The sequence below is a fragment of the Podarcis gaigeae genome (assembly GCF_964106915.1).
Source record: "Podarcis gaigeae genome assembly, chromosome: 16".
In the NCBI taxonomy this organism is placed as follows: domain Eukaryota; kingdom Metazoa; phylum Chordata; class Lepidosauria; order Squamata; family Lacertidae; genus Podarcis; species Podarcis gaigeae.
The window spans coordinates 16532493-17051572 of record NC_139693.1 but is presented as its reverse complement, the minus strand read 5'-3'; the positions used below and the strand labels follow the sequence as shown (position 1 = coordinate 17051572).

The 519080-nt window shown below is 46.6% G+C and overlaps 24 protein-coding genes and 4 long non-coding RNA genes across 60 annotated transcripts; 18 read left to right on the top strand and 10 right to left on the bottom strand.

Annotated features, from left to right (window-relative positions):
* The first annotated feature begins 1934 nt into the window (after nucleotides 1-1934).
* Nucleotides 1935-9773, top strand: BANF1 (barrier to autointegration nuclear assembly factor 1). 2 transcript variants are annotated; one of them, XM_083716642.1, is made up of 3 exons: nucleotides 1935-2089; nucleotides 8176-8315; nucleotides 9079-9773. In XM_083716642.1, exons 2-3 carry the CDS (start codon nucleotides 8193-8195, stop codon nucleotides 9223-9225), a joined length of 270 nt encoding a protein of 89 aa, XP_083572768.1. In that variant the 5' UTR covers nucleotides 1935-2089; nucleotides 8176-8192; the 3' UTR covers nucleotides 9226-9773. The 2 variants fall into 2 exon arrangements, with proteins under 2 accessions (XP_083572768.1, XP_083572769.1); XM_083716643.1 differs by lacking the exon at nucleotides 1935-2089 and adding an exon at nucleotides 6349-6482.
* Nucleotides 9774-11785: 2012 nt separating this feature from the next.
* Nucleotides 11786-31118, top strand: CTSF (cathepsin F). The gene is made up of 14 exons (XM_083716632.1): nucleotides 11786-12119; nucleotides 15144-15266; nucleotides 17720-17795; nucleotides 19290-19399; nucleotides 20486-20561; nucleotides 21173-21286; nucleotides 21949-22094; nucleotides 22914-23010; nucleotides 23427-23507; nucleotides 24493-24612; nucleotides 25961-26025; nucleotides 26968-27058; nucleotides 27803-27861; nucleotides 29284-31118. The coding sequence occupies exons 1-14, from the start codon at nucleotides 11913-11915 to the stop codon at nucleotides 29356-29358; spliced, it is 1440 nt and encodes a 479-aa protein (XP_083572758.1). The 5' UTR covers nucleotides 11786-11912; the 3' UTR covers nucleotides 29359-31118.
* Nucleotides 31119-33000: 1882 nt separating this feature from the next.
* EIF1AD (eukaryotic translation initiation factor 1A domain containing) lies at nucleotides 33001-40057 on the top strand. Of its 3 annotated transcripts, none has more exons than XM_083716641.1 (7): nucleotides 33001-33106; nucleotides 34098-34189; nucleotides 35216-35392; nucleotides 36689-36797; nucleotides 37135-37243; nucleotides 38361-38414; nucleotides 39205-40057. In XM_083716641.1, exons 3-7 carry the CDS (start codon nucleotides 35306-35308, stop codon nucleotides 39347-39349), a joined length of 504 nt encoding a protein of 167 aa, XP_083572767.1. In that variant the 5' UTR covers nucleotides 33001-33106; nucleotides 34098-34189; nucleotides 35216-35305; the 3' UTR covers nucleotides 39350-40057. The 3 variants fall into 3 exon arrangements, with proteins under 3 accessions (XP_083572767.1, XP_083572765.1, XP_083572766.1); XM_083716639.1 differs by having other exon boundaries at nucleotides 39202-40057; XM_083716640.1 differs by having other exon boundaries at nucleotides 33016-33164; nucleotides 39202-40057.
* A 1185-nt stretch (nucleotides 40058-41242) lies between these two features.
* Nucleotides 41243-58273, bottom strand: SART1 (spliceosome associated factor 1, recruiter of U4/U6.U5 tri-snRNP). The gene is made up of 20 exons (XM_083716584.1): nucleotides 57827-58273; nucleotides 55565-55619; nucleotides 55091-55146; nucleotides 53954-54080; nucleotides 52649-52754; nucleotides 52253-52330; nucleotides 51646-51745; nucleotides 50883-51028; nucleotides 50152-50358; nucleotides 48976-49097; nucleotides 48560-48723; nucleotides 46095-46225; nucleotides 45016-45186; nucleotides 44213-44323; nucleotides 43481-43568; nucleotides 43177-43267; nucleotides 42815-42950; nucleotides 42377-42466; nucleotides 41974-42095; nucleotides 41243-41507 (listed from the first exon to the last, which is right to left on the bottom strand). The coding sequence occupies exons 1-20, from the start codon at nucleotides 58188-58190 to the stop codon at nucleotides 41489-41491; spliced, it is 2484 nt and encodes an 827-aa protein (XP_083572710.1). The 5' UTR covers nucleotides 58191-58273; the 3' UTR covers nucleotides 41243-41488.
* Nucleotides 58274-61447: 3174 nt separating this feature from the next.
* LOC310833798 (death effector domain-containing protein) lies at nucleotides 61448-94429 on the top strand. 10 transcript variants are annotated; one of them, XM_083716603.1, is made up of 9 exons: nucleotides 61658-62418; nucleotides 63279-63398; nucleotides 66771-67178; nucleotides 68474-68581; nucleotides 71211-71357; nucleotides 72389-72714; nucleotides 91278-91366; nucleotides 92228-92351; nucleotides 94098-94429. In XM_083716603.1, the coding sequence occupies exons 3-9, from the start codon at nucleotides 66854-66856 to the stop codon at nucleotides 94275-94277; spliced, it is 1299 nt and encodes a 432-aa protein (XP_083572729.1). In that variant the 5' UTR covers nucleotides 61658-62418; nucleotides 63279-63398; nucleotides 66771-66853; the 3' UTR covers nucleotides 94278-94429. The 10 variants fall into 10 exon arrangements, with proteins under 10 accessions (XP_083572728.1, XP_083572735.1, XP_083572730.1 ...); XM_083716602.1 differs by lacking the exons at nucleotides 91278-91366; nucleotides 92228-92351; nucleotides 94098-94429 and adding an exon at nucleotides 61448-61649 and having other exon boundaries at nucleotides 62391-62418; nucleotides 63337-63398; nucleotides 72389-75778; XM_083716609.1 differs by lacking the exons at nucleotides 91278-91366; nucleotides 92228-92351; nucleotides 94098-94429 and adding an exon at nucleotides 61478-61555 and having other exon boundaries at nucleotides 62391-62418; nucleotides 63337-63398; nucleotides 72389-75778.
* Nucleotides 75689-87502, bottom strand: NIT1 (nitrilase 1). 3 transcript variants are annotated; one of them, XM_083716601.1, is made up of 7 exons: nucleotides 87307-87502; nucleotides 85026-85118; nucleotides 84445-84699; nucleotides 84232-84335; nucleotides 83241-83374; nucleotides 81591-81716; nucleotides 75689-78454 (listed from the first exon to the last, which is right to left on the bottom strand). In XM_083716601.1, exons 3-7 carry the CDS (start codon nucleotides 84687-84689, stop codon nucleotides 78176-78178), a joined length of 888 nt encoding a protein of 295 aa, XP_083572727.1. In that variant the 5' UTR covers nucleotides 84690-84699; nucleotides 85026-85118; nucleotides 87307-87502; the 3' UTR covers nucleotides 75689-78175. The 3 variants fall into 3 exon arrangements, with proteins under 3 accessions (XP_083572727.1, XP_083572725.1, XP_083572726.1); XM_083716599.1 differs by having other exon boundaries at nucleotides 87332-87440; XM_083716600.1 differs by lacking the exon at nucleotides 87307-87502 and adding an exon at nucleotides 86509-86639.
* Nucleotides 94430-95651: 1222 nt separating the features above from the next.
* Nucleotides 95652-106591, bottom strand: KLHDC9 (kelch domain containing 9). 6 transcript variants are annotated; one of them, XM_083716594.1, is made up of 5 exons: nucleotides 106523-106591; nucleotides 99237-99757; nucleotides 97691-97859; nucleotides 96474-96672; nucleotides 95652-96101 (listed from the first exon to the last, which is right to left on the bottom strand). In XM_083716594.1, the coding sequence occupies exons 1-5, from the start codon at nucleotides 106574-106576 to the stop codon at nucleotides 95935-95937; spliced, it is 1110 nt and encodes a 369-aa protein (XP_083572720.1). In that variant the 5' UTR covers nucleotides 106577-106591; the 3' UTR covers nucleotides 95652-95934. The 6 variants fall into 6 exon arrangements, with proteins under 6 accessions (XP_083572720.1, XP_083572722.1, XP_083572721.1 ...); XM_083716596.1 differs by lacking the exon at nucleotides 106523-106591 and adding an exon at nucleotides 100939-101029; XM_083716595.1 differs by lacking the exon at nucleotides 106523-106591 and adding an exon at nucleotides 100874-100920.
* Nucleotides 100980-118383, top strand: LOC310833792 (V-type proton ATPase catalytic subunit A-like). Of its 7 annotated transcripts, none has more exons than XM_083716589.1 (16): nucleotides 100980-101082; nucleotides 103053-103187; nucleotides 103993-104128; nucleotides 105216-105344; nucleotides 106680-106894; nucleotides 108805-108942; nucleotides 109747-109898; nucleotides 110131-110293; nucleotides 110502-110610; nucleotides 111250-111372; nucleotides 113158-113272; nucleotides 114148-114211; nucleotides 114306-114509; nucleotides 115277-115371; nucleotides 117038-117209; nucleotides 117997-118383. In XM_083716589.1, exons 3-16 carry the CDS (start codon nucleotides 104047-104049, stop codon nucleotides 118087-118089), a joined length of 1854 nt encoding a protein of 617 aa, XP_083572715.1. In that variant the 5' UTR covers nucleotides 100980-101082; nucleotides 103053-103187; nucleotides 103993-104046; the 3' UTR covers nucleotides 118090-118383. The 7 variants fall into 7 exon arrangements, with proteins under 7 accessions (XP_083572715.1, XP_083572712.1, XP_083572717.1 ...); XM_083716591.1 differs by having other exon boundaries at nucleotides 100998-101079; XM_083716590.1 differs by having other exon boundaries at nucleotides 101004-101087.
* Nucleotides 118384-120309: 1926 nt separating this feature from the next.
* On the top strand, nucleotides 120310-127064 carry LOC310833072 (lens fiber membrane intrinsic protein-like). Its single transcript, XM_083715425.1, has 5 exons — nucleotides 120310-120436; nucleotides 122167-122416; nucleotides 124412-124552; nucleotides 125010-125144; nucleotides 125652-127064. The coding sequence occupies exons 2-5, from the start codon at nucleotides 122242-122244 to the stop codon at nucleotides 125717-125719; spliced, it is 519 nt and encodes a 172-aa protein (XP_083571551.1). The 5' UTR covers nucleotides 120310-120436; nucleotides 122167-122241; the 3' UTR covers nucleotides 125720-127064.
* A 1533-nt stretch (nucleotides 127065-128597) lies between these two features.
* NECTIN4 (nectin cell adhesion molecule 4) lies at nucleotides 128598-213029 on the top strand. The gene is made up of 10 exons (XM_083716592.1): nucleotides 128598-128717; nucleotides 132511-132960; nucleotides 191999-192352; nucleotides 193923-194213; nucleotides 195187-195307; nucleotides 201809-201960; nucleotides 202702-202849; nucleotides 203670-203748; nucleotides 205963-206124; nucleotides 207228-213029. Exons 2-10 carry the CDS (start codon nucleotides 132921-132923, stop codon nucleotides 207498-207500), a joined length of 1620 nt encoding a protein of 539 aa, XP_083572718.1. The 5' UTR covers nucleotides 128598-128717; nucleotides 132511-132920; the 3' UTR covers nucleotides 207501-213029.
* Nucleotides 213030-215158: 2129 nt separating this feature from the next.
* ARHGAP30 (Rho GTPase activating protein 30) lies at nucleotides 215159-238624 on the top strand. Of its 2 annotated transcripts, none has more exons than XM_083716583.1 (13): nucleotides 215159-215257; nucleotides 215294-215997; nucleotides 225926-226028; nucleotides 226527-226674; nucleotides 227473-227555; nucleotides 227820-227927; nucleotides 228178-228305; nucleotides 229097-229265; nucleotides 229758-229855; nucleotides 230909-230986; nucleotides 231710-232213; nucleotides 233129-233370; nucleotides 234726-238624. In XM_083716583.1, the coding sequence occupies exons 2-13, from the start codon at nucleotides 215889-215891 to the stop codon at nucleotides 236991-236993; spliced, it is 4038 nt and encodes a 1345-aa protein (XP_083572709.1). In that variant the 5' UTR covers nucleotides 215159-215257; nucleotides 215294-215888; the 3' UTR covers nucleotides 236994-238624. The 2 variants fall into 2 exon arrangements, with proteins under 2 accessions (XP_083572709.1, XP_083572708.1); XM_083716582.1 differs by having other exon boundaries at nucleotides 229755-229855.
* A 2612-nt stretch (nucleotides 238625-241236) lies between these two features.
* Nucleotides 241237-255658, top strand: USF1 (upstream transcription factor 1). Of its 2 annotated transcripts, none has more exons than XM_083716581.1 (11): nucleotides 241237-241808; nucleotides 245177-245264; nucleotides 246142-246191; nucleotides 246453-246565; nucleotides 247773-247874; nucleotides 249041-249239; nucleotides 249721-249808; nucleotides 249997-250055; nucleotides 251792-251886; nucleotides 252953-253081; nucleotides 254618-255658. In XM_083716581.1, the coding sequence occupies exons 2-11, from the start codon at nucleotides 245257-245259 to the stop codon at nucleotides 254702-254704; spliced, it is 930 nt and encodes a 309-aa protein (XP_083572707.1). In that variant the 5' UTR covers nucleotides 241237-241808; nucleotides 245177-245256; the 3' UTR covers nucleotides 254705-255658. The 2 variants fall into 2 exon arrangements, with proteins under 2 accessions (XP_083572707.1, XP_083572706.1); XM_083716580.1 differs by having other exon boundaries at nucleotides 246447-246565.
* A 1098-nt stretch (nucleotides 255659-256756) lies between these two features.
* LOC310833787 (immunoglobulin superfamily member 11-like) lies at nucleotides 256757-267014 on the bottom strand. The gene is made up of 7 exons (XM_083716579.1): nucleotides 266881-267014; nucleotides 264152-264312; nucleotides 262872-263076; nucleotides 260521-260676; nucleotides 258743-258865; nucleotides 257925-258081; nucleotides 256757-257363 (listed from the first exon to the last, which is right to left on the bottom strand). The coding sequence occupies exons 1-7, from the start codon at nucleotides 266960-266962 to the stop codon at nucleotides 257057-257059; spliced, it is 1191 nt and encodes a 396-aa protein (XP_083572705.1). The 5' UTR covers nucleotides 266963-267014; the 3' UTR covers nucleotides 256757-257056.
* A 3018-nt stretch (nucleotides 267015-270032) lies between these two features.
* F11R (F11 receptor) lies at nucleotides 270033-299079 on the top strand. Of its 2 annotated transcripts, none has more exons than XM_083716529.1 (9): nucleotides 270033-270342; nucleotides 283969-284028; nucleotides 285953-286060; nucleotides 287609-287752; nucleotides 289721-289923; nucleotides 291099-291201; nucleotides 293317-293424; nucleotides 296164-296215; nucleotides 297921-299079. In XM_083716529.1, the coding sequence occupies exons 1-9, from the start codon at nucleotides 270048-270050 to the stop codon at nucleotides 298024-298026; spliced, it is 1179 nt and encodes a 392-aa protein (XP_083572655.1). In that variant the 5' UTR covers nucleotides 270033-270047; the 3' UTR covers nucleotides 298027-299079. The 2 variants fall into 2 exon arrangements, with proteins under 2 accessions (XP_083572655.1, XP_083572656.1); XM_083716530.1 differs by lacking the exon at nucleotides 270033-270342 and adding an exon at nucleotides 271957-272074.
* A 2589-nt stretch (nucleotides 299080-301668) lies between these two features.
* Nucleotides 301669-304503, top strand: LOC310833093 (interferon-inducible GTPase 5-like). Its single transcript, XM_083715439.1, has 2 exons — nucleotides 301669-301875; nucleotides 303143-304503. Exons 1-2 carry the CDS (start codon nucleotides 301869-301871, stop codon nucleotides 304459-304461), a joined length of 1326 nt encoding a protein of 441 aa, XP_083571565.1. The 5' UTR covers nucleotides 301669-301868; the 3' UTR covers nucleotides 304462-304503.
* Nucleotides 304504-308506: 4003 nt separating this feature from the next.
* Nucleotides 308507-323272, top strand: LOC310833752 (intelectin-like protein). Its single transcript, XM_083716541.1, has 8 exons — nucleotides 308507-308662; nucleotides 309178-309242; nucleotides 310584-310748; nucleotides 311791-312038; nucleotides 320062-320220; nucleotides 320675-320795; nucleotides 322546-322649; nucleotides 322882-323272. The coding sequence occupies exons 2-8, from the start codon at nucleotides 309182-309184 to the stop codon at nucleotides 323032-323034; spliced, it is 1011 nt and encodes a 336-aa protein (XP_083572667.1). The 5' UTR covers nucleotides 308507-308662; nucleotides 309178-309181; the 3' UTR covers nucleotides 323035-323272.
* A 5957-nt stretch (nucleotides 323273-329229) lies between these two features.
* Nucleotides 329230-336302, bottom strand: LOC310833780. Its single transcript, XR_014558922.1, has 3 exons — nucleotides 336277-336302; nucleotides 333905-333945; nucleotides 329230-333726 (listed from the first exon to the last, which is right to left on the bottom strand). It is a non-coding gene; the product is annotated as an uncharacterized lncRNA (long non-coding RNA).
* A 267-nt stretch (nucleotides 336303-336569) lies between these two features.
* Nucleotides 336570-343333, top strand: TXNIP (thioredoxin interacting protein). The gene is made up of 8 exons (XM_083716528.1): nucleotides 336570-337174; nucleotides 338614-338686; nucleotides 338794-338941; nucleotides 339376-339478; nucleotides 339783-340039; nucleotides 340603-340762; nucleotides 341037-341188; nucleotides 341588-343333. Exons 1-8 carry the CDS (start codon nucleotides 336925-336927, stop codon nucleotides 341621-341623), a joined length of 1179 nt encoding a protein of 392 aa, XP_083572654.1. The 5' UTR covers nucleotides 336570-336924; the 3' UTR covers nucleotides 341624-343333.
* Nucleotides 343334-349944: 6611 nt separating this feature from the next.
* LOC310833786 lies at nucleotides 349945-350407 on the top strand. Its single transcript, XR_014558932.1, has 2 exons — nucleotides 349945-349996; nucleotides 350109-350407. It is a non-coding gene; the product is annotated as an uncharacterized lncRNA (long non-coding RNA).
* Nucleotides 350408-379064: 28657 nt separating this feature from the next.
* Nucleotides 379065-391790, bottom strand: LOC310833785. The gene is made up of 3 exons (XR_014558931.1): nucleotides 391481-391790; nucleotides 388536-388617; nucleotides 379065-379319 (listed from the first exon to the last, which is right to left on the bottom strand). It is a non-coding gene; the product is annotated as an uncharacterized lncRNA (long non-coding RNA).
* On the top strand, nucleotides 385005-446916 carry LOC310833734 (gonadotropin-releasing hormone II receptor-like). Of its 4 annotated transcripts, none has more exons than XM_083716507.1 (5): nucleotides 385005-385035; nucleotides 440487-440709; nucleotides 442922-444062; nucleotides 444926-445130; nucleotides 446054-446916. In XM_083716507.1, the coding sequence occupies exons 3-5, from the start codon at nucleotides 443481-443483 to the stop codon at nucleotides 446533-446535; spliced, it is 1269 nt and encodes a 422-aa protein (XP_083572633.1). In that variant the 5' UTR covers nucleotides 385005-385035; nucleotides 440487-440709; nucleotides 442922-443480; the 3' UTR covers nucleotides 446536-446916. The 4 variants fall into 4 exon arrangements, with proteins under 4 accessions (XP_083572633.1, XP_083572635.1, XP_083572634.1 ...); XM_083716509.1 differs by lacking the exons at nucleotides 385005-385035; nucleotides 440487-440709 and adding exons at nucleotides 436033-436919; nucleotides 437588-437689; XM_083716508.1 differs by lacking the exons at nucleotides 385005-385035; nucleotides 440487-440709 and adding an exon at nucleotides 436033-436919.
* POLR3GL (RNA polymerase III subunit GL) lies at nucleotides 398373-410414 on the bottom strand. The gene is made up of 8 exons (XM_083716563.1): nucleotides 410303-410414; nucleotides 408624-408814; nucleotides 407889-408018; nucleotides 405420-405488; nucleotides 404291-404347; nucleotides 401917-401990; nucleotides 400854-400967; nucleotides 398373-400089 (listed from the first exon to the last, which is right to left on the bottom strand). The coding sequence occupies exons 2-8, from the start codon at nucleotides 408747-408749 to the stop codon at nucleotides 400003-400005; spliced, it is 657 nt and encodes a 218-aa protein (XP_083572689.1). The 5' UTR covers nucleotides 408750-408814; nucleotides 410303-410414; the 3' UTR covers nucleotides 398373-400002.
* Nucleotides 416795-427513, top strand: ANKRD34A (ankyrin repeat domain 34A). The gene is made up of 2 exons (XM_083716486.1): nucleotides 416795-417378; nucleotides 424789-427513. Exon 2 carries the CDS (start codon nucleotides 424846-424848, stop codon nucleotides 426424-426426), a length of 1581 nt encoding a protein of 526 aa, XP_083572612.1. The 5' UTR covers nucleotides 416795-417378; nucleotides 424789-424845; the 3' UTR covers nucleotides 426427-427513.
* Nucleotides 446917-449851: 2935 nt separating the features above from the next.
* Nucleotides 449852-454441, bottom strand: RBM8A (RNA binding motif protein 8A). The gene is made up of 6 exons (XM_083716572.1): nucleotides 454284-454441; nucleotides 453108-453167; nucleotides 451981-452058; nucleotides 451682-451818; nucleotides 450905-451041; nucleotides 449852-450233 (listed from the first exon to the last, which is right to left on the bottom strand). The coding sequence occupies exons 1-6, from the start codon at nucleotides 454348-454350 to the stop codon at nucleotides 450188-450190; spliced, it is 525 nt and encodes a 174-aa protein (XP_083572698.1). The 5' UTR covers nucleotides 454351-454441; the 3' UTR covers nucleotides 449852-450187.
* A 1508-nt stretch (nucleotides 454442-455949) lies between these two features.
* Nucleotides 455950-481706, bottom strand: LIX1L (limb and CNS expressed 1 like). The gene is made up of 6 exons (XM_083716535.1): nucleotides 481198-481706; nucleotides 472121-472284; nucleotides 470294-470434; nucleotides 468558-468653; nucleotides 461974-462051; nucleotides 455950-461229 (listed from the first exon to the last, which is right to left on the bottom strand). Exons 1-6 carry the CDS (start codon nucleotides 481538-481540, stop codon nucleotides 460987-460989), a joined length of 1065 nt encoding a protein of 354 aa, XP_083572661.1. The 5' UTR covers nucleotides 481541-481706; the 3' UTR covers nucleotides 455950-460986.
* A 334-nt stretch (nucleotides 481707-482040) lies between these two features.
* On the top strand, nucleotides 482041-491667 carry PEX11B (peroxisomal biogenesis factor 11 beta). 2 transcript variants are annotated; one of them, XR_014558915.1, is made up of 5 exons: nucleotides 482041-482424; nucleotides 485746-485861; nucleotides 488246-488447; nucleotides 488916-490825; nucleotides 491278-491667. XR_014558915.1 is itself a non-coding variant. In XM_083716557.1 (4 exons), exons 1-4 carry the CDS (start codon nucleotides 482369-482371, stop codon nucleotides 489283-489285), a joined length of 744 nt encoding a protein of 247 aa, XP_083572683.1. In that variant the 5' UTR covers nucleotides 482083-482368; the 3' UTR covers nucleotides 489286-491667. The 2 variants fall into 2 exon arrangements, 1 of the variants encoding a protein (XP_083572683.1); XM_083716557.1 differs by having other exon boundaries at nucleotides 482083-482424; nucleotides 488916-491667.
* Nucleotides 491668-495201: 3534 nt separating this feature from the next.
* On the top strand, nucleotides 495202-500907 carry LOC310833783. The gene is made up of 3 exons (XR_014558928.1): nucleotides 495202-495652; nucleotides 496020-496630; nucleotides 498880-500907. It is a non-coding gene; the product is annotated as an uncharacterized lncRNA (long non-coding RNA).
* A 9235-nt stretch (nucleotides 500908-510142) lies between these two features.
* LOC310833765 (ras-related and estrogen-regulated growth inhibitor-like protein) lies at nucleotides 510143-517344 on the bottom strand. The gene is made up of 4 exons (XM_083716562.1): nucleotides 517091-517344; nucleotides 514867-514920; nucleotides 513262-513338; nucleotides 510143-512027 (listed from the first exon to the last, which is right to left on the bottom strand). The coding sequence occupies exons 1-4, from the start codon at nucleotides 517203-517205 to the stop codon at nucleotides 511608-511610; spliced, it is 666 nt and encodes a 221-aa protein (XP_083572688.1). The 5' UTR covers nucleotides 517206-517344; the 3' UTR covers nucleotides 510143-511607.
* Nucleotides 517345-519080: the final 1736 nt, after the last annotated feature.

The window sequence follows — 519080 nt, the reverse complement described above, 5'->3', positions numbered from 1 at the left end:
CTCATCCTGAAGCAAAGTTCTTAACCCGAGGTACTATTTCTGAGTTAGCGGAGTCTGTAACCTGGAGCGTATGTAACCTGGAGCGTATGTAACCCGAGGTACCACTGTATAGAAGTATAGAAGCAGAGTATATTTAATATGGGGGAGAAATGGGAATATTTCTGGCTCACAGTTAGGTGAGCTTTTCTGGACATCCACCTGTCTTTCCTGTAATAGTCTTGGTTTATATCTTTATTTTAAATTGTCTATACACACTGTATTTCCCCCCCTCCTTTTTATTTACATACTTACTGTTAGCTGAAGAACACTACTCAGGGCAAGTGGATAGAACAATGCTTTTATAATGTTTTTAACTGTAACTGCCTATAAAGATGGTTTAATTGCAATTATTTTTTAGATTTTTTTCTCTCCCTTTGCTTGTTTTTAAATTATGTAGAAGTTTGCCGTGCTGGGCAACTCCTGAAGGAAAAGCCTGATATAAATTCAATAAACAAAACACATGGGGGGGGGATTTTTAACTCCTTTTGCTTAAAACTTTTGCTCAGAAAAAAATCCCCAAATTTATAGTTTGACAGCAAAAAAGCAATGTGCTTTACAAATTTGCTATAAATTTGTGAATTTTTTTCTGAGCAAAAATAAAATAAATGCAAACCCAGCCAGATGGGTGGGGTATAAATTATATGATGATGATTTGTGTGTGTACAGTGTGTATGTGTACAGTCATACCTCGTGTTGCGTTTGCTTCAGGTTGAGCATTTTCAGGTTGCGTCCCGTGGCGACCCGGAAGTACCGGAAAGGGTTACTTCTGGGTTTCGCTTCTTGCGCATGAGCAGACGTTCAAAATGACATCATGCGCATGCACAGCGAATTGCAACCCTGCACAGACGCAGGTTGCGTTCTGCTCAGGTTGTGAACGGGGCTCCAGAACGGATCCCGTTCACAGCCAGAGGTACCACTGTATCTTCTTCTTCTTCTTTGGCAATCACTTGTGTGTGACCAAGTCTTCCATGAACACCATCTTAACAGTGTGTCTGTAAGTGACTGTGGAGGCCAACTGTGGATCCACACCGTCCTTCCATACTGAGGACATAGGTTTCCAGGCAGGAGTTGATCATGGTGAGGGTTTGCCAAACGTGCCTTCCTCTTAGAACATTTCTCCCTTTCATCCTGAGTTCAAGCATCTTCAAAGTCCATGACACCTTTGGTAAAGGCTGTTCTCCAATTGGAGCGCTCACAGGCCAGTGTTTCCCAATTGTCGGTGTTTACACAGTACTACATTTTTCTAGATTTGCCTTGAGAGACTTTTGTTGTCCACCGGTATTTAGCTTTCCATTCTTTAGTTGGGAATAGAGTAGTTGCTTTGGAAGATGATAGTCAGGCATCCAAATTACAGGACCGATCCAATGAAGTTGATGTTGAAGAATCATTGCTTCGACACTGGTGATCTTTGCTTCTTCCAATACACTGGCATTAGCTCACCTGTCTTCCCAGGTGATGTGTAAAATTTCTTGGAGACACCGTTGATGGAATCTTTCAAGATATTGTAGTTCTAGTTACAGGTAGGTAGCCGTGTTGGTCTGCAGTAGTCGAAACAAAAGAAAAGAAAAGAAAAGAAAAAGAAAAGTAATAATAATAATAATAAATTTCTTTCAGTAGCACCTTAGAGACCAACTAAGTTAGTTATTGGTATGAGCTTTCGTGTGCATGCACACTTCTTCAGATGACTGTGTGTGTGTGTAGGGTGATTATAAAATGGCAGCAAATGCGTAATTATTTCCCCTCCGCCCTCTTTTCGCGCGTTCCTCAAATTATCCCGCCCTTTCGGTTCTCCCAATAACAAGAGCCTCCCTCCTCCATAGAGAAACCGCCGAGAAGCCTAGAGCGCCGCAGCCGTCCTGTTTTTATGGCGCTCCGACCATAGAAAGATCGTCTCCATCGAATCTCTATGAGCTTAGCTCTGGACTTCCCTGGGCAAACGTAGGAAGCCTAGAGCGCCCTCTAGGCCGCGCTCCTCACGCCCAGCTTTCCTGTGTTACCCGGAAGTGGTACCCAGGGGAGCGCGGGAGCGACGGTTGAGGCGAGAGAGCAGGTGAGCGGCTCGGAGGGCGGGAAAGGGAGCGGGGGCGGCCAGGAGCTACCGGCGGTGAGGGGGGCGGATGAAGCCCCTCAGGTTTGTGGGAGGCTGGCGGCTGCCTGGGTGGTGATAAGAACCATAAGCGAGTGGCCATGAGGCGCCGCCGCCGCCGCCTTTCCCTCCACCCGCCCTCTTCACTTGAGGCGTATTAATGGAGCCTCTTTAATCCACAAACATTACACACCAGGAACTTCATGCTGAGCAGTTTGAGCTTCTCTCTCCTCCCACCGTCCTCTCCATGTATTTATCTTTTTCATGATGGTGTCGGCCTACCTTCCAGGGATGTTGTTTGGATTATTCGTTTTAGGTCTCTCCTTTTTGCTTAAGGGCGGTTTCACAGAGAGAGAGAGAGAAAGACTCCAGGATTAACAGAAGGAATTGCAGTAAAACAGCTGAAAGGAAGTTTGTTTCTAAACTTTTTTTTAAAAAAAAGTTTGAAAATCACTCCCCCAAGATGTTTGTTTTAATGTTCTCTTCCAGAAGGGAGATTCCTACTCCAATAAGTCCCAAGTGAAGAGGTCAAAGCAGTTACTGATTTTAAAAAAAGGGGCCGGGTTTGCCCCAGATGGATAAGCAATGTGGGTTTTGGGGGAGAGAAATGTTAAAATGGGCAAAGAGGGGATTACGCAATCCCTCAGATTATGGGGAACTGATTTGGCCTTTGTCGTAGTTACCAAACACAATTCGGGAAGTACCAAAGTGCAGCGTGTTGACTTTTTATGGTATGTAAAAATATCTCCCATTTTCTCCATGAATAATCAGGAAATATCTGATTGGAGAGAAAGTTCAACCAAGCACATTCACAACTCAGTCCTGAGTGTAGTTAGTGGTCTGAACGCTAAATCCTAGTTCACTGCATTCTTAAGCAGTTTTTTTAAAAAAGGATTGAGTCCCAGTGAACAGTGAATCCCATGGTACTCAGAAGTAAGTCAAAAGGAGTTCAATTGAGCTTACACCCAGATAAATGGATTAATGGGGCTTAACACTGAAAGCCTTACAGTACTTGGAAATAATTTGTTGGAACATTTCCAAATGTTTTGGGACGTAATATTAAGACATAACAATGTAAATTGTTTGAAGCCCTCCCAAAGAAACTACTGGCTTGAATGAGATTTGTCTTTGTTCTGCCTTAGTTGCTGTTGGGGATAGAAAGACACTTAAGACTTGTGAGGTAGTGGCCATCAGTTCCTCTGTGCTGAGCTACCTGAGATTTTCCTTAACTCATTGTGTCTTGTTTCAACCTTCCCATCTCTGGCCTAGGTTGCCTCATCTTCCCCAAGTATTTTGCAAGGGAGCGTTTGGGTGTGGTAGACTTTTTCCATGGGGATTGTTGCTAGTAAAATCAGGAAGGTGGGAGGAGAAGGTGAGGCAAAGTGGTGCAGGCACCTACACTCTTCCCAAGCAGGCTGCTTGACTTGGCTCTTCACCCCTCACCCAAGTGTTCCCACCACCTGCCCTCCCCACAATTGGAATATATATATATATATATATATATATATATATATATATATATATATGCTTTCGTAGATTTTCACGGGTACAGGAATGCAGGTTTTGGTGTCCTCGGGTGTCTTCCCGTGTAAAAGTTGGGGTGTCTAGGCGACGTTTCGACGAGGTCTCACTCGTCATCTTCAGGCTGGTGCTTTCGGCTTCTTGTTACTGGAACAGAGCGGGATCTCAATGTTTGAGTTCCTATAAATACTGTAGAGGGGGTGTGGTGTCTAGCCTCCAATGTTCTGGGCAGAGAGGAAGTTCCCAGGCTAGTGTGCCTTTTCTTCTTTTGTTCCTTAATTACTTGAGAGATACCTTGAGTGATTTCTTGAGTGATATCCTGAGTACCACTTAGGTGGGTCATTAGGTGTGGATTAGTTGCTAAAGTCTTTGTGTCTTGACCTCTTGAACTTTGTGAAGAGTTTTCCTGAGAAGATGGCTGTATTGCACTTAGTTGTGCTTTGGCTTGGCTTCGTGTATAGGGGCGAGCTGTGGTTTTGTGGCTTGTGTCAGCCAGATCTGTGTAGGGATTGCAGGGGGGTGCAGCATCCGGAGGTGCCACCATGGATTGGCTACTGGATGGTGTCAGTAATTCATCTGTGGAAGAAGATGAATTACGAAGCTAATCCAAAAGGAAACACCCCCCAAAAACCAAGACACAGAAGAAAACAATGGCATGGCCCTCCTTCCTTATATCAAGGGCACTACAGATAAAATTAGCAAAATCCTCCATAAACACAATATCAAAACAGCCTTTTGCACCAACCAAAAAATAGCCAATATCCTCAGAAACCCCAAGAATAAAATCCAGTTGGAAAACCAAGGGATCTATGAAATACCCTGCAAAGTCTGCCCAGCCACGTACATTGGACAAACAAACAGACGAATAAATGCACGTATCGCAGAACACAAGAATGCCGTCAAAAAAGAAGAAAAAACTTCCTCTCTTTTCCAACACATGAAAGAAACAGGACACGAAATTAATTTTGCAGATTCCAAATTGCTCTTTAACACGGAACATCACCACAAGAGAATAATCATGGAAGCCATCGAGATAGAGAAACACCCTCACAACATGAACAAGCGTGACGACACATCCCGCTTGCCAGACATCTGGAAATTAGCCCTCTCCACAAAAACTGACACCAGATCCAGAGGCACACAGAACGCCAACACCAATCAACCACACCAGACCCAAACCCAGACCCTCTCCACAGATGAATTACTGACACCATCCAGTAGCCAATCCATGGTGGCACCTCCGGATGCTGCACCCCCCTGCAATCCCTACACAGATCTGGCTGACACAAGCCACAAAACCACAGCTCGCCCCTATACACGAAGCCAAGCCAAAGCACAACTAAGTGCAATACAGCCATCTTCTCAGGAAAACTCTTCACAAAGTTCAAGAGGTCAAGACACAAAGACTTTAGCAACTAATCCACACCTAATGACCCACCTAAGTGGTACTCAGGATATCACTCAAGAAATCACTCAAGGTATCTCTCAAGTAATTAAGGAACAAAAGAAGAAAAGGCACACTAGCCTGGGAACTTCCTCTCTGCCCAGAACATTGGAGGCTAGACACCACACCCCCTCTACAGTATTTATAGGAACTCAAACATTGAGATCCCGCTCTGTTCCAGTAACAAGAAGCCGAAAGCACCAGCCTGAAGATGACGAGTGAGACCTCGTCGAAACGTCGCCTAGACACCCCAACTTTTACACGGGAAGACACCCGAGGACACCAAAACCTGCATATATATATATATATATATATATATGTTTGGTATTGTATTGTAAACTGCCCTGTGATCTTCAGATGAAGGGCGGTATAGAAATTTGATTTAACAATAATAATCATCTATACTCACATTTGTTGATTGGTTTTCTCACATAAATTTAGCTTTGGGGTCTCTGCTCTGAAGCAGCAAACAGTCTGCTATTGAGTGCTAACTTAGAGCTCTGACCTTACTAGGTGGGTTTATTTTCATCCTAAACCTGTAACGCTAACAAATAGCCTTTTTTACTATTATTTGGAAGATGAAGTAAGAACTTTGGCATTAGGATTCCAGCCTCAGTGAACCAAAGCAACCTAATGCTGGAGAGAGAGGAGGGGTAAGGACAGGTATAAGTAGCCAACAGTCCCTCAGAAGTTGTCGAGCTACAACTCTCATCATCCTTACCTACCGGCCATGCTATCTGGGGCTGGTGGAGTTGGAAGCCTTAACATCTGGAGGACCAATTATTCTCCATGCCTAGGTCAGGAGAGGAGCACTACAGTGGTACCTCGGGTTACGAACTTAATTCGTTCTGGAGGTCTTTTCTTAACTCGAAGGCATTCTTAACCTGAGGCGCGCTTTTGCTAATGGGGCCTTCTGCTGCTGCCGCCGCACACATGGGTGTGCAATTTCCGTTCTCATTCTGGGGCAAAGTTCTCAACCCGAGGTACTACTTCCAGATTAGCAGAGTTTGTAACCTGAAGTGTTTGTAACCCAAAGCATTTGTAACCTGAGGTACCATTATACTAGCTTTCTTTACTGCTTCAGAAGACTAGCATTCACCTGAATGAGTGAAAGGCTACCTCTGGTGTTCCTTCCACCAGCAATAGAACCAAGAGGATTCTGTGGAGGTGAGGTAGAATGTGAATCCTAGGCTGGTTTCTCTCCTGAAGAGCAGCCCAACATAGGTCCTTCTGTGTCATCCTGGCAGTACTGCAACAAAAGAACCCCCTAAGCCATCTTCTGCCCTGGCTGGTGATGGTTCTGCTGTTCCAGTTAGCCCCAGGTGCCAGTGAGGAATCAAAGGAGACCAAGCCCCACCTCATTCCACTGAGTGTTCTTCAATTCACTCTCTGGTAGGTGGCGCTATTACCTTATTTAGCTGCCTGCCCTTCAATACCGCTTTGCCTTATTTAGCTATGTCAAGTAACACCTCTTGCTGCTTCCCTGGTGTATTCCCTTACCAGGAGGCTATGTCATTATTGCAGTCATCAGCTGGAGGCTGTGTGAACCTAGGGAGCAGTAGCAACTGCCGCCCTCTGGCTGGCTGCTGTTGGAATCAGAAACTTCCAAAGATTGTAGCAGCTGTTATGAAAGCTGTAACGGCCCTAACTGTGCCCCCTCCCACTTTCCAAGTGTGAACTCTAGAACTGTCCAGTCAAACTATACCTTTTGGCCTCTTCCCCATCTCTCCTAAACTGGATACAGCTAGTAGGAGCAATGAGATCTTGTTTTTGCAATCTCAGGTGCAACCATGGTTGAGAAGTGGTGCGTTGCCTCTGATGCTTGTGTTGGAAATAGTAGCAGCGCTGCTGACTATGCTTTATTTTACAAATGGTTCTTTGCAAAACACCCGCCCACATTCTGTGTACAATCTGAGCAGTGGTGTGCTCTGAAAACTTTTGAATAAACATTTTCTGCTTCTGTATCCAATTGGGATCTGATCTAGTATGTCTGACTCACTTTGGTAACCAAACCCTAAAAATTAACATAAAAGCACTGATTTAATGCTTCCAAATAAATTGCTCAATAGCTGGAAGGAGATGATTTTTTTTATTATTTAAATTTAATTTCCTGATCAAAATGTACATAATAAAGCATTAATCTGTGCTCAAAGCTTTAGCTGTAAATTATTTTTACTTGATATTTGCCTTAAGATATGTACATAACACATTAATATAAGCTCATGTACCAGTCCTTGCACACACAGCGAGCTGAACTTTATATATATTTGCGTGTGATCTCAAAAAAGTTAATTACAGCTTCAAAACTGCCCAGTTTATATATTGGCTCATTTACATTTGAAACATATAGAAGTCTGGTTTGCATTTTACTTATTCAGGCAAACATCAAACAAGCTATGGTTCTTGGCTTGTTTCTGACTTGGGTGTGCATTGTTTGTTTGAAAGGAACAAGTCATGCACTGAGTTCTCACAACACAACAAGCCATACTCTGATATGTTTGTGTGTGCCACCTGCATAGGGGATGGGTGAAAAGCCTTATTCACATATAAACTAAGATTAAACATGGCATTTGAGCCAGGTCGCTGTCTTTAAATACATCCTCCAACTTGGACAACAAATCTCAGTAAAAAAATTTTTTACCACGGTATCAAAATAAACACTAAGTTGCCAAACATATAAATTAGCAAAATGTACACATTTAATTTATGCTACAGTTCCTCATTTACATGCATGTTTTACAAGTGGAAAATGTTCTGTTCTGTGCCTCTGCATCTAAGGTATGGTGTGGTAACATCCATGGGCATTCTAAAGAAAGCTACCTAATGCTGGAGAATTATTGGCTAATAATTCACTGCAGGCTTTCAGCTTTTTGGCCAACCAGGCAGGGGAGTATACACTCCTAATGCCACCATTGACATGGCTCACTCTGTTTCTTCCTCCCTGGAATAGTAAACAAATAAGCTGTATAACAGTTGGCCAAGAAGCATGTGCAGTTCTAGCATCCTGTGGGTTTTCTCAACTGCCTGGTGATGCTACCCACCCTTTAGTTCTGACACCTCACTGATCTCTTGAGTTCTTTTGCAGGCAGAGCTGCAGGCAACATGACCACCAGTCAGAAGCATCGGGACTTCGTGGCGGAGCCCATGGGGGACAAGTCTGTTGGTACTTTAGCTGGCATTGGAGATGTACTTGGCAGGAAGCTGGAAGACAAAGGCTTTGACAAGGTATCTTCTGGGCCATTGGGTCTGAAAGCAAAATAAGTTTATGGTGTAGGAAATGAACTTGGGCAGAGTGATGCTTTCTAGCCTCCAGACAAGCCTCTGCAGTGGGGGGGTTCACTTCAGAGGTACCAGGAGTACCCACAGGACTACAAGATCAGGAGAGACATGCTCCATTTTGATGACTGCTGCAGCCTGCTTTTCAGGGCCTATGCAATGCAGCAGTCATTTTGAATCTCAGTAGGCCTGCATTCAATTAGTCTTTGTGGTAGAGTGAGTAATAATAATATAATAATAATTTATTATTTGTACCCCGCCCATCTGGCTGGGTTTCCCCAGCCACTCTGGGCGGCTTGCACAAAGACCAAAAATACACTAATATGTCATACATTAAAAACTTCCCTGAACAGGGCTGCCTTAAGATGTCTTCTGAATGCCAGGTAGTTGTTTATCTATGAGGACTTGAACCCAAGTCTTGAGTCCAAAACTCAAACTGCTGCACTGAAAGGATAACTTCTGTGTTCCCAGATTTTCTGTGCTTCTAGAACAGCGTTTCACAACCTTGAGCCCTCAAGAGAGTTTGGGTTAGAACTCCCATCAAACTGAGGCAGCTGTAGTCCAAAACCTCTGGAGGGCACCTGGTCGCGGAGGGGTATTCTGGAATTTTCATTCCCAAAGGGGTCTGATATAGGTAGCCTCTCTTTTTTTTACCCAAGTTGCTAATCCTCTTTGTGTGTGTGTCCCCTCCCCCTTGCTTTCTTGAACCCAGGCATACGTGGTTCTGGGACAGTTCTTAGTCCTGAAGAAGGACGAGGACCTCTTCCGCGAGTGGTTGAAGGACACATGCGGTGCCAATGCCAAGCAATCCAGAGACTGTTATGGCTGCCTGAAGGAATGGTGTGATGCTTTCTTGTGAATGATGTTGGCCAAAGCCTGGTGGATGCTGTTAGGGCTTTTGTAGTTGAATAGAGATTGTTCCTCCCCATCTCTCTCAGCACCCACTTCTTATAAACCTTCTAGCATCTACATGGGCTGCTGGGGGCTATTGCTCCCAACACTGGGGTGGGGTGGGGGGGAGCCATGACTGCCTTTTAATGTAACTGAATCTTTTTTCCTCCAAGGAGAGGGTTGAGAAACATCAAATGTTCTAATTCGATGCTCCATGTAGGTCGTTTTTTACGTGGCTTTAATTGGAAGCCCCCTCACTGTTAGGCCACTCTACTCCAGAACCAGACCTGCCTGCTAACAATAATGGAAGTTTCCCTACTCCCTTTGTTTGAGCTCCAGTTAGACTGAGATTTATCTGTCAATTCTGAAGAAAAAAGATGTTATTAGGCCTATTATTTTTGTGATTTCTCTCCAGTGTTTGATCCCTTCTATAATTTTTATGCTACTCGGTTTATTGGCAAGAACCAAAAATCATTGCAAAGTTTTTAAATCAATAAAAATCAGCTGTGTTAACTACTCAGTGTTGCTTGAAAATTAATTGGAGTGAGCTGTTTCGGAGAAAGGGGTGCAGGAATACAATTTGTGTCTTGATCCCACAAGGAAGTTTATTAAGGGTTTAGTATCTACCTGAGGTTGCTGAAGTGATGGCGAAAGTCAGGAGTTGTGAGTCTCAGCCTCATGATGGAGCACAGTTCTTTCCCCAAACTCGTCCAGGTAGGAAGAGAGCAATCCAGCACTGCTACTGACTCCAACCACTCTTGGCATGTAGCCCCTTCCAACAGAATGTGACCCTTAAAGTTGCCTGTTTTAAATGTATGCCGAAGGAGGCTGAGCATTCTGGCCTAGTTCTTAGGATAGAAATTATCCCAAATAGTTGGGTAGGACAATGCTCTGCCACCTTCCCTGGACATCATTCTAAAACGGGCAAAATCTAGATGGCTGTCAATGTTAGGAATGGTAAGGAATAATCTTGCCCTGGCATAGAATTTGAAATTTACATAAAAATATTTGTGCCTTACAATAAGTGTTACTTGGCCCAACCTTGAGGTTGGAACAGGGAACCTATTTTCTGCACTACAGCCCAGTGAGGTAATCTGCCAGGGAGTTACCTGCTAGCAGTGGGCAGAGTTTGCAGCATTTCAGGACTGCATAACTGCTACCCCATCTCCACCCATTTTGGCTCCCCCTATGTTTCTGTCTTGTTGCCAGAAGGCTCCCATCACTGCCGAAACCAGCTCTTCCTGCCTTTGTTCCTCACCTTAGGGGTGTGGAAATGTACTCTTCCTTGGCTATCTTGTGGGCAGATGCCAGCAGGAGCCGGGTGAGTCTTTGCTGCTCAGAGTCCTGCAGAACATTTTAAATTACATGCTATTTCATCTCGTGTTCATATACTGTCCTACTGGTTCATGGCTTTAAAAGAGGATCAGACATACATGGTGGAGAGGGCTATCAATGGCTACTAGCCATGATAGCTATGCTCTGCCTTCACACTTGCAGACAGCAATTGCTGGAAGCCATAGGAGGGGAGAAGGCTTTGTGCTCAGATCCTGCTGGCTGGCTTCCCACAGGCATCTGGTCGGCCACTGTGAGTATAGGATGCTGGACTAGAAGAATCAGAGAGTTGAAAGGGACCCTGAGGATCATCTAAGTCCTGCAATGCAGGAATATGCAGCTGTCCCTTATGGGGATCAGACTTGCAATCTTGGCGTTATCACCACACTCTTAACCATCTGCTGGTTGCTGGCCTGATCCATCAGGGCTAAACGTAGGTTCTTATGTGCTTTACCCCTGCATGCAGGGATTGTGGCAAGTTCAGAGAACAATATGCAGACATGGGCAGATGAATTTCATGTGGCAATCCTATGTGTTTTGGGACATAACAAGTGTCCATAGCTTGGATCTGTGGCACACAGTGGAAAATCTGGTCTCACCATTGTACAACAGGAAGATGTAGCTACACCCTGGCACCATTACTATGTATACAAACACATGCCACGTTTCAGGTTGCTTGGCAGCCAGGCGTTTTAACTTGTTACCTTGTTTTCCTCCAGCTGCTGGCATCTAGTGTCTGCTGCTTCTAAAGCTGTGCACACTTGATTCTCCCCTGTTTTATGGTCACAATAACCTTGTCCAGTAGGATTAGGCTGACTGCCCCTCAAGACCACCCAGTGAACTTCATGGCCAAGTGGGAATTTGAATCCAGATCCTAGCCCTCGAACCTCTGTCTCACACGGGCTCATGCATTGGCCCTTGTGGCCTGCAAGATGCTCAGGGTGAGGGCACTGTTCTCATCCCTGTGCCTCTCCTCATCCCACTGGGGGTACTCCAGGTGTGCAGGAAGGGAAGGGTCCCCGTGTGACGTCACATGAGGGGGCTGCGGGAGTGAGACCCCGCCCCTTTCTCCTGGAGGGAAGCCGGGATTGCCTCTTGTTTTTCGAGGGAGAGGACCAAAGCCAAGGGCAGCGAGGGCGTTCAGATGACGCCGGGTGGGCGGGGCATGGCGAAAACACGCCCTCCAGCCTCGTCGGCCAAGAGGACGCCACCCAATGCCCAGCCGTCTGCCTCAGGCCCCTCCCACTCTGCCTCAGGCCACGCCCCTTCTCCCTCCCTCCCTCCACCCGGCCGCAGACCCGACTCCCTTCAGTCAGAGCTAGGATGGCGCAGGCGTCGGCTGTCCCCTTTGTGCTGCTGCTCCTGCTGGGTGCCTCCACGGCGATGCCGGGGGGCGCCCGGGAGGTGGACGTGCGGAGCGGCCAGGCCCGTGAGGCGGCACGCTTCGCCTTGGCCGAGACTTTCCAGAGCGACAAGGCGGGCTCCGGAGGTAGCGGTCGCCTTTGGACGCTGCGCTCAGCCCAGACGCAGGTGAGATGCAGAAAGGCTGGGCGCAGGTGCGGGGGGACCACCTTGGGGCTGGAAGAATTGGATGGGGCTCATCACTGTGGAGGAGCATGAAGTATTTGGGGGCTGAAGCACGTCGGGGGACTTTGGGGCTGGAAGAAGCGGGGGGCTATGACTTAGGATGGGGGAGGATAAAGCATCTGGGGGGGTCAAAGACGCTATGAGGACCTCTTGCCCCGAGTAGCCTCCATCCAAATCCATTCATTGCGCTTATGTCCGTCCCCCGTCCCCCATTCTCCAATGAGTTCAAAATGGTGACCTACGTGGTTTTTCTGCATCTCATTTAATCCCCATAACAACCCTGTGAGGCAGGGTAGGCTGAGGGACAGTGACGGAGCTTAACTGTTACACCACCACTGGCTCTCATTCCAGCCATTTTTGCCAATCTACCCCAGTATTGTGTGCTGTGGTTGGCAGCACTTCTCCAGGGTCTTGGCTATGGGGTCTCCCCCCCCCAACACCTCCTTGATCCTCTGAACTGGGGGTTTAACCCTGGACCTTCTGCATGCAAAGTGTGTGCTCTTTGTTTTGCCAGGAGACCCAGAAACCCCACCCCTTCCAGTCAAATTAATTTAATTTAGCTAACTTGTTAAGGCATTTGTACCTTGCCCCTCAGCCAAAAAGAATTCCAGAGCAGCTTACGTTCATTCAGTTAGAACAAGACTGACCCTGCCTTCGGGATTACAGTCTAAATGACAGGTTGTCAATGCTTTTTTTCTGGGAGTACTCAAGTGTACGCAGTACCAGAACCTTCAATTTTCAAATGTTAAAAGTGTGGCACTTACTATAACAACGTCATGATAAGTACCGGCACCATTTTCCCTGAAAAAAATAAAGCACTGCACGTTGTCCAAGGAAAAGAATGTCCTTCACACAGTGCATAGTTAAACTATGGAACTCCCATGGGAGGCGGTGATGGGCACCAACTTGGAACGCTTTAAAAGAAGATTGGACAAATTCATGAAGGGGTCTGCCAGTGGCCACTAGCCACAATGGCTATGCTCTGCCTCCACAGCTTCTGAATACCAGTTGCTGGAAACCACAGGAAGGGAGAGTGCTCTTGTGCTTACTGGTTTCCCTCGGGTATCTGGTTGACCCCTCTGAGAATAGGATGCTGCACTTGACGGGCCCCCCTTTGTTCTTGTGAAAAAGCGACTGGAAGGGATGGGAGACATCAGTTTTTAAAATTATGTAGTAAGTTCCTGTAATGACCAGCTGTCATTACAGTTCAGGGCAAGAGGCTGAAGCAACCTGCTACCAGGTGACATTTGAGGGAGGGGAGGCCTGATGGCATCTGTAGAGAGTATTTTCTCTGTCAGCCCCCACCCCGAGCTCCACAGGCATCCGAAATGGCAAATGCAGGACTAGGAAGTACAGAGGACCCGGGAGTCTGCTGCTGAGGATGTTATTTTTCTTCTTCTTGCTCCCTTTGGGATCCTTATTGCTGTCCCAGGTGTCTTCTTGTTGACAATTAGAAGCACAATCCACTTAACTCTTAAAATAGTTACGGGTGGCTTCCATCAAGCTAGACTGCTTTAACTGGTATACTGGCAGGGGGGGGGGGGAGGAATCTGCCTCCATCTGATTAACTGGAGTCCTGGATAATTGATGCTGACCTGCAAGTAAAAAACCTCTGGGCCGAGGCAGTCACTCCATGCTGGAGAACTAGGTCAGTGACTAAGAGTAAGGGCAATGGAATGCCCTTACAGCTGACAGCCAGCAAAAGAAACTCAGCCCCATGCATTCCTGCTCCTCCCTCAGAACCAGGTTGCATTATTGATGGAATATATTTATTAGAATCAAAAGGGTGTGTGTGTATTTTATCAGTATTTGAAATGGTCTGCAGGCCTAACCATAATTACCATGAGGAGGCAGCCTGCTCTGTTTAATTCTTCCCTGTACAACTGTGGTGCTGGCTCTCACAGAAGTGTTTTGGCCACAGTTGGCCTCCAGCCTCCAGTAATGTGCCTGGCTAGTTTTCCAAGTGTGTTTGTGAGGCTTTATTTACTTCCTGGCTTTCATGAGAGCCTTTTGCTCAGTGTTTGGGATTGTGAGACAGAATCACATAAGAGCAGCCCTTCTGGATCAGGCCAATGGTTTATCTAGTCCAGCATCCTGTTCTCACGGTAGCCAACCACCCTCTCATCTCCTATGGATTCCAGCAACTGGTATTCAGACACATACTGCCCCTGACCTCCATTGAAGCAGGGCATAGTGATTGTGACTAGTTGCCATTGATAGCGTTCTCTTCCATGAATTTGTCTAATTATCTTTTACAGCCTCCTATAAAAGTGTTTAACTATGTGCTCTGTTAAAGACTCCTTCCTGTTATCTGTCCTGAAGCTTCCACATTCAGTTTGATTGGATGCCCATGACTTCTAACATGACAAGAGAGGGAGAAAAAACTTTCCTCTGTCTACTTTCTCCATGCCATGCATAATTTCATGGCCTTCTGTCACGTCTCGTCCTTTCTCTACGCTAAAAAGTCCCCAAACGCTGCAACCTTTGTTCATGGGGGAGTCATTTCATGCCCTTTTCTGAATCTTTTCCAACTACAGTATTCTTTTTGAGGTGAGGTGACCACAGACTTAGCTAGCCAGCAAGAGACAGAATAGTCGGGTCCCTTTCTCTGCCTGTCAGGAATTGTGGAATGCTGAAATGTTTCCCAGTGTCAGCAGTGTGCCAGGCAGTGGCTGTGTATCGTTTTTCTTTCATGAAGTTCCTGTTCTGTGTATGTATGGATTGAACTTGCAGTGTGAGCTTGTGAACCTCAAGTTTAAAGCTGGGCGGTGAACTTTAGAGTCCAGCCATAGTTATCTGTTGCCTCTTCCTTCCAAACAAATAAACAACCAGAAAACCATTGAGGCCACTCTAGGTCTTTTCCAGTTTCTTCCGAACTGGTTTTGGCTGCTTGCAGGCAGTGAACATCACTGGGCAATTTCCCAACTTTTCCCACTTGCCTGAGAGCTGTTCTTTCCTCATCTCCAGGTGGTGAATGGAATCAAGTACTATCTGCATGTGACTCTGCTGCAGAGCAGTCAGTGCAGAGGGAAGCAGGCTGTGGGGCAAGATGCTCCTAGTTGCCTCACTCCAGAAGAGCCGGAGCAGATGGTAAGAATCAGCATTGTCTTTTTGCTTTCTGGTTTAAAGGGGCAGGGGGAGAGTAGCTAGCACCTTCAGTGTGCTGGAAACCTGGAGTCTGGTTCCCAAGGTGTCCTAGTTTTGCATGGCTCTACTGATTTCTCTTCTGAGTTTTAAAAAAATCATTTGGTAGCATCATGCAAAACACGTGGGGCTGCAACAGTTAGCACAGGCACTGGCACATAATATCTCTTCCGTATTTGTAGGAAATCAGTCTTTTAGTGTGGCAGCACCTGCACTTTGGAACTCCCTGCCAATTGATAATCAGGCTGGTGCCTTCACCAAACTCCCTTCAGCGCCTGGCTTAAAATATTTTCATTTAGACAAGCGTACGCAGATACCTTGAACATTGATGTGTGTTTTAATCTGTTTTTTTTTAAATTTATCCTGATTTTAATTTTTTAAATGTTTTTACTGGTAATTTTTATTGTATTCTTGTTTTCGTTTACCACTTTGAGATTTTTTTACAATCAACATAATTTATTTGTATACCTTCCTTCACCCGAAGATCACATGGTGGTTCGCAACATAAAAATACAAAATGAAAACACAAAATACATAATACATAATAAAGCAAAAGCAAAACAAAATAAAACAATAGCCTCCCCTCCCACAGAAACATTTGAAAGGGTGGTAAAATGACCCCAGTTGGGTATATCAGCTCTTTTCTCTATTCCAACAGTGCTACAAGTCCCTGAGTACAGTGGTACCTCATGTTAAGTACTTAATTTGTTCCGGAGGCCCGTTCTTAACCTGAAACTGTTCTTAACCTGAAGCACCACTTTAGCTAATGGGGCCTCCTGCTGCCACCACGCCGCCGGAGCACAATTTCTGTTCTCATCCTGATGCAAAGTTCTTAACTTGAAGCACTATTTCTGGGTTAGCGGAGTCTGTAACCTGAAGCGTATGTAACCTGAAGTGTATGTAACCTGAGGTACCACTGTATGACCTCTGTGTGCATTAGGAAACAGGATGGGCTGAGACTGAGGGGCACCTCAGGCTGGGACTCTGCAGAATCTTTCCCTGGCACCTCAGTTTCCCTGGAAGTGTGGATATGCAGATGGCAGTGAAATGGGATTTCTAACTCTCCCATCTCCAAACTCTTTGCTTGAAGAGGAGCAGACCTCCCACTGGGACCTGTGGCTGGGGAAGTAGCAGGTCATCATCGCCCAGAAGTTTGGGAAGGATACAGATTTGCTTTGGTCTGCATAAAGCAGCGTGTTAACAACAGGAAACATTGGTACTGTTGACTCAGACTTCTCATTATCAAGGCTACAATCTCCATAAGCACATGCCAAATTCAGTTTGTCCCCCTGGGCCTCACATGTTTCTCTTGTGATCTGGCATCACTGAATCTCTTTGCATAAACTTCCCCTCAAATAAGGGCAGTTTGGTTTGGCTGGCCAGCCTGTCAGCTGACAGTGCCTCATGCAGCTCCAGGGGTTGGGTGCCGAGGAGGAAGATAGAGAGCATTGACATCATGTATACAGTTGCTGTATCCAAAAGTTTATCCTAGCCTTACCTGGAGATTGAACCTGGGTCGTTCTGTATGCAAGGCAGATTGTCTACCTCTGAGCTACGTTAGATGGGCTTGATCCAGCAGGCAGGCTCTTCTGAGATGCTTATGGTGTGCTCAATCCCCCAAGCTGAAGACTGAAGTGGTTGCAACCCAGGCGCAGCTAGCCCTCAGTGCAAGATATCTGACAAGTACACACACTGACCCTCTTGCTAGGACTTACAGTGGTACCTTGGGTTACATACGCTTCAGGTTACACACTCCGCTAACCCAGAAATAGTGCTTCAGTTTAAGAACTTTGCTTCAGGATAAGAACAGAAACTGGGCTCCGGCGGCGCGGCAGCAGCAGGAGGCCCCATTAGCTAAAGTGGTGCTTCAGGTTAAGAACAGTTTCAGATTAAGAACGGACCTCCGGAACGAATTAAGTACTTAACCCGAGGTACCACTGTATTTTCATGAGATCAGCCTCAATTAAGATGCAAAAGGTCCTCCCAGTGAAGTGGCTGGTAGGGACAAAGCATCTCTGGTGCATGGTGCAAGATGAACGCCCCAAGGCACCTTACTGTTTGGAGTCATAGATCGTTAGGTCATAGAATCATGGGAAGGGGACCCTGTGGATCATCTAGTCCAACCCCCTGCAATGCAGGAATATGCAGCTGTCCCTTATGGGGATCAAACCTGCACCCTTTTGGGAGGAGGGCAGCCCTTTCCTGCCAGAGGTCCTGACTTCATTTTGCCTTCTCTGATAGCCCAGTAGGCCCCATTTTCTCTCCTAAAGTTGATGGTAAAGCAATATTTCTGATTTCCAGCCTTGCATCCATCCGCTGCACGAATCTTATCTGCGTGGCTTGTCCTGACTTTCTGTGCCTTGCTTGCCCTCCTAACCTTTTCTCTTCTTCCCTTCCAGTCATGTCACTTTGAGGTCTGGAGCCAGCCCTGGGCAAACAGGAAGAGGCTGGTGAAGCAAGAGTGTCGCCTGGCTGGTAAGTCAGGTCTGGGTAGTCTGTCTGAAGCGTTAAAAGCAGAAAATACAGTCAAGAAGGCAGGGCCCCAAACCTTTGCATACTGTTGACATAAACAGTAGCTCCCTGAGCCAAGCTTTTCCTTCAGTGATATTGATTGTAAAAGCCAGCAGCAACCAGAACGGGTAAGATAACTCTTGTACCGGCCTACCTACTTCCACAGAATTCTTCTTCAGGTGGCAAATAGCCTCCACACTGTAATGATCCACCCAGGTTGGAATCCTATCAGTGCAAATGAGCAAATGCAACTAGCTTCAAAGTCATTTAGAATTCCTTCATCTGGGGCTGCCAACCATTCTTTGGCCCGTGGGGATTTACGACCGAGTGCTGTGGGCGCCACCGAGCCTGGTTGCTTCTCTCTGCGTCCTCTGGATCAACCCTCCTGTCAGAGTTCACACATACGGACTCTTTGCCTTTCCAAGGGATCTGGATAAAAGTCGACTCAATAATGTTAATCTGAGGCTTGAAAAGCACATAGAGTTGGAAGAGGAAATGGGAAAGAGCGCCACTTTTCCAACTTCCTCCTCCTGTTCAAGGAGGGCCCCCCTCCCCTTTTACACGGCGTTTACGTTCTGAGGTACTGCGTGCGTCAGTGAAATCGTGTATAATTGAAACCCATTGAAAAAGCCTGCAAGCACCCTGCTCTGCCCTTTTGGTGACATTTCAGTGACGTCTTTATGATGTTTCTGGATCACCTCTGGGTTTGGCGCAACGCACACGTACACAGTTGCACACATATGGAACGTGCCTAAACGGGGGGTGGGGGTGCTGCCTGTAGGTACATTTAAAGGGAGTAAAAACCCTAACCCTCACAGCCTCATGACTAAGTGGGTAATGTGGGGAGGGGCTTTGTGGGGGCCAGGAGAAGGTTGCAAAGCACTATGATGTTGATACCTGGACTTACATCATTTGCGAGATGGGTGTCCGTGTGTGTAATTGATACATGGCCTCACCTTTTCTCCCCAGGCACAATGAATCATTCAAGGGCATGAATCATTAAGGTGTAGGCTGCTGGGTAAAAGATTTCCTTCTGCATATCTGGTTAAGCACATATTTCTGCGAGGAGGTGTAATGGGAAGGATTGGGGGTTTAGCTGATAGCCATTTAGAATGTAAGTGACTTTTGGAATACAGTGGTACCTCTGGATACGAACGGGATCTGTTGCAGAGCCCCGTTCGCATCCAGAAGCAAACGTATCTAGCAATGGCACGTCTGTGCACGAATGCGTCGCTTTTTGCGGCTTCTGTGCATGCGCATGACGTTATTTTGAGCATCTGCGCAAGTGGTGAAACCCGGAAGTAACGTGCTCCGTTACTTCCGGGTTGCCGCGGAGCACAACTCGAACGCGCTCAACCTGAAGCGCATTCACCCGAGGTATGTCTGTATCCACTTAGTCTGGTGACAGAGTGTGAGATAGTAAATAAATAAACACACACACACCCCTTGTTCTTTCAGAGCCATCGGAGGTAGTCCACGCAGCAAAACTGGGGGAGTGGGAAGTGTTCCGTCCGAAGGCACCTGCCAAGGAAGTCGAGGAGTTAGCCCAGGAAGAGAGGTTTCTGCAAGTGAGTGTCATTCGTCTGCCTTTTGGAGCTGGGGTGTAAACTCTCTTAGCAGGGCAAAGCAGGGCTGTGTTCCTGCTGATTGAGTTGTCTCTTTCTCTTCTTTCCCTTTATACCAAAAGTACCAAAAGCATGTACATGTACCTTGGATCCCAAACACCTTGGTACTCTGACGTTTTGAATCCCAAATGCCGCAAACCTGGAAGTGAGTGTTCCGGTTTGCGAACTTTCTTTGGAACCCAAACGTCCGGCATGGCTTCCGATTGGCTGCAGGAGCTTCCTGCAGGAGCTTCCTGCAGCCAACCAGAAGCCGTGCTTTGGTTTCTGAACATTTTGATAGTCGGACGGACTTCCGGAACGGATTCCGTTCGGCTTCCAAGGTATGATTGTATACATTTGAGATAGGCACAATCTTCCAAATTTGGTCAAAAGTGCACAGCATTCCTGTTTGCATGTTCCTGATTGTAGCATAAGGTAAACTGGATGGCTGATTCATCTTGGGTACTTTGATATCATCTGCCTAAGATAGCCTTGCTTCTGATACAGCGATTTAAAAAAAGTAATTGGCTAGGGTAATGAAAGGTCAAAGAAAGATGGACAGGTTTTTGGCAGGCTGGCATTTATTCATTGATTTCATAAAATGCTAGGAATCTGGTACATCAGTTCCAACTATATATAAAATAGTTTGGTCTTTTAAAGCGTAAGACAGGATTAATTGTAGAAGGGTTAGATTAATTAAGAAAAATGAAACGTGCATCTAAAAAATAGAGTCCTTTGTTTAGATTATAGGTTCTAAGAGACAATGAATGCTGTGAAGGAAAATAATAATACTATTGAAGATCAAATATTATGTTTAATAGGTTCTTAATACTACTCGTAAAATATATTGTGTTAAAGAAATGTAACATTATGCTGGAAATACTGTTCATAGGAGGGAAGGGGGCTAATTTATATTTATGCCCTAGTCAACCTTATTTCTGCAAAACAGTTTGGAAAATAAAATAAAATCGCAATCTGCAGTTGAAGGCAGAAACTGTGATTCAGTTCCTTGTGTACCAGTTTCTCAGTTCTGGATTCTTCCATTCCCAGAATGCCTCCAACCACCTGGTGCCCCTCTTCAAGGAGTTCTTGACAACTTATGAGAAGAGCTACAAGGACAAGCAAGGTGAATGTTGGACGAAGGAAATTGTCAAAGCAACAGCATGCCTGGGCTGCCCTGCCTGGTGTAGTGGTTGGTCTAGGACCTGACAGAGCCCAGAGTTCGAATCCCCACTCAGCCATGAAGCTCATGGGATAACCTTGGGCCAGGTGCAGTTTCTCAGGTCTGATGTACCTTGAAGAGTAATTGTGGGGATAAAATAAGGCTGGAGAACTGTGTACGCAACCTTGAGCTTCTTGGAAGGAAAGCAGGATATAAAATGCAAGAAATAAATATAAGCTGCAAAGGTCAGGCTAGCTTCTCAGCAGAGTTCCTCTGATGTTCAGATTTTGCAGCAGGCATGGCTGTCCTTGCTTGGGCTGTTGGGAGTTGGGAAGGCAGGCATTGGGAAGGCCACAGGCCCCCCGCCTCCCTTGTCTGTCTTCCAGCTTCTCCTGATCCAATTTGGCATCCCTCCGCTCCTCGGAGCCCACCAGCCCACCTACACACTGCTGGCAGTAGCATTCTGCATGTGAAGCATCCTTAAAGAACTGTAGGCATAACTACTGATGGATAAGAACCAATAAGAATCAATACTCATGCTCAGTCCTTGTTTCCCTGGCCTCCTGCTCTTTTAGAGACCGAGAGGCGTTTCCGCATCTTTGCAGAGAATCTGGAGAAGGCCCAGCTAATTCAGGAACTGGATCAGGGCACGGCAGAATACGGTGTCACCAAATTCAGTGATCTGACAGGTAGGTGAGGACGGGGCAGGGACTCTGCTGCTAGCTTCCCCTCTGAATCGCAGAGCTATAGCATACCTGTGTCTGGTAGACCCGCCTTAGCCAACCAGGTGCCCTCCAGATGTTGCAGGACTAAAACGCCCATCAGGAGGGCACCAGGCAGAACAGACAGCAGTAAACAAATGGTATTATCTACAAAACTGCTGCCACTTAGTCCTCACAGTGCCACCACAAACCCTCTCTGAAAAGGCTCCAGCTAACAGGTTAGAGTCTTGTCTTCTTTATCCTGCAATGTGGTAAGTGTTACATATCCCAGCTTCCTTGGAAAGTGCAGGTGTCTCAAACCAGATGTTTTAGTTTTACATTCAGTTACTCACATTAAGGAACTGGGATAATACATTATCCAGATGTGTATATTAAAAGGTTTCTTTTTTCAATGAAAGAGAGAGAGAATGAAACAAAGTGCATAAAAGTAGCATAAAATAAAGCAAAAATGGGTATCTAATGTTTTTAAAATTACAGCACAAGTTCCAAAGAGGAAAGATACAGATATGTATTTGTGGCAGATAGAACTCAAGAACTTCAATCAGCCAGGAAGGCTAGAGTGTCATATTTTATGAAATCTGGTGCTTTCGTCTTTTCATCGCACAATGTATCTTTCTTCTTTGTTTCAGAGGAGGAGTTCCGCTCCACGTACTTGAACCCACTGCTTTCCCAGCTGCCTGGTCGGCCAATGAAACCAGCCACCATCCCTAAAGATCCACCCCCTGATTCATGGGACTGGCGGGACCACGGGGCTGTCACAGGTGTCAAGAACCAGGTTGGTTTTCCTCCGCCCCACTATGGAAGCAGCTGCTTCCTCAAGGGGACCAGGTTGGGCTTAAAGTTTCCAAAGGGGATAAAAGTTCCACTGTTTCCCTGTGTGGGCTTGTTGCGTGAGGTTGGTGAGGAGCTGGAAGAAGGTAGTGATCCACCCTAGGTTCTGGGCCTGAGCTTTATTTTGTTTTGTTCTCTGTAGGAATTTATATCCCAGCTTTGTATCAAATTGGGATGCAAGGCAGCTTACAACATGTAAAAAACGTCCTCATAAAATGAAAAGTAACTAATTGAAAGCAGTAGTTAAAATACATCGAAACACATTTAGAACCAGCAGCTAAAGTAGTTTGCCCCGGCAACAGCATCTGCATTGTCTGCACCTTAGTTTTCAAAGACCTATCTGAATACAAAAGTCTGCCAGCAGAAAGATAAACAAACAAGAGGGAGCCAGTTTAACCTCTCCTGGAACAGGATTCCACAATCTGGGAGCAGCCGCAGCAAAGGTTCTCTCTTGTGTCATCACCAACTGTGTTTTTGATGTTAATGGGTCCAAGAGAAGGTGGTCATCTGAGGATCTTGGCTCCCAGAAAGGTTTAAATAGGGAGTTATGGTCTTTCAGGTAACCTGGTCCCAAGCCATATAAGGCTTTATAGGTCAGAACCCGTGCTTGGAATTGTGCCAGTGGACCAGCAGCCAGTGAAGTTGTTTAACAGATGTAAGATGCCTTCTTCTAGGCTTCTTCTGTATTTTCTCCTTTTTCATCTCATGGCCTGTTCATACTACAGTATCTGGAATAACTCTTTCCCTTTCTCAATGACTGCAGGGTTACTGTGGCTCCTGCTGGGCCTTCTCTGTGACAGGCAACGTGGAAGGGCAGTGGTTCCTCCGCAATGGCACTTTGGTCTCCCTTTCTGAGCAAGGTAGGGAGTTATTTGAGGAGGCCTGGCCTCTCATGTTTGGATCTGGGAGCTTTCTGGGCAGCAGAGCTAAAACAAAACAAAAAAACTGCCAGTGAAGTCATTGGTTGTGCCTTGTTTACATGGCCGCGTTGACTCAAATGTTTTACAGGTAAAGGATGCCTGTATTCTCAAAGCAGATTTTCTTTATTTTTTGCTTTCATTACCTTGTTATAACCCATCCTGAGTTCACATATGGCGAAGAGCGAGATGCAGCTGCTTTGAGTTTTTCCTTCAATCAAGTGGCATATGAATTTTATGAAAGAAATGTCACAAAGAAATAAATTGGGAAGTTGGCTGACTTCAGGAGCAAGACTGTACGTGTCTATGGGTGCTCACCCTCCAGTTTCCAGCTGACCCGATTTCTGCTCCCTCCACAGAGCTGCTGGACTGTGACTCCGTAGACAAAGCCTGCGGAGGAGGACTTCCATCCACGGCCTACGAGGCCATCGAAGGGCTGGGTGAGTCAGCAAAATATTTTTGCTCCAGCGCGGCACTTGGTCTGCAGCTTGTTCCTCTTCATGTGCCTTGACATCCAGAGAATAAGATGTTTTGAGTGTTCAGAGACTTGTTTTCACAACAGTCTCTGAACTGGAGAAACTGGGTGCCTGGGGCATGGTGGTGCTGGAAATGCTGGTTTGTTCCCAAGGCTAAAACCTAACCGAGTTTTGTCAGTTGTGTCTAGAGCATCCATTCCCTCTTTCTTGGGGCAAACCCTGAATTTTTCAAGAGTGCACAAGCTGCTTTTATGTCAGTTCCCCAATGGCTGTGAAGCAACCACCACAGCGAGGCTGGAAGATGCTCTGTTTGTTCAGCCGTTTGTTGACAATGCAAAGTCCCTCTTCAGAACTGCTGGATTCTGGCTGCTGTTGATTTCTCACGTAGGGGTTGTTGTTCCTTGCTGCTTTTATTGCTGGAAGCTGCCTCTAGAAGTATTATTAAGGTAGAGGGACCCCTGACAATTAGGTCCAGTTGTGACCAACTCTGGGGTTGCGGCGCTCATCTCGCTTTATTGGTCGAGGGAGCTGGTGTACAGCTTCCGGGTCATGTGGCCAGCATGACTAAGCCGCTTCTGGCGAACCAGAGCAGCACACGGAAACGCTGTTTACCTTCCTGCCAGAGTGGTACCTATTTAACTACTTGCACTTTGATGTGCTTTCGAACTCCTAGGTTGGCAGGAGCTGGGACCGAGCAATGGGAGCTCACCCCGTCACGGGGATTCGAACCGCCGACCTTCTGATCAGCAAGTCCTAGGCTCTGTGGTTTAACCCACAGTGCCACCTGCATCCCACAAAAGTATTATTAGGGCATAATAAATGTGGGGGGGGGGGTTTAAAAGCCACTCTTAGATCCTTATTCTGCACAGCAAGAGCCCCGCCTGTACACGGTTTTCCTTGCCAGGTCATCACCTTCCTTGGCCTTCCTGATTCTCCTCTTCTTCCCCAGGCGGCCTGGAGACAGAGCGCGATTACAGTTACGAGGGGTTCGAGCAGAAGTGTGGCTTCTCCAAGGATAAGGTGGCCGTCTACATCAATAGCTCCGTATCAATATCCCGGGATGAGACAGGTACGTGTCCTGAGACCATGGCTTGGGGTGCCAGTTAGTGAATCAAATTGTGGGCTTCTTAATACCTAGAGAGATCTGGAACACTCCGCTGTGGAATGAGGAAGGCCACTTGCTACAGCCTAGAGCAAGGGTTGGGCAAACTTTTCCCAGCCCCAGGGCTGCCTTCCCTCTTGGCCAAACTTCCAGAGGCTACATGCCAGTGGTATGTGGGGCCAGAGCAGGCATAGGCAAACTCAGCCCTCCAGATGTTTTGGGACTACAGCTCCCATCATCCCTAGCTAACAGGACCAGTGGTCAGGGATGGTGGGAATTGTAGTCTCAAAACATCTGGACAGGGCAACAGGTGCTACGGAAGTCAGCCATGTAAGAATTGGTGTAGACATATATATCTGTTTATGAAAATATTTATATGCTGCAAATCATAACAAAATAAAAGCAGTGTACAATAATAACTATATAATATAAAAACACATTTAAGATCAGAGACCATCATCTAAGTGTTATGGATAGATGGCTTCTTAATTGCTGGCATAAGCTTGACGACATAGAGAAGTTCTCAGAGGATGTTTAAAAGGAGCTGGGTGCTGAATCTCTGTTAGCAGAGTGTTCCACAGGACTAGGCCAATAAGACCAAAGACTCTATTTCACGTTGATGTCAAATGACCTTTGCCAAGTCAAGGGATGACCAATGAGGTTCTTCCAGGTGATCTTGGTAACTGAGCCAGGATATAAAGGTTCAGGCCATCTCTAAGGTACCTTGGATCTAAGTTGTTCAGGGCTCTGTAAAATCAATACAAGGACCTGGCTTGGTAGTAGATGGGCAGCCAGTGCAGAGGTTATTTACTCCCTCTTCATCCATACAAGCAAGAGGTATTATCATGGTCCAATAACACATTCTGGCTAAGAGAAAACACAGGGCAGGGTCATAGACACTTGTGGCCTGTGGGATGGATTTAGAGGTCTGGATGACTGCATAGGTCCCTGAGGTACCCCAGACCTGCCCTAGATGTTCTCTGAACTTGATAGGTGCCCTTCTTGCTGCTTTTATGGGTAAGAAACATTCAAGACCACACACTTGATACTTAACAGCTTCTCTGCTGAGCCGTCCTGCTACGATCTCTTGTCCTGCCTGCTGCCACCATGCATGGGTGTAGGAAGTGCAACTGAAGCCAGGGAGAGAGGCAGCGTATTAGTATCTCAAATGCATGGCGATCCACATGTGTAAAATGCTTTCGTTTTCTGGGGCAGGGCCTGCAGCGCAGCTCCCATAAGCTCCCTCTCCTTCTCTTATATCTCTCTGTATCATATAATGGCCTTGCATATTAACCAGTCACCCTCTTTGTTGCAGAGATCGCTGCCTGGCTGGCTAAGAACGGCCCTATTTCCATTGCTCTGAACGCCTTTGCCATGCAGGTGAGGGAGCCCCTGGAGGGCCATGCTGCTTTTCCCATGCTGTAAGGAACAGAAGTTGCACATTTGGTCAAAAAACATCCCCCCCCCCACATCATTTGTTGAGCGGGTGGGAAGCAAAATGAAACCCTCCCCAAAAAATCACAGTGGAGGGACAGAAATTTCTATGCAAGTTTGAGCAGGGAGTTGCATTAACTTTATGATGTGACCATAGGTTTTCCATTTCCCCTTGCTTTTTAAAACTTAAAAAAAGAAGAAAAGAAATCCTGGGATGCCGTTGGAGCTCTGCCACCTCCTGCCCTAGGACTCAGAGCCATCTCTGATTCAGGACAGGCAAAACAAAGCCCTTCTCCACACAGAAATAGAACTGTCGAATTTGCAAGCGCTAAATGCAGCAATGGCCACTAATGTGACCGGCTTCCAAAGCAGGTTAGACAAACTCAAGGAGAATAAGTCTGGCGACGGCTACTAGGCATGATGGTTATTTTCTGCCTCCGCTGTTGGGAAGCAGCATGCACCTGAACACAAGGTGGAGAAGAGAGTATTGCTGTTGTCCTTGCGAGCTTTCTGGTTGGTCAGACTGCTGATCCAACAGCTAGCCCTGCTTGCATTTCTTTTACACGGCTTACTCTGCTTCCAAATTTGGATTGGCCTAGTTCAGTTTTTGTTGCTTGAGAGAGAGGGTTGCTTGATTGAGAGAGTTGCTTGATTGAGAGAGGGAGGGCTGAGTCATGCAGAATACGAGGGAACAGATCTGTTCAGAGGGGCAAGGACTCCTTGCAGCTAGGACACATTTGACTTTCTTAGTAGCTTCACGCATAGACCTTCAAGCCCTCCCAAATTGCCTGAAGGCCCAAACATTGCACAGGGTGAAACATGTATGTATTAAGTTGTTTGGAGTCCAGGATTGTCTCTGAGCCCTTTTCCCCTTCTTCCCCTGTCCAGTTTTACAGGAGGGGAGTTTCCCACCCCTTCTTCCTGCTCTGCAACCCCTGGATGATTGACCACGCAGTCCTCTTGGTGGGCTACGGCACACGTAAGTGGCTACTTTTACTTGGGGGGGGGGGAATGCTCCCCAAACGTGAAGGTGGGGAGATTCACTCTGGAATCTCCATTCCTCCACCCTGCAGTTTAGCGTTCAGAAGCAGTCTTCATCTGTGTTAAATAAGCTTGCTTTACTCTGTTCTAATTTATTTGCGCGACCTATCTAAAACATTTTTTGTGCCACCCTACCTCCTTTCTAAAATGCTCACACAAAGACTTTAGAAAAAAGGGATGAAACTTTAAATTACCCTAAAGCTCGCTCAGTTAAAACCTACTCGCGTCTGGGCAAAACATATTAGAGCAGTTTTACTAGCTCTGGCACCTGATGTTTGTCTGATCTAAGTCCCTAGTTCTCATGATTCCCAAAGTTTCGCATCAGACTCCCCAGTTGTAACAGGTGTGACTAATAGAGGCTGAAGGAGGACTACAAGTGGGGAGTTTCCTTGCTTGTGATGGATGTTCAGAGGTGGGCAGGGAGCGGTGGGTGGGTGGGGGAAGCAGGAAGGGTCGAGAATGATTTTCTTCCTGCTTGCAAAAAGCTGCTAACTTCCATCCAAGGATGCTGCAGAGATCAGATCCGTCTTAAGCCACTTCAAGAGATTGATGGGTTGAGGGATAGGTGGAGGATTTTATAAAATTTATATGCTGCTTTGGGGGGGGGGAACAACTCAAAGCGGTTTACTGCTTGTTCTACCCCTGACAACTCTCTTCTGTTTCCACCTGTATGCACACACAGGGGGCCGTACTCCATTCTGGGCAATCAAGAACAGTTGGGGAGAGAACTGGGGAGAGAAGGTAAGCATTCTTCCAAACTCAGCTGGGCGACCTTTCCCCCGCTCTTGGCAGTCTCTGTTCACATTGTAAGGAAGGGGCTGATACACTGAAAGCTCACGAGTCAGGCTTGGCTTTCTCCTCAGTGTAACTGCCTGCTGCCGACCCTCTAACCTAGTGTCTCTTTGCTTGACAATGCTCTTGAGGCAAGGAGGAGCCGGTGCCAGGTTATGGCTGACTTCTGCTTACGTTGTGCTGGCCAATGACATGCTCATGTGCAGGCAGAAGGCAGATATTTTTATATTTATTTATTTCACAAAATGTAAGCCCCGTACGATCACATTTTATGCAAAGCTTCAAGTCCAAGGGTTTGGCTTATACACGAAAATTGAAGTAAGGCAGATGGGGAGAGATAATCCCCAGCAAGCAAGGCAGAGAACTTAGAAGCTCTTTCTGCCCCAGCTTAAGCTCTCCATCTTGCTTGGGACTTGACTTGCACAAATTCAACCAGCTCGCCTTCAATCACGTATGGTTGAAACTTAAATGAGTGTAAGATGTGATCATATTGTGGAACTGCTTGATTGTAAAAAATCTCAAAACAGTTTACAGAAAGGATATACAGTGGTACCTCGTGTTACGTACTTGATCCTTCCCAGAGGTCCATTCGTAACAGGAAAACTCTCATAACTTGAGGCACGCTTTCTCTAATGGCAACTGCTGCCACGCCATGACTTCTGCTCGCATCCCAGGGCAAAGGTGGCAACAAGGGGCATCTACTTCCGGGTTAGTGGAACGCGTAACCCGCAGCATTTGTAAGGGGTATGGTACGTAACACGAGGTTCCACTGTAAAACCATCAATGAAAACTACCAAAACCAGCTTTTTAAAACTTTACTACAAACAATTAAAAACACATGTAAACATTCTACATATTTGACTAGGTATCCGTAAACAAAAAAAGTTTTTCGCAGGCACCAAGAAGAGTACAGGGAAGGCGTCTGCCTGGTGTCAATGGGCAGGGAGTTCCAAAGTGTAGGAGCTGTCACAATAAAAGGTCTATTTCTTACAAATGTGCCACAGGCATTATGTGGCATCTATAACAATGCCAGTTTCACAGATATAAGTGGGCATATATATGGGGTGAGGTAATCTCGCAGGTAAACTGGTCCCAAGTTGCTAAGGGTTTGGTATGCTGATAGTAACACCTTGAACCTGGCCTGGGTAGCAAATGGGCAACTAGTGCAAATCTCTGACCAGAGGGGTTATATGCTGATGGGGTCCTGTCAGCAATTGTGCTGCAGCATTCTGCACTAACTGCAGCTTCCCGATCAAATGCAAGAGTGTGTTGCAGTAATCCAATCTTGAAGTAACCAATACTGTGGCTAGGCTTTCCTGGTCAGGGAAGATCTGTGCTGCTTACTGACAATTGTCCCGTGTCTCTTTTCAGGGCTACTACTACCTGTACCGTGGCAGCCACGCCTGTGGCATGAACTCAATGTGCAGTTCTGCAGTGATAGAGTAAGCCTCTCAGGCCCCTTGGCTGCCTCCGGTCCAAATCATCAACTTGCTGGCTTTCCATCCAGCACCAAGATGAAGATCGGAGCACCTTCCCTGTACATTATTCTGACCCTGTTTACCCATTTCCCTTTCCAAATAGCCCTGGTTAGGTCTAGTGCATAACTGAGAAGATATGGCCCCTGCTCCTGCCTGCTGCTATGAACGGTAGAGGCTGAAGGTAGCATGTCCTAGGATAGGACCCTAACCTTGCTGAGATCCTTCAACCAGGCCAGGATTGGTGCTGGTGTGTGTTTAAAGGGTGCTCCCCTTTCCAGTAGGAGCAGATTCCTTCCCCCGACTCTCAGTGAAGGGGTACTTGGTGCCTGGGCAGATGCACAGAGGATGGCGAAGGGGACTTGCTCCTCTGAAATGGTTAGGTCATCAGCTGCTCCTCGCTGTGAGCTGCCTCTTTTACCTTGGTCAATCCTGAGCTGCTTTTTGGAAGGCAGACTGGGAATTGGGGCCGGGGAGGGAGGGGCAGCGCTCTAACTACCAGCTCCCATCCCAACTCCCTCTGCAAAAAGTAGGTCTCATTACTGTTTTTTAACCATAGGCCTCTTTAGTTTGGGCCACAGCTCAGTAGAAGAGCACCCACTCTGCACGCAGAAGGTCCCAAACAGTTATAGAATCTCATACAGTCCTGGAATTGTAGAGTTGGAAGGGGGACCCAAAGAGTCATCTAGTCCAACCCTCCAATCCTCAGGAGGCAGGGCCAGGGAAGGCCCCCTTCAGATTAAAGAGCTGCTGTGCTAGATGGACAGCAGTCAGTCTGACTTGGTCTAAGGCCATCTTCCTGTTTCCATACAACTTGGGGAACCAGCTTGCATTTAAGACAAGATGTTCCAAGGAACTTCACAACTCACTCAAGCCCCCCCCCCCTAAATAAGTGCAGGTGAATTTTCCCTTCCTTGTGGAGATGAGGGGGAGCACATTTAACACCCTTATTTCCCAGTTAGTCAGGGGCTTCTTTCTTTTGCACTCTCCAAGTCTTCCCGCTCCCTGTAGGGATTGTAGCACTGATAAATGCCCCCCCCCCATGGGGTACCCTTGTTTCCGTTAGCTCAAGTCTTCCTCTGCTTCTGGAAGACTTGACGTGGTGGAGTCACAGCCTTGCAGGACAGTCTTGCCTGTGGCTGGGCGGTTCCGCTAGCCTGTGGGAAAAGTAACCATTCCAGTATTGGTCAGCTTTTGCACTTAGATGCCATGAAATCTTTCTCCCTGTACCCACTACAAAAAAAGAGGTCAAACCCAGCCCACATTTTTTTTTTTTAGATTTAGTTGCTCTGTATTATTGTTTGCTGCTAGAATGGAAATATTGGTGGAAGGTTTGAAGGCAATGCTGAGAGAAGATCCCTAGCTCGGTCAGTCCTAAGCACCACCCAAACCTTCTCCTCCAGGGAATCCTACTTGAGCATTTCCCCCCCCCCCCAATTGCGCTCAGGGCTTTTGGGGAGTGGAAGGCATAACTAGCACTTGCAAAATGGCTGCTATAGAAAGTGTTTTTCCTTTGATTGCTGCTCTGAACACCCCACCCCCACCCTGAAAAAGCTGTTTCCCCTTCAGGGACTCTAATCTCAGCCAGAATGGCCTGAAAGTGGCTGCAAAAAAAGTGTTTCTAGAAGACGCAGCTGCTCATGTGGCTGTGCCTTCTGTTACTTTAAAGATGCAGCCTTTGGTGTTTCTGTAATTTCCACACTAATAAATACTGATGGACTCTGAACTAAAGTGTCTGTGTGTTTCAGGGGTGAGGGCAGCATGGCGCCTGGAGTCTTGAGGGAGGGAGACTAGGTTTACCTCCTGCTAAGTACTCCTGAGTAGGTCTTGCCAGCATCCTTCCAAGGCGGATGAGAGACAAAGGGGGTGAGACGTCATCAGAACAGGCTTATCTCGGAGGCAGTGCTTTTTTTTCTTTAAAAAATGTTTAGGGGTACTCTCATTTTCCCACTCATATTGAAATACTGCCCCTCAATGAGGCCAAACTTAGATTCACAGAATGTTTAGGGGGATGCGTACCCTCAGAAAAAAATACTGCTCAGGCGTGACACAAGGCGAAATGGTAAGTGCTGCTCCACCACTGCACTGCTTGCCTCTGCCACGGGTGGAGAAGGGGTTGCTAGCATTGACACTGACTTCCAACAAGATTTCGCTGGAAATTTGCACAAATACCAGGGGCGGGAAGGTTGTCCATGGGGGTGCTGCCTCAGGGGCTTCTGCCACCAGAGGCAGCTGCTTCACCCTGCCTCGAGTGGGCCAGGTCTGCATTCCACTGTTGAACAGCTCTTACCATCAGAAAGTTCTTCCTTGCCATTTGAAGTGATTGGTTTCGGTCCTGCCCTCTAGAGCAGCAGAAAACAAAGCTTGCTCCATCTTCAGATATTTGAATCCATCCTCCTGAATACTGATCACTGCCGTCATGGGTGACACTAACAGTCTACAGAGGGCTTGGGAAGATGGGCTGGCTTTGAAGAAACGTGAACATGGCTACACAGTCCAAGGCTGGCTTAAAAATAACAACTTGAATATAAAAGGCAGGACTTAAAGCGCTATTTTGATGGCATTGAACACCCTAAAGCTTCACTTTGTTAACAACTCAATCTCACCCTATATTGGATAGATGGTGTCACTGTTGGCTCTCTTGCACATGTGATGGGATTGTGCTCCAATTCACACTTTTTGTTTTAGCTCCTGCTTCAGCTTTGGAAACATTAGGAGCACATAATGAGTTAGTTGTGGTGTTATTAGCAGCAGCTTGTATGGAAATAGCCTTTCAGTGGAAAACACCAGGCAACCTTCGGGTGAAAAGATGGACGGGCAAGTGTTTGAGAAGTGACTTTGTCTGAAAATCTGATGCAATGCCACATGGAATTGTATGTTGAGATTTCTGTATTGCAGTGGGTTGGACCAGACGACCTTCAGGGTCCCTTCCAACTCTACAATTCTATGTCTAGTTCCCCCTCTTTTCAAACATGACCAGATCTGTACCAACATATCCCCCCCGCAATCACACAAGTTTCTCTTTGGAGAGGTTATTTAGGACAAAACAGATACTTTGGGTTATTTTTCTTTCGTTTGTTTTATTTGGTGTTTTTTTCTTTTTTAAAAACATTTATTTGGTTTTCAGATCAAAGTTGTACAATCACATATCCAATATACAACATAAAAACAAGATTCCAAAGAATCTCCTGGACTTCCTTCCTCCTCTTTGTGGGTCCTATGGTTAATCATTTCCTCCTGCATCTTTTATGATAATCCAAATATTTTACATCTCCATTATGTCCAAAATTCACCATTAAACTACAAGTGTAATCCCAGTCCTACTAACAGTTTTAACTGTTTACAATGGTTTTTAAGACAAATTATAAATTTTCCCCATTCCTTATTAAAATTTTGGTCTTCCTGATTTCTGATTCTTCCGGCCATTCGGTGATCTAATCCGTGTTTCTCTTTCGCCCTCTCCTGCACAAATAAGCAAGGCTGATATCACAAGTCATTGACAAGTCAATTCTGTAGTGGCTGCACCCGCAGTGCTGTTATCTCCGTGGTATATAGTCCAATTAGGGCAGCTTTCCTCGGAGGCGGGGAAGTTTTTAACCGCAGCACTCCGGGAAGGAAAAGCGGGGCGCACCCGGAAGTCAAGTCCAGGGCAGTCGGAAGTAGGAAGTTCTCGCTTCTCACGCTTCGGAGGGGACGAGAAGGCGCCAGTTCTTAAGCAGGTATCAACCAAACGGAGGGCTGGGCTGCAGGTTTGGGGGCACAGGACGCTTTGGAAGGGTAGGTTCAAAAACAGATGAGAGCCCGATACTGCCTTCTTAAGGGCGGGGGGTGGGCCGGTCCTACCTCACAGGGCTGTCGTGGTGCCTTCCGAGTTTTTATTTATTTATTTCATAAAATTTATACGCGGCTTGATTGTAAAAGAAACAAACAAAAGCGGTCTGCAAAAAAAAACAAAAAAACCTCCGCCCCCCTATTAGAATGATCAATAAGAAAAACCAACAAACAATAATTTAAGACTTTAAGAGTTAACACACGAAGCGCATTGAGTGCTGAAATATAGAGCACCAAAGTGCTAAGTAAGCACTATGAGTGGAATTCAACTAGTTTACTCCCAGCAAGGGTTGCCAGATGAGGAGTATCCCAGACCTTGAGATTTGGGACGTCTCTGTTTAGAGAAAAGGCAAGTAAGTGGCAACATGATAGAAGTGTGTAAAATTCTTCATGGCATGGAGAAAGTGGATAAGGAAAAGCTTCTCTCCCTCTCTTCTAACACTAGGACTCGGGAACAATCAATAAAGCTGCATATTGGATGAAATAAAAGGAAGGACTTCTTCACACAGCACATAGACTGTGGAACTCATTGTGGGATAGAGGATGTTGGAATAAATCACACACGAACTCCCCCCAAACTCCAATGCTTTGTGTCCTCCAGATGTTTTGGACTACAACTCCATGTATCTGGGGCTGATGGGAGTTGTAGCCCACAACATCTGGAGGGCGCCAGGTTCAGGAAGTTTGGACCAGATGAATCTTTTCTTCAGATCCAGCAAGGCAGTAATTGTAACAGAGTAGATAAATCTATGAAGGATCAATGGCAGTTCTCAGTGGCAGAACATCCATGTTCAAAAGCAGTATACCTCTGAGCCCCTGAGACTGTCCTTGCATATGATGACTTACTATTATTACATCTCTCCACACACACCCTTCAAGCTCTTCCAGAACTGTGAATGTACCAGAGAGTGAAATCAGCACTGGATCCACAGCCCTTGAACTTGGACGACGTTGGCTGTTGTTGGAAACAGGTCAGTTTTCCGTGGACCCTCACCCCCGTCCCGATACAAAGAACTTTTCCCCATCACTGAACAAAAGCGAATTCCTATGGAGGTACTTTGGTCCCATCCATTCTTATGTTTTAAACCTGTGGGTTATCTGGCAGGCCTTCCAAGAGTTGTGGGCAGGAGGGTGGAGTCAGAGAACAGGCCTTTTCTCTGGTGCCCCCTGATCATGGAATTCTCTCCCCAGGGAAGCTCACGTGCACTGACATTGTCATTCTGACACCAGATGAAGATGCTTTTATTCTCCTCGGTGCTTGCTCTTTTATTTTTTATATCTGTTCGTAATGTGGGTGGGCTGGCTATCTTATGGTACATGATTTTTTTGGATGAACACTTCCCCCCCAAATATTTTCCCCCTCAATATTGTTCCAATAACAGCCTCATTATAACAATGTCAATTTTATCCAATTAATACAATTATTAAAACCAACTATTAATATACCAAATTATACAATTTAGCTAGACCCCCGTTCCTCTCTCACCCAGAGAGGAATTCAAAGAATGAGTTCCCCCCACCATTCTTTGTTAATCTCCATTGGCCTCTCCCTGCGATGTCGAGGAAGACCTCTATTCCTGGTGCATGTAGAACAGGATGAACACTTTTAGCATAGATTTTTCATTCTGATTTTTAAAATTGTATATTTCAGGAGCAAGCAACCTAGTGCCCCAATGTTTTGGACTACAACTCCCCTCACCGCTGGCCATACTGGAATGAGATTATGGAAGTTGTAGTTTAGGAACATTTGAAGCCACTGCATTGGCTACCCCTGGTATATTTTGCATGCCATTGTCCCTGTAAAACACTTTGCAACTCCTTCCAGTAGTGAGAAGCAATATTTAAACTGAATGAATTAAAAATGAGGAGCAATTGGACCTGGCTTCCATTATCTCCCAGCCCCATGCAGTGCTCCACCTGTCCTAGTTGATATTTCCACTGCTAAAGCACTTGTGATGCTCTTCCATTCATTATTCAATTCACTTTATTTTGGGCAGCCTCCTAGAACGTGGACGTATTCTGCAAACGGCTCCTTGCATCACCCCACCCCCGGCAGAGACACGGTTCCCCAGGGCTAACAGAACAGCATGTCCCAGGCCACAAAACGCAAGCATGTGGTGAAAGAAGTCCTAGAAGAGTATGTGGTGCCTTCAGAGAGGCAGCAGATCGTCCGGGTGAGGCCTCCCCACTGTGCATCTCCAGCCTGGACTGGCCATGGGCTTCCAGATGTCATTGCTCATTTTCTGTCCTGATTTTGCAGTGCTGTTTCTAGCAGCTGTGTTCCACCCAAGACAGCTGTAGACTTGGTTGTTGTACATCATCATTCCTCGTGCTAGTGCCTTCTGGTTGTTTTGTTTTTTGAAAAGTTTTTATTATTAAAATAATTCAGCATTAATACACACATATTGAGAATATACAAGCATACAATCCTTAAAAAAGTTCAAACATACCTACACTCAATCCCACAGATAATTCCTTTTCCCATCACCATCCACCACCCCTCACCCCACCTTTGTCTTAGACTTCCAATCTACTCAATTGCAATTTCTTTCCACTTCTATTACTTTCTTTCACACACCTTTAACCTAATTTCATGCTTCTTTTTCTGTTACACATTGTTATCCATCTTATTTAGTATTTCAGTATTTAAAACAGAACTTGTTTATTCTAACAGGAGTTCTGATTTTTCAATATGGTTTTGTAAGTATCCTTTAAACACCTTCCAGTCCCTGGCTATCTTCTCTTTTGAGATCCTTCCAATTTCTCCCATTGTTTTGGATATATTGTAATACTCCAATAATTTGGCAAGCCACTCCATTTTTGTTGGTATAATACCACTTTTCCAATTTTTCGCAATCAATAACCTTGTGGCTACTGTTGCATATAAATATGTCTTATCTTCTTCCTTTAGACTTCCTGGTACTATTTCCAATAGAAAACCTTCTGGTGTTTTCCTAAATGAATATCTGAACATTTTTTTCATTTCATTATATATTGTTTCCCAAAATTGTTTGATGTTTAAATAATTCCACCATATATGCATCATAGTACCTTTTCCAGTGTTGGAAAAGGCCTTCTGGTTGTTTTGGACCACACCTCTCAGCAAGCTCTAGTTAGTAGAAACATCTGGCGGTTAGGGAGGGCTGTCTTAGATCTGCGTTAACCCTGATTATTGATCTGGGGCAGCTTTTTGCAGGAGATTGTACTAGATAATCCTTTGTGTCCCCTCCAAAGCTACAGTTCTATGATTCCATTGCCTCCCTCTGTTCATCTTGTCTATAGCTGGACGGTTCAAAAGAGGTTTGGCTCTTCCTCCTCTGCAGGAGAGGAAAGCGGAGTGGGTGGGTTTCAAGCCAGTTGTACAGAAAGGGCCCTTTTCATGGACTTACAATGATGGTTGCTTTTTGTGGGTACAAACCCCAGCACAACTTTACAGTGTGGTTGTTGTTTGTTTTGCCTATTTCCTCCAGGTGGTGGGGACCCCTGGCAACAATCTCCATGAGGTGGAGACATCTGAAGGGACGCGGTTCCTTGTGAGCATGCCCACCAAATTCCGCAAGAATATCTGGATCAAGAGAGGTGAGTGGCAAAGGCTGCTGTCCTTATAGCAAGTGGTGGAAATTGTGTCCTCCTCCTCCTTTCCAGTTCCTGCAAGTTTGTGTCTCTCTGCAATATATACAGTAAGCCCACAACTTATACAAGGGTTACATTCTGCAGATCACGGCTAAAGCCAACCTTCCACATAGTCCAAGCTTATTGAGTTCGGTGGCAGGTGGGATTGCTAGTGTCTCTTTCCCTAGAACCTCTCCCCCTTTTAAATTTTTGGCCATGCACATAAAGCTGAATATGCACAAGGTAAATGTGCATAAGCTGTGGGCTTACATAGACACACACTTATCTTTTTCTCCCCTCCCAGGTGACTTCCTGCTGGTAGATCCCATAGAAGAAGGGGAGAAAGTGAAAGCCGAGATTAGTTTTGTCCTCTACAAGGACCATGTTTGCTACTTGAAAAAGGAAGGATACTGGTAAGGACCAAATACCCACTCGTGGCACTCAGAATCCCCGCAACCAAAATAGGGTTAAACCTTCAACAACCTACCCCCCAAAAAACACAACCCAGATTTGAGAAGCAGGAATCAACACTCCCCCCTCGCTCCCAGCCAAACAACAACAAAAGATAGAAACTGGAAGGGGTAGGAGGTCTTGTAGGGTGCCAGGAGGTGTCTGTGGGTATTAATTTGGACACCCCCAAAAAACTTACACAATTGCTGATAGGTTTATTGCCACCCAGCTCTCTTCCCTCCAGCAGTACAGTGGTACCTCGGGTTAAGTACTTAATTCGTTCCAGAGGTCCATTCTTAACCGTTCTTCACTTTAGCTAATGGGGCCTCCTGCTGCTGCCGCTGCACCACCACTGCACAATTTCTGTTCTCGTCCTGAAGCAAAGTTCTTAACCCGAGGTAATATTTCTGGGTTAGTGGAGTCTATAACCTGAAGCATATGTAACCCGAGGTACCATTGTACAGTGGTGCCTCGCAAGACGAAATTAATCTGTTCCGCGAGTCTCTTCGTCTTGCGTTTTTTTTGTCTTGCGAAGCACGGCTATTAGCGGCTTTAAGAAAAAGGAAAAAAACTCGCAAGACGTTTTGTTTTGCGAAGCAAGCCCATAGGGAAATTCGTCTAGCAAAGCGACACAAAAACCGGAAAACCCTTTCGTCTTGCGCGTTTTTCGTTTTGCGAGGCATTCGTCTTGCGGGGCACCACTCTAGTAGGAAAGTTGCTACTGACAAGGAAAGCTACTGATAACACCCCTTAAGTCTGCTAGGCCAGCCTCCACTGCAACCTGGTGCTTTCCTAATATTTTGGATTACAATTCCTATCATCCCTGACTTTGGGCCTGATTGGCCGATGGGAGTTGGGAGTCTAAACCACCCCAGTGCACCAAGGCTGAGTGAAGGGTATGTCCAGGCTGCTGGTGTGATACATTTTCCTGACTAGTTTTATGTAAGGGGAATGACCCATCTCTTCTGCAGCTCCCACCTTTGTCTTGGGGCCATCCCTTTGTAGTCTCAAATGTACCTTCCAAACTACTAAGCTACTAATATCCCAGGCTGCCCTTCTCTCTCCTGTTTCTTTCTGCAGGCCTGAGGCCTTCTTGGGTGGTGTGGCAGGAGCTCAGAGCAGTGCTAAAGACAGGTGAGTTTGGGAAAGGGACTCCTGCAATGTGTTTGTGTGGAGGGTGGGAGAAAACTCCAGGGACCTCCTGTCTCTCACCTCTAAGGTGTTGTTGTGATTAAGAATTATTATTAATTATTACAGTTAATTTATTGCCTTCTAAACCACCACATAAGATAAATAAAGAACAACATATACAGTCATACCTTGGAAGTTAAATGGAATCTGTCCGGATGTCCAGTGTGGCTTCTGATTGGCTGCAGGAAGCTCCTGCAACAAATCGGAAGTCATGGAAGCCCTGTCAGACATTCGGCTTCCAGAAATAGTTCGCAAACCGGAACAGTCACTTCAGGATTTGTGACATTCAGGAGTCAAAAGTTCGGGAACTTCCAAGGTACAACTATACATTTAAAACAAGATTAAAACCCTAGCGAGTGGACACGTGGTAGAGACCCATTTATCCAGCTGAGAAAGCCTGTTGGGACAAAAATGTCTTCAGCTGCTTCTGGAAAGTGCGGATCATGGACGTCTGTTGCATTTTGACAGAGACGTTACCCACAACAGGCTACACAATTACACAAAGCAAGAAAAAGGGGAGGCAAGGACAAGTTATAAAAGTACAGAAATTAGGCTGGATGTTGTAGCCATGGGGCCAGCTGTTAGTAGTCCTACTTTGCTTCTAATGTTGTGTTTTAATTGTTATAAACTGCGCCCTGGGACCGTAGCATGAAGGGCAGATAATAAATTGAAGTAATAATAATTAGAGAGAAGTTTACACTAAGAGCGCCTTCTGTCTGTCTTCCTTTAGCAGGGATGGGCCACAAAGCCCACCACGTTCTGCGGGGGAGGAAGACTCCGAGGACGATGATGCAGACTTGTTTGTGAATACAAACAGGGTGAACTACAACTACCTGGAGAGTGAAGACAGCAGCGACTCAGATGAGGAGGAGAAGTGACAGGTCAAGCCAGCCTGGGAGCTTCCATAACTTTGCTTAGAGAAAAGGGGCATTGCCTCAAACCCCATCCTCTTGTCTAATAGGGTTAGCTGTTTGTCCCCTTTTTCTAGAGGGGAGCTTGTACCTGCAGGAGCATTTTGGAGCTGCTGTATTGCAGGCAACAACAACAACCAAAAATTTGCTCAGCCTGTTAGCAGCAGCTATAGCTCATTCCTTGAGGAACTTTGACCCTGTCTTGACCAGATGCCTCTACTGTATTCCAGGCCTCTTTCCCTTTCTCCCTTTGCCTTATATACAATGTGTATGTCCCAAACCCAGACACTGCCTGGCATGCCAGATAGCAGTTTTGCAATAGAACACAAGCTTCAAGATATATTGATCATTTTGAAGTGGCACTCCCTTCTTCTAAAAGTGGGCTGGCCTACATTAAGAGATGGTCAGCACACAATTGGAGCATCCAAGAGCAAGTCGTATTTAGTAGGCAGGTGCTGAATTAGATGGTATTGGGGATGATCCCAGTGCTTTCTATCCAAATTTTCTGCACCAAAGCCATTCCTCAAATGGCTCAAATCATCTTGCCTTCTATTTCTCCTCCTTCACATTTGCTAGATTTGGCTCTTGAGAGGCAAGGGGACACCCACAGTGAGGGACAACATCTCTTTTGTATTATAATATTCAACAAGTGTTTCAATAAACTTTAAAGAGAGACTGGGGTGAGAGCACTCTTGTTTGCAAGTGAGCTTGCTAAAGCAGAGGGAGGAGGGGAAGGTTCATCTTAAAAAAAAACTGTGCAAATGGCTTTCTGTGAAGTTCTTAAACCATGTAAATACAGGAAAGCAGCTAGGAGGACAGTTGGACCTTTAGACAAGGGGATTAAATGATTTACTGTGTGAGGAAAGGGTGACTGTAGAGAAGCTGCATTCTGTCCAACTGCCTTCAAGGCAAATGATGCAGGGCAGCACCCCATGCCAGAAAGACTTTCTTAGGAAGGGAATCAGACGTAAATAGTAGCGGCAAGGTTTGCTGATGACGCCAAACTGTCTGGGGTGGTTAAAACAAAGGAGGGGTTGCAGAAAGCTCTGAAATGATCTCTTTGAACGGTGGCTGGGTAATAAAATGTTAAAGATGGTTCAAAATAAAGAAATGCAATGCTAATAAGGTCTGAGCAGGCAGAGATGTGGGGCTTGAGGTGGATAACTTGATGAACTTGTTAACCAAGCAGTGGCTGTGAAAAGTGTGAACTGTGTGTTGGAGATCATTAGGAAATGAAACAAACTGCCACTATCATAATGCCCCTATACATTCCCTGTATGACCACACTTGGGGATGGGGGTTATGTAGCTTTGGATGATGGGAACTCGAGTCTACCAACATTACAGAGGAACACAAGGCCTCCTTAGAGTGTACACCAGCCTTCACGAACCTGGTGCATTCAGATATTGATGGGACTATCATTCCTGTCAGCCCCACACAGCATAGCATGATGGGAATTGCAGCCCAAGAGTTGCAGAGCAGCAGGTGGACAAAGGCTGCTCTACACCAAATGGCAGCTCTTTCTCAGTCCTGCTTGGGAGAGAACCTGAAGGTTTTCTGCATGCAAAGCAGGCCCCCTTGTTCTCCTGCCCTCTGCTGCCAAGCAGCTTTAGATGGAACCAAAGTTGCTGAAGTTTGTGCCATTTCAAGTGGAGGCTTACTGGACATTCCCTGACTAAGCCAATTTTCTATATGTAGGGAATGCGCAAGGAGCCGTCAGTCCCATGAGCCTCTTAGCTGCAATCTGAAGTGATAGAGGGGAAGATTATATGTAGCCCAGTGTGTGCTCCCCCTTTCATCAACCACCAAACACAGCATTTTAAACTCTTGTTCAGTAGAAGGAAGAGACTCAACAATGAGTGAGGAAGCACTTACTTTTACTTAAGCTATTTGGTTTCACATATATAGATACAAAAAAATGGTGCTAAAAACTCAGCTCCACAACTATATACACCCCTCCCCATATTTCAAAGTGGGGAAGGGACATGATGAACACATTTCCTTCAGGAAGCAATGGACCTAGGCCCTCTGCGGGGACCCCGACCACAGTACTGCTCCGCAGAATCCTGAGCAAACATTTCTCTCCAATGCAGAAAGCAAAGACCTTTATTTGGTGATGGTGTTTCTGTGGAGGGGGAAGAGAGAGAATAATAAGTTAGCAAAAGGCCTGGATGCAGCAAGCAAGAGAGACGCCACCTGCCCACTCCTCCAGAGAATGGAGAAGCTCTTAGCTCCTCTCCCCTAGTAGGGAAAATGAAAGGGGTGGAAACAGCAGCTACGAAGCCAGAATCCATCTGCTTCAAGCCTCAGCCACACGCTTTCTTGTACAGATGGCTTAGGGTGCACAGCACACCATGAGCATTTAGTACTGCCCCACTCTCTGCAGATGTGATCGGCAAACTTTTGTGAGGACTGGCTGCTTGAGAGTGAGTTGTGGAGATATTTTCAGGACTTTATCAAGGCAGACAGGCGAGCCAAACAGTCAGCTGCAGAGTCGCCCACAGAGAAGGCTGCCTCCCTTCTCCTTAGCAGCCCTGTCTCTCTCACACCAGCCCCAAGACATCCCCTCCCCTCCCCCTGCAATTCCTTACGCATTCATGCTCTTCCCGCTGCCACTGAGCACGATGTAAGGAGTCTTCTGGGCCTTCTGCTTCTCCTGCAGCAAAGCCACCGTGCCCAGAGGGGTGTCACTGGAGCTCATCTTTTTCAAGAGCTGGAGGAAGAGGAGACAGATCCAATCAGGACCACTTCCCTCACCATCCCTGTACTCCTGCCCTCTGCACAATTCCTCACCCTAGTCGATGCCTCACACACTAATGTAAAGAGGCACATTTCAATGGCTGGTCAAAAGCTACCCCTCCTAAAAGGGGAAATGGGTGCCACACTTCAGCAGGCCCTGAAGAGACCAATCATTTTGGGGAACAGGCAAGTGGGATGGTCTCAGATCCTCCACGCTACTGGAACTGGCCAGTGCCTCCCTCTCCCTTCACTCACCGCCTCCTCGTCTAGTTTCTTCATGCGCCGCTCAGTCTTCATCTTCCCAGAACCCTTCCCGTGGAAGCGGTGAGAGAGCTGTCGGAACGCCTGGAGCAAGAAGAAGACCGGAGGGTTAAACAGCTTCAGCTGGGTTGGCTGCTGCACCTCAAGCAGACCAAGGCTGAGAACTAGGACCACAGATGCCTATTAGTTGAGACTGAGCCAGCCTTGCCCAACCAGCCCCCCCCCCCAGCTTTCACTAACCAGCCAACACACAAAAAATTCTTTTATCGTGCAGCTGCCCTATTGAGAACCAGTTACTCCCTCCTGGAAGTGAGGAAGCTGCTCCGTTAAAACTGCCTTGCTTAGTATTATTATACCATATGCATAGTATACCATAATATAAGCCACCTATCATACCAGAAGAGGGCTGATAGCCCTGCCTAGTAGTAGTACCTCTTTGGGTGTGAGTTTACGCCCAGTCTCATCTACATATTCTATTTTCACATCTGGCTTGTAACCGTCTTTCTCCTTGAAGTCCTGAGTGAAGCCCCGGTATTCTTCACGCCGGCTGTATTTGTCATCAATGGCCCTGTAAGGAGGAGCAGGAGGAGGGAACAGAGCAGCCTTAACCACACTGGTCCAGCCTGGCAAATACAGAGTCTTCAGCTCTGCTGGTTTAGCCACATCTAGAAATTTCCTACCCCAGGCTATCTGGTTCCAGGGATGTCCCACCTCCACCCTTTGAAGCATCCCGGTCTACCTGATTTAGCACTGGAGAGCCAGGAGCTCCTTCCCCCACCCACTAAGCCACTCACATTTTGTCCTCAATGCAGTAGACTGCCGATGGCAGCGACTTATTGGGTGCCTTCACTCTTGCCACCTTCTGTACGGTAGTCTCCAGCAAGCCTAGTGAGGAGGAGGAGAGAGAAAGAAAATGGACTTGCAATATCCTACTCATGCAGCCCTCTTGGAGGAAGAGTGCCAGCAGACACAAAATGCAGATGGAGCCCCCTTCTCTAGACCAAAGGAAGGCTGACCCACACACAAGCCTGCAGGTGGCAGGAAGGCTCTGGCCAACCCCTCACCCTACACACACACACACACACACACCAGCCTTACCTTTGTTTTGGCAGAGCATAAGAGCAGCCGCCAGGCCCCGGTTCACAATGGGCTCCTCGTCCAAGATGGTGGTGGAGGATGCTGAGAACTGCATAACAAAAAAAAGGGAGGGGGAATCATGCTCAGTTCACCCCACCTGTACTGACCCACTGGAATTAGACTCCAGCAGATGCCTTCAGCACATTTGGGTGGGAGATCCCTTGGAATCCCAGTTACAGAAAGGAAATGTATATCTTAGTGGATTCTGACTGAAGACACCATGCACTGTTTGCTATTCTCTCCTTTGATTTGGAGCCCACATGGAAATTCCTCTTGCCTGATCCTCAGTTGTATACAGATCAATAACTTCAGGAAGTAGTCGCTGAACTTCTAAGCTGATGGACAACTGCACATTACACACTTGGTAGCTACATCTGCACTGGAAGCTTAGAAACGTTCTGGCTGTATCAGGAATTATAATGTATTATATATCTAAAACCCAATGTTTTGTTCCCCTGCAGGATGGTGTACACGGTTACTGCCGGTGGTTCTATGGTTTCATATCTAGCTTTTCTTTAAATTCATGAACTGGGTTGGAGATTTTATATTCTATATCTTGTCAAGGCCTCTGGGCTCACTGCCGCTGCTGGCAAGAAGGGGAAGGGGTGCCAGTCCTAAAGTGGCTGCCAAGGAATCTTAGAGCACCAGCCTGGAACACCCCCCCCCCCACACACACACAAAAGGCAAACTCACATCCTGCTGCTGTTTCTCCTCATCCAGGTTGACAGTGCTCCAGCCAATGTTCTCCTCCCCGTCTGAGTCTGAGCCCCCGTTTGCTGACCTCTCGTCATCTCGCTCAAAATCCTGAGAGGGGATAAAGGGAGGAGGAGGAGGAGGAGGAGGAGGAGGAGGAGGAGACTGTGTTACAAGCCAGGGGAAGAGCAACTGCTCGGCATGCAGAAAGGACAAAACCCCAATGGCATCTCTAGGTAGAGCTGGAAGAGAGACCCCTCCCCCAGGAGAAATCCTGAAGAGCTGCTGGCGATCAGTGTGGACAGGACTAGATGGACTCACTCTAAGGCAACTTCCCATGTTATGGTCTTCCCTCACACTTTAATTTATTTAATTTCATAAAATGTATATACCGTTTGATTGTTAAAAAACCCCCTCAAAGCAGTTACAAAGAGAACATAACAATACCTGTAAAAACAGTTAAACAGAGCTATTTAAAACACTGACATAATAATGAAAACCAGCAATGAACTAAAACCACGTTAGACCACATTTCCGCATTCTACATACTTGTAATCTCCTTTGAGGATTCCCCTGCCCCCTTTTTTTTACAATCAAGCAGTGCGTACATTTTATGGAATAAATGAAAACTATCTCGCAGCAGTGAGTTCCAGAAATTAACGCTGCAGTGTGTGAAGAGCCATGGCTACATCAGACAGCTGCTTCTTGGAACACAATACTGGGAAGGGGGTGCTGGTTAGCAATTCCACTTGGGTCTCATCTGTGCTGAACAATCAGGCCAGCATCCCTTAGGGGCTCATTACCATGAGCTCTTCCTGGTCCTCGCGGTTGCCAGCCAGCCCGTAGGTAGGGATCTCGCCCAGCGTGCGGCAGAACTCGGAGGTGGCGTTGAAGACTATGGCCCCCTTCCGCTCCAGCTCATCGTCGTCCTCTTGGCTTCGGCTGGTCTCCAGCTTCTTCACTATTTCTATGACCTGAAAAGTAGATAGGCAGCGGAGGGTTAGTAACACTGAAGAGCTAGCTAGGGTCCAAAGGCCTCCAGGAGGCTGCCTGGAAAATGGGAGAGTACTTAGGGGTCAAAGAAAGTGAGATCCATTTGTGGGGACACTGAACACCTTTACGGAATTATGTGACTATGGTGCAGTAGTTAGTGTCGGACCAGGACCTGGGTGACCAAGGATCCACACTTGGCAATGAAGGTCACTGGTTGACCTTGAGCTCAGTCACTGCCTCATGGCCTACCCTACCTTGTAGGGTTGTTGTGGGGATTACACGAGGAAAGGGGGAAAACACATACACCACAATAAGCTCCTTGGAGAAAAAGGTGGCACGTAAAAGCCACAAATAAACAAAATAAACAATACACTGCTTCCAATCAAGCACAAATCTGTTTGGCCTGATAGTCATATGCATGCATTGAATCCTAACAACAACAACTTATTACTTGTACCCCGCCCATCAGACTGGGTTGCCCCAGCCACTTGGCGGCTTCCAGCAGAATGTAAGAGAATACACAATACATCAAACATTAAAAGCTCCCCAGTAAAGTAAAATTAGTATGCTTTGGATGTTTTGGCAGCATTAAGCTCTCTAGCAAAGGGGGCAGCAGCAGGACTGAGGTTTCTGAGTTCCAAATACATTCTGGTTTTTTCCCTATCTATTTTTTGTGTTTGTTCTGAAATTATGTTGTTTTTTTAAAAAACAACAACAACAACAATGACCTTCAGGAGATGGTCTCAGAAGCTGATGCAGAGGTATATTGGGTGGCTACCTAGGCCCCATGGCATCCGCACTTCTCCTTGCCCTTGAGGTGCCAAGGAGAAACTCTTGCCGCTTTACAAGGTCAGCCTCTGTGGCAGCTGGATCCCCTCCGCTTCCTCACCTTTTCCCCACTGTCCTTCAGCTGCTGGATCTGCCGCAGCTTCCGCCCCTTTTCCAGCTGCTTCTGCAGCTCCAGTTCTGCCTCATCCTCCTCCAGGGCAGCAGGAGAGTCAGGGCCTGCGAGAGCGTCTTCTGTCAGAAAGAGGGGGAGAAAAGGAGGTGAAAAGGTCTTATTTCCACAGTGTTTCACCCTGGATTCCCCACCCTTCCACTCAGAAAGTTCTGCCTCCCAATGGACCATGCCTTTAACCCTCACCCCCAAGTTTCTAGGTTCAGCCTTCCCCCAATTTCGCACCCTCCAAATATTTTGGACTACCAACTCCCCCTTTCATTTTCATTTCACTTTCAATTTGTATGCCACCCTTCTACACTGCTGTTATACACAACACAGTTTACAAGCCTGTTGAAACAAAATGTAAAAAGAAAGACCACACATCCTAGAACAACCCAACCCAATGCAAATAAGTCATAATGGGGGGGGGGGGGAGAATGATTTTACAATAACCTATCAAATAACGTAGTATTCAATGATCCATTTAGAATACAGGCAACTCCCCATTTGCGCGTGAACCACTAATGTCTGTGCCATTTTGGGCACTGGAGGGGGCAGGGCGGGGGGGGGGGAGGAATGGAGCAGGGGCAGAATGGGGCAGGCTGTGCGGTGCCACAGATGCAGCCCCCACGTAAATGGGGAGTAGCCTGCATAATAAGATGGACTTTCAAGGTACAGTATCCAAAAATTATAATTAAACCAAAATTCACTCTCAACAATTGCAACAAATCATTATTAGACTATAATAAATAAAAATAACATAAAAGTAATACATAAAATAATATATAACAAGATAGCTTATAAAATTACTCCCATCAGCAAAACTGTGTTGGCCGGGGCTAACTGTAGCTGGTAGTCCAAAACCTCTGAAGGGAGCAAGATTAAGGCAGGCTATGCCAGAGCCAGTTTATGGGGCAGATAAGGCCAAGGGAATGTGGCCCTCTACCTGAAACAGGTTCTCCATCCCTGTTGTAAACCAACCCAAACACCATTGGAAGTCAAACAGAATCCATTCTGGAAGTTCATTCGACTTCCACAATGTTCGAAAACCAAAGTGCGGCTTCTGATTGGCTGCAGGAAGCTCCTGCAGCCGATCAGAAGTCGCAGAAGCTCCTTGGAGGTTCGGCTTCACTTCCAGGTTTGTGGCATTCGGGAGCCAAAACGTTTGAGAACTACCGTAGTTTTCGCTCCAAAACACGCACTTTTTTGCTCCTAGAAAGTAAGGGAAAATGCCTGTGCGTGTTAAGGAGCGAATGCACGGATCGGAGCCATGGCTGCCGTCAGTCAAGCAAAGCGGGAGCCGCTTGCAGGGCTTCTGTCCCGCTCTCGCTTTGCTTGCTTTAAAGCGACCTGGAGCCGGGGAGGAGGGAGGGAAGGAGAGCCATGGCAGCAAAGCGGGCAGCAGCCGCTTACACGGGAGGAGGGACAGACGCTAGCAAAGGTCCGTGAGCTCTCTAAACAGAGGGACGGCAGGAAAGATAAAATTTAAGCAACCAGCAGCAAAATAAAACCAACCTTGAGCTCTGAGCCACGCAGTGAAAACCAGGAAGTTAAAGAAAAAAGGCTGGGGATGAGGGAGAGGGGAAAACTTCGCAAATCCCCGCGTCTCAGCTGATCCGCTGGGAGGGAGCAGCTTGTTTTCAGGCAGGATAGATTCGAGCATTGTCTGGGTCCTAGTGCCCCTACCCCTTTTTTGTGCTCCATTCTATTGCTGCTGGTGGCTGCTTATCACTCAGGCTGCAAGGAGGAGCGCTTTTACACAGCTAATGGTGAATCCCCTGCAATCCAAGTCCTCCTCACTTGCTCAAATCTATTCTGCCTCAAAACAAGGAGCGGAAGGAAAAGGCTGCAAACTGTTAAATGGAAAAAACCCAGGCACAGGGCAAGTACCTTAAGTATACCTTTAAAGCAACAGTGCTCTTTCCCTCCCTCCTCCCCGCTCAGCTCACCGAAAAGCTCCTTCTCCACGCGTGCTCCTTGTCCCTTGAGTGCTTTTCCTTCCCTCCCCACTTAAAACGTGGTTACAAAGCATGGATCCACATGGATCCTCAGGATTTTTGCATTGGGCTACCCCAAACTCACCATCAGATCACATGTCTGTGGCCACAGCATGAACCATAAAAATCATGCACCCACTGTTTCATTCAGAATATTTTTTTCTTGTTTTCCTTCTCTAAAAACTACGTGCGTGTTATGGTCAGATGCGTGTTATAGAGCGAAAAATACGGTAAGCTGTTCAAAAACCAAGGTATGACTGTACAGAGGTTTTTCCAATTGTGTAAAAAAACACCACAGGTCTAAAATGAAGAAAATAAAACACAAGACACCTTCAGCCAATCTTATGCACTTTCCTTTGAGAATGCCTCTAACCCCCCTCTCTTTCGGCCACCCAATGATTCCCCACGCAGACTCACCATCTTCACTGCTGATCTCCATTTTCTCTACCCGAATGTCGTCTGACTGGGGCAACTGCTCTGAAGCTCCATTCCTGGCATATTCCGTGTAGCCCTCACCATCCTCCTCTTCCTCTTCTTCCTCCACCACGGCAGTCTTCCTCCTCCTCCCCCGGCCACGAGCCCTAGAGAGCCATTGCAAGGGAGACATTGAGCACAGGAAGCAGTTCTCTGCCCCAGAGGTGATGTGATCACAAGCTGTGGCACCCCCGACCTAGCACGGAGACGCTTCTTGGGCAGAGGGGTCTAGGAGGGATAAACCCCCTGCCTGCTCACCAACTGAGGTAACAATGAGAGGTGGGAAGCAGCATTCAAGAGCCACAGAAGACTTCTGCAGCCCCTCCCCTGCTCAGCCAGCCCCATTCTGCCCCTGTTACCTGGAGCCAAAGTCCCTCTCACTGTCCATGCTGCTCAGCGGCAGGAGATCGTCGGCTTTCACTGGCTTCTCCTTCTTGCGGATCTTCTTCACCCGTCGCTTTGTCTTCTTGAAAGTGACGTTCTATGGCAAGAAGCAGAAGCATCAAAAAGCAAGCACAGGCCTCTGGGAGAACTGCAGGCCTACCCTCCTGCTCTCACACAAGACTCTCCCACCCCAAAGGCCTTCTGCTACTCAAGGCTATAAAGCGAAGTCCTTGGGCCCAACATGCTTCTGGCATTCCCATCTTGAATTCTGGGCTAAGCCCCCAAGTGGAAAGAGCTCAGTTTCCTTAGGAAAGGAGTTTGCTACATGGTGTGGAGGAAGACAGGCCGTTTATATGGAAGCGAATATTTGATGCAGTTGAATGCAAAGCTTGGAACGTGTGCAGAGGTTTTGTGACCAAGATGATCCAAGGGCCTGGAAACAAAGCCTTATGAGGAATGGTTGAGGGAGCTGGGGATGTTTAGCCTGGAGCAGAGGAGAATGAGAGGAGATAGGATAGCCACCTTCAAATATCTGAAGGCCTTTCACATGGAACAAGCTTGCTTTCTGTGTCTCTGGAGGGAAGGACCCAAACCAACAGATTTGAAGGGGATACTGACTAAACATTAGGAAGAACTTTCTGATGGTAAGAGATGTTTGACAATAGGAACAGACTACCTCCAAAGGCTTTTAAGCAGAGTTTGGATGGCCATCTGTCAGGGATTCTTTAGCTGTGATTCCTGCACTGCAGTGGTGAAACTTTGGGTCTCTTCCAACTATACAATTCTATGGGCTGGTGTCCAGAAATGGAGGATACATTTGCACTTTCTGACTGCAACAAACCATTCATTCATCCCTTCCCACTGCAAAGGTCAGAGCTAAGGGAAGGAGACTCTGGAGAGGAGACCTCCCCACTCCAAAGGCTTCCTGGTGTTCCTCCATTCTTGTGCCCTGCTGCTGACAGCCTGTCGAGACCTCCCTTTCCCCCTCTTGACTTTTCTCACAACAGGAACTTTCCCCCTTGCCTCTAATCTTCCAGGGTCCAGGACACCTGCTCTTTCCTCCAGCCTAAGTTCCTAGGACTAAGAGCTGTGGACAAAAACCCTCAAGAAACGCCCAAGAACCACATGAGGATAGAGGATCCCTGCCTTACCATCTCCTCTGGTGAGAAGTACTCTGAAGCCAGGCGGAGGCCCGGCACATCCAGGGTCTGAGCCCGGTTGTGTAGGCTGTCCCGGATCTGTTGCAGCTCCCGCTCCCATGACCCGTCCGCCATCCCCACCGAGTCCAGCTTGAAGGACTTCTTCTTCTCCCCTTCGATCTCTTCATCGTACTTGGACAGGACACTCTTGTGCTTGTACTGGAGAGAGAGAAAAAAGAAGGGATCAGAGGAGAGGAGGGGGACTCACCAATGGGAGAGGAGCTCCAGGGGCCTGGAACAAGAAGGGGCTGGTGGGCAAAGCCGAGGGACTTGCCAGGAGGCTTAAGAGCAGCAACACTTGAAATCTCCCACGTCTACCAGCAAGTCACTTCCTCCCAACACTCGAGCCTGACCCCTTCATCCTGATATACGGCTGTGGCTGTAGATGCTCAGGAGGAAGGAAAAGGCTGCCCTATAAACCATCCATTCCTCTCCTTGGGCAACCTGAGCTACTACAGAGGGAGGGAAATATATATCTGTACCCAAACCTGGTGCCCTCTGTATGCTTTGGGCTTCCAGGTCCCATACAGTTGTGCTGTCTGGGGCTGCTGCAGCTCAAAGCAGCTACGGGGCAGCTCTATCCACTGCTGCCATGCCACGCCTATTTTTCTATCCCAATGCTGCATTATGTATATTCTGCCTGGTTCCCTCCCATAAACAACAAAACAAGGAAGCTCCCTTACGAGCACCATGTCGTCCACGCTCTCCTCTTCCTCATAGGGCTTGTATTCTGGCTTCTTCTTGCGCAGCTCCACGTTCTTCTTGGCTTTCTCGTTGTCCACTATGTTGACGTTCACCAGCACATCGCCGCCCTCCTCCTCCAAGACTCCTAAAAGGAAGCTGGCAGTCAGCGTGAAGTCAGCCGCTTCACAACACAACTCTTTCTAATGCTACTGACCAATTGTTGAACCCGAACTCTGTCTCATTGGATGCCGACCTAGACCCTCCCCTTGTACATAAGGACTTGCTCGCCATGCTCTTTACTGATGCCCGTTCAGAGATCTCCTCCCATTGGAAAGACCCCAAAGACCTCTGGCAGGCTGGGCAAGGGGAAAGCGCAGAAGGGTGGAAACGCCTTTTACTTTGATCAGAGTGAATATGTAGAATAAATCTCAAATGGACTTCTGCTAGCTCAACAGGGCTTCCCCCTCCTGAAATTGGCTTGGGGGAAGGTCAGGAGAACCCCCCAGAACAGGGTGTGGATGTTGAATTCCCCCCAGTTTCTGTGCACCCCAGAGGTTGGGTAAGGAGAGATGGAAATGCTGAGAGAGTGTTTGTGTCCTTGCATGAGAGGGAGGGAGGGAGAGACAGAGTCACAGATAGCACACATACGTATGTGACTGCATGTGTACAAGTGTGGGAGCAAGAGTTGCAGCCTGCAACCTGGTCACTGGGTGGAAAAGCCAAAAGGACATGCCAAGAGTGTTGCAAGCTCTGTCCCCCCACCTTTGTCCTTGAGCGTCAGGATGACCGTCTTCCCTTCCTGGAAGGAATCAATGGTGTGCTCTACTGTCAGACCCTTCAAATCCCGTGAGCTGTAGCTCACCTGCAGGAAAGAGTATTAAAAGCAGGCATCAGAACAGCCAAGGCAATCATCATGTTTCCTACAATTCTATTACAGTGGTGCCCCGCAAGATGAACGCCTCGCAAGACGAAAGGGTTTTCCGTTTTGGAGGCGCTTCGCAAAACGAATTCCCCTATGGGGTTGCTTCGCAAGACGAAAAAAATCTTGCATCCCCCCGCGGTTTTTTTTTCGCTTTTTTCGCCCTTTTCTTAAGCCGCTAAGCCGCTTATCAGCTGTTCCGCTGATAAGCCGCTTAACAGCTGATCGCTGGAAGCCGCTTGACAGCTGTAGCGCTAATCCGCTAAGCTGTCAATGGGCTTGCTTCGCAAGATGAAAAAACCGCTATATGAAGAGCCTCACGGAACGGATTAATTTCGTCTTGCGAGGCACCACTGTATTATAACTGAAGATTCTCTCCCTTTGATAGCATGCTCTGTTGGGACATAAACCCAACTCATGTCTGTGAGCTTGTGGGATTGCTCTCCTCACCTTCTTATTCTGCCCAAATTCCTCCTCCACGAGGCTGCTGACGCCAAACTCCTGATCCATCTCTTCCAAGAGCTTGGCCTGTTGCAAGGCAGGAAAGAATACAAAAAATGGAGTACAGCTCTAGATAGGAGACACTGAGAGGAAAGGAAGGTGTAGAGGTAGGGGAAGTATATGTCCAGTGGTTTGGGCAAAGCAATTGCATGTAGGAAAGCAGTTAGCATTCAGGACGGGTGAACTGGCTCCCTCTCTCCACCATGCCAGGAGGGCAGGACAGAATACTGTCTGCCAAATTTCCTGAAGGATGGCACAGGCATTGAATGGTACAACAGGCTCCCCGCCCCCTCCTCCTGTCAAAGTACAGTCAGCTCTCCAGGGTCTCAAAGGGGCAATACCAACCCTCTTCTCAGCCATATCCTTCTCCAGCTGCAGCTTCCGACTTCTTTCAATCCAGGCAGCGGTGTCATCGAGCCAGGGGTCATCTTCGCCAAGCGACTTGATCTTCCTGAGGGCAGGAAACCAGAAGAACACCCTGCTCAAAGATGATCACCCCAAGGATTCCCCAGTCACCCCAAAGATTTGAATGAGACCCTAAGTTTTCACCAAAGACAGGGTGGAACAGGAGGGCAAGAAGAGGACTTGGAGGAATGTGGCGTTAAGAAAAAATTAAAGCTTAACAATGAGCTAAGTCAGCTAGGGGACTTCACAAACCTAGAACAGAGTGAAAACTTTCCTTTAAGTGCTAGGCAGAGACCTTCTTTATTGTTACCAACTGCATTTCTGTATAAAATATAATCTGCCTGAAAAACGGTCTTCATTTCATAAGCCCCCAAAATGACTGCAGTTCAGTAACAAGAACCAAAGTTAGTAATAAGAAGCCATTGATTATTTTTTTTTTAATGACACGGCAAGTTTGGAGAACTGCAGCCATCAAACAACACCACAGAAGGACTTACTGATTCAAGCTGGAATCTGACGAAGAACTTTTCCTGAGGAACTAGAAGCTATCAATCTGCTGCTTGATCTCAGAAAGACTTCTCAGTGAAACTTATTGTTTGTTTGTTTTTAACAGGTGGTTCATCGTATTCATTTGGGATTTTGTGTGTTTGTAAAATGCTTGTGCTGTTGATTTTATGTATTAGCATTATATACAATAGATACAATTCTTCTAAAGTCTCTTTATTTAGTGTGCTGATTGTTGAGACTTTCTGCTCACTTTACTACAGCTGCATCCACCTGCACAGAGTTGGCTAACTGTTAATTATTTTTGCATTAATTTTAAAACCTGTTAGTTAATAAGTTGCCATCAAGTAATTTCCAGTTAAAGCAGGATACAAATATATTAAACAACTAAATAACTCAGAAAAGCAGCTGAAATGATGAAATTGCCAACCACTGGAGTCAGCCAAGCTGGAAACCTGACCTGCTAGTGGATCAGAGTAGGAGATCCAGGTCAGTGCCTCAAAGGAGATGTCCCTTTCCAAACAAAAGCAGAGATATCCCTCCCCAGAAAAAAACGAGGGCAGAATAACCAGGTAGGCCAAAATGGTGCCCTCCAAAGGCTGCGGGACTCCAGCTCCCAGCAGCCCTGGCCAATATGGCGAGTGATTAGGATGATGGGAGTTGAAGTCACACACACACACACACACACACACACACACACAGTTACATCTTTGATTTAGATAGAGCAGCTGAAAATGGTACCCTAGTTTCTGGTTCAGAAGCCTCTTTTCCTTGGCAGCAGCGAGTTTCTCCCGGATCTCCTCTCGCTGCTTCAACACTATTGGGTTGATGACCTCAGCTGCCACAGGGTCCTCCTTGCTGCCAGTTTCTGCAGGGCGGAAAAAAAACTGAGGTTATCAAAGGGCCATGGAGTATGGGAAGATGGCTGCCTTAGAAACAGTAGAGCTCCTCAGTCATCTCTTTTTTAAAAAGGTAACTGGACTAGGATGGAGGAAACCTCTTCTTACAAGAGTCCACTGGGTTCGCAGCAGTACCCAAGTTCTGAGCCACCGGTAGCTAAGGCTTACTCAAGCCTGAGATGGTAAATTGCACCACTTCAGGATGTACTGGCTCTTCAAGGAAGACGAGAACCACCTTAAAATGGAGCCTCCAAGTCACATCCCTTAAGGAGACCATGGTATCAAAAGCACTGGCAGGGCAAACAGGGAAAGACTCCCTTTGTCTGGTTCCAGGTACAGATCCCCCACCCCACCGCCAGATCTAGGCCCTAGACAGCAACTAAGGAGGCAGAGAAAATCGCCCAAGCACCAGCCCCACCTTTTACTTTCACCTTGTTTTATTTCTGAGAAAGGCAGGCTAGGAGCTCGGCTATGAAGGCGGGGGGACGGCGAGAACCTTCAGCACTCCCCACAGCCTCCCCACCCCACCCTATTTACTCAGCTAATTATTTACTGCATTTCTATCCCACCTTTTTCTTCAAAAAAGTTCAATGATGTGTTCGTGATTCTCACCCTCCACATCTTATCCTCAAAACCACCTTGCGAGGGAGGTTAGGCTGAGACGGTGACTGGCCCAAGGTCACCCTGTGAGCTTCATGGCTGAGCGGGGATTTGAACTCTGGCCTCCCAGGTCCTACTCTGACACACTAACCACTACACTACACTAGGACCTGTGAGAAGCCTGGGCAACCAACAGAGCCGAAGCGTGTGGGCTATTGTTCCCCTTTAACCAGCAGGCCATGCTTCCTCTTGCTTCAGCAGCCAGCAAGGGGGAGGCAAGAATCCTGGAAGGTGCAACAGCAGAGGAACACCAAGGGCTATTCTCTGAATGGAGTCTGAGGCCATGAAGCCATGTGGCACAGAACCCGGAATCACTCACCCTTTTTGACAGAATTGATCTCCAAAGGCTTCAGCCCAAGTTTAGCCCGAAGTTTGCTGTCGAGAGAAAGGCAGAAATATCAAACCCTGCTCAGCAAAGCACTACAAGCCACAATGACTCCATTGCCTAAGCAGCAACTTCCTGAGATCACTCTGGGGAGTTTTCTGCCCAGTTCCAAGTTAGCAGCTCTCTCTTTTTTTTCTTCAATAAATTTTTATTATTTTCTTTTCACAATCATTCTTACAGTACATTAATCAACATATAAACCTTTTTGCTCTGCCGAGCTTGTGACCTCCCTCCTTCCCTTCAGCTGGTATCCCTTATCAAATCCAGTCGTGTATTTTAATCCGAGTTAGCAGCTCTCAAATGCACCAGTTTTAATTAGTCAGCCCTGCACAAGAGCCAGCTGTCAAAAGATCACAGGAGGCATTGTCAAAGCTACAGGGATACAGAGTCAGGCTCTGTCACACTCACTTTGTCTCCTCAATGCTGAGGGAAGCATCTCCTGAGCTAGACTTTGGACCGACAACTGTTTGGGAATAAAGACAGAGAGAAGTTTGGTTAGTTAAAGCAGAAAAAAATATTTAGTCCAAGCTATGAGCATTCTTGCATTTCTCCCATCATGTTTAGAGATTCCAACCTTCTTCAAAGGCAATCAGGATGGGATTTACATGGGGTAGTGGGTGGGGAGTTATCGTTTTGTTTGCTATTACGTTATGTCTTTTTGTGTTTCTATATTTTAAATCGCCCCGTGATCCTTGGATAAAGGGTGATTTATAAATATAACTAATTTTGTTGTTGGCATCCTTTTGCCTCGAGAGATAATAATGGAGTGCACCTCTGGGGGTGAAGCCAAACTGCTGCACCAGCAGCACCAAGGTGAAATAATAACAACAACAACATAGGGACACAGTGCTTTGAAGCCCAGGTGGTCAGGACTTCAAAGAACAGTGTGGGGCTGTTTGAAAGCCATTTTGCAAGCAACACTACGTTACCCTTTGAACCTCCCAAGCATGGGGATGTTTGCAAAAGGGTTTTCACACACCACTGCACTGAGCTGTCACTGTACATGCCTTGTGCTCACAACCAACATAGAATCAAATCCCACCCCCATCAGCTGATGTCCCCTTCTATTCCAGTGATGTCAGCTGACTGACAATTGTGTGTGTGTGTGTGTGTGTGTGTGTGTGTGTGTGTGTGTGTTTAAATGGCCTCACAGGTTCTTGATCTCTGCTCCAATGCAGCTGACAATAAAACAACATTTAACATATTTAAGAAAATGAAGCAGGGCTAGTGACTAACAACTGAAGCGGGGGCTTTGAGTAAAATGTCGTCTCTATGGTCCTCAGATGTTCCTGCTGCTCTTCTTTATCCAAAAGTATTACTAAATATTGCAATGTACTCTGTGGGACAGACACCCCTGAAAAGCATGCTTAGGATTGTAGCCATGCATTCCCTGCTTAACTCCTGTCCCCCAAAATTCACTTCAAATGGCCCTCATTCTAAGCCAGCACAGGCAGGGCTGCAACAGGGCACTCTGACCCTATCCAGGCTCACAGTCTGCCTGAATTCAATGTCAGGGGAAACCTCTTAGAGCCATGCAAATGCACACAGGGACACTTAACATGTCATTCTCTTTCCTGATCATTAAGCATAACTCAAAGCAGAAGAATTATCATGATATATATTTACAAGAACACAGAATTGATATAAAATAGCCCTCCCCAACCTGGTGTGCTCCAGACATTTTGGACTACAACTCCCATAAGCCCCAGGCAGCCATAATCAAAGATGACATCAGTTTTAGCCCACAACACAGGAGGCTGCCTTTTGCCAGGACAGGCCACCTGTCCATCTTGCACTGAACAGCAGGGGCTTTCCAGGGATTCAGACTCAGGGACCCAATTAATACTTAAGGTACATCTCCAATAACTGATAATGTGCCGTGTTTTTCTAAGGCCTAAACCCCCACCCTCCTGGCTTTTAAATCAGTTGAGGACTGGGTTATTGCAGAGTAAATACTGTATTGCTACAGACTTTCCAAGGAAGAAGCCATATCCAGTCTGCTGCAACAAACACAAGGGTTTTGTGACACATTAAAAGATTAACAAGCACATTGCCCTTATTAGTTTTTGTGGATTGGAATCCACTTCACTAGGTACATATTGACAGGGAGTGAAGAGCCTTTAATTGTGTTTAACTAGGGAAGGGAAGAACCTTAGGAAGTGATGCTTGGTGATCCAAGCACATTCCTATTATCTACCAGTGAAGTGTTGGAATCTGTAAGGTGTGGGCTCTGCTGGAACAAAGGAATACAGAAAACTGTATTGCAGCCTTCACCAACTTGGTTGGTTTGGACTACAATACCACCAGGCCAATGGGAGTCGGAAACCCAAACATCTGGAGGGCCCTGGGCTGCTGCATTGGCTCATCTTTCTTCATGCAAAGCATATGGTCTGCCATAGAGTGGGTGGGTGAGATGTTTCCATCCTGCCTTTTTAAAAACAAAATCCTCTTTTATATTTTTTTGAGGTTTTGTTTGTTTGGTCTGTGTTTTTTTAATGTATGTGATCCTTCATGTATTTCAAGTCACTTTCAGTTACCTTAGTGCGGAACGGGGAAGAAGCGACCAACACATTTAACAAATAATGACAATTTAAAAAAACCCGTTGCCGTTTGAGAATCGGGATGGGCCGGACCCCCCCCCCCGCCTTCCCTTTGCCCACTTTCTCCCACCTGAGCTTTGGGCGGCTTCATATCCTTCGTCGCGCTTCTCCCGCTTGATTCGCCTCCCCACCTCGCCTTCCTGGCTCCCGCTAGCGGCAGCACGGCTTCCCCGGGAAGAGGCGGCGGTAGCGGTGGCCGCCTCATCCCCGCCGCTCCGCCGGCTGCTCCGCTCGCCCCGGCTCCGGCTCCGCTTGCTCCGCCGCTCGCTCCCGTTGTTGCTGCCGCCGCCCCCGCTGCTCCGATGCTTGTGCTTCTTGTGCTCGCGGTGGCGGGACGACGACGACGAGGTCCCGTTGCCACCGGTGCCGGAGGCAGGAGGCGGAGGTTCTTCGGAGGTCTCGCCCCGCTCCCGGTGCCGCTTCGACGAACCCATGGTCGCGGCTGGACGCTGAGAAAATGGCGTCTCTGCGAGCCAGAGGCTCAGGTGAGTGGCACTTCCTGGTTACCGGCGCTCCACTTCCGGGTTAAACGCGGTGCTTCCGGGCCGGCGTGAATAGGTATCCGGCGCTGGCTTTGGGCGAGAGCAGAGAGTTCCGGAGATGGGTCAAGAAGGCTTGTTTAGTCGGGTGGGAAGGTGTGAATTCATTTGCTGTTAACAGCTGCGTTTTAAAAATCATTATTTGTTGATATTCCTATTCTCAAACCTTTATTGGCATAAGTACAAGATTCCAATAGTGTTCAATACAAAATAAAAATAAAAATCCTGCATCTAAAACTTCAGTTAGTGTAACACAGCATTCACGAATCCTCATTGCGTGTTGCAGAAACCTGTCTACTATCTCCATCTTAATTTTTTGTTGATATGTGGCCTGAAAACTCCAGAAAAGGCAACTGTTTTAAATCAAACTGCAAGGGGATTTTAAAATCTTTCTGTCTGCCTTAACAAGGGGAAGGGGGATTTTAGCATAATTTGTATAACTGCTACTTGTTTGCGTGTTTAACATAATCTCCATAATCTTTTCTCCACCTTTAAAATGGGAGGCTGTAATTCTTTTAACTACTACTTCTCCCCACCCCCTTAAGCTTTTGACACTTTGACCACATTTGTTTCTTCATTGGCTTTTTCAAAAAATCTGAGCTGCTCAACAAAAATCAGTCCTAAACTGTCCTACACACTGTGTACCTGAGCAAGACTGCTAATGGAATTGGCAGGACTTACTTCTGAGTAAATATGTTTAGGGTTGCCTTTCCCAGCTGCACTCCTGTGCATGCTTTACTGAGACATTGCAGGATATATTTGTGAGTTAACATACTTAACAGCTATTGTGCAAGTGGCTTCAGCTAAGAATACAGATAAATGCAGTTAATCTTTCAATAATCACCAGAATAGTGTCTGTCTCTTGTGTCAGCCTTTCTTTACTTGAGAAAGCAAAATTTCTGTTTCAGATTATCACTCCCCTTTCTTTTATCATTTTTAGAGGGTGAATAGTGCTTGATTCCTTCTTTTAGAGGCTTAAAGTGCAATAATGGGGTTGGGACCCACCCCGATACCAGCATATTTTGATGGAAGTTCAGAACGTAAGCATTTCAAATGTAAGGGCTGTTGCTCATAGTTGGGACCTTTTGTATGCAAAGCAGATGCTCCAAATTCAATCCCTGACATCTGCATACCCTCCAACATTTCTCCAATGAAAACAGGGATGTCCCATTCCATAATGATAATTTTACTATTTATACCTGACACATCTTACTGGGTTGCCCCAGCCACTCTTGGCAGCTTCCAACATATATAAAAACATAATAAAACATTAGACATTAACAAAAACTTCCCTATACAAGATTGCCTTCAGATGGCTTGGGGTCACACAACCCCATACCCTCTTACATTTCTCCAGTGAAAATAGGACATCCTGAGAAAAAGGGGGACATTCCAGGATCAAATCAGAAACCAAGACAGCTTCTCTAAAAATAGGGACACTTGGAGGGTCTGCATCTGTAGGGAATTTCTGAAACCCTGGAGTGCTGCTGCCAGTCAGTGAATACTGAGCTAAGTCTGACTCCATACAAGGCAGTTTCTCATGTTGCTAAGCCATTTTCATGTTTAAGATGATGGGACACTTTTAAGTACAACCAATACGATATCTATTTTTTCCTTTACAGCTGTTGTTTCTAGTGAATATGATATAATTAAAGAACACAATCTCCAGCAGTGTTGCCCTTTCAACTTAGCTGCCTGTCTTTCTCTAAGTTCCTTGTGATCTTTAGAAAATTAAACCATATGTTTGATTTGCAATGACAAGGCTTATTCATACGTAGGGACGGCTGAAAAAGTTAATCCTTAAAAAAAATAATCAGCATTTCCTTGTAAACTCACAGATGGTTTTGGACTTCTGCTTAGAATCTTAAGGACTGTCAAATTTATGTAAAGAAACTTCACTACAGGTTGTCACTGCCAAAGGAATATTTGGACACAGGTATTAATAGCAATTGTCTGTGTTCTCTTACCTGTGGCCACACATACATCTCTAGGACATTTCTAAGTGTCAAACTGATATAGAGTTGCCTCTCCAATACATGCCTGCTGTCACATTTTCTGGCATTTATAATTTTTTGCCCCTTTGGCAGTTGCCTTGTCAAAATTTAAAGGATAAATTGCTAGTATATCTTTAACCTTAAGCAACAAACCTTCTTAGCTCTGTACGTTGCTGCAGAGTAAATTGATACAGCAGGCAGAAAAGACTCTCCACCAATGTGTAATAGTAGAGGAGGTGGAACTAACACATTGATAAGTATTTTTAAGCTGGTGCTTCCTATCCCTGGAATGTTTGCCTCAGTGGCAGGCACCATCGTTAACAGCTTTCAGACACCAGGTAAAGACTTGTGTCTTCCAGGCGTTTTACTGGTTATGCTTTATTTTTCTGCTGTATGGATGAGCGGCACTTTAGTCACTTATTAACATAATATCCTGAAAATATAAGAAAAACAACCGTTTTAAGTTGTTTTGGACTGTTTTTAATATTACGTTTTAATTGTTATAACCTGTCCTGGGACCTTAGTGTGAAAGGCGGGTAATTAATAATACTGTAATAGTAACGAAACATAGTGCTACAAGCACCATCTGTTTTCATCTGTGAAATGTTGGGAGTGTTAAGTTTTCCTTGGGGGCTCACTTGTTTTTTAAACAAACCGACTCTCGAGCATCCTGTGATGCATTTATTTGCACTCTGTACCAGCTCAGAGGCACTCTGTTCACCATTCTTTATCCTAGGACCAAAAGGAAATCGGGGCTGGCGCTGAATTATTATCCTTTCCTCCCCACCCCCACCCCGGACACATTTTTTTAATTATTTTCCGCTTTGTCTTTAAACCGTCCGCTTTGTCATTTAAACATCCACTTTCCCACCCCTCTTGGATTTAATCGTTCTTCTTTTTCCTCTCCGCCCGTTTCCACACCCGAGTTTGCTTCGAACGCCCATTATTTTTATTAGCAGTGAAGCCATCCTAGTCGCCCTTAACAGACATGGCCGCCTCACGCTATTTGAAAGCGTTACTATCCATAACAAAAGATGGCGCGGGCAGCTTCACCCCGTCCCCTTTCGCCCGTAACAAATATGGTTGTCTTTAGGTTATTATCCATCACGAAAGATGGCGGCGGCAGCTTCGCCGCCTCCCACCCCAACCGGGAGGAAGTAGGTCGCTAGGTCGGGTGATGCCCGGATGTGGGCAGCCCTGCTTCGGCAGGAGGGAGGCGCCGGTTGCCCGGATGTTCCTCTCGTTCCAGCCGCGGCCGAGGCTCGGGTCAGAACCGGCCGGGCGGGGGGAGGAGGAGGAAGAGAGATTGGAGAGGAGCGGATGGATCCAATATGGCTGCCCTGATGGCCCTGAGGAGAGAGTGAGAGGCCTAGACAGCCGGCCCAGGCCCTGAGCAGGGAAGGGGGGGGCAGGACCCTGAGGCCTATTTTGGGGAGGGGGAGACACCACCACCACCCCGTTTGGTCACAGGCTGGGGAAGAGGGAACCCTTCACTGGTGGGGAGAAGGGAAGGGCCACTCCCACCCCCACCCCAGCTGCGGAAGGGCCCACCCCCATCAGCCAGAGGGAGGAAAGTGGGGGTGGGGTGGGGAGAAATAAAAGCCCCCCGCCTCCCTTTGATTTTAAACTACCCTCTTAAAGTATTCGCTCCCCCCTCCCCAGTTGCCCGTTAGGTAGGGCTGAGTAAGGTGGTGGTTTAGGGGTGAGCAAGGGCAGTTGATGAGGAATTTATTAATAGGTAAGGGGGGAGTAGAAGCCCACCCCTTTTATTTCGTCGCCCCCTTGAAATTTAACTTCTCCTGTCTTATTTGAGGGGAGCTGGGGAGTTTGGCAAAGGTTGGAGGGGCAGGGGAGGCCCTTTAAAGCATTTGCCCCACCAACTCAGTGCCCCTGGACTTTTTTGGGGGGGGGATAGTGGGAAACCCCGGGGGGGGGCACAGGGTTCTGAGAGACTGATGGGTTAACAGGGAAGAGGGCAGTTGTAGCAGGTAGTGGACCTGGCCCCAGGAAACCCAGCTGGTGGTTCTTAACACCCTTGTGACATTTTACCTTGTCAGTCCTTATTTTTGTTTTAATTTTTCCCCCATTCATCATTAAGCAGAAGGGGCAGCAGAGGAAGGAATAATAAGGTAACAGGAAAAGAGGAGGTGGATGTGGCACTGTGTGGGCCGGGGTTTTTGACTTAAAAGCAAGGCGCTCTGTGTGAGATAAAAAATATTCACCTCTGTGTTTCAAATAAACAAGCCTAGATTTCCTTGCTTTTGAACAAAGGAGATACATATTAATGTACTGTAGATCAAAGAATGAATTTAGTTCTTAATTGCTTGATGAAAATGAGAGAGAAACCAATTGTAGGTATTTTAGTTTAAATACTGAGCATTAATATGCTAGGGGTTTCTGATGAATCCTATTTTGAGCTAGCTATGTGATTTGCTCTTATTCAGGAGAGGTTTATTTATTTCGAATTAGGTTTTTAATATATGAAAAGTTAAGAACTGATCAATAACTTTTCTGCTTTGGGGGAAAGCGAGGACTCTAATCTGCTGGATGAAATAGAATTGTATGTGTGTGAGAGAGTAATAAATATTAGCCATGAAATATTTTTATAGTGTACCACAGCTGAAAGTTAAGCATTCAATAAGTTTGTGTTTTATTTTTATTTTTTATTAGCCTCGCTAATCTGGTGACTCTATATATATATTTGAGTGCTAGGAAAGGTCTTCTTGCTAGAAGTTAAGCTAGAACAAAAGAAAATAAATCAATGCCCCCAGACTTTACTGGATGGTTTTGGGACTTTTCCTATGTGGAATTTCTTTTTAAAGCCAAAGAGAGATGGAGAGGGTTTGGAAACTGGGGGCTCTAGAATCATGTAGTGAGAATTTTAACTTTAGGAGAAAAAAGTTGTCCTGTCCTCCCGTGAGCCATATATGAAATCCATTTGCCAAGTTTTTTGTTTCTTTTTGGTCTGTCTTTTTTAATTTTAAAAAAGTAAAGCAAAGTGGACTAGAGACTTCGTATGTTCACATTTGGCCTCTGTGCCCCGCCAGCTGTGCAGGACTGGATCTAAACGCGGCAAAGAGGGAACCTCCAGAAAACAAGAAGACATAAGGTACGGTATGTTGTTGGGTGATAACTTGTGCCAAACTCTGCAGTGACATGCCTGGTGGTAATTCATTCCCTTCCGTTGCTCTTCATGGTGCTTATTAACATAAGTAGAGCAAGGCAGTGGTTGGCTAACTGCCTTCCTGTTGATTGACCTGCCCTTTAGTGTGGAGCTTGACCGAGTTTCTGGAGCTGTCCAGGAATTAGTGGCTGGAAGGAAGGAACCTCCTTCCACAGAGTGAATCTTGACAGCACTGTAAATGAGCTCTCAACTAGAATGGGGGATGCTGGTTGGTGCAAATGAAATATAGCTGTTGTTTGCTTCTTGGACAAATTCAAACAAGGATTTAGGGGCATATTGGATCAGGGCACAATGTGTGGCTCCTCTCCCTTGTTTTGTTTTCTGTGACTTTTGAGATAATCCTAGAGCAGTCAATTAGAATGTCCTTATGGTGTATGTGATTTTTCAGGAAAAGAGTTTGTAGTTAAGAGCTCAGTTATGGACTCAGCTGTGGCCTGTTGGCAACTCTCTCTCTCTTCATTCCATACCCCTCTCCTTCAGCACTCATTATATGATTTGAATTGGTGCCCTCACCAGGAGTACAGTGAACTTCAGGAAGAATTGTAGACCTCAGTTTTATGCAGAAGACCCCATGTTCAGAGTTAGCTGAAATACTCTTTAGTAGTGGGGCTGGGAAGGCCGTCTCTGCCCCACACCTTGGGAGCTGCTGCCTGTGAGAGGGGGTCATCCAGACTGGCCAGCAGTCCGGCTTTTGTACAAGTCAGCTTTGGGTGGAGTGCATGCTACACTGAGGCTGCTGGTGCATTGTCTGTGGGAGTGTGAATTGAAGGTTCAAGTGCATTATCTCAGTAATCATTGCAATAGGTACTGTAAGGCAGGCTAGTGTGATCCCTACCCCCCAGAAAAAAAAATTGTAGGTGGGGAGGTTGGGGCATAGTAGTGGAGTGTACATGTGGAAGAGCCCCTGGTTTGTTGGAATGTGTGGAACAATTCTGAGGGTGATTTTTTAAATAAAATCAGGAAGGCAAGTTGTCTTTGTGGCCTGGGGTTCCTGCTTGCCAGAGTTCATGGATTTCAGGCTGTCAGTGATAGCTTTGAAAAGAAATACTATTGCCCAGCTTATTAAGCATAATCATGCATTGTGAAACTATACTTTTCTAATCGGATGACATTTCAGTGGCAGTGCCAGGACAAAAAAACAAGGACCTCATTTTTGAATCAGATTTAGAGAAACAAGCAAACTTTATCTCTTAACAGCCTGCTTCTGCTGTATAGCAGCCAAATTAACGGAGCATCCTTTCTGTGAGTTTTGAGGGATCCTCTTTCATTGTGTTGAGTGACTGCTTTTCCAAAAGACGCACACAAGCGACCTGGGGTTTTCTTGGGTTGTATTAGTACTGGGGTTTGAAACAGGAGCCTTTGGGAATCTCTGGCTCCAGTGTTACGCCAGAGGTCATGATCGAGCCATGGAAAAGCCATGAACTAGGTCATCTGTCTTGAAGGGTCAGAGGTATGGCGTGTGGCAGTAAATGGAGATAATCTGGGATCAGGGACTGAATCAGGAAGTTGTGCTGAAAGTGAAGTAGGACAGGGTCTGAAATGGGAGCAGAGAATGGGCGTCGGGGGAGGTCTATAGTTGCAGGGTTCATGCAGCAGATCCCTTATGGGAGACAGCCTGTTTAACTTTTGAACCAACTCCTGGCTCCCCTTGGAGTTGAGGTAGGTAGGAAATTAAAGTGCATTTTCACACATTTCATGCCATGGCATTTTAATAGAAGCTTGTGGGTAGAGTACAGGTTCTAGTTCATGCCAGTGATTGTGTTAAAGGGCTTTGAGAGATGGAATCTCTCAGAGGACGAGATCTGGTGTGCATGCATGTCAGTTTAGCTTACTCTAGCCAGCTGTTCTTTGTGGTTTGCTACCAACTCATTTCCCCTCTCTGGGCCACAGACTTGCAGAGGGCCTAGGAGAGAAGCAAAGTCCCCTCTCAGTTGCACAGGGGAATGGATAAGGTAAGAACCAACAAGATCCTTTCGCACAGCTTGGGAGAAGTGCGTGGTGCTGCTGCTGCTTGCTTTCTCCAAATGTCAGCATTGACTGTAGAGCTCTAGGAAGCCTAAGTTAGTTTCCTGGTGAAGCAGGTTGCTGATCTGGATAGCACAATTTAAATATATATACACACATAAATATATGTGTGTGTATATATATATACACACACACACACACACACACACACACACACATATTATACATATGAGATAGCTCAGTTGGTAGTGCGTGAGGCTCTTAATCTCAGGGTTATGGCTTCGAATCCCACGTTGAGCAAAAGATCCCTAAGTATAAAAACTGTCTTGGTCAGGCACTTCTTACGACATCCATGTAAATGGGGCTTGGAGAATTTCATTTTTTAAAAAAGCAACCAAAGGATTTACTTTAAATCAGCCCTATACAACTCACTAGGCTGGCCTCAAGAAGCCTCTGTCTCTTAGCCTAGCCAGGCTCACGGAGACCTGGGGGGGGGGGGGGTAATGGTATGGGATCAACAGTGTGGGATTTGGGGAGTAAACATGTACTCAATTTTGATGCAATTGGTTCACAAATGAAAGCTTAGCACACTGTTAGCAGGAAAGACTGCTCATCTACAATATTTTATTTGGCATTCCATGTTGCAGTAGCTTCCCAGAACTAAAATAGTCACATCTAATAAAACTAATGTGCATTTAATGCAGGTGTGGGGAACCTCCGATCCTCCAAATACTGTTGAACTACAGCTCCAGCCATCCCTGACCATTGGCCATGCTTGCTAGGGTTGGTGGAAGTTGCAGTTCAAGCAACATCTGGAGAGCCAAATTTTCCCCAGCCCTGTTATGCTGGTTGCACAAAAGTGCAATCAAAATGCCAACTTGGGGGATAAGTGGTTACTAGCCACGATGGCTCTGCTCTGCCTCCACAATCAGAGGCAGCAATTCTTCTGAATACCAGTTGCTGGAAGCCACAGGAGAGAGAGAGAGAGCGCTGTTGTGCTCAGATCCTCAGATCCTGCTTGGGGGATTCCCACCAAGGTATCCGGTTGGCCACCATGAGAACAGGATGTTGAACTAGATGGGCCATTGGCCTGATCCAGCAAGCTCTCCTTAACGTTATTCTGAAAAGTAATACTGTCAGTGTGTCAGGAATTTTAATCTCCCGGAGTTCCCTCTCTCATTCACTCCACTCCTGTGCCTGCATAAAGAGCGTGGGAGAGGTATCTCAGATGGGTTTGCAGCATAAAATAGTGCTGTGTGTAGACATACACCCTCCCTACCTTTCAGTGAGCATAGCTCTGAAGAGATCTTGTCTTTCTCTCTTTTTTTCCAGTGTCCCACTTTTAGGAGCCACCCCACCCCCCTCGAACCCCGTGGAAACTGGGCGGCCCCGAGCAGGCCCCGCAGTTGCTCGAGATGGCCGCCTTGAAACGGAGCTGCCGGCAGGCCTGGCCAGAAGAGGAGGGCGACCGGGAGCACGGGCTCTATAGCTTGCACCGCATGTTTGACATCGTGGGCACCCACCTGACCCACCGCGACGTCCGGGTCTTGTCCTTCCTCTTTGTGGACGTCATTGACGACTACGAAAGGGGGATGATCCGCAGTGGGCGGGACTTCCTCCTGGCGCTGGAGAGGCAGGGCCGCTGCGACGAAACCAACTTCCGCCAGGTGCTTCAGCTTCTGCGGATCATCACCCGCCACGACCTGTTGCCCTATGTCACTTTAAAGAGGAGGAAGGCCGGTAGGTCCTCTCTGGTTTGGGGGTCTTCTACAGCAGGCTGTGTGTATCCCATCTGCTGACCCACATGCATACCCTTTATCCCAACGGTGAACCAGGTGCAAGCCTACAGCTGGGTCTTCAGCCAATCTAAAAGGATTCAGTCAGGGAGCGTCAGGCATTGTCAGAAACAGCCAAGTGTTTGAAATAACTGGTCATGTTATAGCTCTGCAGCAGTTTCTACTAGCATTGGTCTTTTTTAGAAGCAGCGCTGAGTCGTGCTGAATTTGGGGGGGTGAGTGAAAAGGAGAGGGTGTGAAATGACACGGTAGTAGATCTCATGAGGTTATCTCTCAGATCCCTTGCCACGCCTCCCTCTTTCCACCAACAATCGCTAAGCCCGTCTGAAACTTTGGCCTACTTTTCTCCTCCCTTCCCTGGAATCTCTCACCTTGTCACCTTACATAACTATATTGATGTATTTATCCAGACTGAGGACACTTCTTCCTTTTTTAAATACCAGTTAGCTTTTTATTGCCTATTTGAACTCCCATCATATCTTTTTATTCTTATTTTGTGTCCCTTTTAACCACAATATTTTATTGTATGCCTCAAGTAGCAATAGTAGTGCAGGCAATGACCATTTTGCATGGGGGTTCCCAGCCCCTGCACACGGTGGCAGAGAATGCATAAGCGTGCCCCATTCCGCCCCCCTCCCATTCCATTCCTGTTCTTGCTTCTTCCAGGTACAAAAGGACCTGCGCATTGGCAATCGCCCGTCATTTGGATGTGCCTAAAATGGTCGCTGCTTGTAGTAATAATAGTTATTATAATTATAAAACCCTTTGGTAGAAAAACAGTGTCAAGGATTTTTAAACCATTAACCTCCTAAGAAGAATGAAGAGTGGCCTAGAGTGGCAGGCGAGACTCGGGTGCCAAATTATCAGTCAAAACAGTTAAAAACAACTATTTTAAAAAATAATAAAGAAGAGCAATAAACTAAAAGCAGATTAAAACACATATCAGCATTCCACAGTATCTGGGTAGACTTATCTAAACCAAAAACATACTCTGAAAAGAGTACAGTGACAGTGCTCACCTGATGCCAATAGGCAGGGAGTTCCAAAGTGTGGGTTCTGCCACAGTAGATCAATTTCTTACAGATGCAGAACAGGCATTATATGGCACCTGTAACAGTGCCAATTCTGTAGATTGAAGCAGTTGAGTGGGTGCACATATATAGCAAAAGGTGATCTCATAGGTAAACTTTCTCTTCTTGACCACCTCACTGATTAACTTGCCCCTCCTTTCTTCCACAGTGTGCCCAGATCTTGTAGACAAGTACCTAGAAGAGACTTCCATTCGCTACGTGACGCCGCGAGCCCACAGCAGCGCAGAGCACGTTCCTTCCCACCAACACAAATCTGGTGAGACTTTGCGGCCAGATAGATGTCAGGAGCCTTTGTCCAGCTAGTCTCCTTCAGTGCCCTCCATTTGTGTTCCGGGCATTCCTGCCCTCAGCATTTAATGCAGGCGTTTGGGACCTCGAGAAATCCAGACCTGGCTTTTTGGACAGCTTCTGTGTCTTCTTCCCTACAGGCAGGCCTCACTAGCCACATCTGCTTGGTGGCTCTATTCCTGAATGTCTGTTTCCCAGCCAAGTCCAGAGCGCTGGATGAACACCAGAAGCTGCCTTAGACAGAGTTGGACTGGTTGTTCCACTTAGTCCACCTGCCCCTGACTGGTAGTTGTCCTTCAGGGTCTCTGGCAAAGGAGGATCTTTCCCAGTTCTGCTACCAGAGATCTTCCATAATTGGAAATGCTGGGGGGATTGAACTTTAGCATGCACAGCAGGTGCTCTTTTAGAATTGTAGGGTTGGAAGGGACCCAAAGGAGTGGGTAGTCCAACTCCCTACAATGTAGAAATCACAGCTTTGCTGTAGCCCTTTGCCACAGTCGAAAGGCATTGGATTCTATGCACCACAGAGCTCCTCGCCTCTTGATCCCTTGAGGGTTGATTTGCTCCTTGATGAAAGCCAGGCCTCAACAGTGGCAGGTTGTTACACTCTGGTTGCTTTTTGGAGACCAGAGTACGTGAGGGTGGAGTGATTTTTAAACTCTGGCAATAGTAACCTTGAGTTGTTTCCTGTATCTGTGTGTGTTTCTGGCAACTTCTTTTATTTAGAGCACTTGATGTAAAAATAAATCTGTAAACTGTTTACATAAAAGGTGAGAGTGTCTAGTCCTCATCAATTCAGGAATCATTTTTAAGGGCAAAAGCCTCATCTTTTGAGATGCAGAGGATAGAATAGAGATGGGATTGCTGTCCTCAGTGAGAGACCTTGTTTTTCTCATCATTTCTCCAGAGTCTTGTTCATCTTGGCTATCAACATAAATGAATGCTGGTGGGCAGAATATTTACTCTTTAGTACTTTTTATACCAAACTTTTATCTGATAATCTCAAGCTGGTGTGGCTGGCTCTTCCCCACCTTAAAAAAAATCGCAACTCGTCTGTGGTTATGAGGGCAGTCGGTCAGTGAAGTTTATTGTACTTACTTTACAATATATAAAATATAAAATTTCCAAACCAATACATGAATTAAAAGAGAAATGTGTTACGGAAAGTCACTGGGCAGCCATTAATTGCTGTGTATACCGTCCAAGGGTAACAATATTGGATTAAAATTTAGAATGTATGACAGTTCTCGATATGTTTAGAACACAACTTCTTAGCTGTTAGTGCAGCTTTAGCCAGGTAGAAAGAAAGGGGTGGAGGGCCACATTTGGCCCTCAGGCCTGAGGTTCCCCACCCCTGTTTCAAGTGAGGCAAAAGCCAAAAAGTGATGAGGAGAGGCAGCACCAATTTGAAACCAGGAATTTTGTTCTTTGCCCCAGTGAAAGGTTTCTGAAGGCGTTTCCAAGTGCCAGGCAAGTCTGTATTGAATGACAAAAGTAGGAGCCAGTCCTGGTCTTGTAATCCTGGTGAAATAAATATTGTCAGTTCTGCTCATTCAATTTAGCAGTCCAGACATAGTATTTATAAAGCAACATTAATTTCCAGACAGTTGGAGGTTATGTTTAATTTTGTCACGGTTAAGATCTTGAGATTGCTTTGTCACCAGGTCTCTGAATAAGCCTCCTTCCCCCCTACATTAAGCGTTTATATGGAACATCTTAAGATCTTGAAGACTCTCTCTAGTTTTGCTTTGCAGGTTTGAAGTGGTGTCTGTGTGGGTGGAAGAAGCTGGCCGGGCTAAAGTGGGAAACCCCTCCCCACACCACCACCAAACTAGCCTAGGCTCCAAGCGGGATAGGCAGGATGCAGATTACACAGTATTTAATTGTATTCTGATGATGCTTCAGCCTACTAGGCTTGCTTCCATTAAGGATGGAGCAAGTTCTGTCTTTCTGAGGGCCCCTGCCTCACTAGTCCTCAGTATTCAGGACAGACAAAAGAAAATCCTCCTTCATGCAGCGCATAGCTAGACTATGGAACTTGCTCCCACAGGAGGCAGTGATGGCCGGCAATCTAGATGGCTTTAAAAGAGGACAACAAATTCATGGAGAGGGCTGCTGATGGCTGCTAGCCATGATAACTATACTCTGTTTCCATTGTTGGAGGCAGGTAATGCTTCTGAATACAAACTACAGGAGACCACAGGAGAGGAGTGTGCTCTTGTGCTCAGGTCCTGCTTGCGGGTTTCCCATAATGGATATCTGATTGGCCACAGTGAGAAAAGGCTGTTAGACTAGATGGGCCATTGCCCTGATCCAGCCGGCTCTTATGTTCTTGTGTGATGCTGCCAGATGAGCAAGACCAGGGGTTATCCCCGAGGAAAAGATAAAAACCTTGCTTCTTTCTGTTCCTGTTCTTTTATGTGGCGGTGAGTGTTATTGTCGTGAGGCTTTTTTTGGTCAGCTGCCTTGAGAGCCTCTTGGGGTTGTGAAGTGAGACATGTGCAGTCCCCCACCCCACCAAAAAATAATAACAATAACTCCCAGTCTCTAGTCCTGCACTGAGCTGTCTGAGCCCTCACCTTTGTGCCTCCTCCCAGTGCCTCCCCACCACCCGCTGGTCTGCTGCTCCTCTTCAGGCCCCCAGATCTGCACCAAGAGACCTGGCCGGGGACGAGCCCTCCTTGGGAGCCAGCGGAAAAGGAGGAAGTCGGTGACGCCAGACCCGAAAGACAAACAGACGTGCGGTAAGGATCCTGACAGTAGCAGCGGCATGGCAGCCATGTTTGGGTCCCCTCCCAAGATGGATGCTCTGAATGCAGGTCTTGCTAAGACCCAGGACTATCCCATAGCCCAACAATCTTCTGTGCTGAGACAGATGTGGGGTGTGTGTGACAGAGAGACAGAGATATCACACTGTTGACCCTTCCACAGCATTGGGGATCAGCATTGAGGCCTCTGGTACAAGTTTGTCCCCTCCCAGTATTGCCAAAGGCAAAGAGAGGGTATGAAATGAGGAACACATTTTGGGCATAGGATTTTACAGCAGGACATATTGGAGCTAGAGGTGCAGCAGGACCGCTCTTGATTGATTTATTGATAGAATTTATATCCTGCCCTCCCCCTCCAATGAGTTGCTGTTGTTATTCCTTTGTTAATGGCTTCTGAACCAGGTATCTTCCGCCTTTTCAGACCCTGGATCCACTTTTAACCCAAATACAGTTGTACCTCAGGAGTCAAACAGAATCTGTTCCAGAAGTCCGTTCAACTTCCAAAGCGCGGCTCCTGCAGCCAATTGGAAGCCCTGTCAGACGTTCGGCTTCCAAAAGAATGTTAGAAATCCGGAACAATCACTTCCAGTTTTTGATTGTTCGGGAGCCGAAACGTTCGACTCCTAAGGTGTTCGGGAGCCGAAGTACAACTGTATGCATTTGGGGACCCATTTCTTAAATCTGTCACAATATATTTGCATGGTGTTAGCGCTCCTGCCGTGATCCACCTTGAATCAGGCTGCAACCCCCTAACGGGTCCTGACCCACCAGTTGAAGAGGCAGCCAATACAGTTGGACTACAACTCCCATCAGTCCCAGCTAGCATGGCCCACTGGTCACTGACCATGGGAGTTGTAGTCCAGCCACATCTGGAGGGCACCACATTAGCTGCTTCTACCATTTAGCAAAGAGCACCCGGTTCCTGAGATCTCACATCCGGGACATTTGGATGTTTCAAGCAGAGAGAGCATTAACGTATCTCCTGTCTCCTGGCGCTTCCCTTCTAGACATCCGCCTGCGAGTCCGAGCGGAGTACTGCCAGCACGAAACGGCCTTGGAGGGGAACGTCTTCTCCAACAAGCAGGACCCCCTGGAGCGCCAGTTTGAGCGCTTTAGCCAGGCCAACACCATCTTGAAATCCCGGGACCTGGGCTCCATCATCTGTGACATAAAGTTTTCGGAGCTCACTTACCTCGACGCTTTCTGGCGCGACTACATCAACGGCTCACTACTGGAGGCCCTCAAGGGGGTCTTCATCACAGACTCGCTCAAGCAAGCGGTGGGCCACGAGGCCATCAAGCTCCTGGTCAACGTGGACGAAGAGGATTACGAGGTGGGCCGTCAGAAACTCCTGAGGAACTTGATGCTCCAGACGGCACCTTGAACCTCGGTTGCTGTTATTCCCTCCACCCTGTCCTCTGCCTCTCCTTTGGATGATTTTTTTTCCCGGATTTTTTTTCTCTTTCTCAAGAAAAGGAAAAAAAAAACATCTTAAAAGGAATGAAACCTCAAGCTCCCTGCCATGTACTGAGTAATTGTACGGTCTGTTTCGACACGAGGATGAGCACTGTGGTTGGTTTTTTCTTTTTCCCCCAGTTGGGAACCAAAACAGGAGATGGAAATTCCTGGGCTCCTCCCTGCCTGCAAGGGAGATGCAGGGGGCCTTTCCCTGCAGGCCAGCTGGGCATCTTCGCTCATTGACCGATGCTCCTCTGGTCTCTCGTCTTTTCTTAACCACATTCTCTCTTGTGCTGTCTACTTCTCTCCTGGGTTTTTTTGTTTTTGTTTTCTTTTTGGTACTGTCTCTCTAAAACATTAGACTGTCCTGTGGTGTGCCATTGCCCAGAAAGGTCTAAGCAGGTGTGGCGAGGTCCAGAAGGCGAGACTTCCACTCTTTATATTAAAAATAAGAAGCAAACCTGAACGTGGCTCTTCTTGTGCCAGGAACATCTTAACACCGGTGTTTTTTTCTTTCAAGCTGTGAGTTCCATGGGTGGTGGGACAGGATGGGGGAGGAACGGGGCATCTTGGAGTGGAGTTGGGGAAGAGAGCGCTTGCATCTTAACCAGACGCACCACCTGCCCCCTCTATGTAGCAATGTTCTTAAAAGTGACACTCAAGGCCTGCCAGTTGGATTTAGGAATGGTTATGCAATTGACTTTGTTGGCGGGTGGGGAGTGTGGATGGGAAGGACCCTTGCCTAGAAGGAAGTTGCGGCAAGGGTGGGGTCCAGACAGAAGGGATGAAATGGTCTTTGGGACCTCAGCTGCTCTGGAAGACTGTTTTCTTCTGTGCGTGTGGGAAGAGCGTGCTTTGTCCCAGCCCAGCTAGCTCAGCTGAATTAAATTTGAGTGTTTGTTCTCCCTCCCACCTAACCCTTTCCCCTGACGTGTGTCCTGAGCGGAGAGTATTTCCAGCCCTGCCCCCTCCCCCCGATCCACTGTGTGTGCCTTTCCCCCAACCTTTGGTGGAGGGATCGTCTGCCTCCAAAGACAACAGAGAAAGGGCCACCCGTCTGAGGCCTTTTCTCACCTCTCTGAAACCACACAAGCACCACAGCCAGCCTTGCATGGGTGCAAAGGGCAAAGAGGAGGTGGAAGGGATTGTTCCAGCTGCGAATGGCTGTGTCAGATCAGAGCCAGGACAAGGCAGTCCAGCCTGCCACCTCCTTTGCCATTTTGTTTTTTTTTCCAGGAACGTGATCCTCCAGTTTCTTGATCTGGGCTTCGCTCTTGGCTTACTCCCCTGGGAAGGCTGCAAAAGGGATGTGTGGCAGGAGCTCCTTCCGCTCTTGCCTTCTGTTCAGATGGTGCTGGGCACCACAGCAGTTGCCTCCCGTGTCTTGTCCTATATTAAATAAGCTTTTTTTTTTTCCCCTCTCTTTTTTTGAGCTGCTGGGAGAAGCTTGAGGGGTGAACATTCCCAGTGCTGGGGACAGAGAGGACCCTGGTGGTTTATTGTTGGGTGGGGCAGGTGGGCTTAAAATGCACTGTTAGGTTTTGGTAAGACTGCAACTTGAGATGGGGTGACTCCTTGGCCCAGGAGATAGATTGGGACTTCCTTAGGCTCCGTCAGTGGGGGAAATCAATTATTTTTTATTATAAATGCATACGTATTGGTAGGAAGAAGCCTGCTCAAGTATCCCAAGTCACTCTTTAAAAGGGATTATCTATTCTTTTTTCTTTAGTTTTTTTTAAAGTTTTGCTCCTGAATTTTTGTGTTTCCGTTGGGTGAGTTACACATGCTGCTTTTGGGATTCCATTGGATTACACTAAGTATGTATTGTGAAATCGCCTTGGCAAGCCATGGTGGTGTTTCCCTTGGGTTTTGGATGCCTATTCCAGAAAGCTTGTAACTTCTGAACAGCATCGTTTTCCCCCCAACCCAGGCAATATAATCTTGGTAGCCCCCCTGACTTCTTTCAGATGGCACAGATGGTAGTATTCACTCACTTCCCCCCACTCCTCTTCAAGTTTCTCTTTCTGGCTTACTAGTCAAACAAGAAGGCTCCATCTAAGAAATGTATGAACAGGAGCGTTCCAATGGTGGGGCGGTTTATCTGACTGGCAGGCAAAATCAAGTGGTGTTGCTCTTTACCCTTGGGCTGTACCATTTCAACTGGTGTTTTTTTTAATGTACAGAAAAACAAAGGGCATGTTGATTTAGCTTTAAGACATGGTCTTTATACTCGTTTTATTGGGGGGAGAAGAAACTAGAACTCTTACCTTGCATTCTGTAAATTGCTTTAAAAACAAAACAAAACCAGAAAGGGGCTAGAAAGGACAAAAAAAGCCTTTAAAAAGAAAAGACTAATAATGATAGGAAGAAAGCAGAGGATATTTGCCCTAGTCTTCTCCTTGACATGCCACTCTTGCATAGCAACCCTTGTTTCAGCCTAAAGTTGGTACAGTCCAGGGTAAGATATGCCACTCGAGTCGATCGATTGCGTAATCAGGTTTTGAGCCAAAATCTTATCCTGCATTGGTTGGGAAATATTCCACTTGATGTGCAAGTATCTAATGTCTCTTATGCTCTGCAACTGCCTTTGCCAAGCTGGCATCTTTCAGACGTTGTGGGAGTACAGCTCTCATTAGCCCCGATGCGAATGTTAATCCTGCAACATCCAGAGGGCACAAGCTTGCCAAAGGTCAACTGTACAAGGTATCTTGGCAAAGTGTGCAAGAGCCCCTGCCGCTATCCTTTGTGTACCCCCCTCACTCACACGCACACACACACTCCCCATTTCAAAACACATCTGGCACAAATTTGTGTAAAATCTGTGACTTCTGTTTTGTTTTTTTTAAAAAAAGGAACTTCCAGTGTAACTGGTCATAATCCCAGTGTAGCTTTGTTTTTCCTCAGAATAATAATAAAAAAAATCTTCTGCCTTTTGTTGCTGCTACTGTCAGGGGTCTGTGCTTTGCTCACCTGTGTGTGCAAGAGAAAATGGTAACTTCCAGTTGAGGCAAAAACTTCATGCGTTGGATGAACCTTTAGTGGCTCATGCCCAGATTACATCGGCTTTTCTTCCCCTGGTACCCCAATACCTCTGTTTTCCTGAAGACACCATTTTCCTTTGCGTGTGTAGATTATTCTAGCCGGTTAAAAAACTTCTGGCAGTGGCTTTGGGGGACAGAAAATAAAGAGTGGGGAGGGCAAGGATGAAGCCCTGATTCTGTTCTCTAGCCTGGTTTATTTTAAATCACGGGAAGCTAACCTCTCGGCTCCCATCATTCCTGGCCAGTGGCAGTAGTAGCGGCTGATGGGAGCCGGAGTCCCAACAACACGAGGGCCACAAATTCTCCATCCTTTGTTTGAATTGGCAAGGAAACAAGGCTCATTTAAATGAGGTTTGCCACTGGTAATACTTCAGGGGGAGAAATGATACAAATCCGGGCACTAAAACACCCATTTACAACTGGCTAGAATTTAGCTCTTGCCAACCTGGGTGCCCTCCAGATCTTTTGAAATGTAACTCTTCAGCCTCAGTCATTCAACTATAGTTTATAAAATTATGCACGGCAGGGAGAAAGGCGACACAAAGTTTTTTCTCCCTCTCTTGCATATCGCTAGAACTTTTGGACACCCAATGATGCTGAATGTTGGAAGATTCATGGCAGATGAAAGAACGGACTTCTTCACACAGTGCGTAGTTAAGCTGTGGATCTTCCAGCCTTAGGAGGCAGTGATGCCCACCAACCTCCATGGCTTTGAAAGTGGATTAGACAAATTCATGGAGATATTTAGCATTGAGAAGTTTGGAAAAGTGGCTGTTGGTGACCAGCAATCTCTGAAGCTAGGGGACCTTGATGGCTGGCTCCCATTCAGCAACACCTTTTGCAGGGGTTGCATTTAATTAGAAACTAAGCCAAGCCTGCTGGATCAGGCCAGTGGCCCATCTAGTCCAGCATCCTGTTCTCACAGTGGCCTGTGGGAAACCCAAGAGCACAAGAGCCTTCTCCCTCCCTGTGATTTTGAGCAACTGGTGTTCAGAAGCATTTCCTTCCTCTGACTGTGGAGACAGAGTAAAGCCATCACGGCTAGCAGCCCTCCATGAATTTGTCCAATCTTTAAAAGCTATCCCAGTTGGTGAGAACTACAGCCTCTTGTGGGAGTGAGTTCCATAGTTTAAATATGTGCTGTGTGAAATAACTTAAAAAAAAAATTTTTAAAGGGCTTCAAAGTGTCTACTTCATGCTTAGCTGTGCATGTGGCAGTACTGCGCGTGAACAGCCATTACATTATTTATTACATTTGTTAGCTACCTTATCCCAAAAACAAACCCCATTCTCCTAGCAACTTAACAAGATAAAATACAAACAGTTAAAATCATTAGCTTTAAATTGGTTTTTGCACATGCAAAAAAAGGAAAGCCCTCTGCCGAAAGCTATGAATTGGCCCCAGGATGCAGGTGTCTGGGTACTTCGATCTTGTGCTTGTTTTCAACACCACGTTTCTAGCTCTTGAAAAATAATATGAGTAAAGCTGCCTTGGAGGAGTTGCTGAACAAGATCCCAGCAGTCAGGGTCGAGGTGCCAGTGCCCTTGCCTCTCCCTGTGACTATCAGCAGTACAGAAAATGCAAAATAAAAAGAGATATTCCAGATTTGCATCATGCATGCAAGAGACAAGTTTATTTGCTAAAAACTTATTCCTCATCTCTAAGTTGCGATCAAGTGGAAGGATGATGTTCAGCACAAAATAAAGTGATCCGAAAAGTTTGCATCGTGTGTGTGAGTTGTGATACTTGACTCTTAGCAGCAGAGAGATGGAAACTTAAATGTAAGGGGCAGACCCCTATTGGAAGCCAGCTGGGTTCTGAGCCCAATACTGTACCCGTTTAAAAATGGATTGTTGGGTGACGGGAAGAAGTGTGGGAATCCAGCAGGGGCAGATTTATTTCAGTCAGAGATGGGGAAACTTTGATCTCTGAATGTTCCTGGACTGCATCTCTCATCTTTCCACGTTGGTTGGAACTGATGGGAATTTAGGTCCAGCAGGATCTGGGGGCCTGCAGATTCCCCACCCCTAATTTAGGGGCAAAGGATTCACTGGAGCTCATCTGAGCAAATGCACCCTCCCAGGTGGAATAAAAGACCAGGCTTATGGGGCGAGGTGTCCTTTCCTGGATCCACTTGGGAGAGCAGGTACATTTCTCTTAGTCGTTCTACTTATCATCCACTCTCTAGCAGAATTGCTAGAGTGCCAAATTGGTTGAGAGAGCAAAAATCCACCCAGGTAGGTCATTAGAAGGATAAGAGGTTCCGGAGGCTGGTCCAGCAGCACCCGAGCAAATCATGGGGATGGGGGTCCCTTCTGAGCAGCCACCTGGCCATACAGGTCAGCCCGGCGATGGGAGAAGACTGGCATCTCCTGCCGGATGCGGTGCAGGTAGGCAAGGTCGATCTCTGCGTAGCACACACCTGGTCCCTCCTGGCACTGGGCGACGACGCTGCCCCATGGATCCACGACCATGGCGTGGCCGTAGGAGGTGCGGCTTGCGTGGTGCTTTCCTGTCTGAGCAGCTGCAACCACATAGCACTGGGTCTCCACAGCACGAGCTCGCAGCAGCACCTGCAGAGGAGGGAGGAGCATAAAAGCGTCAGGGGTGGAGCCTGCAGTGTCTCCGCCCACTGCAAATTTTAACATGAGAACATAACACCTCTGAACAGTGGAACAGATGACTTCAGAGCATGGTGGTTTCTCCTTCATTGGAGGTTTTTGAACAGAGGTTGGACGGCCATCTGTCAGGGATTCTTGAGCTGTGACTCCTGCATTGGGGGTTGGGCCAGACGGCCATTTGGGTTCTTTCCCTTTTTTCCCAATAATTTTTTATTATTTTCTTTACACATTCATTCTTGCAATACATTAGTCAACATATAAACCTTTTGTTCTGCCGAGCTTGCGACTTCCCTCCCTTCAGTTGGTATCCCTTATCACATCCTATCGCGTATTTTATCTTTTTACAGTGGTACCTCAGGTTACATACGCTTCAGGTTACATACGCTTCAGGTTACAGACTCCGCTAACCCAGAAATAGTGCTTCAGGTTAAGAACTTTGCTTCAGGATGAGAACAGAAATCACGCCGTGGCAGCAGCAGGAGGCTCCATTAGCTAAAGTGGTGCTTCAGGTTAAGCACAGTTTCAGGTTAAGAACGGACCTCCGGAATTAAGTACTTAACCCGAGGTACCACTGTACATCTTAATCATCCTATCTACATTGTAGGAGTTACTTCAATCCTGCAAGAGTCTTTAAGTTTTTACAATTATCCTTTAAATATACCATAAATTTACTCCAAATTTCCTGGAATCTTTGATCGTCCTGATCCCGAATCCTGCCGGTCAGTTTGGCTAACACTCCCTGGCAGCAAATTCCACTGTCGAACAGCTCTTACTGTCAGGAAGTTCTTCCAAATGTTTAGGTGGAATCTTCTTTCTTGTAGTTTGGATCCATTGCTCCGTGTCCGCTTCTCTGGAGCAGCAGAAAACAACCTTTCTCCCTCCTCTATGTGACATCCTTTTATATATTTGAACATGGCTATCATATCACCCCTTAACCTCCTCTTCTCCAGGCTAAACATGCCCAGCTCCCTTAGCCGTTCCTCATAAGGCATCGTTTCCAGGCCTTTGACCATTTTGGTTGCCCTCCTCTGGACACGTTCCAGTTTGTCAGTGTCCTTCTTGAACTGTGGTGCCCAGAACTGGACACAGTACTCCAGGTGAGGTCTGACCAGAGCAGAATACAGTGGCACTATTACTTCCCTTGATTTAGATGCTATACTCCTATTGATGCAGCCCAGAATTGCATTGGCTTTTTTAGCTGCTGCGTCACACTGTTGGCTCATGTCAAGTTTGTGGTCAACCAAGACTACTTGGAAGCATTGCTGCCTCTAGGTCTAGAGATGAACATAGTAATCTTAGCAAGCAGCCATTAATAGCCCTCTGCTCCATGAATTTGTGCAACCCCCTTTATAGCCATCTATGTTGGTGACCATTGCTGCCTCCCGTAGGAGAGAGTTCAATAGTTTGACCCATGTGCTGTGTGAATAAGGACTTTATTGGTCCTTAACCCTCCTGTGTTCAGCTTCACTGGATGTTCACAAGTTCTAGTGTTATTGGGGGGCAGGGAATCTGTCTACTTTCTCCATGCAAATGTGTAATTTTCATTCCTGTCACCTCTTAGCTTTTCTCCAAACCAAAAAGTCCCCAACAGAGTCGCTCCATCCCCCTTGATAATTTGGGTTGCCCTTTTATGAAAATTCTTCCCAACTCTGCACTGCCCTTTATCAGACGTGGCAACCGGAATGCTACCATGCGGTCATATCACAGATTTGTATAACAGCATTATGGTAGTGATGGTTTTGTTTCCAAATCCTTTTTCTAACTATTCTTAGCTTGGAAACTTACATTATCGGAAATCTAGGGCTTTGAGTGCCTCTGAGCCGGTTCAGAGGGTCCCTGCTCTTGTAGAGCAGCTGCCCCACCCAAAAAATAAAATAAAAATGGTACTCTTTGGGAGTTGCAGTTCAAAACATTTGGAGGGTAACAGGTTGAGAGACAGGACAGTGGTTCTCAAAGTGGGCGGTACTGGCCCCAGGAAGGCAGTGGGATTACCTACCAGAGGGGCACTAGGTCAGGAGTCAGGAAGGGTCTAGGGCGGCACTGGGGGTGTAAATGGCTATCAGACTTTGAAAAGCAGGTCTCGCTGCTGGATCAAGTTTGTTAAACTAAATAGCTTCAACTGGATTTTTAATAAAAGTGCAATGAATTGTTCATCTTTTGAATCTTATTGTGTTATTACCTTCCTTAGTGGGCCGTGCAAACCACTATCCTGAATAATGCTTTTTATAGGGTAAAAAGGGGCACTGGGGATGGGTTTATGGAACCAAGGGGGTAGCTGCCAAAAACTGCTTGGGAACCACTGATGTGGGAGAACAGGAGGAGCAGAGAGGGGAAATAGGAAGAAAAGGGGTAGAAGATATAGTTTGATGCCCAATACTTTTTTTCAGCACTTGGGTCCTTCATTGAGGAATTTCAAACGCAGAAGTTCAATGTTATTTGTTGGGTTATGTTGTCTCCTCCTTCCTTCTACAGTGGTACCTCTGGATGCGAACGGGATCTGTTCCAGAGCCCCATTCGCATCCTGAAGTGAACGCAACCCGCGTGCCGCGATTTACCGCTTCTGCGCATGACGTCATTTTGACCGTCTGCCCATGCTCAAGCAGTGAAACCCGGAAGTAACGTACTCCGTTACTTCCGGGTCGCCGCAGCACGTAACCCGAAAATACTCATTCCGAAGCTACTTCACCCCAAGGTATGACTGTACTGTCGTTTTTGCTGCACTAATGCAAGAGAACAAAGGCGTTTCTTCTTAGGACGAGGTTGTCTGAGCATGGGCAAACTGCCCTATGTGACGGCAATGAGCTACTATTTCTAAAAAGTGTGTTGGTACATTCATAGCTCGGTACAGGGCACACTTTGCTCCAGGTTCAACCCCCATAACCTCTAATTCAGGCATAGGCAAACTTGGCCCTCCAGATGTTTTGGGACTACAACTCCCATGATCCCTAGCTAACAGGACCAGTGGTCAGGGATGATGGGAATTGTTGTCCCAAAACATCTGGAGGGCCGAGTTTGCCTATGCCTGCTCTAATTGAAAGGATTCCTGGAAAGAACCCCACCCAACCGCTGTAATGTTGGATCCACTTACCTCCCAGTGGGCAGAGCCTGTTGTCACAGTGAAGGCTGATGGGTAGGTGAGAATCTCTGCCCCTTCCCGGGCCAGAGCGATAGATATTTCTGGAAAGCGGAGATCGTAGCAGATGGCCAGACCAACCTGAGAGAGGGAGGACAGAGCGGGAGGCTAGTAAGCACTGGATCTTTGCCGCATATGCTTATGACAGCCCTGTACCTGCCAGTGGCAGAAAGCACCAGTTTCATCCCACTTATATTCTCCTTATTTATATAGTAACTGTATCTATATATCTGATTTTCCTGATCTTGGTCTGTAGACCACAATAATGAATCATTCCAATTTTTTATGTTGGGGAAGAGCCTTTGGCAGCCTACCTAAGTCTGAACATAAGAAGTGCCTGGGTGCAGGGTCAGACCTATGGGCCATCTAGTTCAGCATCTTGCTCTCACAATGCCCAACCAGATGCCCCAGTGGGAAGCCCCAGAGCAAGGGAGCCTGAGCACAGACTTCTCCCCACATGTGAGTCTCTGCAACTGGCATTCAGAGACAAACTGCCTCTGACAGTGGAAGTAAAATACAGTGGTACCTCTGGTTGTGAACGGGATCCGTTCCGGAGGCCTGTTTGCAACATGAGCAGAACGCAACCCGCGTCTGCGCGTGCATGAGTTGCAATTCTCCGCTTCTGCGCATGACATCATTTTGCGCGCATGCGTGAGCGGCAAAACCTGGAAGTAACCCTTTCCTGTACTTCTGGGTCGCCGCAGGACGCAACCTGAAAACGCTCAACCTGAAGCAAACATAACATGAGGTATGACTGTATAGCCACTGTGGCCCATAGCTGTTGATAGCCTTCTCCTCCATGATTTGTTCTAATCCTCTTTTGAAGCTATCCAAGTTGATGCCCAGCACTGCCTCCTGTGGAAGGGAGTTCCATAGTTTAACTCTGTGCTGCATCATGAAGTACAGTGCCTTCTCTTGTCTGTCCTGCCTGCACCTGCGTATATGAATTTTAGGAATTATTTTTTGCCCTGATTTGCAGTACAGTGGTGCCCCGCAAGACGAACACCTCGCAAGATGGAAAACCCGCTAGACAAAAGGGTTTCCGTTTTGGAGGCGCTTCGCAAAACGAATTTCCCTATGGGCTTGCTTCGCAAGACAAAAATGTCTTGCGAGTTCCTGCGGTTTCCCCCCTTCCCCCCCCTTTTCCTAAGCCGCTAAGCCGCTTATCAGCTGATCCGCTGATAAGCCGCTTAACAGCTGATCACTAAAAGCCGCTAAACCACTAATAGCGCTAATCCGCTAAGCTGTCAATGGGCTTGCTTCGCAAGACGAAAAAAACGCTATACGAAGAGCCTCACGGAATGGATTAATTTCGTCTTGCGAGGCACCACTGTACTACGTTTGCCATTTTAATGCTCCTTTGTCCAGTTTGGAGAGATCTTTTTTGAAGCTCCTGACCATCCCTCGTTATTTTAACCACCCTGAACCATCTGGGATCATCAGCAAACTTGGCCACCTCACTGCTTCATCCCCAACTCCAGATTAATTACAAACACATTTTTTTTTATTAAAAACACCACCACCATGCTTTGCACTGAACTTTGCTCAGCTTATTGGTCTCAAAGGACGTAACCAAGACCTGTCTCTGGAATATTTTACACATACCTTTCCGGCCGGGGTCTCCACAGGAGCCACTATCTTGGAGCCTGGGTTGGTGAAGGCGCTTTCCTTCAGGGACACTCGTCCCTCCATCTCTACATCAAAAAGATGTGTCTTCCGATAGGCAGCCACCAGGGTTCCTGAGGCCAGCCTCCCCGAGGAGAGAAGGATAAGATTAGTAGATTTCGAAGGTGGGGGCCGGTGGTCCTTATGGTTTCATGGCTGCTAAGGCATCAACATAGTGAGCCTAGCCATGGGAGCTGCAGGGAAGCTGAAAGCAAGAGGCAGGCCACTGTGTTTCTATCCCTTCCCTGCTGGCTGGTTTCAGGAGGGAGCTCTTCTGACACCAGTGTTGCATGAGACAGCCAGTATGCTGTAGCAGATAAGAGTGTCCGATTCTGGGGTTGCGGCGCTCATCTCGCTTTATTGGCCAAGGGAGCCGGCGTACAGCTTCTGGGTCATGTGGCCAGCAGAGCAGCGCATGGAAATGCTGTTTACCTTCCCGTCGGAGCAGTACCTACTTATCTACTTGCACTTTTTTGGCGTGCTTTCGAACTGCTAGGTTGGCAGGAGCAGGGACCGAGCAATGGGAGCTCACCCCGTCATGGGGATTCGAACTGCCAACCTTCTGATCGGCAAATCCTAGGCTCTGTGGTTTAACCCACAGCGCCACCCATGTCCCTTAGACCTGGGAGACACTGGGATTCAAATCCCCACTCAGTGATGAAACTCCCTGGGTGACCTTGGGCCAGTCACCGTCCCTCAGCCTAAGCTACCTCACAGAGCTGTTGTTAGGATAAAATTGCAGGGAGAACAATGTACGCCACCTTGGAGGAAAAGGTGGGATATAAACGGAATAAATGAAATTGAAAATGAATGTGCCATTTGGTTAGTGAAGAATTGATTGCGAGAAAGAGGGAGGGAAGGAAGGAGTGTTTTAGGGAGATTTGAGCAGTTTGGGGAGAGAAGGCATCCTATACTAAGACAATTTTGTCACCTTTGGGATCCAAGAGGAGGTGGCAGTTGTAGATCCTTCCTGTGCTCTCCCAATCACTGCCTTTTTCATGGAAGCCTCCAAGGGACAACCATACACCACATTCCCTGTCAAAAGAAGAGAAATGGGGTTGCAAGTGCCTGGCCATTGCCTCTGCCACACTCTCACAGACAAAGCCCTGCCACATCCACACAGGGCAGCCCCAGCAAGTCCTACCTGGCCAGCCCGATGTAACGCTGCAGGTGGTCTCCCTCCAGGGGCTCGGCTAGGCTCAGGGCCTCCTCCACACTGCTGCCAATGAAGTCAAAGGCTTCCGGGAGGAAGATGACGCAGGCCCCCCTCTGGGCAGCCTCCCGGACAAGCTGTGAGCAGGAGGCCCAGTTGTGGGCTTTGTCGGGAGTGGAGGTCATCTGGCAGACGGCGATAAGGGGCTTCAGGGGTCCTGCGCCCCCCGTAGACATGGCTTTGAATCTGGAGTGGTAGGGGAGAGAACAGAACGGACTGTGAAAACCCACACAAGCACCACATTAAGCCAGCCATTCCGTGGTTTGTCTCCCTGCTCAAGAAAGGGAAGAGCAATGTAGAGGCTGTTTGAGCTCATGCACAGGCTGGTATGGTTTGTTTCCTGCAAATACGCTCTGATATTTAAATCCCTGCTCAAGCATGCAGGCTACTTGATCACCTGGGGCTGTGCTGTATCAGGCCAAACTACCTCTCAGTAGTGGTGGAGAGACCCTGAGCTCTTAAAATGTACAAATGTCATTGTCAGTTCTTACATCTTCTCAGAGGCCAGTTACCTGTGGCCAGGGGCTCGGCTTTGGATCCTTGCAAATGGCTTCCCACCAGCGAGGCAAAGTGTTTGCAATGGCTTCTGGACCACCGCTCTCAACCTAGACGAGGCAATGGGGGAAAGAACACATCTTCTTTCAAAGCATCTGGGAAATGCAGGCCTCCAGCGCAAAGGGGACCTAGAACAGCCTTCCCTGACCTGGTGCCCGCTGGCTATTTTGAACTACAACTCCCACCAGGCACCAGCCACAAAGCAAAACACTGCAGTATTCACCTAGATATAAGGGGGTTTGTGTTTCTTGCCTCTGATTATTTTATTTTTAAAAAATGAAACAAAAGTATTAAAAAGCAATTTAGGAGTAAATTAAGAGTAAATGAGTCCAGCTGGACATGACAGCCTAACCCTTTTCCTTTGTTCCTTCAGTCATACACAGATTCAGGGGGAAAGATACTGAGTCTCCCTGATCCATTCTTTCACAGGCAGGAAAGCAGTAGAGAAGAGGGTGATTTGGAGCTGAAAAATGAACAGAGGGAGGGCATCCTCTTGCCTGCTTTTCTCCTATGCAGATAGAGAGTCTGCAGAGGCTACTTCTGGCTAAGGGCAAAAACAGAGAAGAAAGCGACTCAGAGCTCTGAGTGACATCTATTCCTTGCACCAGAAGTATTTAAGAAGCGGGCTCGGTCCCCATCAGTTTAAGAGATGAGAAAGACCCCATTGGTCCAGTTGCCAAGGAAACGGTGCACAGTCAGATAGCTGCACCCTTGTATCCCTCACATCAGGGGAGATGTTGAAGGTCCTGTAGCACACCTTTCAGATCACATATTGATACGAGGTGGGTTCAGAAAATGTCTCAGGGTGGTTCTGCTCAGGGGAAAGTTAACCCAAAGCCAGCAGGCTCTGTTTTTTTCAAAGTAAGCCAACACATAGACATTGCAGCTAAAATTTGTCATGCCATGCAGAGAAACCCCGAGAAAAGCTTTCCAGTGTTCCATTTCTATGTGTCAGGATCACGGAATCATATCCAGTTGGAAACCCCCTGCAATGCAGGAATCACAACTAAAGAATCCCTGGCGGATGGGTGCAGTTAAAGGGCAAGAGAAGGGCCTGATAAAAAAACTGGAAATTAAAGATAAAAAATAAATCTAAAATAAAAAGGATAAGATTTCAAACCATATCATTACCCTTCACCATACATTGGCAAGAAGTTCCACAGGGCAAAACCAATTACCGTATGTTCTCTCTGGACTTTCTTTCTTCTTCCCACCTCCCTCCATAAATCAGGTTTACATGATATTATTTTTATTATACTATATTATCATGCCTCTTGCATCGTTTTGCTCAGTGCTGCCTTTAAATTCCCCTCCCCTTATCTCACTCTTCCAATTCCCAGCTAATATTTTGAAGATCAAAAAGTAACAGACAACTTTCTCTTTTCCCCATTACAGTCATTAACAAACTCCCCCTCCAAAAGATTCATCCGCAGTGATTACATGGAGCAAAAGGGAAAAAAGACAGCAGCTGCCGTTGCTCCCCTTAAAGCCAGGGGGGAAAGTCCAGTCCGGAAGTAGACCTGTCCCCAAACAAATATGGCACTTGTGCCTAGTGGAGCCCATACTAAAAATGGTGGGCAAAAAAATCTCTACTTGGACTTAATGTAGATTGACAAGTGAGGCCAGTTTCAGGTGTCTGTACCATTTTATTTTTTTTAAGTGAAGGTTCATCACAGAGATCAGTGGAGAAATCCAGGATTTTTAACATAGCAGTGATTGGGGAGCAAAGCAGCTAAACTTTTTGAAAATAATAATTCTAAAAAGCAACAAGGAAGGCAGGAGCAAATCCTCCTTCTACCTCAGTTCTTATTCTGATTAGAAAACCTTTAAAGTTTTTAGAAATTTAAAAGTGCGAAGTGTCTGCATGTGAGGTTCTGCATGCAACTGAGCTCTGAATTTGGGCTGTGAGAGGATATGAGAGTGAGACTCAATTTAAGTATTTTGTTTTAAATAAAATTTATATACCTCAAAGCAGTTTAGAAAAAGAATACTGTAAAACAATTTTAAAATATTGTTAAAAACAATTAAAAACAACTATGTAAAACATTTAAAAAAGCAATGATAAATTAAATACCTCAGTCCATCTCCCAAATATGGAGCTAATTTACATATGTGTTCTGGCATCGGCAGGGATCTCTCCCCCACCCAGAAAAACGCTTCAAAATATATACAGTATTTTTATTACTACCCCCCCCCACTAAATAAGATGCAGAGTCAGAAAATGCTTGAGCGCCTCACTGTTGGCTTATTGCCTTCTGCTTACGGTTTGTTGAACGCGTTTGCTGTAACTAGCGCAGTTATATTTAAAATCCTGAATTTCTCCATTGATTTCTATCAACGACTGGCAATTCTGACCCCGCTAGAAATTTCCAAAGAAAACCCGGAAATGTTGCAGCCTGAGAAGTCCATGTGCATTTCTACACTTTTTTATCTCTTCCTGACTCCAACGAATAAAAATCATGGCTTTAAAAAGGGCGGCGCGAGGAACTTGTAGCCCAGAACAAAGATGGTGCTGATTTGATAAAGCCGCGCCCTCAAGCAAAATGGCGCTTTTGGGATTACATAAGAAAGGACTCCACTTCCACCACTACCTACAAAGTTCATATGTTTTCGGTAATTTAATGAATGACCATTTCTTTATCTGTCTTTATTCCGCGTCGTCCTCTCAAGCTTCGGGCTCCTCACTTCTACTGGGTTTCACCTATGCCCTTAACAAATATGGCGGCAGGAGATGGAAGCCCCAAAGTGCGTCGACGGAAGCAGAAACGCGGAACCTTCCGGTCACGAGGGAAGGCAGTGACCTCTCTCGCCCCGGAAGTTGTGGCGTTGTTAGGCTGGCCTTATGTCTCTCGAGGGCCTGGCTTGCTGAAGGAAGATGGCGGAGAGCGGCAAGACGAAAAGTGGCCCGGCGGCTCCTCCCAGCGGCGTTGGCGCAGCGTCCTCGGCTGGGGGCGCCGGCAAGGCCATGACGGCGGAGCAGGTACCGGGGAGGGGCGAGGAAAGGGAGGGCCTTTGGGCATGTGCAGAGTTCCCCTTCCCGTGGAGAGATGCGTCAAGTCACGACGTCCAACAGCCCGAACTCGTAGCCCGCTTTGGCCTCCGCGTGTTTCGCGGGAGGGTTTCTGAGCATGTGCAGAGCGAAGGGTGCCATTATTAGGGGGGGGGTGCCGCTCCTGTTGACGTTGGAGTAGTCGAGAAAAGACACTCGGAATCTCTTTAACGTTTCCTCCGGGCAGTCCTAATGACAATAATAATAATCACCACCATCATCATTGTTGCAATTTTTTACCCACCTTTCATCCCAAGGCCCTAGGACGGATTGCAACAAGTAAAACAATATTAATATTAAAGCACAATATTAAAAGACAGGTTAAAACAACATAAATATGACTCCGAATAGGAAGGAAAAGCTTCAGCTACTTAGGCGTTCAGGTTACCTGTAAATTTAAACGCATTATAGCAAAGTATGGAAATCAATAAATATGGTTATACGATGCTGGAAGAAAATGAAATTTTCTATCCTGGACTGACTGGCAGAAACTAAAATTATACTTATTCCACCAGCCCATAAGTCCAAATGGCAAAGAAAACAACATAGTCATATTTCAATCAGACCAACCATGCATTAAAAAAAATTGTTGTTTGTTCACAGAACTGTTGGAGGATGGGGATTCCAAAATCTAAACTGCTAATAAAACACATGTCAACTTAGCACATGACAGACATAATATTTGGCAATAAGGGAATTCAGTGGAGCAGGTTGAAGAACTTAGAAGTAAATGGTGTCCCTATAGAAGTAATATATTTTTTTTTAAATCTGCTCTTTACATTTGCTTACAAACCCATTCACATTCACAACTTTCAAGTTTTTGGTCCCAGGCCTCTCACCCATTATTCCATTACAGTTCCACCCGGTTTTCAAAAATAAATATAAAGCCGATAATACAGTTAGATACCTGGAAAAAAAACCACAATTGTATTGTTTGAAATAATTTTTACAAAGATGGACAACTTCTTACCATTAATGAGATGCAAATTCAAGTCGGAAATGTTCAAATATGTCCTTTTTAACTATGTATGTATGTATGTATGTATGTATTATACTGCCCTTCATCCGAGGATCACAGGCTGGTTTACAATATAAAAGCATAAGAAATGCATAACATAGTAACAAACAAAAACAATACCATCCACAATCTTCCCTTTCCAGTTTAATAATATAATAATAATAATAATAATTTTTTATTTATACCCCGCCCTCCCCAGCCAAGGCCGGGCTCAGAGCGGCTTACAAGCAATAATAAAAACAAGATGAATGATTACAAACTTAAAAACAAAAATAAAACACAACAATTAAAATAATGGAACATTAAAATATTAAAATGTAGCCTCATCGCAGGAGGAGAAGGAAAAGAAGGGGGGAAAAGAGAGGGGGGGGAGGGAGGGAATCAAACTGGCTTCAAGCCAAAGGCCAGGCGGAACAACTCTGTCTTACAGGCCCTGCGGAAAGAAATCAGATCCTGCAGGGCCCTGGTCTCATGAGGCAGAGCGTTCCACCAGGCCGGAGCCAGAGTTGAAAAGGCCCTGGCTCTGGTCGAAGCCAATCTAACTTCCTTAGGGCCCAGGACCACTAGGGTGTTGTTATTTATGGACCTTGAGGCTCTCCGTGGGGCATACCAGGAGAGGCGGTCCCGGAGGTACGAGGGTCCTAGGCCGTGAAGGGCTTTAAAGGTCAAAAGCAGCACCTTAAATCTGACCCTGTACTCCACCGGGAGCCAGTGCAGCTTGAAAAGCACTGGGTGAATATGCTCCCATGGCAGAGACCCCGTGAGGAGCCTCGCTGCAGCATTCTGTACCCGCTGGAGTTTCTGGGACAGCTTCAAGGGCAGCCCCGCGTAGAGCGAATTACAGTAGTCAAGCCTGGAGATGACCGTCGCATGGATCACTGTGGCCAAGTCAGGGCGGGAAAGGTAAGGGACCAACTGCTTGATGCAGTTTAAAAGGCCATAGAAACCAAACATTTCTCCCATGTGTTAGAGAGGATGTCCCATTAGAGGGACATATCAACATGTGGTGAGGGTGTCCAAAAATTGAAAAGTTATGGAAAAATTATTTACAGAAATATATTCTGTCACAAGGCAGACAACCCCCATGACCCCAGGACTTGTATAATCACAATATGTTGCAAATTAGAAACAAAGATCTCATAATACATCTATTAGCCACTGCAAGAACAGCCATTGCTAGGGCATGGAAATCATTACAGTTATTAACTATGGACCAGTGGTATTATGCAATTTGTCAAATGACATTATTTGAAAAAGTGACACAAAAATTAAAATTAGCAAGAAGCCAAAAGAAGCATGACAATTTGTATGCAGTATACACAAATACTGAGCCATATGGCAGAACAGTACCAATATAATTTTGGTATATATATTTTGACACAATTTTGTTACTATATTCAGAAATGTTTATCTGTTTTATCTTTATTTTTAATTTTATGTAATTATTGCATGCCATATTCTCTAATATAAATGTAGAAGAAGAAGAAGAAGAGTTTGGATTTGATATCCCGCCTTTCACTCCCTTTAAGGAGTCTCAAAGCGGCTAACATTCTCCTTTCCCTTCCTCCCCCACAACAAACACTCTGTGAGGTGAGTGGGGCTGAGAGACTTCAGAGAAGTGTGACTGGCCCAAGGTCACCCAGCAGTTGCATGTGGAGGAGCGGAGACTCGAACCCGGTTCCCCAGATTACGAGACTACCACTCTTAACCACTACACCACACTGGCTCTCAATGCAACCATGTTAAACAGTTTAAAGATGAAAATTAATAAAAACTGTTGCAAAACAAACAAACCCACCCTTAGGTATGGCATACACATTTTCTTTTCTCAGTTGGTCTAACCCTAGGGCTGTGGGATGGAATGATTTGAAAGTCCAGAGATCCATGAGCAAAATACTCCACCTTAGCAGTGATTCAGGAGGGTTTAGGTAGGAATGGTTGTGATGTATATTGCAACCTCAGTTGGCAATTCAAGTAAAACATGTCAGATTTCTAAGCCCAATGAACCTTATAATCTAAAGTATGAGAGTGGGGAAAGTAAAAGCAGCAAAGGGCAATGTGAATAGTCCCTGTGTCCATGCTAACTTGGTTGTGGCTGGTGCAAGCCCTTGCCTGCTGTGACTGACCTTTCTCCCCTTCTAGGTGGTAGCTGGATTTAACCGTCTGCGTCAGGAGCAGCGAGGTCTAGCCTCAAAGGCAGCTGAGCTGGAGATGGAGCTGAATGAGCACAAGTAAGCAGTGGATTTGAACATAGTTCCCCCTGCTAATTTTGGATATTGCTGCTTGGTGGTTTTGCAGTTTTCTCTGTTCTTGCAAGCAGCCTTGCAAATGGAATTGAGAAAGAACATCTGATGAGTCTGGCTCATGGTTAGGCAAACTAAGGCCCCAGGGCTGGATCCAGCCCAGTTGCCTTCTAAATCTGGCCTGTGCACAGTCCAGGAATCAGCGTGTTTTTACATGAGTGGAATGTATGCTTTTATTTAAAATGCATCTCTGGGTTATTTGTGGGGCATAGGAATTTGTTCATTTTTTCTCTCCCTTCAAAATATAGCCCAGCCCCCCACAAAGTCTGAGAGACAGTGGACCGGCCCCCTGCTGAAAAAGTTTGCTGACCTGGTCTGGCTGGTGGATCAGGCTAAGGGGGGGAGGGGTCTAGTCCAGCATTCTGTTCTCACAATGACCAACCAGATGTCTCTGGGAAGCTTGTAAGCAGGAACAAGATGCAACAGTCCTTTTCCTACTTGTGCACCTCAGCAAGTGTTACTCAGAGGCAAACTGCCTCTAATGGCAAACATAGCCATCATTGCTAGTAGCCGTTGATACCCTTCACAACTTCCCCAGAACCACCCAGTGAACTTTGCCTTGTTTCTTCCATCATTGAACAAAAGTGCTCCCAATTTGGAGTTTTGACTGCTAGATTTGGAAATAATAAAATAGCAGCACAGCGATGTGTCATGTCTTTCCCTGCTTTCTTGAGGCTCCTGGTCACAAGTATACTTCCTGGCCATGTGGATTTCTAGATCCTTTGATACTGTCCTTATCATAAGCTGGTGTACAATGCTCAGATATTCTGCCTTCCTTCCACTCTGCAGGCTGGTAATTGAAACACTCCGAGAAGTGGACCCTACTAGGAAATGTTACCGGATGGTGGGAGGTGTGTTGGTAGAACGCACCGTGAAAGAAGTTCTCCCAGCCTTGGAAAATAACAAAGATCAGGTAATGCCTCTGCAGACAGTGGGCAGACTCCCTGCTTCTCATTGGAACAGGGAATGCCATTAGCCTCAGCAATGCTTGCCTTTAGTTATCATGGCTAAAACTAGGGAGACCTAGGTTTGAATTCCTGTTCAGCCATGAAACTCAGTGGGGGCAAGTCACCTTGGGTCGGTCACCTTCTCTAAGCCTAATCTACCTCACAGGGTTGTTGTGAGGCAAAAGGAGGGAGCTAAGTATGCCAACTGAATTAACTGATAAAAAGGTGCCTATATATATAAGGAAAGCTAATAATATATAACTGACAGTCAGTTCTGGCATCTGATGGCTGGAAAGAAAAGTAAGACCCAGCGTTTTTGCAGTTTACAGGAACGTCTCTAGCTGCTTGCCTGCTGCAGATTTTTATTCACCAAAGGCCATCGTGTGAGGGGAAGTTAATGAACTTCACATAAAACATACTGGTCTATCAGCACTAGGTCACAATAGAGCTTGAGACTCTTAATCTCAGGGTCATGAGTTCAAACCCCACGTTGGGCAAAATATTCGTGCATTGCAGGGGGTTGGACTAGATGACCCTTGTGGTTCCTTCCCACTCTACAATTCTATGATTTTAAATATATATATGCTGTTTTCAGTTCTTTTGCCACCATTTGTCATTCTTGGCCACTGCTGAAGAATGAGTGAAAAGTAATCAAATGTCCAGGTGTTTTTGTGTGTGTAGAGATTCTTCATTATGCAACGTGTTTATATTTCTTTCCCGCTCCCACTGCTACCCAAATTCTCAGAGAATATGAAAACAACTCAGTCATGACTTGGGCCCAGGCTACCTGAAAGATCATTTCTCCCTAAGATCCTTGGGTGAGCCCCTTCTTTCAGTTCCATCAAGGTTGCCACCCTGCTGCCCTCCAGATATTTTGCGGTACAGCTCCCATCAACCCCTGCATCTTAACACAATGCTGGCTGGGGCTTATGGGAGTTGTAGAACTACGTATGGAAGAGCTGTTCTAGATAGTGATGTGTTAAATGATGGTGCTGGAAAACAGCAGAAGGTTCCCAGACTGTGGTCTGTGGCCCACCAGTGGCCCTAAAACTTCATTCAGGTGGCCCACGGTGCACCTGTAAAAATACAAATGAAAACCATACAGCATCTAGCACAGTAAATTATAATTGCTACAGCAGGCGGAAAAAATCACTTAAGTAATCCACCAAGATCCTCAAGCAATTTTCAAGTGGTCCATGGGGGGGAAAGTGGGGAAACGACTGGCTCCTAGTTACCTTAGCCTTTGACACTTAAGATGTGTATTTTGACACCAGGCCCTGCTGTCTCTTCCTGGGCTACACACACCCCTGCTCCATGCCCTCCTCCAGTGCTCTTGCCTGGCTGGAATGTGTCCTTGTTAATGCCTCTTTTCTGCCTGGAGGGAGGATGAAGAGAGATGTGTATGGAGTGGGTGTCGAAAGTCTCTTGTGTTTTCAGCCTACTGTATGAAGAGAAGAGTCATATCCATTGTGCTGCCCGCTTTTCACTCTGGCTTCACCTACTCCTGGCAGGTGGCTCCTGGAAGGTTGCCCACAACAGAATTCTTAAAAGAGATTTTTGAAATGTCAAGACGGTTTATAAATGCCTTTAAAATGGATAAATAAATGCAGACTGATCTTGGGAGGATGTCGGGGAGCTCAGAGCCCTCATTTGCCGCTCCCCAGATAAAATGTTCCATTTTCCCCGTCCTGACTCTCCTTCCCTGTTTGCAGATCAACAAGATCATAGAGACCTTGACCCAGCAGCTGCAGACGAAAGGGCGGGAGCTGAACGAGTTCCGGGAAAAACACAACATCCGCCTGATGGGCGAGGACGACCAGAAGGCTCCCTCCAAGGACAGCGCTGAGGGGTCAGGCGGCAAGGCCAGCTCCACAGGGGTCCTCGTTTCCTAGTGGGCGCAGCAGCCGTCTCCCAAAGGACTTTTTTACCGCCTCTCGCTCTACAGTTGTGGCTCTTGACCTCAAAAGGCTTAACTTTATTATTATTTTGGTGTCAACTCTGACAATATTTTTTTGTTAAATAAAACGTTTTGGTGTGTCACATATTTTTTGGGACCAGTGCGAACGTTGGAAGCTGTGCTGAATCACCACCCATCCCATTACAAGATGATGCCCATCACCCAAGGCTAGAGCATGTGCTTTGCATGGAAGCCAAGGATGGGGAACTTGCTGACTTTCTTGTGTTGTTGGACACCCAACTCCCACCATCCTTGATCATTGGTCTTGCTGGCTGGCTGGGGCTGATGGGAGATGGAGTCCAACAACATCTGGAGGGCCACAGGTTCCCTCATTTCCAATGGAGGCAGCCTTAGCTTCAGTCACTGGCATCCCTAGTTAAAGGAGGTTACACAGCAGGGCTGGGAATGATATCTCGAGAGAGGTCTCTGTGCAAGACTTCACAAGGCTAGGGAAGGCACAAAGGCCTGTGGCAGCACACACGTTTTGGTGTGCAGGTTTGGCCTCCAGCATCTCCAGTTAATGGCTCCCACCTGGCTAGCCCAAAGCCAACCCAATGTTCCCCAGATGTTTTGAACCACAACTCCCATTTGCCCCAGCCACATGGGAGTTGTCCAAAACATTTGGTGAAGTTGGGCTAGGTAGCTTATAGGGCTGGTGTTTGAATGCCAAGATTCATTGAATGCAAAATATGAGCTGTTGGCTTCTTCAATATCTCTGCTTTCAGAGTGAGTTTCTAGCCCATATTGGGCACAAATATATATTTAAAATCTGAGAAACCAGATGAGGAATGTCAGTGTGTAGGAATTTACCTCCTTGCCCCACACCCTTCCAATAAGTAGCACAGCAGAACAAAGTTATGTGCTGCAATCATCATAAATCAAAAAATGGAATCATCCAAAGTAAGTGGCTACTATGCTTAAATCTGTTACTCAGTCAAAAGCCCAAATAGTTGGGGAACACTCCTTTTAAAAAAAATGTCAATATAGGGGTCACTTTAAAAGGCATTTCCCCATCTCTTGCAGGAACAATGCTGTTTTCAAGATGGGGTGTGCATCATGTGAAACAAAGTATGCTTCACTCCCACCCCTGCCGCGCCACGAAAGACTGTTCATGTATGTAGACTTGGTTGATTAAAATTCATGTTAATCTGCTAAAACCAGACTCCCCCAAATAAGCAAAATCTTGCAAATGCGCATAGACAGGGTGAATAATTCAGCTTTTGTTTGCCATTGCAAAAGGTGTGTTAAATAGTGTAGAGTGCAGATAAACATGGATCAGATTTCAATACTGAAGGCCCTCAGAAATCAGTAAGATGTTTACACGGAAAACCTTTATTCATAATTTTGGAATCTTACACCCTTGCCCGATGAGGCACTTTCTTCCTAGTGTCCTTCAGCCTGATCACTTCCCCCTCTTGTACGTTTACCTGCAGAAAGAGCATCGAAGTCTCTCTGACATGCCAGAGGGGTGCTTTATTTCACATGGCCCAGGGGCTCACTTTCCCCTGCAGGCAAGAGGGGAGTGGAGCAGAATTGAGAGCGCTGTCCACTTGAGGGTGTTGATGAGAGCCAGTAGCAAGAGGCTTCAGACTTCACAGAGCGAACTCCAAGCTGCAGATCTCTGGGCAGGGCGTCTTTCCATCAGCCCCAAACCCTCCGATGAGGTAGAGCTTGTCATTGCAGAGGCAGGTGCAGTGGCCAACTCTCTTCTGGCCCCGGTTGGAGCAAGAGAAGTGAAACCAGTTTGCTGGCGAAGACCCTGAGAGAAGAGACAAGCTCTGTGAGGTTCTTGGGAGAGGCTTCCTATCCCATCAACTCTAGCTGCTGGTTGGGTGCAAAAGAGGCTCATACCTGAACCTTCTGTGTGTAGAGAGATGGGATAGGCCAAGTTGTTTTGGTTAACAGTTGCGTCAGTTCCCCCTACATTTTATCTGAGGAGTACTTCTTCCTCATCGTAGCTTGCTAGGCATACAATTCCCTATTCAACAACCCTTGGGTAAGTGAAGAATTGCCATGGGGGGTGGGAGATGCTACATAGCTGGAGAATTTACATGCATGCTTCTAATAAGCGCCCCTAAGATTTGTCCCAGCTTCTGGCCAGAGAGATTCTTAGCACAAAGATGCCACTTACTTGTATCATGGATGTAAAGATCATTGCAAATGGTATCCCTGCCGGTCGATAAAGTCTCCCCACCAAAGATGACAGCAAAAGGCCCCACCACGGTGCAAGATTGGTGCCTCAGGCCTTTGGGACCCTGCCGGGATCCCTTTTCAGTGCTGACCAAGCGAGAGAGATTCTCTGTCAGCCCAGGAGCATGGACAGAATCAACCTGAGGGAGGGAAAGGGTGTGGCAGACTTTGAAAAGTACAGAGAGATGGAGGCTGTAGAGGTTTAAGCACTGCTAAATTCTTTTATTAGAATGTTGTGGATTAAAAATGCTTAATTTTATTGAGAGAATATGGATTGTTAAGCGGAGGGACTGGATTCCAATGGGGCAGGACGGTTGAATGGACGATGTTGAGGACAACAGGACAGGCTGAGAATGCCAAGAGCAGTAGGAGCTCAAGGGTAAAGCATGGGGAGAAGAGGGTCTGATGCAAAGGGGAGGAAGGTGGCACTCCAAGAGGCTCAATTTCACATCCTGATCTGAACCCAAAAGAGCACTTTCCACAGTACTAGCCATTTGGACCCTACGATTGGCAGGGGAGGCCTTGGTGGTGGTGCCTGGCAATCCCTGAAATCACTGGGTGGAAGTATTTTTTAACTGCAACTGCTTTTAGGATTATTTCTTTTAATACAGTGGAACCTTGGTTCTCGAACGGCTCAGTTGATGAACAAATTGGCTCAGGAATGCCGAAAACCCAGAAGTAAATGTTCCAGTTTGCGACCGTTTTTTGGAAGCTGAACATCCGACACGGCTTCCGCTTGAGTGCAGGAAGCTACTGCAGCCAATCGGAAGCCATGCCTTGGTTTTCGAATGTTTCGGACTTCCGGAATGGATTACGTTCGAGAACCAAGGTACCACTCACCCTGGCCACCTTCAGGAGGAAGGGAGGGGTGCAAATAATTAAATAAAATTGCACTGGTTTGGGGATTTGCAAGGATGAACATCAGAAGTTTGCTTATACTGAGACAATTCATCTTGCTCACCATTGTCAACACTGACTGGCAGAGGCTCTACAGGAGTTTTATCCCAGCCCTGCCTGGCAATGAATGTGGAACCTTCTTCAAGTAAAGTAGGTGCACTACCACTGAGCTACCGCCCACCTCCACATACACACGTGAGGGGATCTCGGCTTTCCTATTTCTGCAAGGCCACATCGTGCGCCCACCCCACTCACACTCACATGGATTTTGCTTTTCCCCCAGTGTCCAGCTATGTCAAAGTCAGCAGAGTCACGCCCTCCAAAGACCACCAGGTTGTAGCCACTGCTCTTCCCACTTGGGGTGGTTTCACGCAGCAGCATGGCAGAATGGCCAGCCCGGGAGGCGGTGCGCGATTCCTCTTCTTTGTACCTGGCAACGGGAGGAGAGAGGCAAAGGATGCTCTTTTAAAAATAATTTTTTAAAAAGTTATAAGTTTTCAACATAAAATACAATGAAAATCAAACTAATCTAGAAAAGAAAAATAGAGAAAAGCAAAAAGAAAGAAAGAAAGAAAGAAAGAAAGAAAGAAAGAAAGAAAGAACAAAAGGAAATTAGAATGCCCTCTATCAAGAACTCAAGGTGTGTACATGGTTCTCTCATTTAAACCCCACAACAAGCCTGTTGAGTGAGCTCAATGTCACCTAGTGAGCTTCATGGCTGAACTTTGGTCTCCCAGGACCAAGACTAACCACTATGCAACATTGGCTTTCCTATACCAGTGGTTGGACTCGCAACTCCCAGCAGCCATTGTGGCCAATGGTCAAAGATGGTGGGAGCTGGAGTCCAAGAACATCTGGAGGATCCCCTTTGCTTGGTAGATCTAACAGATGTTTACTTAAGTCTGGCCTGGACCATCTAAGATTGTAGGTGCAGCCACATAAAATAAGAAGAGCTTGCTGAATCAGGCCAGTGACCCATCTAGTCCAGCATCCTGTTCTCACAGTGGCCAACCAAATGCCTGTAGGAAACCTGCAAGCAGGATCTGAGCACAAGAGCCCTCTCCCCTCTGGAATTCAGAAGCATTGGTGCCTCTGACGTAGGAGGCAGAGCATAACCAACACGGCTAGTAGCCATTGCTAGCCTTCTCCATTTGTCCAACCTTCTTTTAAAGCCATTCTGTGTTCTGCAGTTTTAACTATGCGCTGTGTGAAGCACCGTATTTTTCGCTCTATAGGACGCACCTTGTTTTAGAGGGGGAGAAGAAGAAATAAAAATTCTCCCCCTCTCTGCTCAGAGCCCCTTCAGCGAAGCGGCAGGAGAAACGGAGCCCCTTCCATTTCTCCTCCCGCTTCGCTGAAGGGGCGCTGCGCGGCTCTCCCTCTCTGCTGAAGCCAGGAGAGTCTTGCTCTCCTGGCTTCAACAAAAGGAACCCAAAGCCTTCGGAGTGCAGCGCAAGTTCCCGCTGCACTCCGGAGGCTTCAGGCGGCTATCCCTGAAGCCTCCGGAGCGCGGAGGGAGCGCTCCCTCTGCGCTTCGGAGGCTTCACGTTGCTATCACTGAAGCCAAGGAGCCTGCATTCGCTCCATAGGATGCACACACATTTCCCCTTAATTTTTGGAATTAATACAGTACTTTTGAAGAATACAGTACTTTCGAAGAATATGGTACTTTCTTTCATCTGCTCTGACACTTCCAACATTCAGCTTCTCTAGCTGCCCATGTGTTCCAGTGTTATGAGAGAAGGTGAAAAACCTTTGTAGGACTGAAGTCCTTGCAAGCAGCTCGGTATTCTGGGCAAGGTCTTACCAGTAGGTCTTGCTGGCAGGGTTGAGATGCAACGTGAAGATGCTGGCATAGCGCCGCTGAGTTCGCAGCCCGCCCTCGCGGCCCACCACCCGTGCCTCATGGTCCGTGAGCTTAGTGCAAGTGTGGCTGCTGAGCCCTACGGGGGCCTGGTTGGAGGGCCCCGCAGCCCAGCGTTCCCACTGTCCCCGTTCGGCATCAAAGCAGCACACGTCAGAGACCCGGCGGGAGCCGTCCCAGCCTCCCACCACGCACAGGAAGCGATCAGACAGGACCACAGCTTCGTGGTGGCTCCGACGGTGCTCGCATTCGGGAGCCATCCTTTTGACCGTCTGGAGTGAGGGGTCGAAGGCCACCACATCCCCAAGGGGCGGCTCCTGGGTCTCCTGCGACTTCAGGCCCCCGAAGATGAGGAGCTTGCCCTGCACCACATTGCACGAGTGGAATGCACGGCCGAGGAGGTCACTGCACACCACTGGCCTCCACTCCCAGCTGTGGCCGGTGGCTGCCATACCAGGTTTGACCTGCAGGGGGCAAAGCAAGAAGGGTCAAGGGACAAGGTGGTGGACAATCCAAAGAGGGATTTATTTATTCATCTTAATGAACTGCAAATAGCCATGTTGGAACAAACCTAAAATAATACAAGTAAACAATTTTTTCTTGCAGGAAAGAGGAGAGATGTGGAGATTACCAACAATAAAAAATAGAGACAGGTCTTATCGTTAGATGCAACAACACTCCTTCATAAACTGGCTCTCATATCACCTCTGTCCCCTCTGTGCCAGGCTAAACTTACCCAACTCCCTCAACTTCCCTGGGAAGGGGGATTGATTGTTAAAACCACTCTAGCAACTGTAGCTCTAAGAGGGGGAAGAGGGGCTTCCTAACAGCTCCCAGCACCCTTAACAAACTACAGGTCCCAGAATCCTTCAGTGTATGCTATGACTGTTTAAAGAAGTATCATAGTGCTTTAAATGCATGGCCGAACTGACTCCAGGAATGTGCTCTAATACACCATATGTAAATAGACCACTTCACTTAAACAATGAACTGAACTGAAAATCTACCCTTACGATATACAAACAAGCATATGCATCCTCACCCCTGACACGCTCTTCCTACCCCTCCAAAAACTAAAATAAGAATAAACATTTTCTTTTGTACTTGGGTTTAAAAAGCCCCTGCACCACTGAGCCTAAAATGAAAATCAATGTCCCTTTCCCTGGCTGCCCCCACCAAGCTCAGGTCATTTTACCAAGGCATGCCCAAAGGCAAGAGCAGGAACAACAAGCATGTTATACCAGGAACAGGTTAAGAAAGGGTGCCCTTCCTCTGGTAAATAGGAAGGGTGGAAACATTCGTGCAAGGAGTTTGGTGCAATTAATTTTGTTTTGTTTTAAAAAACAACAACAAAAAACGCATCCTGTCCTACTCCAAAATTACGTTCCTCCTCTTCATATGGTAGCTGTCAGATCACAAACTCCAAGGCTTGTCCCCTCCCCGACCCCCAGACCCCGCCGGCAAAAAGAAAAAGCTTATTGTGCACATGCTCACAAACACCCCTGAGCACACTGCCAGGGTGTTTTCCAGTTGTGCTGGATAAATGTCCCTCCCCATTCCCCCCAAAAAACCTCTCAAACCAGATTTGTGTGTGCATGCAGGAATGGCTGTGTCATCAATCTCAGAAACAGTCATTTGGGCCTACCTTAAAAGAAGAAGCCTCTGCAGAGCAGAAAGCCTGGTTGCCTAGCAATGGGCAGTCCCTAGCAACCCCATCATGTGTCTTGGCAACCGATTCTGTGGCTTACAGGAAAAGGCAGGCCCTGCCAGAAAGCATTTGCTGAGTGTGGTAAAGTCAGCAGGAGCATTAATAATCCGGGTGTGTGTGCTTGTTTTACGGCCAGCATAGGGGCGTCACGAGGAATCTGGAAAGAATTGGGATTTGCCGAGGAACAATAACCATTGATGGCAAAAATGATGAGCTGGGGGTGACAGGGGGGAATTGGAGGTAGTGGTATTCATTTGTTTTCAAAAAAGTTGGAACCACGAGCTGTAGTTGTGCTCACTAGAGCTGCCAGACCTCTGGGATTGACATGAAGTATTCAGATTTGCCTGACCCCCTCCAGGTGGCAGGGGTAGGGCTTGAATCTCCAGGTGGACGAGAGTGCCTTAAAAAAACAAAACTCAAAAGCAAAATTAAGAATACTGTAAGTATTCTTCAGCCTGCAAATTATTGCATAGAGTCTTGGGGGTGGGGTCTGCCCTTCTCTGCACCACTTTCCCCTCTCCCAATTAACCTCCACCTCTGAAAATTATTGCATAGACTCTGAGAGGATGAGGGTTTGCCCTTCTCTGCACCCACCTCCCCTCTCCCAATTCACCTCCATCTCCAGGGAGGTGGTAGGGAGCACAGAAGAAGACTCACCAGGGGCCATCCCTAGACCTCAGGTTTGAGGCCTGAAAACTCAGGATCTGGGATGCTCCTGACCTGGCAACCTTCAAGTTTACATTCCTGTTTTCTGTACACACTCACTGCATTCCTAGTGTGGGATTTTTAACCCATGTTCACACAATGCTGTCTAAAATGTGCATGTATCCTGTACAGAGCTGGATTAAGCCCTTTAGAGGACCTAAGCACTGAAAAGTTTATGGTCCCTCCTCCACCATATGTAATTCAAAATAAAAACGATACTAACCTGTAACATATAATTTTATTTTTCAAAACTTACATGTCTGCTGAAATGTACATGCATGGGATCTGATTCCCTCTTATTATTTCGATCAACGTTTGTAGGATGCCCCTATCGTTTAGGTGGGGATAAGTAATAAGAGAACAGAAAAATGGGGGAATAGTGTGGGGTGGAGTGTAAGGAAAACTAACAAAGCTGTGTTTCTCCCCATAATGGCTGTTTTGATGCTTTAAAAAAATCTGTGTCAAATTCTTTCAAAAAAATATCTCATTTCTGTGTGTGTGTGTGTGTCTCTGTGTGTGTCCCTGCTTTGCTGGTGCCCTAAATACATGCATAGTCTGCCTATTGGACAATCCAGCACTGATCCTATAAAGGAAAAGGGACCCCTGACCATTAGGTCCAGTCGTGACTCTGGGGTTGCGGTGCTCATCTCGCTTTATTGGCCGAGGGAGCCAGCATACAGCTTCCGTGTCATGTGGCCAGCATGACTAAGCTGCTTCTGGCGAACCAGAGCAGCACATGGAAACGCCGTTTACCTTCCCGCCGGAGCGGTATCTATTTATCTACTTTGACGTGCTTTCGAACTGCTAGGTTGGCAGGAGCAGGGACTGAGCAACGGGAGCTCAACCCATCGAGGGATTCGGACCCTGTGTTTTAAATGGGTCCTTGACAAAATTCTCCCTGAAATTTATTTATTTGTTATCAAAGAGGGTTGCTATTCCTATGCAATCCAGAGTCACTCTTTTTCTCTGCCTTCAACAGATACATGGCAGGCAGAAATTCAACAGGTACATCCCCCCTACCCCCACCCCACATAGGGGTGTGGTTATATGGAGAAAACTGTAGAGTTTCTGTTTCCTATGGAAGGGGATCAGAACAGAGCAGCCCCCCACCCTGAAGCACCAGGAAGGAGAATCCAGTGGACTGTTGACAGTACACAGAATGATTGTTTGCAGTCGCTTTGTAAGGTTTTGCTCCGTTCCTCCTGTCCCAGTGACCTCCAGCCTCTCCCCAGCTCTCTGTGGCCTGCTCAGGTCAGAACTGGTTTCAGAGCAGAAAGCGGTCGTGCCATACCTGTTTGCCTGACCACTTTCCCTGTATAATAATAACATCCCCCCCCTCCCAAAAGTATGAACACCGCCCTGCCAAGCCTGACTAAACCTTGAGAGCAGAGAGAGAGGTCAGGCTGATCTGAGCATCCACATGCGAGGAAGGAGTTTCTCACTCCTCGTCTCCAAATAGTTTGGCACGTCTCTTCCAAAAGGTAAGGCTTGGCCTTCAGGAATTCAGTGTGGGTGGGAATGGGTGCTGTTCACAGCTTTGGACCGCAATCGCCAATGGTATGTTTCCCATGTATTTCTGATGGGGCTCCTGTGCCATTAACTGGTGCATGACAGGCTGATGAATATTTTTCCAGCCGCTTTATCTCCACACAGAAACATTCTGCCTGCCCTGCAGTGTTGTTGTCGTAAAGGCACAGAAGCCCCACTAGAAAAAGAAAGTTGGCAACCATAGCAAAACGTACACTCCAGCTTAGGCGAAGCTCTTCCCCAGCTGTGACCCACCATTTGAAGATGTGTGGGGACAGGGATGGGCTGCAGAGGGGTTGCTGGGTGCGGAAAGACTCGGGTGCAAGCCCATGGCACAACACCACACTTGCTAATTTTATACATGGTACCTCGGGTGGTACCTCAAACTGTTCTTAACCTGAAGCACCACTTTAGCTAATGGTGCCTCCTGCTTCTGCCGCGCCTCCGGAGCACGATTTCTGTTCTCATCCTGAAGCAAAGTTCTTAACTTGAGGTAATATTTTTGGGTTAGTGGAGTCTGTAACCTGAAGCGTATGTAACCCAAGGTACCACTGTATGTGCTTTCTGCCTGGGCAAATTAAGATGTTGGGTGACTGTGGTCTTACCGGCATTGCGCTAAACTGCCCTGTGTGAGCATATTTTATATACAAAAGTTTCTGAAAGCAGCAGGAAATCTGAAGCTCAGTGCAAAAGACCCAGGGCATGGGTCCCACCCCACCCCCTGCTTTGATTCATCCTCCCACCCCATTTCTGATGCAGGTATTGTTGCCGTTGAAAGTCCTACCCTGCGGCCTCATCTCACCTTCCAGAATCATGGAGTTCTCCAAACTTCCAAAGATTGGGGATGCAGAGAAGGAGAGTGAGATGGGATTTGTGCATGGTGTCTCTGGACCAGGTAGGTTCTCTGGCACTTGGAGAAACTTAATAATACCCTCCAACAACCAAAGTGGAAAATAGGAGCAAATGAGTTTACTCTGCAATGAATAACCCAATTTTGCCCTTTGTGTAGCAAGGCATGTTAGTAAACCAAACTGAACATAACACTTCCTTCTTCTTTTTTTTAAAGTTTGAACAGTCTGTTAATCAACATTTAAAACCTCTGGATTGTGCTAACAACAAACAAGGATAGGGAACCTGTGGTCCTCTAAGATTTTTTTATTGGACTCCCATTCTCAGTATCCCCCTCTCTTGGCTTCTAACACTTTCTGCAACATTTGTGGTTAAAATAACTGGTAGTTTTGAAAGAGGTGGGGCTGGGATTGGAAGGGAAAGTCTGCTTCTGTCTGCACTGCTAGAGTCAAGATGGCCTGTTCTGCACAAGGTTGCTTTCCCCCTGGGAAAGGAGCAGGACCATAGCTTTGCTGGGGGAAATGGAGTGCTCCTGGATCCAACATTGCCATTGGAGGCTCAGGTCACCTCAGTGGTCAGGAGTGGTTAGGAGTGTTTAAAGGTAAAGGTAAAGGTACCCCTGCCCGTAAGGGCCAGTCTTGCCAAACTCTGGGGTTGGTGCACATTAGGAGTGTTTAGGGAAGCTTTTAATGTTTGACGCATTACTGTATTTTAATATTTTGTTGGAAGCCGCCCAGAGTGGCTGGGGAAGCCCAGCCAGATGTGCAGGGTATAAATAATAATATATTATTATTATTATTATTATTATTATTATTATTATTACTACTACTACTACTACTACTACTACTACTATCATGAGTGCCTCTTTCCAGCTCCTTTTGGAGAATAATGACTTGGCCACTGTTCTCCATGCTCTCTTAGCTTCCAGACTGGTTTACTGCACAGGGCTTACGTGGAGAACTGAAACGCTGAGATTTGTTTGTATCGTGGTTTGCAAGCCCAGTTATCTGCACATGTGTAGCTGTGGTTCAAATTAAGGCAAATACGGAGGGCCGGCACTAGCTGGAGAAGCAAGGAAGCAAGCTTGTGATCGAAGGTGGGGTGACTCTCTCTTTCCCTCTCCCCACTGCCAGTGGTGATTGCCTGCAAGATGGCTGGGGCTGCCATGTATGAGCTGGTGCGCGTCGGACACTTTGAGCTGGTGGGCGAAATAATCCGTCTGGAGGGTGATTTGGCTACCATCCAAGTCTATGAGGAGACCTGTATCTTTCTGGAAAGGGTGAAGATGATGCCTCCTCCAGCTTTTTAGGCTCCTTGTCTCCTTTGTCTCCCTTCCTCTCCCCTGAGTCTACCTGCTCCCTTTACCTCCCTCCCTTCCTCCCTCCACAGTCCCTTTTGAGACTTGCTTTTCCATCTCTCAACCACCTTTGGGCCACGCCTTCCTAAGACGCAACTGTCCTGTGTTCCTGGTTGCAAGGAACACCTCTGACCTTTGACTTCTACAAGGCTTTTCGTAGTTCAACGGATTTACAAATTCTGTCGGGGTTGTTCTCCATGCTGCCTTTTAAACTACAACTGGGCCCGTCCCTATGCTGCCCCACCTTTTCCTCCCTTAAATCTGGAGGTTCCCTGTGCTTGGAGAATCCAAACAGGAATGCTACATCAATTTAGGAGGAAGAAAATGTAGGATAGCAGTAGATGGAGGGGAACGCCACATGGTCGAGGGGGAATCAAAGGAGGCATGTGGGGTTCACAAACCACCTTCAGCCAAGGTACAGAAGGGCCCATTGCACCAATCATTGGACTCAGCTACATTAGTTTTTTTTTTTTTTAAGCGTTTCAAATGCATTATAACACTATGACACCAGATGGCGCTGTAGAGTCCAGTCCTTCTGCAATGTGATTTCTCATTATGAGTTTTACACTGTGTTTTCCTGAAACAATTTTTTTTTTATGTTTCTGGATCCAACCATTGTTTCTACTTGTTGTTAATCCCCGCCCCCCAGACACAATCACGTGTATGTATTGAACTCACTATATATATATGAGGTATGGGAGCTGCAGAAATTTGAAAGAGGAGATATAACCAAATAATGTTTAGCACACATAAACAGCCAGCCATTGCTCTAACAGTGTTGTGGGGACTCTGATTACATTTCAAAAAAGTAATGACTCCATTGTGGGGCGGTCACAAGGCACAAGTGAAGACTGTCCTTGGAAGTATTAAGAGCACGAGAAAGGCCTGCTGGATCCGGCCAGTGGCCTATCTGGTACAACATCCTGCTCTCACCGTGGCCAGCCAGAGGCCCCAATGGGAAACCACCAAGCAGGCTTGGAACACACAGGTTCTAGTATTATAAGAGAGAAATAAATTTTATTCTCTGCCTGCTTTCTCCATGCCATTCAGAATTTTACAAATTCGCATCATGTCGCCTCTTACCTTTCCAAAAGGCAAAGTTCGTAGCAGTACCTGTGCAAAGGTAGACGACAACATTGGAGTATCTATTTCAGGCTGGGAAGGAACCCCATTGCTCCCCCCCTTCTGCCCTTTCCTTGCTCTCTGTTATCCAAGTCTTTTTCCTGAGTAACTGCTACAGCGGGTGTTTGCGTGGGGGATCCCGTGCTGAGGACTGGGAAGCCGCTCTCGGTGGAGCTTGGCCCAGGCATCATGGGGTCCATCTTTGACGGGATCCAGCGGCCCCTGAAAGACATCACAGAGCTCACCAAGAGCATCTACATCCCCCGGGGCATCAACATCTCGGCTTTGTCCAAGGACCTGAAATGGGAGTTCAGTCCCAGTCCAAACATCCGGGTAAGAGACACGCTATTGGTTTTGGGACGCAACAAGGCTCTGGGCCATAGGGATGAGTTATGAAACCAAGGGGGCAGTGGCCCCAGAAAGTTTGGGGAACCACTGGGCCTTAAGGTGAGCTTCTTGGCTGAGTGAATAATGGAAGCTGGATCTCTTCTACCCTAATCCAACTTTCTGTCTACTCCATTCTGCTGGCTTGCAATAGGAACATAGGAAACTGTCTTAAATTGAATCAGGCCATTGGTTCATCTAGCTCAGTCTGTATTTCCTGGCAGTAGCTCTCCAGGCTTTCAGACATGGGGGGGTGGGACTCTCCCAGCCCTAATGTGGAAATGCTGGGAACTGAACCCAGGTGCTTTTGTAAACGTTTGATTTACAGGCTGATGGCCAGAAATTTAATAATGAAAAGGTGCAAGATTGTGTGTGTGTGTGTGTGTGTGTGTGTGTCAGTCACTAAGGAAAAAACCTATGCCAACACCAAGGCTGAGGTTCAAAGAAGAACCAGAGAACTAAAAAACACCTGGTGGATAAAAAAAGCTCAAGAGATCCAGCACTTAGCTGACACTCATGATGCACAGAGTTTCTTTAAAGCCACAAAGAACATCTATGGGCCAATAAATCATGGCATATGCCCCCTATGCTCAGCAGACAGTATCACACTTCTAAAAGATAAAGAAGTTATTTCACTGCGCTGGAAAGAACATTACCAACATCTCCTTAACCACAACTCCCCCGTAGCTGCTGAGGTCCTCTCACAAATTCCGCAAAAACAAGTTAGAGATGAGCTTGCAGTATCTCCAAATCTGGGAGAGTTGTGTACAGCTATTAACCAAATGAAAAACAACAAAGCCAGTGTACCTGATGGGATACCTGCCGAAATCTTCAAAGTGGGCAGAATTGAACTTACACAACAACTTCACAAGCTCATCGAAAAAATCTGGGAAAGAGAAGAAATCCCAGCAGACTTTAGGGGTGCCAAAATTATCAATCTCTTTAAAAAAGTTGACAGAACTGATTGTGGAAACTATCGAGGCATAGTTGCGGCCGGCAAAATTCTTGCAAGGATCTTAGCAAACCGTCTCGTAACAATATCCGAGGTGACCCTTCCTGAATCCCAAAATGGTTTTTAGCCTTCTAGGGGGATAGTGGACATGATTTTATGGAAGACAATCTTACTCAGCTACGAGTGATCGCCAAAGAAGAAGTGTGTGTGTGTGTGTGTGTGAATCAATTAAGATTTGCCGCAATCTTCATAATAGTAGACTAACATTTACTGCAGAATCATAGAACTGTAGAGTTGGAATGGACCCAAAGTGTCAACTAAACCAGCCCCCTGCAATACAGGAATCATGTTGTGATTGTATTGTGTTATATGTCCATGCAATGGAATGTAAATTTTATAACGTGTAAATCTTTTTATAACATTTTAGATAGGGGCATTGCATTCATTGGCCAGTATGCTGGAAAGTTAACTCCTTATGAAGGCTTTGGGCAGTGGACGCTCCCTGTGTGTTCTCCTTTATATCTTCTCAAATAAAAGGCTAGAAACCCACTTTAAAAAGAAGATGAAGAATCAGACATCCAGAAAAGTGGCTTCAAATCCTTAGTGGGACAGTTCTCCATAGGCATTCCTACGGCAACATGGCTGTTGATTTCAGCAGGTGTTTCTCACACATTTCAAAGCCAGTTTTCACACTCATGAGGACTAGGTTTGCTTTAAATACAAAGGCAAATGAAAGCTAAGACTCTCAGGATGCTGAACTGTACAGCCATTTCCCCCTTATGTGACTTCTCTGTGCTTGTATGAACTCTCACAGAACACATCCAGCCCCTGTCTTGGGTCTGCTTTTATGTTGAGATCCTGTTGTGCTTCTTAACCATTTCTGCTGCTCTCCCTTCTATGTTTTTAGGTTGGGAGCCATGTAACTGGCGGTGATATTTACGGAACAGTGCGCGAAAACTCCCTCATCAAGCATATGATCATGGTGCCCCCCAGGTGCCGGGGCACAGTCACCCACGTTGCCCCAGCTGGGCAGTATGATACTTCGGTAGGTAGTGTTGTATGTGTGCTTCTTCTATGCAGATTTATTCGACTAATTGGCCAAAACTTGTGCATTAAATTGACTGGGAGTTCTGTAATGGGTCGACACTGTTACTTTTTAGCCATACAATGCAGACGTTGACATTTTTCTAGCCTTCCCTTTTAATAGTGATGATGTAAAGGTAAAGAACCCCTGGACAGTTATGTCCAGTCAAAGGCGACTATGAGGTTGCGGCACTCATCTCGCTTTCAGGCCAAGGGAGCTGGTGTTTGTCCATAGACAGCTTTCCAGGTCATGTGGCCAGCATGACTAAACCACTCCTGGCCCAATGGAACACCGTGACGGAAAGCAGAGTGCACAGAAACGCTGTTTACCTTCCTGCCGCAGTGGTGCCTATTTATCTACTTGCACTGGTGTGCTTTCGAACAGCTAAGTTGGTAGGAGCTGGGAAGGAGCAACGAGAGCTCACTCTGTTGCGAGGATTTGAACCACAATCCTTCCAAGTGGCAGGCCCAAGAGGCTCAGTGGTTTAGGCCACAGCGCCACCAGTGTCCCATAGTGATGATAATAGCAGCAGCAACAATATAGAGCATTTATGTAGCCTTTTAGAGCATCCAATGCACGTCACATTAGCTCAGGAATCATTCAAACAGCTCTGTAAGGTGGTAGGCCGTTGTCATTCTTATTATTCCCACGTTGTAGAATGGGAGGTGGAAATAGTGAATTTGGGCTGAAATGGAAGATTTTGAACAGCTAGCCTCTGGCAATTGCACCGTGGCCACTCTCACCCCTGTGCCTTTCCCCCTGAAGGATGTGGTGTTGGAACTCGACTTTGAGGGAGTGAAGGAGAAACTCACGATGGTGCAGGTGTGGCCCGTCCGGCAGATCCGTCCCGTGTCAGAGAAGCTCCCGGCCAATCATCCGCTGCTGACTGGCCAGAGGGTTCTGGACGCCCTCTTCCCGTAAGCCAGGGGTGGAGAAAACCTCTTTCAGCCTGAGGGCCACACTCACATTCATCTTTCAGGGGCCACATGCCAGTAATGGGCAGGGCCAGAGGGAAAGAGGATCCTGATTCTCACTGCAATTATATCTTCCACCAGATGTCAAACAATTTTGGAGGCTGGGCGGGCTGGGCTGCAGAACCTTTCCCTCCCCGCCCCCCCCATTATCCTCTCCCCCCACTTCTTCCCATAGGTGTGTCCAAGGTGGGACCACAGCCATCCCAGGTGCCTTTGGCTGTGGCAAGACAGTCATCTCCCAGTCGCTGTCCAAGTATTCCAACAGCGATGTCATCATTTACGTGGGCTGCGGCGAGCGGGGCAATGAGATGTCTGAAGTGCTGAGGGACTTTCCCGAGGTGAGATCAGTGGAGTGGGCAGGGCTTTGTGCTGTGGGCGGAGCCATCCTGGTCCTTTGCTCCCAATTCCTTATTCCTTAAGGTAAACATAGCATTATTGTGCACTGCCCCAATCTCTAGCTCTCCCCACCCCACCCCACAAACTCTTCCCTAAACCACCACCACCTGCCCTTCCTCTGTCCTGTAATCACTTTGCTTCCTCTCTCAGCTTACGATGGAAGTGGACGGCAAGACGGAGACGATCATGAAGCGCACCTCGCTCGTCGCCAACACGTCCAACATGCCTGTGGCTGCACGAGAAGCCTCCATTTACACAGGTGAGGCTGCCCTTCTCTCACCCTGTTTTAGGCAAATGTATAAAAATGGCTCTCTGGCATCTGAATAATCCCACAGTTAGTTCCATACGTCAGCCTTCTCCATGAATGCTCCCCAGCTGCAAGGAGTGGCGTCAGCCCGGCCACTCTCTGTTGGAGACAGGATGCTGGGCTGGGTGAATCTTTGGTACCCTACAACAGCTTAGGCAAAACTGAAAATGCCATCCCCACCTCCTCCTTCTTCTCCACAGCAGCAAGATCCACACTCTAAGGAATGGGATGCGTGCTGCTGCCTCCCACCTTCCCACCGCTGCCATGTGGTGGGCAGGCAGCACACAGAGGTGTGCGGCCCACTCCTCAGAGCCCGGATCTGCCACTGCGGGGGGGGGGGGGAGCCTACCACCTGTGGCATTTTCCTCACCTCACCTGAGCCGAGATCATCTTGTGATCTCAACCTCTTCCCTGTATTTGGGGTAGGGAAGAGATGTTTTCTCACGCTATATTTTTGGAAGATTTATTGTCTTCCCGGCTCTTCTGCTTGAGACACTTGCTCCTCAGAGGGATCTTCTCCCACCCACAATGCCTCTCTCTCTCTCTCTCTCTTTCTTTCTTTCTCTTTTCTGTTTACCCCACCCCATCCAGGGATCACACTCTCAGAGTACTTCCGTGACATGGGCTACCATGTAAGCATGATGGCCGACTCCACTTCCCGCTGGGCAGAGGCACTCCGTGAGATCTCTGGGCGTTTGGCTGAAATGCCTGCAGGTAACGCTCTTTTTGTTTTTCGAGACTTCCCTCATTTCCCAAGTCTAGGGGATTTATATAGGGTGAGCATGGGACAAGCGATCCTGCCCCCCCCCCGACTCTTGTTTATTTATTTGATTTTCTGTAGAATTTATGTACCTCACTCTTCAGCCAAAAAGTCTCCACGTTCAGCTTACAGACAGTCAGTTTAAAGACTGTCCCTGCCCACAGGCTTGCAGTCTTAATAAAAACATGACACACAAGGGACAGGGAGACACCAAAAACATTACAATGAAGGGTGCCTTCCTGCCTGATGTCCGTGGGCAGGGAGTTCCAAAGTGTGTAAGTGCTTCCATACACACACACACACAAATGCAGAACAAGTATTAAGTGGTAGCTGGAACAGTGCCAGTTCAGTATAGAATTCTGGAATTGGAAGGGACCCCAAGGGCCATCTAGTCCAACCCCCTGCAATGCAGGAATCACAACCGCATTATATGTCTTTAGTCACCAGGTGAAAATGTTCCTCTTCAACCAGGCCTTGGGCTGATTAATATTCTACGGCATTCTTAAATGTGTTTGTGGCTGTGGGGGTTATTGTTTCGTTTTAGCTATTTATTTTGTGATTTTATCTGGTATCTTTATCTTGTGAACTGTCCTGAGACCTTCGGATGAAGGGTGGTATATCCATTTTACTACTACTACTACAGAATTCCTAACATCCATCTAGCCTCTGTTTAAAAACCTCCAGTGAAGGAGAGTATCACTTTCTGAGGGAGTCCATTCCACTGTCCAACAGCTCTTGCTGTCAGAAAGTTCTTCCTAATGTTTAGTTGGAATCTCCTTTATTGTAAATTGATTCCACTGATTTGGGTCCTACCCTCTGGGGCAGCAGAAAAAAAGCTTGCTCTCTCTTCCTTGAAAAAGCCCTACAGGTATTTGAAGATGGCTAGTCTATCACCTGAAAGGGCCACAGAGCCTAGGGGCTTGCCGATCAAAAGGTCGGCGGTTCAAATCCCTGTGACGGGGTGAGCTCCCGTTGTTCGGTCCCAGCTCCTGCCAACCTAGCAGCTCGAAAGCACGTCAAAGTGCAAGTAGATAAATAGGTACTGCTCCAGCGGGAAGGTAAATGGCGTTTCCGTGCACTGCTCTGGTTCGCCAGAAGCAGCTTAGTCATGCTGGCCACATGACCCAGAAGCTGTACGCCGGCTCCTTCAGCCAGTAAAGCGAGATGAGCACTGCAACCCCAGAATCATTCGCGACTGGACCTAGCAGTCAGCGGTACCTTTACCTTTACCTTTTAGCCTATCACCTCCCAGGCTAAACACCTCAACTCCTTCAACCATTGCCCATAAGGCTTGGTTTCCAGGCCCTTGATCATCTTGATCCCCCTCCTTTGCACCCTGACATCAGGCAGTCACCTTCAACGTAATCTTTTCAGCTCCTCCCTGTCCCTTATCCTTTGTGCGCCATTTTTTTCTTAGATTGTAAACCTGGACACCATAATTATTATTATTAGTAGTAGTAGTAGTATACTGTCTGTCATCTGGAGATCACAGGGTGGTTCACAACATAAAAATACAAAATGTGATGGCCACCACTTTGGACAGCTTTGAAAGGGAATTAGGCAAAATCCACGGAGGATAACCATGGTTACTGGCGATCCTGGCTCTGTGCTATCTGAATCCAGGCTGCTGTGGAACAAGAGCAAAAGAGTGCTGTTGTGCTCAGCTCCTGCTCGTGAGAACTGGTGATGGGCTGCTGACCTTGTAGGACTCTTCTTACGTTTACATTCTTAAATTCCAGACAGCGGGTACCCGGCCTACTTGGGTGCCCGCCTGGCTTCCTTCTATGAACGGGCTGGGCGTGTGAAGTGCTTGGGGAGTCCAGAGCGGGAAGGGAGCGTCAGCATTGTTGGAGCGTAAGTTTCACCACCTCGGTGCCTTACCAAGGGTGTGGTTGGAGAGAAGTGAAGCAGGGGACTCCTAAACCCGGTTAAAGATCTGTGAGTGGATAAACCGATTGCCTTTCAAGCAATTAATTGATATCATTTACTTATTTCAACACCTCTCTAAAGGTGCTTAATGTCGGTGACAGACAAGTTTCTATTGAGTAAGAGAACTCTGGGTGGTTGTTTTTTAAAGATAGCACCCATTATCTAAAATCCAAAACAAGGAAAAGAGATAAGCCATCTTCCTTCCTTGCACTTCCTTGAATTTTGCGTCACGTAATTTCTGGTCTTTATAAAGCTCTAGGTGTGTGGATGGTGTTATATTAAAAATAATATCAACGTTCTTCACTGCAGTAAATTTTATTTTGTGAGTTTAGCACAGCCCCGTGTCAGCCTGGTGGCCTCTGATATTTTGGGCTAAAGTGTCCATCAGCCCCAATCGTCAAATCCATTCATTTTGATGGCTTTCTCCACCCTAGTGCCCTTCAGAAGTTTGGGACTACATCTCCCACTAGCCCTCAGCCAACATGGCCCTTTTGGACTCCAACACCCATCAGCCCCAGCCAACACAGCCATTTTGCACTCCACCTCCCATCAGCTCTAAGCACGCATGGTCATATTGGACCACAACTCCCATCAGCCCCAGGGGCAGTATTAGAGCAGATGCTCAGTGTTCCTAAGGTCCCAGGTTCAGTGTCCAGTCCTGCTTTCTTGTTTTAAAAAGACCTCTCTGTGGACTCACACCTGGCGTGTGCTTGGCCACAGCTTGCCAGCTTGCAGTGGGATCAGATCCTTGACTGAGCTCTTGCTGGGAGTTTCATCTCACCTTTCCCATTGACTCCTAGGGTCTCCCCTCCTGGCGGTGACTTCTCTGACCCAGTCACCTCAGCAACGCTGGGGATCGTCCAGGTGAGTCTCCCTCCTAGAGTGTTGCCAGCTACTTCATGCTACCTGGCATGGTCCTGCTAACTCCTCACCTCCCTTCTGGTCCTAATAATTCCAGGTCTTCTGGGGGCTGGACAAGAAACTAGCTCAGCGAAAGCACTTCCCATCAGTGAACTGGCTGATCAGTTACAGCAAATACATGCGGGCATTAGATGAACACTATGAGAGGCACTACCCGGAGTTCGTCTCCCTGCGTACTAAGGCCAAGGAGATCCTGCAAGAGGAGGAAGATCTGGCAGAGATTGTCCAGCTGGTTGGAAAGGTGAGGAGGAGAACAGAAGGGTGTCTGCAGAGGGAGGAGAGAAAAATCATTACTCATCAATTCGTTTCTGTTCCTTTAAAAATCTTCATTTGCCTCATTATCGCTTCAGTGGGATGGTATTTGTGCCATCACAAATTTTTCACCATTCCAGTTTGTTGAGACCAGGGGCCTTGCATTGCCTGTAACTCTGGCACTGTAGCTCTGTGCCTTGAAAGGATTAGAGGAACCTGATTTTGCAGTTCATTTTGAAAAGTCACAGTGATGCGAGTGCAAGCGGTATTTCAAAATCTATTGTTAACTCAAATCCTGGGGCATTGGAACTCTGCAATTGGCCATACTCAAGTCACCCAGACTGCTAAATTAGACATCTTACAGGGTTGTTGTAAGTATTCCTGATATAAAATATGTGAAGTGGTCAAAACACCCCAAAATGGCTACAAAGCCCTGGAATCTGTTTCCAATCGCAGCAGGGCTTAAGCCTAGATCACTGACTGTGCACAGTGTGCCTTGCATTGCCGCACTTCCCTGTTGGGGAGAAATGAAGCTGGGTGGAGAATGTGGGATTATGCAAAGAATGCCTGGAAGAAAAGGTGTAATTTCCAGGCAGGTTTGAACCTCAGCACCTCTTCTTTTAAGCACCGAGTGTTTTGCTTGAGAGAGATGGCAGGCAGGGCTATTGAAGGTGCCTACATTCTGATTCTTCTCTTTCCCCAACCTTGCTCTTTTCCTGCTGCTGCTCCCCATTTATAACTATTGCTTTTGTCCAGGCGTCTCTTGCTGAAACGGACAAGATCACCCTGGAGGTGGCCAAACTGATCAAGGATGACTTCCTGCAGCAAAACGGCTACTCTTCTTATGACAGGTAACCCAACACCAGTTGACTCGATATTTGGACCTCTCTCTTTCACACAGCACTTTTGCCCAAGTTCTACTCTCCTCGTTTAGCTCTGCCAAGGTGTTGCTTTTCTGTAATTAGCTGAAAACAGAATTAAAGTGGAGTTCCAACACAACACTTCAATGCAGCACTATATTGTTCAGCAGGGATGAGGAGCCTGTGGCCCTCCAGATCATAGAACTGTAGAGCTGGAAGGGATTTCCAAGGGTCATCTAGTCCAACATCCAGCAATGCAGGAATCACAGCTAAAGAATCCCCAACAGATGGCCATTCAGGAAAGGAGAGCATCACTTTCCAAGGGAGTCCGTTCCACTGTCAAAGAGCTCTTACAATCAGGAAGTTCTTCCTAATGTTTAGTCGTAATTTCCTTTCTCATCATTTGAATCCATTGTTTTGGGTCTCCAGAGCAGGAGAAAACAAGCTTGCTTCATCTTCCATGTGACAGCCCTTCAGATATTTGCAGATGGCCATCATATTGTCTCTCAATCTTCTTTATTTTATTTAATTTTATTTATTTTATTTTATTTATATACCGCCCTATACCCGGAGGTCTCAGACCAGTTCACAGAAAAGATCACAATATATAAAATCAAAATAAGAACAATAATCCAATAGCCCCACCCCCCAAAAAACCCCCACATATTAAAAGGGCATAGGATGTCAATCAGATCAACCAAAGGCCTGGTTTAAAAAGGAACGTTTTTGCCGGGTGCCTAAAGGTGTATAATGAAGGTACTAGGCGAACTTCCCTGGGGAGAGCGTTCCACAGATGGGGAGCCACTGCAGAGAAGGCCCTGTTCTCGTGTTGCCACCCTCCGGACCTCTCAAGGAGGAGGCACACAAACGAGGGCCTCAGAAGATGATCTCAGAGTCCAGGTAGGTTCATATGGAAAGAGGCAGACCTTGAGGTATTCTCCACACTAAGATGTTGTTGGACTCCCATCAGCCGCAGCCATCATGCCCCTAAAGGTAAGGGGTGATCAGAGTTGCTACCCCACAACACCCAAAGGGCAAAAGGTTCCCTAGAGCTGTTGCACAGCAACTCCTTTCCAAGATTCTTCAGTGATGTATCGACACGGAAGTGAGTCTGATCAGCACAAAGCATTTCCAATGTTAATTACAAGTTTCCTGTCTGTACTATTTCCCATACTATTTCCTTGATTATTCATCCTTTCCACTTTTCTGTAGCAAAATAAATGTACCTTTTCTTATTTGACAGGCATAATGGTATGCAGGTGATAGGTTTGGGGAGGAACTCCCTACATATTGACATCAGGCAGGTGCTTTTTGACATCTGCTAAAACATTTTTTGTTTAGACAAGCCTATCCAGAAAGTTGAAGTTGATGTGAGTTTAAGTCTATTGTTTTAATTTTTCAAAAGTCTTAAATTATTGCCAATTTTGCATATTGATAACTTTGTCCTTCTATCTTTTTTGTAAACCACTTTGAGAGTTGTTGTTTTTCACAGTCAAGCAATGTACAAATTTTATGAAACAAATAACTAAGGAGGGTGCCTTCCACAAAGCACCCCAGTAAAAAAAAAATTCAAGATGTTCCACAGCACCTGCACTCAGATTTATTCGCTCACCACTGAGCGTGTATTAAAGTACTTCAAAGTGCCTCTCAATTCCAGGTTCTGCCCTTTCTACAAGACAGTAGGAATGCTCCAGAACATGATTGGCTTCTATGAGTTGGCCCGCCACGCAGTAGAGTCCACTGCTCAGTCCGAGCACAAAATCACCTGGGCTGTCATCCGCGAGAACCTTGGGGAGATCATGTACAAGCTGAGCTCCATGAAGTTCAAGGTGAGGCTGGGCCGTCTACCTTCAGTTTAACTAGCTGATTGCAGCTTCCCTTTTATTTCTACCTGCCTCCATCCTAGCAGAGGAAGTTTTAGGGTGGTGCAACCTGTGCAGTCATACTGGGTGCTGTGCTGCAGGGGGCACCAAAACAGTGCTTTAGAACTGGGTGTGAGAAGTGGGGGGGGGGGGAGAGATTTTAGTGTCACATAGGACACTGTTGAAATTTGAGAGCCCACCCAGAGATGGAAATAAGAAAAAGTCCCTACCAGAGAGGAATGGCAAACCAAGCTGTTGGACTGTGCCGAAATGGCAGAGCTGACTGGAAGACTCAGGAACCTAGAGGACAAAAACTTTATAAAAGAACAGGGGGGAATTATAAGTTATTTAGGAGACCACTGTAAGCAGATGGAAACTTTGACAGGATTTTGATTCAATTTGTACCATGGACAATATGGATTTATATAATATTTAGAGTATGGAAGAATATGCAGTTGTAAATGTTTAAAACAGGAGGCCATGGAGTGGGTGGGGAGAAGTCACAAGAGTCGGAGTAATCTCTGTATATGGATATATATTTGGATCTTTACAACTTTGTATTTGTAAAATCAAATAAAAATAATTTCTTTAAAAAAAGAAAAAGAAATTTGAAAACCCAAAGTCTGCCACTGGTCCTAGTAGCTCTTTTCTCTTCTCTTCTCTTCTCTTCTCTTCTCTTCTCTTCTCTTCTCTTTTCTCCTTCAATGTGTCTTCAGCCTGCCATTCATAAATCATGGTTTGTCTCTTTATCCAGGATCCAGCGAAGGACGGAGAGGCAAATATCAAAGCTTACTACGCCCAGCTTAGCGAGGAAATGCAGAATGCCTTCCGCAACTTGGAAGACTAAAAAGGAGGACTTGGAGTACTCAAAATTTTGAGTGATTTGCAGCAGGACTTTTCACATTTCAGGGTGGTGGCGATGTAACAGCTCCAATTAAGAACTCATTGCTAAGAGCTCATTTTTTCATGTCAAATAGGGGGCTGGGGGCTGACACCATCACAGTTTGTAACCAGCCACGTGTGGCTGTTTGGTAGCAGTTGTAATATTGGAAGCAAAGGAGTCAGGTGCAAACCTTTGGATTTGTTTGTAAGTTTTTAATTTGCATAGCTTGAATAAATTTGAGTATGTGGTTTATCCATCTATACTTCTGCGTAACTCATTATATGAAAACATTAACAAAAAAAACCTTATCGATGGCGTGGTCAGATGAGGTGGGATATGACTGGTTAAACTGTGTGCTCTGCTCAATTCCTAAATCAATCCCACTGTCAGAGCTTTGCAGACCCTGAATCCTATTGAGGAATGTTTAATTGAGAACAAGGAATGTTAGCACTCCCAAAATGACAAAAATCAGGTGAGCTATCAGAAGAGAGAGCAAGAATAAGTACTTAAACAGCAGCTTGTCCTTTTACAATTCCCAGGGAGGGATGGGTGGGGCAAGGCATTTGGAATAGCTTTCCCCCCACCCGGCCCCGATGTCTCTCCCCATAACAATACCTGCCACCAGCATTTTGTAGTGCACCCTGCATGAAAGTAAATGTGCCACAAGTAGACGGCTTAGAAATCTAGCAGCTGGTCCCCTTGTTTCTTGCCATTTGGGCCCCTTTTCCTTCTTTTTATCTTTGCTCCCACACTCCCTTCACGCTTAGGGGTAAAGAGGGGGGCAGCTGGTTCTGGGTTAGGCCAAGTATTTTCTTTTCCCTGCTAACCCTTTCTCACCTCTCTTACACTCCATGTTGTTGTTTAGTCGTTTAGTTGTGCCTGACTCTTTGTGACCCCATAGACCAGAGCACGCCAGGCACTCCTGTCTTCCACTGCCTCCCGCAGTTTGGTCAAACTCATGTTAGTAGCTTCGAGAACACTGTCCAGCCATCTCGTCCTCTGCCGTCCCCTTCTCCTTGTGCCCTCCATCTTTCCCAACATCAGGGCCTTTTCCAGGGAGTCTTCTCTTCTCATGAGGTGGCCAAAGTATTCGAGCCTCAGCTTCAGGATCTGTCCTTCCAGTGAGCACTCAGGGCTGATTTCCTTCAGAATGGAGAGGTTTGATCTTCTTGCAGTCCATGGGACTCTCAAAAGTCTCCTCCAGCATCATAATTCAAAAGCATCAATTCTTCGGCGATCGGCCTTCTTTATGGTCCAGCTCTCACTTCCACACACACTTATAACCATATGTGAAACCAGGGATACCCATATCTGTTTATTTTACGTATTGATTGATCATATTTGTATCCCAGTGTTATCTCCAAGGAGTGCAAGGTGGCATATATGATTCTCTTCCTCCCCATTTTAGCCACACAACAACCCTGCAAGGTAGGTTAAGCTGTGAAGGCAGTGACCAAGGTCACCAGTGAGTTTCATGGCTGAGCAGGGATTTGAACTCTAGTCTCTCCTGGGTCCTAGTCTGACGACCAACCATCACACCACTCCATTCATTCATTCATTCATTCATTCATTCACTTCTCACAGATGTGGCTGCTCGCTGGCTGCATCTCTGCATGATTTACTGCTCTGGCTGTCTCCTCCTACAGCAAAATGATCTGTCCATGGCAGAGGCTGCCTGCTGTGTCCTGTGCATTTCTCTTTTCCGTCAGAACGGGGACTTGAGCAGAGGCTCAACTGTAGGATTCCACTGAGCGTGGGTGGCTTGTATACACCCTACATTTCATTTCAACGGCATGCTTCCCATTTTAATTGGGGAGCGGGGAGGACACACAAAACGAGTGTGGCTCAGCCAAATAACAATTGGGAAGCATCTTCTAAACAATGCAACAACTGATCCCTGTGGGTCATGGAAAAGGGGGGTTTAGAGGGTCACAGGATCTGCCTGCCTTGCTTATTCCCACCACAAGAGAATGGGCTCTCTCCCCCCCCACCCCCCAATCCAGCACCTGGTCTTCCACACATCCTGCATCAGCAAAAGCCTGCAGAGAGGGAAAGTGCGAGATGCTTCCTGGCTATTGTCAGCCTGGTCATCCATCAGACAAAGCGACAGAGGAGGCAACTCTATAAAAGTCCCATCTTTACAGCATTTTTGCTCTCTATTTGTTTTCAGAGGGGGAAAGAAAAGTCAGGGAAAGAGAGAGAATAGGTAATGGTGATAGCAGAAAACTTTTAGACTTGTTAGCTGGGTTTCTCTGTTTATTTATCTCTGAATTTCTTGGATAATGGTCATTCTGAGGATTGAGCACTGAAGGTAAGCTGAAACATAAGGCTTGATTGGAACCAGGGATTGTGGAGTGTTCTATTCAAAATCTTAATTTCACATATAAGCTTCTGGGGTTTAAACTGGGGTGGCTGTTAATCGATTCATAATACATAATGAATTGGGAAAAAAATGTTTAAAAGTACTTTCCCAAAAAAACCAGAGTCCTTTTTGTTGGAGATGATTCAGACTGAATTTCCCAGGTATAAAAAAAAGGTTATTTATGTATGCTACTACTGCGGCTCATGTTGTGTTAGCCCAAAAATGGAAAATGAGTGAGGTCCCAACTAAAGAAGAATGGCAACTTAAGCTGACAGAATATGCGCAGCTTGCAGACTTAATATATAGAATTAGAGAACAAGAAGAACATATGTTTAGAGAAGATTGGAAAATGTTTATTGAACATTGTGTACACCTGAAAACATTGGCAGCATGAAGATAAATTCAACAGTGTAAGTAAGTTTTGATGGATGCAATAATGGAATACTGAATGGTTTAGTTTTTGTAAAATATGCAGGGATTGGTATTATTCAAAATGAACCATGGAAAGATAAGAAGCGTAGTCATTTATATTTTGACGATGTTTAAATGAGTATTTTAAACTGTAAAACAGAACAATTACACACACACACACACACACACACTGGGGTGACTGACCAGGAACAAGAACTTGGGGTCATATTGGACAGCTCAATGAAGATGTTGACCCTGTGCGTGGCAGCTGCGAAAGGGGCAAATTCCATGCTAAGAGATCATTAGGAAAGGGACTGAAAATAAAACTGCCGATATAATGCCATTATATAAATCTATGGTGGATGTGGAATGCTGTGTATAGTTATGGTCTCAACACCTCAAAAAGGATTATTACAGGAAAGGGAAACCAAATGATCAAATGGGTAGAGAAATTCCTCTGTGAGGAAAAGTTGCAACGTTTGAGACTTCTCGATTTAAAGGCAAGGAAGAGGTTACATGATAGAAGTTATGCATGCCATGGAGAAAGTGGATAGAAAAATGTTCCCCATCCTCTCTGATAACACCAGGGCTAGACCTAGAAAACATCAAAGAAGCAATTCAGTTTAAGGTGTTGCAAACTCATACAGAGTAATTTGGTAGGGAAAGGAAGGATTCCACAGCGCCATCTGGTGTCACAGTGTTATATCACATATACAACGCATATAAAACGCTTTTTCTTTTCCAATCTTGCCGAGTCCCAAGGCATGCAACGAAGCTGAATGTTGGAAGATTCAGGGCTTTTTCCATGCAGTGCATAGTTAAACCATGGAACTTGCTACCACAGGGTGCTGTGATGGCCACAGACTTGGGTGGCTTCAAAAGAGGCTATCAATGATTACTAGCCACAATGGCTATGCGCTGCCTCCACAATCAGAAGCAGCAATGCTTTTGAATACCCACTTTCTGGGAATCACAGGAGGGAAGAGTCTTCTTGTATGAATCAGGAATTGTATTTGGTTGAGTATGATTTTGTGGGGTGATAGACGGTCTTTGAGCGCCCTGCAATGTTGCATACTTGTCTCTCCTCAGGATTAGGAAAAAAACAAAATAAAGGGGGGGACTGAAAAAATAAATAAATGCTTTGCTTTGCTTATAAGACACAGTTCTCAGAATTCAGTTTTTCTCTTTCTGAAGAATTTAATACCTGGTGGTGATAACTCTTCTCTCCTTACCCACAACACCCTGGCCTTTGGGGACCCCCTCCCCAGGCAGACCCTTCCCCTCTGGTCCTTCTGCAGGAGGAAGGCCCTCCTCCCGAGCCCCAGACCAGCGAGTGGTCCGTGATGTTCAACTTGATGGGAGGTGGGCTGTTGTGTGCAGCCTCCGGCCTGGTCCTCCTCATCGTTGCCACGGCTACAGACTTCTGGATGCAGTACCGCTACTCAGGCAACCTCAGCAACCAAGGCCTCTGGCGGTTCTGTGTGGGGAACAAGTGCCACCCCCACACCATCACACTCGGTAATGGGGCGCTGCACAACTTTTAAGAAAAAGGCTATTTACTGCATTTGGATCCCTCATATGAAAAATGGTTCGTGATGCCTGTGAGAACACATGATTAGCTTGCGGGCAACCCGCTTCTGAGCAGGAAGTCAGTGTGTGAGAGAACCAGAGGTGGTGTAGTGGTTAGAGCATTGGACCAAGAGTTGGGAGAGACCAGGATTCAAATCCCCACTTGGCCATGAAACTCACAGGGTGACCTTGGGCCAGTCACTGTCTTTGTGGGTACATAAAGAGCAAAGGCAGCCATTTTGGTCCAAAATCACAGTTGTGGAATAGTTATTGGGACCAGCCATGCAAGAGGTTACACACAACACAGAGTGAGGGGGAGGAGAATTTCCAAAATAATAATAATACAAAAACACAAAAAATGGGCTGACAATGTAGCCATGAGGTCAGTTTGTAGATTCAACTCTCCAGACTACCTTTTGCAATCAGTGACCAGCTTTGCCTAAATGTATCCTCAACAGATTTGGGCTAACCTATCCTTAGCCAGAAGCGGCTTAGTCACGCTGGCCATGTGACCCGGAAGCTGTCTGCGGACAAGCGCCGGCTCCCGGCCTCTTGAGCGAGATGAGCACGCAACCCCAGAGTCGGTCACGACTGGACCTGATGGTCAGGGGTACATTTACCTTTACCTTTATCCTTAGCTTTGCTTGATAATTATCCTTACTCTTGGCTAATTTTTTAAAAAATTAAGTTAATATCTTTGGCTATTCACTACTACCCTATGTCCTGCCACTTGGATAAGAAAAAGCACCCAGCTATCTTACAGAGGGACTTCTAGATCCCAATTTGCAAAATTCATTAGCAATTCATGGCAAAAGGCGTTTGCTCACCACTGGTCTATAGCCTAGTAATAATTATCAACCTATTTAGCAACGCTAATGTTCCTAGATGTTTTTTTCATGGCTAGGTGGATCAATCCATTGGCAAAAGCAGTTATGGAAGCCAAGTGTAGCTAGCAGGCTGCCTTGACAACCTGAGAATCTGTCTTTGCAAAAGTGGCCCAGTTCAAATGTTAGCGCATGTCCTTCTATACTGTAATTTTTACAGGGATATATGATCCTGATTTACATCTCCAGTACTTTCCTCACAACTGGGGAACTCGGACAAATTATGTGTTTCAAGCTGAATGGCTCATTCCAACTCTAAAATCCGACATGGTTGTTGATATAATCTCATTTTACATGCTAGAATTTGTGTGCCTGCATATTGTGATCCCCTTGATAGGGTTTTGTGGTTGTGGCTGTAGAGCATCTGCTTTGCATGCAATCCCCAGCATCTCCAGGTAAAGATCTACCTGCCGCTGGTTGGTGCGCACAATACTCAACTACATGGACAGATCCCTGTGTTCCTAACCCCACTTGAGGTTAAGCTAAGCCTCTGGCTGGCCTTTCACGCCTACCGACAGCTGCTGGGAATTGAACAGGGAGTTGCACACAAAGGATGTGCTCTGCTGCTGAGCCCCATCTTGAGGAGGCAGAGGAGAAACCCCTAAACCTCTAGTTTGAGTCTGGAGGCAGGGCTGGGCTGGGCTGGCAACAACAGCCCCTGCAAGTCCACCCCACAGGGGTGTAGCTAGCTGCTCTGGCACCCAAAGTGGCAGGGGCAGGGTGATTTGCCCAGGGGGGTGGTGAGGCAAGGCGCGACGAGCTGCCCACGCAGTCCACTTGGTGGACGCAAGCCCCATGCTGCAGTTTTGGGCAGCGCGGGGCCCTGAGCCACTGTGTCACTCCCAGGAGAGACGCATGGCTTGGCCGCGCTGCAGGCCAGGCCCCATGGTAAGTGCCGCTCCCCACGGTGTGCCATTTTGTCACCCCCTCACGGATGACACCCGGGGTGGGGCAGGCCACACCACCGCCCCCTCCTTCCTATGCTCCTGCCGCCCCCCTGCCCTTGCCCAGCCTGCCTCTCCGGATTGCTGCTTCTCACTGTGCCTTCCTCCCTGCACAGCATTCTGGGATGCCACCAGAGCCTTCATGCTCCTCTCCATCCTCTCCTCCTTCGCCGGGATCATATTGGGGCTGACCATCTACTCCAGTAGTGCCCGATCCACACGCACTCGCTCTGCAGGAATCACACTCTTGATCGCAGGTACGTGCTGAAGTGCAGGTGGGTTCCCACGAGGCAAGTTCACAGTGATAACAGCAAGAACCTTTACTAAACAAACAGAACTGGACAACAGGGGCAAAGCAACTGCTTATATACATTTCTGAAGGCCTGGGCCACTCCCACTCCCAACGAGATTGGCTGTCTAAACTTCCAAGCTGCGAATCATAACTCAGAGTTTAAGGGCCAATGGCAGAGGCCCAAATCCTGAAATGTTCTGTGATTGGATATCATGTATCGAATCAGAACACAGGGGCTCAGAAGCCTTAGTCTAAAACTCAAGCTCAGGCTCCGTTAACCCTCAAACCTCTACTTGCAAGAACCCTAAAAATCCCAGCAGTTGGCCAAAGGTCCTTGCTGAGAAAATGGGATGTGTGGAATGGGATGGTCCCCCCACAACCTCACTCTGGGCTCCTTCCCTGTCTACTCTTCCTCCCCCCAGGACTCTTTGCTTTGCTGGGTATCTCGGTGTATACGGGAGTGACAGTGAGCTTCTACGGAAAGCGTTACGCCGAATGGAGGTTCTCCTGGTCCTACATTCTGGGATGGATCGCTGTCATCCTCACCATCTCAGCAGGTACCAGGAGTGCCCCTCAGTTTCTCCACCCCAAACATGGGTCTCCTCACCTAACTTCAGCTGTCTACTGGATCCAAGGGGCATATGGTCTTTCCAAAGGAATTTATTTGCATTTCTTTTACTATGTTATTTATTTATGCTAAGGTTAGGATAGGGAGCCCGCTTGCTACTTCTACTATCTTTGAAAGCTTGGGGTTGGCAGGCTGGGATAGGGCCTTCTCTGTGGCAGCCCCTAAGCTGCCCACAAAAATATGCCTGGCGCCTTCATTACACAGCTTCCAAGAAATGCTGAAGACACACCCTGGCCTTTGACAGAAGAGGTGTATATTTTAGGACCCACCTTATTTCTGAGCTTTTTAAGTTGTCTTAAACTGTTTTTAATATTGGGTTAAATTATTGTAACCTGCCCTGTGACCTTAGGGTGAAGGGCAGGTAATAAATTATAAATAATAACAATAACTATATGGTAATTCCCGTGATTCACTGGCTTCCCCGTTCCCTCCTCAGGTGTGTTCCACATTTGCGCTGTCCCCAGGAACTCATCTTCTGACGGCTCTGACGTGGCAAGCGGTTGACCCTCTGGGACGCTGGCCCAATTCCATCCTGTCCACATGTCTGAGATTATTTCCGCTTGGGACTCCTGACTTTGTCGCTGCCTCTTCCCTCATAAGCCCTCCCCAGATTGTCTTTCTGGATCTGCACAACAATTACACAAAAAATCAAGAAGGTTGCTGTTGAGATGCTGGGGAAAACCCTATAGAAATGGTTCTCCCTTTGACGTTGCCACACTCTCAAGGAGTGGTTGAAGTGTGATTGAATTGCACTGCCATTTTTATTTTTATTTTTAGGAAGGAACTGACTTTTCAATGGCCTTGGCAAGGGACTCCAGCTGAGTCCTCCATCAGCCAATCCCTGCAACAGCCCTTGCCAACCCCGTGCCCTCCAGATGATCTGTACTACAACTCCCATCAGTCCCAGTCAGCACAGCTATTTTGGACTACACTGTCCATCAGGCTCAGCCAGCATGATGGAAATTGCAGTCCAAAACATCTGGAAGGGCACTCAGTTGAGGAAGGCTGATCCATACACTTACTACTGCATTCGCATTGAGCGCATTCATCCCCAGGCCAATAAGGCTTCAATCCCATACCAGTTTATCTGGCACTAAGTGTCACTGAATTCAATGGGACTTACTTGTGAGTAAACAGGAATAGGCTTCCTCTGCTTCTCTCCCAGGTAAAGCTATAATTTAAGACTCCCTGTTTTCACCTCTTTTGCACTGGGCAAAACAACTGGGAGGAAGGCTAGGTAAAAACCATGATGCTAGGAGAATAGTGAGTAAATAAGTGTGGTTCAGCCACGACGGCATTCTTGTTATTGGTGCAGAAACACTGTCATTTCTCTCCCCAGGCCTTTGTCCTGCCTCAGGTCTCTAGTCCAGGTTCATGACATTTGTGACATAAATTCACTAGAGGGCAGCAGCTCCCAAGCCAGTGGAGGATTCAGCAATGTGCAAGCAGCAAACCTCTGGTGTAATCAAGTCCATGTGGTGGTCTGCACACCAAACATTTAAAGCACATGACCTCCCCCCCCCCCATAATTGTTTGTTAAGGGTGCTGGGCATTGTAGCTTTCTGAGGAGTAAACTACAGTTCCCAGCATTCTTTGGGGAAAGCCATGTCCTTTAAATGTCTGATGTGTGCTCAATCTATGTCAGTGTGCTTGCTCATGTTCCCAAGGTGTTCAGCCCAAGAAAAAAGGCTTTTGGATTCTGGTGTGGAGACAAGGCAAACCCAGCCAGTCTCTCCTGTCAATTTTGGACAAAACCTGGGCTGCCTCACCAAGGGGCTTTGCAGAGGGCCATGTTGTTTTCCCAAGTCCTTTCATTGAACAGGAAAAATAAACACCCATTTTCTCTCCAGTGTTTGAGCTGTGATTCACAGGGCCCATTCACAAGGCACACACCTCCTTAGTCACCGGGGAGCACTTGTGGGCCATTCATGTTTTGCCTGCAAATCAGGTAACGGATGGAGTAGGCGACTGTGGGAATCATCCCATGACTGACCACATGTGGCATGTAGAAGTACCTAACAAAATATTCCTTTGGACCAAATCACACTGGACTGGGATTCAAAAATAGCAACTTCCAGTCACTCTTGGGTGAGTTGTTGTAGGTCAGGTGGGCAGTGGCCAACTGATGAGGGTAGGGAGGGGTGGAAAGCTGCCCTGCTCACTCCTGAGCCTTTTGCAGCACCTGGCAGGTGCAGAAATAGAAGGTTGAGACTTTTCATGTTGTGGAGTCGAGCTGCTGCTGTTAAAGGCATGGGAAACAGGAGCTGGCAACTCTGGCGGGTGGGGGTCACTTTCTTTTTCGCACACACTGTTTCAAGAAAGCAAAGCGCCGCAGTGCTCAGGATTTTACACACAGTTCAAAGTGCAGCTTTTATTACCATAGTTTTCTCCTGGGACCTTTTCCTCCAGGAAATCAAAGGCCTTTCGGTTCCCTGCACAGTGTTCACAATGTGCCATGAAAAGAATCTCTCTGAAAGAAACTGTTTTGACAAAAGTGGAAGAGAGCAAGAAGGTGCTATTTTAGAACAGGAATCCTGCCAGCGTACTTCAGCCTTCACCAATCTGCTGCCATGTTTTTGCTGTTTTGAATGCATTAATTTGCTAGCATCAGAGGTGGGAAAGAGGAGGGCATCTGTGGATTGGACTAGGGTTGCTAGGCAGCTTGGCCTGCTCCTTTGCACAGGAAATTGGGGGACAGAAATAAGGTGGTGGCATGGAGAGCCAGATTAAATCCTTTAGAGGCCTTAAGCATTGAAAATATTATGGTGCCCCCCATGTAATTAAAAAATAAAACAATATTCAATTATAAAACAACATTTATTTTTCAAACGGACACAGAAATTGCATGTATGCTGATATGTACATGCATGTTCATCACATGCAACACGTGACAAAGTTTGATTTCCTCACATTATTTCAATCTATGTTAGTAGTGTGCCGCCCTGGTTTAGGTGAGGATCAGGAAAAAAATGAGTACAGAAAATTGGGAGTTTGTAGTGGAGCATAAGGAAGTCTCGCAAAGTTCTGCTCTCTCCCATGGTGGCTACTTTGATGCCTCTTTTGAACTAATCAAATGCCAATTTAAAATAATAATAACAATCCGTTTCTTTATATGCCCCTGCATTGCTGGTGCCCTGAACACCAGCTAAGCCTGCCTATTGGGTAATAAAGCACTAAGGGCGAACACGTGCTGGAAGCTGTTGTTAAAGAGGCAGGGGAGCCGGGATGGTCCAAAAAGTTGGCCACCTAACCCTGGAGCAAAGGTTGCGGGCGAGGGGGTCGGGGCGCATGCGCAGTGGAGCGGACGCCTGGTAAGAAGAAAGAAGAAAGGAGCAGGTGGGGGCTATTTTTTATGCTTCCCCTTTTTGACTGCGGAGCCAAAGCGTCGGCGGGCCTGGGACTTCCTGCAGCGGCGGCGAGGCGCGGAAGGGACACGCGCGAGCCCCTTTGCAGTTGCTTGCCTGCCCGCCTGCCTTCCTTCCAATGCAGCAACCCGCGACAGGTAAAACTTTCTGGGCTCGAAGCCAGCGAAGTACTTCGGAGATGAGCCGCTTTTCCCAGCAGAGGGACTGCTTTTCTCCAGCTCTCCGGAGAACCACAAGGCGCCTTTCCCCCGGCTTGTGCTTCTGAATGACAAAAGAGGGGTCGGCCGTCCCTTCCACCTTATAATGGTCGCTTATACAAGCCCCCACTGCTGCATAGGGCATGCGGCACTCGCCTTCACCTGAGTCTGGTGACCTCCAGGTCTTTTGGACTACAACTCCCATTTAAAATAAATCAATAAATCAGAATTGATAGTTTAAAACACCTGGCGGTCACTAGACTGAGGAAGGCTACCTCCATTTATTTATTGCATTTATATCCCATCTTTCCCTCCAAGGAGCTATAACATGGTTCTCCCCCTCCTCAATCCCCAAAACAACTCTGTGAAGTGAGTTGGGCTGAGCGGTGCCTAAGGTTGCCCAGTGAGTTTTGTGGCTGAGTGGGGATTTGAACCCTGGTCTCTCCCAGATCCTAGTAGTCCACACTCTAACCTCGGCCCCACAGTGGCCATGCCCATACCCCTGGCCAGCATCTCCAGTGGTCAGGGATGATGGGAGTTGTAGTCCATCAGATATCTGGAGGACACCACGGATAGGCTTCCTCCCCAAACTAAGTTCTCATGGTGGCCAAATTCCCATAAGGACCTGGGACTCTAGATAGACTGTATCTGGATGGGGGGGGGGGCGGTTGCCATAAGAAGAGCCTGCTGGATCATGTAGTCTTCTGGGAAACAAACAGGACCTGAGCACAAGATCACTCTCCCCTTCTGCAGTTTTCAGCAATGGGTATTCTGAGGCGTACTGTATCCGACAGTGGAGGTGAAATGCAGACATTGTGGCTGGTAGCTACTGAGGGCACCCCATTGGCTATACTTAACCTACACTGACTTGCAGCAGCTCTTTCAGTCAGGTGCTGTGCTTAGCTCTGGAAATGCCCGGGATTGAACCCAAGACCACCTGTATTCAAAGCAGATGCTCTACCGCTGAGCTGGAACCCTTCCCCGTACACTTGGGAGCATCATTTAGGAGGCATTTCTGCTTGGAGGTGCCAGAGATCTCTCGATGCACTTGAAAAGTGTGTTTTCTGATGGGTTGGGTCACTGCCTTGAAGCTACTGGCCTTCAGAAACTTTGCATTTCCAGCACTCCAGCTGCTGGCGTGGGCCGATGACATCATCAACCTACGCCTGCAGGTGGAGTAAGGGCAGAGCTGGCAGTGAGTAGCCATAGGACCTAGCAGATTATGTTGCCCTCACATCTCAGGATGCCTCTGTGCCTGTGTGTGGGCTCCTTGGGCACTGGAGTTCCCCATAAGCAACTCCTAGAACGGTTGTGTTTGTAGAATTACACCAAGAAAGTAAAGACTAACCAACAATGGAAAAGATCTGTGGGGAAAGGAACATGTCTCTCCCCACGCAGCAATGTGAGAAGAGCCAGCAGGATCAGGCCAGTGGCCCAACTAATCCAGCATCCTGTTTTCACAGTGGCCACCAACCAGACGCCTCTGCTGGGAAATCTGCAAGTAGGAGTCAAACACAACAGCACTTTCCTGTGGTATCCAGCAACCGGAAGCATTATACTGGCTTCAACTGTGGAGCAATTGTGCACAGCCATCATGGCTAGTGGCCATCAATAGTTTACCTCCTCCATGAATTGGTCTAATCCTCTTTTAAAGCCATCCAAGTTGGTAGCGTCACTGCCTCCTTTTATCTGTCTTGAATTTTCCAACGAGGTTGATTAACCTCCTGTACAGGAACTTCATTTAATGAATGATGATAAAATGTGGTCATGGGTGGGGTGGGGTGGAGGCCCTGTGTGGAAGAGGTCTGTTTATGGAACCCATGCCTCCTGATTTGCTTACACGGACGTAAGCAAGATCATATCCAGTCTTTATTGAGCTTTCATTCTGATTTGTTTGCAGGGTGATAACAGGACAACGAGCATTTGTCCTGATTTCCTTGCAGGGTGTTTACACGTCTTCCTGCTAGCCTTTCACTCATTCCGCACTTTTCAGTGCATTTCCCAGTTCACTAACCTAACTGCAAAAGAAGAGTCCAGTTTCTTATTTCTTAAAGTTGATTTGTTGCACTATGGAGACATAGCTTTGATTCACTTTAATTTTTGCCAACCTACATTTCCTGGTATGCCTTTTGAACCCCTCCCGCGAAATGGCAACAGCCTGAGAAAGGCCCTGTGGCTAATAGCCCAAGCCTTCTCCAGTATTTTGTTTGTTTAAAATATACTGCCTTTAATGAACCGCTCAAGGCAGTTCTCAATAAAATCATTAAAATAGATTGAACATACAATAGAGAATTGATCTTTATTAATTTCTTTTAAACAAACTGCTCCTCAAGGAGGCTTTAAAACTAATCAGTGCAGGTGAACTTTTTTTACAGCAGATCCACCGAGGATAAGGCTGTCCGTGGTTGGTATCCATGATGGCTGTTTGCTCTGCCTCTGTGGTCAGAGGAACTAATGCTTCTGAATACCAGTTGCTGGAAACCACAAAGGGGAGAGGCCTCTTGTGTTCCAAGCTTGCGCACAGGACCCAAACTAATGGATTCCAGTTGCAAGAAAGGAGATTCCAACTAAACATCAGAAAGAACTTCTGACAGAAAGAGCTATTTGACAGTGGAACGGACTCCCTTGGGAGGTGGTGGACTCTACTTCCTTGGAAGTTTTTAAGCAGAGGTTGGATGATCATCTGCCATGTTTGATCTAGTTGAGATTCTTGTGTTGCAGGAGTTTGGACTAGATGAACCTTGGGGTGCCCTCCAACTCTCCAGTTCTATGATTCTGTCTGTCCGACCACTGTGAGAAGAGGATGCTGGATTAGATGGGCCAGTGGCCTGACCCTGCAGGGTCTCCTTATGTTCTCATGACTGTCTCCAGTATCAGTGGCGGGGTGTCCCAGAAGACCAGTTGAGAGTGCTGCAGTTGTCGTGTTACACTTCTGAACTTCCCATAGGCATTTCCATGCAGTGTTTAAACAAAATGCAAGACTAAATTGCCGGATCCAGCACAGCTCTCCTGGTGTTTTTAACAGCAGTCAAACAGCAAACTAGATGCTGAACCAACAAAACAACAATAACAACAACAACAACACGGGGTGGCAGGTGGAGAGAACATCATCTACTACCTGATGCTTGCCGTTGTAAATGGATGCACTTCCCAAAGGATGGAAGACTGCCGTTTCCAAACAATGAGAAAATGCAGTATCAACACCTGGCAAACAGTAGCATTTGCCAACCTGGTGCCCTCCAGATGTTTTGGATGGCAACTCCCATAGAAAACATCAGGTTGGCAAAGGTTGTCTTGTTGTTCCAAGAAAAGTGCTCCTTCAGGGGAAAGATGTCTAGGTTTAGAGCACCAATCTGATTTTTCTTGTAAAAAAAAATTCATGTGTGTAGTGGTGGTGGGAAGCAAAATCTGACCAGGCTGAACTTTTCCAGTGAGAATTGAGTGACCCACATATCTCCTGTCTTCCTGGTGTCCGGCCTTCCCTTTGGCCCTTGAGGAATGGGTCAGTGGGGCAGGGGAAGGCAAGCTCTGGCCTTTGGGATCGGAGCTGGGAAGCTTTTACCCAGGAAGGTGATGCCTTGACACCGCTGGTGAGCTGTTCTGGCACTGGGCTGTGAACTCCCTTCGCTTTTATAAACGAAACCCGCCTCCCCCCCCCCTTGAGAAACACCTGTTTAAACTTGCCAAACAGGTTAATATTCTCTCTCTGTCTCCATTCCCCTCCCTCTGGCAGTTCGTGGAGAACAGGTTGTGGAGTTTCAAAACAGAGCAGCGATTGCTCAGCACCATCAAGGAGCAAGCCACCGGACCAACGCCGCCGAAGAAAGGGGGACCTGACCACCCTCTCCCGGACACCCCATGAGAAAGACCCATTTCCCAGGAGTCACGGAAGCATCGAGCCTAAGGATGGCAACCCGCTTCTCCCCCTTTCAGCTGGCATGATTCCTCTTGCCCTGCTCTTTTTATTTTTAAAAGCTGAGTAGCTGTCTCCCCACCACCCCTTAATTCAGCACTGTTGTCATTGAGAAGGCAAGGAGAGGTTCTTCGCCACTACCCAGCTGGCCACTTTGGTTCTAAAGCCTGCGGAAAGCACTTTGACAGCAGCAGCAGCAGCAGCTGAATCAGCTGGTTCCACCTTGCGCCATGATCCGGAAAGTTTTCCTTCTGTTGCTGGCTATCCCCGGTAAGTCCTCACCCTCTGGGCTTTTTTTCCTTTCCGTTTTACCCCCTCCTCGACTTTCTCTACAACACACAGACTTTTCGGTTGACTGTTGAGCTCTCTGAAAGAGAGATGGGGTGGTTTTTTTGTAGTTCCTTTATTTCCCACAGACCGACTTAGTGAGTAATTGGGTAATGATAGCTTTGCCTAATCTCTGCTGGGCTTTGGGGGGGATGCTTTTGGATGGGGGAAAGTCCTGCTTCAGTTTCGTTCCAGGCCCACCCACCCACCTTCCTAAGCCTTCCTTTATGTACCTGATGGGAAAGGGAGAGGGTGTGTTTGTGTGTTTTAGGGATCCTAGACATTGCTTGATCCCCTGTTGTTGACTTGCTGTGGATTAAAGAGCCTCTGCTTGATGTAGCCTGTTTTGCAAAAGGCAGATTCTTAAGGGGAGATGAGCTGGAAAATGAGATGCCTGGGGATGTATGTATCAGGATTTTGGAGGAAAGATGGACGGTTGTCAGTACCTTTTGCAGAACGAACTGGCCTGTGATAGTTCTACACATCTGCATTGTGGGGGGGTTGGACTGGATGACCCTTTGGGTGCCTTCCAACCCTGATCTCCTGGGAAGTGAGGTGCTTCAGCATCCCAGGTTCTTGATCCCATCTGCAAAGGCAAGCTGGGATGGGATCCCTCTCTTTTTCCCCTCCTCTTGCTGGAGGGGGAAATGAAAAGAGGGCTTGCAGTCTGGAGATACCCTGTTTGGTGCCCTTGCGGTAATGTAACCCAGGGAAATTCAGCAAGTGATGTTTTCCCCTTTCCTGGAATGGAAACCAGTTGGGTGTCGAAAGCTGAAGCTGCTGCACACCCCCCCCCCCCCGGCAATATCAGGCTACTGTTGGTCCTTTTCGGTGGAGTGGAGAGGGATGGGCCACCCTATTTCTTGCAGCTGTCAACACACTCACAAGCTCTTCCCTTGAAATGACAACCGTAAGGGCAAGACCAAAAACAGATTTCCTGGATTTCCTGGTTTCTTCATTTTCTTAATGACATTTGAAAGTTAGAAAAAGCAAACCTGTTGCCAAAAAAAAGAAGAAGAGGTCCATTTGGCTGAGGATGCAGGAAGCTTAACTTTTTTGTTGCAAAGAAAACCACTTTCTGGTGGGAAAACGCCATCTCCTCCTGTGTCGTGTCTTTCACAATAACTGAACTTGGCTCGCCTCCCACATGGGAAGGTAGGCTATTTTGTGCCAAAAGCCCCCGTCTGCCTGTCTTTCTCTCTGTGGGCTGCTTGCTCTGTAAATTGTTGAAATAACGTTGTTTCCTGCCTTGCTTGAGTGTTGCGGAGGCTGAGAAGTTGCTGCGTTTGGTGGAGTGGCAACAGAAGACTCAGGAGAGGGAGGCTGGATCTAGACACATCAAAGAAGCATTTCAGTTAAATGCGTTGTAAATTTAAACAGGGAAAACAGGTACAGAAAAATGGGACTCCACAGCGACATCTGGTGGCACAATGCTATATCGCATATATAGTGCATATGAATCGCTTTTTCTTTACCAATCTAGCTGAGTCCGGTATTCCCTGAAAGAAGCCAAGGGAAAGTTACTATGTTCTTAAGAAGCAAGGAAGCCAACAGTAACTTAGCCATGAAAACAACTCACCCCAGTGATTTATTTATATGTGGGATGCCTAGGTGCCCAAATATATTTTGTTCAGGATCTGGAGGTGTGAGGTCCTAATGGACCTCATTCGCATTTTAAGCACAATGCCACTTTAAACAGTCATGACTTCACACAAAGAATTGTTGTGGTTTGTTAAGGGTATTGAGAGTTATTAGGAGACCCCTATTCCCCTCATAGAACTGCAGTTCCCTGGGCTCCCCGTGAAGCAGGCTTGGTTATTAAACCACTCTGGGAATTGTAGTTCTCTGACTGTGCACGGCAGGGGTGTCGCCAATGCAGTGACTCCCAGGTGTTGTCAGACGTCAACCCCAACCATCAATTACCGTTCACCTTGCTGCTTGTGGCTGATGGGAGCTGGGGGTCTCCACCATCACCTGGAGGGTGCCGCAACATTGGCTAGCCCTGATGTTGCCGCGTTGCTCTTGGTGCAGCCTGAAGAGCGGGAATTCAACAGGGTGTTTTCTTGCTCTGCCGAGGAAAGCTTCACCAGTTGGATTTCTGCCTGCCCAGAGCACAGGGGCAAATAAACTGAGGGAACAGGCTGCTCTCCTCTCACCACAGAATGACCACAACGAACCTCCCTAATCTGAGAGACCCCATTGGGCACCATTCTGCTTCACTAATTTGATAAGATTCAGCATCATGGGATGCCATTTAGAGGAGGGGGCGATTAGCTTTGCCTTTTCCACTTGCCTCTTTGCCTGTCTCACTCTCTCTCCCCCCCCCCCCCAAATTCCCTTCCTCCAGCAGCTTTGAAGTGACTCAACTGGTTTTTCATTACTCTCTCCAGAAGGAGCTCCAGCCCTTAAAGAGATGCTGACTCGGGGTTTGTGCCTTATACAACCACACGCAGGCCGCAAAAGCAGCTCTGTGAGTCACAGAGACCAGTTTGGGAAAGGCTGCAGGGTTGAGCGAGTCCACAGAGTCCATGGGGCTGCCAGGCAGGCTCTGGAGCCTGGGACTGGGGCGGGTTGGCTGTGGGAGGGAGAATCATAGGATTGTCAAGCTGGAAGGCACCCCAAGGGTCATTTAGTCCAACCCCCTGCAATGCAGGAGTCGCAGCTAAAAAGTCCCTGATGGATGGCTATCCAGCCTCTGCTTGAAAAGCTCCAATGGGCTGGCACCTTCTGCCAGAGTCCTTTCCACTGTCAAACAGCTCTTACTGTCAGGAAGTTCTTCCTGTTTTTTTAGTCAGCACCTCCTTGCTGGTGATTTGAATCCATCAGTTCGGGTCCCACCCTCTAGAGCAGCAGGGAACATGCTTGCTCCATCTTCCATGGGATGGCCTTTCCGATATTTGAAGATGGCTCTCATACCACCTCCCAGCCTTACCTTCTCCAGATCCAACTCCTTCAATTGTTCCTCATAAGATATGGAGCGGTGTCCAGGGATAAGCTAGGGATGGGGCTTGCAAGATGGGAATGTGGCACCCCCTTTTTGAGACTCTTGGGGGCCTGGTGGGCAAAAGGGGGGCAGAGCTAGGAGAGAACCCCCTTGGGCCAAGCAGAAAGTCTCACTCTGAGATTTTAACCCTTTCCCTGGAAAAGGGGGCTAATTTCTCTAAAACTCTTTTAAAGTCGTCTAGGCTGGTGGCTGCCACTTCCTCTTTTGGGAGTGAGTTCCGTAGTTTTAACTATGTGCTGCATAAAGAGCCACTTCCTTTTACATGTCCCAAATCTTCCATCATTCAGCTAAGGCAGTAACAGGTCCAGGGTTACCCAGTGAGCTTCATGACCAAGTGGGGATTTGAACCCTGGTCTTCATAACCTTGGAGCAAGAGAGATATTCCTGTGCATCCAGGAGCGAGTACGTGGTTGTTCAGTGAGGTGGTCAGTTTTTGTCTAGTTCCATCTAGAAACTCTGCCTTTTGATTCTTAAAAGCACCTGCTGTTTTGCTCCTCTCTCCTGCATACACACAACACACTTCCACCCTGCCCTCGTTGGATTAATTTCACCTCTTCCAAGCCTTGGTGGGTATCTCATGCAGGAAACACAGAGAGATGCCCAGCTATCAGGAGTCCTTCTGCTAGCCATTGCCTCCTATTGATGAAACCTCAATCAATCACCAGTCCGTCAAACAGGAGAATGACTGTACGCTAACTGGGCTCAAAACATTGTGCATGAAGTTGCCTTGTCTTTGAGCCCTCCTGCTATTTATGTGAATGAATGTCTATTTTTGGTGTGGAACAGAAACCGGAAGGGAGGGCATTAGTAATGTGAATGAGTATTCTAGCCTATGTATCATTTCTCAATCATGCATTGTACAGAGATTGTAGCAAGAATCACTTTCTAAGGCTCCAGGTGGTGGTGGTGAAACTGCGCTTGGATGAGACACATTTAAACTGCAGTTTGTCCCACGACACTGCAACAAGGTGCATAGAACAATAGAATTATGGGGCTGGGAGGGATCTCCAAGGGTCTTTTACTCAGTCCTCTGCAACACAGGAATCACAACTCAAGAATCCTTGACAGGTTGCCATCCAACCTCTACTTAAAAACCTCAAATGAAGGAGAGTTCACCACCTTTTGAGAGGGTCCATTCCACTGTTGAATGTCTCTTGCTGTAAGAAAGTTCTTCCTCCCCTCCAGAGCACCAGCAGAAAACAAGCTTGTTCCATCTTCCACAGGGCAGCCCATCAGATATTTGAAGAGAGCTCTCATAGCACCACTCAGTCTTCTCCTCTCCAGGCAAAACAGACCCAGCTCCCTCCCTGGGCCCATGCTCACCAGGGATCAGAAGCCAGCCCAGATCCTGCCTGGCATCCTTGTGAGACACATTTTTTGCACCCGTGCTTTCCTTCGAAACATCTCTGGTGCGCATTATGCCTAAAGCAGCCGTAAACTGCCTCTTCCCTTTCTCCGCAGCTGCTCCTGCAGCAGTAAAAGGGGTCTAATGAACACTTCCCTGGTAGCTGTCCAGCTTTTGCAAAACAAAAGTTAGCAAGCGAGCCCACAAACGTCCCAGCTGGACCGATTGTGCAAGAGCAGCCATGGTGGCAGCAGGAACCTGTCGGGCAACCAGATTTTTTTCTTTTTAAAGAGCTGCTCTGACTTTGGAATAGGTGGGTGGGGCCAGCTGGTTCTTTGCATCCAGGATCCAAGAAGCAGAGGCTCAAACGATCCCTATTTTCCAGTCGGTTGCTGGCCAGCTTTTTGCCTTGTGGGGCACACAAGCTTTTTGCCTTATGGGGGCTTTTTTTGCAGCCTAAGAGCCACATTTTTCTGGGCAACCTCCCAGGGGCTATATGACAGGACAGGTGCAAAAGTGGGAGGACCAATGTATGCAGATTTCACCTTTGTCCAGCAAGCTGGCTTTTTTACACCCACACACCCCTCCCTCCCTCTCTTCCCTCCATTCAGGCAAGCAAGAGGCCTGATCAGAGCTCAAGGACAAATCCCAGCCAGGCAAGATCACTCAAGGAAGGTGTGAAGCAGGGCTGGTAGGGGTGTGTGACCTGCAGAGGGCCAGGTAGAGCAGCTTGAAGGGCCACGTTTAGCCTGAAGTTCCTCTCCTCTGCTGTGGGAATACAGTGGTACCTCGGGTTACATACGCTTCAGGTTAAGAACAGTTTCAGGTTACAGACTCTGCTAACCCGGAAATATTACCTCGGGTTAAGAACTTTGCTTCAGGATAAGAACAGAAATCGTGCTGCAGCGGCACGGCAGCAACAGGAGGCCGCATTAGCTAAAGTGGTGCTTCAGGTTAAGAACAGTTTCAGGTTAAGAATGGACCTCCAGAACGAATTACCGTATTTTTCGCTCTATAAGACGCACCAGACCACAAGACGCACCTAGTTTTTGGAGGAGGAAAACAAGAAAAAAAATATTCTGAATCTCAGAAGCCAGAACAGCAAGAGGGATCCCTGCGCAGTGAAAGCAGCAATCCCTCTTGCTGTTCTGGCTTCTGGGATAGCCGCACAGCCTGCATTCGCTCCATAAGACGCACACACATTTCCCCTTACTTTTTAGGAGGGAAAAAGTGAGTCTTATAGAGCAAAAGATACGGTAAGTACTTAACCTGAGGTACCACTGTATGTGTGATACGGTTCTCTCGGTGCCTTCCTGTAGGTGCCTAGACAGAAGTTAGATATCTGATGCTGGCTGAGACCGATCTTGGCAGGATTAATAACTTTGAGCTCAGTGGAAATGTGATTCACGCGTTTAGCGATCAGCACCAAACCGCCCTTTCCATGGACAAATCGATGAAGGTGAGGGCTTCGATGGCTACTATGAGAACAGGATCTGCTGGTGGACTCTCCTTCATTGGAGGTTTTCAAAGAGAGGTTGGATGTCTTGTCTGTCAGGGATTTTTTCCCACTGCGATTCATGTGCTGCCAGGGGTTGGACTCTGCCATTCTACGCTTTTGTGGAAACCAGATCCACAGAAAGCAGTGCAATTCGGTGCATGCCTGATGTGGGAGTGAACCCCGTCAAATACAATGTGGGGCTCACTTCGAATGTAAGGTGAGGCATAGGACTGAACCACCCATGTTTGAGACGTGTTACGATGTGCCGCCCTCGGGTGTCCTGCTCCTGCTTTTGAAGCTGCTGGAGAAGAGCGAGCAAATGCAGAGTAGAGCAGGTGGAGAAGAGCCATTTGCCGTGTGCACATGGGAAGAGCGAGGGGCTTACGCAGAGACCCCGAGCATGAGGATCAGGCATTGCATTCTTGTGTGTGTCTGCACACAGATGGCTATTTCATAGGATTCCTAAGAAGCTGCCGTATAACAAATCAGATCATCGGACCATCTAGCTCATTATTGTCTATGTCAGTGTTTCCCCAACTTGGGTCTTGAGCTGGTTTTTTGGACTACAGTTCCCATCATCCCTGACCACTGGTCCTGCTAGCTAGGGATGATGGGAGTTGTAGTCCAAAAAATAGTTGGAGACCCCCAAGTTTGGGAAACACTGGTCTGCACCAATGGACAGCAGTGGCTCTTTCCAGAGTTACAGGCAGGTCCATTGGTGGGGATTGAACTGGGGCTTTCTGCATGCAAGGCAGGTTCTCTACCACTGAGCCACAGAGCCCTCCCCTTAAGGCTTTAGTTCACTAGGCCTAACTCCCAGGCAAGTGTGTATATAGGATTGCAGCCTCAAGGGTGCTTTCAGTCATGGGGAATATTGCATTAGTTTTCCTATAATTATAATGCCGTTACTTCTCTTCCGTTTTCTAATGTTCCTTTCCCACTGCGGTACTTACAGTGTTATGGAACTCTGGCTTTTTCACCCATATACCGGCATGTTGAGCTCAGACCAACAGCAAGCACTGGGCAACTTCACTACACACCCATCCTTTCCGCACAGCCTGCTTCTGTTCCTCCATGAAAACAGGAAGAAAAAAAGCACATGCCAGTATACCAGCCCAAATTTTGTCTCTTTACTCCTGTGATTTACTCCTGGGTCAAGGGGGCTGCAAATGATTCCCCCCCGGAATGAAATAATGCATAAATGAGCACTAAACATGCACCATGTTCCATTTAGTTTTTTGGATTTTATGTCGTGTGGAAGCTCAGATGCAGTGCGGAAATTAGCAGGGAAATGCCAGGGAAATTGGGGGTTGCAAATTTCCACACTGCTCCACGCTTTCCAGGTCCAGGTCCAAGTGGATTTTTTCTTGTCGTGGCATTTTCTTAGGAAAACCCACATTGTACCAACTTATCCACATTTACCTATGCCCCGCTCTTTCCAGGCAAAGCTCCGCACTTTAATGCTGAACATCCAAGTGTGGTTTTGCTTTGCCCCACGTTTTCCCAGCAAAAACCCGCTCTTTAAAGATGATCGGAGCAAACAGCTATTTGGGTTTTCCAAAGATTGATGTTTGCTCCGATTGAGCTTCAGTGATCAGGTTTTCACAGGGAAAACTCAGGGCAACAAAAAAAGGGGGGAGGGCGCTCATACATGGATCTTTAAATCACTGGCCGTCCCTGGAAAAAGTAGCGGAAGGGTAAGTGTGGAAAACCCAATTGCCGTTTGCTCCAGTTCATTGGTAAAATGTGGATTTTTTGGGGGAAAGGGTCAGGATGAGAGAGGGGAAAAACCCTTAGATACAGAACAGGAAAGCCTGGATCTGTGCCTAGAAATGCAGTCCAAAATGAAGTTTGGATTAGCACTTAGCGCTGTAAAAATGAGTGGGCAACCTGAGGCCAAAGGGCAGTAGCCATTGGCCTAATTTCGTATGGGAGCAAAAGCTTGCAAGATGTTCCACAAGGCATCCCCAGAAGGTGCAAAAGAGAAAATAAAATAAAATAAAAGCAGTGATTTGTCAGGGACAGGGTCCTGGGTAAATGGGGATGGTTTAAAGGGTTTGCGTGCACCAGGCTCATCCTGCCGTGGCTTCATGCCTTGGGCTTCCTGCTGCTCCCCAGGTGAAGTGAAAGTTGTTTTGCAAGGCAGGAGTGCAATTTCCGCCCGCTCGCCATCCCAGCCCTGCTAGCTGGTGGTGACTCTCCCCTGCCCAGCCGGTTCTCTGGGCTTGTTCCTCGGGGACCAGGTTCTCATTAAAGAGGGTGGCAACCTTGTGATTCCTCAGCACTGGGCACGGTGCCCAGGAAGAGCTTTGCAGTCCCAGTTCCCCAAACCGCCACCCTGTCCTCAAAAAATTAAAAATTAAAAAATGCATTGTGGTTAGGTGGTTGGGGGATAAATCGCCACCCCTTCTGATGGTGGTGTTGGATTCTAAATCCCAGGCATGGGCCCCCTGTTCCACTGTGACGCTGGAGTGCTTAATTCTGGAAGCTTGGTTATAATTGCTGCTTCCCTACGTTAACTTGTAATCAATGCTTAAGTGCTGCCTGGTGGCTAAATCCATTCGGAGCCTAAATACGGATGTTGATGGTAGTAAATAAATTAATTAGGGATGTAAAAATGCTGTCCATTTCAAATTAAGTCAGGCTCTGCCAATCTGGGCGCCCTGCAGATGTTTTGCACCGCGACTCCCATCAGTTGCAGACAGTGCACCCATTTTAGACTGCAACATCCATCAGGCCCAGGCAGCATGATGGGAGCTGTAGTTCAAAACACCAAGATGGGCACCAGGTTGGCGAAGGCTGGTTTAAAGATTCCCCATGAGCCTTCCGGAACCAGCTGAAGCAGTGAAGCACAGCATGCCTTTTTCTCGCCTGTGTGGGTTTCCTGCCTTCAACTCCTTTTGGACAGCGTGAAATTTGATTCCCCCCCTGCTCCTCCACACCTTTCCAAGCCCTCCAGCAGTAAATGTAAGGCCCAAAGCCAATGAAAGTTGGCTGTACCTGCAAGCGGGCCGTGACTAGATCACAAAGGATAGGTGAGGCCGAAGCAGTTTCTGCCCGCAAAAGAACCTTCATGTCCAGAGGCAGTCTATCTGTGAATATCAGTTGCCGAAGGAAAAACAGTAGCGGAAAGTTCCTCGTTTTGTGACCCGGCTTGGGGCTTCTATACAACATCTGTCTGGACACTGGTGAAAGCAGGATGTTTAGACAGGGTTAAGACAGCAGGTGGGGAATGTTTTGCAGGGCCGCATTCCCTTCTAGGCAGCCTCCTGAGGGCCACATGCCATTGGTGGGTATGGCCAGAGACAACAGGGGCGGAGCAAAGGATGCAAATGTATCTTTGTACAGTAGGCTTGTCTCTGTAGATAAATACTCACACCTCTCTATCCTCCATCTGAATGAGGAAAAGGGGTTATCAGGATTCAGGCGCACATTCCAGCATTCAAGGAGGGTGTGCCAGGAGCCAGTGTGACTGGGAAAGATGTCAAGTCCTGAGGGCCAGGTAGAGATGAGGTGAGAAATTCCTTCTGGACAGGGCTATGAGCAGCTAGTGTGGTGTAGCGGTGAGAGTGTCAGACTAGGGCCTGGGAGACCAGGGTTCGAATCCCCACTCGGCCACGAAGCTCACTGGTGGTTGACCTTGGGCTAGTCACTGTAACTCTCAGACGGAGCTACCTCACAGGGGGACAAAATGGAGAGCAAACCTATGTACACTTCTTTGAGCTCCTTGGAGCAAAGAAGGTGGGCTATAAGAGTCATAAACATTGCTCAGGCTAGCTAAATAGGAGAGGGTGGGTGGGTGAGGCCTTGTTTTGTACTCTTCACAGAAGCATCTGGCTGCTGTTGGAAAATAATAAATAATGGTGGTAACAACAACAACAACAACAACAACAACAAAATAAATAATTTCCATTTATACACCACACTTTATCAAAAGATCGCAGTGCAGTGTACAACATTAGAAACACATTATAAAACAACAATTATAAAAACATAGCAGAAACATAGTAAGAAGCATACTGGCGGACAGTTCTCTGGGAGTGTTAGAATGAGAAGATGAGCTCGATGAGGCTCAGATAGTTTGGATGGTTCTAGGGAGAAGAGCTTAATGATCCAGGCACTGGGGGCGGTGGGGTGGGGGCGCTTTAAGCAAACCCTGCAACCACCTTGAAGCCGGCAGAGGATAGAAATCAAGAGCCAGGCACCTCAGCCACAAAGGTCAAGTGCTTGCGTGCTATTTACCTCATCATCTTTTCTTTAGTAATGACCTGGCTTCCGGGCACGAGAAGGGAGCAGAGGCTGAGTCAGTCCAGCCAGGGTGCTGTATTGGTGCTCAGATCCTGCTTTGTCAACGGATATACTTGGTGGCCGCCTCAGGCCAACTGTTCCGCTTCAGCCTTTCCTGTTTGTAAGGTTGGAGTAAGGGGGCTAATGACAGTGGCCTGCCTTACATGGTTTTTGTGAGGATTCTAAAATAGCACTTTATTCTTTTATTGAGCTTCGCAAGAAACCTCCCCACCGTTAATTTGTCTAATGGCAGTGGTGGGGGGACCTCCGATCCAGGAGCCCTTCAAGTCTCTCTGTCTGACTGGCCCGTGGGCCAGGCCACACCTCCTCTTCCTCACCCATCTCCAATTATTCTGCCTGTCCAAACTGTGTCCTTAACTGTGGTCCACAATGCAAAGAGTCACCTATGTTGCCCCAATCACCATTGGCACATGCTCCCCCCTCCCCCAGGTTTCTACTAGAGAATATGGTCCTCAGGCTGAAAAAGGTTCCTAAACTAATGAAGTTTAGGAAAGAAAGTTTAGTTTAGGAACCTTTCTTTGCTCAGCAAAGAAGGCTCAGCATTGCCGTGTCCTGTAGCAGCGAGTTCCAAAGCTCTGACTCATGTGGAGAAGTCCTTTCCTCTGTCAGTTTTGGTCCCACTGTCAATCATTTTTATTCAAGTTGCTTCCACTTGCAGTTACTGATTTGCAACTAGGAGGTCCTGGCTGCAGATCCCCATTAAACTGCATTTTCTGCTGCAGAAATTGTGCCACAATCCAATATTTGTGGAGCTTGTTCCTTCTTGCACTGGGCTAAGGGGGCTGACTGAAATAGCTAAAAAAATAAAATAAAAAATCCTCCATGTTCAATTAAATCTTGTTTTAAAAATTAGTGTGATTGGAGGGAAGGCAGTAAGAGCCTCTCCAGGCTGGCGGGGGCATCATCTGCAACATGTAATTGACACAGTAATACATTAGTGGTGGATTTATACTGGATCGTCCGCACATCATTCCACTATATTGTTCTGTGATGTTTCCCCAGCGTTACTGCATTATTGTCATCTGCAGGAGTACAACAAAAGCTTAACAACCCCCCAACCATTTGTGGTATGAAAAGCTACAAGATTTCAGAAAGCAGTGTATTCTCCTTGAAACTTGCAGATGCAAACAGTACAGTGGTACCTCTGGTTACGTACTTAATTCGTTCCGGAGGTCCGTTCTTAACCTGAAACTGTTCTTAACCTGAAGCACCACTTTAGCCAATGGGGCCTCCTGCTGCTGCTGCGCCGCCGGAGCACAATTTCTGTTCTCATCCTGAAATAAAGTTCTTAACCCGAGGTACTACTTCTGGGTTAGCGGAGTCTGTAACCTGAAGTGTATGTTAACCTGAAGCATATGTAACCCGAGGTACCACTGTATTTGGAATCCTGTGTACAGTTCTGGTTTCCTCACCTCAAAAAGGACATTGTAAAGTTGGAGAATGTTTGGAAAAGGGCAACCGAAATGATAGATGGGATGGAGCGGCTCCCCTGTTAGGAAAGGTTGCAGCATTGGTTAGTTTAATTCCTTAGTTTAATTCCTTAGTTTAATTCCTTAGTTTAATTCCTTAGTTTAAAGGAAAGGCACATGAGAGACAACGTGATAGAAGTTTATAAAATTGCACATGGTCGTGAAGAAAGTGGATAGAGAAAAGCTTTCCTCCCTCTCTCGTCACAGCAGAACCTGTGGACATCCAGCGAATGTTGGAATATTCAAGACAGATAAATGAATGTATTTCTTCAAACAATGCATAGCTAAACTTTGGAAGAGATAGAGACAGAGATAGCCACCAACTTGGATGGCTTTAAAAGAGGATTAGATAAATTCTTAGAGGAGAGGGGTGTGAATAGCTACCAGCCAAGATGGCAATGATCTGTGTCAACAGCTGAAGGCAGCAGTACAGTACTTCTAAATACCAGTTGCTGGCAACCTCTGGAGGGGAGATTTGCTCTTGTGCTTGAATCCTGCTTGGAATTCCCACAGGCATCTGGTCGGACACTGTGAGAACAGGACGCTGGACAATAAACGGGCCGTTAGCCTGATCCAGCAAGCTCTTCTTAGCTTCTTCTTATTGAAAGTGGGATTGTTTATAATTGCCCCGATAGCACCATGAACCCAAAACAGTCGTGAAGGGCTGGTGCTTAGCAACTCTTTCCTATATTTTGAATTGCCATGACTTCATTGAGTTGTATTCATTGTTTTGATGGATTTGTTGTTATTGCTTGCTTTATTTATAGGCTACTGTGCAGGGAATGGCCATTTTGCGTGTGTTCAAAGCTTGTGCAACGTGCATGCCGTTTTCGGACCCGGAAGAGGGCAGAATGGGGCAGGGGCGGAACAGAGCAGGCTGGGCTTATATGCACTCTGCCAATGTGTCTGATGATCCGGAATGCACCCCCTGCACAAATCAGAGGTTGCCTGTATTTGATATTACAGTCACAGGACCCCCCCAAAGTGTCCCTGTTTTCCAGGGACAGTCCTGGATTTACAGAAGCCATTCCAGTTTCTGATTTGATCCCAGAATACCCTGCTTTTCCTTAGGATGTCTCTACAGTCATACCTTGGATCCTGAAGCCTTGGTACTCGGATGTTTTGGCTCCTGAACGCCGCAAACCCGGAAGTGAGTGTTCCGCTTTGCGAATGTTCTTTGGAACTTGAACGTCCAGCGGGGCTTCCACAGCTTACGATTGGCTGCAGGAGCTTCCTGCAGCCAATCAGAAGCCGCGCTTTGGTTTCTGAATGTTTTGGAAGTCGAACGGGCTTCCGGAACGGATTCCATTCGACTTCCAAGGTACGGCTGTATTTTCATTGGAGAAACGTTGGGAGAGTATGGAATAGGACGTCCCTATTTTCATCGGAGAAACGTTGGGGGGGGGCACGCTCACTGCAGTGTTTGTCCATCCATTGCTGGAAAAGCAGAAGGCAAATATTAAATTGCATCAAAAGGACCCCAAGATGGCGGTTTCAGAAAGTTCACCATGACATAGTTTGGGATGTGGGACTTGGCCAGGGGCAGCGTCAGGAAGCAGTGGCAGAGGTGTCCTTTGGAAACAGCCTTTGGGATGCAGAGCTGCTGGCGTGTCTCCCTTAATCTAATTCTCGCCCTCGCCCAAAATGCCTGCCAGGGGAAAGCACTAGCTTTGCGCTTCTGATGCAAACAGCAGAGCTGGCTGGCTGGCTGGCTGGCTGGTTGTCGGCTGCCTCTCCTCTGCCTGAGCCAAGCCCTGTTCTCTGCCTCTGCTCTTCTTCGCCCAGGACTCTCCAGGAGGGAGAGGGGAGCGGAGGCACCTTTGCATCTCCTTTTGTTTCTCCTCTGTCCCCACCCTTTTCCCTTCACGCTCTCGCTCTCTCCCTCTCCCCCTGGCTGCCTATTGTATGTGTCCAGGCACATCCTCTCTCTCTCTCTCTCTCTCTCTCACCACACACAATACCTGCTAGCAGGAGAAGCCGGAACAGGCGGTGGCTCCTGATGCCTCCTTCCCTCCTCCTTCAGGTTGGACGCCTGAGGCCCGGCTGGCGGTGGCAAGGCTTGCCTAGGAGTTGGTGGCACTTGCTCCTAGGGGATCTTTAGGAACGTACCAGGCCAGTGGCCCAACTAGTCCAGCATCCTGTTCTCACAGTGGCCAACCAAGTGCCTGCTGGAAACCCTCAAGCAGGACCCGAGCACTGGTGGTTTCCAGCAACTGGTGTTCAGAAACATTGCTTCCTCTGACTGTGAGGCAGAGCACAGCCTCCATCATGACTAGTAGCCATCAATAGCCATCTCTTCTGTGAATTTGTCCAATCCTCTTTTAAAGATGTCCAAGTTGGTGGCCATCACTGCTTCCTGCGGGAACAAGTTCCATAGTTTAACTATGTTGGGGTTGCCATATTTCAAAAAGCGAAAAGTTGTTGAGCAAAAATGACAGTGCCGATATGGATTCCTGATTTCCGCCAGGACACTGCTTCCGACTGCAGTATTCTGTGTATGTCTGGGAAAATCCGGACGTATGGCAGCCCTAAATTATGTGCTTCATGAAAAAGGACTCCATTTCATTGTTGGCAGGGAGGGGGTGTTTGCATTTTGAGGCCAGGGGCTCCAGCACCCTTTGATGAGGCCCTGGCATACTTCCAGCAAGGCCCTGTGGGGATATGTGCCCATTCACTGTGGAAATGTGCCTATGCAGTGGACATCTGTGTGGGTTGCCGGTTTTCTACCAGGCCATGCCCAATGTATATAAAGCCCTGAACAACTCTGGACCAGTTTATCTATGAGATGGCCTTGGCCTTGCATATGTCTATTGGGCTGCTCTGATCTGCGGAACTGGCACTGTTACAGAGGCTACGTAATATGTTTTTCTGCATTTGTGAGAAATTGATCTTTCAGGGCTTGTCCACACTTCTGCTTGCCCTATGCCTAGGAAGCGCAGGCCGGAGTGGTCTTTCAGTCCCATGGCTGGTACTCGGAGGTAGACTGCTTCTGGCTCTAGAAGATCTACTTAGCTCTCAGTCAGTTCCAGCCAGTATGACCAAGGGACAGGTATCATGTGAGGCATACAGTGGTACCTTGGGTTACAAACACCTTGGGTTACAAACACTTCGGGTTACAGACTCTGCTAAACCGGAAGTAGTACCTCAGGTTAAGAACTTTACCTCAGGATGAGAACAGAAATCGTGTGGTGGCAGCAGGAGGCCCCATTAGCTAAAGTGGTACCTCAGGTTAAGAACGGTTTCAGGTTAAGAACGGACAGGTTACGAATTAAGTTTGTAACCAGAAGTACCACTGTAGTCCAAAATAGTGCTCTGTGTCCGAGCACTCCCCTCCCGCCCTGGTGCTTTCTCCATCAAAACTCATTCTTTACCACTGAATTGGAGCAAATGGCAGTCTGCAGAAAACCCAAATTGCTGTTTGTATTGTTTCACTGTTAAAAGAGTGGGTTTTCCTGGGGAAAGTGGCAGAGTAAAAAAAAAAGTGGGGGGGGGGAGTTTGGACACAGTGCTTTAAAGTGCGGACCTGTGCTTAGAAAAGCGTAGGGCAACAGGTTGGTGTGGATGAACCCTTACTTTGTAAGAAGCAGGAGTTCCCAAACTGTTGTCTGTGGACCTCATTCAGATGGTCCATGACGTGTCTGTGGATTTGTGGTTGAAGAGCAGAGATTGCATCAAACATTCCTGTTGATTTTTAATCACATTACAATTTGAATTCAAATTGCAATGCAATATATAATAAATCAAAGAAGTAAAGGAGAAAGTAGTAAAAATATGATTACGCAGCGTCTAGCACAACACATTAAAATCACTACAGCAGGCAGAAAAATCATCAAGTGGTCTGCCAAGACCCAAGGCGGGGAAGGAGTTGGGGAAATGCTGGTATAAAGAACCTTACTCATTTGTGATGGTTGATAATATTATAGCATTTCAAGTGTGAGCACAATGATTAAGGGGTTTTATCCCATCGGGGAAAAGTAGTTGGGGAATTGAAGGCTGCCACATGTTTATTTATTTACTTCATTTATATCCCATCTTTTCTGGCATTGAACTCAAGGTAGCTTACGTGGTTCCTTGCTCCCCCCCTCCGCACTCTATTATTTCCCCCACCAACAACAACCCTGTGAGGTAGGTTAGGCTGAGGTGAGTTATTTTCTCTGCACTAGCCAAAGTCCACATATTCTTGCAGCACTACAAGAGGTTTAAGTCCTGTAGCATCTTCCGTTTCTGGGGCAAGAAAAGCTCTCGCTGTAGCTAGCATCTGTGTCAGATGTTCCTTAGATCAGAAAGCTGCTATTTGACCATCCCACAAGTTGGGGGGAGGCTGAAATGGGGCATTTAAATTCTTTTTTCTTTGTCTTCAAAATCATTCTAGACTTATTCCCTTCAGAGAGCTACAGTTGCCAGAGTGGTTTTATAACCAGTCCCTCCCCCCAGGGAACTCTAGGAATTGTAGCTTGGGGGGGGGGTCCTCCTAAGGACTTTCAGCACCCTTAATAAACTACACTTCCTATGATTCGTTGAGGGTAAGCCATGACTGTTTCAAGTACAGTGGTACCTCGGGTTACATACGCTTCAGGTTACATACGCTTCAGGTTACAGACTCCGCTAACCCAGAAATAGTACCTTGGGTTAAGAACTTTGCTTCAGGATGAGAACAGAAATCGCGCGGTGGCGGTGGGAGGCCCCATTAGCTAAAGTGGTGCTTCAAGTTAAGAGCAGTTTCAGGTTAAGAACGGACCTCCGGAACGAGTTAAGTACATAACCAGAGGTACCACTGTAAATGGTTAGTGCGGATGTGGCCTAAGTAAAAAACAAAGAAACCAATAAGTAAATAAATAAATAACACAGCAAGGCATGTGGGTGCCCTTAGACTGCAATCAGAGTAGCTTCCTGCCCCAACAGGTTAAAGTTGGCTAGAGGGGCAAGAGAAAAAGGAATGGGAAGGCAGGACAGCTGGCTGGATCTAGTTTTTTTGTGGGGGGTGTTTGCAGGGGAGCCTTAGCGCTGCTGAATGGCGCTTTTCAGGTTCCAGCATGCCGGTGTCACCTGTTGCATCTGTGCAAGGCATGAAATGTCAAAGGGGGACATGTCGCCCTTTGCCATCCCCTCCAGCTCTGGTGAAGGCGCAGAGTCAGAGTGGGGACCGGGGCTATGAACGTCGTCCCGCTTTGTTTCTGAAAGGAGAGGCTCCAGTTCTCAGTTTTCCCTGCTAAAGTCACCCCTTTAGCATTCCCCGAGAACTGGGTGGTTTTATTCCACACTAAGGGAAAGGGGTGCATGGAAGAGTCGCTCTGCACATGCTCAGAGGCCTGCTGGTAACCTGGCTCTTGCTCCAAGGCTGCCACCAGCTTTGAATGAAGAGGCTGTTGATCCGGGGCTGCTGGGCTGTGCATGGAGCCTTGATGTTCATATGCTCTCATTGAAGGGCATGGGCATTAGAGAAGAGACCAGCATCTGTTCCCCATTCTGAGACTGGAGTTCTGGAAAACCTGTGGAGGGAGCAAAATATTTCCCCATCCTTGTGCATTCTGGTTGTTTCTGCCTATAGGACTTTTTAAGTTTAGAGAAAAGGCGAAATGATGCACAGCATGGAGAAAGAGGCTGGAGAAACTTTTTTCTCCCCGTCTCATAACACTAGAAGTCATGGACACCTCATGAAGGTGAATGTTGGAAGATGCCGGATGGATAAACGAAAGGGCATCTTTGCACTGCGCAATCTATGGAACTCACTGCCACAGGAGGCAGGCGATGGCCACCAAGTTGGATGACTTTAAGAGAGAACTGGATAAATTCATGAAGTGAAAGGCTAACAGTGACTACTAGCCACAATAGCTATGCTTGTAATGCTTCTGAACGCCAGTAAGGGAAGCCGCGGGGGGGGGGGGGAGAGTTGCTCTCATGCTCGAATGCTGCTTATGGGCTTCCCATAATGGGCATCTCTGCTTAGCCCACTGCAAACAGGATGCTGGACTCAGTGGGCCATTGACCCGATCTAGCAGGCTCTTTTTCTTTCCTTATGCTGCCATTCAACCCCAGCCAGCATGGCTGAAAAATGGCAGTGCTGACTGGAACAGATGGAAGGCGGAATTTCAAAACAAGCTGGAAGGCCGGACAAGGCCATTGACTAAATTTCACCCAATTTTAACATGGAGACCCACCCCACCCCTGAAGGCAAACTCAGGGACAGGGATATTACTAGGTTACCACCAATACCCCTTGAAAAAGAAGGAATGCCCATGGCAAATTTACAAATCACCTAAAATGTACTAAGTGCTGTATGTAGATTAGAAGCACAAAACTCACTGCCTACATTCTAGGCTGAAAGAACTTCAGTCCCTGTCTACATATTATTAGGAGTCTGGTTTCCTTCCTTCTAGCAGACATTGTACTTCTTTCTCCTCCTCCTCTCTCTCTGTCTTGGGACATCTCTTCCTTTGCTATGGCAGCCAGACTGGTTTGACAGTCACTCCTTCTCACAACTGAGTCCTGGCTGAGATGTAAAGTTTTGCAGGGAGGTGTGTGTGTTAGTAGTTCTTTTTAACAGATGGATTTTTTTTAGCACATGCTCCAAACCATTTGCATATTTTTGGGGCGGTGGTGGTGAATGTGACAATTATCCTGGTACAGTATAGAACAAATCAAAAACTAGAAGCGTAGATATAGGACACTTTCGCACCTTACACGCAAAGTGATGCCACTTTAAGAGGCCATGGCTTCCCCCAAAGTATTCTGGGAGCTGTAGTTTATTAAGGGTACTGAGAGTTGTGAAAAGGACCCTGTTTCCCCTAGAGAGCTACAGTTCCCAGAGTTCCCCATGTGGAAGCAGTGACTTGTTAAACCATTCTGAGGACTGTAGCTCTGCGAAGGGAAACAGGGTCCTCATAACAATTCTCAGCACCCTAAACAAACTACAGCTCCCAGAATTCTTTGTGGGAAGCAATGGCTGTTTAAAGTGGTATCGACATAGCTCTTTAAATGTTTGTTGTGGATGTGGCCATACCCTCATTCTCCTTCCCACTCTTCCTATTTCTTACCCGCCATATGGCCGACAAATTAGGTAGTGTAAGGCCCCTTCCAGCTCTCTGATGCTATGAAGCCTCCTTGGGTGGCCTGGGACACGTCACTTGGCCTGACCTCCCTCGCAGGGATAGCGCGAGAGATAAGAGCAGCTCGTAACCCGCCCAGAGCCCTCAGGCCAGGGTGGGAGAAGGATATTCTCTGCAAAGGCTCCATATCACCTTCCCTGCAGAGGTTTCCATTGCAGGTTTTCTGGAGTTTGCATGGGAGTTGTGGGCTGGGGGGTGGGGGAGTCAGGTCGGCATGATCACTGCCCACCCTCCCTCTTTCTCTCCAGCCTCCTTGTTTTCTCCTTCTTCTTAAGTTATTCTGCTGAGACACGCTCCCTCCCTCCCAAGGGAAGCGTCTCCCTGCCCTGGCTGGAATGTTCCCATGAGGCAACCAACCTCAGAGTTGCGTGCCCAGGAGAGCTGCTCCTGCGTGCTTGTCATGCTTTTTTGCGATAGCATCTCCCAGAGTTGGCTGGGCCTGACTCCAGCGTCGGGAGATTTCCGCCTTCCTCACTTTCCTTTTGGCCTCTTGTTTATTTACTTCATAAAATTTATACGCCGCTGGGTTGTCAACAAAACCAGAAAGTGGTTGTCAAAGAGAAAAATGTGGGAGAATATTGCCTAATAGAAAGTAGAATAGTAGATTCATAGAATTGTACAGTTGGAAGGGGCCCTGTGGGTCATCTAGTCCAACCCCCTGCAATTCAGGAATCTCAACTAGATCGTACATGACAGATGGCCATCCAACCTCTGCTTAAAAACCTCCAAGGAAGGAGAGTCCACCACCTATGGTAGAAGTGTATTCCGCTGTCGAACAGCTCTTACTGTCAAGAAAGTTCTTCCTGGTGTTTAGTTGGAATCTCTTTTCTTGTAACTTGAATCCATTGGTTTGAGTCCTAGACTCCAGAGCAGGAGAAAACAAGGTTGCTCCATCTTCCATTTGACAACCCTTCAGATATCTGAATATAGCTATTATATCTCCTCTCAGCCTTCTCCTCGCCAGGCTAAACATACCCAGCTCCCTCAACCGTTCCTCACAAGGCTTGGTTTCCAGACCCTTGAACATCTTGGTCGCCTTCCTCTGCATATGTTCCAGCTTGTCAATATCCTCCTTAAGTTGTGGTGCCCAGAAGTCCACAGTACTCCAGGTGTGGCCTGAGCAAGGCGGAATAGAGCCGGACTATGACTTCCCCTGATCAGGACACTATACTTCCAGACCCTCCAAGTGTCCCTATGTTCCAGGGACAGCCCTGGATTTCCAGAAGCCATCCCAGTTTCTGATTTGATGCCAGAATGTCCCACTTTTCCTTAGGATGTCTCTATTTTCATTGGAGAAATGTTGGAGGGTATGGAGTTATGCGACCCCTGAACCAAGGAGACAAGTAACTACACAACCTTTAGAAGGCATCTGAAGGCAGCCCTGTATAAGGAAGTTGTTTTGATGTTTAATGTTTCATTATGTTTTTATGCATGTTGGAAGCCGCCCAGAGTGGCTGGGGCAACCCAGTCAGATGGTCAGGATATAAATAATAAAATTACTATCATCATCGTCATCATTATGATGGAAGATAATGTCCCTATTTTCATCAGAGAAATGTTGGAGGGTATGTACTTCGGTTGATGCAGCCTCCTAACAATTCTCAGCCCCCTTAAGAAACTACAGTTCCCAAGATTCTTTGGGGGAAAGAAGCCATCACTGTTTAAAGTGGTATCGCAGCTCTTTAAATGCATGGTGTGAATGTGGCTTTTGCTCAGGCTCTCATGTTCATTTGGAGCATTCAAATGTGGCTTATTTCACCCAAAGCGATTCCTCTCTTCTCCCTAGTTGGAGCAGAGGATGGCGGGGCTGGTGGACCCAGGCCTGACTCAGCACAAGGCGCAGCGTCACAGGCTGCCTCTACCCTGAGCTGGCGGTTGCACTGATTTAACTTTATTACATTCCCCCCCATGGGCACTTCTCCTATAAACACGCAGAGATATCAGGGCAGGCGGCGCACATTTTGCTGACATACAAAAGGCTGCTTTGGGGAGCCAGCTGAACTTGTTTGGCTCCTCTCCTTCTGCTCCCCCCACCCCTGCCGAACCGCCTCTCTTTATTCCTTTTGGTTTCCTTTCTGATGTTAACAGCTTCCTTGTTTGCTGCCTGGCCACAGTTACACTTCCTTGCCTAGCTAGTATTTCAGAATCCTGAGCCTTCTTTGCAGAAAATATCAGGTGCGCTCCGTTTGCCGGGAGTCACCACAACCAGGCACTGTCAACAGGCAGGGTGGGGCATTTGCTGGGGGCCAGAGACTGCTAAGGACCCCACCATTGATCCTTTGCCTTCAGCTTCCCTTCTCATTACCCCCACTGTTCTGCTCGGACGCTGAGGTCCAGCGCCGAGGGCCTTCTGGCAGTTCCCTCATTGCGACAAGCAAAGCTACAGGGAACCAGGCAGAGGGCCTTCTCGGTAGCGGCGCCTGCCCTGTGGAATGCCCTCCCATCAGATGTCAAAGTGATAAATAACTACCTGACATTCAGAAGACATCTTAAGGCAGCCCTGTTCAGGGAAGTTTTTAATGTGTGCTATTTTAGTGTATTTTTGGTTTCTATGGAAGCCGCCCAGAGTGGCTGGGAAAACCCAGCCAGATGGGCGGGGTACAAATAATAAATTATTATTATTATTATTATTATTATTATTATTATTATTATTATTATTATTAGCTGTGGTTCCTGCATTGCAGGGGGTTGGACTAGATGACCCTCGGGGTCCCTTCCAACTCTAGAATTCTATGATTCTAATGCGTGTGAGTCTGAGTTCAGGTGAGTTCTGAACACCTGCCTTTTCCAGCTTGAAAGGTTTTCCCTCCCTCTCTCATGACAGTAGAATTTGTGGGCATCCAATCAATGACACTGAGTGTTGGAGGGTTCAGGAAAGATAAAAAGAAAGGACTTCTTCACACGGTGCATTGTTAAACTGCGGAACTCGCTTCCACAGGAGGCAGTGATGACAGCCACCAACCTGGATGGCTTTAAAAGAAGATTGGACAAATTCATGGAGGAGAAGGCTATCCATGGCTACTAGCCATTATGGCGATGTTCTGCCTCCACGGTCACAGGCAGAAATGCTCCTGAATGCCAGTTGCTTGAGAACTCAGATGATCTTGTCCTCCAGTCCTGCTTGTGGGGTTTCCCACTGGGGCATCTGATTGGCCACTGTGAGAACAGGATGCTGCACTAGATGGGCCATTGGCCTGATCCAGCAGCCTCTTCTGATGTCCTTATGAACCTGTACACCAATTGGATCATCCTGGAGGCCCTGCTTCAGGTCCCTTTCCCTTCAGAACCTAGACGGTTGGAGAACAGGGTCTTTTCTGTGCTGGGGCTGCATTTTCTTAAATTTAGAGTTATATCCAGAAGCTGAGAAAATTTTATTTTTATTTTTACCGGCTTCCCTGGAAGGATGAGTGGGCAGTTAGCTGCTTTTGTTTACTGAGAACTACTTTATATGGTTTTTAACTTGTATTTTTATTGCTGTATACTGCTGTAGTGTTTTGTAACGTTTTAGTGGTTTATACCATAAATATTCCAAATGAAGATAAAATAAAAAATAGGGGCAATCCTTCCACAGAGACGTTTCTTTGGTCCCTGTCATTGTTGAAGTACCAGGCACAAACAGTTTTATTTTATTATGCCTTTGGTATGAGTTCTGCTCCAGAGCCTGAGTCTGCAATGACTTATTTGTTGCTTTTACCGTACACCCCACCTTCTTCTCCAATGAGTGGCACACGTGCTTCTCCCCTTTCCTCATTCAATCCCTACAACAACCCTGTGAGGTAAGTTACACTGAGAGGCAACGGCTGGCCTAAGGTTGACCAGTGAGCTTCGTGGTGCCTGAGTAGGAATTTGAACCCTGGTCTCCCAGGTCCTGGTCTAACCATTACACTGCACTGTCTCTCACTGGTTCTTGGCTGCTGTTTGACTGTATTTGGTGCAGTGGATTGATTCTGAGGTGTTTATGTAGCTTGCAGCAGTTGACTTTGTTGTTTGGTGTGTAAACTGCTCTGAACATTGACACGCAATTGCCTCTTGTCGATTGGAAAGCCAAAAGCCTGCCCTTTAGATTGAAGAAGTGTTTGGAATACACAGTTTTCCTACCGACCGGATGTTATCAACAGTTCAGAATATCCATCAGCAGTTGATGTGTGTGGAGTGGCAGGCTGAACATGTGTTCATGCGCATGTGCTTACATGCTCAAGACAAGAGATGGCTGTCCAATTGGCTACTCAGAGATTTGACTTCTAGAGACCCAGAGAACCTGGAATTCCCCAAAGGGCAGGAACAAAAGGGCATTGGGAAGCTACCTTATACCGAGTCAGGCCATCATTGGTCCATTTAGCTCAGCATTGTCTACATTGATTGGCCCCAGCTGCCCAGCGTTTCACACCAAGAGTCTCTCTCAGTCCATATCAAACAGCAATATTTCTCCAGCAGCTACAGGATCCCTGTGGGTTGTGGCTAATGTCGTGTGTACTTGGTTTAGAATCTTACAATTGAAAGGTATCCCCAAAATTGCTTTCATTTCAAAACAATTAATTACTGACTGGTGGGGAGAGTTTTACAGTGATCCGTGGGCCCATAACTGTCTCTGGTAAATGCACAGCCCTAATGTACATCACTAAATAAAATTTGAGCAAACAACCAGCTGCCCAGATTTTCTCCCAAATTCTCCGGGGGGTCCCAGAAGTGCTTCCCAGCAACTGCCCCACCCTTCCAGTCCCCACCCCCAAACCATGGACTAGGAAGGGCACACACAAGTGACAGGGTTGTGAGGCACTTTGTAAATTAAAAGGGCAGGGACATCAATGCTGAATAGGTGTGGTGGAGTGTGCATGAGAGGCATTACGTCAGTAGCATTAATTCTCCTTAAGACCAGGCTTGACGTTCATTAAGAAGGGGGGCGGTATTGTTTTCAGGGCCCCTGCTCCTATTGTTCTGGCCCATACATTTTTTAAAACCCACTGAAGCTCTTTGTGTGTGTGTGTGTGTCTATTTCAGAAAGAGAAGTATTTGTGGAATCTGATTGAGTCAAATACAAACCCGCAAAGGTACAACAGAGAAAGTGTATAAAGAGAAGTTCCCCTCACTCTCTCATAACACTATAATTCGTGGACATCCAACAAAGCTGATCGTTGGAAGATTTAGGACAAATAAAAGGAAGGACTTCTTCACACAGGGCACAGTTAAACTATGGCTCTCGCAGGAGCCACCAATTTGGATGGCTTGGAAAGAGGATTAGATCAGTCAGAGGCGGAAATGCATCTGAATACCAGTTGCTGGAGGCTTGTGTTCAGGTCCTGCCCATTGGGACATCTGTTTGGCCACTGTGATAACAGGATACTGACCTAGATGAGCCGCTGGCCTCATTCAGCAGGCTCCTCCTATGTTCCTATGCTCTTAGGTTGTACTGCAGAGATAAGTCTTCTGTGCTGTGATGATCTTGTGCTCGCAGGGACCCTGGTTTTTTTTTTTTAAATTAAGTAAACAATGGAGCATCACCAAACCACATGAAAATGGTTCCCTCCCCCCCCCCACCTCCAGCATAAAACCCTCCAGCAAGACAGCCAAGATTTCTGCACTCACTCTTTGCCACCCCCCTACTGTGTGTTTTTCAGGATTTGGGAGCAGAGGGGTGGCAGGATGGGGAGGGGGGGCTCACTTGAGATAAACCGGTGAGTTCATCCTCTCCTCCAAACCGCCTACCCACCCACCGCGCCAATGCCTGCATTGTGTGCCCTCTGACGATGAGTCAATGGAATTGGGGATTTAGAGGGCTTAAGTCTCATAATTAATGTAAACTTTGCCTCAAACGGTTGGCAGTCACCGTGCCCCCCTCTCCTGGGGGTTTTCTAAGCTTCACTCTATTGTTTTCTGGTCCTTCCCAAGAGGCCTTGCTCCCTTCTCCCCACCTCACTTATTTCCAGCTGGCGCTCGGGGCTGTTGCGATAAAACTGATATCAGATACAGCTTTTCAGACTCTCTGTGCCTGCTGGGGCAACATGTACTTCCCCCAAAGAATAGAGACAAATGTAAGGCCCAACACTTACATATGAATGATCAGATGGGGACAGAGGGCCCCTGGCTTGACAGCAGTTGATGTGAGAAGCATCCAGGGGTCTTTGTAGGCCGCAGGCTTAACATGAGTCAACAGTGTCCAAAGCTTGGGACACTGCCTCAAAGGCTCAAGATGAACAATAAGTATAATAATAAATTGGCAGTTCTCACAACAGAGGGGATAAGGGGTGGTGACTTGGGCCTTTGAATTTCTGCATATATGATCTGGAGCGAGGGGTGAGCAAATAAGGCGGCCATGTTTGCTGCCTGCTACGCTGCTGGACCAAGATGATGAAGCTTCTGGAAATCAAGCCTTATGAGGAACCGTTGAGGGGACTGGGTATGTTCATCCTGGTGAGGAGGAGGCTGAGCTGAAGACCTGAAGGGCTGTCGCATGGAGGATGGAGCAAGCTTGTTTTCTGCTGCTCCAGAGGGTAGGACCCAAACCAAAGGATTCAAATGGCAAGAAAGATTTCCACTTAATATTAGGAAGAACTTCATGATGGTAAGAGCTGTTCAATAGTGGAACCGACTCCCTGGGAAGGTGACAGACTCTTCTTCCTTGGAGGTTTTTAAGCAGAGGTTGGATGCCCATCTGCCAGGGATTATTTAGCTGTGATTCCTACATTGCAGGGGGGTTGGACTAGATGACTCTTGGTGTCCCTTCCAGCTCTACAGTTCTATGAATTATGGGAGCTGTCCTTTGTTTAAGGGTGCTGAGGCCCCTGTTACCCTCCAAGAGCTCAAATTCTCTTAAGAGGTTTAACAGTCCTTCTTCCCAGGGAACTTTGGGAATTGTCCCTTTGTACAGCAGGCAGTGGGTTCATGCTGACAACCTGCGCCCACCTGCCACTTAAAGACCCTGGTCTGGACCCTGAAGAATGAGCATGCTGGCAACTCTCTGTAAAGAAGGGCAACAAGGCATCCTATAGTTTTGGGGTAAATTGGGAGAATGGATCTACTTGGCCTAAAGACCCCCCCCCAAAAAAAACCCCCACCCCAGGGACTATCTTTGGTCCAGGTTGGAGCATATGGGGCACTTATTGGAAGACTGGGGCTGGAGAGCCCAGGATCATATCTCTGTGTGTGTTTTTGTGCAGAGGATGGCATGTCGCCAGCTGTAGGAGAAGCATGGAGCTGTGAGGGTCATTACAGCAAACAGAAGAACAGAAGAAGATCAGACCTGCTGGATCAGACCAAAGGCTTAACTAGTCTAGCATCCTGTTTCTTACTGGGACAGTGAAGGCTGGTGCCCATTAAGATGGGTGACATAGAAGTCAGAGCCAGCTAGTCCTGGTTTTTGTCCCCATCCTCCTCCAATTCCCTGCTAAGTTCTAGGAGGGCAACACTGAGACCTTAAATGCCACATTTGTACCATATGTTTAAAGCACTATGATCCCACTTTAAGCGGTCATGGCTTCCTGCAAAGAATTCTGGGAGCTGTAGGGTGCTGAGAGTTGCTGGAGGCCCATATTCCCCTTGCAGAACTACAATTTCTAGAGTGGTTTAACAGCCAGTCTCTCTTCCCAGGAAATTCTAAGAATTGTAGCTCTGGTTGGGGAATTCTTGGGGGGGGGGGTGTCTCCTAACATCTCTCAGCATCCTTGAACAAACTACAACACATCCAAGTAAGCAGCAGCAACACTATTGGCAATCTCCTGATCAGTTCTGACCTCATCAATGCAAGTGTGACGTTAGGATTTTGCCCCAATGTGCGTCATTTAACACTTATTTGCACTGAACCCCATTTAATGCCATTGAAGATTTTGATGTTCTTTATAAACTTGTTTTGTAATTATCATCCTGAATAAATGGATGTCACCAGCAAATTTAGCCACCTTATTGCTCACCCCTCACTCCAGATCATATATGCGTAAATTGAAAAGCCCCAGTCTCCACTCTGTTGCAAGAACTGCCAGTTAACAATTATACTTATTATTCGTCTTGACCCTTTGATGTAGTGTCCCAAGCTTTGAATATGCGCCCCCATTACAACAGCCCTGTAGTGTAGGTGGAATGTAATGCTAGGTGGAAGCCAGAATGGTGCCTGAATAGAATGCTGCAGACTTCAGTGCCCCTTTTCGCTCGACTCCCTCCACCCCACCACTAGCAAAAACACCACGCAGAAGCCCAATTATGAAGACATGCCTCAGTTGCATATGCAAAACCCAGGGTTTCATAGGCTCCAACTGTCCCAGTTTACAATTCCTGTTTTCTTCTACCTTCCCCAAGGAAATTACTACATCTTGTATTGTCCTAATTTCTGCCTTTGGGGATTGCTTTATTTGAAAAGTTGATTAGTTGCTAGTGTGGTCATTCGGCTCATCCTCGTAGATAGGTGGATTCATTATGTCTCTCTAATGTGCATCCGTGTTTTGAAATGCATGAGTGCTAAAGGTGCCAGGCAATGCACACCCGTTCAACTGCTGTGGGAGGCTTTGAAAGAGTCATAACTTACTGGAGGGCAATTATTTCCATAGCAGCCTTCCCCAACTTGGTGCTCTCCAGATGTTTTGGACTCCAACTCCCATCAGCCCCCAGCCAGTGTGACCATTTTGGACCACAACTCCCATCAACCACCACGGCCATTTTATGTCCATCGCCTAGCTTTTCAGAAGAACACAGTACAGAGTCTTCAAGAATAACCCTGTTCCCATGTCTACAAGTGAACAATTAATGTTCCTGACAGGGAGGAAATTATTATTCAGTCAGTCAGTTTCTGTCCCACACCATCATATAGGTTTGGATACAATACAAAAAAATACAGCACCATCAAAAAAATAGCAATTAGAACTGTGTGTTCCAGTTCAAAACTGTATTTTCACAGCAGGCTGCTGAATCTTAGAGCGCTCAAGAACCTTGGGCAAAGAGATGGTGTCTCCAAACCATGCTGAAAGATAGGCATGGAGGGCACTGGATGCACCTCTGACTGGCAGGCAGCACCCAGCCTGATCCTACAGGATGTGGGGAGGACGTTGACTTTAAGATGGAATTAGACAAATCCATGGAGGACAGGCTTTTTATTGCCTTGTGAGCCGTCATGGAGCTTCTGTGTTCAATAGCAGTGTATCCCTGAACACCAGCAATTGGGGATCAACCCTAGGGGACGGCCATATTGCTTTGATGGTCTGCTTTAAGGCTTCCTCAGGGCTTTTGGGTGGGAAGGAATTGCTGGGTTAGATGGACCTCTGGTCTGATCCAGAAGGATGCTCTCATGTCCTTAAGGTAGTGCTCATGTGAACAGTCCCTACTTGTGTGGGGAAACCAATGTGCACAGTGGACACCCAGGGGTGGTGTGGCCTGCTGTTTCCCCACCTCACCTGGTCTTGTGTATCAACTTTACACTGGTGGTCACATGAATGGGGCTGATGCATGAAAGTGTATGGTTTGAGGAACAGGATGTGGTCTGTGGTGCGGGTGTACGATACCCACAAAATGGTACTGTGGTCAGAGAAATGTTGGAGAACGTTAAAGTTTGTGTGTGTGGTGTAGCATTTAGGGAATTTAGTAGAAGTTTGAGGCTCTTGGAGAAGCCTGCAGCTGCTTCCCAAGAGGTGGCCCTCCTGTGACTCTTCCTCCCTGAGGACTTTGTTATCGTGTCGAGGCAACAGTGCCTCTCCCACTCCATTGCGGTTCCTGGATCCCAAATGTGGCGTCTGGGATCAGCTAAACCCTTAAAACGGCGGGCTTAGTCCCGGCAGGGCTGGGAAGCCTCAGATAAGACCAGGGATTTGGGTTGTGCAGGTAATGGCAGGTGCCGTGCTCAACTCTTGCCTCCATCTTGCCAGCTGTACCCCCGGCGGGTATTCCCCCCGGGCTGTGGCAGGCCTCAGAGGGTGCAGAGAGGGGTGAGGAGTTGGAGAGGGCTCTCTTGGAAGGGAATGAAGCCCACCTAAGCAGATTGGGGCCTGGCGTGGGGCTTGAAGGTTGTGGGGCGGTACAAGGGACAAGGCCCAGTTCTCACTGAGGTGCCTGACCTATGTGAGGGGCGTTGTGGCTCAGCGACTACCTCCCAAAGTGGAGGAAGAGCATAGCCATTGTTGCTAATAGCCCTTAGCCTCCTTTAAGGTGCCACCAAAAGACTGAGGTAAAAATGTAAAGGAATCTTATTGCTGTGTGTTTGAGACACTGGGTTGCAAAATTGTCTCGTCCTTTCTCCCTCCAGTTCTTCCTCTCTGTTCTTGTTTACGGTGCCAGCACCAGGGCTGAGGAGTCAGGAGTTCTGGTGGCAGCTGGCTAGTCTTGACTGTCCCAAAATGCAGTGTCCCAGAAGTTCCATGATGATATTGCATTGTGCATTTTAAAAAAGTCATCAAGGCTGGGGTCGCCAGGTCAGGAACATCCCAGACGCTGAGGTTTCCCAAACCCTGGAGATGGTGATTATTTTGGAGAGGGGAGAAGAGGAAGGCAGACCCCCCCCCCCGAGCATTTGTGCCATAATTTGTGCACATGAACACACACACACACACACACACAAAAACACCCTTGCCTGCCTGGAGATTCAATCTCAGCAAACCTGGGCCTCAGCTACATTAGTTTTTGGGGTTTTAAAAACGTTTTAAATATGCTATAGCACCGTGACACCAGATGGCACTGTGGAGTTCCATCTTTCAGCAATGTGATTCCCCATTATGAGGGTTACAACACGTTTTCCAGAAAGGTTTTTTTAAATGTGTCTAGATCCAGCCCTGGAGACTTCAGGTCAGACCTGGAAGTCTGGCAACCCTAATTGTGGCTCTCACAAAAATACTGGGCATTGCAGAAATAAAAATAAAAATGGAAAACTAATATGGTAGCCGCAACAGCGGCTGCTGGGGGACTGGAGTGGAGACCCCATTGACTCTGGAGAGAGCCTGCCTTAGCCTTGCACATTTCATTATTGTGCAGAAGCCTAGCAAGGGAGAACCTTCCAAAGGATATAAAATGGTCATGGTTACATCACATTCCTTATGCCTGTGGCTTGCTAGGCAAGTTCAGCAACTGGCATGGCATTTGTCATTCTGAAAACCACATCTTTCATTAAAAACAAACCCACGCCGCTTGTCCTCATGATTGCTGAGATTACTTTGAAATTGTGCTGGCTGTGTACAAAAAACTCAAATTAGGAATGAAAGTAGACATTTGTGATATTGTTAACAGGGTGGAGAGGCAGGGAACTTTTCTGCCTCACATATAGTGCTGGAACTCAGGGTAAGCAAATGAAACAGATTGTTTGGCAATGGGTTCAGGACTGGGCGAAAGAAAAGTTGCTTATTCACAATGAACTCATGTGTTGCACTGCCACAAGATGCAGCGATGTGCCTTATAGCTTTGAGATCTTTTTCAATGGCGTAGTGAAAATCCATGGAGGACAGGTCTGTGTTGATGACTATTAGCTGTGAGAGATAAAGGGCACCTCTTCCAATTTTATACCTTTAAATAAATTCCAGAAACGGGGAACAAACAGCAGAGGGTGTGGCTTCCTGTGAGCTTCCCAGACTTGGCCACTGTACTCTGTGCTCTGGTAACTGCCAGACTGGACTACTGCAACACGCTGTATGTGGGGCTGCCCTTGAAGATGACTTGGAAACTTCAATTGGCCAAAATGCAGAGGTCAGATTACTGGTTGGGGTTGCTGGTTCGTTTTTGGGCCCAACTCAAGGTGCTCACTTTAGTTTGTACAGCGCAGCCCTAAATGGCTCAGACCCCAAATACATGAAAGACGGCCTCCTTCCCTAGAGACCCTCTTGGGTGCTGAGCTTGACAGAGGGGGGCCTCTTGGTTGTCCCACCACCCTCAGAAGTTTAGAGTGGTGGTGACCTGGGGAGGGCCTTCTCTGTGGCAGCATAAGCTCGGGAACTCCCTCTCCACAGGGCTGTGTCAGTCACCTTCACTATACAGCTTATGGTGAATGCTGAAAATGCACCTCCTTACCCTGACTTTTGATACGTGAGGTGTCTTATGGGTAGCTTAGTCAGTAGAGCAGGGGTCAGCAAACTTTTTCAGCAGGGGGCCGGTCCACTGTCCCTCAGACCTTGTGGGGGGCTGGACTATATTTTGAAAAAATAAATGAATGAATGAATTCCTATGCCCCACAAATAATCCAGAGATGCATTTTAAATAAAAGCACACATTCTACTCATGTAAAAACACCAGGCAGGCCCCACAAATAACCCAGAGATGCATTTTAAATAAAAGGGCACATTCTACTCATGGAAAAACACGCTGATTCCCAGACCATCCTCAGGCCAGATTTAGAAGATGATTGGGCTGGATCCGGCCCCCGGGCCTTAGTTTGCCTACCCATGCAGTAGAGCATGAGACTCTTAATCCCATGGTCATGAGTTCGAGCCCCAGGTTAGCCAAAAGATTGCTGCATTTCAGGGGGTTGGACTAGACAACGCTCATGGTCCCTTGCAACTCTGTGATTCTGTATTTGTAGGAACCACCTTATTTCTGTGATTGTAAGTTGTTCTGGACTGTTTTTAATATTGTGTTTTAATTGTAACCTGCCCCCAGTGCCTCACCCTGGGACCTTGGGGTAAAGGGTGAGTAATAAATTATCATCAACGCCATCATCGTCGTCTAACCGGCCACATTTGGGAACTGAACACTAGGTCTTTGGTCCAATCCAGCAACGCAATTTCCTTTTTTTACTTCGGTGTGAATGTATGTGCTTGTTTATATGAGCCACTTTGAGCTACCCCAGGAAAACAGCAACAACAAATTTAATAAATTATTATGTTTGTTAATATATTATTATGTTTATTATTAATATCCTTGAAAGAAAAATAACAGGATATGTTAATGACTGACAAATAGCAATGGCGGGGGAAATTGGACAGGTGTGCTCCTTGTTTGGAGGGGCTCTTGCCTGCTCCTCGCCCCCTTGGCATAGCCCATGGATTAATCTGCCAGTCTTGTGTTCTCTCTCTCTCTCTCTCTCTCTCTCTCTCTCTCTCTCTTTAAAAAAAAAAAAACATTTTTAAGTTGGGTCACATTTCCTCATGCATTTTTTAAAGAAGTCCTCTTGAAAATTTGCCTGCATTTCAGGTCATCTTTTTTCTATTTAACACATCCTTGCATGCCCTCTTGCTTTGTACACACATTTTTGCAAGCCATTTCCCCACATATAAATGTACTTTTCTAAGTTACTTGCATTTTTTAGCTAATATATATTTCAACTGATATATGTATTTTTATGCACAATTTCCTCTAACGTATACGTTTACATGGTTGGAGAACTGCATTGCAACATTCAGAGAAGTCCGGATTTCGGATGATAACCCAGTTTCGATTCATGTATTGTTTTGGAATGTACAAATTAGGTAGGCTGGCAGAAAACGCCAATTTTCCTGGTCTGTGTGTTCCCTGCATTCCTTGGCAGTGGCGTGTCTATCTCAACTCTGCTTTGCTGCCCAAGGTAAAATAACTGAGGCTAAAAGTTAGGCCTCACTCCAGTGAATGTGGTGGTGGTAAGACAGGGTTAGGATCCTCTTGCTGATCTCTGGGTTACTCAGAGTAGACCAGCAAGTCTCTGATGCCTTTACAGTTGGACAACAGGAGCCTCTGCATACTTAACTCATCTGATCCACAGGCAGGATATATATCTATATCTGTATATCTATAGTTATCTAGCTATGAGCCTCAGTCTTCCCCAGCTGTAAATTGGGATCTTAAAATGTGCTGCTGTTGACACAATTTGCTGCTCCTTAATGTTGCAAGCAAACACAAATTCTGCCATGTCTGGCCTTGTGCTGATCGTATATCTCTCAGCCTTAATCTTCTTCGCAGGTAAAATATGACTATGAATTGGTTGCCTCTGTCCAGGTCTTTGCGAAGTTCTGCTTCCCATTGTTAAATAATTTTTTTATTGGAATCTGTAGCATCTGAGAGATTGATTTCATAGAACTATACAGCTGGAAGGGACTCCCAAGAGTCCAACCTTCTGCAATGCAGGAATGTGTGTGTGTGTGCGCACACACACAAGTTGTCCTGGGTTTATTCTGCTGTTGGTTTTGTTGTTTTAGATTTTGTACTTGTTTTAGCATACAGCGGTACCTTGGTTCCCGAATGGCTTAGTTGTTGAACAAATCGGCTCCAGAACGCTACAAACCTGGACATCAGATGCAGCTTCCGCTGGAGTGCAGGAAGCTCCTGCAGCCAATCAGAAGCCGTGCCTTGATTTTCGAACAGTTTCGGGAGTCGAACGGACTTCCGGAACAGATTAAGTCCGAGAACCAAGTACCACTGTATTTGTATACTTAAAACCAACCAGAGAATCTTTTCGATATTGGGCAGTACAGGTAGCTCGCATCTTGCCTGGAGGTTACATTCTGGGAATAGCGCATAGACGCAAAAATGCACATACTTGAATCACTCCCTTGGAACTGGCCCCACACAAGCAATCTTACCTTTCAGAGGTAAATGCGTCTTAACTCCCAACCAAACAAAGCAAGGAGCTTTCAAGCTCTTTGCTTTGCTTACCAGCCTCTGGGAGGCTCACCGGAGTTTTCACGGGGCTGTCCGAGATGTCGCCATAGCCTCACGGAGCCCTGTAAATGAGTCTGAGAGCTTAAAAGCTCTTTCATGCCAGGAAAACCCTGCTCAGAAAAAGCTTTTAAGGTCTCTGCCTTTTGGTGCATTTAATTTGTGTGTTTTCAACCGGCCGGCCTTCAACTGCATAAAATTGAAATTGCACAACACGTAGGTTGCGAGTTACCTGTATATAGATATTGAAAATAAAACAAAACACCCCAGGCAGTTGTGGCTCATGGGCTTCAGCAGGTAACTGGCTCCATCATTTTGCACCAGGCAAAATGCACCAGGCCCCATCCACACCTACATTTTATATCTGGCTCAGGTTGTTGGGCCTTATAGGCTCCTAGCAGGAGACCCTGCAAGCCTGGAATCTGCCTGCTTCCAATCCTTCCTTAAAAAAACAAGGACAACTAATATAAAACCCCACCTCAAACCTCTGAGGTACGGTGGACATGAGTTCCACAGGTTAATGTTCTGCTTTGCGTGACACTGAATGGGAAGGAACTCCCCACCCCATCCCACCCCTGGCTGATCTCCTGCAGGGGTAGCAGCAGCAACAGCAACTGAGCTCCATCCTTGGAGACGCAGCACCATCCCAGCCCAGCTGGGCTCCCTGCCCTGCTGCTGCTGCCGCTGCCGCCACTGCCTCATGCATTCTCCAAGCCCTCGCCCCTTCCCTGCGGGGACAGCCAGCCGGTTTGGCTGGTGCTGCCTGTTCTTGGGCAATTTGTTATGAATCTGTCAGAAAGCTCCAAAACTGCCGAGTGGCTGATACTGGGCGTGTGTGCGAGACGGAGACAGCCGGTGCTTTTGTGTCTGTGTGTGCGTATGCACGATCGGGGCCGCAGAGGTATGTGAGACGGGTGCAGGGGATGCCTCTGTGTGTGTGTGTGTGTGTGTGTGTGTGTGTGAAAGAGAGACAGAGACATTGACAATGAGGCTGTGCTTTTGATTTTTATATATATATTAATTTTATTGAGTACAAATTAGAAAAAAATACAAATATACAAAAAAAGGAAAATACATGTAACCAAGAGAAAATTAGAAAACATTTTACCTCTTCTCATATTTACAATTATTTACACCTCTACGAAACAATATTCACAGTTAAGAAAAGAAATGAAAGGTAAAATATAAAAGAAAAGAACAAGAAGAAGATAAAGAAAAGGAAGAAATAAGATCAAGAATGAAAATTTTAAAAGTAGATAAGTATTCACTATACACTGTGCTTTTGATTTTTATCACGCACCACCAAAGGACAGGAGTCGAAAGGGGAGGTTGTCCGATTTATGTGACATGATAGAAGTTCGCACAAGTATGCACGGCACGGAGAAAGTGGAAATTTGTAACACGAGGACTCGCGGACATCTATTGAAGCTGTGCCCAGTTAAACTGTGGAACTCACTCCCACTGGAGGCAGTCATAGCCACCAACCTAGTTGGCTTTGAAAGAGGATTCGACAAATTCGCGGAGGAGGATAAGTCGCTCAGTGGCTCCTAGCCAGGATGGCTTATGCTCTGCCTCCACAGTTGGAAGCAGCAATGTTTCTGAATACCAGTTGCTGGAAACTGCAGGAGGGGAAGAGTGCTCTGCTTGCAGGTTTCCTAATAGAGGTGTCTGGCTGGCCGCCATCATAAAAGGATGTTGAACTAGATGGCCCATTATTTGGGGGTAGCCAGCTTGCAATAAATGGTTTTTAAAAACCCAGTAAAGCACAAGAAGAAATAAAAAGTGAGAATGGCCTCGGTCCTGCTGGTGAAGGGTAGATAGTAATACTTTGGAGACAAAAAGTATGTATTAATGGAGAAACCCACTGAGCAGCTAAAAGTTCTAAACTCCACCCAAAATGCTGACTACTTCATAGAAATATGGCAGCCTTCCATAACTCTTTCAATAGATAATACTACTGTGCAGAATCCACACAGGAGTGACTATGGTTGTTTTTTGCTAACACAGTCATCCTCGTATCATTTCAAGTGGGTGTGATAGGGAAATGTTTCTGTGTTTTTTTCTTTTCTTTTCTCCCTTCAACTATCATCATAATGCAGAAAAGATGGCTAAAGCCCGGCCTTGGCTGGGGAGGGCGGGTATAAATAAATTATTATTATTATTATTATTATTATTATTATTATTATTATTATAATAGTATTGTAATTCAATAAACATACCTTTAAATTAGTAATAACAATAGACAGCTTTAGAGCATGGTTAAGAGAAAAAAGCTCATCTGGACATTCTGGCCATAGGGCAGTCAGAGTCATTGTGGCCATCTTTGCCCCTGACTCCCCTGGGCCTACCCCTCTGTACAAGTTACTCAGGGTTAGGTAACTATAAAATGCAGGTTGTGAGGAGTGGTCAGTGTGTAGAGTATGGAGTCCTCCTCCCAGCTCCAGGTATTATAGATCATCTGAATTAAGGCTAGAGATCTGTGCCAGATTACGCAAGGGTTCACAGAGGAGGCTGCTAGCCACAATGGCTATGCTGTGCCTCCGCAGTTGGAGACAGAAATGCTTCTGAATACCAGTTGCTGGAAACCGCAGGAGTGGAGAGGGCTCTTGTGTTCGGGTCCTGCTTGCGGGTTTCCTAAAAGAGGTGTCTGGTTGGCTGCTGTGATAAAAGGATGCTGGACTAGATGGGCCTTTGGCCTGATCCAGCTGCAGGGCTGTCCTTAGGATCTGAGGATGAAGGAGGGAAAGGATAGGGAAAGTAACTTTCAGGACGTTCTGGACAGCCAGAGAGGGCGAGAGAAGGGAAGACGGAGGAAAATGAGGCAATGGGAAGATGCAGCAGAGTCAGCTGCCATGGTGGCTTCTGTTACCAGTGGGCAACTTTCCACTGCAAGAAACCCAAAGATGCCCCAGGCCAACAAGAAAGGCAGTGGACTTGGATGGGCCATCCTTTGGCCACTGCAAAGGAGAGAGGTTGGCTGCTATCCAGATCAATGCAAAGTACACTTAAGTCCTAGTGCGACAAGTGAGATTTAAGTGAGCTTAGCAGTGCTGGATTGCAGCCTTTGTACATGCTCTGAAGCGAAGGGCAAAGGATGTTAAGTGGAGGTGCCAGCTCCCAACATTTGAGAGAGGCTTAAATCGTGAGATTTTATGCAAATCATGTTATAGGCGTTGACTCCCCTTAACAATTACATACACACACACACACACACACACACACACACACACTGCAATCTTAAGCTTACTCAGGAATCAATCCTGCTGAATTTAATGGAATGTAAACCCTGTTCAGGTGTTCAGGACGTGGCTTACCCAAACACACATGGATTAGACAAATTCAGGGAGGTTAAGGTTATCAGTGGCTACTAGCCAGGATGCCTGTGCTGTGTCTCCATGATCAGAGGCAGGGTTAGACAAATTCATGGAAGAGAGGACTGTTGATGGCTTCTAGCCATGATGGCCACGCTCTGTCTTCACAGCTGGAGGCAACAATACTTCTGAATACCAGTTGCTGGAAACAGCAAGAAGTGAGTGTTCTTGTGCTCAGAGACTGCTTGCAAATTCCCTACAGGTGTCCGGTGAGAACAGGATGCTGGACTAGAGGGGCCGTTGGCCTCATCCTCTTCTTATGTTCTTATACAAGCATAAGTGTGCTCATGCCATGCCCCACCAAAATCTTGTAAGCAATTAAGTGGTTAAATTACAGGAAGAGCTATATAATGCCATCTGAGCAAACAACCTGTAGTCATCTTCAAATTAACATGGTACTCATTCAGTGTCACTATTTGTGTCTTTTGTTTCTTCATTAAAATTGCATATCAAATTGTTTTGTTTATTTTTGGAACTTGGTTGAGTCATCATTTGCCGCAAGTGATGCATCAATGTGTTCATGGCATAACTTTTCAGAAACAACGAGATCTGGCCATTTGTAAGTTGGTGGCTTTGGAATGCAGAGCCCATGAACTTTCCTTCTTCCTTTCCAGACCCAAGTTAGGCACTGATGAAACTGTCATTTGCCACCTGGAGTTCCAAGTGCTTCTCTAATCTTTTCAAGTTAATCTTTTCTTAGAATTATATCCTACCTTTTCTTCCAATGAGCTCAAGGTGGCCTACAGACTTCTCTTTCTCTGCATTTTATGCTCAAAACAATCCGGTGATGTAGGTTTGGCTGAGAGACCATGACTGGCCCAAGGTCACCCAGTGAGCTTCAAAACTGAGTGGGGATTCCAACCCTTGTCTCCCAGGTCCTGGTTGAACACTATCCTGGCTGCACCTGTGGAACTGCATACTCGCTTCACTGTGACCAAGGGAGCTGATTCTTGCATCTGGTGTGGATAAGCATCTTCCAGGGAAACTCTCACACCTGTTTGCAGCTGCTAGGTTAGAATACTCTTATCAAACCTCATTCAGAAGAGGTATGTAAATTCCAATTTAAACAGCAGGCTCCTGATGCAGTTGCAGAGTCTAAGCCAATGCCAAAACAAATATTTGGAGATATGATAGGTTTCTCAGTTCTGCTGTGCAGATTTTTGAATAGCTTTTCAATATGCAGTTTTAGAATTCTTGGTCTCGCCTTGATTTGTTTTATTTTATTTTGGCAATCTTCCAGTATGAAAATCTCATAGGCATTTAACCATTAGAGCTTAATGACTGATTTGTATTATTTATCAAATGCTATTAACTTCTCTGTTTATGATCAAATGCTATCTAATGATGTGGCATATACTGACGATAGAGCCTGTCATATGGGACATGGGTGGTGCTGTGGTCTAAACCACTGAGCCTCTTGGGCTTGCCGATTGGAAGGTCGGCGGTTCGAATCCCTGCGATGGGGCGAGCTCCCGTTGCTCTGTCCCAGCTCCTGCCAACCTAGCATTTCAAAAGCACACCAGTGCAAGTAGATCAAAAGATACCGCTGCAGCAGGTAGGTAAACGGTGTTTCTGTGTGCTCTGGCTTCCATCATGGTGTCCCGTTGTGCCAGAAGCGGTTTAGTCCTGCTGGCCAGATGACCCAGAAAGCTGACTGTGGACAAACGCCGGCTCGCTCGACCTGAAAGTGAGATGAGCACCGCAACCCCATAGTCGCTTTTGATAGGACTTAACCATCCAGGGGTCCTTTAGATCCTGTCAACTTTAATGTGCTGCAGACTTTAGGGGATCAATTGAAAGCTAAGCAGGGCTTCCTTAACGAGAAAAGCAGTTGAAAGTGTGCTTGATCATCAGTGGTTATTTTTATCTAAAATGTGCAACCTCTCCGTGATGGTGAGACCCAGCACTGGACCATGTGAACCATAGTGTTTCAGAGTAGAGTGTTAGGCAGTTTGGTTTTTCCAGTAAAAACCCCCCCTGAAATACAAAGACCAGTGATTTTATATGGATGCAGAGTTGGATAACTCTTTCCCTGGGCATCACTATAGTGAAAAACTTAGCTTCTTTGCAAAAGTCGAGAGTGGAAATCCAGTTCAGTTTTAGTCTGGAGGTGTCAACAATAACTGTGAGGGTGTATGACTCTACTTTTTTTCTGTCTGTCTGATGTGAGCAGAGTACTCATCATAGGACATTCCCCAGAATCCTTTGCAACATGTAGCAGTTCTCTGGCAAGTGGAAAGCTTTCACAAACCCACTATTATTATGTAGCCACTGTCTATGCTATGAAATTATGTGTACCCTTGCAAGTCTCTGTAAAGTGCTAAATACCACTGCATGCTGAATATTCAATTGTGGGTGGGGGAATCAGATGTCATGTATCCAATACTGAAATCACGTATTATCAAATTCTTTTGGAGAACGCCTGCAGCAAGCATAAGAACATAAGAGTTGCCGCTGGATCAGGCCAGAGGCCCATCTAGTGCAGTATCCTGTTGTCACAGTGCCCAACCAGATGTCCTAATCAGGGTGTGTGTGAGAGAGACTTTTTAAAAAAGTTTTTAAAGAGCAGAACATAAGAAGTGGGCTAAATTCCTTTTTCAGTGTTGTGTAGGATTGGCACATTCTACCCTTGAACATAACAAGAAATATGCTCTTATTTTTGGGAAATTGCACCCCCTTTCACCCCGGCTTAGTCTTTCAATAGCCTGACCCTTGAGGGTAGACAGCTGATTCATTCTGGCTCATGGTCATCGATCCCTGGTGGTTGCTTCATCAAGGCCTCTGGAATTTTGCAGTCTTGAACATGGACCGGTTGCTGTCATGAAGAGTTTTTTGCATTCCAGAAGTAACTTCTAGGATACAAGGATGCTAGACTGAAGCTGCCTTGGGGCTCATAACTGCTTGGCTGTTGACTTGCTTCCCACCAGCTCAGCCTCTACATTTGTAAATAAACAGGTTTTGCTGGTTAAAGCCAAGAGGGTCTTGGTTCTTTCCGTTAAAGGTTAGTTTTACAAATATAATTGGTTGTCAACAGCTGTGAGCTGCCCTGAGATTTGAGGATAAAGGGTGGTATACAGATTTACAATAAACAACAACAACAGTTCAGAACATAGTTAAAACTGTAGAATTCACTCCTGCAGGAGGCAGTGATGACCACCAACTTAGATGCATTTAAAAGAGCATTACACAAATCCTGCTTGCAGGTAGAGGCATCTGGCTGGCCAGTGTGAGAACAGGGTACTGGATTAGATGGACCATTGGCCTGATCCAGCAAGGCTAGTCTTACGTTCTTATGTGTGCACATTGAAGTGCATTGAAGCATGTGTGTGCTAGAGGCAAAGTGAAACCCTTCTGCTGCTTAGAGATTTTCCTTCTAAATACAGTGGTACCTCGGGTTACATACACTTCAGGTTACAGACTCCGCTAACCCAGATATAGTGCTTCAGGTTAAGAACTTTGCTTCAGGATGAGAAGAGAAATTGTGCTCCAGCGGCACAGCAGCAGCAGGAGGCCCCATTAGCTAAAGTGGTGCTTCAGGTTAAGAACAGTTTCAGATTAAGTATGGACCTCCGGAACAAATAAAGTACTTAACCCGAGTACTTAATTCATGAAGGACCCTGCTAGCAACTCACATTAAAGAGTGCTAAGACATCCTTCCAAATGGATCCCCAGGGACAAAGCAGGGGGTGCATTTAGAAGTGGAAAATATTGCATTTGTTTTTCCTGATTGGTACTGCTAGTGCTTCCACCCCATTTTCTAGCGTTCGTTTCACACAACACCACCTGTTGCTTTCTGGGATTGTGTCTTTTTGATGATTATAGTGGAATGCTGCATTAAATTTAATTCACACAATGTGAACACAAAGTGACAGAATGACAAACGTCATTGGACAACGTCGCTACACTCTTTCCGCACATGCCTGCTTCTGTTCCCCCATGAAAATGGCAGGAAAGAACTGCATGCTAGCATGACCACTCCAAATTTCGTTAGTTTATTCCTGTAGTTTTGTGGGTTCAGGATTCACCCCTGGAATCAAAGAACACGGAAATGAACACTAAACATGCACTGTGTTCCATTCGTTTTCTGGAAATGGCTTTTGCATTGTGTGAAACCTCAACTATAACATATAAATTAACAGTTAGGGAAATACAGTGGTACCTTGGTTCTCAAACGCCTTGGTACTCAAACAACTTGGAACCCGAACACTGCAAACCCGGAAGTAAGTGTTCTGGTTTGTGAACTTTTTTCGGAAGCCAAATGTGCTCCGTTTTGCATGTTACGCTGACAATTTGAGTGTTACGCTGAGGTCTGTCTGTTTTTGTTATTGCGGCTCTTTTTGTTTTGTTTTTGTGACTGTGTGGAACCCAGTTCAGTTACTGATAGACTGATTGTGTGACTGCAGTACATTGTTTATTGCTTTCATTTTATGGATCAATGGTCTTGTTAGATAGTAAAATTGATGTTAAATTGCTGTTTTAGGGATTGTTTTTAAAAGTCTGGAACGGATTAATCAATTTTGCATGACTTTTTATGGGAAAGCGCACCTTGGTTTTGGAACACTTTGGTTTTGGAATGGACTTCCGGAACGGATTAAGTTTGAGAACCAAAGTACCACCGTAGAATAAAGTGCCATGTGAATGCAGCTTGGGAGGGCGATTTACCAGAGACATGAAACCCAAAATACAAGCTATGCCTGGGAAACAAGGACAGTTTGAGCTTGTTAAACGGATAATGTTGCCTGCTGCTCCCTTGACTTCTGTGGCTGTGGGTAGCTCCAGGGTTTGGGACGGCAGCATCCTGGCCTCCCTGTTCACCCAGGCTTTCCTGTTTCACTCCTTGTCACAGTGACAGGGTGACAGCAGGGAACCGGGCCTGTTGTTCTGTTTACGGCCATTGTCGCTGCAGCAACAGCCCTCGGAGCAAGGGACACAGCCCCAGTGAGAGGCTGGGTTTGCAACAGCAAGAAAATAAGCAATGTACGAAACCCCAAAGCCACTGTGGCTTCTCATTGCAAGGCTGGGCACACCCTTGGCTCCGGGTGCAGCTTCCCCAGCTGGTAAAACCTTGGCGGCAGCGGCGGCCTCCTGGAGCAGGAGAAAACGGAGCAGAGAGAAAGCCGGTTTTTGTGACTCACTAGAAGGAGTGAAGTGAGGGGCTTGTGGTGATGGCGGCAGCTTCCCTCAACCCTTTTGTGTCCTCATTGTGCCCTCCTGGAGAAATGTGCACACACCAGGTTAGGGCTTAGAACCCAACTCCCTGGCACGCCTGCTGTTGTTTTTAACATGCATGGATTTTTCTGCATATGGAGAAGTAGTGTCACAGCATAAGAACATGACCATGTTCTCATGCTCTCACTGGGAGAGCCAGTGTGGTGTAGTGGTTAAGAGCGGTGTAATCTGGTGAACCGGGTTCGCTTCCCCGCTCCTCCACATGCAGCTGCTGGGTGACCTTGGGCCAGTCACACTTCTCTGAAGTCTCTCAGCCCCACTCACCTCACAGAGTGTTTGTTGTGGGGGAGGAAGGGAAAAGAGAATGTTAGCCGCTTTGAGACTCCTTCGGGTAGTGATAAAGCGGGATATCAAATCCAAACTCCTCCTCCATCTGGTCCAACATCCTGTTCTCACAGTGGCTGACCGGACGCCTCTGGGCACAAGCACAAGAGCTCTCTAGCCCTATGGCATCCTGTGGCAACTGGTATTCAGAAGCATTGCTGCTTCTGACTGTGGGGGCAGATCAGAGCCATCCTGGCTAGTAACCATTGATAGCCCTCTCTGCCATGAATTGGTCCCATCCTCTTTTAAAGTCATCCAGGTTGGTGGCCATTGCTGCCTCCTGCAGGAGGTAGTTCCATAGTTTAACTACGTGCTGCTCGAAGAAGTCCTTTCTTTGATTTGTCTTGAATCTTCCTACAGTGTTTGCAGGGGGGGGGGGGCGCATTGTGAATGACTCTTCTCCTGCAGGGCAGAGAGGGCAGGTCTGCCTGACGCCAAACGCAACAGAGGTGTGTGTGTGTGATATCGGTTGCCAGCCATGCAACCAATGGGCCAGTCTTTTGCTCTGACTAAGCTGGTGCAATCTCAGACTCTGTCGACACAAAACTGCTGAGCAGACAGCAGGAGTCTGAGCCGCATCCCGAAATCTTCTTGCTCCCTGCACACCTCTGAGACTGTCAAAGGGCTCGTGAGAGTCGCCCTCCTAAAGGGCCCCTAGGACACGCCTCAGGGTGCTACTGTTGTGTGCCAAAGGGGCACCTCTGAAAAGGGCCACATCTGGCTCAATGGAAAGGTTTGCAGAGTGATCTTCCTTTCATTCTCTTTTTGGAAGTGACTTCCACTGACCTGCCGCCACAGCTACAAATCCCAGTCCGTCACTGTGTGATAACTGTGCAAACTTCTGGGCTGGGTAACTGTGCTGGAGGCAGGATCATAAAAAGCTGCAGCGTCAGCAAAATGGGTGAGTCGTATCCAGCGCTGCCGTTTCCAAGCTGGAACAGATTTCTGCTCATAAAGCAGGTCTTCCCTCTCCTCCTCCTCCTCCCCCCCCCTGCACCCTCAGAATGTTGGGAACCCCCTCCCCCCAAGCAAATTTGGGGGGCTTCTTGTGAGACACTGCAGGGAGGGGAGAGGAAGGGGGAAGACTTGCAATGCAAGCGAAACTGCACCTAGCCCAGGAATTCCGAGCATTTAGAGAGTGCATCAAAGCACTCAGCTTTCCCTGCATTATATTGCAATACCTGCGACAACCCCGTAAGCTAGGTCAGAATTGTTGCGCTGATATTGAGTGTTCCTGGGCGGATCCTGTTGCTCTTCTGTTCTAAGCTGCAAGCAGGATTGCAAACACATATGATGTTTGGACCCTGCTCTGTGGGGACCACTATAGTGGGCGGGGCAGAAATGCAGTGGGCGGGGCTTTTGAAATTTAAGGCACAGCCGCTATAACCCTTGCAGTGGGTACCATTTTATGACTTTTTATTTAAAATAATCAGTCTTTTAATTAGCTCTAAAACACATCTCTGGCTATAGTTAAAAGAGAGAGAAGATGAAAGCGAGGTGTAGTGCTAAGATACCATAATCGTGTCACTTTTTTTAGAAGTGATTTTTAAAAGATCTTTGACTCACTGCTGTTTTAGCAGTATGGTAAATGGCAATGATCAGAAAGCTTTTTTATGATAATATTATAGCATTATGTTGTTTATGGTGCTATATCTCTCTTTCATTAAAAAATATTGTTACATGCCACCCCAGTATTCCAGAGGTCCATGCCCTTACCCATTGGTTCGTGTTTCTCTTGGTAATGAGGCACAGCAGAGACTGTGGTGTCTTTATGATTTATGGTTTATTTACACATACATACAACAGAATCAGCAATGGAGGGGTTCAGAGCATTACACGCCAAGCGAGTCTTGCTTCTGCCATAGCTGTACCTTTGGATCCAAACAGACTCCACCCATGGCTCTGACTCTGTAGCTTGCTGTATTTTACAGACTGACACCTTTTCCCCTCGATCACCCCACAGCCAACTAAAATCCTAAAAACTTCCTCCTAATGAAAACTCTGGCATTGTATTCTGACTAACGATCTCAGAGCTCAGGGAGGGGCTCTCCTCCTTTGCTGGCTGCCACAGAGTCTCTTTTCTGCCGGTGGTCCACCTCCCTGTCTTTGTTCTCTGCTGATGATGGCCCATCTCTCAAGTGATTTCCTGAGCATGGAAAAACTTGTTTGGCCTGTGCTTTGGCACTGCTAAATCCAGTGTCTGACAGCCCATCTTAATACTCTAAGCATTGATTACACTGCCAACACTTACTAAATTCAGGAATTATAGGTGTCTGACACCCAGAAACTCTGGCACCAACAAACGCATAGCAATACCTTGTTCTGAAAATGTTTTAGCACTAATTGAAAGATCAATTAGTAAAAACTTAATAGGGTCATGAAATGACACCCAACACAATGGTTATGATAAATGTGTGCCAAGTTGCAATGGGTTTGCTGTGATAGATTTGTAAGGGCAGAAGCTTAGTGGTAGAACATTTGAGAGGCAAGTGGCACTCCCAAGGTTACCTGGTGAGTTTCATGGATGAGTGAAGATTTGAACCCTGGTCTCTCCGAAGTCCTAGTAGTCCTACACGGTAACCACCACAACACCATTGGCTCTGGGTCACACTTTGGGACCCCCTCCCCCCGGTTTTTCATCCAGAATTAGTGACACAAGGCCTGGTCCAATCCCTGGCACCTCCAGGTGGCCTCAGGTAATGAGAAAGGCCCTTTTTGTTGCCTGACACACACACCCGTCAGAGAAGACAACACAGGTCTGGATATGTAACCTGTCTGTGGATCCACAGCCTTTTTGGTGTTGCTGCTGCTGTTCACCAGTTAGGAGTCGGAAAGCCTGGCTAGTTTGCTTAAAATCAGCCAGAGATCAGCAAGTGGATCCTAACGTTGCTTCACATACACCCTTCCTGTCCCAGGACAGCAGAAGGAATCGAAGGAAACCTGCCTTTATATAAATTGATCTTGGAGAAATTACAGAGTAAGAATGTAACTGGGGGTAGGGAGTGACTCGTGTGGCTTCTGTGAATGGAATTGGCCAGCCTCTTGAACTGCAGCTGATGATGATAGTAATAATAATAATAATAATAATAATAATAATAATAATAATAATAACTACTACTATTATTACTATTACTATTGCAAAAAGCATCCCTATTGACCTTTCCAGCAGGCCCCAAAAATGCATGAGCACATTGTGAGTCATGCACGACAGGATACGTCTTGGCCTTCCCCGCCTTCTCTGCGCATGCTCTGCTCTCCTTCGCTGTGTCTCCCCACGGAGAGCAGGTTTGGCAAGACTGTTGTTGAGCAGGGAGGGAGGGAGCCCAGCTGGCGGGGGTGGGGGTGGGATTAAGGGTTCAAGAGAAATGACCCCGGAGAAATCTGGTTCGGCTGGTTGGGTGCCTTCCTTTCTCACGTAACTCCCACTCAGAGGTGAGTTTCAGGAGCACCTTTTTTTCTCATTTGGAGGCTATATATATATATATATGTACATATATCACTTGGGTTTGGTGTAGAGACACCTCTGGGCGATGGGACGGCGGCAGGCAAGAAGGGAACCGGCTGGAAAGGTTATTATTTTTTGTAACACCTGCAGTCACGCACAAGGGAGGGCTCCTCTCCCAGAAGCTGAAAAGTGCTGGAATCCAGATGCTTTGATGGAGGTTTTTTTGAAAGAAAGAAAAACATCCTCGGTGAGACCCAAGTTTGAATGCCATGATCCCTCCTGAGCAGGTTGACCAGGGGAGCAAAGAGCTGTGGTTGCCTTTGACAGCTAACGTGGCTTCTTTTTTTGTGTCATCCACACATGTGGCCTAGTGCTTGGCAGCCACAGGAAACGTTGAAACAGGTCTCTGTCCTGGGGACCATACAGTGCAAAATGTTGACAGTGTGGCTAGACAGTCACAGGAGGGAAGGGAGAGGCGAGAGGAGGGAGGCAAGGGTTGTCATGGCACGCAGTGACATGTACATAATCACGGACAATTAAGGATGTGAGGGCTAAATTAGACACGGCATGAAAAGTCTGTCATTGCCTTGTCTTGTGGTGGTGTATTCTTTGATTAAAAGCAGTGGGGCAGTGGATTGGATCGGGAACGACAGTGTGGTGTAGTGGTTGGAGTACCAGACTATGACATGGGAAACCAGGGTTCAGATCCCCCACTTGGCCATGAAGCTCGCTGTCACTCTCAACCTAATCTACCTCACAGGGTTGGTGGGAGGATAAAAATGGAGGAGACCCATGTACGCTACCTTGAGCTCCTTGGAGGAACGGCGGGATATAAATGTGACAATCAATCAATCAATCAATCAATCATAATGACAGGGGGACCCATCCCCCCTCACATTATTTTTTCCTGATCAGAATCTCCCATTTGAGGTTCGCTCCAGGGGGAGAGTGAAAGATAAATCCCTGTGTTCTTCCCCCCCACCCCCATAAAATGCACACACTGCTTGATTGCAACAAGCCTCAAAGCTGTTGACAAAGAGAAAAACAACAAAAATCATTGTCAAAACAGTTAAAAACAACTATTCAATAACGTTCAAGTAAAAGTTAAAATCAGTGATAAACTAAAAACAGATTAAGACACAGACCAATGTTCCATACATCTGGGCAGGCATGTCTAAACAAAAGTGTTTTTAGCACATGCCGAAAAGTGTACTGTGAAGGTGCCTACCTGATATCGGTAGTCAGGGGTTTCCAAAGTATGGGTTCTGCCACATGAAAAAAAGCCTTTTCTCACAAATGGGAAGAGGCGGGAGGACGCTCAACATGGCCATGGCCCAACAGGTCACGGAATATTGAGGGGTCCCGGCCCCCTGCTTGAAAATTTTGGGGAGCCTGGGCCTCTCGGTCCCCACCCCCAGATGACACCACCTGTAACAGTCCCAGTTATGCAGAGCAAAGCGGTTGCGAGGGCACATATGGGGTAAGGTGATCTCGCAGATATTGCAGCCTTCCCTAACTTGATGCCCCCCAATATTCCGCGGCCCGTCGGACCTACCCATAGCCGCAAGGGCAGCCTGAGTGCAAGAACTCTCTCCCTTCCTGCAGTTTCCAGCAGCTGGTATTCAGTGGGTCACCTAGGAACCTTTCGCCCAACACGGGGCTCAAACCCACAACCCTGGGATTAAGAGTCTCATGCTCAACCAGCTGAGCTATCCGGCCTGGACTAGGCAACTGTCTGGACTTGTCCTGCAGGGATGTTTGTTTGTTTTAATTATCCAAACCTGCTTGGACTTTAAAGCCACAGCAGACACTTTGAATTGGCTGCTATTTGTGCAAAAGTTGGCGCCAAGAGGACTCCTGCAAGGGCAAAGACACCATTGCAGTACACAGCACCTAAAGTGTCCCTCTCCCTCAGGAACATCGCCATCAGTCTTAATTGGAAGTTGATGTTCCAGTGCTGCCATCTCCCTCCTCAAGCAATTCGCTTCTATGAGATGGTGCTATATTGCATTTTACGAGAGAAGAAAATTTTATTGAGAATTTGCATATTGAAAGCACTTCAGATTGCCAACTAGATATTCATTCTAATTTGCTGCGGCTTGACCTAATTTTCAAATTTCATGTTATAGGGCCTCTTGCATGCCTTTAATTAAGTCTATCGTTCATCGGAATGCATGTGAACATCATGTTTTGATTTATGGACTGGGCTTTTTTAATATAACGTTTAACACTCACCAAAATTTCAGATTCATGAATGTCCAAAACCAGATTTCATTAGTGTGTTTTCAGACTGGGATTAAATCCTTCCTCCAAGTCATATTGGCTAACAAATTCATCCCGGTGGTTCCTCCCTCTCCTTTTTTCCTTTTCTGGAAGCTTGTAAGGATGTGGTTTGGTTTGGTTTTCTTAAGTCTCAGGATTCTGATCCTGAATTTTGAACAGCCTTGCCCATGTTGCCTTCAGATCTTTCTGATTGCAGCTCCCATCTAAGATCATGGAATTGTAGAGTTGGAAGGGACCCTGAGGATCATCTAGTCCAACCCCTTGCAATGCAGGAATATGCAGCTTTCCCATATGCGGATCAAACCTGCAACCTTGGCATTATCAGCACCATGCTCTAACCAACTGAGCTATCTAGGCCGCAGTTTCAAACAGCATGGCCAAGATGGACTGCTAGCTAGGACTGATGGAAGCTGTAGTCCAGGTATCTATAGAGGGACCCAGGTTGAGGTTGGCTGCTTTGAACATTGAAAGCCTTTATGGTAGGATCTGCCTTGAATCTGTCTTGAGAGATTCAGCCTTCATGAACCCCTTTCCGAAATGGCCTGATCCACATTTTGTAGATGAATGTGTGGATGGGAACACAGATTTTGCACTTCTCTGAATGTCATAACTGTTTGTTTCATTAAATTTATACAGCAGTTGATTATAGAAAAAACTCAAAGCGCTTTCAGTCCTTGACAGGTAACCTGCTTAAAACCTTATTTGATTATGTCTTTTGAGACCCCTTTTCTGTTTTTTAAAAAAATGCTGACCAGGGCTGAAAGTGATGTAGAATAGAAGTATGGAGGAAAAAATGTTGGAACAACCCTGTCCCTCAGCAACCTGGTGCCTTCCAGATGTTTTGTTCTTCCTTTGGCACCAACCAGCACATCTGGAGGTTGCCTGGTTGGCAAAGGCTGCTGACTCCTGAATCAGGAAGTTCTCAGTTTGAATCTCACCTCTGCCATGACTTAAACAAGGCCCCTCACCTTTCCGCTTCTGGGGTCCAGTATATCTGAAGGAGCGTTCTCCTCCCCCATCGTTCTGCCCGGACACTGAGGTCCAGCTCCGAGGGCCTTCTGGCGGTTTCCTCACTGCGAGAGGCCAAGTTACAGGGAACCAGGCAGAGGGCCTTCTCGGTAGTGGAGCCCGCCCTGTGGAACACCCTCCCATCAGATGTCAAAGCGATAAACATCTACCTGACATTCAGAAGACATCTGAAGGCAGCCCTGTTCAGGGAAGTTTTTAATATGTGACATTTTAGTGTATCTTTCATCTTTGTTGGAAGCCGCCCAGAGTGGCTAGGGAAACCCAGCCAGAGGGGCGGGGTACAAATAAATTATTATTATTATTATTATTATTATTATTATTATTATTATTATTATTATTATACTGGACTACCATCCAAGGTTGCTGACAAGATTCCTAGGAGGATGTGTACATAAAGTGCCTTGGACATGTCATATAAATGGGTTGGGTTCCTTCTGAAACTTGCAATGATGGCCAGTGTATTCAAATTCATGAATACCAATTTCAAATTCAGATTCAAGGAGTGCTGTAATGAATATGGTCTGAGGCCAGGAATAAATTGCTGAGCCCTGCTTTAAATGGCTACTGAACCTTGGAGTTAACATTGTTTTAGGCGTTTCCCATATAATCTCTCCTAGGGCTGAGTCAAATGACCTTTATTGGTTAGTAAGAAATATCTGGGATGCGTGTGAAAGATTTCAGGAAAACCTCCCCTTCCTTGTGGTTTTCTCGTTCATTTTGTTTGCCATCTGTTTAGGGCAGGGGTGAACAGATCAGTCTATGTCTAGTGATGTTTTCACATGTGTTCATTCAGAAGTTTTATGTTCATTTACACACCAGTCTACAGTTTTTAAAAATGCATGGTTTCAAAATGTATCTTACCCAAAACAATGTGCAGTTTTCTGGAGCCAAGAAGGCTTTTTTGATTTGTATCTAAAAAAGCTCAACAGCTTTTGGGTTTTTACTTTTTGAAATATGACAGCCCTATTATGGACAAATCTGACTGGCTACCTGGTATCATTATGAAGTTAAAACATAATGAAGACATGGTTCTCACACACACTCTCACACTCTCTGATATCATCAGGCAGTCAAATCTGATTGGTTCTGAGGTATCATCATGAAGTCAGTTCGGAGAAAGGGCAATGCTTCCTGCCCTCATTCTGCACGGAATTCTGAATAAATGAACACTTGTTCTCTGGAACCCCTGAAAAAATAGCCAAAGGGAGCAGTGGTTCTATACAGGTTAGAAATACTGCATTTTTCCATCTATAAGACGCCCCCATGTATAAGACTATTGGGGGGGACTCAGATTTAAAAAAATGAGGGAAGATGTATCTGTGTATAAGATGCCCCCTAATTTTTGACATTATTTTTAGGGGGGGACCTAGTCTTATATGCAGAAAAATACAGTAGATGCATTTGGGGCAGGGGTTGTCAACCTGGTCCCTACTGCCCACTAGTGGGCATTTCAGGATTCTAGGTGGGCGGCAGGGGGTTCTATGGCACAAGCTGAATCCTCCTTCCATCGAGCACTGGTGGGCAGTAAGGAACTTTTACCAACAAGAAAGATGCATTAGTGGGCGGTAGATCTAAAAAGGTTGACTACCCCTGATTTGGGGTCTACCCCCTAACCTTTTCCATTCAGTAGTCTGGCTTCTAGTGCTTTGTATGTTGGCCTTCCTGGTTATGCTGGCAAATATGTACTGGTAATTTAAATGTTCCTCCTCTGTACAATGGTGAGGAACAGTATAGCTATGTGCTCTGACATTGCACAACAGTGTTGCCTTTTGTGCAGGAGAAGACGTGGGCCTTGTCTTGAGACATCATATCCTGTTCAGCATAGTCACCAATTACTAGCACTGATGGGTGTGTCATTTGTACACCTGAGGATGCTTCCATCTTCTTCTCGTGACTTCTAACCATTCAGCTGCCTTTTTTCCAGGCTCATGGAACCAAGCACCCCTTTGGTATTAATTATAATTATCAAAGGTCATTGGGTAAAAGCCCCCGTTAAATAAGTTTCAGTAAGAATTTGGGGAAATGTACTCAACGTTATACACTGATGATATATATACTGTACAGTGTACCCATTGTTGTCAAATGTAAAATGACTGAAAATGATTTGGTTCCATTGTGAACTTAACATAATTCCTCTAATTCCTAATCAAAAGTTTGAGGAATACTGACTTCCCAAGTCTCAGTCTGGATCTGACCATTTCTGGTGTAATTTTTTTGCTATTCAAAAATAGCTTCTTCTCCATCACTGCTCTTCGGGGGCCCAAATGAGACACCTTGCAGGGCTTCTGCCAGTCTGAAGATAAAATTGTGGTCTAGGTCGCGGGTAGCCAACATGGTGCCCTCCAGATGTTGTGTACTACAATTCCTATAAGCCCCAGCTAGCATGCCCAGCCATCATGGATTATGGCAGTTGTCCAGAACATCTGGAGGGCACCATGCTGATGACTCCTGAGGTAAGTGGACCAGTGGCCTGACGTGGGAGCCTTCTCGAGTGAGGCTACGTAAGCACAAGTATACAGATCAAAGGAAGTCATCGTTGCATTCTGTTCTGCCTTGGTCAGCTCCCACTTGGAGTCTTGTGTCCACCACAGTTTAAGAAGGATATTGGCAAGCTTGAATGTGTGCAGAGGAGGACAACCAGGATGATAAAAGGTCTGGAAACCAAGCCTTATAAGGAATGGTTAAGGGAGCTAGGTATGTTTAGCCTGGAGAAGAGAAGACTGGGAGGTGGTATGATAGCCATCTTCAAATATCTAAAGGGTTGTCACATGGAAGATGGAGCAAGCTTGTTTTCTGCTGCACCAGAGGGGAGGTGCTGAGCAATAGATTCAAACGATAAGAAAGGAGATTCCAATGAAACGTTAGGAATAATTTTCTGATGCTAAGAGCTGTTTGGCAGTGGAACAGACTCCCTCACTGGAGTTTTTTAAGCAGAGGTTGGATGATCATCTGTCGGGGATTCTCTAGCTGTGATTCCTACATTGCAGGGGGTTGGACTAAATGACTCTCGGTGTACCTTCCAACTCTATGATTCTGTGATTCTATTCAACATTCCTACGCTGCTTCCAATATCCATTTACTGTTGACTAACTCTGTTAGGGAACTATTTGACTCCTCAGTATTTTCTGCCCTGAACCACTCCACAGTTTGGGTTGGGTTTGGTCAAGATGTTGACCCTGGGCCACTGACTATGTCAGTCTTAGTCAAGCTGACGTTATGATGAGACTTTGGGATGTGTGTTATGGCATGACATCAGCAAATCTCCCTTGGCCAAGCATTGCAGTGCATGCAGGACACAGCTCACACCCTCCTGGTCCAGCGGAGGAAGGTCACTTACTCACCGGACAGGTACTCACGTCTTTATCTGATGTACCAACATGTTAGGACTCAAACAGTGAGGATGCCGCATTTTCTTCCTCATTCTAAATGTGTAAGTCAAACCAGAGCATGACTGGCTTCTACAGAAATGTTTGTTCATTACAACATCTAATGTACCTGACTATATCCTCGTACGCCGCATTAATTCATCCTAAGGAGGCTTCGCCAACCTGAGGCCCTCCAGTTGCTTTGGAATTCTATTCCAGCTGTGCTGGCTATGGCTGATGGAATTGTGGTTCAGAACATCTGTAGGGCCTCACATTTGGTGAAGGGTGATCTGAAGTAACTACAGTGCCTGGTTTCGTACACACAAGTGCCAACAAGGTTTAAGATCCCTAATTCACTCATTACAGGTATGTGATGAAAAAGTGGAAATAAGCCATTTCTGAGTAGGGTTGCCAGGGCAGGAGCATCCCAGACTCTGAGATTTGAGAGCTCAAACTTGAGACCTGGGTACTGTATCTGGTGATGTCACAGAGTTGGCCCCTGGTGATTCTACCTCTGTGCTTTCTCCCACCACTGAGCCCTGGAGACGGAAGTTAATTGGGAGAGGGGAGGAGTGGGCAGAGGTGGGCAGACCCTTTCCCTCCAAGAGTCTATGCCATAATTTGCAGCTGGCTCCTGCCAGGCTGAAGTTTGCAAAGCTGCACACTCTTGACCACCTGGAGATTCAAGCCCTCCACTTGCCACCAGGAGGGAACCAAGCAAACTTGGGGTCTACGGATCAGTCCTGGAAATCTAGCAACTCTTTATCTGGGTGCCAGAAAAGTATCTGTTTGGGAATCTCAAAAACTCATCAGCCAACGTTGTCACACACCCTTTGTGGAATAATTGGAATGTTCTTTGATTTATGAAAAAGGCCCCCCCCCTCAGTCCCCTCCCTCAATTCGACAGACAACAATATTGAGTGCTACCTTTTGATGTGCTAGTGATTATTCCAGGCCCCTAGAATGTATGTCATACTCCACCTGCTTGATTGGGGCACTGAATTTAGGCAGGGGAGAATAAAGGATTCTGCATTTAGAGCTTACTGGGAAAGATTGCTGGCAGTAAAACCATACACTTGTATTGTGAGATGAAGAATGAAACAATTATTATTTCTGTAGTCCAAAATATCTGGAGGGCAGCAGGCTAGTAAAGGCTGCTTTAAGATGATATAATTACTGTATTGCATGACAACAAAACGGTTTGTGTCCCAAAGAACTGCTTCCCCCCTGTGGCACAGTGGGTCAGTGCATCGGGCTGTTAACCAGGAAGTTGGTGGTTCAAGAATAAAACAGAGCACCTGGGTTCCTATTCTAAGGACTGCTGCAGAGTTGGTGAGCCTATGTCTCTTGCCTGTGCCACTTGAACCCCTCTGCTCATTGAAAACCATTATGCCATGGAGAAAGACTCTAGCTTATTCTTCTCTGGTCTCTGAACCCTGGTGTCCCTCAAGCCCCAATTGAGTGCTCTAAGCACTACACCACACCAGCTATCTGGACCTTTGGCCTGACTCAGCAGAAGCATTCGTCCCCGGTTCCTTGTCAAAACAGTTCTGCGAGCTGAGCCAAGGCTCTGTCTCCTGAGTCAGCTTTGGCAAAAGCACAAGCACCACATTTCTCGATGGAATTGGGTTCCCCGCCTCCAGACGGCCCTAACCATTGAGATCCCTGCCGCCTCTGCCGCCTTTGAAATGGTGTTGCATGCTGCTGTTTACCTTCCAGGTATCTTTTGGCCAGGCGCCCGTTCCCTGGGTGTGAGAGGGCTGATTCAGTCAGGTGGCATGAGAAGGGATGAGGAAGGAAGCTGAGTTCTCTCTCTCTCGGATGCAGCCGTGTGGCAAAAGAGGCTTTTCTCTTTCATGGTTATGTTTTCTTTGCTGACTGAACGCAGAGTCCTAAGCAAACACCATTTACTGACACCACCTAAAAAACACATATCAGGTTTCTTGTGCCAGGTTCCTCTGGGCAAGGGGATGTTTAGGTGTCAGGTAGCCTTGGTGCCCTGCAGATGTTTTGCACTACAGCTCCCATCAACTCCAACCAGTTCTAGCAGGGGCTGTTGGGAGTTGTAGTACAGAAGGGCCGTGATGGTGGGGGCTGATGGGAGTTGTAGTCCAAAACATCTGTAGGGCACCCCATCGGTGAAGGCCGTCTTAAAGGAAAGGCCAGCTCTTTGCCACAAAGTCCTTCCTCCTGTGCCTCGGTTTCCTCTTTGAAACAGAACAGGATGGGACTAAACTTGAAGGTTTGTTTTGATCCAGGATCACTATGTCCCTTGGCCTGACTTGACATTTCAGGATTTTGGTTTCTTTTGAAGCTCTATGCAGGTGGGAGAATGAGGGGGTTGGATTCTGAGGTGAAGTGAAACTGACTGAGATGTTTCAAGCCACAGTCAGGGAATGCCAATTTGAATGTTTCTAGAAAAGTAGCACCTTAGCCTGTTTTCTCCTTGCAGAGAGTTATTTCATGCAAGGGGACGTCCCACAGGGAAACCCTTCACCTGGCATCTGAAGTACTGCACAGTGGTACCTCAGGCTAAGTACTTAATTCGTTCCGGAGGTCTGTTCTTAACCTGAAACTGTTCTTAACCTGAAGCACCACTTTAGCTAATGGGGCCTCCCGCTGCTGCTGTGCCGCCGGAGCCCGGTTTCTGTTTCTTATCCTGAAGCAAAGTTCTTAACCTGAAGCACTATTTCTGGGTTAGCGGAGTCTGTATCCTGAAGCGTATGTAACTCGAGGTACCACTGTAATCCATTATATGAACTCAGAAGTTCACACAGCCTAATTCCCACCACATTCTGGGGCATGTGCAGATATCACCTCAGGGTGAGAAGCTGCCAGGCCCACCCTCCAGCTTTCTCCTCCCCACAGTTTACAGTTTAACTAACTATGTCTGGCGTGTTGTTCCAGACTAACTGTCCATCCTACCTTCCCACCCTTCCTACGGAAGAAAGTGGTGTGGAGGGAGAGACCCCAATGAAGGTATAATCTACAGCAGCCGTTCTATCGGGCTATAAGAGCAGGAGAAGGACAGGCCTGTAGGGCTCTCTGGCCGTTCTGCCAAAAGATCATCACCTTTTTACTTCTCCATGAAATATATCCATTCCATCTGGTCATTGCAAGAACTGTTACAGAGAAATAGTTCCTGAGCGAAATTGTTTTTTTCCTCCTCTGTTCCAGCCCCTTTTCCTTTTGTGTTGTGTCTTTAAGCCAGAGGGCAGGAACCGACTTACCACTGGCATTTGAAAGCTGTTTTGGCTGAAAAGCAGGGCAAAAACTTGTGACCGGCGGTGCGCAGGGACTTCAGCTAACTGCTACCTTCCCTTCCCCCACTTCAGCAGTAAAGCAGTAATAATGGTACCGTACTTTGCAGGGCTGTTGTAAGGTTACTGAGGAAACATAGGCAGCAAAGTGCCTTTCTGGATGCACTGTGTACACGTTCTGGGAAGTAAACCCCGTTGCACTCAGTCGGACTTTCCCTGGAGTAAACATGTGTAGGGTTGCACTGTACACCGTGTTGATTACTTAATTAAAAGGCCATTGAGGAGACATGGGTGACCTTGAGCTCGGTCACTGCCTCTCAGCCTAACCTACCTCACAGGGTTGTTGTTGTGGAGATTAAATGAGATAAGGAGGAAGCCATGCGAGCCACTTTGAGCTCCTTGGGGAAAAAAGGTGGGATATAAATGCAATAAATAAGGAACAGCAGAGAGTTTACGGCAATGATAAGCTGCATTTTTAAATAAAAAATGCAGCAATTATAAGCTGTGTTTAAAAATAAAATAAAACAATGGGGCCCTAAAATAAAAAAAAAAAATATCTACACTAGCTGGTGAATCCCTTTTCCTTTACAGGGAGCTCTGCACGCACAGCCCCTCCTTGCCTGGGGAAGTCTCGGCAGTTTGCAGGCGGAGGGAGGAGATCCCACAAGCTGTGGCAGAGCCCAGGTATCTCTGCAGGCAGGTTTACCTGGACTCTCTGGCCTGTCCGCTTCCCTGGAGGCAGGAGGAGCCTTCTGCAGCCGGTGGTTCTGGCTCTGGAAAGGATCCACGGGAGGCCAGGAGAGGAGGACACCTCTGCTGCAGGGGCAGAAGGGCTCGAGGTGGGGTGGGAGCTGTGGTGTGTGGAGAGAAGGAGTGGGGCAGAGAGGCCCCTTTTTCTAACATGCCATAAAAATGCAGCCAGATGCACAAGGTCTCCTTCAAATGCAGCGAGGGTCCTTTGTGGTTCCTGCTTTCCTGTTTCGTGTGTTTTGTTAAAAAGTCACCAGTTAACGGCAAAGAAATAAGTTAATGGCAAAGAAAGAAATGTAAGCCCACCCACAAGCCACACTGTAGGGCTATCCTCACCCGACTGCCATGAGGTGATCTCAGGGGCCAGTCCCTGCCTCTCGCTCTCACCTACCTCACAGGGTTGTTGTGATGGGGATTGAGCGAGGAGGGGGGAGAACCATGTAAGCTCCACAGAGAAAAAAGTGGAATATAAAGGCAAATAATCATACAGTGGTACCTTGGTTTAGAACAGTTTAGTTTATGAACAACTTGGATTAAGAATGCTGCAAATCCAGAAGTAGGTTTAGGTTTGTGAACTTTGCCTTGGAATAAGAACATGTTTTGCTTCCTGTTGAGTGTATTCCATTTGTAAATTGAGTCCCCCGCTGCTATGGGAAAGCATGCCTTTGGTGTAAGAACAGAAATCCTGAACGGATTAAGTTTGTAAACCAAGGTGCCACTGTAATAATAATAATAATAATAATAATAATAATAACAATAACAATAACAACAACAACAACAAGCACCAAAACCTCATGCAAAGTGGCAAGCGAGTGAGCTTTTGTGTCCTCCAGAGCTCTTCTTCAGGGTGGCTATTAAGAGGATTCAGCAGGGCAAGGTGGGGAGAGAGGAAAAGAGAGAGTGAGAGCTAGATACAGTGGTACCTTGGTTGTTGAACTGAATTCGTTCCGGGAGCACTTTAGACTCCCCAAACCGTTCACAAACCAAGACGTGGCTTCTGATTGGCTGCAGGAGCTTCCTGCACTCAATCAGAAGCCGCGTCGGACATTTGGCTTCCAAAAAACAATCTGTGTTTGTGGCATTCAGGAATTGATTTGTTTGGGAGCCAAGCCATTCGACAACCAAGGTACCACTGTACTTTTAAAGCCTGCAGACTTTGAGGCTTCAGCATCACGCCCAGGATTTTCTCCGCTCTGCTGCTATTTTGCTCAACATTCTGCTGAATTGTCCTGGAGTGCTTGGACCTTCGGTAGCACTGACATTAGGGATGTTTTTATCATCTCTATTTCAGGGCTCTTCTGTTTGGTCCACATTTTATTCTGCTTTCTAGGCACTGGTCTAAGCAGTTTTTCTTTTGCCCTCTCCGCTTTCCCGGAGAAAGACCTGTTGTTTACTGCTGAATTGGGACAAGTGTCAATCTGCAGGGAACTTGACTGACATTCCTTAGGATTCAGTGGTAAACATCTGGTTTCCCTGGAGGAAGTGGGAAACCTCTTGGAATCGTGTGTAGCAAAAATGGGACAAGCAGATTCAAGTGAGGATGAGCCCTTAATAGACTTTTTTGGGGTATTGTTTGAATTCTGTTATGGTGTTTCCAAGTTTCAAGTTTTATTGCGGCAAAAGCCAGTAACACTAAACACCACAAGATCAAACAAAAAGAAATCAACAACAACATCAGGAAGAAAAAAAAAAGATTACACAAGGGAACTTTGCAGTGTGCCATTCAACAGAGGAGATTTACGCTTCCTGATTACTAAAGTGCAAAATTTGGCCACCTCATATGATATTGAGCTTGAGGAATCTTCCAGAAGGTATTTTCGTAGAATTTCGGGGGAGGATTCCAAATAATGTAGTAGGGGTATAAATTTTGATAAAAGCGGCAAAATAAGTTGAACTCGTTCAATTCGCAAAATAGAAGGATGTGTGTGACAGATTCTAGCTTATTAGACATACAGGGGCAGTGACGCGCATGCATTGGTACCCGCGTGAATTTGCCGTACAGCACTGCTGAGGGCATTGTCTCAAAGACGGCTCAAGAGAAAGCCCATCTATAAGCTCCGTTAGTGATGTTAGTTAGGTAAGGGGCAGCTGCAAAATTAGGCCAAGCTTTTAAACATCTATACATCTCCGGGAGTGGGGGGTTTTCTTGTTGTAATTCGACATCGTGAAGTCTCTGAGTGATAATTGCTTTTGCCTTGTCCAGAGTTCCAATAAAAAGATTTTCAGGGTTTAGGCCAATTTGTTTGATCTTGTTAGTTATTTGCATAAGCCAAGGAGGATAGGGAATTGCGGCCAGGAAGCAAGGTAGCTGTTATGGTGTAAATATTTTTTTCTAATGATTATGTTTCATATGAGTTTACCTTTTTATATTTTATCATTTTTTTGTATTTTATCCCTATGCCTGCGGGTATAGGGTGGTATACAAATTATTATTATTATTATTATCATCATCATCATCATCATCAGCTGCCTTGAGTCCAGGTCCAGTGAATAAGTGGAATTATTATTATTATTATTATTATTATTATTATTACTATTATTATTATTATTACTATTACTATTACTATTACTATTACTATTATTATTATTACTATTACTATTACTATTATTTCCATCCCACCTACACAAGATGAGCTTGCAGATTGTCACTTAACCCTTCCCTGTCTCCTCAGGTGTGCTGGCAAAAATCCTGGCATCCCAGAACAGCATCACTGCGGTGCTTGGCAAAGATGTGGTCCTCCCCTGTTCCTACCAGGTCTCAGAGGGCGAGAGGGTGGTTCAGATCACGTGGATAAAGCGGCGGGAGGATGGGACAGCCCAGGAGTTGGCGGTGCTGAACTGGCAACACGGGACCTACGTGCAGGATACCTATTTAGGGCGAGTGCTGCGACAGTCCGAAGGATCTCTAGAAGACGGCTCCATCCTGCTGAAGAATGCGGTACAGGCCGACGAGGGGGCATACGAGTGCCACCTCATTACCTTCCCTGGGGGCAGTTTTGAGTCCAGCCTGACCCTCAAGATCCTAGGTAAGCATCTCCTAATGCACCCTCAAATAGAGCCCTGGGTCTGACTTGGGTGGTAGATCTCTGTCTGGGCTGGCTTCAGGTGAGGGTCCGCAGAACTGAATGCTGTGCAGTTAAAACCAATCCCTGCACATCCAAAGCTAGCATATCAGGGGAAACGCTCTTACATTAATCTTCCTGGCATGCTAGTGTTGTTGTTTTTTTATCTTCAGGAATTATTATTTTTAAAAATGCATATATTGGATTATTGGATATTATTTTATCTGATAGAAGTTGCTTATTTTAAAGTCATATTTTTATCGTAACTTATTTGCCTTGAATTGGGTTGTTTATGGGATGTGCAACCCTTGTTGCATATTTTGTGCTTTCTACCAGCGAGCAAACTGCCTTGGGTATAGCGGTGCAGAAAGGGGGGGGATACAAATTAAAAGCGAAATGACACAAAATGCATATTCAGTGGAACCTCGGTTGTCAAACACTTCAGAAGCTGAACAATTCGGAACACCAACAACCCAGAAGTGAATGCTTCCGTTTTTGAACGTTTTTCAGAATTCGAACGGCTTCCTGGGAGTTTCCCCCCCTTTTTTTCTTCATTGAACTTACTGGCAGCCCTTTGATCCTTGGTTGTCAAATGTTTTGGAAGTCAAACGGTCTTCCGGAACGGATGACGTTCGACAACCGAGGTTCCACTGTATTTCATTGCATGGAGAAGTATTCATATACCCCAACCTCTGCTTGCAGCCTGAAGTCTGAGACTCGAAGTGTACACCCCCCCCTTCATTCTGGTATAATCTGACGGGTGGGAACCAGTTCCTTTGCTGAGTTTCTGGGAATGTTCACACTAAATCTGTCATCCACCATGGCTGTTAAGCCACTTTGGGGGTCTTCTTTCATAAAATCAAAGATTTGTAGAGCTGGAATGGTTCCCCAAGGGGTCATCTAGTCCAATCCACCACACACACACACACACACACACACACACACACACACACACCCGCTGTGCAGGAATCACAACTAAAGAATCGCTGGCAAGAGGCCTCCAGCAAAGGAGAGCCCTCCACCTTCCCAGGGAGGCAATTCCACTATCTTTTTCTCCCCCCAAAAAAGTTTTTATTCATTTTGTAACACAAATAAACAACACAAATAGGAAAACAAACAATACCAACAGATTCTTGTCTTATCCTTATTTTTTCTAAACATTGTTAGGTGGCCTTCCCCAAGTCCCCCCTATCTGATTTTCATTTTACCTCATCTTTAGCAGTTTACATATATAATATTTTCTAACCATTTTTTTAAATCACACTTACTTTAACCATAAAAATATTCACATTTTATCACTTGCAAATAATACTATTTTAAAATACACTATCTTCTACTTCTAACCCTGCAGCCTAAATCCACTTCCAAAGCTATTCTGAGATTTAAATATTAACATATTTTTTCAAATATTCCTTAAACTTCTTCCAATTTTCTTCTCTCTGGTCTCGGAGCCATTCCACTGTCTTAACCGCTCTTTGCCCTCGGAAAGTTCTTCCAGATATTTAGCCTCATTTTCCTCTTCCTTTGGCTGCAGTTCCCCCATTGCCCACCTTGAACCTTGGCCCCCCACTGGAGGAGGGGCAGGGCCGGACTCTGGCTGCCTCGTGCACTGCAGAAGGGAACCCCGTGCCCACGGTGACCTGGGAGACAGAAGTGCGTGGCACGGACAGCAGCCGCGTGTCCTCGCACCCCCGCTCGGCCTCCGTCACCAGCGAGTTCTACGTGGTGCCTGGGCGGAGCATGCACGGCAAGGCCCTCACCTGCATCGTCTCCCACCCGGGGCTGCAGCACAAGAAGAGGATCACGCACACCCTCAATGTGGCATGTGGGTATCTGCTGGCCCTCTGGGGTGGGTCGAACCATCGCCACACAGAAGGGGTGGTGTGGGGACTTTCTCACCACAAGGGTCACTCACATACCTCGTGGACCTACCTTTCAAGGATGATGTGCTTCTGGTAGTTGTGGCCGGAGGCAAAAGTAGCCAGAGGCACAAGGTTAGCTCTTAAGTTTAGGCCGTACATTTAAGGCGCATTTAAAGCAAACGGCTGTGGGGAACTGTAGTTTCCACAAGAATCCGTGGGAAACTGCAGTTCCCAGAGTTCTTTGGGGGAGGTTATGTGCAGTGGATGTGCTTTAGATGTATGGTGTGTGGCCTATTGTACATAGAAAGTCAGTTTTCTCTGTGTACACACACATACACACACCCCTCCATTCTCCATCCGAGCAAGCAAGAAGCATGATCACAGTTGAAAGGCACAAGAAATAGGACCCAAGGAGGGTGCTGTGCAAGCCAGCCAGGGGTGGGAGGTGGACGTGGCATGAGAACCGTCCTGAGGGCCAGATAGGAAAGCCCAAAGGACCTGGGCCTGTCGTGCCTCACCACTGTCAAACCAAGATATCTGGCCCAAAGCTAAGGCTAAACAGTGATTTGGCACAATTCATGAATTCGATCCAGCAATTTGCAAAATTTGTTGAATCATTTTACTGATTCTTTAGCATCTTTATTTGGGAGTAATTCCTGAACTTCTGAGTAGACATGAGCAGGCCTGTGCTGTTAATCTCCAACTTCCGCACACACACGTGGGATGTCTTTGAGACCTTTGAGCATGCACCTCCTTGAGGGGAACTCTGCTGAGAACTCTCAGCACCCTGAACAAGCCACACTTCCCAGGATCCTCTGGGGGAAGCCATGGCAGTTTAAAGTGGTGAGATTCTGCTTTAAAATGCACAGTGCAGGGGGCATGGGCTGCTCTCTCCTCTCTGCCACTTTGACCTCTCTTAACATTGCCTCCATGCAGATCTGTCGGATGCCTCAGTCCTGGGCCACGAAGAGGGGGAAGATTGGGTCGCAGGAAAGGAAGGGGCATTCCTGAAGTGCCTCGGAGATGGGAACCCGCCTCCAACGTACAACTGGACACGGTCAGTCGCTTTTCTGTGGTGCAAGAGATGGTTCCCTCTTTCTAAACAGGGAAGAGGCCTGGAGTTTTGTTTCTTTATTCAGCAAGGGGCAGTTGCCAGAGGCAGAAAAGTAGGTGTGGCCAGAGGCCAAGGGTGGGTGTGGCCAGTGGGGGTGACTATAGGTAGGTAGTGGGTGTGGCCAGAGGCAAAAGCAGGTGGATTAATGGCTATGACTTTTACCTTTTCACAGTAGGCTACATTCCAGCCTCAGAAAAGTAAGGCATTCCTACACACGCCTAAGCAAAAGGCATTTTTCACTTCTTGAGCATACATTCCAGCAAAAGCACTCGAGAGAGCATAGAGCAGGAACCCTGAGCAAGTGTAAACTGGAAAGAGGGGCATGGCCCAAAGAGAACTTCAAGGGTAAGATAGGGAGGTCCCAAGGGCCACATTGGGCTCCTGGGGCTGCAGCCCCAGCGCCACCTCTTTTGTGGTGATGAGATTAGAATTTCAGACAGGGACGCTGAAGAGCCAGATTCATATCTGTCACGGGGCTCTCTGGTTTAGCTTGGACCGATCAGACTCTCTCACCCTAACTTGTCTTGCAGGGTTGTTGTGAGGATAAAATGGCGGGGGGGGGGGGGGAGGAATAGGACGCATGGGCTGCATATGCCTCCAGCTCCTTGAGGGAAAGGTAGGATAGGAATGTGAATCGTCCGGAGTTTTTTAAAATCAAAGAATGTATACCTGACTTTTTAATTCAAGGAATTTACGCAGTAGTCATTTATTAAATTTGTATGCCGCCTGCCCTGGAGCCTCTAGGCATTCGGAATAAGAAATGCAATTAAAAATCCATAAATGCAATTGTATAAGAACATCAACAGCCCATCTCTCCAGCTGAAACATTTTGAAAACCGTGCTTGCCATAGGAGCCAGTTTGTCTAGTCTGCATCCCAGATAAATCACAAGTCTTGATCTTGTCCCGGTTATTTTTCTTTGGAGGATGCTTTGTTAAAATCAATTTGAATTCTGCCCTATCTCTGAATAATGTGTGGCTGCATCTTTATCTCTTGCCCACTCATGCAACAATATACACGCACGAATTTTAAGGTGGCATGCTGTGGTCAGTCTGCCATTTCGCACATGGAAATGGGCAAAAGCGTTTTGAGGTGTTGGTAACAGTTTGCAGGACAGACGCTGCCTTGACTTTTAGAAGAGTGTTGCCGTCAGCCCCAGTCTTCAAACAGTGAGAGACTCCAGGGGTGCCTGCACTTACCCAGGGTTCAATTTCTTTGGAATGAAGTGCCAGTGGAGACTGTGGTGCCTTTCGGATATATGGTTTTGCTTGGCTTTAAAAGAGGACCGTACAGATTTATGGAGAAGAAGGCTATAGCCACGATGGAGACTGTACTCTGCCTCCACAGTTGGAAGCAGTAATGCTTCTGAATACCATTTACAGGAGAGGAGAGGCCTCTTGTTCCTGGGTCCTGCTTGTAGGCATCCCTTTGGGGCACTTGGTTGGCAACTCTGAGAACAGGATGCTGGAGAAGATGGGGCATGGCCCTCATCCAGCAGGGCTCTTCGAATGTTCTTATATCCTACCCTCCATGTGTTACAGAAGCCCTGTGCATTGCAGATGATTCTTGGGTGTGTTTTTCACAAGTCCATTCTGCTCCCACCATAGCTGTCAACCTTCCTTTTTCTTTGCGGGAAATTCCCATATTCCAGTGCCGTTTCCTGCTGCGATCCCGGATTGTTAGATATCCCATAGACTGTCCCTGGGACAGTTGAGGCTGCTGATCCCTTATTTCTGAGGTTGCTGTTCCCTTATTTTCAAATCTGAAAGTTGACAGCTATGGCTCCCACTGTCTCTGACTAGGCCTCATGGGGCCTCAGCATTGTCTGACATGAACAAAGAATGAGCCTGGTCAGTAGTGCAGCTGGGTCTTGGAGCCAGAAGGTCCCCAGGTGACCACCCAGAGAGTGGCAGGTTATGGGAGCCACAGCCAACAAGCCTGACATTGACACCTGGGCTGCTAGAAGCATGGCAGGGCCCACTGGGACAGATGTTGGTTGCTGTAGAATCCTTTCTGTATTTTTTTTTAAGGCAGCCATGAATGCACATGGTAATAGATTCTCAGCTGATTATCCCTTTCTACAACAAAATGGTGCTTGTTATTCCCGGGTTAAAACCAGGGCAGCAGAAGCAAATGCCGTTTTGTTCCTGTGGTCATGATGGTGCTGTGAATTCAAGGCAGGCGTGCAATGTGCTCAGAGCATTAAAAGAAAAATAAATAAATCCAGAGTTGGCAAACTGTTTTGGTTTGTTGCTGTGAGATACCAAGAATGTAGAAGCATGGAATTAGGGGAGAGAGAGTACAGAAATGGGAAGTGGGTGCTTTACAACTGGCTACCCAAAGGGGGCGCCTTGCAAGACCATTAAGGCCAGGTTCTAAAATGACCCAGCTGCACCAGTAAGCTTCTCCCAGTAAGCAGTCCCCAGTAGGCTTCCAAGGAGCTCCTCACAGATGCCCTAGAAAAACAGAGTTTAAGAACCCCTGGCCTACTAGGACAAAGTGGGCATGGCAGGCTGGGAAGAGTTCTGTGGCAGAGTGCCCTCTCTACAGGCAGCCTGGCTCAGCTTGAAGCCAGGGGGAATGAATCCTGCCCTAGCGCTGGGAGCCTCTGGAGGCAGCCTGTGCCCGTTGGGGAGAGCAGCAGCCGAGCCAGCCCCCACCCCTCTAGCACCCGCCCCTGGGGCAATCCCTAACCCATGTGACACTTTCCCGGGATGCAAATCCAGGATTGCACCACCAGAGGAGTCTGGGGCAGCTTGGCATCTCCCAGCGCCAGCCTTGGACGCCTGCCTGGCCCGCCTGACACCGTCTGGGTGCCAGCTACGAGATGCGTTTCCTGATGTCCCACAGAGAGCTGGCGAGGCTTGCTTCTGGCAGCCCCTCTTGCCCCAGGTGCCCAAGATGGGGATCCTTCCCTCCTGCCCCCCAAAAGGCAGCTGCATCAGTGCATCTGGGTGGCAGCCACTTGCCCGCCTGGCCGTTCCATTCCCAGCCAGCCAGCGATGCACCTGATCTGGGCTGGCTGCCGCAGAGAGCTCCCACGGATCCCATTCAAAGGGAAGGCTGATCCTCCATAAACACTTATTCATCACTCAGCCATCCCGGCCTGCCTCTCGAGCTCTTTTTTTTTTTTTTTTGCGCTCCAAGGGACTGGCTGAGACTTGCTGTGGGTTTCGGGGAAGCAGCCCCGGGCCAAGATGCACCTTGTAGCCTTTTGTGGTGAGCGAAGGTGGCGGGGGGGGGGGGAGAGAGAGAGACGGTAAAAAACCAGCCAAGTCAGCACAGGGGTGGGGGGTGGGCGTGGTGGATGGATGAGGCTTTGCACAGGCCAGGTTGGTGGGGTGGGGGGGCAGGAATGAGATTCTTTTGAGGTCTGCCTGCCTCTTTTAGAGGTGCAGTAGTTCGGCAGGAAACATGGCCTCTGTAGAGAGCTGCACGGCTGCTTATCGGCCAGGAAGTGGCCAGGATTTCATCCTGCTGGCATGCCTGCAAAGGCAAAGGACTCAGTGTCAGTACAGTCATACCTTGGAAGTACGTTCGACTTCCAAAATGTTCGGAACCAAGGCGCGGCTTCCAATTGGCTGCAGGAAGCTCCTGCAGCCAATCGGAAGCCGGGTCGGACATTCGGGTTCCAAAGAATGTCTGCAAACCGGAACACTCACTTCCGGGTTTGCGGCGTTTGGGACCCAAAACATTTGACTTGCAAGGTGTTTGGGATCCAAGGTACGACTATTGTCCTTTTCTGCAGAAAGACTGAGAAGGCAGGGTGGATAGTTATCCTGGAACAAATGCTGGAAATGAGCTGTAAACTGGGGTGGGGCGGAGAAAGCTGGAAGGTGGGTCCCTTGCCCTGGCGGCCCTGAGATGAGATCTGCGCATGCCTCCAGGACACATTTGGAGTATCCTGGACAAAATTGCCTTTTAAAATTAAAAGTAAAAGTATCTAAAGGGCAGACCTTGGTGACCATTTGTTTTTTAAATATGGCATGATTTTATTTCTTAGGCAAATATTGAGGCACCATCAGTATATGCAAATGTCTGGCTCATTTAAAACTATCTAGGACCTTTATTTTCAATAAACTGATGGAATTCACAGGTGGAAAATACTTTTTAAAAAATCTTTATTATTTGTAAAGGGAATATCGAATCAATACTTTATTATGCCTTTGGGGCTGGGCAGTGTCTTTGTACTGCAATGCTTTATGGGTTAAACCAGGGGTTTTCAGCCCATGTACCGTGGTACCCTGGGGTGCCTTGAATGATAGGGGTGCCACGAGCAACACTGGCCTCTGTCCCTCTGGTGCCTTCTCACATTTCTGCCTCCCAAAGGCTTGCACAGCTGTTTGTTGCAGCAGCCCTGGCTACCACTCTCCAGGCAAATGGTGCCTCTGGCGCTGATCAGGGGGTGGTTTGAGAGACCAGGGGCGGCAGCAGCAGCTGCCCAGAAGACTCCCAAGGAGAAGAGAGAAGAGAGGAGACTGAGGGAATACTTCACGAGGGAGGGTGTTCAAAATGCGGTGTGAAGCTGTCCATAACTGGGCTTCTGAGCTTCACAGGGGTGCCGCAGAAAGAATGCAGTTGGACAAGGGAACCATATGGACTCAAAAAGGTTGAAAACATCTGGGTTAAACTATTGATTCTTTGTTTTCTTTCCTTTTGTCATGTTTGCATGTGAACAAATCGATAAATTTAAAAGGCGGGGGGAGGAGCTAAAGGAAGGGAGAAAAGCTTTGCCCTTTGCAAACACTGTTAAACGCATGTTTGTGTGTGGACAAGAGGCTCCTGTTGATGCACCCATGCGCAGTTCACATATGTCCTCACTCTTTCCCCACATGCAGATGTCTTCCTCCACATGTGCATATGTGTCTGTTGCGTGTGCGTGCGGGTTGGGAAGGGCACGGCGCTGTTGCCTCGGCCGGGCTCCGCTCGCCGGCTCAGACGCTTTGCCGAATCTCTGCACAGAGTTTGGGGTGCTGTCTGGACACGCTCCGGCACCCAGCTCAGCTATGCAAGAGACCCGTGGGAAAAGGGAAGGGATCCCTTTGATTTCAGCACCTATTGTTCATGATGTCATGGCTGACCCCGCCCTCCTCTTCCCTGCCCCCCCTCCCCTTGTGCCCCACACCTCCCCTCACGAGCCTGAACATGTTGCTGAGGCGGGGAAGCGGCAGAAAGGGCGAGAGCATCTGGTTCAGGAGTTCCTGGCCCTTGCCATTCCTCTTTTCCTCTTGTGAGGCGTCTTTGGGGCGGTGCCTCTCCCTCTGGCGAAGGCCCTCTGACACCCCGCAGCCGAAAATAGGGACATACTTGCAATGTTTTTAAGAGAAAAGTTGAGGAAGAGGCAACACGATGGAAGTGTAGGAAATTACACCTGGAGTGGAGAAAGAGATGTTTTCCCTTCCCCTTTCAGCATAAAACTGCTTCAAATCCCCACTCAGCCATGAAACTCACTGGGTGTGATCTTGGGCCAGCTGCTGCCTCTCAGCCTAACCCACCTCACAGGGTTGTTGTGGGGATTAAATGAGGAGGGGGAAAGCCATGTATATCACCTTGAGGTCCTTGGAGAAGAAGGGTGTATAGAAATGCAATAGATAAATAAATCTGGAGTAGAAAATGTACATACACGGCTCTGAGTACAGAGTGTATGTGGTGTGGTGGTTGGAGTGTTGGACTAGAACGTGGGAGACCAGGGTTCAAATCTTCACTTGGTCGTGAAGTCCACTGGGTTACCTTGGGCTAGTCGTGGCCTCTCTGCCTAACTTAACCTCACGGGGTTGTTGTGGGGAATAAATGTGGAGGGGGAGAGCCTTGTATGCCACCTCAAGCTGCTTAGAGAAAAGGCTGGGATATAAATGCGAATGAATGAATGAATGAATGAATGAATGAATGAAAATTTAGGACATCCCATGAATGGTTCAGGACAGATCAAAGAAAGTCCTTCATGCAACACCTAGTTAAACCACGGAACTGGCTCATGCGGGAGACAGTAATGGCCCACCAACTTGGATGGATTAAAAGAAGTTTGGACAAATTGGACGAATTGAAAGAAGTTTGGACAAATTGGACGAATTGAAAGAAGTTTGGACAAGTTCATGGAACAGGCTAGCAATGGCTCCTAGCCACAGTGGCTCAACTCTGCCTCCACAGTCAGAGAGGCAGCAATGCTTCTGAATACTGGCTGCTAGATAACACAGGACCAGGTCATCTTTCATCAAATGATGCAGCAGTGTGTGTGTGTGTGTGTGTGTGTGTGAAACTGCCTGTTTGGGAGGAGATGAATAGGCACCTCTCTGTGACTTAGCAGGTGCTGCACATCTTGAGCAGTTGAGTTCAAGGTACTGGCAAAACTCTAGGTGTCAAAAGAAGAGCCAGCAAGAATCTGGGTCCGCAGAGATAAAGATGTTTTCCCCACCCCTTCCTGACTTGGTCTCCTCTCTCTTCCCAGGCTCAATGACCCCCTCCCCAGCGGAGTCAAAATCAAGGGGGACACCCTGCTCTTCCAGAGACCCCTTAACTCTGAAGATGGAGGTGTCTATGTTTGCCAAGTGGCCAATGGCTTTGCAACCAAGGAGGCTGAGACGACCATCAGCATAAAAGGTACCATTCTGGGACAGCTCAGAAACGGGCGGCAGAGCTGCTTTGGCTTGTCTATGCTAGACAACAGCCCAGGCCACATTCACACTGTAGCTTTCAAGCACTAGGGCACTGCTTTAAACCGCCATGGATTCCCCCAAACAGTTTTGGGAACTGTCGTTCATGAAGGGTACTGAGAGTAATTAGGAGGGCTCCATTCCCGTAACAAAACCTATAGTTCTCAGAATTCCCTGGGAAGAGGGATTGACTGTTAAACCACTCTGGGAATCATACCTCTGTAAACACTCGTTTCAATGTTTCTTTTAAAAGTAATATATTTTTTAAAAACTTAAAAGAAACCTTCTCCAGTGTTGAGGGTTGGTGACGTGCCCATTTCTAGCCAATCAGTGCTGTGCCCACCACTAGCTGTACACACACATTTTTTGTTTCCTCAGAATTTGATATAGGGGAGAAGATAGGGGACTAGGTCCTCCCCTCCCCCCATGTGTGGTGGGGAAATAAAAGGGCTTGCCTTCTCTCCTTTCTCACTTGGCAGCCATAGGAAAATTTTGCCTCTCTTTGTAAGGAAGCTACTCCTTCTGTAACTCTCTAACGATCTGTCCTTCAGAGGAACTGGTGCTGTAGGACTTTGGGCAAGGGGGTGATTTGTGGGTTTCTTCCAGTCCCATGCAGAGAAGCTCCAAGTGGTCTTCACGCATCAGTGCCATGGCCTACTCCCCTCTCTTTTCTTATCTCTCCCAACAGGCAACCGGGCCAAGCAGGTGGACGTGGTCTCCATCTCCATGATTGGGGCAGGACTCATCTCTGTAGTGCTCCTTGGCTTGCTGGTCCTGGTGGTCATACTCATGACTTGCTACCACAAGAGGAAGACCAAACGCATCACTGAGAAATAGTAAGCAAATGGGGATAGAACCATAGAATTGGAAGAGACCCAAAGTGTCATCTAGCACTTCACATGGCATCATTTTGGTGTTATTAGCCACTTCTCTGATGCCAACCGTAATCACCTTGGTCCCCCAGTTACGTTTTGAGCCAGAGTAAGGAACTGGATTTGGCTAGTGGGCTGGATCCTTACCCCCCCGCCCCACTGTGGGCTACGTTTCACAGGTGAGTGGGGACACCCACCTGCCAATCACTTGGCATCACGATGACGATGATGCCTGTATGGACAATCAGCTGATGGTTGGGGCTTGCAAAGCACCTCATACAGAGGCATGCAAGCCCTGGCAATCAGTTGATCATCGGGGCTTGTCAGTGCCCTTTGGTCCAGCCACACGCTTGCCTGCCCCACCCCTGGGGTCATATAACCTACGCAGGGGTTACGTTCTGGGAATCACACCATGCTGAATCTCTAGTGGCGGAGTGTCCCATAGGACCAGACCAACTACACCAAAGGCTTGGTTTCTCGTCATTGTCAAATGAGCCCCGCCAACTCAGGGTATGACCAACAGCACTTCTGCAAATAATCTCAGGGGCTGAGCTAGACTCTCTGGGTTCAGGCTGTCCCTGAGGCACCCTGGAGCTAAGTTGTTATGGGCTTCATTAAATTAATTTGAACGGTGAACCTTCTGGCCAAACTAAGAGATCTGGCAACCATGCCCCCTGGTGCCACGTCTGGTGCCTTGGCGCATAGTGAGATATTCCTCTTAGGCAGAGGGCAAAGGGGGAAATAGCTGTCTCACCTGGTTTCTCCCCCTCCTTGTGTCCGGCAGCGAAGAAGAGCTGACCCTGACCCGGGAGAACTCCATCCGGCGCCTCCACTCCAGCCACAGCACTGACACCCGGAATCAGGTGAGGGTCAAACAAAAACATCTTGGAGGTCCCGGGCCACAGGGAGGTTAGGTTGGCCTCAACCAGAGCCAGGGCTTTTTTGGCTGTGGCCCTGATCTGGTGGAACGCTCTGTCACAAGAGACTAGGGCCCTGCGGGACCTGACATATTTCCGCAGGGCCTGCAAGACAGAGCTGTTCCACCAGGTCTTTGGCCAAGGCACAGTCTGACCCCCTCCTTTGGTAATTCTCACAGAACTCTAGCCCAATGGTTGCCATTAATTTGATTTTGAATTGATTTTAGAATGAATTGATTTTAGAATGCTGTGTTACTTTTATTGTTGTTAGCTGCTCTGAGCCCGGCTTCAACTGGGGAGGGCAGGATATACATAAAATATTATTATTATTATTAAAGAGAGTGTGGGAGTCCCTGTGGATTGGCTGGGGAGGGGTAAGAAGGCACAGGCTGGGTTTTTCCATGGAGAGGAAGTGAGTGGGGATAGAGAGCCCCCTCTCCTTTCATAGAACTGTAGGGTTGGAAGGGAACATAAGGGTCAACTAGCCCAACCCCTCGCAATGAATGCAGGAATCCCAGCTAAAGAATCCCTGATAAGCTATCCAACCTTTGTTCAAAAACCTCCACCGCTGCAGGAAATAAGCAGTGCTTTGCTTGACCTGGGCATCTCAAGTCTCATACAGTTGGCTCTGGGAGGCTCAGACACCATCCTGGTCTGCACAGATAGACTGCCTCTGAACTTGGAGGCGCCCATTTATCCATGGCTCGTGGCAGGGCTTCACACAGCTCTGAGCTTTAGAGCTCCATGTCTGAGTGTTTTGCTCAACTGGGGCAAACATCAATCTGGGTTTTCCGTTTGCTCCGGTTCAGCTTTAAAGGGAGGGTTTTTGCTCCAGTGCAAAAAGAAAAAAAAGGGGGGGAAAAGGCACTCAGACACAGAGCTTTAAAGCACAGATGGTGCCTGGAAAGAATAGAGGAAAGGTAAGTGATGAAAAGCCTGCAGTTGATAGAACTTTGAAGCCTCTTTTCCCCCTCTTCCTTTGCTGCAGAGCCGAGCCCATTGAAGTCCTTTAGCACCCTCTAGAGGGAGCAAGTGGAATAATGTAAACATGCACACAAGCCACCTTTCTAAATATGAGAAGGGCTGAGCTCAGATCTTACTTGAAGCCACCTTCTCTGACCTGGGAAATGCTTGTGGTTGCCTCACCTCAAAAAGGATATTGCAGAGTTGCAAGAAAGGTTCAGAAAAAGGGCAACAAAAATGATCCAGAGGATGGAGCTGTTGCAAAGAAAGCTTCCAGCATTTGGGGCTTACAGGTGGGGCGGGGGGAAGAGGCGACACAATAAAAGTTTATGAAATCATGCACAGCATGGAGGAAGTGGAGAGAGAAAAGATTTTCTCCCTCTTTCATCATAACGCTAGAACATGTGGGCATCCAGTGAAACTGAAGATTCAGGACACATTTTTTTTAAAAATGAATTCTTCACGCAGCGCGTAGTTAAACTATGGAACTCGCTTCCATAGGAGGCAGGGATGGCCACCAACGTAGAGTCATAGAGAAGGGTCATCTAGTCCAACTCCCTGCAATGCAGGAATCGCAGCTAAAGAATCCCTTTGGATGGCCATAAGGGAGACAGGTGCATAGAGGAGAAGCCTATCAGTGGCTACAGGCCATGGTGGCTATGCTGTGTCTCTAGAGACAGTAGTGCTTCTGAATACCAGTTGCTGGAAACCGCAGGAGGGGAGAGTGCTGCTCTTGGGCTCGGATCCTGCTTGCGGGTTTCCCATGGTGGATGGAGTCTGCTTGACCACTGCAAGTGCAGCATATTGAACTAGATGAACCATTGGCTTCCTCCAGCAGGCTTTGCACACAGTCAGTCCCCAGGTTCTCCAGAGTTCAGGTGGCATGATTTGAGAACCAAATCAGAGCTCAGTAATATTTATATATGACTCTTACACCCTGCCTTATATGCCTGCAAGGGGCTCGAGGCGGCAGATGTGGCTTCATTCCCCCCACATTTCCACCTCGCAACAACCCTGCGTGGTAGGTTAGAGAGAGAGAGAGAGAGAGAGAGAGAGAGAGAGAGAGAGAGAGAGAGAGAATGAGAATAAGTGGCTTAATTGTGGAGTGGGCAACTTTAACAAGCACTGCAAGTTTCACTTCCCTGTTACCATCTCCTCACCATCCCTTCCCTTCCCCATGCCCTTGTTTGTTTTCAGATGGAAGAAAACCTCCCCTTGAGGTCAGAGAGCCGGCAGGGCAGCTTCCGTGGGGACAGCCTTTGCCGGGAGAGCCTGCGAGCCGACAGCCTCTGCCGGGACAGCCGGCAGGGCAGCTTCCGGGCAGACAGCCTGCGTGAAACCAGCCTCTGCTCTGTCATGGTGAGCACCAAACCCTGTTGTCCTTTCAGTATCCAGCACCTCCTCCCAGTCTTCCTCCTTTCACCTCTCCTCCGTGTCCCACCACCAATCCCCGGGCTCTGAGCCTTCCTCCTCAGGGGTTCCCTGGTTGGTGCCTCCCACCGCTGCTCTCTGCCCAGCCAGTCTCTGGCAATCTGAAGCATGATACGCCTGCTGGAAACAATTCTATTCTGCCAGGCAGTTAAGAGCACATCTTGCCACAATGGTCGATCTATATATTATTTATTGCAAATAATCTATCCACCACTTGACTGCTAAAATCCTCAAAGCGGCTTGCAAAAAAGATCAACACAAGAAAGTTATCTCCAAGGAAAACCAACAGCGACAATAAAATGAATACAGCTGCGGTCCAAGGGTTTGTTATTATGACTGGAGTGTAATGGAAATTTATAAGATTTTGGAACACAGAAGTATAGTAAATCATCAAACCATCAGTTCTAGCATGTGGGGGGAGCAGCTATATTGTATAATTTGTCTTTTGAATGAGTGGCATTTTTAATGGTATTATAATTTGGCATTGTTACAATGAGGCTTTTATTGGACTGAAAACAAATAGAAATAAATTCAGAAATAAAAAAATATTACCAAGTTTAAATAGCCAACAACCATTTAAGACTTCTGAAAAGTTAAAACAGCAATACACTTAAAGCGAATTAAAATATAAAAAAACTTAACTTTTTAAATATGGTTTCCATTGTCTGGTGTCATGTATTTTTGTTGTGAACCACTTTGTTGTGATAGATAGATAGATAGATAGATAGATAGATAGATAGATGATAGATAGATGATAGATAGATAGATAGATAGATAGATAGATAGATAGATAGATAGATAGATAGATAGATGATAGAGCTTTTTTCTTAAAAAAAATGTTTAGGGGTACTCTCATTTTGACTCAAGAAAATCACCATTTTATGGGGGGGGGGAAATAAAGTAAATGGACAAAAGTACAAAGATTCAGAAAATGTTTAGGGGTATGTGTACCCCCCCGTCCCCCCAGAAAAAAAGCAGTGTGTGTGTGTATGGGAGAAATATCTGACACCCTGCTTCTCTCTCCTGCTCAGAGCGAGGAGGCTGAAGGACGCAGCTACTCCACCTTATCGACAGTGCGAGAGATCGAGACGCAGACAGAGCTCCCCCCTCCACCCCCCACCCCTGTCCAGGAGGACCAGATGGAGAAGGAGAAAGAGGAGAAGGAGCAGGAGGAAGAGGAGCAGCGGGACAGCGAGAAAAACATCAAGCAAGCCATGACCCACTTTGTCCAAGAGAACGGCACACTCCGGGCGAAGCCCACCTCCAACGGCATCTATATCAATGGCCGGGGACACCTGGTGTGACCTTTGCCCCCTGCCACGGAGCCCCAGGACCCAACAGAGCACTGAACCCACTTCCCAATGGCCTGCCGGAGCCTCCCTTGGGCGAGGGAGCCAAGGCTGTCACCTCCTTCTGAGCCACCCGGCCGCCATGCAGCTGCCCTTGGAGAACTCCGCAGGCCTCACCACCCCGTTCTTCTTCCCCGAGAATCCTGGCCATGGTCTTCTCTTGCTCCGTCCACTTGAGGAGGGAACCAACTCATTCCCAGTGGGGTGGATCAACAGCCGGTTCAGAAGTTGGGAAAGCTTCCCCCACCCCTTTTCTTTTCTGACTTTGGCGGGACGGTGACATTGCCTGGCCTGCGTTTTTGTGTCATGTTTTTTTTTAATGTTTTGAGGCTACACATACAGGGCAAGCGATTCTGAGGATGCCACCAGGCAGCAGCGCATTTATCTTGGCTCAGGGACAGAACCGTGAAACTATTGTGCCTCCCCCTCTAATTATTGTTGTTAATATTAATATTATTATTATTAGTTGAACGTTTGTGGCCCCCTGCGGTTACGGACAGAAGCTCCCCAAAGCCTTGCCGAGGCAAGCAATAAAATCATTGTTTTTATTTTATATAATTATTATTATTACCTTGAAAGGGAAAGGCTAGCTTCCCAAAGACTGAATGTAGACACAGAGACAAGGAATCCCAGCGGGCTTCAGGGGAGCCCTGCGAGGGAGATTCCCTGCTTGGGAGATGCCTGTGGGCAGGATTCCACCCTCCCCAGTCCTTGATACGATTCCTGCAGGGATGATATGAGATGCATGCTTTTTCACCCAGCCCCATCCAAAACGCAACTTGTACATGAATGCAAAGGATTCCAGCAGCTACAGCTCCAGTTTGGCAGATGAAACATCCGGCCAGCCCTGTCCCGCTGGGGTGGGTTGTGCCCCCACTTCCAGTGCGACCACCTGGAGATCGGTTTTCGATAGGGCAAACCCCTTGCCACTCGTGCAAGCTACGCAGACCAAAACTGTTTCTGAAGCAGGAAGACAGCAGGACTTGCCAGCACCATGGAACGGGGAACAGTGAAATGCCAGGACATTTTTGGGGATTTATTCTTGCATCCTGGGTGGTGAAGGGGGAAAGGGGGATTGTGGGTCTCGTTGCCCTTTGTATATCCGCAGTCATAGAAGGCTGGAAGTTTTGTGCAGTGTATCATATTCTCTCTCTCTCTCATCCCCTCCGTTTCACATGTGCATATAACCCCTGGGCTATTCATCTCTCAAGGGGTCACAGCTGAACAAGTCAACTGGTGCCTTTGAAAACCTTTTTTTGCATTGGAGCTATTGTGTGTTTGTTTGGGGCAGGGGGAGCGAGGGGTGTCACAAAATTTCCATGGTGGAGATTTATGGCTGGTTCACCCCCCCCAAAAAAAAAAAAATCATCCGCTGCTGAAGCCATCAAACAAGGTGTCACAGATGGCTGAGCTGGCCCCAAGGGGTGCATGTCTGCACACGCATGAAAGCACACGTGCTTCTCCGTGTTCCCCCACTGGGCGTCTGATTATCCCACAAGGACTCAAGCCAAATGTTTGAAGTGTCTCCTCAGGAAAAGGGTTGTGCTTGCCAGGACAAGAAGTTAGATCTAGATCTGAGATGGCCCCATTCACACATGCAAATTGTGAGCGCTGCCACCAGAGAGCATTAGGCAGATGCTGAATCACTATACCAGCCCCTGGACTCATTTGTTTACAGCGTGGGGATAATATTGTTCTACCTTACCAGATTGGTGTGATGCGAAATAATGTGTGAGAGGTTTTTCTGAGCGCTCAAATGGTGTCATGCACATGCTAAGTTTAATTAGGCGGTGAGGCTGTAGGAACCAACCCTTGGCCTTTCTGACTCAAGCAGTTCCAACATGTAGAACCATAGAACTGAAGGGTTGGAAGGGATCCCAAGGATCATCTACTCCAACCCCATGCAATGCAGCAGTCGCAGCTCTTCCCAGTCTGTGCAAAAGCATACCTCGTTCTGGTTTCTGGTTTTTGTTTTTGCCCAACAGGGACAGCCTCAAATCCCCCAGACTGTGTACTCACTAGTAAATGGGGAGATATGTTGCTGGTGCTTTTGATCAACATCCATGCGCTGCAGACTGCAAGGAGGTCATACTGGGTCGGAATCCAGCCGCTTTATGTTAGCAAACACCATTTCAAGGTACTTTGGGTTATGGGCATAGCCAGGATTTTTGTGGGGTGGGGAGAACCTCAGTTTGCTATGTATTTTTATTGATTATTATTGATTTAGGCAGCTTCCACTCCCTGCCCCCACTTGGCTATGCCCATGTCTTAGGTGACGCCTCTGTGAAAAGTTCTGCGGAAGCAGATGGCAGCTAAGGGTAGCTTTGCATACCTAAAGTTTTGTTCCACGAAGGTGCCCCGTATCCCGTGCCAGGAGTAAACGTACATTAAGAAAAATTATCACATAAAACATAGTCTTAGCATAGGAGCTTCTGGCTTACCCTGGGTGAGCTGAAATGTTGCTTTTTTGCAATTAGTGGGAGGTTGAACTAAAATGAAGGTTCCAAGACAACACCTAGGCCACATTCGCACCATACATTTAAAGCTCTATGGTACCACTTCAAATACTCATAGCGCCCCTAAAGAATTCTGGGAGCTGTAGTTCATTAAAAGTGTTGTTAGGAGACCCCTATTCCTCCCCCAAAGCCATGATTTCCAGAATGTTTTAACCAGCACTGTTTTTATAGGAAAAGAGGTGCCAGAACTCACCTTGTTCTCTTGTAATAGCAATGGCACCCACCTGAGAGGAACTGGGCTCCAGTAAGTTCCAGCTGGAAAAAAGCCCTGGTTTGAACAATCAATCCCTCCTCACAGGGAACTTTGGGAACTGTAGTCCTGTGAGGGCAGTAGTGACATCCTAACACATCTCAGCGACCTTCACAAACTACAATTCCCAGAATTCCTTTGGGAGGGAATCCAGGAGTGTTTAAAGTGGTATCATAGCACTAAATGGTGGGAATATGCCCCTGATGCAGTACACTGAGATCCTTCTGGGATGGCAAGGAGCCCCTACAGCATTCATTAAAAGCTTCCTCTTTGTATTTTATTGCTTCCTGTACTGCATGTCTTGGGGATTATTTCACTACAAAAGAAATAAAAGATTAATAATAATTAATAAGTAATGCAGTGATATAGTCAGTGATGCAGCAAACCACTTTGAGGTTTTTTAAAAAACAATCAAGTGGCATATAAATTTTATGAAATTAATAAATAATAGTGACTAGAGTGTTGGACTAGGACCAGGGAGATCCAAGTTCAGAGCAGTCAGCTGTGAAGCTCAAAAGATGACCTTGGGCCAGTCACCCTTAGCCCTAACCTAACGAGTTTGTTGGAAGGATAATATGGATATATGAATGAAATATGGTGTTAGCTGCACTGAACAAGAAGTGGGCCAAATCTACTAAGAGCACACTTTGGATGACCAGCACGGTTGCCCTCAAAAGCCTCCGTAGTGCCTAGCCATGCCACACTTTAGTGCTTCAGCTGCATTTTATAGCAATAATGGTAGTTACATTTGCCATAAAATGCAGTTTAAGGGGTCTGGCGCAGGCTCTTGGGCCAAGCCCACCCCCCTGGTGTTAGTGTAATATTTTGTCAGTATGGTGTTGTAATGTCTTATTGCAGCTATTCTTGATATCCCAAAAGGCAGCTCTTAACTTGGAAGGAGAAAGCAAGCTGAGATGGTTGCCACCGCTCTCCTGAGGCTCAGACCCCAAGGCGCAGAGGAAGGGGTTTAGAAGCTCAACGGCAGGTTAAGGGTGGAGTCTGGTTTTTGAGAGGATGAAATCTAACAGAGCACCTGTAGGTTCTGGGGAGGAGGCTACCTGGGCCTGATGAGTCAGAGTGGAGCCTCGTGGACAGGAGAGTGCAGCCAAAGGCAAACATTTGTTTACAAGAGATTTATGTTGGTTCTCAAAGGTTTGTCACCCATCTGGTCCTGAAGTCTCTGGAGACAAGTCTTTATTATGCTTTGGTTTATCCAACACCCTTTTTGATAGGAAGGTCTTAAACCCAGGAAAGGGGGCAGAAGCTAATTTTGGTATGGAATTCCTCGCACACTCCAAAATGGAGCTATTCTTGCACAAATAACTATAAATATACTTTACCAAAAGTTTTAGAACAAAGATAGAATAGGGATCTCTTGATATATATACATCCAGATCCCTTATACAGTATGTGCATCTCTCATATGTATGTATGTATGTATATATCTATATGTCTATTTGATTTATCTATTCCCTATCCATCCGTCCAGTTTTTCTCCAAAAGCTTGTTGTGGCCTGGCCTGGCCTAGGCCACTTAAAATGGCAACCAAGTCTGCACCACAAACTTAGGTTTAATACCACTTTAGCCATCATGCTTGCCTGCAGAGAACCCAAGGAACTGTGGGTTGATGTGGGCCTTCAGAATTTCCTGTTTAGAAGATCTACAAGTGGGACTGGAAATAAAGGGTTGTATTCAGCTAAGTTCTACTCAAAGTAGGTTAGTCATGTTAGTCATGTCCATTAATTTCAGTGGGTATACTCTTAGCATGACTTGTGCTGGATTCAACCCAAAATGTTGCTGTTTGAGCGCTCCTGTTCACTATGCCAGCCAGCCAAGCTGTACCTTCCTCCATTCCATTTCCCCTCCATGTTTTCTGCACACCCCCTCAAGGGGAAAAAAAACTCTCCATGGTCACACTCAGTCCTCACTGGACTGATTTTGGGATCCCAGTCCTTTAGGGTACATAAGCAATAGCACTCATGACTGAACGCTGGGAATATTAGAGTTGTGTGTCTGCACCACCATAGAATTATAGCTTCCTGGGAAGAAATTGACTATTAAGCTAGTTTAAATCTATAGTTCAGCCTTCCCCACAACTTGATAACTTCCAGATCTTTTGGACACCAGCTCCTGTCAGCCCCAACCAACGCAGCATTTTGTTTTAACTGTGCTTACTCCTTTGTAATGTGTGTTTAGGACTGCGGTCCAAATGAACTACCATTTCTTTAACCAGCTGACCAACTGTAACAGCACCCCAGCAAGGTGGGCCAAAACTGATAAACTACAATATGTCCAGGGACACCAAGCTCAGTGAGCTTTGAAGTTGAATAGGGTTTTGAGTGAACCATGGGTGGTCAAACTCCAAAAAGTCAAGTTGCTAGACATCTTGATCTACCTCAGAGCAATACAGGGAATTCAGATGGCCCAACCCCTCTTTCGTTTTAATTGTTCTCCACCAGCAGGGGCTGTGCCCAAATTTCGTGCCCACTGCCTCAATCCTGAAGAGGATGCATTTATTCTGTACCCATAAGGATAAGGCGCTTCCAAAGTGAATTTATATGACTCTCTTTTACGTCCTTTTACATGTATTATTATGATTTCTTGATTGTCTTTTTTTTAAAAGAAAGAATTTTAGGAAAAGGCTGTGTCATCTGCTTCTAGGACCCTTGAGGTCCTTGTATAATCTGTAAATGTGTATATAAAATCCCTAGCAATGGATGCCTGTGAGAGAGAGAGAGAGAGAGAGAGAGAGAGAGAGAGAGAGAGAGAGTGTGTGTGTGTGTATAGATATATAGAGAGAAATATTATGCAAGTGTCTTTCTGTGTATAGGAAGGGACTTTGGGGCGCTCTTACATGCACTTCTGCTGTTGTAAATAAATTGCACCTTTGGCACCCCAGGATTTGTGTGTTGTTGGATGGATTTGTAAATCTTTACAGATTTTTGCCTGGTTTTGCAAAAGTGGTCAGGGAGAGTTTTCCTATTCCTCTCTCATAATCCATTCCTACAAAATTTGTAAACCACCCAAGGAAATGGATCAGAAGTACAATTTCAGGCCAAAGAATGTGCATCAACTCATAATTATGGGATTCACCACCACAAGATGTAATGATGTCCACTGGCATAAACTGCATTAAAAAATGACTGGCCAGATTTACAGGGAAGCTTTGCCAGCGTGTAGGGTTACCAGGTCATGAACATCCCAGACCCTCAGATTTCAGGGCCCATAATGGAAACCTAGGGGTGATGTCAGAGGCTGGATCCTGAAGACAGAGGTTAATTGGGAGAGTGGAGCGGAGGAGGGCAGCCCCACCCCCAATCTATGCAATAATTTGCATCCAACTTCTGCTGGGCTGAAAGTTGCAAGCTGCATGCACAGCTGTCTTATTTTATTTTTATTTTTAAAACGTTAAAGGCACTCCTGCTCGCTCTCCACCTTCTACCTGAAAGGCGCCAGGCAAACTGGAGATTTCAAGTCAGGCCTTGAGGCTATGTCTCTGATGGCTGAATGCATGGGCGTAGCCAGGGGTTTTGTTGGGGGAGGGAGCAAAACGTGGTTGGGGGAGCTCGACTTTTGTTAGGTCAGTTAATTAAGTATTCCTATTGTTTTACTTGATCAAGTGCCCGGCTACGCCCATGGCTGAGTGGATCCCCTGTGCTAAAATATGACCTAAATACCACTATCAGTTCCTTATCAAAAGAATCAGCTATTCTTATGGATACCTTAAGTATCCATAAGGGTGTAAGGAAAGCCTGGCTGCTGAATCAGGCCAAATGTGTGGAATACAATGCAGCAGAATGAAGGCTGTTCCTGAAATGCACCCTCTCCCACATGCTAAGCTGTTTTCCGTGCACGCTACTCCTTGTAGGAGAAGCAGACTGCCTAACTGAACCTTAAGGTCCCATTGAAGATAAGTGTTAGGCAAGGCTGGCCCAAGACATTTCGGCACCTGAGGCAAACCACAAAAAGGCACCCTCCCAACCTGCCAGGGAAGAAGGAGTGACTGAAGACCTACTTCAGGGATGAAGAAAATAAAGATCTACATTGGGAACAAGCGGGGAATGTAACAGCAACAACAGTGTGCGACGTGTTCCTTGGAGGCCGGATCTGCTGCCCCTGGGGAATTTGTTGCCTCAGGCGGACACCTCACCTTGCCTCATGTGTGGGCCAGCCCTGACTTTAGTGCCATGGAGCAGGTTAGAATGCCATTGTTGCTGGTTTGGCATTATAGCCTCTGGATTTTATTTATTTTATATTCCATTATATTTTAAGCATTTTTATCCCACCCTCCATCCAAACGAGGCCCTCAGAGTGGCTTGCTGGTCACTGCAAACAAGACACAAAAGAGAAACTTGACTAGGGAGCAGTGGCGTGGCGTGGGTTGTCAGCACCCGGGGCAAGGCAAGTAATTTGTGCCCCCTAACCCATGGATTTGCGCCCCCTAACCCTAACCCCCAGATCAGTGTTTCCCAACCTTGGGTCTCCAGCTGCTGTTGGACTACAATTCCCATCATCCCTGACCATTGGTCTTGCTAGCAAGGTATGATGGGAGTTGTAGTCCAAAAACAGCTGGAGACCCAAGGTTGGGAAACACTGCCCCAGATGTTGCACCCGGTGCGGCCGGGCCCCCCTGCACCCCCCACGCTACGCCACTGCTAGGGAGGGAAAATAGGCAAACTCAAGTACAAGTTCTTCGTTACAAGTTCATCTGAAGAGCAGTTCTAATTACCAACTTTCTGGAAGTGTGGAAAAGATCAAGAAGAGAAGTGAAAAGCTGCTGGCGTCTAATCTATTAATGTCTGATGCAATGCCTGACTATTCTTCAAGTAACTTCTCTCTTTCACAAACACACACACACACCTGCTTAGGACCCTCACAACATTTCTGGCCGTGGGCCAAAAATCTGGATTCGTCCTTTTCAGAGGCTTCAACAAGATTTGTGATGGGTCTGGATTAGAGAGTCAAAAGGATGAGTAATCAAGGTGGACCGAGAAAGGAGACATGTGGCCATGTGGCCTAGTCCTCCAACCCTCCGTCCATGGGTCTATCGGCAAGAGTTTGTGTGTGTGTGTGTGTGTGTGTGTGTGTGTGGTTGAGATTGAACGAGTTTCATGCGCAAGAGTTAGCTTGCTCTTTGTGGTTTCAAAGATGTTCTGAAGGGGAAGTTGGGGTTTAGAGGCAAAGCTGAACTCACTTCCTGTTGGGCTCTGGGTGAGAACAGAAGCGTAGCAATTCTCGTGCCCCAACACTTTACTTTGGGTCCTGGGCCTCAGCAGTTTCCCCCCCGCACCCAGATCACACGTTTTGTTGTAGCAGCGCTGGCCAAGGGTGCCTCTCCTGGAAAAAATATTGGAGCGCATCGGCCTCTGGATAGCCTAGAGCCATTTCGTCACGGAGAGCTGATGGCACGGCGAGCAGCCATGGGTTTAAGGAAGCAGAAGGTCTCCACGGCGTCAGAGGGCCTTTGAACAGCTTCTGCAGAGAGAGGGCAGGGGGGTCCAATGAGCCCCCAGTGGCCTTGGGGGCAGAAGGAGACGAGAGCCACTGAAGGCTGAGCGCTCACACGCCTCGACACACATGTCGCTCGCCATGAAAGCTCGGCAGAAGGTGAAGCGGAAAGGACAGGCCAAGGATCGGGTCTTTGGGTGTGACCTAATAGAGCATCTGCAGTTATCTGGCCGGGATGGTAAGTGATTTGTCTTTTCGGAGGCCGGAAATGTCTTTGCCTGGTAGGCTCCAGCATCCATTGCCCCCAGTAGGAAATGGTTTGAGAAAAGGGGTCCTGCGCCTCAAGGGTGGCTCAGAACACCTTATTCGGCTTCAGCAGTGGGCTTAGGCTGGGTGTCTAGAGGGGTCCCGCCATCTCCTTCCTGGCCAGCTCCAAGCTCCACAAAGGCATCAATAACTTTAACAAAGTGCTTTGTAAAACCTTTTTGTAAGTTATTGAAATTGCAAATGGGTGACATTGACTGTGACATTGACACCCCCAAAACAAAACAAAAACTTGATTGTTTTTTATTTGAAACATTTTCAAACCTTCATCCAATAGATTCCAGGACAATGTACGATGGCATATTATTATAATATAATATATTATATATTGTAAATTTATTTTTCCTCCAAAGGAGTCCAGGGTGATGATATATTATTATTATATTATATTATATTAGTTATATTATATTATAAATACAAGCACCTGAGAGTCTACAAAACTATTAATATCAGAAGCCATTAAACCTGAGGGAAAGCATAACTCAGAGATACAGCATCCGCTTTGCACGCCGAAGGACTCTGGTTCAATTCCCGGCATTTCCAGGCAGGATTGGTTGTGTCTCCCTTCTGAAATCCTGGAGAGACACTGCCAGTCAGTGTAGACAATACTGAAGTAGATGAACTGAGAGCTTGGCTCACTATGTACCTAACCAATTTAAAACACCTGGTCAAATTAAAAACGTCTTAATCTGGCACCAAAAAGATTGCAATGTCAGCACCTCCTTGGGGAGGGTATTCCAAACTTGGGGGTGGGGTATCATGGATTTGTTGGAACCCACACAGACGACTCTGCCATGGGTATCTGTCTCCTGGTCCATCAGCAACACACACAACCCCCCCCCCCCACAAGCAGTACCAAGGGGGGGGGAGGAGTACCACCCAGCATGATTTTGTGCCCAGTTTTCATTTTTTAAAAATATATATGTATTATTTATCTAGAATATTCATGCCCTGGCAGGAGTGCCAGCTTGGCCTCGTGACTGTGGGTGCCCGGGGCCGTGGGTGCCATGCAGCGTGCATGGCCCTGGCACTGAAAGTTGTGGGTGTCCGGCGCCTTCAAGGGGAATTTTGTGGGTGCTTGGGCACCCAGGGCCTCAGGGAGTTGGCAGCTATGTGCCCTGGCCTTTTAATTCAACCCTTCTCAGAAAAGAAATCACAGATCAGCTTCTAAAATGTTACTATAATAAAACATCAGAATATTTTTTTTTAAGGATCAGCATAAATGTAAAACTAAATAGAATAAAACAAATGGTGTCTGAAGCATTTTCAGATTGTAAGAGTGAATGGCCATGCTAATCTCAACATCCTTGTTCACTAAAAGCAAACACAAATGGTGTTGTTTTAACCTGGTGCCTAAAGATAGAAGGTTTAACATCTTCCTACCTAGAATGTCTTCCCTATAATGGCCTGGTGAGCCAAATGGGGTGGACTGGTGGGCCAAGAGTGGCTCATGGTGTAGAAATTGCCCACTTCTGTCTCAGTGCAGAGACGGACAGTCCTTTAGGTATCCTGGTCCCAAGGTGTGAAGGACTTTTAAAGCTCAGAGCTATAATTTTGAATTGATCCCAGAAGCGGACCCAGAAGCGGACCAGAGCAGCTAGCCTGGCACTAGCAGACCCCTCCAACGATCCCTATTTTCCAGGGACAGTCTCGGATTTACAGAAGCTGTCCCCGTTTCTGATGTGATCCCAGAACGTTCCCACTTTTCCTAAGGGTGTCCCTATTTTCATCGGAGAAATGTTGGAGGGTATGGTAGGACATCCCAATTTTCATTGGAGAGTAAGGAGTTATGTGAATCCCGACTCAAGAAGATACAACCTTTAGAAGACATCTGAAGGCAGCCCTGTATAGAGTTTTTTTTTAAAAAAATAACATTTTATTATGTTTTTATTTATGTTGGAAGCTGCCCAGAGTGCAACCAAGTCAGATGGGTGAGATATACCTTATTTTTTCATGTATATTTTGGGTTGTAGCTGGCATACCAGCCTAACCTGGGCAATGTAGGGATATAGGAAACAGTCTTGGGGTTTATCCACACCTACCTTTCCTCCACTCTTTTCTTTTCTATATATAACTTTATTTATTTTGTTTCTCAAATTAACTTTTTACACTCACATATCCAACATACATGGACTATTGTTAGTCATTTCCTCCTGCATCTTTTATGATAATCCAAATCTTTTACATCTCCATTATATCCAAAATTTGCCATGAAACTACAAGTGCCATTCTAATCCTACTAACAATTTTAACTGTTTACTATGATTCTTCAGATAAATTATAAATTCCCCCATTCCTTATTAAAATTCTGGTCTTCTTGATTTCTGATTCTTCTGGTCATTTTTGCCATTTTGGCATAATCCAGCAATTTAATCTGCCATTCTTCTCTCGTCGGGACTTCTTTCCATCTCTGGGCCAATAACATCCGCGCAGCCGTGGTCGCATACATAAATAATATTTTCTGCTCCATTGGGATTTCGGCACCTAGAATTCCTAAAAGAAAGGCTTCGGGGTTTTTTAAATAATAAATTATTTTAAACATTAAAATGTTCTTCCACTCTTTTTCAGGCATGATTCACGCTTAAAGTTTCTAGGGCCAAGCATTTTCTATTTTGCCCCGGAGCTTTCCCTACGCCAATGTGCTCTTTAAAGCTCAATCAGAGAAAATGGCAAGCCATAGAAAACCCAAATGAATGTTTGCTCCGATTCAGAGCTAAAGAGCAGGTTTTCACAGGGAAAGTTTGGCAGGGGGGTGGGCTGGGAACCCTCAGACATGGAGCTTTTAAACACCGGCCTGTGCCTGGAAAGTGCAGACCAAAAGTTAAGTGTGGATAAGCCCTTATACTAACTGATTCAGAGCATAAGAACCTGTTAGATCAGGCCAATTTGGTTCTCACATTGGCCAACCAGATGCCTGTGAGAAACCAGTAAGTAGGATCTGAGCACATGTGCCCTCTCCTCTCCTGTGGTTTCCAGCGACTGGTCTTCAGAAGCATTATTCCCTCCCACCGACCGTGGAGGCACAGCACAGACATCTGAGCTACTAGCCATCAATGGACGTTCTCCATATGTTTTTTTTCTAATCCTCTCTTAAATCCACCTGAATTGATGGTCATCACTTCCTCCTGTGGGAGCAAGTGTGAAGAAGTACCATATTTTTCAGTGTATAACACGACCCCTCTTTTTTGGGACTCCAAATAAAGAAATCCCCTGTATGCACTATCCGTGTATAAACGACCCCCAATTTTAAACTTGAAAAAATAGGGGGGAAATGTAGTCTTATACACGGAAAAATACGGTACTTTCTTTTCTCTGATTCTTCCGACATTCTGCTTCATTGGATGTCCACAGGCCCTAGTGTCATGAGGAAATCTTTTCTGTATCCACTTTCTCCATGCCAGGTGTCATTTTATAAACCATTGTCTTGTCGCCTCTCGCTTGTCTTTTCTCTAAGTGATTGGTCCATCTAGCTCGGTGTTGCTTGCATGGACTGGCAGCAGTTTCCCAGGCAGAGGACATTCCCAGCCCTATTTGGAGGTGTCAGGGATTGAACCTGGGGCCTTCTGCGTGCAAAACAGATGCGCTACCCACTAAGCTATGGCAAAAGGGCTCCGTACCAAAGAGACAATCTGCACCTCCAGTGTGTAAAATGGATAAAGGGGTATAGACACCTGTTCCTTCAGACGGAGGGCAATCCCATCTATAACAGGGCAGGCATCATTCACCTGGCAGGTAAAAAAACCACCCTCAGCAGCACTGGGATCTCTATTGCATCACCTGGGATGAGGTTTTAGAAGCAAGAAGCAGCAAAGAAGCAAACCCCCAGTGGAAAACTCCACTTGAGTTTCTCTCTCTCTCTCTCTCTCTCTCTCTCTCTCTCTCTCTCTCTCTCATGCCTCTGAGACCTGTGAGCTGTCAGATCAGGGGCTGGTAGGGTATGAGACACACAGGAAGTGAGCTGTGGGGAGCAAGCGGTGTTCTGGTGTTCTTGTTTGAATTTGCAAGGGGAGAGGAAGGGAAGGGAGGTGGCTCGTGCAACTTCCTTGTTTTGCTGGTCCAATTTTGGTGATTGCATCAATTAGGTGCTTGAGCAAGCGAGAGAAGACACAACAAGCAACAGTGGCAGAGCATGCCGGAGGCTGCTTGCTTAATGCTATTAGTAGTACAGTGGTACCCCGGGTTAAGTACTTAATTCGTTCCGGAGGTCCGGACTTAACCTGAAACTGTTCTTAACCTGAAGCACCACTTTAGCTAATGGGGCCTCCTGCTGCCGCCGTGCTGCTGGAGCCCGATTCTCTGTTCTCATCCTGAAGCAAAGTTCTTAACCTGAATCACTATTTTTGGGTTAGCGGAGTCTGTAACCTGAAGTGTATGTAACCTGAAGCGTATGTAACCCGAGGTACCACTGTACTATCATTATCATTATTTATTTATTTATTTATTGCATTTCTATTCCACCTTTCCCCCAAAGAGCTCATACAGTGATGGCCACCAACTTTGATGGTTTAAAAGAGGATCAGGAAGATTAATGGAGGAGAGGGCTATGGGTGGCTATTAACCACAATGGCTCTGCTCAGCCTCCACAGTTGGAGGCAGCAATGCTTCTGAAGGTCAGTTGCTGGGAACCACAGGAGGGGAAAAGGCTCTTGTGCTTGGGTCCTGCTTGCAGATTTCTCTCAGGCATCCTGCTGGCCACTGAGGGAACAGGATGCTGGCCTAGATGGGGCCCCTTTGGCCTGATCCAGTAGGCTCTTCTGATATCCTTAGGGCTTTTATATTGTCCTTCCCCTCCTCATTTCATCCCCACAACAACCCTGTGAGGTAGGTCAAGCTGAGAGGCAGTGACTGGCCCAAGGTCACCCAGTGAGCTTCAAAGCTGAGTGGGCATTTCCACCCCGGTCTCTCCCAGGTCCTAGTATAACCCTCTGCCCTAAATGCCTGCATACATTCCCAGGGCTTAGGTGGGAGAAAACTTGGAAACGGTTAAGGTGAACAAAACAGCCTTAGTTGAAACTGTAAACTATAGAAAAACTAGACAGCAAGTGCCTCAAAAGGACAGGTGAAGGCAAAGGTTTTCTGTTGAACACACGTACAAAAATGCTGTAACCTTTCCAAAGAGAAAAGTTAGGCAATCCTCGCCTAATATTTATGTGCCCAAGAAAAAGAAACAAGAACAAGAAAAAGAACAAGAAAAAGAAAAATGCATATGCAACATTTGAAACAAAAAATACAAAGATATACACAAGTAAAAATGGAGAAGCTACCAGTAAAACATTCAGTTAAATATCAGTAAGTCATCAGCTGTGTGCTCAGCCAGGTCAAATGGTCCCCTAAACCACCAAAGTCCTGGAGTTACTTCTCTACAGGGAGCATCAGTCTCCAAGGCAGAAGGTATGAGTGCGTTTTTCAGCCCAAGAAAATTTTGTAGGGAACTTTCAGCCCTTGTATGGAAAGTCCCAGGGGCCTCATGTTTGTGGTGGGCAGGGCTGGAGGCATTAGTGGGCGCTGAAGAGCAGCTGTTATGGCTGCTGCGCCTGCATCCCTGACCCATCCTCTGAGGAGGAGGTGCAGGGGAGAGACACTAATGCAGAACATGCCCCTGTTTTCATCTGAGGAGTGTTGTGGGGTATGGGATTCTGAGTCAGACCATTGGTCCATGCAACTCAGTACTGTCTGCACTGACTGGCAGCGGCTCTCCAGAGTTTCAGACAGGGAGCCTTTTCCCAGCCTTGCTTGGACATGCCAGAGACTGAACCTGGCACAGGCTGCACTTAAAGCAGGTGTTCAACCGCTGAGCTGTGGCCCTTCCCTTTGTGTGTCTTCCCATTGCCTATTAGTATTAGTATTGTTATTATCTTCATTAACATACCGCCCTCCCTCTCAGCAGAGCCCAAGGCAGTGAGCAGCATAATAACCGGTGTACAACAATTGTACGCCATAATTTTACTGCCTCCGGGCATGCCCAAATTCAGATGAAGGCCTTTCCATCATTTGATCTCCATACCAAGAAAAGCTTCACTTGCTAAGTCTCTGCACTGCTGTTAAAGGCAGAGGAGCAGAGCACATTAAAACAGGTGGCAACTGTAGCTGAATACAGCTCATCTCTCCCACCCAGCACCCAACATTTTTATCACCTCTGCAAAGCAAAGCATGTTTGCACAAAAGCTTTTGGGAGCAGCTCTTGCCCGTGAGGGAGAAGCAGACCCCTGCTCTTGTTCTCCCAGGCTCCTGCAGGCCCTCTCTAGTGGAAGGACGGGATAGGGTTAACACCGGGGGTGGTGTGCTCTTGAGCAAGCTCCCTTTATGTCATGACATGCTCTAATCCAGTCCTCTGGGCGCTGCATGTGGGCCACTGTCAGGGTTTATACAACCGCTCCGCTTTTCGGGAAAGCCGTTCAAGGAAGAGCGATAGGAGGTGTATAATGAGCACAATTAGATGGTATCTGTTAATGACAGGGCTGCTTTTGGCACACCTGGGCTGCTGCTTCGCAATCGGGGGACAATCAGCAGGAGCAGATCTCCCAAAGACAATGTGTCACTTTTCTAGGCATGCATACCTGAGATGGACCTTGCCGGTTACATTAAAGGGTTGGAGCTGCCAGGATGGAGCTGGTAGATTCCTAGGAAGCTCAAACCCTGCAGCAATCTCACAGATGAAAATAAGGGCCTGCTTGAAACCTCCATACCTTCTGTGGCATTACCAGAATCTCTAAAACTGAAGTTTTGGAATGCAGCAACTCTCCTATGAGGAAAGGTTGCAGCGTTTGGGGGCTTTTGAGTTTGGAGAAAGGGTGAGTAAGAGGTTGTTAAGTTGTGGGTGAACATATCAGACAACACAGCGATTCTTCAAACATCTCTTATTTATTCAGATGCCAGAACAGAACTGAACTGAAGGGCTCAGTCAGCCTGCTTATATAGAGCTCCAGTACAACAGTTACTGTAGCAACTTTCTAAAGCTATCCAATCCCTGAACATCACTTTCGATCCTTCATTTGCATAAAAACTATCCAATCACTGAACGTCACTTCAATACATAACAGAGGTGACTTGTTAGAAGTTTATAAAATTCTGCACGGCATGAGGAAAGCTTTCCTCCCTCTCTCATAACACTGGAATTCGTGGACATCCAAGGAAGCGGAATGCTGGAAGATTCAAGACAGAGAAAAGGAAGTCTTTCACACAGTGCTTAAACTGTGGAATTTGTTCCCGAAAGATGTAGTGATGGCCACGTATGGCTTTAAAAGAGGATTGGACAAGTTTGTGGAGGAGAAAACTGCTGATTGCCACTAGACATGAAGGCGATGTTCTGCCTCCACAACTGAAAGTGGTGGTAATGCTTCTGAAAAGCAGTAGCCGGAAATGGCAGGAGAGGAGAGTGTGCTTGGGCTCTGGTCCTGCAAGTGGCATCTGCTAGTTGGCCACTGGGTCTGATCCTGCAGGCTCTTCTTATGTTATTTTGTTCCTCCTGTCTGCTGTATTCACTGCCTCTGTAGTAGCCTTGTCATCCATTGATCTAATAGCCAGTAGAATAATTGTTCTTTTGGTTAAAGATGCATTGGGATGGCTCTTTTGGTTATCGGTGCATGTTATCAACGGTCCAAAAAGCACACAGATTTAGAGGCAGATGCCCTCTAGCTGCATGAAATTAGGGATGAGTTGAGCAGCTCATCCATGCATCCTTTTGTGCCGTGTTTCTATCTAGAGACAGGTCCAGGCTTTTCCAGAGTTTATTTTGAGGAAAGTGCTTTGAATGCGGTAGCTCTGTGAGGTGAATAGAGGCCTTCTAACCACTGTCAGAGCCTTTAACAAACTACAGCTCCCAGGATTCTTTTGGGGGGGGGGAGCCATGACATGTTTATAATGGTGTCAGAGTGCTTTCAATGTATGGTATGGCTTTGGCCCGGGTGGAAAGGAGGAGGGTAAGTGAGAGAGGCAGTTTAAAGTATTAAAGAGTGGTGTGAACATGGCCTGTGTTTATTAATGAATGAGGCAGGGCACTTCTAAGCACATGTTGCTGGGGAGAAATAGTGGGGAAGGCCCTATCTGCAGTGGAGCATAGCCTCTGGACATCCCTGAGGGATAAACAGCAGAGAACCTTGTTGTGGTACCTTAAAGACATATCAAGGTATTATTCCAAGAGCTTTCCTGAGATAAAGTCCATTGCAACAGATCCATGAAGTAATGATCTTACACAAGGGTTGTGTTCTGGGGACAGTGTGCGAAGCAACCCTTTTAAAAACCGTAAAAAAAGACTCTCTGACCGCCTCTGCACTCTCTCCAAAGGCCGCTACAGATTCTCTCTGCACCTCTGAACGCAGAGGTGGAAGGAGGGGAGCAAAAAGTGGGGAAGGGCTGCGGCCTTTACATCTAGAATATGTCATTTCTTGGAAGCGCATTCTTAAAAACTGCTATACCGTAACTTAGCTGAGAGCTTCAGTTCTCCTTCTGTGTGCATTTTGCTTCCTGTCTCTGCTTCGGAAATGAAATCACCCAGCGACTCCACCCAGACATCTACCCTTGATGAGAAAGTGTGTGTGTGTGTGTGTGTGTGTGTGTCCACACTTGCCCATTGCACATCAGATCTATTTTATTTCCCTATTAAGTGTAGAACTTGACATTAGAGGCCCAGCGGACAATGTTAACTGGGTTCCAAGCATCTCCAAGCCTGCCCATCTCTGACACTAGAATGGACTTCTGATTCATTTGAGATCCCCATAAAAAAGCAAACACAAGCAAGTTTTCAGTTTTTCAGTTGGTTTGTATACTGGTACCTTCCCTACTTCATGAAGGAGCTACAGTATTTCTGATACGCATAGGCCACTTCCTCCAGCTGCTCAACGGAGCTATGTTGTTTAAAACCATATGATATAACATTAGCGTGATAACAAAATCATGAAACAAAACTGCAAACAATCATGTTTTAAAACAGCCCTGAATCTACTAAATCAGGGGTCAGAACCCGCATGTGGTTCTTTTACACCTTTGCCGCGGCTCTAGGGGGAACATAGCGAGGGGAGGAGGCGCATTATGTGCCCTGACACTCCCCACTGTTTTAAATGTCGCAATGGTTTTGCGGCTCCCAGTTTTTTTTCCTTCGGTCCAAGTGGCTCTTTTTGTCTTAAAGGTTGCAGACCCCTGTACTAAATCAACCTGCCTGCAAATCCCCCTGCCGCAAAAATAAAGAAGTCCCAACAGAAAATGGTAAAAGGCAGGCTTCTCACCTCACACATAGTTCGCCTATTTCCTATTTATATCCTCACAGAAAACTGTGAGGTAGGTTAGGCTGAGAGACTGTGAATAAGCTAAAGGCCACCCAGTGAGCTTCATGGCCAAATGGGGATTTGAACCTTGGTCTCCCAGGTTGAAATATACTCAGATCCTAGTCTGACTCTCTAACCACTGCGCCACACTGGCTATATTATTGCCCTTTCTGTCAGGGATTTGGAGATTTTAAAAAAAACTGTTCAATCTTATTTTCGGTTGGTAAAACTAAATCAACTGGTGAATATTTAGATGGGGGTGTGGGTTTTGTTGTTGCTACTTATCCCTGCAATGGACTTCCCCCAAAGAATTCTGGGAACTGTAGTTGCCCCTCAGAGACTTACAATTCCCAGTGTCATGTGTTTTGGATGTGCTTCAAATGTATGGTGTAGAGCTGCCCTGTGGCTGTCCAGAATGGAGGTCCCATTGGTGGTGGGCCCCAGGAGGCCCCATGGTCAGCACTGCTGCGTGGTGATGATGCCAGCCCTCCCGGGACCACAGCAGGCTGCCTTTCAGGGTGATCTTGGCCATCTGTCAAGAGGCACCACCATTCCCCAGGCTGACTCCCAACTCTTTCCCAGTTCCTCAGGTTCTGAAGAGCTGCACGGAGTTTGTTGAGCAGCACGGAATTGTGGACGGGATCTACCGGCTGTCAGGAGTCTCCTCGAACATCCAGAAGCTGAGGTAAAAGCCAGCTTTCATTATTCATGCGTGGAACACGCTGCCGGAAGATGTGGTACTGAAATTGCCATCTTAAATGGCTTTCAAAAAAGGATTTTTTGGAAATTTATGGAGGAAGAGGAGCAGGGGGTATCAAGTGATGGCTGTAAGCTGTGATCTATAAATGGAACCTCCCTGCCCAAAAGCAGCCTACCTGGAATAACAGCTTAAGAATCCCTGACACATGGCCATCCGACCTCCAACAATGGATAATCTACCACCTTCTGAGGGAGTCCGATCCATTGTCTTACAGCTCTCGCCATCAGAAAGCTCTTCCTAATATTTAGCCGGGATCTCCTAAAGGTCATTTGAATCCAATGGTTCAGGTCCTGCCCTCTGGGGCAGCAGAAAGCAAGCTTGCTCCATCTCCCATGTGACAGCCCTTCAGATAGTCCAGATCTTCTGGTGTTACTATATATTCCATTGCCTTTTTCCTTCCTCCCCTTTCTTGGCCCTTTGCAGGTTGGAATTTGACAACGACCGGGGCTCCCCTGACCTCAACAAAGACTTGTACCTCCAGGACATCCACTGCGTGAGCTCGCTCTGCAAAGCCTACTTCAGGGAGCTGCCCAACCCACTCCTCACCTATCAGCTCTATGATAAGTTTGCCGTGAGTATGGCTGACCCAGGGCATATTTCGCACTAAGGGCCTTCACTCTAGGGCAGGCCAAAGGCCGCATTCTCTTCTGCCGAACCTTCCAAGAGCCATATGCCAATAGTGGGTGGGGCCAAGGGCAGATATGGGCAGGACAACAGATTTAAATTTCAGCTTTGAAAAGTAGGCTAGTTTCTACATCCACCCACCTCTGCCTCAAGCAAGAATCATGGAATTACAGTGTTGGAAGGGACTCCAAGAGCCATCTAGTCCTACCCACCTCCCTGTAAGTCGTTATCAGAGGTCAAGGATAGATTCTAGCCAGGCAGAAGGAGGCAAAGCAGGACCAGTGAGGGATGTGGCTTGGGAGAGGAGATGTGGCCTAGGGAGATTCCCGAGGGTCAGACAGAGAGTCCTGAAGGGCCGCATTCAGCCCCCCGGGCATGAGGATCCCTGTTCCCTGCCCTAATACATATAAAGTGTTGCTTTGTTGTGCTCACCAATACAGCAGGTTCCAAGGTTCATCCGCTTTCAATGTGCATTGGATGTGCTTTAAATATACGGTGTGGATCTGCCCTAATTGTGTATAGATTTGCATGCTACTCATTGAATCATCAAATTGTAGAGGTGGAAGGGACCCAAAGGCTCATCTAGTCCAACCCCCTGCAATGCAATGGCAACTGTGGCTCAGGTCTGGCAGATGACTGTACCCAATATCCAAAACTATTTGCTTTCAACGTTTGGTATTGCATGGCAGGGTGGGAGGCATGCTGTGGAATTGAGGACCTCTTTCCTCTTTCCCACTTCACCCAGGATGCTGTGGCCATCCAGATGGAGGAGGGTCGGCTGGAAAAGATCAAGGATGTGCTGAAGGAACTCCCAGCGCCCCACTACAGGTACCTGCAAGGGCCAAAAAGTCCTTTTTCTGGCTCAATCCTCATAGCATCTTTTGGTCTCGCACATGTGTGAGAGCTCAGGACATAAAAAGGAGTGTCCTGATTTTTGTCCCCCTGTAGATTACTGAATGCTAGTATGGCTGGTAAGGAAATTTCACAGTCCATTTACTATTCATGGATGCTGGTGGTTGTGATTTCTCATTCAGTTGACCCTCACTCTGTCCCCCCCCCCAATCTTTGTTTTGGCTTTGCGTCCACCACAAGGACCTTGGAGTTCCTGATGAAGCATCTAGTTCACATGGCCTCTTTCAGCTCTGAGACCAACATGCATGTACGGAACCTGGCCATCGTCTGGGCTCCCAACCTGCTCAGGTGAGATGTAGCAGCTTTTATCAAACAAGTTCAGTTCTTGGTGAACCATCATCGACAGCAACTTTGTTTAAGCCCTGGACTGAAACAAAGGCAAATTTGGAAAACTAGATTTCTGAACAAGGAAGAAGAAGACTGGCCTGACAATCAGGAGACTCTTGCTCAACAAACGAGTGTCAGCAAGACCCACCACACCCACTCCCAACCTGTGCACCTCTGCTTCATTAGACTTCACCCCCCCCTCTCTTCTCAGGTCCAAGGACATTGAGTCGTGTGGCTTCAACGGCACAGCAGCCTTCATGGAGGTCCGCGTCCAGTCCATTGTGGTGGAGTTTATCCTCACCCACGTTGATCAGATTTTCAATAATGTCCCTCTCTGTGGTAGGTCTTTATGTGTGACAGACAAATACCATAGAATTATAGAAATGTAGAGTTGGAACTTCTTGTAGTGCCCTCCATTGCAATACCCCTCCATACACATTCAGTACACGGGCCTCAAGGGGAGGTGTGGGGCACTTCAGCAGCCCTAATGAACTTCCCAAAGAGCTTTCAAAATCTGAGGACCTCCAGAGAGAGGTTGTGGTGACAGCATATGGTTTGTTTGTTTATTTTATTTATTTATTGCATTTATACCCCAACTTTCTTCACAAGGAGCTCGGGGTGTTGTACAAAGTTCTCCTCTCCCTCATTTAATTCCCACAACAACCCTGTGAGGAAGGTTAGGCTGAGAGTCAGTGACTGGTCCACAGTCACCCAGTGAGCTTCATGGCTGAGTGGGGTGATTTCAACTCTGATCTCCTAAGTACAGTGGTACTTCGGCAGTCAAACAGAATCTGTTCTGGAAGTCCGATCGACTTCCAAAACATTTGGAAACCAAGGCACGGCTTCTGATTGGCTGCAGGAAGCTCCTGCACCCAATCGGAAGCGGCATCGGACATTTGGGTTCCAAAGAATGTTTGTAAACTGGAACAACTCACTTCCGAGTTTGCGGGGTTTGGGAGCCAAAATGTTCGACTTGCATGGCGTTCGGGATCCAAGGTACAACTGTACTAGTCCAATACTCTTTAACCACTGTACCACACTGTCTCTCCTGCAGTAAGCTAGCTCTCTGGCTTTATTCCTGCGCTCACTTAATTTTCTGATGATGCTGTTTTTCTCCACTACTTCTATAGCCGGAAGCCGTGAATCTCTCAGGAAGTCCCTTCTCCTTGCGAGCTCACCGGTGACCTTTGGCGATGACAAATACTCCTTTTCCTGCAATATCCCAGCTGCGCTGAACCAGGGGGATGGCCCACCGCAGATGCGACCCTACCACACCATCATCGAGCTCACCGACAACAAGTACACACCTCCCTTCCCTCTCTTTCCCCTTCCCATGTTCACTTCTGTATTTCCGGATTCTAGTTACAAAGGATGGCATGGGGTGCCCGTTTTGCAAAGCGACTACAACCAAGGGGCATGAAGCCCATTTTGCTGGCCGGGCTGCAGAGAAAAAGGCACATCCCTACCTATGTGGTGGGGTTGCCCCCAGACTGTGCAGCATTGGTCACAGATATTCCAGACCCCTTCATCCCCCAGCAAACTGCACAATTGCCCCCGGCCCTGATTATTTTATCTGGTGTTGTTTTTCTTGCATGAATGAGAATAGTAAATCTGTGCACAGAGATTTGTTGATGCTTATTTTAGCTGCAGCCAGACAAGAAACCACTTTCTCTCTGCCCTCACTTCTGAGGACTTAGAGAGTCCTAAGGATGTCATTGGAAGTGGCTCCAGACACATGATGACCAACCTGCGTGCAAAATTTATAACCTCCATTCCAATTCTTCACAGAAGAAAAGGATCCCTTAAGGCAAAGAAATGGAAGTCAATTTTCAACCTCGGCCGATCCAGCCATGATGCCAAACGCAAGTTGAACAAGACGGAGGACAAAGGTAAAAGGCTTAATGCTAAAGCTCACTGTAACTGTTCAAGCAGAGTTAAGTGTGCCACATATATGGCCTAAAAGTGGGTCTTTCTGTCATTATTTCGTTGATTATTTTTCCCAACAAAAGCGCCAAGTGCTGCATTATAGTGCAGATCAATGGTTCCCACAAAATTTTGGGCCACTGTACCTTTGGTTCTATACACTCATCCCCAGTGCCCCCTGCCCTATAAAACCATTGTTCAGAACAGAAGGACTATAATAACACAATAAAATTCAAAACAGTAACAATTAATTGCACATTTAATTCAAAATGAAATTAAAACTATTTCGTTTAATTAATTCAACAAAATGGATGAACTCGATACAGTGATAGCAGCTTTTCAGAGTCTGATAGTCGTTTACACCTCTAGTGCCCCCTGCCACCCCTTTGCCTCCAGGGGGCAGAACCACCCACTTTGGGAGCCACTTTGGTTGTAGATTCCCCCAGAGCTTTATTAAAGAGCTTTATTAAATATATGGAACCATAATATATGAGACAACTTTTTCTCTAAAGGATTAATTATCTGGATGTTGACTGCTAGAATCTCTGTTAACACAACAATGGAAGTCACTAAAAGATTTAAGCTTAACACTATGGTACAGTATAAAAAACCATCTCCTGAACATTTATTTGCAATGTGGTGGGACTTTATATCTTATGTTTCATCTGCCAACATGCAAGACTCTTCACCGACATCAAAAATATAAATTTTGATTGATGGGAAAGATCAGAAACCAGAAAGATCAAGTAGTCTTAAAAGATTGGAATAACTTTGTAATATATTTAAAAGACCACTGTAAACAGTTGAAATCATTGGCAGGGATACAATGACAATTCTATGAAAAATAAATACCCACTTTTTGTATGCATCCTGCGGTTCTTTTGGTTTGTTATGTTGATGTTGCTTCTTTTATTTTGTTGCCTGTAAAAGGAAAAAAATATATACTATTAAAATTCAACTGAAAAAAGGGTTTTTTGAGGCCTGGATTTGGTTGCCTCAACCCTGCCTTTCTGTTCCAGATGACAAAATGGGAAAGATGCGTCTGCGGCCGGCCAAAAGCATGGATTCCCTCAGCTCCATGCCATGTGCCAGCGATGGTAGGTGCAGAAATCTCTGGGGTTGTTTACATTCGCTGCTGAGGGGCTGGCTGGCTTTTGCCCCACTTCTATGCCTCCTGGAGCACAGAGATGGAGGAGACAGAAGGACTTGGGTGTTTCACCAAATCCTGGAAGGACTTTAATCCTAATAATTTGGATTGCTGGTATTCAAGGGTTTGGCAGATTGCCCTTCTTGAAAACGTATCTCCTTAAACTAAAAATATCTAAAGGGCAGAACTCAATTTCTTTGGACATATGACGTGATTTCTTATACAAATATTGAGGCACATCGGCATAGTCAAACGTCTAGCTCATTTAATACTATATAGAACCTTTATTCTCCATAATGACGGAATTCACAGATGGATAATACTTTTATTTTCATATATCCTTACTATTTGTAAAGGAAATCTTTTTATGAGTTAATACTTAATTATCCGTTTGGAGCTGTGCCGTATCTTTGTACTTAGACTTCCAGGCTGTGACCCTTTACAATTTAAGTTTCAGATCGTTTGCTTTCTTTCTTTATGTTATGTTTGCACTTTTTTTGGTTGACCAATAAATAATAATAATTTTAAAAAACCCAGCAGCATACCTATTCACAGTAATCTCATAGCAAATTCATCACAATATTAAGGCAACCTTGGAAAAGGTTTGGGACCCAGGTGTGGGGCCCTGCCTATTGGGACCCTCTTTGATTCAGCATTTTTCCTTTGGGTGCAGATGACATTCAGCTGGGGAGGAAAATCTCCCAGAAGCAGCTCACTCTGTGCCGTGAGAGTTTTGATGGCCCGGCTTCTCTCGATAACAGTTTCCTGCTGTCAGAGTCCGACGAGTATACAGAGAGGCCCAAGGCCGAAGAAGCACAAGGCGAGTCGGAGGGCGAAGCCACTGCCAAGTCGGAGCCCACCACCCCGAAAGCCAGCAGGTCCAGCCTTGTCGGGGTGGCTCCTCAAGGGCGATCCCCCAAAACTGGGCGGAACCGCGCAGAGAAGTGCGCCGGCGTCCACATCTCTGGGCCTTTCTCTGTCACGGTCCCATTCCACATCACTTCCAACCTCAGTTTGTCCCGGCTAACCCGGGGGCTCGAGTGCCCTGCCCTGAGCCACTGTGCCCTGGAGAAAGACCCTTCTGAGACCTCTGAGGCCAAAGAGGACGAGCCTTCTAAGCAGAAAGAAACTGAGGAGAAGCTGGTACCTGACCTCACAAACAAGGAAGACGCTGGAGGTAAGTATCTCCCCACCATTTCTTCCATCTACAAGCTGCCTTGGTGGTATAGACCAGGGGTGTGGAACCATTTTTGGCTCCATGGGACAGATCCTTATCAGAATTGGCTCCTGAGCCAAATTTGACAGAGTTCTCCCTGCCCTCCCCCAGCCCTCATTTTACCAGGCAGGGGTCTATGCAAGCCCCCTTCCTGAATCAGGAAAAAGGATGCATGGAATCCTGCAGGATTGAACCTGTGCCCATCAGCTGAAGATCAGCTGTCACGAGTGGTGTCAGCTAATAGGCAGGTGAGTGTGGTTTGAGCCAAGATGGGCCTGCAGGCTAGAGGTTCTCTACTCTTGGGCCTTGCTGCCAGATTCCCCAGTTTGTGCCCACTGGTGCATTACACAGCTGCATGAAGAACCATCTTCTCTTGCATGAAACCTGCCTATTCCTTAACATCACCTTTTTGAGGCTCTGCACCAGGTGCCCCCAGTTTCAGAAGTTAAGCAGATGACAGCAGGTGAAAGGGACTTTTCAGTGGTGGCACCCTTCTTGACCTGGGAACTGGCCCTACTTACAGTTGTTAGGTATTCCCAAAATAATACAGATGAACACCCGAAATGTGCCATATTTAATCAGCTAGAGGAATCTTAGCTCTGGTTTCTCTTCAGATCGTATAAATCTTTCGCCTTTTACTAACTTACTTTATTTTTAAGTGATGCAGACTAGGGTCAGAGCAAGTACCCCCCCCTTTTCTCTCATAGGGGAGGTAGGTGTTGTTTTTTCTTCTTCCTAAGATTGTGCTCACCATCTGCAGTTTTCCTAAATACTTGTATTACAAAGAACTTGGGGCTCACCAAGGAGCTAGTCCCTGTCACGAAGAACTGACTTGCTCTTTGCTTCTTCTTCTTTTGCTTCCCCTTATTGAAACAGATGCAAAGGCAGGAGGCCTGTCTGATTCGGAAGAGAACCAGATGTCTTTGGAGGTCCAGGACTCCTTCTCTTTCCTGGACAGCCAAGATGCCTGGCTGGGTGAAAGCATGGATGGAGACCAGCCCCAGAAGAGCACCAGCATAGCGCCTGATTTTGCAGGCAGTGGTGTGGACAGTTCCCCACTCACGGAGGACGACATGAGCAGTGGGTTCATGAATGAGATGATAGGAGGCGGGATGCAGGTGAAGTCCATGACTATGTCACCCAAAATCTTTACCTAGTTAAAAAGGCAGGTGCTCTTCCACCCCATCCTTGAGTCTCTGTCCCAGCAGGAGCTGCACATCAGCTCCTACCTGACCATTTTGGCAGCTCCAAGGTGGGAAGGGAGGGAAGAAAGGAGTCCTTTGGAGCTAGACAACTCCTACAATCTCCATAAGCAGATACACACAACAATCCATAGAGCTCTGTGGGGGCGGGGATCCATTAATATAAAATTATGCTGCAGAAATAAAGTGCAGCATAGGGGTTGACCCTTTTATACATATTAAGTGTGTTTTTGGCATATAATATTGCATATAATGGATGGGGCTATTTTTAAAAGACGTAAGTGAGTGCTCAATAGCAGAGGTGATCCAAAGAGAGCAAAGTCCAGGACAGATAAAACAAAGGACTTCTTCAGGCAGTGCATAAACTATGGAACTCCCTCCCACAGGAGGCAGTGATGGCCACCAACTTGGATGGCTTGGAAAGAGGATTGGACAAAATTAATGGCTATGCTTCGCCTCCAGGGTCAGAGGCAGCAAAGCTTCCGAATACCAGTTGCTGGAGACCACAGGAGGGGAAAGGGTTCTTACGCCTGTTTCCTGCTCAGGGGCTTCACAGTGAGACATCTAAGTTGGCCACTGTGAGAACAGGCTGATGGGCTAAGTGGACCATTATTAGCATGATTCAGCAGGGCTCTTCTTAAACGGGTTGGAACCGCCAAACATTCATTCATTCATTATTTATTTATTTCATAAAATTTATATATTGATAGTAGGAAAAAAATCTCAAAGCAGTTTACAAACAAGATAAAACAATGAAATTACAACTAAAATTTTACAACTGTAATTTAAAACATACAGAAAATTAAAGCCACTGTAAACTAAAACACATTAAAACTCATACAAATTCCACCCATAAATCCCCTTAAAACCCAGTACAGTAGTTGGATTTGTGCACAAGGCGTGTTTTAAGTAAGTTTTTATGTTACTTTTTAATTGTATTGGTTTGGGGTTTTGCTGCCCTGGGCTTTTTTTGGAAGGGAGGGCAGGAGAGAAATGTAATGAATAAAGAAACAGGCAGTTTCTTATGCTCCCTTCAGCCCCAGGCAAAACAGGCCTGGGGCTGATGGGAGTTGTAGTTCAAAGCGCCTTGCTGTCTGGTGCCTAAACATATGGAGAAAGGGAGGTTGTTCTGTGTGTTTGCTATATTCATTATTTTTAAAAGGGTAACTGAGGAAAAGAAAGGAAGGAAGAAAGAAAGAAAGAAAGAAAGACATGTGTGTTTGAACCAAAGAGGAGCCTTATTTAAAACTCTTTTCTTTCTCTACGTCCAGCTGGAGATGTTTTCAGCTGTTTCACCACTAGATTACCTGTCCATTGAGGAGTGTATGAACGAGCACTCGGAAGAGGAAGATGACCAATATTATCTGGCTGTGGGATGTTCAGATGGCGAAGTGGTTTCTAAGGAGGTTGACAGTGAAGAGGTCTACTTGAGTGCTTTTGATGACCTCAGCCCTTTAGCTGACAAATTACAGCATTTCCAGCAGCCAGATGAAGACCAGGCTCTTGATGACACCTGTCTTCCGAGGAGCACGTTGGACGATCAGCCCTTCAGTCTGGCCGGACAGCCCTTACCTGAAGACCCAGACAGCTCCCATCTCTTTGAAGTTGGCAGGGAGCCTCTCCTGGGTGGTCCTCCAGTTCATGACTTCAGGTTAGACAATTCCCAGCTGGATCCAGCTTCCGCCAATCCATCTGAAGAAGAGTTGCAGGCCTTCCTGGATTCTGGTAGTGATTTCAGTCAGTTGGAAACTCTCATGACGGCTGAAGCTGAGACCACCCAGCTATATCCTAACTTGGCAGAGATGCAGATGGAAGGCATAAACGCCAGAGGTGAAGATGACCTGCTTCTAGGAACAGGGTGCTTGATGCACGCCAAATGCCCCGATGGAATTCCAGAAAACCCTGTGCAAAGATCTTTGGATCAAGAGAATCAAAACCATGCAGCCCAACTGAGCCTTGAAAATGAGTGGGAACGACACAATGCATTAGGCATTGAGCAGGTTGCCAGATCTCCTTGCATCCCCAGCATAGAGGCTGATGGATCTACCTTGGAGGTAGATGGATTGTATGACTGGCACCCAGACTATGAGTTCCCATTTCAAGAGGCAGAGCAGCCACAGAGGGGAGAGACTGCTCTTCATCCTCAGGCAGCAGAAGTTCTTTCACCCCTGGATGGCTCCACTTTGCACAGCGCTCCACTTTCCTCTTCGCTGGACAATTGCTCTGAAAATGCTTTTTCTGAGACGTCTCCAATGCTTGCACCAAGTCTTGAGCCAGATGCTCTGCCTGAGAGAGCCCCTCCTGGTGGCTCCTTGCCTGACAATTCCAATGGGTCTGAAGCCTCGTCGCTCGGAGCCCCTTCTCTGCAGGGCTGCCCAGAAAGTCCTCCACAGACACCACCACATTCAATGCCGGTGAAAGCCTCCGATGCCCTCAAGCATGACCTCTCTGATGGAAGCGTCTCCATGAGGTTGACCTCGCATGCCATCAGAGTGCAGCAGGCGAAATCTTTCCCGGTCGTGCCTCCGAAACCCCAGTTTGCCAAGATCCCTCCAGCCTTAATGCCAATATCTCCAACCAAGGAAGGCTCCCTCATGTGGTGCAGCCCACCTGTCCCAGAAAAGAACTGTAGAAACGGGATAAAAGAGGGGCCCAGCGAAGGTTCTCTGCGCAGGCCCCTTCGCCCAGCCAGCCTGGATGTACATTGCAGCACCCCAGATAGCACTGAAAATGTAAAAACTCCCCTGGCTTCCTCCAAGCTGCCCACCTCTCCAGGTTACTGTCTTGGCGATTCAGGGGCCCTCCGGATGCAGCGGAATTCCATGCCTGTGAGTTTAGAGAAATATGACAGAGATTACGAGAGCAGAGGAGCAGACGCAGTCCCAAAGCTTCTGCACTCCCCACTGGACAAATGCAACCTTTGGCCCAAAAGCAGTGATGAGCTCCCTAATACAAAGTGCTCTCTGCTAGAAAATTTGGATAAACACAGCAGCAGCACTACCACCGCCAGGGGTGAAGAAGGGAAGGGTGAGCCCTCCCAAAAGCAACTTCCAGCGCCTCTATTGCTTGGTGAGGCTGGTGGGGCTGTCGCCCAGAAGCAGAGATGGGCCAGCTGGCGCAACGGGAACAGCATGTCTTTTGACGAGGCCGTCGCTCTTGCCAAGGAGAGACACGTGGGCCAGGCCCCAATGAGGAGGATGCAGACCTACTGTTTTGGCGATGTGGAGGGGCTGTATGGCCCTCCCAGAACAGAGAGGCCACCCCCGAACCCCAAGCCCGCCCTGAAGCCTCTGGGGCAGCGGCCCCTGAGACCCCTGTCCTGCGCAGGCACAGCCGCAGATGCCTTTGTCCCGGGGAAGCCGCTTCTTGCTCCAGCGTTGCCTGACATCATCCCAGAAGGCCAACTCTCTCCAAGCCTGGAAGCTCTGTCCCTTCCTCAGGATCTTCCGCCAAGGAGAAAACTGAGCTTGACAAAGGCAGGGCGACATGCATCCAACTCGGAAGAGGTGCTTTTAGCAGCACAGCAGGAGCGGAGGTGATTCACTTTGGCAGCTGGTTCCCAAATCCGGCCTTCAACTGTGCTGCCTGGTGCTGCTGGGACCTTGGACTTCTGCACTGATGTGGCACCTCCCCACCCACCCAATCAGGACACAAAGGACTGAAGAAGAGTCTTGCTGGAACAAACCAACCTTAGCTAGGAATCATCTGCTTCAAGCAGAGATCAGCCAGAAGTCCACAAGCAGGGCCTGAGAAAGCAAGAGCGGCAGGAGCCGCACCCACAGGTGATACAACCAAGGGCATAGCTGCTCAGATTTGAGTCCAGTGCGGTAGCTGCTCAGATTTGAGTCCTGTGCGGTAGGTAGGGTGGTAGATAGCGATGTAGGATAAATGCTATTGTGAGTGAGTAGGCTTAAATCGATGCAACGGAAATAACTAAGAGAAAGGAAAAAGATATTGTAAGTTTACCATTCTGAAATATGCGTATCTTCTGTGCAGGCAGGCATCCCCTTAACTATTAACACATATTGGATGGTTGCATATAAAGCTCCCCTTTAATCAGCTTCTCCCAAAGAATTCTGGGAAGTGTAGTTTGTTACGGGTGCTGAAAGTTGTTAGGAGGCCTCTATTCCCCTCACAACAGTACAATTCCCAGAGTACCCTATGAGGAGGGAATGCCAGTAAAAGCACTGTAAGAACTCTTAACAGCACCCTTTACGACTACAGCCATGTTCTGTTGAAAACTGTATCATGGTGCTTTAAATGTATGGTGTGAATGAGGCCAAAGTAGAACTGTTATATAGCCTACATCCCACTCGGCTTTTACCCTGAAGGCCTGAATGTACTTATAGATGCAAGAGACAAATTTCTGTTTAGCTCTCTCTTTAAACATGGAAGGATACTGAGCGAGATCACTGCCTTGAAGGTTGAGGCTGTCATAATATTTTGCATACTTATTTGGAAGGAAGTCCCGCTCAGCAACGCGAGACACTTCTAAGTATAAACATGCATAGGATTTTGCATGTAGACATGCATGTATGTACCTAGAGGCTCTCAAACGTCTCAGAAGCAATGAGTGACAGTTACCAGAAAAAACAGTGTTTCTCCACTATGAATTGGAAAATAAATGTCCATGCTGTTTGGTTGGTAGTAATGAATATTTGTACATGGCTACCATGATGCTGCACTCAAGAATTTGCAGAACGTAATATGGGGACACAAGATCGCCCACGTGGGCTTTGTGGATGACAGAATATCCTGGATCCTGGTACTTGGGGTGGCTTGTTAGTTCAGCCTTTGCCAACCTGGGGCCCTCCAGATGTTTTGGACTATAGCTCCCATCAGCCCCAGCCAGCACATGGACACATGGTGGCTGGGGCTGATAGGAACTGTAGTCCTGAAATATCTGGAGAGCTCCAGATTGGCAATACCTGTGTTAGTCCCTCTTTCCAGTAGAGAGCCCAAAGGAATATTGTTGCATGAACTTTATTCACTGGCCCAAAATCAGTAATGGTTTATCTCAGAAGTCCAGATGTCTTGCCTCATGATTCTCTTTTACACAGGAAAAAAAGCAACAGTCTTTAACTCAATGCATTTTTATATTCAGATGTCAAGTGCAAGCTATACTCGGTTTGTGTGTATTAAATTCAGAAAGCAGAGCATTTGGAAAACACTTATTGTGTCTGTGAAACTGTTTATTGACCCCGCTCAGGAATGGCTTAAGCGGCCTATTGGGTAACTGAAGTGTAAAAAAGATAGCAGGAAATGTATGTGGCTAGCCAAATAGTACCAAGATTAACATGCCAGCAGAGAAAAACCTGTCGTGATTTGTATGTGGAGAGTGGAAAAGGGGGTAGATTGGTCACTGGTGTGAGAATGGGGGTGTTACAAGGACTGAGTTGTTCCCATTTTCAAATGCTGTAAAGTGTGTGGGATTTGTCTACAACTAACTGGTGGCACTTCCTCATAGCACGTTAGTGTAGACTTAGATCATATCCACACCATACATTTAAAGCACAATTAACACACACAGCTTTCCCCCCGGAAACTCCTGGGGATTGTAGTTTACCCCTCACAGAGCTACAATTCTCAGCACTCTTAACAAACTACACTTCCCAGGATTCTTTGGGAGAAGCCATATGCTTTAAATGTGCATTAAGTGTATGGTGTGGGTGTGACCTCGGTGCTGCCCATGCAGGTTTAGGGGTAGAGTCCAAAAGATTTCCATCATTAAAACGCCATCCCAGGTGTGTTAAGCAATGCTTGTCTTTGTGGCTTCTCCAGCTATTCTTCAGTAGCCATTGATATTTTTTGACACTTATGAAATTGTTAAAAATAGCCGCATGAACGCCAATGAAAAAAGCTTGCAATAAATCTTCAGGATCTTGTGATGCCTAAGCCATACCTCAGCATTTGAGACAATTTGATCTAGTGTGGACGTTTGGAACAAAATATAAAAAATATCCTTCCAGTAGCACCTTATAGACCAACTAAGTTGGTTATTGGTATGAGCTTTTGTGTGCATGCACACTTCTTCAGATACACTGAAACAGAAGTCACCAGACCCTTATATACAGTGAGAGGGTGGGGAGGGGTATTGGCTGATAAGTGCGGTTAACCTGTTGACGACTGTTAACGATTGCAATTGATCTTACAGGAAAAAGCAAGGGGTGAGATGGCTAGAAATAGCTGTATCATGTATAATGAGATGAGAATCCAATGTCTCTGTTCAGACCAGGTCTCTCCATGGTTTTAAGTTTGGTAATAAGTTGCAATTCAGCAACTTCTCTTTCCAGTCTATTTCTGAATAATACCCCTCCCCACCCTCTCACTATATATAAGGATCTGGTGACTTCTGTTTCAGTGTATCTGAAGAAGTGTGCATGCACACGAAAGCTCATACCAATAACAAACTTAGTTGGTCTCTAAGGTGCTACTAGAACTGTTTTTATTTTGTTTCGACTACGGCAGACCCACACGGCTACCTACCTGTGGAGGTTTGGGTTAGCCTAATGCATTTTTAAATTTGCTGTGCTGGTGTTTTTAACAGGTGTCTTGATATTTCCTACCTGCTTCTGGCGCACAACTCTGGCATGAGGCTGGTCTCAAGTGAGGGTGTTGCATTTGGGCTTTTAAATCTGCCGACTAAACAACAACAACAAAGTCATGCAATTTAGTGAGTGGACTCAAGTCAAGTTGCCACAAGTCACCCTCCCTATGCCTAAACTTTTGTAGAGCTGGTGCAGTGTACCAGCTAAGACCACCTGAGCTACAAAACAGGAAATTCTTCGTTCAGATCTTGCTTCTGCCATTTACTCGTTAGTTGTAGGTGAGCCATTCAGCCTCAGCCCTCTCATCTACAACAGTGTGAGGCAGGTAATGATATTGGTCTACTCTGCAGGGTGCTTGTGAGGGTTACAACATTTTGCATCATCTCATGCAGCTTGGTGGAAGGTGAGACAGAGTACCATCTGCTATCACTAGGGAGAAGCATTAACATCACACCCTGACCCTAGTGGCTCTCTCTGTCACCAACAGAGGAGCAGCACCTTTGGGTTCTATTTTTGTAATACTTTCATCTGTCATGAGCCACTTTGAAGACTGGGTATAAACCTTTAAAACAAATAAAATATGATTTGTAAAGTGCTTTGAACATTCACAAGTGCTACACACTTGTCAATACAAGTGTCCTGAAGGAAGTACTGGGGTGGAGGGCAATCACAGGATAAAAGTCCAAACTGGAATAATTCTTGTAATTCTAGCTGTACCTTTTCCTATTCCAACCTAATGCCATTTTCAGAGAAGAAAAGTAACCTGACCCAAAAAGAATTTTTTTTTTTGCAAGTTGCCAACAACCAATATGACCTATATGGAGCTGCTTCCTTCAAAACGAAACACAGCAAATGGCATCATAATTTGCACTGGTTATGTGAACATGAGATCATAAGACACTGGAGTCCTTTATCAATAAAAAAGGATTTAACATAGGTTAAATCAACACCATACATTTAAAACAGACACCGCACCCATTTAAAGCACATGACTTTCCCCCAAGCATCCTGGGTACTGTAGTTTTTAAGGGTGCTGCGAACTGTAGCTCTGCTGAGTAAAGTCTTGAGCGTTAAATATGAGATGGCTGTGCTTTAAATGTACATTACGGATCTGTCAAGGCTCAGAGTAACCAGAGGAAACTTGTTGCCCACAACAAAGATGGCAACCCTAGGCAATGGTCCTTCCTTATTGGCTAGAGAAAATGAGCCAAACCCGTTGGACGTTAGAAATTGAGAGCTGAAGGTAGCGCCCTTCGCTAAGATGGCGGCCACCGGAAGTTAAAGACAGACATTCCGCTCTCCCTCACACCCCACTCATGGCATTGCATAACATAAGTGAATTTTAAAACAGTTCTCTCATTGCCTACCTGCACTAGACGTAAGTGCAGGTGACCAGGAGTCGCTCCAGGACAGCGCTGGCGAGAAGAGAAAGACCCGAGCCGCCATCTTCCCCCCCTACTCCCTCCCCAAAATGGCGCCGGCGAGAAACGAAGGCCCGAGTCCCTCCCTAAGATGGCGCCTGTAAGGAAAAAAAAGGCCGGATCCCTCCCTAAGATGGCGGCGGCCGGAAGCGGCGGCCTTTCCCCTCACAACGTTTCCAGCCGCGACGCCCCGGGTCCAGGAACCAAGCTCGGCGAGGCGGGGCTTGCGCCGCCTGCCGTGGTTGCCTCCCCGTCGAGCTGTATGGGCGGCGGCGGCGGCGACGGAGAAGAGAGGCAGAGAGGACGGAAGAGAAAGGCTCCGCGGTGCGCATGCGCCGATCTCCATGGAGAGACAAGGGGGCGAGAGAGACGGAGGGGAGGCCAGGTAAACAGTCGCCCGCCCCCCAACCCCACCTCTAGCAAAGGAGGAGGAGGAGGGGATAATTCGGGGGGCGAGCGGGGGACAGGATAGGGTTGGACGGTTGGAGGCTCCGTGGTGCGGGAGGCGGCGGGGGACTGCAATGAGGAGGGGCGCAGGATTGGGCCCGGGGCGGGTGGGTGTCTTTCTGGCCTCAGTTTCTCAAGGCGAGGCGGCTCTTCAGACGAGACTGGGCGGGGCTTCTCCCACAGCAGCTCCTCCCCATTTCCAGGCCTCTCCCGATATATCTTGTTTTTTGGGACTTCACACGTGCGAGGCCGCTTTTATTATGGGCTCGTGTCCAGCTCAGTTGCACTTGGGGATGTCAAGTGAGCCAAGTCAGTTTGTTTCTTTGGGGCTGCTCTGGGTGTGACTAACGTTTAAGTAAGCAAGCTATTACCACCACGGCTCTTATGATCACTGCCGTCATGTTGTTGTGAGTTTCGTCGGCTACAATCCGAAGAGTGACTAACGCTGGGTGCATGCTTTCTCTCTCGTTGTTATTATTTGCATTGGTCTGCTCTTGAGGGTGGCTATGGTTGAGTGCAGCCGAGTATTACTACTACTGCTGCTATTCCCATCAACAGTTTTATTGGGTCTATTCTGAATGTGACTAACGTTGGGTGCAAGCTGTTGGTGGTGGTGAATGCAGCACTGCGGACTCTGCGGTCCTTATCTCAGACCCTCCTTCAAGTGCTTCTCCCCCATGGGATGTCCAGAGGGTGGAATAGGGCTTTTCAGTGGTGGCTCCCTGCTTGTGGAATGCTCTCCCCAGGACACCAGACAGAAATGTAACTTTTTTTACCTGGGCTTTTGGCCCTTAATTTGAGGGGTTCTAAGTACTTGTGGCTTCTCTTAGTGGCACAGGATCCATAATGCCTGCTCTTCGTTTTGTATGGATGTGTTTTTTAATTATTATTTGGTTTGTTGTAACAGGTTTTAATGTTTATACTGTGTTGTAACTCACTTTTGTGAGTAGTTAATAAATATAAATATTGTTTATTTTGTTAGCTGCACAACACGGTCCCAAGTTACCCACAATCAGGTTTTAAAAACATACAAAATATTAGTGTTGCTATACTAATAACAACGGTGAGTAACAACGCATGTGGTGCTATATAATATTTATAGCATTACAACAACACCTGTGTACTGTGTACAGTATCTTAGAGTTTCATTGGCAAAAATGAGTAGGCCCCTTCCCTCAAGGAGCTTACATATTAGAGTGGAGCAGGAGTAAGAAAGGGATAGGAGCTAGGAGTGCACAGCTTGGGGGACAGGGCATCTGTTTTTCCACGCAAAACGTCCCTGGTTCACTTCCTGGTCAGTTAAAAGGATTGGGTAGCAGACTTCTCTCTGCCTATCCTTGCTGCTGAAGAGAGTAGTGGGCTAGCACAGTGTTCTTCAATCTTAGGCCCCTAGATTTGGTTGGACTATGACTCCCATCATACCAATGGTCAGGAATGATGTATGCTATAGTAAAACAACATCCTTGATAGAAGGCAGCTTCCTTCTTGTATGAACACAGGAAGGTATGCATCATTCAAGCTTGGTTGCCATCAGCTTGGAGGATCAAAGGAGTGGTGTGACTTTGTGGCTTGTTGCTTTCCTTGGAAAAGTTGCACGTCTAACCCCCACCTGTGTGATGCAGTGTAAGAAACTGGGATAGAAAAGCTTGGAGCCAAATGGCTTTTGGGACCTGGGTTGTTAATGCATGTTTAATTTGGTGTTTACAATAAAAAATATCGGTACCATACTTCAGTTTTCAAAACACTCTATTGTTAATATCCTTAACGCATTGTCTATCTTTAACATATACTTTGAGGCTTCAGAGCACTTACCGGTACATTTCAGTAATCCTTGAGTATCCGCCAGCCGCACGTTTTGAGGAGCTCACAAATGGAGAATCGTTAGGTGCAAAATGCACTGGTGCATTACTAATTTCAAGCCCTGGTATGATGTGTATGGAGTCTGATCCCTACACCACCCTGTCTTCTTTAAATATCTGTGTGAGTGTTTATATAGTGCTATCAGTGTATATAGCCCTCTGCAGGGGCGCATAAAATGGGAAAGGTTGCTGGCCTGGTAAGCTTGCAATCTAAAACTTAAAAGTGATGATGGGGTGCAAGAGAAGTGCCTCCTCTCGTTCCGAGTTGTGGGGTTGTGTTGAGTGCAGGTCTGAACAATGGTGCCATCACAGTACATGACCCTTCATGGAAATGCACATAATATTTAAAAACCCACCTGAAGGACATTACAAACTAGTAAGTGTTCATATGAGTGGTTAGAGCAATAAGATGTTGTCTCCATTGGTTGCTCTTTTCCCTCCCCTCTGGTGCCCCGGGGAGGAAGTTTGTGATGCAAATTGATCCCTATAATTTAATGTACCTTCTCACAGTCTGCACTTGTGGGATGTCAGTAATCTCTGTTACTGATTTATACAGTACATGGGATGCCCATAGCTAAGTGTTAGAGCACAGCCCTCGTAGGGCTGGGAAAGACCTGTCTGAATTCTGCCACAGTGGGTGTAGAGCAGGATGAATAAAAGCAAGTTCTTCTTTGCATAGCACATAGTTAAACTGTGGAACTCCCTCCCATAGGACACAGTGATGGCTACCAACTTGAGTAGCTTTAAAAGAGGATTGGAAAAATTCGTGCCACAGATACACATGTGGCAGTTATTTCCAGGTTAGGCTGCTGTAAGGTGCTCTACATGGGGCTACCGTTGAGAAAGGTCTGAAATTTGCAATTGGTCCCAGAAAATTAAAACTTGGCTGCATGATACATCTGTTGCAATGCCTCCCAGTTCGTTGCCTGGCTCAGTACAAGGCACTGGTTTTTACCTTTAAATGCATCTCCACCCTGTGAACCAGCTTGCGGGGTGGTTTCTGCATCCCTGTGAGGCATGTGGAAACTAAGGACCTGGGATAGAGCATCTTCATCAGTGGTGCCCAGGCTGGACATTGGAAGATCCATCTTTCCACTTAAAGCCTTTTAGTGACAAGTCGAAATGCTTTCCGGGCATTTCATGGAAATTCTAGCTTTTGACTGTTCAGCTTATTGGTCCTTTTGCTTTTTGCGTTAAGGAGGGCCAGATTTGTTTGGTGCTTCTGTTCTTAGAATTCTGAGCCGCCCAGGCAATTCCATAACAGTGGAAATAAATGAATATTACAGAGAGCTTTTTTAACCAAAAGCTAAAATCTGAGAGCGCTCTGGGGCATTGAAATTAGGGCAAAATTGCTTAGCTTTGGTAATAGCATTATTGTTAGTGTGTGAGGAAATGAGGCAGCAGAACGATAGGCATCATCTTCACGAATCTGTGTTTTCCTTCCCAGGGTCTGGATGAAGCAGCTGTGAAGCAGTGGAAGACTAAAAACCCAGGCTCCAGTCTTCTGATGCATAGTAGAGTGAAGAAATGAAGGGGTGAGAGAGAGGACGCCTCTGAATATATTTTGCTTTGGGGGGGAGCAGTAGGGGGTGGCTCTTAGTCTCAGGCCCTGCTTGGGGGCTTCGTGGGGGTATCTTCTTTGCTTCAGGCTGCTAGCCACAGGGCTCTTCTTATGAGAGTGAGTGAATGGCCCCACAAGTTTCTGAGATAAATTCTGTTTGTAAACAATAGCAGGGCTATTAGGCCTAGTGGCTGATAGTTCTCTTTTCCTCCTGCTCCTAGGATATTTGCCCTGCCAGGGAGTCCAGCATCCTGGGGCCAAACAAAAAATTCTGTCGAACCCACAAGCAGGCCTCCCCTCATTCATCCTCAGCCAAAAAGCATATTGCCTCTCTCCTTGAAGGATTGGACAGATTCATGGAGCATAAGGCTATAAATGGCTTCTAGCCAGGAAGGCTATGCTCTGCCTCCATGGTCAGAGCCATAGGAAGGAGGAGTGCTCTTGAGTTCAAGTCCTGCTTGCCTAACCTCCCTCACAGGGTTGTTGGAGGGATAAAGTGGGAACTACGTTCTCCACCTTGAGCTCCTTTGAGGAGAAGTGGGATATAAATGTAACAAATACATAAAATAAATTACGTTGCACTTTCTGATACTGTTTTTAAATGCTGTAAGCCCCCTTCAATCCCAACTTGAGAGCAAGGCGAGATATAAACACATTAAATAGCATTAGCCTCCAAGGTCTGGTGCATGTGGAGCAGGGTGTCTGCTGAAGGTCTCTTCTAAATAAGGGAGCCCCTCCCTCCTTCTGTAGCCGCCCACCCTCAAGAAAGAAGCGGAAAGGTGGGTGCACACAGCCCAAATACTATTTCAGGGCTCTCCTCATGTGCCTTCCATTTTTCTCTTTCTTGGCAGACAGCAGAAAGCGGTAGAGACAGAAGAGGGCACTGTGCAAATCCAGGAAGGTGAGCACCCAGCCACACCTGCTGCTCTTGCTTCCGGCCTCCCCACCCCCACCCCGCCCCATTGCCTCCCACTCCCCAAAAGCTAAACGGTGATCTGCTAGTGGAGATTGGCCTCCGCTCCATTCTAATCTTCTGGAAGAGTGCTCCGGTGGTTGTGCGGGTGGATGGAGAATGTTCCTGCCTGGGCAACGCTTAATGAGCAAATGTGTCCATCTCTCTTCCCTGGGCGGCATCCCCTTCCCTTCTTTCCTTAAGGGGCAGTGGCGACAGGCGAAGATCCCACCAGTGTGGCCATTGCTAGCATTCAATCAGCTGCCACCTTCCCTGATCCCAACATCAAATACGTCTTCCGGACAGAAAATGGGGGCACTCAGGTAAGACACTTATCGGATTCCCCTCGTGCCGCTGGTTTTGTTTCCTTTGGGGTGAGTTGGTGGGTGTGCAATATAGTGGCTCTGTTATTCCTTGACGGTCAGAGGCAGCAGTACCCCCACAGAAGCCACAAGAAGGGAGAATACCTTGTGCTTGTCTCCTGCTTGAAGGTTTCTTCACAAGCATCTGGTTGGCCACTGTAAGAACAGGATGTTGGACTAGATGGGCCATTGGCCTCATCCACTACTGTTATTCTCATGTTCTTCCCTCTGTCTATTCTCTCTACATCACCCCTAAATCAGCACACACACCCCATCTCGTTTCCCAGCATTTCTGAAAAATAGACTAAAACAGTAGGCGTTCATAAAAATGGGAATGGGGTGCCTCTGCTGCCTCATCCAGTGTGTCCACAGACATGTGGAAGAGACCCTCCCATCTTTGCTCTGCTAAAGTGCTCCGTCCTTCCACCTTCTGGAAGCCCAAGGTGACCAAAGCATAAGGAGACGTAGCACAGGGTGCCTCCCTGTCTCTGGCATGCAGGAACTTGTACCCTCTCAGGCTGGTCCTGCCAGCCCCTTCATTAGCCTGGCCTGTGTGTTCCCCCTTGGAGGCATGAGCCGCCTCTTGTGCAAATGCAGTTATGGGGGCATCCCAGGACTGCATCCTGGAACTCTGAAGAGCTGCTGCTAGTCAGTTTAGGCAGTACAGTCGTATCTTGGTTGCTGAACGCCTTGGAACTCATATGTTTCAGCTCCAGAATGATCAAAAACTGGAAGTGATTGTTCCGGTTTCCGAAAGATTTTTAGAAGCTGAACATCCGGCGCGGCTTCCGATTGGCTGCAGGACGCTCCTGCAGCCAATCAGAAGCCATGTCCTGGTTTTTGAACAGTTCCGGAGGTCGAACGGACTCCCGAAATGGATTCTGTTCGAGAACCAAGGTACGACTGTACTGAGTTACATGGACCAAATGCCATGACTCAGTGTAAGGCAACTTTCTAGCCCCCCCCCCCCCCGCGCCTTGCAAGAAAGTAGCTAGGCTAGGCCAGGTAAAAGCATGTGTAAGTTAACCTCATGGTTCAGCAGGACTCTGAACCTGCGTTTTCTGGCTGGAGCTGATGTGGGTTTGGAGGGGGGCAGATTGGCAAAGGCTGTTCTCACCACTAGGCTCTTGCTCTGTTAACGATGTCCCCCCTTTGCTCTTTTCACCAGCTGATGTACAGAGTGATTCAGGTAGCCGAGGGGCAGCTGGATGGGCAGACCGAGGGGACTGGGGCCATCAGCGGTTATCCTGCAACGCAGTCCATGACACAGGTGGGTTCTGCGGAGTCAGCGGAGGAAATGGTGACATTGCCAGTCTGCTCTATGCAGTCATCCTTTCTGGCTGAGCTGTTAGCTCTGCTCCTCTGGCCCCAGGTGGTTTGTGGCTGGTGAAACAGGCTCCTTGAGGCTTATGGGCAGGAGGTGGATATTCTGCAGGCACATTCACCCCAATTCTGCAGCTTGATTAACTTAGGTACGGCTGCATGTAGTTAGTGCATTTGCAGCATTCAGCATCTGCTAGTCAATACGTAGGGCCAAAGGGTGATTCCAGGTGGGGCTTAATTCATAAATGGGTTGTTGAGATCTTGCAAACAGGTCATTGGCAAGAGAAGTTTTTCTTCTTACTGGGTTTTCCCTGGAAATAGTATATCTGAACTAAAATAGGGGGCGGGGATACAGGCTGGCATATTTTTGCTGTTTATATTGTGTGGACTCTCAAAATCTTGCAGGCATGTGGCACCTCCAGACCAACAGAAAGAGCCCTCCTGGAAGCACCCAAAGAGTGACAAGGAATCCTTCTTAGCTCCTCCCCTTCCCTTTGGCTTTTCCATAGCTCATAAGGACTAGAAGCTTGTTTCATAAAACCAGGCTGCTGAATATCAAATAACTGCCTCTGCCCCTCACTTCTTGCATCTAAGGTACCTTTGAAGGTATAAGCAGCTCAATCCAGGCAGTTGTGATGCTGTTGGGGTGTTTGTGAAGGGTATCACTGGATCACGTTCCTCAGTTTTGTTGAATTAATTCAACTAAATAAGTTTTAATTGGATTTTGGAAAACAAATGTACAATTAATTGCTACTGTTTTGAATTTTGTGTGTTTTATCTTCACCAGTGGGTTGTCCAAACTTCTGTTTTGAATGATGCTTTTATAGAGTAGGGTAGAATGAGACTAGGGACGAGTTTATGGAACCAAGGGGGCGGTTGCCTGAGAAGGTTTGGGAACCACTGTGCTAGACTGAAGGTTCTGAACCCTCCTGTGCCGATTTTGCACTTGTGCCTTGGGCTTCAATACAAAAGCAATGTAGGAAGAGCATCTCAAGGGAGGAGCATCCTGAGAGAATAACACCATTGTTTGTCTCTGCCTGAGATGGGTACCTGCCCAAGTATTTGTTGAGGTAGATGTATCTGAAGGAGGCTCCTCTCTTCTCCTCCTCCCAGGCTGTCATCCAGGGCGCATTCACCAGCGAAGATGCCGTTGAGACAGAAGCTGCGACTACGGAGACACACTACACGTACTACCCTGCCACTGCAGTGGCTGACACCAGCACGTCTGCCGGGGCAGGGACCACAGCCACAGCCGTGGTGACGACCCAGAACTCAGATGCCCTGCTGGGGCAAGCAACGCCAACTGGCACAGGTCAGTTGGGTTGGGCTACCTGCGAGACAACTAGAGCCTCCCCTCTCCAGGAGCCTTCTGGCAAGTTCATCTTACTTAGCTCCTTCCCCTGGGAAATGGAGTTGCTTCCACCTCTGGGCTCGCTACAGATTTTCCATGTCAAGATGGAGCCGTTTTGGCCATCTCAGGTTGTTCAAATGAATTGGAACAATGTTGCGCATCTAAAACGGTTGTCGCAGAGCATGAGTGGTGACGTTAGGAGTCTAGGTTACACAGGTTGGACACAGATTTCGGGAAACAAACTCCCATTCCTACAGATCGGGGAGACCCAGTTTCAGATGTGAAGGTGCAACCCAGTCATTTTCATATCCTCACCACCACTGCTTCTCCCCCCCCCCCCCTTTAGAACTAGGACAGCTTAGCCACCTGTTTGGTTTCATGGCAGTTCCTTCAGAGCTGTGCTGCTCTTCTCTACAACTCTGTCTTGTTTTGAATTGCACAGGGCAGTTTTTTGTCATGATGTCGCCACAGGAGGTTCTGCAAAGTGGGACACAGAGGTCCATCGCACCCAGGACTCACCCTTACTCACCGTGAGTGCTCTCCTTCCCTGTCGCATGCCAGTCTCTTAAGTTCTTCCTTTATTCGGGGGTGGGGCACAGTTTCCTTGAGTGTCTGATGGCTTCCCAGCCTGGAAGGGGGGCTGCTGAGGGTCTCCTCCTGTCTCTGGAAATCTGAATGGGAAACCCAGTGCCAAACTGTGTGTTTCTGACTCCCTCAGGAAGTCTGAAGCTCCACGAACGACCCGAGATGAGAAACGCAGGGCGCAGCACAATGAAGGTGAGTGGGAACTATTTTGCTAACGAATGTGATCCTTGAATTTAGCCACACTGTTCCATGAGGAGAGGTTGCTTGGAGTGCTGACTGCCTTGCACCCCTCTGTAGGAGGATCTTCTTGCAGGGCGTACTGCAGCCCTGCAATCTGTTCAGCATCTTGAAGGAGACTGGTCCACATCCCACCATTCTAGTATGCCAATCATTCTTCCACCTCATGATCAATTATTGTTTTGTTTGAATTCTTAGTAGGTCTGAGACCCTGTATGTATTGAGATAGATTTGCGCACAACAGAAATGTTTAAGAAGAAGAAAATTCATGTGAAACCAGAGAGCATTTGTGCCCCGTTCTCCAGCCAGAAAGACTACCAGAGTGGTTTACATACTCAAAACAAGGCAGTCCCTACCCGCAGGCTTACAATCTAGAAACACAAGGGAAGGGGGGCATACTTGGTGGTGTGTTCTACATGTGCCACGGTTTCCAAACTAGGCTTCTCCATATGCTCTGAATCCCACCACCTTTGGTGCTGCCTTCTTCCTCCTCTTCATTTCGGAAAGTTGGGTGGTGGTAAAGCTTGCCGGGCTCTTAGTTTAACACAGCAGCAGTGGGCTCCTGTGGACTGGAGGATCTCCCCTGTCTGAAGTAATTTGGTGAGGGCAGCAATGACCAAGGTTAACTGGTATGATTTTAGTGATGAATTGCTCTTTCCTAGCTGCTGTACTTCCTGCCTCTTGCAATTTTTAATTACCGTATTTTTTGCACCATAACACTCACTTTTTTCCTACAAAGTAAGGGGAAATGTCTGTGCGTGTTATGGAGGGAATGCCTACGAGTGGCATGCATACGGATTTTCCTCCTCTAAAAACTATGTGCGTTTTATGGTTGGGTGCGTGTTATAGAGCGAAAAATACGGTATTTCTTATAATCGTTGACAACCCAATTTCTTTCTCTTTTTCTTTTTGAAGTTAAAGAAGAGTCGTGTTCTCTCTCCCGACCCCCATATATACTATCTTGCTCACAACCTCTTCAGCATACCCTGTTTCTCCCCCTCCCCCACCTCATCTATTATCTTGCCTGGTATGTTCTAAAAAAAGAGGAAGCCTCTAAAGAAATCCTATAAGGGTGTAAAGATGTCGCTGCATATGCCAGTATATATTCACATCTCACCCTCCAGGGATTTTATTCTGAGTTCTTAAGTATTACCAACGCTGGCTAAAATTCTGGAAAAAATAGTAAGGCTGTTTGAAGCAGTTGAGTTGTATTCAGTTGCAGGTAATAATCATCAAGAGGTGGGACCCAGCTGGCCACCTTAAATGGAGAGTTGTGTGTGTAGAATGACTGGTGGTAGGCCAGGAAGGCAGGGGGTCATTTTGGGCTAGCCAAAAGGCTCCTCTTGAGGAATACTGAGTGCTTTTTCACAAAGGGCATAGCTAAACTATGGAACTGACTCCTGCAGCAGGCAGTGATGGCCACCAAATTGGATGACTTTAAAAGAGGATTGGACAAACTCATGGAGGAGAAGGCTACAAATGGGTACTCAGCATGATGGTGATGCTGGGAGGCCATCATGATTTCAAATACTAGTTGTTAGAAACCACAGGAAGGGAAAGTGCTCTTTTGCTTGCAAGTTTCCCCAGAGGCATTTGGTTGGCCACTGCGAGAACAGCATGCTGGACTAGGTGAGCCCTTGGCCTCATCCAGCAGGCTCTGTTTATGATGTTTATCTTTCCATCTCTTCCAGTGGAGCGCAGGCGCAGGGACAAGATCAACAACTGGATTGTGCAGCTGTCTAAGATTATCCCTGACTGTTCCATGGAGAACACCAAGTCTGGGCAGGTAAGGGGGCTTGAACTGGCCTTCTGTAGGAGCAGAGACAGTCTGGGCCCAGTTTCAGAAAGGCCCCAGCAGGGTGCCAGCCCTTGACTTCAGCCCTACTCAGTGTCAGCTGCTGCATCTGTGAAGCTGCTTGCCATTCTCATTTCCACAGTGCCCTGGCATGATGCCATGTTGACTGCACCAGGGCTTTCTGGGTAATCTTAAAATGGTGGGCACATCACTGAGGGATCAAAAAGGCCAGAAGGGGCTCTCCTGAGAGAGGTGACCTGAGCTCAGCACCCTCTCAAACACTCTACCTACCAAACTTCAAAATCTTGTGTCCAGAACTCTACTCTGTACATCAAGGAAATCGTTCATTTTGGTATTTAGTAACCCATGGTGGTTTCCATATCAAGCAGTCTGTTTGCATGTGCATGGATTAAAAAACATACAGGTGCAAAACAGGAGCTGTTGGGTGAAGCAGCAGCCATCAGTTGCTTCGGATGCCTTGTAAAAGCAGACCTGTTTGCCCAGCCTTTCCCTGACCCCAGAAGATTGGACCCTGTTTTGTGTGTTTCAATTCCTTTAATGCCTTTTAAAATTCCTTTTTACAAGCTTTGCTGCTGCTGCTGCTTTGTTTGTTTTGGGTTGTATTTTTTCTGTTAATTCTGTTGCTTTTCTATTGTTCACAACTCAAAGCTTTTAAAAACATAAGAGCTTTTGAATAGAATCTTTAAAAAAAACGATCCCAGGATCTGTCTTGTCACCCCCATCAGGAGGAGTCCCGTGCTTCCATCTTCACCTGGTTTAGGAATTGTTTGGTTCCCTGGAAACTGTCAGGGGAGTCTTTCCTCTCACACACCTGCCTTAACTTGTTGCAGCACCTGCTTTTAACATTTCTAGGCAGAAGAAGGCAGTTTTCCAGTCTTCAGGGAAACGGCACATTGGAACGGGTGGAAGGGGGAGGGAGTTGAAGAGAGAAGGCAGCCATGAACTGCCGAGTGTTCCCACCTGAAGTGTCAGGGGCTGGTACTACCCTGGAGTCTCCCCCCTGGGCCCCCAGCTCAATCACTCGCTTTCACTGCAGAGCAAAGGAGGGATCCTCTCCAAAGCTTGTGACTATATCCAGGAGCTGCGGCAGAGCAACATTCGTCTCTCTGAGGAGCTGCAGGGCTTGGACCAGCTACAGATGGACAACGAGGTCTTGCGGCAGCAGGTAAGGCTGGCCAGAAGGAGGAGAAATAGTGGGGGAGCTCTTTAAAGGGATGGAAGTGGCATGGCAGGGGCTCTTCCAGCAGAGTCTGCCTATTGCTTGCCGCGGTATGTATGTATGTATATGTAGGGACACGGGTGGCGCTGTGGGTTAAACCACAGAGCCTAGGACTTGCCGATCTGAAGGTTGGCAGTTCGAATCCCCGCGACGGGGTGAGCTCCCATTGCTCGGTCCCTGCTCCTGCCAACCTAGCAGTTCGAAAGCACATCAAAGTGCAAGTAGATAAATAGGTACTGCTCCGGCGGGAAGGTAAACGGCGTTTCCGTGTGCTGCTCTGGTTGGCCAGAAGCGGCTTAGTCATGCTGGCCACATGACCCAGAAGCTGTACACCGGCTCCCTCGGCCAATAAAGCGAGATGAGCACTGTAACCCCAGAGTCGGCCACAACTGGACCTAATGGTCAGGGGTCCCTTTACCTTTATGTATGTGTAGGAATATAGGAATTTGCCTTGTGCGGAGAGAAACCACTGGTCTTTCTAGCTCAGTATTGTCTACACTGACTGGCAGCGATTTCTGGCAGGCATCTCTCCCTGGAGATGCTACTGGGCATTGAACTTGGGTCCTTCTCAATTCAGAGCAGATGCTCTCCACCGAGCTGCAGCCCTTCCCTTAGCATCTAGGGACATAGGAAGCTGCCATATACTGAGGCAAATCAGTGGTCCATCTAGCTCAGTATTGCCTACACTGGATAGCAAAAGCAGCTCTCAGGCCTTTGAGGCAGAGGATATTCCCAGCCCTGTCTGCAAATTGAACCTGGAGAGGAGTGGCAAACCAAGCTGATGGACTATGCCGTAATGGCAAAACTGACGGGAAAACTCAGAAACTAAGAGGACAAAAACTCTATAAAAGAATGGGAAAAATTTATAAGCTATTTAGGAGACCACTGTAAGCAGATGGAAACATTGGCAGGATTTTGATTTCCCTTCTAGCGTAACAATTACCATGGATAATATGGATTGATATAATAGAGTATGGAAGAATATGCAGTTTTAAATTTTCAAAATGGGACCCCGTGGAGAGGGTGGGGGGAAGTCCCGAAACTTGGAGGAATCTCTGTATATGGATATATATTTGGATTTTTATAACTTTGTATATGTAAAACCAAATAAAAATGTTACAGATAGGTAGCCGTGTTGGTCTGCCATAGTCAAAACAAAAAAATTCCTTCCAGGAGCACCTTAAAGACCAACTAAGTTAGTTCTTGGTATGAGCTTTCGTGTGCATGCACACTTCTTCAGATACGTGTGTGCATGCACACTTCTTCAGATTCAGTATCTGAAGAAGTGTGCATGCACACGAAAGCTCGTACCAAGAACTAACTTAGTTGGTCTTTAAGGTGCTACTGGAAGGAATTTTTTTGTTTCAAATAAAAATGCTTTTTAAAAAAATGATTTCAAATTGAACCTGGGACCTTCTGCATGCAAGGCTGCACTCTGTCACAGAGCTGAGGCTCTTCCCTGCTTCCTTTCTCCCTCTGCAGGTTGAAGACCTGAAAAACAAGAACCTGATTTTGCGAGCGCAGCTGCGGCAGCACGGCGTGGAGGTCATCATCAAGGACAGCCACTGATGAGCCACCACTGACCAAGGGCCCTCCTCGCCCTCTTCCTCCTCCTCCTCCGGCACAGCAGCCGACGGGGGTCCTGTGCCTCGCCGGTGCTTCCACGCCAGGCCCCCGTCCTTGTTGTACAGACCCAGTGAGCAGCGCTGTTGCTCCCGGGCCAGGGAGCTGGGCTGGGCTCAGCTCAGGACACTTGCCTCTGCCCAGCGCTCTTCCTCACGGCCCGGGACCTGGCTTGCCCCCTTGAGCTTAGGCGCTGCCTCTCGACACAGTCCTCTGTCTTGATACGACCCTAATCAGTTCCAGGGCCGTGACCTTTTCTCTCTTTCTTTCTCTCCTCCCTTTGAACAGCACCTCTCACCTGTGCGCTCGACACACCTCCCGCTGTGTCCGTGCATGCGATATTATGTAGACATGTTGCACGTCCCCCCTTTCTCCCTCGCGCCGCCTATAGGCCCTGCCTCCGCAGCACTGCCCATCTCCGGGCACCTTACTCTTTGTGAGCGTGGAGAGCTGAGAGTCTTCCTCTCCCCCAACCCTGCTTTGTGGCTCTCCGGCCCAAACCAGCCAGTAGGAGGAACCCTTTACAGCCTCACACGCGCCTCCCCTTCAAGGCTGGCCACCTAGTTCTGCCTCTGGGCTTCCACTCAAACAGCTGCAGGTCTGATGTGGCCCTCAAAACCCTCCCAAGACTCTGGGCTTGCAGTGAAGACAAGCCTGCCACAGCCTCCCCCTTTCTTTGCTCCGCACCCTGGAAGGTGGTTTAACGTTGCTCTCTTGCCATGGAAGCCGTTTGCCAAGGAGGTGAGTGTGGGCCGAGAGCAGCAGTAGCTGTCCTCCCGTCTCAGGTGATTGGACAACTGGTTGGGGTGATGCTTCTCTCTCTTTTTTTGTTTTTCCCCTGTTTTTTTTTTTAAAAAAAATAAGTCTCTGGATTAAAAAAAATAAAGTAATGGAAAAGCAGGGGGTTGTTCTGTGTTCTGGCTAGTGGATGAGTGTCAAGTCTCCTCTTGCAGCGGTGGAGAGGACATTGAGTTTGGTCCTGCCAAAATATGGGGCAGTACTGTGAAGCAGCTGGAGAGGTCTCCTGCCTAGAGCACTGGCCTTGAACTGGTGGGTTGGGATATTGGAGAAGGATATTGACAAGTTGGCGCATTTGTGGAAGAGGGCGACCAAACTGATCAAGGTAACGAAGCCTTGTGAAGAATGGTCAAGGGAGTTTGGGGATGTTTTGCCAGAAGATGAGACCGAGAAGTGATGTGATAGCCATCTTCAAAGGGCTACCAATTGGAACATGGAGGAAATTTGTGTTCCGCTGCCACTGAGGACAGGACCCAAACCAACTGATTCAAATGACAAGAAAGATGATTCCGACTAAATATCAGAACGAACTTTCTGACAAAAAGAGCCGTTTGACAGTGGAACAAAGTCCTTCAAAAGGTGGTGGACTCTCCTACCCTGGAAGTTTAACAGTGGTTAGATGGCAATCTGTCTTTAACTGCGGTTCCTGCATTGCAGGGGGCTGGACTAGACAACCCTTGGTTGTATGACCCACTACTAGGTCATGGTCTGAACCAAAGTGGTTGCAACAATGTTGTTGTTGTTGTTGTTGTTGTTGTTGTTGTTGTTGTTGTTATAACACCACACACCAGTGTGATATAGTGGTTAGAGTGTTGGCCTAGAACCTTGGGAGGCCAGGGTTCAAATTCCCACTTGCCCATGAAACTTTCTGGGCCACCTTAAGCCTCACCGAACCTACTTCACAGGGTTCTTGTGAGGATCAAATGAGAGGGGGAGAGCCATAGCTCCTTAGGAAAAGGTGTGATATAAATGCAGTAAACAAATACATTTCCCAGCCCTAGCTGGAGAGGCCAGACATCGATTCTGGTTTCTTCTACATGCACAGCATGTGTCCTTCCACACAGCCATTCTCTACTCCAGGACACTAGCTAAGGACGTGGAAATTTCACACAACCCTTGCACCAAATTGTTGGAGATCAGAGCACAAGAAGTGTGTGTGTGTGTGTGTGTGTGTGTGTGTGTGTGTCTTACGCTAATTATATTCTCACCCAGCATAATTTGGCTTGCATAAAATGGGAGAACCATTACCTAGCGCCTCTGCAGATGCACCAACCCAGCTGATGCCGTTTCAGTGAGCCAAGTGGTCAAAACAACTCAAAGCGCAAGGTCTGGGGGATGATGATTGTTATTAAAGCACAGAATCCACACATAGCCCCAAACTTGTCAGATTATCTGGGGTAGGGCTCTCCCCAGGGCAATTTCCAATCCCCACCCCTAAAGTTCTGTTCCCTTGCTCAGGTGGAGTTTATCCATGCAGAGGGTCATCCGTTGTGGGTGTTCCTAGACCAGGAATCCTCTGGGTTTTGGGAAAGGACCTGGCTGTTTCCCTTCCTCGCTTCCGGATGAGGACCCCTGCTCCTCAGAGAGGCTGTTGCTTCTCCATCTCCCCCAGGGTTGTCGTGGGCCGCCTGGCAGTGTGGCCTGGCTGAGGTTCCCCTGCTCAGGCCTCCGTTCACGATGGGCATAGGTGGTGTTGGGAGTGGAGCTGGTGAAGATCCAGAGGGGCTTGGTGATGGGGCTGGCTGCAGGGTTGGCTCCAGAAGGACTCTTGACAACTATCAGGCGCCCCAACGTGAAGCTGTCTGTCCTGTGGAGCAACAGCCAAGGTTAGCCACATTTGAAACACTAGGGCTCAGTCTAGTGGGTTCCCCCAAAACTGTTTCACAAGCTTTATTCAGGTGGTCTGAAGAATGGCAAGAGCAGTGGGTGTTCCATAGTTCTTGGAACCTAGTGGACCGCTTAGAAGATGAACAGGGTGAGATGCAGGAAGGGGCACTTCAAAAGGAGTAGAGAGGATTACCAGCTTGGAGGTGAGTGGTGCAGGCCTGAAGTTCTGGGGGAGAGGCACTTGAAAGGTGTGGAGGGGGTTTGAAAAGCTACAATTCCCAGAGGGGAATTCTGAGAATTGCAGTTCTGTGAGGGGACTAGGGGTGTCTCCTAACAATGCTCAGCACCCAAACTATAACTCCCAGAATTTTTTTGGGGGGGGGGAGCCTTGATGGTTTAAAGTGGTATTGTAGTGCTCTAAATGTATGGGTTTGTGTATAATACCCCAAATGGTAGGTATTTCCTGGCTGCAATTCAGAGGTCTGCGGTGATCCTAGTGCAAGAAGCATGCTAGCCCACATTGGCCTTTGCATCGATTTACCTGTGCTTTTTCCGTGCATTGTCCTGTTCCAGCTCTCTCTGCTTCTCCACGCTCTGATGGTGCAGCCACAACACCAGTGCAAAGAGCGTCATGAGCACCAGGCCCATCGTGAGCATGAGGCTGATGCCCACTGCGAGGGAGGTGGTGCCATGTGAGGCTGGAATACAGCAAAGGAAACGGGATGAGAGAATGGCCACTCACAACGCCCATCAGTCCCGTTATCCCTGCTGGCTGATGGGAATTGTAGTCAAGAGCATTTAAAGGGCACCATGTTGGGGAAGGTTGGCTGAAGACAGCTGTCTTGCCCCTAGCAATAACCAGTAGGGTTTCTAGATCTCAAGGAGGACAGAGTTAACAGTTGTACAGAAGAGGTAACTGGGAATGGTCATAAACTCTGGGAGAGTGGAACTTCCTCACCTTATTTCAGGAAAAAGATGGGGTCCTTTGGATAGCAGCAGCAGGGCTTGAACTGGGAGCCTACCTGATGCATATCTCTGTCTGCAATCTTAACTCCACTTACCTCTGCAGAACTAACTCTTGGGATGCATATTTTAGGACCTATTCCAAATGGCTTTTAAGAATTGTGTTTAAATTGTTGTCACCCGGGTTGTCACCCGGGTTGAAGGGCAGGTAATAAATTGTAATAATAACAACACCAACAATAGTTAATATAGGCAAGTACATCAGGCGGGAAGGCCTGGGCACATTCAGAGATGGACACCTTGGTACAATGAAGCCATGCCATGTGAATCTTCTGGATCTGCAGCTGAGGGCACCAGCTTAAAACCCAGCCCTTTCCAGACACTGGCGATACTCACTGACGTGAACACGCAGCTCCAGGACACAGAAGGTGGAGCCCAGCATGTTGGAGGCTGTGCAGCGGTAAAGGCCCGAGGCCTGCGTCGTCAGGTTTTGCAAGGTCAGGAGGGCACGTTTGCCATCTGCCCAACGAGAGGGCCAGAGCCGGAAGAGAAAGGGGAAATTAGCAATGGGGAGTAACTCCTCCCCCCCAACCCCCAATCACAATCAGCATAGGACCCTCATCTGTATTACATGAATGTGAACAGGAGCTGACCTGCCACTGCATCCCCTTAGGAGAATTCTTCAAAGCTTGGCTGAGATGGATGGATGTCTAAAAATGGCAACAGATGCATTCTTCTTCCCAGAATAATGAGGCAGTGGGAAGTGTGTGTGTGTGTGTGTGTGTGTGTGTGTGTGTGTGTGTGTCTGTGTGTATTAAGAACAAGGGAGGATCTGTAGCATAGATGTCCTCCCTTGGATTCAGCACTTTTGGACGTTTCGTCTTCCAAATCAGTCTTCCTTAGCTTGCTGCCCTCCTGATGTTTTTTAGACTACAATTCCCATCAACCCCCAGCTGGCATGGTCAGTGGTGGGGGTGTATGGGAGCTCCCATAAAAAAATCCCTGTGTGGTACTGCTCTAAATTGATATTTAATAGAATTAAGACAACTAATAATAATCACAACAACAAAAATATTGTTATAGGTTTGTGGGGGGGGGGGTGTAGTCTGTTTGGATGACTCCCTTGGTCCCTTCTAAGCCTGTGATCCGAGATCCAGTTATGCTTGGAAGCTAATAGCTGCTGACCCACCAATTCCAGATCCCGTTTTTTTTAAGGATATTTGCTTAGGCTAGCCAGTTAAATGCTGCCATTTACCAACTTTTCCCAACTCACCCGGCTGGATGCCACATCATCCTAGAATGGAGAGCAATATCTTCCCCATTCCTTATTAAAATTTTGGTCTTCCTGATTGTTATTGGCCCAGAGATGGAAAGAAGTCCCAACCAGAGAAGAATGACAGATTAACTTGATGGATTATGCCGAAATGGCTAAAATGACCAGAAGAATCAGAAATTGGGGAGACCAAAATTTTAATAAAGAATGGGGAAAAGTTATATTTTATCTTATAAACCATTGCAAACAGCTAAAATATTGTAGTTTAATGGTGAATTTTGGACACAATGGAGAGGTAAAAGATTTGGATTATTATAATCCAAGGAGGAAATTATTAACAACAAAACCCACAAAGGGGAGGAGGGAAGCCCAGGAGATTCTTTGGAATCTTGTTTTTATGTTGGATATGTGATTGTAAAATTTTAATCTGAAAAACAACAACAACAAAAGAATGGGGAACAATAAACCAAGAAAAAGGGTCTGCGTTTGAGAGAGCTGTGTGCAAGAGTTTGGGGCTGATGACGGAAGCTGGAGACTCAGAAGTTTGTGCTCTGTGCTGTGCTTGGGGGCTCCCCTGGAAACCTAATGGGGAAGCAAGATTTGTTGGGGTGTTGATGCTGCGAGTCCCTCCCTCCTACGATGGGGTTTGCATATATGTGTGAAGAAAACCATGCAGCTTAAAGATACCACCATCTCTCTTCTTTCCAAGGAAACTGAACCCTGGGTACGCACTGGAGAGTTTTGCAGCCTGGCCATTAGGGTAAATGCAACAATATATAACACCCCCTCACAAACCGTCAGTCAAATAAAAGGCGTCCCATCTAGTTTGCAGCTTGCCCTATTCGTCCTGGGACCAGCAGCTGTCTCAGGCTGAACGCCGCCTCTCTCGGCTTCTTGTTACCTTCATAGCTCATCATCAGAGGTTGCGCATCAGGTGGGATCTTCTCCCAGGTGAACGTGGGGGTGGGCATCCCTTCATCCACAGTGCACGAGAACTGGAGGCTTCCGCCCTCCTCGCGGTCGCCCTCGCTGGAGCACCTGGGACGAGAGGGAGGCACTGGGGGAGGGACACAGAAGAAGAGGAAGTCCAGTTCAGACCCACAAGCCCCATTTCTTGAGAGAGGATATTTATGCTCGCTTTTTAAATACGCAGATATTTTTAAGATTACAATAATGAAGTTGTTCCAAATGAAGATGATGTAGAGGCCTAGCAGTATTTAGAAATAAAAATAAATAAAAGGTAATGAAAACCAAATGTTTGATATGCTAACCAGAATAAAAACCCAAAGTAATATTACAGATGGCACACATATCGCTTGCTTTTGTTTTGAAATTCGTTATCTAAACCTTAACCAGCCAATACCATTTTTCAATTGATTTGTTCATTTTGATAGCTTCCAGGAAAATGCTGGCTTGATCAGGAGCTGTTTCTTAACCAGCCTGTGATTTGGGAGTAAGGAGTTGTGCAAATTCTAGCTATAGCAAATAAATTCTAGCTATAGCAAATAAATAATAAATTGGTATTAACGGTTTACAGCTCAGGTGTCCCATAAAATTTCTTTGAATTTGGTTGGTTGGGGGAAAAAAAATCCGGTTATTTCTTTAATTTTGTCTAAGATTATGTTCCAGAAAACTTGTTAACGCTAAGACAAGACCAAAGTATATAAAGTAACATCTGCATGAGTAGAATTACTGTACATCCCTGGCATTTACTATTGGCATTGGGATAAATCAGGCTTCCGCAACCTCGGCCCTCCAGATGTTTTTGGCCAACCACTCCCATGATCCCTAGCTAGCATGATGGGAATCGTCTCAAAACATCTGGAGGGCCGAGGTTGAGAAAGCTTGGGATAGATCTTGTGAAATCTGCAAGGGCGGAGACACCACAGAAATATATTATGAAGATATATTGTCTTGCAAATGACTACATATTAGTCCGGTGGTGCCTGGTGCACATTGGCACTGCAGGGCGGTGGGAGTGAGGTTAGAAAGCAAGGAGACCAACTGTAGATGGAGCCAACTGAGGCCGCATTCGTGTCATACATCTAAAGCACTGTGATACCACTTTAAACAGTCATATATTCCCCCAGTGAATCTTGGGAGCTATAGTTTGTTGAGAGTGCTGACAGTTGCGAGCAGATCCCTATTCCCCTCACAGAGCTACAGTTCCCAGAGTTCCCTGTGAGGAGGGGTTGATTGTTAAACCACAACTCTTAACACCTTTAACAAACTATTCTTCCCAGGATTCTTTGGGGGAAAGAACGTGGTCTAATTTGAGTTTTATCTACAAGGGCAACACTGAAACAAGAGAGGAGGAAGCAGATGCCCAGAGGCACCCGCTGGGCTGGCTGTGAGAAAGAGGGCAGGTGGGTTTGGAGGACCAAAGGTTGGTGCATTGCCCTAATGGACCAACTGAATTTGTCCCTTGGGTACGTTCTTAAACAGCCAAGTCCAAGCATCTTCAGGGACCAGTTAACTTATAACGTATTCCCATTTCTTTTCAGAGGGAGGTATTCTAGCATCACGATTAGCTACCCAGGTATAAATTTCACCAAAAGGTTTTCTTGAACAGGGTCAGGTGATTCATCATTAAATTTAGATTAACTGACATCCATGGCAGAACCGACATAGCACGGTTGCTCCCCACATCTGAGACGCTTGGCTCCCAGTACGTTTCTGAGCACAATTTAAAGTGTTGGTGCTGACCTTGAAAGCCCTAAAGGGCCTTGGCCCAGTATACCTGAAGGAGAATCTCCACCACCATCATTGGACACTGAGGTCCAGATCTGAGGGCCTTCTGGCGGTTCCCTCACTGCAAGAAGCGAAGTTACAGGGAACCAGCCAGAGGGCCTTCTCAGTAGTGGTGCCCACCCTGTGGAACACCTTCCTATCTGATGACAAGGAAATAAACAACTATCGGACTTTTAGAAGACATCTGAAGGCAGGCCTGTATTGGGGAAATTTTAATGTCTGATATTTTACCATTTTTTATGTGCTGTAAGGCACTAGCTATTTGCTATAGCTAGAATTTGCACAACTCCTTACTCCCAAATCACAGGCTGGTTAAGAAACAGCTCCTGATCAAGCCAGCATTTTCGGCACCCAGAGTGGCTGGGGAAACCCAGCCAGATGGGCGGGGTATAAATAATACAGTTGTTGCTGTTGTTGCTGTTGTTGTTTATTATGGAAAGAGACAAGCCTAGCCTCGTGCTTGTGAAGGAGCTGAGAGTAAGGATGTGGGAGCAGCCATACCAAACACAGTGAGCTGGATGACTCCGATGTTGGGCGTGGCAGCATCTGGCGGGTTCATCACACTGCACTGGTACCTGCCGCTGTCAGAGCTCCGTGTGTCGTTCAGGATGATGGTGGCGCTCTTGGTGGGCGAGAAAGCAAAGCCCACCCGGCCTGTGTAGTGCGAGATGCTCTCCACCACCTCGCCTTGCTCGTAGGCAAGGACCTGCAGAGCAGAGGAAGGGCAAGTGAGATGACAGGCCAAGGATGCTCAGAGCGAGAGAAGAGAGTGAAGCTAAGAAGACAGTACATTGAGGCAGTTTCAAGGTGGGCAGGTGAGTGAAAGTCTAGACTCTCTGTTTGGTTATGCTGGGCCTTGGCTTTCTTGGGCACCTGTTAGAGGACTTTTGTTCAGGATGTTGCTTGTCAATGGATTGCTAGGTCAGGAGCATCCCAGACCCTGAGATTTTATGGCCCAAACCTGAGAGCTAGGGTGGCACCTGGTGATTCTGCGCTCCCTCCCACCACTGAACCCTGGAGACGGAGGTTAATTGGGAGTGGCAAGGAGGGAAGACCCTGGAGAGCCCATGCAGTAATTTTCAGCTGGCTCCTGCCAAGCTGAAGCTTGCAAGCTGCATGCAGAGTCTTCCGAATAATTTAAAAAGTTTTTTTTTTTTTTAAGGCACTGTTGCCCACCTGGAGATTCAAGCCGTCCCACCTGAAGGGGGCTAGGCAAACCTGGAGATTTCAGGTCAGGTCTGGCAACCCTACTAAGGCTGATTGGCAGATCTTTCATCAAAGGGGACCTAATGGTTAGGGAACAGTTGGCCTTTTCTCTGGAGAGTGATTTGAATGTCTCAGGTTGGAAGAGGCAGTTTTGGGACAGAAACAGGGAGAGAAATCCAGAGGCTGGAGGAGCATCTTGGAGATACTGATCCTGCTATCTGGAGATGAGATGTGTGTGTGAGACAGAGTATCTCCTACTTTGGAGGAATGCATAAATACTGCAAAATACTGGCTAGGAATAACTTGTGGTCCCAAGCATCTAGGGAGCTTCAGGTTGGCACGTGCTGCTGTAACCACTAGATGACGCTGCCTCTCCTTTTGGCACGATGAGAAATATAGTTCTAATATTCCATGGGCCACCATCAGTCTCAGGCCATCATGGCGAGATTCAAGTCTTTGCCCTCAAAGATGTATGTTAGAAAAATATCACAGGCACCTGAAACCTCAGAGCAGAAGCACTGCAAATTCCAAAAGGGGTGAGTTGGGGAAAGACCCTCCCGCCAGCTTGATCTCACCTGCTGAGGGCGGTTGGGGTCTGCAGATGGAATGATGGTCCATATGATATTGAGGTGGTTCAAGGGTGCTGTGGTGCGGAAAGAGCATGGCAAGAGGGCACTCCCTCCCTGTACAACTTGGATGCTATCAGCCACCACAGAGACCTTCACAGCCCCTGAGACTGAGAGAGGGAGAGAAGGAGGGTCAGGGATGCTCAGAAATGACCTTTCCGCTGCCCCTGGGCCTTGCTGGCTTTTGAATGTCTTGGATAGAAGGCTAGACCACACAAGGCTTGTTCTGACATTTATCCCTCTCTCCTAACAATAGAACTCATGGACATCCAATGAAGCTGAATATTGGAAGATTCCGGACGGACAAAATAAAGTCCTTCTACACGCAGCACATTGTTAAACTGTGGAACTCCCTGGAACAAGACGGCAGCAATGGTCACTGACTCGGATGGCTTTAAAAGCCGATGGGACAAACTGTCAGAGAAGGCCATCGATAGCTACTAGCCATGATGAAGAGACTATGCTTGGGTCCTCCTTGAAAGTTTCCCACTGCAAGGACAGGATGCTGGCCTGGAAGGGTGGTTGGTTGGATCCAGCACCTTCATGTTACGTTCTTATGATTCAGCAAGGCTCTTTTAAAGCTATTAAGCAGACTTTGCCAACTTGGTGCCCTTTGGGTTTGGGGCATGCCGGTCGGGGCTAATGGTGATTCTGGTTCTAACAACATCGGTTCTAACAACATCGGAAGAACATCTGGCTGGCAAATATTGTGTTTAAACATCTGGAATTCACACCACTCTCAACTTTGTACATTTAAAGATTCCCCCGCCTTTTCCCCTCCTTTTTTCTCGTGGCTCAATTTAGTAGTCATTAGTTCCTGCAAGAAAAGAGACTTATTAGGGACAAGGCCTATAACTGGATATTATAAAGGGACAGCAGTGGGACACCTCTGATCTTCCAGATGTTGCTGGACATACTGGGGACAAAAAAAAACAACCCAAACTTTTGGCACTGTAGCATCACATTGGAAGACGCACAGATGAAGCCAATGGGGGGGAAATGAAAGTAGATTTTTAAAAAATGACAGTGGGGAGCTCCTTGGGGACAATAGAATGCTTTTTTGGGGAGACAGCAGATACAGCTCATTCCTTTCTCTTGAAGACCCACTCTAGAGATAGTGCCAAGGGGAGTCTGGGTTGGAATGAGCCATGGGAGGCTCTGTTCCTGATCTTTTCACTTCCTTTCTCCAAAGGCCTGAGCACTGAGCGGCTGGATGGGAGGTGGGGGCGGTAGCTTTTTTCCTGAACAATGGGCCTGTGTGTCCCACTCCCAAGGGACCTCTCTCTTTTTGCCTCTCCTTCCCCCAGGCGAAGTGCGAAGGCATTGCAGTGAATGGGAACTGTCCCCGGGTTGAATTCTCAGGCTAGATAATTAATTGGAGCTGCCTGAACCAGTGACATCTCCTCAAGGTAATTGGTGATAATTGAGAAGGACCCGGTGATGTCATGGGACGTGCCTGAGAGACAGCGGTGAGAGCCTTTGGGTGCTGAGGCAGCTTCTATTACCCCCCCCCCCACCCCATCTCTGAGCAACCTGTTTGCAAAGATAGCAGTTGATACCAATTCCTCGTGTGCAACTTCCTATCCCCCTAACCCCACAGACCCTCCTGGGTGCTGAAATCAGCAGAGGGGGCCCTCTTGGTAGTTCTACCACCCTCATATGCTCAGGGGGTGGGGGTGGCTCAAGCAGAGAGAGCCTTCTCTGTGGTGGCCCCTAAGCTGTGTGTGGCACCTTCACAGCTTTCAACAAATGGATTCTGAGTGTGTGTGAGGAAAAACCCCACCAGTCACAACAACCAGTTGTTTCTCTGTGACCATGCTGTTGGTAAAAATAAGGGGCGTAGGTTGGGTTGGGGCCACAGTGGCAGGCATGGGCCTTTTTAGCAAACCATTATTGTTTGACTGTTATCCCAATAGGGAAAGCTGCTAATTGGTATGGATGAAGAAGCAAGATTTCCATAGGGTAAAGGCTTAACCCTGAATGTTCTCAGTACCGTGACCCTGAACCAAATCTGCCACCTTTTAAATTTTTTTAAAATGCTATCAGGACTACCTTGGCTGTAAGCCAGCCCCCAGCCCAAACACTGTAAAACCTGCAAGCAAGACAGGCAGACTGAGGTGTTATCCACCACACCATTTATTTTAAGCACTCTTATTCCACAATCTTGCATTTAAGCATTTATTTATTCATTTAATTATGCCCTGCCTTTTCTCCAGGACTCAAGGCAACTCATGGGGGGTGGGGAACCCACACAGATAAAACCCCCATAGCTAAAAACATAAAAGCTTATAGCTGAAAAGTAATGGAACTATGATTCCAACAGTGTAAAAAAAAAAAAATCTATTAAAATACAGACCCGGGGGTGGGGGGAGGAGAAATAGTACAACATGCTATTAACAGTCATGGCTTCCCCCTAAGATTCCTGGGAACCATAGTTTATTAAGGGTGTGCTGACCTTTCAGACCTATAGTTCTTAGCACCCACTGTGCCTGTTAAAAGTGCTTTAAATGGTTTGTACTTGTCCCAAGCAGAATGGACGGGGACCCCAAAAATATTCCCCGCTTGGTCTGCCTGCCCAGTTTGATTTGTTCCCCCAGTGAGGCTGTTTCTCTTCCCCCTGAACCCCTGGAAAGAAAAAACACATCTCCCTTGTTTTGCACCATCCCTGTTGCTGGTACCTGTTACGCAGCCAAGGAGAATCCACCAGCCAGGTAGAGCTCTGGGCCAGGGCCGGCCTCTGCCCTTCTTTCCAGGGCTCATTGCTCTGCAGCGGTCAGCTCAGTCCACCAGCGCAGCTCATTTGGTGCCTTCTGCCAGCCTTAAACCCTTGAAACACCCTCCCCCCCCCCACAACTCATCCCTTTTCTCTCTCCCCCCCTTTTCTCTATTTGCCCATCCCTCTTTGGCCAGAGACTCAAAACTGGCTTAGTCTGCCTGGGTTATCCCTCCAACGGCATCTGACAGGAATTTAAAATGTAGGCTCCTTGGGGCAAGGATTGGCCTCTTTTTCTAAGTTAGGTGTATACTTCTGGCATGGTGTTTTTTGTTTTTTGTTTAAAGGACCAAAGGATTATATTTTGTTATTTCAAAACTTTTATATACCACTTGATTGAATAAAACAACAACCCCAACAGCTCTCTAATACAGTTTACGGAAAGAAAAAAACGAAATTATCAGTAGAAACAGCTATGTGAAACATTAAAAAAAAAAAGCAATTAAAACCAGCGGCAAACTAAAAACAGGTTAAAATGCATGTCAACAGTCTATGTATCTGGGCAGATTTGCCTTAACAAAAGTGCTTTAATCAGGGGGCCGAAAAGAGTATTTTGACAGCACTCTTCTGATGTCAGCAGACAGGGGATTCCAAAGTTTGAGTGCTGTCGTGCTAAAAATTCACTTTCTTACTTGATTTTTTATAGGGCTGGCATATGTCCAGTTCCTTCCAGACATTACCAGGATTTCAAAGGCAGGAGGAAAAAGCTCAACATTTTTGGGGTCTTGGTTTTTACTTCTTGAAATATGGCAACCCTAATTTCAAACAAATGCAGAATATTAGGTTCTGCAGTCATGCTGCTGGAAAAGGATAACAGTTCTGGAGGGATAGTTGGTGCTAGTCTGCAGCAACTGCAAAAAACGGGAGGGGGGTAGATTTTGTGTCACCTGAAAGCATATTTATCATGGCATATACCTGCCTTTCTGAGCCCCGGCCACCATGACCACAAATTCTCAGAATTTGTGGGCATGGTGTCATAGATTAACCCAGCTCCCCTCGAAGGGCTATTGCTCAGGGATAGAGCATCTGTTTTGCATGCAAAAGGTCCCATGTTCAGTCCCTGGCATCTTGAGGTGGAGATGATACCTGTCTGAAACCGTTGAAAGCTTCTACCAGTCAGTGTAGGGAACATTGGGCTAGATGTACCAGTGATCTGACCTGGTATTGAGCCATATCTTACGTTCCTATGCTTTGTTTTGTTTAAAACAAGAGGTCTCCAGCTTCTTCTAATCTAGCTGATCTTCAGGGCATAGTAGAATCTAGCAGAATAGGCTGCTAAACCAGCCCAGCCAGTCCCTTTGTTAAGGTAATGGCCTTAGCTGACCAGTTAAGTATGAAAATAATAATAATACTAACAGCAACAATTTTATTATCTGACTGGGTTGCGCTGGCCACTCTGGGTGACTTCCAACAAATATAAGATGTGCAAGGGATTACCATAGAGACAAGGATGGCACATCATCCTAGGTGGGGTTGTGTATGGAAGAACTGTGTGTGAGAGTTTGGGGGATTGATACTGGAAGCTGCAGATACAGAGCCGTGTCTGCTTCCCTGTAAATCCTAGTGGGGAAGCAAGATCTGTTGAGCACAGGCACCCCTGGAGTATTTTATTTTGTCAGTACTTTGAAAACCTCAATAAGCAAATGTTAAAAAAGAAAAGAAAGCACGCCACCTCCGAGGGCTGCGGATTTGGCCCACGGTTTCATTTTTCACAGTGGCCTGTGACTGACAGTAGCCACCAGAGGGCAGCAAATCCCGATTGATAGATTCCAAGAGCAAATTAAGAATTCTTCACCAAATTGGATTTTAAGTAAAACATGAATTCCATGGTGGGGGAATTGAGTCCCTTTGGAGTGGTCTTTCTGATGCAAATAGCAGGCACCTCACCCCCAATCCAGGGTCGGGCAGCAATAGGGGTGAAGGGTTTAAGATTCCCACACCTGTGAGGCTCCAAACCTGAATAGTTCTCCTGGCTGAATTTGCTATTACTGGTAACCTAAAATACTTACAATCTCAAAGATTTGGGAAAGAGACCTTTTAGAAAAGTCAGCATATAAATCATGGATTTCTGTAGACCAGTATTTTAAAAAAACAACACCTCCCTTTGGTTTGGTGGTTACTCATTTTATTTCATAAAACTTATACATACATTGTCTGATTGTAACAAATAAAACATCAAACTGCTTTACAAAAAGAATAAAGCAATAAAAATATTGGTAGAAACAGCTATAAACAACCATTTCAAACTTTCGAAAAATTAAATTCACCACTAAACTGAAAACTGATTAAAATACAAATCTACATTGTTGTTGACACACGCCATTCAAAATCTAGTTACAGATAGGTAGCCGTGTTGCTCTGCCATAGTCAAAACAAAAAAAATTCCTTCCAGTAGCACCTTAAAGACCAACTAAGTTAGTTCTTGGTATGAGCTTTCGTGTGCATGCATGGTATCTGAAGAAGTGTGCATGCACACAAAAGCTCATAACAAGAACTAACTTAGTTGGTCTTTAAGGTGCTACTGGAAGGATTTTTTTTTTTGTTTTCATTCAAAATCTGCTAGACAGAGCCAGACATGGTAACAGGTGGGTGTCCTGCCCCCCCCCCAAATCCTGGCTACACCTATGAAAGCAAGCTTTTGGAATATACTGCACTTGAATATGAATGCACATGCACGCAATATCCTAAACTCTGGGGCTAGGTGAAAAGATTTTCATAATTTATTTTTTGCTCCTGGTTGGGGAAGAATCGGGGCGCCTGGATTTTTGAAACCCTCCTCCAAATCAGCTTAATAAGGAAACAAAAAAAGAGTTGTCTCACCTTTGCACATCTAATCCCCCCCCCCGAGGTTTCCCAAATAATCCTGGGAACTGTAGCTTCCCCTTCGCTAAACTACAATTCCCAGCACCCAGGACAAACTACAGCTCGCAGGATTGCTTGAAGGAAGTCGTGCGCTCCAAATGCGCGTTGGATGTACTTTGCAGGCGTGGTGTGGACCTGCCCCAAAGCTGGTGGGGGTTGAATCTTGCATTTCCTTTGCTACCTTGCAGGGCGGGAAAGCCCAAGTTGACGATGCTGGGGGTGGGCGTGGAAAGGATGTCTCTTTCTCCCCCCCTCCAAACTCCAAGGTGGAGGCCAGGAGGGCGGAGCGAGTCTTTTCCACGCCCCCCTCCGCGCGCCTTGCTTGCGGAGCGCTTCACCTGTGTGGGAGGGGCGGGGCGTCCCGCTCAGCCAATCCGGGAGGGGCTCCTGCTCACCTGGGCGCCGCTGCGCTTCGGCCTTGCTCAGTCGGTTTGTGCGGCGGAGGAGGCAATGGCGGTGACGGCGATGGGCTGGCTTTGGTGGGGCTGCTTCTGCGCCGGGCTGTGTGAGTAGGCAAAGGAAGTGGGTGCAGGAGGGGCTGGGGGGCTGGAAGGAACTTCCCAGGTGAGTGGGGCTGCAAGGAGATTTGGGGCAGCCTCCCAGGTGGGGCTCAGGACCAGAGGAAGCGGCCTTATACTTGCAGCCAGACCTCGGGGTCCATCTCGCTCCATATTGTCGACACTGACTGGCAGCGGCTCTCGGGACGCTGCGGAGATCGGACCCGGGAAACTGGCAAAACTCCTTATTTAAAAAAAATAGTTTTCTAGTCCTTACACTGACCATTTTCCTCTTTCTCCACTCGTAGCCATTTCCTGCTGGTGACCTCTTTGGTTGTATGGTTGAAATTTCTTAAATATTAATTATTTTTCTCCCCTTCCTCCCCCTGGCAAAAGAAACCATGCCTGTGGGTTGTGTAACAGATCGAGCAGACCTTGGAAAGGGAAAGCAAGCAGAGTTATTGCCAGGCTCTCTCTGGCTCAAGCCAACACCCCACATTTCCCAGAAGTGCTTATTTCCCCCCACCATGGTTCGTTGCAGGTTGTGCCAGCCAGCCATCTTCTCTGATTGTTTACTCAGGAGTAAGAGCCATAGAGTTAAAACAGGAGCGGGGGAGGGATGCTCTCTCAACAAAGTATGCACACCTCAGTTTGCAGCCTGAAACAGGGAAATTGTATTTAAAGCATCTGTGTGAATCCCCTTTTGTAGGTTGGAAAGAAGCCTGTGCAGTTTTGTTAAATACACAGTGTGACCTTTCTTTCTGTTATCTTCTCCAGAGGGATAGGTGTGTGCGTTTGTAGCAGTGCAAGCAAAGGATCCTGGGAACTGCAGTTTGTTCAGGGTGCTGCAGACTGTGGTTCCAGGAGATGGAAACTACAGATCCCAGAATTGTTTGGGGGATACCATGTGCTTTAAATGTATGATGTTGTGGGTCTGCCCCAAGAGATTTGTGGCACCTTAAAGAGTCACACCTTTTATTATGGTGCTTAGCTTTTGGGGACCACGGTTCACCTCAGTGCATGGTGTGTGATCCTCAGATGTATGGATGTAAAGAGGAGAAAAATAAATGTTGGATTTAAATAGCAGTGGAATATAAAAATACAGTTTGTGACAATTCAATGAAGGCTTAAATGCAGGCAGAAAGACCCTTTAGGGCAGCAGTAGCTGATCATCCCAACATCATATTAGCAATCCTGAGTAAACATAAGGTGAACCTTTGACTGCTTTTTTCCTTCAACCTATGTCCTAATAGTAGAGGGTCACGCTCTGGGCATCTGATAAAGTGCTCCCAAGTCCACAAAAACCTCTACACTGTAGTAAAACGGCCAAATTTTTAAAAATCACTATACTCTTTGTTGTATATCTCCCTGGATTTCTGCCTTTCTGTGGTCCTTTATCTTTTGTTCTGAAAGTTATTTGCTTTTTGAGTCTAGAGAAACTGTACCTTTTTAATATTAATTCAGCTAAATTACTCACACAATCGCCCATTTCTTTTTTGGCTTCAAATAAATGGATGGATAGTTTACACAGAGCTGAGTTTGTGTTTAGATAGTGATGCCATGTGAGTTCGTAGAACTTCAATTGTAAACTTCCAAAGGTGTTTCAGTTTTTCTCTCTTGGTCGCTGAAGCCTTAAAATGGTGGTTGCCCTGCGTGCTTCCAAAAGGAGAGAATTTATTTCCTTGTTGAATCATTGTTTGAAAGTTAGACTTGCTGTTCCTTTCGTTCTTCCCTGTGCTGGTATGTGTACAAATATATTTAATTCTCAAAGGGTTGGCCTTGGGAGAGGTTTGGAGGAGTAGATTGCTTTGCTATTCCTACTTCTTTAGGCCTAGGTCTCCTGGTGTGTGGTGTTGGCACCAAAATGTACTGTTTTCTTCCCAAGCTGTCTATTGCTAATTTCCTTCGCAGGCTGGAATTGCAGACACAACAGGTCTGTCTTGGCTGTTGCTTAGTATGTACAGCCCTGAATTTTATACTCTGTTCCTTCTTGACAAAATGATTGTCAGGAGGAGGTGTAAAGGCAGGCAGGATCATGTTTCTGTGTTCTTTTAAACCACACCCTGGGATTTAATGAGCGGTGAGCTGGCAGGGTGCCCCATGCCCTGATCTATCCATTTCAAGCTACCCAAACAGGTCCACCTTGCACTGGGCTTTAAAAGCTTTTAATAAAGGCGTGATCTGTTCTGAGGACCTGATGCCTGTTATCTGTTGGCTCAGAGACTCCTGCTGAGTGCTTTTGCAGCGGGTGTGTGTATGTGTGGCATAGTTATTGACCAAAGAGAGAGAGCAAAAGCAAATATCAGTTTTAGAAGCAACCAAGGGGGTGCTTGTAAAGTTCCTGTATATTCTGGTTGGGGAGATGCTGGAAAGGCGACTGCAGAGTGCTCTCTTAAATTTGGAAGAGATGAGATGTGGAAATTGAGAATTATTTCTTGAATGCTGCTTTTTGGATCTGGTTGCAAGGTGTTGCTATTGGTAGACAAAGTCCTTAACAGCTTGGGACTGATTTAGCTGTGAGATCGCCTTGCCCCATATATGTTCATGCAATTCCTACAGTCTGCAGAACTGGTGCTGTTACAGGTGCTACATAATACCGCATTTGTAAGAAATCGATCTTTTACTGCAACACCATCCACACTTTGGAACTCCCTGCCTATTAACATAGGCAGGGGCCTTCTTGCGCCTGCTGCAAACATCTTTGTTTACACATTCCTACCCAGATACATAGAATGCTAATGTGTTTTTAGTTCATCGCTGATTTTAACCTTTTGAGTGTTTTATTTGATTTTACAAATAGTTTTATTGAGTGATTCTTTTTAAAAAAACAATCAGGCAGTATACAAATTCTGTGAAATAAAAATAAATAAGTAAAATAAACATATAATCCTCAATCGGGTTTGCAGGCAGGGAATCAATTAAAAACTTTTGGAGTAGTTTAAGATAATCAGAAATCCTACAATGATCTTTTGTTAAAAAGGAACACACAAGCGGCATCCTAGGAAAGGTAAAAATATAACAGCAATAAAATGGTTGTGCAACCAACAGTTGCTTGTGATAAAATTTAAGGTATTTGGAAACTACAAAAGGATGGGGCAACTGAAAGAGTCTTTTGCTGGCCTCCAGAGTAGGCCACAGGCTGGGGAATATCATTCCCTCAACAGGGTGATTGCCAGAAGAGAAAAGGTCTGTTCTCAGATGACCAACCTCTTGAGCTCTGAAGGCCAGGAAAATGTGGAGCAAGGACTCCAGCAAACAACTTCAACACTTGCCCAGAACTAGAAGCCAGTGGAGTTGTTTTAGACTGGCAGAATGTGTCTTTTCCACCAGTCTGTGTCAACAGCTGCATTCTGGGCTCACTGGTGATTCTGAGTAGACCTTAAAGGCAGCCCCGCATGAAGCACCTTCCAGAGAGAGACACAAGTAATTCATATTATTTTTACAGGACGTTTTTTAAAGACTTTAGGGTACCATACTCTGCCTGGCAGTGGGGATGGGTCACTGGAGCCTGATGCCATTCTCAGCCTCCTCCTACAGCCTGACCCCAAACTCTAGAGCAGGCTTTGGCACCCCTTACTTCCAGGAAGCTCAAACAATGGCAAGGAAGCATCTTTTGTTTTGCACCTGACTATTAGGTGTAATGTTAATCTGCGAGGGCCAGTGTGGTGTAGTGTTTAGTGTTTGGACCAGGATCTGGGAGACCAGGGTTCTAATCCCCACTCAAGCATGAAGCTCACAGAGTGACTTGGGCCTATTCCCTGCTGCTCAGCCAAACCCTACCTCACAGGGTTGTTGTGACAGTAAAATGGGGAGGAGGAAAAAAGCTGTGTATGCCACCACCTTGAGCTCCTTTGGCACAGAAATAAACAAGGAAATAATCACAGAATTGTAGCGTTTGAGAGTCGCCTAGTCCAGCCCCCCCCAATGAATGTTAAAATATAAAACAAAGCAGTCTGATGATTCATTCATTGAAAGAGAAACGCAAGGTGCCTGTGGTAGGTAAAAATGGCCAGGTATACATGACCTCAGCAAGCCTTACGGCAACCCTATGAGGTCAGCCAGTTCACAAAGGCCATCCCGCCCCACTTTTCAGTCACAATTCCTCCTGCTGCTGCCTTCTCAATATCCCTTCCAGTCCTTGGAGGTGTGGCCCTCTCCGCTGGTGATGGGCAAAGGATTTTTCAGAAGGAGTGAAAACCTGTTTGGGAGACTAGGCTATTACGGTATTTCCAGAGGCTCATGTTGGGATAGATTCCTTCTGTCCTTTACAGAGGAAGTGAGTCTTTTTCTGTGTTTTAGGTGTTTCCGCAGTATGGCTCACTCATTCTTTAGTCAGGCAGCACAGCAGTTTTCTGGGGTTATGTAGGATGAATGCAAAACTACAGGGACCCAACCTGCACTAGTCTGGTGCCCCCAGATCTTTTGGGCTGCTGCCTCCAGCCAGCTTGGCCCTTTTGGACTACAATTCCCATCAGCCTCCCCCTCCCTTTAGGAGGTAGTCCAATGCAGTTGTTGTTGGCTGGGTTTGGTGGGTGATGTAGTCTAATAAAGCATCTGGAGGGCACCATTGCTATGCTTATAGTAGATTTTCTGCCATATCTAGTGGTTTTCTGCATCTTGGAGAATGGAGAAGAATTGGTGCCCAGGATTATGTTTGTGGCCCTGTTTGGGGACAGAGTGTGGAGTTGCATTTAGAACAGAATATAAGAAGAGGCTGCTGGATGAGGCCACAGTGGTCAACCAGATATCTCAGTGGGACCTGTTTGTCCCACAAACAGGGCCCAAGCACAAGAGCAAATATCCTGTCATGCCGTTTCCAGCAACTGGGACTCAGAAGTATTGCTTGGCTCCAACCATGGAGGCAGAGCCTGGCCATTGTGTCTGGTAGCCATTGATAGCCCTTTCCTCCTCTCCGTGAATTTGTGCAATCCTCTTCTAGATCCATCCAGGTTGGCGGCCATCACTGCCTCCTGTGGAAGTGAGTTTCATAGAATTAACATTATTCCGTCCTGAATCTTCCAACATTCAGCTTCGTTGGATGTTCACAGAGAGAAAAACACTTTCCTTCAATTTCTCAATGCTGTGATAATTTTATAAACTTCACTTCTAACTCGCCTTTTCTCTGAACTAAAAAGTCCCAAATACAGCAGCATTTTCTCATAAAGGAGTTGCATTTCCTGGGTCGTGACTCTCCTCAGGCTTACTCTTCTTCCTTGCTGGTCCAAGAGGTTGAATATATTTTAAATAAATAAATAGCCTGGGTTGGACTGTTTAACGCTGTGGATTAATTATCTACCAAGCTCCACTGTTGCAATTGAGTCTGGGGAGGGTTGTTTGGTTGTTTTTTACACAGAGAAGGATCCCCCCCCCTCTCTTTCTCTCTCTCATTGTGGGCTGTATCACTGATCAAATATTTGAGCTGGTCTTGCCAGGGTTGGACCATTATCTTAGAAAGCCCACCCCACCTATCCAATAAAGCAGGCAAGTCCAACTCCCAAGAGAGTGCGATCTACTCCCAGTATAAAATAACTGGCAGTGATCTACCCATTGTCATTGGAGGGAGAAGGAGCTTGTGTTTCTTAGGGAGAATTGCCCAGAGTTGTTGAGCTGGGGGGGGGGGAGAATGAGAAAATACGCTCACCACAAACAGCAACAATCACTATTGCACACAGCACTACAGCAAGCATTACTTCTGCATTCCTAATACTTCACAGGAGGCGGGGATATTACTTGCCCACGATCAACCACGATAACGCGCAATCTATCAGGAACATACAGGAGATCTACCTGTCGATTGCGGTTGACCGTGGACATCTTTGCAATACAGCATCCTGCACTATACATTTCTAGAACAGTATCATGTCACTTTAAACACAAAGAACCCTAAGAAATGTAGTTTGTTAAATTTGCTGAGGGTTGTTCCCCTCCCAGCGCTACAGTTCCCAGTGTTCCCTTGGAGGAGGGATTGATTGTTAACCCACTCTGGGAATTCTGCGGGCAAATCCACACCGTATGTTTAAAGCACATGGCTTCTTAAGAATCCTAAGAGCTATAGCTTACCTCTCACAGAGCTGCGATTTGAAGCGTCTTTTAAAAACTACAGTTCCCAGGAATTCTTCCTGGGGGGGGGCAGGGGCTATGTGCTTTAAATGTATAGAGTGGATGTCACTTAAGGAATAAAAATATCTCTCTACAGAAGGTCTTCTATTGTCTCCATTTCCCCCCTAACTAAATAGCCTCAGGTGTATCCCCACCCCCACCCCCCTCCGCTTCAAATTTGTTTAAGGGCTGACTGATCTTCCATTGGATCAGTGGCGTAGCGTGGGTTGTCAGCAGCTGGGGCAAGGCAAGTAATTTGCACCCCCTAACCCGTGGATTTGTGCCCCCTAACCCTAACCCCCAGATGGTGCGGCCGGCCCCCCCTGCACCCCCCCACGCTACGCCACTGCATTGGATCTGTCCTTAGTAGCCAAGGGACCTTCCAGCTGAGTTAACATTGTTTATGTTCCTCCCCTCCCTTTAGGGATCCTTCCTTCCCATTTGGATTCAGAGTTGTTTGTGCAGTTTCCTGGTGCTTTTAATGGGTGTTGAGTACCGTATGATCGCATCTGGGGGGGGCGATTACATTCTGGGGGTGCCGCATATGCACAAAATGTGTATAATGATAATCGAACCCAGAACCATCTGCATCCAAAGCAGATCTGCCCTACCCCAGAGCTGCATACATTCCCCATGCCTTTTATTGCCCAGGGCATTGAGCAAAGCAGTCAAGCTTACTGTGAGTCAGCTTTAAAACCCAGGCTGGGAGTTTCATGCTACGACCCAAAATCAAAAGTACTTTAATTGACTATGAAAGGCAGAACAAACCCTTTCCCAAACCTCGGTGACTCTCAGTGCTTCTAATGCCATGAAAGCATGAGGGTGCGACTCTATAAAGTCGCTGTCAGAAGGAGTTTTAAACTCTGGGGAAACTGGTTTTGAAGGCTTAAATGAGTACTCCAAGAAGTCCTGTCAGGGCACTGGGATTGCCTCATTTTTTCACTGTTTTGGTCGTGGCTAATTTAAAAATATTCAGCTCTGTAAAGGAAGGGTTTGTAGGGCAGCAAAGATGCTTAATGGGGAACTTACGGGGGTCTTCCTGGGGGTCTTCCAGCTGCTATCATTCCTGACCATGCTGGTCCTCATCCCTGAGGTAAATCCCTACCATAGGGATTACCTTCCACTTTCCAGGGGACCACCTGCTGACAGTGATCTATATTTCCTATTAGCCAAGTACAAAGAGATCACCTTTTTTGTTTCAATGACATTTTTTCCAATTCTAAAATAGTTATACTTTGCCTCTTTGGGGGAAATGCTGCTTCAAGATGGCTGACAAGGCCTTAGGTCAGCCTTTATCCACCTGACACCCTTCAGCAATGTTAGAAACCCAGATATACTGTATAAGCTAGGTGCCAAATGGCTCCTTAAACCAGGGTTATAGTCTCCAAAACGGAATGTCTAGTTGCCATTTTGGGACCAAATGGCTCGAAAGTCGTATTTTTCAATAGGGCTTTCTGGTTCCTGAAATTCATTATGATTGTGCAGATAAAATATCAAGGATGGAATTCTACAGGGTGTGTTGTGTTAGTATGTGAAAACAGACAAGATCCAAGGATCCACCTCCAGATGGTGGAGAGGTTAGGCACCATCCTGTAGTTGCCTGGGCATCTTCCCTACATCACAAGTGGCCGTTAACCAGGTGCAAAATGCGCCTGGTGAATTTCGAATGCTGCCCTTCATATGCTTTAAACTGCAGCTCCCATCAGCCTCAGCCATCAGAGGAGCTGTAGGCCAAAAATGTACTCCCATCCCATGAGTTGATGTAATCCCCTTAAAGCCAGTTACTGACATAGTTTTCTATGTCCCATCCCTCTTTGGAAACTTCTCAGTTCTTTCGCCACAGCTATTTCTTTGTGACAGGGAGTTCCGTAGTTCGTTTTTTTCCTCAGGATGAGTACAGGCATTGGCTCTGGAGGTACAGTGACTCGTCTGCCCCATTTTAAGCAGATCCAAAGGCTCTAAAATAGAGTAGCCCGGCCTCAAATGTTGTCAATGGGCTACTCTCCTACTATGAGATGAGGAGCAAAGCAGCTGCAAAGTTTTTTTCTGGGATCCCCCACGCTTGCTTGTTCATGTAAAGCCATAATTTGGCTTGGCATTACCTGTGAACCAGGTCACTGTCTCTAATAACATGGCAGCTCTTCCAAGGTTGCTTTGCCAGACTTTTTACCAGAGACCTTTTTAGCTGGAGATGCTGCTGCCAGTATCTGGAACAAAGCAAGTTCTCTTACTACTGAACTTGTGCCTCGCTCCAAATTCCTCCCTTCCCCTTAACCCTAAATAGATGAAAGGAGCAAGCTGGAAGCCATATTCAAATATTTGACTGTAGGATTTCAACTTAGGTGGTATAATCCTTGTGGTTGTCTCTCAATTTAATCTCTGTGCTAATATCTGTTGTTGGTTCTCCAAGCTGGGCTTTTTTACACCTGCCCCAGTGAATTTGCAAGTTTCCAACAGGCCTTTGTGGGTGCCCTCCCCTTGCAGAAAAGCAGCAGCAAACTGTAGATGTGGATTGTGATTTACTGAGTGACAGCCCTGGCTTCCAGAGGCTCCTGTTTCACAATCTTGTGAGTTAATAGGTAGCTCTTTTCTGCCTCTTCCTCCACAGTGGCCAGGTCCAAAGTTAACCAGCTGCGGGGAAATGGCTTCTGTATCATAAAATCCTCTTCTAGGGCTTATGATCCAGAACTAGTGCCACAGATCATTTGCAAAAGTTGTCTGAGTTTTGCAGCTCAGATGGACGCAGAGTTGTTTATGTGCTGCAACTGACTTGACATGCATCTCCATGATTTTAAACTTACTTCCTATCACATCGGCATTCCACCTTTCCTCCAAGGACCAAAAGGGTCCTCCCACAAACCATTTATTCCTGGCAGGTTTGGCTGAGAGATAGCGACTGCTGAAAGGTCACCCAGTGAGCTTCATGGCTGAGTAAGGATTGAACACTGGCCTCCCAGATCCCGGGCCAACTGCAACGCTGCAGTGACTTTTGAAGCAAGGGAAACCATTTCTGATAGGGATGGGTGGATTTAGAGCAACATGGCCCAGCTTCTTGTTTCTGGAATCGTGGTGGGACCACCAGTTTCAAAACTGAAATTGGCACCCTCTGAATCCCTGGGCTGTTCAGGTGTGGCTGTTTGTGGGGTGCTGAGTCACGATAAAGTGCTGTACAGCATTCTTTGCTGGAATCCCCAGTGACCAGCCTGTGGTTTCCTTAAAATGATGCAGTCTAGCTTCTCTCCACTTTGTTTGGGACCCCTCAATGAGCGAAGGGGTTACAGCCTCCTGCCTGCAGATTCTCCCCTGGAAATGCGTGTTTGCATTTGTGGCATTACAGAGATAATTTTATCTATGGAATAGATTGCTTTTTTTGGACCTTGTTTTGCCAGAAGCCCGCACCCCCCTCCACCCTCTATCCCCCTCCTGCTTTTAGAACTAAAGCATCAGGCAGAGTTACAAGGCTGTGAATGTGTGTGCCCTTCAAATGGCAACAGAGATTCACTGGTTGTCCACTGACTTCTTTATTCTGTTAAGAACGTTTGGTTTTGGAGAACAGGGTCTCCATTGTGTGCCATTTGCTTGCCTTAGAACCAAAGGACCTTTTGCTCATGTTTCCTGAATGAGCAATGCATCTGTTTCTAAAAGATGTACAGCCCATCCCTATAAAACAAATGCAAGACAGTTCTGCCAGCCAATTCTTGTTACATTTTTAAATTTACACACACACACCTGCCAAAAAAACAAAACAAAAAAAACCAACAGAAATCCTGAGCAGGATACTTGGGTACAACAGAGCAAAATATTTTAAAAACCAAGGGTGTTGTGTGTTTCTTAGGGTAAGGAAGACCAAGAACGTTTCTAATGCCGTTTAGTGGGATTTAATTTATTAGGTGCATAAGAAACCTCGCAACATTCCTCCGATGAAAATAAGGATGTCTTATCTCATAATAATAGTAATAATTTAATTATTTATACACCACCCATCTGACTGGGCTGCCCCAGCCACTCTGGGCAGCTTTCTCTCTCAAACCTAATAAAACATTAAACACTGAAAAAAGTCCCTATACAGGGCTGCCTTCAGATTTCTTCTAAAGGTTGGCTCAGGAGTCGCATAACTCCATACCCCCCAACATTCTCTGGTGAAGATAGGGCTGTCGTAAGGAAAAGGAGGATCAAATCAGAAACCAAGACTGCTTCTGTAAATCCTGTAAAACACTCTTTCCGCACCAAATCACAAAATTTGGCTTTCATTATGTGTTTTGCTGCTTTTATTTTTTTCCTGTGCTATCTTAATCTCTTTTATTTATTTGAAAAATGCAAACTCTGTTGCATTCCTCCCCCTACCCGGAAAACTGTTAAAACAACAATGTTTACCTAGAACTGAGCACTTTCATGGGCCTGGGGTGGGGCATGGGTGCATTTGGCTTGGGAATTGCTGCCTGCCTGCTAAATTACCTGATAAAAGCAGCTGAGGATGGAAATGAGGTCATTCTGCAGAGCCAGTGGTTTGAGTCAGTTTCTTTTGACACGGAAGTGAAGTGAGTAATGAGTGCTGGGTGCCCAGGGGCAGGAGGGGGTGTGTGAAGCTGAAACTAGCAAAGCCAGAAATTCCACCAGGTGGGTTGAAGACCAGTTAACCTCCTCCTGACTCCTCTTTCTGCTCCATCCATGACCCTTTGTGTGGGAGCCTCTCCTTCCCATTGGCAAGTTATTGCTGTTTTTAAAGTCCCATCCCACCCACTTTCTGGAAGTGAGCAGTGGCTGGCATGAGAGAAGGTCTAAACCACTGAGCCTCTTGGGCTTGCTGATCCAAAGGTCGGCGGTTCGAATCCTTGCAACGGGGTGAGCGCCCGTTGCTCAATCCCTGCTCCTGTCAACTTAGCAGTTTGAAAGCATGCCAGGGCAAGTAGATAAATAGGTACCGCTGTAGCGGGAAGGTAAACGGCGTTTCCGTGTGCTCTGGTTTCCGTCACAGTGTCCCGTTGCGCCAGAAGCAGTTTAGTCATGCTGGCCACGTGACCCGGAAAGCTGTCTGTGGACAAACACCGGCTCCCTCTGCGTGAAAGCGAGATGAGTGCCACAACCCCATAGTCGCCTTTAGCTGGACTTAACCATCCAGGGGTCCTTTACCTTTTTACCTTACATGAACCAGTGCGAAGGCTCTGCAATGCTTTTGAACAGAGAGTGCAGAGTGAGAGAACTGGTTTGTTGGAGCACCCTGTCAATTAGAGAGTGTTTGGAGGTTGAACCTAGATGAATCTTATCATTTTATGTACTGTGGCTTGCCATTGTTTTATTGATTATAGTTTAGAAATTATTTATTGTAACTGTGGATTTCTGTTTAACTTTTATATGTTATTATTATTTAATACTTTTCTAATGATTGTTGAATGTTACTTTTTTGATGTAGGTTGCCTATTTTAAAGTTTTATAATCACATTTTTGTATTGCATTAGATTGTTATAAGTTGTACATTTTTTGTTTCTTCAGCTTGTAAACCGCCTTGAGTATTGTAAGATAGAAAGGGTTAAAATACAAATTAAAAGTGATGATGAACGTTGGCCTTTGACATCTACAATATGTAGTTTTTATGCACTACATAAGAACCCAAGCAGTGGCCAGTGGTCCATCTCCTCCAGCATCCTGTTCTCACAGTGGCCAACCAGATGCCTATTGTGTGAAAAATCCCGAGCAGGATCCAAGCACAAGAGCCCTCTCCCGGCCTGTGGCTTCCAGGCATTCAGAAATGTTTAATGCTCCCAACTGTGAAGGCAAAGCGTAGCCATCATAGCTAGTAGTCTTCTCCTCTGTGAATTTGCCCAGTGCTCTTTTAAACCCACCCAGGTTGGTGGCCATCACTGCCTCCTGTGGCAGGGAGTTCCATAGTTTAATGATGCACTGTGTGAAGGGGGGTTGTGGTCCAGAATGTCCCAAGAGCGCCAGCTTGGTGAAAGCTGCCCTAATAGAAGTAAATGTACCTGTAGTAGGGCAGGGGAAGGGGTGTGCCCAGGTCCCAGCAATCACACAGGATCGAGAGACCTGGACATACGGGGGCTGTTTCTGTTTTCATTGAACACTCCTTCATCAAACATGCGTTTGCATCAGGTTTCGCCTTTTCTCTCTCCTTTCCTTCCCACTTCAGATTCCGCCTACCTGTGCCAAGCTCATGTTGCGGTACTAAACCCTGAGTCATAGTATTTACTGCTCTATTCTTCCTGTAGGCAAAAGTAATTTTTCTCTGCCCAAGTAAGGCTGGCGACTGTCTTGTGTGTATGCAAGGAAGTTGTAGAATCAGAAGGGACCACTCCCCACCCCCCCAGGGTCATCTAGTCCTGCTCCTTGCAATGCAGGAATCTCAGCTAAAGCGTCCAAGACAGATGGCCATCCAACCTCTGCTTAAAAACCTCCAGCAAAGGAGAGTCCACCACCTTAGAAGCTTGTCTGTTCCACTAACAGACAGCTCTTACCCTCCGAAAGTTCTTCCTAAGCCTTCCCTCTTCCCTCCTCCCAACCTATTTTGTTTAGGAAATGTCTGCATGCTTTGGGGGGCAGTGGAAGGAAGTTTGTGCCATTTAGGTACGCCAGCTGACCACAAGAATCTGGGTAGATCAGACCAGGGAGGTTCAATCCAGCGTTCCCCATCAAAGGGCTTTCCACATCATGATGATGAACTCCAGCTCCCATCAGCCCCTGCCAGCATGACCACTGGTCATTGATGGTGGGAGTTGTAGTTCGAAAGCATATGGGAGGTGCCAAGTTGGGGGAAGGCTGACTTAGTCTTTAAGCTACTTGCTGTTGCCTTCAAATACTGAAGGGAAATCCTCTCTTAGTACATTGAGAGCAATATCATGCCACTTTGAACAGCCATGGCTTCCCACCAAACAGTCCTGGGAACTGTAGTTTGTTCAGGGTGCTGAGAGTAGTTAGGAGACCCCCTGTTGCCCTCACAGAGCTACAATTACAGAGCGATTTAACAGTCAGTCCCTCTTTGCAGGCAACTCTGGGAGCCATAGCTCTAAGAAGGGAAGAGGGGTATCTGAACACCTCCCAGCGCCAATAATAATAATAATAATAATAATAATAATAATAATAATAATTTGTACCCCGCCCATCTGGCTGGGCCTCCCCAGCCACTCTGGGCGGCTTCCATAGAAACCAAAAATACAGTAAAATATCATACGTTAAAAACTTCCCTGAACAGGGCTGCCTTAAGATGTCTTCTGAATGTCAGGTAGTTGTTTATCGCTTTGACATCTGCTGGAAGGGCGTTCCACAGGGCGGGCGCCACTACCAAGAAGGCCCTCTGCCTGGTTCCCTGTAGCTTTGCTTCTCGCAATGAGGGAACTGCCAGAAGGCCCTCGGCGCTGGACCTCAGCGTCCGGGCAGAATGATGGGGGTGGAGACGCTCCTTAACAAACTACAGCTCTGGGGAATAATTGGTGGAAGCCATGAAGGTTTAAAGTGGCACAATACTGCTTTAAATGAATAGTGCATAATAGGGCCTTGATAACTTTGAAATTTCCTCTTTGCTACAGGGTCCTTGATATCAGGCCAGTCGAGCCAGGAGACGCTCGTTCAAGTTCCTGAGAACAGCGGTAAGTCTCCAAAATGATGGCTTTTTGGTCAGACCCCGCAGCAGCTTTCCCCCTCCAGACGTGTTGAACTACAATGCCCATCAGCCCCAGCACCTTGCCTGTTGGGCTTATGACTGCCAGCTAGGGCTGATGGGAGTTTGGTACAAAATGGCCGTGTAGACCGAGGGGTTGGAATCCGAAACATCTGGTGGTTGCTAGGCTTGGGAAGGCTGCCCTGGTCCTGCCTCACTTGCAAAAGTTCTGCTGAATTGCTCAGGCCCCGGTTCCTGCCTTCAGCCCTTCTCCCCCTCTGCAAGAGCTTTTCAGTCATCCTGGTAGAAGGAGGTGGCTTCAGTCGGCTGTGTTGCAAGGCCAGGGTGGGGCAAGGTGCCCCCCTCTCCTCCACTTGTGCCCCCCAACATTCAAATATGGCAAGGAGCATCTTCACAACTCAGCTCACCGCTTCCACAACAACACACCTGTTTCCTTCCATTCCCCTGGAACGACCCCACAGCAGGATTTCCTTGCCCACAATCCTTTTACCGCTCCCCACAGGAAACTACTTTATACTGAGTCAGGCAGGGGAAGCCCCCAGCCCATCCTTCCTTGTAGTGAGTCAGACCCTTGGTCCATCTAGCTCAGGGGCAGCAGTGGCTCTCCACTGGTTTGGGGCAATGGGACATTCACAGCCTTGCATGGGGATTGAACCCCAGGACCTTCTGCTTGCAAGGCAGATGTTCTGCCTCTGAGCTCCGGCCCCTTCTTCCCAATTCCTAATGCTTAAAAATCTTGTATTCCTCTTTTCCATCTCTCTCTCCCACACCTTCTCCAATTCATTTTGTCAGCTGGATAATTTTAGAGCCTGGACTTAATAGCACCCCCCACCCCTTTGCAAAACCATGTGTGCTCATTTATTCTCGAAGCGTTTAATTAACACTTATCTTCATTCATTGTCCCCTCCCTCTCACCATTCCATGCTTTACAAGCTGCTTCTAAAATCCTGAAGTGTTGCAGCAAAAAACAGGCAAAAGCAGTTTGACTTCCCCCTGATATGTGGGGTTTATTATTATTATTATTATTATTTAAGAAAGAGATACTGATATTTTGACAGGATGGTATATATGTGTTGGGGGGTGTGGTGTAGAAAAGGATAACATACCCTTAAGGTAAAGATAATAAAATGACTGATGCTCATTAGGTATGTGCCTAATTAGGGGAGCCAATCAATATTAGCGCTGCCTACCAGGCCAATTCCATGCCAACCGCTATCTTTCCACAATGGCTAATTGATGTATATTTTCAGCCATGTTTTTACTGTATGATTTTACGTATGCAGATTTCACTTGGTTATCTATCTCCCTTGTGTTTCAAAAAGTACGGGTAAAAAAAGGAAAAGTGTGAAATTAATTCAGATGAGCCTTCCAGTAAGTATAAATGCATGTGGTGATACAAAACACAGCCCATGCTGTTTTCTTTTACATGCTGGATTCAGATTTAACAAAGTTTTCATCCCTCAAATGACAGCTTGTCCCCAATAGTTATCCTCATCTACTTATCTGGAGCCACAGATATAAAGCCATTGATTTAGTGAATCTTCATCTCAAAAGTGCCCTGTAAATAGAATACTCCAAAGAATGAGAGACAGAGAGTGCATTTTTTGGAAAAAGCATTTTTCTAACCTTTGCAGTACATGAGAAAACCCTCTTTTGCCAAAATTATAGCCAGTTGTTTCCTGGGGCTTTGGTGCAGCGGCCCTGGGCCTGTTTAAAGGGCATTCTGTTTTCGGCGCCCACAACCCAGGTCCCAGGCAACTTCCTGGAGCTTGGATGATGCTTCTTCTCTAGGAACTTGTGCCAGACTCTCCTGGTAATCCATGTGTCCCAATGTGATGCTTTTCTGCCTTCCCACTTACCCGTATTCTTCTTCCCCTTTAACATTTCTTTAGAAGCACGACTGCCTTGCAAGGCATACCAGGGCTCCCCAAGGCGTGTGGAGTGGAAATTCCAAGGGGATGGCTCCACAACACTCTTCTATTTTGACGGTCACTTCACAGGTGGGTAGTTGAACTGTGTGCGTTCGTGTTTTGGAGCATGAGTTAATTCTAAAAGGGGGCTTTTGAGGTCCTAGAAGATAACTTCTGCTGAAGCTGGAACCCTTTATTCTTCTTCTCTGCCATATGGGTCCTACCTGGATGAGTCTTAGGCCATAGGGAGAAACCAATTGGGTCAGGAGAAGTGTACATCCAGGTTCCTTGATTCAAGGCAGGGAGGAGGTTGCCCCTCTTCCCTGTTGAACATCCATCTGCCTTGCTAGGTTGTTTGTCCTGCTGTCTCCTCGTTTCCAGTGTTTGTAGCACCTGAAACGGAGTCTCTAAGGCAGAGTAGGGATGCTGTTGGAGTACCAGCTGCCTAACAGTCTCCCTTCCGGAGCTGGATTTGGCCTTCTTGGCTAGCTTTCCTAGGACCTTTCAAGATCTTCCTACACTGCTCAGATTTCAGCAGGGCTTGTATTTGATGCCAGATTTATTTATTTATTTATTTATTTATATATTTATATATATATATATATTTAGCTAGCTAGCTAGCTAGCTTTACTCATGGAAATGACTCACAGTGACTTAGGCACAATAAAAATACTAGCCAGTTACAGTAAAGGCAATCAGTAAAATCAAAACTCATCCATGCACAAATAAAAGGCAGGCGAGCCATTCCACAAGCAGGGAGCCACCATGGAAAAGGCATGTTCTTGTGCTGCCACCCTCCCTGTGCTGGTAGCACATGGAAAGGGGCCTTAATGACTTAAATGTCATCAGATAGACACCCCTCTTGCCAAAGAACAATCAGAAGCCAATTTTAAGCCTCCCAGTGGATCTTTCGCAGCAGTCTTTATCTGCCCCACACCTAGCATTGGGTGTGGGCAGTGGCCCTGAAGCTTGATCTGTTATGGGGGGCCCTTTGTAACCAGCAATAAGGTCTGGGTAACAGCTGCTACCTACTTCAATGGGGTCGTTCCACAACAGATCACCTACAAATTTTTCTTTAAAAAATTAACTACCACATCTCAGATTTTGATTAAAATTGCTGTACTGGATTATCTCACATGTCAAAATCAATAAAGTGAATAAAAAATTCCTCTTCCTTCCTGTGGAATGCCTTCCCATCAGACGTCAAGGAGAGAAAGAACTAATCCAGTTTATATGTACTGTAAGCCACCCCAAGTGGCTGGGGAAACCCAGCCAGATGGGCGGGATATTGTTATTAATATTATTATTGAGTTATGGGGGATAAAAATTAGGGAAATGTTATATATACGCATGATGCATCATAGAATGATGAGAAAATGGGTCTCCTAGACCCATTTTTAAAAATCAACATGGACTAAGTTCACTTCTGGGAGTCCTCCTGTGTTGTTAGGTGAATGGGGCCTGGTTTGGAGAAAACAGCCTTGTTCAGGGCTGCTACTAGGCAGAATTAGGCCCTGCAGTTTGATGATTCCACCAGTGCTGAGGTAAAATTATCACCACTTGTGCTCAAGTATTCCCTGAAAGAGCTTATTTCTTGGTGTTTTCTCATGCTCTGAGGGCCTTCTCTCCCCCACCCAGACCCCTACAAGGATCGCGTCGTGTTCCATCCCAATGAACTCTTTTTCAAATCGGTGACTCGGAAAGACACGGGCGTGTACATCTGCGAGGTGGTTGACACTTCAGAGGTCTATCGGCATTCCTCTGTGCGGCTCATTGTTCAAGGTACGAAATGTCATTTTATGTCCAGAATCCTTCATGACCCTGACCACTGGCCTCCAGAAGCTCAACAGCCCAACAAGCTTGGTCCAAAGGTCTCTCAGCGCTCTTGTGTCAAGCAGCCCGTTAATGAGGAATTAATTATTTTAATACCTCGACCACAGCAATTGGTAGCCTCACAGCTGGATTACTGCAATACTTTCAGTGTGGAGCTGCCCTTGGGGTTGATTCAGAGGCTGCAGCAGGCACAGAATGTGGCGGCTTAGTTGGTTGTTGGGGGAGAAACAACCTTCAGCATAGAACATCTTGCTTGCAGGATTTGCACAGGCTGCCCATTTGCTACCAAGCCAAGCTATATGTACTAACATACAGTAAAAGGCCACATGCAGCTCACGACCAGCTTACTTGAGAAACCAGATCACTGTGGTCTGAAGGAGAGTCTCTCTTGCAAGTTCCTAAGATCTCAGAATCCCCCTCCACAGAGCAGGGCTGCCCCTGTTCTGTGGAAGAACATTCCTGCCAAGATACGCCAATCAGTTCCTCTTCCCTGGGACGTCTGGGAAATTGGAGCTCTGTAAGCGGAATAGTGGGGCCTCCTAACAACTCTTGGCACCCTTAAGAAACTACACCTCCCAGAATTCTTTGGGGGAAGCCATGACTGTCCATAGTGGTATAACTCTTTTTAATTTATGGTGTGAAACGGACCTTAGTTAGAAGATGGCAACAATGATGACAATATTATTAGTGCAATATTGAGGAGGTTTCTCTGTGTGTATTCCTCACCCAGATCTAACTAGAGAACACGGAGAATAATAAGAAGGCTAGCTTTTGCCCTAACAAGATGGGATGTTTCCTCAAAGGCAAAAGAAGAGTGGGGTGTTTTCCCCTTCAGAGTCAGGCTTCCCATACAGTGGTGCACAAGCTTTGCTCAGGTAGCACATAGGAAGCTGCCTTATATTGTTGCTCCATCCAACTCAGTATTGTCTACACTGACTGGCAGCGACTCTCTGGGGTTTCAGGCAGGAGTCTCTCCCAGCCATACCCGGAGGTGCTGGGGATTGAATTTAGGAGCTTCTTGGGGGTAAAGCTGATGCTCTACCACTGAGCTGTCGCCCTTCCCCTGGTCCGTGGTGTGTCTGTAAAAATACAATGGAAAAAATGATCCAGGGTCCAGCGCCAGGCAATGCAATTGCAACAACAAGCAGAATCCCCCCTGCCCAATTTGTTTATTTGATTTTCCATATTACAATTTACAGTCATACCACAACACCTTCCATAAGTACAAGATTCCCACAAATCTCTAGACTTTATTCCTTCCCCTCTGTGGGTCCCATCGTTAAACTGCATCTTATATGATAATCCGAAAATTTTATATCTCCATTGTATCCATAGTTCTCGTTACATTACAAGTGTTATTGCAATTCCAGTAACATTTTTAATTGTTTGCAGTGGTCCCCAAGGTAAATTATAAATCTCCCCCATTCCTTATTGAAATGTTGGTCTTCCTGATTTCTGATTTTTCTGGTCATTTTTGCCATTTCGGCATAGTCCAGCAACTTGATCTGCCATTCTTCTCTGGTAGGGACTTGTCTCTTCTTTCTATCTCTGGGCTAGCAGCATCTGCGCAGCTGTCGTTGCATACATAAGCAGTCTTTTCTGTTCCTTTGGAATTTCGGCGCCTAGAATTCCTAATAGAAAAGCTTATTGTTTTCTTTTTGTGTTATTTTAAACATTTTATTCAATTAATTATAAATCATTTCCCATTAAAAATCGTTTAAGTGATCCACTTAGATCCACCAGCAATTTTCAAGTAGTCTGGGAACCTCTGGTTTAGAGCAAATGAATTTAAAACTGGTGGAGTGCATGTTTTTCAAGTTGTCCTGCACAGCTGCTCGCCTTTCACAAACTAACTGAGCGTTCCTGCAAGAACGCCACCACCTTTGTTTCTCTAACGGACGTCTCTTGGCCTTGCAGTCCCGCCCTCGAAGCCCAAGGCCCAAGTGCCCTCTGTGGTCACCATTGGCACCAAAGCGGTTCTCACCTGCGTGGAGACAGACGGCTCCCCGCCTCCCACCTTCACCTGGTTCAAAGACAACATCCCGATGCCCCAAGACCCCAAAACCAACTCCCTGTTCAGGAATTCATCCTACACGATGGACCCCAAGACGGGGCTTCTGGTAGGGTCTTAAAAACAGGCTCTGAGCTTTGTGAATTCTGCCATATTTTTGGAGGGGTGGTGGTGGTGGTGCTACTACTCTGGAATTGGGGGTGGGGAGAGAAGAAGAAGGGGGGGGACCCGTTGCGTTCTGCAACTCATTTTTTATTTTTATTTATTCCGTAACATACGCTGCTTGACTGTAGAAAATACCTCAAAGCGCTTACTGCATTATTGGCACTGAGATTGTTACACAGTGTAATTCTGCTCTGGCAAGCTTTTGAAGGCCTTTGGTTGAGAGTCGACAAGTGGGGACTATTGGAGAGTTTGGCAGCCTTGTGTGTGGAAAAATAAGGCGTCCTTGGGCATGAGGTTTGTTGAAAGAGGAGGCCCGTAGTGAGGAATAGTAAGTCTTCTGCTCTCACCACACACACACGTCTTTATTTTATTTTGCCTTTATGTCCCACCTTTTTCTCCCAAGGTGGCTTTTGTGGTTTTCCCCCACAGACACACCTCATTTAACTCCCCACAACAACCCTTTGAGGTAGGTTAGGCCGAGAGGCACTGACTGGCCCTCAAGATCACCCAGGGAACTTCATGGCCAAGTGAGGATTTGAACCCTGGTCTCCCAGGTCCTAGTCCAAAACTCTTAACCACTGCGCCTCACTGCCTTGCTTAAGGCACCATGATACCACTGTAGATAGTTATGGCTTCCCCCAAAGAACGTTATTTTCTGGGTGCCGAGGGTTTTTTGGAGGTCCTCTTACTCCCATCACTGAACTACCGAGTTTCCAGAGTTGCCTAGGAAGAGCGGTCGGCTGTTGAAGCACGCTGGGAATTGTAGCTTGGCGAGGGGAATACGGGATCTCCTAACAAGTCTCAGCATCCTTAACAAACTACAGTTCCTTTTTGGGAGGGGGAAGGCGTTTTAAAGGGGCCTAGGTTTCTTTGGGAGAACATGAAAGTGGGGTTGAAGATAGTGCCCCATACTAAGTACAAAAAAGGCAAGAAGTAACTGTATTGTTCTGCTTGCGTGCTGTTTTAAATCAAACTATGGTTTGACTGGCATGGGCTGAAATTGTAGATTCTTTGCACCTCCTTCCCCATTACTGCTGGCTTTCTAGTGGGCAAGAGAGATCTCCTGACCCCTGGGAATTGCATGCTGCTGAGACCCTTCTTTTTCTCCCTCTCTTTCAGTCTTTTGAGCCCGCGATGGCCTATGATGCTGGAGACTACTACTGCCAGGCGGACAACAAAGTCGGGGCCCCCCAGAAGTCCGACACGGTGCGCATGGAGACCAGTAAGTAGGCCCGACTGGTGGTGGGTTGCCTTGACGGCCGGCTCTACTGTTTGGCTATGGAGGGAATGAACACCTGAGAGCAGATCTTTGCAACCTGAACCCAAATGCCTTTACAGATATTTATGAAAAATGCATAAATACATAATACTCCAGAGCTTCCCTTATATATTACTTAGGTTTTAGGGGTTTTGGAGGATGAAGGCACTGGAAACAGTTTACTTAATAATGTTAGCTCTCTCTTTTGTGCCTAAATATATGTGTATCCCAGGAATGATGTGAAAGAGTTAATTGCAATTTTAGATTTGACTGGTGTGTTATCGCAGTTGCCCACTTTTCACTTACATTGTATTCATTCATTCATTGTGTGTGTGTGTGTGTGTGTGTGTGTACACGCACACAAACAACAACAACATGGCACTAGTAACAGTTGACAATTAAAATAAAAATAGAAGGTGAGATCTAGAAATAAACATAATGGGAGCACATTTCCAAAATCAAACAAAATAAATTAATATCACAAGGTTGCAAATTTGTACATTATCCTGTACCATATTCCTCCAGTACATTATAAAAAAACTCTCATTTCTCAATACTGTAAAGGCATCTTCTTGTCTCCCCTCTGTGTTTCTTACCATCTCTGTAAGCTTAACCATGCATATACTGTGTCCCAGATTTTAGTTATGCATTCTCTTGAGGATGGTATTGTCATTTCTACCCCGCCCCCAATTTTGACAAATGCTGTAACCATTCTGGCAGCAAGTTAAGAGATGTTTGCATTAATTCCCTGTCCCCTTAGTGCAGTTTCTTCAACATATTCAGTAAAATTAGAGGGTCCATGGGTAAGGTATAGCCAGTTATTACTTCATTATGTTCTAGTATTCTTTTTATGAATAATGAATTTCTGAATATGAAATTTTGATGCTCTTGGAGGGAGCTTAACATTGTATACAGCCTTGATCGATACTAGGATACGGTGATTTAGAAGGTGCTTTCCACTATTGGGAAAAAAAGGTCAGGAATTTCCCAAGATGAGTTGGCTGAAGTATGGGATTGGAAAAGTGGAAGCAAGATCACGAACAAAAGGATCTTGGTGACAGCGCAGGAATGACAAAAAGATACCTGAAGCTAATCCATTAATTGGCGTTCCAAGTACATTCTAGTATTTGTCTTTGGAAAAAACAGGATAAGGCCACAGAAGCCCAGTAGGAATGGGGAATTACCAGATAAAGAGGAAAGTTATTACAAGTGTGGGGTGGCACCCCCAAGGCAATTGGCCAAAGGTGACAACAGGCCTCAGGCGGGGAAAAACCATCATTAGACACCCCTGCTGTAAAGAAAGAAATGAGTAAGAAACAAAATCTCCCTGCGTGTTAGGTTTGCTGCCCCGCTTCAGCCAAAGTTGAATGAGAAAACCTCCAATGAATTAGAGTCGGTCCAGGGTGTACAGGTGTCACCAGACGGACTCTCCTTCATTGGAGGTTTTGAAGCAGAAGTTTGGATGGAGATCTGCATTGGCTCCCAGGACATTTCCGAGCACAATTCAAAGTGTTGGTGCTGACCTTTAAAGCCCTAAACGGCCTCGGTCCTGTATACCTGAAGGAGCGTCTCCACCCCCATCGTTCAGCCCGGACACTGAGATCCAGCGCCGAGGGCCTTCTGGCGGTTCCCTCATTGTGAGAAGTAAGGTTACAGGGAACCAGGCAGAGGGCCTTCTCGGTAGTGGCGCCTGCCCTGTGGAACACCCTCCCAGGAGATGTCAAAGCAATAAATATTAAAAACAGTACAGCATCAGCAGCCCACTTTAGGGAAGTTTTTAATGTCTGATGCTGTACTGTTTTTAATATTCAGTTGGAAGCCGCCCAGAGTGGCTGGGGAAACCCAGCCAGATGGGTGGGGTATAAATAATAAATTATTATTATTATTATTATTATGGCCGCCTGCCAGGGATTCTTTACCAGCGACTCCTGCATCGCACTAGACTGACCCTTGGGGTCCCTTCCAACTCAACAGTTCTATGATTCCATGCTGTTTTGCCAGACTGTGTAGGGTCTTGCAGTGACAGGCTCCTTTTCGGAATTACTGAAGAGCTGAATACCATCTTCCTTTTGTGTGCAGGTGAAGTCAACGTGGGCGGCATCGTTGCTGCTGTGGTGGTACTTCTCATCGTCCTAGGCCTGGTGATCTTTGGGGTCTGGTTCGCCTACAGCCGGGGCTTCTTCAGCAGTAAGTAGCAGGCTATGTGCTTGAACCGATCATGTCATGCAATGTTTAGTTTGAATATATATGCAGCTTCCTCCACTGAGGCGGCCTGGCAAGGTTTTCTGGGCTTGGCGTTTGGTTTCATATCCCATGCACTTCCCCAAATAGGTGGGAGCCTGCAGTATGGGGATGACATAGGTGAGGTGCTTGTAAGGCTCTTAAACAATCCTGTGAAGCAGCTGTGCCAGCTGGTGGCTCAGGGGAGCTGTAGCCAATAACCTTTGGAAAGAACCAAGCTGGCAAAAGGCTGACCTAGGCTACAGACTAAACATTTAACGCACTGTGATGAACTTGAAACTGTCATGGCTTCCCTCAAAGAATTTTGGGAGCTATAGTTTATTAAGAGTGCTAAGAGTTGTTAGGAGGCCTCTGTCCCTCTCCCAGTGCTACAGTTCCCATTAAAATTGTTATTCCATTTTGGCAGTTGTAGCTCTTTGAGGGGAATTGTGGGTCTCCTAGCAACCCCGCACCCTTAACAAAAATAGCCAGGCCACATTCACACCATACATTTATAGCAGTATCCTATCACTTTACACTGTCATGGCTTCCCCCAAAGGATCCTGGGAAAGGAAGTTTCTTAAGGGTGCCCTGTTCCCCTCAGAGGGCTACGATTTCCAGAGCGGATTAATAGTTATTTCATCTTCCCAAATGTGGAGTCTAAGAAGTAGTCTCCAGACGGAAGTTTTAGGAATAAGAACTGTTGAGAATCTTTATTAAAAAGTGGTAGCTTTGAGAGCTGCACAGAGGACAAGGTTTCGGCCTAGTCCCTCACAGGAAACTCTGCATACAAGCTGAGAGGATAGCTTTTTAGAGACATGTTACAAAGCATCAAAGCAAGTGTCACAAATATGACCGCAAGCAGTCGGTTTAGATTTGGAACAATACGAAAGGGAAGTCGATCAGCAAATCAGCTGAATGTGACTTTTTGCAGTCTAGACAGCAGAGCATCTGAGGTACTTTCAGAAGATACCACTGCATTCCTTCCTTCTCCTTTTCTGAAAAGCTCGAAACATCACATCTTATCCCTCTCTCCTGTGTCCTGTGGAGACCCCCCCCCCCAATTCTCTTCCCAGAGCTACAGTTCCCAGACTTCCCTGAGAAGAGGGGTTGACTGTAAAACCACTCTGGAAATTGTAGCTCGGAGTGGGAAATGCGGGTGTTTCTTCAGAATTCTTCAGCATGTTAGTAAACTACAGCTCCCAGAACTCTTTTGGGGAAGGAGCCATGACTGTTTAATGGGGTGTTACTGTGCTTTGAATGTATGGTGTAAATGTAATTGTCAGAAGAAGAAGATTTGCTCAAATGATTTGAGGAAACTGAAGTTTGCCTTGTTGGCTAAAGTTTTGTTTTTCCCCTCTTTTTCAGAAAGAAGAGAGTGAGTAGAAGCTTGGCCAGTTGGGTTGGCGGCATCGGTGTCTCCTCCACCAGAACCCTTCTTCCCAGCCCACATTGCCCTGCCTCTCTCATCCCCTCCCCACATATTCCTCCTGCCCCCAAAACTCTTATATGTTGGCTGAGGCTTGGGGGGCCACTGGGCTCCCCTTGGCCTCATTCCTAGCCACCGAGAGTGTGGTGGGAGTGGGTGGCACTTGCGGAAGGAGCCACGGTGCGCCAGCCTCCCGATGGGAGCCTCTGGGTATCAGGTGCCCAGAGTTATTTATTAACAAACTTGAATACATTGCTTATATGCCAAAAGGGGTTGCATCTGGTGTTAGCCCTACTCAGAGTAGACCTGCTGAAATTAACCAGCATGGCTAAGGTGGGTCTGCTCTAAATAAGGCCACATTCATGCCATGCATTTAAAGCGCTGTGGTGCCACTTTAAACAGTTATGGCTTCTTCACCCAAAGAATCCTGGGAACTGTAGTTTGTTAAGAATGCTGAGAGTTGATAGGACACCCATATTCCCCTCACAGAGCTACAGTTATCAGAGTGGTTTAGCACTCAATCTCACTTCACAGGGAACTCTTAAGAGCCAACAGTGTGATGCAGCAGCAAAAAAAGCAAATGCGATTCCAGGCTGCATCAATAGAAGTATCCACCTCAAGGAAAGCCAAAGTGCCACTCTGTTCTGCCTTGGTTAGGCCCCCACCTGGATTCTTGTGTCCAGTTTTGGGCAGCACATTTTAAGAAAGGTGTTGACAAGCTGGAAGGCGGGCGAGGAGAGCGACCAGATTGGTCAGAGGCCTGGAAACCAAGCCTTATGTGGAATGGTTGAGGGAGTTTGGGATGTTTAGAGAGAAGACTTAAGAGGTGATAGGATAGCCATCTTCAAATATTTTAAGGGCTGTCACACGGAAGATGGAGCAAGCTTGTTTTCTGTTGATTCAGAGGGTGGGACCCAAATTGATGGATTAAAATGACACGGAAATCCCAACCAAACATTAGGAAGAACTTTCCAAAGGTACAGGCTTTTGACAATGGAACGGACTACCTGAGAAGGTGGACTCTCCTTCACTGGAGGTTTTAAAGCAGAGGTTGCCAGGGATTCTTGAGCTGTGGTACCTGCATTGCAGAGGGTGGGACTAGATGACCCTTGGTGGCCCCTTCCAACTCTGCAACCTGTGAATTGGATGGTGTGAATATGGCCTGGGATTTAGCCGAATGGCACCCTCAGCATTCCGCCTTCTGCCTACGCTTCTGGGGTTTCTTCCTCTATTGCCAGGTCCCTGCCTCTAATTTCTCATTTCTCCACCTGTTTTAGCACCACCAGCAATAAGAAGGTCATTTACAGCCAACCTTCTACCCGAAGTGATGTAAGTAGAACAGGAACTTGCTCTGTTCTTTCCCCAGAAAAGCTGGTTTTGTTAGGCGTGGCAATGATGTAATGAGTGGTGTTTTTGGCAGCCTCCGACTGGGAGGAATGATGGGGCCACTTAAGTCTCTGGCGGGTTTGCAAACATGCTCATGAATTTATTTCTTTATTTGGAAGAGCAAAAGGTGGGACATGATTTTGTTTAAAGCAGGGGCAGTCAACCTTTTTATACCTACCGCCCACTAATGCATCTTTCTTGATGGTAAAATTTCCTTACCGCCCACCAGTGCTCGATGGAAGGAGGATTCCGCTTGTGCCATAGAACCCCCTGCCGCCCACCTAGAATCCTGGTTGACAACCCCTGGTTTAGAGGGTACCTATGTAGGTTCTCTCGGACAGCACACACCAACTCGAATGATTTCCTAGACCAGTGGTTTCCAAACTTTTGGGGAGCCACTGCCTCCTTGGTGCCATAAACCCATCCCCAGTGCCCCCTACCCAACCCGGTAAAATGAATTCTTCAGAGCAGAAGTTCAAAATGGTAACAAACTGATTGAGTGCTTACATGAAAAAGAAATACATGCCAAAATAAATATATGATCTGATCTAAGCTTGTGGATAGATAGATAGATCGGTTGCAGCAAAGAATATTGCATGAAAAATGTTTTGACACATTCTTACTAATAAAAACATAAGGGGTGAATGAAGTTTATAGCATAGAATATTTATTTATAACTACCAGACATGCACAAACCCTCACCTACCACAGATGTACAATAACTAATTTATAAGAAAATAAATAGCTATTATTGTGACAACTCGGCATCAAAGCTACAAACAAACGTGACCAAAGTAAATAGCTTTGAAAGTGATAAGAGCTGTAAAACTTGAAATATGAAGCAGGGGAGGTGTTTAGCTCTAGGCTCTAGCCTGGTCATTTGTTAAATAAGTGATCTGTGTGCTTGGAGGGGCCCACCTGCAACGCCCCCTTGCCTGTTAGACACCCCCATGTAATCCCCTCTCAAGGAGTGGTCCTGCCCACTTTGGGAAACACTGGTCTGGAGAGAAAGTATTGGCTGTGTCCAAGCTACAAGTTTGGATGTTGGGTGGCTGTTCTTGGCCTGTTACAAAAAAAATCCAAAGGTTAATAATAATAATAATAATAATTTATTTATACCCTGCCCATCTGGCAGGGTTTCTTCAGCCACTCTGGGTGGCTTGCAGCATAACTAAAAACATAATAGTAGTTAAGTGCCCCAGCTTCAACACACAGTCACACACACCTGCGACAGCAAGCCCACATTAACAGGATTAGAAGAAGCCAATGTGTGTGACAAGTTTTGAACGCATGGAAAATTCAATATCAGGGCAAAGTGTTTATTATTAAACACCCTGCCATCCTTTTGTGGCCACGTGGCCATTGTTAGCAATCGTGGCATGCTGGTGGTGCAAGATCACTCTCAAGGAGGGGAGGAGACGCAGGCGTACAGCTAAGAGCTGTGAGGATTATGCACCTTGAAACTTTGGGGTTCTGAATTTATGCGGTCTGGCTCTCTACAGCAGCCTCCCCCAAGCTGGCTGAGGACTGATGAGACTTGTAGTCCAAAGCCCCAGCTGGGGGGGGGGGGGGGAGGCTGCCCTGCTGGCTTTCTCATGCTGTGTAACTTAGAGGTTTCTTCTCTCTCTCTCTCTCTCTCTTTTTCCAGGGTGAATTTAAACAGACGTCTTCCTTCTTGGTCTGATCTCCACTCTCATGTTGCCTTCCACCATGTATTAAAGTCTAACCTCTCCCTCCTCTTGAGGCTGTTGTAAATGTTCCTTATGAATCTTTGTAATTAAGCGTGTGTTTTTTAAAAAAACTGTTTTTAAGAAAAGATGAAGTGTGCCGTTATGAATTTTGTTTTTAATGCTTTAAACCCTTGGTCACTACTCAGCTGAAGAGCATCAATTTAAGGCGGTCTCATTAGGGGCCTGGCCATCGAGTGCAATCCTATCCATGCCTACTCTGAGGGTCATATGCAATGAAGTTCTTACACAGAGGAGACCCACTGAAATTAAAGAGACCAAATTTCAGTAGCTGCAGTCATAGCAAATGCAAACAGCCCCCGCAGTGCCTCTCGTTTGGGTGGAATTAACTATGAAGGGACTATTGCTGTCTTGTAAAACTTCATTGAATACCACCGACCAAGTCCTATTGAATTCAGTGAGGTTAGGATTGCAGCCTGAAAAACTTAGTTTGGGGCTCCTAGGCTTACCTTTTGACCCTTGCAAGCTGCCCAGGTTTGACCTGTAGGACATTGCCTTTTGGGATGTCAGTGGCATCCCACAATCTGAGATGGCTTAAGTCAAAATTGTACCTATGAAATCCCTTCCTGGCCTTGAACCCCTTCTACCTCAGATTGGACTCCAAAAAGAAGAGAATTGGTTTTGAGAGCAGAATTAATAATCGTGCCTGGATGCTTCCTGAAAGAGTCAACGAGGGGCCAGAGCATATCAATAAATCTACCGCCACACAGTGCAAAATTGTATTGTCCTGTAGCTGCGATCCAGCACAGAATTAGCATAGGGTCTTACAGCCCAGTCCTAACCACATCTGCTTGGAAGTCAGTCTTGTTGCATTAAGTCACAGTTACTCCCAGGTACAGGATTGCAGCTGTGGCCCATTAATCTGAGAGTTCCTGCATGCATAGCTGTGGGGTGGATTGGGCCCGGTGTTAGTGGTGGCTTTTATGCTGCGTTAGAGAGTTGGCCTTCAAACTTGAGAGTGCTATCGTATGTGCCTTTTATAAATACTGCTACAACGTTCTTGTATCATTTTGTATGCTGGAAACAGAATTGAAAATAAACATTGCCCTTCCGTTTGAACCCTGTCTTCTGTGTTTAAATATGTTTTGTGCTTCGAGTAATAGTCACAAGTGGGCAGCGGATGTCTCAGGGGCACGAGACTATGCAGATGTAACTCCAAACCAGTGCTGTTGCCACTGTGATGGGGTGTAAGCCTTGGGCTGGCTGAGGCTGGAAAGTGGTGGTTTGATTTTGTGTGTTGCAGGGGGCTTCAAGGCAGCTTGTGAGCCTGGTTTGCACAACCCATTGTTTGGCCAAACGAATGCGCTCCCACAAGGCCATGATTGGAGACCTCTAATCCTTGTGCAAGGAGGAAGGGGAGAGGGATGGCAAGCTGTGGTTTGGTGCTACCTCTAAATAGCCTCAAAATTTACCCAATGAAGGAAAGGGGAGGGGGGAAAACACTGCCACAAACATACATCTCAACCAGTCCAATTAATGGGTTCCTGTTTGGTTATATCCCAAACGGGCCTGTGCAAGGTGGGAATAATGGCAGTTATTGGGGCGCCAGGTTGAGAATGTCTGGTTCAGCGTAATGTAAAACTTTGGGCTTCTTGGCTCCTCTCTTGATGTGGCAGAGGTTGGAAAGATTTGCTTTCAACTAACTCCACAGATTCCCTTTCCTTAAACCTGGCTAATAGTGACATGTTCTCTATCCCTGAATGAAAGCTTGCAGTTTAGGTTGTTCTAGATTTATGCATTTTGTTCACAGAAGGCAACCTCATAACTGAAGGCATCTGGGCAGCTCATAAGGATAAAAAGGAACAAACTGCAATAAAACGGCAACAGATGAGATACGATGCCACAATGAAGCCCACAAGTCACTTCAAGCCTGCAGTCCTCTGCTGATTTACCAAATCCCTTTTGAAGCTGATGGTGCTGGTTTCTGAATAAATATGTATAGACTTAACACTACCAAGCAGGGAAACAGGAACTCTGCAGCAACCACAGACAGGCCTGCTTTGTCTGTGGAACTAATATAGCAGTGGATATCATGCTGGATTCCTCTGGGTCAAAGTTTAAACTGTAATTGCCTTGGGGCAGAGAGCTGCCCTTTCTGTTTGTTTGTTGCACTTAAATTGCAATATATCTGGCTGATATGCAAATAATAGCACCTACACCTTCCCATTAAGAGATTTGTGAACTTCCCTCCTTTTCGCAATTTCTCTATTATTCCTCAAATGTTCCTTTAATTAAACAAGTACACTGGGAATTGTATTAGGGAATTGTGTGTGTGTGTGTGTTTGTCACTGGCTCACAAATGAGCACTGAAAAGTGACACACTGCCCTCTTCTGGCGTAGCTATAAAACTAAAGACTCCCATCACTTTCCTGGGTGACTGCAGTCTTATTCTTATTAATTTATTGTTACAAGTATATATTATTATTGCAATATATTAAACAGCTTCTAAACCACCATCTTAAGCAATTTACATATCAGACAATTTAAAAGTTAAAAATAACAAATACATTTAAAATGAGATTAAGGCCCTAACAAATGGACACTTGTGACAAAGACCCATTTATTCATCTAGGAAAGCCTGTTGGAATAAATATATCTTCAATTATTTCTGGAAAGTGCAGAGCATGGGCGTCTTGTTGTATTTTGATAGGGATGCTATTCTACAGGAGAGGAGTAGCCACACTAAAAGCCCTGATCTGAGTTACTGCGGAATGGGCTTCTGAGATCTTTGGACCTTCCAGGAGAGAGTCTCCCGTAGACCACAGCAATCTGCTGGTGGATTAGGGATAAAGCAGTCTCTCTCAGGTAAGCTGGTCCTGAGATGCACGTTAATACATGTGACTGGAACTTGGCCTGGTAGCGGCCGGTGCGAATCCCGCAAGCAGGGTGTCGTGTGCAGGCCTTCTAGCAACTTAAGTCTCTATGGCACCAAGCCACCACCTTATGCACCACCTGCAGCCTCCAGAGCGACCCCTAGGGTAGCCCCACATAGAGTGCATTGCAGTAGTCCAGCCATGAGGTTACAAATGCATGATTAAGTTATCCTGCTCCAGGTGGCCATAGCTGTCTTGCCAACCCAAGTTGGTAAAAGACCCTCCTGAATGTCAGAGGATTCTGGGCAGATAAAAGGCAGTCCTCCTTCACGTAGAGCATAGTTAAAAGAAGGAATTGGCTCCTACAGGAGGCAGGGATGGCCTAGACTGGCTTTCAAAGAGGATTGGACAAATTCATAAAAGGAGAAGGCTTTTGGCTATGCTGTGCCCCAACAGTTGGAGGCAGCAATGGGCTCTTGGGCTCAGGTCCTGCTTGAGGATTTCCCTGTGGACAGGGGTCAGCAAACGTTTTCAGCAGGGGGCCGGTCCGGATTTAGAAGGCGATTGGGCTGAATCTGGCTCCCGGGCCTTAGTTTGCCTACCCATGCCTTTGGAGCATCTGTTTTGCCACTGTGAGAACACAATGCTGGACTAGGTGAGCCACTGACCTGCATTTTATGTTCTTAGGTTTCGGTGCCTCCCAGTATGCAAACATCTCCATCCCTTCACAAGACTCTTTCCTTTCGGCACATCAAACTAGATAATCCCAGACCTGCCTCTGACATCACATTGGGGAAGCCAACTTGGCCAATTGGGAGGAGGCTCTGGGCCAAGGCTGGTTTCTATAGCACCATCCAGGCCAGGCCAGACTGCTTGGAGAACAAATGTGAGCTCCCCAAGCCCTTCGGGAGAATGCTTGCCATCTGCAGCGGCTGCTGCCCCAAACAGTGGCCCTAGAGCACAGGGAACTAGGACACCATCAAAACGTGGAACCATGGAAGGGCATCGTGGCAAGGCCTCCACATTTCTGAGGTGATGGGAGGTGAGAGACAGCAGCCCTAGTGGGGAGGTTCTGGGAAGGGAGCTTCCATGATTATGGATGGGGACAGGCTGGAGTGATTAAGGCCTGGCGTAGACTTGAAACTGTACAGTTGGAAGGGATCCCCCAAGAGTCATCTAGTCCAACCCCTACAAGGCAGGACTCGCTGCTAAAGAACATATGACATTTTCACAAAGTTTACTCCCTCACAGTTGTCTTTAGGGTTAGAGGGTTAGAGTTAGAGAGTCGGGCTTAAGGGTCAAAAGATTAGTGTTTGGGGTTTATGATTAGGTGCTAGATTTGGGCTTTCAGTTATTTCTAGGCTATTATTTCTAGGAAGCCACCCAGATTGGCTGGGGCAACCCAGTCAGATGTATGGGGAATGAATGAAATTATTATTTATTTATTTCTACTTATGATGGCATATCTTTCCATCCACTGCTGCCTTCTGGTGGCGTAATTGTGTGCCTGCAGCCTCTTTCTCCCCAGTGCTGCCATCTGGTGGCATAATTGTGTAGCTGCAGTCTCTCGCTACCCATCTGCTTCCCTCTGGTGGCATAGTAGTGTGCCTGCAAGCCTATTGCCAGTGTGACCTGTCATTGGCTCTGGCTCCACCTGTCATTGGCATCTCTTGTCTTTTGCCTCAATGGCCACCAGCTGCTATTGAGCCCTGCTGAATCCACGGTTGCTAAGTTAGTCTCTTAGCCACTAAGCTGCACATAAACACTTTGATCTTGTGTGTGAAATACTCAGATTGACCTGATCAAACAAAATGAGCTGAAAGAACTATATAGAGCTGGCACTCTATTGCAAAAAGAGATATGAAACTCCTTAAGTGAATTTCATTCCTCCAGCTGACTGTAATGAGGAAGGAATTGGGGTGTGTGGGTGAACTATATTGTGTTGTGTGTCCATAGAGGAGACGGAGAGTTTCCCTGTGTGGTCCAGCTGAATACCTCAAGTCATGTGAAGTTGTGTGCTTCATGCCAGCATCCCTGTATAACGTTGCTGCTCTCTGTAGTTGTGGCAAAATGGGCATGAATTGCACAGAGGTCTCTGTGGGAGACTGATGCATGGAATCGGTGGCACTCTTTGTGTGGGCAACTTCCACCATGGTTCTCTCAGTGGCAAAGCTGACAGGCCTGCTCTGCTGAACAAACAGTCTTTAGTAACTTTGCCATAATAAAGTTGAGTCTGTGCTATACCGATCAGTGTTTTATTACAAGGCTCCCATTAATTCAGTGTTGCTCACCTGGTCTTTTCCCTCTAGGCCGACCACGGTCTTCTTGGCCAACAGTTGCCTTAAGGGCAGAGGAGGAGGACGACGACGACAACGACAAGAACAACGACAAAACCATACTGTCCAAGGAGCAGATCGAGGACCTCAAAAGGGCCTTTGAGAAAGGGAGTTTTTCTGACCTATCTGAGAGGCTCCAAGACGCTCTTCACTTCCTGGAGAACATCTGCCTGGATGTGGGTGTCGCTGGTGAACCTGGAGCAGGCAAGTCCACCTTCATCAACACCTTCCGGGATCTGCACGAGGAGGATGAGGGTGCTGCTCCTACCGGTGGGGCGGGCGCCAGTAAGGACCCTGTGGCTTATTCACACCCCAAGTATACCAACGTGGTTCTGTGGGACCTGCCAAGCATCAGTGCTCCTGGTTTCAGCGTGAGAACTTATCTGGAGGAGATAAAAGTCTCCCGCTATGACTGCTTCATCATCCTTGCCTCTCAGCGCTTCACCTCTGCCCATGCCAAACTGTCTCGTCACATCAAGAAAGCTGGCAAGGACGTTTACTTTGTCCTCTCCAAGGTGGATGCGGAGCTGGAAGCTGCCCGCCAGAGCCAACCATCTGGCTTCAGCGAAGCGGTGGCCCTGCAGAAGATCCGAGAGGCCTGTGTGCAAGACCTCCAGGCCGAGCGAGTGAAAGCCCCCAAGGTATTCCTGATCTCCAGTGTTGTGGCCAGCAAGTATGACTTCCCCCTCCTTGGGGAGAGCCTCAGCGAGACCCAGGGTGTACAGAAGAGCCACTCCTTCATCTTAGCCACTCCCAACATCTCCCACCGCATCCTGGAGAAGAAGAAGGCCGCCATGGTTGAGCACATGTGGCTGGTCTCAGCAGTAGCCTGCGGCCAACAGGCTGTGCCCATCCCAGCACTTTCGATCGCATGCAACGTGGACCTCCTGGCCAAGACCCTGCAGGGCTACTGCGTCAGCTTCGGCTTGGATGATTCCTCCTTAAGGAAAGCAGCTGAGCACACGGGGCAGCCTTTGGAGCAGCTCAAAGCCCTGGTCAAGTCACCACTGGCTGTGGCCATCACCGAGGAGCAGGTGGTGGAGCTGCTGATGGAGGCAGCCAGCAAAGCGCTGAAGCTGCCCAGAGACCTGGTGCCAGTGGCTGAGGTGGGCCCATCGTTCACCGTGGTGTACAATATGCTGAAGATTTTTGTGGATGAGGCAGCGGCAGATGCCCACCGGGTGCTGCTCAAAGTGTTTATGAGCCACAGGCCTAGAAGCGAGTCAGACCAACATGTTGTGAGCCCTGGAGGCAGCAGAGGGATCTTCTCACCCAGGGACACAGAAACATAATGTCTAGAGCAGAGAAAGAAAGCTCATGGCCCAAACATTCAAGTATTCCCTGTTTCTGTGGCTTCTTCTTGCAGAAGGTTCCTCTCCCAGAAGGTTCCTGCTCTTGCTTGAGACAGTTAAAGCAGGAGCGACTCCCTCCCTCTCAGAAACAGACAGCAATATGTTATTACGTTTCAGCCCGAAATGAATAAGGCAACCAGGGCCACATTCACGCCAGACATTTAGAGTACGCTGATACCACTTTAAACCATCATGGCTTTCCCTAAAGAATTATGGGAGCTGTAGCTTGGTCAGGGTTCTGGGGTTTTTAGGAGGCCCCTAGTTCCACAGACTGGTGTTTGTTTTGATTCAGAGGTAAAAAGTGGGTTTTCCTGTGGAAAGTGGTGGGACAAAAGAAATACCCCACTCCTGGCTTGATCCCATGCCCACACATCACAAACCTGTGCCTAGAAATGGAGGCACAAAATGGAAGTGTTAATTAGCACCCATGCTCCTCCAGCACCTTTTAAAAAGGCGCCACCCAGGAAATTGCAGTGCTTGTTTTCAGAAATTGGGTGTTCTGTTCAAATTACCTATACTGATCCCTTTTTACTCATCTGCCTCTGTTTTGGTGTCTATTTTCCTCTTAAGATGATGAAGTACACAGCCTTCACCATTATTACCGTAATTTTCCAATTCAGAGCAAAGGGGTTGCTAGAAACCAGAGAAGTGTTGGAAGTGGTAAACACTGGAAATTGGTGGATAGCAAGGAAGAAATAGAATTAAGAACCCCAAAAATTAGAAAGCAGAGGATAAAAGATATAAATGTATTTAAATTTACAAGGAGTAGAATACTTCTCAGGAATTTTAAAAACCTTTTAGAGGACAGCATTGAGCAAATGATCAGCCCTCCTCCTTGACTGACTTCAAGAAAGAGGTTGACAGTATTTGTATAACCTCAGTATTTGAAGTTAACCCTCAGTGATGGTTAACTTTCCCACCGCTTCTTAAACATACAGTGAATGTCAGGCCTCAAACTGTGTACCTCATACTTTAGATACTCCAGTGTCCTTATTCCTCACTCTCTTAGGGCCCCCCAAAAAAGTTAAAGAAAAAAAACCCTGAATGTACATTTCCAAAATATAGGATAAAAAACTAATAAAATAAAACCTACATACAGCAACAGTGTTTTGTGTTGTATAGGCTCCTATGATGTAAGTAATGGGCCCCGCCTGCTAGCCTGCTCCCTAAAATATCACTGGTTTGCTCATTTCTGTATATAGATTGCCTACATTCTGCATGGACTGTTGCATGGCAACATGTGCAAACTGCTTTAGATACCTATTAGGTCCATAAATTACCATACAGCATATATTCAACACAAAAAACAGTGACAATTTATTGTTGACAAAGGACAGCTGGACATATAAAGGGCCCCATTACCTTCAGTAGCTTAGGGCCTCATCAAACCTAAATCCGGCCCTAAGGTGGACTGCACTGAAACTGGTACCCCTGGTGCCACGGCTCTTAAAAATTCATATAGAATAATTCATAGCCCACAATTTTCTTGGTTATCTATAGAATCTGAAGGCGGGGCGGGCGGGGCTTAATCACTCCAGATGTTTTAACTCCTTTTTAGCTAATGATCTCCGGGTATGGGAAGAACTGGTCAGAACAATAAGCACCCCCTAATCTCTCCTATGACCCTGATCTGCAGTCATCCTCAATTACACAAAGTGGGTAGATTTCAACACTTCATAAATGGGGGACAAGCTAGTTCAGTGGTTCCCAAAATGGGCAGGACTACCCCCAGGGAAGCTGTGAGATTACTGGGTGGGTGGGGGAGGTGCTAAGAGGCAAGGGGGCACTGGAGGCGCAATTGACTCTCAGACTTTGAAAAGTTGGCGTCACTGCTTCAAGTTCGTCCATTTTGTTGAATTAAATAGCCTTTTGAATAAATGTGCAATAAATTATTAGTTTTGAACTCTGTTGTGTTATTATCTTGCGGGTACCACAAACCACTATTTTGAATAATGGTTTTTTATACTGTAGGGTGGTTTGGGGGTGCCAGGAGTGAGTTTGTGGAACCAAGAGGGCGGTGGTCCAAAAATGGTTTGGGAGCCATTTTGAGCTAATCTCTATTAAATTAATAGAGAGGAAATTCAGTTGAAATTGAATCACACCTCTCAAATCCTTCATTTAATTACTGAACCCAGTGTTGAGTAGCTCTGGTGGCTCAAGCCTTGGGGGTGTCTGTTATGTAGTGAAGTTTCACCCTGGGCCAGCAGGGGGGTACTGTATATAGTTTTCACTCAGGTCTGTAGATAGTTTTCCCTCAGGTCCGCGTCAGTTATTTTAGGCGGGAACTCTGGGCTGTTGTTGTTACAATGTTGACAGCCGGCTGCCTATAAAAGCAGGCCGGCTGAGCTGTTTGCAGTCAGTTCTATTCCAGCTTACGAAATAAAGAGCTATTTGGATAAATCGCTGGTCGTCGGCTATGTCAACCCACAACTTAACAGTGTCGTTGAGCTGAAAATAATCTAACGGATGTTTAGCTAGCCACTGTTCAATATCAGGGCCAAGTAGGAGGTGTGGATTAAGTTGCCACATCCTAGAAGGATTAAACCAAGGACTCTCACCCTGGTTATGGCAGGAGCCTAGTAAGAGACCGTAATGTTACCCATAGCAGAATCACTGATATTTGGTCATGAGAAGAAAGTAGACAGAGAAATAGGATTTGACTCAACTAGAGGAAATAGATAAATCCTGTATTAGAGGGTGCTGATGAGACCAGACGTCAGTGCAGCCTCCGTTCAAAGTCTCAGAACCTTTACAGTTTGGGGTTGGTGCCATTGCCATCTCCTGTCCCAGTGAGGAGAGAGCAGCTCCTTGCTTCATTCCCTGAGATGCTCTACTTACCATATTTTTCCGTCTATAAGACGCCCCCATATATAAGATGCCCCCTATTTTGGGGGACTCCAATTTGGGGACTCCTCACTCTGTACTATCTGTGTATAAGAAGAGCCCAGATTTCGAACATTATTTTAGAGTAAAAAAACATACACGGAAAAGTACGGTAGTTTCACATTTCTATTTCTTTAGATATCAATTCCATAGCTGTCATAGGCCTACTGGTCGGAGAGCTAAAGTTCTTCTACATGTCCATCTTGACAGGCTGTCAAGCCTCCCATTATTTTTTAATTTCCCATAAATCCACTAGTTATAACTGAGGTTAGAGGGGATAACCCTGGAGCCAGTTTAGGGGGGCAATTACTCCAAACTTTTAAGTGCAGCCTTTGTTGATGTAAGGTGGAATCATGTGCGTACGTTTTTCTTTGGTTTAAACCAAAACAATTCGCATAGTATTATGGCTACCATGGAGACAAGTGGACGTGTGGGTGTAACAAACTTACGAGGACAGAAAATGAATATGCCATTCTAAACCCTGATTTGCCTGTTGAGCATTCAGCAACTTACCCAATGGTTTGTGATTTTAAATGATGGTTAGTGCAATGGTGGCTTGCTGCGAAGGCTAAACTGAACTCTGTGCTTAGCCGGTACAGTGGTACCTCGGGTTACATATGCTTCAGGTTACAGACTCCACTAACCCAGAAACAGTACCTCGGGTTAAGAACTTTGCTTCGGGATGAGAACAGAAATCGTGCTCCGGCGGTGCAGCGGCAGCGGGAGGCCCCATTAGCTAAAGTGGTGCTTCAGGTTTCAAAACAGTTTCAGGTTAAGAACGGACCTCCGGAACGAATTAAGCACTTAACCAGAAGTACCACTGTACTTGTGAATTGAACACATGTAGCCCTCCCAGTACAAACTATTGTGTAAATTGAGACTTTTTATCTAGATTGGAAGTGTGTGTGTGTATCCCTTGAAGAATAAAGGTGTGATCCTATACTTCCTTGCCTGGGAATAAATTCCATTGAGCTCAGTGGACATGCATAGCCTTGCCCTGTAAGTGAATTAATCTCTCTGCAATCTTTTCAGTGCCCTCCTGGTCACTGTGTGTCCTTATGTCAACAAACCTCTGGCCACTGACCACTGTGAGCTGTTTGCCCTGGTTTGCTCACTAAGGTCCATTTCATTGTTAATGAAGACGAGAAGAGGACTGAACCAGTCTGGTCAGAGGACTGGGCCTTTCTTCTTGTCTGAGCTGCTGCCTCTGCAGTGTCTTGTGGTAAACAACTGGAGGAAGCTGTGATCTTGAAGTCAGGTGAGCTGAAAAGTCCCCCTTCCCCTACCATTTATGCCACGTAAAATAAGGCAGAAGTTTTTTTGGCTTCAGGTCCCAAAATGGATGCCCACCTTTCAAGCAGAGAATGAGGAGCCTAGAGTGTGAGGGGTCGCTCAATTCTTCATGAAGGGTCAGACGAAACAACCACAGCCTACTACCCACAATGAATGTGTGTGTGTAAGTGAGAGAAAGCGAGCAAGATAGCACATCTTTATTTAGTCTTGCAGCCCCCTGCCAATCCATGTGGGGCATCTCCAGGTACTTGTGGGTCTGGTTCAGTGCAAACAGCCTGAGGGCGGCTTCCCTTTACCCTCCTCAATGATCTGCATTTCCATCAGTTGGTTTCCCTCCGATTTGCCAAAGATCCAGCCTTCACTCAATTGCAATTTAGCTCTGCTTCCTTCCAAATCTCTCTCTCTCTTTCTGTTTGAGTGCATGATGAGTTCTGGAGCGGAGTGATTCTGAAATAATGAACCTTTGGTCTTTCACTTTAGGAAGATGAAGCAACTTGTGATTATTCTGCTGTGTGCGTTTGTGTTTCCAGAAGGCCAACGGTGTGGTAAGCATGTGGGTCCCTTGGTGAAATAATAGCCAGCAATAGGCGAATGAGCTTCAAAAAATCAGGCCAAGTTCAAATTGTTTCTATTAGTGTGGCAGTCCCCTATACTTCGGAACTTCCTGCCTATTGACATCAGGAAAGTGCCTTCACTATATTCCTTTTGGTACCTGCTAAAAACATTTTTGTTTAGAGAAGGCTACCCAGATATTTAGAAAGTTGATGGGAGTTTTAATCTGTTTTTGGCCTATTGTTATTTTAACTTTTTGAAAGTCTTGAATTGTTAATTTTTCTTATTGATAATTTTATTGGGTTGGATTTTTTTGTAAACCACCCAGGTTTTGTTTTTTTATAATCAAGCAATGTATAAATTTGTATAAATGCAGTGCTTTTTTCCCTTTTCAATTAATGTCTGTGTTTGTGTTGTTGTTTTTAAAAAACCACTTTGGTGTTTGCCACCCTTTGGGAGCAAAAGCAGATTAGGCATTTAGGAGTTACCGTATTTTTCGCTCTATAAGACGCACCAGACCATAAGACGCACCTAGTTTTTGGAGGAGGAAAACTAGAAAAAAAATATTCTGAATCCCAGAAGCCAGAACAGCAAGAGGGATTGCTACGCAGCGAAAGCAGCAATCCTTCTTGCTGTTCTGGCTTCTGGGATAGCTGCGCAGCCTGCATTTGCTCCATAAAACACACACACATTTCCCCTTACTTTTTAGGAGGGAAAAAGTGAGTCTTATAGAGCAAAAAATATGGTAAATAAAATCATGTGTTCTGATCACCTGGCTCCAACCAGCAGCTGGGAAATCACATTTTTGTCCCAGTTCAGGTTTCTGAACCATCTTCAAAGGCAGCCCCATGCTAAGTGCATTACAGCAGTCTATCCTGGATATCCTAGTGCATGGATAACTGTGTCAAGATCCTTCTTCTCCAGAAAGGAGAACTGTGTAGAATCTGCATAAAAGTGTAGATGCAACCATACTCTCCCTCTCTCTTTCTCCTCCCACCCTTTCTACTTTGTTTAAAAAGCAAGTGTTCTGGTTCCACTTTGTGTGACCCTTCTTATTTTATTGCATCTGCACCCCACCTTCTTCTCCAATGAGTTTTAAGGAGGCAAGCATGGTTCTCCCCTCCCTCATTTAATCCCCACAACCACCCTGCAAGGCAGAGAGACAGTCACGCCCAGCAAGCATTATGATGGCCGAGTGGGGATTTGAACCCTGGTCTCTCCCAGGTCCTAGCAGTCCAAAGCTCTAACCGCTAAACCACCACTGGTTTAGCTCGCTTGTGGGTTTCTGACCCACTAGTTGAAGACCAGGGCCCTGACGAATCTATTCTGTACAGAGAGCAATGGCTGTGTCACTTCCTTGAAGCGAGACATCCTCAAGCTGATGGTCAAGTGGGAAGATGCGACCTGTCTCCAGAACCATCAAGGTCTGCCCCCGAACCTCCTTCAGTCTCTGCCCCGAAGCTGCATGGAAATCAAAACAGCACTGGAAGGAGCCACAGGTGGGTGAGTCAGGAAAGGGGCATGTTTGGTCCAGAACTTTCAGGGGGCGCGATGGGCTGAATGCAATGGCCACAAGGTAAGTTCTGCATGTCTCTTGCCCATGTGACCATTATGGCGGGGCCTTGAGCTGGCTGTTGTGGACAGGAATCAAAGTGATTCCAAACTATGTGGGGATGGTTCTTGTCGGTGAAATTCTACTCAGTATTGATCCAGAGTAGATTCCAATGCATAGTTAGCTGAGCAAACATGTTGCAGGATTCCCCAAAAATAGACCAGAGGCAATTAATATTTTATCCATCAGAGCTTTACTGAAGACAAATGAAATCTAGTTGCAGCAGACTTAAACTTAAGAAGTCTAAACCTTAACACTAAGCATACTATGTGCAGAACACCAAACCAGAAGGAAGAGGGATAGAAAGAGAAACCCAGGCTCCTTCTGTCCTTACTATTATAGTCAGCACGACCTTGGCAGAAGAGATAAGAGAACTAGTTTAAACCAGCTGTACTCAGCTTCTCTGAAGGAATCACCCAAACAACATTAACCTTCTACTTGTTTCTTTCACACAAAGAAGCTTCCAGAACCCTCTTCAGTTAATTAGATACACATCAGATCAATACTTTCTGCACTAAGAAATGCAAACTAACATAACAGGTTTGTGCCCCACATATGGTGAAACTGAGAACAGCAAATACAGGCACCCCTCCTCTTTAGCGGCTGAAATTCCGCAAGTCAAATGTGTGCAGATTGGGGGGGGGGGTGTTATTGTGTAAGAAATATCCATCTCTAACCACTGCTGCCGCTGCCTATATTATTACAATATTGTATATCTTATTCGTGAATGAGAGGGCTATTGATGGCTATCAGCCATGATGGCTGTGCTCGTGTCTCCACAGTTGGAGACTACTGGAGAGGGCTCTTGCGCTCGGATCCTGCTCGCTGGCTTCCCACAGGCATCTGTTTGGCCGCTGTGATAACAGGATGCTGGACTGGATGGGCCTGATCAGGCAGGGCTCTCCTGATATCCTGGTTTCCTCTTGCAGATGGGTTGTATGACTTGGCCACTGAAGATGGCGAGGTTTACCAAACCTTCTGCGACATGACCACGAATGGAGGCAGTTGGACACTGGTGGCCAGTATCCACGAGAACAACATTTATGGGAAATGCACCCAGGGAGACCGCTGGTCTAGCCAGCAGGGCAATGACGCCAAATGGCCTAATGGAGAAGGCAACTGGTCCAACAACGCCACCTTTGGGTCAGCAAAGGGCTGCACAAGCGATGATTACAAGGTCAGCTTTGCTTTCCGTACTGCACATGATGGGTTTTCTTGATTAGGAAGCGTAGGCAACATAGGTTGTGTTTGAATATAAATCCTAAACCAGGGTTTAGCACCAAACGAGTGTAAGTCTTGGGCTTTTGCACTCTTCCTTGATTTCACCTTTCCCACAATGCGGTTGGAACCATTTGCTTCCGTTTTCCAGCTAACTAGTTTGTCATTTCGCCCCCCAAGGTGCGACAAACTGTGGTTAGTTTAAACTGGGAACGGAGTAGAAATATGGGTCTGCATTTTGAAGTGAACTGACCTCATCAGCTGGGCTTGGACTTACATGTGGTTTAGAAGACAGCTAACAAAAATGCAGACACAATGTGTATTTTGCGTGGCCAGGTGGAGACCCCCCCTCGACCCCCGGGAGGAATAATGATTCATGACAACGTGTTATGGGATTAAAATTGGCCACAACTTTATTAAATTTTCAGATGTAGGGAGACCTTGGCTTAGGCATTGGGCGTTTATCCCTCCCCATCCAGGGATCTGGGGAACATCAGGGTTATCCAAACTGTGTGGGGATTGGGCTGGCTCTGGAGAACGTTTGTTCAAGCAGAGAGGCCGCCCCCCAATTTGCTGCAATGCAGGGGAGAGCACTGACAACAAAATGGTGTATGGCCAGTGACTCCCTTCCACACAACCCCTTTAACAGGGAACCCTGGGATCGCTGCCGCGGGGGTTGGGGGGATTGGGTCACTGCTTCATGCCCCCCTGCCCATTTAGGGAAGAGAGACTAAAGGATTCCACCCAAGGCCTGAAACTGCCAAAGTTGTGACGTTTTTGCTACAGGGAAGGTGAAACCTGCCAATGCAGGGAAATTCCTTCCCGGTCCTTCAACAGCAACCATCAACGACCGCAGCAGCGCCCGCATACCTGTAAAGAAGAGGTTAACCTGCAAAAGGAAGGTATAAACTGAGGGAGGGCAGGGTGGGAGAAGCTCTGGAGCAGACGGAGGACTTCCAGGTAAGTTCCACCCTCTATTGTGTGTGCAGGGTGGTCCTAACCCTACCTGGTCAACTCCCCTGGCAACACCTCCCCAGCTGGGATTGGCTAACCGCCCGAGGTTAGGTGGGAACCTCCAGGTATCCAGCTTGGGGAGGCGAAGTCAGGCTGAACTGCTGGGGATCATGTAGGATGAGGTGGCTGATCATATGGAACTCACCCGGCACCTTTTTTGGGACGATACCTAGGGGTGATACTATGAGATTAGGAAAAGGAGGCTCTGGGAAGAAACAGCAGCATGGCTGAAAGAGAGATGGGTGAGGGGGCTAGGGAAAGAAGAGGGCTACCTGCGGGTATTGCTTCTATTTGGCTATGATCCATAATTGCCTGAGGGTGCTCCGGCCTCTCTTTTTTCCTGGGGCGTACCTGTACCTGAGCCTCGAGAGCCTCAAAAAGGCTTCTTCCCTAGAAAACATTGGATGGTGGGGTGCGATCCGCTGCAGCGTTCACACTCATGAGCAAATCGACATTTCTCTCTATAACAGGCACCGTCATTATACTCCCAGCACGATTTTCTGGGGACCTTGGGCTGGGATTTCGACTGCTTTTTGTTGTCAGGCCTTTTCTCAATATATGGGGTGACCAATTCTGACCACAAATCATTATCCTGTACATCCCACCTGGCTGTGTGGTACACGGTTGCCTTCTCTCTAAAGGCCTCATCATACTCAAGCGCCGCTGCCTCCCCAGCTATAGCCTCAGCTTTTAGTATAATAAGCTGGTATTTGGCAAGGTGCCAACCTCTGTCTGGGTAGGCGGCACTTACTATCCCTATGTAGGTGGAAAATGCAGTAAGCCAGTTGTGGAAGTTGCGCTCAACCAACACTTTCTTGTCTTTTTTCTGCTGTTTAGCAGGTTTGGCCTTTAGGCTAATTGATGAGGCAGGGGATAACAAGGAGAATAGGTCCACAAACTTACCATTAAGGATGCGTTCCCTTATCTTTTTACACAGGCGAATGCCTGGGGGCTGGTCGGCCCACTTAAAGTTTGACTTCCTTATGCGGCCTCTGGAGTCAATGCCCTCCTCTCCACATGGCGCAGTAGCGCCATTGGCGCGCCTATGCTTCCTAGTGCGGCGACGCCATACCCAATGTGGCAGCCCTGGGGCATGCGGGCCCGTGACCCAATACCCCTTGATGTTTCCTTCCCGCTCACTGTCAGATGAACTAGACCTACCTGTCAAGCTTGAAGATGTGGAAGACTCCCTTCTGTACTTGTGCTCCCTTTTCCTGGATCTGCGATGCTTCCTTCCACGATGACGCGAGCTGCAGGGCTCAGGGCTCTTGTACCTATCGGAGGAGCTGGAGTGGGGGGACCTACCTCTGTGCCCTGAGGATGCGGTTGATGAGCAGGACCTGTGTTCTAGGGTACAGTGGTGTGGAGAACTGTCACTGCGCCCTCTATTGCGGCGGTGAGGTGACTCAGGGCTCCTTCCATGCAATTCCAGCCTCTCCAGGCGTCGCTTCAGCCTTGCAGTGGTCCTGTCCCTCCTGTCCCCGTGCTCAGAGCGTGAAGAACTATCACTATCGGATGAGCGGGCTGGGGAAGAGCTCACCTGACGTTTGCATTTTGCAGCTGACCTCCTGTCTGCATGGCTTGTGGAGGCTAGCGGGCTTTCGGACCTTGATGACCCCCTCACTGCAGCTGCCCTCTTCCTGGGTGCGGCTCGCCCAGGTGTGGGATGCTTGTCCCCAGATGGGTGTGCCCTCCTCCGGCCCACTACCTGCACCTGTGCTGACTTACTGGGCGCATCCCTTATAGTGCCCCTTCTTGTGCAGGGAGGAGAAACTAATTGACGCTTAGGTGGCATGGTGGAAAGCTAACAGGGTAGTATCTAAAGGTAGAAATCTATAGACTGAATGAGGACTGAAGGTGTTAGTGATTCAGAACAAATATACTGAAATGCTGACGCTTGATACTGCGGGAAAGCTAAGGGTGAAAGGGTGAGTCAAGAGCTGAGCCACAGCAGGTGTCGCTAGAGTAAGCTGTAAGATAAACCCAGCAAAAACAGTTAAGGTTCGCTGTATAATATCGCCCGAAGTCAACGGGCTATATCCTCTAGCTGGTGGATAACCAGGCCCAACACTGGCTGCAAATCTCAGCAGCGATAATGATAATAGTAATAATAATAATAATAATAATAATAATAATAATAATAATAAAGGGCATGCATCATTCATTCATTCATTTACTATTTTACTTTATTTTAATATATATTTATTTATTTTTATCAGCCTCCTAAAAATGGCTGCCGCCACTCTCAAGATGGCCGCCGCCAGCGGCCACCCCTAACATGGCCGCCGCCATGTGACCACCCCTAGCATGGCCGCCGCCATGTGACCACCCCTAACATGGCCACTGCCATGTGTACCGCGGACACCTACCGCGGGGGCCGCCGAGTAAGCGCGGGGAACGGGCAGGGCTGCGCTAATGCGGGAATCGGCAAAAAGCCCTCTCCCCCCCGGGGAGAAAGGGGAAGGCAGCAGGAAGCGGCATAGTCCCCCCCCCACGACCACCACGAGCACGGGAAGAGGCGCAAGACCACCCCATCGCCCCCCTGCAAGGGCCGCCAGCCAGCAGGGGAAAGGGAAGGCCACAGGAAGCAGCCCCTCAAAGATGGCCTAAAGGCGAGCACGGGGGGAAGAGAGTCGAGCGGAGCGCCAGAAAATAGATCACTCCTGAACAGCAAAATAACACGACAAGAGATTGAACAAGCCATTCAGAACATGAAATTGGGCAAATCTCCAGGGCCAGATGGCCTGACCTCCAAGTATTATAAGACATTAAAAGATTATTTGATACAACCATTGATGGAGGTCAGCAACGAAATTATGGAGGGAAAGAAGGCGCCGGAATCGTGGAAGGAAGCTTTCATCACATTGATACCAAAATCGGAAATTGAGAAGACACAACTCAAGAACTATCGTCCCATCTCCCTTTTAAATGTGGATTACAAAATATTCGCAGATATTTTGGCAAGCAGACTTAAAAGAGTTTTAAATGAAGTAATTCATAAAGATCAGGCAGGCTTTCTCCCAGGTAGACATATGTTTGCCAACACAAGGAATATCATTGACATTTTGGAACTTTTGCAAACAAACATAAACACAAAAGCAGTGTTAATTTTTATAGATGCGGAGAAGGCCTTTGATAATATCTCTTGGAAATTTATGAAGGGAAATTTAAAAGAAATGGGAGTGGGACGGGGTTTTGAGAATGGGATTGATGCAATATACTCAGAACAGAAGACAAAATTGATAGTTAACAATGTGGTTACAGAAGAGTTTAAAATTGAAAAAGGTACACGACAAGGCTGCCCGATTTCCCCTCTGTTATTTATTTCGGTTCTGGAGGTGCTCTTGAATAGGATTAGAGGGGACCGGTTGGTGCAAGGGATTCAGGTCGGAGCAAAACAATATAAACTTAAAGCTTTTGCAGATGACCTAGTCTTGACTTTGCAGGAGCCAGAATCTAGTACAAAAAGAGTATTACAATTGATTCAAGACTTTGGTCGGGTGGCGGGATTCAAACTAAATAAACAGAAAACCAAGGTGTTGGGGAAAAACTTGACAGATACAGAGTCAGAACGGTTTCAGAGAGAAACAGAACTAACTGTGGTTAAAAAAGTAAAGTACCTAGGGGTAAACATAACAGCAAAAAATCTGAGTCTATTTAAGGATAATTATGAAAAATGTTGGTCTGAAATTAAGAGAGACTTGGACAGTTGGTCAAAATTGAAGCTTTATTTGTTAGGCCGAATTGCTGCTATTAAGATGAATGTATTGCCAAAGATGTTGTTTTTGTTTCAAACATTGCAAATTGTGGACAAGACGGAGTGTTTCTGGAAGTGGCAGAGAGATATCTCTAAATTTGTCTGGCAGGGCAAAAAGCCCAGAATTAAGTTTAAGATATTAACTGATGCGAAAGAAAGAGGGGGCTTCGCCCTGCCAGACTTAAAATTGTACTATGAAGCCGCAGCTTTCTGCTGGCTAAAAGACTGGCTACTTCTTGAGGACACTGATGTGTTGGATTTGGAAGGTTTTAACAATGCTTTTGGCTGGCATGCATACTTATGGTATGACAAAGTTAAGATCAATAAGGCCTTTAAGAACCATATTGTCAGGAAAGTAGTATTTAATGTCTGGACAAAATACAAAGACTTACTGGAAAACAAAACTCCGAGGTGGCTGTCCCCTCTGGAAGCCAAGGCCCGAAAAAGACCCAATATGGAGGCCAAATGGCCAAAATATTGGGAAATATTAGAAAAAGACGGTGACAATTGGAAATTGCAGAGTTTGGAGAAAATGGAGGGTAAAGTGCGAGACTGGTTACATTACGCCCAGATTAAAGAAGTTTTTAAAAATGATAAAAAACTAGGGTTCCAGGTGGAGAAATCGAAGTTGGAGACAGAACTGTTAGAACCAAAGACTAAGGTACTATCAAGAATGTATAACTTGCTGTTAAAATGGAACACACAAGACGAAATGGTTAAATCTGCTATGATAAAGTGGGCACAGGATATTGGGCATAACATTATGTTTGAGGACTGGGAAAGGTTGTGGACCACTGGGCTGAACTTCACTGCATGTAATGCTTTGAAGGAAAATGTAATGAAAATGATATACAGATGGTACATGACCCCAGTTAAACTTGCCAAAATACACCATTCGTCTGATAATAAATGTTGGAAATGTAAAGAAAATGAAGGAACATTCTTTCACCTCTGGTGGACTTGCCCTAAAGTGAAGGCCTTCTGGGAAATGATATATAATGAGTTGAAAAAGGTATTTAAGTCTACCTTCACTAAGAAACCAGAGGCCTTCCTCCTGGGTATTGTCGGCCAGAGGGTGTTAAAGAAGGACCGAACATTTTTTATGTATGCGACAGCAGCAGCAAGGATACTCATTGCCAAGAATTGAAAGACTCAAGATCTACCCACACTGGAAGAATGACAGATGCAGCTGATAGACTATATGCAACTGGCAGAGATGACCGGCAGAATCCGAGACCTGGGAGAAGAAAGGATGGAAGAAGATTGGAAGAAATTTAAAACTTATTTACAAAAATATTGTAATTTGATTGAATGTTAAGAAGGATGCTTGATCATAAATAATTGGCCACCACTAAACTAGATTGGAATTAGATGATAAGTGAGATTAAGGAAAAGACAAACCCTTTGGGAGAACTATTAGATTATTGTCAGGGGTTCAGAAGGAGAGACACAGGAGGGGGAGCAAATGGAGAGTGAGGAGGAGGAGTACGAGGGGGGCGCAGGCAGTGACAGTGGCCAGAGTTATTCCACAAGCCTCTCTAGCGAATCGGAGGACTCACAGAAGGGAGCGCTGGTGGCCAGAGCGAAGGGGGGTCCAGGGGGGAAGCCCCAGGAGGAAGGGGCCAGCAGGGAGTCCCTGAGCAGCAGCTGGAGATCAGGACCAGCGTCTCCACCAGAGCGCAGTGGGGAGGGGGAGTCCCAGGAGTCGGGACCAGTGTCCTCACCACCAGAGGGAGGAGAGGAGTCAGGTTTGGCAACACCCACATCAGGAAGCGGGGAAACGGTCAGAAGGAAAGTCACCGGCTGGGCGCGCGCGCCAAGTTCAAATGTACAGGAGCGCGGCACAGCGGGGAGCCCGGGAAGGGAGCCAGGTCCTAAAGCCCGCCGGAGGGAAGGGCAAGACTCAGGAGGCTCAGCGTCAGAGGAGTCCAGGAAGGAGGGAACCCCAGAGGGCAGAAGGACCCAGCGCAGGAAAGAGCAGCGCAAGAGGTGGAGCCGGGCTAGAATCTTAAACTGGTGTGGGTGGAGCAGTGAGTCAGAGGGGACTTAGCCGGTCTAGCGTCGAGACGTGGGCCTGCACGCCCAGAGCTTGGAAATGGAAACTAAACTTTAATAAAGACTTTTGTATATAACATCCACTGGGCGTTGGTCCTCTGTGAGCTGGGACCTAGCGGCAGTCCTGACAATTATATTTAAACGAGTGGATATAAGATTGTAAACAAGATGATAATTTGCTTGAAAAAACTTTTTAACAATGTAAGTGGGAGCAGGAGACGTGAGGAAGTCCAAACAAGTTATGAAATTTTGTGTATGATATAAGCAATGTTGTTTGTTATTTATGCTTTTTTCTTATAAAAATCTTAATAAATATTTATATATAAAAAAAAGAGAGTCGAGCGGAGCGCCAGTGAAAGCGGGAATGGCCTCTGAGCCCGCCACCCCTCCAAGGGGGCAGGCACGCCGCCGTAGCTACCCTGCCCCCCGGGGCTGCAAAACTGCCCTGTTAGAAAGGGGGAGACCAGAAGAGTCTCTCTCCGCAGCCGCCACCCTCCCCATGCCGAAAAAACGGGCACAGGAAAAGGAGGAGGGTCTGAGATCATGCAACCTGCCGGCGGGAAAATAGCGCCCATTGTAACTTCAGCAAAGAAGCCAAGGCTCCAACACGCTGCTGGAGAAGTGAGGCCATGAGTGGAGAATAAGGATGGGGTGGTGGAAGGTATAGGGTCCCTGGTCTTACCTCCGGCAAGGATGCGGTCCAGCGATGTCCGCTATCCAGAAGCTCTGCCGCCGACTGAGGAATCCCAGGTAAGTTCCACCCTCTATTGTGTGTGCAGGGTGGTCCTAACCCTACCTGGTCAACTCCCCTGGCAACACCTTCCCAGCTGGGATTGGCTAACTGTCCGAGGTTAGGTGGGAACCTCCAGGTATCCAGCTTGGGGAGGCGAAGCCAGGCTGAACTGCCAGGTCGTGTAGGATCAGGGGGCTGCGTGCAACCCGCAAAAGGCACTCCCCATTTGAGGTGGGGAACCGTCATTATGGGGAAAGTAATACAAAAATGAAAGCAAAAGTTGTCAAGGATGCTGCAAAGCAAGTCCCATGAAGAGTGAGACTGAGGACCAGATAAATCTGGTGGGCCACATTTGGCTCCTGGGCCGAAAGGTTCTTACCCCCAGCATACAAGATTTTACTCTCAGACTTTTTTGCTTTTCAGAACCCTGGCTACTATGATCTTGAAGCTCGGGATTTGGCAATTTGGCATGTCCCAAACAACACCCCCATGAAGGAATGGATGGATGCCGCCATCTTGAGGTACCACACTGAAAATGGATTCTTGGCTGAAGAAGGAGGCAACCTTCTCAGGCTCTACCAGGTAAGCATGGCTGCCTGGTGACTCAATATTTGGGCATTGATAGCTGTGACTAGTTTGGAGTACCTGGTGCCCTCTCAATGTTTTGCTCAGCCCCCATGCAGCACGGCCATTTTGGATGACTCCCTGCAATTGCATTGTCATTTTGTTTTTAATTGGGATATCTAATCACATGTTATATCTGTTTTGGACCAAGTTAAAGGCCAGCATAAGACAAGTGTGATCCTTTTGTTTTTATCTTCTCACATTTGTTATTATTAAATTATTGCATTTATATCCCACCTTTTTCTCCAAGGTGTTCATGGTTCTTCCCCATCTAATTTAATCCCCCAAAGAACCCTGTGAGGTAGGTAAGGCTGAGAGGCAGCAACTGGCCCAGCATCACTTTTTTAGAGGCCAGCATATATGTTCTCAGACAGGCCTTTCTCAGCTCTTTTGGCATTTCTTCTCCTTCCAGAAATACCCAGTGACATATGGGATTGGCACCTGCCCAGATAACAACGGCCCAGCAGTTCCTGTCATCTATGATACTGGCAATGTGCAGCAGACGTCTTTCTTCTACTCCCCAAATGCTCGGTGTAAGTTTTAGTTCCGTGAAGCTAGTGCTCAGTGTCAGTGCAAAAAAACTCTCATGGAGTTGCTTGGATGGCTTTGGTGGGGAAGCTAAAGCCTACCAAAGTATCCAGCCCAAGACCTGAAACTTGATTTTGAAGTAGGGTTGCAAGGTCAGGAGCATCCCAGACCCTGAGATTTCAGGGCCCAATCCTGAGAATTAAGAATAGGCTCTGGTGATGTCATGGGGTGAACTTTATTCTTTTTGTCTGCTCCCTCCCAACACTGAGTCCTGGAGATGGAGGTTAATTGGGAGAGAGGAGGAGGGAGCAGAGGAGGGCAAATTCCCACTCCACTGAGAGTCTATGCAATAATTTGCATCTGGCTCCTGCCAGGCTGAAGCTTGCAAGCTGCATTCTTTATTATTATTACAGTGGTACCTCGGGTTAGGGACACAGGTGGCGCTGTGGGTTAAAGCCTCAGCGCCTAGGACTTACCGATCGAAAGGTCGGAGGTTCGAATCCCTGCGGCGGGGTGCGCTCCCGCTGCTCGGTCCCAGCGCCTGCCAACCTAGCAGTTCGAAAGCACCTCCGGGTGCAAGTAGATAAATAGGGACCGCTTACCAGCGGGAAGGTAAACGGCGTTTCCGTGTGCGGCTCTGGCTCGCCAGAGCAGCAATGTCACGCTGGCCACGTGACCCGGAAGTGTCTCCGGACAGCGCTGGCCCCTGGCCTCTTGAGTGAGATGGGCGCACAACCCCAGAGTCTGTCAAGACTGGCCCGTACGGGCAGGGGTACCTTTACCTTTACCTTTTTACCTCGGGTTACATACACTTCAGGTTATATACGCTTCAGGTTACAGACTCCGCTAACCCAGAAATAGTACCTCAGGTTAAGAACTTTGCTTCAGGATGAGAACAGAAATTGTGCGGCGGCAGCGGGGGGCCCCATTAGCTAAAGTGATGCTTCAGGTTAAGAACAGTTTCAGGTTAAGAACGGGCCTCCAGAACGAATTAAGCACTTAACCCGAGGTATCACTGTATTATTATTATTATTATTATTATTATTTATTGGCATTCATGCCCACCTGGAGCTTCAATACCCCCTGCCCCACCTGGAGGCAGCCAGACAAACCTGGAGACTTCAGGCCAGCCTAGGAGGTCTGGCAACCCTGTTCTGAATAAAAGAAAGAATGAGTGAACCCACTCATCATTCTGAACTTGAATTTTAGCTGTTCAGCATATAAAATGATGGGACTCTCCCAATTTTTTTCACCACTTTCGGGAGATGTTTCTTGATTCATTAGCCAAAATAAGGCAACTGCCTCAGTGGCAGGTGTGGTGGTATCCCCCTGAGCTTCCCTCCTGAGTGCCCTGTTGCTTCCCCTATGTTGGGGACAGACCATTGTGTCTTCTTCACCCTCCACAACTGCCTGAAAGTTAGCTGCCCTCAGATCCACTGTTGCGAGTGCTAAAGTAAGACGCAGCTCCCATTCCAGAAGGTTGATAGGCTGATACTCTATACAGAAGAGTATAGGCTGATACTCTTTCTTTTTTAAAAACTGGAGATGCCAAGCACTGAACCTGGGGCCTTTTGCACTCCAAGCAGCTGCTCTGCACCTTGGTATGCGGCCTCAGCTGAGCTGTGAGTACTGTGTTCAAATTAACAGCTAGCAGCTGCCAAGCTCTTGGGATAGAGGACAGTCTATATGCTGCATACTCCATAATATCCCTCTCCCCCCCGCCCCCCCCCCCCGCCTCTGATTTTGTTTTTCCAGCAAAGATTGAACCTGGCTTCATTCAGTTCCGGGTGTTTAATAACGAGAAAGCCGCCATGGCTCTGTGTGCTGGGGTTAAAGTCACAGGATGCGATACAGAATACGTGAGTGGCTTCTTCAATTGCCAGCGTTGCATATCCTGGTCGCAACGCCCAGGCCGGCCCAACCATTAGCCCTGCTGAGGCAGCCACCTCAAGCAGCAGGCTGGGGGTGGCTGGGTGGAGGGCAGCAGATCCAATAATCCAGGCAGCAAAATGTACTGTGCCGGGCTGGCCCCTCATTTTTTTTAGATTGTGCAATCAAAATTCTGGCTTATACTTCTTTCTTTTCTTCCAGACCTGCGTTGGTGGCGGAGGGTATTTTCCTGAAGGAGCTCCGAGGCAGTGTGGCGACTATACTGCCTTTGATTGGAATGGCTATGGCGCACACAGTGGCTTTAGTGTCTCCAAAGAGTTACTGGAATCCGCCATGCTCCTTTTCTATCACTAAGGTGAGGAAGGAGATCAAAGTAAACATGACAATCTGTATGCAATTTGGCATGATTTTATTTTTTTTCCAAGTAACAAGGCATGTAATAGAGAAGTCCCACTACTCCCTGGTTCACATAGTTTGGCTTTCACAACCCTTTATTTCTTGATGGGCACTATCTGAACCCTGTAATAAATAAAAAAGAATGGAATTATATTTTTTGATGTGACAATAATATTAAAAAATGGGTGAATCTTAACTTGCCTGTTTTCTCCCCTAATTAGCTGTATGATGCATATCAGGTGATCCAAATGATCACCTGTTTTTTCTGTTTTATTTTCTGTATGTTCAAAATTTAATTGAAAGAACTATTTTTATAAGAAAAATAAGGTGAGGAAGGCTGTTAGGTGAGGAAGGCTGTAGAAGCCCATAATGTGTTTGAAAGAATATTGATTTTGACCTCATTCACAGAGGTCAAAGTTATTCCCAGTGGGATAATCTGTTACTCCTAAAATTTGGGATGAATGTTTTTACCGCTCTCAAGCAGTTTCAGCATTTGGTTTGATTGGAAGTTAGTTGGATAAGATAAAGAGTCATTTATAAGTCTTTATTATTTCACTGTATGTACTATCCATGACTGCTAACCACAATGGCTATGTTCTGCCTCCGCTGTCGGAGGCAGTAATGTTTCTGAATACTATACCAGTTGCTGGGAATCACAAGTAGGGAGAGTTGCTGTTGCACTCAGGTGCTGCACCCAGTGAGCTTCATGGCTGAGTGAGGATTTGAACCCTGGTCTCTCAGGTCATGGCTCAACATTACGCCACGCTGGCTCTCATGGCAGATATGGCTCTGAGATCATGTTTACCCTCAGATCCAAGAGTGCCCAGCCATGTTTCCTCTGTTCGCAGCTCCATGGCAGTTACAAACACCAACTATTATATGAAGCATCGAATCAGCAAATTAGCATTTAGGTTGTGACAAAACATGACTAAGTACTTGAAAGACAAATAAGCCCTTCTCCCCCACGCTGAGTAGGAGGAAGATGTTCTGTAATGCAAAAAGAAAACAGATGGGAAATACGAAGGAGATGGGTAGGAATCAGGGCCTGTGCCCTATCAGTGCATTAAGAGGGGGAGAGTTTGGCTGCTGTGCTCAGCCACTGTCCTTACATGTAAGCAATTAAGCCACAGTGGTTGATTCAAGACATGAAAGACCTTGGATATTACACTCTGCCCTGTGAAAGCCTGTGCCCTTGTTTAACACTGGTTGTGATTTGATTATTCATTGGGGAGGGAAAGGCACTCAGCACATGCTCAAGAGCACTCTTTACATTTGTATTATGAACACCCTTTTTCATTCATGGATCTTGAACTAGTTCACAATGTACACAAAAAGGCATAACAGTTTAAAGCATTTGGACAGCCATGTAATTTAAATGGCTACAGCAGGCAGAACAACACCCACCCCGTTCATATCAACAGGAAATGCCTGGGTAAAGAGAAAGGTCCTTAAGGGAACTTCCAATCATTCAATATTCTGTGGATGGAATTAAAGTGCATACCAAAACTTTATATTTGTGCATATAAGGTAGATGAATGCACTCTGCCGCCCAGCACAACAAATCCTAAAAAAAAAAAAGAAAAGGGACTCAGGGGCGCCGACTTATAAAAAATATTGGGGGGGCCCATACTGGGGTCCTGCCCCGGGAAGTTTTATAAGATCCGCTCCCGGCCCGTTGCTGCTGCTGCCGCCCGCCTCGTGGCCCCCTCGCCAGCTGAGGGAGGGAGAGAGACCGAGAAGGAGAGAGATGAGTGGTGGGCAAGGCAAGTGCCCGCCGCGCCTCGCCTCCCACCGCCCCTCGTGCCGGCCGCCCCCTCCTCTCCCTTCCCCGCGCGCGCGCGCTCGCTCGCCCTCCTCACCCCAGCTCTTGGCCGTTCGCCCCAGGAACTCGCCGCTGTTGGGGTTGTAGATGAACCTCCGCCACTCGGCCATAGACTGGCTGAAGGGCTTCTCCTCCTCCTTGGCCATAGCGAGCGAGAGAGAGAGAGGCTGGAAAGAGAGAGGGAGCTCGGCGGTTCGCGGGCGGCGGTTTTTCCCCTGCCGAAACAACAGCGGCTCCTCAGAACCGCTAAGTAACTCTCCCTCAGGCGCCCGGCGGGAGAGCAGAAGAGAGGAAAAGGAAAGAGGGGCTGGGCTAGTCGCACGCACCGAGCAAAACTACTCGCGCCGCCTCTTTTACTACCGTAATAATTATTTGTTTTAACTCATTACTGAATGTATTTTAAAAGGTAACTATCATCAAACAAGGAAAATAAAAAATACCAACATAATTTTGTGATTTTACAAAGCATAATATAACTACCGTATTTTTCGCTCTATAACACGCACCTGACCATAACACGCACATCGTTTTTAGAGGAGGAAAACAAGGGAAAAAAACATTCTGAATGAAACAGTGGATGTATCATTTTTGTGCTTCATGCTGTGGCCACAGACATGTGATCTGATGGTGAATTTGGGGTGACCCAATGCAAAAATCCTGAGGATCCATGTGGATCCATGTTTTGTAACCACGTTTTTGCACCATTGCAGCCCCAGGCAACAGTGGGTGCGTGATTTTGGGGGGGCAGGCTGTAGCCATGGACATGCTATGTGCTCTGATGGTGAATTTGGGCTGACCCAATGCAAAGATCCTGAGGATCCATGTGGATCCATGTTTTGTAACCACGTTTTTGCACCATTGCAGCCCCAGGCAACAGTGGGTGCGTGATTTTTGGAGGGCAGGCTGTAGCCATGGACATGCTATGTGCTCTGATGGTGAATTTGGGCTGACCCAATGCAAAGATCCTGAGGATCCATGTGGATCCATGTTTTGTAACCACGTTTTTGCACCATTGCAGCCCCAGGCAACAGTGGGTGCGTGATTTTTGGGGGGCAGGCTGTAGCCATGGACATGCTATGTGCTCTGATGGTGAATTTGGGCTGACCCAATGCAAAGATCCTGAGGATCCATGTGGATCCATGTTTTGTAACCACGTTTTTGCACCATTGCAGCCCCAGGGAACAGTGGGTGCGTGATTTTGGGGGGGCAGGCTGTAGCCATGGACATGCTATGTGCTCTGATGGTGAATTTGGGCTGACCCAATGCAAAGATTCTGAGGATCCATGTGGATCCATGCTTTTTAACCACATTTTTGCACCATTGCAGCCCCAGGCAACAGTGGGTGCGTGATTTTTGGGGGGCAGGCTGTAGCCATGGACATGCTATGTGATCTGATGGTGAATTTGGGCTGACCCAGTGCAAAGATCCTGAGGATCCATGTGGATCCATGCTTTTTAACCACATTTTAAGTGGGGAGGGAAGGAAAAACACAGAAGGGACACGGAGCAGGAGAGGGGTGTGCAGAGAAGCAGCTGGCTAAGAATGCAGGAGAGGGGTATAACAGGAGGAGGGAGGAAAGGAAGGCAAAAGTTTTCCCTCACCTACCCACCCAAGTCAGCCAGCTCGCGCGCTCTCTCTCGCTCTCTCTCTCTCCCTCCTGCACGGAGCACAGAGACACACTCTGCTTTCCCTCTGCCTGGAGGGGAGGGGCTTTCCCTGCTCTTTGTTCCGTTTGAGCAAACACAGCAAGGAAACAGAGGATGGTGGGCAGTAAGACCCTGAGGCAGAATGCCGGAAAAATACGGTAATAATTTTCTTAAATTATTGGGGGGGCGGAGCCCCCTCAGGCCCCATGGAGTCGGCGCCTATGATAGGGACTTTTTGCTGTTTGGAAGTGATGGCAATATGCATGGGGAAAGCATAGGGTGAACAAATGATTAATGGGAAGGTGTGTAAACACCCTGCAAGCAAACCAGTGACCTCTAGAGGGCAGGATCCATCAATAAAAGCAATATTTCTCAAGCTTTTGCCAAATTTTGGTGGGATATCCAGCCTCACATAACCAACATGCTTTATTTAAAGTATGAAGCGGTTAAGACCATAGAATATGATGTCCTGCCAGGCTTAGCTAGCTCACTGCTCCTCACTTACCAAACTCTTTGTTTTCTCACACTTCCACCATGTGAACCCTACCAGTTATGGAGCCATCTTCCTTTTAACCAAAATACAAGCAGAATACCAACAATTTTGAGATATTGCACAACAAACCATCTTCACGAAGATATTTTTTGTTGTTATTTTGCAATGTGATGGAAAAATGCACTGGGAAGTGTGGGATAAAGTTTGCTTTAATAATAATAATAATAATAATAATAATAATAATAATAATAATAATAATATTTTACTTATACCCCGCCCTCCCCAGCCAAGGCCGGGCTCAGAGCGGCTTAGAAGCAATAATAAAAACAAGTTAAATGATTACAACTTAAAAACAAAATTAAAAAATACAACATTAAAATATTGAAACATTAAAATATTAAAATGTAGCCTCATCGCAGAAGGAGAAGGAAAAGAAAAAAGAAAGAAAGGGAGGGAGGGAGGGAATCAAATTGGCTCCAAGCCAAAGGCCAGGCGGAACAACTCTGTCTTACAGGCCCTGCGGAAAGAAATCAGATCCTGCAGGTCCCTGGTCTCGTGAGGCAGAGCGTTCCACCAGACCGGAGCCAGAGTTGAAAAGGCCCTGGCTCTGGTTGAAGCCAATCTAACTTCCTTAGGGCCCGGGGCCACAAGGGTGTTGCTATTTATGGACCTTGAGGCTCTCCGTGAGGCATACCGGGAGAGGCAGTCCCGTAGGTACGAGGGTCCTAGGCCGTGAAGGGCTTTAAAGATCAAAAGCAGCACCTTAAATCTGATCCTGTACTCCACCGGGAGCCAGTGCAGCTTGAAAAGCACTGGGTGAATATGCTCCCATGGCAGAGACCCCGTGAGGAGTCTCGCTGCAGCATTCTGCACCCACTGGAGTTTCTGGGACAGCTTCAAGGGCAGCCCCACGTAGAGCGAATTACAGTAGTCAAGCCTGGAGATGACCGTCGCATGGATCACTGTGGCCAGGTCGGGGCGGGAAAGGTAAGGGACCAAACTGCTTGATGCAGCGAAGGTGGAAAAATGTCGCCTTGGCTGTTGCTGTAACTTGCGCCTCCATGGAAAGGGAGGCGTCAAGGATTACACCCAAACTCTTAACGGAAGGCAATGGCACTAATTGGGCCCCCGCAAGAGAAGGGAGTTGGTCCCTCATCCCCATGCCATCCCGACCCAGCCATAGGACCTCTGTCTTCAAAGGATTTAGTTTCAATCGGCTCCCACGAAACCATCCAGCCACAGCTTCCAAGCATCTGGTCAGTGTATTCGGGGCCGAGTCGGTGTGGCCATCCATCAGCAGATAGAGCTGAGTGTCATCAGCATATTGGTGACAGCCCAGCCCAAAGCTCCGGATAATCTGGGCAAGGGGGCGCATAAAGATGTTAAAAAGCATTGGGGAGAGGATTGCGCCCTGCGGCACTTCACACACCAAGGAGTGGCGCGACGACATTTCCCTCCCTAGTGCCACCCTCTGTCCCCGACCAGAGATAAAAGAGCACAGCCAGTTAAGGGCTATGCCCTGTATCCCCACGTCTGCGAGGCGGTGGTCCAGAAGATCATGATCAACCATGTCAAAGGCTGCTGACAAATCTAAAAGGATCACCAGTCCTGTCCCGCCTCGATCCAGCTGTCTACGGAGATCGTTTGTTAGGGCAACCAGAGCCGTCTCGGTCCCAAAACCAGGACGGAAACAGGACTGAAATGGATCTAAAGCTGATGTTTCCTCCAGAAACCTACCAAGCTGTTCAGCAACCGCTCTCTCAGTTACCTTACCCAGATATGGAAGATTTGAAACTGGGCGGTAATTGGATAGGTCTAAGGGATCTAACGAAGTTTTCTTTAAGAGTGGACATACCACTGCTTCCTTCAGTTCCCCTGGGAATGTCCCCGTGTCAAGGGACAAATTGATAATTTCAACCGGGGGGGGGGTCCGTGCAACATCTGGACACTCCCTAATCAGCCAAGACGGGCACGGATCAAGGAGGCAGGTGGTGGGCCTACTAGCTTGGAGGAATCTATCCACATCAGCAGGGAATATTCGATCGAAATGGTCCAACACTGGACCTGAAGTCAGTCGAGGGGCCTCCAGTTCAGTCACTGTATCTAAATTGGCAGGGAGGTCACGGCGGAGCAACAGGACTTTCTCCGCAAAAAAGCTCGCGAATGCCTCACAGCAACATTGCTACAACCTCTTTGCAAACAAATGAGAATGAATGCTCAAAAGAACAGGTCTTCTGAGGCCTCTATCTCACAGAAGTCTATCTGGGGTATTGTAATTTTGGAACATAAAAACATATTAGGCTGCACATGATAAATTTACCACCTTTTGTTTGGGATACAGAGTTGAAAGTTTAAATCGTAGAATTATTTCTAGGGGGGGAAAGAAGATGCACATCAAGTACATTCTTCACTCCTAAGATCTGGGATAAAAGAAAGAAAAATCACCAGACAAATCAACCAAATAGATATCTGAGGGTTTGCTTGTTTCATTGTGAAAACAATTGAATAGCAACTGGTAGGCTACCCATGAGGTTATTTGCATTTTTCTGTGAATCTCAAGTTTGAATTTTTTTTTAAAAAGCCTAAGTTTCTAGTGTTTGTAATAGCAAAGAAAGTCTTCAAATGCAGGCAGAAATGGATGGTAAGCAATACAAGTTAATGCCAAATTTATGGAATTTAGCTGCTGGAGCTTCTACTCAAGAAGACCTTGGGGTTCAACATTTACTTCTGTCATGAACTCATTACGTAGCCCTAGGCAAACTGCAATCTCCACTACAGCCCTTCCTCCCTTCTGCAACATGGAGATAATAAAGAGTGACCTAACTTAAAGGGTTGTTGTAAATATTTCAAGATAATTACGTGCCTGTGTACATGTTCCCATTGACTCTGCATGCAGTGCACTCCCACCACAGGTCTGGGAAGCAGTGTACACACCAGCTGCAATCCATATATATCTGTATCTATCATGCCCTTTCTTATGAAATACTGCATTTTGAGGAAGTTTCCTCATACCATATTTGATCCGAACCGAGAAAAAGAAACATTTAGATGCGTTTTGAATTTATTTTTCATATGCCCAGCCTGTGAAGCACTCATACTCTGAACACTGCACATAATGCTAAACGTAATTATGCTAAACGTAATTACTGGCTGCATCACTGAAGGTGTAATCCTGTACTTGAGACCTACCAGAAGAGAGGCAGTAGGATTTGGTGGAGTCCTGCTATTTCAGCAGAGTGCAAGCATGCCTCCACTCCAGCTGCCCAGTCCACTGGGGAGGGGGCGCAACACTTACCCTGCCCTGGGCACCGGCAAACCATGCTACACCACTGCAGGAGAGTACATAACATTGGGCTAGAGGGGTCAGAAATGACACATGGTTCTTCTGAAAGATAGCTGGTTTGATTCTGATAGAAAGGAGCTTGATAGAATTACCCTCCTGCCTCTCCAATGCCTATGGTAGTTCTGGATGCGATGCTGCATTTATTTATTTAACAAAAATTACATGCTGCTTGATCGCAATAAAAATATAACAGAATTACTGATAAAAATGGTAAAAAGCAGATACTTTAAAACATTCAAAATATAATTAAAATCAAGAATGGGCTAAAAAGTCATGTGTTTAATCTCAGATTTTGTGTGTCTGGATAGGTTTGCCTGAACAAAAATGTCTTTAGCAAGCATCAAAAAGAGTACAATGGAAGCCTGATGTTAATGGGCAGGGAACTATAAAGTGTAGGTGCTTCCATACTAAAAGACTGATTTCTTACAAGTGCAGAACAAGTATTATGTGGCACCTCTAACAGTGCTAGCTCTGCAGGCTGAAGCAGTCATTTGGGCATGTACGGCGATTCTGGAAGTAAACTGGTCCCAAATTGTTCAGGTCTTTATATACTGATAGTAACACCTTGACTTTGGCCTTGAGAAGCAAATGAGCAACCAGTGCAGATCTCTGAGCAGAGGTGTTATATGTTGACAGAGTCTCACTCCTGTTAGCAATTCTGCAGCATTCTGGACTAACCGCAGGTGAAAGGGAAGCTCCACACAGAGTGTGTTGCAGTAATCTAATCCTGAAGTCACCATGGCATTCCTTATGTTTGCTATTAATTTGTACTGAATTGTTTCAAAGATTTTGAGTAATAGTATTTTGTTATCTTCCTCCAGCATGCACCTGGAAAAGAGGGATACAAATACATATCATGAACTCCCAAAACTGGCTCCAGGGGAATGGGAATGCTGGATGAGACCAGCAGAGGGCTCTCCACCCTAACAGTGCTACCATTTAACAGTGCTACCTAACAGAGAATGTCCAAGATGCGATGTGGCCTTAGCGAATTCTCAGTTTGCATGTCCCCACCTCTTCCAGGCTAGAGAGGCCAACTATCGCTGTAATGCCCAAAGCAACCCCAAACCGCTGGAGCAAGCACTGTTACTACCGCTCCTCCTACAGGCATCAAATAAGGGCTAGCACTGGAGGATGTCCCCTGCTCCACTCTGTGAAAGTTTTTCTTCTTTGAACCCAGAAGGGATCTGGTTCACATGAAGGGGATGATCTGCCTTTCTCCCTCTCACGTGGTGCATCATGACAGCCTTAATTGTCTTGTGGTTTTTTTTTAATCCTTTTGACTTGACAATATCTGAGTAAGCAATCTTGCCATGTCCAAAATATTAAGCTAGCAATATCAGTAAATGTCCACAAGCATCAGTTTGGAACAGACTTGGAGATGGTAGAGGCAATGCACAATTTAAAATATAGCTTTCACCCTTATTCAAACCATTTGATCATGCTGGCTAGTTATAAATAACCGCTAAAGGGCAAACTCCATCAACAAAATAATTTATGCAAACAGCAGTTTAATTGCATTGATAAGAAGAAAATTAGATTTCCTACCCTAAATGAAAATATAGGCTCCTAACTTCCTCCAGCCTATCTCAGTTTTTTAAAAAAATGTTTAAGTTTTCCTAACATATCTTACCATCTAAGTTCCCTGGCATTCTGTAATAAATTCCACAGTTATTCAGCCAGTGCCATAGGCAAAGATCCTGTTGTCTTCAAATAGGTGAGAGTGTGTGAAGAAGCGTTAGATAGTAAGAAGGAAGGGTGAGTGGGAAATAAGTCTCTGAACATCTTTTATACTGTAATAGGAACTGGACCAAAACGTTCCATCTTGCATATAAATCTAATTACTTGTGTAGACAACTTTAAGAAAGATGTTGAATAGGCATTGCATATTATGAGTGTCCACAGTCTAACAATCTAACCCCCCTGCTTTCAGTTCTTTATTCAAGTCAGTTTGGCACATTCCAGTATTTTCATCCAAACCATTGCAGGGGGTGAAAGCTACATTTCCCTGCCTGCTGCAATCTCAATAATTACCAGCCTTCTCCCCTGCAGCTGCTATTTGGGTTCTGAAAAAGTATGCAGAGTACATGGAAAGATGCATATAATATTATGTCCAGTTTGACCTTTTTGTTTGCAAATCCATTAAAAATGAACTTTCCCTCATTGCACCCAGTCCTGAAATAGAAAAACCATATACTCAGTCCTTTGAATTGCCTACCCTCTCCTATCCACAATGAGTGGAAGATTTTTGAGAACAATTTGACTTCAAGCAGAGCAGATCCCTTTAGAAGGCTTTAGTAGGCGCAGTTTATTGTGTGAAGGAAACCTTATATGGCTATATATTTATATTTTGTGTAAACAGACCAGAAGGGTATTTGTTAACATAGGAAAAACACAAGGAAAAACAGTTGCCAGAAGAATGCACTTCAGCAGCTGGGATCTCTCTCTCTGGCATTCCAGATTGGGTGGAAGGGGGGAAAATAACAGAAAGTACCAGAAGCTCTAGAAAGGACTGAATATTCACCTTCTGCATTGTGACAAGTATAAAATTTGCCTTTCCAGCCCCGTACATCTGTCAAGTATGAACGGCAAATAACAGCTGTGTTCCTACAGCCACATGTAATTTTTTCATAACTGCATTTAATAATAACTGGATTACTGCAATGTACTCTGTGGGGTTGCCCTTGAGGATGGTGTGGAACCTGCAGCTGGTGCAAAATGTGGCAGCTCGATGATTCATTGGGGCAGAATATCGCCAACATGTTACCCTGCAGTTGAAGGCTAAGTTCAAGGTGCTGGTTTTGGCGAATAAAGCCCTATGCAGCTTGGGACCAGGATACTTTAGAGATCATCTGATCCCTTAAATACCCAGTTGATCACTGCACTCCTCTGCAAATACTGTCTTACCAGGAGGTCTGGATTCCATACAATGTAGAAAGTGGGGCTTTAGTGTTGTGGCACCCAACCTGTGGAATTTACTCTCCCTGGATAATATACAGGTGCTGTCTTCTGTTGTCTGTTTGGTACCTACTGAAAATTTTCCACTTTCAACAAGAAAGTTGAGAAATGTCCCCGTCTGCGGCGAATTGTTCTTACTTTTTTCTCACTTGTCGTTTGCTGCCTTGGACTCATTTGGCAGGAACGGTAGGCTATAAATGCAAGAAATCAATAAATAAAAATAAATAAAAGACCAGTCAGTTGAAACCCAAGCCTGTATTGTCAATTTCTTCCTAATATGGAATAAAAATGAAGTTCCTTTTCCAATCTGACCTGAAACCTGTTTTGGGTATGGTTGCTTACATTTCAGTCAATGATTCTGCTGCATAAGTAGGCACTGAGTTTGTTTCTAAGCAAGACAATGGAAACACAGAAGTGAGAACTGCAGAGCTGGCAATGCAATAGAAGTGCATAACCACAGAGTTGGAAAGTTCCCAAGAGATCATCCAGTCCAACTCCCTATAAATCCAACAATTCCTAACCACTTGGATGTTTGCTTTTAAATTATATCTCAAGGGAACCCTTACCGCAGTGACTTGCCTGCTAGTTGTTGTCGGACAGCTTTGCTCTGCAGAAGATGGAAGCATATAAGTCAGTTCAAATGGAACTGAGGGCTTCTAGGGCCTGGGGCGGGAGTCTTGTTTAGAATTAAGTTATAAACGCAAACACAAAAGCAACTGGTCCCTGGCAGGCCCCCACCACACAGCTAGCTGAGCCCTCCGAGGCCTGGAGCAAGTGTACCCAGCTGCCCCCACCCTGCACAAGCCTAGGGGCCTCACCATTGTGAACTGAGAGTGCAGCTGAATTTAGCACATGCTCAACAGTCCTGTGTGATGATGCCTTGCAACAGAAGTATGGTAGTGGAATGACCAAGCAGCGTATTTCAGGGAAGCTTGTCAGCCATGATCAATCTTCACATTCAGTAGCCCCTGATATGTTTCTAAGGAACCCAGGACTTTCCCACAATATAGTTTAAAGAAAACAGTGTTCTAGATCAGACTTCAGCAACCCGATGCCATCCTCACATTTTGGACTACATGCTGGCTGAGGCTGATGGAAGTTATAGTCCAAAACATCCGGAGGGCCCCAGTTGGGTGATGGCAGATCTAGAATAATTAACACAGAATTCGAAGATGTGATCTTGGGTGTGTGTGGCTCAAAACACGCAAACCCTATTGTTATTTCCTTCAGCGTACCTTCAGGAACACTCTGCTATGGCCGAATTGAGGTCAGGGAGCCAAAGGTTAAAAGCAGTCTGGCAGAGAAGAGAGTACTTGAGAAGGATACTATTTCTGGAACGTGCCTTGGATCGCAAGCACCACTGGCCGTAAGCCCGTAGCAGGGCAAAAACTTCTCTGACATTTGCAGAATGCATTTGACGCCCGAGAGAAAACTAACAAAGCAGCAACTGAGATGCAGACTGACCCAGCTGAGACCAGCTAAGGTTGACTATTTTGCGTATGCACGAAAGGTTTTAAGCACACTCTCCCCTCCACGCCCCCCCCCCCCCGAATCCTGGGAACTGTACCTCAGAGCTGCAATTCATAGTAATCTTAACAAACAACAGTTCCCATTTTGGGGGGGGGTGTGTGCTTTAAATGTATGGTGTGCACGCAGTTGGAAAAATAAGACAAAGCATCATATTTAATTTCAAAGCGTCATGTTTAGGGAAGCTTTTAATGTTTGATGTATCATAGTATTTTAATATTCTTTTGGAAGCCGCCCAGAGTGGCTGGGGAGGCCCAGCCAGATGGGCGGGGTATATATAAATTATTATTATTATTATTATTATTATTATTATTATTATTATTCGTGGACAAGATTGGAAGTATTGAGCAGCATTTCTCTTAGGAAAAGGGCTATTCCCAAAGTAAAGCAGTTGTAATGGAGTGTGAATGTAGTGAATTAAAGTACGTGTGTGCCACACAAATTGGTATTTCTGTTTATTTGCAAACACTGAGTTTATACATAAATGTATGCTTCAAAGGAAATCAGAACTTCTAAGCATGACTAAATGCTACATTTTAGGAATTAAAGATTAATTGGATCTGCTACACTTTTGTGTAATAAACACCAGTTTTACTAGCCTGTAACTTTTTTAAGAACATCAGCTTTTTTTGATGCCTGGGGCATTCAATCTGCCGTTTAAATCTGCTTTTAACTGGTCGTGTTCCTTTTAACCTTTGTTAGCATTTGATTATATTCTTTCTATTTCTCTTTCATATTCCGAGAAATGTTTCTGGATTTCCAAGACCATCTTGAGAGGACAGTCAGATCCAATTTGGGCTTCTCCTTTTTAGATAGATAGATAGATAGATAGATAGATAGATAGATAGATAGATAGATAGATTTTTTATTGTCATTACACAAGTGCAACATTGCACAAGTGCAACGAAATTGGATTTTAGAACTGTCCCTTCAATTTTTCCTTTGCCAATTTAACCTCTTATTATTTCGGGGGGGGGGGGCTGGATTAGTGGCATGCTGCTTGAGCCACAAGCTTTGTAAACTAAAACTCTAAGGAAACACTTTTTGGCAGAATGTTCAATTGTCACCCCCATGCTCTTTCAATAATTTTAAAATATTTGTTCAATAAAATATTAAAAGCCTCTTTTAATATCTTTTAGCACTGGTTGTGCTTTGTAAAAGAAAAAGGTTTAAAAAACGAAACATGTAAATATTGAAAGGAAACATAAATATTTTCTCCTCAAGCTAATTAAAAAGTTTATGAAGCGATTAGTTCCTTCCTCCCTTTATCCAAAGTAATGGGGCATATTGAGGTCTGAGGGGTGCAGGTTTGGAGTTCCCCTTGCACAACTTGGCAGAGAAGGTAATAAATATATAGAGAGAGATGTGCAATATATCCCTGAATAACTTAAGCAAAATTTCCCTCACACACCCCGCTTAAGCGAAACTTCTCACAGCTACCACAACTCCGCTAAATCCCGCCCTCCGCGCCTCGTTGGCTAGCGGCGCTTTTTTCTCCACCATTCTCGCCTCTCGATTGGCTACCCTCCTGCCACTCCGCTCTCCCATTTCCCCACCCCTCACCACCCCTCCCAACCGCCTGTTTCTCATTTTTTCCTGCAGCCGGCATCTCTTCTACACACACTGTCCACGCGCCGCGGGCCGGCCTCCGATTGGCTGCCGGGACTGTAAACACGGCGAACCGGCCAATCGGAGCGCTGTGCACGAGGACAGCACGAGGGTACACGAGCCGGCCGCATGGAGCTGCCTGAGATCAACAGCGTAAAGGAGGGGGAAGGTGGGTGTGGGCCGCATATAAAACGGCCGCATCCGGATGACGGTGCCAATAGCCGAGGCAGGCTTGGGACAGAGAGGAGGCAGGAGTTCCTTAGCACTCCATTTGGCTATTACTCCTTTTATTTCGAGAAGACAAAGGGGGGAGGCTTGCGTTAAAAAAAAATAAAATTGCCATTCCAATTTTGTCCGCTTAAAATATTTCTGGGCATAAAAAGCTAAGCTTTTCGGAACTCAGCCCACTTTGACCCTTTTGCCTGAGAATACTAATAACAGTTGGGTCACCATGGTGATGTTCAAGAAGATCAAGACCTTCGAAGTGGCCTTCAGCGAGCCTGACAAAGTCTACAGCAGCGGGGACAAGGTGGCTGGCCGTGTCGTGGTGGAGGTGGCCGAAGTCACCCGGGTCACCCGGGTCAGAGTTCTGGCTTGCGGGGTGGCCAAGGTCCTGTGGATCAAAGGGCCCCAGCAGTGCAAGCAGGAGATGGAATACCTTCGCTATGAAGATGTCCTCACCCTGGACGACCATCCAGCTGGTGAGCATCATGGTCTTTTTTGGGGGGGGGGGAGGGTTCCTCTGTGTGTTTTGCGTCTCCGCTTTTGCAAAAGAATTGAAAGCCCTTCCTGGAATTTTGAGGAGCCCAACGAGTGGGTAGCTTTTGCAGCCTACTCCTATGCATGGGGACTTGACTGTAGGGTAAGGAGACTTAGGATGGCACCTTTGGCTTTACATAGGAACATCGGAGGCTGCCTTATACAGAGTCATACCAATGATTCCTCTAGCTCAGTTTGTCTGCATGGGCGGGCAGCGGTGGCTTTCCAAGTTCTCAGGCAGGGATCTCTTCCAGCCTTTCTTTGAGATGCTGATGGGGCTTGAACTTGGGACACTTCTTTTTTCAAAGCTAATGAGTTGGTTGGAATGGTGTCCTCTTCAGTGGCGTATATATACTTGGCTCTAAATACTTGGTCCAGTTCTGCTTTTTCTTGTTTAAACTGGATTTTGGGAGCGGTTTTTTTTTGTACTGGGTACAGTATCTTCCTATGTTTTCTGGGTTCTCTGTCTAGGTTTGAAACCTAGCGCAGGCTCAGAATGGGGTGGGAATGGAACTCTACCCCATTTAAAGACTGGCTTTCAAAACTTGCATCCCAGTCCTGTGTGTGTTTACTTGGAATTAAGTCCCCATGAGCTTGATGGGGCTTGATTACCAAGTAAGCCCTTCTAAGATTGCAGCCTTGCAGGTCTGAGATGCCAGCAAAAGATTAGCATCAAATAGGCGCCAGCAGAGAAGAGAGAGATAATTTTCAGGCTTGGGAATAACCTAAAGCAGAGAACTACTAGGAAGTTGAACAAAGGGTCCAGGGTGATGGGTCACCTCTGAATAAAGGGCCAGCAGCAACTTCAAATCATTGTAGTTCCCTTGCTAAGCAAACTTCCGAGAGTACGGTATGTCCCAGTAACAGTTGGCGCAGCAGGGAACTGGCCAGCTGGGACTTCTGGCAGTGGATGTATTAATAGGTAGTGATTGCCTAGCAGTACGGGGAGTCCCTCATCCTGGGAGAGGGGTATAGTCGTCACCTTGGCTGAAGATCAGAGCAAGTGAGGAGAGCCAGGAAGATGTGAAATTCTTTAGACTGTTGGCTTCTGTAACTTGGACGTTTTGGTTTGTAATTGGACAGACGCACAGATAGGAAAGGAGACTGATTTTTTTTAAACAGTTGAGACCTTAATTGCATGTGTGAGCAGCTGGTATTAAGGATGAGAAAAGCAGCAGTTCTTGAAATGCTGACTTGTTGGTAAAACAGAACATGGTGGTTCCTTAGGCACCACTCAAGCTTAAATCTCTTACCTGCTTAATTTTTTGAAAGTGCACTGACATTGATAAAAAACACCTTGCATTATTAGTCATCTTAAAATACTTAAAATCTTTTCTCTATAAGCCTAACATCTTTTTCTCTTTCTGTGGTGTCTTTCCAGATGCAGATGGTTCTGTGATTCTGAGACCAGGAAACACCTACGAGTACAAGTTTGGATTTGAGCTACCTCAGGGGTAGGTATTGGCCAGACATGGCCACTGATACGTTAGTATTAAAATACAGGATTTATCACCGCTTGCCTGCCTTTCCTGTGTCTAATGAGACATCTGTATTCTTTCAGGCCGCTTGGTACTACTTTCAAGGGCAAATATGGCTGCGTTGACTATTGGGTGAAGGCTTTCTTGGATCGTCCATCCTTCCCGACTCAAGATATAAAGAAGCGCTTTGAGGTCATGGATCAAATTGACGTCAACACTCCAGACCTGATGGTAATTACCACTTGAGGTTGTCCTTTGATAGCTTTGGTCATTTGTCAGTCATCAGCTTAGGTAGATTTAGTGCCACAGCTAATCTGAAACAGGCCATCTTTCAGCATTTTTTAGTGAACTTTGCTTCAGAATTTGGAATTCTCTCTCCCAATTGCTGTTCACTTGGTTCAAAGTCTTCACAGAGACATGCATCTCTGTTCATCTTTATCATGAAATTAATAGTATACGTCCAATTGTCTCATTTACTATCTGTTGAAGCAAGATACTTGTGAATAATTAGTTATAACTCAAGGGGTGATTGAAGGTCTGACAAGGTACTAAAGGCTGAACTCCTGAGACTGCAGATAGTACATATGAACAGGAGCAACACTTTGGAAATTAGTCAATGTTGTATGTAAGTATGTAACAATATCTTCTTGTGCATTTCTTTTCAGTCACCTGTAGCTGCCAAGAAGGAAAAGAAAGTGTCCTGTATGTTTATCCCTGATGGGCATGTGTCTGTTAGTGCCAGGATTGACCGCAAAGGATTCTGTGAAGGTGAGGCCTGGCTCCTTTCCTCTTCAGGAAACGGGAGTTGATGAGGAAGGGTGGAAAATTGGAATAAATGATGTAAATGGCTAGTAGTCAGACCTGTAACTGCTAGCTGTTCCTGGCAAGCCAAGCATAGTTCAAGGATTGGAGATATAGGTGTGGTTTGGAGATTTAATAAGGAGCTTGGATGCAAGCAGGTAAAGTCATCATTGAAAAATGTGGCACCTAACTGATCTCAATGAAGATCTGCTCCAGTGGGCAAATTCTGTAGGTCTTCCACAACTAAACTTCTCCTTGTTGTTCTTACCAGGTGATGACATATGTATCAATGCCGACTTTGAGAACACCTGTTCCCGGATTGTGATGCCCAAGGCAGCCATTGTTGCCAAGCACACCTACCTGGCCAATGGGCAGACCAAGGTCTTCTCCCAGAAGCTCTCATGCGTCCGAGGCAACCACATTGTCTCTGGCATGTCTGAATCATGGCGTGGCAAGACCCTCCGGGTCAAGAAGATCAAACCGTCCATTCTAGGCTGCAACATCCTGCGTGTGGAGTACTTCTTGCAGGTGAGGGGCTTAGAAAGGCAACCCTCCCCTACCCCCACCCCAAATCTTCCTTGTTCTTTGCTTCTGTTGAGGGCTTACAGAATCCCTACTGAATTCAAGCACTGAGGTCATATTCAGGGGTGAATTCTGGGAACTGCATAGCCCCAGAATCTATTTTGAATTCTAGGCTGTCACCTGAAATGTTTTAAAAAGGCATTTCCTACATGATTATCAAAACTGGCTAAGATACCTCTGGGCTTAAGACTTCTAAGGGAGATACATCCCAGTAGACTTAAGCCCTGACAACTTTAAGGACAGGACATTTGATCTGGATTAAAGAGCTTCACTGCAAGGTGGCTGACCTCTTAATTCCCAGCAAGCCAAGACAGAAAACACCATACTTCCGAAATATTCTGTCTGAGAGATCTTGCATTTAATGACAGCTGCTTTCAAGCCCTGAAACACATCCCTGTAGGCATGGAGTAGCCCTCCTTTCCCCACATCCCCTACAGACTATATTATCTCTCTCAAGAAAGCACCACATTACATCTCACCACATATTTTCCTGTTGTTGTTTTTTGCAGATCTATGTCAGTGTCCCAGGCTCCAAGAAGATCATCCTGGAGTTGCCACTCGTCATTGGCAGCAAGTCTTCTGGCATTGGCAGCCGCAGCTCTAGCATGGCCAGCCAGACCAGTTCCGAGATGAGCTGGGTGGACCTCAACATCCCAGATGCCCCAGAAGGTGAGCTGAGCTTCCCGGATGCCTTTTTGTTGTTGAAAATGTAGCCTTCTAGTTAGGAGTTAAGGTGGGCCTCTGCAAGGACACAATTGCAGGGGTTGGAGGTCTTTAGAAAGCGGGTGGTAAGAAGCAGCCTTGTCACTCAGTCTGAACCTGGGAAGAGCTAGGATTTCTAACTTCCATCAAGTATCTCTTGCTCCAAAAACATTACACCAGAAGTATTTGATAGATTTAGGAAAGAGTGGACTGACGTGTATCTATTTCTTTCCCAATATAGCACCTCCATGCTACCTGGACATTGTCCCTGAAGACCACCGCCTGGAGAGTCCCACCACCCCTCTCTTAGATGAGCTTGACAACTCCTTTGACAGCCCCATCTTCATGTATGCTCCAGAGTTCAAGTTCATGCCACCGCCTACCTACACAGAGGTGAGACATCCCGACTCTTGTCACACAATAAAATGTGACTGCAGCACAGACCAATAAACACGGCTTGCAAGTGGTAGGAATAAAACCAGGGCGAAGAGATGGGGGTGTGGGGTTCACTGAAGAGCAGCCATGCAAAGCAAGCTTTGCGAATATTATTGTGGCTTAAGTAGGTTCTATTCCAAACTTCAGCTTTTGCACTCTACCTGAAGGGGAATGGATCCAGTTGCAAAGCCTTAAAATTTATTTCATTTATATGGGATTATTCTGCCAAGTCCCCCAAGGTGGTCTTGCAATTAAAAATAGTAATGCAAATAAATAGTTCAGAATATTTGCAAGCTGACTTCTGGAGCTGATAGACCTTCATCTTACACACACCCTCTGTTCTTCCCTCTTTTCCAGGTGGATCCTTGCACTATCAACAACAATGTCCAGTGAGCACCAATCAAAGGACATTTATGCAGTTGTCTTTTATCCAGCTTTTTCTGGACATTTAACAATTGCACTCTCAGAGATTATGCACCAGGCAGAAATTCCCTGATGAAAAGGGAAGGAAGACCTCATGGTGTCAGCACATCTCGTGGAAGACTTCTCGGCAAGGAGCTGAATTGAATGGCTATCTTTATGCCTTTGTGTACTTGCCACAGGCCAAGAGAAGCTATGTGGGTCGGTGGTGGACCCAGGCCTCGGCTCTCCCCTATAGCCAGGTGCTGAAGTGAAACTTTCAAGATGGGACTGTAGGGTAGGGCAGGCATTTCTGAATGAGGGGAGGTGAAAGGCCAACAACAGACCAACAGTTTGGAAGAAATACTACTGAATGACAACCAACAACCATTTGTATCTGTTCAAAATTGTTTTGAATGTGGTGATTTAGATACATGAGGTTGTATGTCTGAAGATTTTTCAATAGGACAAACAAGCTTTTGGTAGTTTGTTTCTTGCAGTTTTTTTTTTTTGAGTAAAAGTGCTTTTCTCAGGTTTTAAAACCTAGCACCCTGATATTTGGGACACTTGGAAAAAAGTGTGGGGAGAGTTGCTAGATGGACAGTGGTAGGTTGGTAGGTGTTGCTGCAGATGCTGGATGGGATTGGGGTTTTCTCTCAATAGCATTAAGTGAAGGAATGAGGTGAGAATAGAAAAGTATAGCAGGTGGTGTTAAGTGTTAGGTTGTAATAAACACTCCATCCAAAGGGGCAAAAAAAAGCCCCAGGGAGAAGAACTCCCAACTTCTTAAGAAGCAATAATTTTGTGTTCTTTTGTGTTTGCCTATCGAGCAAATCAGACACTGTTTAGAAGTCTAGCTTTCTAAAACAGTCTCAAGTGTTGTTGTAATGGACTTTTGTGGCACTTAATTTCTGTGGTTTTTGTTCTGTTTTTGTCTAATTCTACATTCTCCTTAGTATGTAAACAAGCAAACATTGTATAAGGGAGAAAAATCACTATATGCCTATTTTTTTCTTATCTTGAATCTTTAGTGTTGTGTGACTATAAACCAATGTTGATAATTTGGGGTATGGGGCAAGTTGTTAGCAGCCTTGAATGATGCAAGGGCAGGATCTGAGGCTCGGGGGGGGGGCAGCACTTTCCCCCACCCTCTTCTTGAGAGGTTTCTCATGCATTCCCTTGCTTCCTTGGTTATCAAAAGCCCAGCAATATCTAAAGACCAATCTCTATATATTTTGTTGAATGGTGCCAAACAGCTTTGTACTTTACCACAAAGCTGACACAAGCAGAATAAAATCGGGCATGGCTTTAGGCTTGTGTGAAATCAAATAAGGAAGCATATCTATTTCTGGGCTGCTCTTCTTCACCCCCTGCTCCTATATTTTTCAGCAGATAACTTGGTTTATTCCCCACTGATGGAAAAATGCACTTTCTTTAAACAGTTTTTGAAAAACAGCACTGCATATCTAAAGTGTTAATTGATCCCAGATTTTGTCACTCCAAATACCTTGTCACAAGATACTGTATAAGTGACAGGTGGACATAAATTTGGGTGTACTGATTTGTTTTCCTATTGTATATTTTGTTGCTCCGTTTTGCTTTATTTTGTACTGGTTTGAAAATTTAATTATATTTTGTACTACTGCAGTTCTGCAGAATCCCCCTTTTGGGGTCATGTTTCTAATAAATGTTCAAAAATTGAAATGCCAGTGTCTTTGTCTGCTTAGGCATTCCTGGAGGGAGGGTAGGTGGCGGGGTGGTAGTGGTCAGTTTCTCACCACATCCTCAAATTTTGCACGTGACCATGCAATTGTAAGTGGGTTAATTTGCACAGTGGGACGCGGGTGGCGCTGTGGGTAAAACCTCAGTGCCGATCGTATGGTCGGCGGTTCGAATCCCCGTGGCGGGGTGAGCTCCCGTAATTCGGTCCCAGCTCCTGCCCACCTAGTAGTTCGAAAGCACCCCCAAGTGCAAGTAGATAAATAGGTACCACTTTATAGGGGGAAGGTAAACAGCATTTCCGTGTGCTGTGCTGGTGCTGGCTCGCCAGAGCAGCTTCGTCACGCTGGCCACGTGACCCGGAAGTGTGTTCAGACAGCACTGGCTCCCGGCCTCTTAAGCGAGATGAGCACGCAACCCCAGAGTTGGTCACGACTGGCCCGTACGGGCAGGGGTACCATTACCTTTAATTTGCACAATACATATGGTGAACTGGATATAACAGGATCATAAGAAGGGAAATCTCTAAATTCATGTGAATGAAAACTACCAAAAATCCATCTTCATAGAACTGAAAGGAACACGAAAGCATCATCTAGTCCAACCCCATCAGCAGGAATCGCAGCTGATGGCATATAAAGAAATGGTGTTTCTAATGCTAATGGGAGCCAGTGTCGCACAGATTCAAATTCCCACCTTGCCATGATGCTCAAGGGGTGGTGATGTTGGGATACTTTGTTTAACTTGCCTAAAGGTGCTTGTGGCAATAAAAGATATGTTCTGCCCTCAGCTCCCTGGACATTAGTGGTAGACTAATGTGACAAAAGTACCAAACAATAATATAAAATACTGGACTCTCAGCCCTGTTACATCCAAATTATGGGAAAGGCACTTCACTCACTGGAGCTTGTAATTCTCGTCTTCCTGCTGGATGTTTTTGTGTGAGACCCACTGAACTTGCCTAATGAGAAGGTTTTAAAAATACATATCGAGCAGCTAATTTGGAGACTCTTGTTGGGGCAATGCCTACCTACCTATTAGCTGCATTAAGTCTCAAATACTTGCAAAAATGTAGCCGGTTCCATTTGTGCCTCTTGCTTCTCTCTTGCAAATCGGCACTATGTTTCCCTTTGGCCAATCAGTATAGCAGCAAGTAATGGGGTTGAGAGGAACTCCGAGAACTTGAACCCTAACGCTGCTAACTTAACCATTGCTGGGAGCACCTGAGGTCTTACTGATACCCTAGAGGAGGTGATTGGCATAGATGTGGTTAGGACACTGGCAGAGATGTGAAAGCCAATGGCCAATGCACTCTTGCTTTGTGGGGGATCCTTTGGGAAGCAGAACAGAAATCGCCACAACTTTGATAAAACCTGCTGTTGAGCTGAGCAATGGAAGTTGTCAAGATCACTGATCCATTTAACCCAGCTCTGCCTCTTCTAACTTTGCATTAGTGAGCTTTCTGCCTGGGTAAGGTAAAGGTAAAGGGACCCCTGACCATTAGGTCCAGTTATAGCCAACTCTCGGGTTGTGGCGCTCATCTTGCTTTATTGGCCGAGGGAGCCGGTGTACAGCTTCCGGGTCATGTGGCCAGCATGACTAAGCCGCTTCTGGCGAACCAGAGTAGCGCACGGAAACGCCGTTTACTTTCCTGCCAGAGCGGTACCTATTTATCTACTTGCACTTTGACATGCTTTCAAACTGCTAGGTTGGCAGGAGCTGGGACCGAGCAACGGGAGCTCACCCTATCGCAGGGATTCAAATCGCCGACCTTCTGATCGGCAAGTCCGTCTGATCGGCAAGTACCTTTTTCAAAACTCAGAACCATCTGCACATTCAGCTATGCCCCCCCCCCCAGCTCCCATACATACTCAGATCTTGGGTTGCCTCTCAGAGAGAGTTTCAGAGGGTTTTCAACGAGGGACAGGGCCTTTTCAGTGGTGGCCTCTCCACAGAATGCTCTCCCAAGCCAGGCCTGCCAGGTGCCAACATTAACACTCTTTTGGTGCCAGGTTTAGATGTACCTCTTCTCCCAGGCTTTTGAATGACTGTGACGATCTTTCTTATTGCTGTTTCTATGTTGTGCATTTTAGGGACGGGGTATTGTTTGAATCGCTAAAATTGGTGGCGGGTTTGTTTTAATTACATGTGTTGCCTAGAGACATTATAATGAACATCCCGGCAAGGCTGCCTGGCGCCAGCACTGAACATCCTCGTGACTCCAGGTAAAACCCTTTTATCTTCTCCCAGGACAGCATGTGACTAGTTCTCATGAATGTTCTGCTATTAACCAAAGAAAATGTTTCCTACTGCTAATGTTTTTTCTGGGTCTTTTTCTGGATCATTTAGCTCCTATTTTTTGTGTGTGTGTGAGTTACCAATATATATATTGGCAGTAAGTAACAACAACAACCTTTTTAAATTTATTTTTATTTCCACAGTGGGAACAGGATGTTGAATTAGATGGGGCATTGGCCTGAATCAGCAGGCTCTTCTTATGTTCTTAAGGCTGGTCAGCACAATGTAAGACAGGGGTTTTCCCCAAGATCTCAGGCAGGAGACTTTGCTAGCTTTGCTTGGAGATACCAGGAATACTAGGAAAGGAACCTGGGACCTTTTGTGAGCTTAGCAATTGTTTTGCCACTGAGCTACAGCCCTTTCCCCTGGAAACCCACCAATTTTGGCAGACATGCTCCTTTTTGTCTAATAACGTCTCTGTGTTCATTCCATTTTTATACTTTCACCTACGCCCCCATTTATACACATTTATTTATACCGTTAGCATGTTTACACAGGAATGCAGGAATGCATAAAGATCAAATAGATGAGAACTACAATAAATTAAAATCAACACATGCCTGTACCCCATCATTCTACTTACCGTTTCAAAATGGAAAAAAGGCTAATTTATCCACAAATACTTAACTTGCAATCTCTTATGATATGTTAATTTATATTTATCATAATTGACCATATTCCCCGCCCCCTAATCCATTAAAAATGGATTGGTTTGAATGTGTAATATATGCACAGGCAGACATACACTATTTTCATGAACAGCAAACAATCACACAGATTTAGCCATTTTGGAACCTAGCAAGGACATTTTCAAGTTTAACAGAACTCATCTTCATGCAAGGAGTTTTTGAAGAGTTCTGTGAAAGCTGAAAGCTCAGGTCCTTCAATGCGAACCTTAACCAGCCCAGCGAAAGATGCTGTTTCTTCAATTGATATATTTTATCTCTTCTCCTTTGGAAGCAATGTCAGCGACTGCCATTAACAGCTTCACTCAGAGGAGTCAATAAAGTTAAAAGGGTACATAAAAATGGAGAAAAAACTTATCTCTGCTTGCCTCAGCCTGGCAACCGTGTTAAATGGGCAATCCGCCAGCCATGGTGGTAAGGGAAACACAAACAAGCATAATCGCAAAGGTGCCCCAGATAAGGTAGATGAAATCTTGCAATCAGATCAGAGGGCAGTGGCCTACAATTAAATTGCCCTAAGAGAGGTCTGGCAGTTGTTTGTTCTAATGGCTCGTGAGAGATGGGGCTGGGTAGGATGAGGCTGCAGCATGTATACGTGAGATAAAGATGACTGCACGTCATGTAGAGTCTTATCTGTCTCTCATTGCCCCGTCTGTGCATGGAGCAGCGGGGCAGCTGAGGTTTCATAAAGCCTTCTGCTTCCAAACAGTCCAGACTCTGAAAATTCCTCGAAAGGGGTCCTTTGCCGCTCAGCACATTGCAACAAGGCAGCAGCGCTCCTTTGCAGACACTGCAGCCGACGCACTAATGTGTCACAACACCACACAGTTTGGAAAGCTCTGAGTTAGACAATCAAAACACAAACACTGGTCAGTAGGCAAGCAAGAGTGAGGAATCCCAGCCCACTTGCAAAAAAAGTTGATCCCAAGCAAAACCCATCTCACGTTGCTGGGGGGGGGGGGATGCCTCTGAGTTTGTGCAAAGGCTCCTTTCCCTCACTGCTTGAGGCATCTTTCATAGCTCAGGCTGCAGGATCTGCTGAGAGCCGCCCAGGGTCCTGACCTCACCTGTATTGCTCTAACCTGAGTGGAAGAGGCGACAGCTATTGTTCCTGCTTCTCCGGAGACCACAAACCATGGCAGGATGGGGTAAAAACTGCTGTGCAGTTACAGAGCTGCTCTGTGAATCGCGGGCTCCACTACTGCCTGCTCCCACTCCTCTGCCCCTGACATGAAAGGTCCTGGCCAGGTATCTGAAAAGACCACCCAGAGAATTCATTGATCTAACCTCCTTCCACCTCATCTTGATGCTTCATAAAAAGAATTGAGATTTAGGTGTGCAATAATCTTCTTTTTAGGGGGGGGGGGGCGCGGAACTTTATTGAAGTGAATCAAACAAATAGACATAGCAAAAATAACAGAAACAACAACAAAAACAGGAAAGTATATACGGAAGAGACAAATGATTTTTTTTAGGAAAGCCAAGTTTCACCTTGCCTGCTCCATCTTGCTTTCAACATATTTCCGTGATATTTCCTTTTTCAAATATGTAGAAATATTTGTTAATCCTCAACAATATTCTGCTGTGCTCATGTTCCATGTCTGCTCTGAGGATGCTGTGCAATGCTTTTCTTTCAATATCTTCTCTCTCTCTTTTTCTTATTTCCCTCCTGTAATTTTGGCCTGGTCTTTATAATTTTAAAACTTCAGTAAGAATTATATGAAAAGCAAACAAACCCAAAATTGCAACCAGCTTGCGAAAGCACAGCTGGTGGGTGCTCTCGCCAGCATCTCAAAGAGCGGGAGAAGAGACTTTGGGCCAAGAGAAGACGGTAACCTTTGTACAACATGCTTTGGAGAGAGGACTCTGCCAAAGGGCTTATCCGACACCGCTGCTGAAATAAGCCAACCCAGTTGATCCCCCTTCAGCCTAGCGGGACAGGTGGGAAAGGGCCAACAGGCCAACCAGGGTAAAGTTGAGAGGGAGGGAGGAGGTGGGAGGTAGGCTGGGGAGGGAGGGAGAATATAAGGTTGATCTAAGGGTCACCCTCAACTTGCCATGCAGACAGCTGCCAGTCAGTGGTTGCCTCTGCAAAGATTGCTTGGGCAGAGCAATCTGAATCCAGCAGGGCTGGATGAAGTTACAGACCTAGCAGCAAATGCTGATACACTCCTCAGAAGTGTTTTTTTTTAAATAGGCTTGGGGGCTCAAGTCCACTTAGCAGCCATTCTTGGGAGCACCCCGATTCCAGATTTTTGTGTTCATGGGTGAAGAGTCTGCAGACAAATGGTGGTAATTGTTAAGAGATCAGAAGGATATAATCCAGTTGTTCCCAAAATGCGTGGTATTGCCCTCCCGGGGGGGGGGGGGCAGAGGGGCACTGGAGACATCAATGACTCTCTGGCTTTGAAAAGCGAGTTCCTCTCCTCAGCTATGTTGAATTAAATTACATCGTTTTCATTGCATTTTGAATAAACGTGCAACTAATTGTTAGTGTTTCGAATTTCGTTGTGCTTTCATGTTCCTTAGTGGGTTGTGCAAACTGCTGTTCTGAATGATGCTTTTCATAGGGCAAGGGGCACTGAGGATGAGTTCATGGAGCCAAGGGGACGGTGGCCAGAAAAATTGGGAACCACTGATAATAATCTGTAATTGGAGAGCTGGAAAATGTGTGGAAAAGAGGATCAGGATGGTCGGGGTGGGGGGTAAGAGCACCTTTCCTAGGAGGAAAGCTAAAATCAGGGATAAAACAGATGTTCTTGGACTCCATCTCCCCCCTGACCTCTGGCCTTGCTGGTGAAGTCCATTTTGAAGGCCGCAGGTTCCCCATCCCTATCACATGGAGACAACAGAAGAGAATTGGGCGTGTTATGTAAAGGAGCCTACAGGTAATGACATCTGTTAGAAGTGATACAACCTCTGTCAAAACTCCCAGATTGCTTTGCCCACCAGACCATGCAAGGCAATTCCTCTGAACTCCATGACCAGCAACCAGAGCTAGCCATATTGTATATCAGTCTAAATAGCAGGGTTCTCTGCCAACACTAAGTAAGTCTTAAATAAGCAGCCCTGATAAAATTACATAAGATCCATGTCTGTGGCCATTATCTCTAGAGCAGTGTGCCCCAACCTGTGCCCCCTTCAGATGTTTTGGACTACAACTCCTATCAGCTCCAGCCAACACTCGCTGAGGACGATTGGAGTTGTAGCCCAATACATCTGGAGGGAACCAGGTTGGGGAGTAGGCCTGCTCTAAAGTACTAGCTGCAAATATTAAGTAGTGTCTTTTCACATGTGGTGAATGCACAGAATTCGCTTTGCTGAGGATCTCAGAATATCTTTTTCTTTAAGAACACCGAATCTTAATTTTAAAATTGCTGGGATTGTTTCATTTTGGGCAGTTGAAAGTTAGTTAACGATGAACAGCACATACTTACTTCAGAAATATATTTTGTTAAGTTTCTCACATTGGGACCTGTTCTTTCCCCCCCTTTTCATTTACAAAACTCTGTAATATGATGGTAGGCTTAAAAGCAGCCCCAGCCAGCACAGTGTTGTTGTTGTTGTTGTTCAGTGTTGTTGTTGTTGAAATCAGTTCTTATATTTATATCCAGGGCTTTTGTTCAGCCAGAACTCTCCGGAACTCAGTCACGGCACCTCTCAGGTGAGCACCATTATAAGAGAACAAGGGAGGTGTTCATGGTGAGTTGCAGCACCTCTTTTTCTCGAAAAATATCACTGTTTATATCTCACTGTTTTCTCTGAAATGCTTGCAGAGAGGGAATGCTCATAATAGATTGTCAGTGAATTGGCTATTCACTGTCTCGCACTGGAGCTACCTGCAAATCACAGCCTCTGGAAATCCTTATTTTTCTTTGCATTTATATGCCAGAGAGCAAAGTTTAACAGCTGGCCTCCCTTTCCTGCAGCCAGTGATCAGCACCTGTAAAAATCTCAAGTTCAAGAAATCTCAAGGTCAGATACCCTGAGGCATTTATGGTCCGGGAGAACGGTTACAACTTTCATGTGACTCTCTCTTACCCTTGATGACCGAAATAAAAGTATTGCAAACAAAGGGTGGTTGGGAAACTAACAGAATTTCCTAGTAAAAGATTGTTCTCAAAATGCATTCATTAATGTTAACCTCCTCCTCCTTGCTGCCCGCTCCAGTCTACTTCTCACATCAAGGCAAAAGCATTATGGCAAGTGAGGGCTCCTTTGCGCATGTGCAGAGTGTCTTTCCTACAAGGAGATGAATAGGGCACAACAGTCCTGCTCGGGGATACTGGGAATGTAAATCAACTACTGCTCTGGCTTCGAAGCCCATATACTCCCAAACGTATTTTCTGAGCCATGAGGCATGAGGGCTAGAAACTTGGAGACCTTGTACTGCCTCATCATAATCCTGGATTTGCAGGGAATGTGGGAGAAGAAGGCAGAAGATAGAGTGACACAGAGGGAAACGGTGATTATAAACAACAGCGGATATTTTAATAAAGCTGGGGTGGAAGGACACAGAGGAAAACGTTAGTTTTAAACAACAGCAGATCTCTGAGTAAAGAGGAAGGGACGACACAGAAGTGGGGAGGAAGCATCGACATGGAAGGTGAAAGCAGGAGTGCTGCAGATGAGAACAGAGAAGTAGAATCAGAAATGGGGTTGGGACGGAAAAAAGCCAGTTTAGGAATTGTATGGGGTGGGAAGGGGAAGCTTCAAGGGGGTTAATGCAGGGGTTGGCAAGTAGAGTGGAGAGGGTCAGAGCCCTAGGGTGTGTGTTTGTGTGTGTGTGTGTGTGTGTGTGTGTGTGTGTGTGTGTGTGTACTAGATTATCAGGAAGCTGTTTTCTATGCCCAACACCATAATATTCTTGCTCTCTTGCAGAATCACATCATCTATATAGTTTCAGGAAAAGCCAACCGCCTTATAACTCAGCTGAGAATAGACCACGGATCCAGCTTCCAGGTAAACTCAGTGGGGCCCCCTCTTTTTTAAAGAGCTTACCTGGTGATTTCATAGGTAAAGGGACCCCTGACCATTAGGTCCAGTCGTGGCCGACTCTGGGGTTGCGGCGCTCATCTCGCTTAATTGGCCGAGGGAGCCAGCGTACAGCTTCTGGGTCGTGTGATCAGCATGACTAAGCCGCTTCTGGCGAACCAGAGCAGCGCACGGAAATGCCGTTTACCTTCCCGCCGGAGCGGTACCTATTTATCTACTTGCACTTTGACATGCTTTCAAACTTCTAGGTTGGCAGGAGCAGGGACCAAACAACGGGAGCTCACCCCGTCGTGGGGATTCGAACCGCTGACCTTCTGATCGGCAAATCCTAGGCTCTGTGGTTTAACCCACAGCGCCACCCACGTCCCTTGGTGATTTCATACCTCCCTCCCAAAAAAGGTTCACGAGGCAAGCCAGGAGGAGTATGTTGGTTCTCCCCTCCCCAGCCAGACTCAGAGTGGATATTTTTGAAGCTTGATCACTCAGCACACAGAAGCCTCTCACAATCCAGGGGCGGCTGTTTACACATACCAGCTGTCTGGGAGGGGGGATTATAATTTATACACAGGCACGGATATGTATCCAGATATCTTTCCTGGAAGTTGTTTACCACCCTAGAGGCATCAGGGAGATCTGGGGAGGACATGAACCCACCACCCTACAAGGAGATGGAGTTGAGAGCTCCCTGCCTAACTGGGGACTGAAAGCGAGGAAGAAATAGCCGTGGTGGTGAGGGGGCATGGCAAGATCCTGGCTTGCTGCTGTAGCAATGGAAGGGCAGTGAAGGGCTTGGCTTGACTTTGGGTTTGTCAAGGCAGATCCCACCTCAGCAGTCATAGCAAAGAGTATGTATCCGAGCCCGAAGGAGGCAAAACTAAGAGTGGAGAGTGTAAAATTATTATTTATTATGGAAATTTTATTTATAAAATTATTTGTTTCTTATTAGCTTTTTGCATTTATACCCCTCCATTTTGTGCATATCCCCTCTTCCTCAATGACTCCCCACAACGACCCTGTGAGGTAGGCTAGGCTGTGCGAGTCAGTGATTGGCTCAAGGCCTCCCAATGAGTGACATGGCCACATAGGGCTTTGTTTTGGTTTTGTTGTTGTTTGGTAAATATTTCTTATTCTATTTTATAATGTATATAAAACAGAGAGGAGAGTTATAAGACTCGGTGAAAATGAAAAATGAAAACCAAACTATAGAATAGGCACATAGAATAAGTGCAGTTGCACATGTGCTAGAATAACCAAATAAAGAATATTAGCCTTATCTAATCATCAAGTATAATTCCAGATTTTCCAGGCAAAGTGGGGACTTGAACCCTGGTTTCTCCAAGGTCCTACTTTGAACCCTCTAACCCCTTGGTTCCCAACCACACGCCCCACAGGAGGGCTATTTGATTTTTAAGGGGGTGCAAGAATGATTTATTAACAGTGAATGGCCTTTTAGGCGTCCTCCATGTGAATAGGAGTTCACTTTTTGAATAATAAGAATTATATGTCATTGAGGAGGGGCATCAGGATTTTAGAGATGCTTAGGTGGGGCATGGGCAAAAAAAGGTTGGGAAACACTGCTCTAGCCACTACACCAGATGGTTTTACTTCCTGGCAGTTGGTTTAATGATTAAGGGCCAAGGAGATGCCTGGAGGATTCCTCATCATTGATGGGATAAGAGCACCTTCATGCCTTCAAAATGTCTCTTATCTACTAGGCCCAGTCTGTATTTTCTGGCTCCTGTCATTATTAGCAGAACAATGTTCCTATTTCGAGGAGAAAAACTTCCACAGAGTCCAGTGGGGTTTACTCAAGATCAGAGCTGGCTTGCGTAAAATTCCAGAAAGAATTACATACTCAGGAACAAAAAGAGTGGCAAGAGGCACAAATTGTGATGGATGTCTTCCAGATACCATCTCACTTCTGATGTCAGTTCAAGACAAGCAATTGCAGAGGAAAATGTTGTATTCAAAAGGAAGCAGAGAACAGCCAGAGAGAAACAGTGGTGGTGCAGTGGTTAGAGTGGCGGACTAGGACCCAGGAGACCAGAGTTCGAATCTCCACTTGGGCATGGATCTCACTAGGTCACCTGGGTAACCAGTCACTGTCTCTCAGCCTAACCTACCTCACAAGGTGGTTGTGGGGATTTTAAAAAGAGGGGAGATTTATATATGCCACCTTGAGCTCCTTGGGGGAAAAGTGTAATAAATAAAATAAATTAATAACATCTGCTCTATATTTTGGAAAGTGGTTTATCTCTGTGTGTGTCTGTCCGTTTGTTCTCTATACTTTTGAACACTTCTCAAGATAATATCACCAAATTCAGCACAAAGATTCCCAAGGTGGGGGCGGTGGTGTTGGGCGCCATTTTGAAACAAGATGGCAGACTGAAACATGACTTTGGCATGACTTCACCTGGTTCTTGGTGTGATGGGTCCCAACTCACAAATTACACTATCCACTTAAAAGCACACTTTTTGGTTTCTAAAAAATTTGCCAGGCAGTACCAGGCACTCCTTGTTCATAAATAAACAGTTGGCAGCAGCATTCACAAACCTCTTCAGATGTTTAGGACTACCACTCCCAGCAGCCCCAAGCAGGATGGCCAATCCGGAGAGATCTTGGGGGTTGTAGTCCAGCAACAACTGGAGGACCACAGTCTCCCCACCTGCTGTGCCAGTGAAACCAGATGGCAGTGTTCTACAAAAAAAATTTCACTGATTTTCTGTCCCATGAGAAATATTAACAGCAAACAGGCAAAATTTTACTTTTAAAATAAAGAAGAATGTGGTTATGGGCAAAGTTTAGCAAGGAATAACATGAAGGCTAAATTTAAAATTTATTTTTAAATTTATTTTATTTTAAAATAAATTAAAATTTATTTTTTATTGCCCCAATAAAAGCATGTACCTTGATACTGAATAAGCCTTCACTCTATCTTTTGGAAAAACAAATCTCATGAAACTCCCTCAGGTGGGAGCAGCCCCAGGTGGCTATAAATTATTTTTTCCCCCTACCTTTATTTATTCTTATAATTCAACACACCCCTATTTTGTTTAACATCTTTTTATTGATTGATTTCATTTCTATCCCACCCTTTTGTCCAAGGAGCTCAAGGTGGCACAATGCTTCCCCCACCCTCATTTAATCCTCACAACGCCCCTGTGAGGTAGGTTAGGCTGAGAGGCAGTGTCTGGCCTTTGAGGTCACCCAGTGAACTTCATGGCCAAGTGGGGATTTGAACCCTGGTCTCTGAGGTCTTGGTCCAACACTCCAACCACAACACCACACTGACACTCCAGATGAAGTTTTGGAGAACTCAGGAGCTCGCCAGATTGGTCTTAATCAAGGTTTTGCTCAATTGAGGACCTGAAGTCCCTGCCCCCACCTTATAGACCAACATTTTCTTATATAAGCTTATGAAAAACAACCAAGAGTTTTGCAGCACAGAATTACTGCAACGAAAGTTTGCTCAGGGTAGAAGTTTACCTCATCAGGTGAACTCTAGTCCAAAAAGTTTATGCTATAACAAATCTGTTTGTCTTCAAAACGCCACAAGACACTTGTGTTGTGTACACACAGAGACGTTTTATTTTAGAATAAGACTGAACAAGACTGAACACAAGACTGAACACTTGTTTTCTTCTATAGAGTCTGCACACAATGTAATAAATATAATAATAATAAATTTTTATTTATACCCTGCCCTTCCCGGTTCAAAAACCGGGCTCAGGGCGGCTAACAACAAATTTAAAACACTTAATTATAAAAGCAGCATAAAATACAGTATAAAAACATGAATAACAAAAAAATTCAAAATTCAAAAATCAATTTAGGGGAAATAAGCATTAGATAATCCCCAGGGCTAGCTGGCTGAATTGGTCCTACTTGGGCCAGGGGAGAATTAGCTGTGGGGTCTCAGAGCAGGTGATCTGTTACGTATTTTTTGTCCCTAGCTGCCTAAAAACACTAACCTATTTGTAGCACAAAAAATACAGTTTTCCTCAATCTAGAACAGTTCATGCCTGTCCTCAACCATCCTCCTTCATTGGAGGTTTTAAAATGGATGTTGGATGGTCACCTGTCAGGGATTCTTGAGCTGCGATTCCTGCATTGCAGGGGGTTGGACTAGATGGCCTCTGGGAGCCCTGCCAACTCGACAGTTCTATGATACAACCAGCTGCGTTCGCCCTAGATTGAGTCGAAAGCCTGCAGTGGGTGTGGTTACTTGATAGGCAGTTGATAACGCTCCCCTTTATTAGTTCGCCCACGTCTTTCTCTCCCTCGACATGCCCCAGGTGAATGAAAGACGTGGTGATTGTGATCTTGGTATTTGCCCACCCACAAGGTCATTGGGTGGGTGTGGAGACACGCTCATCTGCTGCCTTGATTGTTTTTGCGGTCACAGGCTAATACGACTATTGGCTACCAATCTGGGAGCTTATGAAAGATCACCTAGTAATTAGCTGATGGATCAAGGCCATGCTTAATTGTCCACCCATCAGTAAAAATTTGGACACTAGAAAGAAATCCTGGCAGTACCAAGTACAGTGGTACCTCGGATTACAGACTCTTCAGGTTACATACGCTTCAGGTTACAGACTCTGCTAACCCAGAAATAGTGCTTCAGGATGAGAACAAAAATCATGCTCTGGTGGCGCAGCGGCAGCGGGAGGCCCCATTAGCTAAAGTGGTGCTTCAGGTTAAGAACAGTTTCAGGTTAAGTACGGACCTCCGGAACGAATTAAGTACTTAACCCGAGGTACCACTGTATGCAAGCGTTGGGGCTATCACAGAGCTCTTTATCAAGACAGAGCAAGGGCACTCGAAAGCTTTCCCATTGCTATATCATAACAGCTGGCCCAACCTTAAAAAGAGATGTTGTCATCTTTATCTCCTCTGGAAATCAAAGCACTGGCCACTGTATACTAAACTTATCACCCCAGAAATTCCCACTTGTTTTATTCTGGACTTTTCTTTAAAAACAAATCACTCAAAAGGCATATAACTTTCCTGCCTGTTTTGTTTTTCAGGAAATGTAGGGCAAATGGACGCCCTTGGTTATTGACATTAAACAGTGCCCTACTTAAGCCCAGAAGAGTCAGCAACAATGGCAGCCAAGGATTGAAGGAAGCCTCATTGGACAGTAAGGGATTTACTTCTGAGTAAACATGCGCAGGGTTGTCTCCAGGGAAAGGCTAAAATCTCAGGGCGGTGCCGGATTAAATCCTGTGGAGGCTCCTAGGCAGTCAAAATCAGGGGGTGGGGCCCTCGCAAATTAACACCTAATGTGTTTTTGCAATATTCTTCCAAGATCAAATCAATATTATTTTGATCCCTTGTTGTGGGGCTCCTTCTCTGGCGATCACTCATAGCCGAGTAAGACTGACTTCTGTGAATATGGTCTTAATGGTGTGTCCATAAGTGACTGTGGAGGCCAATTCTGAACTCACACATCCTTCAGCAGTGGGGACATAGGTTTCTGGGCAGGAACTGTGGGGCCCATAGGCTGGTACCTACTCTGCCTATTTGGTAATTCGGCACTGGTGAAGAGTAAAAAATTAGGTAAAAGGTAAAGGGACCCCTGACCATTAGGTCCAGTCGCAGACGACTCTGGGGTTGCAGCGCTCATCTTGCTTTATTAGCTGAGGGAGCCGGGGTACAACTTCTGGGTCATGTGGCCAGCATGACTAAGCTGCTTCTGGCGAACCAGAGCAGCACACAGAAATGCCGTTTACGTTCCCGCCGGAGCGATGCCTATTTATCTACTTGCACTTCATGCTTTTGAACTGCTAGGTTGGCAGGAGCTGGGACCGAGCAACGGGAGCTCACCCTGTTGCGGGGATTCGAACAACCAACCTTTTGATCGGCAAGCCCTAGGCTCTTTGGTTTAACCCACAGCACCACTGTGGAGGAAGCTATTGATCAGCTTTTACTTTCTGCTCTGCCCCCAGTGCTATCATATCTCTCTCTCTCTCTCTCTCTCTCTCTCTCTCTCTCTCTCTCTCATCATTTATTTCATTCATATGCCACATTTTCTTCCAAGGAGCTCAAGGTGGGCATACATGGCTCTCTACTTCATTGGGTGATACTTTTCAACCTATCCTACCATGCAGGTTCCCCCCACCCCCAAAGTAGCTGATTGCAGTTTGAAAGAGGAACCGCCACTAAAGGTCTATACATAAATTCCACTTTTATTTCTTGTAAGCAAAGCCTTCAGACTTACTGTACTTGACTCAGATAATTCTGATGGAAATGGGCATGGAAAAAATAGCTAGTGTTTGCTTATTTGTTCAAATGTCCAGAACAGAAATCAGTCCAGCGAATATTGACTGTTATCTGCTGTTGCTGCTTTCTGACTGAAAACAAAACATGTTTATGTACCCACTCCCCTGCCCCCATTTGCATTGTGTTTCCTTTGCACTGAAATGAATGTGGTGGAATAACATAATGACAACATAGTGTGCATAACATAAATAAGTTATGCACACACGCACACACATAGCAACACCAACCAAGGGCTCTGACCTGACCCAGAGACCCAGTACCTCACTTGGCCTTGAATCATGTTTTTTGGGAGGAGCTATTCTTTAATTAGGGCTAATTTGGTCCATCATCTTGATTCAAAATGACAGTTGATGGTTCAACTTTGACATAAAAAAACACCCCACCCCACCTCAGGAATCCTCTTGCCAATTTTGCAATCTGTGCAATTTTGACCCCTTATGCCAAAAATCATGTGAAGTCACACTAAAGTCATGTTTCAGTCCACCATCTTGATTCAAGATGGTGCTTGGAGTGAAGATGTTGATGAAAATTGCTGCTGCCTTGTAGCCTTGTGCTGAATTTGGCGGTGATATCTCGAGGTACATCCAAACCTATGGAGAACAAACAGACATACAGACAGACAGACAAACAAACAAACAAACAAACAATCAAACCACTTTCTCAAATATATGGTAGAGTCCAGCAACTTTTTGCTCTGCAAGTTTCCCCATTCAGTTGGATGGTCCATTTTGACTAAATTGTGGAACTGCATGATTTCCAGCACCTGCAGACTTTGGTGAGCTTCATGAGGAAAACCTTAAGGCATCAACAAACTCTTTCTGCTTACCAAACTGTACATCTTTTGCACGTTCAGGACTGTCTAAGGCAAACATTATATCAATGAAGTAGACAAAATCCTGAAGGTTGCCTTTTCCTGTTAAGAGAACCTAGCCACTGGTCCTATCGTCTCTTTTTTGATACAATCAGTGCTTTTTTGTTGGGGGACACATAACCCTAAACATTGTGTGAATCCATTTACTGTATTTATTTCCCCCGATTTGAATTATAAAATGATGATTTTCTTGAGTCAAAATGAAAGTACTCCTAAACATTTTTTTAGGGGGGGGAAAGCACTGGATACACTACACAGTTTGTTGCAACACTCAGACCAAACCCCACATGCAAAAGAAGGAAAGTCCCCCCCCCCCCCCACATTGTGACAGGACTCCAAAATCAAGGTCTTCTAACTGTTCAGGGCCATCATTAGCATATGCGCCGTCAGGGTGCAAAGATCCGCCCAGCTCCCCCAAAATAAACTTTTATGATGCTTATGTCACTATTATCATTTGATAACTAGAGCTCACACCTGTGTGGCTCCAAAAGGATTTTTTTGTGTGTGTGCGTTTTTGTTTAAAACCAGCTTTTCTAAAGAAGACAAAGAACACATTGGGAGTCGGTGTAATGACTCCACACATGCGCTTATGGTCGTAGGGAGGTGTCAGAACGATGAGATGGGTGGGCATTGTGTGCATGTGTGGGAGAGCCATCTCGGGCAGCCTTTCATTGTGGGAGCAACCTTATATCTAGAGCAGCTGGGAGGGCCCTTGTGAGCACGCATGTATGAGTTCTTCTTGGGAAGGTTCTGGAGCCCGTGCACGCTCCCGTCGCTAGATAGGCGCATTCTCTTTCTGTCTGTCTCTCCCTCTTTCCTGTCACTCCCCCTCCTCCCAGCTTTGGTGAGTGAGACTTTCCAGATATGTGCCGCTGAACCCATTGCCGCATAGCAGCTCAATACAATACGCTTAGGCAGCTTCAGTGGCGGGCGCCTGGTGCCCCCCAGAATTCGGCGCCCGGGTGCCCCACACCCCTTGCTCCCCCTGGTAAAGATGGCCCTGTCACTGTTCCTGCTCACAGAGCATCAAAGCAGCAAGCTGGGGAATAAATAGTCTGTGGCGCTGTGGGTTAAACCACAGAGCCTAGGGCTTGCCGATCAGAAGGTCGGCGGTTCAAATCCCTGTGATGGGGTGAGCTCCCGTTGCTCGGTCCCTGCTCCTGCCCACCTAGCAGTTCGAAAGCACGTCAAAGTGCAAGTAGATAAATAGGTACCGCTCCAGCGGGAAGGTAAATGGCGTTTCCGTGCGCTGCTCTGGTTCGCCAGAAATGGCTTAGGCATGCTGGCCACATGACCCGGGAGCTGTACACCGGCTCCCTCGGCCAGTAAAGCGAGATGAGGGCTGCAACCCCAGAGTCGGCCACGACTGGACCTAATGGTCAGGGGACCCTTTACCTTTAAACAGCTAATGCATTCCTAGAGTTGTTGTTTTTAAAAATTGTTTTAATGGCATAGGTGTTTTTTTTAAAAAAACTAATGAATCAGGATGCAAACAGGAGTCAGTGGTGGTGCAATGGTTAGCATGTTGGACTAGGTCCTGGGAGAGGCCAGAGTTCAAATCCTCACCCGGCCATGAAGCTCCCTGGGTGACCTTGGGCCAGCCACTATTCCTCTCAGTCTAACCTACTTCACAGGGTTGTTGCGGGAATCAAATGAGATGGAGGAGACCCACATGCACCCTCTAGAGAGAAAAAAAGGTGGGATAAAAATGCAACAAATAAATAAATTGGGATGAATGCTCACAAGGACAAGGTTGTCTGGGGGTGACACCAGCCTCTGCCGCTTTTACCATTTTGCATCGTAAGAGGCTGCACAGGGTGTACCAGAGTGAGGTGGCAATAAAATAAAATGCAGAATAAATTAGGCAAGTGATAGCTAGAAAGAAAATTGGAGAGCACATGTGCCGTGGCGCAGAGTCAGAGTTAATATTAGTTGTTTTCCTGCAGGCTTTTTTCCTGTCACCAGGCCAACTAGGATAAAGGTTGCACATTGTCTTTCCTCATGAGCACTCAATCGCTGAAGACTTTCCAACTGTGTGACCATGCCCTTCCTCAGTCCCCAGAGCCCTTGCTTGAAAGGCGAAGGTTCCTTCCCTGTCTCATGGCACGATTCATAACAAATTCCCTCGGGGCGGGGGGGGGGGGGAGCTTTCGTGTGCAAAAGTTTTTTCTGGAAGTTGCTGCTCCATCTTTCATCTCATATTATTCCCATAATTAAAAGACCCCTGTAATGTCCAGCTGTCCCAACTGACCAGGGAACCAAGTGACAGCTGCCCGTCTATGCCCTCTGTCCATGGTAAACTACTCTTGAAATTTTGTCTGCGTGAGTTTTCTAGTGGTGCCAGCCTAGTTCCCACCCTAATGTAGCCAGTAATTACTTTTCTGATGCCAAGGCAGATATGGCACAGAACCAGCCTTCCCCAACCTGGTGCCCTCCAAATATTTGGTTACAGATTCCATAGCCACAGCTTGGCCATTTTAGACCACAACACCCATCAGCCCCAACTAGCATGGCTATTTGGTGCTCCATCTGCTGTCAGTGGCAGATGTAGTTCAAAATATCTGGTGGGCCCTTGGTTGGGGAAGGTGTCAGCATAGAATAATTGCTTTGGAAGATGATAATCAGGCATCCAAACAACAGGACCAGTCCAATGAAGTTGATGTTGAAGAATCATTGCTTCGACACTGGTGATCTTTGCTTCTTCCAATACACTGGCATTAGTTCACCTGTCTTCCCAAGTGATGTGTAAAACTTTTAGGAGACACTGTTGATGGAATCTTTCAAGGAGCTGGAGGTGGCATTTATAAGTGGTTCATGTTTCACAAGCATACAGTAAGGCTGGTAGTACAATAGCTTTGTAAACAAGCATTTTGGTTTCCCTGCAAATGTCCCGGACCTCAAAAACTCTGCACTTCAATTGGGAGAAAGCTGCACTCACAGAGCTCAGGCGATGCTTGTAGAAAGATAACCCTTGTAGAAAGATAACTGCCCAGGTAGGAGAAGTGATTGATGCTATTATTATTATTATTATTATTATTATTATTATTATTATTAATACCCCACTCATGTGGCTGGGTTTCCCCAGCCACCCCAGCCATGCTTTCCAATGCTACACAATTGAGTTGGATTTGTGGCACTGCAGAGGGGTTGTTTTGTGCTTGTTGGTGCAGCACTTTGGTTTTTTGGATGTTGAGTGATAGGCCAAGCTTTTCGTAAGCTTCTGCAAAGACATTTGGGATGGTTTGGAGGTCATCCTCTGTGTGTATACACACTGCGTTGTCATCAACATATTGAAGCTCTATGATGGAAGTTATGGTAACCTTACTCTTTGCTTTCAGCATACTCAGATTAAAGAGCTTTCCATCTGTTTGATATATGATTTCTACTCCGGTGGCGAGTTTCCCTTCGACAAAGTGTAGGATCATGGCAATGAAAATAATGAATAGAGTTGGGGCAATAACACAACCGGTTTAACACCTGATCCCACTGTGAATGGTTCACTTTGAGAGCCATTGTTATCTGCGATTGTTGCTGTCATATTATCATGGATGAGCCGAAAGATGTTCACAAATTTATTTGGGCAGCCAATTTTCAGAAGGATAGTCCACAGGACATTACAATTTACAATGTCAAAGGCCTTAGTCACGTCAATAAAAGCCATATACAGGGCTTGGTTCTGCTCTCTGCATTTTTCTTGAAGCTTTCGAGTAGTGAAAATCATATCCACTGTCCAGTGGCAGACAAACCCTCTCCAGCACCAGGGGCTGCGCAGCCCTATGGTTTAACTCTTTACTTGCCAACAAAGAGGTTTAACTCTTTCCTTCCCAACAATGGAAAGGAACACACACGGATCCTATTAGTGCTGGGGAGAGGAACATCCCTAATATTCCAGATTCCCTTCCAGGGTTTACGTGGTAGCTAATAGTTTGGAGGTGGACATTTTTGTGGAGAACACAGTGGGGAAGGAAAAAAGGGTTAAGCCAGATGCACCCCTTTGGGGAGGGACTTCTCATCTTAGGGGCCTTTACAGAGAAGGCCCTCCACCCCCTGAACCTCTGAGGGCGGGAGAACTACCAAGAGGGCTCCCTTTGCTGATTTGGGCACCCAGGAGAGGCTGTAGGGAAGGAGGGCGTCTTTCAGGCATAAAATACCCCCCAACATTTCTACGATGAAAATAGGGACATCCTATTCCATAATAATAAATTCACTATTCATACCCCACCCATCTGACTGGGTTGCTCCAGCCACTCTGGGTGGCTTCCGACATATATAAAAACAAAATAAAACATTTAACATTTTAAAAAACTTCCCTATACAGTGCTGCCTTCAGGTGGCTCGGGAATCGGATATTTCATACCCTACAACATTTCTGCGATGGAAATAGGGATGTCCTAAGGAAAAGCAGGACATTCCAGGATCAAATCAGAAACTGGGACGGCTTCTGTAAATCCAGGACTGTCCCTGGAAAATAGGAACATGAAATATACTCAGAGTCGCAAAGTGATTTCATGCTCTTTATCCAGCTCATAGTGGTGAGGAGGAATGAATGAATGTCCCCTCAAAGTATCTGCTTTATATACATTATTTACACAATGGGCTGCACATGATTGGCTAATTCTGGAATTCTACTGTAAGCCAATCAGGTTGTGGATTCACTTATATATGGAGCATGATTGGGTGGTTCCTGCCAACCAATCATATTGCTGCATTGTTCTAGGACCAATCAGACTGCTGCATTCTGAATCCTATTGTTCTAGGACCAATCAGACTGCTGCAATTTGGATCCTATTGTTCTAGGACCAATCAGACTGCTGCAGTTTGGATCCTATTCAACTCAGTACATAACAGAACACTTGGAGGGTCTGGTATTTGGAGCCCGAGTTGTTTGGGGCTTTAAACACCAATGTGTATACCTTGAACTGGGCCCAGAAACAAATTGGCAACCTGTTCAGATGTTTCAAAACAGTGTTTATATGAGATCTAAATGGAACCCTGGCCAGTAATCTGGCTGTTGAATTGAAGACCCATTGAAGTTTCCAAATTGTCTTCAAGGGGAGCCCCACAAGGAACACATTGAAATAATACAGTCTGGAAGTTATTAGAGCACAGAATGCAGTGGCCAGAGATCAGGAGATGCTGGGAACGGGCAGGGTCACCCTCCCCACATCTGTCCCCCGATAAATGTCACCAACCAGGGTCCCTTCTGTGAATCCATGACCAAGGCAGCTTCAGTACCTCAAGCAGGCCTGAAGAGCTAGATCGAAATGGATCCAAGTCATCAGCTTCCCTCATCCAGAGAGGTTCTGGAGCTGAGACTGGCTGGCAGCCAGGTCAAATTGAGCCCTGCACCAGATCTGGCGGGTGGGGTGTGCAGAGATGCCGAATTGGGATTGAAAATAAGGAACCAGAAATTGTGGGGGCGAGGGTTGGGTTGCAAGAGGAAGGCAGGGTAGCAAAACAGCCGGCCGTTTTCCTTTCCTTGAAAACTGACACTCCTGCTTATTGCTCCGAACATGAGGCTATGATGAAGCGCAATTTCACACACGCTCTCAACAGTAAAGGGAAGTCGCCCTGATTGGCTGGAAGAGATAACAGCTGGCAGGCGATTGGAGGAGGCCCGTTTTCATGTGCACATCCATGCGCCAGCAGCATGCTCCTCTGACTAAGGAGGGTGAGGAGGAAATCCAGCATTGCTTGAGGGTATCCTTTGGCCCCTTTTTTCATCAGCATCAGCACCTCCACCCCCACCCTTCCTACGGGGGCGGGGAACTGCCCCTCCAGGGAAAAAATTCTATTTTTAAAATTCTGAATAGGACAGTGACTAACAGTCTCAGTCCCAGAGTCAGCAACTCCCTCACTTGAAGCTCAATCATGGATCCCACAAAGAGAAGGCGAGCTGTGGGTATTCAGCAGAGACCCCCCCAAAGCCACTTGGTGCATGCTCAGAGACCCTCTTCAGCTGTTACTCCACATTAGAGCTGCATACCCTCCAACATTTCTCCGATGAAGATAGGGACATCGCTGGCTGGGAAGAATCTGTGGTTAAGCATTGCCTAGACCATGAGATCTTTCTGGTACATCATTTCTGCCCTCATCCGGTTACTCCTGGGAAACTCACAAGCAGGGCAGGAAAGCGACAACTCTCCCGGGTTGGTATTTGAAGGTAGACTGCCACTGAGCCTGACGGTTCTATTGAGCTATCAAGGCTCATAGCCCTTGACAGACTTATTCTCCTCCATAAATGTGTGAAACAGAGCTGGCCCACGAGAGGCAGGACCCCACATTCCCCACCACATCCGCTGCCACCAGAATGCCCCCCTCTCACCAGCAAAAGGGAGGTGTTCTAGTGTGTGGCGTTGCTACTCTTCTGGGGCAGAAAATACGATCTGTCTATCTATCATCTATCTATCTCAGGCATAAGCAAACTCGGCCCTCCATATGTTTTTTGGGACTACAACTCCCATCATCCCTAGCTAGCAGGAGCAGTGGTAAGGGATGATGGGAATTGTAGTCCCAAAACATCTGGAGGGCCGAGTTTGCCTATGCCTGATCTATCTATCATCTGTCTACCGTGTGTGTGTGTGTGTGTGTGTGTACACCTCTATAATTTCACAGTGACACCTCTATAATTTCACAGTGGTTAAAGCACATCCAACACACATTTAAAGCACATGACTCCCACAAAGACTCCTGGGACCTGTAGTTTTCCACTCACAGAGGTACAACCTGAGCACCCAGTTAACAAACTATGGCTCCCAAGATTCTTTGGGAGAGGGCATGTGCTTGATATGTGTGCATTGGGTGTGCTTTAATGCATCTTCTCTCAGTTAACACACGCTGTCATCTAACCCCCTGCCATACACCAACTGCCTTCCTTGCGCAAAGTCTTAGATTGTAAGGTTTTCAGGGCAAGGACCTATCTTTTTCTTGCTCCTAAAGCTACATGACCATTGAAAGCAAGGTATTTGTAAAGTTGAGGTGCAGTGTGGTGTAGTGGTCAGAGTGTCAGACTCAGACATGGGAGACCAAATCCACACTCAGCCATGAAGGTTGCTGGGTGACCATGGGTCTGTCAGTCAGTCAGTCTGAGCCTAACCTACCTCACAGGGTTGTTGTGATTAAATGAGGAGAGGGGAGAGGCATGTACACCACCTTGAGCTCCTTGGAGAAAAAGGCAGAATATAAATGTAATAAAAACATAACTGAATAAATAACCAAGTAGAAAAATAACCTGCTCCCTTGACTTCGGCTAACTGTGATTTTATTATTCTCCCCCAACCCCCAACCCCCCAAAAAAAAACCCTGAGAAAGAGGATAAAATCCTGAAACTTCAGACCAGACCCTGAGATTCTGGCAACCCTCAGCTACTCAGAAAATATTCAGGAATATGAAATTCCAGCATTTGCCCATCAGAAAAATTAATGTTAAGGAAGGTTCCTTCAGATGCAAATCATTTGCCTAATTTATCTGAATGAAAACAATAAGGTTGTTTGTTGGGGACTGTGTAGTTTCTTTGAAAAGCAAGTAAATTTTGCAACTGCCTTATTTAGTCATGCCTCAAACCCATTCCCCAAGTCGTGCCTTGCCTGGATAAAGAAAGTGGGCCACCTTCTACACTCCTGCTGTGTGTGATATTCTGAAAACAGAGAGTTGAGTGCGAAAAGAAGCCAGCAGAATTCAGCAAAAGCTCTGTTGACTGTTGATAAAGTAAGTATAAATACACTTTAAACATCAAGGCCTGAAGAAGAGCCCTGTGTGACTCAAAAGCTGACTTTAAATGTGAGACGAATTGGGGTGGAGGGGAGCTTGCTCACCGCATTTGCTAAACTTCAGTCAGGTCTAAAACTGGTTCTTCTAGCTGCCCTGGAGTTTCCCAAAGTTTTTCTTCTGGAGCTAGCAGTAAGATAGCAATAATTCATCTGGTTATGACTCAGATGAGGCAAGGCACTGTGTGTTCTAGGGACCGGGGCTCGCTCATGAAACATATTGAGTAAGTGGGAGGCACAGGCAGGAGGGATCAGGCGCAGGGAGCGTGGCTGCTGTGTGCAAAAGGCCTCTGGCCAATCAGGTGCTGCGTGATCCCTGCAGCCAGCCAATCAGCCCCCTTGCCTCTCCCCAGCATCCTCTGCTGAACTGGCTTCAGTGTTAGCAAAGCGCTGAGGCCAGGAAATCCAGCCTGCCTGTGGGAAAGGCTGAGTCTCGCCCTGTGCTCCTTTTGTCTTCCCCATGAGAAATGCCACATTCTCAAGATAACCAGCCTCAAAGTGTTCTGAAAAAGAGAGCGGAGCTTATTGCTTTCCCTACAAATCCTAGCCGCACAGAAATAGTTCTTGGAACAGGGCAACCAATACGTTTCCAACTGTTCTCAAAATCTGATTGAAACCCGGTTCATTGGAAGCAGCTTCAACATCCCATCACAATTCAAATCACCCAAAAGCCACACACTTGATTTTAAGACTGTGTACACACTATACTTTTAAAGCACATTTCCACATACACATACACAAACGCCGAATTCTGGGAACTGTAGTTTGCCCCTCACAGAATTAACAGTTCCCAGCAACCCTTATCAAATGACAGTGCTCTGAATTCTCTGAGGGGGGAAATGAATGCACTTTGCACATGCTTTAAAGGTATGCAGGGTGTATGCAGTCTTACTGTTTATTTTTATTTTAATCTTCCACCCTTTGGGCACTGTGCCTCAGCTTCAAAAATAAAAAATAAACCTAGAGCCAGGCCCGTAGGCAGAAATCTTATAAGTTCGGGGAGGCACGAGGGTGCGAGGAATCCAGGTGGACCTCAGATAGTCTAAAGTCAAAGTTATTTAACCATATCAAATATTAATAAAATAGAGTACAGCCGCCGCCCTTCATATGTTTTGGACTACAGTCTATGTAGAAATACAATACTTCTCGCCATACAGGGAAAGACTATGACCCTGCTGAGGGGCAACTTTGACACATGTGCTTTCCATTCTGATGGTTCTTTCTCTTTATGCCAGACATCAGATAGAGGACACCTCCAAACAGAGGACAGTCCTCTGCAAAATGAGACATGAGGCTACCTAACTGGTGGCAGCCAGCCTCTGTGGCATACTGCCTAAAGCAGAGGTCAGCAACCTAAGGCCCATGGGCCAGAAGCGGCCCATGAGACACCCTCGAACCGAGCCGCCCGCTCAGCAAATCTCCCTGCGCTGCGCTAAACCGGTGCAGTGCGGCACGGGTACTCTCTTCCATGGCTCCGGAAATCGTGTCTGCGCATGTTTGTGGCGCCGGAAATCCTCACATGCACAGATGCCAAAAATCACTTCTCCGCAGGCACGATTTTCGGCGTCTGGACATGCGCAGAAGCAATTTCCAGCACGACGGACATGCGCAGATGTGATTTCCGGCGTTGCGCTGCGCCGGTCCAGCCCACGGAGGATCTCTGCAGGAGTTATCTGGCCCATGCCCAGTAAGCCTTGCTGACCCCTGGCCTAAAGTGTGAGACTAGGACCTGTGTTCAAATCCAGAACTCAGCCATGAAGCTCACTGGGTGTGCAACCTTGGGCCAGTCACTGCCTCTCAGCCTAACCTACCTCACAGGGTTGTTGTGGGGATAGCATGAGGAGGCAGAGAACCCTGTGCGCTGCCTTGAGCTTCTTGGAGGAAAACGAGAAGAAGAAGAAGAAGAAGAAGAAGAAGAAGAAGAAGAAGAAGAAGAAGAAGAAGAAGAAGAACCAAACTTCCAGTCCTGAAACATGGTTGTATAGTTACAATTCATCCAGTTCCAAGAGTATTCTGCTAGGTCATATTGCGGGACAGGGAATAGGGGCCTCCCAACCCTCTTGGACACAGAAAACTAGGCTGCCCAGTTCTTTTGAATTTCAGCTGGCTCTGCTGACGTCAGTGAGCCATAGTATAAGCTATCTGTCTTTCTCAAATAGCCAAAGGCTCAAGAAGTCCTGGGAGAGAGGGAGGAGGCAGAGGTTAGGGAATACGTCAAATGCACCGGATATGTTGACATGTCTCAGCAACTGGCATGGCTCTGCAATATCGCCCATCTCATTCCCTTTCACTACCTGGAACCGTATTCAAATTCTCCGGTGACTCAGCCAACTGTGCATTTTGTAGAGGTAAAAAGCCTTTTAGTTCAGTCTTCCCAAACATGGTGCCCTCCAGCTGTTTTGGATTACAACTCCCATCAGCCCCAGTCTGCTGCAACAGGTTACAGAGCAGCAGGAAGAAGCACCTCAATGGATCTCTGGCTTCACTGAGGTGATCATAAAGGCCAGAGAGCCATAGAAGCATAGAATTCTAGAGTCGGAAGGTAGCCCTGAGAGTAACCTAGTCCAACCCTCTGCAGGGCAGGAATGCAAGGCATCTACCGTATTTTTCGCTCTATAGGACGCACCAGACCATAGGAGGGGGAGAACGGGGGGGGGGGAATTCTCCCCCTCTCTGCTCAGCGCCCCTTCAGCGAAGTGGCAGGAGAAACGGAGCCCCTTCCATTTCTCCTCCCGCTTCGCTGAAGGGGTGCTGCACAGAGAAGAAAAACTGTGCAGCGCCTCTCCAGCGAAGCGAAGCCTGGAGAGCAAGAGGGATTGGTGTGCACCGACTCCTCTCACTCTCCAGGCTTCAGGCAGCTATCCGCAAGCCTTCGGAGTGCAGCGGGAACTCCTGCTGCGCTCCAAAGGCTTGCAGATAGCTGCCTGAAGGCCCCAGAGTGCAGCGGGAGTTCACGCTGCGCTCCAGCAGCTTCAGGTGGCTTCAGCGAAAGCAAGATGAAGCCTCCGGAGCGTGGGGGGAGCTCTCCCTCTGCGCTTAGGAAGCTTTGCGTTGCTATCACTGAAGCCAAGGCGCCTGCATTCGCTCCATAAGACACACACACATTTCCCCTTAATTTTTGAAGGGGGAAAGGTGTGTTTTATAGAGCAAAAAATGCGGTAGTTTTCACCGAGGCAATAAGCTGCATCCATACTGTCAGGCATCTGATTGTAGCTGAAGGTTATCAAGCTGAATGCTCCTCTGTGCAAAAAAAGCTACTGCAGGTAGAAATCTAGCATGTCAAGGAGAGGGCTGGGGCAGTTTTGTCTTACTCATGTGCTAGAGTTCTAGCTGCAGGGAATACAGCTAGGGGAGCTGTTTGTGGAGGGGCATTCAATCCTGTGAGCTATAGGAGTGCTTTCACCGCACAGGTGGTAGGTGTATTGCATTGGTGAGACTAGACCTTTGTTTTAGCAGCCAGCTCATCCTCAGTCACTCCCAAGCCATTCCTGCTTCCGATAGCAAAGGGTGAGCAATCCTCCCACCAGGATCAAAGGGCTGCTTTCATTCTTGCTTCCTCTTCTGGGCGAGAATCAGCACCTCTTTGAGTAAGCCTTGTTACGTAAGAGCCACGCACCTCGGTGGATTCTTATTTTGCAAAGGGAAAATGGACGGCTCTAAAAAAAATGACGGGACACGAAAGAAGGAGAGGTTGCAACAAAGGAACATTGGCTTTAGAAAATGAAGGAGGACGCGGAACTGGCAATAATCGATTAACAGCAAAGATTGCAGACCAAAATGACAAAAGAATCCATTGAGGACTGGAGACTTTTTTTATTGAGGATTGAAGGAACTACTATAGCGAAATGAAAATGCGAGCAGGACTTGAAACAGTGTGATTTATTAAGACAAATAGGTTAAAAAGGACGTATTGAATAGTATATGTCAAGTATGCAGCATTTAAGGGCACATATGAAAACCGTGGAAGGGGAGGATGGGAAGACAGTGGATAAAACAACTTATGGTCTATGTTAAAATTTGTCAAGTTTTTTATTGTGGGAAATCAATCAATAAGACTTGAAATAAAAAATAAAAAGGACTGGACAAATTCATGGATGAGAGGTCTATCAATGGCTACTAGCCACAATGGCTCTGGTCTGCCTCCCCTGTCAGAGGCAATCTCAGGAGGTTGCCACCTTGAGGCAACCACCTCACCATGCTTCATGGGCAGGCTGGCCCCAGCCAGGGGTATCTATCCCATGTAATCCCATCACACTCTCGCCCTTTATCTGAATCACTGTGTGCTCTAGAAACTTCGCTTCTGAAGAAAGTCTTGTTTACCAGGTCACAGGAGTCCAGGAGTGCCGTGAGATAAGATTACAGGTATGAGATAAGGCGCTTGATAAGATTCAGAGGCGAGAGAGGGCCACACACTGGTGAATTCCGTGTCTCAGAGTTGCCAGGTCAGGAGCATCCCAGGCCAGGAGCATCCTGGGCCCAGGTGCAGATGTTTGGGATTGGAGGTGGGACCTTCTACATGCAAAGGAGATGCTCTGTCCCAGAGCCACAGCCCTTCAAAAGCTGCCATATATGGAGTCGGACCATTAGTCCATCTAGTTCAGTAGTGTCAACACTGACCGGCAGCAGCTCTCCGGGCTTTCAAATGTCCTACCTGGAAGTGCTGAGGAATGAACCCGAAGACCTTTTGCATGCAAGGCAACCGCTCTTCCGCTGAGCTACATAACAATATGGGGTGTGTGGAAATCCCAGAGGGGCAGCTACGTTAGTCTGTTGCAGAAGGCAGTGAGTTCAGAGAGAAGCAGAAAGGTGTTTCTGCTTTTTTTTTTAACAAAAAAAAAGGAAAGTGAGAATAGAGGGAAATCAACACTGCTCAAGGTGCTCTTTGCACTTGAGCCGAAAGCTGCATTTAGTGCAGAATGCTGCAGCAAGGTTGCTGTCAGGAGGGAAGCCTTGAGAGCATATCTGAAGGCAACCCTGTTTAGGGAAGTTTTTAATGTTTGATGTTTTATCAGTTTTTAAATATTCTGTTGGGAGCCGCCCAGAGTAGCTGGGGAAACCCAGCCAGATGGGCGAGGTATAAATAATAATAATAATAATAATAATAATAATAATAATAATAATAATAATAATTTCACACCCCTGCTCAGAGATCTGCACTTGTTGCTGATTTGCTCCCAGGACAAGTTCAAGGTGTTACTATTAGTAGCTGCTTTTAGTCTTTTATTATTTTAACTTTTGGAAAATCTTAAAATATTGCTAGTTCTCCTTATTGATAATTTTATTGTTTTATTCTTTTTGTAAACCACTTTGAAGGGGGGGTGTATGCATATTCAAGAATATCTAGGTACAGAGTAATAAAAATGTCTTCAACAGTACAGATATGTGTCATCTTTGAATCAGTAACAGGCATTGCAAAGGTTGTTGAACGCAATACATCAAATTAACTGTAGGACAAATAATCATATCCCCCACAAGACCCCCAACCAAAATAAAATTACTATTTTTGGTTAGCAGTCCACACACAGTGCATCCTCCAAAATAACACTTCAGCAAAACTGGATTACAAGTGGGAGACAAAGAAGATAAATAAGGCCAAGGAGACTGTTTACATGAAAAGGTATAAAAGGGAAAGATCATGGCCAGGAAGCGCAATGAACAAGACGGGAATACAGTACTAAAACATAAAATTCAGGTGTTCAGCGTCCCAAATTATTACATAGCATGAGGGAGGATGCTGTGAATTGTCTTTCTTATCAGCATAACTAATAACAGAGCTCCAAGTTGAAGTAAATGCGTCTGTCTTCGAAGTGCCACGTAAAACTCTCCATTTTGGGGTTAGTTTCTCCATAAAAGTGTTGTTTGTTTTTTTAAACAATCGAGCGATGCATAAATTTCACGAAACAAACAATAAATAACATGCATCGATTTTAATACTAATGATTAACGTGGGCCTCGATGTGTTTTTCGATGCGTACAAAGCAAAAGCGGTGTTGTTTGGTGCGCTCCGGTCTGCAGCTGCGACGCGCCAAGAACCCTAAACACTTTTTCATTCTTGGAAACCGATGGCTCCCGCCCAGCTGCCGGCGACTTCCTTCCTTCCACCCACCTGCCTCCCAAATAGTCACGTTCTGTCCCAGGCCTGCCATTGGCCGGAGAGCACCCCCGGGCGCCCCTGATTGGCTGGCAGGGCCACTTCACATGATCAGCCACTCGCAGGGTGCGTGATACCTCTGTGCTGCCGACAGGCGTGTGGGTTCCTGGGCTTTGGTCTGGCTGGGCGCCTTTCCACCCTTGGACTACTCAGGCTTTGAAAGGAAACCCCCTCCCCATCAAAGGCAGAAACTGGAAACGAAGAAGCAATTTAAAAAAAAAAATTGCAAATCTAAAGAGATCCAGCCTAAAGAGGTGGGCAATGGAGAGGTTGTCTAATTATAAGAGAAAAGAGGAAAGATAGAAGCAGGTGTCACTGACAGTCATCATTCCCCAGAGAAAGGCTTAAAATGAGCATCACTGAGCTCATCAAAATATGACACACTGTCCAATATTTCACAGGTGAGCAGAGGAGATGCTAACACCTGCGAAGCGCCATTTGCACTCGTCTCTGCCCCATGAATGCTCTGCTCAGGGAGAATATTAGTACAGTATATATATGAAGAGGGATGCGGGTGGCGCTGTGGGTTAAACCACAGAGCCTAGGACTTGCCGATCAGAAGGTTGGTGGTTCGAATCCCTGTGACGGGGTGAGCTCTCGTTGCTCGGTCCCTGCTCCTGCCCACCTAGCAGTTCGAAAGCACGTCAAAGTGCAAGTAGATAAATAGGTACCGCTCTGGCGGGAAGGTAAACGGCGTTTCCGTGCGCTGCTCTGGTTCGTCAGAAGCGGCTTAGTCATGCTGGCCACATGACCTGGAAGCTGTATGCTAAAGCGAGATGAGCACTGCAACCCCAGAGTCGGTCACGATTGGACCTAATGGTCAGGGGTCCTTTTACCCTTTACCTTATATATGAAGAGCCTCCTGGATCAAACCAGACCTGAGGATAGAATAGATCTGAATTGTGTCCAGATCCTGGATCAGGCCAGTGGCATAGCAGATGACTCGGGGGGGGGGGGGGACCTCACAAGCAGGATCTGAGCCCAAGAGCAAGTCTCACCTCCTTTGGTTTCCAGCAACTGGTATTCTGAAGAATAGCTCACACAGCCATTGTGGCTAGTAGCCATTGATAACCACCTCCATGCATTTGTCTAATCCTCCTTTAAAGTTGCCCAAGGTGGTGGCTATCGCTGCCTCCTGTGGGAGAGAGTTCCACAGGTTAACTATACATTGCACAAAGAAGTCTTTTCAATTGCTGGGAATAACAAGGGGGCAGAGCTGCTGTTACGCTCAGGCGCCTACTTGAGAGTTTCCCATTGGGGCGTCTGGTTGGCCGCTGTGAGAACATGATGTCTGACTACACAGGTCGCTGGTCCCATCCAGCAGCTGAATGAATTCAGATCTATTTTATCCTCAGGTCTGGCTTGCCTGACAGTTGGGCTGCCAACTTTCCCCCTTAGCCTCTGTTGCTTTGCCTTTGTCATGCAGGTGGAGCTTTTTTTATAGCTCAGAGATAATCATTATTTACTCACTCAAACGGCTGGTTGGCACAGCCAAGCAGGAACAGTCGTTGGCTCGATGGCAAGCGCCGTGGAGCCAAGAGGGCGGGCACCAAATCCAATTAAAATCCAGCTATACTTAGAGCCCAGAGCTGTTGCCTTGGGAACCTGATATAGGGGAAGCAGAGAAAATCCCTCTCGCCCTCTGCCTTTCTCTCTCTTGTCTCCCTTTGCAATGTGCTGTGGCATAAACTTTCCCGTTGATAAAGGTGAGGAGTACAAAGACTACAGAACAGCTGGATAATGAATCCAAATTGTTCCAGTCCCTGAAGATTTGAGGTGTTGGGAGGGGACCCCCAAAGGTCATCCAAACTAAGCCCCACTGCTGTAAAGTTTCCACTTTCTTTCCCTCCCAATAGACAGAATATCTGGGTTTTATTTTTAATAGAATCCCCAGAGACACCTCACTGTTATGACCCTACTAGGGGCTGCCAACCCGACTCAACGTCGCTCAACAACTGTGCCTAGTGACTTTGCATCTCCAGCCTTGCATCTCCAGCACCAACCCTGTGAGGTAACTCGCAAGCAACTGCCTCTTCTCCACCATCCAGGCCAAGGGGTGCAGGATTCCCACTGCCTTATGGCAGGCTACTCAAGAGTAGGGGACTTTGCCAGCCAAATTCCAAGTGTCCTTCACTCCATCAGCCCTCCTGGATTTGCAGGCATTTTAAACAGGTAGCATAGCACAGGTTTGGGTGGGCTGGGCTGGGGGAGTAACACTTGAGTGTGTCCAAAAATTTAAGTGGGGTAGTGAAGAAAAGGTGGGGGGAGTGAGAGAGTTTGGGGGGCCAGATAGGGATGCCTGGAGGGCCATATTTGTATTAGCGGAGGTGGAAATTAGGGCTGTGTACACACTCGCAGCAGTGGTTTAGGAAGCAGGTGTACACATTACATTAGTCACAGTCCGCGCCTATTCTGAATTTATCCTATTAGGATATGCTGCGTTCCCCCAAAACCAACTTCAATCCGAATTCAGATCTAACGCATTTTGAGCTGGCCATGTGTACACACCCACAGTTAAAGATGGTGATGGTGATAGGATCTAAGGCTGTCCGGGGCATAGACATGGTTGTAAAGAAGCAGCACTCATTTAAGGTGCAACTAGGAGGGAGCTATCCATTCTTAAGGAAATCAGCCCTGAGTGCTCACTGGAAGGACAGATCCTAAAGCTGAGGCTCCAATACTTTGGCCACCTCATGAGAACAGAAGACTCCCTGGAAAAGACCCTGATGCTGGGAAAGATGGAGGGCACAAGGAGAAGGGGACGACAGAGGACGAGATGGTTGGATAGTGTTCTCGAAGCTACCAGCACAAGTTTGACCAAATTGCGGGAGGCAGTGGAAGACAGGAGTGCCCGGCGTGCTCTGGTCCATGGGGACACGAAGAGTCAGACACGACTAAACAACTAAACAACAACAACAAGGAGGGAGAAGAATGTTATGTTGCCCAGAGCAACAACAACAACAAAAAACCTATGGGATGGCCATGCAGAGGAAGCCACAGTTGACCAGAATGCAGAATTTCCTTCTTGGGAACCCCTATCGCCCCTACAAACTGGCTAGGAAAAAGGCACAGCCAGAAACAACTAGTTTCTACATAAGGAAACAGTAGTTGAACAGGGGCATAATTCAGCCCTAGAGGGTTCCACACAGAGAACACTGAAAATGCAAAGCACTTCAGCTTCAAGAGAAGGGTGTGGCAAGTTCTGCCACAGACTGGAAGGAAAACACAACTTAAGTCACTCCAAAGGAAGATAATTGGAGCACTCCAAATCATTTGCTTGCAAGAAAACAGTAGATCTAGCTGAAAGGCAACACGTGGAGATTTGCATTGATAATGATCAGGGCACGTCTAATTATTACAATCAGCGCATCCTTGTTATTATTATTGTATAATCTTTGAAGGTTGTATAATCTGAGAAGGGAGCATGGCTACCAGGGGCGGGGCAGTGACTGTCACGAAGGGACCCTGCACTACTGCCTTGAAATGGTTCTCTGTCCGGATTTATAGCCTGATTCAAACTGGAGCCATGCTTTATTTTCTCTGCTCTTAAGTGCTCATCGTGTAACAAGTTTCTTAAACAGGGTTTGCACACAGATTCCAGGTGAGGCTCTCAAGGTGGGCCTGCAGCAAGGTTTCTTGGAAGACATTCCAAGGATAGGGAAAAACTGGCCCCTGTAACATATGCATTGGTTAACCTCAAGGCTGGACTACTGCAACGTACTTTGTGTGGGGCTGCCCTTGAGGAAAGTTCAGAAGCTTCAACTGGTGCAGGATGCTGCGGCTACACTGGCGATGGGAACAGACCATCACCAACATAGGAGCTGCACTGGCTTCCCAACTGATACCAACAGGCCAGGTTCATGGATTTTGTGCGTGCGTAGAAAATCCTAAATAATTTAGGCCTGGCACACTTTCAGGACCCCCCATACCCTGTATGTCCCAAGTCGATCCAGCCATCTGGGGGCTAAAATGGGAGCACTGTTAGTGGTTCCCCATGGACCATTAAATGCATGACTCGTGTCAACAAGGAGTCTTCAGTGCGGTGGGCCCAGCTCTGAGGTTTTACTAGAAATCAATCAGGCCTCATTGCTGTGGAGTTTAAACGGCCTGGTTAAAACCATTTTATTTCCCAAGGCCTTTGCATCATGAATTTGCTCCGTTTCTGAGGTTTTACGTCTCAAATGTTTTATATTTTTTTTGTTGTGAAGACCCAGATGGTGAAAAGAGGGGTATAAATATTTATAAATAAATAAATATCGATAGAGGGAGAAGATGGACAATGAGTTGTGCTTAAGGAAACAGTATATGGCTGAATCCCTCCATCCTTGGGGCAACAATCATGAGGAAAGTTCCAGAGTTGGAGCCACTATGTCACCAATTGCTATGGAGCTTTCTCCAACTTGGTGTCTTCAGATGTTTTGGACTCCAACTCCCATCAGCTCCGGCCAACGGCCATTTTGGACTACAGCTCCCATCAGCCTCAGCCAGCACAGGTGTTTTGGACCACAACTCCCATCAGCCTTAGCCAAAGCAGTCTTTTTGGATTCCAAGTTCCTATCAGCCCCAGCTACTACTGGCTGGGCCAGCAGGGTTGTGCTAATGGGAGATCATGAGAGTGGAAGTTCAAAACATCTGGAAGGCTCCAGGTTGGGGATGCTCCTCCAGCTCAAAACCTGCTGCTGCACTGCAGCAGAGTTGTCATTTCCAGATGTGACTGGAATGCCTCTTTGGGCTGAATCCTGCCATGACTCACCTTGCACCACCACCCAAAGCAATAGCTAAGCTGCAATTTTAAAATAACGTGCCTGTTAGCCTTGCAGCCTCTATGTAGATAAACATCCGGTGAGATCATCAAGGTCGGCCGTTTTATTTTGTTTGCAAATAAAGGAGAACTAAATTGCAAGAAAGGCAAACAGGTTTTGGGTGAATAAAAGGTATGTTTTATTCAGCAGGGCAGCCATAGCGCTTGAGAAAAACATTATACGATACCCAGATCAAAATGAAATATGATCAGTTAGAAAGTGTTAAGTCAATTACATGCAATCAATTACAATAATACATTTTTTAAAACCTCAGGAGATACATTGTTACTCTTGATCCCAATCTGCGAGTGATGAGAGACTCCAGGGATACCTGCACTTATCCGGGGTTCTGTTTCCTTGGAATGAAGCACAATGGAGTCTGTAGTGTCTTTAGGATATGTCACTTATTTACACATATCTGCAACCTGAGCATAGCAAGGGAGGGCTCGCAGTATTAGCACCCCAACAGATCCTTGCTTCTCTGTTAGGTTTCCAGAGGATCCCAAAATCCAGCACAGAGCAGACATGTCTCTGTGTCTCCAGCTTCCAGGACCACGAAAAAAAATTATAGCACACAATTCCTACACACACAGCCCTCCTTGCCATGACATCCAGCCAGGTAAGATGGGAAAAGGCCCACCCATTCGTCTCTATCGCAGCCTGTTTGGACATGTAAATTTCTTATGAAATGAGGAAAGTAAGGAATAGATATGGCTTCTTCTGCACGCATAATCTACAGGCTTATAGATAGATAATTTATTACGGTCAAAGACCAGCTCACATAACATAACACAATAAAAACAGTGTTCATAAAGATAAAATATACAATTGGAGCAGATTGAAGCAATAGCTCATGAGTTAAAATTGAGATATATACATACACCTGTACAACTGAGATTTGGGCTACCATAAAAAATTGACCCTGAGGCGCCCCAAAGGACAACTTCAGTATTTCCCTAGTCAGCTATTTTATTCTAGAGGATGATCTGTGCCTGCAAATCTGGGCGCAGAATCTGGCTTATCCTTCACCCTTGGAACTCACTGCCTCATTATTTTTATTTTTATTCCACTGCCTCAGGCATGAAATTAACCTGTCGGTGCTCCTATAAGTGAGCTATAAGTCCCGTGACTTGCGTCCTGAGGTTATAGCAAAATCATTGCCACAGGGATGTTCTGTAGCGATGGAATGCATCTCATTCCCATGAAACATCCTTGCAAATTCCAGTGGGTAGGCTGAGCGGATGGAAACCAGTGGGTTTGACAAAGCTGACACTCCGCCCACCCGCCGCTGCCAAAAGAGAAAAACCCAGAGTCTGCCTTAACGGATCTGAGCATCTTGAAGCGCTTTGCTCAGTATGGAGAGAAACATGATCACCTGTTTACTTGTCTGCACATCAAGGAACTGTTCAGCATCCAGCTGCAAAGGGTGGATTGCAAAGTTGGCAGCCTGTCATATGTGCTGTGAAGTGAGTCAATACTGTTTGAAACACACATATTATTAGTACAGCGATTAACCTACATGCCCCATAAAAAGCACAGGCAAGAGGTCAAAGATGGAGCAGCGCGTGAGCAACAGTAAACAGATGACTTTTTTTTTCTTTTTGCTGATTTCAGCCTGAACTATTTCCTCTCCTTTAAAAAATAAAAATAAATATTTATGCTTTTCAGATTTATACATTTCACTAATTTCACAATCATTTTAACATTTCAAAACTTGACTTCCTTCCCCGTCTTTCTACGGCTCCTTGAATTTATTTTTAATACCTTCTGCATATCCAAATTAACTTAATTTTCTCATTTATTAATCGACTTGAAATATATACTCTTATGGAACTGCAGGTTGTTACAATAATCTTGCCAATGTTCTTATCTGTTTTCAATTTATTTGTAAATATTCAATAAACCATTTCCATTCTTTTATTTTAAAAAAGGAGTTTGTTATCTTGATTTCTTATTCTTCCAGTAAGTTTCGTCATTTCTGCATATTCCATAAGTTTTTGTATCCATTCTTCCTTTGCTGGGACTTCTGCTTCTTTCCATTTTGAGGCGAGTAGCATTCTTGCCACTGTAGTCGCATACCTAAATATATTTCTATAGAATTTAGGTAGTTCTGTCCCTATAATTCCCAAAAGGAAAAGCTTCTTGTATTATTATTTTTTTACCAACGTTATTTTAAACATCCTTTTCAATTCATTATATATCATTTCCCAGTAAGCTTTAACCTCACTACAAGCCATATGATAAAAAGAAAACTATTTCCTTTCCTTAATTCAGGGCTGGGGAACCTGCTGAGATTGCCAAGGGCAAGGGATGAAAGAAGTTATGGTCCAGCAGGATGGCAGACTCTCCTTCATTGGAGGTTTAAAAGCAGAGGTTGGATGACCATATGTCAGGGATTTTTTAGCTGTGATTCCAGCATTGCAAGGGGTTGGACTAGATGACCCGCTGGGGTCCCAACTCTACCCTTCTATGATTCTAAGACCTGGAGGGTAGGGATGTGGGAGAAATCTGATTAAGTTCCAATACAGAGGTGAACGTACCTCTCTTGCACTTTCTGGAACAATACGCAAAACTGAAACACAATCATCTTTCTGAATTTGCACTTCTATTAACTTTGCAATGTGGTTCTTTAGCCATGTATTGGATACAAAAATACATGGGTTGGAGGAACGTCTGCATGTAAATGCACACGCTATGAAAACTGCATACAAAATGGAACTCACTGCTGCAGGAGGCGGTGATGGTCGCCAATGCGGATGGCTTTAAAGAGGATTGGACAAATGTGGGGAGGCTATCGATGGCTACTAGCCAGGATGGTCATGCGTTGTCTCCGTAGTCAGAGGCAGAAATGCTTCCGAATACCAGTCTCTAGAAACTACAGGAGGGAAGAGGGCTCTTGAGCTCAGGGCCAGTTTGTAGGTTTCTCATTAAAAAGGCATCTGGTTAGCACTGCGAGGGCAGGAGGCTAGATTAGATGGCCACTGGCTGAGCCAGCAAAGATGTCCCTACCCCCCTTTATCCTGGTACAATTGGAAAGTATTTAAAAACATTTAAAACATTCATTAAAATTATCTTGAAAACAGAATTATCAAAAAGTATCAAAAATATCAATATCAAAATGTTGGGGTGATATTATAAAATGCATCAATGTAAATAACCAAAAATTAATAAGCATTTCACGTCACAGCGTATTGGGATGGAAAGTTTGTTTCTTTAATATATAAACATGTGATTAAATTAAACCATACTTTATTGTTTTCTTTAAAAACATTTTTTTACTAGAACTTGAAGAGGTTCTCCCCAAAAGCATGTAAAATCACAGTGGCCTCCCTGTCCCCTTAATGTCCGTGTGTGAGCACTTTCATGCATACGCAATAGAGACTGAGATCTCTTTGCCTGCCACCCAGAAATTCCTGGGAAGGGAGCAAAACTCTCCAAAAACAGAAGTCGAGTTGCAGCAACTCCTGCAAACTTTTTCACAAGACTTATATAACAGGTGCAGATAAGGTCAGGGAGAGGTGGCCAGAGAACAGAGATGGCCCTTTGTAAACTAGGACCATAGAGTCAGAGAATTGTGGAACTGGAAGGGACCCCTGGCAGTTATCTGGTTGAACCCTCTGCAATGCAGGAATCTCAACTAAAGCATCCATGACAGATGCCTTAGCCTCTGGAGTCTGCCCCCACAAGCAACCTCTGACACGAAAGGCTTGTTGGTGCCTGTTGCGCTGTCTGCATCAAAATAAGATGTTCCTGTTTTCTTAGCACACCACAAGCTGTTCTCCCTCCCTTCACGTGTTGGTCTCTCGAGTTTGTTCTCACCGTGAACCGACCGACTGGTTGCTCAGTCACATGTTTGTGGTGTTCCCTGTCTCAAACCGCAAGAGGTTTTGTAATCAGGAGAGAACAAAATATTTGCTCGGTTTCTGCAGAAAGCCAAACACAGGAGCTAGCAGTGTTTGGGATTGCTTCCCCTTTCTTGGAAATGCTGCATAGCTAATCTTCATACAGTGGTACCTCGGGCTAAGAACTTAATTCATTCTGGAGGTCCGTTCTGAACCTGAAACTGTTCCTAACCTGAGGTACCACTTCAGCTAATGGGGACTCCCACTGCTGCTGCGCCTCAATTTCTGTTCTCATCCTGAAGCAAAGTTCTTAACCTGAGGTACTATTTCTGGGTTAGCAGAGCCTGTAACCTGAAGGGTCTGTAACCCGAGGTACCACTGTATTCAGCTGGCCAACAGCTGCCTTAAGAAGAGAAAAAGACTAGGAGGGATTGGTGTGGGGGGAGGACTATCCCCTCCAACCATGAGGCAATGCTGTCCAGTTTTGCTCTTCTGCACTCAGTGGTGGTGGCAGAAATTCATGGAGGGTGGCATAGAAGAGGCAAAGTCTATTTCAAAGTGGGCGAGTTGCGTGCCACATAGTGAGCTATCGGAAGGAAAGCAGTATATGGTGACAGGAGTGCAGTGATCGGGAGGGGGCAAGTAGAGGGGCCAGCTCTTTGTTTTTTGTCCCCCCTGCACTCTCCCCCCCAACACCACCTATGCCTGAACATAAGAAGAGCCTGCTGGGTCAGGCAACAGAAACCAGCAAGCAGGATTCACATAGAAGAGAACCTTCTCCTCCTGCAGCTTCCAGCAACTAGCATTCATAAGCATTGCTGCCTCTGACTGTGGAGGCAGAGTATAGCCATCGTGACTAGTAGCCACCAATAGCTGTGGTCTAAATTGCTGAGCCTCTTGGGCTTTCTGGTCGGAAGGTTGGCGGTTCGAATACCCGTGACAGGGTGAGCTCCTGGTGCTCCGCCCCAGCTCCTGCCAACCTAGCAGTTCGAAAGCACACCAGGGCAAGTAGATAAATAGGTACTGCTGCAGCGGGAAGGCAAACGGCATTTCTGTGCGCTCTGGTTTTTGTCACGGTGTCCGGTTGTGCCAGAAGCGGTTTAGTCCTGCTGGCCACATGACCCAGAAAGCTGTCTGTGGACAAATGTTGGCTCCCTCAGCCTGAAAGCAAAACAAGCATCGCAACCCCAATAGTTGCTTTTGTCTGGACTTAACCATCCAGGGGTCCTTAACATTTTACCTTACCATGAATTTATCCAATCCTCTTTTAAAGCCATCCAGGTTGGTAGTTATCACTGCCTCCTGTGGGAGGGAGTTCTGTAGTTTATGTATTGTGTGAAAGACTTGAATCCTTCCAACTATTGGCTTCATTGGATGCCCACGAGTTCTAGCACTATGAGAGAGGGAGGAAAACTTTGCTATATCCACCTTCTCTATGCCATGCATAATTTTATAAACTTCCATCATGTCACCTCTTACTCTTATCAGGCGAGGGCCTAGATCATACAGGGATTGCTGACCCCTGGATGGCCGCACACACACCCCGGCCCCAACCATGAAGCCTGCTTCTGTCTCATCCAGAGGAGATTTGACTCTTCTAAAAGCTGATCTGGCTTTCTACTCATTGGGGAATTGAGGAGAGAGATTCAGGCCACTTCCAAACTGGCATTATGTTGTGGGTATCATTAAATTGTATAGCAGCAGATTCAGCTTGTGCAATTAAAATGGGTTTGGAGCCCTTGCTCACCAAACCTATTTCCTTCCCACCCACCTACCCTGGACTTTGAAAACCAGAATATTTTTGCAGTAAAAAAAAGTGATGGGGAAAAGTGACTAGAGAGTGTGGGATAATGGCAGTGCTGAGAAACGCCATACAATTTTGCTGCAAACGCAGGGTACCCTTCTATCCCAGCTTGATCACCAAGATCGTGTGCAGGAGAGCTGTTGGTTGTTGCTCCCTGAGTTGGCAAGGCTCATCTGACATCAACAAGCCTTTAGTTATCATATTTATATTTTATATTAGTTTGTTGTTCTTTTCCCCCTGCCCCTCACTTTTCCTTCTTTTTTTCTGTATCACTTTATTTGTTTTAATTGAAATTACTTTAATAATAATAATAATAATAATAAAAGCCTTTAGTGTCATGTGCCCAGTCCTGTAGAATATTCTGCCAGTAGAGATTCAGCAGGTACCTTCTGTGTAGGGCTGCCATATGTCCAGATTTTCCTGGACATTACTGGGATTTCAAAGGAAGAATTGATGTCTGGGGGTGCTTTCTGATTTTTTTTTTTTTTAATATGGCAACCCTACTTCTGTGCCATCTTTTAGACATCTCCTGCAAGCTTTCCTATACTGTCAGGCTTCTGCAGGCAATTAACAATATACCTTTCCACAATAGGTTAGCCGATTTCAGCATTTTTATATGCTTTTTATCACAAGGTTTTACACAGGATTGTTGTATGCCACTCTGGTATTTATTTTTTCCTTTTTTAAATGAATAGTGGTATATAAACACAGGCTGCAGGCTGTTGCTTTTGCGTTCCATAGAATTTGGGTGACCTTGATGCAGGATTTTGCTCTGTTATCTCAGACAGGCCTGATCAAGCTGCATGCTTAATCTATTGCTCACCCTGATATTTTATAGCTTCTTTGTCTGTTTTGGCACCATCAGCTGCGCCTGGCGGTTAACGTGTTGCAAGAGGACAAGGGAATGCCCCAAAGGAGATTATAAAAACTGGAGATAAAAAGAAGGGGAAACAGATTGGGGGGTGGGGGCAGAGCAGAAGTGGTGGGGGGCGGCATGGAATCTGCAATTATTTTTCTTAGCATTAGTTACAGTGGGTTAAGGGAGCTAACCTTTTATGAACAGTGTGTGCACATGTGCGCATGCGCAACATGTTGTGCAACATGTTGATCGAGCATTCATTCTGATCTATCATCTATCTATCAATCATCTATCTACCTTTCTATCTATCATCTATCTATCTATATCATCTATCTATCTATCTATCTATCTATCTATCTATCTATCTATCTATCATCTATCATCATCTATCTATCATCTATCTCTCAGAACGAATGTTCATCCTCTGCACTAACTTAATGCAAAACTGTACAGAGCGAAGCTTGATAAAAGGGTTTGTAGGGAACAGCCTACAGATGGCTGCCTGTCTTTAGGTCCAGGATAGCAAATGCTCCCTCTCTCCCTCTGTAATTGTACATCAATGGGACGAAGAGCCTGGTGTTTTGCCTAGTGAAAGCAAACAGCCGGGCAGTTCTGAGAAGTACTGAGAGCACGGTACAGTTATGTAACCTTATGGAAACAATGCAGCCTCGGAGGAATAAACTGCTCCTGGAATACGATGTGCAGGAAACATTGCTGCCTCTGTGCCCCACCTCGAAGGGCGGGTCCGTGCGTGCGTGCTCTTTCTAGAATGCACGCGGCAATCTGAGCATGGTTGGGATTGTCATAGAAAATATAGGGGGGTTGGCTTTTGCTGCCCAACTCCCTTACGGACTGAGTCCCCTAAGTCCATGATAGGTCAGAGATGAATGGATGGAGGCAAGATCCATAGAAAGCAAGGCAGATCTTTATTTTTTTTTTCTGTTGCAGCAGAATTGCCTCCCCTCCCTGCAAGGAGGTAGGAGAGGCCCCGAACAATGATGCATCAAGCCTCTGCAAATACTTTACCCCAAGACCACCTCCCAAAACATCACAGGAGGAGGCAGTCTCCAGCAGAAATTTGAGAGTGTTGCTTCCTTCCTGTCTGCCAGGGTCCCTGATAATGCCTTACTTGATTGCATTTTCTGGGTAGCCTGGCCATTCCTTTGAGATGATAAATACTTCAGTTCCTGAATCTCTTACACATATTGATAGTTTGCTTAGCAGATAACTTGCCAGACTGTACTTGCAGGGAGGTGTAAGCTGCTACAATCAAAGACAAATGGAAAGCTTTCCCCATTTCCTTCCTCCTTGCAGAGAAATATTTGAGGTCAATTTGGGAGAGTCAAAATGGCTTTAGGGTTGCTCTTCCTGTACTATTTCAGACACGTGGTTTCTATACTTATGTATGTGTTTGCCTTGTAGATTTATGAACATTTATTCTACATTTGAGACCTTAGAATTCTTATAACAGGATTGCTTTGTGTTGTTGCTGTTTTGCTCCATCTGAATTGCTTACTGTCTGGGTAACACGTATGACCGTCCCAGGACCGTACAGCATCTGGGCTATGTGCTTGCAAAACGTTGGCCTCTTTGCTCCGGTGCCTTTCAAGAATCTTCTGGAGCATGTGGGACATGCATCCCTGTGGCTTTTGGCTTCAAGCAGGCAAACGAAGGGGACCTGGGCCAATAGCTGCTGGGAAAACACACACAAATGTATGGTCCCAGAAGATGAAATGGGAAGGAAACAGAGCGTTGCAAAGATTTGCACTGGCCAGCTTTTCCAAAGAATTCAAGGTGCTGGGTGTCTATTGTAGGCTTAAAATATCTCCTGTTTATAGCTGCAGGAGTCAGTGGTGTAGCTCTGGGGTGGGAGGGGTGGGACTGGAAAGGGGTCCCTTTTAAATGGACCATTAAGGGGCAGTGATGGCTGCCAACCTGCAGGACAGCTTAGAGCCTGTCGGATAGCTCAGTCGGTGGAGCAGAAGACGCTTAATCTCAGGGTTGCGGGTTTGAGCCCCACGATGGGCAAAAAGATTGCTGCATTGCAGGGGGTTGGGCTAGATGATCCTTGGGATCCCTTCCAATTCTGCAATTCCACGATTCTGTGTCTGAGCCTGACTCCAAAGCAGATGCAGTATTAGTTAGAACAGGTGTTTTATTTTATAATGCCCTTTGTCACGCTCCTGGGCAGTTTACTGGAAAGTTATCAAAAAGAATATAACTGTGTCATAAACTAGAAGGCCTCAGGATGATCAGGAACGCAGGATGAAGGGATCTGCAAGATTAGATCTAAGTAGTCTGGGAAAGTAATAAAAGGCCTTTGGCCAGTGTGTGGAAAACACAAATTAGCTGGATTCAGACTTCCATTCGGTGAGCTTATAGAGCAAACCTACAGAGTTTTCTGTTCGGTTCAGTGGGTCTTGTTGCCATGTAATGGTGGACAGGATCCCAACCCCAGTTCCCATCAAAATTAATGGCTCTGTTTCCCAACTCACTTAGGTTGCAATCATAACTCCACTTACCTGGGAGTAAGCCCCACTTAATTCATTGGAACTGGCTTCTGAGTAGATGAGGTTAGCCTTGTGTGGTTAGTCTGGATAAAGAAACTGATCCATAGTAAACTGACCACTACAGTTTCCTTTGAAAACGAGCTTAATGTTTACTAGAACAGCTTTTCTTTTTTCATTATTCTGAATTCCATTTTATATCCCATCTCTCCCCTCATTTTATTCTCACAACAATCTTTCGAGGTAAGCTAGGCTGAGCGAGGGGTGACGAGTCCAACACCAGCCAGTGAGCTGCATGGCTGAGCAGGGATTCGAACCCAGAGCTTCCCAAACCTAGTCCATGCCAGCTCTAGCATAGACAGCTCTAGCATGGACCTCCTAGAACATACAGCAAAATGGTAGCAACTGAAAACGTTTCGGGCGCCAGCGGTGGTGTAGTGGTTAGATTGTCAGACTAGGGCGTGGGAGACCAGGGTTCAAATCTCTATCCTTAGCCTAACCTACCTTACAAGGTTGTTGTGTGAGGATAAGGCTACTTGCCACAATGGCTGTGCTCTACCTCTGCGGTTGGAGGCACTAATGCTTCTGAACACCAGTTGCTGGAAACCGCAGGAGGGTTTCCAGTCTTGTGTTCGACTCCTGCTCATGAGTTTCCCACTGGGACATCTGGAAAGGAGATGCTGGACTAGATGGGCCATTGGTCTGATCCAGCAGGCTCTTCTTTAGTTCAAATGTGGGCGAGCATCACAGGAGGTGGCTCAGTTTGCAAAGCACACCTAGTCAAGGCTCAAGAGGCAAGAACACATCACCTGCCTGGGCGCTTGACAGCTGGTTTTGCAGCTCTGACTGGGCTGCTAAAACCGGAGGTTTCTGACGTCCCCGGCACTGTCTTTGGTTTTGGAGGTGGGCGGGGGGAGGGGGCGGGTTCATTGGCGTTTTCACAAGTCTGCTGATGCTTTAAGTCAGCCCATTTGGCTTCCCCCACACAGCAACTTCCTCTAGAGAGAGCTAAATCAAGGTTCTCTGCTCCATCCGGAACAAGCTGTTCCTTTTTGCGCTTCCTGCCTCCGGAAACTATTCTGCAGAATTTGGGGTGGCAGCAGAACAGGCCCCAGACCTAAAAAAAGTGTGGCAGAGGTAGCTCTACAGAGGAGAGATGCACAAGAGGTCGAACAACCGCTTTCATGGGGCTGGTTTAGCTTTGACTTGGGAAGAGTGTAAGCTTTCAGGTCTCACAGAAATCAATGCTGGACCAAAGGGTTTGGTGACGCTCAGCAGCTTGCACACTTCTCTGCTGACCTAATAGAAATTTTGTTACGATTTCACCCCTTCTTCCCTTTGCTTCTTGCTTCCTCTCCATTCCTCCTTGTATTCATCATACACAAATCATCTTTTCAAATGCCGCTGCCTCTGACTCCAAGCTTTCAGTCGTGCTACTCTTTATGTGTCGGCATAAAAACAGGGGTTATATGAGATCTAAACAGGACGCTTACCAGTAATCTGGCTGATGCTTTGAACCAATTGAAGTTTCTGAGTCGTCTTCAAGGGCAGCCCCACATAGAGTGTGTTGCAATAATCCAATTTGGAAGTTACCAGAGTTAAGAGTGGAAAGATTTGACAGGGAGAGAAACTGAAATCATCTTTCACCCATCTCTACCACTAAGGCAGCTCCTAAGATTCTCCTACTCGGCCTTCCTAAGAAAAGTTACTTAGGAAATTTCCATTCCCAATACTGTATGGTGTTCTCTTATCAAGATAGCTGCTGCCCTAGCAGAGCCCTTCAATTATTAAGATCATTTCCATATCAAAGTCTCTCACCTCAGTTTATTCTCACAAAAACCATGTATGTTGGTGAGTTAGGTTGCTGAGAGAAAAGCACTCTGTGTAAGCTAGGAATGTCCAAAGTCCGTTTTAGGGGTCTAATGCGGCCCCAGCCAGTCGATTTAATATGTCCTGAGGTAAAATCCTAAAAAAAGCTCAGCAACTCACACATGTTCACTTCATCAAATCTGGCCCTCTTTGAAAAAAGTTTGGGCACCCCTGGTGTAAGCTCACCTTGTTCCTTCATACATGTCCAGGACTGGGTTGCCTCCCTAACATTCAAAGCAGGTTTTTCAGATGTGCTTTTCACAACCAGCCTCTGGGGCCTGATCCTGCCAGACCTTGATTTGCACCACGTGTAAAAGATGACTTTGTCAGTTTCTGAACACTTCCCACCATGCTTCAGGGCAGCATCCAACACATGCCAGAGGGCAGCAGGACATGTGGAAATGCCACATCCTGCCAACAGCCTGCTGAGGGAGAACCACAACAATTTTACCTGTTGGAATCAGAGGATAACCCGAGGAATTTGCTCCTGGGCAAGCAAACTTCACATTCTCTTGGGCACACGTGGGTCACTCCTGGGCACAGAAGGCGGAGGCAGCAATTAGAATTAGGGCGATGCACACTGGGATTGACAAGGCAGACAGCATCCCTGGAATGGCACAGAGGATGTGAGGAAGCCACAAAAGGATGATCTTCACGCCTGCCCCATCCAGGTGAAAGCAATACCTGGGTCTTGGAAGGCTATTCTCCTTGCTGCGGGAAGCCCACAAGCAGGCCAAAAAGAATACAGGCGTCTCATGTTGCTCACCTCCCAGCAACTGTTAGTCACAGGTACATTGCCTCTAAATGTGGAGGGTCTGTTAAGCTACCATGGCTGTTGCTGGACCATGAATTTGGATTACTGCTTTCCCCAGCAGGGCTCCTGGGACCTCATGAGGACAGGCAGAAATTCAACAGGCATAGTTTTCCCTGGCATGGGGGTACAGTGATGGTGAACAAGCTTCACCCGTTGAATTTGGGCCTGATTCACTAATGCAAGCGGTATAGGAGCTCTGCAAGGGAAAGATTTGGACTCCCATCTGCCCCAGCCTGATGGGAGTTGGAGTCCAAAACATCTGGACAGCAACTGGCTGGCGAAGGCAGCTTCAAGTGCTGTTACATTTCTCGTTTATGCCTATTTTCTTAGCAGATGCCCTCTATTTTCTGCCCCCTATTTTCTGGTGCTGGATCGTTGTAGATTGGCAGCCCCATTTGTACTTTTTAATGTCTCTAGAGCTGCCGGACTCCAGCTCCCATTTTCCCTCCCCATTGGCCAAGTGGGAGGGAAAAAGTTTTCACTGAGTGGGTCGGGCCCCCTTAAAGTTCCATGGTGGCCGTGTGCACACACTGACGGGTGTACTTGTGTCACATGTGCAAGCCACGGGGTGTCTGCCCAACACAACACACCTGCATATCCTGCAGTCCCATGATCATAATAAGATAAAGGTAAAGGGACCCCTGACCATCAGGTCCAGTCATGGCCGACTCTGGGGTTGCGGCGCTCATCTCGCTTTATTGGCCGAGGGAGCCGATGTACAGCTTCTGGGTCATGTGATCAGCATGACTAAGCCGCTTCTGGCGAACCAGAGCAGCGCACGGAAACGCCGTTTACCTTCCCACCGGAGTGGTACCTATTTATCTACTTGAACTTTGACATGCTTTCGAACTACTAGGTGGGCAGGAGCAGGGACCGAGCAACGGGAGCTCATCCCGTCGCGGGGATATGAACCGCTGACCTTCTGATCGGCAAGCCCTAGGCTCTGTGGTTTAACCCACAGCACCACCCACGTCCCATGATCATAGTTAGGTAGAATAAAAACGTATTAATTTATATTTAATTTTCACTTTCTTCTGTGTATATTGTAATGTTCTCTTGCTGCTATGGCCATTGGCTGAGGCAAATAAAGTTTCGATTCTATTCTAAAACGTATTAAACAATTCTCTCTCTCTCTGAAACAAACAAACAAAAACCCTATAATTGCCTGTGTGGATGAGTCAATGCTGCTGAAAGATTTGGAATGGTTACAATTTTAGAAGCATCCATTTAAGGGGAAAATTTTGGTATCCGAAGTTTCCTGCGTCTTGCCGAGGCCTTAGCTTGTGACTCCCCCCCCTCCCCGGCCCTCCTTTACCCCCTGGCCCTCTGCCTCTCTGTCCATTAGATAAACTTCCTGCCATTTTGGATTTGAGTCGAAAACAGGAAATGGTGCAGAGTGGGGCAGCCTTTCCACAGAGAAGAAGGAAGGGTTTTAATCCCAGACAGTTTCCATGTTCTATTCGAGGGCTTAAGCCTTTGAGAATACTTGGAAAAAGCAGATATAACATTAGAGGACACAGGCTTATTTAAGACTATATAGAACACCTATTATCAGTAATGATGGCATCTACAGGTGGATAATACTTTTATTTTTCCTAAATCTTTACTATTTGTAAAGGGAATATTTGTATGAGTTAGTACTTTATCAGACCCTCCAAGTATCCCTATTTTCCAGGGATAGTCCCGGATTTACAGAAGCCGCCCCGGTTTCTGATTTGATTCCAGAATGTCCTTCTTTTCCTTGGGATTTCCCTATTTTCATTGGAGAAATGTTGGAGAGTATGCCTGATTATCACTTTGGAGCCAAGCTGTATCTTTGTACTTTCGTCCTTCCAGGCTGTGACACTTTATCTTTGATTTTTCCATTTTCTTTCTTCTCGCTGTGCTTTGTTAATACAGCCATACAGTACCTTGGAAACTGAACAGAATCCATTCCGGAAGTCCATTCAACTTCCAAAACGTTCAGAAACCAAAGAGAGGCTTCTGATTGGCTGCAGGAAGCTCTTGCAGCCAATCAGAAGCCATGGAAGCCCTGTCACATGTTCGGCTTCCAAAAAAATGTTCGAAAACCGGAACACTCACTTCCGGGTTTCGATCGTTTGGGAGCTGAAATGTACAAGGACCAAGGCGTTCGACAACCAAGGTACGACTGTATATCAATAATGATATTGATAGCAGAATAGCTAAGGCAGTTCTAGGCTGCATCAACAGAAGTACATTATCCAGATCAAGGGAAACCATAGTACAGGTACCAGTCTGTTCTACCTTGGTCAGACCCCACCAGGAGTCCTGTATCCAGTTCTGGGCGCCACAGTTTAGGAAGGTTCTTGACAAGATGGAAGGTGTGCAGAGAAGGGTGACAAAAACGATCAAGGGTCTGGAAACCAAGCCTTGTGAGGAACAGTTGAGGGCAATGGGGATGTTTAGCCTGGAGAAGAGAAGACTGAGAGGGGATACGACAGCCACCTTTGAATACAGGTGGAGCATTGCAAGCCCATTCTGCCTGCCCCATTTTCTGGCCACTTCCGGGATGTGGCAATGCACACAGCCACACACATATTGAATGCACGTAAAAATGTTACCTGTAGCTGAAGAACCATCACATGGAAGATGGAACCAGCTTGTTTTCTGCTGCTCCAGAGTAGGACACGAACGGATGGATTCAAAGGATAAAAAAGGAGATTCCAACTAGACCTTAGGAAGAACTTTCTGAAGGTAAGAGCTGTTTGACAGGGGAACAGACCGCCTCAGAAAATGGTGGGCTCTCCTTCACTGGGCGTTTCTAAGCATAGGTTGGATGGTCATCTCTGAGGGATTATTTAGTAGCAATTCAGGTGACCTTTGGGGTAACTTCCATCACAACAATTCTATGTTTCGATTAAAATACTTTAAGGGGGGGCGGGGGCTACAATGGGGACAAGAAAACCAGTTTTGTGTCAGATTAAGTATCGTCTGCAAAGCTTAACTCTGGACTACTTGTGAAAAATAGGCTCAGCTCAGTTTGGGGGAGACAGGAGACGCAGAGCTGTGAAGGGAATCCTTCGCAGCGCTTTAAACTGCTGGGTGTGGGGAGATAAGCACATCTGTGATCAAGTTGGAGCCTCTGGCAGGCCATGTGCAGTGTGCAGATAAGGGCCTTGGGATCGTGTTCCTGCTCTCGATCCCTCCCCTCGTTCCTATCACGGGTGTGTCCCAGGGCTGGCCAGGACTTTCTGCACGTAGGCCTGGCTGAAGAGGAAAACAAGGGCGAAGGAATCACGCGGTAGTGGGTGGGGACGGGATCCGTAACCAGCCTTTGTGCAGCAGGTGCGTTTCATCCAAACCCTTCTCTGGTTTGTCAACCAGAGTGGCAGGCGAAAGTGATGGTGGCAAAGAAAAAAACAGATTCCATGCAAAACCCTGCTCCCAATCCGTCAAACTGCACCAAATGAAAGGAGATTTCTGCCGCAGTCAACTAAGCTATTGCATTATTTGGCGTGGTGGATTTGCATCTATTCCGCAATTAGCTGGTTCAGCAATGCTCTTCAGTGCTGCTTTATTGTTCCCAGCCTGCAAGGCTGAGTTCCCACACTCCTGATTTTAGAAACAATTCATGGTGTGTACGTTACAATGGTACCTCAGGTTACAGACGCTTCAGGTTACAGACTCCGTTAACCCAGAAATAGTACCTCGGGTTAGGAACTTTGCTTCAGGATGAGAACAAAAATCGCGCAGCAGCGGTGTGGTGGCAGCAGGAGGCCCCCATTAGCTAAAGTGGTACCTCAGGTTAAGAACAGTTTCAGGTTAAGAATGCAGCTCCAGAACGAATTAAGTTCTTAACCTGAGGTACCACTGTACTTTGGACCTGAATCTGGTCTATATATGAAGCTTGTCCCTGAAACTCTTTGTCGTGGGTCTGAAATTCAGAGAGAGAGAAAGGTTTGGAGGCTGAGGGTCAAGTTTACACATGACTCTGCATGCTACAGAAATAAAATGGCGCTGGGATGCGATACGCAGCAAAGGCAATCTTTGCATGCCCAGAGGTACTCTGTGTCGTCACTGCATCCTTGAGGCACGGCCAAGTCTTGGCACAGGAATTAAGTAGCAGCTTCTGTCCAAATCAAGTCCTGCCTGCATTTGACCATGAGCGTAAACTCGTCTCTCCCTGCGTAAGTGGTCTGTGGACAGGAATGCCCGGCCTCCAGGTATTCTTGGAAAGTGTTTGCTCTTCTTCAGCTGCCACCAAAGGAAAATTCCATTCCACTGGAAACAGCCCTCGACTGTCGCTCCCCAGCCCTCGACACACCCACCTTGACCTTCCCTGAAACCCCCTGCCTTACGATGTCCCCAAGGAGGACTCTGACCCCAGCAGGAAAGCTTTTCTCACTTTTTTGGTAAAGGGTCCCCCCCCCCCTTTTATAATGTATATAAACCAGAGAGGACCGTTAAAACAACAGATGAAAATTAAGAGAGGAAAACCAAAACTATAACATAGACAAATAGAATGAGTGCAGTTGCACATGGGTTAAAATAACCAAGTCCAAACGAAAAATATCAGCATTATCTGATTTTCAACTGTAGTTGTAGATTTGCCAGACTTGTGATGAGAGTTGCCTTGAAAAGGATGGTTCCATTGCACATGTAATAAAGGAACGACAAATCGTACCAAAAATGCCTGGAGGTTCTGGTCGAAATCTAAAATTTTGCGTAATTTTCTCCATTGTAGCTATATTTCGGAGGTACCAAGCATTCAGTGTAAGATGCTGGGCTGTTTTCCATGGAGCCACAATTACTATTTGAGTTGCTACGGTCAGATATATGACCAGTTCTTTTGACAATGCATCTACATTGGTGCCATCAAAAAATATTCAGCAACCTTAATTTTGGACAGCAAACAATAGTTCCTTTAGTCCTATTTCTGTCAAAATTAAATCATCAAAATCTTGCACCAACTTACATTCCCACCATAAATGATAATAGGTTGGCAGAGCAGGAGACACTTAATCTCAGGGATGTGGGTTTGAGCCCCACGTTGCACAAAAGATTCCTGCATTGCAGGGGGTTGGACTAGATGACTCTCGTGGTCCCTTCCAACTCTACAGTTCTATGATTCCATGTACCAAGTGTATTGCAACACAACTGCCTCAATCCTGCTCACATCCCTTCTGCCGTGTGATGTCCCCAAAGAGGAATCTGGCCACAGCCTGACACCCAGAGCCCCCAACAGCAATATGTCCTTTCCAGTTTCCATGAAATACAAAACAGCAGCATTGGGGAGAAGAAATTGTGGGAGGCAGGGGGAGGGAAAACTAAACACAGTGTGGTACAATGGTTAGAGCGTGAGCCTAGGAATGAAAGAAACCCAGGTCTAAATCCCTATTCACTGAGTAACATTGGATGAGCGTGTCTCTCTCTCTCTCTCTCTCTCTCTCTCTCTCTCTCTCACACACACACACACACACACACACAGAGCCTGGCTCACCTCACCGGGTTGTTCTGAGGAACAAATGCACAATTTATTTATTTTATTTTCCTTTGCTGCTAAATATGGAGAGGCAACAGCAGCGTGAGGCGCAGATGCCTCAACTTCGGAACATTTTCATTCAACCATCTCTCCAACTCTGGAGATTTCAGCAGGTGTTGCCCACCATAAGGGCTAGGAGCTTGGATTTCTATCAAACATGGAAGATTGTCACGAGAATTTCCTGCCCCAGTGCTCTAGTTACAGATAGGTAGCCGTGCTGGTCTGCCGTAGTCGAAACAAAATTTAAAAATTCCTTCCAGTAGCACCTTAGAGACCAACTAAGTTATTGGTATGAGCTTTTGTGTGCATGCACATGAAAGGTCACTCAGTGAATAGGGGTTTAGACGTGGGTTTGTTTCCTTCCTAGGCTCACGCTCTAACCATTGTATCTGAAGAAGTGTGCATGCACACGAAAGCTCATGCCAATAACTAACTTAGTTGGTCTCTAAGGTGCTACTGGAAGGATTTTTTTAAAATTTTGTTTCTGCCCCAATGCCACATTCTGGGCCCCTTCAGAACTGTGGTGCACACACAAATTGGGGGGAAGGGTTGTATATCAGCAGTTCAGCTTTGCATCTCCAGGTAGGAATGTTGAAACCCTGGAGAGATGCTGCCAGTCAGTGCAGGAAACACACTGAGCAACGGTTTGACTTCATTGTAAGTTTGGCCCTTTCACTCAAACCGACGGTGGTGCGTATTGCTTTGCTATTGACACACAAAGTGGGAAGCAGGAAGAAGCAGCCCCCTAAGTGCGTGCAGTCAGAAATCTACCCCGGCCACCTCCCCTAGAGCGCAGGAACATGAAATCCTCGAAATGCGTCAGCAGAGGGGTCAGCCAAGTAGGGCTGGCGTTGTCTGGAGGCCTTTGTCAGAAGCAGAGACCAGATGCCAAGGATGGCAGCTTGTTGACTGTACAGAGTTACAAACTCTGTCCTTCTTTTCACGCTAGACCTTCCCCATCACTCTGTCCTCTCGTCCGTCATGCCTCTGGTTCATTCTCAGCTGCCGGAATAAAGTCCAGAGCACACGAAGAGCCCTGCTGGATCAAAGTTGACAGTCATTCCTGGATCAGTCCCCAACTTCTCCAAACGCTTCTCGTCACTTTCAAGCTTGTGAATTTCACTTTAAAACACACAAAAGACAACATGGGACATCTTTTACAACAAGCAATCCAAATTTTGCATTGAGTGGTGGGGCTGGGGCCTAATTCGGTAACCAAGGGACAATTTCTCACATTTTTCCCATCCCGTACCCTGCAATTCTACAGGGGGAAAAAATAAAGCAAGAATTCAGCAGTGTGGTGTAGTGGTTAGAGTGCTGGACTGGGACCTAGGAGACCAGGGTTCAGATCCTGACTTTGCCATGAAGCTCACTGGTTGAGCTTGGGCCGGTCACTGTCTCCTCTGCCTAACCTACCTCACAGGGTTGTTGTGGGGGTTAAATGAGCTCCTTGGAGGGGAAAGGTAGGATATAAATGCAATAATTAATATTTATTATTATTATTATTAAAATTTGTATACCGCCCGCTACCCGTAGATTTTAGGGCAGTTCACAGCATAAAATTACAATATAAAAACACAAAGTATATAATACATAATAAAAATAAGAACAGAAACAAACAAATAATCCCCCCTTTCCACAACACATTTAAAAGAGCATTAGATGTCAATCAGCCAAAGGCCTGGTTAAAGAGAACGTTTTCGCCTGGTGCCTAAAGGTGTATAATGAAGGCACCAGCCAAACCTCTCTGGGGAGAGCATTCCAAAAATGGGGAGCCATTGCAGAAAAGGCTTGTTCTCATGTTGATACCCTCTGGACATCTTGTGGAGGAGGCACACAAAGATGGGCCTCAAAGGATGAACTGAGGGACTCTGCCCAATTTCTCATACATTTTCAACCCATACGCCATAATTTTTTCTGCAGAATTCACCAAGCTTCAAATACAGCTGTACCTCGGAAGCCGAATGCCTTGCAAATTGAACGTTTTGGCTCCCAAATGCTGCAAACCTGGAAGTGAGTGATCCTGTTTGCGAACGTTCTTTGGAACCCGAACGTCCGACGCGGCTTCCAATTGGCTGCAGGAGCTTGGCTTCCGAATGCTTTGGAAGTCGAATGGACTTCCGGAACAGATTCCACTCGACTTCCGAGGTACAACTGTAGTTGCTTTGAGTCAGGCAGCCAAAGGTCTGAGTAGGACTGAAGCTCCCCCTCTCTGAGCACAATCAGCAACCATTCTTTCATCACCCATTGCCCTTTCACTGACCTGTGCTCTTTCAAACGCACTTTCACTAGAAATTTGGGGGTTGGTTTAATGGAGCAGGGGATTGGAAGATCTTCTGGATTTCCATGGATTCAGAGTGCACAGCCCTTTTGCCCTGTTCTTCCCGTTCTTCTTCCTTGCCTCTTTTGCCCAATCCACTACCTGCTCCTTCCACTATATTCCAGGTGTTCATTGTTTTTGTTTGTTACAATGGCATGTATTTTGATGTTTTTAAATTGGAAACCGCCCTGTGATCCTTGGAAGAACGGTATATAAATTTTATTATTATTATTATTATTATTATTATTATTATTATTATTATTATTATTAATAATAATAATATTTACTACTTCCTCTTTCCGACTTACAAAAATCAAAAGGAGGCATTTTTAGGTTGCAACTAGTCAACACTAAAAGTCCCGGCTGCTCCCTTGGTCTTGTGTGATGGTTTCCCCCCAGCCAAATATGCCCTTTCATCTGTTCTTCCCAGAAACCACTTACAAACATTTTGCTTCTACTCGTTTCATTTAGGCTGCATTATGAACCTAAGAACCTATGACAAGCCTGCTGGATCAGAACAATGACCGCATCTAGTCCAACATCCTGTTCTCACAAGGATTCAGGTGGCGCTGTGGTCTAAAGAGTTTTGGATTTGATATCCCGCTTTAAAGTGGCTAACATTCTCCTTTCCCTTCCTCCCCCACAACAAACATTCTGTGAGGTGAGTGAGGCTGAGAGACTTCAGAGAAGTGTGACTAGCCCAAGGTCACCCAGCAGCTGCAGGTGGAGGAGCGGGGAATCGAACCCGGTTCACCAGATTACGAGTCCACCGCTCTTAACCACTGCACCACACTGGCTCTAAACCACTGAGCCTCTTGGGCTTGCCAATCAGAAAGTTGGTGGTTTGAATCCCTATGACGAGGTGAGCTCCCGTTGCTGTCCCAGCTCCTTCCAACCTAGCAGTTCAAAAGCACGCCAGGGCAAGTAGATAAATAGGTACTGCTGCGGCGGTTTAGTCATGCTGGTCACATGAACTGGAAAGCTGTCTGTGGACAAACGCCGGCTCCCTCGGCCTGAAAGCAAGATGAGTGCCGCAACCCCAGAGTTGCCTTTGGCTGGACTTAACTGTCCAGGGGTCCTTTACCTTTTTTTTTTAACCTGTTCTCATAGTGGCCAACCAGGTGCCCGTGGGAAACCCACAAGCAGGACCTGAGCCCAGGAGCAAATCTCCCCTCCTGTAGTTTGCAGCCACTGGTATTCAGAAGCATCACTGCCTCAAGTTGTGGGGGCAGAGCATAGCCATTGTGGCTAGTAGCCATCCATAGCCCTCTCTTCTATGAATTATGTGTTCAATTTCCTTGATGTTTTCCTAACATTATATCCGAGCTTTCACACAGAGTAAAAAAAGCCAGTTCTGGAAATATAACAGACTATAGCTTAAGTTTGGTGCTCAATTTTTTTGTTTGTTATTTTTTTGCTTCCAGGAAAAATCCATTTGTAAACAACACGGAAACAAGCACTAAACAGGCACTACGTTTCTGAAAGCAGCTTTTATGTCATGTGAAAACTCAAACATAATGCAGAAATGAAGTATTAAGGAAAGTATTGGGGATACAGGATACACTGCTGTGCGAATGCAGCCTAAACATGGGCAAACCTTTCGGCTTTGTTGTGAGTGGAGAGCCTCAGGAAACTGAATGAGCCATGGGGGGAAATGTGGAAACTTTTATTGCAATAAAATAATTTATATGCAGACACATATATTATACACACACACGCACACACACTGTAAAAAGGAGCGGTGTTTTAAAAACTTGCCAACAGAGAAAAATAAAGGGAAGGGCTCCGTCTTGCAGCAATCCTACTTTAGAGGAAAGTCCCTAACCTCAAAGTCTTCCCTTTATCCACTCATCTGCTTCACTGAGACTTTTAGGGATTGCTCGTGAATACTGCTGCAAATCAGGTAGCTGGTTCAAAGAAAGGACCTTCTGAACCAGCTGAAGGATTTCTAGAGGGAACAGGTGGGATGCTCTGCTTGTCAGTGTGTCAGGATTCCCATTGGTCACAAACACTGTTCCCAGGAGAATTCTTAGAAGGAAGGCAGAAGACAGAGTATCTTTGAGGCTGAGTGGCTGGGCAGTCTGTCCCAGAAATGTGCATGGCCTGCTTGCAGTGGTTGGCCAGCTTGTTTCAATTTGGAGGCTTTGTTTTTTGTAAAAGGAAGAGGGGGGATACCTTTGTCCATATTGCATTTTAAAGACAGGATGACACCCTTGAAAACTATAAGACCTTTAAAATGTCCTCCTTCTTTAGCAGCTGATAAATGGCTCCAGGAAGGTGGAGTGAGTATTTAGCCCAGGTGCTTGCAAAAATCCTTATAAGGGTTAAATATCACGGGGGGGGGGGGGAATAGCCCCACCACCTTCAACAGTTATGCCTGAGGTGGGAAAGTTGTGGATGCAGCTGGCAGCTCTCAGCCAAAAGTACAGCACCGAAACCTCGTTGCTGATTAAAATACAAGTTAAAAATCGGGTTTTGTACATCTCAAAATGGGAATTTCTATGCATTGGCATTCCATGAAACAGGGACTGTGTCCCTTCACCAGTTACAAGCTCCAGAGGATTGTGGGAGATTCTTGGCAACTCTTCAAAGAGGCTGGCTATTTCCTTTGCCTCCTATCTGTCCCCTTCATCTTCAACAGGGCTTCACAAAGTCAAAAGTAGAAAAGTGGAATTTAAAACCGTCTCGTTAAAATACTTCCCAAAGAAAAAAAATCTGTATCTTTGGCATCCGTTTGGCACTGCCTTCCGCACAAGAGGAAAAACAAACACGAGGCCTCATTACAAAAGAGAAGATCAAACGTGAGGAATGGTTTTTGCTGTGAATTAACACCGCAGATAAAAGTCCCTTTCGGTGTCTTCTGGAAGGATTCCATTTCCTTCCTAGGCTCAGGAAAGAAAGCCAGGTGTGTCAGGAGTTCACACGCTCTCCTACTAAACCCAAGGGGACCCACATTTTCCAGAAGAAAATGGAGGAAGCCAAAGATCCAACGTTCCTGTGCTGGTTTTGTCAACAGGTGCCCACACAGACACACACAGAGAGCACCCAGGGAAGAATGGATCAGCAATGCCACCTAGAGGCCGAATGAGCAGAAGTTCCGGCAGGTTCCGCTTGTGAAGGGGCCCCACAGAAACCAAGCAGGAGCCCATCCTAAGCGAGACACAGCTTGTGCATTCAAGGACCCCAAAGGGGCAGCAGAAAAGGCTCCTCAGTGGGGGAGAGATGTTTGGGGCGCTTGTGAGACGCACCTCCCTGTTTGCAAACCGGGTGGGCCGCCCCATTCAGTATATGGCTTCGTCTATGTTGTCGTCGCTGTCGCCCCCGAAATCTTCACCGTTGTCGAAGTAGGACATGATGTAATCCGTCTCCTGTTGAAGAAGAATAAATGGGGGCAGTGGAGATGAGAGTTTAGAACAAGCTTTCGCTAAAACCAACAGGTTCAAAAAACAAGAAAGGGGATTCTCACTCAACATTAGGAAAACCTTTCTGAGGGTAAGAGCTGTTTGTCCGTGGAATGGACCACCTCGGAAGGTGGTGGACTCTCCTTCATTGGAGATTCTTAAACAGAGGTTGGATGGCCACCTGCCAGGAATTTTTAGCTGTGATTCCTGCATTGCAGTGGGTTGGACTAGATGTCCCTTGGGGACCCCTTCCAACTCTACAGTTCTCTGATTGTATGAACCTGGTGCTCCCCCAGATGTTCTGGCCATCCTGGCTTTCCAAGGTTTCATCAGATGTGGCCCACACACTTTCTAGCTTATCCTTAAGGATGAGAAGCACAATCCTTTTTTCTTTTTTTTAAGGAAACAAAATGTGAATATCTCGTGCCTTTAATTCGCTGGTCAACGCTGATTTCTCAGCTTTAAAAAGTGCAGATATCCAAAACCCACCTGCCAAATGGATCCCAGTTGGATGCCTCTCCAAATTTTAGGGAGCAGAGAAACCTTTTTGGGATGGCACCACACACACTTTTTTAGCTAAGGAAAGAAGTCTAGTGGTGGCGTTAGCAAGCGGGGGTTGTGCAGGGAAGGCTGCCTGAACCCCTCAACTCAGAGAAACGGCAGGTTGCACCTCTTGCCAAAGATGGGTCTGTGTTTCTGATTTTTGCTCCGCTGCTTTTTGTCCTCCATACCTCCTCAAATTCTTCCTCGTCGTATTCCTCCTCCTCCTCTTCCTTCCCTTCTTCTCCCTCTTCTTTCTCCTCTTCCTCTTCAGACGTCACCTCCTCCTCTTTCTTTTCCAAAGTCTAGGAAACAATTGAAAAGTATTAAGACACAAGCTTATTATATCACAATTTCAAGGGAAGACTCCTAGCGCTGACAACATGATCTGAGACCCAAAGGAACCATCACATGAACTGGGTGAAGGGGGGGGGGGAGTCTTCATTCGGCCTCCTGTTCTCCATCCTATTATATACAACTCACTCCCGACTTGTGATGGATCTCACCGTCTCTGATTGATTCAAGATGAAACTTCATTTGGTCCAAAATACAGCAGTGAGATTAGCAGCTGGGGTTCCATTTAGATCTCACATATAATCCTGACAGTTAGAGCTGTTTGACAGTTGAACAGATGACCTAGGAAAGTGTTGGGCTCTCCTTCATTGGTGATTTATAAACAAGAGGTTGGATGGTCACCTGTCAGGGATTCCTCAGCTGTGATTCCTGCATTGCATGGGGTTGGACTAGATGACCCCTGGAGGACCTCCCCACTCTACAATTCTGATTTACCCCCTGTTCTAAAACAGCTACACTGGTTGCCAGTTCATTTCTGGGCCTAATCCAAGGTGCTCACAGTAGTCTTTAAAGCCCTGAACAATGCAGGCCCCACATATCAGAAAGACTGCCTTCTTCCCTACAGACCAGCCCTCTTGGTAGCTCCTCTGCTCTCAGAGGCTCAGGGATGGTGGTTACGACCCAAGAGGTCTTCTTTGTGGTGGCCCCTAAACTGCGGAACTCCCTCTCTGCGGAGGTCCGTCTGGCACCTTCACTGTACAGCTTTTGGAGAATGTGGAAGACACACCTCTTCACCCTGGCCTTAATGTTTCTGAAAGCCAGTTGCTTTAAACTACAGGGGAGGGCAAAAAGTGCTCTTGTCTTAGCTTCCCAGAGGCATTTGGTTGGCCCCTGTGAGAACAGGATACTGGACCAGATGGACCATAGGCCTCATCCTGTAGGCTCATCTTATGTTCTTACCTCCAGCTTCTTGATGGCTTCTTCTTTGTCTACTGGCAACTGAGTTTTGCGCCTGGGGGTAAGGACGGTGGCTCCTGTACAAAAAGAGACCGTCAAGTTACCGCAGAGAGAGGACAGCAGGATAAATTCTGGAAGCTGCTTCTATACCAAAGCCAGACCATTAGTCCACCTGGGACATTCCCAGTCTTACTGGGAGACGCCACTGGGGATTGAACCCATGACCTTCTGCACACAAAAGATGCCCTACAGCCCTTGCATACATTTATATCAGCACACCAACATTTCCTGAAAGCTGCCCATTTTTCCCCAGGCATAATTCAAGGCTCCCACAATCAACCATGGGAAAGATCTCAACATTTTCGCTGTTCCCCTCCCAAAGCTACAATTCCCAGAGTGGTTTAACAATCAACCCCTCTTCTCAGGGAAATCTGGGCGTCGTAGCTCTGTGGGGAATTTGTGGCCTCCTCAGCACCCTTAAACAAACTACAGCTCCCAGAATTCTCAGGGGGAACCCACAACTATCTAAAATGGTATCATAGTGCTTAAAATATGTGGTGCGAATGTGGCCTCTCAGCTCATAAGGGGCAAAAATGAGAGTTCTGGGTTCATCTGCTTAACAGAAAGCCATGGCATGTCCCAGAATCCTCTGCAACACACAGGGGTTCTTTGGCACATTAATGTGGCAGGGGCAGAAAACTTTGAAAAGTGGCAATTTATAAAATCCTAGTACGGTTAGGCCCATCGTACCCAAGAAACCACCATCTTCTCCCTCACCCTCCATTTTGAAGACCCATCAACCAAGGACATCCTCTTAATGTGATCATTTCTGCACTAGGTTTGAGCATCAAGGGCAGAAGGTTCTCTCAGGCCAACTTGCCAGTTACAAGACTCCTTCCCACCTTGGCTTTACAGAGGCCTCAGCTCTCTTCGGAAGGATGACAAACTCTGCCTGTCTGAACTCATCTCCCTGGCTGAGGATTAAACCGGGAAAGGGTGTGGGAATTCTGAGCGGAAATCTGTCACTAAATTCCCCATAAAACTGAACAGTAAGCCGCGTAAATGGGGACTTGGGCAATTCAGGAAAGGCTAAATGGGTTTTTACAGGAAAGAACCCTTGTAAACTGGCAGAGGCAGCATGGTACAGTGGGCAGAGCTTTAGGCTGTGCACACATTACCGGCTTAAAACGTGGTGGGGCTGTTTCCACCCCCTCTGTTTCAAATCACATTTGCATACTGTACACAGCTGGGTGTGCGTTTCCAAGTTGCCAAGTCCTGTCTGTCCACACACCCGCGGGTGGAGAGGGGGCATGGCTGTCTTCACAGAGGCTGCGTGGTGCAGTGGTTAGAGTGACTTGAGGCCAGTCACTCACTCTCAACCTAACCTACCTCACAGGGTTGTTGTGAGGATAAAATTGGGGGGGGGGGATTGAGAACTATGTAGGCCACCTTGAGCTACTTGGAGAAAAAGGTGGAATATATAAATGGGAAATGATATACAATTAATTGAAAAGGATGTTTAAAATAACATTTGTTTTTTTAAAATAAAACAGAAGCTTTTCTTTTGGGAATTATAGGGACAGAACTACCTAAATTCTATAGAAATTTATTTATGTATGCAACTACAGCAGCAAGAATGCTACTTGCCCAAAAGTGGAAAGAAGTAGAAGTCCCAGCAAAGGAAGAATGGATACAAAAACTTATGGAATATGCAGAAATGCCGAAACTTACTGGAAGAATAAGAAATCAAGATAACCAACTCTTATCTTGATTTATTTATTTAGAGATAAATTGTAGACAGATAAGAACATTGACAGGATTATTGTAATAACCTGCAATTTCATAAGAGTATTTATTTAAAGTAGATCATAAAAATGAGCAAATTAAACGAATTTGGATATGCAGAAAATATTAAAAAATAAATTTAAGGAACCTCAGAAAGAGGGGGAAGTCAAACTTTGAAATGTTAAATTGATTGTAAAACTAATAAAATGTATAAACCTGAAAAGTATACATAAAACCTTTTTTTTAAAAAGGAATATATAAATGCAAGAAAGAAATAAGGATTACGCCTTCAAATCAGATCAAAGCTGGCTTGCTTGCGGGTGAGATGAAAAGGCAGCTTTTCTCAGCAGGATAGATATGGATTGTGGCTGATTGTGCGTACATTGCTTCTTAAACCAGTGGTGGGGGCCCACTGGATGCAGATACTTAAGAGCTGGGTGAGCAGAGTGCTGCCATTTGAGTCGCAGAGATGAAGGGTCAAATCCCTGCTCTGCACCTGGGCAATTGTGGGCTGGGTAAGCGTAAAAGTCAGGAAAGGAGGGTTTCTGTTGCTGCTGTTCTGACTTTAGCTTGAACGCTGAGAAGTACTTACTCTGCTTTTTAATCTTTCGCACCCGGATCTTTAATTCTTGGGGTAGCTGTTTCCAATCTGCAAATATAAATAGCCAAGCAAAATTTAACTACTTGGGCACACGTGGAAGGCTGGATTTTCTTATAAATCCATCACTTCTGTACTTCAAAGCCATTTGAAATTCCTAATAGCACCATTTATTTCCCCCCCAAAAAATCCCCCCCCAAAAACAACAACAACCCAAGTAGGAATTTTGCCTTGTGCTCTAAGCAGGGAACTCTTATCTGTGTATACCTTACACAGGTCTCATTCATCCCTGCTGGCAAGGTGGGCTGGGGGAATAATGTGGGGTGGGGAGACAGGATCCTACCTTGGCCCTTCAGTGCCCACTGTTAATATGGGGGTAATAACATCAGCCTAACTCACAGGTTTGTTGTAAGGGCTGCAAGTGATGATGCATATGGAATGCAACTGTACCCTCCAAACCACCTCACAAATGATTATTACTCATATCTTTCAGGCACTGAAGAAGAAGAAGAAGAAGAAGAAGAAGAAGAAGAAGAAGAAGAAGAAGAAGAGTTTGGATTTGATATCCCACTTTATCTCTACCCGAAGGAGTCTCAAAGCGGCTAACAATCTCCTTTCCCTTCCTCCCCCACAACAAACACTCAGTGAGGTGAGTGGGGCTGAGAGACTTCAGAGAAGTGTGACTGGCCCAAGGTCACCCAGCAGCTGCATGTGGAGGAGCGGAGACGCGAACCCGGTTCACCAGACTACGAGTCTACCGCTCTTAACCACTACACCACACTGGTTCTCACACCTATATTTCCAGACGCATGCATACATTCAGTACCATCAGAGTAGGCCCACTGAAAATAATAACTAACTTAGGCTGATTAATTTCAACAGTTCCACCCTGCAAGCAACTTACGTCTCATCTGTTTCATGGTTCTATGTCGCTTTTAATGTTTCATGGTATGTTTTCACCAATTTGTACTTGGAGGGTTTTGGGGGGTTTTTTGTAATGCAAAACGATATATAAACATATTCCAATATATTTAAGGCAAGGGGGGAAAGGAGCCCTTGAGGCTGGTGTGGGATGTGCAAATATCCCAATGAATACAACTAAATAAAATATTCCCCGACTTACCAGGACTCCACTCAATGGCATTGTCAACAGGAGTGGACATCTGATACTTGTCGGAATAGCGTTCCACATCTGGAAAATGCAGGATGCAGACAGGTTTCAAGAAACAAGCCAGTCTACCAACCCAGACACAGATGTAGGGACTTGACTAAACCCGGTGTGGCTAACTTGTGGTTCTCTTCATGGGCAGGCCCTCTTTACACACCAAAACTGCCTCCTACCTGCCCCCATATGCAACAGGCCCTACCTTATTCCTCCCCTTACCTCTCTGCTCTTATGAGTCGACACAGGTTTTATTCTAATGCAGGCTTCCTCAACCTCAGCCCTCCAGATGTTTTTGGCCTACAACTCCCATGATCCCTAGCAAGCAGGACCAGTGGTCAGGGATGATGGGAATTGTAGTCTCAAAACATCTGGAGGGCCAAGATTGAGGAAGCCTGTTCTAACGGTCTCCAGCATCCTCAGAACAACAAAAGAACATAAAAGAGCCCACTGGATCAGGCCAATGGCCCATCCAGTCCAGCCTCCTGTTCTCACTGTGGTCAACCAAACACTCCTGGGAAGAACAGCAGCAATGCTTGTGCAGTTTCCAGAAAACACTGTTCCCAATCTAGCCACTGAGATTTCCCACCAGGTGCTACCCACATATTCTCAGGGCTGTTTAGAGACCCCAGAAGTGTGCTTTCAAAAGAAGAAGAAAGTTCTTGATCCTCATTTTGTGTGTGCCCAGTATCCAATTCCTCAAGTGGTCACTGTGGAGCTCAAAGAGCCTTGATTCTACGAGTGAAACCAGAGCCTGGAATTAAAAAATATGTTTGTCGAAGAATGAATGAACAGTTCCTGAAAGTTGCCCATCGCATCTTATGATCCTCTCCTCTGGGCTTGCTCCTTCGACCAGGAAGGTCGCCCAGGCTGGAGGATCATAGTAGAAGATCTCTGCTGTGCTCCGCTGAACACAGGTCTGTATTTAATATCAGCTTGGCCAATGACCTCTTGTCAACATAACCTGAAGCTGGCTTTAGGCCAGTGAAAACCAGCCACTCGATAGGGATCTAGGAATCCTGAAATTTAGAGAGATTTGGGGTTTAGAGTCACTGGGTTTGCACACACTGATGACACCAAGTGGCCTCAGGTTAACAAGGTGTATATGACACCACAGATGAAAAGGATTTTACAACCCAGAGAAACTCGACTTGGGGGGATTTTGCAATATCTCCGGGATGCACCTGCCTATAGTAACATGTGCAGAGGAGGGTGATGAAGGTGACGAAAGATCTGGAGACCAAGCCTTATGAGGAATAGTCGAGGGATCAGGGTATGCTCAGCCTGGAAAAGAGGAGACCGAGAGTGGATACAGCTAAGCAACAGGGAGGTGGAGGAGGAGGAGGAGGAGAAGAAGAAGAAGAAGAAGAAGAAGAAGAAGAAGAAGAAGAAGAAGAAGAAGAAGAAGAAGAAGAAGAAGAAGAAGAAGAAGGAGAAGAGGAGGAGGAGGAGTTTGGATTTGATATCCCGCTTTATCATTACCCGAAGGAGTCTCAAAGCGGCTAACATTCTCCTTTCCCTTCCTCCCCCACAACAAACACTCTGTGAGGTGAGTGAGGCTGAGAGACTTCAGAGAAGTGTGACCAGCCCAAGATCCCCCTCAGCTGCATGTGGAAGAGCGGAGACGCGAACCCGGTTCCCCAGATTACGAGACTACCGCTCTTAACACCACACTGAAAGGAGGGATTGAAAAATGTGAGTGAATCTGCTCCTGTTTGCCTGTCACTGCCCAGTCCTCACAGCAAGGTCTGGGAATGATGCGGCCAGATGACATAGGTCACATCAGCACCTTACATTCAAAGCACGATGGTACCACTTGAAGCAGCCATGACTTTCCCCCAAAGAATCATGGGAACTGTAGTTTGTTAAGGGTGACAAGAGATGGGATACCCAGAGTTCCCTGGGAAAGAGGCATTGATTGTGAAAACCGCTCTGGGAATAGACCAACAACTTGGGTGGCCTTAAAAGAAGGATTAGGCAAATTCACGGAGAAGACTACCAATGACTATTAGCCATGATGACGATGTTCTGCCTCCAGGACCAATGCCAGCTGGTGGAAACCACTGGAGGGGAGAGGGCTCTTGTGTTTGGGTTTCCCATTAGAGCATCTGGTTGGCCACTGGGATGCTGGACTAGATGGGGCATTGGCCTGATCCAGCATGCTCTATTTATGTTCTTATGACTTCCAACATTCATGACTGACCCTTCCTCCTCCTTCAAAAAAAACAAACCCAAAATTCCCATCGGTGAATGTTCTGTGACTCTGAAACAGGTCAGGGTGGGAGTAGCGATTAAAAGATGGCAAACTATTTTTGCCCATTGATATTTAAGAGGTGGGTCAGCTGTTTTACTGTCCTCCTAGCAGAGGAGGAATTCTGCATTCTTCTTGGCTGGTGGGTTTTTACGGTTGTTGTGTTGTTGTTTTTTTACCTTTCTTTGGTGCAGAAGGCTTGATGAAGTACGGCAGGTTCTTCATAGCACCCCTCAGTTCTTGTTTCAGGGCCAACATGTATTCAACCTCCTCTCCCGTTTGCAGTGGAACAGGTTTATATTCTAAGGGCTGTACAGGGAGAGGCAAAGAGACATGATAAGGTAACCTGATTCACAGGGCTGTTGCGGAGATGCAATGGGAAGGGGCGAGAACCATGTACGCCACCTTGAGCTCCTTATAAATGCAATAAATAAATATGGAAAATTTTATTGGATAAATTAATATGTCTGATTTTTCTAGACAACCCTGCCCACCCCACCCCCTGGCAAGATCAAATAAAGAAAAAATGTGAAATGGATTACAGTATAAATAGAAATAACACCACACAGCTACCCTATGAACAAACAGTATTTCAGGATTCAGGTTACGTTTATTTAATTATTATTATTATTATTTATCAAACCTTTATTAGGCATTATACAAATAAAACGTTTATTTAAAGCACAATATATTCTACTGGTAGGATTATAAATATTCTATTTAACATAATATTTGATCTACTATAATATTCAATACTACAGTTTCCTTTAGAGCATTCATTGTTTTATATAGCCTATTTTATTTACCGTATGTTTTAAATCAACATTGCTTTGGTAATACACGTTTGATATGGAATGTAAATAAATATAATAAAGGGGGGGGAGAGAAATTAAGAAAAAGCAATCCAGACTCACAGGAAACAGTGGGGATGGCTGGAGGGTGGGTGGGGGCAGAGCCTCCCCCTTTCCGATGCCCACAGCTTCAACATTGAAGGTCATGTGACCGCCGCGGCCCCTCCCTCTGCCGCCTCTTCCAGCCATGATTGGTCCTCTGGGCAGAAAAAGGTACTGATGGTCTTAGGAGAGGTATTGTCAGGAGGCAAAATCTGTCACACAATATAAGGTGAGAGATATAAATTACTTTTTATATCTTGCTTTTTTGCCAGACCGAGTCTCAGTTAAAACAACACAGATAAAATACCAGGGAGCAAGCCCCAGAGGAGGGGGAAAGCACAGGACATACCGTAATTTTTGGGAAATGAGCACTTGTTGCAGAAATGGTCCTAAATTTATCTCATTATTATGAGATATATGAGAATTTATGCTGGATTAGACAGATGTTTGGCCTGCACGGCAGTTATGAAGCTCAGTTGTGGTTACAGCATTGCCGTGTAACGTAGCACGACAGCATGTGGCCAGATACACACAGCCGAAGGAGGGAGCAGAGTCATGGGGCAAAGGTGACTTGCACCTTTAATACTTGTGTAAGGGTGCAGGGGGATGCGGGTGGCGCTGTGGGTTAAACCACAGAGCCTAGGACTTGTTGATCAGAAGGTTGGCAGTTCGAATCCCCACTACAGGGTGAGCTCCCGTTGCTCGGTCCCTGCTCCTGCCAACCTAGCAGTTCGAAAGCACATCAAAGTGCAAGTAGATAAATAGGTACCGCTCCAGCGGGAAGGTAAATGGCGTTTCCGTGTGCTGCTCTGGTTCACCAGAAGCGGCTTAGTCATGCTGGCCACATGACCCGGAAGCTGTATGCTGGCTCCCTCGGCCAATAAAGCGAGATGAGCATCACAACCCCAGAGTCGGTCACAACTGGACCTAATGGTCAGGGGTCCCTTTACCTTTAAGGGTGCAGGAGTCCTCACTTTTGCTTCTCAACCTGAAGTGGTAAAGCTGACCGTACCAACAAAGGTGGGAGATCTCTCTCTGTTGTGCCACCTTTCAGCTTGTGTTGGATCTCTGTGGGAAACAAGCAAACCTTGCAAGTGGAAAGCTAGCAGATGGGACAAAGGGGTTTTCTTGGCTTCCTTGCTACTTTTCTCCTTGCAGGGAGCTTTTCCTATTTAAGCTGACTTTAAGATGCATCCGAAAATCGAACCAGTTCCACATAGATGTTTACACTCTGGACATGTGGCATTTGGATCGAGCCAGCCCACCGTGGGACACACGCACAGAATGTCACCCACGCCACGCTGGGCGACTTGCCCTTCGGGATGGCAGGCTGTCCTTCAGAAGCAAGCCGTAGCTGCAACTGCAAAAGGAAAAATGAGCTGTAGCTCAGCGGCGGCGAAGCTGCTTTGCATGCAGAACTTCCCAAGTTCGATTCCTCGGTGGGAGGGCAGGAAATGTCTGAGATCCCGGAGAGCTACAACTGCCAGTCAGTGTGGACAATATTGAGCTAGAAGGGCCGGGGGTGGTCTGACTCGGTGCGAAGCAGCACCCTGGGGGGGCTCCCCTTTTCTCCCTTATTACCCCATTAGTCCCTCTCCTCCACCAAGAGATGAGCGGGGCTCCTTCCCAGGCCTCTCATTGAAGAATGGACCGGACCAGCTAGTCCATCAATCCAAGACCTCCCCCCTCCCCGCCTTTACCTCAGTTTCCCCTTTGCAAGGCCCACGTGGGGGCGGGGTGGGGGGAGGCAGCGGCTAGAGCTGCTGCCGGGTCCTTCGAAGCCGGATACGCAACGTTCGAAAGGGGCGGAGCTCCTCGGCGCGCGGCCAATAGGGAGGAGGGTAGGGAGGAGGAAGAGGCGTGGCTTAAGAACTTGTGAATGGGGAGGGTGTCAAGCTGGTTTTTGTTCCCTTGGAATCATTTTTTTTTTTTTAGAATCGGAAGGAATCCAAATGGTCATTTAGTCTAACCCCCTGTAATCAGGGAATGGGTGGAGGCTGGTCTCCCTGTATAGATGCAATCAAATCACGCAGCATGTGTTTTGGCTGGAAGTAAGTGAAGAAGCTACCTTCTGTAACCTTACTCAGGAGTAAGAGACATAGGGGGCTTACTCCCAGGTAAGCGGATCTAGGGTTGCAGGCTTACGCAGAACAAGTCCTTCGAGAAGGTGCCGGCCGCAACCCGTGCCTATGTAACTTAGGGTACTCCACTGAGCACAGGGGCGCTTACTTCCGAGTAAACGCGCAGGGGATCGGGCCGCACCAATTCCCCCCCCCCCCGAAATGGTCAACCGAACTGAAGCCTTGCATCGTGCATTTATCTTGAAACCAGCGATTGGGATTTACTCCCGAGTAGACCTGTCAACAGCAAGCAGTTAATTTATCGGCTGATACCTCTGTTTTGTCAGCCGTTCCTCTCGTTGTTGCACACACCAGGGATAAGAGTGGGTGCAGATTTTTTTTTTTCTTTTTAAGGAAAATGTTTCTTGGCATTTATCAAGTGATTTGTCTCCGCATTCCAAAGTGCTTCTCTCCTACACACCATTAAACCCTTTACATATTATTTCCCCCCACTTTCACATTTTCATTCAGATATAGGACATGATATATTAAACGAAGTGTGTGTATGGGCATACATATAAATATCATTTAAATATATTAAAATTGAAATCCATTTATATATTTAGCAGTGCAATTCTATACAGTTGTTAGAATCATAGAGTTCGAAGAGACCACAAGGGCCATCGAGTCCAACCCCCTGCCAAGCAGGAAACACCATCAGACACCATTGTTGTTGTTGTTGTTACCACACACTTCATTGCCACCCCCCTCATCCTGACGTCCTATGGCAGGTTACAACAATTAAAAACAACAACAATTTTAAAGTTCACTTTTACACAATATTTAAAACAGTTTTAGACAACTTAAAATTATGAAATAAGGCATGTTCTGAAAATATACATCTCAAGAGTCAAAAGCCAGGGTGAAGAGATGTGTCTTCAGCCAAAAGCTGTGTAGCTAAGGGGCTCGATGCACCAACATGGGGCAAGGAGTTAGACAATTATGGGGCCCTGTCCCAGGTCGTCACCACCCCAAACTTCTGAGGGCGGAAGAACAACCAAGAGGGCCCCCTCTGCAGATCTCAGCACCCGGGAGTGTCTGTCTGGAAGGCGGTCATCTTTCAGGTATTTGGGGCCTGTGTCATTCAGGGTTTTAAACATCACCTCTGGAATAGTTCAGCCGGTTGGAGCACGATACTTTTAATCTCAGGCTTGTGGGTTCGAGTCCCACGTTGGGCAAAAGATTCCTGCATTGTAGGGGGGTTGGACTAGATGACCCTTGTCCCTTCCAACTCTACAATTCTATGATTCCATCTTCGTGAGAACTCTGTAAGGTAGGATGGCTCAAAACCATCCAGTCTGTTTCATTGCTGAGTGGGGGTTTGAACCTTTAAGCCTGTGCATTGTACATGCCAACTCATCGTCACCATCAAGTAAAGTTCCTCTGAGCATGCGCAAAGGTGTGTTTCCCTCTCTACTGGTTTTTGGTTCCAGAGATAATGGTTTCAAGGTAGGTAAGGCCTTAAGTTGATCTGGGCCTGGTCAGTCCCCCCACCCGGGACCCCGTGAATTGGGTTCTCTGATGGACAAACTGTGGGGTGTATATGTAAGAAAATAAATGCCTACATCAATAAATAGCCACACACACATCTGCTAAGGTGAAGGGAGGCATAGAGCTATTTTAGGAATAGCCACAATCCCCGTGATCAAGCGCCCGTTTCTGATCCCAAGCCTTTCCTGATTTCCTGAGTTTTTCCCCACTCTCCCCACCCTGAAATTTCTCTCTGGAGCTGCTAAGGTGATTCATCCCCCTCCTCCCTCCCCTGCTCAGAGAGCGGCCTTAAAATTGCACAGACATAAAAATAAACCGTTTTCTTGATCTGCGCATCATATTAATAGCAGAGCCACACTAGCACGTGGGCTGATGCCATGGAGGGGGGGGGAGCAGGAGCCAGAGACATATTGCTATTAGATTCTCTCCTTCTTCTTCTTTTCTCCATCCGCTAAGGCATCTCAGCAGCCCATCACCATGGGATGCCTGTGTGTTGCCCAGCCGGTGGTTGCCATAGCAACAGAGCGTGGGGTGGGGGGAGATGCAGGAGAAGATGGAGGGGGAGAAAGAAGCAGAAGTGGACACGGAGAGAAAAAAGGGGGGCAGGGAATAGCAATCTACATTTTAAAAATATGCATTTAATTATGAGTCAGTTTGTGCAATCTCTTTTCGGCATCTATTTCTAATGTACACAGGTGTCTTTTCTGGACCAGAGGTGGGGGACATGTGGTCCTCCGGATGTAGCTGGATTCTCCCATCATCCCTGACTGCTGGCCGTGCTGACCCTTCATTCTAGCATGTGTGTGGTGCCGGGTGATGCACTTTGCACATGCTCTGATGCACTCTTGGTGTGTTTTTCCTGCACAGAGCTTCTACAGCTTAGTAGCCAGGAAATCCCCAGAAAGACAGATAGGCAGTAAGGGTTGCCTTCATTGTTAGTCCTGCTCAGAGCAGACCCACTGAAAATAACAGTGAGGACTAACTTAGGGCCATTGATGTCCATGTGTTTAATCTGAGCATGACTTGGCTGAAAAGCACCCAAGTGTGCTTGCCTGTTTTTATCCTGACAATAAAGCAGTGAATTTGTGGTGGGGAGGGCGGCACATTTCCTCTTATGAACTTCATGGCAAGCAGAGAGTTACTACCTTGTGAGTAGACCCTATGGATTTCAATGAGTTACAGTTTCACCAGCTAGATAATTGTCCCTTGGCTCTGCATCAGTAATAGAGGGAGAGTAATTTCATCCCAGAGTGGAGAGCCACTTAGGTGTTGCAGAGATAATGTGTTTGAAATATCATTTGACACTGCAAAAATATGGCAAGTGCTGTTACGATTTTCGCTACTTCACAGGTTTCTGGGCTAACATTGACATTATATTCTGGGGCTGAGCCCTCCTGTTCAGATTATTCGCTCAGAGGTCAACAGACTCGCCCCTCCACCACCTGCAAACCCAGAAGTCCTCATTTCCCCTGCCTAGCGTATGTCATAAGAGCATTAAAAGATAAGGAGAGCCTGCTGAATCAGGCCAAAGGGAGCCCATATAGTCCGGGATCCTGTGCTCACAGTGGCCAACCAGATGCCTCAATGGGAAACCTGCAAGCAGGATTCGAACGCAAGAGCAACTCTCCCCTCCTGGGTTTTCAAGAAACTGGTATTCAAAAGCATTGCTGCTTCTGATGGTGGAGGCAGAGCATAGCCATCCTGGCTAGTTGCCATCAATAGCCCTCTCTTCCATGAATTTGTATAGTAGTAGTAGTAGACTCTTGAGAGTCCCATGGACTGCAAGAAGATCAAACCTATCCATTCTGAAGGAAATCAGGCCTGAATGCTCAATAGAAGGACAGATCCTGAAGCTGAGGCTCCAATACTTTGGCCACCTCATGAAAAGAGAAGACTCCCTGGAAAAGACCCTGATGTTGGGAAAGATGGAGGGCACAAGGAGAAGGGGATGACAGAGGACGAGATGGTTGGATAGTGTTCTCGAAGCTACCAGCATGAGTTTGACCAAACTGCGGGAGGCAGTGGAAGACAGGAGTGCCTGGCATGCTCTGGTCCAGGGGGTCACGAAGAGTTGGACACGACTAAACGACTAAACAACAACAACAGTAGTAGTAGTAGTAGTAGTAATAATAATAATAATAATAATAATAATAATAATAATAATAATAATTTATACCCCACCCATTTGGCTGAGGTTTCCCCAGCCACTCTGGGCAGCTACCCAACAGCTACCAACAGAACACTAAAAACAGAATAAAACTTCAAACATTAAAAACTTCCCTAAACAGGGCTGCCTTCAGATGTCTTCTAAAAGTCAGATACTGTACTTGTTTATTTCCTTGACATCTGATGGGAGCCACTAGCATTGGGAAGTCATCGGCCCTCTCAACGCATAGACATTCTGATGCTGCAGAAACAGGGGTATGGTACAGAAAGGCTGGCATCTGAGCAGAGCTTGGTGCTGTGGGTTTGCATTCCTCTGGAGGATGGGACTCTGCCACACCTGCTCTGCTCAGCAGTTTTAAGAACAGAGGGGAAAGATTCCTCCCCCCCCCCCCAATAATCAGAGCAGACTTTGCCAGTGGGAGGGAAATTATATCTGCTGGGTATGCGGGGGAATGTAGCACTTATAAAGACTCGCCTTATTGCTGCAATTTTTATTTGCTTTTAGTATTAGATAATATTGTGCTTCGGATATTGTGTGTTTTAATTCTTAAGGAAGGCGGCAGGGAATGTTTTGCCCAAGGGTTCTGGCGAAGGCACAATGGTTTAGCGGGTGGCAGCCTGAGAAGGGGTCCAGGCCCAAATCTCAGCCATAAAGCCCTTAGGCTGACCACCCTTTCTCAGCTGTGCTGTCCTCACAGGGTTGTTGTGAAAAGGACAGAGAGGACCATATCTATCGCGCTCTCTCTCTCTCTCTCTCTCTCTCTCTCTCTCTCTTTTAAGAAAACAATACAGCACCAGAGAGGTAAAAACAAAAATTATTCATACCTAGACCTTGAACAGATACATGACCTGAAGAAATTGCAGCCTTGTAACATCAACCATTTGGCTTTCTGGGTTGGTTGGCTTGCTTTCCTTTTCCCTCCGCCCCCCACTTTCCTTTTATGTTGTGGCTTTTTAGAGGTTAGGACAGAGTCTGTGTTGTTTTCATTGTAAGGTGCTCTGGGAGCTTTTGCAAGGTTATAAATGTTTCCAATCAATAATAAATGTAAAGTGTGACACTTTGGGAGGCAGCAGAGGGGACAGGAAGGAAAGGGAGATGCAAAGGATGATTCTAAGCAAATCCAGTTACGGTAAGTTTTACTTTATGAAATAGGTTATATCTTGTTTTATCCCTTGGATTCAAAGCAGCTTACGGTAGTTTTCCAGTTTGTTCTTCTGTGTTTGTCCCCACCCCCATGGACTTACAATCCAAGGGCAGATCCAATGCATTTAAAGCATGTCCAATGCACATTTAAAGTTCATGAGTTTCTCCAAAGAATACCGGGAACTGTAGTTGGTTCAGGGTGCTGAGAACTCCAGCTCTGTGAGGGTGAAACTACATTTCCCAGGATTCTTGGGGGGGGGGGTATTGTGTGCTTTAAATGTGCATTGGATGCACTTTAAATGTAGGGTATGGTTTGCCTTAAGTCTGTGCAGTTTTATTGTTATTTCAACCATCCAATACAATATTAAAGAACGGCATTTACCGAAAAATATATTTACATTAAAACATCACAAGCACACACACACACACACACACACACACACTTAAAAACAATTAAAAAGGTTAAAAGAACCAATGCATTAAAATCATCCAATTAATTATTATTTTTTGCCATTCACCATATTGACCCCAGTAAAATTTCCTCTTGGCTTTCAGGCAGCCACTGCAAATCTCACAACTTTGCCTGTCACGAATTTGTCAGAATCAGACAACCTGCGTGGGATTTTCACTTGATTGTCGCCATCAGGTATCTTACTTAACAAATTCAGAATAAACTTTACCCTCTGTTCAGAATACAAAAAGATCTTCCCTAAGTCAATAAAGAGAGGTTTTGGGGGGGAGACAGAAGCAAATAAATACATGGCATGTTGCAGTCATTAAAAAAAATATAGTGTACTTTCAGATATGTGGGAAAAGAGACCTTATTTTTCTTTTTTGCATTTTGAAATGTTCTTGCATTTATATCCCACCTCAGGGTGGTTCTCCTCATTTAACCCTCATAACAACAACCCTGAAAGGCAGGCTTGGCTGAGAGGCAGCAACTGACACCCCCCCTCCCACATCCAGTGAGCTTCATGGCTGACTGGCAATTCGAACCCCGGTCTCTCCCAGACCCTAGCAGTCCAACACTCTAACCACTACACCACACTGCCTCTGTGATTATTATAATTAATTTCCCAGTGCCAACATGAAAGACCCGACAGTCAAGACTACAAAGAAAGAAATGACCTGCTCTTTTATTGCAGAATTAATGCCACCTGGCCGAAACCCGACTCACCAACAACGTGCAAAAAAGATCTTGGGGAGAAAACGCCCCAAAATTACTGTAAGGGGTGGGGTAGGGGGGACACTAACCCTGGCACAGAACCAAATTTGTAAGTGTTGGCTAGCAGCGAGCCTTTAAGAGACGATCTCCCCACCCCCACCCCAAAAATGTGGTGCAGTGTATATTTTAATTGGGGTGGTGGTCCTCTCCCTTGCTTTTGATAGGTAAGGGGGCTAAAAATAGCAGAATCCGCCATCCAGCCTTAAGAACCTCAGAATGGTTGGTTGGTAGGATAGATGGATGGAGAGATAGACGCCTCCGCCGCGCCCCCCCTCCCCAAATCTTAAAGGAACTGGATGATCTTTGGAGATGGCTTGCTAACGATTGGCCCTTTCGCTCCATCCCCGAAGCAGCAGAGGGGGGTTAGCATCATTCCCAGGCACCAAAATAACACAGCGCCAGAGAGCAGCAGCAGCAGCAGCAGCAGCAGCAGCAGCAGGACACGTGTTCGGCGTGCAGAGGAGACGGGAGAGATCGCCAGAGCCCCCCTGCTCCGTGGCTCCCCCTCTCTCTTCCTCCTCCTCCCGAGAGCGCAGCAGAAGCATGCAGCCCGGGTGAGGAGCCTCGCCTCGCCAGCCCCCGCCAGGGTGGTGGTGGACCACATAGAAGACCACCGGAGGATGCAGCCAGGTACCTTTTCCAGCAGAGCTGCTTGGGTTCCATGCAGGTGTGCAGCGGTGCCTGCGTTTCCCCTGGGCTGTGGGATGCAAACTTTGATCCTCGGTTTTTTGTTTTTTTACCAAATAAAATAGGATTTTAATTTTAAATACCTTTCTTCAACCAGGCGGGCATCTGTTGGGGAGGAGGGTTGGCAGGGAGTTTGGGGGCTCGTGAGCATTAAGAGAGTCAGGGTGGGGTGGGGGGAACTGCCCTGTGTTATTTTGCGCCAGGGCTGAAAGTGTGAGAAAATCATGTAATTTTTGCATCCGAGTTGAAAGTGTGACAAAAGCGTGTTGCTTTTCCATGGGGGTCGAAAGTGTGACAATATCAGAATATATTGGGGGGGGCTTCCTTTAATTTAGGATGGGGGGGACCTCAGACCCAGCAGGCTGCTGGATATTTGAAGGAACCAGGTCCCTTGTTTTCTTGAAGAAAATCCCTACCAAAATCGGGGGTGATTCCCTCCTTCCTCCCCCATCTCCAAATACTAAAAGCGCGGGGGTCTCGAAGACACAGAAAGAAGAGGAGGGACCCCAGTAGTGCCAGATTCTCCCACCTTCTTCCCTGCAGGTTTAACAGACTCTAAATTTGCCAGTGACACCCTGGAGCAAAATGCACCCTCACTTTGCATGTGGACTGGGCAAGCTTCAGAGCTACCCCCATCCTTTCCTGATTTCCCAGTTCAGAAGTGGGGCTATTTCTAGCGGGTTTTAAAAAATAAATTAAAAGTATTCCAATCCAGTCATGCCTTCCGCCTCCTTTCGTTTCACATCACCCCCACAACACCTGTTCAGGAAGACTGGGGTGGGGAAAATATTACTGATATCTTGGCTATGCAAAGGCACCCTTTCTGCCTTGCTTCTGAAAACCACAACGAATCCATTCGCTCATTAAGGCTGGCTTTGGGCTCACTTCCCTACTGACTGTTATGTAACCAAAGTGGAAGCAACCCCCCACAACTCACACTAATTTTGAGCAATCTCTTTTGTCTTCAAATCCCCAAACATCCAGGCCTGAAATTTTAAACAGAAACAAGACCCCCTCTCCATCTGTCTCTGCACAGAAGGGTCTGTCTTGCTGAGGGACCCTGGGCAAAGTGGTAGATATTATCAGTCTGCCAAATAAATGCCACCTCCTTGCTCTTTATATTTAACCCCCTCCTAAGAATCAAGGATGCAATGCTAAAAATAAAGTGTGTGTGTGTGTGTGTGTGTGTGAGAGAGAGAGAGAGAGAGAGAGAGAGAGAGAGAGAGAGAAATTGAGAGATTATTTCTTTAGTTATTTCAGTTTTTGATCTTTTAAAAATAATAATAATAATTTCAAAAGATGAGTCTGCCTCCCGCCCACCCACTTGGCATTAATGAAATCTCTCTCTCTCAATAAAGTCAGTTTGCCCAGCAATGGGGATCAAACGTTTGCTCTTTTGAGTGGGTCTGCGATTCAAGCGGAGAGCTCTCTTGAGAGCTTCTCCCGGCTTTGACAAATATGTCCAGGTCTCCGGGGAGGAGGGGAATCTGGGTGAAGGAAGACAAGGCGAAGGGCTTTAGTATCAGATTTGTCATTAATCTGGAGCCAGGCTTGTTGAGGATAAATTATGCATCTTGCTGGGAAACCCAAGATGGAACTGTATGCCTTATTACACCCCCAGCATGACATAAGGATTTTGCTAATATTTGATATATGGCTCTTGTAGATTTCATTCGAGTGCCCCTAGAGGGACTGGAGAAATGATATAGAGAGCGGTGAGGGTGGGGAGGGGGAGAGAGAGCTGGGAATCTGCAAGGACAAGGGTAGTCATTCGTCATTCTGTCAGTTCCTGGGAAATGCCGGTGGTCCCCGGTCACCTTAAATAGCTTGACCTGAGCTTTGCGTTGCAATCCAAGAGCTGAGCTTTGGGGCTTGTATATAGGGAAGTTTTTAATGTTTGATGTTTCATTGTGTTTTCATATTTTGCTGGAAGCCGCCCAGAGTGGCTGGGGCAACCCCGTCAGGTGAGCAGCATAGAAATAACAAAATAATCATTAAATTCTTATTTAAGGTGCCCAAGGGTTGTATGTCCTGCAAACAGCGAGGATTGCTTTTCTTTTCTGCGGACAGCTTTTCCATTTCGTAAGTTCATTGTCAACGCTGTCGCAAGGGGGTTGGACTAGATGACCCCTTTCGGGGACCTTCCAATTCTATGATTATATGTATCTGTGAGCAAATGTATTCTAGCCTCAGATACCCTATCAGGCAAGCTTGGCCGTGTTGACATTTTTAGATTCGATTGCTAAATGCAAGCAAAACAAACAGGTCGAAATTAGATCACCCTCCAGGGCGACAGAAAAATTTCCCAGTGTAAATTAGCTGCATTTGTGTATGACATTCAAATGCTTTCCAGAAACCCTCGCATTGCTGGCTGCAAAGAGGAAATGAACCACATGAACCACAGCTCTGGGGCACCGGCTGGGCCTCCCTCTCTATTTAAAATACTGTCCTGAACCAGGTCCTTCTACAGGGTCAGCAAGAAGTTAGTTCCCCACCAATAAGTCCAGGTGCCCTCCTTGTGGCTCCCTAAAATTATTCTGTGACCTGGAGTTAGTGAACAATCTCATGAGCAAAGGTCTTCCTAGGCAGTGAGGCAAGGGCTGGGTGGGGCTGCTGGGTCACTCCTTAAAAGAAGAAAGCAATAGGTTGGGGTGTCTGAGAACAAAGGAATTTTGTGCGTCCCCTGACCTCAACCTGCAGGATGTGCTATTGCCAACTTTTTAGCCCACCACCCACCCAGCTTGCTACTGCGGCTTGTGTCAAATGTCCTCACGTACTCATCACTGCAGAATATACAGTGGTACCTCAGGTTACAGACGCTTCAGGTTACAGACTCTGCTAACCCAGAAATAGTACCTTGGGTTAAGAACTTTGCTTCAGGATGAGAACAGAAATCATGCCGTGGGGACAGCAGGAGGCCCCGTTAGTTAAAATGGTACCTCAGGTTAAGAACAGTTTCAGGTTAAGAACGGACCTCCAGAACAAATTAAGTTCTTAACCCGAGGTACCACTGTACTGTGGTTAACTGCAGAGAAACACTGGTCATTTGAACAGTTGGCAACTCTCTGTGGAGGTACTAATCCCCACTCTGCAGGATAATTATAATTATTTTATTTATATCCTGCCTTTCCTCCAGAACCAGGACTCACAAACACCGGAAAAACCCAGAAATCTAAAAGCATATGAAGTATAATAGTTGAAAAGCAATTAAGATATGGTAGAATGAAAATGACATAAAAACAAATCTATTAAAATGCAAATAGTAAAAACAGCACAGCACTGCTATAAGTTCTTTCCTTAAAAAAGAAGAAGAGTACAGACAGTTTCTGAAGGCTTGTCAGAATAAAATAGTCTTCACCAGCCAGCGGCCGGTCTGGCCTCTCTAAGGAGGGAGTTGCAAATTGTATTAAGAAATTGGCCAGGAGCGTTTTGTGACTGGCACGGGTCCAGTTGTGACCAATGTGGGGATCTGTGGGGGACTCCTATGCTCGGGTCCCATTTGGGGGTTTCCCTTCGGGGCCTCTAGTTAGCTGCTGTGCGAACAGGACTAGACGGTCCCCCTTTGGCCTGATCCATCTGGCTCTTCTTATGTTCCTATTTAATTATAGCGGCCTTCAGTAACACAAGGGGTCAGTGTGTCTAGCTGTTAACCAGAAGGTTGGTGGTTTGAGCCCACTGCCAATTGCCAAGCTGGCATCTGGATTCTGTGGAAACAGAATACAGCCACGGATAGTCTCCATGAATTTGTCTGACCCCCTTTTAAAGCGAATCTAGGGAGGTAAGCGAGTTACATCAAGGGAGTGAGTTCCGTGGTTTGACTCTGCACTGAATTTTCTCTTCCGGAATCTTCCCATGTTCAGCTCCACTGGATAGCCAGGAGTCCTAGTGCTACAAGAGAGAGAGAGGAAAACTTTGCCCTATCTACTTTATCCATGCCTTGCAAAACTGGATAGACTTCTACCATCCCGCTCACCTTTTCTAAAAAGTCCCAAACGCTGAACCTTTCCTCGTAGGAGAGTGTTTTGTTTTGTTTTTATTTTTTAGGGAAAGGGCCATCGCTCAGCTCTGGAGCCCCTGCTTTGCATTCCAAAGGTCTCATGTTTGATCCCTGGCATCTCCAGGTAAAGGTACCCCTGACTGTTAGGTCCAGTTGCGGACGACTCTGGGGTTGCACGCTCATCTCACTCTAAAGGCCGAGGGAGCCGGCGTTTGTCCGCAGACAGCTTCCAGGTCATGTGGCCAGCATGACTAAGCCGCTTCTGGCGAACCAGAGCAGTGCACGGAAACGCCATTTTACCTTCCCACCAGAGCAGTACCTATTTATCTACTTGCACTTGACGTGCTTTCGAACTGCTAGGTGGACAGGAGCCGGGACTGAACAATGGGAGCTCACCCCGTCGCGGGGATTCAAACTGCCGACCTTCTGATCAGCAAGCCCTAGGCTCTGTGGTTTAGACCACAGCGCCACCCGCGTCCCAGGTAGGGCTGGTGTTCTCCTGAGACTGAACGATGCAGTATCTTAAGTTCCTAGTTCATCGGCCGGGCTCATTTCAAGCCTTCCTATTCAATCAGTCCTAACTAACTCTGGGGGTTAACTGGTGTTGCTGTGCATGGCCTCCCATGATTTGTGAGCAGGAGGCGATTTGCCTGCCACACTAAATTAGCCATGGCCGGTAGTCAGAAGTGGGATTTATGAGCCAGAGTGTGGATTTGCTCAGCCATCCAGAAGCCACTTGCTCCAAAGCAAAGTCTCATTGAAGCGGCTTTTGTTTTTAAAGCAAGCGCAAAAGGATTCTAAATTAGCGAGCTGGCCTCAAACAACCCGGCCGCCTTACCCCACTTTCCCCTCCTTCCAAGAGACACAGGAAATGGAGGGGTGGCAGTTCCACGCTGCTGAGGACTGCAGCCTTTCTGAGGCCTCCTCCTGGTTTCCCCTGTGCAAGAAGAAATTGCAGGTTAAAAAGATAAATGGGGGAAAAAGCCAAAATTCTGCCAAGTGACTCCTCCAAGTGGAAAAGTTGCAGCTTTTGAGACTTTGTTTAGCTGAGAGAAAAGGTGACATGATAGGAGATTCTAAAATTATTCATGGCCGGGAGAAAGTGGCTAGTGAGAAGTTTTTCTCCCCCTCTTGTAACACCAGAACTCGTGGACATTCCATGAAGCTGAAGAGGTTGAAGGTTCAGGACGGATAAAGTTCTTCACGTGGCACAGAGTTAAACTATGGAACTCCCTCCCACAGGAGGCAGCAATGGCCACCAACTGGGATGGCTCTGAAAGAGCACTGGACAAATTCACAGAAAGGTATATTATCTGTGATGGCTGTGTTTCGTCCCAAACAGCTGGAGGGGGCCATGTTGTCAAAGGCTGGCTTAGAGAACATGACATATTGAGGGATGTATAGAGTCATTATTCAATCAATAAATCAACAAGGCCGGCAGAAAACTAGAGGGTTGAGCATGGATACGAGGGCAAAAGTTGCCTTCAAGAAGAACCTAATACAGCTCACACAAATAACCTGGTTTGCGCAAGGGAAAAAAGACCATGCCCAAGTGACGCTTCCCGCAAAGTCAACTAACCTTTGCAAAAGCCACCCTGAGTTTCCTAGCGTTTAAAGGCATGGGCAGCAAATCTCAAGAATGAGAAATTAATTACCCTTTTCCCTGCTGGCTCCTGCGGAAGGGTTTCTGAGTCACAGCAGGCTGTTTTGGATGCTGCGCCCGGAAGGACTGGCCAATTGTGCCCGTCTGTGTCTTTAACAGCATGTGGAGTGAATGCTCCTCCTGCCAGCGCTGGCAGGGGCCGCACCTCAGCGGGGGCAGCAAAACTGGCACAGCCTGCCTAAGAGACAGGAGGTCCTTCCCCCACTCAGCTTACCGCTGGCCACCTCTAGAAAAGTCACAGAGATGCTGGGAAGCATCCAAAAGGACTGCTGAACCTGCCTTGGACCTTAAGGCCTCAAGCTGTCTCCTTGCAAGGTTTAACGCCTGAGCTGCCTAAACCTGCATGGAATCGCCAGGGTTCCCCTGACAGAAACTTGCAAAGGTTTTCAGAGGGGCAGAGAGGCTTGCAAAGTGCTGAGGTTTGATCCAGCAAATTCAGACCCCAAAAAAGCTTCTTTTAATTTCAACTGACAGAAGCTTGCAAAAGGAGCAGAGGGGATGCTAGCAAGGTTGTCGAAGGAGCTTGCAAAGTGCTGTGCATTGATCCAGCAAATTCAGATCTTGGGAAAGCTGTCCTTAATTGTCAGGAACACGGCCCTCTGCTCAGGCCTAACTTGTCTCCTGCGCTCTCTTTCCATTCCTGAACCCCACTCCTCATTTCCTATCCCTACTCTTCACTAATTCTGCTATTTTTTCCCCAGGCCCCACCTCTTCCTTTCCCTGGGTCTATTTTTCCTCCTCCTCCTCCCCTGATTACTTTCTTTTGCAGACCCTCCAAGCGCCCCTATTTTTCAGGGGACACTCCAGGATTTACAGCAGCCGTTCTGGTTTCTGATTTGATCCCAGAATGACCTGCTTTTCCTTAGGAGGTTCCTATTTCCATCGGAGAAATGTTGGAGCGTATGAAGTCATTCGACCCCCGAAACAAGGAGATAAGTAACAACGCAACCTTTAGAAGACGTCTGAAGGCAGCTCTGTATAGGGACGTTTTTCAATGTTTCAGTATGTTTTTATATATGTTGGTGGCTGGGGCAACCCAGTCAGATGGGCAGGGTATAAATATTATTACAGTGGTACCTCAGTTGTTGAACGTAATCTGTTCCGGAAGACCGTTCAACTTCTGAAACGTTTGACAACCAAGGCGCAAAGGCCGGTCAGCAAAATCAGTGGAGAAAATTGAAAAACACGCAGTGGAAGCCATTCGACTTCTGAGGCACGTTCAAAAACAGAAACATTTACTTCCAGGTTTTTGGCATTTGAAAACCAAAACGTTCAGCATCCGGGATGCTAAAAAACTGAGGTACCATTATACAGTGGTACCTCAGGTCAAGTATTTAATTCGTTCTGGAGGTCCGTTCTTAACCTGAAACTGTTCTTAACCTGAAGCACCACTTTAGCTAATGGGGCCTTCCACTGCCGCCATGCGATTTCTGTTCTCATCCTGAGGTAAAGTTCTTAACCCGAGGTACTATTTCTGGGTTAGCAGAGTCTGTAACCGAAAGCTTATGTAAACTGAAGTGTATGTAATCTGAGGTACCACTGTATTATTATTATTATTGAATAGGAAGCCCCTTATTTAATCAGAGAAATGTTGGAGGGAATGCTTTCGGACAGACCTTCAGAAACCCGTAATATTGCTCCACATAGAGCAGTCCTCACGCTCTGGTTTCCCTCGCTTTGTCTCCCATTCCAGGTCATGGCGTGCCCTGAGATGTCCTCCTCCATCTCGTGAACTCCTTGCCTGTGCCCAATGCCTGCGGAACCGCCTGCCACCGCCATGGTCCACCCCGAGGGGAGTGCCCTGCTGAAGGCCGTCTGGCAGGGCAAGTTCCGCCTCACCCGCCTGCTGCTAGAGGGTGGGGCCTACATCAACGAGGGCAACATCCAGGGCGAGACCCCCCTCATTGCGGCCTGCGTGGCCCCCTACGAGGACCCTCAGAACAAGTCCCGCATGGTGAGGTACCTCCTGGAGAACGGGGCCGACCCCAACATCCCTGACAAGATGGGGAAGTCCGCCCTGATGCACGCCTGCGCCGACGGGGCTGGGGCTGAGGTGGCTTCCATTTTGTTGGCACACGGGGCAGAGCCCAGCGCCAAGGATTACTCTGGGGCGTCGGCTTTGGTGTACGCCATCAACAAGGGGGACCGGGGGACCTTGCAGGTGCTCCTGGATGCTTGCAAGGCCAAAGGGAAGGAGGTCATCATCATCACCACAGACACGTCCCCCTCAGGGACCAAGAAAACCAAGCAGTACCTGAACTCGCCACCGTCACCAGGCGTGGAGGACAGCCGTTCGCCCGCTCTGTGCATGTCCCCCTCAGACATCGAGGTGAGGACCTCCCAGTCCCCTGGCGGCAGTGAGAAGGAAGAGGAGCGTGACGTTTTCAACTTCACCATGGCCACCCGGCTCAGCTGCTCCCCTCTCCCGCACGGCAAGGGGAAGGAGGCTGAGGAGAAAGCCCCAGCCCTCCCGCCCAAAGGCCGGCCCAAGCAGCTGAAGAGGTTGAACTCGGAGCCGTGGGGCCTGGTGGCGCCCTCTGTCCTAGCTGCCTCCCACCAGGAAAAGGCCCGGACCCCGGAAGAGAGGGTGACGGCTGAGATGAATGGCCTGAGCTTCTCCAAGAGGCCTCCGTTGTCCCGGAGACACAGCATGGAAGGCCAGGAGTCGTCCTGCCTCAAAATGGCCGCTCACCAGGCCTCAGGGGAAGAGCTGCCCAGCCTGGAAGCCGCGTGGGCAGAGAAAGTCCATTTCAGTCACCTGCACCAGACTCTCGCCCGACGCAACACAGCGCCCGAAACCCAAGACGGCGGCCCGAGTCCTGGCTCCCGGGCTCTGGTCCACCCCAAGCTGAATTGCTTGGACCACTACGAGTTGGATTCCCTCTGCCCCGAGTCCATCCCCGGCTCCCCGGATTCGGGCCGCGTTTCTGTGGAGAGGAGGAAGTACAACGCCTCCCCGTTGACCCTGCCGGCCAGCTCGTCCCGTGAGAGTTTGGAAAGCATCCCCAATGCCGTCTCCCCCATCACGATACGCCGCCGGGCCCCGGGTCTCCTCGAGAGGAGGGGCTCTGGGACGCTGCTGCTGGACCACATTGCCCACACCCGGCCGGGCTTCCTGCCCCCACTCCACCTCAACCCCCACCCTCCCCTCCGCGACATCCGGGGCAATGGCAAGCCCTCCTCCCCGGCCCACAAGGGCCTGATCCCGGTGGCCCCCACTTCCCCCAAAGGCAAGAGGCTACTCCGGAGGCACTCCATGCAAACAGAGCAGATGAAGCAGCTGGTCAGTTTTCAGAGCCTGATCGCCCAAGGGGACTCGGTGGCCAGTTAAGACATGGCGGAATGGGAACAGGGCAATCTACAGTCTTCTCGTCTTTGCCTCATGGGGACTCGGAGGGCCTTCCACAATGCCGTTTTCCTGCTTTCCTCGCTGGCCTCTGAGCCCACCCTGTCTTCGTAGCTGGGTTTCTGCGTCTTCCTCCTTCCTCTCATTTTGGTATTCCATGTCGTAGTCGCCATCTTTATAAACTGGACATACGAAGCATGACGTCGGAGCCGACACCGCAAGGCCAGAGTAAAGGGGAGGGGCCTTTAGAGTGAAGTCGCTGAGGGCAAGTAGGCGACCCAGGAAGTTTTGCCCATCTGCTTGCGATGAAATTCTTTGGAGTGGGAAGGTTGAATCGGGTGTTGGCTTCCTTGACTGACCCACCAAAATCTTCATCAGGCCTGAAGGAGACTCCTGGCATCCTCCGCTTCCTGCCCTACAGACGAGGCCTGGGAACTGCAAAAAAGGCAGAGCAGTGGAGTCTGATGCTTGAGATGGTGACTCCATGGGGTAAATCCCCAACAACATCTCTGAGATGAAATCTAGAGGGTGAATTCGCATTTGGAAAACATACGTTTTGTGGATCAATGTCTGCTTTGAGGGTCCCGTCCTCAGCAAGCAGAGACCCATCCCAGTAGAAAAGAGGACTTTAAGCCCCCAGATGTTCTTCCCTGGGTCACCTTCATCTATATTCTTTTGAATATTTTTCTTTTTCTTTTGGGTGGGGGGAGATTTCAGTTCTCTTGTTGCCACTTGATGTTGGTTGGGTGGGTTGTGGGAAGTTGTATGCCCAATTTCAGGGAGGCGAATCTACGCACATCTGGTTTTTAGACCTGGAAAGCTGAAAACCGAGAGGGCACATGTTCTCTTTGCCACCTCCTGGAGTGGGTGGCATGGGCAAGGGAGAGCTCTAGCAATGGGTTGCCAGGCTCTCTTCCTATGGATCACAGTCCACCTGGGTTCTTTTGGAGGTGGGGCGTGACTTTCCTGAAAAGTTCAAATTAGTTTGCTGCAGCTGGGGTAAATGCCAAACCCAATCCAAGCCCCTTCAAACTGGCATCATCCCCCAGCCCCACAGAATGCTGAAGCACCCGAAAAATGCCAAGGCAGCCTTTGCCAACTTGGTTTCAACCTGGAAGTTGTAGTCTAGAGCATATGGGGACCAAAAAAATATGTTGGCAAAGGCTGCAGTAGGGCAAAACTCCCCCAAAATATTTGATGCCTGAGACACAGGATATCTCCCTCCCCCTGCCCCTGAATTAAACTCAGAGACACTCTTCGTTCTTCCTTACAAGGAGGTGTATCTATTTCCTCCATCAGCTCCCAGAACAATGGTATGTTACTGTTGGGAGTACCTGGTTGTTAACCACTTTTTGGGGCACCTCTTCCTCGCCCGTTCCTTGCCAGGGCTCAGGGATGGCAACAGGATTTATCTGGCCAATAGGGGTAATTCTGGGATTCCCGCCCCGCCCCCCCATGCAGACTGTCAGCTGTAACCCAGCCTGCATCAGGGAACCCAGACACATCTTTGAGGCAATCTAAGCACGGGCGGCGCTGTGGGTTAAACCACAGAACCTAGGACTTGCTGATCAGAAGGTCGGCGGTTCGAATCCCCGTTACAGGATGAGCTCCCGTTGCTCGGTCCCTGCTCCTGCCAACCTAGCAGTTTGAAAGCACGTCAAAAAGTGCAAGTAGATAAATAGGTACCACTCCGGTGGGAAGGTAAACGGCGTTTCCGTGCGCTGCTCTGGTTTGCCAGAAGCGGCTTGGTCATGATGGCCACATGACCCGGAAGCTGTACGCCGGCTCCCTCGGCCAATAAAGCGAGATGAGCGCCGCAAGCCCAGAGTCGGCCACGACCGGACCTAATGGTCAGGGGTCCCTTTACCATTGCCTAAGCTCCAGCTCTATAGGGCCCAAGCCTTCAATGCAGTGGTTCAACCTCCTTGCCTTTTGGCACTCAGTTTGCATGTCCTCTGGGCCAAAAGAGAGTGCCCAGCAACCTCCCTGCAAGAAACATGGATTCCATGGCTGTCGGTCCAGTTTGAAACAGATTGAAATGTCTGGTGCAGACCAAGTGCGGGCCTTGACGCTGCGCTCATTTGGGCAGTCGAAGAGAGCGAGAGGCTCTCCTGCCTCTCCCAGCTTTCCACGTGCCTCAGTTTCCTGCCAAATGGGGCTCCCGATACCGACCCACGTCTGTAAAACGACTTTGATAACCGAGGGGGGGGGGGAGGCTGTGGCAAAGCCGCCAGGGTTGCTGGCAACAGCGAATGTATTCTCTTGTTCCTTCCTGCGGTTTAGTAGTGTCGACAAAGCAATAGTACTTCGGAGTAACACTTGAACTCAACCCCTTCCATCCTTAAGCGCTGTTCCGTGGGGTGCTGAAATGACACCCCCACTCTCTCAGCAGGCACAGGGGGGCTTCAGGAAGGTGGGACCCCCACCGCTCAAGGCCTGAGGCCCAATCCAAGCACACACTCAGCTCTCCTGAAGGAGCACCTGTGCAATGTTCCCTCTTCCTCGCACTTTTGCTCCCGGTCGTGCGGCACACCCTGTGTCGCTGAGGTGTTGGTTGTTCAGGTGGCATGTGCCACCGCCCTGTGGTTTTTTCCAGTGATAAAAGTCAGTTCAGGTGGGGATGTCCGTCCCCCCCCTCTACTCCTCTTCCAATTGGATCCCAGCCTCTCCATTTTTCTTGCCTGTCTTCCTTTCTTCCCACGACTGTCCCAGCTCAAGACCAGCCAGCCAGAATAACCTCTTCCTTCTCTCACAGCAGTGAGCACTTAATTTTGCTGGAGGGACTCTTTGAGAAGGACATGCCAGGGCCCCACATTAACCTTCCCTCGCAAAAACTGGGTGTTTGTTTTTTTTTGCAAACCCTGCTTCCGCAATCCTCTTCTACTTCCGCCTTGGTAACTGGAGCAGAGCGCTGGCTGGCCTGCTGCGCTGGAATGTTTATGAACATTCCATGACAGCAGAGAAGCTCAGCCAATAGCGACAGCTGTGCTGCCGGTGAGGGAAGATGGACCACCCACTTTCCTGCCTACCGTCAATCCCAGCCACCAAGTTTTTTGAATTTCAGTATTCTGAGCTTTGGAGAAGGGCGTCGGTATCCAGGGTATATTTCCTGCTGTGAATCCACCCCTTCCCCTCCGTCGCCCCACATGCTTTCTTCTCCCAGTCCCAATAATGCCCTCTGTCTGATAGGCAGCCCTCCATGCTCTAAACCGACATTGTTTCCTTAATAGCAAAACACAGGTTTCCCCCCCAATTTCGTTCAATTGCCTTTGCACTCGTCTTTCTCTTCCAATCGTGGTACAAGCACAATGTCGCCCCCTGTGGCCAAACGCACAACTTGTTGGGTGGTGAATGCCAACCGTTAAAGCTTTTCTGTGCTATAAAGTCCTGTATGGACCAATAGAGATAGATAGATATAAAACAATGTACACATAATACTGAACAAAAGAACTACTGCGTTTGTTTGCTTATTTGTGCGCCCATGTTTGTAAATAGCCAACAATGTGCTCCACTCCTCTTGCCTTAAATGCAGCTCAGAGCTTTTCGTGTCAATCAATATTCTCTTATAGGGCCTGTTTTCACCTGGAGGAGAGACAGTGCTGGAGTCTAAGGGTTTATGTTTGCTTCAGATTTGCGCAGCCTCAGTGTCAGTCCCAAGCAAATTCGGTATATGCTGTCTAGAGTTCTGCAAGTTCATAACATATTTAAACCGCCTCTCTGCCACCCTCATTCTAGCATCTCAGACAACAAGGAGTAAAAATACCGACTCAAGAGCTAGGATAGTCAAAAATATTCGATAGCAACTTGTACTTTTATCATTTCTTTCTTTCTAATATTAATATTAATATCAATATTATATTCATATTTATTTGTCACTTTTTCCCACTGAACAGTCTTGAAAAATAAAAGTACAGTGGTACCTCGAGTTAAGTACTTCATTCGTTCTGGAGGTCCGTACTTAACCTGAAACTGTTCTTAACCTGAAGCACCACTTTAGCTAATGGGGCCTCCTGCTGCCGCCGAACCTCCAGAGCACAATTTCTGTTCTCATCCTGAAGCAAAGTTCTTTACCTGAAGCAACATTTCTGGGTTAGCGAAGTCTGTAACCTGAAGCGTATGTAACCCGAGGTACCACTGTAACAGGAAACATTTTAAATGAGCAATAAAACAAGACCTGCAAGTCCAAAATACACGCCTCCAAAGAACATATCCTGGCCATCCCGCTTAAAGGGTGAGGTCACAAACGTAAAACCCTAATTATCCTTCCAATGTAGGGTCAAAGGGTCAATAGAGATGGAAGAGACACAAAATGTTGCTTCATCCTTCCTCTTAGCTCCTGTTCAGACTGACTCCTACCCCACCCAGCTGTGATTCCTTGGTTCCTGCATTCTGGCATTCCTGGGAGATTAATTTCACTACTTCCTAGTTATAAAATGATGGATGCCTGAGCTCTCAAGTCAACAGCCAGCAATATCCCTCTGTCCCAAGAGCCCCTCCCAGAGCACACACAGGATTGTTGCAGTTTACCCAATGAGCAGAAAGCACTCTGAACATGCTCAGAGAGACACTGATCATTCCAGGATTAAGACCCAAATGCTTTTTTTCCAATTAAGAAGCCTCTAGGGGGGTGAATCTGTAGTAATGTCCCTGGCTAGTGGGTGAAACTGCCCACTTGATCTGGATCCATTCTGCAAAAAAAACCCCACCTGGTTCCTCTTGGTCCAGATCCACAAGCCAGGGAGCAGTGGAAGATCACGGTTGCAAAGCTCAGGCAGACTGTGTCAATAAAGGCAGGAGGACAGACAGTGACATTTTAAGCAGCTGTTCGGAACAAGCAGGGCGCCTTGGAGGGGAAATGCGCACAGGAGTGTTGTGAAGCCAAGCTGGTCGGTAGCTGACTGCACAGGAGAAAGGGCCGTGGGTGGAGAGCTAAGCAAGAGGCAGGCTGGCACTGCTAAGCAGGGAAGTTGAGAGCAAGGACTACCCTGTCTTCTGCTGCCTCAAAGGAAATGAGGAGAAGTCGCACCAGCTTTCCACCTAAGCCTGCCAAATAGTCACTTTCATACTTTTCTGAGCACGCATGCCTCTGAGCACGTGCAGAGTGATGCACAGGCAAAGTTTTTGTTTCAAGAGCAAAGGACTTTTGAGCATGGGCAGAGACCCAACCCCATGTGAAAGAATATGTTTGAAAAGTGATACTTTAAGACACAGTGACTCTCTGGGTGGGAAGTGGCTTTTGAAAAACGGTTGAGGCAAGGCAAATATTTCCTGTGGATTCCTGTGTTTTCCAGCACAGGGCCAGGAGGCTGAACTTCCGGCTCCTTAGAAGCATATTTTTTAAAAAACAAAAAAATGCTGTTTTTTTTTAGCATAGAAGAGAATAAGATACATTATAGTATAAACTATATAAAAAGGAAAGCAACATTTTGTTACAGCAAGTCAAATTCAAGTTTATTATGGGACAAGTCCATAATAAATACCTCTGTTTAAGTGATATACTTAGGAAAGTACATCAAGTAAATATCTGAATCTATTTTTTAAGCTATCCCATTTTCCTGTTTCAGGGTATAAGGATAAGAGATTTAGGCGCACTATAAAGTAGGCATCAACACTGCTGGTGCATTTAATTAGAGTTGGTTAATTAGTGTTGGAGCACCCCGTTGGTATGCAGAAAACCCCAGGTTCCATCCACTCCAACTTCTTAAGTTTAAAAAGATCTCAGAAATAAGACTTGGAAAATGCATATGGGTGATGGAATTTCTCTCCTCCTCCCCATTCCATTCCCTTGGTGTGTTTTGCTCCTCCTGAATTCCAGTCTAACTAGAAGAATTTATGGAATGAATTCTGAATTGGGAAATGTACCGCTTTAGACCATAAGAAGAGCCTGTTGGGTCAGGCCAATGGATCATCTAATATAGCACCTTTTTCTCCCAGAGGCACTCACAACTCAAGTACAAGGGCACCCTCTGCTCCTGTGGTTTCCAGAAGCTGGTATTGTGGAGGCAGAGCACAGCCATTGTGGCTAGTAGCTGCCCCCTTTTCATTTCTCTTCTGGAGAGGCAGTGTGGAGTAGTGGTTAGGGTGTCGGACTAGGACCTGGGAGACCAGGGTTCAAATCCACACTCCGCCAATAAGTTTGCTGGGTGACCTTGAAGGCCAGTCACTGCCTCTCAGCCTAACCTGCCTCACAGGGGTTGTTGTAGGCAGGGCTTTCTTAAGCATATGCGGCGCTGGGGTGCAAAGATCTGCCTGGCACGCCCCCCCCAGGTTGCTCAGTCCCAGGCACGCAGGAGGGCAGAGCTCGTGGCGCCCACAGCAGAAGAGCCCACTGCGGCGCTCCAACTGATGGGTGGGCTCTTCCCTGGACTCAACTCTTGGACCCCAGACTCTTGGCCTGGCGCCCTTGAGAGCCCAGCGCCCAGGTGCTCTGCACCCCTGGCTCCTATGGGTAAGACGGCCCTGGTTGTAGGGATTGAATGAGGAGGGAGAGGACCATGTACCATGTATTTGAGCTCCACGAAGAAAATGCTGGGATTTAAATGCAACCAAGAAAGCAGTAGAAGAATTTGCAGCATCTCCCCACCTTGCGTTACTGAATGCAGACGTCTACACTGAGGAGCAGCACACAGTGTCAATACCCTCCCCTTGCAGCAATCTTGATATGATGGTATCTTTGGCCATATCAAGATGCTTTTTCGGCGTATCAGTAAAGTGCCACAGGAAAAGAATCTTGCTGTAACCATGGACACCTAGTACAATCACTTCAAACCTGCTTTCTCTGTCCACCAGCAACGTCCCATGTACCCAGGGCTGGGGGCACAGATGTATTAAGAATCTCAGAGCATAATTTTGTCTGGAGTCGTGTACTGAGTTTTTCTTTTTTCAGTGGCACGGAGGAGGTATGAAAGGACCTGCATTTGCTCTGCAGATAATTTGAATATATGTAAAATATAAAATAAAACAACAGAGTATTCAGTATTGGATGAAAAATCTAGGCGGCCACCAGACTCCAGCACATACCAGAAAGGTAGATTTGCACAACTAGATTCCAGAGGTCTGGAAAGGATAACTCAAATAATAAATCAACTTTATAGTTGCTCTTCACTATAGGCATAATGAAGATAGCTCACTGCTGCAAAGGATTTCTTTCGTTTTATAACTTGTGCCATTCTAAGTTTATTGGTGAGCTTCTCAGCAAGTGCCAATTATGGTACCTTATTACCATACCATATAACAATTCTTAGTTACACTCAGTCTTGCCATGAACAGTAGATTCCAAATCAGCAGCTCAGAGAGCTCATATCAAGTTCTGTATTTGTATTATTTTGTGATACTGTTAACCAACGGGGAAAACAAACAAACTAGTCCTCATGGAGAGAAATGACCGGCCCCGGTGTGTGTGCGGGCGGGCGGGTGTATCCGAAATACAGCAGTGCCCCCTGGTGGCTACATGTTCCTGCTGCTGTTTCTTGTATTCTGTAGCAACCAGCTGCTCAATGATTAGGCATGTGTGGCCTGGAGAGAGTCCTGGGGGCCAGATAGAGAGCACCGGGATGCTAAATGTGGCCCTCAGGCCCCCCCCACTGCTTCTAACATCAGCCAAACACACCCAGTTCAGTTCCGTTTGGTCTGTTGTTCTCCATCCTATGATGCCCAAGCATCCAAAAGTTTCACCCATTTGTCTCTATGGCAGCCTCGCTGGACGTGCAAATGGACATACTTAACTGCTTGGCTTAAGGCCATTGCCTTAACAAAATAACTTGTCTGACCTGTCTCTTCTTCTAGCACCTAAACCAAACTGGATACAGGATTGCAGGCAGGGGTACCAACTTTAATAAAATATGGGGCGGGGGCAGGTAAGCTCTGCCCCACACAATCAATAATAAGATGCTGTACACACACAATTGGAATGGCAAAGCTCATTAACTGATGGTAGGGGGGGTTCAAATATTTTATTGGGGCCCCCGAAGGGACCTCGGCCCCTAGAAGTTGGCTCTTATGGTCGCTGGTTTGGAAGGGACCCCTAGGAACCATCTAGACTGACCCTCTGCAACACTAATAACAACAAACAAATAAACAAGGGGCAACCAGCCAGGCATATGCGTGGTTACAGAGGCTCATGTCATCATTTTGACTTTCCAAAATACCTATTAACCTTTTCTACAACAAAATGGGGCTGGTTATTCCCAAACAAATGTGTTCGAATGGCCAGGGCAACAGAAACAAGTGTCTTTTTATCCCAGAGGGCCCTGATGGTGCCGTGATTTAAGGATGTAGAAAAAGCACACGTGGCTGGCAAACTATCCTTGTTGTTGTTGCGGGCATCTCTTGGTCTCAAGAGGCAATGGAGTGTGCCTCCTGGGGTGAAGTCAAGCCAGTGTGTTAGCACTAAAGTAACCTCCCTGGACGGGACGCGGGTGGCACTGTGGGTTAAACCACAGAGCCTAGGACTTGCCGATCAGAAGGTCGGCGGTTCGAATCGCCGTGACAGGGTGAGCTCCCGTTGCTCGGTCCCTGCTCCTGCCAACCTAGCAGTTCGAAAGCTCACCAGTGCGAGTAGATAAATAGGTATCACTCCAGCGGGAAGGTAAATGGCATTTCTGTGTGCTGCTCTGGTTCATCAGAAGTGGCTTAGTCATGCTGGCCACATGACCCGGAAGTTGTATGCCAGATCCCTTGGCAAGTAAAGCAAGATGAGCACCGAAACCCCAGAGTCAGCCACGGCTAGACCTAGCGGTCAGGGGTCCCTTTACCTTTACCTAACCTCCCTGCACAAGCCTGGGCAGTGTTCATGGAGGTCTTGGGCTGCCCAGATGCAGGGCCATCTTAAGCATATCTGGCGCCGTGGTGCAAAGCTCCTTTCAGCGCCCCCCCCCCCCGTTTCCCAGAGTTTTTTAGGGAGGACGGGGCTGCTGACGGGGCTGGAGGAGGCGGGCAGTGGCTGGAGGGTGGCTCCTTTGGCAGGGAAGAGGCAGAGGCTGGACATGGCATCAGCCGGCTCAGCTGGCGGCTTCGTGCCACGGTGATCACGGCAGACGGAGGCTCTGGGTGTGGTGCTGCTTCGGCGCGGCATGGCGGAGGCGGGCGAGAGTGGCAAGCTGGTGCCGGGAGGCGCCGCTTCCAGCCTCTGCCTCTTCCCTGGCGCCCTCCAGAACTTGGCGCCCTGGCGCCCCACGCCACTAGCCTCTATGGGTAAGGCGCCCCTGCCCAGATGACAAGACCCCCACCCCTGTCTGAGCCTGGCTGATGTGGTCCAAAGGAAAGCAGAGCAATACAGTGGTACCTCCGGTTAAGAACTTAATTCATTCCGGAGATCCGTTCTTAACCTGAAACTGTTCTTAACCTGAGGCACCACTTTAGCTAATGGGGCCTCCTGCTGCCGCTGCCCAATTTCTGTTCTCATCCTGAAGCAAAGTTCTTAACCCGTGATACTATTTCTGGGTTAGCAGAGTCTGTAACCTGAAGCGTATGTAACCTGAGGTACCACCGTATACGTTTGGCACCAAGAGTCGCCGGAAGGAGGAGTACAGAATGCCATCCTTAGGGATTCTGCTCTGGATTTGTGTAGGCTTCACTCCTTAGCCTTTCCTTCTCCCGAATATGTCCCGCAAGGCAGGAGAGGTTTAGGATCAGCTGTGGCACCTTCATATTGCACATAGAAATGAGTGCTTCACAATGGAAGCAATACTCGTGGCTACCTAAAGGGGGCGCCATGTGACACCAGCAAGTTCAGGGTTGAAAGTAAACCAACTGCTCCAGCATCTAAGACGGGCCTTTAATGAATTTGCCATGGGATGCGAGCTGTCACGTCAGCCCTGACCCGCAGCTCACGACCTTTGCCCACTGTGCTTCCCCGGTGTCTCTCAGGGGTTCCCAGGATGCCGAAGAAAGTTAGAAGCTGGCCATTGTCTGCAACAAATTCTTGCTTTTAAACAACGTGCCGGAGAAGCCTAAGAGGCCCTTTGCAAAGCAGAGAGTTTTCTCTGCACTGTGTCCTAAAGTGATCAGCTGGCATCTGGTACCCAGTGGGAACAGACTGAGGAGGCTGGGAGAAAAGCCCCCCCCCCTTGGGTTGCTGGCCATCTGTGCTGTGTCTGGGTTGCTAGAGAGGGACAGAGAAAAGAAAAGAAAGTGGCACCTTTAAATAGAAAAGGTGGAGATGGGAGGGAAGGAGGGAGGAGAGGGAGAGAGAGGAGGACACTGAAGGAAGCAGCTCTGCTTCTGCAGTGACCTCCACCAAGGCTGTAACATTGGAAATCCACCACGGCCACTTGCTATCCCGCGATGGCATCGGGCGCACGACGCAGCCCCCAAAGCAAACCTCTGGCATCAGAGGAACTAAGGGGATAGAGAGGAACTCAGCAGCCCCCCTGCCTTGTTCTTGGAAGGGTTCCCTCCCCCTCTTCTCCTCCCCCCTCCCCATTTCTCTGCAGCAACAGCAGCCCATGGAACTGCGGAAGGAGCAGAGCAAAAGGATGGTGAGTAAGGCCGAGTGTCCCATCTGGAGGAAAGCCATGGGGATGGCGGGGACAGTGGCTGTGGGCACCCCACTAGGGAAATAGATTGGGGTGGGGGAGCATAACCTGACCCACTGGTGGCTTTCCGAGGAAACGGCTCAAAGATGGGCAGGAGGGATGTTGGTGGGTCACGTGTGGGTCGCTTTGGGTTCAAAAACCTCACACATGGAGGGCTCTGCATGGGTCATATGGTGTGCATGGCTTTTCTGGGGCTTGGGGCAATTCTTGAGCACCCCAACTGTTGGGAGGGTTCCGGGGTGCAGTCCATCTCTCCCATTTTTCCCCAGTTCAGTGTGAGTGCTCCAACTGGATGTATGAAGCACTGGTGAAAGGGGTTATTATGGCCACCTAGGAGTTCCCTCACATAGTTTTGGTTGTTGTCACAAAGGAATGCCCCTTGCCTGCCATGGCACTCCTGGGTCAGAGACTCCTAGAGCTGGAAGGGGCTCCAAGAGGCATCTAGTCCAACCCCCTGCAATGCAGGAAACACAGTTAAAGAATCCCTAACTGAAGGGTCCCCCGCCCCCAAGGCCTTCCAAGTTCTTCACCCATAAATATCAGATTATGGTTTGAGAATCGAGGGTGCAACTACCTGCCCAGCTCAAAACGGCCCATTTTCCGCTCCACAGATCACAATGAATCCTGGCGTTGTGATGAAAAGATTCCACAAAGCTGGTTCCCTGAATAGAGAACAAGTGTTCTGCACATGCTCAGAGGCACTTCGTCTTTAGGTCCCATTTCTAGGTGAAAATACATTCTGCACTCTGCACATGCTTTGGTGATGGTCTGAGGCACCACAGTTTTGAAGGCTGGTGGCCTTTAATGGGCATGGGAGCTTGGGCTGACTCAGCTTTTTCATTACCTAGAGGGAGTGAAAAAATGGACAGCCCTGTGCCATGTACATTGGTGGATGCTTGTTGCAATTCATATCAAAAGAGCAGGAGCACAGCAGAACTAAGGGTGGCCAGATCTGTGGGTTTCAATTACTCTCAGCTTTTGTTGCACAATTCTCTTAATATTTTTGCAAGCAATTTCTATTATTATAATGCTATTTTCACTAGTATTACTGCCACCACTATTATATTTATGAGCTGCTCTTCACCATAAGTATGCATTGCCATAATATCCACATTTTTTGGCTGAAAACCCCACATTGCAGAATTCAGGAGAAGTGAAGCGTTGAAAGGTAGCTGAGTTCTGGATTTGCACATTGTTCTGGAAAGTAGCTGAGTTCTGGATTTGCACATTGTTCTGGAAAGTAGCTGAGTTCTGGATTTGCACATTGTTCTGGAAAGTGCAAATCAGGTAGGCTCACACTAAAACGTGAAACCAACCCAATTCCCCACCATCCTTAAATATAACCAAGGGACCAAGTAAAGCTCAAGCCTTTGAGTGCTGCTGCTGCATTCCTCATCAGGTTAGCTATTAAACAAAAAAAGGGCAGCTTGGGGAGTAAAAAAATCAGATGGTTTGGGTACAGAGAACGGATAATCTGCAGTCAATGAGAGCCTGAAAGTTGTGTCGGAAAGTTCAAGCTATTATCTTTTCATACCAGCACCACCCCTTTGGGGCTATTAGGAATAGAGAAACCTGTTAGGTATCATTCGTCACAAAACAGGAAAAGGGCGAAGATAACTTTAAGGACATTTTCTATGAGTTCTGGGTGTAGTTTTCCAGGCTAATTAGGCACAGCTGGTGATGTGTATAAAGAGAGAATAAGTTGCAGTTTGCAACTGCCTGCAGAAAGAGAACATCCACATGCTTTGTGTTTGTATAGCCGTAATAAAACTCTTGTTTGAGTATTTTACATCAGTCTTGTGTTCTGTCATCTGCCACCAGGGAAACGTTGCCTCCAATAAAACCTGCCTTAGACTGAGTCAGACTCTTGGTCCATCCACCTCAGTATGCCTGACACTGACTGGCAGCAACTTCCAGAGTCTCAGACAGTGGTCCTTCCTACCTGGAGATGCAAGGGACAAGTGTAAGGTTCTTCACATAGACAGGAAGAACCAGATGCACAAATAGAGGATGGGGGACCCCTGGCTGGACAGAACATATTAAAAGGTCTTAGTAGACCACAAGCTTAACATACGACAACAGTGTGATGCAGCAGCAAAACAAGCTAATGCCATTCCAGGCTGCATCAACAGGAAAACAGCATCCAGATCAAGGGAAGTCATAGTGCCGCTCTGTTCTGCCTTGGTCAAACCCCACTTGGAACCCTGAGTCCAGCTGTGGGCACCACAGTTTAAGGAGGATATTGACAAGTTGGAGGGTGACCAGGGTGATCAAGGGGCCGGAAACCAAGCTTTATGAGAAACAATGATTGCAAGGCACTCACAAGAGCCCTGCTGGATGAGGCCCATCTAGTCCAGGATCCTGTTCTCGCAGGGGCCATCCAGACCCCTGGGGGAAGGCTGCGAGCAGTACCTGAGCACTGGAGCAGTTCTCCCTCCTTGTGGTTTCCAGAAACCAGTACTCAGAAGCGTTACTGCCTCCAACCCTGGCAGCAAAGGATAGCCATCATAGCTAGCGGCCATTGATAGCCTTGTCCTCCATGAATCTGTCCCCATCCTCTTTTAAAGACATCCAAGCTGGTGACCGCTACTGGATCCTGTGGGAGGGAGTTCCGTAGTTTAACGATGTGCCAAATGAAGGACTTTCCTTTCTGCTGCATTGAACGTTCACCAGATCTAGTGTTATGAGAGTGGGGGGAAATCTCGCTTCACTTTCTCCATGCCATGTATCGCTGCTTGCCTTTCCTCTAAACTAAGAAGCCTCAGACAACCACAATCTTTCTTCATTGAGGAGTCTCTATCCCCTTGATAATTTTGGTTTTCCTTTTCTGGACCTGTTCCATCTCTCAGTATCTTTTTTTCCTTTGAGGTTGAAGTGAGCAGAGCAACATAGTTATGTCTGCATTTGGGAGGGTGTGTCTGTATCCTCTTGCAGAGTTTCCCGCTTCCCTTTGTTATAAGAAAAAACTGCTCCTTTATCCCTTATGGATATCCAAGAGCCCGTATAGAGTCCTTATGCAGGTTTTCTATCAGTAGGAGAAAATAACAGAGGCCAGCCAGAGAATATTGAGAAGCAAAGCAGCTAATAAGCATGATCTTTATTAAACTGTTGCAACAGGGTCCCCAACTTCCCCATGCAGGAAGGGAGGAGAGGAATGCCGAACATTGGTGTGCAAGCTCTTATATAGACTTTTGAAATTGCCTACCCTGTAGCTCAAGACCAACCCCCAAATCATCATACATATGGACACAGAAAAAGGTGGTCCCCAGCAGAAATTTGAGTGTGTTGCTTCTCTCCTGTCTGCCAGGATACCAAATAATTCCTTATCTGATGGCCATTCCTTTCAGATGGTAAATACTTAGTTCCTGAATCTCTTACGCATATTGATAGTGTGCTCAGCTTAGCAGATACTTGCCAGACTGTATTTACAGGGAGATGTAAGCCCCTACAGTCCAAAGACAATTGGAAAGCTTTTCCTATTTCCTCCCACCTTGCAGATAAATATTTGAGGTCAATTTGGGAGAGTCAAAATGGCTTCAGGATTGTTCTCCTGTACTATTTCAGACACGTGGTTTATATACTTATGTGTTTGCCTTGTACATTTATGAACATTCATTATATATATATAAAAGACCTTAGAATTCCTGTAACACCTGCTCATTTCAGCCCAGCATTTGATGAGGATTCGCAGCCACTGGAACTCAGGAAACATCCCTGGCAAAGGAGGAGGCAGGTGGGAAGGAAAAGAGGTATCCCCTTTGCATGCTTGGCTACCCACTGGGAGCTGCTGGAAATAGCTCAGGGCCTGTCTTGTTCCTCTTATCTCAGGCTTCTCTCCATTGTTCCTCCGGCTGCACTCAATAAATCAGCGGCTGGCTAGCTAGAAACCACAGCAGCTAAGCTAAAAATAAGCGCCAGTGTGGGCAGGTAGCGTGAAGTGTCTGCGACAAAACCTCAAGGATGGGCGTTGCATTTTAATTGGGAGTCTATTAATTTTTTCCTTCAACAGGATGGGTAGTTTAGGAACTGGGGAAGACACAAAGAGGTATCTGATTATTGAACGTAGGAAGGAAGCACCCTTCCAGGAAACCTTGCAACAGATCTCCAGGGCATCAGGCTTTCCTCCCCCTCAGGCTTTGCATGCACAGGGTCCTGGGTTCAATTCCCAATGCCATCTCCCCGACTGAAAACCAAGTGAGATGCTGCCGGTCAGAATAGGAAGTGCTGAGTTAGACAGACCGACAGGGCATAAAATTTAATAAATAAAAAAATTAGTAAAATTGATAAGAAAATAATTGCTGCTTCCTGTAGCAGCAAGTTCCAAAGTTGTAACTATTGCACTGCATATGAAGAAGTGTCTTCTGTTGCCTGTCACAAATCTTCATGGGATGTCCACAAGTTCTGGTGTTCTGAGACACAAAGCTTTCCTCTGTCCACTTCTGCCATCCCATGCCATGGCAGGTCCAGGCACTCTGGGAGGAAACCAATTTTCTAAATCTGTTTCAGTTGGGGTTTATTAGGCCTCATTTTGGCACAGGAACTGCTTTGGTCACCTTGTACGATGCCCTCTGTCGGAAGAGAGATGGGGAAATAGGTCCCCGTTAATTTTCCTCGACCTCTCTGCAGCTTTCAATGCCGTCAAGCATGGTATCCTGAAGCCTTTGATTTGGGGGTAACATGGCACTGCTCTGCAGTGATTCTGGTCCTACTTGGATGGCCATTTCCTGAGGGAAATGCTTGGGGAGTGCTCTTCATCCTAGTGGAGCCTTCAATATGGGGTTCCTTAGGGTTCCATTTTATCCCCCGTGCTGTTTAACATCTACCTGAAACTGCTGCGTGGGGTCTTTTGGAATTCTGAAGCATGTTGTCAGCAATATGGTGATGGCACACAGCTCTGCTTTTCCTTTACATCTGCAGGTGAGGCAGTGGAAGTGCTGGACTGGATGAGAGCCAACAAGATGAAGCTCAGTCCAGTTAAGCCTGAGGCACTGTTACTGGGCAGTTCCCTAGACCAGATGGATGAGAGGTTGCCTGCTTTTGATGGGGTTACAAGCAGGTTCACAGCTTGAGGGTACTTCTAGATCCTTTGTTGTCGCTTGAGGTCAGGTGGTCTCTGTGGTATGGAGCACCTTCCATCAGCTTCGGCTGGTGGCCCAGCTGTACCCCTCCCTGGAGAGGAGCAGCCTAATGTCTGCCGTTTGAGCATATTGCACCGATCCGGGCCCCATTGCATTAGCTGCTAATTAGTTTCCGGGCCCAATTCAAAGTGCTCTTTTGAACCTAACGAAGCCTTAGATGGCTCAGGAGCGCAATACCTCAAGGACCACCTCTCCGCATATGAACCAACACAGACCCTGCATTCATCATCTGAGGCCCTTCTTCGTTTGACTCATCCACATGAGGTCCAGACGGTGGTAGCACAAAGACGGCCTTTTCTGCAGTGGCTCCCTGCTTGTGGAATCTTCTTCCCTGGGAGGCTCGCCTGGCGCCTGTTATATAACTTTAGGCACCAGGAGAATCATTTTTGATTCCCTGCAGTGGAGGGTTTTGTTTGTTACTATGTTATGTATTTTTGTGTTTTGCTATTGCACACCTCCCTGTGATCCTCCAGCGAAGGCTGTTAAAGAAATTTATGAAACAAATAAATTTATACAGTTCCAGCGTGCCACCTCCTACTTGCCTTTTCTCTAAACAAAAAAAAATAAAAATAAAATAAAATCCCCAATTTGTTGGATACTGTCCCAAGAGATGATTATGATTATTATAAAAATGTGTCCCTTAAGACCTAAAGTTTTAAGTCAAAATCCTGGCAAACATAAAAGTTAAATTCACCAGATACTGATTTTCAGGCAACATGTTAAAATACCCCCGGAAGGAGGGAGCAGGGTGGTAGTGGTGGAAATGGCAATTATACTGAGCCGATCTGTATTCTGTCCCCACTGCAGGTTCTTGGGCTTTGCTCTCCTTCTTCAGTGCTTTAAGAGGCACTAAAACTGCCCTGAAGAGAAAAGAAATGTGTGGGCTGTGAACTGTTCCCCCAGAGGCCAGATAAACCACAGAGAAATCCTTGAGAAGGCACCATCTTGGCCACTGACTGAACTGCGTGTTCCTGACATGGCCACAACATTAGAACTACATTAAGTAGACAAATCTCTTCTATTTAATAGAGTATTTGGGACTGGAAATACAAAGATCAAAGACAAGGGATTCTGGACCTCCCAGAGAGGTCTCACCTGGCAGCAAGGTGCAGCTGGTCAGCTGACCCAACAGAAAGGACACCTTGCCACCATTCGATTTAGAGCAGAGTTGGGTAGCTCAAGCTCTGTCTGAACAAGGGAACCATGCCCTATACTTGCCAGATCTGCCCCAGTCTTGGAAGAGAAGGGCTTCCCTGGGAACTGGTAGGGGCCCAGCCCAACTGGGAACCCCACATCCAACTAGGATCCGTGTATTTGTTTGGGGCATTACACCGTCTGCATCTCGGGAAAGCTTGACACTGGCCCAATGAACACCACCACCACCCAGATGAAGCTCAGCAAGATGGTGGGTTCTGGGCTACCCATCGCGTCCAACCAAAGTCAATGGAAACCCAACGGCCTAGAGGAGCTCTTGTCCAATGGGGGGACCTCCAACGGCAGTGTTCTGGGAGAGGAGGTCTTCCAACTGCCCACTTTCTCTACTGCAGCAAAAGTCCGCGTTGCCATAACGGTGGTCCTCTTCTTCTCTTCCGCCTGCTTCAACATTGCTGTGCTCTGGACTGTCACCCAGAAGTACCAGCGTAGGCCTCACCTCCGGATTCTCCTCATGAACTTGGCGGCTGCTGATCTCCTGGTGACCTTTGTGGTGATGCCTTTGGATGCAGCATGGAACGTCACTGTCCAGTGGTATGCTGGCGACCTGGCTTGCCGGTTTCTCATGTTCCTCAAACTTGTGGCCATGTACGCCTCGGCCTTCGTTACTGTGGTGATCAGTCTGGACCGCAGGGCAGCCATCTTGCACCCGCTCAGCGTCAGTGAGGCCAAGAGGAAGAATAAGGTCATGTTGTCTGTAGCCTGGGTCTTGAGTTTGGTTCTTGCGTTACCTCAGGTAGGTGCTATTTATTTTATTGGCATATATATATATATATATATATATATATATATATGCATTATTTGCATTTATATCCCATCCTTTTCTCCAAGGAGCTCAAGGTGGCAAATTCAGTTCTTCCCGCTTCTCCTTTAATCTCCACAACAACCCTGTGAGGTAGGTTAGGAAGACCTTGGCGGTCAGGGATCTCACTGGCCACTGTGACAACAAGATGGCAGAATAGGTGGGCCCTTGGCCTGATCCAGCAGGTTTCATCTTATGCTCACTGGTGCAATGCTGGTTGTTGTCCAATGCTATTTTCTCCGGATTTTAAAATAAAAAGTACATAGCTTTTCTCCAAGAGGGAATTGACATTGAATTATATATATGTGCCTAAAAACAACCCATAGATAATGGGACAATAAAGAATTATCATAAAGCCAAATTCAGGGTGCCTTCAGACATGTGACACTGGACGTCGCTAGTCTCCTATGCTTTCCGCAATGCCTGCTTCTCTTCCCCCACAAAAACAGCATAAAAGATCCACATGCTTGTATCCTGCCCCAGATTCTGTCATCTTGCTCTCACAATTTTCTGGGTAAAGGGGGGCTGTAAATGCATTTTTTCCCCTGCCACCAAATCCAATGGAAATGGATGCTAAGCATGTGCTACATATCCCGTTAATTTTCCAGATATGGCTTTTATGGTTGTGTGAAATCCAAATATAATCTGGGAATTAACAGTTGGGGAAATGGAATTAACTGCTGTGTGAATGCAGCCACTACATTGAGATGCCTGCTGGATTTTTTTAGATGATTGAGCACTCTGATGGATCTCTCTCTTTCTCTCCCCACCCCCCCCCCCCACGGTCCTGTCTCCAGGTGTTTGTCTTCCACACTGTCAGCCGGTCTCAGCCCACCTACTTCATCCAATGCGCCACTGTAGGGAGCTTCCAGACTCACTGGCAGGAGACCCTTTACAATATGTTCACTTTCTCCTGCCTCTTCCTCCTGCCGCTGCTAATCATGGTCCTTTGCTACTCCCGCATCTTCGTGGAGATCTCGAGAAAGATGAAGAAAGCTTGCGGTGAGGTTAGCCTGCAGTGCGCCAACTATCCTCCTGGTACTTCCCCAGAAGGGGTGGGCGAAGGAGCGTTACTTTTGGCTTTTTTAAAAAAAGACTAGCAAGTCTAATGAATAAGATGGTGCTGTCCCATCAGCCCCATTCAGCATTGTCCTTGGTCAGGGTTGATGGGAGCTGAAGTCTAAGGTTCTGTGGCCCAGAGAGGTCTGGAGGATGGCCTTTTCTGCAGTGGCTCCCCGTCTGTGGAATGCTCTCCCCCGGAAGTTTGCCTGGCATATTCATTATACACCTTTAGGCACCAGGCATGGCCAAACTTGGCCCTCCAGCAGTTTTGGGACTATAATTCCCATCATTCCTGACCACTAGTCCTGTTAGCTAGGGATGATGGGAGTTGTAGTCCCAAAAACCAAGTTTGGCCATGCCTGCACCAGACAAAAGTGTTCCTTTTTAACTAGGCCTTTGGTTGATTTGATTTGACATCCTATGTCCTTTTAATATGTGGAGGTTTTTTGTGGAGGTGTTATTGGGTTGTTTCAATTTTCATTATATATTTTGTAGCTTGTTTATTTTGATTTTGTTCTGAGACAAAACACAGCACACAAATTCAATTAATAATAAATAATAATTGCTAATAAGAACACAAGAAGAGCGTGCTGGGTCAGGCCAATTGCCCATCTAGTCCAGCATCCTGTTCCCACAGTGGCAAACCAGAAACCTAGGGGAACTGGAAAGCAGGACCTGAGCACCACAGAACCCTCGCATCCTGCAATTGGTGGAGGTAGAGCAGAGCCATCAAGGCTAGTAGCCATTGATAAGCCCTCTCCTCCCTGTTTATTTGTATGCCGCCTTTCCATATTTAAAACCATCCTCAACTCCCCCAGACCCTTTACTTTTTGCCTCTCACCAACGTCTTACTCCTCCTCCAGCTTCACCAAAGTCCAGGGAGTTCCACCTCCGCCGCTCCTACAACAACATTCCTCGGGTGCGCATGCGCACCCTCAAGATGTCTGCCGTCATCGTCCTGACTTTCGTCGTCTGCTGGACTCCTTACTACCTGCTTGGCCTGTGGTACTGGTTCTCCCCGGAGATGCTGACCAGGGAGCAGGTGCCCCCTTCCCTCAGCCACATTCTCTTCCTCTTTGGCCTCTTCAACGCGTGCCTTGACCCCCTGATCTACGGCTTCTTCGCTATGCACTTCCGGACGGAGAGCGGGCAGGCCTGCTGCTGCCCTCGGAGGGAAAAGGAGATGGAGGGAGCTTCCGTGCTCACCGGCTCCTTCCGAGCTTCCACCATCAGCGGGGGAGCTACTAGGCAGCTGAGGGAGCCCAAGAAGCACAAGTCGGAATCGGCGCTGGCGAGGGTCAAAAAGCTGGGGTTGAAGAGGAAGATGGCGGAGAGCTTCATTTGAACACGTAGATAAAACATGGTCCATTACCTCATTTGCTGGGATTTGCTTTCACTGCAGGGAGTTGGGTGGAAGGCCGGCACTACTGTTTGGCAAAGTGATGCAGCTGCCTCATGTGCCAGTTATTCAGTGGCGGAGGTGTTGGGGGACGGAGCTGCCAGTCCCAACCAGCCTGCTGTCTTGTCACAAGCACCGGCATAAAAGACAACTGTCAGCTCAGTCAACTTCTGCACAAGGAAGGTAGGCGACATCTTGTCCTTTGCTACAGGTGGCAAATTGTCTTGGTGGCTGGTTGCAGCCTGATTCGAGCTCAGGTGGAGCTTCCATGGAAATAGTCAACACTCCAAATCTCTGACCAACAAATACAGAATATTTTCTCAATGAGGGATCCTCTCTCCTGTCCTTTATTTCTCTTCTAGTGCTGCAGCTATGGAAAAAGGCAGTTGCCCAGGAATAGTAATATGGTACAATCACATCTTATGTGCATTTGACTTGCCTCCTGATTTATGTTGTGCTCTAGGCGGCTTAGTTTGGTCAGAAGTGAGTATGCACTTTCAGAGTGAACACAAAATGTCTTACTTCTGGTAAATGAGCCACCACAGCCGCTAGAGGGCTATGAAAATTTGTGTCTTGGACTTTTGCCCATGTACTATCTGAAACCAAAGGGCCGCATTGGTTGCCAGATGTGATCCCCCCCAGCTCTCCTACCCTGCTAAAGTAGCCATCAATAGCCCTGTCTTCCATGAATTTGTCCAAACCTCTTTCAGAGCCATCTAGGTTGGTGGCCATCCCTGACACCAGTGGGAGTCCCATAGCTTAACACTGAGCTGCATAGCTAACCTCCAGAAACGTCAGATTAGGATGGTGAGCTGAGGGGCCGCAGAATGGAAAGTGAGAGGACAGAGGGAATGAAAATAAGAAATATGTAGGGGGAGGCACCAAATTTTGTCAGCAATTTTGCGATATTACCAAAGTCCACTCCTGCCTCGTTTCTCCTGGGAATAAAATGCCTGGAGGCTTTGCCCTTTGCTAAGACTATTGTCTCTCAACTTTACTCTCCTCCTTCTCCTCATTGCTGTGCTGCCTCAGAACCTCCATGGGTTCTTGAATCCTCTGCAGCATCCTAGCCTTTCCTGACCTCTCTCCCTGCAGCCCCATCTGCTCTAAGGATTGCATCCCTTCCTCCTTCAGGATCCTGGCTCCAGCCACCTGCAACTCACCCAAGTCCTCTGCTGGCTCTTGCCCTGCTGACACAGGCAGCTGCAGGAACAGGTCAACTGACAATGGCACAAGCTGCCTTGGGAAGTGGAAAGCTCTCCTTCATTGGTCATGTTGAACACCTCTCACCATCTGGAAGTACCTGCTGCATGTGTCCTGAAATCTGCTTCCCAGCAATTTAGAACCAGGCTGATCTTTCTTCATTCTAGCTGTCTTTTAGGAGGTGCTGTCACTTCAATCAAGCATGGAACAGGAGACATGTCTAGATCCCTTCCTGCTAATGAACATGGTTTTGGTCTAATAAAGCCACAGCCCCACCCAGTGGCCAAAGGCTACCTGTGACACCTCATTGAAGCAGCTGTTCACCAACAGCTTATCCATTAAACCATAAGAAAGGGATTCTAGAGTCATCTAGTTCAATCCCCTGCAATGCAGGAATCACAGCTCTTGGGGGATAAGGCTGTGTACCACCTCCAGTATCAGAGGGGATACACCCCTGAATACCATCTGCTGACTGTTAAGTCTAGCAGTAACAAGAGACCAATACCTTTGTTAGGGACTGAAATCACAAGAGAATGAGCTTTCAAGTTCAACACAAAAGAAAAGGCAGGGGCAAAGAGTGACGGGAGAGAAAAGGATGCAGGCATGCGTGTGATGAAAACGCTCCCCAGCTAAGAATTGTGCAGTTGTTCTAAAAATGTTAAAAGCCATGACTGGCGGACAGGGATCTTACACGGCACCAAAGGCTGTAAGAGGCAAGAGAAGCCAGGACTATTCTCCCTTGGAAAATCTATGCCTTGGGAGTAATGACTCTTCGACTCTAGAATCAAGGGTTTTCCCTTCATACCTAGTCCTTCTCTTCGCTAGCTTCTTCTCCCCACTTGGTATCCAGCCTGAAGGTAAATCTGAGGGCTGTGGAAAATCACTCACTTCTTCAGTTTTTGGTTGACAACAATGAAAAGGCATTACTTTATGGCTGCTTTCAGAGTTTTCTCCCAGTGGACCAGCAGGCTCAAGAGACTGCCAGAAGAAAAAGAAAATGCTCCACAAATTAGGCTGATGAATCTTTTCCCTGACAGATTTTCTGCCTTGAATGTGATGACAAGAGGACCACTGTGGTGTTGTGCTTAGGGCATCAGACTATGCCCTGGGAGACCAGGGTTCAAATCCTCACTCGATTATGAAGTTCACTAGGTGGCCTTGGGCCCAGCCACTCAGCCTAAACTACCTTACTAGGTTGTTGAGAGGCTACAAGGGGAACAGAAGAAATAAACATGCCACCTTGTGCTCCTTAGAGGAAAGGTTAGATAAAAATGTAATAAAATAGAAATGAATGCACAAATGAGATGAGGGCAGCTGTGGACATTGTGCGCAGCCTTGTTTTGAACAAATATTGTCCTACTTCTGGCAGCCAGGATGAAGTGTGGTGGGCAGGTAGAATGCTATGGGGGTCTTAAAGTCTTACCCCCTTGGTTCCAGCCCATTCTCTCTGGCTCTGTAATCAAAAGCTTTAAAAAAAATGCACCAGAAAAGTAGCGGGAAAGAAATGAAAACCTGCTAGATCTACACAAACTTGTGTGACATAAACATGTGGAGCCCCAGTGCTTCCCCCCCCCCCCCGGGGCCTTTGATGCGCCACAAAGGACTTACGTAGACAAGTGTGAGCAGGCTAGTAACATTTCAGACTGATAAAAAAGGCTAGTTTGGGAATTTTTGTGGATGCTCTTGACAATCCAACCACAAAAGAGGCTAACAGCCCAGCAAAGGGGAGGTGCTAGACTAGTGTGGTGTAGTGGTTAAGAGCGGTGGACTCGTAATCTGGTGAACTGGGTTCGCTTCCCCGCTCCTCCACATGCAGCTGCTGGGTGACCTTGGGTCAGTCGCACTTCTCTGAAGTCTCTCAGCCCCACTCACCTCACAGAGTGTTTGTTGTGGGGGAGGAAGGGAAAGGAGAATGTTAGCCGCTTTGAGACTCCTTTAAGGGAGTGAAAGGCGGGATATCAAATCCAAACTCTTCTTCTTCTTCTATAGTCACTCTGAAGCCGCCCCACGACCTTGGAACACATCCCCCAAGCAAAGGAAAAAAGGTTAAACGCAAGGATTGTTTTATATAAAAAAGTCCATAATCTTTTTATTCTGAACGTTGCTTTCAGACAGTCCCTTCTCAAAGACTAAAAAAGCACAATGACTTGTACCAAGACACAGGAGGACGTATGTCCAAGGACACCAATAACAGGAAATCTCATGTAAACTGAGACATCAGATTGAGAGTAATTAAAAAATAGTCAAACTGTGTAAATACGAAAATAACCGGGGGGGGGGGGGGAGAGAAAAAGACGTAAGCATATGGTCTCTTAGTGCAGAGGGGCATTTCCTTCTGGTTCGCCAGGACTTAACATCACAAGCATTGCAAAAAGGAGAACCTCCCTCCCCACCTCTAGCGCCTCCTTCTGTCAGGACTCCTGCTCCTTCTACGGCCACCCCTGAGAGGAAAGAGAAGAGACAAAGAGGTCCATTAAATTATGCTGAGTTTCTCTCCATAAGCAAAAGCTGAGAAAGTTAACAAGACTGGATGAGGCTCATGAAGTATCTGCTGGAGAACTGCGCTCCATTTATCATGCCACAAATGGAGGACAACTCTAAACACAGTGTGGAAGTGGTAGCTGAAGAAGAGAGCTTGCTGCTGGCAAAAGACCAGAATCTAGCAAGCCCCAAAGCCAAAAATGTTTGCAATTTAATCTTGTTTATGCAATTACACAGAACACCCCCCATCAGTGTCAGTGCCTTAGCCCTGGGTTCAGTTCATGCTTGTGGTGCATAATCAGTCCACTGTGCAGCCTAGACTCTGTTCCCTTTCTGAAATTGGGAACAATGGCAGGGAGTCTCAGCGATCGTGAAGACAAAAAACAGAACACATACAAAACTATGGACAATTAGAAAAGGGTATGTAAAGTGTGTCTTCCATAATGCTCAAATTGTTTTGCAAAAACAGCCAGATCTTTTGATTAAATTCATCTTAGCTTTCCTGCTTTAACATATACAGAAGACAGAAAAAGAGCTGTAGAATTATTAGTTTGCTGTAAGCACCACCTTTTAGCTTACTGTGAGAAAAAATTGTACAATTTCCTCCCACTTCTTAGTGGGAAATTCTCACCTTCGCTTCCCTTTTGGAGGTCCCCTGACAAAACACCAATCCACGCTGATCGGCTGCCCCATAAGGTCTTGTCCATTCAGTCCCTCCATGGCTGCCTGGGCTTCTTTGTACGTTTCATATTCTACCAGGGTGTAGCCCTGTAAAATACGAGGACGTTCAGGGGAAGAAACATAATTCACTCAAACATTTATTGGAAGGGTTTCTAGACTGTTCTTCAGCCAAATCTAAAGAACATAACACAGAAGGAAAAGAGAGCAGGAAGGAGAAGGAAAAAGGCAAACTCAGGCACACATTCTTAGTCGTACAGTTATTTTCACAACTGGATGGAATGGGAAACAGTTCAAGAGCACTAGGTGCCAAAAGTTGCTGGTCTCTCAGTTGAACTGATGGAGAGTCCTTGCTTTCCTTCTCTTCCACTGCTGCAGTCTGAACAAACTTCCCCTGGTCAGACTAACTGATTGATCCCAGGACACCTTATTTGTAGCAGGATTCAACACTGACAAGCACACTGGCAAGAAATAAGGCTGACAAAATGCAACAACATATTGACAAAAGCAACGTCCTCTTCTTATGCTTTCCTTTCAATGCCTTTTGTGCATGTCCCATGGCTCTTTTGACAAACCTGCAGATAGCCCCCGCTGCCCCAGCTTCTAGAACCTATCTGTGCCTGCTGCCACAGGGAGCAGATCTGAGGCTTTTGGTAGTTATAGCAATGCACTACTAAGGTGTGTTCCTTGACTATCTCCAGAAAGAACACAAAAGCAGCCACCCCTGTACCTTCAGGTAACCTGTCCGCCGGTCAAGATTCAGGTGGAGGTTCTTGATTTCCCCAAACTCTGCAAACTTGTCATGAATGTCCTCCTCAGTGGCCTCCTCGTGGACACCCGTGACAAAGAGAATCCAGCCTTCCACCGCTGTAACAACGAAGAGCAGGACAAAAAAAGAGCCATGAGCTGTGCTTGGAGGAACACATCTCAACGTGGGCTGCCCCATGCAAAGGAAAGAGAGGTTACCATTGGCCAATTAGGGTGGGCAGGACATGGGAGAGAGAACATGCTCTCTGGACACGTACTCACATCTCTGGGGACCCGGCTCATCCCCATCTTGCTCCACGCTGTCGTAATCCTCACGGACACGGGCTCTGGAACCCTCCTCTGATTGTATGCACCAACACACAAAGAAACAAAAAGCAAAGCAACCAGAGTATGATTTAGAAAGCACTAACAGTGCTGTGGAACCCTCCCAACACGCCCACACCCTTATTTTAGGTTAATGGCATGTAATTACACATCAGCAGCAGGGACTGCTTTCCCCAGGCTTCACCCTCAGGGATACCACAACCCAGATCTCACATCCTCAGTCCCAATAACTAGAAAGTATAACTCTGCACAGACATCCCCTCTGAAGCACCTGCAATGTTCCCTAATAAAGCTCCTTCAGGGAAGGGGCTCGGAGTGCCTCCAAAATGACAACCCTGTGCTTTCCAATGCTTCCCCCAGAGGTCAAACACTCCACAGAGTAACTCCCCCAGAAAGCAGCCACCTCCCCTCACAGGCACAGCTTGAGAGTCTGCTCATAAGGCTGTCCACTTTTTCTGGTTGTTGCAGCTGTCCAGGAACAATGAATGTGATTCCTGCACTCTGGCAAGTTGGAAACTAAGCATGAGGGTTGAGCACACCCTTTCTGCTTCGAGGGCAATTATACAAGGCTATGGAGTGTGAGGTTGGAAACAACACCATGCCCTTTCCTCTAAGTGGTAAGAACAAAATCTGGCTACCCAGCAAGACCAGCTATAACTGGCAGCCCACTGATCCTCCTGTGGCAACCCACGGCAGATCAAAGCAACTGGCAATACAGTGGTACCTCCGGTTACGAATTTAATTCATTCCAGAGGTCCGTTTGTAACCTGAAACCGTTCTTAACATGAGGCGTGCTTTCGCTAATGGCAACTCCCACTGCTGCCGTGCCACCGGCGCGCGACTCCAGCTCGCATCCCGGGGCAAAGTTCGCAACCGGGAGCATCTACTTCTGGGTTAGTGGAGCTCGTAACCTGAAGCATTCGAAAGGAGGACGGTACATAACATGAGGTTCCACTGTACTGCCACTGATATTTTTCAGACAAAGGAAGGGAAGACAATCGAATAACGTAACCTCTGAGATAAACACACACATCTAAGCAACATACACGAGGCAGCCACCTTACCTGACCCAAACCCTCTGCCTTTCCTCTTCTTCGCTTTTTCCTTCAGTTTGTGGATGCTTTCTGCAGAGAGATCAAACAGGCTGGGTCAAAGTGGCTATCTAAATGGGTGGCATGTCTCTACCTGCATGCACTCTCAAGCCCTATCCAAGGCATTATGTACACATGTTGCCTGGGAGTGAGATGCAGCTTACTGCAGCCTTCGCCCACCTGGCTGGGAGTTGTAGTTGAAGGGCACCAGGTCAGCAAAGGCTGCCTTAAACCACTGAGATGGGAAACAACTAATGAAATGGGGTTGGGGAAGAAAACACCACCAGAATCAACCCACGGAAGGAAGTAGAGGAATGTATTGGGAAAGTATCGCATAACTGTTTTAATATTTAGCATGGACCTGTTACCTACTGTATTGTAGCTAGCATGTTCTTAAGTTTTTAATCATGTGTTTTCTATATTGTAATTAGTCTATTACTTGTAAGCCACCCTGCAAGGAAAGCTTTCCTAAAAGGTTCATGTGTGGCCTCCAGATGTTGCAGTTGCAGTCCAACAACATCTTGAAGGCACCACACTGACTACTGCTGCAAACGAAGCTCACTAACTGGCCTTAGGTAAGACTTTTATTCCTTATCCTCAGCTTTCCCCCTTTACAAAACAAGGATGCAGGGCTGTGAAGAAGGTCGCCTAACAATACAGTGCAGCCTTGAGGGGCGGGGGAACAGTCCACGACAGACCCTTTTGCAAAGTAGGGGTAATAATAGTAGACTACAGTGTGGGGCTTTCTTTCTTCTCTCTGTCTCTAGGGCCTCAACCATGTATTTTATTATTAATTCACTCGCCCTTCACCCCAAGGTCCCAGAGCGGGTTACAGCAACAAAAACACAGTATTAAAAAAAAGTTTTTGGAAATACAGGAACAAGGAGGGTCCTAAAAATGGGTACCTCAAGCCTTCAACATCTTAAGGTGCTGTTTATTTTGATTAAGCGGTATATAAATCGTTCCATCTTTCTCATCTGAACGATAGCGCCACCGTCACCACCCTCTACTTAATATAGGGAATGGTCACACCGGCCTACCTTACAGGGCTGCTGTGACTAGTGAATTAAATAAACCGTTAATACTAATAATACTGGGGAGGAGCAAAGTCAGAGTTCATCAGCCACCCCACCCCCCGCCTCTCCCTACCGTCGCCATCCTCGTCCATGGCGAAGTCCTCGCCGCCCGCCTCATGAAGGTCCAGTACGTCCGCCATCTTGGCCACTCGAGCGTCTTCCTCGGCCGACGGAGCTAATCTCGCCGCCCGCCTGACGACGGAAGGAGCGCAGTGCACGCCGGGAGAGCTCGGCGCCGGCGCACATGGGTTGGCTGAAGGCCCGCTTCTGGGAAGCGGGGGAAAGGGGGTGCGTGGGGCGCCATCTTGAGGAGGTCTTTGCGGCGCTATACGAGCGCGACGGCGGAAGGAGAGTTGCAAGGCCTCGTGGGAAGAGGGGCCAAAAGAGAAATAGGGCGGGCAGAGGGCTCCAGCTTGTAAAATGAGAGTGAGGGGTGTGACTAAGACTGAACGGGATCTTCTAACACGGAGAAGGGGACTCTGAAGGACCCTACCCGTGACTATCTCTCCAGACAGTGTGGTGCAGTGGTTAGATGGCCTGACTAGATCCTGGGAGTCCAGGGTTCAAATCCACACCTGATGACGAAGTGCACTGGGTGCTCTTGGGCCAGTAGCCTACCCCAAAGGGTTGTTGTGAGGATAAAATGGGAAGAACTATGTGTATGCCAACTAGAGCTCTTTAGAAGTAAGTTGGGAAATAACAAATAAGCGCAATAAAATAATAATGTTCCACTGAAGTGTGCAGGTGAGTTAGAGAAATTAGTGTAACTAGCAAATAATTTACATAATGCAAAGGAATTTAACAATCTTTTGATTTATAAGCAAGTCCCACAGCCATGAGTAGAAAGCCACTTTTTCATTTGTGGATGAGAACCTAACAAGTACTACACAGCTGGCTATAAAATACCCTGACCAAGGGAAGATGAGAGGTAGATGAGCTTTAAGTGTTACCAGTATTTGTAAGGGGAAGATATTGCAAGATGAGTTAAATGACTTTTAGCCCCTGGAGGTGGGGGGAAGCACAGACTTCTAATGTGAAAGAACTAGACCTTTCATGTGCATCTCTGATGCAGCTCAAAATTCAAGGAAAAGCAGTGAGCAATGTGCTGAGGAAGGGGTAATTTCCCCCTTTTCCATCTCCAGGAGAAGCATGTTTCAAAGAACTGAAGGGCACCCAAAAGCATTCCCTCTTTCACTGCAAGAAAAAAGGTCATGCGTTTAGGAAGAGTGACAAAGGGCAGCCAGTCCTGAATGTCAATGCCACTCTAGACCAGGGGTCAGCAAACTTTTCCAGCAGGGGGCTGGTCCACTGTCCCTCAAGACCTTGTGGGAGGCCGGACTATATTTTGAGGAAAAAATGAATGAATTCCTATGCCCCACAAATAACCCAGAGATGCATTTTAAATAAAAGCACACATTCTACTCATGTAAAAACACACTGATTTTCGGACCGTCTGCGGGCCGGATTTAGAAGGTGATTGGGCCGGATCCAGCCCCCGGGCCTTAGTTTGCCTACCCATGCTCTAGTCTAGACTATCAATCCATGCACTAATTTTGCAGACAGGATGATGTCTGGAGCTCTTAAGCTCTTGCAGCCAAATGGCAAAGGCTTATCATTAAGAGGGTGGGGGAAGGAAGAGAGAACTAACAGATTAGGCTCTAACCTGTTGACAGAACAAGCTTTGGGGACAAATCTAATGGCAGAATTTCTAATTGGGAAAAAACCAAGGGGAGCAGAGATTCAAAAAAATGCTATTTTATTGTATAAAATTAGGCATTACAAAATTAAGTACTGGACTTTATCGCTTATAGTAAAAGAAAAGCCAGACAGTATGTAGAACTATTTTAGGTATGGTAATCTCTGAACTAGAAAAAAACAGCATTGAAAACCTGGACAGTAGAAATATTGAATGAAGAGGAGGAAGGCAGCTTATTCAGAAAACCAGCACCAAAAGGAGGGGATGTGGAGAATCAGGTTATACGTGACAGCTGGGACCTGCCCAGAGGCAAACATCTGTAGGCAGGTCTCTCCACAAGGAAAATTCAAGCGCCACATGTTTGTAAAGGAAAAACTCAAACCCTGTACATAGTTTGTTTCTAATAGAAAGTAGTAAGTGAAGCAAGTGAGACATTCATATACAAACTGTCAAAGGATTATTTATAAGCCAACTTTATAAATGCATTTCAACATTAATACTATTGTGTAAACAAAGCTGTATATAAAAATATATATATAAAGGACAAGACTGATTTATTATTTCAGGTATACAAATGGACATAGTGTGGAGGCCAAAATAATGCCACTTCTTGAGCTCCCTATGGAACAACTACCATCTCCACATATCTTCTGCAGCCCTTTGTCTATTCTCCCTTTCTCAGAGTGGTAGTCTGAGCTCCCACAGTTATGAAGTATCTATTTGGAGGTCTGACTGCAAAGTACACCTGCTTATACACCATTTGGCTAAGAGACTAAAGGCCCTCAGCTTCAGTAAGGTGATTCCCAGGTGGAAAATAATCCTGTACACATAAGAGTTGTATCTAGACTAAGTTAGTATGTCTACTTGAAACCAACAGAACCAGGTTAGTCATGACTTAATTTGGATCCCTGTGTGTGTGTGTCTTGTCCTCAGCTTCTAATGCCCAATTCAGAGCGTTCTACCCACACTTCCTGAAGCACCAAGTTCTTATTCCTGTATACAACTGCATTCCTAAGCAGCACACAAAGGACACAGAAGTGCATTAACAGCTGACACACCCCTTTCTCCTCACCCACATTTTGCAGGGCTACCATTATTTTAGGACCCAAATACCAGTTGTGAGGAATGGTATGCATGTGAAAGTTGCAAAAAACCTTGGGGGAGCAATCTGGTGTTTTACCTGCTGACGCTGGTTCAAATATTTTGTGGCTCTCGGGCCCCAGACAGCAATTTCACTTTGTACCAATCTCCTATAAGATACAATTATAAGCAAGGGCCTGTCAGTTTTAATTACCATATAAAAGGACTCAACAATACTATCACAAACCATGTGTTGCTATATACAGCTGTCAGCACTGAGACTGCTTTGTCTTTTGCCCTTTGAGTGTTGAACAAGGCAAATTGATCAAGGCATTATCAAATTAAAATATAGTCTGAGTGCACAGGTCATCTAGCTCCATCATTCCTGGTGACAATACCCTGGAAGATTATCTTCTGAGATAGAAGAATTACTATAAACATATTATAACACAAAATGACTTCCAGGATGGAATTACAGGAAGCCAGGCTATTTTCCCTTTCAGTAGAAAGAATCAATGGGATCCAAGATCTTTGTTCACCGTAAGGGTAAGCTAATGCCTTGCATTAGCTGTCTTCTGCCTCTCCTCATTCCCTCCAGTTACAATCTTCCATGCCCAATGTCAAGACCAGAAAGGCAACATCAAGGATGTTCTGATTAAACTCTTATTCTACCCTGTAAATAGTGAAGTGCTTTTAAAGTGTAACCATGACAATTAATCCCAAGGCTACAGGAATGCTGTTGCACATGGGTTAAGGTGCAACAGGTCTGATGACAAGTCAGACCCTGAAAATCTGGGGTAGGAAACACTCAAAACAGCACTAATGTTAGCCCAATACTCCCCTTCCCCAATCACACAGTCCTACAGTTGTGCTTCTGGATAGCTCCCCACCCCCCGTAAGTAAACTACATAAAGCTCCGAGTCAGAATCACCACTACTGTTATTTTCCTCACACAATTTTAAAAATAAAGTCAATGCCATGTACACAAAAGATTCCACTGGATTTAGCATCAACCTGGAAGTAACTGTCACCCCCTAGTTCTGTGTTCACAATTAATAAAGTAGATTATACGGTAACCCCAATTTCACCTCAAATTACGCACTGAATTGGAAGTAGTACTGTTACTGTATCAACGTAATAAGATATTTAAGTGTTGGGTGGTAACAAAATTATCTCAAGCAAGCTCAATTAGAACTACAATCCTGTACCCACTTAAAGGGGAACAAACCCCACTGAACTCAACCAGACTTCCTCAGATTGCACTGTTAATCAGGAAGATTATTCAAAAGTGTCACAACACAGCACTCTTGAGAGGCCTAGTCCCCCTCTGTAACCTATTTTATTTCCCCCCCTTTAATCCTTAAACATCACATTTTGCTAGTTCATGATACTGTCTTAGTCCCAAATCTTAAGGGTGTGCTTTGGAAGGCAGTTCTTTACCAGGCGGATATGACAAAGTCAGACACAGAACACGCAATGCTCTCCTCACAGTGCAGATGAGTGATCTTGGCTTTTGGGTGGCTGACATGATTCCCCCTTACATCTACATCAGCTTTCCCTCATATTACACGTGATCTGCAGAGCACTCCTGTCTCTGAAGCTTCAAGGAACTTTCTCTATATACATAGTCAGTATTGCTATTTAAGAGTCCTGCTCCTAGTTTCAGTCTCTTTTTTTATATAAAAGTGCATACATATATAAAGTTTGTATTCTACAAATTTTTGTAACTTTCTAATGTTGCTCGAACAAAGAGGCATTTCTCCTTGCAGCTGCACAATCAGAGTTCTTCACTTACAAACAAGTAGCTCTAGCTATTGTGTGACAGGCTAACTCACAGAGCACTCTGCCGATGCAGTTTCCCGAGACACAGGAGGCTGCTTGATTGGAAATGAACCAAAATAGCATGATTTGTGGACTGCACACATCACAGTTCACAGAAGCAAATCATGGAAGTAGACCCTTCTGAGGCACCAACTGAATCCAGCGCTCTGATATGAAGGTCAAACACAACCATAACAACAAAGTAGTGCTTCCCCCTTTGACTCAAGAGAAGTCTATGGTATCTGCAACCCAATCAAAGGATTCTGCACGTAGCTGTCAACTTTTCCCTTTTCTTGCGAGGAATCCTATTCAGAATAGGGGGGGGGAGAGGAAAACGTTGGCAGCTATGATTCTGCATTCATCAAGAAGCTGAAGCTAGTAGGGAAAGAAAATGAGTCAGGGATTTTTCTTTTAAATCAGCTGAGCACCTTAGAAACAACATTTCATCTATCTTCCTTCCCTGCAAGAGGCAAGCACAGAGAGACTAAAATGCCAAAGGCTGGGAGCTCCTTATTAAGATTCATTATAAAGGGGTCATTCCATGCCAAATCACTTGATTTTAATACTCAACCATGCTCTCACGACTCAAGATTGATACACATGTTAGTTGTGGTTTGCACGCTATGGCTTATTGAACTTACCAGAAATAAAATGACAAAAATTCACTTTGAATGGTTGGTGACCCATTTCTGTGGCACTTGATACCATTTTTATACCTTATTTTTAAAGAGGCCACAATTAGCTTTATTTTGATACCAAAATAACCCCAATCAGTTGAAAAATAAGCAAAACAGGAGGTTTTTTTCTAAACTGATGCAGAAAGTGCATTAGCCTAAATCATGCGAAAATCGAAATTGTCAAAAATTCTCCTGCACCCAATTTTGGACCAAAAAAATCTTAAAATATTAATTTGAGGTTATCTCATAGGTATCTACACATAATTTTTTTGAAGAAAATCTGAGTTGTGAGAGCACATAGATTTGGTGTGGAATGTCCCAAAGTATCTCAAATCTCTAGAACCTGGAAAGCTCCTTTAAGCGACGCAATTCATTCGTGAAGCGCAACTAGATGGGTTGTATTTTACTTATGAGAGAGAAAAGCAACCCAGTATCTCTGGTTCAAATGTAACGCTATGTCAGAGATTGTGGTTTGTTGCTCCCACTTGTGCTAGGGGTGGAGTGACATGACAGCCAGCCATTAACAACAGTTTACACAGTGATGCGCAAATTCAGCCACAATGACGAGATCTTGCAGCAATAGGGAACTGCTCAAACTCTGTGGAACCTTGCAATCAAGACACCAGCTAGAACAAGATGCCATTAACCAACTAAATAAAAACCTTAATAGTAGTTCGAGAACAGTGAAGAGGAGTGTTTTAAGTGCTGTGCTTATCAGGTGGCAAGGGGAAAAGGAGTGTATCAAACTACATAAACTGCAGGAATACATTTGCCTAACATACAGTTTATGCCTTATATCCATGGCAAAACTAGTATCCTCTTGGCAATGCTACATTTCCACTTAATACTGTATAGTACCTGGATAGAATTGAGGACTAAATGAGCATTAGTATATTTAACACTAAAAAGGCTACATTTAAAAATGTGCTCTATAGTGAATCAATAAGAAATTCTCTATCCCAAAGAGAAAAAAGATAACTAAGAATATCCAAGTACATTATAAAATCTATACAGATATTTTTTTTTAGCAAAGAGGTTTTAAAATGTGCAAATGGGCCCCTGTTCTTCAAAAAGAGGCATCTGTGCACACTCTTTAAGTGATGTGATTCAGGTTAGAACTGAAGCTCAACTATGAGCAAACTCAACCTGACCAAGTTTCAACTTTCAGATTTTGAGACATTTCTCTCTGGCTGAAGTATATTGAAAAATGGTGTTTGTGTGTAAGTAAAATAGGGGGTGGGTGTATCTATCTGCTTGGCAATACAGGTTATTCACTTGCCAAATCTCAACAATCTACAACCAGATTAGACTTCAAAATCCAAACAGCATGTTGCATGACCGATAACGTAAGAAAAATTTGAAAGCCAATTAGAAGAATTTGGTTGGACATTTTGGCCCCTTCAATTTTGTAACAAGCTCTAGGTCACACCCCATTAGCAAGTTGGTTGTGAAGTGAGAGTGTAGGGAAGGGAAGGGGAAACAGAACAGCTCTCTGGGGTTTCTCAACAGTTGGAAGAGTGCATGTTCCCCAGCTGGCCAGCTGCCAACATCAGAATGTCTTTCTTCTCCTTGTGGAACCGCAGCTCTTTCCCAGCCAGCCGGGCTTCATCCAATTCCCGCTCTGTTGAGGCCAGCTCCCTTGAAAGAGCCCCTGGGATATTTTGCTCCCGATTGACCCAGTCCATTGCCATCTGGTTTCTTATATCGTCATCGAGAGCACGGTGAGAGTAGTGAGCCAACACCTCCTAGCGGGAGGGAGAGAGAGAGAGATCAGCAGATGAGCACTTGACTGATGAAACTAGTGTCTCCCAAATACCAGGGCAGTGGAATGGAATGGGCAGGGACCAACCACAGAGGAACCACTACAGCCAGCCCATCTGCCACTGAGATGATGGTGCATACTTTAAGCGGGACTTCAAAGAAGACTGGGCAAACAGAAATTGATTGGCACCAATTATCATTTCCATATCATCCATAACACAGTCGTCTCTTACGGGGCTTCCTTTATTATTTTTAATTTTTCTTTTCTGTGTATTTTCTTTGTATTTGTGTGTTACCTTGTGTTCTTTTTGGAAATAACTAATAAAAAAGAATGAGGAAAAAAAAGAAAGAAAAAAAAAGAAATTGATTGGCACAGATAGACATGGCTAAGATGCAGTAGTGAGGGCTGGAGCAACAAGAAAGCTTAGGCAATCACTTCTTGTTGGTGTGCCTGCTGGAATGTTGATCTAGCCAGAAGTCACTAGCCCCATGAAGACCCAAATGAGCATACTCAAATAAACTCTGTTGAATAGGGAAGCTTACCCAGCCTGTGCTGAAGGCAAGTGGCGACATATTAAAGCCTTTACTACAAAGACGCTCATGGGTTACACCTGGGTTCACCCTCCCATACTGCATTGGGAGAATCCACTGCCAGCCACATGAATCCCACACAGAAGACAGGATTGTCAGTCCAAAGGTTCAGGAATCCCACTTGCAGCTCTGCTTACCTGTCGTGAGCACTGTCTCTCTCGCATGGCTTTGAGGCTGCCATTCCAATGCAGCAGCTGGAAGACGGTCATCAGCTCCTGCCAAAGGAAAGCAGCCCAATTTTAAGCACTGTTTCAACACTAATGAAGCAAAGAGAAGGAAATTAAAGAGATGTCCACTGATGGGTGAAATGCTTCTCAGAGGAAGTGTAACTAGATGTTCTGAGAGAGAAAAAGATACCTTCACCTCCTACTATGGCTCAGCTCTAAGGCATCCCACAAGGCTTCATCTTGCTCCCACCCACCCACTCTTTAACATCTACATGAAAATGTTGAGTGAGGCATCGTCAACATGGGGATGACACCAAACTCTGTTTCTTTTTTTCATCAGACTCTGGAAGCACTGACCACTGCCTGGGGTCTGTAATGTACTGGATAAAGGTAAATAAACAAGGTCAATTCAGACAAAATGGAGGTGTTGTTGGCAATGGATAGTTCATCCATCTATGAAGGTGGTGCTTAAATCTACTTAGGCAGCACTCTGTCTAATAAAGCAGGACCACCATTTGGGAATGCTCATAGAACCATACTTGTTATTGGAGTTGCTGGTTGCCTGCTTCTGTGGCATGGAGTTCTAGTGCATCAGCTGCTACCTGTTATAGACCAAGATGGCCAAGCCTCAGTTGACCATGTTCTGGTAGCCTTGTCCATTAGACTACTGAAAAAGCATTGTACATGCAGCTGTCTTTGAAAATGGTGTGGAAACTCAAAATGCAGCTGTGAGCACGCTCACAGTGACCAGGCACTGGAGAAGAAGAGAGACACACATGCAGGATCCCAGTCCGTTCCAGGCCCTAGCCAAAGTGTTGGGATTTTCCTTTCAGTCCATTCACAGGGAGGAGTCAGAATGAAGGACTGCCCTCTCTAAAAGAACTTAATAATAATAATAATAATAATAATAATAATAATAATAATAATAATAATTTATTATTTATACCCCGCCCATCTGGCTGAGTTTCCCCAGCCACTCTGGGCGGCTCCCAATCAGTGTTAAAAACAGTACAGCATTACATATTAAAAACTTCCCTGAACAGGGCTGCCTTAAGATGTCTTCTGAACGTCAGGTAATTCTTTATCTCTCTGACATCTGATGGGAGGGCGTTCCACAGGGCGGGCGCCACTACCGAGAAGGCCCTCTGTCTGGTTCCCTGTAGCCTCACTTCTCGCAATGAGGGAACCGCCAGAAGGCCCTCGGCGCTGGATCTCAGTGTCCGGGCTGAACGATGGGGGTGGAGACGCTCCTTCAGGTATACAGGACCAAGGCCGTTTAGGGCTTTAAAGGTCAGCACCAACACTTTGAATCGTGCTCGGAAACGGACTGGGAGCCAATGCAGATCTCTCAGAATCAGTGTTATGTGGTCCCGGCGGCCACTCCCAGTCACCAGTCTAGCTGCCGCATTCTGGATTAATTGAAGTTTCCGGGTCACCTTCAAAGGTAGCCCCACGTAGAGCGCGTTGCAGTAGTCCAAGCGTGAGATAACTAGAGCATGCACCACTCTGGCGAGACAGTCCGCGGGGAGGTAGGGTCTTAGCCTGCGTACCAGGTGGAGCTGGTAGACAGCTGCCCTGGACACAAAGTTAACCTGCACCTCCATGGACAGCTGTGAGTCCAAAATGACTCCCAGGCTGCGCACCTGGTCCTTCAGGGGCACAGTTACCCCATTCAGGACCAGGGAATCCTCCACACCTGCCCGCCTCCTGTCCCCCAAAAACAGTACTTCTGTCTTGTCAGGATTCAACCTCAATCTGTTAGCCGCCATCCAACCTCCAACCGCCTCCAGGCACTCACACAGGACCTTCACCGCCTTCACTGGTTCTGATTTAAAGGAGAGGTAGAGCTGGGTGTCATCTGCATACTGATGAACACCCAGTCCAAACCCCCTGATGATCTCTCCCAGCGGCTTCATATAGATATTAAAAAGCATGGGGGAGAGGACAGAACCCTGAGGCACCCCACAAGTGAGAGCCCAGGGGTCTGAACACTCACCCCCCACCACCACTTTCTGGACACGGCCCAGGAGGAAGGAGCAGAACCACTGTATGACAGTGCCCCCAGCTCCCAGCCCCTCTAGACGGTCCAGAAGGATGTTATGGTTGATGGTGTCAAAGGCCGCTGAGAGATCCAGCAGAACTAGGAAACAGCTCTCACCTTTGTCCCTAGCCCGCCGGAGATCATCAACCAGCGCGACCAAGGCAGTTTCAGTCCCATGGTGAGGCCTGAATCCCGATTGGAAGGGATCCAAATGGTCCGTTTCCTCCAGGCGTGCTTGGAGTTGTTCAGCAACCACCCGCTCAATCACCTTGCCCAAGAATGGCAGATTTGAGACTGGGCGATAGTTGGCCAAATTGGCCAGGTCTAAAGATGTTTTTTAAGAAGCGGTTTAATGACCGCCTCTTTCAGCGGGTCTGGGAAGGCTCCCTCACAGAGGGAAGCATTCACCACCCCGCAGAGCCCATCGCCCAGTCCTTCCCGGCTTAACTGCATGAGATCATATTTGGAAGCCCTCCTCTAAGCTTCCATCATTACAGATGCAGTGGCTGGTGAGTAGAGAAAAGGGCCTTCAGAATTATGTTCTCTCTGGGGAGGCTGACAGGGTGCCTGCCTGCTATGGTGTCGTTTTGGCAACAGGGAAATATGTTTTGCTTTTCCCAGGCCTTTAAAACTCTGAATTATAAATCCATGTTTATCAGCTTTATGCTGCTTTTAGACTGTGGATTGTTTGTGTTTTATCGTATGCCTTAATTATTTTATACAGTACTTTTGTATGATTACCACTTCCTGTAAACTACCCTGGGAAAGATTTTGACGGGTGGGGTATAAATACATAAAATTGGTGTCCCCCAACCCTCTCCATTCTCTAAGGGTATAGCTTTCTCAATTTATAAAGCTTTAATAAACCTAAAATGTAGCAATCTTTTGTACACAAAAACGCTGTGGGAGATGGACATCGAAGTACAAATAGCAAATGAAAAGTGGACAGCTTTGTGGTCCAAGATACCGTTGAAATTGGTTTATGCAAAAATCGGAATCCTCATTAAAACTTCTGCATAAGTGGCACTATACATCTGTGAGGCTATCCCAAATATCTTAGGAAGTCAACCCTAATTGTTGGAGGGGGTGCACAGTCAAAGGTACGTATTTCCATATGTGGTGGCTTTGCGATATCATTAAAATATATTCAAAGAAGTAAGCTTAATATGTAACAAAACCACTGAAATACATCATGCACTAGCACTACTTGGGCTTACTATCCTGTCTACCCAAGATTACCCTAATTATGACCACTTAGCCAGATGTTGGGCTTAACTTCAATTCTTGGTACACCAGCTTATGGCCAATAGCGTTGGGCAAGAAACTAACATGTCAGGTCAGAGCAGGAAAGGACAAACACAATCCCTATCCTTTTATAACATATGGCAAATGTTACTGAATACATTAATTTTTCAGACTGTGGCAGGAATCCACCCAACGCTCATGGGGAAATGTGGCATGATCTTTTAGAATAATAAAAAGAAACTTTACAGACTTTTGTCATGCTATGTAATAATCATATCGGAACAAGTTGTTTGTTGTTTACTGTTGTAACAATTGTTTTCTCAGAATGTATCTTCCGTACCATGGAAAATAAATAAAAACCTTTTTTTTAAAAAAATGGTATCACCCAAAATTATTGGCAGAATTCTACCAAGTTCATTTGCCCCTAATAAAAGAAAAGCCAAGAGTCTCCACAAATCTGTTGTAAGTTTTTGGGGTGAGGAGAGGGATTGAGTGCCAGCTTAACTGTCCCCCAGCTGTTTTTCTACAAAACAGTGTCATATGGCAGAGGGATCACAGCGCCATGGGTGAAAATCTCAGCTCTTACAAAGGCCTTTTGTCTGTCCCAGGAGGCTAGCAAAAAATGCAGCATGATAGAGTTCAAGACAATGCAGGCCTGTTGCCTAGAAGAACCATTCCAGCTGCCTTGGGAAAATACCCTGACACTTACACAGAAGGACTGTGAAGTCCGGCAGAGATTCTCATGGTTTGGGTCTTCTGTGTGCATGTACCACTAAGAATCCTAGAGCTACAACACTGCATGAAGGCCAGCAGCAGCCCAGGCCAAAAACTATCCCATAAACCTCCCTCACGTAGGCAGGCAGGTCCATAAATACAGCAAGAGCAGGAGTAATACATAGCCAACTGAGTCACTCTGTATAAGCGGGGCCACTAATATAAACCTTGCTCTGCTAACCTACTGCAATGTTATCATAACTAGAGGAGGAGACATCAGCACCAGGGAAGCTGATTTGCAGTCACAGTCTGAGGCACCTGCCTTCAAAAAGAAAAAGAAAAAAACAAATCTGGCTCCTTTCCAGCCCATAGCAGTGAAACTCTGGGGCCCAATTTTCCCTTGACAGAATGTCTCTCTATTGTCTATTCAGTGTGCTGCTAGCACAGTGTGATCATCAGAAATTTCCTAGACACATAATAAGCAACGTTAACATTCCATTAGTGCACTTTAAGGTTTAATTGCTTAGGCATCTTGCATGATACCTCTGCCATTCACAGACACTAAGCTTTCAAGTCCCACTACAGTATAAACTAGAGGTGGGGTTCTCAAACTGTGGTCCATGGGCCACCAATGGCTAATGAGCTTGATTCAGGTAGTCCACAGCATGTCTGTGGATTTTGGTTGAAGAAGGGGGACGGCACATCCATCACATTAAATATTCATATTAATTATTAATTTTATTGCTTCTTTTATTTCTTATACTATATTGTATAGTATTACAATGTGAATTCTACAAAATTCAAACACCATCAATAAGAAATAAAAGAAGCAATAAAATGAAAATGAAAAATCATATAGCATCTAGCACAGTGCATTACAACTGCTACAACAGGCAGAAAAATAATTACCGTATTTTTTGCACCATAACACTCACTTTTTTCCTCCTAGAAAGTAAGGGGAAATGTCTGTGCGTGTTATGGAGCGAATGCCTACGGATGGCGGGCGGATCTGCTGCAGTCGTGAGCAGAAGATCCATGGTTCCCCTTCCTTCCCTTCTCCGTGGCTCGCTTTGAAACAGCAAAGCGGGAGAAGAGCTGCTGAGTGGGGGGGGGGGGAGGGACAGAGAGCCTGCTTGCTTTAAAGGAGCAAAGCGGGAGAGGAGAGGAGCCCTTACACGAGTGTAAGCGGCTCCTGTCCGGTTGGCTCCTTTGAAGCAAGCAGGCTCTCTGTCCCTCTCTTCTCCCCACTCAGCTGGCTAAATCGCAGCAAAGTTTTTCAGCGAGCCGGGGAGGAGAGAGAGAAGCAGAGCCTGCTTGCTTTAAAGGAGCAAAGCGGGAGAGGAGAGGAGCCTTCTCCTCTTATACCCACCCCTCTTCTGCATTATTAACAGCATCCTTCTCCACCCACCCCACGCGTGTTCCTTGTCCCTTGAGTGCTTTTTCTTCCCTCCCCACTTAAAACGTGGTTACAAAGCACGGATCCACATGGATCCTCAGGATTTTTTGCACTGGGTCACCCCAAATTCACCATCAGATCACATAGCATGTCCATGGCTACAGTTTGCACCAAAAAAATCACGCACCCACTGTTGCCTGGGGCCGCAGTGGTGCAAAAACTTGGTTACAAAGCATGGATCCACATGGATCCTCAGGATTTTTGCATTGGGCTACCCCAAACTCACCATCAGATCACATGTCTGTGGCCACAGCATGAACCACAAAAATCATACATCCACTGTATCGTTTAGAATATTTTTTTTCTTGTTTTCCTCCTCTAAAAACTATGTGCGTGTTATGGTCGGGTGTGTGTTATAGAGCGAAAAATACGGTAAGTGTTCCATTACAACTCTTAGCAATTTTGAAGTGGTCCGGGGGGGAGGGAGTGACAAGAACTAGACAAATTTCTCTCCTCCTAAAAGCAGAATAAATACAAAGCATAAATTCCTTAAATTGTCACAAGATTGAGGATTTAGAGTTGGTAAGAAATTCAAAAGCTATCACTTCATTCTACTCCCCAATCGATTACATGCTTTAATCCCTTAAGTACCTATTTTAAAGCTAATTGCAGAGGTGTTAAGTCTTAAAATATTCATCTTCCTGAGTTGTAGCAAATTAAGCCCTCTGCTGCTCAGCAGTGTATGTCTGAACTGGAAAAAAATACTGCATTACCAAACCACTTGGGTTCCCTTTCTACTTTGCATTTAATAGGCCTTTTTTTTAATGCAGCCTGACTGGTCCAATTATGCATACAGCACACAAGGCTGGAATGAAGGGCTAGCCCAACACATTTTGCTGCCTGTGGCAAAGTACAAGGCGGAGCCACCTCTCATTCCATGTACATAGATTGATCAGGCTGGCAGAAAAATCTTACTTTAATACTGGTAATGAGAATGTGTCTTCCACAGCGCCAGAGGGCAACAGGCTAGGACAAGGCAGCCGAAATGGCACACACTCCTCTTCTTCCCCAACAACTTGCTGCAGTTCCCTCCCTCCTCACTTTGCCTAATGGTAGGGCCAGCCCCGGAGGAATGATTAATCATATTAAAAAGAGTACCTGGAACTCTAACATGGACTTTCCTTTGTTTGACTCCAACATGAAGCGGAAAGCGCCAATGCCTGTGCTTGGATTATCTGCTTCTTCTCTATTGCCCTGCAAGAAAGACAAACATTCAAGGAGCTTAGGGCAGACAGACCTCTAAAGAGGCATTTCCAAAGCATCTGGATACAAGCAAGGGTGTGATGTTTAATAGACATCCATTTTTCTCAGACAGGGCAGCCTTGGTGGACTGCTCTGAGTAAAATGTATTTGTGGGGAAAGCGGTATATAAATAAACAAACTGACTATACTGAGATTAAGAGAAACTGAAACACTGGCAAACTCTGTCTCTTGTCCATACCCAAAAAAGAGAGGGAAGGGTGAATTCACAAGCTCAAGGCTTTGCTCAGGCTCATTCCAGCTCACACACATAGCACTAATCCATGGTTTAGCATAACAATGTAAACATAGCCATTTTCTTAGGGTTGCAGGATAGCTGAAGAAAGATACACAAGCTATTTAAGAATGACTCTTACGTCCCAATTTGATGGTTCACAAATAAGCTTCCTCACGCCACACAACAGGCATTCCAGTTACACTCACACAGAAATAACTAAACCAGAGTTCATCTAGTTTAATAGGCATTCACACTCCCAGTCCCTAGAACTGTGGCTCAGCAAGAGTATGGCTAGCAATTTAGCCAAACCCCCACTAGTCACCATATTATGGTTCCTAAGATTATTTGGTGCTTAAATATGTACACAACAAAAAGTTTAGAGTGTAGATATGCAATGAACTTCAATACATTTTGCTGTCTTATTAATCAAGCATTGAGTGCTTACACTAGGCATTTAGAGAGGAATTGTCATACATTTTACAGGGCATCAGCCAAATATTGTCACCCTGTTTCCCCCCCTGTGGCTGTGGTTTTTCTATTCTCAGACTACAGAAAGTCAGGACTCCCCCCACAACCCATAGAGCAGTAGAGTAGTACAATCTCTACAGGTGTGTAGATGCCTTCAGCACCACTCAGTTTGGTGTCATCCGCAGATATAATGAGCATAACCTCACCACTAGGCCTGGGACAGAACTCTGTGGCACTCTACTTCTATATGTAGCAGAATGTATACATAGAAAAAGCAAATGTGTAGAAAGGCAGTTCCAATTTTGCTGATAATTTACAGCAGAAAAGCAATGGTTGGGTGATAGTTGGAGCCACTCCTTCTGGAAGCAGGTAATTAATGCAGAAGATATCAAACACAAAAATATATGAACTTTATTTTCAGATAAACAGGTGTCTAGTGTAATTAAACCTATGATCTCACAATTGCATAGTGCTTTAGGATCTTTATTCTATTTTTCCTCAACACTGAAAAGCTTTATTCCCACTATAGAGAAAAGAGTGAGGTGAGAGCAATTTGCTCAAGGCTGTCCCATAAACTCTGGTGTGCTTTTGCATGGCTCTGGAATTAGAACAGTTTAGTACTCCAGAGAGCTTCCATACAGGGTATAGTGAAAGTGTCAAGGGCAAATTAACAAAAATGCAACTGGGAGAAGCTCTGCATTCAATAGAGAAGAGAGCATGGACTGGGTGGGTGTTTAACAGTTTATTTTGATGACATTCCCAGAGTTGTTAGAAACCTTGCCAATAAGGGTTTCCAGATGCAAAGAATTTCCTTTCCCATGGAGTCGTGATGCTTCCCAGCAATTCTGTCCCCACCAATTATAGCCGCAGGGCTTTGAAAAGCACTCACATTGAAAGATGCCAGAGCCTCTGAGACACTCTTCTCAATAAACTCGTCTGTGATTCTCCGGGACGGATGCTCATTGAACACCGAATTCATCAGTGCAATTTTTGCTGCACTCCTCCTGGCTTCAGCTTTGGTAGGACAAAACTAGGGGGCGGGCAGAGACAGAAGAACAGGGCATGCTTAAGAACAGGAATCACGAAAGCCAAGATCAGTTAGATCCCACATACTATGAAGTATGTATTTCTACCCCAAATTACTAGGTTGCAGCTATGCATGCTGACATGGTGCTCTCCAACATCCTGAAGTCATTAGGAACGGGCTCTTTAAACCCAGAAACTCCAGTCATCTACAATGCAAGAATTACACAGGCAGCTGAAGTCAGCACATATTATTTGGAGAAGGAAATACCACAGCTGGGTCTGTCAACAAAATTAATTAGCTAAAACCAAGCAGTGAACACCCTATTCTAAACACCCATTGCTGTTCTCTAAGTGGGTAGGCAGTTCAGAAACCAGGATTGCTTGTTTAGGATACCTGTTTTAAGCCCACTAAACAGAGCCTGGGTTCAGCCAAAAGGAAGGGCCACCCTGGACTTCCAAGTGTTAAGTCTGTAACCTACCAAAATTGAGGTAGGAAGGAAGATATATTGAAGTTTATGGCACAATGACACTTACACCATAATGCTTCACACACTTGTTTTGGACAATCAAGAGACTTATGATTTACTACAGCAATTGGATGGACTTTAAGGGATAATCCACACAAAAGTTTAATGCAGGCTTGAGGCTGCTTGTGTCTCAGTTTGTCTTTGTAGTATCCATCCACATAACATCCAGCTCTTCTAACTGGCAGCCCACACTTTTCCCAAACTTGGATTTCCCCAAACTGCCTGCTAAGTGTAAAAATGGAATATAAAATTACAAGTTACCCAACCTTGTGGGTTTTTATGTGTATGGAGATGTTTTGCTGGGTGCTATCTATTGCCACACCCCCCTACCTCCATTTGCACCTCACTCGAGAACAAGCTAGCCATTTTGTTTCCAATAGCCCAAAGAAAAGGATGCAGCATGCCTATTTCCACCAGTTGTTGCTGAAGGAGCACTGGCAGTATTTTTCATCATTGTGGTGTGTGAAACAATACTATTTCCAATTTTTGCATGCTGAAGTCACATTTGCAGAACAGAAATCAAACATGCACACACCACAACGATGCTCCCGTCAAGGGCTGCCTGCTGGTATGAACAGGTAACACTGGTTTAGAAATTAGAGGCAAAAAACTTAAGTATGCCTCTACATACACACCCCTGCACATGGGAAAATAGGTTTTGAGCTATCCACTGTATGAAATAACACTCCCGTACAGACAGGCCATGCATTTTGATGAAAGGAATGGATGGCATCTATCGAGCAAAACCTCCTAGGTGAGGTGAGCTTAAGAGGAGACACCATTTTTGCCAAGTAAGTCACCATTAAATCCAGAACCATTTTGCTGGGGACAATCAAGCCCTGCCATACATAATTAGCGGCACTGCGAGAGATGCGTGCCCATTTCATGTTAACTGTTGTGCCTACCGGATTGTGCCCGTGATGAATCACACACACATACAGACCACGGAGCAGCTCTCATATCCACAGGATATATTTGTAGAATCCTCTAGCTGCCTGTACTAGATCAGGGCTAGTGCCATGGTTGTGGTATGAAGGGAAAGCCATCTGTACACTAAAGCCATCTGTACACTGCCTAAGGAACTTTTAATCGACCCCACCAGATCAGAGTTCCAGACCACCACAACAAAAAGTAATCAAAACATCTAGTTAACACATTCTAACCTGAAAACTGCCAAAACAGCTCCCCCCAGGCAATGTGACATAACAGACATAAGGAGGACTGTTCGATGGGACCATCTCATAAACCACCAGAGCACCATTTTTCAGATCAGCACCACGTGATTGCTTCATCTGCCAGAATTCCTGGAGAGCTTCCACAACATTGACTGAAAATAGAGAAAGAGGCATATATCATAATAGAGTATTTACACAGAAGGCAGCAAGAGAAATATAATCTACAATCATCATTTGCTGCTTATCATCCCCCCACACTCAAGAGAGATACAAAGACAGGTTCAACCATGACCAAGGGTCAGCAGCCAAATCTGAAGAATGTTGCCTTAGACGTTCAGCATCCTTGGGACATGTCCAATGCTAGAGGGGGAAAAGGAAAGCCTGTGGTGATAGTTACTGAGTAAAAGTTATTCTAAGGCAAACAATACTATACTCAGGTTGACATTAAAAATGCCTCAAAGGATTGGTTTTGAGGCAGAAAAAAGTTTAGAGCATGAAATTGCAACTCATTACCCCCTAAAAATAGGCACCCTCTTGACATTTAAAAACAAAGATACTACTGCATCATGCCTTGTGTGCTATTCTGATGCAACTGAAAATAGTTTGAGAGTGGGCAGGTTAAATAGTCTGACCTGCCAAGACACACCTAGCACAATTCATAATATTTTTCTGTGCTAGATTTTGAAACAGACATCCAAGAGAAAGCAAGCAGTTGATTCAAGATTCATATGTGGTATTTCTCAGCAAATTCAAGGATTTGGGGATAGCACATCATACAAGTATTTTTAAGATGTACAATAAAGAATTAAGCCATACTGGGCCATAGAAAAAATATCAGAAATCCACAGTAGGAGAATACCTTTATTAGGACCACCCACCTCTTTGGGCAGAGAGTTACAAAGCCAAAAAATAAAGGTCTTGTCAACAGAAAAGTTTCACTTAGTGGCAGAACACTGAAATGGGTCTCCAATGAAGAGCTATGTAGGTGGACAGAATCCAACCTTCAAGTGCCCTAGTCCTAAATCATTTAGGGCTTTAAAGGAAATGAGCAGCACTTTGAACTACACTTGGAAATAAACTGTAAGGCAAAGAATCTGGTACAACAACCATATTCTAGATCTCTTTCTTAAAAAATGTTTTGGTCACAACTCTGCCACATTGTGCACCTGTTAAAATTTATGTACTCTTTTCAAAGGGCAGCTCCAAGGAAAGCACATTGCAATGATCCAACTTATTTTATATATTTTTATAAAATGCTATGACCTATCTTTTCTTGAATTTAAGGTTGATTCACGTTACTAGGACATGTTTTATAATAGCTAAAACTGCCTTGCTCAGCAAAAGATGCAGCTGGTACACAGGACTCAGCTATACAAAACCATTTAAGCCCACAGCTACCATCTGGGTACCAAGAAGCAATACTAGCATCAAGAGCACAAGCACGCATAAACCTGGTTTTTCAAGCAGAGGGCTATCAGCTCTAACAGAAGCTAGATGTCTAACCCCAAATCAGCTTTTCAGATAATTATACTTTTGCCTTATTTCAATTCAATCTCAGCTTGTTCACCTACATCCAGTTTTTCATCAAGCTCATTCAGGACTTCTATTGCCTCCCCAGAATTAATGTAACTGGTGCTTGTCATCAGCATATTGATGGCACTTAATCCCACATCTCCAGACAACTTCTCCAAGTACAGTAGCTGCATTTAGATGCTAAGCAAAACAGAGGATGGAGGTAGAACACTCTCCACTGCAGACCTCATTAGCCAATGCTGATGAAGTTGAGTAGTCAAATTCCAATAGCATCTTTGAAGCTCTACCCTCCAGGAAGGACTGGAACAATTGCAAAACGGTGTCTTCCAGCCCACCCTATCTAGGCAATCCAGATGGATACCATGATTTGTGGAAGTGCAAGGAGCAACAGAAATTGATTAAGTGGGGTGAATCAAATCTAGATTTTTCAGAACCACCACCATCTCTCTTCTCCATGCAAATCTACAGCAAAGAAAAAGAATTTTCGTATTAATGTGAATTAGCTTGATTAGCAAAATTGGGAAAGGAGTACGACAAGGCTGTATATTGTCTCCCTGCTTATTTAACTTACCGTATATGCAGAATTCATCATGCGAAAGGCTAGGCTGGATGAATCCCTAGACAGAATTAAGATTGCCGGAAGAAATATCAACAACCTCAGATATGCAGTTGACACAACCTTGATGGCAGAAAGTGAGGAGGAATTAAAGAACCTTTTATTGAGGGTGAAAGAGGAGAGCACAAAATATGGTCTGAAACTCAACATCAAAAAAGCGAAGATCATGGCCACTGGTCTCATCACCTCCTGGCAAATAGAAGGGGAAGAAATGGAGACAGTGAGAGATTTTACTTTCTTGGGCTCCATGATCACTGCAGATAGTGACAGCAGCCACGAAATTAAAAGACGCCTGCTTCTTGGGAGAAAAGCAATGACAAACCTAGACAGCATCTTAAAAGGTAGAGACATCACCTTGCCAACAAAGGTTCGTATAGTAAAAGCTATGGTTTTCCCAGTAGTGATGTATGGAAGTGAAAGCTGGACCATAAAGAAGGCTGATCGCCGAAGAATTGATGCTTTTGAATTATGGTGCTGGAGGAGACTCTTGAGAGTCCCATGGACTGCAAGAAGATCAAACCTCTCCATTCTTAAGGAAATCAGCCCTGAGTGATCACTGGAAGGACAGATCGTGAAGCTGAGGCTCCAATACTTTGGCCACCTCATGAGAAGAGAAGACTCCCTGGAAAAGACCCTGATGTTGGGAAAGATGGAGGGCACAAGGAGAAGGGGATGACAGAGGATGAGATGGTTGGACAGTGTTCTCGAAGCTACCAGCATAAGTTTGACCAAACTGTGGGAGGTAGTGGAAGACAGAAGTGCCTGGCGTGCTTTGGTCCATGGGGTCACAAAGAGTCGGACACGACTAAACGACTAAACAACAACAACAACAACAGCAACAACAGCTTGATTAGCTCTAGGAATAAGAGACATAATAGATACATAGGCTGCTAAAATAGTTTCAGCAAGATTTTGAGGAATGACTATTAATGGAGATTTTTCAGATTTGGGGCTTCCTTTATACACATGTGCATGCACACACACACACAAACACAGCAGTTACTAATGAAAGGAACTCACAGGAAACCATAGACAATCTGTGCAGTATGCTGTATGGGAAACCACTGAATGCCTGGAATTCAAATGTGGGCAAGCAAAATTTATTTTTACTAATGTCAAACATGCACTTTCATTCCAAAGACGACCTAAAGTCTTCTTCTGTAGTAGTTTGTCAAGCTATCACAGAGCAACCAAACCCATAATGCACAATCAAATATATTAGCAGTTTTACGTTAGTATGCCTTTTATTTGCTTGCTCAAAAAAAATAAATCAAAATAATTCCCCTAAAGCAGATTCTACCCTGGGTGACACATAAAATATGCACACACACCCAGGTCACTTACCAAAGCCCAACTGTTATTTTCAAAGGGCAGCTTTACTCATGCATCAAAAACTGGGAGAGAAAATTTCAGGGCTGGGTCAATTTAACTGTTAAAAGCAGCCCGTCAGCTGAACTAAATACCTCTGTGGTAAATAAACATTCTAGATTTATGTTATGATGCTTGAAATCAACAGTTGGATAATCTGGTGCCCACAGATGGCATAAGTCACCCATGGACAGAAGGATGTATATTGCACTGTAATGCTCCCACTCCCATGCATGCAGTGTGAAATTAAGTGAAAAAGCATACCTCTAGAGTATATGGGTGGTATTCAGTGCTAGTCCTACTCAGAGTATACCAACTGAAGTCAACAGATATGACTAACTTAGGTTCATTAATTGCAAAGGGTCTGCCCAGTAGGACTTCGCTGAATACACACCAAATGAAACAAATAGCATTCTAGCTCAGTGTGGAAATGGCTATGGCCAAACAGAGTGAATAGTCTAATACTGCTCACTATGCTTCTAAGAATTGTCTGCAAGTGTTTGTTCTCTCAGAATTGGCCATTAGCTTGCCCTCTTATCCCAGTAAACCCCCACATTATTTATCTAGAATCTTCATGACACAATATCAATTCATCATGTGTCAAGAAAGCAACCAACCGGTTTGTGTCTGTTTGTGATGTTTGAAAGCAGCAAAAATGGTATTTTGTAGCCTGAGCATGGGTGTTCTATTCTCAGCCCAGACAAGATCCCATTACACACTGTCCCCTTTGTACTGCAAAGTGTTATGTTTGTGAAAGAAGCATGAGGCCAGACAGTGGATAATTATGCTAAGCAGCCGCACTCCTTGACTAAAATTAGTACTTCCCTAGAAGATGGAAACCAGCATTAGCAGCCTAAGCACAAATAGTATGAATATTTTGGTTAGAAAAGATACAACAAAATAGTTTCATAATTAAGATTGCAAAAATGCATGAGCTTAGAAACAAAGTCCTGTTTTGCATTTTAATATAATATGTAGAAACAGCAGTGCTATTGTTTTAAATTTATTGTGAATATTAACTGAGAGAGCGAAAGAGTTTGTGGCAATACTGCACAACACAGATTAATTACAGAAGAGATACTTTTCAGTCTGTCAAAATATATTAATCCACTATGAAGATGGAATTCATTCTGCAATATCTAAGGGTCAATCCTTTCTTGGTCACCAGCATTCTTAAGAACCCCATTAATGTGACATCTTAAAAGAAGACAAAAACTGTGTGTAGGCTGTAGCGCTTCTTCTAGATCACTCTACTAACTTGTATTTTAAATAAATGCAGCCTAGAGGTTCTGATTTTAAAAGGAAGATGGAAAAGCCCAAGGAAAAATAAAATAATTATTTTGGCTAGAAACATTTGAAAAAGCAAGCAATGATGTCTAAGATGTCCAGGTTTCCATGAAGAATTGGCTGAGCCTTTCCTCAAAGTATGCAAACACCGCATAGGAGATAAAAAGCTTAACGAAGAACAGCTTTCCAGAGGCTGCTTACTGGCTCCAACAAGACTATGGAAAAGCAATGCTGTCCAAAGCACTGTGGAAATGAAGCTGACTTATGTTGGAATGGAAGTGTGCTTAAAGATTACAACAGGAGCCACTGTCTACACTAGTTTTTACAGTTGGTTTTACACAGTTTGTCTTTGGTCCTCGGGAGAAAGCTGTTACTTCAGTTCTACCTCAGGCTTGGAGCACATATAAACAGTATGAGCTGCTGCTCTAGGATGTCTTCCCAACTTCTACAAGCTAATTTATACAAGACTATGCTTATGTTTACACAGGTAATCTGAAGACTGTGTATGTAGTCCTTCAGAATATAGGGAAATGACTGAAGAGAGAAAAATTGCTTGTGAGCTGAAGGAAAAGGTAGAGGCAATATGCTAAGTAAAGCAAGTATGCTACACAAATCTCCTTAACTGCTGGTTCAGAAGTAGTATCAGACATTTCAATGCCAGGGTTCACATATATTTGGGTCTAACAGAATGCTATTCTCAATCCGCACCCATGTACCATATTAATACTAGCTGTTTTTTTGTAAGACTGGAATTTACTGAGCAGCAAAAAAGGGAAAAAAAGAAAGTCAAAACAAAACAAAACAAAACACAAAGACTACACAGATTTGCATAGTAAAAAGAAACCCAGGTTTATGTTAATTGAAATGAGAACCCACTCCATAAATACAAAAAGCTAGTGTGACTATGAATTTGCCCAACTCCCTCTATTTCTCATAAAGAGATCCTCTTTTAGGCTTAATATCATTTATAAAGCCCAATCAGATTGCTATCCGTTCTCACATTCTCTCTGAAGAGGGAGAGGAGATGACAAATAGAGACCTCTTTCACACACACACACACACACACCCCTAATTTACTTCCTCCAGTATTTCAAATGCTCTTGCTTTCTGGAAAGAGCAGACTGAGTTATCCATGTACAGTACTGTACTAGGGACACCAAGTGCTCTACATGGAAATGCATTTGAAGAGAAAACAGAAAATTCAACCAGTACATAATGCAATCATTGGTTGGAAGTTGTAACACCAATGCTGTACCATTTGCTCTGTATGGCAATGTATTTCTAGGTCCGGTTCATTGAACTCCTAACAACCTTTAAAGCCCTGAATGGTTTGGGCTCGGGTTATCTTACGAACTTGCCATACCCTAATGTACGTTGGGGGACTGCAGTTCAGCAGCAAAAGCAATGCCAATCTTAGAATCATAGAATCATAGAGTTGGAAGAGACCACAAGGGCCATCGAGTCCAACCCCCTGCCAAGCAGGAAACACCATCAGAGCACTCCTGACATATGGTTGTCAAGCCTCTGCTTAAAGACCTCCAAAGAAGGAGACTCCACCACACTCCTTGGCAGCAAATTCCACTGTCGAACAGCTCTTACTGTCAGGAAGTTCTTCCTAATGTTTAGGTGGAATCTTCTTTCTTGTAGTTTGGATCCATTGCTCCGTGTCCGCTTCTCTGGAGCAGCAGAAAACAACCTTTCTCCCTCCTCTATGTGACATCCTTTTATATATTTGAACATGGCTATCATAGCACCCCTTAACCTCCTCTTCTCCAGGCTAAACATGCCCAGCTCCCTTAGCCGTTACTCATAAGGCATCATTTCCAGGCCTTTGACCATTTTGGTTGCCCTCCTCTGGACACGTTCCAGTTTGTCAGTGTCCTTCTTGAACTGTGGTGCCCAGAACTGGACACAGTACTTAAACAGGAAACATCCATAAAAACCTAGCCCTCTATTACCCTTGCCCTCCAGAACTTTCGGACTACAACTGTGCTGACTGGGGCTGCCCAGAGTGATTGTTCAAAAACCCCTTTCATTGCATTTCACTGAAAGAACTTATATTTCAAAGACCTCAACAAGTAGGAAAAGCAGCAGTTCATATTTACATTTCCTACCTGAGAGTGAAGACGTTTACAGTCAGACTACTGGCTGTTATTTATATCCACTGTTTATGGCCTTGGATCACATACTCTAGTCCCTACCTTGTGTATGACAGCACATCTGACTTGCATATTAAATAGGAAAGAGTAAATGATTCCACATGGCCTCAAAGCCTTTCAGAGCCAGGAAAGCAGTGTTGTGTTTAAGTCACAGATTGCCTGCCAAGCATTTGCTGCTTAGAACCTGCAAGGCGGAGTCTACTGGGCCTGCTGCTGCTGTAGGCCAACATCTGACACCCCAAGTGGCCACAAAGTTGCCCCATTTGGAGCAGAGGACAACGTTTTTCCACATAGATGTTTGCAAAAACTCATTTTAACTGCTTCTTTCCTGCATTTCATAAGCCAACCAAACAGGTCTTGAAGTTGGCCCATTTTGAGGCTACCCTGAATTATGTTCACAATTAGGGCCCTCTGTACTATCCCAGAACAAAAAAATTGTAGCAGGCTAGAAAACATTTCCCAAAACAGACAAGAAGAACCTGGGCCCCATTTGTTCCAAAAACAGGGACAAAACATTGCTAAAAAATACAGCCAAACTGAAAAAAAGGATGGGAGGGAACATTATTGATGGGAAGCTTTCTCAGGGCGGGGGAAGACCCCTTCATTTAACATTAGCTGAAAACAAACATTCTAGACATCTACCCTATGGTTGGACTTAACATAAGCCACATAACACATCAGGCTACAGAAGAAACAATGGTTGCTTCCGATGTGTAGGATTTAAATACCGGTAGCTTATTTTTACTTCAAATAGTTAGAAGCCAAAAATGCTAACTTCCGTACTTAAATCAATGAACAAATATAATTCTCAGCGGGGAAGCAAGCAATCTTAGCAAGCGATCAAGGGCTGGAGATGGGAAGAAGAGGGCCTCTCTACCCAGAACTGCAGGTGCACAACACCTGTACCAACACCCCCCAATTACTGTCTTCCCTCTCCAAGATCCCCCGACTCAAGAATCCACACCACTGGGGCTCCCCAGTTCACCAGACCACAACACTTCCTTACTGAAATCTACAGGACAATTTTCCTCCAGTAGTCAGTTGCTTTTCACCAAAGAAAGACACTCAGCTCACCTTTTAAATGTAAACAGCTGACTAGTAAAAAGTCAAGTCAATTTTTTGCTCAGAGGCATTTTGACTTCATTTCTTACATTTCTATCTTACTTTTCCTCTAAGAAGCTCTAGGTATTCTGCAAGTCTTCTCCCTGCTTGATTGGTTTAAAAAGAAAGCAATAACCTGCAAAGCAGTTTACAGAAAAACACACCAAATTATCAGCTATTTAAAATGCTAAAAAATAACAAACAAACAAACAAACAAACAATAAGCTAAAAACAGATTAAAACACACATCAACATTCCTACATATCTAAATAGGCTTATCTAAGCTTTTTATGCTGTGAACTGCTCCGAGATCTAAGGATGAAGGGCAGTATATAAATTTAATCTATAATAATAATAAAGAATGACTATAAACAAAATCATTTTTAATGATAATAATGATAATTTATTATTTATACCTCGCCTGACTGGGTTTCCCCAGCCACTCTGGACAGCTCCCAACAGAATATTAAAAACACAATAAAACCTCATACATTAAAAACTTCCCTAAAGGGCTGCCTTAAGATGTTGTCAGATAGCAGGCACCAAAATGAGTGCAATGAAGTTTTCTGACTGATGTGACAACAGCACTGCAAGAGAGGCTGCGCTTAAGAGAAGGCAACTGAATTCTGCACATGCTTCAGCCCTCGCTTCTAAAAAAGCTGTCCATCAGAAGAGACAGGACCACTCCACATGCTTACAGTCTTTTTTAAACAGCTGGCTAATGGGAAGGCGGGACCATTTCCCCTCAGGGATACATTCGACCTCGATCTTACATGTTTCACCCCACTTTTCCTCCTAGAAACCCTGGGCCTTCTGTAAGGCTCCTCCCCGGCCGCCTTTATCCTTACAACAACAAAACAACCCTGCCAGGTAGGCTAGGCTAAGCTTATGACACGGCAACTGGTGCCGCTATGCGAGCCTGGATGGGTGAGGCAGGCACTCTGCACACGCCCAGAGGCGAAAAGAAGATAACGGTGGCCGAGGCAGCCCTTCATCCTCACCGCGGCCGTAGCCTTGCGTGTGCTTGGCGAAGCTCCTGACGACGGCCTCGACGGCCTCCCTCAGCACGGCGGGCGGACCCGTCGCCGCGGCTCCCGGGGGGCTGGATCCGGCTGTCACGCCCGGCAAGAGCGACGGCGGGAGAGGCGGCAGCGGGGGCGGCGGCGGGGGAGGAGGCCCCAGGGTGAGCGACAGCCCGAGCGGCGGCGGGGGCGGCGGCAGCGGCGGCGGGGGAGCCGAGGCGACCGCCAGGGACGCTCCCGCCGTCACGCCAGGCCGCAGCGAGCGCAGCGTGCCCCCAACGCCCGGCTGAAGCCGCTGCACGCGCAGCGACTCCATCATCATGGCGAGGGCGAAGGCGTCGGCGGCCCGTCGAGCGACTGAGGGGCGAAAGAAATGCTCGGCCCCCGTCCCCTCATACCAAAGTGTCCGTCACCGGAGCGGGGGAGGCGCCCGAGCTAAGGGCTCAGCCAATGGGAGCATCCTCCACGAGCCAGGAGGCGGGGCTTCGGCTCCGTCGCCGTCGCGAACACCTCAGGAGCGGAGGAGGAGGATGGAGCAGGAGGGGCTGACGAATGACAGCTCGGCCGGAGCGGGGGAGGTGCCTGATCTGGGGACTCAGCCAATGGAAATGCAAAGTCCCCAAGCTAGGAGGCGGGGGTATTCGGAGGGGCTTCCTCCAATCGCCGTCGTGAACACCTCAGGGGGGAGGAGCCGGGAGGCCGGCGAATGGCTGCCCAGCTTGGGTGGATAAAGAGAAGGCCGACCCAGCCTCTTAGGATCAGCCAATGAGAACCGTGCGAACCATAGCAAGCGTCGGGATTTCCCCCAATCGCTTTTAAGAGGGGGGCAGGCGGGCGGAGGAGCAGCAGTGATTCAGAGCGAGCCAGTTAAAAGAAAAGCACAAAACCCCCGCAACGACAACAAAGCCTTTGACCATTTTCAGTGTTTAAATTTGTCCCTCGGGCGCTGCCGTACTGCCCCCGGAAGGGACCGCGATTTCATTTGCTCGCGGCCGAGGGGACGGGCGGGGGCGGTGTCGGCCCTGAGGGAGGCGGAGGGCGGTGTGGCCCTGCGAGGCCGAGGAAAGAGCTGCCGAGGGCTGCCTGCGAGCCTGGAGGAGGCCAGGGAAGGAGGGGGCCCTGCCTTCGCCGAGGAGAGGCTGCTGCTGCGATGGATTCCTGGGTGCGATTCAGCGCCCAGAGCCAAGCCAAGGAGCGGGTCTTCAGGTGCGGCGGAGGGCGAGGAGGGAGAGGCAGGGGACCGCGAAGGGTATCAAGAGTCAACCCGCTCCCGGTGCTCTTGGGGCGCCTTTCGTTTGGGAGAAGGGGAGCGGGGGATTCGTGTAATGATCGTGGTTCGTTATTATGATCCACATTATTAATACTGTGTTGTCACTAGGTTATTGTTACTTTATTCTTAAATATTTTACATTTCTTTAGTCATTGTTATTTTGTTGTTTCTTTTGGTTTATCATTTATCATAATTTGTACTTTAATCAGCCTCCTTTCATCCCAAGGTGGGCCAGGGTGTCGGGTGGTGATTAGAAGTGTCGGACGAGGACCCAGGAAAGATCAGAGTTCAACACACACACACACACACACACACACCCCACCCCACCCCTCGGCCACGGCTTTTGCCCAGTCTGTCTGTCTCTCTCTCTCTCTCTCTCTCTCTCTCTCTCTCTCTCTCTCTCTCTGCCTAACTGCTGTAAGGGTAACATGGAGCGGGAGGAGAACTTTATGTGACCTCTTGAGAACTCCTTGGAGAAAAAGGATGTGAATGCAGTAGCCAATAGGATAAGAAATATGAGTAAGCAAACTAAAACTCAGTATTAAAAACAATTTAAGACAACTCACAATCCTAAAACAATAAGGTGTGCCTTTAAACTATATAACCTCTCAAATGTCAAAAGCCATATTTTTTTGGGGGGGGGGTGAGTTTGAGACTTATTGGTAGAGCCACCAACTTGTACCAGGTGTCAAAGAGAGAGAGAAAAGACTTTTTGTTTTTATGTCTTTGTCACATTTATATCCTACCTTTTTTTCCTCAAAGGAGTTTAAGTTGGTGCAACATGATTCTCCTCCTCCTCAGTTAATCTTCAGTTAATCCCCACAGCAAGCCTGGAAAGTAGGTTTGGCTGAGGGGCAGTGACTGGCCCAAGATCACCCAGAGTGAGGATTTGAGTGAGGATTTGAACCCTGGTCTCCCCCAGGTCCTAATCCAATACTCGAACCACTACAGCATGCTGCCTTCTTATTGATTATTATTAGACTTCCTTTTTAAAAAATGAAAGGAAAATACAATTGCATTTTCAATTTTACATACAATAAGCAAAATAAAAATAAACACAATAAAAACATAAAATCCCCTTTGACTTCCCTCCCCTCCCCCTTTGTGCATCCTCATATAATGATTTTCTCTCTGCATCTATTCCATAACACTATTTTACAAATCCTTTGCCAATCCATAGTTCAAATTTTTACTACATGTTTTCTGTCAAGCTTACCAATGAATGTAATTGTTTACAATAATTTTTCAAATAAGTTATAAACTTTCCCCATTCTTTATTAAAATCTGCCTCTTCCTAGTTTCTAATTTTTCCTGTAAGTTTTGCCATTTCAGCATAGTTCATCAATTTTAGTTGCTGCTCTTCTTTGGCCGGAATTGTGCCGCCTTTCCATCTCTGGGCTATAAGAATCCAGGCTGTTGCTTCCAAGTAGTCCTTCCACACACTAATATGCTTCAGTTTACCTTTGCACGCACACACCTTCCTGTGCAATTTCCTCATTTCACTAGCATTGTTTGGGGCACGTGGGTCATTCTGTTGTTTTCCTTGTTATAACAGCTGTAGGTCAGAAATCCTTCCCAAATTGTGTGACAGTAGGTCCTGATTTCTCATCTGGCTACTTTCTGACTATATGCCTTTTAAATGGATTTTTATTGTGTATTTTTTTTTTTTAAGAAAGAAATAAGGGGATTTTTCCAGGAGCGGGGGCAAAGTAAATGCTCCAGACAAAGATAATTGGTATTGGTATTGGAGAACATGTGTAGCCTTTTTGGTAGATCTGTTGACTGAGCAGTGATGTGACCTGGCACGTCTGTCTCTGAAAGACTTGTACTGCAGGTTTGCTCCTCCCTTGTTTCTCAGTGGTGGCCAAATAATTCCTTCCCACTCACCACTGACACCCTCAGTTCTTTCATCTCCCCCAGCCCATAATTAATTGTACCAGCAGTGCAATCTGCTTTACAGTTGCTTCCCCCTGCATTTCCATACCCCTCCCTGCCCAAAACCAGGGTAACTATGCTGGACTGCAGCATTGTGTAATACACTACTCTTAACCACCCCCATCAAAATGGGTTCCATTGCAGGGGTGGTTTAATCCACACACTCTCGGCCACACCCTGTCCTCTGCATTATTGGACTAAAGATGATGAACTTTATCTCATTGGCATTAGAAGAGCTATTTTTTTATTTGTTTAAAAAGTTTACAAACTCAGGGAAAGCACACCCTCTTTTGATGGAAATAAACCTTAAATTAAAAAACCACCAACGTACTTCTCTTTCCTGCTACTTTTTGCTTTGGGCCGACACAATCCCGTCTCCCCATCACAGCTGCACTCAAAATCTCAGATTGTTCAATTTTCTTCCACTGGCCAATAGCAATTGTGTGGTTAGTGGTTCCACAATCCATTTGTAAGTCATGCGCCTTAATGTTTCTCAGGGTGCATTTGCTTTTTCCCAGCTGGGAAGACTCCTGAGCAAAGGAGGCTTTTCTTAAAGTTCAGGATTGTACAGTTAATTTGTTTAGATGCCCTTTGCAAAATGATTCTACTTGTAGAGAAAGGGTCTGTCCACAGAGTGTTTTTGCTTCTGTTCATGATTCAGTAGCAGCAGGAATATATGGTGATGCAATAACTCCTTCACTCCTCTCACATCTTACTGCATACCCTTAGGTTGGCCAAGAGCTCCTCCAAAGTTCAAACTTCAAGGACATAACAAGCACTCGGTGTGGTTGCCTTTCTCCCTCCCCTCCTGGAGGCTTGCCGGAGCTTGAGACTATGTCGGTTGCACTCTCTGTTTGGCCTGGCAGTGTGTGATTGGGGGTCTTAAGCAAGCCTTGCATTGCCATCCACTGCCCTCCAGATATGCCTTCATCCCTGACCGTAGACTGCGTTGGCTGAGGCTAATGGGAGCAGCTGCAGTTCAGAACATCTGGAAGGCATCAAGTTGGAGAATGTTGATATTTATGTGACATATCCTAATTTGAAAACCCTCCTGTATATATTTATATATTTAATTATTCCAGGAAGCTCTCATGGACCCACTTACGCAGCACAAGTATATACCTCCCCTCCTTTTTGCTTTAATAATAATAATATTATACCCCACCCTCCCCAGCCAAGGCCGTGCTCAGGGTGGCTAACAAGCAATAATAAATACTTTTTGCCTCGTTTGCCAACTATTGCGGTAGGGCTATTTCATTGGGACCTCAAGTATCTTCTCTACCAGGCTAACACCTTTCCACTGTTTGTTTCTTTCCTCCTAGGGCTGCCCAGTATGCCTGCACTCTGCTCGGCTACTCACTGCAGAAGTATGGGGCCAGCCCCGATTTCATTGCTAGGATCAAGCAGCTGGAGGCTCACATGAGCTTGGGGCGCAAGTGTGAGTGCAAGAGGGGTTGGCTGGGACCTGAGAGGGTTGGGGAGGGATTCATTTTTATTTATTTGAGGAAATTGCTGTAGCACTTAGTATACATGTATGCAGTGCAGGGCAGATTTTTTGGGGAAAAAAACACATTTTACAAACATGCAGTAAAAGCATCAACGCAAATGCAATGCAAATATATACAGTGGTACCTCGGATTAAAAACTTCTGGAGGTCCGTTCTTAACCTGAAACTGTTCTTAACCTGAAGCACCATTTTAGCTAATGGGGCCTCCCGCTGCTGCCGCACCGCCGGAGTACGATTTCTGTTCTCATCCTGAAGCAAAGTTCTTAACCCAAGGTACTATTTCTGGGTTAGCAGAGTCTGTAACCTGAAGCATCTGTAACCTGAAGCGCATGTAACCCGAGGTACTAATGTATTTGGATATTAGTACTGTAACTGAGTACTGATGTTAGCCCCTCCTTTAACACACCTCCCCACACTCAGCACCATTCAAGCCTCCTGCCTCTCACCCAGGACCCAAGCAAACCCACAGACCACCCCAAAATCTTACAGAAAAGAGGGTACTCCTGAACCTGCCGACTTAAGAGCCTAAGAAGATCCTACTGGATCAGGTCATTGGCCCATCTAGTCCAGCATCCTGTTCTCACAGCAGCCAACCAGCTGCCTGTGGGAAACCTGCAAGCAGGACCTGAACACAGGAGTCTTCTCCCCTCCTGTGGCTTCTAGCAACAGGTATTCAGAAGCTTTGCTGCTGCCAACTGCAGAGGAGCAGCATAGCCATCACAGCTGGCAGCCTTCTCAGTGATTTTGTTGGATCTTCTTATAAAGCCATCTGAGTTGGTAGCCACCTGTGGGAGTGAGTTTTATAGTTTAGCTATGTTCTGTGTGAAGAAGGACTTTCTGACTTAGCCCCAGTTCCTCACTCTAGGGCTTACATGCAGGCACTAAGGTCTCATTGCCTCCTCAGGCTTCCCACAACTGTGTCCCCTCCAGCAATCAGTCAGCTGCTCTCAGCACACCCAGTTCCACTCCAGGATCTGGTGGACCTAGGGCAGTGGTGGCCAAACTTGGCCCTCCAGCTGTTTGGGGACTACAGTTCCCATCATCCCTGGCCACTGTTCCTGTTAGCTATGGATGATGGGAGTTGTCATCCAAAAACAGCTGGAGGGCCAAGTTTGGCCACCACTGACATAGGGTATTAAAAAAGGGCAGGCTTCATTTATTCATGCTAAATTGTTTCTGCATCATTTTGCCCTTTTTTCGAATTTGTAAAATGCTTCAAAGTACAATGGAACCTCGGTTTTCGAACGTCATCCATTCCAGAAGACCGTTTGATTTCCGAAACGTTAAAAAACCGAAGCATGCATTTCTGGAAGCATTTACGTCCGGAAAACTCAATATGGAAGCTGCATGGCATGTCTGGCTTCCAAAAAGTGTTCAATAACCAAAGCAGTTTCTTCTGGGTTTTTGGGGTTCGAAAGTTGAAACATCCAACTTCCAAGACGCTTGAAAACCGAGGTACCACTATACAGGAGAGCAGCCCTCCTAGATCATATTGAAGAGCCACTCACCCAGCCTCTAGTCACCCACATAGTTCAGCCAGACTTCCTCCAGTAAGCCTCAGAGGCCCCAAGTTTCTCCCCATGTAGCAGCTCCCTTAGGAACTGCTTTTCAGTACACCTTACTGTTTCAGTACACCTTACTATTTTACAGATAGGGAACGTAGACTGATAAAGCAGGTTTCTCAAGGCTTCCCAGAAAGTTTGTGCCTGAGCTCTGTTAGTCCAGGCTTGTAAGTAGCCAGTTGCCTGGTCCACTCTGGCAAGTAGGAACCTTCCCCCAGGTAACTAAACGAAGATGGTGATTTTGGTTTTTGCCACAGTTGGTTATGTGCAGCCATGTAGGATAGGAAAACCTATTTGTTGGATAGTAACTTGTACAGCATTATGCAACCTTGTGATCCTTACAGCCGTCCTATAAGGTAGACCTATATTGGGCCTACCTTGCAAGGTTGCTGTAAGGATCCTCTCCCCACATGGCAGGGGTTTATTGGTGCTGAGAATGGCCTACCCAGTCTAATGAGGTCATATCAGCAGTAAAATGCAAACCAGGGACCTAATGATTCCTAGCTCCCCTGTCTCATAGCTGCTGTGTTATCCTAGTTAGCAAAGCTGTCCTAGAATCTGGCCTCTTAAAGATCCCCTTGGTCTATCTGGCCCCATCTCCTGCCACTCCTAAGGCAAACGCATGCTGTCTAAGGACACATTCAGACAGCCAGATGACACCAAATCGGATTGCAGTTTGGAGCTTCTCCTTTAAAGAGCTGCAGAAGTGAGACCAATGTGGGACAACCGCTTTAACTTGGGATTCCTTTCCAGTGTTCCGGCTGGGGAATTCTTCAGATGCCCTGGAAGCGGCCAAACGGGCCATCCACCTGTCAGACATGGTCCTTCGCTTCTGCATCACTGTCAGCCATCTAAACAGAGCCATGTATTTCGCCTGTGACAATATCCTGTGGGCAGGGAAATCAGGTCTCGCCCCGCACATGGACCAGGAGAAATGGAGCCAGCGGTCTTTCAGGTGAGGTTTTTTTAATTGTATGAATGTGTGCTTTTATTTACACTATTGATGGGCATAAAATGTTGCAGCGGTCTGCTGACTGCAAATAAAAACACTGTGTAAGACGGCTGTCACAGCTGATATCATAAGCCTCAGATACCTTTAGAGACTTGGCACGCTCTAATCAGAGTGAGTACTTCTCACAATGGAAGTGGCGGACAGAGACATGTGTAAGCATTATTTACAGGTGTTTATTCAGCATAGTTCAGCAACAAAGGAAAAAAACATGTCTGCTTCCCATCGTGTCCAAGCACACAGCAGTATAGCAAAAGCAATATACAAACGGAAGTTCCCAGCAAGCCTGTCCTGGAAGTAAACAGGCATCTGACACACCAGAGTCATGCCTGTTCCTTTTAAGGTGGAACGGAACTATACCCTAACAGAAGTTAAGGACTTTTCTTCCTCCCCACCCCTTTGCCTTTTTTGCAGGTATTACCTCTTTGCACTGATCATGAACCTGAGCAGGGACGCCTATGAGATCCGGCTGCTGATGGAGCATGAGGCGAATGGGAAGTGCCAGCGAGGCGGTGGTGGAGACAGCCCCAGAGTGGGGGAAGACCACCGGCTCCAGCAGCTGATCTTGAGGCTGAAGCTGCAGGTCCGCCTCCTGTGTCACGTGCTGAGGGACAACCCCCCTCTGCTTCTGGACCTGGCGAAAAACGCCTGCGATATTTTTATCCCCATGGACAAGCTGGGCCTGTACAAGACCAACCCAGGGTTCGTGGGGCTCTGCGGCTTGACGTCTTCCGTTATCTCCATCCTTACCATTGTCTTCCCGTGGCTGAAGCTGAAGCCTTGAAGGGCGGGAGCAGGGAGGCGGGGCGGCTAGCTGGTGTCTGTGGAGCAGGCCACATGTCACAGGGCTTCCTCTTTCTACGTGTTCCACTTCCAGGGGCCAGTACAAGGTGTTTGTGACTTTGACAGCCTTAGGCAGCTGATGGCCATTTGCGTAGCATGGGCTCCTTGGTACGTGGGGACTTGGGCCTTTTGGCGCTTTGGGGGACATCTAATTTGCACTCAATTTTAAGTGGGGGACAGAAACTTTGAGACCAACTTTCCTCACTCCTCTGGGCCACCGTATTACAACCTTCCTATGCAGATGGTCCTCAAGATCTATCCTTCCACTGGCTTGCCCCTCCTCTGCCCTTCCCACTCCACAATAACTCTCCCCACAAATCCCACCCCCTCACCTGCTCTTTTTAATTCATCCTGGGCTGCTCTGCAACAGCTAAGCCCCCAGTGAACTGTGGGAATGCATCCTTCAATGCTCTGACATTGGAGCACTGGGGAAGGGATCGGAGCTATTCTATGCCCCGCCACACCCAGCCTCTTCCACTCTTGAGCAGGAGGTGAAAAGTGAAGGTCTGTCCTTGTGCTTAAACCTAGTGACAGGCTGCCTCATGGCATGGTGCCTCGGTGCCCCTTGGCAAGGAAGGTAGGTCTGGGGAAACGAGGCCCTGTGGCATTCTGCATCCTCTCTGCCTCTTTGCGGGGAGGCCAAGGGAGAACAGCTGTGGAGCTGGGGCCATATTTGGACTGAAGAGTAAGCACATGCCCAGTAAAGGGGCTTCTGGTATTCTTATCGAGCTGTGGCTCCTATTTTTTTAGGCTTCACCACTCCATTAACAAGCAGAGCTTTAATGTCTGCGTTTCCTCAACCTGGTCCTCCTCCAGATGTCCAAGACCCCAGTTCCCACCAGCCTGCAGCCAGCATGGCCACACTGAGCATGATGGAAGTTGGAGTATCCACACGGCATGAGAATTAGGATGGACTGGTCTATGCTATGCCTTGATATTTGGCGCTGTTAATTCCTTTTCCTGATTTGCAAGCCTCTCCCCCACCCCCTCCGTCTCATAAACAACTTTTGAAATCGAGTGACCTCCTGAAGCTAAATGTAGTCAGCCACAGCGAGTTTTCTTTGCTATTACTATTTTTAAATGGTGGATGGCTCCTGTTTGCCTGGGGGGGGGAGGGTTAGGTTCTGAGTAGGGATGCTGGTTTTCTGCCAGGCAGCTCACAGGGCATAGCATGTGCTCCAGATCTGGTTATGATCTGATACTTTATATAAAGTCAGGTTTCTCGCCGTCATTGTTCCACAGCGAGAGCTGGCAAATTCAGACCCCGAGAAGACTCCTGTCAAAGAACTTTGGGGGATGGGGAAGCCTTACCCAGCAGACTTCTCTGCCAGGTATCTCCTTCTCTGCCGCTCTTAAAACATAGGAATCTTAGAGTATGCACATAGCCATCTTACTCCTCACACCCTGTGCTGCCACCTCATTTCCCTTCACAGGAGCTCTGTGCCTTCAGTAGCTGCACAACAGACAGACATTCCACCTGGGCTGCTTCCCTTCCCACTTCACTGTGGCCTCTCATTTCTGGGAGAAGCTGCACAGATTGAATTTCTGCCTGCCACCCATCTGTTAAGAGCTACAAAGCTTTGGGCTTTGCGTTCTCATTGGGATGCCCAACCTGTGGTTGGGTGGCATCCCATCAGACTGCTGTGGGCTGGGTGCTCCCCTGTGTTGGGGGGTGAACTAAATGTTTCCACATACAAGAGAAGTTAGCATGCCTGGGGTGGGCACTAGGCAAGGTTCTTCCCCCTTGATTTCTGAGTGGAGAGAATTATTTTTATGGGGGAAGTAGTCAGGAACATGACATACATACACATGCCTCTTTGCTGTCTGAAAGAATGCATTGCCAACTCGGTCTGAGCTTAGGCCATTTTGGGGAAAACTCAGGGGTCCATGTTGATCTGTTGTTTTTTGTCATCTTTTTCCATCTCCAGCCCAGGTCTCCTTTCCCCTTTCAGTACTGCTTCTTAATCTCCACCTTTACCACCACCCATCTGCCCTGCTCATAACCCCATTCCTGGGTTTGAAACAGGTGTTCCCAACCTGGAGCAGGTGGTATACCCTGTTCCTCTGCTAATACAGAGCAATACCCTCCAGATGTTGCGGAGCTTGCAGCCTCCATCCTTCACCATTGGCCACACTGGTTGGGTCTGAGCAGAGTTTGGGGAGGGGGGTCCTCCAGCAGTATCAGAAGGGCACCATATTGGCTACCCCAGGATTAAAAATGTACCATTTCTCCCAGTCCTCAACTACACTTCTACCTTTCCCTCTTACTAGTGTATCAAATAAACAGGGTTGATCATTTGATCCAATAAATTAAGGTTGGCATCTGTTGTGTAGCCTGGGTTCTTTTTCTTGAACGAGTGATCTCAAGGGAACACCCCTGCAAACCAGTTCCTTTGGGGGCGTGGGAATCGCTCCCTTTGCTTTCACTGGTGCCCATTCCTCTAGGCCCTCACTGCAGCTGGATGCTCCTTTTTCTTTTAAGGGAGTCTCTATAATAGCATGAGAAAGCACCTGACTGCTGCATCACGCCAAAGGCCCATGTAGTCCAGTGTCCTGTTCTGCAGCAGTGGTTCCCATCCCCCCCCCCCAACCAGGGCTTCTTTGGTTCCATAAACTCATCCCTAGTGCCCCCATCCTATAAAACATTCACAATAGCGGTTTGCACAACCCATGAAGGAAGATGCAAGACCGTAACCCATCAATTGCACATTGATTCAAAATCCAGTTAAAACTATTTATGTAGTTCTAACTGTAAAGTTGATCCAGTACCCCACCACCACCACCACCCTTGTTTCTTAGCACCCACTTAAATACCTCCCCCCACCCCCAGGTCTGATAGTATCCACTTTGATAGTATCAAAGCTTTCGCTGCTCCTTATCCTCTGACCAGTCCTGCCAAGAGTTTTTCATGGGACTCTGAACCAGTGGTTTGCATTAAAACAGGCACCCCCAAACTCAGCCCTCCAGATGTTTTGGGACTACAGTTCCCATCATCCCTGACCACTGGTCCTGTTAGCTAGGGATGATGGGAGTTGTAGTCTCAAAGCACCTGGAGGGCTGAGTTTGGGGCTGCCTGCATTCAAACATAAAGCAAATCAGATTTCTCTCATCCTTCCCTTCAGACATCGCCTGGTGTAGCAGAGGGTGCTGCGGCAATCAGAATTTGGGATGCGCTGCTATGTCAGCCCAAGTGGATTCATTTCCCCTTCTCTTCCAACTCTGCTCTGGAGATGACAAAGGTGCTGCACATGGATGGCAGGGGAAGTGGCGGTTTGTGATAAGAGTAAAAGCCCAAAGGTCCACTCCTTGTCTCTGAGGGCTGTTGCCAGATGCTACCTGTTGTCATATGGCTCTGGCACCATGAGGACTAGAATCTTGCTTGATTTTACAAAAGAAAGAAAAATCGAAGCTTAAAAAAAAACCCTTACAAGTTAGCATCAATCCTTGTCTGCTGGGAGAATTGACCTGTGACTTTGCACATGAAAGCAGGTTGGAAAACCTCTGTGTGTGTAAAAGGAAGGGGAGGTTGTGGAGTTCTGGCTCATGGCAGAAGTCAGCCTGTCATAAACTGGCCTGATCACCAGGTGGCACTACTAATCCACTTGATGCAGCTTTTAACTGCTTTCTGTAATGCAAAGGAAAAGCAATGCTTTAATCCACCATTTATTTTGTTTCTTGGGGTGCTATTCTGCTTAATTTTACAGAGTAGACCCATTAAAATCAATGGATCATTTCAGTACATTACTTTGTTGAATACCACCCATTACTATTTATTTAAGATTGTATCCAGTGTAATGCCTACTCTTGAGAAGTCCCCTTAAAAATAATGGATGTGACTGAAGACCAAACCCTTGGTGGAAGGAGAATTGTGTGAGCAACTCCTCCATGAGGTCTAGCAGAATGCAGCGTGGCAACATGGCATCTGTAGGCTTGGTTCAAGCTTTTACTCAGGGCTGCACAAATTGCCCGGAGGGGAGGGGACAGCTGCTGAGGGCCACAAGGCCTCTGCTTTTGGACTCTTCCCAGCCAGACGATTCCCTCTGTTCAATTTGCTCTGCCTTCAAATCGCCTCTTCTATCCTTCGGTGCCAGGTTGTACTTTCGCAACCCCCAACGCTTAAATGGAATCATAGGAGCTTTTGTGGGAAGGGAGGGGAGAGAGGGAAAAACAACCCTTTTGATTGCCTTTCTCTTCCAATTTTTAAATAACAATATTCTGTTCTGAAACAGGCTTTGCCGAACACCTGCAGTGTCAGAACAAATGTTCCCAAACGTGTCAAGTGTTCCAGAGCCCCACCCCCAGATTGTGTCATTCAGCAACGTTTTAAGTTTTATAAACTCTGCTCCAGTGAATTGTGCACAGTTTAGGTCTGCATCTGAAGGCAGGAGCTGTTCTTTCTTCCCCAGTTGGGGTCCACCTGAGTCACGGCACACACGCACCCCTGCAATTTCCCTTCATCTGGCAGCTTGCAAGGTTTAATGCTGGATTTCAGGCAGAGGGTGGGGTGCATAATACCCACAAAGGCTCACAAACGTTGAGAATGAATTTTATTTTGTTTTTAAAGAAGACGGAGGGAGAGGAATGAGAGGTAATACTGTTTTGTGCACCCCAATCTCCAAGTGGCGAGAGAGACTCCAGGGGTGTCTGCACTCCCTGTCACTTAAGGCAGGACTTGCCATGTCAAGGCTCAGTGGGGCTTTGTGGGGCAACTGAGACTCAGCTTTGGGGCCCAGGGGCCAAAGTCTGTGGCCCTACAAACCCAGCCCCCGCCCCTTGATTACTACCCGAAGAGTGGCAGATGGTAGAGGCCACGGCAAACAGGCCCCAAATGAGCACTTGGATAGGTTCAGGCATTCTTTTAAAATTCTTTAAATTCTTTTAAACTATTTTTAACGTTGCGTTTTAAATTGCAGTAGCTCTCTGGGGCCTTAGGGTGAAGGGTGGACAACTTCCGAGCAGTGAGATACTTCGTCTCATCTTCAACAGTGGCTCCAGGCCACAAAGGGCTTGTGGGGATGCTGTCCTTAAGTGGTGGTTGCTTGGCAACGGAGCTTGTGGCCCTTGTTGTCATGAGGCTGTGCTAGGCCAGATCCAGAAAAACACAACACATACACACACCAGCATGGGCCACAGCCTATCAAACACCTACTTATGGTTGCTAAGTCTTCCTCTGGTGGTTGTGTAAACCTTCCTCTTATTTCCTGTCCCTGACCAAGTAGAATAATAAAAAAGGACCCATGTAAAAGCAGCAGCAGCAGCTGCCACAACGCAAGTTATTCAGGATTTGCCTGGCTTTTTTCCTGACAGGAACCTCATGCCTTAATAGCTCCATGACAGGTGAAATGTCACCTGGAAGCACGTTTTCAGCGATGCAGGGAAGTGCACCTGCTGAATTTCTGCCTTTTAAAGGCAGCCAGGGACATAGGGGAACTGCCTCAGACTGAATTAGACCCTCCATTTGAGGGCACAGGGCATGTTTGTGAACCGGACAAACTGCCACGGATTCAACCCCCCCCCCCCAAAAAAAACACACCACCAAGTGCAAGCTGCAAACTTTTATTTGCTGCTGCTGCTGCTGCTGCTAAAATGATGGGGGCAGCGCAAAGATGGAATGCCTCTGTTGCACAGCTGTCAACCTTCCCTTTTTTGCGGGAAATTCCCTTATTCCAGCGCCGTTTCCCACTGCTTCCCGCTGCTATCCCGGATTGTTAGATATCCCGTAGACTGTCCCCGGGACAGGTGAGGCTGCTGATCCCTTATTTTTGAGGCTGCTGATCCCTTATTTTCAAATCTGAAAGTTGACAGCTATGCTCTGTTGGCATATGCATGCCCACAGGTGCCATATGGTGACCCCTGTGCTATACTGGCAGCAGGTCTCCCAGGTTTCTGGCAGCGGTCTCTTTCAGGCAGAGGTGGCTGGAGAGCATTGAAATCAGTGGGGCAAAAAGCATGGAGCCCAACAATAGGTTGTGCCTGAGCCAATGGCACCTAAAAAACTACGTAACTATAGTTTTGCCCCCCCCCCCCATCTTCCTTCTGCTGAATTTGATAACAGCAACACAGGCTGTGAACGCTATACCTCTAAAGCACATTCGAAGCAACACAGATTTATTTTGGGGGCTTGCCCCTCCAAAAGTAGGATACAAATCTGCATGTGACATAAAGCGTATACAACATTTCTGCAAATTTTGTCTTTTTATGTGTGGATCCATTCGCAGAAAACCCTGTTGCTAACCCTGTTCACAGCTTCCAGCCCTACATAGAGATGCTGAAGACTGAACCTGAGACCTTTGACATGCAAGGCATTGGTAAAGGTAAAGGGACCCCTGACCATTAGGTCCAGTCGTGGCCGACTCTGGGGTTGCGGTGCTCATCTCGCTTTATTGGCTGAGGGAGCCGGCGTACAGCTTCCGGGTCATGTGGCCAGCATGACTAAGCCGCTTCTGGTGAACCAGAGCAGCGCACAGAAACGCCATTTACCTTCTCGCTGGAGTGGTAGCTATTTATCTACTTGCACTTTGACGTGCTTTCAAACTGCTAGGTTGGCAGGAGCAGGGACCGAGCAACGGGAGCTCGCCCCGTCGCGGGGATTCGAACCGCCGATCTTCTGATCGGCAAGTCCTAGGCTCTGTGGTTTAACCCACAGCGCCACCCGCGTCCCTATGCAAGGCATAGGAAGACGTTTATACTGAGTTGGGATGCAGCCATGGGGTAGGGCTCCTGCTTTGCATGCAGAAGGTCCCGGGTTCAATCCCACACACCCCGCCCTGGCATCTCCAGGTAGGGCTAGGAGAGACTCCTTGCCAGAGGGAGCAATACTGAGCCAGGTGGGCACAGGGACACAGAAGGTTGCTTTAGATTATCATTAGAAGATCCACACTATACAGTTAAAGCTTAGCCAATGAATGTGTTTAAAGCACAGGACTTTGCCCAAGGAATCCTGGGAGCTGTGGTTTCCCCCTCAAAGGACTACCACTTCCAGCACCCGTAACAAACTACAGTCCCCAGGATTCTTTGGGGGAAGTCATGTGCTTTACATGGATTTGCTTCTGCAGACAACCGGTCCACAAAGTGCTGGTTATACAGCTCAGAACAGTTTCCTCCTGTATGAAACTGCCCGGGCTCTAAGATCTCCATGGGAGGCCCATCTCTCTGTCTCGCCACCCTCAAAGGTATGCTTGGTGGGGATGCAGGAGAGGGCCTTCTCAGTGGCTGCTCCCAGACTTTGGAACTCCCGCCCTAGAGAAGCCAGACTGGCTCCTTCCTTGTTGCCCTTCTGCCTGCAGGTAAAGACACTTTTCTTCCAACAGGTCTTTGGGAATTGACTGTTTTTTCAGGAAAGGGCTGGTTTTATTATCTGTATTTTCAGCTTATTTGTTTTTTTATATATTTTTAAAATTCTTTCAGAGTTTAATGACTTTATAACAGCTATATTTTATATATGTTTAGTTTTTTTGTATTTTGTCTCTGCTGTTTGAATTTGTGTAAGCCGCCTTGAGTTGCAGTCTGGGGAAAGAATGGGGTATAAATAAACCAATAATAATAATAATAATAATAATAATAATAATAATAATAATATAATAGATCCTAATAGAAGCACAGAAAGTGTGGGCAGCTTTGCAGCATTCAAGGTCAAGATCCAGGCCATGGAATAACCACTGGTCATCCCCCGCCCACCCCCACCGCCCCAATTAGCTCCAATTAGAGGTCCTGATGTCTCTTCGATTGCCTGCAACCATAAATAGCTGTGCCTTTGGTCTCTTCCCCCTGCAGCGTGTCAGCAGGATCTTAATCCCATTACTATCTGTCCCACCCTTGAAATGCAGGGAAGCTCTTTCCTCTGTGTCACTTGCCACCAGGAAGGTCAGAAGGTCTTGGGACTGATTAACAGGAAAATCTGTAATTGGCGTTCTTTTCTTTTCATTTCATTCCCCATGCCCCTCTAATTAGGGTTTTAACAGTATTTGCTCAGACAGGTGTAGACTTTGTGACTTAATGGAACCCTAGCAGGGGAGATGGGAGCCCAGGAGGTAAACAGAGCCTCCTTGACGTTTGCAGAGAACACTCATTGTGATCCTGGCTGAGAGTTAGGAGTACACCAAAAAATAATAGGGAAGGCAGAGGGTGTGCATAGACGCAAGGATATAACCAGAGGCAGTGTGGTGTAGTGGTTAGAGGGCTGGATTTAGACCTGGGAGAGACTAGGGTTCAAATCCCCACAAGACATATAGCTCAGTCACTGCCTCTCAGCCCCAACTACCTCACGGGGTTGTTGTGAGGATAAATTGAAGAGCGGAAGAACCATGTATGTTAGCAGCAGTAGTAATTCTTCTTATTAACATCCAACCTTTCCTTCAGGGAGCTCAAGGTGGTATACATGGTCCTCTGCCCCATTTGCCCAAACATTTAATCCTCACAGCTCTGTGAGCAGAAGCTGGCCCTGGATGTGTTGTCACTGAGGCAAAACAGAGCATGCCACAATGGCAACAGCCGCCAACAATAGCAACGAGAAAACAGGGCACGGCATAAGGAGGAGTTGCTGTTGGGGCTTCAGACTGTACTGCAAAACTGTTCTGATATTGCAAACGAGTTGTTGGAAACAAGTGTTTTTGGGTAAATCTGGATTAAAGGGGAACAGGGCAGCTGGCATATTGATGCCAATGACATGTGGGCGCTGCAGAAAATATTGCACGTGTGCCCAATCCCACAATAAACACCCACCTAAACGTTTCAGCCAGTGGGATGAAATTTCCTTACTTTCTTTTCAATGTTGGCAGTACGTCGCTTCTTGAGACCCGCCGGGAACTCAGGCTCCCAGAGAATGTGCATTCGGAAGGACTGGACCGTCTTGTTACAAATCCACCTGTGCCCACTTGCGTGACCAGATCAGAAGGAATGCTTAGCATACCTCTTGGGTGCCTTTGCCCACCCACTCTCCACCACCACCGCTGCTGGGAATGCGGACCTGCCTTTCGCTTGGGCAGGCTCCAGTGGTTATCCATGTCACAACATAGCAGGGGGGCTATTTAAAAAAAGACAAAGAAAGGAAAAACTAGCCTGACTGGGTTTCTAGTTTCAGATCATTTGCTAGAAAAGCAAGGACAAGGTTGTGTGTGTGTTTACATAGAATTCTAAGAATTGGGTGGGACCTCAAGGGTCATCTAGTCCAACCCCCTGCAATGCAGGAATCACACCTTAAAAATCTGCGACAGATGGCTGCCCAACCTCCATTTAAACTCCTTCAATGAAGGAGAGTCCACCATCATCTGAGGCAGCCCATTCATTCCACTGGTGAACAGCTCTTACTGTCAGAAAGGTCTTCCTAATGTTTTATTGGAATCTCCTTTCTTGTCATTTGAATCCATCGATCCAAAGTCCTGTGCTCTGGAGAAGCAGAAAACAATTTTGCTCCATCTTCCATGTGGCAGCCCTTCAGATATTTGAAGATGGCTATCATATCCGCTCTCAGTCTCTTCTTCTCCAGGCTAAACACACCCAACTCCCTCAACCATTTCTCATAATTCTTGTTTTCCAGACCCTTGATAATCTTGGTCAACCTCCTCTGAACACCCACTAGCTTGTCCACATCATTCTTTTTAAGGTGAACATTCCTGAATTCTAGCCCCTTGGGCCTACTCTGCACTCCACCCATAGACCCTGCCCAGATACCATGATGTTTGAATTCAAGAGTCGGCCCCTCAGTTTTGGGGAGAGGAAGGAAAATGGCAAACCTCTTGGGCTTCCACGAAGAGTGGCTCCCTTTTTAGATCAAGAGTGAAAACTTCTCTTTGGTCCATCTGGGAAAAGGGCAGGCTATAAATAAATATTATAGCAATGTAATAGCATAGTAACACCACAAGCAACCCCCCCAAATAGAGCTGTTAATTTTTACAGGTGGGGGAATTGTCCAGAATACTCATTGGGGGAAAACCAACGTTATTGATGTGTAGCAATATGCAAACTTACAAAACCAGATTGGGTGAAAGCCAAAGTCTTAACTGGCCCGAATATATTTAATCACACATCTATTTAGTGCGAATGTAAGAAGCCCCTGGCTGCTGGATCAAGCCAAAGACCCACATCCTAGATGCTCCGGTGTTCGGCCAGATGCCTACAAGGGAAGCTCACAAGCAGGACCTGAGCTCAAGAGATTCCCAGTAACTGCTAACCAGAGGCATACTGCCTTCGACAGGGGAGGTCATGCATAGCCAAGGCTCTCAAATCCCGTCTGTACTGCAGTTGTCTCAAGCAGAGATCATCCTAGCAACAAGAAGTTCTTTTAATATATATTAGCAGGAAACCGTCTAGGGAGGCGTTAGGGCTTTTGGATGCCAAGGGAGTCGAAGAAGTTGTAAAGGAGAATAAAGAGATCATGGAGAAGCTGAATGAATTTTTGTATCTGTCTTCATGATGGAAGATATAGGAGAAATAACCTGTGTCTTTGCAGGATGTGAGCCTGGGAAACAAAGGCGGATAGTGGTGGAGAGAGGTGAAGTTCTAGGCGTAACAGGCAAAATAAAAGCAGACCAATTGCTGAGTCTGGATGGCACCCACCTGACAGACCTCCAAGAATTCATATACTAAATTGACCATCTTCTAGCAAAACTATGTAACGTGTCCCTCGGATCAGCCTCCATATATGAGAGCTGGAAAATAGCCAATGTAATGTCAGTTTTCGAAAAGGGATCCAGGGAGCATCCTGTAGGCTCCACTCATGTTCTTCTGTACCTACCGCACCCTCCTGCCAACTGAAACCAAAGGGCAATGCGAGAGTTTGGCCCCCTTCCTTAATTCCTCTTCTCTTGTATGTCATGCAAGTGGCACGCAGACCCAAGCATAGCGTCCTGGAGCAAACTGGGTGATGACAAGGATAAGGCCTTTGTTCTTTTCTAGGCACCCAGCCAAGCGAAACTTTCTGCCCCATTGCTTTGCTCCCTGGGAGATCTGTAATAACCAGGAACATCTCCTCCTTCTGCTGCTGCCAACCACATCTTGATCCCTTCCTCCCTTTTCATTTGCAAACGGTGCTCCCGAATGTGCATTTGTGGTTCCCTACTCCTCACAACCAATTCTCAGCAACAGGTCACCCACCCTTTAGTCTGGCTTTAGAGGCTGAGAGAGCACGAGACAGAGAGACCTGATCCAGGTTGCCCAAGGGTTTGACGTAACATTAAACTAGGGGTCAGCAAATTTTTTCAGCAGGGGGCCAGTCCAATGTCCCTCAGACCTTGTGGGGGGCTGGACTATATTTTGAAAAAATAATAACAATGATGCAAGAGCACCAGGCAGGCTCACCTGTGTCTTCCGAACGGCGGGGGCTGGTGGTGGCGGCAGGACGATGAGAGGTGCGTGAAAGGGCTTGCTCCAGAGAGGGGTTGCTTTAAATGGCAGCCACTCGAGAGGGGCGCTCAGCCAACCGCAGCTCAACAAAGCCCAGCCCCCTTCCTCCTCTAGACAGGGCAGAGAGAAGACAGGAGGAGGGAGGGAGGAGGCGCCGCCAGCGCCGCTATGTGACGGAGAGGAAAAGAACATGCATGCTGGCGATCCACGTGCTGGCGATCCACGCGGCAATTCCCGGACCATCTCTGGGCCGGATCCAGAAGGCAATTCAGCCTAATCCGGCCTGTGGACCATAGTTTGCCGACCCATGTGCTAAACCGTGGTCCAGCATTCTGTGTTCCTGCCTTTCATGCCTATGCATTCACTTTTATTTTATTTATTTATTTTAAAAAATTGATACACAGCCGTCCACAAAATATATGTATATATATGTAAGACTGGTTTATAACATTTACACACAAAGCTATACAAGAAAACCCATTTCAAAAAGGTAAAATCAGAAATCAGCTAACTATCAATGTCGGCGTGTTCCAAAGTGTAGGTGTTGCCATGCTAAAATATCAATTTTGTACAGTGCCAGTTCCACAAATCGCAGCCATTGCTTCCAGCTCTGCAGTTCTATGATTCTATGAGGCTCGTAAAGCATCAATATTGCACTCCAGGCTCAAGTGCCTTGCTTCAGGGAAAAGTTGAAATTGTTTCCCTGCTATGCAGTCAAGCAATGCTCTCCAGAGAACACCTGGCTGCGCTCAGCTGCTGCTAGCTTGGCGCATACGGTCCAGGAGAGTGACACCCTTGCTCTCAGGGAGAACAGTTTCCTTTGCAAAGAGGTCCCCCGGGGTGACAGAATTGTGTTAGAATAAGGCACGCAGAGCCTGGTAAGAAACATTTTTGCCTGGCGGGGCTGGAAGGGAAGAAGAAGGGAACATGATCTTTGTATTGAGTTAGCCGTTGAGTAATCTCACAATAAGGAGGAAGCAGGAGCAACGGAACATCTCTCGCTCTCGCCTGCCAGGTGTCCCATCACATGGAGCTTTGGGTCTGAGAAGGCTGTTCCTTTCTTGGGGACAGAATATTGTTAATGTTGGGAGTGGGTGAGATGGATCGAAGCCTCCATCCGTGTCCTTAGCTTCTGTACAACCAGTGCGTATGTGTGTTATCTCATCCTTTGCGGCAGGCCACAAATACCATGGCCTGGCCCTGCTTGTCTCCAGCTCGTGCATACGCATGTGCAAATCCACATGCAATTAAATGAGAGCCTTGCGTGGTGTGCAGGCGCACTTCCTTTCCACGTTCTGCCATCGAAGAGGTTCCTTCTGATCTGCAGTTATTAGAGGGCAATTATATTATATATTATATTACAGGGCAATTAGGGTTGTTGTTTTTCCTTCCTCTTGAGGGTATCTTTAAGCAAGAGGGGGAAAGCTCTGCTTAGACATCCGTGCACATGGAACAGGCAGCGATCTTCTGTGTGTGGGCAGGAGAAAAAGAGAGAGAGAGATGTCTGCAACGATGTGAGATAATTCCTGTCCATCACGGAAAAGGTTCAAAAAAGGGCAAGGTGTCAGAACTGGAACAGACTGGTTGATGGGAGTTGGAGTCCAACACCGCTGCTGCCTGGATGGTGATGGGAATCCAAAACAGCCATGGCATCTGAGTCTGATGGGAGCGAACCGGTTTGGCAATGCATGCCCTAATCTCAGCCCAGAGGTGCCTAGAAAAGAACACAGTTGCCTAACCATGGGAGGCACAAGAGACAGCACTGGTTGCTAAGTGGTAAAGGCAAGGAACTCTGCACTAGAACAGGGACACTCTTTCTTTACTTCTTTTAGGGTTGTGAAGCCTTGTGCATTGTGTGGCACCAGCTCTGAACTTCCCTTTCTCCATTCCCTCCCCCTATCCACACTTTGAATAGGGTGGAGTTGACATTTGACCCACCAACAGTTTTTGGATCTATGGGAAGAACTAATTAGAATCCACAAGATGGTTTCAGCTCCAACTAAGCTAAGTGCATACGCTCCAACATTTCTCCAGTGAAAATAGGAGCGTCCTGTTCAGCAGCAACTTTCTTTCTAACTTCCTGTGTTACATAATACAAAAATGGCATTGTTATAAGTTTCAGGGATGCTAGAGTCTGGGGCTGATGTCGGCTCCTTTAACAAAATACAGTTCCCAGATTCTTTGGGGGTTAAGCGTGTGTCGAACGTTCTTCTACGTATGGTATGAATCTGCCAGATGCTGCAGCAGGCTAGCTCATTGCAGGGGGTTGGACTGAAGACCTTTGGGGTCCCTTCCAACGCTCCAATTCTAAATGGCACATGGAACTCTTTTCATATAAAATAATAATAATGAAATTTTTTGGGCTGTTAATCCTATCGCCACAGATGTGAATAGGGGGGGAAAGCTTTTGAAAACATCAACAATGACAACAGCATTTCCAGTGAGCATCCAAAATATAACGGGAGTCTTCTGCTGTCAGGCCTTTAGTGTCACCATCTTCTGGGTACTTTTCCTTTCCCTGGTGGAAATTTCCTCACTTCCAGTCGCTCCCCCCACCCCCCTTAACCTTACTCCAGCCATTCAGTTTCACATGCTGTGCCACATCCCCTCCGCCATCACCCGCCAGGAGCATATCACACTCATTTTGTCGCTGGAGACAGCTGCCAGCAAATTTGCAGCTTCACACTGTGTCTGTGGAGACCATCTGTGGCCGAGGATGTGACTTATAATCGCAAGAGATTTAAATGTCATTTAATCCAGCCCCCCTTATGTATACCCTGCAGGTACAATGATCCATCTGCCTCCTGCATCCCCTATGATCTTAGAGTTGCACTTTTATCTCACCTTTTTATCCTCAGGGACCTTGAGTGGCATGCGGTCAGTGGACAGGGGGGACTAAGCTACTCCCCTAAATGTTCCCCCAGTGCCTCCTCCCCAAAGCTCAGGAAGCTTCTGCCCAGCTTAGGGAGGGAGGGGTGATGTTATTGTCATCGTCCCCCCGCAATTGCTCTCACAAGCTGGTGCTTCTGGTCCTGTTCCCCTACGAAAAATTTCACCGCACGCCGCTGGCGCACATATTTCTCCCCTTTGTCATTGAATCCCCACAACAATCCTGGGAGGTAATCTAAGCTGAGAGGAAGGGACTGGCCCAAGGTAGGCTTCATGGCTGAGTGGGGATTTGAACGCTGGTCTCCCATGTCCTAGTCTCAAATGGTAACCGCTACTCCACCCTGGCTCTCTCTGAATTGTAGACCACAAGCAGAGAGCGGGTTTCTGCAAAACAAGCCGCTCTTAAATCCTTGTGCAACAACTCACACTGCAGAAACCCACCCAAGCTTCCTAGCGTGTGACCTGGAGAAAAAGTACTCCCTGGTGCCAAATGCAGCAATCAGCGCCTCTGAGAGTTTTCAACATACGCTGTGCAAAAGATCAGCTGCAAACCAACTAAGAGTGCTGTTATACAGATCTACAGTGCGGCTTCTTCTTCTTCTTCTTTGGCAATCACGCATAGCCAAGTAAGATTGTCTTCCATAAACACAGTTTTAACAATGAGTCCGTAAGTGACTGTGAAGGTCAATTCTGGATCCACACGTCCTTCCACAGTGGGGACACTGCTTTCTGGGCTGGAGTTCATCACGGTGTGGATTTGCCAAGCGGGCCTTCCTCTTAGCACATTTCTCCCTTTCATCCTGAGTTCGAGTGTCTTCAAAGCCCACGACACCTTTGGTAAAGGCTGTTCTCCAATTGGAGCACTCGCAGGCAAGTGTTTCCCAATTGTTGGTGTTTATACTACATTTTTAAAAGATTTGCCTTGAGACAGTCTTTAAACCTCTTTTGTTGACCACCAGCATTATGCTTTCCATTTTTAAGTTTGGAATAGAGTAGTTGCTTTGGAAGACGATAATCAGGCATCTGCACAATATGACCAGTCCAACAAAGTTGATGTTGAAGAATCATTGCTTCAACACTGGTGATCTTTGCTTCCTCCAGTACACTAGTATTAGTTCACCTGTGTTCCCAAGTGATGTGTAAAATTTTTCAGAGACACCATTGATGGAATCTTTCGAAGAGTTGGAGATGGCGTTTATAAGTGGTCCATATTTCACAAGCATACAGTCAGGTTGGTAGTACAATAGCTTTGTACACAAGCATTTTGGTTTCTCTGCAAGTTTGAAACGCTGCTGTGTACATTTCTGGTCTCCTCACCTCAAACAGGATATTGTAGAGTTGAAAAAGGTTCAGAAAGGGGCAACTAAGGTAATAGGAGGGAGTGATTCCCCTAGGAGGAATGGCTGCAGTCTTTGGGACTTTTATTTAAAACTACGGCATTTCCTCCCACATGACAGGAGGCAGTGACAGCCACCAACTTGGATGGCTTTAAAAGAGGATTAGACAAATTCATGGAGATGGAGAAGGCTGTTGATGGAAGGGGGATTCTGTCAGGGGCAACCTCTCTTGCCTCTGCAGCAAGAGGGATGAAAATGTCATGGGGATGAAATGTGAGAATGAAATGCAATAAATAAATGTGCAGCCAACAAGGCCGTTGATGTGTGTGCGAACAGGGCTTGAATGTCTTGTGGTCCTGATCACTCTGTTCACTGGTATATAACAGTCCTGTTCATGAGATGATCAGGTGCCAAGAAGGGACACACTATGGATTGTGTAGGAGGAAGAATTCTAGCCAGTGCAACTCTTCTCTCTCCCACAGCACTGCAGTGCAACAAGCTGACCTTTAAAGCCCTAAACGGCCTCGATCCTGTATACCTGAAGGAGAGTCTCCACCCCCATTGTCCAGCTCGGACACTGAGATCCAGCACCGAGGGCCTTCTGGCAGTTACCTCATTGCGAGAAGTGAGGTTACAGGAAACCAGGCAGAGGGCCTTCTCAGTAGTGGTGCCTGCCCTGTGGAAAGCCCTCCCTTCAGATGTGAAGGAAATAAGCAGCTATCTTCTTTTTAAAAGACATCTGAAGGCAGCCCTGTTTAGGGAGGTTTTTAATATTTAATGCTGTATTGTTTTTAACACTCGATTGGGAGCCACCCAGAGTGGCTGGGGAAACTCAGCCAGATGGGCAGGGTATAAATAATAAATAATAAATTATTATTATTATTATTATTATTATTATTATTATTATTATTATTATTATTAATTTATTAGCTATCTATCTTTTAGAATTGCAGGGGTGGGGTGGGGATTATAGGTTATTCATATCCTGCTTTTCCCCCAAGCAGGGATTTGTGGCAGCTTTGAACATTTGAAAACAACATTACAAAAGAAAGAAAGAAAGAAAGAAAGAAAGAAAGAAAGAAAGAAAGAAAGAAAGAAAGAAAGAACCCTAGTTAAAAATAATAGTTAAAATACTGTACATCAAAAGACTTTTCGAACCAGCAATTAAAATGCAGCCTGCCATGTCAGCAGCCAGCCCAGTGATCAGCGTTAGTTTCCAAAGGCCTGTTTGATTTTAACAGCTTGCTGCTTTTTCCCTTGCAGTGGTGCAGAGGCAAGAGAAGCTGTCCGGGTAAAAAACCTGTTCCAAAGCAGCTCTTTAAAAAGTACACCTGGGGCTGCTGGGATTTGTAGTCCAGCAATATCTAGAGGGCACCAGCTACATCTGACAAAAGGTGATCCAGTCTCCAGTTCAATGAGTTCCAGCTCCCCTGTGACTTACTGCTACCCCAGTAACGGATTGTGCAAACTGGGTCCTCTGCCAAGCGTGTCTGGGAAAGCTCTCTGGATCTTTGTGGACTCCAGAGGAGCCGTTGCCCCAGAGCAGGCAGCGTTTTTTGAACCCAGGCCCACTCAGATCCACAAATAGCAGCACCACCCTCCCTTGGACGTCTGTTCTCTCTTAGCAGCTTTGTGTGCGTGCTTTGGAAAGTTCACAGAGCATCCTTGCTTCCTGCCTCTGCCAACTGCTTGAGAATAATAGTGCTGAAAATGTGTTTCAATTTGCAGTGCAGTGCTTGATTACTTAGGCAGCTTACAGGCAAGGACTGTATGGATTGATGTAGGGTTTTTTGGGGGGAGGGGGCAGTCTGGATGATGCCCTGAGCCCCTTCCAGTTCTTGGAGTCCTGTACCCAGGGAGGGTTAGAATCTAACAGAGAAGACTGCTGAACAAGTCAGACAAGGAAAAGGTAAGAGGACAGCCTTAGCTGGTCGCTTAAATGTCCTCATCAGCATCCCAAAAGAATGAGTGAGATTGCGCCCAGTAAAATTGCAAAAATGTATAGGACCAGCTCAAATGTTTGCTGGAAATGTAAAGGGAAAGAGGGTACCTTTTATCATATGTGGTGGACATGTGGGGAGGTAAAAGCTTTCTGGGAAATGATATATAACTTTTGTTTAAAATACAGAGGCTTTTTTGTTCGGTATTACAGGCGTGGAACTACCAAAAAATAAAATAAAAGACTACTATGTATGCAACGACAGCAGCAAGGATGCTCCTAGCCCAGAGATGGAAAGAAGAAAAAGTATCGGCCAGAGAAGAGTGACAGACCAAACTGATGGAATATGCAGAAATGGCAAGACTGACGGGTAAGGTCAGAAACCAGGAAGACCAAGTATAAAAGACTGGAATACTGTAATTTTTTAACATATTTGAGAGACTACTGTAAACAGCTGAAATCTTTGGCAGGGATACAAGGACACTTGTAAAATAACATGAATTTTGGAAACCATGATTGTATAATGGATAAAAAGGTAAAGGGACCCCTGACCATTAGGTCCAGTCGTGGCCAACTCTGGGGTTGAGGCACTCATCTCGCTTTATTGGCCAAGGGAGCCAGCGTACAGCTTCTGGGTCATGTGGCCAGCATGACTAAGCCGCTTCTGGCGAACCAGAGCAGCGCACAGAAACACCATTTACCTTTCCACCAGAGCGGTACCTATTGCACTTTGATGTTCTTTCGAACTGCTAGGTTGGCAGGAGCTGGGACCGAACAACAGGAGGTCACCCCGTTGCGGGGATTCGAACCGCCGACCTTCTGATCAGCAAGTCCTAGGCTCTGTGGTTTAATCCACAGTGCCACACGCGTCCCTTTGTATAATGGATAAATTACATTAAAAGATGCAGGAACAAAATATAGAAATGGAACCCATGGAGGGAAGGAAGGTCTGAAGGTTTGAAAGAACCACTTTTTTTAATTTTTGGAAATGTTATGTTTGTTGTATTTAACTTTTATGGAAAACGATAGATAGATAGATAGATAGATAGATAGATAGATAGATAGATAGATAGATAGATATAGACAGAGAGAGATATAGAATGAGTGAGATTGCAAGAGCTGCAACTAAGTGATGATTCCCTCCAGGCTACTGGGTGGCCCTTTTCTCCACCCCCCTCACCTAGCTGCTAGGGAGGAGAACCACAGCCAGTGTGGTGAATGCAGTGGCGTAGCGTGGGTTGTCAGCACCCGGGGCAGGGCAAGTAATTTGCGCCCCCTAACTCGTGGATTTGCGCCCCCTAACCCGTGGATTTGCACCCCCTAACCCTAACCCCCCCGGCCCCCCTGCACCCCCCACGCTACGCCACTGGGTGAATGTGAGCTAGAAAATCAGGCTGGAAGCTGGATACACAGAGACCTGCTTGCTCCGTGCTGAATCCAAAACTGCGACTGAAGGAGAAGCAAGACATGTTGGGGTGTTGACGCTGTGAGCCACTCCATCCTATGCTCAGGTTGTAGAGATGTGTAAATAAAACCATGTATCCTAAAGACACCACAATCCCCGCTGACCTTCATTCCAAGCAAGCCGAGCCCTGAGTAAGCACCAGAAACCTTTGGAGTGGAGTCTCTCGTTGCTTGGAGATTTTTGGGAACAAACTAAGAAAGTTCACCACAGTCCATCACCGTCATCATAAATAGTAAACTTTTTATTACTCATCCAAACATTACAACAGAGTGAGAGGTTTCTTCTGCAAGAGTTTCATTCCCGCAGAACACTTAAATAATGAAATAGGTTTGAAAGTAAACAAGAATCCCCTCAAAACAAATTTTGAATAAATGAAAACAAAAGGAAACTACGACAAAATGTTGTGCTGTATCCTCGCTGCCTAAAATGACAGCACCTGTTCAGTCCTCTTCCAGGACACTGCAAGCCACCCTGCTTCTGGGCTGCTGCTATTTTGGGGTGGGATGATGGCAAACTGGGCAGTTGTAGTTCATTGGGAGGTCATGAGCAGCAAACCTGCTTTCACAAAAAGATGGGAATTATTTTTTGCAAAACGGAAGGTGACTGAATAAGGAAATGCACTGGAAAGTCTGGGATGATGCTAGTTTTGACGCAATGTCATCTAACCTCTCTACAAACAAATCAGAGTAAATAGGCCGCCCAGTAAATAGCAGTCGTCATCTAATCTCCCTGCAGACAAATCAGGTTGAATGCTCAATAAACAAATCATCTAAAAGCACCCCAGGCCTACACCAACCTGCCCTGTCCTGGACTACAACTCTCATCAGCCCCAGACTTCACTGCCATGCTGATATTCTCCATTAAGCTGTACAGGTGTGCACACAGTGGTTTCAAAATAGAAATAAATGATGGGCACAGCAATGAGGAAAGGAGGGCAAGATGGAACAGCAAGATGGAACATCAGAACCTTGCTTGCTGTATCAGGCTAGCTACCCAGGAGAATCTTGATGTGCAGAATGCAGCTATGCTTGCTCTCTTAAAAAATACTGGCTCATTGGGCAAGGCCACATCCTCAGCACAAGGAGGCCAGAAGTGGGTGATTGGGTGGGGACTGGAGGTTTATGTCAGAAGAGAAGGTGGAGCCCAGTCAGAGGCGCAGTCGGGGAACAACTGATGGGAGGAGCCAGTCTTCTGGGCTGGTTAGGGTTTGAATCTGGTTAGGTTTCAAAAGTACTGTAAAATGTATGAATGTTAAGAAGGATGCTTGATCAGAAACAATTTGGCATCATCAAAATAGATGAAGTGAATTATGAAAAGAAGGCAAATTTAAAGAAAACAAAGTTTTAGATAATAATTAGGTTAAGTTCAAATTTTTAAGAGGTGGAATAAGTGCATCTAAAATTTGAGTTATGATATTGAAAATTAGAAGTAAGGATGGAGATAAGGTGATAAATTGCTGGTTAAATTTTCTATAATCTGGAACGTAGGAGCGGGAGATGTGAGGAAGTCCAAAGGAGATAAGAAAATATGTCATGATATGTAATATTTTTGTTTGTTTATTCATATTGTAATTAAAAAACCCTTAATAAAAAATATTCTAAATAAAATAAAATAAAAGGCTTTGAGCCATAAACATTGAATCTGGTTAGGTTATTTCTCTTGGCAAAATATTGGCTAGGCAACAGTGGCGTAGCGTGGGGGGTGCAGGGGGGGCCGGCCGCACCGGGCGCAACATCTGGGGGTTAGGGTTAGGGGACGCAAATCCATGGGTTAGGGGGCGCAAATTACTTGCCTTGCCCTGGGTGCTGACAACCCACGCTACGCCACTGGTTGGCAACCCTATAATTGGCTGGCTGGCAACTCAGCACAACCAGAATCCAAATACTGTAACTACTTTGGGTAGGTACACTCAATGGGACTTTGGACTCTCCTCCCAATCCCAGCCAGCTTTGAAGAGCAGATCCCTGTGATGTTTCACCGTCATGCTTTAGAAATGTTCCAAAGTCATTTGCCCAAGCAGGATGGTGTGTCTGTAGTTTGCAGGATGGCGTGTCTGTAGTTTGAGAAGCATCCTGTAAAGGCTAAGAACTTGCAGTGTGGCTGTTTGGATTGTGACCATAAGAGGTTCATATTCAACATCTATTTTTAATAATAATAATTAATAATAATAATAATAATAATAGCAAATTTGGTGGTAAGGACTACTCTTATGTCTTCTTCCTAAAGCCAGTGGTTTAACCAAACTTATACGATAAACAAGGACATAATGGTAAACATTTTAGTTTTCTTTCCGGGGATAAAAAGAAAGGAAAAAATTCCCCCCCCCACACACATTACAGAGTACTGGAAATTTGCCTCCTTGCTATTTAGCTCTTCTCCATCCCTCTTTTTAAAAGGGGAATTATATAGCATGCAACCGAGAGCAAGCGCCTTCTGGGTGGCTTTCAGCATGCATTGCAGATAACATTTAAAACAACATAGCAAAGCCTCCAGCTACCTCTGAGCACTTAAGTCAAAGAGAAAGTGCTTTGGGTGGGTGGCAAGCGCCCACGGTCCAATCCAGCAGAGTTTTTGCACTGAACTGGCATGAGATCCATTTGAGCTCTATTTCCTACCCAATCAGCCTAATCATTTCTCCAACCCCTGCAGAGCCTCCAAAAAGGTTTGCCTTCACACAAATGCCGTAATTGCTCTTTCGAACCCTGCCACTGCAGAGTGATTAATGTACGCCGGCCTCTCCTGAGCAAAAGCCACAGCCTCTGACTCACAAGACCCACCCTCTAACTCCGGAGACACGGTGTCTGCTTTTGCTGCTGTTCAGCGGTGAAGCAAATGGTGCTCTGCACATGCTCTAAAGCACCTTCCTCGCCCTTTTCTTTCACAACGCCGTTCCTGATCTGCAGCACCAGACCCTGGTAACACCGTGTGGGAGGTGTGCATCGCTCCTGTTTCCAAGATGCAAGATCACAGAATCACAAAGGGACCCCAAGCGGTTATCTAGTCCAACCCCTAGCAAAGTAGGAACCACATCTAAAGAACCCCTAGTAGATGGGCCATCCAACCTTTGTTTCGTACTTGCAAGAGACGGCTACTCTCAGAGACTGTGGTAAACATTTATAGCTGTCCATAACTCTAGGTCCAAGTGTGCAAGCTTTCTGCACCATCCTTCTGTGGTCATTTCGCCTGATGTTCATTAGGGATGGATGCACATCCAACTGAGCGGCCGTCACCAGAGCTCCTCTCCCCAAATTCCCTAGTTCCTCTCTTTCTTCCCAGCTCCTTGCAACCAAAGCTCATTCAGTCCTTCTCCTCCCAAGGACAGCTGACATGCTGCGTACGAGTCCCCGGATGCCCACTGCCTTTTTGGTGGTGCTCCTGGAGTCCCGTACCAGGTCCAGGAGTTCGTGGAAGACCACCAGGGCACCATGGTAGGTCTCAGCAGCAGAGATCTCGAAGAAGCCTGCGTCGGTGGAGAGGGCCAGAAGGCGGCCTTCCTCGCTGGAGACGGTTCTCAGGTGCTGCAAGTCCCGTTTGTTCCCCACCAGGATAACGGGGACCTTTTTGGCGCCTCCTCTCTTCTTCAGCTGCTTGATCCTCTGGAGCTGCTGGCGGGCAAAATGGAAGCTGGCGCGGTCGCTGATGCTGTAGACGATGACGAAGCCGTCGGCCCAGCGGAGCTGCTTCTCGTTCAGGCAACCCTGGTGCTTGGCCATCTGCACAAATTTGAACGAGGGCCGGAGTTAGCGAGGCACTTTTATTTACTCCTACATGGGGCTACCTTTGAAGGTGACTTGGGAAATGCAATTAATCCAGAATGCAGCAGCTAGACTGGGGACTGGGAGTGGCTGCCAAGACCATATAACACCAGTCCTGAAAGACCTACATTGACTCCCAGTACGTTTCTGACCACAATTCAAAGTGTTGATGCTGACCATTAAAGCCCTAAATGGCCTTGGTCCTGTATACCTGAAGTAGCGTCTCCACCCCTGTCATTCAACCCAGATACTGAGGTCCAGCACCAAGGGCCTTCTGGCAGCTCCCTCACTGTGAGAAGCGAGGTTACAGGGTTTTCTTGGTAGTGGCACCTGCCCTGTGGAATGCCCTCCCATCAAATGTCAAGGCAATAAGCAACTATCTTGCTTTTAAAAGACATCTGAAGGCAGCCCTGTTTAGGGAAGTTTTAATGTCTGATGCTGTATTGTTTTTAATATTCAGTTGGAAGCCACCCAGAGTGGCTGGGGAAACCCAGCCAGATGGGCGGGGTATAAATAATAATTATTATTGTTATTATTATTATTATTCCTCCAAGGAATTCAAAGTTGATATATATCATTCCCCCTCTCCCCTGTGAAGTACCTCAGGCTGGTTGGGCCAAGGCCACCTAGTGAACTTCATAACTGAGTGAGGATTTGAACTCTGGTCTCCCAGTTCCTAGTTTGATGCTTTAACTGCTACACCACCCTGGCACCAACCTCTAATGCTCCTTCAGGAAATTGACTTTCAGAAATCCGATTATTAAATTAATTATTCAGGCCTCCAAATGAGCTTTCTCTCCCTCCTTGCCCGTCATGTATATCTCTGACTAAAGGCACAACATCATTTCAGAGGCCCATCTCTCAGCAGTAATAATTCTCCTACGGAACCTATCAATTTACATATTGTTGTTTATTTATTACATTTATATACCCCAGCTTTCCTCCAGGGAGCTCAAGGCAGCGAATATGCTTCTCCACCTCCCCATTTTATCTCTACAACAACCCTGTGAGGCAGGCTGACAGCAAGTCATTGGCCCAAGGTCACGCCCTGTGAGCTTCATGGCTGGGGGGGGGGGGGATTTGAACCCTCCCAGCTCCTCGTCCAGCACCCTAACCGCGGCAGGCCAGCTTCAGCGAGGCATTCGCATGTTGTGGAAACTGCCTTGGTGAATTGTGCGTGGTGATGTCTTACCTGGGGGCAGACGGAGTCCCAGATGCTGAAGCAGGCTTCCTGGCCAGCCATTATCACTTTGTGGGTGTAAATTGATTCTGGGAGGGAGGAGAGGTGGGAAGAAAATGTGTTAATAACAGCGCAGGCCGCAGGCTACATTAACTGGTCTTATTTCTGGTCTGTTGGCCATCATAAATTGAGGGTGGGTGTGCCTTAACTCTGTAGCCATGCCTTCAAGGGCAGATTGTATGGATTGTATAGGGCATGGGTAGGTAAACTAAGGCCCAGGGGCCAGATCCGGCCCAATCGTCTTTTGCTTGTTTTTACATGAGTAGAATGTGTGCTTTTATTTAAAATGCATCTCTGGGTTATTTGTGGGGCATAGGAATTCCTTCACTTACCCCCCAAAAATATAGTCCGGCCCCCCACAAGGTCTGAGGGACAGTGGACCGGCCCCCTGCTGAAAAGGTTTGCTGACCCCTGGTATAGGGCACATAAAAGGTAATGGTGAAGGGACCCCTGACCGTTAAGTCCAGTCGCGGACGACGGGTGGCGGCCAGCATGACTAAACCGCTTCTGGCGAACCAGAGCAGCGCACGGAAATACCGTTTACCTTCCTGCCAGAGCGGTACCTATTTATCTACTTGCACTTTGATGTGCTTTCAAACTGCTAGGAGGGCAGGAGCTGGGACAGAGCAACGGGAGCTCACCCCGTCGCGGGATTCGAACCACCGACCTTCTGATCGGCAAGCCCTAGGCTCTGTGGTTTAATTCCTTAGCCCTTGCCACAATGCTGCTCCAGATTGATGCAGATTTATGTCCTTTGTTTTATAGCTCCAAGGAACATGATTTGGCTTGCATTGTTCTCCTTCTCCCCATTTTAAACTCACAACAACCCTGCGAGGTAGGTGAAGTGGAGAGTCAGGTTCATGGCCATGTCGGGATTTGACCCCTGGTCTCTCTCAGGTCCTAGTCTGACACTCTAACTATGACACCACACTGACTTGCAGGTGCGGGAACCCCTCCCCTATCCAGATTAGGACCATATTGTGGTATCTCCAATGTCAGTCCTATTCAGAGGTGACCCGTTAAAAATTAACTTAGGTCCATTAATTTTAATGGAATTTTACTTAGAAAAGTTGCATACAATCCATATTTGCATAGGGTGGGTGGGTGGAGGAAGGGTTATTTATTTATCATTATGCATCTATCACACTTTTCCTTCAAGAAGTTCAAGGAAGCATTCAGAGGGGTTTTTCGACCCCCCCCAACTCCTATTTTATCCCCACAACAACCCTGTGAGGTTGGAGATGGTGAATAGCACGAGGTCAAGGGAGGGATGGATGGAAGGAAGGAAGGAAGGTGAACGGGTGACCAGGAGGGGAGGAAAAGGAAGACAAAAAGGATTCTATTTATTTATTTTTCAAGATTTATATACTCTTTGATTATCACAATGAAACCCCAGAGAGCTTTACAAAAAGAATCAGTAGCTTTATTATTTCTGCAGATCACTTTGAGCTTTTATTACAACCAAGTGGTATATAATTTCAACGTAAAAATAATTCGTAGATTTGATTATCGGGGGGGGGGGGGGACCAGAGAAGGATGATCTCAAAGGTCACTTACCAATATCTCCATATTCGCCAATAAACCTCCGAGTCAGAAACCGAACCGTCAAAGCTAGAATGTGGGGAGAAGCAGCAATATTAGGATGGCATCATTGATCCGGCTGCTACAGACAATAAGTCTTTATTTACTGGTTGGTTTCATTATTGCATTCATAGTTCACTTTTCCCTCCAAGGAGCTGGAGGTGGTTCACACAGTTCTGCCCCTCAGGCTAAGAGGCAGGGACTGGCCCAAGGTGAAGTGGGATTCATAACAAGAATGGTTTGATTTTGGTCAGACTAGAAGTGACAGAAGTGACATCACCACATCCCAGGTGAGGATTCATCCCAGATCCATCGCAATTACAGAGACAGACAGACAGACAGATGTGGGGGATCTTCCTTTGCCATCTATTTCCCCAGAGCCCCATTCTGACATTACCTTTCCCCCCACTTCCAATACTGTGCAGCTCCGTGAAGGGGGAAAGCAATGAGAATGGGCGCAGGAGACAGGTTGTGAGTTAAGAGGTGGGTTTAGCCATGGGTCTGTCCTTGCCGTCCTCCTGACACGATACCCAGCTGCTTCTGAAGTGATCACGCCCCACTTGATTCAGAATGTAGGCATTTCACCCATGTTGCAGAATCCTATAAATTGTAAAGTTGGAAGGGACCCCCAAAGGCCATTTAGCCCAACCCCCCTGCAATGCAGGAGTCACAGCTGCCTCTGGCAGTTGGCCCTCCAACCTCTGCTCAGAAACCTCCAATGAAGGAGAGCCCACCACTTTCGGAGGGTGTCCCTTCCACAGGGCTTGGCCTCTGCCCAAAGTACTCCAACAGAAGCCTTCACCAACCTAGTGCTCTCCAGAGGTTGTGGGCACCTGTCAGCCCTACAGCTGTGCTAAAGCCGCAGAAAGCCCTCGCCTTCCCCCTTCTCTCCCCGGCAGACTACATTTAGATTGCAACAGGGACTATGTTTTCAAATGGGACCTGTAAAGTGGCTTTACGTTGATGGCATTTTATAAAAAGCTGACAAACAGCAGCGACGAATTCATCCTTTGCAGTGTTCAATGTGCTGTTCCTCCTGGCAAGGAGGTCAATATTATTGTCCCCTGCTCGGAAACCAAGGGACTTGCTTTGATATTCAATTCCCTGTTTCCTATCCTAGCTCACAGCATAGTTGTGACATGCCTAAGAGACGAGTGAGAGGCAATATGAGAGAGCCACCTGAAGGGCTGCCCCATGGAAGATGGAGCAAGCTTGGGGTTTTTTGCTGCTCCAGAGGGTGGGACCCAAACCAATGGATTCAAATGACAAGGAAGGACATCCCAACTCAACATTAGCAAAAGCTTTCTGAGGGTAAGAGCTGTTCGATGGTGGAACACACTACAGTGGTACCTTGGGTTACAGACCCTTCAGGTTACAGACTCCGCTAACCCAGAAATAGTACCTCGGGTTAAGAACTTTGCTTCAGGACAAGAACAGAAATTGGGCAGTGGCAGCGGGAGGCCCCATTAGCTAAAGTGGTGCTTCAGGTTAAGAAGTTTCAGGTTAAGAACGGACCTCCAGAACGAATTAAGTACTTAACCCAAGGTACCACTGTATCTCCGAAAGTACTGGACTCTCCTTCAAAGAGAAGTTGGACGGCCAGGGATTATTTAGCCGTGATTCCTCCATTGGATTAGATGACCCTTGGGGTCTCTTCCAACTCTACAGTTCCACGACACCAGCTCCTTTATCCTCAGCAAAGATGGCACTTTGCAGCATAAGCAAGCAGGCAGCCAAAGTCCTGCCCCAATGTGCTTGCAAACATGTGGACCATTTAGCCGACCAGATCCAAGCCAACTCCTTAGCTTGAGACCTGTTTAAAACTGACAGCCAAATTGTGGAAGCTGCCCTATACTGAGCCCAGAGCATTGTTCTAGCTAGGTCAGCCTTGTGTGGGGAGCCTTTGCCTGCCCCCTGCCAGATGTCTCTGGTCACTGGCCATGCTTGCTGGGGTGATGGGAATTGCAGCTCATCAACATCTGGAGGGCTGAAGGTTCCTCACCATCCTCCATTCCGATGCCCTCCAGATGTTCTGGACTACAACTCCCATCAGCCCCAGCCAGCATGGCCCAGTGATCAGAGCCGATGGGACTAACCCCCAGTGACTCTGTGGGGCCATTCCCAGCCCTGCTTGGAGATGGGAGAGGGATAGAACCTGGAATCCCTTTGCATGCAAAGCCAGCACTTGCGGGTCACTCACCTGACTTGCCCACCTTCCCAGCTCCAATGACGAGGATGTTGGCTTCCAGTTTGGGCAGGCTCCCTTCGGATATCTTCCCGGCCTGCTGGAAAGCCATCCTCAGCTTGACCAACATTTGGAGTTTTAATCCCCTGGAGGAGAGAGCGAGCAGAGAACTCAAAGGGCGCAGCCGGCAGGGTCTTCTAAAGGAGCCTCTTGGCAAAGTGCTTTCCTGCCTCTGCCTCTGCTTCACTCTCCCTCCTTCTCTCCTGCTGGCATTTTATATAGCGGAGAGGAGGGGCGGCTGCTTGAGTGGCAGGGACAGCCAGGAACAGCTCTGCACTGTGCGTTCTGTGTTCAACGGAGCCTGAATATAGCAAACAGGTCACTGAGATATTGCACGCAGGTTATTTTTGACAGTCTTTGTTTTTTAGCAGATCGTCCGTGGAAAAATAAACTCTAGCTGAAATGGAGAGAGGAACACAGGCTGGTGTACATGGTTCCCCCCCAACCCCGACATTTAACCCGCACAACGACCCTGTGAGGGGGATTAGGCTGAGAGTGAACTACTGGCCCAAGGTCACCCAGGGAGTGTCACTGTCAAGTGAGGCGGGGATTTGAATACTGGTCTCCCAGTTCCTAGTCTGACACTCTTTACTATGTCACGCTGACCGTTGTGCAGAGACTGCAAGAAAAAAAATTGTATGGATAAGCAGCACCCTTCCTACAATAAGCACCCAGCGGGAGAGCAGAACACCTGGAAGGAATGCCTGGGTGCTGACAATGCCTTTGGCTGCCCTAACGTATGTGCCAAGCAGAGACTGAGCTTTCGAGTCCCTGTGGAACAAATGTCAGTCTATGAGAAAGAAGCAATTCAGGGCTTTGAGGAGAAAATTGCAAAGGGCATCATAAGAGGAATTTTTTAAAAGACGTCAGCAGCGGGCAGAAGCAATGCAAGGAAGCCAAATAGATTGTTTTAACTTAGTTGCAATATTGTTGTTTCTTTGTTTATTTGTTGTTATTTCCATATAATTTTTTATGGAAGTTTTAAAATTGTAAGAAAAGAAAAAGAAAAAATTTCCAGAAGATAATTAAGAAAGTGATGGGGGGATACTGGAAGAGAGCTATTATGCAGCACTGATGCATAAATATTGTGCTTTAACAAATACTTCTGCATATCTGGAAAAGAGGATACTGCAATTTTATTTCATTTGAAATGTTCATAAGGGGATTTATGAAAACTTGAAAATGTCAGAACGATTAAACAGAACAAATCTGGCTTTCATAATAATAATAATAATAATACCGCTAGAGCAGCAAAAGAGCATTGCTCAGATTTTAATTACCGTAGTTTTCTAAGGTATCACATACACCTCCAGATTTGGCTGGACCAGGTAGCATCACTCTGCAGCTACTGCCTTGCTCCCCCGCGAAACCCCCCCCCCACATTAATGGGGAAAGAGGCCGTGGCAAACTCACATTTGGACAAACCCAGTGTGGACAAGCCCATATTCTGCCTTCCCAATAAGGCACTTCCTTGTTTCCAAGCTCTGAGAAGAGACTAAGGAGAGGTGCTGCCACCTTGTGACCAGAAAATTAAAAAATAAATCCCATAAAGACTAGAGTCACTTCCAGGCAATCTTTTTATTGTTCATCTTGATTTGTTTGAATCAGATTTGCAAGGAGGTTTGATGACACTGGTTATCTCCAATTTCCCAGGCTGAACATATCCAGCTCCCTCAGCCGTTCCTCACAAGGCTTGGTTTCCAGACCCTTGATCATCTTGATCACCTTCCTCTGCGCACCTTCCAGCTTGTCACTACAGTGGTGCCTCTGGTTACGTACTTAATTCGTTCCGGAGGTCCGTACTTAACCTGAAACTGTTCTTAACCTGAAGCACCACTTGAGCTAACGGGGCCTCCTGCTGCTGCCGTGCTGCTGGAGCACGATTTGTGTTCTCATTCTGAAGCAAAGTTCTTAACCTGAAGCACTATTTCTGGGTTAGCGGAGT

Bases quoted from the DNA above. Each gene is read 5' to 3' on its own strand.
- LOC310833734 (XM_083716507.1), top strand. From the start codon at position 443,481: ATGAACACCACCACCACCCAGATGAAGCTCAGCAAGATGGTGGGTTCT. The intron at 444,063-444,925 runs GTAGGTGCTATT...TCCTGTCTCCAG, and splicing joins TGGTTCTTGCGTTACCTCAG to GTGTTTGTCTTCCACACTGT. The intron at 445,131-446,053 runs GTGAGGTTAGCC...CTCCTCCTCCAG, and splicing joins AAAGATGAAGAAAGCTTGCG to CTTCACCAAAGTCCAGGGAG.
- ANKRD34A (XM_083716486.1), top strand. From the start codon at position 424,846: ATGCCTGCGGAACCGCCTGCCACCGCCATGGTCCACCCCGAGGGGAGT.
- BANF1 (XM_083716642.1), top strand. From the start codon at position 8,193: ATGACCACCAGTCAGAAGCATCGGGACTTCGTGGCGGAGCCCATGGGG. The intron at 8,316-9,078 runs GTATCTTCTGGG...TCTTGAACCCAG, and splicing joins AAGACAAAGGCTTTGACAAG to GCATACGTGGTTCTGGGACA.
- LOC310833752 (XM_083716541.1), top strand. From the start codon at position 309,182: ATGAAGCAACTTGTGATTATTCTGCTGTGTGCGTTTGTGTTTCCAGAA. The intron at 320,221-320,674 runs GTAAGCATGGCT...TTCTCCTTCCAG, and splicing joins ACCTTCTCAGGCTCTACCAG to AAATACCCAGTGACATATGG. The intron at 322,650-322,881 runs GTGAGTGGCTTC...CTTTTCTTCCAG, and splicing joins CAGGATGCGATACAGAATAC to ACCTGCGTTGGTGGCGGAGG.
- LIX1L (XM_083716535.1), bottom strand. From the start codon at position 481,540: ATGATGATGGAGTCGCTGCGCGTGCAGCGGCTTCAGCCGGGCGTTGGG. The intron at 470,435-472,120 runs GTTAGAATGTGT...CCCGCCCCCTAG, and splicing joins GCTGTTTTGGCAGTTTTCAG to TTTTGTCCTACCAAAGCTGA. The intron at 468,654-470,293 runs GTGAGTGCTTTT...TCTTTCTTGCAG, and splicing joins AGGCTCTGGCATCTTTCAAT to GGCAATAGAGAAGAAGCAGA.
- F11R (XM_083716529.1), top strand. From the start codon at position 270,048: ATGCTGGGGGTGGGCGTGGAAAGGATGTCTCTTTCTCCCCCCCTCCAA. The intron at 270,343-283,968 runs GTGAGTAGGCAA...TCTTTGCTACAG, and splicing joins CTGCTTCTGCGCCGGGCTGT to GGTCCTTGATATCAGGCCAG. The intron at 286,061-287,608 runs GTGGGTAGTTGA...TCCCCCACCCAG, and splicing joins TTTTGACGGTCACTTCACAG to ACCCCTACAAGGATCGCGTC.
- PEX11B (XM_083716557.1), top strand. From the start codon at position 482,369: ATGGATTCCTGGGTGCGATTCAGCGCCCAGAGCCAAGCCAAGGAGCGG. The intron at 482,425-485,745 runs GTGCGGCGGAGG...CTTTCCTCCTAG, and splicing joins GCCAAGGAGCGGGTCTTCAG to GGCTGCCCAGTATGCCTGCA. The intron at 488,448-488,915 runs GTGAGGTTTTTT...CCTTTTTTGCAG, and splicing joins TGGAGCCAGCGGTCTTTCAG to GTATTACCTCTTTGCACTGA.
- TXNIP (XM_083716528.1), top strand. From the start codon at position 336,925: ATGGTGATGTTCAAGAAGATCAAGACCTTCGAAGTGGCCTTCAGCGAG. The intron at 337,175-338,613 runs GTGAGCATCATG...GTGTCTTTCCAG, and splicing joins CCTGGACGACCATCCAGCTG to ATGCAGATGGTTCTGTGATT. The intron at 338,687-338,793 runs GTAGGTATTGGC...GTATTCTTTCAG, and splicing joins GGATTTGAGCTACCTCAGGG to GCCGCTTGGTACTACTTTCA.
- ARHGAP30 (XM_083716582.1), top strand. From the start codon at position 215,889: ATGTCGCTCGCCATGAAAGCTCGGCAGAAGGTGAAGCGGAAAGGACAG. The intron at 229,266-229,754 runs GTACACACCTCC...AATTCTTCACAG, and splicing joins ATCGAGCTCACCGACAACAA to AAGAAAAGGATCCCTTAAGG. The intron at 229,856-230,908 runs GTAAAAGGCTTA...TTTCTGTTCCAG, and splicing joins GAACAAGACGGAGGACAAAG to ATGACAAAATGGGAAAGATG.
- USF1 (XM_083716580.1), top strand. The intron at 246,192-246,446 runs GTGAGCACCCAG...TCTTTCCTTAAG, and splicing joins CACTGTGCAAATCCAGGAAG to GGGCAGTGGCGACAGGCGAA. The intron at 250,056-251,791 runs GTGAGTGGGAAC...CATCTCTTCCAG, and splicing joins CAGGGCGCAGCACAATGAAG to TGGAGCGCAGGCGCAGGGAC.
- LOC310833765 (XM_083716562.1), bottom strand. From the start codon at position 517,205: ATGTTGGTCAAGCTGAGGATGGCTTTCCAGCAGGCCGGGAAGATATCC. The intron at 513,339-514,866 runs GTAAGTGACCTT...CCTCCCTCCCAG, and splicing joins TGGCGAATATGGAGATATTG to AATCAATTTACACCCACAAA. The intron at 512,028-513,261 runs GTAAGACATCAC...AAATTTGTGCAG, and splicing joins GGGACTCCGTCTGCCCCCAG to ATGGCCAAGCACCAGGGTTG.
- LOC310833792 (XM_083716586.1), top strand. From the start codon at position 101,011: ATGTGTCTTGGCAACCGATTCTGTGGCTTACAGGAAAAGGCAGGCCCT. The intron at 105,345-106,679 runs GTATCTTTCTGG...TAACTGCTACAG, and splicing joins CCAAGTCTATGAGGAGACCT to CGGGTGTTTGCGTGGGGGAT. The intron at 114,212-114,305 runs GTGAGTCTCCCT...TAATAATTCCAG, and splicing joins CAACGCTGGGGATCGTCCAG to GTCTTCTGGGGGCTGGACAA.
- LOC310833787 (XM_083716579.1), bottom strand. From the start codon at position 266,962: ATGAGCCCTGGAAAGAAGGGCAGAGGCCGGCCCTGGCCCAGAGCTCTA. The intron at 263,077-264,151 runs GTGAGATCAAGC...TCTGCTCTGCAG, and splicing joins ACCCCAACCGCCCTCAGCAG to GTCCTTGCCTACGAGCAAGG. The intron at 260,677-262,871 runs GTATGGCTGCTC...TCCCTCCCCCAG, and splicing joins CATCCAGCTCACTGTGTTTG to TGCCTCCCTCTCGTCCCAGG.
- NIT1 (XM_083716599.1), bottom strand. From the start codon at position 87,393: ATGGAGAAATTCAGGATTTTAAATATAACTGCGCTAGTTACAGCAAAC. The intron at 83,375-84,231 runs GTGACAAAATTG...GGCTGGCCTCAG, and splicing joins CCTCCTCTTGGATCCCAAAG to GAACCCTGGTGGCTGCCTAT. The intron at 78,455-81,590 runs GTAAGTGGATCC...CCTCCTCTGCAG, and splicing joins CAGGCTCTGCCCACTGGGAG to GTGCTGCTGCGAGCTCGTGC.
- KLHDC9 (XM_083716593.1), bottom strand. From the start codon at position 100,591: ATGTTTCCACCCTTCCTATTTACCAGAGGAAGGGCACCCTTTCTTAAC. The intron at 99,758-100,534 runs GTATAACATGCT...TGCCCCCTGCAG, and splicing joins CCTTTCTTAACCTGTTCCTG to GTCAAACCTGGTATGGCAGC. The intron at 97,860-99,236 runs GTAAGACCTTGC...TCCCGTTGCCAG, and splicing joins CCTGCCAGCAAGACCTACTG to GTACAAAGAAGAGGAATCGC.
- NECTIN4 (XM_083716592.1), top strand. From the start codon at position 132,921: ATGATCCGGAAAGTTTTCCTTCTGTTGCTGGCTATCCCCG. The intron at 203,749-205,962 runs GTGAGGGTCAAA...GTTTGTTTTCAG, and splicing joins GCACTGACACCCGGAATCAG to ATGGAAGAAAACCTCCCCTT. The intron at 206,125-207,227 runs GTGAGCACCAAA...TCTCCTGCTCAG, and splicing joins CCAGCCTCTGCTCTGTCATG to AGCGAGGAGGCTGAAGGACG.
- LOC310833072 (XM_083715425.1), top strand. From the start codon at position 122,242: ATGTTCAACTTGATGGGAGGTGGGCTGTTGTGTGCAGCCTCCGGCCTG. The intron at 124,553-125,009 runs GTACGTGCTGAA...TCCTCCCCCCAG, and splicing joins AATCACACTCTTGATCGCAG to GACTCTTTGCTTTGCTGGGT. The intron at 125,145-125,651 runs GTACCAGGAGTG...TTCCCTCCTCAG, and splicing joins CATCCTCACCATCTCAGCAG to GTGTGTTCCACATTTGCGCT.
- POLR3GL (XM_083716563.1), bottom strand. From the start codon at position 408,749: ATGGCTGGAAGAGGCGGCAGAGGGAGGGGCCGCGGCGGTCACATGACC. The intron at 408,019-408,623 runs GTGAGTCTGGAT...CTCCCTGTACAG, and splicing joins AGCCATCCCCACTGTTTCCT to CCCTTAGAATATAAACCTGT. The intron at 404,348-405,419 runs GTAAGTCGGGGA...TTATATTTGCAG, and splicing joins TGCCATTGAGTGGAGTCCTG to ATTGGAAACAGCTACCCCAA.
- LOC310833798 (XM_083716603.1), top strand. From the start codon at position 66,854: ATGGCCGCCTTGAAACGGAGCTGCCGGCAGGCCTGGCCAGAAGAGGAG. The intron at 68,582-71,210 runs GTGAGACTTTGC...GCCTCCTCCCAG, and splicing joins TTCCCACCAACACAAATCTG to TGCCTCCCCACCACCCGCTG. The intron at 91,367-92,227 runs GTAAGCAGTGGA...TCCACTCTGCAG, and splicing joins ATGGAGCTGAATGAGCACAA to GCTGGTAATTGAAACACTCC.
- EIF1AD (XM_083716639.1), top strand. From the start codon at position 35,306: ATGTCCCAGGCCACAAAACGCAAGCATGTGGTGAAAGAAGTCCTAGAA. The intron at 36,798-37,134 runs GTGAGTGGCAAA...CTCCCCTCCCAG, and splicing joins GAATATCTGGATCAAGAGAG to GTGACTTCCTGCTGGTAGAT. The intron at 38,415-39,201 runs GTGAGTTTGGGA...GTCTTCCTTTAG, and splicing joins CAGAGCAGTGCTAAAGACAG to CAGGGATGGGCCACAAAGCC.
- RBM8A (XM_083716572.1), bottom strand. From the start codon at position 454,350: ATGGCGGACGTACTGGACCTTCATGAGGCGGGCGGCGAGGACTTCGCC. The intron at 451,819-451,980 runs GTGAGTACGTGT...TCGTTGTTACAG, and splicing joins TGAGCCGGGTCCCCAGAGAT to CGGTGGAAGGCTGGATTCTC. The intron at 450,234-450,904 runs GTGAGAATTTCC...CTTTCCTCTCAG, and splicing joins CCTCCAAAAGGGAAGCGAAG to GGGTGGCCGTAGAAGGAGCA.
- SART1 (XM_083716584.1), bottom strand. From the start codon at position 58,190: ATGGGTTCGTCGAAGCGGCACCGGGAGCGGGGCGAGACCTCCGAAGAA. The intron at 46,226-48,559 runs GTGAGTCTGCGT...TCTTTCTGACAG, and splicing joins GGAGATCAGCAGTGAAGATG to AAGACGCTCTCGCAGGCCCT. The intron at 43,268-43,480 runs GTAAGGCTGGTG...CCTCCTCACTAG, and splicing joins TATGCTCTGCCAAAACAAAG to GCTTGCTGGAGACTACCGTA.
- CTSF (XM_083716632.1), top strand. From the start codon at position 11,913: ATGGCGCAGGCGTCGGCTGTCCCCTTTGTGCTGCTGCTCCTGCTGGGT. The intron at 19,400-20,485 runs GTGAGTGTCATT...TTCCATTCCCAG, and splicing joins AGGAAGAGAGGTTTCTGCAA to AATGCCTCCAACCACCTGGT. The intron at 23,508-24,492 runs GTGAGTCAGCAA...CTTCTTCCCCAG, and splicing joins CGAGGCCATCGAAGGGCTGG to GCGGCCTGGAGACAGAGCGC.